The sequence below is a fragment of the Ranitomeya imitator genome, chromosome 4 (assembly GCF_032444005.1).
Source record: "Ranitomeya imitator isolate aRanImi1 chromosome 4, aRanImi1.pri, whole genome shotgun sequence".
Classification (NCBI taxonomy): Eukaryota; Metazoa; Chordata; class Amphibia; order Anura; family Dendrobatidae; genus Ranitomeya; species Ranitomeya imitator.
In genome coordinates this window covers 308,068,141-308,644,856 of record NC_091285.1, presented here as the reverse complement: position 1 = coordinate 308,644,856, position 576,716 = coordinate 308,068,141, and positions in this window count along the sequence as shown.

The following is a 576,716-nucleotide window of genomic DNA, read 5'->3' as shown; positions in this document are numbered from 1 at the left end:
CCATAGCTGTGCCATATAGTGCTCTGCACCGTTCATTATTGCCCCATAGCTGTGCCATATAGTGCTCTGCACCGTTCATTATTGCCCCATAGCTGTGCCATATAGTGCTCTGCACCGTTCATTATTGCCCCATAGCTGTGCTATATAGTGCTCTGCACCATTCATTATTGCCCCATAGCTGTGCCATATAGTGCTCTGCACCGTTTATTATTGCCCCATAGCTGTGCCATATAATGCTCTGCACCGTTCATTTTTGCCCCATAGCTGTGCCATATAGTGCTCTGCACCGTTCATTTTTGCCCCATAGCTGTGCCATATAGTGCCTGCACCGTTCATTTTTGTCCCATAGCTGTGCCATATAGTGCTCTGCACCGTTCATTATTGCCCCATAGCTGTGCCATATAGTGCTCTGCACCGTTCATTCTTGCCCCATAGCTGTGCCATATAGTGCTCTGCACCGTTCATTCTTGCCCCATAGCTGTGCCATATAGTGCTCTGCACCGTTCATTATTGCCCCATAGCTGTGCCATATAGTGCTCTGCACCGTTCATTATTGCCCCATAGCTGTGCCATATAGTGCTCTGCACCGTTCATTATTGCCCCATAGCTGTGCTATATAGTGCTCTGCACCATTCATTATTGCCCCATAGCTGTGCCATATAGTGCTCTGCACCGTTTATTATTGCCCCATAACTGTGCCATATAGTGCTCTGCACCGTTCATTTTTGCCCCATAGCTGTGCCATATAGTGCTCTGCACCGTTCATTTTTGTCCCATAGCTGTGCCATATAGTGCTCTGCACCATTCATTATTGTCCCATAGCTGTGCCATATAGTGCTCTGCATCGTTCATTTTTGTCCCATAGCTGTGCCATATAGTGCTCTGCACTGTTCATTTTTGCCCCATAGCTGTGCCATATAGTGCTTTGCACCGTTCACTATTGCCCCATAGCTGTGCCATATAGTGCTCTGCACCATTCATTATTGTCCCATAGCTGTGCCATATAGTGCTCTGCACCGTTCATTATTGCCCCATAGCTGTGCCATATAGTGCTCTGCATCGTTCATTATTGTCCCATAGCTGTGCCATATAGTGCTCTGCACCGTTCATTCTTGTCCCATAGCTGTGCCATATAGTGCTCTGCACCGTTCATTTTTGCCCCATAGCTGTGCCATATAGTGCTCTGCACCATTCATTTTTGTCCCATAGCTGTGCCATATAGTGCTCTGCACCGTTCATTATTGCCCCATTGATGTACCATAGAAAGCTCTCCCATTGCTGCTGCTGCAATAAAAAAAAAAGCCATACTCACCTCTCTTGCTTGCAGCTCCCAGCGTCCGGTCCCGGCATCTCTCCGCACTGACTGATCAGGCAGAGGGCGGCACGCACACTATATGCGTCATCGCGCCCTCTGACCTGCATAGTCAGAGCAGAGAGATGCCGGGAAGATGGAGCAGCGCCGGGAAAATGGAGCGACGCCCGGCGTGTGGAACGGGGATAGGTGAATATGACATACTTACCTGCTCCCGGCGTCCCGCTCCTTCTCCCGGACAGCTGGTCTTCGGTGCCGCAGCCTCTTCCTCTATCAGTGATCACCATTACCGCTGATTAGAGAAATGAATATGCGGCTCCACCCCTATGGGAGTGGAGTCTATATTCATTTATGTAATGAGCGGTCCCACGTGACCGCTGTACAGGGGAAGGACTGCGGCACCCGAAGACCGTGGGACGGCAGGGGGAGCGCCAGGATCGCCAGGACTAGGTAAGTATGCCTCAGCACCCTCTCCCCCTAACCCGCCGACCCTGCCACCCACCGTGACTCGAGTATAAGCCGAGATGGGCACTTTCAGCCCAAAAATTTGGGCTGAAAATCTCGGCTTATACTCGAGTATATACGGTATATATTTTTGCAACTTTGACCACCAAAAATGACAAGAAATTAGATAAAATGTCGCCTTACTACCTGGGTGACCAGCCAGAGCTGCATTATGATGTGCCTCCAACAATTTTAGATATGGATGCATAGGCACAAACAATTTCTTTGAAAGACCAGCAGGAGCATCTTCCTGAGCCTTCAGTGCCTCATCCTCAAGTTCAGAACACACTGCGGAGACACTAGAGATAATGGTACTTAAGCAATAATTTTTGCAGAAATCACGTCACTTAATTTTTTCACTGGCCTGCCAGTCTATGACCAGATTATACTTAGTCAACCAGGGAGAACTCAACACCAAAGGAGAAGGAAGAACTTCCAAGAGAAGCACACCCTGTAAAAAGCTCCTATACGCATGTTCACACTATGGACTACTTAAATAAAATTTCCCTGACTCCAATTTCAAATATGGGGATGGGCTTCCCTGGGGAACTACAGAGAAGACAAAGGTCTAGTGCAAACTGAGAATCCATCACATTGGCTTCACTTCCCAAGAGAATAGATATTTTCTCAGTTTTCATACCCGTAACAAATTCAGCAGGTAATAAAACTGAGATACTCATGAGGAGGAGATATATAAACCCAGGTTATTATCCCCTACACAACCTGGGGCTAGAAGTTTTCACATGGTTTTGTGCTTTTGGTAAAGGACAGACCCCAATGAAATGCCCCTTTTGACCATAGAAAAAAGCACAACCTCGCTTTGCAACATACCGTGAGAGACTCATATCGAGGGGAGGCTCCTCCTAAATGCATGGGTTCTTCAGAACACACAGGGAGAACATTGGTTTTAGGAAGTTTCATGGGGGGCAGAGTCATCACAGGTCTATACCTGAGGCGTCTATCAATGCGCATGTCCAAAGCCATGGCGACCTCTAACCACTCAGGAGTTTCGTAAAGCAGTAGTGCATCTTTTAATCTTTCAGACAGACAAAATTGACTCCTAAGAGCAGGATCGTTCCTCGAGGTATCAGTAGCTACAGAACATTGAGCAAAATTCATCTGCCGGCTGGTCTTCTTACTGGAGCTTATTAAGCTTAGACTCATCAAGGAAGACATCGGCTGCATTATCATACATGAGGCCTAGAACCTCAAAAAACCCATCATCCAACTGGAGGAACAGTGAGTCTGATGGAAGTGAAAAGGCTTAGGCCTCTTTCACACTTCCGTTTTTACAATCTGCATAGGATCCGTCAAAATGTTGAAAAGACGGATCCTGTGCAGATTGTAAAAAATGGGTGCACTGGGCCCTTTTTTCTGACGGACCCATCAAGGCTATGTGCACCTGTTGTGTATGCGTCTTCCCAGCTGTTTTCTGCTGTGAAAACGCATACACAACACAACCCAGGTTAAAAATAATAAAAAAATAAAAAATTGCAATATTGTTACCTTCTGGCGTCCCGCTCAGCGTTACCAATGCTCGCGATGCTCCCGGCAGCTGGCGTTCCCAGTAAAGCCTTGCGTGCAATGACCTCTGATGACATAGCGGTCTCATCAATAGTAAAAAGAGAGAGAGAGCGAGTGAGAGAGAATTTCCCTGACTGGAAATTCTTCCACGCTTGCTCAGTTTCAAAAGACGGAACCCGTCGCTGGAAGCTGCTTTTGACAGTCAGCAACAGATCCTGCACCCATAGGCTTCCATTATAGCCAACGATGGGCAGTGCAGGATCCGTCGCTGAGCGATTTTCCAATGCAGAGAAAAAAAGTTCCTCTGTGCATTGTCCCCCCCAACGGACAGCAATTTTCTGAGGGATCCAGTGCACGACTGATAAATGGATGGCCATCCACCACAATCCATCGCTAAGTCTATGAGAAAAAACAGGATCCAGAAGAAAAATTTGCTGGATCCTGTTTTTTCAAAAATCGATGGATTTTGACTGAAGCTCAAAGACATAAGTGTGAAAGAGGCATTAGGATTAAGGATCTCCTTTAATGTACCAACCAAATGGGAATAGGACAATGAGGAAAGCATATGCTCAAAAACAGCCTGCATGGCTGTTAACCTTTTTAGCACCACAGGAAAACAAATCCATTTAATATGAGACAAAAACACACAGGTTAAATGGAACATGTGCAATTTACAATACGTAGTGATCTTCTAACCCCAGATCTCCCAGGAGAACATGACATACTCGGGGCATAAACCTCTGACCGCGGGTCACTGATGACCGCGGGTCGCCGATGGGTTGGCATGATAACCTGGGGTCAGCAGGAGACCCCTTTGGTTGTCATAGCCAAATAGCTATGAGTGCTGCCCAGCGGTTGGCGCTCATAGCAAGTGAGCAAATCTGCTACATAGAGCAGGGCTGCAGGTCTATGTAGCACAAGCAATCGGATGATTGCAGCTTCTAGTCTCCCATGGACACTATGGAAGCAAGTAAAAAGTAAAAATAAAATGTTTAAAAAAAAATTAAAAAAAATAAAAAATATAAAAGTTCAAATCACCCCCCTTTAGTCACATTCAAAATAAAACAATTCAAAAAATCAAACAAACACATATTTGATATCACTGTGTTCAGAATCACCTGGTCTAGCAATATAAAAAAAGAATTAATACAATCGGTAAACGGCTTAGCGATAAAAAATTGTTGCTGCAACATTGCAATTAAATGCAATAACAGGCGATCAAAAGATTGTACATACAGCAAAATGGTATCAATAAAAACGTCAGATCGGCGCTCGAAAAATAAGCCCTCACTTCGGTCCAGATCCAGAAAAATTACACTGCAGGTCTCGGAATATGGCAACATTTTTTTTTCTACAAATTTTTGGAACTTTGTTTCACCATTTAAATAAAAAAGAACCTGGATATATTTGGTGTCTGTGAATTTGTAATGACCTGGAGAATCATAATCGCAGGCCAGTTTTAGCATTTAGTGAACATGGTAAAAAAATCCAAAAAACAATTGTTGAATTGCACTTTTTTGCAATTTCACATTGTTTGGAATTTTTTTCCTTTATTCTAGTACATGATATGGTAAAATAAATGGTGTCATTCAAAAAGTACAACTTGTCCGGCAAAAAACAAGCCCTCACATGGCCATATTGACTGAAAAATAAAAAAGTTATGGCCATGGGAAGAAGGGGAGCAAAAAATAAAAACACAAAAATGGAAATACCCCTGTTCCTTAAGGGGCTAAACCAAAATGCTGCATTTTGGTGTTATCCAACCACAAAACATTGGCTTTTCCAGTTAAGTTTGATCAAACTGAAGACTGACAGCGATATTCTTTTTGAAGATCAGTGGCTTTCTCTTTGCAATGATCAAAACACAATATTGGTATTTAGTGTCCTCCTTCTGGTGGACTCATGAACATTGACGCCTTCATCCCAGGAGTGAAAATCCATTTATAATTTTAAGTTTTGCTCTCTTTCTTCCCAGATCCATAACTTCTTAATTTCCATCAATATGGCTATATGAGGGCTTGATTTTTTTGGGACAAGTTGTATTTTGAATAACACAATTGATTTTTACCATATAGTGTACTGGAAAATGGGAAAAAATTCAAAGTGTGCTGAAATTACCAAAAAAGTGCAATTCCACAATTGTTTTGAGGTTTTTATATTTACCATGTTCACTAAATGATAAAATTAACCTGCCAATATGATTCTCCTGGTCATTATGAGTATGCAGATACCAAACATGTATAAATCCAAAGTTTCTAAGAATAAAGAATAAATACACATAGGGTCTATCACAGTGATCAAAAGTCAACAATCAATAGGAAAATTAGCTGTGGTTGCTGGATGCAGGTAGAAAACTGCATGCACCTGCCAGTTTGCTTCAGGAGAAGGAGAAGGGGACGAAGGATCACGGATCAGGGACTGAGGTAACATGTGGGGCCTGGGTTTATAATTTCTCTCATGTTATGTCAGAGGAGACAGAAATGATTTTTACACCAGATCTCACTTTTTTTAAGTGACAGGAAAACGTCCCTGATGGTGTTCTCCAGGGTCTCAGCTACCGCTAGATTTTTGGACTTCGGTGGGGTGCGATCATTAAGGGGTTAGAGTTGGCTTTGTAACCTTTTCCAGGCAGATAAACATCAATACCATTTTTGATACTCCTTTTGTTTGTGCCGTGATACACTTCCACAAATGTGTTGTGAGGATTTGACTTTCATAGATTCCTGCTCTGTAAATAAAACATGTCTCCCACTCACATCTTATTGTCATCCTATTGATTGAAAACAACATTGTAATTTCACCTTCCTAATTATTTGATAATCCTGCAGAATCACATACTTTTTGCACATGCTGATATTTGATCATTTTGCACAATAAAAAAAATGACAAAGTCTAATATTTTGACTCTTTTGTTTGATTTGGTTCTTCATCTATTATATAACCTTTGCGAAAATGTGATGTGTATCTATCATTATTTTTTCATTTTGTATATGGAGAGTTGTGTTGCATTTTTATTTTATGGGAAGCATTGGATTTATTGTGTATTGTACTTAATTATATATAATTTTATATTTACTGATTCTTACATTGTAAGACATATAGAGGTTCTATATCGTGGGAAAATGTGTACTGAAAAACAGCTTTAGTTAATGTACATAATAAACACCATATGGCAGCATGTTTGCACCGTGGAACTTAATGGCATGAAAAAACTTCTCAAAGATGCATTTGTCTTCTTCGCAAACAGCTGTTCTATTTTAGAGTTAAACATGGTAAATTTATGTGCGGAAACTAAGCAAAAGCCTTAAGGACAATCCATGACCAAGTAATCAAAATAAACTGTATAGTAACTGGGACACAAGTCCCTGTGGAAAAACTTTTATTTTGCATAAATGTGTGACATATATGCATGTATTGCTCTTCGAAGGTACACATAAAGCAGAGCGGAGTTTGTGATTTGGTAAAATGCATTGTGGCATTATAATGTGCATTTCAATGATTGAGAATCCATGCAAAAGTCACATTCTGCATGGCAAACATTGTTTTACTATGGAAATAAAGGTATAATTTATGTAGCTGTATGGTCATTTGTTTTATGATGTTATGTTTTGTGCCAAATGACAAATTCATCTTTAGTACATTTGTTTTTCTTTCCTACCAGATAAGAACTTTGCCTGGATTTCCTTTAAATGATCATATACTACAGCATATGCCCACAGTAATTACAAAGGCCATAGACCTATTGAATGATTTATCTAAGTCTCTGCATGTCTATTTTAATGTGTAAAATATTTATAAATATGAATTTCTAATTACTGTTGTCTATCATTCAATCAATACATTTTCATAAAAATATAATAAAATAAAAATGCAATAAGTTCTGATTAGATTTCACTGTATTTTAAATTAAATTTGAAAAATGAAAGCCGTAAATGGAAAAGTGGAGATTTATGTGTCAGGTTGCATACAAATACCTGTAACTAACTGTGACATCTACTCTTGTTATACTTGTCTTTTTAGCACTGTATAATGGGCTCAAAAATAGTATATATCCTGAAATATATTACCTCTTCCACTGGACAGGCAATAGATGTCAGTCTACTTTGTTTACCTTCCATGTTAGAAAGTATAATTTTTTTTTCATTTTTTTTTTTACATTTAATGACAAGTGACTGCATCTGACCTGTTCTGAGAGATCTCTAATAATATCTCAGTCCAGCACTGGGTCTCATTAAGGCAGAAGCAACTGTCATGCAACTTTGAATGTGCAGTAAGTGTAGAGGTAAAGATAGGAAAGTATGAAATATATTCTCCCTTCACATATTGGCACAAACCTGATATTTTGTGCCAGCAAATATAATTAAGCACACACTGAGTGTAAAACCTCAACAGTTTCTACTAAAATTTTATGAATTTAACTTCCTCAATAATTTACAGTATTAGTGGCAAATTCAGAGGTACTCGGCTAATGATTGAATGAAAACATTTATATTTAATTTGATGATTCTTAGTTGGAAAATAACATTTACATTTCCTGGCAGTAAGTATGTAGTATTGTATTTAAAGGTAAACACTACTTTTGAGGACCATTATCCAATGGTTCAATTTTACATTTTTAAATTTCTCGATTTTGCCTTGCACTAATGTAACCATAAAAGAGCAGTGGCATATGTTGTCCACATTACATTGCTGTATATACACGCACATGTATACACACTCATGCATGTACACTCAAGTATACATAATCATACATATATACACACTCCTACAGACACATACACAAACACACACATATATATCTATATATATATATAGATATATATATATATAATGTATATATTATTATTATTTACTAGATGGCAGCCCGATTCTAAAGAATCGGGAGTCTAGAATCCATATATACTTTATTTATTCAAATGTAAGAATAATACAATTAATAAATAATAGTAAGAAAGAACAAAAATAATAGGCAGTATATGGAGAAAACACCAAACAAAAGTTCAAAATTGGTGTGAAAATGTCACTGAACCACTTCACAACTAAATATATATAGTTTTGGTAAATGGTATTATCATTTTTTTGACGAAATTCGGCAGGAGCTTGAAGAGCAACGTCACTGGGCCCGCCTCCACGCAGTAGAAACTTGCTGTGAGGTAAAAATTCAAAAATCACACCAAAATGGCGGGCGGAGTGTGTCACAGTACGGCACGTTTCTGATTGGTCGCTCGCAGCAGGCGGCAACCAATCAGACACTGGACACTGTTGACGTCACTTATCTCCGGACATTAGCTCCGGACATTAGCTCTGGACATTAGCTCCGGACATTAGCTCCGGACATTATCTCCGCACATTAGCTCCGGACATTAGCTCCGGACATTAGCTCCGGACAAAGCCACGGAAGTTGGCACAAATTGCAGGAAGTAGTATTCTAGGCAATTAATCTCCGGACATTAGCTCCGGACATTAGCTCCGGACATTCGCTCCGGACAAAGCCACAGAAGTTGGCACAAATTGCAGGAAGTAGTATTCTAGGCAATTATATATTAGATTTATATAGCACCATTAATTCCATGGTGCTGTACATGAGAAAAAGGGTTACGTACTGGGTTATAGATTTCGTTTACTGGTACAGAGGGGAGAGGACACTGTCCTTGCGGACTTACATTCTATATATTCTTGCAAACAATCACTATTATGTAAATATATGGCACACAGTCTTCTTACTTGGCAGATCCTACATGATGTTCCCAACAAGACAAGGAGCTGCAGAAAGAGGACACGACTATTAACAACTTCCTGGTCCTGCCATCCTGTCCTCACTTTGAGCCCATGACGCTACCCTGCCTACCCCTCATCCCGGCCCTGCTGATAAGGGTTGGCATTTACTTTTAGGATTGCTAAGTACAATAGGCAGCAGACATGAAATTTAAAATCTCTACCTCTCTGAAAAGGTAATTTACCTATTTTCCAAGAGGAGAATGGCATTGGCCTATAGGTCTCTATATGCTAGCTTGACACTTATCAGTAGGAGAGACATACACACACAAACCTTTAACCTGTCAGAAGCTTCTTGACGATCCAAATTAGACATCTGGCTTTGCACTATTTTGTGGCAAATACACCAAAACACGTGTCTGCAAAAAGAGTGGATTGGATTTCATTCTAAGTTATGAAGCAAGGCTAGTTTAGCTAACGAACTGAGCAAAAAAGCCAGCCCAATTATAGACACCCCTGACACATAAAGAGGAAGAGGCATTTCTTAAAGCAGAAACTCAGAACTTCATTAATGATTTGATAAGGAATGAAATTGTGTAATCCATTCTGTTTCCCAACTTAAAATATTTAAGTAAAGTTATTAATTTGACATTTGCAAAATAATGATTTTTGCTTGCGTTAGGCAACCCCTTTATATGTGTTTGCTACCAAAGATCTTTTTTCTTTGTCAAATATAATTTTGTACATTGATTTTAAGTTAAAATATATCCTGAATTTGATGGCATACCAGGTAATATGTTAGGGAATCACAATATCTGCAATTCATGAATCATTAGTAAAAATTAAGCTAAGAACTTTGCATCTTATATTTACGGTAGAGTTTGCTTCTTTCCCCACTTATCAGTCACATTTTGTTTCCTGCATTGACCATTTACTCTCAGAAAGAACACAATCAAATTACACATGCTGCTAAAAAACTATGGAGAGGAGAAAGTTAGAAACTTGATGGAAATAAAAGCACAAGGTATAAGGAATAACTGCTACAGCTTTCCAGAGTTTCTTACATACACATGGAAACATGGACACAATTGTTGGTAACCATCTGATAAAGTAAAATCCACAATGGTTACTGAAATAACTTGAATCTGGCAAAACTAATTTTCAATTTAAATGTAATTAATGTCAATTAGTAACATCAGATACTGCTTTTGAATTGTGGTTCGACAGAAAAAATAAAATAATGAAAATGGTGGTACCCCCAGAAAAGATTGGAAATAATTTGACCTTAGGGACATGTTAAATTTAGATGTATTCTGTTGTTAGCATAACATGTCTACAAACTTGTAATCAGTCAGTCTGCCTATTTAAATAGTGACAATTAGTCATTGTGCTGATGGTAGCATGTTGACTACTTTATTGGACATGGACCAAAGAATGCTAAGGAGATCATTGTCTCAGGAGATTATAAAGGAAATTATAGGTGATAGATGTTTCGGTTATTACAGTTGCACATATTATTCAGAGGTTTAAGGTCTTTTGGGATGTAGCCAAACTCCCTGGATGTGACTGCCAGAGGAAAATTGATGACAGAGTGAAGAGACAGATATTACGAATGGTAACCAAAGAGCCCAAAACACTTTCAAAGATATTAAAGGTAAACTACAAGATCAAGGAATGTCATTGTAATATCACTCAATTTTTCATAGTCTTGGCCAAGGTGGACTTCATGGTAGACAAAGCAAGGAGATAACCACTGTTGAAAGGAAATCATAAAAAGCAAGTCTGCAATTTGCTAAATATATATTGAGAAGCAAAAACATCTTTACTTGAATGCCCCTTGGACAGATGAGGCAAAACTGAAGTTTTTTTGGCAAGTCACATCCACTCACAGGCAAAACAACAACAAAAGAACAATGTAGCTACTATGAAACATGGAGGAGACTTTGTAGGCTTTGTTATAATGTGGTCTGCTTTGCTGAATTTGTCTCAAGGTCTCTTGAATTTGCTTCAGAGTACAATTAAATCTAAGCAAAATCAAGCATTGAGGCGTATCAAGGAAACGGGAGCAAAATGTGCTTCCCAGTGTCAAAAAACTTGGTGTAAGTCCTACTGTAGGTCCTCTACTAAGTAATGACCCAAAACACAGCTAAAAACATCCAGAAAAGGATAAGAGTGAAGTCTGTTTGGAAGTTACAGAAATCATTTGACTGCACCATTTTTTTCCAGTCCATGTTCATTAGTTTTTTTCTGTTGAACCACAATTCCAATGCTATGTCTGATTTTTATTACCTGATATTAAGTAAATTGAATATGTAAAATTAATATAGCCAGTTGTAAGTTATTTCAGTGACCATTGTGGGTTTTTCTTACTTTAGCAGAAGAGCACTAACAATTTAGTCTATGTCTGTATATGGAAAAGTCATACTGAATGACAGGTGCACATTAAAGAACAATAAGCAAAGTGGTATTTATATCATTCTGTAGACAAGGCACAGGGGAGAAGTTCATGCTGCACCCAGTTGTTTCACAGCCGCACAGTGAAGAGGAAGAGTGGGGACATCAGACCAAAGGAAAGAAGCTATTCAAGCTGGGATTGCTGAGATTTTTTGTAATTGTCTTTGTCAATTTAATTATCAAAAGTGATTAGTTAAAGGGTTTATATATGTGTATATGAAACTATATAATATGGATGTGACAAAGTGTTTAAAACAATGAATCTCATGCTGTTTTGCTATGCATTATTGCATAAATTCTGCAGCATCAATTCAGTGCAAATATACATGCAGTAGCAGCTTTCTCCAGTGTTATCTTCAAATTTAAGTATCCAGATTTCCAGCAATTAGCAATTAATTAGATGCAGGCTAGTATTACGGAAGGGTTTGCATTTGATGGTCAAAACTTCCCTGATATGGTTCATGAAAAGAAGAGTCGTCTCCGCTACAAGCAATAGTTGCCTAAAGTAACAGCAGAGAAGCGACCAGGAAAGGTATCTCTGCATTTGACAGATTGCAGATTTTTGTTTTTAAAAAAAAGAAATGAGCAGGAACATATTCTTATAAGCGCAACGTGTAAGTGCACATTCACACTGTGGCCATTAAACAGACAAATTCTAAGATAAAAGCAGAATGAGCAAACACCCTGATGAAAGTAAATAAATAGTACTGGTACATATACATAAAATAAGGTTCTTAGTTTTCACTATGTTGATCAAAATAGAATAAAAGCCATCCCATAACGACATGGTGTACCCAATCAGGATGGACCTTTACTCTTGTATTGCACCTCGCTATGTGTCAGAAAACCTCAAAATATGCACAAAATGAGAAAAGACCAATGCATATGAACTGTGCACACCTGTAAATAGAATATAGCAAAAAACATTCTTTTTTATCACACAAGCACAAACATGATTAAAAACAAATTAAAAACACGATGCTGACACCATTATCCATACAAGGACGACCAATACAATGGAGCGTACTATACATGTACAATATGCCCAAAACATGAAATGGCGCAAAAAACAGAAATACAAAGCAGTGTACATCTTCTTTTCCATGCATCTTGTAGCACCCTGGAATATATTGTATTGTATTGTTATTATTAGGTATACTGTAGTGCACCCAATACCCTATTATTAGTACAAACTTCAAAATAGACTGGGGCAGACATGATTGTTTTCCTTAATATGGCTGATGAAAAAGACAGTTGCCTCTGTTAAAAGGAATAGTTGTCTAAAGCAAAAGCAGAGAAGTGATGGGGAAAACTAATTTTTATTAGGTACGGAAAGTATTCAGATCCCTTTAAATTTTTCACTCTTTGTTTCATTACAGTCATCTAGAAAAAAAACAGAAATGTAGAAATTTTTGCAAATTAATTAAGAAGGAAAAACTGAAATATCACATTGTCATAAGTATTCAGACCCTCTGCTCAGTATTGAGTAGAAGCACCCTTTTGCGCTAGTACAGCCATGAGTCTTCTTGGGAATGATGCAGCAAGTTTTTCATAACTGGATTTGGAGATCCTCTGCCATTCTTCCTTGTAGATCCTCAGGTAGGTTGGATGGTGAACATTGGTGGACAGCCATTTTCAGGTCTCTCCAGAGATGAACTTTATTGAATTTACCAAATGGCTGCAATGAAGCAACGTTTCCGTACCCATTGTACCTCATACTTTTGACAGGTTACTGATTTTATCAGCCTGGGCCCAAAATGCAATCAGTAGACATTCATTACAACATTCTATAGTTTGTCAATTTGTTCCAATTTAATTTTCTAGAACTTGCCAATTTCTAGTATTTAACTGCTAGCAAATCTGACAAAGTTCAATAAGAGATTATCAGTAATATCTGTTAGCTGAGGGCCATGGGTGCACAACCAATGTATGCAATCTGTTTATTCTGTAAGTATTATCCTATTTCTATACTTGTATATTACGGATGCTAGTTACAACACAACAAATATCATTGCAGTTTTTTTTGTCATCATTGACACATTATGAGAGATGCCATAGTTTTGACTCCTTGCCAGAGAATGGATTTTTCATTGCTGACATGAGTGGGTAGTGAACATTCCCATGTGCTGTTATGCTTCATGGCTAGTCTGCAATTGTTCTGGGCAGTTGCTTTGAAGTGTGGAAAATCAGGTTAAATTATACTATAAAGTTAATTTTATGTATGCATTTTACAGCTAGATAAGCCGCATTTGAGCATTTGAGAGAAAGAAAACCATACAAAGATGTGTTTAAAGAAGCTAGAAGGTAACTTTGTTCAAAAGCAAATGATTATGATCATTAAGTTATATGGATAATTGCTGTAATTAAGAAAACAGTGTTTTTTCTTTTAACTAAATTATATTTTATCAAACCAATCACATTATGACAAGGAAGCTATGGATACAATGACCGAGCAAACAGAATAATAACAATTGTTCAGCTTTTTATATCCAGGTAAAGCAATCATTTTATCATAATATCTGTATTTTCTATACTGAGGTGCTATCATACAGAGAAAATCAAAACTTTTAGGCTATGTGCACACGTTGCGGATTAGGCTTAGGAATTTCTGGTGTGGATTCTGCCTCTCCTGGCAGAAAACGCAGCTGCAGATTTTGTGCGGATCCGCAGCGTTTTTTGTGCATTTTTCCTGCGGTTTTCTTGCAGATTTGCTGCGTTTTTTACCCCTGCGGTTTTCTATAATGGAATGGGTAGAAAAACGCTGCAGATTTGCAAAAAAGAAGTGACATGCTACTTCTTTTAAACCGCAGTGTTTCCGCAGCGGATTTTCCGCAAAGTGTGCACAGCATTTTTTTTTTCTCATTGATTTACATTGTACTGTAAATCAATTGCGGATCTGCAGCGTTTCTGCACTGCAAAAAACACTGCGGATCCGCAGAGAATCCGCAACGTGTTCACATAGCCTTAGTATAAAATAAGAGTGCATTCATTTTCAAGTCAGAATATATTTTCTCCTATACAGTACAGAACTCAGACGTTTAACACCATACATTGTATGTTTTACTGCCATTGCAAAAAACACATACATATTTATTCATTGATAACATACAGATATTTTTATGTAGTTTTAAAAATCTGTAACACAACAGATAACACAGTGATAACTCTCTGAGTACAGATAATGTACTAAATGTGACCTGCAGACCTATTTGCAAATTGCCTTTTCATAGAGGAAGAGTACTTGAACTCTAGTGCCACCTAATGAAAGTAGCTGTCGTAAAAGTCAATATTAACCCTATAAAGAGTCTTGCCACATGACTTAAGAGAAAAACCAAACCACAATCTCAAGTAGCTGAAATTTCTGCTTCAAATTTTATCCTAAGTAATATAGCAAGGTTTGTTATAGGGTCGATATTGACTTCTAGGATTGTTACTTCCAATAGATGACACTACAGTTCAAATCCTCTCTCTAAAGAGGCAATTTGGATATTTAATTTCCCAGAGATGCATTACTTGGCCGATAAGTCTCCTTACACTGGGACAGTGTTCCCCAACTCCGGTCCTCAAGAGCCACTAACAGGTCATGTTTTCAGGAACTCCTTAGTATTGCATAGGTGATAATTGCATCACCTGCACAGGCAATAATTCAATCACCTGCGCAATACTAAGGAAATCCTGAAAACATGACCTGTTGGTGGCTCTTGAGGGCTGGAGTTGGGGAACACTGCACTGGGATGTCAGGCATGTTACTTTCCTCAAGTAGAGACATTACCCCTTAGACCTCAGTCAGAGTCAAATCTCATGCTTTGCACTGAGGAGAGGCAACACCCTGAAACACATCGGCAAATTGAGATTCTGGTTTAGCCTTTATCTTACATTATATGACGAGGTTCATTAAAGGGTTCATATTGACTTTCAGGATTTTCTACTTCCAATAGGTGGCACTAGAGTTCAAGTTATCTTCCTTTCTAAAGAGGCCATTTGTGCATTTAATTTTACAGAGGAGCATTGCATGGCCAATAAGTTTCCATAAACAGTCCTGTCAGGCATGTCACTCTCCACAATAAGTTAAAAAGATATCAATGCAATTTTAAAAGTTGTGGCGTACCGCTAATGGTGGCATGAAAGTGGCTGATATGGAACCGCTGTCATTGGGCCCCCTCTACCCATAATTGCAAGTTGGATGCCGATACAGTTGAAAGCAATAATGAAAGAGAGAGCATCAGCTGATGCTTCCTTCTCTATCATTCATCCTCGTCATCTGATGTCTTAGCTCAGCAAGCTCGATGATGTCACAACATGGCGCCCACTGTGCTGAGATGTGCGGGTGCATCAGAATACTAGCTGCAGAGATTGGAGCAGCAGGGGAATGAGGAGAGATGAGTACTTTTAAAAAAAAAATCAATGAGTATGTTGTGTTGGCCATGATACTCTATAAACGACTTTGGGGAGTAGATTATAATGTATGGACTAAGGAGGACTATGGTGAGTGCATTATACTATGTGAAGGACTATGAAGAGCATATTATACTATATGGGGGACTATTGAGAGAACATAATACTTTTTGGAAGACTGTGAGGAGTGCATTATTCTATATAGAGGACTATGGGGAGAGCATTATGCTATATAGAGGACAATGGGGAGTGCATTATACTATATGGAGGACTTTGGTGAGTGCATTATACTATATGGTGGACTATGCGGAATGCATTATATTATATGAAGGATTATCGGGAGCACTTTATATTATATTGAGGACTGTAAGGAGCTCATTGTACTATATGGAGTACTATAAAAAGAGCATTATGTTATAAGGAGGACAATGAGGTGCATTATAGTACTTGGAGGGCTATGGGGAGTGCATTATGTTATGTGGAGAACTATTGGCAGTGCATTATACTATATGGATAACTATAGGAAGCGCATTATACTATATGGAGGACTATGGGAATTAGAGTATACTATATGGAGGACCATGTGGGTGCATTATACCATATGGAGGACTATGGGAACTTTAATATACTGTATGAAGGACTATGGGGAGTACATTATACTGTACAGAAGACTATGGGAACTGCATTTTATTATATGGAGGACAATGGGGAGTGAATTATACTGTATAGAGGACTGTGGAAAGTGCATTAGGCTATATGTAGGATTATGGGGTGCAGTATACCGTATGGATAACTATAGGGTCATTATACTATATGGGGCTATTATAATATTTGGAGGGCTATGTGGGGACGTTATAACATTTGCAGGGCTATGTGTCGAGTATTTTAATATTAGGATGACAATGTTGGGGCTACTATAATATTTTGAGGGCTATGTGGGAGCATTTATATATTATGGAGGGCTCTGTGGGGGCCATTATACTGTATGTAAGCAGTTATGCAGTGTGAAGGTTTGTGTGGGGTCCATCATACTGTGTGGAGGGCTGCATAAGGGCCATTACACTATATGTAGGCTGTTGTGAATTCTGTTGTCGGGCTCCCTCCTGTGGTCATGAATGGTACTTCGGCTGGTTCTGTCCATGGACTTCCTCTGGTGGGTGTTTCTGAGTTTCTTTCCACAGGTGACGAGGTTAATTTGTTAGCTGGCTGCTCTATTTACTCCACTTAGATCTTTGCTCCATGCCACCTGTCAATGTTCCAGTATTGGTCTAGTTCACTCCTGGATCGTTCTTGTGACCTGTCTTCCCAGCAGAAGCTAAGTTCCTGCTTGTATTTTCTTTGGTTTGCTATTTTTCTGTCCAGCTTGCTATTTTTATTGTTGTCTTGCTTGCTGGAAGCTCTGGGACGCAGAGGGAGCGCCTCCGCACCGTGAGTCGGTGCGGAGGGTCTTTTTGCGCCCTCTGCGTGGTCTTTTTGTAGGTTTTTGTGCTGACCGCAAAGCAACCTTTCCTATCCTCAGTCTGTTCAGTAAGTCGGGCCTCACTTTGCTAAATCTATTTCATCTCTGTGTTTGTATTTTCATCTTTACTCACAGTCATTATATGTGGGGGGCTGCCTTTTCCTTTGGGGAATTTCTCTGAGGCAAGGTAGGCTTTATTTTTCTATCTTCAGGGCTAGCTAGTTCCTTAGGCTGTGCCGAGTTGCATAGGGAGCGTTAGGAGCAATCCATGGCTATTTCTAGTGTGTGTGATAGGATTAGGAATTGCGGTCAGCAGAGTTCCCACGTCCCAGAGCTCGTCCTTTATTATCAGTAACTATTAGGTCATTCCGTTTGCTCTTAACCACCAGGTCCATTATTGTCCTGACCACCAGGTCATAACAGTACAGGTGGCCCAAAGTACTAATGCATCTCAATAGAGGGATAAGAGAAGTTCTGAGACCATTTTTTTTTCTTTGCAGTGTGTTTTGTCTCTCTTTTCCCCTTTACCTCTGGGTGGTTCAGGACACAGGTGTAAACATGGACATTCAAGGTCTGTCCTCTTGGATGGATAATCTCACTACAAGGGTACAAAACATTCAAGATTTTGTGGTTCAGAATCCGATGTCAGAGCCTAGGATTCCAATTCCTGATTTGTTTTTTGGTGATAGATCTAAGTTCTTGAATTTCAAAAATAATTGTAAATTGTTTCTTGCCTTGAAACCTCGCTCCTCAGGTGACCCTGTTCAACAAGTAAAGATCATTATTTCTTTGTTACGTGGTGACCCTCAAGACTGGGCATTTTCCCTTGCGCCAGGAGATCCGGCATTGCGTGATGTTGATGCGTTTTTCCTGGCGCTTGGATTGCTTTATGACGAACCTAATTCAGTGGATCAGGCAGATAAAATCTTGCTGGCTCTGTGTCAGGGTCAGGATGAAGCGGAGATATATTGTCAGAAGTTTAGAAAGTGGTCTGTGCTCACTCAGTGGAATGAATGTGCCCTGGCAGCAATCTTCAGAAAGGGTCTCTCTGAAGCCCTTAAGGATGTCATGGTGGGATTTCCCATGCCTGCTGGTCTGAATGAGTCTATGTCTTTGGCCATTCAGATCGATCGACGCTTGCGTGAGCGTAAAGCTGTGCACCATTTGGCGGTATTATCTGAGCATGGGCCTGAGCCTATGCAATGTGATAGGATTTTGACCAGAGCTGAACGGCAAGAACACAGACGTCGGAATGGGCTATGTTTTTACTGTGGTGATTCCACTCATGTTATCTCCGATTGTCCTAAGCGCACTAAGCGGTTCGCTAGGTCTGCCACCATTGGTACGGTACAGTCTAAATTTCTATTGTCCGTTACTCTGATTTGCTCTTTGTCATCCTATTCTGTTATGGCATTTGTGGATTCAGGCACTGCCCTGAATTTGATGGACTTGGAGTATGCTAGGCGCTGTGGTTTTTTCTTGAAGCCCTTGCAGTATCCTATTCCATTGAGAGGAATTGATGCTACGCCTTTGGCCAAGAATAAGCCTCAGTACTGGACCCAATTGACCATGTGCATGGCTCCTGCACATCAGGAGGATATCCGCTTTCTGGTGTTGCATAATCTGCATGATGTGGTCGTTTTGGGGTTGCCATGGCTACAGGTTCATAATCCAGTATTGGACTGGAAATCAATGTCTGTGTCCAGCTGGGGTTGCCAGGGGGTACATGGTGATGTTCCATTTTTGTCTATTTCGTCTTCCACTCCTTCTGAAGTTCCAGAGTTTTTGTCGGATTATCGGGATGTATTTGATGAGCCCAAAGCCAGTGCCCTACCTCCTCATAGGGATTGCGATTGTGCAATTAATTTGATTCCTGGTAGTAAGTTTCCTAAGGGCCGATTGTTCAATTTTTCTGTGCCAGAACACGCCGCTATGCGGAGTTATATAAAGGAATCCTTGGAGAAAGGCCATATTCGCCCGTCGTCAACACCGTTAGGAGCAGGGTTCTTTTTTGTGGCCAAGAAGGATGGTTCTTTGAGACCTTGTATTGATTACCGCCTTCTTAATAAAATTACAGTCAAATTTCAGTATCCTTTGCCGTTGCTGTCTGATTTGTTTGCTCGTATTAAAGGGGCTAGTTGGTTCACCAAGATAGATCTTCGAGGGGCGTATAATCTTGTGCCTATTAAACAAGGCGATGAATGGAAAACAGCATTTAATACGCCTAAGGGCCATTTTGAGTACCTGGTTATGCCATTCGGGCTTTCCAATGCTCCATCAGTATTTCAGTCCTTTATGCATGACATCTTCCGAGAGTACCTGGATAAATTCCTGATTGTGTATTTGGATGATATTTTGGTCTTTTCGGATGATTGGGAGTCTCATGTGAAGCAGGTCAGAATGGTGTTCCAGGTCCTTCGTGCGAATTCCTTGTTTGTGAAGGGGTCAAAGTGTCTCTTTGGAGTTCAGAAGGTTTCATTTTTGGTGTTCATTTTTTCCCCTTCTACTATCGAGATGGACCCTGTTAAAGTCCAGGCCATTTACGATTGGACTCATGTGGTGGACAATTTGACATTGTCCCAGGAGAAGGCTCAACGTTTCGCTAACCGCCGGCGCTGTGTGGGTCCCCGACTTCGTGTTGGGGATTTGGTTTGGTTGTCGTCTCGTTATGTTCCTATGAAGGTTTCCTCTCCTAAGTTTAAGCCTCGTTTCATTGGTCCGTATAAGATTTCTGAGGTTATCAATTCTGTGTAATTTCGTTTGGCCCTTCCTGCTTCTTTTGCCATCCATAATGTGTTCCATAGGTCGTTATTGCGGAGATGCGTGGCGCCTGTGGTTCCATCCGTTGATCCTCCTGCCCCGGTGTTGGTTGAGGGGGAGTTGGAGTATGTGGTGGAGAAGATTTTGGATTCTCATATTTCGAGACGGAAACTCCAGTACCTGGTCAAGTGGAAGGGTTATGGTCAGGAAGATAATTCCTGGGTTTTTGCCTCTGATGTTCATGCTGCCGATCTGGTTCGTGCCTTTCATTTGGCTCATCCTGGTCGGCCTGGGGGCTCTGGTGAGGGTTCGGCGACCCCTCCTCAAAGGGGGGGTACTGTTGTGAATTCTGTTGTCGGGCTCCCTCCTGTGGTCATGAATGTTACTTCGGCTGGTTCTGTCCATGGACTTCCTCTGGTGGGTGTTTCTGAGTTTCCTTCCACAGGTGACGAGGTTAATTCGTTAGCTGGCTGCTCTATTTAACTCCACTTAGATCTTTGCTCCATGCCACCTGTCAATGTTCCAGTATTGGTCTAGTTCACTCCTGGATCGTTCTTGTGACCTGTCTTCCCAGCAGAAGCTAAGTTCCTGCTTGTATTTTCTTTGGTTTGCTATTTTTCTGTCCAGCTTGCTATTTTTATTGTTGTCTTGCTTGCTGGAAGCTCTGGGACGCAGAGGGAGCGCCTCCGCACCGTGAGTCAGTGCGGAGGGTCTTTTTGTGCCCTCTGCGTGGTCTTTTTGTAGGTTTTTGTGCTGACCGCAAAGCAACCTTTCCTATCCTCAGTCTGTTCAGTAAGTCGGGCCTCACTTTGCTAAATCTATTTCATCTCTGTGTTTGTATTTTCATCTTTACTCACAGTCATTATATGTGGGGGGCTGCCTTTTCCTTTGGGGAATTTCTCTGAGGCAAGGTAGGCTTTATTTTTCTATCTTCAGGGCTAGCTAGTTCCTTAGGCTGTGCCGAGTTGCATAGGGAGCGTTAGGAGCAATCCATGGCTATTTCTAGTGTGTGTGATAGGATTAGGAATTGCGGTCAGCAGAATTCCCACGTCCCAGAGCTCGTCCTTTATTATCAGTAACTATTAGGTCATTCCGTTTGCTCTTAACCACCAGGTCCATTATTGTCCTGACCACCAGGTCATAACAGTACAGGTGGCCCAAAGTACTAATGCATCTCAATAGAGGGATAAGAGAAGTTCTGAGACCATTTTTTTTTCTTTGCAGTGTGTTTTGTCTCTCTTTTCCCCTTTACCTCTGGGTGGTTCAGGACACAGGTGTAAACATGGACATTCAAGGTCTGTCCTCTTGGATGGATAATCTCACTACAAGGGTACAAAACATTCAAGATTTTGTGGTTCAGAATCCGATGTCAGAGCCTAGGATTCCAATTCCTGATTTGTTTTTTGGTGATAGATCTAAGTTCTTGAATTTCAAAAATAATTGTAAATTGTTTCTTGCCTTGAAACCTCGCTCCTCAGGTGACCCTGTTCAACAAGTAAAGATCATTATTTCTTTGTTACGTGGTGACCCTCAAGACTGGGCATTTTCCCTTGCGCCAGGAGATCCGGCATTGCGTGATGTTGATGCGTTTTTCCTGGCGCTTGGATTGCTTTATGACGAACCTAATTCAGTGGATCAGGCAGATAAAATCTTGCTGGCTCTGTGTCAGGGTCAGGATGAAGCGGAGATATATTGTCAGAAGTTTAGAAAGTGGTCTGTGCTCACTCAGTGGAATGAATGTGCCCTGGCAGCAATCTTCAGAAAGGGTCTCTCTGAAGCCCTTAAGGATGTCATGGTGGGATTTCCCATGCCTGCTGGTCTGAATGAGTCTATGTCTTTGGCCATTCAGATCGATCGACGCTTGCGTGAGCGTAAAGCTGTGCACCATTTGGCGGTATTATCTGAGCATGGGCCTGAGCCTATGCAATGTGATAGGATTTTGACCAGAGCTGAACGGCAAGAACACAGACGTCGGAATGGGCTATGTTTTTACTGTGGTGATTCCACTCATGTTATCTCCGATTGTCCTAAGCGCACTAAGCGGTTCGCTAGGTCTGCCACCATTGGTACGGTACAGTCTAAATTTCTATTGTCCGTTACTCTGATTTGCTCTTTGTCATCCTATTCTGTTATGGCATTTGTGGATTCAGGCACTGCCCTGAATTTGATGGACTTGGAGTATGCTAGGCGCTGTGGTTTTTTCTTGAAGCCCTTGCAGTATCCTATTCCATTGAGAGGAATTGATGCTACGCCTTTGGCCAAGAATAAGCCTCAGTACTGGACCCAATTGACCATGTGCATGGCTCCTGCACATCAGGAGGATATCCGCTTTCTGGTGTTGCATAATCTGCATGATGTGGTCGTTTTGGGGTTGCCATGGCTACAGGTTCATAATCCAGTATTGGACTGGAAATCAATGTCTGTGTCCAGCTGGGGTTGCCAGGGGGTACATGGTGATGTTCCATTTTTGTCTATTTCGTCTTCCACTCCTTCTGAAGTTCCAGAGTTTTTGTCGGATTATCGGGATGTATTTGATGAGCCCAAAGCCAGTGCCCTACCTCCTCATAGGGATTGCGATTGTGCAATTAATTTGATTCCTGGTAGTAAGTTTCCTAAGGGCCGATTGTTCAATTCTTCTGTGCCAGAACACGCCGCTATGCGGAGTTATATAAAGGAATCCTTGGAGAAAGGCCATATTCGCCCGTCGTCAACACCGTTAGGAGCAGGGTTCTTTTTTGTGGCCAAGAAGGATGGTTCTTTGAGACCTTGTATTGATTACCGCCTTCTTAATAAAATTACAGTCAAATTTCAGTATCCTTTGCCGTTGCTGTCTGATTTGTTTGCTCGTATTAAAGGGGCTAGTTGGTTCACCAAGATAGATCTTCGAGGGGCGTATAATCTTGTGCCTATTAAACAAGGCGATGAATGGAAAACAGCATTTAATACGCCTAAGGGCCATTTTGAGTACCTGGTTATGCCATTCGGGCTTTCCAATGCTCCATCAGTATTTCAGTCCTTTATGCATGACATCTTCCGAGAGTACCTGGATAAATTCCTGATTGTGTATTTGGATGATATTTTGGTCTTTTCGGATGATTGGGAGTCTCATGTGAAGCAGGTCAGAATGGTGTTCCAGGTCCTTCGTGCGAATTCCTTGTTTGTGAAGGGGTCAAAGTGTCTCTTTGGAGTTCAGAAGGTTTCATTTTTGGTGTTCATTTTTTCCCCTTCTACTATCGAGATGGACCCTGTTAAAGTCCAGGCCATTTACGATTGGACTCATGTGGTGGACAATTTGACATTGTCCCAGGAGAAGGCTCAACGTTTCGCTAACCGCCGGCGCTGTGTGGGTCCCCGACTTCGTGTTGGGGATTTGGTTTGGTTGTCGTCTCGTTATGTTCCTATGAAGGTTTCCTCTCCTAAGTTTAAGCCTCGTTTCATTGGTCCGTATAAGATTTCTGAGGTTATCAATTCTGTGTAATTTCGTTTGGCCCTTCCTGCTTCTTTTGCCATCCATAATGTGTTCCATAGGTCGTTATTGCGGAGATGCGTGGCGCCTGTGGTTCCATCCGTTGATCCTCCTGCCCCGGTGTTGGTTGAGGGGGAGTTGGAGTATGTGGTGGAGAAGATTTTGGATTCTCATATTTCGAGACGGAAACTCCAGTACCTGGTCAAGTGGAAGGGTTATGGTCAGGAAGATAATTCCTGGGTTTTTGCCTCTGATGTTCATGCTGCCGATCTGGTTCGTGCCTTTCATTTGGCTCATCCTGGTCGGCCTGGGGGCTCTGGTGAGGGTTCGGCGACCCCTCCTCAAAGGGGGGGTACTGTTGTGAATTCTGTTGTCGGGCTCCCTCCTGTGGTCATGAATGTTACTTCGGCTGGTTCTGTCCATGGACTTCCTCTGGTGGGTGTTTCTGAGTTTCCTTCCACAGGTGACGAGGTTAATTCGTTAGCTGGCTGCTCTATTTAACTCCACTTAGATCTTTGCTCCATGCCACCTGTCAATGTTCCAGTATTGGTCTAGTTCACTCCTGGATCGTTCTTGTGACCTGTCTTCCCAGCAGAAGCTAAGTTCCTGCTTGTATTTTCTTTGGTTTGCTATTTTTCTGTCCAGCTTGCTATTTTTATTGTTGTCTTGCTTGCTGGAAGCTCTGGGACGCAGAGGGAGCGCCTCCGCACCGTGAGTCAGTGCGGAGGGTCTTTTTGCGCCCTCTGCGTGGTCTTTTTGTAGGTTTTTGTGCTGACCGCAAAGCAACCTTTCCTATCCTCAGTCTGTTCAGTAAGTCGGGCCTCACTTTGCTAAATCTATTTCATCTCTGTGTTTGTATTTTCATCTTTACTCACAGTCATTATATGTGGGGGGCTGCCTTTTCCTTTGGGGAATTTCTCTGAGGCAAGGTAGGCTTTATTTTTCTATCTTCAGGGCTAGCTAGTTCCTTAGGCTGTGCCGAGTTGCATAGGGAGCGTTAGGAGCAATCCACGGCTATTTCTAGTGTGTGTGATAGGATTAGGGATTGCGGTCAGCAGAGTTCCCACGTCCCAGAGCTCGTCCTTTATTATCAGTAACTATTAGGTCATTCCATGTGCTCTTAACCACCAGGTCCATTATTGTCCTGACCACCAGGTCTTAACAGTAGGCCCTTTATTCTGCATGGATAGTTGTGTTGGGATCAAACTGTGTTGAGGTCACCATACTTTGCTGGGGGAGTTGAGCATACTTTGCTGGGGGAGTACTGTGGATGAATTCACTGTGTGAGTATCATACAATGTTTGGAGGGCACTTTTGTTGAAAATCTGGTGCTTCAGTAGGATGAAAATAAATTACTTTGTAAAGCCTTCAAAGTTGTAAGTTATGCTCTTCTGTGGCCCTGCTGAATATTACTTATGTTGTTTTATTGTTGGGGTTGCTCAATTAGAATTTCTGCTATGGGACCCCATGACTTCTATTTATGCCACTATGTAAAAGATAACAGTCCTATGTAATACCATAGATATCAAAACTGTAAGGTACAGTTTTTTTTGCACTTAACACAGGTGCCAGTCTGTTGTCAATGCATTGTGGAATAAAGGTTGCTTATTCATATAATTGGATCAAGGATATTTTTTCGGAAGCGCAGCCCATAAACATGATTTTTTTTTCTCCTATCAAGCATCCTGGTTGAGTTTGTACCCTAGTCACGGTGTATCCATTATTGAGCTTTTATAGGAGTTGCGCTTACATCTGGATTTACCTTCATTTTTATGAGGGTATCACGCTATAGTCTATTGCGCTCTGTTTTATTAACGTTTTCTGCTACTTTTCTTGCTTCACATATATCCTTTATAAGTCACTCCTTAGATTGGTCTCAGAGTGCTGCTCCACGTGCTCCTCACCATAGAGCATGATTGCAGAAGTTGTGCACTAGATGAATAATTTAGGCCAGATAATTACATGCTGTTGTTTTTCCATGAAGATCTGAGGTCTATGTGGCAAATAACCCATTTGCAGAAGGACATAGGCTAATATGGTCCCATTTGTGCTTTCTCTGTGCGGTCCATTCCTGGGTAATCCTGGCCTCTTCCAGCAATATATGTCCCTTATCTTGGGCCTCTTCCTGGTTTAATGCCTCAGCTCCTGGGCCCATCCTGTAATATTGCTCCTTGTTCTGCCGCTGTTCTGTAACACATTACAAAAAAAAACAGCTCTTCCCCTCTCCCATGCCTGGTGCTGTCCTCTTCTGTAGCCTTTGACATGTTTGATATTGATGACGTATTGTAAAGGGTCGAGTTCCCACCGCTGCACAGAGGGAATCTCGAACCATGTCCTCTGTAATCTCCCGTTCATCCCAAGCCACAGAGAAGCCGTTCATCAGAGATGCCAGTCCGTGTCTTGCTCAACCTGATGCTGTGCATCTGGTTACCACTGTCATCCCTGGTTCTGCTATTATAACCAACAGTGGTCAGCGGCGGGCAGATGTTCCTTGGACTAAGCCCTGCTTTTTTTCAACTGAGTATGCCCATGGGATGACCTCCCATTGGAGGTTGGGAGTCACATGCTCAGGTCCTGAAGCGGCCCTGATTGGACCACTGGGAAGGTCCAGGAAGGACACCGCTACAAAGGGATTGCATGGTGATGTGGTTATATCTGGTGAAAGCTACTAATCAATCTTCTCCCTAGCATTGTATGTGGTTTGGGTGTTGGAGCTGATTAATGCCAGTCTTTACCATCCTGCACAAGGCAAGATTATACTGCGTCATCTCAGCAGCATCCACTAGTGTGGGGCAATGCACATCTAGTGCGCTTTCTGGTCCCTAGCTAGGGCGGTTAGTGGCGTCCACCAGAGCGGCGCTGCGTGCACTCAGTGCGCTAAATCTTTATTATTTAGATTTCTCCCTGGCACTGCAGTTGTGGTGCCGAGCACTAGTGGGTCTAGAGTGACTCTAACCCTGTGTCCTTGGGGCAGAGTCCTGTGACCTAACACTAGCATTCACTCAGCGGTATTGCGGCCCTGTGAAGAAACATGCTTTGCCTCCTTACTTACCGGGTGAAGTTAACCCATATGTATTCACATTATACCACCATATAGTCCGCCATTACTGAGCAGCAGGTGTCATCTCTGCACAGTGGCTGCGAAGGCACCATATATCTTCCTTTATATTATTTGTTGCATTCTGCCAGCCCCAACATGCATGACATCACACTTGTGACTCGCACGCCGGCGACAGCTTCCGTTCATTGATTGGCCGGCAGTGTATTGCAGTGTAGATACCCAGTGGGTCTCTGAGCTGCAATACATTTCAACTGAATGTGTGTTCTCAGACACACATTCAACTGAAATAGGCACTGGTGTCGGCTGCCTATTATGAGAGGGGTACACTGCAGGGAACAAAAAATGTACCACCAGGTCTATTGGACCACTATTAACAGAATAAAGCATGGCAATGCACAAAGTATATGTAAATATTGATATAATACTCAAGTAACACCCTAAACAATAGAAGATATATAAGGTATGAAAATGTATGAAAAACAACTGGCACTATGCTAAGTGCTACAAAGTGCAATTAATGCCATGCACAAATGAAATGAAGTCATTCAAGTAAAAACTTTTGAAAGAACATTTGTGAGAATAACTGACCAGATGTCTCCATGCCTTACTACTCGCGCAACCTCCACTTCACCCCCCAACGCCCGTTTCACTGACGCTTCCATTTCAAACTAAGGTGTATCCTTTATAAAATGGATGCATAGGCTAAAGCACCACATGGATAGGGAATATGACAGTGAACAATTACCAACTAGCTTATTTTTTGTGTGTTTTATAACTAAATACCACAGGAGTAGGGCATATATTATTATATGTCTATTGAAAGATATTTCCTATTTTGATTGCCAGTCTCTCTTACTTTCAAAAGTATTAATCCCTGGAAAGAATTGATGATAAAAAAACTTTGCAACTATCATACTTTTCACTTAACATCTTGAAGTCTATGATATTGCTTAGTGTTGCTTTCTTTTTTTTACCATTTTACCAATGTTTCCACATATCACTCATAGAAATGTGTGGCTTTATGATGTGACTAAGAAGGACTGAAATTTTGGTATAAACTGTAATTCATGACCATACACATTGGATAACTATTCAACATGTTTGAAATAGCAAAACTTGCATTTTTAAGTGCAGAACCTCATGTTATTTTTACTTTTGAAGCATGAACTGTGTTTGGATTGAGAATTTTGTTCGCTTAGCACTATATACGGCTCATGTACTATTAGATCACTCACTTGCATACATAAGCAAAATCTTTGACAGGATTACACTAAATCTCACACATATTGGTTTCCTCATATATAGCAGATAAACTTTTTGACCATTTAATCTCCAAAAGTAGAGATGGTTGGCAACCCTGAACTCTGTATAGCTGTCACCCTATTAACACTCTATTATTCATTTGCATTTGAGAACTATTACACTATTATATCATTGCCAGTGGGAGACACTAGAGAAACAATTAAGAGCATGATCATCCAGTTACTAAAGGGGATCCTACAGTGATTAAAGTTTGTAAGTTATCCCTTATCCATTAGATATGGGATAATTTCCGATTGCTGGGAGGTCCAAATGCCGGAACCCCCATGAGTCCAAGAAGAATTCAGGCTCTGAAGAGTGCTGTGTAACTGGAGCAGTAGTAGATCATTCTCACATCTGTCCATTCATTCTTTATGGGAAAACTGGCTTTCAGCTGATCTTTGGCATTCCCATTTAGAATGCATGGAACCCCAGAGTCCCAATTCTAGGGATCAATGAGAATCCTAGTGATCAAGAAGTTATCCCTCTATCCGATGAATAGGAGATCACTTTCAAACTGAAAATAACCCCTTAAAGGTTATTACCCACACTGCCTTTCTTGGCATCCATTTCTATTTTTGATTAAAAAACTAAACTGTAACCAAACTCGCATAAGCAAGTCAGATTATGTTCGTTTCAATATGTGGCAATGAAGTTTTCAAAAACTGATTAAAACAAGATATGACAAATTTAGGAAAAAGAAACTTTGATTAAACATACACGAGCTGCATTTTACATACACCTAGCATTAATTTGGTTATTGCTACTTTACAATTCTAACTATGTGAACAGACACATAATTTTGCTTTCCTAACATTATTTAAGGTTTGTTCTTTAGATCTGTATTTTTAAAAAGTCTCCTTGCAAAGACTGCCAATCTTTATTGGTCAATTTTTAAGTATTACTTACAGCATCTCTTTTCATTTTGTAATTACCGTAATTAGCTAATAATTATAAGTACTTCCATATGATCTATATTTTCACCGTCAATGATCATTTTCTGCTATGTTTATATTAAACCAAATCTTCTCCACTGTGTGTTAAAACTACATTTGAAGGTAAGGGCTAGAGAAAGCTAAATATCCCTTTAAACATTTCTACAGTTAACAATGTCTTTATAAAGCACTTGTTCAATATCTCTCATAGCTTGAGAGTGATTCCTTAGACTGCCAGAGGAATGGCAAAGAAAATTTTATCCATATTAACTTTATTCCCTCAATTTAAACAAAAGTTTAAACAGAGTTCATAAAACTATTCCAATACTCAAAATAAGATCTACGTATTAGAAGTAAACCTATTCTACGACAAACCTATTACTTTTACTTTGCAGATAATATTTGTGTAAACTTTGTTATAGTCCTCCAGTTTCCTGAAACTGCAGTATGAAATGAATCGATTGACATAAACTTTAGAGAAGCACAGTACTTAAGGGTATGAATAGGAAACTCTGGAGAATTCCCATGACACTCTCTCTGATTGAGAATGAGATAAAATATGTCATTTTCATTCTGCTCATTTCTATTTCCTAGGCTATATGGTCAGGAATATTCCTTTTTTATTTAATTCAAAGTAAGCAATTGTTTTCACTTTTTGGAATGAAACACAGTGAAATGAAAGGAACACACTCCTCGCATTTGGAGGACGAGATTTGACGTCTTCAGAAATTATAGAGAAGGGGAACATTAAACATAATAAGGAAGAGATTTTATTTCCCCCACAATCTAGTTTAATAAAGCTGTGATATCCTGTACTGTTCCGTTAAAAGGAACATGCTTGATGAAGCCCAGTTTATGCCAGTTGTCTGAGAGTGATCTTTGGAAATATAATTAGGAGAACCGTATCTAAAGTCATGAGATGCCTATAGGGAATCTGAACTTTCAAGAAAAGGCATTGATAAAGTACAAATCACTGTAGATAATAAAGCACATCTCTTTTTCTAAATAACTATTATAGGATGAATATGTTTGAAGAAAAAAAATGAAATATGAAATAAAGTGTGGAGCATTGTTCTTTCAAGGGATTTTGCCTATAATTATGAAGTAGGGCTCGTTAGTACATTTTTTAATATTTTTTACTAAAGCATTGATCTACTTTAGAGCTACTTTGCAGAATTACTTAAACAGGAAGTTCCTAATATAATGTTATTAATATAATTGCTCTTTTTAACTACAAATCTCCTGCAGGGCTGACAGGGACATTTAAATTAATTCTATTTTCCTTCTCTATCTACCAAAAGGCTATAGATGTCAGTTTCAGCAGTCTGTTATAAAGATGTGAGGCCCAGGTCTAGAATAATCCACAAAATACTCTATTGAAATCCAGACAAGATAAAAAAAATGCTAATTTAAAAGCTTGCCATGACTTGAAAGATTATTTGTCAGCCCATGGAGAGAATAAACTTGTTGCTTTCAATAAGACCAAAGTCTTCATTGGGTTTTCACCACTGTCATACCAAAAAATAGTGGTCAGTTGAGGCCCAATTACTGCCATTCTCACTTATTCTTATAAAGAGTTTGGCAGCACTAGTGCTGAGTGAGCACTAAAATGTTCAGGTGCTCGTTGCTCGGGTCAAGCAGATTGGAATACTCGGGTACTCGGCCAGAACAACAAGCCCAATGTACCGTAAGTCTATGGGAGACCCGAGTATTTCTACTGCGAACCCCCCGGGGGTCCTTTTAAGGTCTAAAAACATCTGAAAATGATGGAAACACTGCTCAAAAGACATAGGGACAGCATGGGGATCACCAATGGAAGCATTCCTGACTCCTGTTTCACAGCTGTAAACATTTTTTTCCGAGATTCATGCCATTTTTCCAGGTGTAACAAAAAACACACTAAAACTAAACCAAAACGGATTTTGCTGGGAAATTTCTCAAGGTACATCCTATGCAGGGTAATGACTTGCCTGTAAGGCCAAATATTTCACCTCAGACCAAAAATTTCCTCCCTCACTTAGGCTTAGTTCAGCGCTAATGAAGCGTTTTTCCACTTTAACATTGCTTTCAACCACTACAAATGCATTCACTGGCACATGTCATTGTAACATTTAACAACCCTAGCTGGCCATGTGGTGTGTGACACTTAAGCAGGCCCATCTTGTTTCATTTATGAAGGAGGGACTCTTAAAGTGACAGAGCCTGTTTTTACTGGTGCATAAGGCGGCATTAATCTTCTTAAAGAGCCATTATTAAACAGTGAGTCTCCTAATCTGTTGTAGCCTATGCTGTGAGTGGATGGGCTGCCAAGAATTACGAAGCACCACAATACCTCTTTCATAAGATGTCCAGGGGGACTCCGGAAAAAGTGTTGCATTGAATTTAAGGTCTGCCCTGCTACCAATTCATATGCACCCCAATAAGCCTTTGAACCCACATACTGGATGGGCTCCTGAAAATCCACTTTACAATATGTATTTTGTACTCTGTACTCCGTTGTTTTACACGTTGACAGCAAAGCCAGCCCTGTTGCATAGTCAGTCATATGCACCCCATTATGCCTTGTAACCCACATACTGGATGGGCCCATGAAAATCCACTTCACAATATTCATTTTGTACTCCTTTACTCCTTTGTTTCACACATTGTTAGCAAGGCCAGCCCTGCTGCATAGTCGTATGCACCCCATTACGCCTTGGAATCCACATGCTGGATTGGCTCATCAAAATCCACTCTTTGCAGAATTATTTACAGGAGAATTCGGCAATTTTATTTGCCATGTTTTTAACATTAAGGTTCAGATATGGCTTTAAATAAGGCTAATACTTGCAATACAATGCAATTTTATTTCAAACTACAAAATTCAAGGAATAATATGATTGAATAGTGTGAGTGCATACACTTAGGTATATGCTAACATACAAAGGTTTATAAGAACATATAATGATTAAATACATACAGTGATTACGTATATATGAAGATTACCTACATACATACAGTATACTTACATCATCCACAAGAGGCTTTTAAACATCATCCATCTGGAATATCAGAGAAGCAAGACCAAGACAGAGAACACCTGGGAGATTACCTACACTGTATGGGCATCCCCAAAAAATGCAGGTATCATCACACTGTACATGTACAGGTACCCCAGTTTTGGCATCTGTCTTAGTCATGTTTCTCTGGTCTAATATAGTGATTTACACTATGTAGTAACTCTAGTTTCACCCAGACCTTCAAGGGACCAGCTTTCAAGGTTGAATGAAACTGAGATATCAAGGAGTCATCATATAAGGGGCCATAAACCCCTAGAAAATAAAAGCCACAAGGATTTAGATCAAACCACCACAGGCAGAGTTTCAGTAAACTTTATGTTAGGGTTGGCGGAACGCACCAAATATATTGTTTATTAAAAGGAATTGGTGCGTTCGCAACCCGGGATCCACCGTGCAGGAAAGTACCTGCTGCTAAATAATGGCGGCTCTATATGGCGGTATATACTAACTCTGTTAGCTTCACAGAGTAACCGCGAGAGGTGAGCTCTGTGCCCTGTTAGATTTTCACAGAGGCACAGGCCAACTACCCAGATGTGAGCAGTGAGTGGTCATGCATGCATACTCAATCTCCTCGCCGGAGGAGCCAGCATTCTAGGGGCTTATTTCAGCCGGGTCCCTGAACACATTTATACACAATCTCCTCGCCGGAGGTGCCAGCATTCTAGGGGCTTATTTCAGCCGGGTCCCTGAACGCATACAAACACATGACCATATTGGCGCAAAGCATATAGCAAAAGACGATACTAGCGCATGGCCGTGCGGTCATGCGCAGTTTATATAGTTGCAGCACAGGAAGCTGCTACTGAAGTTTTTGCCCTTTCAGGACCTTCCAGAAGGACCAATGGAAAGTGCTGCAGTACCTGAGCATGTTTTGCCCTTTCAGGACCTTCCAGAAGGACCAATGGAATGTACTGCAGCACCTGAGCATGTGACTGAACATGTGGCCCTCGACCTCCAATGGGAGACCCTGCCCTGGGCATGCTCAGTGTAAGTAAACAAGGACTTAGTCCCAGAGAGGCTCGTTCGCCGCAGATCAGTGCAGGGTACCATAGGAAAGCCAGAAAAGGCAGTAGTGACCCTATGCACCGAATCAGCCCCAGCGAGACGCTGGGAGCGACGTCTCCGCTGAGCAGAGCCCACTGCGGCCGATACCGAATGGGAGACCGCAGCAGACACGGATCGAGATTCCCCCTGTGCAGCAGAGGAAACTCAACTCCTAACACTTTAATGTTTTACAATGACAAACAGCAAACATATAGAGGCTTTGAACTGTTTGTGAAGTGAATAAATAAATCTCAAGATTGTGTCACTATGAGCATTGTCTGTCAAATCTGTAAATGTTTTACAAGAAATGCAGCTATGTGTTTGTCTGAATGCATTTGTATACAGTATTTTAATCTAGATTCCAAATCGCCATTTGTATATTTGCCATTTGTACGTTTTAGACAGCCAAAGTTATTGCTCTCAAGGAGAGAAGCTAATATAGTCAACAAACAAATATTTGTTATGAACTACTAAGCCAAACTAACAGCATTGCTTTATCAAATTTATATGAAGCCTATTTACAGATAATACAGATACAGAATACATATAATACAGAATACAGATAATAAATGGGAAATGTTTAAGAACATCCTAAATAGGCAGTGTAAGCGGTTTATACCTTGTGGGAATAAAAGGACTAGAAATAGGAAAAACCCAATGTGGCTAAACAAAGAAGTAAGACAGGCAATTAACAGTAAAAAGAAAGCATTTGCACTACTAAAGCAGGATGGCACCATTGAAGCTCTAAAAAACTATAGGGAGAAAAATACTTTATCTAAAAAACTAATTAAAGCTGCCAAAAAGGAAACAGAGAAGCACATTGCTAAGGAGAGTAAAACTAATCCCAAACTGTTCTTCAACTATATCAATAGTAAAAGAATAAAAACTGAAAATGTAGGCCCCTTAAAAAATAGTGAGGAAAGAATGGTTGTAGATGACGAGGAAAAAGCTAACATATTAAACACCTTCTTCTCCACGGTATTCACGGTGGAAAATGAAATGCTAGGTGAAATCCCAAGAAACAATGAAAACCCTATATTAAGGGTCACCAATCTAACCCAAGAAGAGGTGCGAAACCGGCTAAATAAGATTAAAATAGATAAATCTCCGGGTCCGGATGGCATACACCCACGAGTACTAAGAGAACTAAGTAATGTAATAGATAAACCATTATTTCTTATTTTTAGTGACTCTATAGCGACAGGGTCTGTTCCGCAGGACTGGCGCATAGCAAATGTGGTGCCAATATTCAAAAAGGGCTCTAAAAGTGAACCTGGAAATTATAGGCCAGTAAGTCTAACCTCTATTGTTGGTAAAATATTTGAAGGGTTTCTGAGGGATGTTATTCTGGATTATCTCAATGAGAATAACTGTTTAACTCCATATCAGCATGGGTTTATGAGAAATCGCTCCTGTCAAACCAATCTAATCAGTTTTTATGAAGAGGTAAGCTATAGACTGGACCACGGTGAGTCATTGGACGTGGTATATCTCGATTTTTCCAAAGCGTTTGATACCGTGCCGCACAAGAGGTTGGTACACAAAATGAGAATGCTTGGCCTGGGGGAAAATGTGTGTAAATGGGTTAGTAACTGGCTTAGTGATAGAAAGCAGAGGGTGGTTATAAATGGTATAGTCTCTAACTGGGTCGCTGTGACCAGTGGGGTACCGCAGGGGTCAGTATTGGGACCTGTTCTCTTCAACATATTCATTAATGATCTGGTAGAAGGTTTACACAGTAAAATATCGATATTTGCAGATGATACAAAACTATGTAAAGCAGTTAATACAAGAGAAGATAGTATTCTGCTACAGATGGATCTGGATAAGTTGGAAACTTGGGCTGAAAGGTGGCAGATGAGGTTTAACAATGATAAATGTAAGGTTATACACATGGGAAGAGGGAATCAATATCACCATTACACACTGAACGGGAAACCACTGGGTAAATCTGACAGGGAGAAGGACTTGGGGATCCTAGTTAATGATAAACTTACCTGGAGCAGCCAGTGCCAGGCAGCAGCTGCCAAGGCAAACAGGATCATGGGGTGCATTAAAAGAGGTCTGGATACACATGATGAGAGCATTATACTGCCTCTGTACAAATCCCTAGTTAGACCGCACATGGAGTACTGTGTCCAGTTTTGGGCACCGGTGCTCAGGAAGGATATAATGGAACTAGAGAGAGTACAAAGGAGGGCAACAAAATTAATAAAGGGGATGGGAGAACTACAATACCCAGATAGATTAGCGAAATTAGGATTATTTAGTCTAGAAAAAAGACGACTGAGGGGCGATCTAATAACCATGTATAAGTATATAAGGGGACAATACAAATATCTCGCTGAGGATCTGTTTATACCAAGGAAGGTGACGGGCACAAGGGGGCATTCTTTGCGTCTGGAGGAGAGAAGGTTTTTCCACCAACATAGAAGAGGATTCTTTACTGTTAGGGCAGTGAGAATCTGGAATTGCTTGCCTGAGGAGGTGGTGATGGCGAACTCAGTCGAGGGGTTCAAGAGAGGCCTGGATGTCTTCCTGGAGCAGAACAATATTGTATCATACAATTATTAGGTTCTGTAGAAGGACGTAGATCTGGGTATTTATTATGATGGAATATAGGCTGAACTGGATGGACAAATGTCTTTTTTCGGCCTTACTAACTATGTTACTATGTTACTATGTTACTATGTTATTTTGTCCAATGTGAGCAAACAGGCAACACAAAAAGGAGCTTTTCAAGTGAGCTCTTTAAGGTACATAAATGTTATGAAGTCTTTGCGAATAAGGATGTAGTTTCACCAATGGGGGGTACCTTTTTAAAAATATACTATTGCGATCACAGCCACCCTTGCTCAAAATTCTGTGGCCTATAAAAGTACAGAACACGTTCACCCAGGTCATGTCGTCGGAGATAAGGAGTAGACATTTCAGGAAACAGAGATAAGAAGTAAACCAAATGTAGGGGTGTGGGTCTCTGAGACTTATCATGGAGGGCAAGAGCTGACAAACAATTACCCAATGTGGGGTCCTTTTTTTAATAAACAAAATAGTGCCATCACAGCCCCCATGCCCAAAATTCACAGTACAGAGCACGATCAAACAGGTGATCTAGTGTCAGTTGCAGGAGACAGAGTTAAGAAGTAGGTCCAATGTAATGTAATGCCAAATTCTCCAATGTGGGGTAATTTTCTACTAACTAAAATAGTGCCATCACAGCCCCCTTGCCCAAAATTCACCATACAGACACGTTCACCCTGGTGATCTAGTGGCAGGTAAAGAAGAGACATTGCATGAGACAGAGTTAAGAAGTAGGCCCAATGTAATGTAATGCCCAATTCCCCAATGTGGGTTACATTTTACTAAATAAAATAGAGCCATCACAGCCACCATGCCCAAAATTCACCGTACAGAGCACGCTCACCATGGTGATCTAGTGGCAGGTAAAGAAGAGACATTGCAGGAGACAGAGTTAAGAAGTATGCCCAATGTAATGAAATGCCCAATTCCCCAATGTGGGGTCCTTTCTTTACTAAACAAAATAGTACCATCACAGCCGCCATGCCCAAAAGTCACCATACAGAACACGTTCACCCTAGTGATCTAGTGTCAGTTTAAGGACACATTGCAGGAGACAGAGTAAAGAAGTAGGCCCAATGTAATGTAATGCCCAATTCCCCAATGTGGGGTACATTTTACTGAATAAAATAATGCCATCACAGCCCCCCTTGCCCAAAATTCACCGTACAGACCACGATCACCCTGGTGATCTAGTGGCAGGTAAAGAAGAGACATTGCAGGAGACAAAGATAAGAAGTAGGCAAAATGTAAGGAATGCTCAGTTCCCCTTTGTGGGGTCCTGTTTTTACTAAATAAAATAGTGCCATCACAGCCCCCTGGCCATAATTCACAACACAGAGCACGCTCACCCAGGTGATTTAGTGGCAGTTAAAGGACACATTGCAGAAGATAGAGTTAAGAAGTAGGCCCAATGTAATGTAATGCCCAATTCCCCAATGTGGGGTACTTTTTATTACTAAATAAAATAGTGCCATCCAGAGCCCTTGCCCAAAATTCACCATAAAGAGCACATTCACCCTGGTCATCTAGTGTCCGTTAAAGGCCACATTGCAGGAGACAGAGTTAAAAAGTAGGCCCAATGTAATGTAATGCCCAATTCCCCAATGTGGGGTCCTTTTTTTACTAAACAAAAAATTTCCAACACAGTCCCCTTGCCCAAAATTTACCGTACAAAGCAAGTTCACCATGGTGATCTAGTGTAAGGTAAAGAAAAGACATTGCAGGAGACACAGTTGAGAAGTAAGCCCAATATAATGTAATGCCCAATTCCCCAATGCGGGGTCCTTCTTTTACGAAATAAAATAGTATCATCACAGCCCCCTTGCCCAAAATTCACCATACAGAGCACGTTCACCCTGGTGATCTAGTAGCAGGTAAAGGACACAATGTAGGAGACAGAGTTAAGAAGTAGGCCCAATGCAATATAATGCCCAAATCCCCAATGTGGTGTCCTTCGTTTACAAAATAAAATAGTTTCATCACAGCCCCCTTGCCCAAAATTCACGGTACAGAGCATATTCACCATGGTGATCAAGTGGCAGGTAAAGGACACATTGCAGGAGACAGAGTTAATAAGTAGGCCCAATGTAATGTAATGCTCAATTCCACAATGTGGGGTCCAATTTTTAATAAATAAAATAGTGTCATCACAGCCCCCTTGCCCAAAATTCACAGTACAAAGCAAGTTCACCCAGGTGATCTGGTGGCAGTTAATGGACACATTGCAGGAGATAGAGTTGAGAAATAGGCCAATGTAATGTAATGCTCAATTCTTCAATGTGGGGTCCTGTTTTTACTAAATAAAATAGTGCCATCACAGCCCCCTTGCCCAAAATTCACCGTACAGAGCACGTTCACCCAGGTGATCTAATGACAGTTAAAGGACACATTGCTGGAGTCAAAGTTAAGAAGTAGGCCCAATGTAATGTAATGCCCAATTCCCCAATTTGGGGTTCTTTTTGTACTAAATAAAATAGTGCCATCACAGCCCCCTTGCCCAAAATGCACCGTACAGAGCACATTCACCCTGGTGATCTAGTGGCAGGTAAAGAAGAGACATTGCAGAAGACAGAGCTAAGAAGTAGGCCTAATGTAATGAAATGCCCAAGTCCCCAATGTGGGGTCCTTTTTTTACTAAATAAATTAGTGCCATCACAGCCCTCATGCCCAAAGTTCACCATACAGAGCACGTAAAACCCTGGTGATCTAGTGTCAGTTATAGGACACATTGCAGGAGAAAGAGTTAAGAAATAGGCCCAATGCAATGTAATGCCCAATTCCCCAATGTGGGGTCCTTTTTTACTAAATAAAATAGTGCCATCACAGCCCCCTTGCCCAAAATTCACCGTACAGAGCACGTTCACCCAGGAGATCTACTGGAAGGTAAAGAAGAAACATTGCAGGAGACATTGTTAAGAAGTAGGAACAATGTAATGTAATGCTCATTTCCCCAATGTGGGGTCCTTTTTTACTAAATAAAATAATGCCATCAGAGCCCCATTGCCCAAAATTCACCGTACACATCACGTTCACCCTGGTGATCTAGTGGCAGGTAAAGAAGAAACATTGCAAGAGACATTGTTAAGAAGTAGGAACAATGTAATGTAATGCCCAATTCCCCATCTGTGCCATCACAGCCCCCTTGCCAAAAAAATTCACCGTACAGAGCATGTTCACCCTTGTGATCTAATGGCAGGGAAAGGACACATTGCAGGAGACAAAGTTAAGAAGTAGGCCCAATGTAATGTAATGCTTAGTTTCCCTATGTGGGGTCATTTTTTTACCAAATAAAATAGTGCCATCACAGCCCCCTTGTTCAAAATGCGCCGTACAGAGCACGTTCACTATGGTGATCTAGTGGCAGGTAAAGAAGAGACAGTGCAGGAGACAGAGATAAGAAGTAGGCCTAATGTAATGAAATGCCCAATTCCCCAATGTGGGGTCCTTTTTTTACTAAACAAAATAGTGTCATAACAGCCCCCTTGCCCAAAATTCACCATACAGAGCACGTTCACCCTGGAGATCTGGTGTCAGTTAAAGGACACATTGCAGGAGACAGAGATAAAAAGTTGTCCCAATGTAATGTAATGCCCAAATCCCCAGTGTGGGGTACATTTTACTAAATAAAATAGTGCCATCACAGCCCCCTTGCCCAAAATTCATCATACAGAGTACGTTCACCCTGGAAATCTAGTGGCAGGTAAAGAAGAGACATTGCAGGAAACAGAGTTAAGAAAGAGGCCCAATGTAATGTAATGCCCAATTCCCCAATGTGGGGTACATTTTACTAAATAAAATAGTGCTATCACAGCCCCCTTGCCCAAAATTTACAGTACGGAGCACGTTCACCCTGGCGATCTAGTGGCAGGTATAGAATAGACATTGCAGGAAACAGAGTTAAGAAGTAGGCCCAATGTAATGTAATGCCCAGTTCCCCAATGTGGGGCACATTTTACTAAATAAATTAGGGCCATCACAATCCCCTTGCCCAAAATTCACCGTACAGAGCACGTTCACCCTGATTATCTAGTAGCAGGTAAAGGACACATTGCAGGAGACAGAGTCAAGGACTAGGCCCACTGTAATGTAATGCTTAATTCTCCAATTTGGGGTCATTTTTTAACTAAATAAAATTGTACCATCACATCCCCCTTGCCCAAAATTCACCATACAGACACATTCACCCTGAAGATCCAGTGGCAGGTAGAGAAGAGACATTGCAGGAGACAAAGTTAAGAAGCAGGCCCAATGTAATGTAATGCTCAATTCTCCGATGTGGGGTCCTGTTTTACCAACATCACAGACCCATTGCCCAAAATTCACCGCACAGAGCACGTTCACCCCGGTGATATAGTGACAGGATACATTGCTGGAGACAGATTTCAGAAGTAGGCCCAATATAATGTAATGCCAAATTCCCCAATGTGGGGTCCTTTTTTTACTAAACTTAATAGTGCTATCACAGCCCCCTTGCCCAAAATTCAACATACAGAGTGTTAAGGACTGGCGGAACGCACCAAGTACAAGATGAAATGGAACTAGGTGCGTTCGCAGTCCGAGGTCCACCGTGCAGGTAAAAACCCTGCTGCTAGTAAAGACGGACTATATGGCGGTACTATAAGAATACACACATGGGTTAACTTCACCCTGTGTGAAGGAAGCGACCCTGTTGCGTCACAGGACCGTGGTACCGCACATAGAGCGCAAGCAAGGAGTCACTAATCTCAAACCCGAGACTGAGGATTTGAGTTCAGAAGACCCCATGCGCTCGACACCGCAACTGGGGTGTCAGAGGAACATAAATAATAATATAAAGGCACAAGAGTGCGTGCGGTGCCGCACTGACGGACGCCACTAACCGCAGAGCAAGCGCACGACGCCGTACTGGCGGACACAGCAACTGGTAGCTGTAATGTGTGTTACGTGCTGTTGGATAAGTCGGGCGCTAGATAGCACACATACACCTTCCGCGAACAGTCATCCAATAGGGAGGGTTATTTAAAGAGCGACTTTCACTCACAACACACACACATATTTACAAGACAATACTAGTGCATGGCCGTGCGGTCATGCGCAGTTTATATAGTTGCAGCACAGGAAGCTGCTACCGAAGTTTTGCCCTTTCAGGACCTTCCTGGAGGACCAATGGAATGTGCTGCAGTACCTGAGCATGTGACCCTCGATCTCCAACGGGAGATCTTGCCCTGGGCATGCTCAGTGTGTGAAAATAAAGACAGTCACAGAGAAGCCTGCTCGCCGCAGATCAGTGCAGGGTACAACAGGAGAGCCAGAAAAGGCAGTAGTAACCCTCTGCACAGAATCAGTCCCAGCAAGACGCTGGGAGCGACGCCTCCGCTGAGCAGACCCCACTGCGGCAGATGCAGAATGGGAGACCGCAGCAGACACGGATCGAGATTCCTCCTGTGCAGCAGAGGAAACTCGACTCCTAACATTACCCCCCCTCCTAGGGCCCCCCCTCCTTGAGCCTCACTACGCTCAAAAGCTGCAATAAGCAGCGGAGCCCGAATGTGCTCCACAGGCTCCCAGGTTCTATCCTCTGGGCCGTGACCCTTCCAGTCCACCAGATGAAATTTCTTGCCACGTACCACCTTGCACCCCACAATAGCATTCACCTCAAACTCATCCGTGGATGAACCCAATGTCCCAGCAGATGACTCAGAAAACTGGGACAAATGAACGGGCTTTAAGAGGGAAACGTGAAAAGTATCGGTGATACCAAGGCGTGGAGGAATAGCCAAACGGTAGACCACAGGGTTGACCTGTTCCAGAACCTTAAACGGGCCAATGTAGCGAGGAGAAAACTTAGTGGACTCAACTCGCAGCCTGATGTTACGGGCAGAGAGCCACACTAAGTCTCCAGGAGCAAAGACCGGAGCGGGGCGCCGGTGTGTATCCGCCGAAACCCTCATTCTCTCCTTGGAGGCCCGGATGGCATCCTGTGTGCGGTCCCAGATGTCACGTGCCTCCACCGCCCAGTCTGCCACCCTAGAATCGGTGGATGACACGGGCATGGGCACAGGGACATGCGAATGCTGGCCGTAATTAAGGAGAAAAGGAGTCTGACCAGTGGAATCGGCTACGGCGTTGTTCAAGGCAAATTCCGCCCAAGGTAGCAAAGATGCCCAGTCGTCCTGCCTAGCAGAGACGAAATGACGCAAATATGTCACCAGAGTCTTGTTGGTTCTCTCCACCAACCCATTCGTCTCGGGATGGTATGCAGAGGAGAGGTTTAACTCTATGCTGAGTAAACGGCAGAGCTCTCTCCAAAACCAAGACGCGAACTGGGGACCCCGATCGCTGACAATCTTATCAGGCATAGCATGCAATCGGAAAACGTGCTTAATGAACAACACCACCAAGGCCCGTGCTGAAGGTAACCGAGGAAGCGGCACCAAATGCACCATCTTAGAGAAAAGGTCGGTGACAACCCAAATAATGGAGCAGGCACGCGACTTGGGTAAGCCCACCACAAAGTCCATCCCGACCATCTCCCAGGGCCTGTCTGCCACCGATAGAGGGTAAAGCTACCCAGCAGGCCGTTGCCGAGGAGACCGATTCTGGGCGCAAGAAACACACGCCTGAATATAGTCCCTGACATTTTGGGCCATATGCGGCCACCAGTATGTTCTCGCCAAAAGCTCAGATGTCCTCTTGGTCCCAAAATGCCCACCCACTCTGGAGGAGTGAGCCCAAGAGAGAACCTCCGGTCGCAAGTTAGCTGGCACGAAAGTCTTGTCCGGGGGCACAGACTCTAGCAAAACCGGAGCAGTTCTCAGGCTCTCAGAAGGGACAATAAGCCGAGGCTCCTCCTCCTCCTCAGATGACACTACGGAGCTGGAGAGAGCGTCGGCACGAACGTTCTTCTCCCCGGAGAGAAAATGGAGAGTAAAATGGAACCGGGAGAAGAACAGGGACCATCTAGCCTGGCGAGAATTCAGCCACTGGGCCATTTGTAGATATACCAAGTTCTTGTGGTCAGTGAAGACTTGGAAGGGAAAGCGAGCTCCCTCCAAGAGATGTCTCCACTCTGAAAAAGCCAACTTCATGGCTAGCAACTCCCTGTCCCCGATGGAATAATTCCTCTCCGCTGGTGTGAAGGTCTTGGAGAAGAAGAAGCAAGGATGCTTCCGACCTTGAGCATCCTTTTGGAAAAGGACTGCTCCAGCACCAACAGATGAGGCATCCACCTCCAAGATAAATGGTTTATCAACATCGGGGCGATGTAGGATGGGAGCGCTAGTGAAATGAGACTTGATCGAGAGAAAGGCTTTGGAGACTTCCTCTGACCACAACTTGGGATTTGCTCCCTTTCTGGTGAGGGCAACCAAGGGAGCTACTAAAGTTGAGAAGTGTGGAATGAACTGGCGATAGTAATTAATGAACCCCATAAAGCGCTGCACCGTTTTAAGAGAATGGGGTTCCTGCCAGTCCATTACAGCCTGTAGCATGGCAGGATCCATAGCCAATCCCTGGGCAGAGATGATATAACCAAGGAAGGGCAAGGACTCCTGCTCAAACACACACTTCTCCAACTTGGCGTAGAGGGAGTTTGCCCGTAAGAGGTCGAAGACTTTGCGAACATCTCTCCGATGGGAGTCAATATCTGGAGAAAAGATGAGAATATCATCCAGATAGACTACGACCGAGGTGGTGAGCATATCCCAGAAGATGTCGTTCACAAAGTCTTGGAAAACGGCTGGGGCATTACAGAGCCCGAAGGGCATCACCAGATATTCATAGTGCCCATCCCTGGTGTTAAAAGCCGTCTTCCATTCATCCCCCTCACGGATGCGAATCAGGTTGTAAGCACCCCGCAGATCTAACTTTGTAAATACCCTCGCTCCCCGTAGCCTATCAAACAGCTCAGATATCAGGGGTAGTGGGTACTTGTTCTTAATGGTGATGGTGTTAAGACCCCTGTAGTCTATACATGGACGTAAGTCTCCAGTCTTCTTCTGTACGAAGAAGAACCCAGCCCCTGCCGGTGACACTGACTTCCTAATGAATCCTCTTGCCAGATTTTCTTGGATGTACTGAGACATTGCCTCCGTCTCCGGGAGAGATAACGGATAGACTCGACCCCGGGGAGGCTCAGCACCAGGCAAGAGGTCAATAGGACAGTCATAGGGGCGGTGAGGCGGAAGGGTCTCCGCAGCTCTTTTGGAGAACACGTCAGCATAGGGCCAATAGTGCTTGGGGAGAGAGGAAAGATCTGCGGGTACCTGTGTAGTAGCAACCTGAACGCACTCCCTCTGACATCTACCCTCGCAGGATTTACTCCATCCCAAAATTCTCCCAGAGGACCACTCAATATGAAGAGAATGGTAGCGAAGCCATGGTATCCCCAACAGGACCTCATCAATTCCCTCAGGAATGACTAATAGGGAGATTATCTCCTGATGTGATGGAGACACAGAAAGCATGAAAGGAATGGTTTGGTGGGTAATCTGTGAGGGTAGTGTTGACCCATTTACCACTCGAACGGTTACTGGCTTGGCGAGCATCACCAAGGGTATTGCGTGACGCTGGGCAAAAGCGGAAGACATAAAGTTACCCTCTGCCCCAGAATCCACGCATAGCTCGACCATAAGAGTGGATGGGCCTATGGTAATTGTCCCCTTGAAGGACAATTTTGAGGCAAACGTCGCCGTGTCTAGTGTACCTCCTCCAACTGCCACTAGACGCTGACGTTTCCCCGACCGCTGAGGACCCTTGGAGGCAAGATGTCCTGACTGCTGGCAAACATGGCGGACCTTATGTGCATGGGCGGACTGAGATTTGGATCCCGCTCGTGTCACCTCTAAGGCCTCATGTGACTCGGATGCCTGGACTGGAGATTCCAAAGGTTTGGCGAAGGTGGGAGCCAGCCGAAACCTCTGCCTACACTGGGCTCGCTCTAACCTCCGCTCGTTAAAACGGAGATCAATACGAGTAGAGACAGTTATTAATTCCTCCAGTGTGGCAGGAATCTCCCTAGTGGCCAGAGCGTCCTTAACGTGATCAGCCAGGCCCCTCCAAAATATGGGGATAAGGGCTTTATCCGACCACTCCAGCTCGGAAGCTAATGTACGGAAGCAGACGGAAAAATGGCTGACCAAGGAGTCACCCTGAGTTAATGCCAGTAGTTGGAGCGCTGTGTCATGGGTGACTTGAGGTCCTAAAAAGACCTTTTTCAGAGTGCTCAGGAACAACGGAGCACTCTGCACCACATGATCACCTCGCTCCCACAGCGGCGTAGCCCACTCCAACGCCCTGTCCGACAAGAGAGACACAATAATACCCACCTTAGCCCGCTCTGTAGGAAAACGTGCAGCCAGGAGCTCGAGATGGATAGAGCACTGACTCACGAATCCCCTACAAGTTTTGTAATCTCCAGAAAATTTTTCTGGCAACGGGAGGTGAGATAATGTCGGAACAGGGGTGGCAGTGGACAAGGTTGCTGCAGCCACGCTAGCAGCCTGTACAGCAACTGCGGTAGCATCCACAGCTGAAGTTGAGCTCTCGAGAGTCGCCAACCTACCCTCCAGCTGCTGGATACACCGCAAAGATTGCTGAATGTCCGCCATTTACTAGCCAGACCTTGGCGCTAGTATTATTTTAAGGACTGGCGGAACGCACCAAGTACAAGATGAAATGGAACTAGGTGCGTTTGCAGTCCGAGGTCCATCATGCAGGTAAAAACCCTGCTGCTAGTAAAGACGGACTATATGGCGGTACTATAAGAATACACACATGGGTTAACTTCACCCTGTGTGAAGGAAGCGACCCTGTTGCGTCACAGGACCGCGGTACCGCACATAGAGCGCAAGCAAGGAGTCACTAATCTCAAACCCGAGACTGAGGATTTGAGTTCAGAAGACCCCATGCGCTCGACACCGCAACTGGGGTGTCAGAGGAACATAAATAATAATATAGAGGCACAAGAATGCGTGCGGTGCCGCACTGACGGACGCCACTAACCACCCAGGCTTGGGTCAGGAAAGCGCAGAGCAAGCGCACGGCGCCGTACTGGCGGACACAGCAACTGGTAGCTGTCATGTGTGTTACGTGCTGTTGGATAAGTCGGGCGCTAAATAGCACACATACACCTTCCGCGAACAGTCATCCAATAGGGAGGGTTATTTAAAGAGCGACTTTCACTCACAACACACACACATATTTACAAGACAATACTAGCGCATGGCCATGCGGTCATGCGCAGTTTATATAGTTGCAGCACAGGAAGCTGCTACCGAAGTTTTGCCCTTTCAGGACCTTCCTGGAGGACCAATGGAATGTGCTGCAGTACCTGAGCATGTGACCCTCGATCTCCAACGGGAGATCTTGCCCTGGGCATGCTCAGTGTGTGAAAATAAGGACTTAGTCCCAGAGAAGCCTGCTCGCCGCAGATCAGTGCAGGGTACAACAGGAGAGCCAGAAAAGGCGGTAGTAACCCTCTGCACAGAATCAGTCCCAGCAAGACGCTGGGAGCGACGCCTCCGCTGAGCAGACCCCAGTGCGGCCGATGCAAAATGGGAGACCGCAGCAGACACGGATCGAGATTCCTCCTGTGCAGCAGAGGAAACTTGACTCCTAACACAGAGCATGTTCGCCCTGGTGATCTAGTGGCAGGTAATGAAGAGAAATTGCAGTAGACAGAGTTAAGAAGTAAGCCCAATGTAATGTAAAGCCCAATTACCCAATGTGGGGTCCTTTTTTAAAATAAAATAGTGACTTCACAGACCCCTTGCCCAAAATTCACCGTACAGAGCACGTTCACCCTGGTGATCTAGTGGCAGGTATAATACACATTGCAGGAGACAAAGTTAAGAAGTTGGCCCAATGTAATTTAATGCCCAGTTAACCAATATGGGATCTTTTTTTACTAAATAAAATAGTGCCATCACAGCCCCCATGACCAAAATTTACCATACAGAGCACGTTCACCCTGGTGATCTAGTGTCATTTAAAGGACACATTGCAGGAGACAGAGACAGAAATAGGCCCAATGTAATGTAATGCCCAATTCCCCAATGTGGTGTCCAATTTTTAATAAATAGAATAGTGCCATCACAGCCCCCTTCCCCAAAATTCACCGTACAGAGCATGTTCACCCTATTAATCTTGTGGCAAGTAAAGAAGAGACATTGCAGGAGACAGAGTTAAGAAGTATGAACAATGTAATGTAATGCTCATCTCCCCAATGTGGGGTCTTTTTTTACTAAATAAAGTAGTGCCATCACAGCCCTCTTGCCCAAAATTCACTGTACAGAGCACGTTCACCCTGGTGATCTAGAAGCAGGTAAAGAAGAGACATTGCAGGAGACATAATTAAGAAGTAGGCCCAATGTAATGTAATGCCCAATTCCCCAATGTGGGGTCCTTTTTTACTAAATATAAAAGTGCCATCACAGGCCCCTTGCCCAAAATTCACCGTACAGAGCACGTTCATCCTGGTGATCTAGTGGCAGGTAAAGGACACATTGCAGGAGATAGAGTTCAAAAGTAGGCCCAATGTAATCACAGCCCCCTTCCCCAAAATGCACCGGCCTATAACAGTACAGAGCACGTTCACCCTGGTCATCTAGTTCTTAATGATAAGGATGAGGATAAAGAGGAGGATTACAACAAACCTGGACCAAATCTGGAAGTGTGTACCCATGTGTGGTTGTGAAGAGGTGCATGAGAATGCACCTCCCCAAAAGAGAGAATGTATTTGAGGTTATGTTTCGCTGTTTTCAGTTGGTGTTGTACAGAAGTCTTTCCCAATCCTTGTTCATTTTTATAAAAGTCAGCCTGTCAGCATTTTCAGTTGACAAGCGTATGCGCATATCAGTTATAATTCCACCAGCGGCACTAAAAACCCGCTCTGACAGAATGCTAGTAGCAGGGCAGACCAGGATCTCCAAGTTGTAGAGAGCCAGTTCACTGAGAACTTTTGTACGATCTGCAGGGTACTCCCTCACCATACTCCCAAACATTGCACTTCTTGTGACAGCACCCCATGACTCTGCCATCACGATGGGAGGGTCTGAGAAAACTGTCCCAGAACTTTGCCATTGTTCCGCTGCCTGCGCTGCATTGTACTCCTGTCTCTCTTGCTTGGACTCCTTGGTTGTACAAACTCTGACATCTGCTGCCAGCGTTCTCGCATGGGAATTTTCTAAGTAATTCCGCTACAAGGGCCCTCTGGTACTGCAACATTTTAGTACACCTCTCTGCCTCTGGTAGAAGAGATGGAAAGTTTTCCTTGCAGTGTGGGTCTAGAAGTGTCACCAACCAGTAATGAGTGTCACACAAAATTTTTATAATGCGAGAGTCACGTGAAATGCAGCGCAACATAAAGTCAGTCATGCGTGCCAGATGGCTAACAGGCAAGACTTCCGTGTCCTCACCAGCAAGATGACTGACCATGCGGTCCTCCTCCTCCTCATCCTCATCCTCCTCCTCCCTGTCTTCAGGCCATCCCTGCTGAACAGGCGGTATGACAGCTGTGTTTGTAGCACCATCTATAGCGCATGAAAGTAGCTCCTGTTCTTCCTCCTCCTCCTACTCATTGACTACCAATCCACATTGAGAAGACATGAGGCTGGGCTGAGTGTAATCCCCCTGTATGGTTCCTCACTCCATGTCCTCATGCTCTGCCTGCAATGCATCCTCTTTGATTGTGAGCAGAGAAGTTTTCAGAATGCTGAGAAGCTGGATGGGGACAATAATTATGACGTCATCGCCGCTCACCATCTTGGTGCAGTCCTCAAAGTTTTGGAGGATGGTACGTATGTCGGACATCCATGTCCACCCCTGAGGTCTTATGTGTGGAGCCTGAACTGAATATCGATGGCTTTGTTGATGTTGGTAGTCAACAACTGCCCTCTTCTGCTCACAAACCCTTTCCAACATAAGCAGCGTAGAGTTCCAGCAGGTGGGGACATCACACACCAGTCTCTGAGCTGGAAGCTGCAAACGCTACTGAAGCACTGCAAGGGCAGCTGAAGCTGTAGCTGACTTTCTAAAATGGGGTAGCTTTTCACAAAACATTGAACCACGAGATTAAGCACATGGGCCAAGCAAGGTACGTTTGTGAGCTCACCTTGCCTCAGAACCGCCACCAGTTTACGGCCATTGTCACACATGACCATGCCTGGCTGTAGGTTCAGTGGTGTCATCCAAACATCTGACTGCTCTTCAGCGCTGTCCACAACTCTTCTGTATTGTGCGGTTTGTCACCTATGCAGATTAGCTTCAGCACAGCCTGTTGCCGCTTGGCTGAGGCAGTGCTGCAGTGCTTCCAGCTTCTGACTGATGTGTTGATTTCAGTGATGGAGGATGAAGAGAAGGAGGAGGAGGTGCAGGAGCTATAGACTGTGAGGGCAAACCTGATTGACATAGGGCCAGCAATCCTCAGCTTGGGGAGGGTGTTACATCCCATGGTCTGACTGGGTCCTGGCTTCCACTATGTTAACCCAGTGTGCCGTCAGTGAGATGTACTGTCCCTGCCCACAAGCACTTGTCCATGTGTCCGTGGATAGGTGGACTTTCTCTGTAACAGCATTGTTGAGGGCACGGGTAATGTTGTGGGACACATGCTGCTGTAATGCTGTTACGTCACACCATGAAAAATAGTGGTGACTGGGGACAGAATACCTTGGGACGGCTGCCGCCATCTCAATGAGCCTGGTGGTCAGGCTGGTTGTTTTGCTACCCCTGCTGATGCGGACATTGCAGGTACTGCAAATGGCCTGTTTGGGGTTAGTGCTGTATATAATTAGAGTATCAGACAGCAAAAAAAAGTGGTTCTCCGGCCAACAATGCCCAATCTTGGAGTACGCAGATATATGAGGGCTGCCACAGAAACACCACACTGGCAAATATGGGGCTAGATTTTTTTTAAATGCCAAATAGTGCTGTATATAATTAGAGTAACAGAGAGCAAAAATAGTGGTCCTCCGGCCTACAGTGCCCAAACTTGGAGCACGCAGATATATGAGGGCAGTCATGGAAATGCCACACTGGCAAATATGTGGCCTTTTTATATGTTTTTATGCTAAATAGTGCTCTTTACAATTAGAGTAACAGACAGCAAAAACAGTGGTCCTCCGACCTACAATGCCCAAACTTGGAGCACGCAGATATATGAGGGCTGTCACAGAAATACCACACTGGCAAATATGTGGTATGGTTTTTTTTAAAATACCAAATAGTGCTGTATATACTCAGAGTAACAGACAGCAAAAACAGTGGTCATTTAGCCTAAAATGCCAAAACTTGGAGCATGCAGATATATGAGGCCTTTTTTAGTGAATTTAAAACACCAAAAAAAAAAAGCGGCACAAGGCTAGCACACACAACTATGCTACGTATGCCTGACAAGCTATGATTTTTAAACAAGCCTCAGTCTGACAAAACACACTGTATTTTTTTTTTGGGGGGGTGAATTTTTTGGGAAAAAAAAAGAACTAGGTATACAGTAAAGACGCTGCAGCAGCAGACAGTTATGGAGCTTTGGGAGGGATGCAGTGGGAGCAATGTAGGCACATACAGTGCCTGCAGGCTTTGCACTGATGAGGATATGCAGTGCCCTGCTACCTAGTGCTGCAATATCGGGACCCACTAATTAGCCCTAAAAAGGACTGTTGGTTTCTCAGGAGTTGTGGATTTAAGAGTTGCAGACTTACACTAACTATAAAAACCCACGACTTTGACCCTATCTCGGCAGCAGCTGTCCCTACTCTCGCTAAATCCGGAGCAGAATGCAGCGAGCATGGCGGCGCCAGGTCTCTTATACTCAGGATGCTGCTGTGTGGCCAGGCCAATCACTGCACGACCACAACAAAGATGGCTGCAATGTTTCATGGCCTGGCAGACAATCCCTGCAGCGTGATTGGGTCTCTAAAGTCCGCCAAAAATGCTGGGTGGAGACACCAGTTACCACTGAATAATCCTGGAAATGCTCGATGCTTGCCGAGTAGGGTTGAGCGAAACGGGTCGTTCATTTTCAAAAGTCGCCGACTTTTGGCAAAGTCGGGTTTCATGAAACCTGATCCGACCCCTGTGCGGGGTCAGCCATGCGGTACACGACTTTCGCGCCAAAGTCGCGTTTCAATGATGCGAAAAGCGCCATTTCTCAGCCAATGAAGGTAAACGCAGAGTGTGGGCAGCGTGATGACATAGGTCCTGGTCCCCACCATCTTAGAGAAGGGCATTGCAGTGATTGGCTTGCTGTCCGCGGTGTCTCAGGGGCTATAAAGGGGCGTTCCCGCCGACCGCCATGTTACTGCTGCTGATCTGAGCTTAGGGAGAGGTTGCTGCCGCTTCGTCAGAAGCAGGGATAGCGTTAGGCAGGGTCCATTAACCACCAAATCGCTTGTGCTGTAGCGATTTCCACAGCCCAACACCACCTTCGGTGTGCAGGGACAGTGGAAGCTACATTTTTTTTTTTTTCCCCTCAGCGCTGTAGCTCATTGGGCTGCCCTAGAAGGCTCCCTGATAGCTGCATTGCTGTGTGTACGCCGCTGTGCAAACCAACTGCTTTTTTCAAAGCACAAATCCTCTTGTTCCTTCCTTTCTGCACAGCTATCTTGTTTGTTTGTCCACACTTTTTATTTAATTTGTGCATCAGTCCACTCCTTATTGCTGCCTGCCATACCTGGCTGAGATTACTGCAGGGAGATAGTAATTGAAGGACAGTTCCTTTTTTTTTTTTTTTTTGTGGGAGATTAAGATTGGCATTTCTGCTAGAGCAGGGGTCCCCAACTCCAGGCCTCGAGGGCCGCCAACAGTGCAGGTTTTCAGGATTTCTTTAGTATTGCATCGGTGGTAATGTGATCATCTGCACAGGTGATGATTTCAACCCCTGTGCAATACTAAGGAAATCCTGAAAACCTGCACTGTTGGCGGCCCTCGAGGCCTGGAGTTGGGGACCACTGTGCTAGAGTGCCATCCCTGTCTGTGTCATCTCTCACTCAGTGGGCCATAGAAAGCCTATTTATTTTTTTGCTTGATTTGGGTTCTAAAATCTACCTGAAAAAATCACTACATCAATCAGTGGGAGAAAAATATTGGCCTCAGGGCTTGTGTGCCACTCCTTACTCCTGTGTGTGCCATCTCTCACTCAGTGGGCCATAGAAAGCCTATTTATTTTTTTGCTTGATTTGGGTTCCAAAATCTACCTGAAAAAATCACAACATCAATCAGTGGGAGAAAAATATTGGCCTCAGGGCTTGTGTGCCACTCCTGACTCCTGTGTGTGCCATCTCTCACTCAGTGGGCCATAGAAAGCCTATTAATTTTTTTGCTTGATTTGGGTTCTAAATTCTACCTGAAAAAATCAATAAATCAATCAGTGGGAGATTAATATTGGCCTTTGGGCTTGTGTGCCAGTCCTAAGCGTGCCATCTCTCTCTCTCAGATAGTGGGCCATAGAAAGCCTATTTATTATTTTTTTTATTGGGTTTATAAATTTTCCCTGGAAAAAAAAAAAAAAAGTGGGAGATTAATATTGGCCTCTGGGCTTGTGTGCCAGTCCTGAGCGTGCCATCTCTCTCACAAATAGTGGGCCATAGAAAGCCTATTTATTTTTTTGGTTGATTTGGGTTCTAAATTCTACCTGAAAAAATCAATAAATCAATCAGTGGGAGATTAATATTGGCCTTTGGGCTTGTGTGCCAGTCCTAAGCGTGCCATCTCTCTCTCTCAGATAGTGGGCCATAGAAAGCCTATTTATTATTTTTTTTATTGGGTTTATAAATTTTCCCTGGAAAAAAAAAAAAAAGTGGGAGATTAATATTGGCCTCTGGGCTTGTGTGCCAGTCCTGAGCGTGCCATCTCTCTCACAAATAGTGGGCCATAGAAAGCCTATTTATTTTTTGGGTTGATTTGGGTTCTAAATTCTACCTGAAAAAATCAATAAATCAATCAGTGGGAGATAAATATTGGCCTCTGGGCTTGTGTGCCACTCCTGACTCCTGTGTGCGTCATCTCTCACTCAGTGGGCCCTAGAAAGCCTATTTTTTGTTTTATTTGTTTTCTAAATTCTCCCTGAAAAAATCATTTTATTTTATTTGGTTTCTAAATTATTCCTGAAAAAATCATTTTTTTTGTATTTTTTTTTTCTAAAGTCTCCCTGAAAAAAAAAAAAAAATCAAATCAGTGGGAGATTAATATTGCCCTTTCTGCTTGTGTGCCAGTCTTCACTCCTGGGTGTGCCAGCTCTCTCTCTCCAATTGTGGGCCATAGAAAGCCTATTAATTTTTTTGCTTGATTTGGGTTCCAAAATCTACCTGAAAAAATCACTAAATCAATCAGTGGGAGATAAATATTGGCCTCTGGGCTTGTGTGCCACTCCTGACTCCTGTGTGCGTCCTCTCTCACTCAGTGGGCCCTACAAAGCCTATTTTTTTTTTATTTATTTTCTAAATTCTCCATGAAACAATCATTTTATTTTATTTTGTTTCTAAATTCTTCCTGAAAAATTCATTTTTTTGTATTTTATTTTCTAAAGTCTCCCTGAAAAAAAAAAAAAATCAAATCAGTGGGAGATTAATATTGCCCTTTCTGCTTGTGTGCCAGTCTTGACTCCTGGGTGTGCCATCTCTCTCCAATTGTGGGCCATAGAAAGCCTATTAATTTTTTTGCTTGATTTGGGTTCCAAAATCTACCTGAAAAAATCACTAAATCAATCAGTGGGAGATAAATATTGGCCTCTGGGCTTGTGTGCCACTCCTGACTCCTGTGTGCGTCCTCTCTCACTCAGTGGGCCATAGAAAGCCTATTTTTTTTTTTAATTTGTTTTCTAAATTCTCCCTGAAACAATCATTTCATTTTATTTGGTTTATAAATTCTTCCTTAAAAAAATCATTTTTTTTTATTATTTTTTTTTTCTAAAGTCTCCCTTTAAAAAAACAAAAACAAATCAGTGGGAGATTAATATTTACATTTGCGCTTCAGTGACAGTCCTGCGTGTGTGGCATCTCTCTCATTTGTTGCCACCAACAACAGAGTGTGTAACATTGTGCCTGATTTTCGTTGTGGTCTCACCCACCTGTAAAGGGGTAGCTAAATCATACTGAAGTTATAGCTCACCGTGTAAGTTGTGTGACAGCAACAAATACCGTTAGTTTGGTAACGTTTTTAAAACAATGAGGAAGTCTGGTGGAAGAGGTCGTGGCCGGGGGCGTTCATTGTCAGCTGGTAATGAGGGTAGTGGTAGTGGTGGAGCATCAGGTGGTCGTGGGAAAAAAAATATTGCACCTAAGTCGGGAGCTGTGGAGCCAGGTTCGTCGTCTGGCTACACAAGGCCTCGAACGCTCCCTTTTCTGGGAGTAGGAAAACCGCTTTTAAAGCCGGAGCAGCAAGAGCAAGTTTTGGCTTATCTTGCTGACTCAGCCTCTAGCTCTTTTGCCTCCTCTCGTGAAACTGGTAAAAGTAAAAGCAGCGCGTCGTTAGTGGATGTTCACGGTCAGGGACAAGTCGCTTCCTTGTCCACTTCAGCAAAAACAACAACAGAGAAGAATGCAGCAGGCGACACAACGGGTTACTCCATGGAGCTCTTTACACATACCGTCCCTGGCTTAGAAAGTGAAGCAGTTAACAGTCCATGCCCATTACAAGTTGAATCTGACATGGAGTGCACTGATGCACAGCCACAGCCAGACTACTATGCTGGTCCTTTGACTCAGACCACAACATTGCCCTCGCAGGGTGCTGATCAAGAATCAGACCCTGATGAGACTATGTTGCCCCATCACGAACGCTATACCACCGACCGACACGGTGACACAGACGAAGTTGCACACGAGCTACAAGAAGAGGTAATAGATGACCCAGTTCTTGACCCCGATTGGCAGCCATTGGGGGAACAGGGTGCAGGCGGCAGCAGTTCTGAAGCGGAGGAGGAGGGGCCGCAGCAGGCATCAACATCGCAACAGGTTCCATCTGCCGGGCCCGTATCTTGCCCAAAACGCATGGCAAAGTCTAAACCTGTTGGAGGACAGCGTGGCCATCCGGTTAAAGCTCAGTCTGCAATGCCTGAAAAGGTATCCGATGCTAGAAAGAGTGCAGTCTGGCATTTTTTTAAACAACATCCAATTGATCAGCGCAAAGTAATCTGTCAAAAATGTTCAACTACCTTAAGCAGAGGGCAGAATCTGAAAAGTCTCAATACAAGTTGCATGCATAGACATTTAACCACCATGCATTTGCAAGCTTGGACTAACTACCAAACGTCCCTTAAGGTTGTAGCACCCTCGGCCAATGAAGCTAGTCATCAACGCAACATCCCTTCCGGCAGTGTAGGGCCACCATTTTCTGCACCACCTGCAGTATCTGTGCAGGTTTCATTGCCAGGCCAAAGCAGTCAGGGTCAGGGAATCACCAGTTTCGTAGTAGGAAACACTGCATCTAGGGCACCGGCGGCAACAATACCATCTCCCACCGTCTCTCAGTCTGCCATGTCCACCGGCACCCCCGCTAGTTCCACGATCTCCAGCTCTCCAGTCCAGCTCACCCTACATGAGACTATGGTTAGAAAAAGGAAGTACTTAGCCTCGCATCCGCGTACACAGGGTTTGAACGCCCACATAGCTAGACTAATCTCGTTAGAGATGATGCCCTACCGGTTAGTTGAAAGCGAAGCTTTCAAAGCCCTGATGGACTACGCTGTACCACGCTACGAGCTACCCAGTCGACACTTTTTTTCCAGAAAAGCCATCCCAGCCCTCCACCAGCATGTTAAAGAGCGCATCGTCCATGCACTCAGCCAATCTGTGAGCACAAAGGTGCACCTGACAACAGATGCATGGACCAGTAGGCATGGCCAGGGACGTTACGTGTCCATCACGGCACACTGGGTAAATGTGGTGGATGCAGGGTCCACAGGGGACAGCAAGTTTGGGACAGTTCTGCCTAGCCCACGGTCTAGGAAACAGTTGGCTGTAGCCGTTCGCACCCCCTCCTCCTCCTCCTCGTCCTCCTGCAGAAGCGAGACCTCGTCCACAGACCGCAGTCGCACAACCACTCCATCCGCAGCTGCCACTGTTGCACACCAGGTCTCCCATTATGGGGCAGCTACTGGCAAACGTCAGCAGGCTGTATTGGCTATGAAGTGTTTGGGCGACAACAGACACACCGCTGAAGTTCTGTCTGAGTTATTGCAGAAAGAAACGCAGTCGTGGCTGGGCACTGTAGATCTTGAGGCAGGCAAGGTAGTGAGTGATAACGGAAGGAATTTCATGGCTGCCATCTCCCTTTCCCAACTGAAACACATTCCTTGCCTGGCTCACACCTTAAACCTGGTGGTGCAGTGCTTCCTGAAAAGTTATCCGGGGTTATCCGACCTGCTCCTCAAAGTGCGTGGACTTTGCTCACATATCCGCCGTTCGCCCGTACACTCCAGCCGTATGCAGACCTATCAGCGTTCTTTGAACCTTCCCCAGCATCGCCTAATCATAGACGTTGCAACAAGGTGGAACTCAACACTGCACATGCTTCAGAGACTGTGTGAACAGAGGCTGGCTGTTATGTTTTTGTGGGAGGATACACATACACGGGCAGGCAGTAGGATGGCAGACATGGAGTTGTCAGGTGTGCAGTGGTCGAAGATTCAAGACATGTGTCAAGTCCTTCAGTGTTTTGAGGAATGCACACGGCTGGTTAGTGCAGACAACGCCATAATAAGCATGAGCATCCCCCTAATGCGTCTGCTGATGCAAAGTTTGACGCACATAAAGGATCAGGCGTCTGCAGCTGAGGAAGAGGAAAGCCTTGATGACAGTCAGCCATTGTCTGGCCAGGGCAGTGTACAGGACGAGGTAGCGGGCGAAGAGGAGGAGGAGGACGAGGAGGATGATGGGGATGATTATATTTTTAATGAGGAAGCTTTTCCGGGGCCAGTGGAAATTGTTGGCGCGGCAAGGCCGGGTTCTGGTTTTTGGAGGGACACAAGTGACGTGGATTTGCCTGAAACTGCCCCTCAACCAAGCACAACCACAGATTTGAGAACTGGAACTTTGGGCCACATGGCGGATTATGCCTTACGTATCCTCAAAAGGGACACACGCATAACAAAAATGATGAACGATGACGATTACTGGTTGGCCTGCCTCCTTGATCCTCGCTATAAAGGCAAATTGCAAAATATAATGCCACATGAGAACTTGGAACTAATATTAGCAACCAAACAATCAACTCTAATTGACCGTTTGCTTCTGGCATTCCCTGCACACAGCGCCCGTGATCGTTCTAACACGAGCTGCAGGGGCCAGCAGACCAGAGGTGTTAGAGGGGCAGAAATCAGAAGTGGCGTTGGCCAGAGGGGTTTTCTGACCAGGTTGTGGAGTGATTTTGCTATGACCGCAGACAGGACAGGTACTGCAGCATCAATTCAAAGTGACAGGAGACAAAATTTGTCCAGTATGGTTACTAACTATTTTTCATCCCTTATCGACGTTCTCCCTCAACCGTCATTCCCATTTGATTACTGGGCATCAAAATTAGACACCTGGCCAGAATTGGCAGAATATGCATTGCAGGAGCTTGCTTGCCCGGCAGCTAGTGTCCTATCAGAAAGAGTATTCAGTGCTGCAGGTTCAATACTAACAGAAAAAAGGACTCGTCTGGCTACCCAAAATGTAGATGATCTAACCTTCATTAAAATGAACCACAACTGGATTTCAAAATCTTTTGCCCCACCTTGCCCGGCTGACACCTAGCTTTCCTATGTAAAGGTCTTGCCTGTGGACTATTCTGAACGACTTTTCCAATCTCGTAATTTGCAGCACCTGATTGTCCAGCATCCGACATGTTAACACCTCCCTAAATGGCCAAAGTCCCCACACGGGGCCGTGGTATCGCCACTTGGCGCCAGCACCCGTGAGAGTATTGTTTATCTGAAGAGGTGGGTGTGCCCGCTTTTGGTCGACGGCACTGCCACTAGGTCCCTCATAGTACAATAAAGTGTCTGGCGGTGGTGGTGCGCACCCAACGTCAGACACACCGTTGTAATATGAGGGGCCCTGGGCCTGTACCGCCGGCCACAAGACAGTCCCCCCCCCAGGTCAAACAGTGCTCTACGACTTGCAAAATTTTCTCTCACAGCTCCACCAATGTTTAGTCTATGCGCTGACATCCTTCAATGCCTGGCACTGTCAATACCATTGTATTGACATTTTTCTTATGTTAGGCCTTCAAAGCCTGTCTGCGGTCACTCCTTCCACTAGGCCTCCACTGACCTGTCTACTGCTGCCCGTGTTCCCCTGGAACCAATTTTAAATTGCCTACAGCCAGCCCAATTTATTATGTTAGGGCTTCGAAGCCTGTCTGCGGTCCCTCCTTCCAGTAGGCCTCCACTGACCTGTCTACTGCCGCCCGTGTTCCCCTGGAACCAATTTTAAATTGCCTACAGCCAGCCCAATTTATTATGTTAGGGCTTCGAAGCCTGTCTGCGGTCCCTCCTTCCAATAGGCCTCCACTGACCTGTCTACTGCTGCCCGTGTTCCCCTGGAACCAATTTTAAATTGCCTACAGCCAGCCCAATTTATTATGTTAGGGCTTCGAAGCCTGTCTGCGGTCCCTCCTTCCACTAGGCCTCCACTGACCTGTCTACTGCCGCCCGTGTTCCCCTGGAACCAATTTTAAATTGCCTACAGCCAGCCCTATTTATTATGTTAGGGCTTCGAAGCCTGTCTGCGGTCCCTCCTTCCACTAGGCCTCCACTGACCTGTCTACTGCCGCCCGTGTTCCCCTGGAACCAATTTTAAATTGCCTACAGCCAGCCCAATTTATTATGTTAGGGCTTTGAAGCCTGTCTGCGGTCCCTCCTTCCACTAGGCCTCCACTGACCTGTCTACTGCTGCCCGTGTTCCCCTGGAACCGATTTTAAATTGCCTACAGCCAGCCCAATTTATTATGTTAGGGCTTCGAAGCCTGTCTGCGGTCCCTCCTTCCACTAGGCCTCCACTGACCTGTCTACTGCTGCCCGTGTTCCCCTGGAACCAATTTTAAATTGCCTACAGCCAGCCCAATTTATTATGTTAGGGCTTCAAAGCCTGTCTGCGGTCCCTCCTTCCACTAGGCCTCCACTGACCTGTCTACTGCTGCCCGTGTTCCCCTGGAACCAATTTTAAATTGCCTACAGCCAGCCCAATTTATTATGTTAGGGCTTCGAAGCCTGTCTGCGGTCCCTCCTTCCACTAGGCCTCCACTGACCTGTCTACTGCCGCCCGTGTTCCCCTGGAACCAATTTTAAATTGCCTACAGCCAGGCCAATTTATTATGTTAGGGCTTCGAAGCCTGTCTGCGGTCCCTTCTTCCACTAGGCCTCCACTGACCTGTCTACTGCTGTCCGTGTTCCCCTGGAACCAATTGTAAATTGCCTACATCCCAATTTTTGTTATGTTAGGCCTTCGAAGCCTGTCTGCGGCCTGTTCTTTCCACTACTACTACACTGACCAGGCCACTGCTGCCCGTGTTCCCCTGGAACCAATTTTAAATTGCCTACAGCCAGCCCAATTTATTATGTTAGGCCTTCAAAGCCTGTCTGCGGTCCCTCCTTCCACTAGGCCTCCACTGACCTGTCTATTGCTGCCCGTGTACCCCTTGAACCAACATCAGAAAATATAAAAATAAGTATTTTGCTTATAAAAAAGAAAATACTGGAGAGATATCAAATGCAGACATTTTAACATTAAAAACAAACACATACAACAAAAATCTGGTACAGTACTAAAAATGGCCACCAGCTACAATAACTTTCTCCTGCAAGTAGTTAACTGAAAGTTTTTTTCAATTTAAAACACAGATATGGCATCCACCGAGTGTTGTCCTGTCGCGTCTTCTTTATATTATTGCCAAGAAGATGCAAAACAATGAAAATAATAAAATCATTATTTACCAAAAAAATAGAGTAAGTCAAAACCACATTGCAAATAAACATTCATTACAAATAAAGAAGCAGGGCGCGTCCGAGGGTGAGTATATACCTGATAAGAATATAATCACCCTCGGACGCGCCCTGCTTCTTTCCGACAGCCTTCCTTCCTAAGAATCAGCCCTTCCGTGGTGTAGAGAGAGGGTGTGTTACACTCCAAGGTGTTCCCCAGGTTGCCTTTCCTGAGCTTCGATCTTCATGCTCTCGTTTAGTAGTTGTCGGAAAGTAGGCTGCATTAGGCCTACAAATTGGGTATGGGGTGGAGAGAGATGGTGTCTTACACTCCAAGGTGTTCCCCAGGTTTCCTTGCCATTGCTTCGGTCTTCCGACTCTCGTTTAGTAGTTGTAGAAAACTACACTGCATTAGGCCTACAAAATGGGTATCGGGTGGAGAGAGAAGGTGTGTTACACTCCAAGGTGTTCCCCAGGTTTCCTTGCCATTGCTTCGGTCTTCCGACTCTCGTTTAGTAGTTGTAGAAAACTACACTGCATTAGGCCTACAAAATGGGTATCGGGTGGAGAGAGATGGTGTGTTACACTCCAAGGTGTTCCCCAGGTTTCCTTGCCATTGCTTCGGTCTTCCGACTCTCGTTTAGTAGTTGTAGAAAACTACACTGCATTAGGCCTACAAAATGGGTATCGGGTGGAGAGAGATGGTGTGTTACACTCCAAGGTGTTCCCCAGGTTTCCTTGCCATTGCTTCGGTCTTCCGACTCTCGTTTAGTAGTTGTAGAAAACTACACTGCATTAGGCCTACAAAATGGGTATCGGGTGGAGAGAGATGGTGTGTTACACTCCAAGGTGTTCCCCAGGTTTCCTTGCCATTGCTTCGGTCTTCCGACTCTCGTTTAGTAGTTGTAGAAAACTACACTGCATTAGGCCTACAAAATGGGTATCGGGTGGAGAGAGATGGTGTGTTCCACTCCAAGGTGTTCCCCAGGTTTCCTTGCCATTGCTTCGGTCTTCAGACTCTCGTTTAGTAGTTGTAGAAAACTACACTGCATTAGGCCTACAAAATGGGTATCGGGTGGAGAGAGAAGGTGTGTTACACTCCAAGGTGTTCCCCAGGTTTCCTTGCCATTGCTTCGGTCTTCCGACTCTCGTTTAGTAGTTGTAGAAAACTACACTGCATTAGGCCTACAAAATGGGTATCGGGTGGAGAGAGATGGTGTGTTACACTCCAAGTTGTTCCCCAGGTTTCCTTGCCATTGCTTCGGTCTTCCGACTCTCGTTTAGTAGTTGTAGAAAACTACACTGCATTAGGCCTACAAAATGGGTATCGGGTGGAGAGAGATGGTGTGTTCCACTCCAAGGTGTTCTCCAGGTTGCCTTTCCTGAGCTTCTATCTTCAGGCGCTCGTTAAATTGTGGTTAAATGGAACACCTGCATTTGGCGTACTAGTTGGTTTGGGGCCTACTAACAGTGTCTGCCGCTCCTTGCTGTTCTCCTGGTTTCCTGTCCTGAAATTCCGTTTTCAGGCGCTCGTTAAGTAGTTGTTAATGTTAGACTGCATTTGGCCTACTAGTTGGGTTGGGGCCTACTATCGGTGTCTGCCACTCCTTGCTGTTCTCCTCCACTGAACAAAGCTGTGCCGCCTGTTTACTACGGTTGCCAATTTTGAACTGCATTTCGACTACTTACTGATTTGGGCCTACTCTCTGTGTCAGCCTCTCATTCCAGTTGTCCTCCACTGCAATGCCCCCTGGTTATTCCTGTGTTACCAATTTTGAACTGCATTTAGCCAACTTTATTCTTTGGGCCTATATCTGTGTTTCCTCCTCATCCTGCCCATTGCCCAGCCAGTGATAGATGAGTCTGCTGGTACATTGACCCATAACGCAACATTCCCCGTGCACGCTACACAACAACATTGTGACCCTGCTGAAAGTCAGGTTGCTCTTCCCGCATACCATACCACCTTACACGGGGACAAAGAGGAAGGTGCAGATGAAAGTGCAGGTTCCTTCATCAGGTGGGGGGAGGAATACTAGTTGGCGACGTCACTGGCACAGGGCCTCTCATAGTACGCAAAAGTGTTGCTGCCGGTGGGAGGCGCCCCCGCCGTGCAAACACACCGCTGTACTTTGAGGGGCCCTGTGCCAGTGCCAATGCCAACGAGTGGGCCCCCCCTGCTTGCTCAGGTTCACAGCACTTGCAAAGTTGAAATACTTACCTCTCCCTGCTCCACTGCCGTGACGTGGTCCAGATTTCCTGGGCCCACTAATTACTTGAACCAGCCCTACCCACCACAACTTTAGCCAAATGACCCCCAATTTCAAATGCCTTCCAATTATTATAAGGTAAATTACGCTTGACAAGCTTCATTAAGAAGAATGGATGGTTTTGACATTAAAATGGGCACTCTAGGTGTTTTCCTGGCCCCCAGTCACTGCCGACTATGCTGCCCCATTGACTTGCATTGGGTTTCGTGTTTCGGTCGATCCCGACTTTACGTCATAATCGGCCGATTTCACTCGACCCGACTTTTGAGATAGTCGGGTTTCGCGAAACCCGGCTCAACTCTAAAAAGGTCAAGGTCGCTCAACTCTATTGCCGAGTACATCGAGCATAGTGATACTCAGGCAAGTAAGGAGCAGTGGCGAGCACGTTTGCTTATCACTAGTCAGCATACAATGGTTGTTCAAACATAGTACAGGTGCTTGGTGCACCCTTGATGAGGGTAAATATTTCAAAGGACTTTCTCACTTATCGGTACTTGTTTTGCCTCTATCTCCACCTCTATCTTCCATGACAACTCTGAATTTATAAAGCCAGAAAAGGGAGGAAATAAATGGATAACAAATAGGTGGTTAAATGTTTGGCTATGACAAGGGTTCTCGAAGCGCCTGTTCTCAGTGACAACAATCTTTCTGCTCTGATAAACTTCATTTAACAATAAAACCCATTTTTTTGTATCTCTTCATTTGTATGCACAGTGGGGAAATAAGTTTTTGATACACTGCTGATTTTGCAAGTTTTCCCACCTACAAAGTTACCTGTAATATTTATGTAAAGTACACATCAATTATAAGAGATAAAAAAAAATCCAGAAAATCACATTATATGATTTTTACACAATTAATTTGCATTTTATTGCATGTGTGGTAGATTGGCTCACTCGGCTGTACAGGGAGATAGACATGGAAACACTGTTGCTTTGGGAATGTCATTGGTTTATTAGATGCGGAATAAACCAAGGTGAAGCACAAAGTACACATGGCCCTCTGGGAAAAACAGCAAAGCAAAATAAAAATGGTAGCACTAAGCACAGTCCTTGTATTAGCAGGGATCTACCTGCTCAGGGTTAGCAAGACCCAAGGTTCTGGTATAAGCAAAACACAAACACTTCTCTGAAGTGTTCCTCCCCAGACACTGAACCACTACTGCCTCTGAAGGCCAGCTACTTAAGCCACAGACCACACCCTGGGGTGGAAATAAGGTGGACATCCTCCAACCCGCTCTATGGATATTCACTAGTGATGAGCGAATATACTCCTTACTCGAGATTTCCCAAGCATGCTCGGGTGTCCTCTGAGTATTTTTTAGTGCTCGGAGATTTAGTTTTCATCACCGCAGCTGAATGATTTACATCTCTTAGCCAGCTTGATTACATGTGAGGATTCCCTAGCAACCAGGAAACCCCCACAAGTACTTATGCTGGCTAACAGATGTAAATCATTCAGCTGCGGCGATGAAAACTAAATCTCCGAGCACTAAAATATACTCGGAGGACACCCGAGCATGCTCACAAAATCTCGAGTAATGAGTATATTCGCTCATCACTAATATTCACATAAAACTCAGCTCATTATACACTTACTGAGATGGAGAAAAAGCTCTGGGTTTTATTTCACTCACACCATTAATCACAGTGAAACATATCTTCCCTCCAGAAATTTACCAGTGAGTTTGTTACACATGAAATAAGCATTTGATACAGCAGACAAACAAATCTTAATATTTAGTACAGAAACCTTTGTTTGCAATAACAGAGGTTAGACGTTTCCTGTAGCTCTTGACCAAGTTTGCACACACTGCATCAGGGATTAAGGGCCACTTTTCCATACAGATCTTCTCCAAATATTTCAGGTTTCAGGGCTGTTGCTGGATAATATTGAATTTCAGCTCTCTCCAAATATTTTCTTTTGGGTTCATGTTTGCTTTTACTGAAGGAAAGATTCTGTTGACCAAAATCTCGCAATGCCTGACCTTATCCATCCTCCCTTCAACGTGGTGCAGATGTACGGTTCTGTACTGTACTTTGCAGAAAAGCACCCCCAAAGTATGATGTTTCCCCCACCACTTATCACAGTTGGGATGGTGTTCTTGGGATTGTACTCATCCTTCTTCTTCCTCCAAACATGGCGAGTGGAGTTGATACCAAAAAAATCTACTTTGGTCTCATCTGACCACATGACCTTCCCCTATTGCTCCTCTTGATCATGCAGATGGTGAACTTCAAATGGGCCTGGACATTTATTGACGTGAGCAGGGAGGCATTGTGTGCCCTACACGATTTAAATCCATGACGACGTAGCGTTTTACTAATGTTGATGCTTGAGACTAGTCCCAGCTCTCTTCAAGTCATGGACCAGATCCTCCCATATAGTTCTGGCCTAATTCCTGACCTTTCTCAGAATCATCCTTACCCCACAAGGAGAGATCCTGCATGGAGCCTTAGACCAAGGAACATTGAGAGACATCTTGTGTTTCTTCAATTTTCTAATAATTGTACCAACAGTTGTTGCCTTCTCAGCAAGGTGCTTGCCTATTGTCCTGTAGCTAATCTCAGCCTTTTGCAGGAATACAATTTTGTCCGCGGTTTTCTTAGAAAGCTCTTTGCTCTTGGCCATGGTGGAGAGGTTGGAGTGTGATTGATTGAGTGTGTGGACAGGTGTCTTTTATACAGGTAACAAAACAGCCCCAAAAAGAAAATGCTTTAAACATGGCCAAGATAACAATTAAAAGCTATATAAGTTTATTATAGATTTTATATAAAACATGATAATAAAAATCTGACAAACACCACAGATAGAGAAAAAGAAGAAAGGTGGCTACACCTCGAAATAGTGAAATATCCTGCTAGAACCTCCAAAAAGCAATAAAAAAAATAAAAAATATATATATATATATATATATATATATATATATATATATATATATATATACAGTGGGGCAAAAAAGTATTTAGTCAGTCAGCAATAGTGCAAGTTCCACCACTTAAAAAGATGAGAGGCGTCTGTAATTTACATCATAGGTAGACCTCAACTATGGGAGACAAACTGAGAAAAAAAATCCAGAAAATCACATTGTCTGTTTTTTTTAACATTTTATTTGCATATTATGGTGGAAAATAAGTATTTGGTCAGAAACAAAATTTAATCTCAATACGTTTTGTGTAAGTCTTCACAAGGTTGCCACACACTGTTGTCGGTATGTTGGCCCATTCCTCCATGCAGATCTCCTCTAGAGCAGTGATGTTTTTGGCTTTTCGCTTGGCAACACGGACTTTCAACTCCCTCCAAAGGTTTTCTATAGGGTTGAGATCTGGAGACTGGCTAGGCCACTCCAGGACCTTGAAATGCTTCTTACGAAGCCACTCCTTCGTTGCCCTGGCGGTGTGCTTTGGATCATTGTCATGTTGAAAGACCCAGCCACGTTTCATCTTCAATGCCCTTGCTGATGGAAGGAGGTTTGCACTCAAAATCTCACGATACATGGCCCCATTCATTCTTTCATGTACCCGGATCAGTCGTCCTGGCCCCTTTGCAGAGAAACAGCCCCAAAGCATGATGTTTCCACCACCATGCTTTACAGTAGGTATGGTGTTTGATGGATGCAACTCAGTATTCTTTTTCCTCCAAACACGACAAGTTGTGTTTCTACCAAACAGTTCCAGTTTGGTTTCATCAGACCATAGGACATTCTCCCAAAACTCCTCTGGATCATCCAAATGCTCTCTAGCAAACTTCAGACGGGCCCGGACATGTACTGGCTTAAGCAGTGGGACACGTCTGGCACTGCAGGATCTGAGTCCATGGTGGCGTAGTGTGTTACTTATGGTAGGCCTTGTTACATTGGTCCCAGCTCTCTGCAGTTCATTCACTAGGTCCCCCCGCGTGGTTCTGGGATTTTTGCTCACCGTTCTTGTGATCATTCTGACCCCACGGGGTGGGATTTTGCGTGGAGCCCCAGATCGAGGGAGATTATCAGTGGTCTTGTATGTCTTCCATTTTCTAATTATTGCTCCCACTGTTGATTTCTTCACTCCAAGCTGGTTGGCTATTGCAGATTCAGTCTTCCCAGCCTGGTGCAGGGCTACAATTTTGTTTCTGGTGTCCTTTGACAGCTCTTTGGTCTTCACCATAGTGGAGTTTGGAGTCAGACTGTTTGAGGGTGTGCACAGGTGTCTTTTTATACTGATAACAAGTTTTAACAGGTGCCATTACTACAGGTAATGAGTGGAGGAAAGAGGAGACTCTTAAAGAAGAAGTTACAGGTCTGTGAGAGCCAGAAATCTTGATTGTTTGTTTCTGACCAAATACTTATTTTCCACCATAATATGCAAAAAAAATGATAACAAAACAGACAATGTGATTTTCTGGATTTTTTTTTTTCAGTTTGTCTCCCCTAGTTGAGGTCTACCTATGATGTAAATTACAGACGCCTCTCATCTTTTTAAGTGGTGGAACTTGCACTATTGCTGACTGACTAAATACTTTTTTGCCCCACTGTATATATATAATGTGTCTGGTGTCTGTAAATACAGGTATCAAGAATACTCAATTGTCACCGTGTTACATGTATATATATATAATTTCAATGTGACTGCAATATTAGTCCCTTGTGCACATTATCATACCAATCACAATTAAGTTAGAGAAATAACCTTCAAGCATGGACAGTCATAGAGAGTAACATAATCAACATTGCACAATGCCCTATAGTTTTATCAGGGATAAAACTTCCTCATTTTTCCAATCGGTGCAGTTTCTAATGGTCGGACCTAAGCAAACACCTATCCTGTAGAGCCCATAGATCAGTGATAACTTGTTTTAGCCAAGGAGCCCCTTTAATGTAAACTACCGTAATTGTCCATCCCAGTTATGGTGGCGCTCAGTAGATGTGCAGGTGTCGCCTGTGTTTTACAGTCGATGCGCCACTATAACATGGATAACGGATTACAGATATTTGCATATATCTGTAAAGTGGGCCCCTAGGGTTAATTCCCCGAGTGGGCCCTAGACACCTCAGTCTGACCCTGTCTATATGTGCGCATGAGGAATAACACTATTTCTGCCAATTATATGACTTTTATTCTGCATTCTTATACAGTTTCTCCTCTGCAAGCTCTATTTCTAATTTAGAATCCACTCTAAAAGAGTGAAAGGAGGATAGGCGCTATGACTGCTTAAATAAATCACACAGCACACAGAGATGGATTCCTGCTCTTAATTCCTTATTTAGCACACCATGAGAAGCAGCAACAGTGTGGAGGGATAAACACAGCAGTAGTTACAGTGTTCCACTGCCAAACTGGTTCAGAGACTAAAAAAGTTGGACTCAACTAATTTTGTGGTGCTGAAAACGAATATGATTCTTAAATTTGCTGATTGGCTCTAATTTTCAAGATCCAGAAGAGACTGTAATTATGTTTGACACCTTTCATGCAGACTTATAGAAAAATTGTGTCTTTATTATTTCATCATTTTTATTGCATTGTTAGTAGTGTTAGTAGCTAGTCTATTACATTATCTATCTAGTCTATTGAGCCTTCAGTATTCCACCATTTTTGAACTATCGAAAAATGACAACTCATCTCCGATGATGTAATCCTAATTACAGCTGTATCACCTACTTTTAGAAATGCTCTTTATGTAATGTAAACAGTTTTAGGTTTTCTTTGCTTACTTTCTTAGCATATTGACACTTTTTCTATATAATTACTCAGATATGCCTCATTCTTGCATTAACAAAGTGTGTAGTTTTTGCTACATATGTGAAAAAGTCACAGACGTAATCTATGCCATTTGTAATCCAAATAATCTAGAGAGAGACAACCAATCACACTATCAATTGTTACTTTTTACATGGTGTCAATCATTAGGAAAGGAGTTTCAAAGAAGAAGTGGACTTTACAGTATCCAAACATTCCATTTGCAATATGCCCATTACCACATATAGAAGAGCTGCCAGTATCAAAAGCACCAGAATTATTTTCATCCGAGGAAGAAGAGGGTGTTTGGTGTCATGAATAATCTTCCTCTCACAACCCAGACATTCTGTCAGCTACCTCAACTGAACGACACATTATAACACAAAGTGAACTGAACAATCTTGTTAGAGATTTTGATCAGCCCAAAAGTAAGACTCTTAAGTTCCAGGCTACAGCAGTGGAGTCAGCTAGCAGGCCCTTTTTGAATTTCTTTGTTCATAACCGTGATAAAGATTTTGTCCAAGACTTAATCATGGAGAGCAATCTTGTGACATGAAACAACATCAATGGTTTAATAGAAGCTCTTAAGATAAGTCATAATCTAGAGGAATGGGAGCCCTTCATCAATTCATCCAAAACAAGCCTAAAAGCCGTCTTGCTGCGTAATGGTAATGTGTTACTTTCAATTCCAGTTGGTTATGTAGTCCATATGAAAGAAACCTATGACAACATGAAACAGCTGTAGAGATGCCTGAACTGTGACCAACATTTGCGACCCCGCTCTGTGAGCTTAAAAGGTGGTTGCCCTTAGTTAGTATCCAGGGTGGATCCACAAAAAATACTTCTTTCGTGTGATTGGGATAGTGACTACAATAAAAGAGATTGTCCTCTGACATTCACTTCTGCCTGGGAGTAAAAATGTTTTGCATCCAGCACTTGTTGACCCACATAAGATTTTGTTACCACCATTGCATATCAGGATGGGTCTAATGAAGAGCTTTGTAAAGGCAATGGTTGAAAATGCAAAGTCATTCAAGTATCTCATTGATAAATTTCCAAGGATGAATTAAGCAAATATAAAGTAAGGAATATCTAATGAACTTCAAATTTGTAGGCTTCTTCAAGATTCGCATTAGTGGTAACTATTTTTCAGGGAACCTCAACAACAGATAACTATGAAGAGTTGGTAGAAAATCTCCTTAAAACATTTAAGGATCTTGGCTGCAACATGTCCATGAAGGTGAACTCTGGGGAGATAAAAAAAAAAATTATACTGCCCCTTCCCACATAAACCATAAAGATGATATGCTCAGTGCACTTTAATTATCTTTTTTAACACCAGTGTGCAGCTTCCCCAGTAACAGCCAACCTGAGAAGAGGGGGCATAGCCACACTCTCTGTTCTCTACAAACAGCTATTAAAAGGAGACTGGCTGATAGTAACAGCATGGAGCTCCACACCACTGTAATGTCCCAAATGAAGGGGTAAGCAGTGCAGTGAAAAGAAGCTCTTGTCACACCAAAGCCTTGATAATGTCTCCCTGTCTGCAGTCCAAGGTTTAGGGGCATGGAAGGTGTGTGGCCTACTTGCTGGTAGTAGCCCTGCAGTGAGGGAAATATTATCAGGGGGCTGGCACCTACTGGAAGTCGGTGGGAAGTGCCACATCCCTCACCTTGGACTGCAGACAGGGAGATATTTTCCTGGCGCTGGTGTTACAGGAGTTGCTTTTCACTGCACTGCTCATCCCTTCATCTGAGATGCTACAGTGATGTGCACCTCCATGCTATTAGCAAGTATCAGCAAGTCTCCAGATAAGAGCTGCTTATCGGTACAAAACAGGGGTTTGGCCACATCGTCTTATCTCAGGCAGTATGATAAGGGGTGGCTGTACACTGGTGTGTGATGTAACGTCCCAAATGGGTGGAGTGAGCAGTGAGAAGCAGCTCCTGGCACATGGAATTGCAAGTGTTCTAAAGATAATAAAAGTGCACTGGGCATCTCATCTTTATAGTTTATGAGGGCAGGAACAATAAAAATATGTTATCTCCCCAAAGTACCCCTTTAAAAATAAATTTCTTACATTCACATCTAGGCTTTTCTCCACCAAACTGTGGAGCAGTGAGCGGTTTCACCAAGATATTGCTGCTATGGAGAAAAGATATCAAGGAAAATAAAGACCATCGATGCTTGCAGATTACTATTGGACAATTGTATGAGATGATCCGATGCAGAGTAAAAGAGACAAGCAAAAAAGAGTTGACTCTCAATGAAAACTAAAGTTTGCAGTACAATTTCTGTAACTGTTTAGAATTTGCTATAGTGTTCAGCCATGCTTTAACCCCTTTTTGCCATCCGACGTACTATTCCGTCCATGTGACCTGGGCCCTAATTCCCATGGACGGAATAGTATGTCACATGCGATCAGCCGCGTTCACGGGGGAGCGGGGCCGATTACAGCTGCATGTCAGCTGATTATCACAGCTGACACCCGGCACTTTAACCCCTGGAACACTGTGATCAAACAAGATCACAGCGTTCTGGTGGCATAGGAAGCATTGAGCAGGGAGGGGGCTCCCTGCGTGCTTCCCGGAGACCCTCAGAACAACACGATGTTATCGTGTGCTGTGCAATGTATCAGATCAGCGATCTGACTTTATACAGTGATGTCCCACCCTGGGACAATGTAAAAAAGTAAAAAAATATATATTATATTGTATAAAAATATTTTTTTTTTAATTCTAAATAAAGAAAATAAAAAATATTGTAAAAAATAAATTTCTTTATGTAAATAAAAAAACAATAAAAGCACACTTATTTAGTATTGACCCAACCTATAAAACTGTTCCACTAGTTAACCCTTTCAGTGAACACCGTAAAAAAAAATGAGGCAAAAAACAGTGCTTTATCATCGTACTGCCAAACAAAAAGTGGAATAACACTGCATCAAAAAGACAAATATAAATTAACATGGTACCGCTGAAAACGTCGTCTTGTCCCACAAAAAATGAGCCACCATACAGTGTCATCAGCGAAAAAAAAAAGTTATAGCTCTCAGAATAAAACGATGCAAAAGCAATTATTTTTTATATAAAATAGTTTTCATTGTTTAAAAGCACCAAAATATGAAAAAATTCTATAAATGAGATATCGCTCTAATCGTACTGACCTGAAGAATAAAACTGCCTTATCAATTTTACCACACACGGAACGGTATAAACGCCCCACCCAAAATAAATTCATGAATTGCTGGTTTTTGGTCATTCTGCCTCCAAAAATCATAATAAAAAGTGATAAAAAAAGTCACGTGCCCGAAAATGTTATCAATAAAATCATCAACTCGTCCTGCAAAAAACAAGACTTCACTTGACTCTGAGCCAAAATATAAAAAAATTATAGCTCTCAAAATGTGGTGATGCAGAAACTATTTTTTGCAAAAAAGAAAAGCGTCTTTTAGCGTGTGACAGTTGCCAAACCATAAAAACCCACTATAAACCGGCTATAAATAGTAAGTCAAAAGCCCCCTTTATCACCTCCTTATTTAGGGAAAAATAATAAAATAAAAAAAGTATTTATTTCAATTTCCCCATTAGGGTTAGTGTTAGGGATGGAGCTAAAGTTAGGGGTAGGTTTGGGGCTAAAGCTAGGATTAGGGTTGGGAATACGTTTACGGTTGGGATTAGGGTTAGGGGTGTGTCAGGGTTAGGGGTGTAGTTAGGATTATGGTTAGGGTTAGGATTAGGGTTAGGGGTGTTTTGGTGTTAGAGTTGGAGTTAGAATTGGGGGGTTTCCACTGTTTAGGCACATCAAGGTCTTTCCAAATGCGACATTTTGTCTGATCTAATTTCTAGCCAATTCTACATTGAAAAAGTTAAATGGTACTCCTCTTCAGAGCTTTGTCGTGTGCCCAAACAGTGGTTTACCCCCATATATAGTGTATCAGCATACTCAGGACAAATTGGATAACAACCTTTGCTGTCCAATTTCTCCTGTTGCCTTTGTGAAAAAAAATTTGGGGGCTGAAAAAAAATCATTTTTATGGGGAAAAAAATGATTTTTTATTTTCATGACTCTGCGTTATAAATTTTAGTGAAACATTTGGGGGTTCAAAGCTGTCACAACACATCTAGATAAGTTCCTTGTGGGTCTAGTTTCCAAAATGGCATCAATTGTGGTGGGTTTCTACTGTTTAGGCACATCAGTGGCTCTGCAAATGCAACATGGCACCCCAGACCATTTCATCAAAGTCTGCATTCCAAAACGTCACTACTTTCCTTCCGAGCCCTGACGCGTGCCCAAACAGTAGTTTCCTCCCACATTTGGGGCATTACCATACTCAGGAGAAATTGAACAACAACATTTGGGGTCCAATTTCTCCTATTACCCTTGTGAAAATACAAAATTGAGTCTAAAAAATCATTTTTGTTGATAAAAAAAATATTTTTTATTTTCATGGCTCTGCGTTATAAAATTTTTGTGAAAAACTTGGTGGTTCAAAGTTCTCACAACACATCTAGATTAGTTCCTTGGGGGGTTTAGTTTTCAATATGGGGTCACTTGTGGGGAATTTCTACTCTTCAGGTACATCGGGACTCTGCAAATGCAACATGACGCCCGCAGACCATTCCATCAAAGTCGACATTCCAAAACGGTGCTCCTTCCCTTCTGAGCTCTGCCATGCACCCAAACGGTGGTTCCCCCCCACATATGGGGTTTCAGCATACTCAGGACAAATTGCACAACCAACCAAATACCCTTGGGAAATTAAAAAAGTTGCGGGCTAAAAGATCATTTTTGTGGAAAAAAGAATGATTTTTTCATTTCCACGGCTCTACATTATAAACTTTAGTGAAACAATTGGGGGTTCAAAGTGCTCACCACACATCTAGATAAGTTGCTTGGGTGGTCTACTTTCCAAAATTGTGGTACTTGTGGAAATTTCCACTGTTTAGGCACATCAGGAGCTCTCCAAATGCGACATGGCATCCGATCTCAATTCCAGCCAGTTTTGCATTGAAAAGTCAAATGGCGCTCCTTCCCTTTGGAGCTCTGCCATGCACCCATCATTGGTCTACCCCACATATAGGGTATCAGCATACTCAGGACAAACTGCACAACAACTTTTTGGGGTCCAATTTCTCTTGTTACCCTGGGGAAAATAAAAAATTTGGGGGCGAATTGATAACTTTTGTGAAAAAAATATGATTTTTTATTTTTACGGCTCTACATAATAAATTTCTGGGAAGCACTTGAGGGTTCAAAGTGCTCACCACACATCTAGATATGTTCCTAAGGGGGCAGGGCCGGCTCCAGGTTTTTGAGGGCCCCGGGTGAAAGAGGCTCAGTGGGGCCCCCCTTTTAAAACATACCACGATTCATGATGCACAGATACTGCAGAGAGATATAGGTATAGTACAATGCCAGATATCACTTCTTACATGAGTGATAGCTACTGTAAATTCTACAATACCATACAGCAGAGGGGCTTTATATAAGTCAACACCTTATATGCCAATTTTTGTGACCTACTCCCTCTTCCTCAGTTACCAGTAGGCATTTTATTGTTGGTTAAACTTTCTGCAAAGAAAAAGCTGCATACCTTGAGTATGAAAATTTTTAATGGAAATGTTTTAAAGTAAACATTAGAAAGTATTAACATAGAACATTTGCAAAAGTGCAAAATGTGTAGCATAGAGCACAGCCACGTAGGATATAGCACAGCCCCATGGTATATAGCACATCCCACGTAGTATATAACACAACCCACGTAGTATACAACACAGCCATGTAGTATATAGCACAGCCACATAGCATAAAACACTGCCCACATAGTATCTAACACAGCCCACGTAGCATATAGCACAGCTTCGTACTATATAGCACAGCCATGTAGCATGGATCACAGCCCATGTAGTATATAACACAGCCCACGTAGCATATAACACAGCCTATGTAGCATATAGCACAGCCACGTAGCATATAACACAGCCCACATAATACATAGCACCGCCACATAGTATATAGCACAGCTACATTGTATATGGCACAATTATAAAACCAAAAACACATGGGCTACTTGCACAGTGAACAAGTCTGTAGAAACCTGTTCACACCACCAAAGAACTTGAAGACACAAAAGCGCACAGAGAGGTCAAAAAAGTACTCTGTTGTAAAAAAGGGGTCATCCGAGTATTTTTAGTGCTCGGAGATTTAGTTTTTCTTGCCGCAGCTGAATGATTTACATCTGTTAGCCAGCATAAGTACATGTGGGGGTTGCCTAGTTGCTAGGGAATCCCCACATGTAATCAAGCTGGCTAACAGATGTAAATCATTCAGCTGCGGCAAGAAAAACTAAATCTCCGAGCACTAAAAATACACGGAGGACCCCCGAGCGTTCTCGAGAAATCTCGAGTAACGAGTATATTCGCTCATCACTATTAATAAGTTGAGGGGTAGTGGTGAAAGGGAGAAGTTAATAGTTAGTTGGGACATCAGAAATTTCCCTTAGAGGATACATTACATATTTTCTTATATTCTCCTGTACTGTTGATTTATTTAAAAACTAAAAGTACAGTTCTAATTTAAAAAGTTAAACTCAAGCCAGACATTAACCCTCTTTTTTCTAAATGTATTTGACTTCTGACTGTTTAGATGTTTTAAATGTGTTATCCTTAACAAAGTCATTCTTAGCTTTGAGTGGTAGCTGATGTTCATCTCAAGTTTAGATTATAAAAAGTTTTAAACTGCAGGTTTATTATAAATATAAAAGTCAGTCAAAATAACAGTCTGAATATCACTTTGCTATCTATTCTTTTTGTGGACTCTCACTAATATATATCTTGTGTGATGCATCATAAAAATAACTTGCTAAGTTCTACTCAGTGAACAGTTAATATATAATATACAGTTTTCTTAGGCCATTCATTTAAAAGCCTATATTTAAGTTAACATTTTGTAGTGCAATTGCTCAAATTTTGTTCAACATAGTATGGAAGCTGTCTATTTGATACTTGAAATGCCTTGATCACATAAGTACTTCCACCATTGATCTGCCACATTGTGATGGCATAGCACATTGATTCATTAATGCCGTAACCTTCTATCCCTGACAATCTATGCATTAATTTACCATATCTAATTCACTGCTTGCAAATACTCACGCTACGTTATGAATGAAGGCACATTTTTTTAAACTTTCTTAGTGCTTATTTGGGGTATTATGGTATGCAAATCTTTTTTGGGGGTAGAACCTTATGTTTTTCATATTGAAACTCATGCTATATGTTTTCTAAATGAGCACTTCTTACATGTAATGAATGCCTTAAAGGGAATACATAATTTGTATTATTTTTACTAATTAAAAAAGAAAGGGTTCTCTTTTCCTTTTTTGTCTCCTGACTGAAAATATGTTTTCTTCTATTTTCTTCATATGATATTGATGTCATCCAGTTTGCCTGTGCCTCAGTTAACAGCACTTTACAGCAGCTACAGGGATAACAGGAAACAATACACTGGAGATGTACAGGGTGGGCCATTTATATGGATGCACCTAAATAAAATGGGAATGGTTGGTGATATCAACTTCCTGTTTGTGGCACATTAGTATATGGGAGGGGTAAAACTTTTCAAGATGGGTGGTGACCATGGAAGCCATTTTGAAGTCAGACATTTTGAATCCAACTTTATTTTTTCAATAGGAAGAGGGTCATATGACACATCAAACTTATTGAGAATTTCACAAGAAAAACAATGGTGTGCTTGGTTTTAACGCAACTTTATTCTTTCATGAGTTATTCACAAGTTTATGCCCACTTATAAAATTTGTTCAAAGTGCTGCCCATTGTGTTGGATTGTCAATGCAGCCCTCTTTTCCCACTCTTGGCACACTGATAGCAACACCGCAGAAGAAATGCTAGCACAGGCTTCCATTAACCATTGCTTGAGATGCTCCACATCTCGTATCTTCACAGCAACGACAATTGCCTTCAGATGATGCCAAAGATAAAAGTCTAAGGGGGTCAGATCGGGAGACCTTGGTGGCCATTCACCTGGTGCACGACAACTAATCCACTTTCCAGGAAAATGTTCATGTAGGAATGCTCAGACCTGACACCCATAATGTGGTGGTCTATGTTGTGAAGATACGAGGGTACTTAGAGCCAGGAGCAGTCACGAACTGCTCCTGGCACTTTAACCCCCAGAACACTGCGATCAAACAAGATTGCAGTGTTCTGGTTGCATAGAGAAGCATCGTGCAGGGAGGGGGTTTCCTGCGTGCTTCCCTGAGACCCTCAGAACAACGACATGAGATCGCAGTGTTCCGAGGGTCTCCTCCCCGCAGGCCCCCAGATCCAAGATGGCCGCAGGGTCCTTTTGGGTCTTGCAAGGAGGAGGCTTCTCAGTGCCTGCTGAGAGCAAGCACTGGCAAGCCTCCTTCACTGCTTGTCAGATCGCTGATCTGACACAGTGCTGTGCACAGTGTCAGATCAGCGATCTGACTTGATACAGTGATATATACACCAAAAAAACAGCCTTCACACCAAAGCCATAAGGTAAAAGCTATATATAATCTTTATTAAGTACAATACATATAAAATCAGAAAATGGCGGGTAAGATACCCAGAGCACAGAACAGAAAGTGGGCAACCCAGAGCGGAAAATTACCATAAATCACATCCCCAATGTAAACAATATGACGCAACAAAGTGCCAATGTGCAGTTGATCACGTGCATACATACACATAATACAAGTATATAAAGGCAAATAGTAACCTATATATTTACCAAATGGAGCGCTCCTGGGGACCCACCACACCCGACGCGCGTTTCGCAGCGAAATGCCCCCCGGACGAAGCATTTCGGTGCGAAACGCGCGTCGGGTGTGGTGGGTCCCCAGGAGCGCTCCATTTGGTAAATATATAGGTTACTATTTGCCTTTATATACTTTCAAAACAAAAAACAACACTAAGGACGTGGTGAAGAGTAAATAAATCCCTTCTATAGGACATACCCATTGCATTCCACCGGAGATACTAGGGGGCAAAGACTCCCCAATAATATAAACCTATAAATTCAAAAGAGCATCATGCCCCAAAACAAATACATATAATATACGAGACTACCATAAAAAATCAATAAATTTTATTAAACACAAATCAATAGAAAATACATGCAAAATGTGAGGATAAGGTGTATGATAAACAACAGAACACATACACAGGGATATGCACATGCATAAGGGCACAGGGTAAAGTGCCTTCAAAAACAGTAAATGCAAACAAGCAAAGAATGGGCAATACAGCACACACGTGTGTGCAACAATGCTGGGTAGAATACAAAAAATGGCAGGGAGACTACACAACCGTAGCCTGAAAAAATGGGGGAGGCTATATAAAGCCTAGCACATACCCATATTAGTACACAGAAAACTGCTGTATATATGTACTGAATATCACTGCCAAAGAGCAGGGTAAATTACAGTTTAGATGTTAATGCTACCCCTACTGGCACCTATCTGTGTACCACCAGCCAAAGTAAAGTAACCGCCGTGGGAATGAACCCACCGTATAACTACCACTTACCCATGGTGTGCCACTACCCGGTGTAAAGTGTCCGCCCGAAAGCCCCGACGCGCGTTTCGCGTATTATGTTGCTTCCTCGGGGGGCAGCCATTGTTGCACACACGTGTGTGCTGTATTGCCCATTCTTTGCTTGTTTGCATTTACTGTTTTTGAAGGCACTTTACCCTGTGCCCTTATGCATGTGCATATCCCTGTGTATGTGTTCTGTTGTTTATCATACACCTTATCCTCACATTTTGCATGTATTTTCTATTGATTTGTGTTTAATAAAATTTATTGATTTTTTATGGTAGTCTCGTATATTATATGTATTTGTTTTGGGGCATGATGCTCTTTTGAATTTATAGGTTTATATTGCCTTTATATACTTGTATTATGTGTATGTATGCACGTGATCAACTGCACATTGGCACTTTGTTGCGTCATATTGTTTACATTGGGGATGTGATTTATGGTAATTTTCTGCTCTGGGTTGCCCACCTTCTGTTCTGTGCTCTGGGTATCTTACCCGCCATTTTCTGATTTTATATGTATTGTACTTAATAAAGATTATATATAGCTTTTACCTTATGGCTTTGGTGTGAAGGCTGTTTTTTTGTTGTATCTATACGTTCCCTTCATGGCTGCATATTAGGGATATTTATAGGTGTTGATACAGTGATATCCCACCCTGGGACAATGTAAAAAAGTTAAACTATATATATTATACTGTGTAAAAAATATTTTTTTAAAAATTCCTAAATAAAGAAAAAAAAATGTTGTTCCAATAAATACATTTCTCTATTGTGATGTAGCGATGTCCTTGCTGTGCAGTGAATAGGCAGTGACCCATATAAAGTTCAAACAAAGTCTTGTTTATTTCACAGCATACTCACAAACCGGAAAAGAAAGCAAACAAATCCTTCGGTATGCAGCCGGGAAAAAATAACAACAGTCCACAATCCGCTGCCGTGAGCGTATTACACCCCCGTGTACGCTGGGGTGTCTGGCTTTTCAGGCTCTGCCCGGCCCGTGTTTCTCCACACGGAAAGAGCTCTGCACAAGCCTCCTGCTAGGTCTGACTCCCAGACCAGACTGACACACCCAAACTCTCTTGCAGGGTTTTTTTTTCTTTCCTCCAGATTCTATGGCCATGGGCCACTATAAGATCTGGGCTGGAGGAAACGGACCGGCCCCACTACCTTCCTGCAGTCCGTTTCAAAATAAAAGCCCATACCGGGTTTTCCTGAATAATTTCTGGGACAAATAACTTGACCCAGTTCACACTCACTTTTATTCTTCCCTGTGTCTCACAGGCAACCTGCTGTGAGCACAGGGCACTCCAGCGGATCTAATATGCTTCTAAGCACATCCTGGGGGATACATAGCGACCCTCGCATTTGACACCGGTCACTGCCTCACACTATGTAAATAAAAAAAATCAATAAAGTACACATATTTAGTATCGCCACGTCTGTAACGACCCGACCTATAAAACTGTTCCACTAGTTAACCCTTTCAGTGAGCACCGTAAAGAAAGGCAAAAAACAATGCTTTAAAATCATACTGCTGAACAAAAAGTGGAATAACACGCAATCAAAAAAACAGATATAAATAAACATGGTGTTAGGGCTAGCGGAACGTAAATATATAGAGGTTTTATTATAATAGATGCGTTCGCAGCCCGGGGTCCACCGTGCAGGAGAACCTGCTGCTAATAAACGGCGGAACTATATGGCAGTATGAGCTAACTCTGTTACTTCACAGAGTAGCCGTGAACTCAAAGCACTGTGCCCTGTTTGACTTCACAGTGGCACAGGCTAACTACCCAACTGAGAGCAGTCAGTGGTCATGCATGCGCACAAAAATCCTCGCCAGAGGTGCCAGCATTCTAGGGGCTTATTTCAGCCAGGTCCCTGAATATATTCACACAAAATCTCCTCGCCAGAGGTGCCAGCATTCTAGGGGCTTATTTCAGCCAGGTCCCTGAACACAAACTCACATGACCACACTGGCGTGAAGCACATAACATAGAATGATACTAGCGCATGGCCGTGCGGCCATGCAAGCCTTAAATAGTTGCAGCATGTATAGGACCTTCCTAAAAGGACCAATGAGAGGCTGCCACCGAGCGTGAGCACCTACAGGACCTTCCTGAAGGACCAATGGCTTTAGCTGCAGTATCTGATCATGTGACACTGGATCTCCACTGAGAGATCTTACTCTGGGCATGCTCAGAATGAGAAAAGCAGGACTTAGTCCCAGAAGCGTCTGCTCGCCGCTGCCCAGCGCTGACTTTAATGGTAGAAGCAGGAAAAGCAGCAGTAACTCTTTGTACAGTGAGACGCTGGGACTGATGTCTCTGCTGAGCAGGCTCCACTGCGGCAGGAGAAGAATGGGAGACCGCAGCGGACATGGCCCGAGATACCCCTGTGCAGAGGTGGGAACTCGACCCCTAACATGGCCCCCCTCTCCTTGGGCCTCGCTATGTTCAAAGGCAGCAATGAGCTGCGGAGCCCAAATGTGCTCGCAGGCTCCCAGGACCGATTCTCAGGACCATAACCCTTCCAGTCCACCAAATAAAATTTTTTGCCACATACCACCTTAAAATAGCGTTCACCTCGTAATCGTCCGTAGACGAGCCCGATGTCCCGGCAGATGACTCAGAAAACCAGGACATGTATACGGGCTTAAGGAGGGACACATGAAAGGTGTCGGTGATAACTAGGCATGGAGGAAGGGCTAGACGGTAGACCACAGGATTAACCTGTTCGAGGACCTTGAAGGGACCCAAGTAGGGTTGAGCGACTTTTAGTTTTTCAGGGTCAAGTCGGGTTTCACGAAACCAGACTTTCTCAAATGTCGGGTCGAGTGAAATCGGCCGATCCTATTGAAAAGTCGGGGTTGCTTGCTAAATGTCTCATTTTGAAAATACTGTTAGAAATCAATATGTTCATTTGCACTTTATGTATTGCGTTTTAACCATAGGCAGCGCTGGCTTCTCCCCTCTTTTGGCTTGATATTGGTACGTGGCTGACCACCACTGTTGCCGTGCACGCCAGGTTACGTGCGCCATTCTTTCTGTGTTTCTGTGATTGATAGGCTGCTGTTACACACGTACAGCAGCCCTGCCCTGCCCTAGGCTTTGTTTAATTATGCACCTGTGCCTCAGCCTGTCTCACCCTTTATCTGTGGTGCTGGCTGGGCAGTGTGGAGGTTGGAATCACAGGGTAAAAGAAAGTTCTACTTCCGCACTGCCCCGATAATCTGAGCCCAATGTGCACAACAGCAAAAACCACATGCAAAGGGCGTATATGGCTGATAATTTCCTTTTCATTACCAACGGGGTGCTGCATCCAACAAAAGCATACAGATTTCATAAAGGAAAAACGAGGAAAAAGATTGGAGCGCACTTACCCAGGTAAAATAGTCACCACTTTATTAGGACTTTGTACAAAAAGCAGGGAAGGGAGTGGATAAAGATCGGACGACGGCCGTTTCGTGCAGAGTGGCACTTCAACGGGTCCTACGGCTAAATGAATGCAGGGAGGATTTTATAGGCAAACACAAAAAAAAAAAAAAATTCCTCCCTGCACACAGCACATGGGTGGGAGTAACCACCACTGATAGAAACATGAACAAAGGTGCAATAAAAACAACAAAACCAATTAAAATCAATCTCTGAGGCTATGTGCACACGTCAGGTTTTTTTCCTGACAAAATCCGGAGAAATCTGCCAGAAAATCGCGTTTTTTTCCGCGCGTTTTTCTCGCGTTTTTTGCGCGGATTTTTTGCGGATTTTTTGCGTTTTTTTTTTTTTTTTCCTGAATGCATGAAATCCGCAGAAAATCCGCAAAAAGAATGAGCATGGCCATTCTTTTTGCGGATTGCGTTTTTTTTGCGGAAAAAAACGCATACATCTGCACAAAAAATGCGGAATGCATTCTAAATGATAGGATGCATAATTTGAGCGTTTTTTATGCGGATTTATAGCGTTTTTATCGGGAAAATCCGCAAAAAAAACGCGAAAAATCCGGACGTGTGCACATACCCTGAGAGCTACACTTGAAACAACACTAAACAGAACCTATAGTACAATTAACTATCTACAAGAACACAGACATGTCTAGCTTTTCATTCATACCAAGCAGTCCAGCTGCGTCTGCACGAAGAATCCATCTGGCCTCCCTGCGTAGTAGGAGGCGGTGCAGATCTCCTCCCCCCTCTGGCAGAGTAACCTGTTCTAATCCAGCGAACCGCAGCACCTGCACATTGCCTGCATGGTAAGTCTTGACATGGTCTATTAATCGAGGAGCCCCCTTGCCGGTCCTCACAGAGTTAAAATGCTCTCTAACCCGTATGAACATTGGCCGAATAGTCTTGCCAATGTAAAAGAAGCCGCAAGGGCAGAAAATGACATAGACTACATACGTAGTTCTACAAGATATGAAATCGTGCACTGTGTGCTGTATGTGCCCCACTGTAATCGTACTACCGACATGGTGATAAATACAGAAATTGCAACGCCCGCACTTGAAATTACCTTTTGGTCTGTTATTAGACAGCCAATTGCTGCGATCTGATACAAAACGATTGCGGACCAAACAGTCCTTAATATTTTTGCTGCGGCGACTAGCAAACAGTGGTCCCCTATCCACTATTTCTTTTAAATCATTATCTTGTCTCAAGATCTGCCAATTTTTCCGAACAGCTGCTCTAATTTGGTTACCTAGTGGTCCAAATTTGAAGCTAAACACAAATTTTTTCTCATATGTCCTCTTTCTAGGAGATTTTAAATCCGCTGCGATTGCTCTATCGTGGGCTTTATTCAGAATTGAACTGGGGTACCCCCGCTTCCTAAACCTATCAAACAGCTCGACCGATTGTCGTGCAAAACCCTCTGGGTCACTATTAATTCTTTTAACTCTCAAGAATTGACTGTATGGTAAAGAGCTTTTAGTATAAGAAGGGTGGGCACTGGCGAAATGTAATAAAGAATTTGATGCCGACGGCTTACGGTACACCTCAGTATAAATACTATTGTCCCTCACTTATAGTTTGACATCCAAGAACACCAAACTGGCTCCTCCAAATTGCGAGGTAAACCCCATATTCATGGTGTTTGCCGTCCCCAGGTACTCTACAAAATCTGCAAAGGTATCCTGGTGCCCGTCCCACACCATGAATATGTCATCAACATATCTAGCAAAAAGCTTTATATGCTTGAGAAATGGGTTATTTGAGGAATAAATATATTCCTCTTCAAACCTGGCAAGAAAGAGGTTAACGAGGGTACATGCGACAGGGGTACCCATAGCGGTACCCACCGTCTGCAGGTACCACTGGTCATCAAACTGGAAGGCATTGTGCTCAAGAATGAACGCCAAGCCTTCACAAATAAACCTGATGGTATCGGTTCCAGTGGGTGTATTACCCAAAATCATTTTGACGGTATCCACCCCCAATTTTTGAGGGATTCTCGTGTACAAACTTTCTATATCTATAGACGTGAGGGTAAAGGTGTCCTGCCAGTCAAAGTGCTTTATTATTCTTAAGAAATCTCCTGTATCCTTTAAATATGATGGAATATCCTTTAATAAGGGACGTAATAGCCAGTCGATGTAGGATGATAGAGGTTCTGTTAGCGACCCCACCCCTGACACTATTGGACGACCGGGGGGGCCACCGCAGATTTATGAAGTTTAGGTATGTGATACCAATGCGGTTTTCTAGGATACTCCGGTAGCAGTTTTTCTGCCTGCTTATAAGAAAAAACCCTTTTCTCGACATACTGTCTCAAAAGGGAGCGCAATAGGTTCTTAAATTTAGTGGTGGGGTCCCCTTTTAATTTTTTATAGGTGCTTTCATCTGATAGCTGTCTCAGCGCCTCTTTTTTATAATACTCTTTAGACATTAGGACCGTATTGCCGTCTTTATCGGCCCCCTTGATTATAATGTCAGACCACTCCTGTATCTCCTTTAATGCCTTTTTCTCTCTCAACTTTAAATTTTCAACCAGACGTTCGTATATTAGTGCTTCCACATCTTTTAGCACCTGCATCTCAAAAATATCCACAGGATGCCCTGGGGATATAGGGGGCATATATGTGGATTTAACCCCACCTGAGAAATGTGCGGGCAAAGCATCACTAGTATGGATATTAGTGGTCCCTATATTGGTAAGATCAAGAAGCATTTGTGTTTCGGCACGCACATCGTCAAATGGGTCCTCCGTGACAAAAAAGCCCAGGGGACCCACATGACAAGGCGCGTTACCGGGCAGAATCTGTGCGGGGTTCGCTGTAGCTGCGCCTTTATTATTTGAAGCAAAAGATTTAAACAAGTGAATCTTTCTGATCGCTTTAAACAAGTCAATCTTGAAATCAACTATATCGAATTTTTCTGGTATACAAAAATTTAACCCTCTAGACAAAACTGAGAGGTGCGTTTCTCCTATTGTTCGATCCGTTAAATTAACAACAGTTATTTCATCGGACGCCACGAGACTTGTTTCCTTTTCTTGGCATTTCTGTCTGCCGTTCCGCCTACTCCCTCGGCGCGTCCTGCGTCTAAAGGGGACGCAGCGGCAGTTGTTGATTGTAGTGGGGCTAGAGATGCTGTCGACTCTCCAAGGTCCTCTGTTGCGCTTGAATCGGAGTCAGTTGTGAGATAATCCCTTTTATTCCTGTTATCAGCCTTTCTCCATCCTTGTCTTTTAGTCCGATTTTGTTTCTTTTGATGTTGGCAATGGTTGTATGGCAGACCCGTTTTGTTCCAAGTAAATACATTTCCGGACTCAAAGTCACTTTTGTCTCTAATAAACTTATCTCTTTTTCTTTGTTTGATGTCATTTTGCAAAATCACCAATTTAACATCCAGTTTTTGTCTATAGTAGTCCATTGTGTTTCTGACAGTCTAGTCTTTAGTTCCTCTTTAGTTTTAATCAATTCAATTTTGGCTGCCTCGTAGTTAATAATGTTTTGCTTTAACACCAATTGTAGCAAGTCCCGAGAACATTGCAGCAGGATTTTCTCCCACTCCTTAACGAACAAATCATTATCCTTAAACTGGGCCATCTCTTTCATGACGCACAGACCGCGCGGTACTCGGCCGCACTCCACATAGGATTTCAAAGAATTATTCGTCCAAAACAAATTAACTTCTCTCTCTGCAGCCACAAATAACTTGTGTTCAAGTGTTCTGGTACTCAGAGAAAAAATGTCGTCATGCAGTTCACATTCCGAAAAATATGAATCCACATTTTCCCTTCCCACTAGTAGTCCATGTGACAAGGAAACAGCCTCGGACTCCATGTAATGGAATCACAGCAGGTGAATAATCACCACTGCCTCGATACAGCCCAAAAGTGGTAAGTGGGGGTAATCGACTTGGCGTGCTGGAAGTATGAAAAAAATGTCTAGTTTATTGAAATCACAGGGTAAAAGAAAGTTCTACTTCCGCACTGCCCCGATAATCTGACCCCAATGTGCACAACAGCAAAAACCACATGCAAAGGGCGTATATGGCTGATAATTTCCTTTTCATTACCAACGGGGTGCTGCATCCAACAAAAGCATACAGATTTCATAAAGGAAAAACGAGGAAAAAGATTGGAGCGCACTTACCCAGGTAAAATAGTCACCACTTTATTAGGACTTTGTACAAAAAGCAGGGAAGGGAATGGATAAAGATCGGACGACGGCCGTTTCGTGCAGAGTGGCACTTCAACGGGTCCTACAGCTGAATGAATGCAGGGAGGATTTTATAGGCAAACACAAAAAAAAAATTCCTCTCTGCACACAGCACATAGGTGGGAGTAACCACCACTGATAGAAACATGAACAAAGGTGCAATAAAAACAACAAAACCAATTAAAATCAAACTCTGAGAGCTACACTTGAAACAACACTAAACAGAACCTATAGTACAATTAACTATCTACAAGAACACAGACATGTCTAGCTTTTCATTCATACCAAGCAGTCCAGCTGCGTCTGCACGAAGAATCCATCTGGCCTCCCTGCGTAGTAGGAGGCGGTGCAGATCTCCTCCCCCCTCTGGCAGATTAACCTGTTCTAATCCAGCGAACCGCAGCACCTGCACATTGCCTGCATGGTAAGTCTTGACATGGTCTATTAATCGAGGAGCCCCCTTGCCGGTCCTCACAGAGTTAAAATGCTCTCTAACCCGTATGAACATTGGCCAAATAGTCTTGCCAATGTAAAAGAAGCCGCAAGGGCAGAAAATGACATAGACTACATATGTGTGGAGGTTGGACCTGCAATGTCTATGCCTGGACCTGGTCGACCTTTATCCTTGCTTGCCCCTCTGGCACCATGGGAGTGATTCAGTAATGCTCCAGGTACAGCTTGCATTTAATGTGGTCTTGCTTTTAATTCGTTTAGGAGGCCTTTATGGCACAGCAAATATAAAAAATGTAGAGTAGGACTGCCCCATTATGAGAATGCCGTGAAGTGGTGGGGTAGCTCAAAGAATTGATCAATTGTTTGCTAAATGTCTCATTTTGAAAATACAGTTAGAAATCAATATGTGCATTTGAACTTTATGTGTTGCGTTTTACCCATAGGCAGTGTTGGCTTCTCCCCTCTTTTGCACAGATGGACAATGACCCAAAACATAAAGCCAGAGCAACCCAGGAGTTTATTAAAGCAAAGAAGTGGAATATTCTTGAATGGCCAAGTCAGTCACCTCATCTCAACCCAATTGAGCATGCATTTTAATTGTTAAAGACTAAACTTCAGACAGAAAGGCCCACAAACAAAGAGCAACTGAAAACCACCGCAGTGAAGGCCTGGCAGAGCATCAAAAAGGAGGAAACACAGTGTTAGGACTGGCGGAACGCACCAAGACAGATGGTATAGATGCGTTTGCAGTCCGGGGTCCACCGTGCAGGTGAAAACCTGCTGCTAGCAATTAGCAGACTATATGGCGGTACACTAGAGTATACACGCGTGGGTTAACCTCACCCAGCGTGAAAGAAGCAATCCTGTTAAGGCACAGGACCGCGGTACCGCACCTAAAGCGCGAGCAAGTAGTCAGCGAACTCAACCCCAACTGGGATTGAAGTCCGATTAGACCCTTGCTGGCGCAACACCGCAACTGGGTGTGAAATGAAACAGAAGAGCATGCAGTGCCGCACTGACGAACGCCACTAACCACCCAGGCTTGGGTAAGGAAAGCACAGAGGAAGTGCACGGCGCCGTACTGGCGGTCACAGCAACTGGACGCTATAATGTGTGACTAGTGCTGTAGGATAAGTCGGGCGCTAGGTAGCAGCCATACACCTTCCGCGAACAGTCATACTATAGGGTAGGGGTATCCAAGGACGACTTGCACTCACAACATACACACATTAGCAATTGTTTGACAATACTAGCGCATGGCCGTGCGGTCATGCGCAGTTTATATAGCAGCAGCACAGGAAGTGGCCACAGCAGTTTTGCCCTTCTAGGACCTGCCAAGAGGACCAATGGAATGTGCTGCAGAGCCTGAGCACATGACCCTCGATCTCCAACGGGAGACCTTACGCTGGGCATGCTCAGTACGTGCAGACAAGGACTTAGTCCCAGAGAAGTCCGCTCGCTGCTGACCAGCACAGACTTTAATAGCAGAGACTGGAGAAGCAGCAGTAACTCTCAGAACAGAGTGAGAATGAGCAAGACGCTGGGACCGACGTCCTTGCTGAGCAGACTCCACTGCGGCTGGACAAGAATGGGAAACCGCAGTGGAGGTGGCTCGAGATTCCCCCTGTGCAGAAGCAGGAACTCGACCCCTAACACACAGTGTCTTGTGATGTCCATGAGTTCAAGACTTCAGGCAGTCATTACCAAACAAGGGTTTTCAACTAAGTACTAAAAAAGAACATTTTATTTAAAATTATTTAATCTGTTCAATTACTTTTAGTCCCTTTAAAAACAGGGTTGCACATGTTAAGGAGCTGAAACTCCTAAACCCTTCATCCAATTTTAATGAGGATACCCTCAAATGAAAGCTGAACGTCTGAACTTCAACTGCATCTGAATTGTTTTGTTTAAAATTGATTGTGGTATTGTCTATAACCAAAATTAGAAAAATGTTGTCTCTGTCCAAATATATATGGACCTAACTAACATATTGACTTAAACACATGCATCACTGCTTTCTAATTGGTTATTACAATGGCCAGCCTACGACTTTTGTTTTATGTCACATCTTTTAACAACAATTGCAGCTGTCAGTGTTGAATGTACAGTGGGTACAGAAAGTATTCATACCCATTTAAATTTCCACTCTTTGTTTCATTGCAGCCATTTGGTAAATTCAAAAAAGTTAATTTTTTTCTCATTAATGTACACTCTGCACCCTATTCTGACTGAAAGTAAACAGAAATGTAGTCGTTTTTGCAAATTAATTAAGAAAGAAAAACTGAAATATCACATGGTCATAAGTAGAGTTGAGCGACCTTGACCTTTTTAGAGTCGAGCCGGGTTTCGCGAAACCCGACTATCTCAAAAGTCGGGTCGAGTGAAATCGCCCGATTATGACGTAAAGTCGGGATCGACCGAAACACGAAACCCAATGCAAGTCAATGGGGCAGCATAGTCGGCAGTGAGTGGGGGCCAGGAAAACACCTAGAGTGCCCATTTTAATGTCAAAACCATCCATTCTTCTTAATGAAGCTTGTCAAGCGTAATTTACCTTATAATAATTGGAAGGCATTTGAAATTGGGGGTCATTTGGCTAAAGTTGTGGTGGGTAGGGCTGGTTCAAGTAATTAGTGGGCCCAGGAAATCTGGACCACGTCACGGCAGTGGAGCAGGGAGAGGTAAGTATTTCAACTTTGCAAGTGCTGTGAACCTGAGCAAGCAGGGGGGGCCCACTCGTTGGCATTGGCACTGGCACAGGGCCCCTCAAAGTACAGCGGTGTGTTTGCCCGGCGGGGGCGCCTCCCACCGGCAGCAACACTTTTGCGTACCATGAGAGGCCCTGTGCCAGTGACGTCGCCAACTAGTATTCCTCCCCCCACCTGATGAAGGAACCTGAACTTTCATCTGCACCTTCCTGTTTGTCGCCGTGTAAGGTGGTATGGTATGCGGGAAGGGGGACCTGACTTTCAGCAGGGTCACAATCTTGCAGTGTAGCGTGCACGGGAAATGTTGCGTTATGGGTCAATGTACCAGCAGACTCATCTATCACTGGCTGGGCAATGGGCAGGATGAGGAGGAAACACAGATATAGGCCCAAAGAATAAAGTGGGCTAAATGCAGTTCAAAATTGGTAACACAGGACTAATCAGGGGGCATTGCAGTGGAGGACAACTGGAATGAGAGGCTGACACAGAGAGTAGGCCCAAATCAGTAAGTAGTTGAAATGCAGTTCAAAATTGGCAACAGTAGTAAACAGGCGGCACAGCTTTGTTCAGTGGAGGAGAACAGCAAGGAGTGGCAGACACCGATAGTAGGCCCCAACCCAACTAGTAGGCAAATGCAGTCTAACATTAACAACTACTTAACGAGCGCCTGAAAGCGGAATTTCAGGACAGGAAACCAGGAGAACAGCAAGGAGCGGCAGACACCGATAGTAGGCCCCAAACCAACTAGTACGCCAAATGCAGTTGTTCCGTTTAACCACAATTTAATGAGAGCCTGAAGATAGAAGTTCAGGAAAGGCAACCTGGAGAACACCTTGGAGTGGAACACACCATCTCTCTACACCCCATAGCCAATTTGTAGGCCTAATGCAGCGTAGTTTCCAACAACTACTAAACGAGAGCATGATGATCGAAGCATTGGCGAGGAAACCTGGGGAACACCTTGGAGTGGAACACACCATCTCTCTACAGTGGAACACACCATCTCTCTACACCCCATACCCAATTTGTAGGCCTAATGCAGCGTAGTTTCCAACAACTACTAAACGAGAGCCGGAAGATCGAAGCAATGAAGAGGAAACCTGGGGAACACCTTGGAGTGTAACACACCATCTCTCTACACCCCATACCCAATTTGTAGGCCTAATGCAGCGTAGTTTCCAACAACTACTAAACGAGAGCCGGAAGATCGAAGCTCAGGAAAGGCAACCTGGAGAACACCTTGGAGTGGAACACACCATCTCTCTACACCCCATACCCAATTTGTAGGCCCAATGCAGCGTAGTTTCCAACAACTACTAAACGAGAGCCGGAAGATCGAAGCAATGGAGAGGAAACCTGGGGAACACCTTGGAGTGTAACACACCATCTCTCTACACCCCATACCCAATTTGTAGGCCTAATGCAGCGTAGTTTCCAACAACTACTAAACGAGAGCCGGAAGATCGAAGCAATGGAGAGGAAACCTGGGGAACACCTTGGAGTGTAACACACCATCTCTCTACACCCCATACCCAATTTGTAGGCCTAATGCAGCGTAGTTTCCAACAACTACTAAACGGGAGCCGGAAGATCGAAGCAATGGAGAGGAAACCTGGGGAACACCTTGGAGTGGAACACACCATCTCTCTACAGTGGAACACACCATCTCTCTACACCCCATACCCAATTTGTAGGCCTAATGCAGCGTAGTTTCCAACAACTACTAAACGAGAGCCGGAAGATCGAAGCAATGGAGAGGAAACCTGGGGAACACCTTGGAGTGTAACACACCATCTCTCTACACCCCATACCCAATTTGTAGGCCCAATGCAGCGTAGTTTCCAACAACTACTAAACGAGAGCCGGAAGATCGAAGCTCAGGAAAGGCAACCTGGGGAACACCTTGGAGTGTAACAAACCCTCTCTCTACACCACGGAAGGGCTGATTCTTAGGAAGGAAGGCTGTCGGAAAGAAGCAGGGCGCGTCCGAGGGTGATTATTTTCTTATTAGGTATATACTCACCCTCGGACGCGCCCTGCTTCTTTATTTGTAATGAATGTTTATTTGCAATGTGGTTTTGACTTACTCTATTTTTTTGGTGGATGCTTTCCTGAAACGGAAAGTACTTGCAAGCAGCATAATACAAAGAATAGCAGGTTTACTCAGAATCCTTTGCAGTAGGCAGAGCTATGCAAATCATCTCTTTCCACCCCTGTCTAATCCACAGCGCTTGGAACCGCCAAGCGTGCAATGCTGCGGATTAGTTTCTAAATTTACACAGCCAACCAATTCCTACCTGTGGACACGTGTTTCGGGCTTTAGGCCCTCATCAGCACAGGGCTGGAATTGGTTGGCTGTATGGAGTGGGGCTCTGCCTACTGCAAAGGATTCTGAGTAAACCTGCTATTCTTTGTATTATGCTGCTTGCAAGTACTTTCCGTTTCAGGAAAGCATCCACTATGTATTTCCTTTAAGTAGAGGGCTTTTCGGTCTCTTTCGTCCCGCTACATTTAGCCCAACTTGGGTCTCTCCCTAAGGTGGCTAGCATGTATGTATCTATTTTTTTGGTAAATAATGATTTTATTATTTTCATTGTTTTGCATCTTCTTGGCAATAATATAAAGAAGACGCGACAGGACAACACTCGGTGGATGCCATATCTGTGTTTTCAATTTAAAAAACCTTTCAGTTAACTACTTGCAGGAGAAAGTTATTGTAGCTGGTGGCCATTTTTAGTACTGTACCAGATTTTTGTTGTATGTGTTTGTTTTTAATGTTAAAATGTCTGCATTTGATATCTCTCGGGCACACGGGCAGCAGTGGTGTGGTCAGTGGAGGCCTAGTGGAAGGAGTGACCGCAGACAGGCATCGAAGGCCTAAAATAATAACACATGGCTGTAGGCAATTTTAAATTGGTTACAGGGGTACACGGGCAGCAGTGGTGTGGTCAGTGGAGGCCTAGTGGAAGGAGTCACCGCAGACAGGCATCGAAGGCCTAAAATAATAACACATGGCTGTAGGCAATTTTAAATTGGTTCCAGGGGTACACGGGCAGCAGTGGTGTGGTCAGTGGAGGCCTAGTGGAGGGAGTGACCACAGACAGGCATCGAAGGCCTAAAATAATAACACATGGCTGTAGGCAATTTTAAATTGGTTACAGGGGTACACGGGCAGCAGTGGTGTGGTCAGTGGAGGCCTAGTGGAAGGAGTGACCGCAGACAGGCATCGAAGGCCTAAAATAATAACACATGGCTGTAGGCAATTTTAAATTGGTTCCAGGGGTACACGGGCAGCAGTGGTGTGGTCAGTGGAGGCCTAGTGGAAGGAGTGACCGCAGACAGGCATCGAAGGCCTAAAATAATAACACATGGCTGTAGGCAATTTTAAATTGGTTCCAGGGGTACACGGGCAGCAGTGGTGTGGTCAGTGGAGGCCTAGTGGAAGGAGTCACCGCAGACAGGCATCGAAGGCCTAAAATAATAACACATGGCTGTAGGCAATTTTAAATTGGTTACAGGGGTACACGGGCAGCAGTGGTGTGGTCAGTGGAGGCCTAGTGGAAGGAGTAACCGCAGACAGGCATCGAAGGCCTAAAATAATAACACATGGCTGTAGGCAATTTTAAATTGGTTCCAGGGGTACACGGGCAGCAGTGGTGTGGTCAGTGGAGGCCTAGTGGAAGGAGTCACCGCAGACAGGCATCGAAGGCCTAAAATAATAACACATGGCTATAGGCAATTTTAAATTGGTTCCAGGGGTACACGGGCAGCAGTGGTGTGGTCAGTGGAGGCCTAGTGGAAGGAGTCACCGCAGACAGGCATCGAAGGCCTAAAATAATAACACATGGCTGTAGGCAATTTTAAATTGGTTACAGGGGTACACGGGCAGCAGTGGTGTGGTCAGTGGAGGCCTAGTGGAAGGAGTGACAGCAGACAGGCATCGAAGGCCTAAAATAATAACACATGGCTGTAGGCAATTTTAAATTGGTTCCAGGGGTACACGGGCAGCAGTGGTGTGGTCAGTGGAGGCCTAGTGGAAGGAGTCACCGCAGACAGGCATCGAAGGCCTAAAATAATAACACATGGCTGTAGGCAATTTTAAATTGGTTCCAGGGGTACACGGGCAGCAGTGGTGTGGTCAGTGGAGGCCTAGTGGAAGGAGTCACCGCAGACAGGCATCGAAGGCCTAAAATAATAACACATGGCTGTAGGCAATTTTAAATTGGTTACAGGGGTACACGGGCAGCAGTGGTGTGGTCAGTGGAGGCCTAGTGGAAGGAGTAACCGCAGACAGGCATCGAAGGCCTAAAATAATAACACATGGCTGTAGGCAATTTTAAATTGGTTCCAGGGGTACACGGGCAGCAGTGGTGTGGTCAGTGGAGGCCTAGTGGAAGGAGTGACCGCAGACAGGCATCGAAGGCCTAAAATAATAACACATGGCTGTAGGCAATTTTAAATTGGTTCCAGGGGTACACGGGAAGCAGTGGTGTGGTCAGTGGAGGCCTAGTGGAAGGAGTGACCACAGACAGGCATCGAAGGCCTAAAATAATAACACATGGCTGTAGGCAATTTTAAATTGGTTCCAGGGGTACACGGGCAGCAGTGGTGTGGTCAGTGGAGGCCTAGTGGAAGGAGTGACCGCAGACAGGCATCGAAGGCCTAAAATAATAACACATGGCTGTAGGCAATTTTAAATTGGTTCCAGGGGTACACGGGCAGCAGTGGTGTGGTCAGTGGAGGCCTAGTGGAAGGAGTGACCACAGACAGGCATCGAAGGCCTAAAATAATAACACATGGCTGTAGGCAATTTTAAATTGGTTCCAGGGGTACACGGGCAGCAGTGGTGTGGTCAGTGGAGGCCTAGTGGAAGGAGTCACCGCAGACAGGCATCGAAGGCCTAAAATAATAACACATGGCTGTAGGCAATTTTAAATTGGTTCCAGGGGTACACGGGCAGCAGTGGTGTGGTCAGTGGAGGCCTAGTGGAAGGAGTCTCCGCAGACAGGCATCGAAGGCCTAAAATAATAACACATGGCTGTAGGCAATTTTAAATTGGTTCCAGGGGTACACGGGCAGCAGTGGTGTGGTCAGTGGAGGCCTAGTGGAAGGAGTGACCGCAGACAGGCATCGAAGGCCTAAAATAATAACACATGGCTGTAGGCAATTTTAAATTGGTTCCAGGGGTACACGGGCAGCAGTGGTGTGGTCAGTGGAGGCCTAGTGGAAGGCGTCACCGCAGACAGGCATCGAAGGCCTAAAATAATAACACATGGCTGTAGGCAATTTTAAATTGGTTCCAGGGGTACACGGGCAGCAGTGGTGTGGTCAGTGGAGGCCTAGTGGAAGGAGTGACCACAGACAGGCATCGAAGGCCTAACATAACAAAAATGTCAATACAATGGTATTGTCAGTGGCAGGCATTGAAGGATGTCAGCGCATAGACTAAACATTGGTGGAGCTGTGAGATAATTTTGCAAGTGGTAGAGCACTGTTTGAGCTGGGGTGGGGGGAAACTGTCTTGTGGCCGGCGGTACAGGCCCAGGGCCCCTCATATTACAACGGTGTGTCTGACGTTGGGTGCGCACCACCACCGCCAGAGACACTTTATTGTACTAGGAGGGACCCAGTGGCAGTGCCGTCGACCAAAAGCGGGCTCACCCACCTCTTCAGACAAACTGCACTCTCACGGGTGCTGTCGCCAAGTGTCGATACCACGGCCCCGTGTGGGGAGTTTGGCCATTTAGTGAGGTGTAAACATGTCGTATGCTGGACAATCAGGTGCAGAAAATTACGAGATTGGAAAAGGCATTCAGAATAGTCCACAGGCAAGACCTTTTCATAGGAAAGCTAGGTGTCAGCCGGGCAAGGTGGGGCAAAAGATTTCGAAATCCAGTTGTGGTTCATTTTAATGAAGGTTAGATCATCTACATTTTGGGTAGCCAGACGAGTCCTTTTTTCTGTTAGTATTGAACCTGCAGCACTGAATACTCTTTCTGATAGGACACTAGCTGCCGGGCAAGCAAGCTCCTGCAATGCATATTCTGCCAATTCTGGCCAGGTGTCTAATTTTGATGCCCAGTAATCAAATGGGAATGACGGTTGAGGGAGAACATCGATAAGGGATGAAAAATAGTTTGTAACCATACTGGACAAATGTTGTCTCCTGTCACTTTGAATTGATGCTGCAGTACCTGTCCTGTCTGCGGTCATAGCAAAATCACTCCACAACCTGGTCAGAAAACCCCTCTGGCCAATGCCACTTCTGATTTCTGCCCCTCTAACTCCTCTGGTCTGCTGGCCCCTGCAGCTCGTGTGAGAACGATCACGGGCGCTGTGTGCAGGGAATGCCAGAAGCAAACGGTCAACAAGAGTTGATTGTTTGGTTGCTAATATTAGTTCCAAGTTCTCATGTGGCATTATATTTTGCAATTTGCCTTTATAGCGAGGATCAAGGAGGCAGGCCAACCAGTAATCGTCATCATTCATCATTTTAGTTATGCGTGTGTACCTTTTGAGGATACGTAAGGCATAATCCGCCATGTGGGCCAAAGTTCCAGTTCTCAAATCTGCGGTTGTGCTTGGTTGAGGGGCAGTTTCAGGCAAATCCACGTCACTTGTGTCCCTCAAAAAACCAGAACCCGGCCTTGCCGCGCCACCAATTTCCAGTGGCCCCGGAAAAGCTTCCTCATTAAAAATATAATCATCCCCATCATCCTCCTCGTCCTCCTCCTCCTCTTCGCCGGCTACCTCGTCTTGTACACTGCCCTGGCCAGACAATGGCTGACTGTCATCAAGGCTTTCCTCTTCCTCAGCTGCAGACGCCTGATCCTTTATGTGCGTCAAACTTTGCATCAGCAGATGCATTAGGGGGATGCTCATGCTTATTATGGCGTTGTCTGCACTAACCAGCCGTGTGCATTCCTCAAAACACTGAAGGACTTGACACATGTCTTGAATCTTCGACCACTGCACACCTGACAACTCCATGTCTGCCATCCTACTGCCTGCCCGTGTATGTGTATCCTCCCACAAAAACATAACAGCCCGCCTCTGTTCACACAGTCTCTGAAGCATGTGCAGTGTTGAGTTCCACCTTGTTGCAACGTCTATGATTAGGCGATGCTGGGGAAGGTTCAAAGAACGCTGATAGGTCTGCATACGGCTGGAGTGTACGGGTGAACGGCGGATATGTGAGCAAAGTCCACGCACTTTGAGGAGCAGGTCGGATAACCCCGGATAAGTTTTCAATAAGCACTGCACCACCAGGTTTAAGGTGTGAGCCAGGCAAGGAATGTGTTTCAGTTGGGAAAGGGAGATGGCAGCCATGAAATTCCTTCCGTTATCACTCACTACCTTGCCTGCCTCAAGATCTACAGTGCCCAGCCACGACTGCGTTTCTTTCTGCAAGAACTCGGACAGAACTTCCGCGGTGTGTCTGTTGTCGCCCAAACACTTCATAGCCAATACAGCCTGCTGACGTTTGCCAGTAGCTGCCCCATAATGGGAGACCTGGTGTGCAACAGTGGCAGCTGCGGATGGAGTGGTTGTGCGACTGCGGTCTGTGGACGAGCTCTCGCTTCTGCAGGAGGACGAAGAGGAGGAGGAGGGGGTGCGAACGGCTACAGCCAATTGTTTCCTAGACCGTGGGCTAGGCAGAACTGTCCCAAACTTGCTGTCCCCTGTGGACCCTGCATCCACCACATTAACCCAGTGTGCCGTGATGGACACGTAACGTCCCTGGCCATGCCTACTGGTCCATGCATCTGTAGTCAGGTGCACCTTTGTGCTCACAGATTGCCTGAGTGCATGGACGATGCGCTCTTTAACATGCTGGTGGAGGGCTGGGATGGCTTTTCTGGAAAAAAGTGTCGACTGGGTAGCTCGTAGCGTGGTACAGCGTAGTCCATCAGGGCTTTGAAAGCTTCGCTTTCAACTAACCGGTAGGGCATCATCTCTAACGAGATTAGTCTAGCTATGTGTGCGTTCAAACCCTGTGTACGCGGATGCGAGGCTAAGTACTTCCTTTTTCTAACCATAGTCTCATGTAGGGTGAGCTGGACTGGAGAGCTGGAGATCGTGGAACTAGCGGGGGTGCCGGTGGACATGGCAGACTGAGAGACGGTGGGAGATGGTATTGTTGCCACCGGTGCCCTAGATGCAGTGTTTCCTACTATGAAACTGGTGATTCCCTGACCCTGACGGCTTTGGCCTGGCAAAGAAACCTGCACAGATACTGCAGGTGGTGCGGAAAATGGTGGCCCTACACTGCCGGAAGGGATGTTGCGTTGCTGACTAGCTTCATTGGCCGAGGGTGCTACAACCTTAAGGGACGTTTGGTAGTTAGTCCAGGCTTGCAAATGCATGGTGGTTAAATGTCTATGTATGCAACTTGTATTGAGACTTTTCAGATTCTGTCCTCTGCTTAAGGTAGTTGAACATTTTTGACAGATGACTTTGCGCTGATCAATTGGATGTTGTTTAAAAAAATGCCAGACTGCACTCTTTCTAGCATCGGATACCTTTTCAGGCATTGCAGACTGAGCTTTAACCGGATGGCCACGCTGTCCTCCAACAGGTTTTAGCTTTGCCACGCGTTTTGGGCAAGATACGGGCCCGGCAGATGGAACCTGTTGCGATGTTGATGCCTGCTGCGGCCCCTCCTCCTCCGCTTCAGAACTGCTGCCGCCTGCACCCTGTTCCCCCAATGGCTGCCAATCGGGGTCAAGAACTGGGTCATCTATTACCTCTTCTTGTAGCTCGTGTGCAACTTCGTCTGTGTCACCGTGTCGGTCGGTGGTATAGCGTTCGTGATGGGGCAACATAGTCTCATCAGGGTCTGATTCTTGATCAGCACCCTGCGAGGGCAATGTTGTGGTCTGAGTCAAAGGACCAGCATAGTAGTCTGGCTGTGGCTGTGCATCAGTGCACTCCATGTCAGATTCAACTTGTAATGGGCATGGACTGTTAACTGCTTCACTTTCTAAGCCAGGGACGGTATGTGTAAAGAGCTCCATGGAGTAACCCGTTGTGTCGCCTGCTGCATTCTTCTCTGTTGTTGTTTTTGCTGAAGAGGACAAGGAAGCGACTTGTCCCTGACCGTGAACATCCACTAACGACGCGCTGCTTTGACATTTACCAGTTTCACGAGAGGAGGCAAAAGAGCTAGAGGCTGAGTCAGCAAGATAAGCCAAAACTTGCTCTTGCTGCTCCGGCTTTAAAAGCGGTTTTCCTACTCCCAGAAAAGGGAGCGTTCGAGGCCTTGTGTAGCCAGACGACGAACCTGGCTCCACAACTCCAGACTTAGGTGCAATATTTTTTTTCCCACGACCAGCTGATGCTCCACCACTACCACTACCCTCATTACCAGCTGACAATGAACGCCCCCGGCCACGACCTCTTCCACCATACTTCCTCATTGTTTTAAAAACGTAAACAAACTAACGGTATTTGTTGCTGTCACACAAATTACACGGTGAGCTATAACTTCAGTATGATTTAGCTACCCCTTTACAGGTGAGTGAGACCACAACGAAAATCAGGCACAATGTTACACACTCTGTTGTTGGTGGCAACAAATGAGAGAGATGCCACACACGCAGGACTGTCACTGAAGCACAAATGTAAATATTAATCTCCCACTGATTTGATTTTTTTTTTTTTTTTCAGGGAGACTTTAGGAAAAAAAAAAAATAGAATAAAATGATTTTTTCAGGAAGAATTTAGAAACCAAAGAAAATAAAATGATTTTTTCAGGGAGAATTTAGAAAACAAATAAAACAAAAAAAGGCTTTCTATGGCCCACTGAGTGAGAGATGACGCACACAGGAGTCAGGAGTGGCACACAAGCCCAGAGGCCAATATTTATCTCCCACTGATTGATGTAGTGATTTTTTCAGGTAGATTTTGGAACCCAAATCAAGCTAAAAAAAATAATAGGCATTCTATGGCCCACAATTGGAGAGAGAGAGAGAGATGGCACACCCAGGAGTCAAGACTGGCACACAAGCAGAAAGGGCAATATTAATCTCCCACTGATTTGTTTTTTTTTTTTTTTTTTCAGGGAGACTTTAGGAAAAAAAAAATAGAATAAAATGATTTTTTCAGGAAGAATTTAGAAACCAAATAAAATAAAATGATTTTTTCAGGGAGAATTTAGAAAACAAATAAAACAAGAAAAGGCTTTCTATGGCCCACTGAGTGAGAGATGACGCATACAGGAGTCAGGAGTGGCACACAAGCCCAGAGGCCAATATTTATCTCCCACTGATTGATGTAGTGATTTTTTCAGGTAGATTTTGGAACCCAAATCAAGCTAAAAAAATAATAGGCTTTCTATGGCCCACAATTGGAGAGAGAGAGAGAGATGGCACACCCAGGAGTCAAGACTGGCACACAAGCAGAAAGGGCAATATTAATCTCCCACTGATTTTTTTTTTTTTTTTTTTTTCAGGGAGACTTTAGGAAAAAAAAAATAGAATAAAATGATTTTTTCAGGGAGAATTTAGAAAACAAATAAAACAAAAAAAGGCTTTCTATGGCCCACTGAGTGAGAGATGACGCACACAGGAGTCAGGAGTGGCACACAAGCCCAGAGGCCAATATTTATCTCCCACTGATTGATGTAGTGATTTTTTCAGGTAGATTTTGGAACCCAAATCAAGCTAAAAAAAATAATAGGCTTTCTATGGCCCACAATTGGAGAGAGAGAGAGAGATGGCACACCCAGGAGTCAAGACTGGCACACAAGCAGAAAGGGCAATATTAATCTCCCACTGATTTTTTTTTTTTTTTTTTTTTCAGGGAGACTTTAGGAAAAAAAAAATAGAATAAAATGATTTTTTCAGGAAGAATTTAGAAACCAAATAAAATAAAATGATTTTTTCAGGGAGAATTTAGAAAACAAATAAAACAAAAAAAGACTTTCTATGGCCCACTGAGTGAGAGATGACGCACACAGGAGTCAGGAGTGGCACACAAGCCCAGAGGCCAATATTTATCTCCCACTGATTGATGTAGTGATTTTTTCAGGTAGATTTTGGAACCCAAATCAAGCTAAAAAAAATAATAGGCTTTCTATGGCCCACAATTGGAGAGAGAGAGAGAGATGGCACACCCAGGAGTCAAGACTGGCACACAAGCAGAAAGGGCAATATTAATCTCCCACTGATTTGTTTTTTGTTTGTTTTTTTCAGGGAGACTTTAGGAAAAACAAAAATAGAATAAAATGACTTTTTCAGGAAGAATTTAGAAACCAAATAAAATAAAATTATTTTTTCAGGGAGAATTTAGAAAACAAATAAAACAAAAAAAGGCTTTCTATGGCCCACTGAGTGAGAGATGACGCACACAGTTGTCAGGAGTGGCACACAAGCCCAGAGGCCAATATTTATCTCCCACTGATTGATGTAGTGATTTTTTCAGGTAGATTTTGGAACCCAAATCAAGCTAAAAAAATAATAGGCTTTCTATGGCCCACAATTGGAGAGAGAGAGAGAGATGGCACACCCAGGAGTCAAGACTGGCACACAAGCAGAAAGGGCAATATTAATCTCCCACTGATTTGTTTTTTTTTTTTTTTTTTTCAGGGAGACTTTAGGAAAAAAAAAATAGAATAAAATGATTTTTTCAGGAAGAATTTAGAAACCAAATAAAATAAAATGATTTTTTCAGGGAGAATTTAGAAAACAAATAAAACAAAAAAAGGCTTTCTATGGCCCACTGAGTGAGAGATGACGCACACAGGAGTCAGGAGTGGCACACAAGCCCAGAGGCCAATATTTATCTCCCACTGATTGATGTAGTGATTTTTTCAGGTAGATTTTGGAACCCAAATCAAGCTAAAAAAAATAATAGGCTTTCTATGGCCCACAATTGGAGAGAGAGAGAGAGATGGCACACCCAGGAGTCAAGACTGGCACACAAGCAGAAAGGGCAATATTAATCTCCCACTGATTTTTTTTTTTTTTTTTTTTTTTCAGGGAGACTTTAGGAAAAAAAAATAGAATAAAATGATTTTTTCAGGAAGAATTTAGAAACCAAATAAAATAAAATTATTTTTTCAGGGAGAATTTAGAAAACAAATAAAACAAAAAAAGGCTTTCTATGGCCCACTGAGTGAGAGATGACGCACACAGGAGTCAGGAGTGGCACACAAGCCCAGAGGCCAATATTTATCTCCCACTGATTGATGTAGTGATTTTTTCAGGTAGATTTTGGAACCCAAATCAAGCTAAAAAAAATAATAGGCTTTCTATGGCCCACAATTGGAGAGAGAGAGAGAGATGGCACACCCAGGAGTCAAGACTGGCACACAAGCAGAAAGGGCAATATTAATCTCCCACTGATTTGTTTTTTGTTTGTTTTTTTCAGGGAGACTTTAGGAAAAACAAAAATAGAATAAAATGACTTTTTCAGGAAGAATTTAGAAACCAAATAAAATAAAATTATTTTTTCAGGGAGAATTTAGAAAACAAATAAAACAAAAAAAGGCTTTCTATGGCCCACTGAGTGAGAGATGACGCACACAGTTGTCAGGAGTGGCACACAAGCCCAGAGGCCAATATTTATCTCCCACTGATTGATGTAGTGATTTTTTCAGGTAGATTTTGGAACCCAAATCAAGCTAAAAAAAATAATAGGCATTCTATGGCCCACAATTGGAGAGAGAGAGAGAGATGGCACACCCAGGAGTCAAGACTGGCACACAAGCAGAAAGGGCAATATTAATCTCCCACTGATTTGTTTTTTTTTTTTTTTTTTCAGGGAGACTTTAGGAAAAAAAAAATAGAATAAAATGATTTTTTCAGGAAGAATTTAGAAACCAAATAAAATAAAATGATTTTTTCAGGGAGAATTTAGAAAACAAATAAAACAAGAAAAGGCTTTCTATGGCCCACTGAGTGAGAGATGACGCATACAGGAGTCAGGAGTGGCACACAAGCCCAGAGGCCAATATTTATCTCCCACTGATTGATGTAGTGATTTTTTCAGGTAGATTTTGGAACCCAAATCAAGCTAAAAAAATAATAGGCTTTCTATGGCCCACAATTGGAGAGAGAGAGAGAGATGGCACACCCAGGAGTCAAGACTGGCACACAAGCAGAAAGGGCAATATTAGTCTCCCACTGATTTGTTTTTTTTTTTTTTTTTCAGGGAGACTTTAGGAAAAAAAAAATAGAATAAAATGATTTTTTCAGGGAGAATTTAGAAAACAAATAAAACAAAAAAAGGCTTTCTATGGCCCACTGAGTGAGAGATGACGCACACAGGAGTCAGGAGTGGCACACAAGCCCAGAGGCCAATATTTATCTCCCACTGATTGATGTAGTGATTTTTTCAGGTAGATTTTGGAACCCAAATCAAGCTAAAAAAAATAATAGGCTTTCTATGGCCCACAATTGGAGAGAGAGAGAGAGATGGCACACCCAGGAGTCAAGACTGGCACACAAGCAGAAAGGGCAATATTAATCTCCCACTGATTTTTTTTTTTTTTTTTTTTTTCAGGGAGACTTTAGGAAAAAAAAAATAGAATAAAATGATTTTTTCAGGAAGAATTTAGAAACCAAATAAAATAAAATGATTTTTTCAGGGAGAATTTAGAAAACAAATAAAACAAAAAAAGGCTTTCTATGGCCCACTGAGTGAGAGATGACGCACACAGGAGTCAGGAGTGGCACACAAGCCCAGAGGCCAATATTTATCTCCCACTGATTGATGTAGTGATTTTTTCAGGTAGATTTTGGAACCCAAATCAAGCTAAAAAAAATAATAGGCTTTCTATGGCCCACAATTGGAGAGAGAGAGAGAGATGGCACACCCAGGAGTCAAGACTGGCACACAAGCAGAAAGGGCAATATTAATCTCCCACTGATTTGTTTTTTGTTTGTTTTTTTCAGGGAGACTTTAGGAAAAACAAAAATAGAATAAAATGACTTTTTCAGGAAGAATTTAGAAACCAAATAAAATAAAATTATTTTTTCAGGGAGAATTTAGAAAACAAATAAAACAAAAAAAGGCTTTCTATGGCCCACTGAGTGAGAGATGACGCACACAGTTGTCAGGAGTGGCACACAAGCCCAGAGGCCAATATTTATCTCCCACTGATTGATGTAGTGATTTTTTCAGGTAGATTTTGGAACCCAAATCAAGCTAAAAAAATAATAGGCTTTCTATGGCCCACAATTGGAGAGAGAGAGAGAGATGGCACACCCAGGAGTCAAGACTGGCACACAAGCAGAAAGGGCAATATTAATCTCCCACTGATTTGTTTTTGTTTTTTTTTTTTTCAGGGAGACTTTAGGAAAAAAAAAATAGAATAAAATGATTTTTTCAGGAAGAATTTAGAAACCAAATAAAATAAAATGATTTTTTCAGGGAGAATTTAGAAAACAAATAAAACAAAAAAAGGCTTTCTATGGCCCACTGAGTGAGAGATGACGCACACAGGAGTCAGGAGTGGCACACAAGCCCAGAGGCCAATATTTATCTCCCACTGATTGATGTAGTGATTTTTTCAGGTAGATTTTGGAACCCAAATCAAGCTAAAAAAAATAATAGGCTTTCTATGGCCCACAATTGGAGAGAGAGAGAGAGATGGCACACCCAGGAGTCAAGACTGGCACACAAGCAGAAAGGGCAATATTAATCTCCCACTGATTTTTTTTTTTTTTTTTTTTTTCAGGGAGACTTTAGGAAAAAAAAATAGAATAAAATGATTTTTTCAGGAAGAATTTAGAAACCAAATAAAATAAAATTATTTTTTCAGGGAGAATTTAGAAAACAAATAAAACAAAAAAAGGCTTTCTATGGCCCACTGAGTGAGAGATGACGCACACAGGAGTCAGGAGTGGCACACAAGCCCAGAGGCCAATATTTATCTCCCACTGATTGATGTAGTGATTTTTTCAGGTAGATTTTGGAACCCAAATCAAGCTAAAAAAAATAATAGGCTTTCTATGGCCCACAATTGGAGAGAGAGAGAGAGATGGCACACCCAGGAGTCAAGACTGGCACACAAGCAGAAAGGGCAATATTAATCTCCCACTGATTTGTTTTTTGTTTGTTTTTTTCAGGGAGACTTTAGGAAAAACAAAAATAGAATAAAATGACTTTTTCAGGAAGAATTTAGAAACCAAATAAAATAAAATTATTTTTTCAGGGAGAATTTAGAAAACAAATAAAACAAAAAAAGGCTTTCTATGGCCCACTGAGTGAGAGATGACGCACACAGTTGTCAGGAGTGGCACACAAGCCCAGAGGCCAATATTTATCTCCCACTGATTGATGTAGTGATTTTTTCAGGTAGATTTTGGAACCCAAATCAAGCTAAAAAAATAATAGGCTTTCTATGGCCCACAATTGGAGAGAGAGAGAGAGATGGCACACCCAGGAGTCAAGACTGGCACACAAGCAGAAAGGGCAATATTAATCTCCCACTGATTTGTTTTTTTTTGTTTTTTTTTCAGGGAGACTTTAGGAAAAAAAAAATAGAATAAAATGATTTTTTCAGGAAGAATTTAGAAACCAAATAAAATAAAATGATTTTTTCAGGGAGAATTTAGAAAACAAATAAAACAAAAAAAGGCTTTCTATGGCCCACTGAGTGAGAGATGACGCACACAGGAGTCAGGAGTGGCACACAAGCCCAGAGGCCAATATTTATCTCCCACTGATTGATGTAGTGATTTTTTCAGGTAGATTTTGGAACCCAAATCAAGCTAAAAAAAATAATAGGCTTTCTATGGCCCACAATTGGAGAGAGAGAGAGAGATGGCACACCCAGGAGTCAAGACTGGCACACAAGCAGAAAGGGCAATATTAATCTCCCACTGATTTTTTTTTTTTTTTTTTTTTCAGGGAGACTTTAGGAAAAAAAAATAGAATAAAATGATTTTTTCAGGAAGAATTTAGAAACCAAATAAAATAAAATGATTTTTTCAGGGAGAATTTAGAAAACAAATAAAACAAAAAAAGGCTTTCTATGGCCCACTGAGTGAGAGATGACGCACACAGGAGTCAGGAGTGGCACACAAGCCCAGAGGCCAATATTTATCTCCCACTGATTGATGTAGTGATTTTTTCAGGTAGATTTTGGAACCCAAATCAAGCTAAAAAAATAATAGGCTTTCTATGGCCCACAATTGGAGAGAGAGAGAGAGATGGCACACCCAGGAGTCAAGACTGGCACACAAGCAGAAAGGGCAATATTAATCTCCCACTGATTTGTTTTTTGTTTGTTTTTTTCAGGGAGACTTTAGGAAAAACAAAAATAGAATAAAATGACTTTTTCAGGAAGAATTTAGAAACCAAATAAAATAAAATTATTTTTTCAGGGAGAATTTAGAAAACAAATAAAACAAAAAAAGGCTTTCTATGGCCCACTGAGTGAGAGATGACGCACACAGGAGTCAGGAGTGGCACACAAGCCCAGAGGCCAATATTTATCTCCCACTGATTGATGTAGTGATTTTTTCAGGTAGATTTTGGAACCCAAATCAAGCTAAAAAAATAATAGGCTTTCTATGGCCCACAATTGGAGAGAGAGAGAGAGAGAGATGGCACACCCAGGAGTCAAGACTGGCACACAAGCAGAAAGGGCAATATTAATCTCCCACTGATTTGTTTTTTTGTTTTTTTTTCAGGGAGACTTTAGGAAAAAAAAAAATAGAATAAAATGATTTTTTCAGGAAGAATTTAGAAACCAAATAAAATAAAATGATTTTTTCAGGGAGAATTTAGAAAACAAATAAAACAAAAAAAGGCTTTCTATGGCCCACTGAGTGAGAGATGACGCACACAGAAGTCAGGAGTGGCACACATGCCCAGAGGCCAATATTTATCTCCCACTGATTGATGTAGTGATTTTTTCAGGTAGATTTTGGAACCCAAATCAAGCTAAAAAAAATAATAGGCTTTCTATGGCCCACAATTGGAGAGAGAGAGAGATGGCACACCCAGGAGTCAAGACTGGCACACAAGCAGAAAGGGCAATATTAATCTCCCACTGATTTGTTTTTTTTTTTTTTTCAGGGAGACTTTAGGAAAAATAAAATAGAATAAAATGATTTTTTCAGGAAGAATTTAGAAACCAAAGAAAATAAAATGATTTTTTCAGGGAGAATTTAGAAAACAAATAAAACAAAAAAAGGCTTTCTATGGCCCACTGAGTGAGAGATGACGCACACAGGAGTCAGGAGTCGCACACAAGCCCAGAGGCCAATATTTATCTCCCACTGATTGATGTAGTGATTTTTTCAGGTAGATTTTGGAACCCAAATCAAGCTAAAAAAAATAATAGGCTTTCTATGGCCCACAATTGGAGAGAGAGAGAGAGATGGCACACCCAGGAGTCAAGACTGGCACACAAGCAGAAAGGGCAATATTAATCTCCCACTGATTTGTTTTTTTTTTTTTTTCAGGGAGACTTTAGGAAAAATAAAATAGAATAAAATGATTTTTTCAGGAAGAATTTAGAAACCAAATAAAATAAAATGATTTTTTCAGGGAGAATTTAGAAAACAAATAAAACAAAAAAAGGCTTTCTATGGCCCACTGAGTGAGAGATGACGCACACAGGAGTCAGGAGTGGCACACAAGCCCAGAGGCCAATATTTATCTCCCACTGATTGATGTAGTGATTTTTTCAGGTAGATTTTGGAACCCAAATCAAGCTAAAAAAATAATAGGCTTTCTATGGCCCACAATTGGAGAGAGAGAGAGAGAGAGAGATGGCACACCCAGGAGTCAAGACTGGCACACAAGCAGAAAGGGCAATATTAATCTCCCACTGATTTTTTTTTTTTTTTTTTTTTCAGGGAGACTTTAGGAAAAAAAAAATAGAATAAAATGATTTTTTCAGGAAGAATTTAGAAACCAAATAAAATAAAATGATTTTTTCTGGGAGAATTTAGAAAACAAATAAAACAAAAAAAGGCTTTCTATGGCCCACTGAGTGAGAGATGACACACACAGGAGTCAGGAGTGGCACACAAGCCCAGAGGCCAATATTTATCTCCCACTGATTGATGTAGTGATTTTTTCAGGTAGATTTTGGAACCCAAATCAAGCTAAAAAAAATAATAGGCTTTCAATGGCCCACAATTGGAGAGAGAGAGAGAGATGGCACACCCAGGAGTCAAGACTGGCACACAAGCAGAAAGGGCAATATTAATCTCCCACTGATTTTTTTTTTTTTTTTTTTTTTCAGGGAGACTTTAGGAAAAAAAATAGAATAAAATGATTTTTTCAGGAAGAATTTAGAAACCAAATAAAATAAAATGATTTTTTCAGGGAGAATTTAGAAAACAAATAAAACAAAAAAAGGCTTTCTACGGCCCACTGAGTGAGAGATGACGCACACAGGAGTCAGGAGTGGCACACAAGCCCAGAGGCCAATATTTATCTCCCACTGATTGATGTAGTGATTTTTTCAGGTAGATTTTGGAACCCAAATCAAGCTAAAAAAATAATAGGCTTTCTATGGCCCACAATTGGAGAGAGAGAGAGAGAGAGAGATGGCACACCCAGGAGTCAAGACTGGCACACAAGCAGAAAGGGCAATATTAATCTCCCACTGATTTTTTTTTTTTTTTTTTTTCAGGGAGACTTTAGGAAAAAAAAAATAGAATAAAATGATTTTTTCAGGAAGAATTTAGAAACCAAATAAAATAAAATGATTTTTTCTGGGAGAATTTAGAAAACAAATAAAACAAAAAAAGGCTTTCTATGGCCCACTGAGTGAGAGATGACACACACAGGAGTCAGGAGTGGCACACAAGCCCAGAGGCCAATATTTATCTCCCACTGATTGATGTAGTGATTTTTTCAGGTAGATTTTGGAACCCAAATCAAGCTAAAAAAAATAATAGGCTTTCTATGGCCCACAATTGGAGAGAGAGAGAGAGATGGCACACCCAGGAGTCAAGACTGGCACACAAGCAGAAAGGGCAATATTAATCTCCCACTGATTTTTTTTTTTTTTTTTTTTTTCAGGGAGACTTTAGGAAAAAAAAATAGAATAAAATGATTTTTTCAGGAAGAATTTAGAAACCAAATAAAATAAAATGATTTTTTCAGGGAGAATTTAGAAAACAAATAAAACAAAAAAAGGCTTTCTATGGCCCACTGAGTGAGAGATGACGCACACAGAAGTCAGGAGTGGCACACATGCCCAGAGGCCAATATTTATCTCCCACTGATTGATGTAGTGATTTTTTCAGGTAGATTTTGGAACCCAAATCAAGCTAAAAAAAATAATAGGCTTTCTATGGCCCACAATTGGAGAGAGAGAGAGAGATGGCACACCCAGGAGTCAAGACTGGCACACAAGCAGAAAGGGCAATATTAATCTCCCACTGATTTGTTTTTTTTTTTTTTCAGGGAGACTTTAGGAAAAATAAAATAGAATAAAATGATTTTTTCAGGAAGAATTTAGAAACCAAAGAAAATAAAATGATTTTTTCAGGGAGAATTTAGAAAACAAATAAAACAAAAAAAGGCTTTCTATGGCCCACTGAGTGAGAGATGACGCACACAGGAGTCAGGAGTCGCACACAAGCCCAGAGGCCAATATTTATCTCCCACTGATTGATGTAGTGATTTTTTCAGGTAGATTTTGGAACCCAAATCAAGCTAAAAAAAATAATAGGCTTTCTATGGCCCACAATTGGAGAGAGAGAGAGAGATGGCACACCCAGGAGTCAAGACTGGCACACAAGCAGAAAGGGCAATATTAATCTCCCACTGATTTTTTTTTTTTTTTTTTTTCAGGGAGACTTTAGGAAAAATAAAATAGAATAAAATGATTTTTTCAGGAAGAATTTAGAAACCAAAGAAAATAAAATGATTTTTTCAGGGAGAATTTAGAAAACAAATAAAACAAAAAAAGGCTTTCTATGGCCCACTGAGTGAGAGATGACGCACACAGGAGTCAGGAGTGGCACACAAGCCCAGAGGCCAATATTTATCTCGCACTGATTGATGTAGTGATTTTTTCAGGTAGATTTTGGAACCCAAATCAAGCTAAAAAAATAATAGGCTTTCTATGGCCCACAATTGGAGAGAGAGAGAGAGAGAGAGATGGCACACCCAGGAGTCAAGACTGGCACACAAGCAGAAAGGGCAATATTAATCTCCCACTGATTTTTTTTTTTTTTTTTTTTTCAGGGAGACTTTAGGAAAAAAAAAATAGAATAAAATGATTTTTTCAGGAAGAATTTAGAAACCAAATAAAATAAAATGATTTTTTCTGGGAGAATTTAGAAAACAAATAAAACAAAAAAAGGCTTTCTATGGCCCACTGAGTGAGAGATGACACACACAGGAGTCAGGAGTGGCACACAAGCCCAGAGGCCAATATTTATCTCCCACTTTTTTTTTTTTGTTCCAGGGAAAATTTATAAACCCAATAAAAAAAATAATAAATAGGCTTTCTATGGCCCACTATCTGAGAGACAGAGAGAGATGGCACGCTTAGGACTGGCACACAAGCCCAAAGGCCAATATTAATCTCCCTTTTTTTTTAAGGGAGAATTTATAAAACCAAAAAAAAATAAATAAATAGGCTTTCTATGGCCCACTATTTGTGAGAGAGATGGCACGCTCAGGACTGGCACACAAGCCCAGAGGCCAATATTAATCTCCCACTTTTTTTTTTTTTCCAGGGAAAATTTATAAACCCAATAAAAAAAAAAATAAATAAATAGGCTTTCTATGGCCCACTATCTGAGAGAGAGAGATGGCACGCTTAGGACTGGCACACAAGCCCAAAGGCCAATATTAATCTCCCACTGATTGATTTATTGATTTTTTCAGGTAGAATTTAGAACCCAAATAAAGCAAAAAAAAAAAAAATGGCCTTTCTATGGCCCACTGAGTGAGTGATGATGCACACAGGAGTCAGGAGTGGCACACAAGCCCTGAGGCCAATATTTTTCTCCCACTGATTGATGTAGTGATTTTTTCAGGTAGATTTTAGAACCAAAATCAAGCAAAAAAATAAATAGGCTTTCTATGGCCCACTGAGTGAGTGATGATGCACACAGGAGTCAAGAGTGGCACACAAGCCCTGAGGCCAATATTTTTCTCCCACTGATTGATGTAGTGATTTTTTCAGGTAGATTTTATAACCCAAACCAAACAAAAAAATAAATAGGCTTTCTATGGCCCACTGAGTGAGAGATGACACAGACAGGGATGGCACTCTAGCAGAAATGTCAATCTTAATCTCCCACAAAAAAAAAAAAAAAAACAGGGAGTGTCCTTCAATTACTATCTCCCTGCAGTAATCTCAGCCAGGTATGGCAGGCAGCAATAAGGAGTGGACTGATGCACAAATTAAATAAAAAGTGTGTACAAACCAAAAAGATAGCTGTGCAGAAAGGAAGGAACAAGAGGATTTGTGCTTTGAAAAAAGCAGTTGGTTTGCACAGCGGCGTACACACAGCAATGCAGCTATCAGGGAGCCTTCTAGGGCAGCCCAATGAGCTACAGCGCTGAGGGGGAAAAAAAAAAATGTAGCTTCCACTGTCCCTGCACACCGAAGGTGGTGTTGGGCAGTGGAAATCGCTACAGCACAAGCGGTTTTGTGGTTAATGGACCCTGCCTAACGCTATCCCTGCTTCTGACGAAGCGGCAGCAACCTCTCCCTAAGCTCAGATCAGCAGCAGTAACATGGCGGTCGGCGGGAACTCCCCTTTATAGCCCCTGTGACGCCGCAGACAGCAAGCCAATCACTGCAATGCCCTTCTCTAAGATGGTGGGGACCAGGACCTATGTCATCACGCTGCCCACACTCTGCGTTTACCTTCATTGGCTGAGAAATGGCGCTTTTCGCGTCATTGAAACGCGACTTTGGCGCGAAAGTCGCGTACCGCATGGCCGACCCCGCACAGGGGTCGGATCGGGTTTCATGAAACCCGACTTTGCCAAAAGTCGGCGACTTTTGAAAATGAACGACCCGTTTCGCTCAACCCTAGTCATAAGTATTCAAACCCATTGCTCAGTATTGAGTAGAAGCACCCCTTTGAGGTAGTACAGCCATGAGTCTTCTTGGGAATGATGTAACAAGTTTTTGACACCTGGACTTGGGGATGCTCTGCTATTCTTCATTGTAGATCCTCTCCAGTTCCGTCAAGTTGGATGGTGAATGTTGGTGGACAGCCATTTTCAGGTCTCTTCAGAGATGCTCATTTGGGCTTAGGTCAGGGCTCTGGCTGGGCCAGTCAAGAATGGTCACAGAGTTGTTCTGAAGCCACTCCTTTGTTATTGCAGCTGTGTACTTATGGTCATTGTCTTGTTGGCAGGTGAACCCTTGGCCAAGTCTTAGGTCCAGAGTACTCTGGAAGAGGTTTTAATCCAGGATATCTCTGTACTTGGCCGCATTCATGTTTCCTTCAATGAAAACCAGTCGCCCTCTCCCTGCATCTGAAAAACAACCTCATAGCATAATGCTGTCACCACCATGTTTCATTATTGAGATTGTATTGAGCGGGTGATGAGCAATGCCTGGTTGTCTCCACACATACCACTTAGAATTATCAACAAAATGGTCAATCTTCATCTCATCAGACCAAAGAATCTTATTTCTTGTAGTCTGGGCATCCTTCATGTGTTTTTTAGCAAACTCTATGCTGGTTTTCATATGTCTTGCATTGAAAAAGGCTACCGTTGGGCCACTCTACCATGAAGGCTCGACTGGTGGAGGGCTGCAGTGACAGTTGACTTTGTGGAACTTTCTCCCATCTCCCTACTGCGCCTCTGGAGCTCAGCCACAGTGATCTTGGGGTTCTTCTTTACCTTTATCACCAAGGCTTTTCTCCCATGATTGCTCAGTTTTGCTGGACTACCAGGTCTAGGAAGACTTCTAGTGGTCTCAAACTTCTTCCACTTCTTCCACAGGATTATGGAGGCCACTGTGCTCTTAGGAACCTTGAGTACTGCAGAAATTCTGTTGTAACCATGTCCACATCTGTGCCTTGCCACAATTCTGTCTCTGAGCTCCTTGGTCAGTTCCTTTGACCTCATGATTCTCATTTTGTCTGACATGCACTGTGAGCTTTGAAGTCTTATATAGATAGGGGTGTGCCTTTGCAAAACAAGTACTATCAATTTAGTTAAACACAGCTGGCCTCCAGTGAAGGAGTAGAACCATCTCAAGGAGGATCACAAGGAAATGAACAGCATGAAACTTAAATATTAGTGTCTGAGCAAAGAGTCTGAATACTTATGACTAGGGTTGAGCGAAACGGATCGGACAAATTGAAAAATCGCCGACTTTCGGCAAAGTCGGTATTCGTGAAACCCGACCCAATCCTAGTGTGGGATCGGCCATGAGGTCGGCAATCAGCGCACCAAAGTCGCGTTTCGTATGACATTTTCAGCGCCATTTTTCATCCAATGAAGTAAGATGCAGAGTGTGGGCAGCGTGATGACATAGGTCTCGGTCCCCACCATCTCAGAGAAGGGCATGACAGTGATTGGCTTGCTTTCTGCAGCGTCACAGGGGCTATAAAGGGGCATGCACGCCGACTGCCATCTTACTTCTGCTGATCTAAGCATAGGGAGAGGTTGCTGCAGCTGCATCAGAAGGAGGGATATAGTTAGGGAGGGAAGATTAAGCCCCGAAACTGCTTGTGCTGTAGCGATTTCCACTGTCCAATACCACCTTTTCTTTGCAGGGACAGTGGAGTTTATATTTTTGTGCATCAGTGCTGTAGCTTATTAGGATGCCTTATAAGGCTCCCTAATAGCTGCATTGCTGTTTGTACGCCGCTGTGTAAACCAACTGCTTTTTTTTAAAGCAAAAATTCTGTTTCTCCTTTCTGCACAGTTATCTTGTTTATCTGTCCACACTTTTGTGTGCAGCAGTCCTTTTTATTGCTGCCATACTTGTCCTGAGATCATTGTAGGGAGATTGAAATTGTATCACAGCCATTGTATTTTTTTATATATATTCCAGCCACGTTCTGCTACTTACATTGTGTAGTGTAATACACTGGGCCTGAGTTTTGTTGCAGTCTCCCCTCAAAAAAGGGAGATTTAAATTGGCACTAAGTGGATCTACGTCAGTTCTGTTAGTTTGTCGTACATATTCCAGCCACGTTCTGCCACTTACATTGTGTAGTGTAATACACTGGGCCTGAGTTTTGTTGCAGTCTCCCCTCAAAAAAGGGAGATTTATATTGGCACTAAGTGGATCTACGTCAGTTCTGTTAGTTTGTCATATATCTTCAAGCCACGTTCTGCCACTTACATTGTGTAGTGTTATACCCTGTGCCTGAGTTTTGTTGCAGTCTCCCCCCAAAAAAAGGGAGATTTAAATTGGCACCAAGTGGACCTACATCAGTTCTGTTAGTTTGTCGTATAACTTCCAGCCACGTTCTGCCACTTACATTGTGTAGTGCAATACATTGGGCCTGAGTTTTGGTGCAGTCTCCCCCCCAAAAAAGGGAGATTTAAATTCTCAACAAGTTTATATACACCTTCTACCTTGTTTCACAATACCATATAACGGTTGTTAAATTAGGAAGTCTGGTGGAAGAGGCCGAGGGCGGTCGTTGCCAGCCGGTGCTGATGGTGGTGGAGCATCTGGTGGTAGTGGGAAAAGCAAAATAGCACCAACGGCTCGAGGTGTTGAGCCAGAGTCATCATCTGGCTAAACAAGGCCTCGAATGCTCCCTTATCTGGGGGTAGGAAAAAAGCTTTTAAAGCCGGAGCAGCAGGAAAAAGTTTCCTTGCTGACTCAGCCTCTAGCTCTTTCGCCTCCTCTTCAGAAAGTTTGAAATATAAAAGCAGCGAGTCATCAGTGGATGCTCCCGGTCAGAAACAAGTCGCTTCCTTGTGTCCGTCACCCAAACCAAAAGTGAAGGATGCGGCAGGCGACACTACAGTTTACTCCATGGAGCTCTTTACACATACTGTGCAAGGGTTAGAAAGGGAAATAGTTAAAAGCCCATTGCAAGATGAATTGGACATAGAGTGCACAGATGCACAGCCACAGCTAGATTATTATGCTGTTCTATTGACTCAGATCACTACATTGCTCTCGCAGTGTACGGAGCCCGAATCTGACCCTGATGAAACTATGGTGCCCTGTTCCGAATGCTATAGCACCTTACACGGTGACACAGAGGAAGGTGCACATGAAATTGAAGAGGAGGTGATAGATGACCCAGTTGTTGACCCAGATTGGCAGCCATTGGGGGAAGAGGGTGCCACTGCCAGTAGCTCAGAAGCGGAGGAGGATGATACGCAGCAGCCATCTACATCGCAACAGCTTTCATCTGGCAGGCCCATGTCTGGCCCAAAACATTTGTCAAAACCAAAAACAGTTTTAGGACAACGTGGCCATATGGTTAAAGTAGCACAGCGTGCAATGCCTGAAAAGGTATTCCATAGTAGGAAGAGTGCAGTGTGGGAATTTTTTAACCAAGATCCGAATGATCAGTGCAAAGTTATCTGTAAGAAATGCTCAAAGACCTTTAGCAGAGGGAAGAATCTCCAAAATTTAAATACAACGTGCATGCATAGACATTTAACCAGCATGCAATTGCAAGCCTGGACTAACAACCAAACGTCCCGTAATGTTGGTGCACATGCTCAGAATGAAGGTATTCAGCAACGCTACATTGCTTCCCTCACTGTAAGCCCACCGGTTAGGACAACACCAGCAGAAAATGTGGAGGTATCATCGCAAGGCCAAAGCAGTCAGGAAATCACAAGATTCTTGGTAGGAAACACTGTATGTAGGCCAACATCAAGAATACCATCACCAACCCTCTCTCAATCTTCCATGTCCACCACCACCCCCGCTAGTTCCACCGTATGCACCTCTCCAGTCCAGCTCACCCTACAAGAGACTCTTGTTAGGAAAAGAAAGTACTCATCCTGTCATCAGCGTACACAGGGTTTGAACGCCCACATTGCTAGACTAATCTCGTTAGAGATGATGCCCTACCGGTTGGTTGAAAGCGAAGCTTTCAAAGCCCTGATGGCCTATGCAGTATCACACTATGACCTACCCAGTCGACACTTCTTTGCGAGAAAATCCATCCCAGCCCTCCACCAGCATGTCAAAGACCGCATAGTCCATGCACTGAGGCAATCAGTCAGTAGAAAGGTGCACCTCACAACAGATGCATGGACCAGTAGGCATGGCCAGGGATGTTACGTGTCCATCACGGTGCACTGGGTTAATGTGGTGGATGCAGGGTCCACAGGGGACAGCCATAGTGGGACAGTTCTGCCTAGCCCACAGTCTAGGAAACAGTTGGCTGTAGGCGTTCACCACCCTTCCTCCTCCTCCTCCAGAAGCGAAAGCTCGTCCACAGAGCGCAGTCGCATGACCACTCCATCCGCAGCTGCCACTGTTGCACACGAGGTGTCCCATTATGGAACAGCTAGTGGTAAGCGTCAGCAGGCTGTGCTACAAATTAAGTGTTTGGGTGACAACAGACACACCGCGTAAGTACTGGCCGAGTACTTGCAGCAAGAAACTCAGTCATGGCTGGGCAGTGTATATCTTGAAGCAGGAAAGGTAGTCAGTGATAATGGAAGGAATTTTATGGCTGCCATAGCCCTTCCAGAACTGAAACACATACCTTGCCTGGCTCACACCTTGAACCTGGTGGTGCAGTGCTTCCTGAAAAATTATCCGGAGTTACCAGCCCTGCTCCTGAAGGTGCGAAGATTTTGCTCGCACATTCGCCGTTCACCCGTACACTCCAGCCGTATGCTGAACAATCAGCGATCGCTGAATCTTCCCCAGCACCGCCTAATAATTGACGTTGCAACAAGATAGAACTCCACACTGCACATGCTTCAGAGGCATTTATTTGTGGGAGGAAACACATACACGGGCAGGCAGTTGGATGGCAGACATGGAGTTGTCTGGTGTGCAGTGGTTGAAGCTACAAGACCTCTGTCAAGTCCTTCAGTGTTTTGAGGAATGCACACAGCTGGTAAGTGCAGACGACGCCATCATAAGCATGAGCATCCCACTAATGCGTCTGCTGATGCAAAGTTTGACGCACATTAAGGAGCAGGCGTCTGCAGCCGAGGAGTAGGGTAGCCTTGATGACAGTCAGCCATTGTTTGGTAAGGGAACTCTCCTGGACGAGGTGGCGGACGAAGAGGAGGAGGGGGATGATGGGACTGAATATTTATGGGAGGATGCTTCTCAGGGGGCAATAGAAACTGGTGGCATTGCAAGGTCAGGTACATTGTTTTTGTGGGCCACAAGTGATGTTGATTTGCAAGAAAGTGCTCCTCAACCCAGCACAAGCAGTGAATTGACACCTGGAACATTGGCCCACATGGCTGAGTATGACTTGGATATCCTAAAAAGGGACCCCCGCATTATCAAAATGATGACCGATGACGATTACTGTTTGGCCTGCCTCCTGGATCCACGATATAAAGGAAAATTTACAAAATATCATGCCACATGAGAACCATGAGCAAATATTGGCTACCAAACAAGCAACTCTTGTAGACCATTTGGTTCAGGCATTCCCAGCACACAGCGGCGGTGATGGTTCTCACACGAGCTGTAGGGGGCAACATGGCAGAGGTGTTAGAGGTGCACAAATCTGAAGTGGTGTTGGACAGAGGGGTTTTATGACCAGGTTGTGGAGTGATTTCGCAATGACCGCAGACACGACAGATACTGCTGCATCGATTCAAAGTGACAGGAGACAGCATTTGTCCAGTATGGTTACGAACTATTTTTCCTCCCTTATCTATGTTCTCCCTCACAGGTCATTCCCCTTTCATTACTGGGCATCTAAAATAGACACCTGGCCTGAATTGGCAGAATATGCATTACAGGAGCTCGCTTGCCCAGCTGCTAGTGTGATATCAGAAAGAGTCTTCAGTGCTGCTGGTTCAATACTGACCGAAAAAAGGACACGTCTGGCTACCCGAAATGTTGATGATCTAACCTTCATTAAAATGTACCAATCATGGATTTCAAATTATTTTGCCCCACCTTCCCCTGCTGACACGTAGCTTGCCTGAAAAATGTCTTGCTTTTGGCCTCGTCTTACTGGCTGCTCCAATTCCTCCATTTGCAGCTGCTAAATGTCCACCATAGGCCATTTTTATACCTCCCTTAATGGGCTGACTCCTCCCACAGGGCTGTGGTCACCACCTGGCGCAAGCACCCGTGCGAGTGTCGTTTGCCTGGACAGGTGGGTGCACCCACTCTTGAGCGACGGCACTGGCACAGGGTCCCTCATAGTACAATGAAGTGTCTCTGATGGTGGTGGTGCACAACCAATGTCAGACACACTGTCGTAATATGAGGGGCCCTGTGTCAGTACCGCCACCCACGAGAGAGTGTTCCCCCCCACCTCGAACAGTGCTCTACCACTTGCAAAACTTACCTCTCCCTGCTCCACCACTGTGTAGTCTGTGCTGTTAAATCCTTCAATGGCACTGCCAAAACAAATTTGTTGAAATGATAGATTATAAAAAAATATACAGGGGCCCTTGCCTCCATTTAGACCAGTTAATACTTTGTGCCAACTACCACTGTCTGCTACTCAGCAGAGGAGCCCACCTCTATACCTAGCTATGCCGCCAATTTTGGGGCAGACATTTAGCCCACTTTATTACTTTGGCCTACTAACTGTGTCAGCCACTCATTACAGTTGTCCTCCACTGAATAAAGCAATGCCGCCTGTTTAGTCCTGTTACCAATTTTGAATTGCATTTAGCCTACTTACTTATTTGGGCATAGTAACTCTGTCAGCATCTCTTACAGTTGTCCTCCGCTGAACAAAGCTATGCCGCCTGTGTACTCCTGTTACCAATTTTGAACTGCATTTAGCCTACTTTTTTATTTTAGGCCTACTAAGTCTGCTTGAGCCACTCGTTACAATTGTCCTCCACTGAAAAAAGCAATGCCGCCTGTTTAGTCCTGTTACCAATTTTGAATTGCATTCAGCCTACTTTTTAATTTTAGGCCTACTAAGTCTGTCTGAGCCACTTATTACAGTTGTCTTCCACTGAACAAAGCAATGCCGCCTGTGTACTCCTGTTACCAATTTTGAACTGCATTTAGCCACTTTTTTTATTTTAGGCCTACTAAGTCTGTCTGAGCCACTCGTTACAATTGTCCTCCACTGAACAAAGCAATGCCGCCTGTTTAGTCCTGTTACCAATTTTGAACAGCATTTAGCCTACTTTTTTATTTTGGGCCTACTAACTGTGTTGGCGCCACTCGTTACAATTGTCCACCACTGGCCAAAGCAATGCCGCCTATTTAGTCCTGTTACCAATTTTGAACTGCTTTTAGCCTACTTTTTCATTTTGGGCCTATATTTGTGTTTCCTCCTTATGCTGCCCATTGCCCAGCCGCTGCTAGATGAGTCTGCTGGTACATTGACCCAGACCACTACATTCCCCTTGCACTCTGCACAGCCAGAATCTGACCCCGCTGAAAGTCAGGTTCCCCTTCCCACATACTATACCACCTTACATGGGGACAAAGAGGAAGATGCAGATGAAAGTGCAGGTTCCTTCATCAGGTGGGGGTGGGCATAGTCGTTGGCACTGGCACAGGGCCCCTCATAGTACGCAAAAGTGTCTCTGGCAGTGGGAGGCGCTTCCCGCCATCAAACAGACCGCCATACTATGAGGGGCCCTGTGCCAGTGCCAACTAGTGGGCCCCCCTGCTTGCTCAGGATCGCAGCACTTGCAAGGTTGAAATACTTACCTCTCCCTGCTCCACCGCCGTGACGTATTCCGCATTTTCTGGGCCCACGAAAATCTTGAGCCAGTCCTACTCCCCACAACTTTAGCCAAATGAGCCCCTGTTTTCAATGCCTAACTATTATTATAAAGTAAATTAAGATTGACAAGCATCAGTAATATGAATTGATGTTTTTGGCATTAAAATGAGCACTGTAGGTGTTTTCCTGTCCTCCACTCACCGCCAACTTTGATTCCCCACTGACTTGCATTGGGTTTCGTGTTTCGGTCGGCCCCCGACTTTTCGCAATAATTGGCCGATTTCATCCAACCAGACTTTTAAGAAAGTCGGGTTTCGCGAAACCCGACTCGATCCTAAAAAAGTACAAGTTGCTCAACTCTACTTATGACCATGTGATATTTCAGTTTTTGTTTTTTATTAAATTTGCAAAAAATTCTACATTTCTGTTTTTTTCAGACAAGATATGGAGCAGAGTGTATATTATTGTGAAAAAAATTTACTTTTTTAAATTTACCAAATGGCTGCAATGAAACAAAGAATGAAAAAATTAAAGAGGTCTGAATGCTTTCCATACCCACTGGAAACAATTTAAAAAAAAACGGCTTGGGTTCCCTTTATTTTTGATAATCAGCCAAGCAAAACTCACAGCTGGGGGCTGCAACCCTCAGCTCTCAGCTTCAGCAAGGCTCTTTGTCAAAAATAGAGGGGTTCCCACACCGTGTTTTTTAATGATATACAGTGCCTTGCGAAAGTATTCGGCACCCTGGAACTTTTCAACCTTTTCCCACATATCATGCTTCAAAGATAAAGATACCAAATGTACATTTTTGGTGAACAATCAACAACAAGTGGAAGACAATTTGGAGGTTGAATAAAATTTATTGGTTATTTTAATTTATTTGTGGAAATTCAAAAACTGAAAAGTGAGGCGTACAATATTATTTGGCCCCTTTACTTTCAGTGTAGCAAACTCACTCCAGAAGTTCATTGTGTATCTCTGAATGGTCCAATGTTGTCCTAAATGCCAAATGATGATAAATATAATCCGCCTGAATGTACTCAAGTCTCTGCATAAATGCACCTGCTCTGTGGTAGTCTCAGGCTTCTGTTTGAAGCACAGAGAGCATCATGAAGACCTAGGAACACAACAGGCAGGTCCTTGATACTGTTGTGGAGAAGTTTAAAGCAGGATTTGGATACAAAATGATTTCCAAAACTTTAAACATCCCAAAGAGCACTGTGCAAACGATCATATTGAAATGGAAGGAGTATCATACCACTGCAAATGTACCAAGACCCGGCCATCCCTCTAAAACTTTCATCTCAAACAAGGAGAAGACTGATCATAGATGCAGCCAAGAGGCTCATGATCACTTTGGATGAACTGCAGAGATCTACAGCTGAGGTGGGACTGTCTGTCTATAGGACCACAGTCGTACGCTGCACATATCTGGCCTTTATGGAAGAGTGGCAAGAATAAAGCCATTTCTCAAAGAGATCCATAAAAAGTGTTGTTTAAAGTTTGCAACAAGCCACCTGGGAGACAAACCAAACATGTGGAAGAAGGTGCTCTGGTCAAATGAAGCCAAAATCAAACTTTTGGGCAACAATGTCAAACGATATGTTTGGCGTAAAGGCAGCAAAGTTCATCACCCTGAACACACCATCACCACTGTCAAACATGGTGGTGGCAGCATCATGGTTTGGGCCTGTTTTTCTTCAGTAGGGACAGGGAAGATGGTTAAAATTGATGGGAAGATGGATGGAGCCAAATACAGGACCATTCTTGAAGAAAACCTGTTGAAGTCTGCAAAAGACCTAGCTTCAGGTGTTTTAATTACAGCAGGTCCAATACCCCTCCATAGAGAGAGAGAATTTTAGTCTAAGAAGAGGTTTCTCATGCACCCATTCAGATGGAGACGTTTATTCTCAGCGAGGTAGGGCAAGCGTAGGACCTGGTATAAGAGAGATGCCGTAAAGAGGCTACCAGGTACACATAAAATTGGCCATTTTTATGCGCTAAAAGCTCTCATTTTTCATATTTCTAGTGCAGTAATGCAGTTCAAATTTCGTGTTTTCAAGTTTGCATGTTTTAGCGCTGCAGTGTGCTGCCTTATTTACTTAACTATATACGAGTTGGCGACTCTGGGTTCAGCACCTGTTCACACTTAGTCTATGTTTGGATTTGCAGGTCAGGTTTTTGAAATGTATTCTCTAGCCTTCTGATCGTGCACTCCGCCTCCTAGCTTCAGGTGTTTTAATTACAGCAGGTCCAATACCCCTCCACAGAGAGAGAGAATTTTAGTCTAAGAAGAGGTTTCACATGCACCCATTCAGATGGAGACGTTTATCGTGTTTTCAAGTTTGCATGTTTTAGCGCTGCAGTGTGCTGCCTTATTTACTTAACTATATACGAGTTGGCGACTCTGGGTTTTACACCTGTTCACACTTAGTCTATGTTTGGATGTGCAGGTCAGGTTTTTGAAATGCAAAAGACCTGAGACTGGGACAGATATTTGTCTTCCAACAAGACAATTATCCCAAACATAAAGCAAAATCTACAATGGAATGGTTCACAAATAAACGTACCCAGGTGTTAGAGTGGCCAAGTCAAAGTCCAGACCTCAATCCAATCGAGAATCTGTGTAAAGAGTAGAGATGAGCGAAACGGGTCGAAATTTTTCAAAAGTCGCCGACTTTTGGCAAGGTCGGGTTTCATGAAACCCGACCCGACCCCAGTGTGGGGTCGGCCATGAAGTTGGCGATCTTTTGAATCTAGAATCGGAATTCCGATACCGATTCCCGATATGTTTATATTGGGAGTTGGTATTGGAATTCAGATTTAAGTGGAAAATAAAGAATAAAAATAAAAAATATCGCAATACTTACCCTCTGACGCGCCCTGGTACTAACCGGGAACCTTCCTTCCTTAGAATCAGCCTTCCAGGACCTTGCGGTGACGTCGCGGTGACGTCGCAGCTTGTGATTGGCCGTGCGGCCGCCCATGTGACCGCTCGCGCGACCAATCACAAGCCGCGACGTCACCGCGACGTCACCGAAGGTCCTGGAAGGGCTGATTCTTAGGAAGGAAGGCTGCCGGAAAGAAGCAGGGCGCGTCCGAGGGTGAGTATATACCTAATAGGAATAGGAATAGGAATATACTCACCCTCGGACGCGCCCTGCTTCTTTCCGGCAGCCTTCCTTCCTAAGAATCAGCCCTTCCAGGACCTTCGGTGACGTCGCGGTGACGTCGCGGCTTGTGATTGGTCGCGCGAGCGGTCACATGGACGGCCGCGCGGCCAATCACAAGCCGCGACGTCACCGCAAGGTCCTGGAAGGCTGATTCTAAGGAAGGAAGGTTCCCGGTTAGTACCAGGGCGCGTCAGAGGGTAAGTATTGCGATATTTTTTATTTTTATTCTTTATTTTACACTAAAATATGGATCGCAGGGCCTGAAGGAGAGTTTCCGCTCCTTCAAACCCTGGGAAGCATGGAAACCCAATGCATTGCATTGGGTTTCGAGTCTCGGCCGACCTCGACCCCGACTTTTTTATAGGATCGGCCGATTTCACTCGACCCGACTTTTGAAAAAGTCGGGTTTCGTGAAACCCGACCCAATCCTATAAAAGTAAAGGTCGCTCAACCCTAGGAAAGAGCTGAAAACTGCTGTTCACAAACATTCTCCATCAAACCTCACTGAGCTTGAGCTGTTAGCCAAGGAAGAATGGGCAAAAATTTCAGTCTCTCGATGTACAAAACTGATAGGGACATACCCCAAGCGACTTGCAGCTGTAATCGCAGCAAAAGATGGCTCATCAAAGTATTAAGTTAAAGGGGCCGAATAATATTGCACGCACTAATTTTCAGTTTTTGAATTTCCACAAAAAAATTAAATAACCAATAAGTGTTGCTCAACCTCACAATTGTGTTCCACTTGTTGTTGACCCTTCACCAAAAATTTTCATTTGGTATCTTTATGTTTGAAGCATGATATTTAGGGAAAGGCTGAAAAGTTCCAGGGGGCCGAATACTTTCGCAAGGCACTGTAAGTAAATAATTAATAAAATGGCAATTGGTCCCCCCATTTTTGACAGCCAGTCAAGCTGGTGGTCATCCTTCTGGGAAATCATCTTATGGACAGATGAGACAAAGAGAGAGCTTTTAGGTAAAACACATTCTACTTCTACTGTTTACTGAAAGCAAAATGAGGCCTTCAAAGAAAAGAACACAGTACAAACATTCAAATATATTGGAGGTTCAAAGATGTTTTTAGTTTGTTTTGCTGCCTCTCATACTGGGTGCCTTCACTTTATGCAAGCCTCATGAAATCTGAGGATTACCAAAGGATATTAGTGACAATTAGGGTTGAGCGACTTTTAATTTTATAGGATCGGGTCGGATTTCACGAAACCCGACTTTTTCAAAAGTCGGGTCGAGTGAAATCGGCCGATCCTATAAAAAAGTCGGGGTCGGGGTCGGCCGAAACTCGAAACCCAATGCAGTGCATTGGGTTTCTAATGGTTCCCAGGGTCTGAAGGAGAGGAAACTCTCCTTCAGGCTCTGCGATCCATATTTAAGTGTAAAATAAAGAATAAAAATAAAAAATATCGCTATACTCACCCTCGGACGCGCCCTGGTACTAACTGGAAACCTTCCTTCCTTCGAATCAGCGCTTGCAGGACCTTGCGGTGACGTCGCGGCTTGTGATTTGTCGCGTGACCGCCCATGTGACCGCTCGCACGACCAATCACAAGCCGCGACGTCACCGCAAGGTCCTGCAAGCGCTGATTCTTAGGAAGGAAGGCTGCCGGAAAGAAGCAGGGCACGTCCGAGGGTGAGTCTATTCCTATTAGGTATATACTCACCCTCGGACACGCCCTGCTTCTTTCCGGCAGCCTTCCTTCCTAAGAATCAGCACTTGCAGGACCTTGCAGTGACGTCGCGGCTTGTGATTGGTCGCGCGAGCGGTCACATGGGCGGTCGAGCGACCAATCACAAGCCGCGACGTCACCGCAAGGTCCTGCAAGCGCTGATTCGAAGGAAGAAAGGCTGCCGGTTAGTACCAGGGCGCGTCAGAGGGTAAGTATAGCGATATTTTTTATTTAATTCTTTATTTTACACTTAAATATGGATTCCGATACCGATTTCCGATATTGCAAACATATCGGAACTCGGGATCGGAATTCCGATACCAGATTCAGAAGATCGCCGACTTCATGGCCGACCCCACACAGGGGTCGGGTCGGGTTTCATGAAACCCGACTTTGCCAAAAGTCGGCGACTTCTGAAAATGGCCGACCCATTTCACTCAACCCTAGTGGCAATGTAGTGCCCAATGTTAGAAAGCTGGGTTTGCATCCTCTGTCAGAGGCCTTCCAGAAGGACAATTACCTCAAATATATTTTAAGAAACAGCAAGAAATGGATGGAAACAAAGCCCTGGAAACCAGGGCCAGCCGCACCAGCATATGGTTTCACAAGGGGTCTGAGGATCTCATCTCTGTACCTAATGACAGTCAGGCTACCTCTGGGGAGCCCAAAGAGTTCTGTCCAGCCGTCCAAAGAAATGTCACCCCACACGATTACTGACCCACTGCCTAACCGGTCATGCTGAAGGATGTTGCATGCAGCAGATAGCTCTCCACGGCGTCTCCAGATGCTGTCACGTCTGTCACATGTGCTCAGTGTGAACCTGCTTTCATCTGTGAAGAGTACTGGGCACCAGTGGTGAATTTGCCAATCATGGTGTTCTGTGGCACATGCCAAGCATCCATTTGTGGATGTTGGGCACTCAAAACATTCTCATGGAGTCAGTTTCTAACCGTTTGTGCGGACACATGCATAGTTGTGGCCTGCTGGAGCTCATTTTGCAGGGCTCTGGCAGTGCTCGTCCAGTTCCTCCTTGCACAAAGGCTGATGTACTGGTCCTGTTGCTGGGTTGTTGCACTCCTACGGCCTCCTCCATGTCTCCTGGTGTACTGGCCTGTATCCTGGTAGCCCCTCCAGCCTCTGGACACTATGCTGACAGACACAGCAAACAATCTTGCCAAAAGCTCGCATTGATGTGCCATCCTGGATAAGTTGCATTACCTGAGCCACTTGTGTGGGCTGTAGAGTCCGTCTCATGCTACCACGAGTGTGAAAGCACAACCTGTTAGGGCACGCACCAAATATAGATAGGTAGCTACAAAGTGCGTTCGCAACCCAGGGTCCACCATGCAGAGATATCTGCTGCAAAGTAACGGCGATAACCTCTGAGCTCACACGTGGGTTAAGCTTCACCCCGTGTGAAATGGAAGTGATCTCTGTTGACTCACAGAGTCGCCCTGTACACAAAACTATTACCCTAACTAAGGGTTGTGCTTGCTCTGGAACTCTTCTGTGCTAACCGCACACATGAAGGAACCAGATGCTAAGCCAAGGCTAATTTCCCCCACTGACGCTATCTGCCTGCCTGAGTGTACAGTCCCAAAGCTACAGCCTCACAACACATATGTATAGAGTGGAATAATATCCACTGGCATAAGCCAAACATATTTGATACTAGCACATGGCTGTGTGGCCATGTGATCCTTTTATAGTTGCAGCTCTACAAGACCTTCCTGGTGGACCAATAGGAGCTGCAACAGGGCCTGAGCGTGTGACCCCCAACCTCCAATGAGAAGTCCTCCCATGGGCATGCTCAGAGCATGAAAAGCAGGACTTAGTCCCAGAAAAGCTTGCTCACCACTGACCAGTGCTGACTACAAGGGCAGAGCCTGGAAAGGCAACAGTAACCATATGCACAGTATCAGGCTGAGCCAGATGCTGGGACCTACATCTCTACTGAGCAGGTTCCACTGCGGCTGGAGGAGAATGGGAGACCACAGCAGACATGGTTCGAGATTCCCCCTGTGCAGCGGTGGCAACTCAATACCTAACATTACCCCCCCTAGGGCCCCCTCCTCCTTGAGCCTCGCTACGCTCAAAGGCTGCAATGAACAGCGGAGCCTGAATGTGCTCCACTGGTTCCCAGGTTCTGTCCTCTGGGCTGTGACCCTTCCTGTCCACCAGATAGTTCTTCTTGCCATGTACCACCTTGTACCCCAAGATAGAATTCACCTTGTACTCATGCGAGGATGAACCCGATGTCACAACAGATGACTCAGAAAAGCGATGACTCTTTAAACGAGTCATGCAATATGACTTAGGATAAAAGCCAAATCAGTATCTCAATTCACAGACACGGTGTTTCAGGCTGTTGGCCCTCGTCAGTGCCGTGTCTGCGAATTGAGATACTGATTTGGCTTTTATCCTAAGTCATATTGCACGGCTCGTTAAAGAGTTGATAGTGACTTGTAGGATCGCTACTTCCAACAGGTCGCGCTATAGAGTTTAAGTCCTCTTTTTCTCAGAAGAGGCAATTTGCATATTATATTTCCCAGAGCAGCATTGCACGGCAAATAAGCCTCCGTACCTTGACAAGCCAGAGATGGTATGTCACTCTCCATAAGGAGAAACGATACCCCTTAGACCTCAGAAAAGCAAGACATATAGACGGGCTTCAAGAGGGAAACATGAAAGGTGTCATGATAAGAAGGCGCGGAGTAATAGCCAAATGGTAGACCACAGGGTTTTCCTGTTCCAGAACCTTGAAAGGACCAATGTAGCGAGGTGCAAACTTAGTGGATTCAACTCGCAGCCTGATGTTGCGGGCGGAGAACCACACTAAGTCACCAGGAGCGAAGGTCGGAGCGGGGCGCCGGTGTGCATTGGCAGAAACCCTCATTCTCTCCTTGGAGGCCCGAATGGGATCCTGTGTGTGGTCGCAAATGTCACAAGCCTCCACTGCCCAGTCTGCCACCCTGGAATCAATGGATCACACAGGAATGGGCACAGGGACACACGGATGGAGAAATGTAGTCTGCCCAGTGGAGTCGGCTACGGCATCGTTCAAAGCAAATTCCGCTCAAGGTAGCAAAGATGCCCAGTCATCCTGCCTAGCAGAGACAAAATGTTGCAGGTATGTCACCAGAGTCTGGTTGGCTCTCTCTACCAACCCATTTGTCTTGGGATGGTATGCAGAAGAGAGATTCAGCTCAATGCTGAGTAAACGACAAAGCTCTCTCCAAAATCGAGACACGAACTGGGGACCCCGGTCACTGACAATTTTGTCAGGCATGCCATGTAGACAGAAAATATGTTTAGTGAACAACGCCACCAAGGCCCGTGCAGAAGGAACCATTTTAGAAAAATTATCAGTGACTACCCAGATAACGGTGCAGCTACGAGACTTAGGTAAGCCCACCACGAAGTCCATCCCAACCATCTCCCAGGGCCTGTCTGCCACTGGCAGGGGGTAAAGTAGCCCAGCAGGCCATTGCTGAGGAGACCAATTCTTGGTGCAGGAAACACACGCTGAATATAATCCCCGACATCACGAGCCATATGCGGCCACCAATATGTCCTCGCCAGTAGCTCAAATGTCCTCTTGGTCCCAAAATGTCCACCCACCCTGGACGAATGACCCCAAGAGAGAACCTCCGGTCACAAATTTGATGGTAGAAAAGTCTTGCCCGGGGGCATAGACTCTAGCGAAACCGGAGCCGTGGTTCTCAGGCTCTCAGAAGGGACAGTAAGCCGAGGCTCGTCCTCTGATGATGATGATGAAACTACGGAGCGGAAGAAAGCATCGGCATGAATGTTCTTCTTCCCGGAGAGAAAATGGAGGGTAAAATGGAACTGGGAGCAGATCAGGGACCATCTGGCCTGGCGAGAATTTAGCCGCTGGGCTGTCTGTAAGTACAGAAAATTTTTGTGTTGTGTAAAAACCTGGCAGGGAAAGCGAGCCCCCTCCAGGAGGTGTCTCCACTCTGAGAAAGCCAACTTCATAGCTAGCAACTCCCTGTCACTGATGGAACAATTCCTCCCCGCTGGTGAGAAGGTCTTGGAAAAGAAGAAGCAAGTATGCTTCCGACCTTGAGCATCCTTTTGGAAGAGGACTGCTCCAACACCAACGGATGATGCATCCACCTCCATTATAAATGGCTTATCTACATCGGGGCGCTAGCAAAGTGTGACTTAATAGCGAGAAAGGCCTTGAAGACCTCCTCTGACCACAATTTGGGATTTGCTCCCTTCTTGGTGAGGGCAGCCAAGGGAGCTCCCAAAGTTGAGAAGTGGGGAATGAACTGGCGATAGTAATTAATGAACCCCATAAAGCGCTGCACTGCTATAAGAGAATGAGATTCCTGCCAGTCCATCACAGCCTGTAGCTTGGCAGGATCCATAGCCAATCCCTGGGCAGAGATGATATAGCCAAGGAAAGGCAAGGACTCTTGCTCAAACCCACACTTCTCCAACTTGGCATAGAGGAAGTTTTCCCGCAAGAGGTCGAAGACTTTGCAAACATCTCTCTGGTGGGAGTCAATATCTGGAGAGTAGATGAGAATATCATCCAGATAGACTATGACCGAGGTGGTGAGCATATCCCGGAAGATGTAATTCACAAAGTCTTGGAAAATGGCTAGGGCATTACAGAGCCCGAAGGGCATCACCAGATATTCATAGTGCCCATCCCTGGTGTTAAAAGCCATCTTCCATTCGTCCCCCTTATGGATGCGAATCAGGTTGTAAGCACCCCGCAGATCTTATTTAGTAAATACCCTTGCTCCCCGTAGCCTATCAAAGAGCTCAGATATTACGGGTAGTGGGTACTTATTCTTAAAGGTGATGGCGTTAATACCTCTGTAGTCTTTGCATGGATGTAGTTCTCCACTCTTGTTCTGCACGAAGAAAAACCCAGGCCCTGCAGGTGACACTGACTTCCTAATGAATCCTCTTGCCAAATTCTCTCATATGCACGGGGATATTGCCTCCGTCTCTAGAAAAGATAACGGATAGACTCGACCCCGGGGAGGCTCTGCACCAGGCAAGAGATCAATAGGCTACTCTTAGGGGCGGTGAGGCAGAAGGGTCTCCACAGCCCTTTTGGAGAACACGTCCACATAGGGCCAATAGTGTTTGGGGAGAGAGGAAAGATCTTCGGGTACCTCAGTTGTAGCAACCTGAACGCACTCCCTTTGACATCTACCCTCACAGGATTTACTCCATCCCATAATTCTCCCTGAGGACCACTTTGTAGGAGTAGAGTGGTAGCGTAGCCATGGTATCCCCAACAAGACCTCATCAATTCCCTCAGTAATGACTAATAGGGAAATAATCTCCTGATGAGATGGAGACATGGAAAGAGTGAATGGAATGGTTGGTGTGTAATCTGTGAGGGTAGTTTTGACCCATTTACCACACGAACAGTCACAGGTTTGGCGATCATCACCAGGGGTATTGCGTGTCATTGGGAGAAAGCAGAGGGCATAAAATTGCCCTCCGCCCCGGAGTCCACGCAAAGCTCTACCATAAGAGTGGATGGGCCTATGGTAATTGTCCCCTTGAAGGACAATTTGGAGGAAAACGTCGCTGTGTCTAGTGTACCTCCTCGACTACCACTAGACGCTGACGTTTTCCTGACAGCTGAGAACACCTGAAGGTAAGGTGTACTGACTGCCAGCAAACATGACAGACCTTAACTGCACAAGCCATCCGGGACTTACATCCTGCTCATGACACCTCCATGGCTTCATGTGACTCGGATGCCTGAACCGAAGATTCCAGAGGTTTGGCAAAGGTGGGAGCTAGCCAAAACGTCTGCCTACACTGGGCCCGCTCCAACCTTCACTCGTTAAAACAAAGGTCGGTGCGAGTTGATACTGCTATGAGCTTCTCCAGTGTGGCAGAAATCTCCCTAGTAGCCAAAGCGTCACTCACATGGTAAGCCAGCCCCCTCCAAAATACCGGGATGAAGGCTTTATCCTGCCCCTCCAGCTCGGCTGCTAAAGTCCGAAAGTGGACGGCAAAATAGCTGACCATGTGTTAGGAGTCGAGTTTCCTCTGCTGCACAGGGGGAATCTCGATCCGTGTCTGCTGCGGTCTCTTATTCTGCTTCGGCCACAGTGGGCTCTGCTCAGCAGAGGCATCGCTCCCAGCGTCTTGCTGGGACTGATTCTGTGCAGGGGGTTACTGCTGCCTTTTCTGGCTCTCCTGTTGTACCCTGCACCGATCTGCGGCGAGCGGGCTTCTCTGGGACTAAGTCCTTATTTGCACACACTGAGTATGCCCAGGGCAAGATCTCCCGTTGGAGATCGAGGGTCACATGCTCAGGCACTGCAGCACATCCCATTGGTCCTCTTGGCAGGTCCTGAAAGGGCAAAACTTCTGTAGCTGCTTCCTGTGCTGCAACTATATAAACTGCGCATGACCGCACGGCCATGCGCTAGTATTGTCTTGTTATAATGTGTGTGTGTAGATGGATGTATGTCGATGGATGAAAGCTCCTAAGTATCCCTCCCTAGTGTTGTTGACTGCTCGCGGATGATGGTAGCTATCTAGCGCCCGACTAGCCATCTGCACGTAACACACATCACAGCGTCCAGTTGCTGTGTCTGCCAGTACGGCGCCGTGCGCTTCCTTTGCGCTTTCCTTACCCAAGCCTGGGTGGTTAGTGGCGTTCGTCAGTGCGGCACCGCATGCACTCTCGTGCCTCTATTCACTATTTAATAGTTTCCTTACACACCCAGTTGCGGTGTTGTGCCAGCAAGTGGTCTAATCGGACTTCAATCCTGAGTTGGGGTTGTGCTCGCTGACTTCTTGCTCGCGCTCTATGTGCGGTACCGCGGTCCTGTGATGCAACAGGATCGCTTCCTTCACGCAGGGTGAAGTTAACCCGTGCGTGTATACTTATAGTACCGCCAAATAGTCCGTCTTACTAGCAGCAGGGTTTATACCTGCACGGTGGACCTCGGACAGCGAACGCACCTAGTTTCATATCATCTATACTTGGTGCGTTCCGCCAGTCCCTAACATAATACTAGCGCCAAATCTGGCTAGTAAATGGCGGACATTCAGCAATCTTTGCGGTATATCCAGCAGCTGGAGGGTAGGTTGACGGCTCTCGAGAGCTCAACCTCAGCTGTGGATGTTACCGCAGTTGCTGTACAGGTTGCTAGCGTGGCTGCAGCAACCTTGTCCACTGCCACCCCTGTTCCGACATTTTCTCGCCTCCCGTTGCCAGAAAAATTTTCTGGAGATTGCAAAACTTGTAGGGGATTCGTGAGTCAGTGCTCTATCCACCTCGAGCTCCTGGCTGCACGTTTTCCTACAGAGCGGGCTAAGGTGGGATTTATTGTCTTTCTCTTGTCGGACAGGGCGTTGGAGTGGGCTACGCCGCTGTGGGAGCGTGGTGATCATGTGGTGCAGAGTGCTCCGTTGTTTCTGAGCACTCTGAAAAAGGTCTTTTTAGGAACTCAAGTCACCCATGACACAGCGCTCCAACTACTGGCATTAACTCAGGGTGAGTCCTTGGTCAGCCATTTTTCCGTCCGCTTCCGTACTTTAGCTTCTGAGCTGGAGTGGTCGGATAAAGCCCTTATCCCCATATTTTGGAGGGGCCTGGCTGATCACGTTAAGGACGCTCTGGCCACTAGGGAGATTCCTGCCACACTGGAGGAGTTAATAACTGTCTCTACTCGTATTGACCTCCGTTTTAACGAGCGGAGGTTAGAGCGAGCCCAGTGTAGGCAGAGGTTTCGGCTGACTCCCACCTTCGCCAAACCTTTGGAATCTCCAATCCAGGCATCTGAGTCACATGTTTGCCAGCAGTCAGGACATCTTGCCTCCAAGGGTCCTCAGCGGTCGGGGAAACGTCAGCGTCTAGTGGCAGTTGGAGGAGGTACACTAGACACGGCGACGTTTGCCTCAAAGTTGTCCTTCAAGGGGACAATTACCATAGGCCCATCCACTCTTATGGTCGAGCTATGCGTGGATTCTGGGGCAGAGGGTAATTTTATGTCTTCCTCTTTTGCCCAGCGTCATGCAATACCCTTGGTGATGCTCGCCAAGCCTGTAACCGTTCGAGTGGTAAATGGGTCAACACTACCCTCACAGATTACCCACCAAACCATTCCTTTCACGCTTTCTGTGTCTCCATCACATCAGGAGATAATCTCCCTATTAGTCATTACTGAGGGAATTGATGAGGTCCTGTTGGGGATACCATGGCTTCGCTACCATTCTCCTCATATTGAGTGGTCCTCTGGGAGAATTTTGGGATGGAGTAAATCCTGCGAGAGTAGATGTCAGAGGGAGTGCGTTCAGGTTGCTACTACACAGGTACCCGCAGATCTTTCCTCTCTTCCCAAGCACTATTGGCCCTATGCGGATGTGTTCTCCAAGAGAGCTGCGGAGACCCTTCCGCCTCTCCGCCCCTATGACTGTCCTATTGACCTCTTGCCTGGTGCTGAGCCTCCCCGGGGTCGAGTCTATCCGTTATCTCTCCCAGAGACAGAGGCAATGTCTCAGTACATCCAAGAGAATCTGGCAAGAGGATTCATTAGGAAGTCAGTGTCACCGGCAGGGGCTGGGTTCTTCTTCGTACAGAAGAAGACTGGAGACTTACGTCCATGTATAGACTACAGGGGTCTTAACGCCATCACCGTTAAGAACAAGTACCCATTACCCCTGATATCTGAGCTGTTTGATAGGCTACAGGGAGTGAGGATATTTACTAAGTTAGATCTGCGGGGTGCTTACAACCTGATTCGCATCCGTGAGGGGGATGAAAGGAAGACGGCTTTTAACACCAGGAATGGGCACTATGAATTTCTGGTGATGCCCTTCGGGCTCTGTAATGCCCCAGCCGTTTTCCAAGACTTTGTGAACGACATCTTCCGGGATATGCTCACCACCTCGGTCGTAGTCTATCTGGATGATATTCTCATCTTCTCTCCAGATATTGACTCCCATCGGAGAGATGTTCGCAAAGTCTTCGACCTCTTACGGGCAAACTCCCTCTACGCCAAGTTGGAGAAGTGTGTGTTTGAGCAGGAGTCCTTGCCTTTCCTTGGTTATATCATCTCTGCCCAGGGTTTGGCTATGGATCCTGCCAAGCTACAGGCTGTAATGGACTGGCATGAACCCCTCTCTCTTAAAGCGGTGCAGCGCTTTATGGGGTTCATTAATTACTATCGCCAGTTCATCCCACACTTCTCAACTTTCGTAGCTCCCTTGGTTGCCCTCACCAAGAAGGGAGCAAATCCCAAGTTGTGGTCAGAGGAGGTCTCCAAAGCTTTTCTCTCGATCAAGTCACACTTCGCTAGCGCTCCCATCCTACATCACCCCGATGTTGATAAACCATTTATCTTGGAGGTGGATGCCTCATCCGTTGGTGCTGGAGCAGTCCTTTTCCAAAAGGATGCTCAAGGTCGGAAGCATCCTTGCTTCTTCTTCTCCAAGACCTTCACACCAGCGGAGAGGAATTATTCCATCGGGGACAGGGAGTTGCTAGCCATGAAGTTGGCTTTTTCAGAGTGGAGACATCTCTTGGAGGGAGCTCGCTTTCCCTTCCAAATCTTCACTGACCACAAGAACTTGGTATATCTACAAACGGCCCAGCGGCTGAATTCTCGCCAGGCTAGATGGTCCCTGTTCTTCTCCCGGTTCCATTTTACTCTCCATTTCCTCTCCGGGGAGAAGAAAGTTCGTGCTGACGCTCTCTCCCGCTCTGTAGTGTCATCGGAGGAGGAGGAGGAGCCTTGGCTTATTGTCCCTTCTGAGAGCCTGAGAACTGTAGCTCCGGTTTCGCTAGAGTCTGTGCCCCCGGGCAAGACTTTCGTACCAGCTAACTTGCGACCGGAGGTTCTCTCTTGGGCTCACTCCTCCAGAGTGTGTGGGCATTTTGGGACCAAGTGGACATCTGAGCTTTTGGCGAGAACATACTGGTGGCCACATATGGCCCGAGATGTCAGGGACTATATTCAGGCGTGCGTTTCTTGCGCCCAGAATCGGTCTTCTCGGCAACGGCCTGCTGGGTTGCTTTACCCTCTACCGGTGGCAGACAGGCCCTGGGAGATGGTCGGGATGGACTTTGTGGTGGGCTTACCCAAGTCGCGTGGCTGCTCCATTATTTGGGTTGTCACCGACCATTTCTCTAAGATGGTGCATTTGGTGCCGCTTCCTCGGTTACCCTCAGCACGGGCCTTGGCGGTGTTGTTCATTAAGCACGTTTTCCGATTGCATGGTATGCCTGATAAGATTGTCAGCGATCGGGGTCCCCAGTTCACGTCTCGGTTTTGGAGAGAGCTCTGCCGTTTACTCAGCATAGAGTTAAACCTCTCCTCTGCATACCATCCCAAGACGAATGGGTTGGTGGAGAGAACCAACAAGACTCTGGTGACATATTTGCGACATTTCGTCTCTGCTAGGCAGGATGACTGGGCATCTTTGCTACCTTGGGCGGAATTTGCCTTGAACAACGCCGTAGCCGATTCCACTGGCCAACTCCCTTTCTCCTTAATTACGGCCAGCATCCGCGTGTCCCTGTGCCCATGCCCGTGTCATCCACCGATTCTAGGGTGGCAGACTGGGCGGTGGAGGCACGTGACATCTGGGACCACACACAGGATGCCATCCGGGCCTCCAAGGAGAGAATGAGGGTTTCGGCTGATACACACCGGCGCCCCGCTCCTGTCTTTGCTCCTGGCGACTTAGTGTGGCTCTCCGCCCGTAACATCAGGCTGCGAGTTGAGTCCACTAAGTTTGCTCCTCGCTACATTGGCCCGTTTAAGGTTCTGGAACAGGTCAACCCTGTGGTCTACCGTTTGGCTATTCCTCCACGCCTTGGTATCACCGATACTTTTCACGTTTCCCTCTTAAAGCCCGTTCATTTGTCCTGGTTTTCTGAGCCATCTGCTGGGACATCGGGTTCATCCAAGGATGAGTTTGAGGTGAATGTTATTGTGGGGTGCAAGGTGGTACGTAGCAAGAAGTTTTATCTGGTGGACTGGAAGGGTCACGGCCCAGAGGATAGAACCTGGGAGCCTGTGGAGCACATTCGGGCTCCGCTGCTTATTGCAGCTTTTGAGCGTAGTGAGGCTCAAGGAGGGGGGGCCCTAGGAGGGGGGGTAATGTTAGAAGTCGAGTTTCCTCTGCTGCACAGGGGGAATCTCGATCCGTGTCTGCTGCGGTCTCCCATTCTGCTTCGGCCGCAGTGGGCTCTGCTCAGCGGAGGCGTCGCTCCCAGCGTCTTGCTGGGACTGATTCTGTGCAGGGGGTTACTGCTGCCTTTTCTGGCTCTCCTGTTATACCCTGCACCGATCTGCGGCGAGCGGGCTTCTCTGGGACTAAGTCCTTATTTGCACACACTGAGCATGCCTAGGGCAAGATCTCCCGTTGGAGATCGAGGGTCACATGCTCAGGCACTGCAGCACATCCCATTGGTCCTCTTGGCAGGTCCTGAAAGGGCAAAACTTCTGTAGCTGCTTCCTGTGCTGCAACTATATAAACTGCGCATGACCGCACGGCCATGCGCTAGTATTGTCTTGTTATAATGTGTGTGTGTAGATGGATGTATGTCGATGGATGAAAGCTCCTAAGTATCCCTCCCTAGTGTTGTTGACTGCTCGCGGATGATGGTAGCTATCTAGCGCCCGACTATCCATCTGCACGTAACACACATCACAGCGTCCAGTTGCTGTGTCTGCCAGTACGGCGCCGTGCGCTTCCTTTGCGCTTTCCTTACCCAAGCCTGGGTGGTTAGTGGCGTTCGTCAGTGCGGCATCGCATGCACTCTCGTGCCTCTATTCACTATTTAATAGTTTGCTTACACACCCAGTTGCGGTGTTGTGCCAGCAAGTGGTCTAATCGGACTTCAATCCTGAGTTGGGGTTGTGTTCTCTGACTTCTTGCTCGCGCTCTATGTGCGGTACCGCGGTCCTGTGATGCAACAGGATCGCTTCCTTCACGCAGGGTGAAGTTAACCCGTGCGTGTATACTTATAGTACCGCCATATAGTCCGTCTTACTAGCAGCAGGGTTTATACCTGCACGGTGGACCTCGGACTGCGAACTCACCTAGTTTCATATCATCTATACTTGGTGCGTTCCGCCAGTCCCTAACACCATGGACGAACCCTGAGTCAATACTAGCAGTTGGAGCGCTGAATCATGGGTGACTCGAGGTCCTTAAAGAGTGCTCAAAAACCAAGGAACACTCTGCACCACATGATCGTCACGCTCCCACAGCGGCGTAGCCCACTCCAACGCCGTGTCTGACAGAAGAGAAATAATGAATCCCACCTTTGCCTGCTATGTGGGAAAACGTGCAGCCAGGAGCTCTAGGTGTATACCGCACTGGCTCATGAAACCCCTACATGATTTACTGTCAGACACAAAAGAGAATAGTAAAACCAAAAACACTCAGTTTGAAAAAATGTTGCAGTAATCCGCAAGTGCTAGTAAAAGATGTAAAAAACAGGGTATTTGGTTGATACGTTTTTTGCAAAAAATGTATACTAAGCTGCTCTACCAATCTTCACGGTATACCCTTATCAGAGCAGTCCTAACTAATGTATGCAATCCCTATCTGATGTATTTAAAAACCTGATCATCTGTATATAACCTGTGTGAACAGGGTTCAGAGAGGGAAAAATCCATGTGTGCATACAGGGTAGAACAGCTTTTGTGCAGATAGCCCAAGAGGAGTGGTGGAACTCCCCAGTCTTGTAGACACAAGAGAACAATTATGGAAACAGGAACACATGGGCTACTTGCACAGTGAACAAGTCTGTATGATCATGTTCACACACCACCAAGAAACCTGAAGACACAAAAGAGAATAGTAAAACCAAAAACACTCAGTTTGAAAAAATGTTGCAGTAATCCGCAAGTGCTAGTAAAAGATGTAAAAAACAGGGTATTTGGTTGATACGTTTTTTGCAAAAAATGTATACTAAGCTGCTCTACCAATCTTCACGGTATACCCTTATCAGAGCAGTCCTAACTAATGTATGCAATCCCTATCTGATGTATTTAAAAACCTGATCATCTGTATATAACCTGTGTGAACAGGGTTCAGAGAGGGAAAAATCCATGTGTGCATACAGGGTAGAACAGCTTTTGTGCAGATAGCCCAAGAGGAGTGGTGGAACTCCCCAGTCTTGTAGACACAAGAGAACAATTATGGAAACAGGAACACATGGGCTACTTGCACAGTGAACAAGTCTGTATGATCATGTTCACACACCACCAAGAAACCTGAAGACACAAAAGAGAATAGTAAAACCAAAAACACTCAGTTTGAAAAAATGTTGCAGTAATCCGCAAGTGCTAGTAAAAGATGTAAAAAACAGGGTATTTGGTTGATACGTTTTTTGCAAAAAATGTATACTAAGCTGCTCTACCAATCTTCACGGTATACCCTTATCAGAGCAGTCCTAACTAATGTATGCAATCCCTATCTGATGTATTTAAAAACCTGATCATCTGTATATAACCTGTGTGAACAGGGTTCAGAGAGGGAAAAATCCATGTGTGCATACAGGGTAGAACAGCTTTTGTGCAGATAGCCCAAGAGGAGTGGTGGAACTCCCCAGTCTTGTAGACACAAGAGAACAATTATGGAAACAGGAACACATGGGCTACTTGCACAGTGAACAAGTCTGTATGATCATGTTCACACACCACCAAGAAACCTGAAGACACAAAAGAGAATAGTAAAACCAAAAACACTCAGTTTGAAAAAATGTTGCAGTAATCCGCAAGTGCTAGTAAAAGATGTAAAAAACAGGGTATTTGGTTGATACGTTTTTTGCAAAAAATGTATACTAAGCTGCTCTACCAATCTTCACGGTATACCCTTATCAGAGCAGTCCTAACTAATGTATGCAATCCCTATCTGATGTATTTAAAAACCTGATCATCTGTATATAACCTGTGTGAACAGGGTTCAGAGAGGGAAAAATCCATGTGTGCATACAGGGTAGAACAGCTTTTGTGCAGATAGCCCAAGAGGAGTGGTGGAACTCCCCAGTCTTGTAGACACAAGAGAACAATTATGGAAACAGGAACACATGGGCTACTTGCACAGTGAACAAGTCTGTATGATCATGTTCACACACCACCAAGAAACCTGAAGACACAAAAGAGAATAGTAAAACCAAAAACACTCAGTTTGAAAAAATGTTGCAGTAATCCGCAAGTGCTAGTAAAAGATGTAAAAAACAGGGTATTTGGTTGATACGTTTTTTGCAAAAAATGTATACTAAGCTGCTCTACCAATCTTCACGGTATACCCTTATCAGAGCAGTCCTAACTAATGTATGCAATCCCTATCTGATGTATTTAAAAACCTGATCATCTGTATATAACCTGTGTGAACAGGGTTCAGAGAGGGAAAAATCCATGTGTGCATACAGGGTAGAACAGCTTTTGTGCAGATAGCCCAAGAGGAGTGGTGGAACTCCCCAGTCTTGTAGACACAAGAGAACAATTATGGAAACAGGAACACATGGGCTACTTGCACAGTGAACAAGTCTGTATGATCATGTTCACACACCACCAAGAAACCTGAAGACACAAAAGAGAATAGTAAAACCAAAAACACTCAGTTTGAAAAAATGTTGCAGTAATCCGCAAGTGCTAGTAAAAGATGTAAAAAACAGGGTATTTGGTTGATACGTTTTTTGCAAAAAATGTATACTAAGCTGCTCTACCAATCTTCACGGTATACCCTTATCAGAGCAGTCCTAACTAATGTATGCAATCCCTATCTGATGTATTTAAAAACCTGATCATCTGTATATAACCTGTGTGAACAGGGTTCAGAGAGGGAAAAATCCATGTGTGCATACAGGGTAGAACAGCTTTTGTGCAGATAGCCCAAGAGGAGTGGTGGAACTCCCCAGTCTTGTAGACACAAGAGAACAATTATGGAAACAGGAACACATGGGCTACTTGCACAGTGAACAAGTCTGTATGATCATGTTCACACACCACCAAGAAACCTGAAGACACAAAAGAGAATAGTAAAACCAAAAACACTCAGTTTGAAAAAATGTTGCAGTAATCCGCAAGTGCTAGTAAAAGATGTAAAAAACAGGGTATTTGGTTGATACGTTTTTTGCAAAAAATGTATACTAAGCTGCTCTACCAATCTTCACGGTATACCCTTATCAGAGCAGTCCTAACTAATGTATGCAATCCCTATCTGATGTATTTAAAAACCTGATCATCTGTATATAACCTGTGTGAACAGGGTTCAGAGAGGGAAAAATCCATGTGTGCATACAGGGTAGAACAGCTTTTGTGCAGATAGCCCAAGAGGAGTGGTGGAACTCCCCAGTCTTGTAGACACAAGAGAACAATTATGGAAACAGGAACACATGGGCTACTTGCACAGTGAACAAGTCTGTATGATCATGTTCACACACCACCAAGAAACCTGAAGACACAAAAGAGAATAGTAAAACCAAAAACACTCAGTTTGAAAAAATGTTGCAGTAATCCGCAAGTGCTAGTAAAAGATGTAAAAAACAGGGTATTTGGTTGATACGTTTTTTGCAAAAAATGTATACTAAGCTGCTCTACCAATCTTCACGGTATACCCTTATCAGAGCAGTCCTAACTAATGTATGCAATCCCTATCTGATGTATTTAAAAACCTGATCATCTGTATATAACCTGTGTGAACAGGGTTCAGAGAGGAAAAATCCATGTGTGCATACAGGGTAGAACAGCTTTTGTGCAGATAGCCCAAGAGGAGTGGTGGAACTCCCCAGTCTTGTAGACACAAGAGAACAATTATGGAAACAGGAACACATGGGCTACTTGCACAGTGAACAAGTCTGTATGATCATGTTCACACACCACCAAGAAACCTGAAGACACAAAAGAGAATAGTAAAACCAAAAACACTCAGTTTGAAAAAATGTTGCAGTAATCCGCAAGTGCTAGTAAAAGATGTAAAAAACAGGGTATTTGGTTGATACGTTTTTTGCAAAAAATGTATACTAAGCTGCTCTACCAATCTTCACGGTATACCCTTATCAGAGCAGTCCTAACTAATGTATGCAATCCCTATCTGATGTATTTAAAAACCTGATCATCTGTATATAACCTGTGTTCACAGATAGGGATTGCATACATTAGTTAGGACTGCTCTGATAAGGGTATACCGTGAAGATTGGTAGAGCAGCTTAGTATACATTTTTTGCAAAAAACGTATCAACCAAATACCCTGTTTTTTACATCTTTTACTAGCACTTGCGGATTACTGCAACATTTTTTCAAACTGAGTGTTTTTGGTTTTACTATTCTCTTTTGTGTCTTCAGGTTTCTTGGTGGTGTGTGAACATGATCATACAGACTTGTTCACTGTGCAAGTAGCCCATGTGTTCCTGTTTCCATGATTTACTGTCACCAGAGTATTTCTCTGACAGCGGGAGGTGGGATAAGGTTGGAACAGGGGTGGCAGTGGTTGAAGTTGCTGCAGCCACGCTAGCAGCCTGAACAGCTATTGCTGTAGCATCCACAGCTGAGGTTGCACACTCGAGAGCCACCAACCTTTCCTCCAGCTTCTGGATGTACCCCTGCAATCACTGTTTGTCTGCCATTACTTAGCCAGACACTGGCGCTAGTATACTGTTAGGGCTAGGGGAACACACCGAGTATAGATAGGTAGCTACAAGGTGCGTTCGCAGTAAACTGTTAGGGCTAGGGGAACACACCGAGTATAGATAGGTAGCTACAAGGTGCGTTCGCAGCCTGGAGTCCACTGTGCAGAGATATCTGCTGCAAAGTAATGGCGGATAACCTCTGAGCTCACACGTGGGTTAAGTTTCACCCCGTGTGAACTGCAAGCGATCTCTGTTGACTCACAGAGTCGCCCTGTACACAAAACTATTACCCTAACTAAGGGTTGTGCTTGCTCTGGAACTCTTCTGTGCTAACCACACACATTAAGGAACCAGATGCTAATCCAAGGCTAATTACCCCCACTGACACTAGCTGCCTGCCTGAGTGTACAGTCCCAAAGCTACAGCCTCACACCACATATGTATAGAGTGGTATAGTATCCACTGGCATAAGCCAAACACATTTGATACTAGCGCATGGCTGTGCGCCGATGCAATCCTTTTATAGTTGCAGCTCTACTGGACCTTCCTGGTGGACCAATATGAGTTGCAACAGTGCCTGAGCGTGTGACCCCCGACCTCCAATGAGAGGTTCTCCCATGGGCATCCTCAGTGCGTGAAAAGCAGGACTTAGTCCCAGAAAAGCCTGCTTACCGCTGACCAGAGCTGGCTACAAGGGCAGAGCCTGAAAAGTTAACAGTAACCATGCGCACAGTATCAGATTGAGCCAGACGCTGGAACCGACATCTCCGCTTAACAGGTTCTACTGCAGCTGGAGGAGAATGGGAGACCGCAGGAGACATGGTTCGAGATTCCCCCTGTGCAGCAGTCGGAACTCGACACCTAACACAACCAATATTCAAAAGTGACCAAAACATCAGCCAGAAAACATTGGTACTGAGATGTGGTCTGTGGTCCCCACCTGCAGAACCACTCCTTGATTGAAAGTGCCTTGATAATTGCCAATAATCTCCATCTGTTGTCTATTCCATTTGCATAACAGCATGTGAAATTGATTAAAAAGCAGTGTTGCAACCTAAATGGTGTTAGGGCTAGCGGAACGCACCAAATAATAAGACAGATAGAGTATGGTGCGTTCGCAGCCCGGGGTCCACCGTGCAGAGATGGAACCTGCTGCCAAGTAATGACGGACTATATGGCGGTACTCATAAGTATACACACGTGGGTTAAACTTCACCCAGCGTGAAGGAAGCGATCCTGTTGCATCACAGGACCGCTGTACCGAACATAGAGTGCGAGCAAGTAGTCAGCAAACTCAAGCCCAACTAGGATTGAAGTCCGATTAGACCCTTGCTGGCACAACACCGCAACTGGGTGTGTAAAGAAACTAAATAACAATTTTAAGGCACAAGAGTGCATGCGGTGCCGCACTGACGAACGCCACTTACCACCCAGGCTTGGGTAAGGAAAGCACAGAGGAAGTGCACGGCGCCGTACTGGCGGTCACAGCAACTGGACGCTGTAATGTGTGATTAGTGCTGTAGGCTAAGTCGGGCGCTAGATAGCAACCATACTCCTTCCGCGAACAGGCATTCAATAGGGTAGGGGTATCCAAGGACGACTTGCACTCACAACATACACACATTAACAATTGTACACTAGCGCATGGCCGTGCGGTCATGTGCAGTTTATATAGTTGCAGCACAGGAAGTGGCCACAGAAACTTTGCCCTTCCAAGACCTGCCAAGAGGACCAATAGAATGTGCTGCAGAGCCTGAGCACATGACCCTCGATCTCCAACGGGAGATCTTGCCCTGGGCATGCTCAGTGTGTGCAGACAAGGACTTAATCCCAGAGAAGTCCGCTCGCTGCTGACCAGCACTGGCTTTAATGGCAGAAGCTGAAGAAGCAGCAGTAACTCTCTGTTCAGAGTGAGCCTGAGCAAGACGTTGGGACCGACGTCCTTGCTGAGCAGACTCCACTGCGGCTGGATGAGAATGGGAGACCGCAGCGGAGATGGCTCGAGGTTCCCCCTGTGCAGAAGCGGGAACTCGAGACCTAACAAATGGACCCTTTGATTTCACAGACGTTTGGTTAGTTCAACTGAAACATCTTTATTTTGTCAACTTACAAAATACCTCAAACGTTATCCTGCAGTTCACAGCCATATCATCCATAACAGTCCATATCAAATTCATTGCTGTGAGCAACTGCACCAACATATCACACTTGGGTGCATCAATGGCTTTGCTTTCTTTGGCTTTGATCTGTGTTCATTCTCACACAGACCTGTCCTACACAGAGCTCTTGCTCTGAAGCTTGCAAACCAAAACTGAACCACCCAAACCTAACTTAAAGTGTAAATGGAAATAGTGGACATGGGCCACTCACAAGACCCAGGGTGGAAGGAGAGATTTGACCAACTGCCATCCTGGAGATCTTTCCAAAAATGAAATCCCGTGTCAGGTTTTCCTAAATCTGACTTGGTCAAATAGTTTATCCAAGATCACACTCTCTTTTATTTTGCATTGTAACCCCAGTGGTGACTGTAATTCCAGTGCTGTCCAGGTAGGTTTATTATGTTTCTATGCACATCCTGGGAGACACATAACAACCCTCGCATATGATACCCCTCACTGCCTCATGATATATGTATATATAAATATATAGAGATTTATAGATATATACATATGTATACCTTGCTCCCTTTCTGTCGGAGTCCCGCAAAGTTCAGTCCTAGAGCCCCTGCTCTTCTCTTTTTACAACTTTGGCCTGGGACAGCTCATAGAATCTCATGGCTTTCAGTATCATCCCTATGCCGATGCCATACAGATCTACATCTCTGGACCAGATATGACCACCCTACTAACCAGAATCCCTCATGTCTGTCAGCTATTTCATCCTGTTTCTCTGCTAGATTTCTAAAACTTAATATGGGCAAAACAGAATTCATCATCTTTCCCCCATCTCACAAAACCTCCCCAACGGACCTATCCATTAAAGTAAACAGCTGCCCACTCTCCCCAGTCCTACAAGCTCGCTGCCTTGGGGTAATCCTAAATAAAAGAGATGCAACACAGCACTCGTACTAATATGTAAGCTAGGTGCTCAAGTAGGGTATCCAGTAGTGTTGAGCATTCCGATACTGCAAGTATCGGGTATCGGCCGATATTTGCTGTATCAGAATTCCGATACTGAGTTCCGATATTTTTGTGATATCGGAATCGGAAGTTCCTAGTCATCTTCGGCGTGTGCGGTGCGTGTGGTTCCCAGGGTCTGGAGGAAAGGAAACTCTCCTTCAGGCCCTAGGATACATATTCATGTAAAAAATAAAGAATAAAAATAAAAAATATGGATATACTCACCCCTCCGACGAACCCTGGCTGTCACCACTGCAAGCGTCTGCCTCCGTTCCTGAGAATGCAGAGAGTGAAGGACCTTCGATGACGTCACGGTCAGGTGAGCGGTCAGGTGACCGATCACCTAACCGCGACGTCATCGAAGGTCCTTCACTCTCTGCATTCTTATGAATGCCAGCCATATTTTTTATTTTTATTCTTTATTTTTTACATTAATATGAATCCCAGGGCCTGAAGGAGAGCTTCCTCTCCTTCAGACCTTGGGAACCATCCAGGATACATTCCGATATTTGTGTCCCATTGACTTGCCTTGGTATCGGGTATCGGTATCGGCGATATCCGATATTTTTTGGATATCGGCCGATACCATCCAATACCGATACTTTCAAATATCGGAAGGTATCGCTCAACACTAGTATCCAGCCAAAATAGTCCAAAATCAGAAAAAACTTAGCACTCAAGAAGAACTTTGAAGTGAAAAAGGACATTTTTATAATATGCATCCATAAAGACAAAAGTTGGATGTTTTCGGTCCACATCTGGACCTTCATCAGAACAAATTTACTGGTATAGTAGGAAGAGCGTGTATAACGTCAATGTTGGTTCCAACTGGGTTATTCAAATGGCCTGGATGCATTGAAAGATCCTGTTAGAGTCAGCGCACGTGAAATGCGACGGAAGTCGCTTGGTCAGCGTGACTCAGGATTTAGAAAGGTAATGTCCAATGTGGACACTCAGCATAGAATGGCTTTTATGTGCATGGCTCACAAGGACTAGGTTTTTAAATACATCAGATAGGGATTACATACATTAGTTAGGACTGCTCTAATATGGGTATACTTTGACGTTTGGTACAGCAGCTTAATATACATTTTTTGCAAAAAAAACGCATTAAGCAAATACCCTGTGTTCTTCCATCTTTTCATGAGCACTTGCTGTTTACTGTTATTTTTTTGCAACAGAGCATTTTTTGGTTTTACTGTGCCTTTTTGTGTGATTTGTCTCCTGGTGGTATGAACAATGTCCCTACAGGCTTGTTCGCTGTGTGTGCGGCTCATGTGTTTCTGCTTTAATCCCTTAGTGACGGAGCCAAATTTTTTAAATCTGACCTGTGTCATTATATGTGGTAATAACTCTGGAATGCTTCATCAAATCCCAGTGATTTTGAGACTGTTTTTTCGAGACACATTATACTTTATGATAATGATAAATGTAGGTCAATATGTTTTGTGTTTGTTTATAAAAATATCAGAAATTTGATTTTTTTTTTAAATTTGCAATTTTCAAACTTTGAATGATTATCTCTTTAATCCAGATAGTCATACCATAGAAAAACATTAATAAATAACATTTCCCACATGTCTGCTTTACATCAGCACCATTTGTAAAATGTTATTTTATTTTGTTAGCATTTTAGGAGGTTTAAAATTGTAGCAATAATTTTTCATTTTTTCAAAGAAATTTACAAAATTTATTTTTTTAGGGACCTATCCAGGTTTGAAGTGCCCTTAGGGGTCCCATATATTGGGAAACCCCCAAAAGTTAAACCATTTTAAAAACAGCACCTCCTGACATACTGAAAACTGCAGTCAGGTAGTTTATTAACCCTTCAGGTGCTTTGCAAGAATTAATGCAAAGTGGCATGACAGAAATGAAAATGTGTATTTTTACCACCTAAATATCTCTAACTTCTGAACAGATTACTACAGCTGTCAGACTCTAAGGCCGCTATTTGGTCATGAATCGCCATGGCAAACATTAGGACCACAAAATTATGATCTCATGGTGCCAATTGGGATAAAGAGGAAGCCCCCACACTCTGTTAACCATTTATAATGATGTAGTCACTATTGACAGCAGCATCTAAGAGGTTAAACAGATTTGGACGGTGCAAACACTGATCGTGCCTGATGCAGCAAGTTGTCAGCTATAGTGTACAGCCGACAGCTGCTGGATTGTCACCTGTATGGGGAGGCTATTCTCTCATATCTCAGGTCAGTTAAACGACGTATTGGCGGTCATTAATTGTTTCTTGTTTTTACAAGACTAGGGAGGTTTCTACCCCTCCTTGTGAGCCTTGCACGTTTGGTAGAGCTGCTTAATATACATTTTTTGCAAAAAACATATTAACCAAATACCCTGTGCTTTTCCATCTTTTTATTAGCAATTGCTGTTTACTGTTTTTTTTGCAACAGAGTATTTTTTGGTTTTACTATGCTTTTTTGTGTGGTTTGTCTCCTAGTGGTGTGAACAATGTCCCTGCAGGTTTCTTCGCTGTGTGCACGGCTCATGTGTTTCTGTTTTAATACTAAATGATGCTGATATCTGCATCAATATAAATGGGGTGAGTCAAGTTTTATATGTCCAAGTATGTCCAAATATGAAAATATAAAATTTTCAAAACCATAATTATAAAAGACTCTGAAAAAAAAAAAAAAAAGCCAAAGATGCCACCTGTTCAGTTATGGCACTTCCCAACAAAAATACAATAAGAAATAATTAAAATGTCATATATACCCCAAAATAGCATTAAAGAAAATAGCTTATCACACAATAAAAACAAGCTTTTGCAAATTTAACAATTTTTATTAAGGCAAATGGATTGAGACTGTGTCAGCTGGATCCCTTTAATACAGATAACAGCTAGATCTTGTTTATTAAAATTAGCTTTTGTCAAATGGAAACTTTTCATAGCTATACTTATTAGTATTGTAACAGGGTTGTAAACTATACTGTGTATCAAGAAGTATGAGCTGTGCTATATATAGCAAGAAATATACACTAGAAATAGTTTCTTTTTAATTGATAGTTTTCTTTAAAAATGGAAATCATAAGTGTGACAGTTTTACCAAGGATGTTTGAATTTATTCATTAATCTTCCAGACTTCACTAGGTTCATTCAAACTAAGTTTAGTAGAAAAAAGAAATATAAAACAATGCAGTGAATCTAATTTTTACATAAGACCTACATTAAAATAAAAAATTCTAAAGAAAATAAGCCCTCACCTTTTCTTTTTCTTATAAGTTTGCAGTCACAGATCGGAGTACAGACCATGATTTATGGACCGCCCATGGGTAAACTGATCTGAACTTGACAGCCTCATATATACATATGAAGTTGTTAGGTGACAAGTCCGTGAACCAGGGTCTGTAATTGGACCATGACACATGGATGTGTGAATGTGGCTTAAAGCTTTGTATAACATAAAAGCAATGTGTGAACAAAGCCTTATGAATCGCAATTATGCAAAATGAAAACCATTCAGATTAATTCTATAATTTTAATTTACAATAGATTAAATGTTTGATACATTTACATGATTTCTGAGCATCATCCTGGATTTCCATAAAGGAGAAGGTAGATGTAGTACACAATTTTGGATGCCCTGGGGGTGGAAAATTTATTTTATTTCCTCTAGACCTCAGAGATGAAAGATCATTGATCTCAGTTATTGGCTAAAGTGGTGATGCACAGTGTTGATGTGACATCACCACTTCAACCAAGGTACTGAGGCTGGTGTAGCAGCAGAGATCTATGACTGGACCCAGCAAGAGTAAGTACCTGCTCTGTTTGCTATTTTAAGTATTTTAGAGCAATTGGGATCAACTTTAATCAATTATGGGAGAAAGCCCTCAAAGACCTCCAACACAACGTTTGATAGAAATGCTCAGATTAGCTTTTTGTAGAAAAGTTTACATATTGCTCCAACAAGTGATTAGCTCATGTATAAAAATATTTAATAAAAATTTACACAATAAAATGCATATATCTCTTCAGTTTAAAGGTGTGATCACATTTTCCAGATTTGTTGAATTGCATGAAACAGAGAATTAGAAGTATGAAACAGTTAAATTACTAAACAGTTGGTGTTTGAAAGTTTTGAACCCTTCATAATTTTCCACATTTCTGCACAAATTTAACCTAAATCTACATGGGACTTTGACATAAATCCTAAATGCAGATAGAGAGAACCAAATCAAATAAGCGAGTTAAAATTCTTAGATTTGATTGTTTTTATATGAGAAAAATTATCTAAAATCACAAGTCTATAAGTGGCAAAACTAAGTGAACCTTTACGATAAGCATATAATTTGAAAGTGAAATTAAATACAGGATTTAAATCAATGGGATGACAAACATATATGAGTTAGCCATTTATTTTAACTAAAGAACAGGGATTTATCAATGGCTGTTCTTTACAACACATGTTCGTGAAAGTGTATCATGCCACAGCGAAAGGAGATCTCTGAGGACCTCAGAAAAAAGAGTTGTCGGTGATCATCAGGCTACAAAAAGATACAAAGCCATCTATAAACAACCAATAATAATAATTCAAAAAATATATTTATAAATAATCCAAAATAGTCATAAACAAGTATAATGACAAAATCAAAGATGAAGACAGCCCCACCGAGGAAGCCCAAAAGAAACGTAAGTGGGGGTTGTGGATACGTGGCCTAGATACAGGGAACAATGAGTTAGCAGGATGGTGCTGTTTAAACTTATAGTGTGCCTTATGATCTTTAGATTTACCTACGTTTGATTACTATTTGCTTGATCTGAGGTCTTTTTTTAACTGATTGTTACCGCCATCAGTACAGTGCCTTGCGAAAGTATTCGGCTCCCTGGAACTTTTCAACCTTTTCCTACATATGATGCTTCAAGCATAAAGATACCAAATGTAAATTTTTGGTGCGGAATCAACAACAAGTGGAACACAATTGTGAAGTTGAATGAAATTTATTGGTTATTTAACATTTTTTTTTAATTCAAAAACTGAAAATTGGGGCGTGCAATATTATTTGGCCCCTTTACTTTCAGTGGAGCAAACTCACTCCAGAAGTTCATTGTGGATCTCTGAATGATCCAATGTTGTCCTAAAAGCCTAATGATGATAAATATAATCCACTTGTGTGTAATCACGTCTCCTTATAAATGCACTTGCTCTGTTCTTCCGTTTCACGTTCCCCTCTAGTCACCTGCATATGTTCTTAATAAAGGATTTTCATTTTATGGACCGGTGAGTGCACTTCTATTTTTTCTGTTTTACTTGGATCATCATGGACTTTGATTGTGCACCCGAGTGTCCTTGTTAGGCTTATATGGCGTAGCAGCATTAATAATTAAATGTGGCGGCATTGGGCAGATATTAGTAGCAGTGCCATGTATCTTTTTCTACATGAATGCTTTCCCTGAGGTTACTGCTCAGTTCGTAATCTCTCCCACATGTCTGATAAATTTACTGGGGGCAGATTTTTTATCACAGGTCCGCTCCAGAATACAATTCCAAGATGATGGTCAGATGGTTCTTACGTTATACTGTATAACCCCTATACAGATGAACACAATTAAGAGATCTGTATCCTACACGCCCTTCCCACAGTTATGATGGCCCTGATAGGTCCAGATCCACCCCCAATGATGCCTAAGGACCAGCGACTCACTCCATATCTCTCAGAGATACCACCCAAACTTTGGTCAAAAGGGCCAGATGATATAGGGAAAATGCCTGCAGAACCAGTAAAAGTGTTTCTCAAACCTGGTGCTCCTTTTCCCAAAGTCCATCAATATCCTTTGAAACATGATCAGGAGCAGGGCCTCAAGGGGCAAATACATACGTTACTCGATAATGGTGCCCTGGTACCCTTTGTTTCCCCATGTAACACGCCCTTGTTTCCCGTTAAGAAAAAGACCCCACCCGGCCAACCCCCTGTGTAATGGCTGGTACAAGATCTATGGGCAGTTAATGCAGCTACTGTTCTGGAGACTCCAGTGGTATCTAATCCACATACTCTTTTGTCCCAGCTACCTCAGGATGCTGCTTGGTTCACAGTCATCGACCTTGCCAATGCCTTCTTCAGCATTCCATTACACCCAGATTGCCAGTTTCTGTTTGCATTCACTTATCAGGGATGAGAATTCTCGTGGACAGTTATGCCACAAGGGGCCCAAATCAGTCCCAATAAGTTTGCAAAAAATATGGGCGAGTGTCTTTTACCCTGGAAGTTAGATCATCCCTATTACACGCTGCTTCAGTCTGTGGATGATCTTTTGTTGTGTGCACAAACAGAGCAGGAAGCCATTTCTGCCACTGTTAGCCTCCTCAAGTATCTGGCAGATATGAACTGTCGGGTTTCGGCCTCGAAACTTCAGTTCTGCCTTGGTCAAGTGATATTTTGGGGTCACTGTCTCCTTCAGGGTGTCAGACACCTCACAAAAGAAAGAAAAATAGCTGTCAGCTCATAGTAACATAGTAACATAGTTAGTAAGGCCGAAAAAAGACATTTGTCCATCCAGTTCAGCCTATATTCCATCATAATAAATCCCCAGATCTACGTCCTTCTACAGAACCTAATTGTATGATACAATATTGTTCTGCTCCAGGAAGACATCCAGGCCTCTCTTGAACCCCCCGACTGAGTTCGCCATCACCACCTCCTCAGGCAAGCAATTCCAGATTCTCACTGCCCTAACAGTAAAGAATCCTCTTCTATGTTGGTGGAAAAACCTTCTCTCCTCCAGACGCAAAGAATGCCCCCTTGTGCCCGTCACCTTCCTTGGTATAAACAGATCCTCAGCGAGATATTTGTATTGTCCCCTTATATACTTATACATGGTTATTAGATCGCCCCTCAGTCGTCTTTTTTCTAGACTAAATAATCCTAATTTCGCTAATCTATCTGGGTATTGTAGTTCTCCCATCCCCTTTATTAATTTTGTTGCCCTCCTTTGTACTCTCTCTAGTTCCATTATATCCTTCCTGAGCACCGGTGCCCAAAACTGGACACAGTACTCCATGTGCGGTCTAACTAGGGATTTGTACAGAGGCAGTATAATGCTCTCATCATGTGTATCCAGACCTCTTTTAACCCCTTAAGCCCCGAGGGTGGTTTGCACGTTAATGACCGGGCCAATTTTTACAATTCTGACCACTGTCCCTTTATGAGGTTATAACTCTGGAACGCTTCAACGGATCTTGGCGATTCTGACATTGTTTTCTCGTGACATATTGTACTTCATTTTAGTAGTAACATTTATTCGATATAACTTGCGTTTATTTGTGAAAAAAACGGAAATTTGGCGAAAATTTCGAAAATTTCGCAATTTTCCAACTTTAAATTTTTATGCCCTTAAATCACAGAGATATGTCACGCAAAATACTTAATAAGTAACATTTCCCACATGTCTCCTTTACATCAGCACAATTTTGGAACCAAAATTTTTTTTTGTTAGGGAGTTATAAGGGTTAAAAGTTGACCAGCAATTTCTCATTTTTACAACACCATTTTTTTTTAGGGACCACATCTCATTTGATGTCATTTTGAGGGGTCTATATGATAGAAAATACCCAAGTGTGACACCATTCTAAAAACTGCACCCCTCAAGGTGCTCAAAACCACATTCAAGAAGTTTATTAACCCTTCAGGGGTTTCACAGGAATTTTTGGAATGTTTAAATAAAAATGAATATTTAACTTTTTTTCACACAAAATTTATTTCAGCTCCAATTTGTTTTATTTTACCAAGGGTAACAGGATAAAATGGATGCCAAACATTGTTGTACAATCTGTACTGAGTACGCTGATACCCCATATGTGGGGGTAAACCACTGTTTGGGCGCATGGCAGAGCTCGGAAGGGAAGGAGCGCCATTTGACTTTTAAATGCAAAATTGACAGGAATTGAGATGGGACACCATGTTGCGTTTGGAGAGCCACTGATGTGCCTAAACATTGAAACCCCCCACAAGTGACACCATTTTGGAAAGTAGACACCCTAAGGAACTTATCTAGATGTGTGGTGACCACTTTGACCCACCAATTGCTTCACAGAAGTTTATAATGCAGAGCTGTAAAAATAAAAAATCATATTTTTTCACAAAAATGATCTTTTCGCCCCCAATTTTTTATTTTCCCAAGAGTAAGAGAAGAAATTGAACCTCAAAAATTGTTGGCCAATTTGTCCTGAGTACGCTGATACCCCGTATATGGGTGTAAACCATTGTTTGGGCGTATGGCAGAGCTCGGAAGGGAAGGAGCGCCATTTTACTTTTCAATGCAAAATTGACTGGAATTGAGATGGGATGCCATGTTGCGTTTGGAGAGCCCCTGATGTGCCTAAACATTGAAATCCCCACAAGTGACACCATTTTGGAAAGTAGACCCCTTAAGGAACTTATCTAGAGGTGTGGTGAGCACTTTGACCCAACAAGTGCTTCACAGAAGTTTATAATGCAGAGCCGTAAAAATAAAAAATCATATTTTTTCACAAAAATAATCTTTTCGCCACCAATTTTTTATTTTCCCAAGGGTAAGAGAAGAAATTAGACCACAAAAGTTGTTGTGCAATTTGTCCTGAGTGCGACGATACCCCATATGTGGGGGTAAACCACTGTTTGGGCGCATGGCAGAGCTCGGAAGGAAAGGAGTGCCATTTGACTTTTCAATGCAAAATTGACTGGAATTGAGATGGGACGCCATGTTGCGTTTGGAGAGCCCCTGATGTGCCTAAACATTGGAACCCCTCACAAGTGACACCATTTTGAAAAGTAGACCCCTTAAGGAACTTATCTAGATGTGTGGTGAGCACTTTGACCCAACAAGTGCTTCACAGAAGTTTATAATGCAGAGCCGTAAAAATAAAAAATCTTATTTTTTCACAAAAATGATCTTTTCGCCCCCAATTTTTTATTTTCCCAAGGGTAAGAGAAGAAATTAGACCACAAAAGTTGTTGTGCAATTTGTCCTGAGTGCGACGATACCCCATATGTGGGGGTAAACCACTTTTTGGGTGCATAGCAGAGCTCGGAAGGGAAGGAGCGCCATTTGACTTTTCAATGCAAAATTGACTGGAATTAAGATGGGACGCCATGTTGGTTTGGAGAGCCCCTGATGTGCCTAAACATTAACAACCCCCACAAGTGACACCATTTTGGAAACTAGACCCTCTAAGGAACTTATCTAGATGTGTTTTGAGAGCTTTGAACCCCCAAGTGTTTCACTACAGTTTATAACGCAGAGCCGTTAAAATAAATTTATTTTTTTTTCGCAAAAATTTTTTAGCCCCCAGTTTTGTATTTTCACAAGGGTAACATAATAAATTGGACCCCAAAAGTTGTTGTCCAATTTGTCCTGAGTACGCTGATACCCCATATGTGGGGGGGAACCACTGTTTGGGCGCATGGCAGAGCTCGGAAGGGAAGGAGCGCCATTTGGAATGCAGACTTAGATGGATTGGTCTGCAGGAGTCACGTTGCATTTGCAGAGCCCCTGATGTACCCAAACAGTACAAATTCCCCACAAGTGACCCCATATTAGAAACTAGACCTCCCATGGAACTTATCTAGATGTGTTGTGAGAACTTTGAACCCCTAAGTGTTTCACTACAGTTTATAACGCAGACCCGTGAAAATAAAAATTCTTTTTTTTTTTCACAAAAATGATTTTTTAGCCCCCAGCTTTGTATTTTTACAAGGGTAACAGAATAAATTGGACCCCAAAAGTTGTTGTTCAATTTGTCCTGAGTACGCTGATACCCCATATGTGGGGGGGAACCACTGTTTGGGCTCATGGCAGAGCTCGGAAGGGAAGGAGCGCCATTTGGAATGCAGACTTAGATGGATTGGTCTGCAGGCGTCACGTTGCATTTGCAGAGCCCCTGATGTACCCAAACAGTAGAAACCACCCACAAGTGACCCCATATTGGAAACTAGACCTCCCATGGAACTTATCTAGATGTGTTGTGAAAACTTTGAACCCCCAAGTGTTTCACTACAGTTTACAACGCAGAGCCGTGAAAATAAAAATCCTTTTTTTTCCCACAAAAATGATTTTTAGCCCCCCAAATTTTTATTTTCCCAAGGATAACAAGAGAACTTGGACCCAAAAAGTTGTTGTCCAATTTGTCTCGAGTACGCTGATACCCCATATGTTGGGGTAAACCCCTGTTTGGGCGCACGGGAGAGCTCGGAAGTGAAGGAGCACTGTTTTACTTTTTCAATGCAGAATTGGCTGGAATTGAGATCGGACGCCATGTCGCGTTTGGAGAGCCCCTGATGTGTCTAAACAGTGGAAACCCCCCAATTATAAATGAAACCCTAATCCAAACGCACCCCTAACCCTAATCCCAACTGTAACCCTAACCACACACCTAACCCAGACACACCCCTAATTCTAATCCCAACCCTAATCCCAACCGTAAATGTAATCCAAACCCTAACCCTAGCCCCAACCCTAGCCCTAACCCTAACCCTAACCGGAAAATGGAAATAAATACATTTTTTTTAATTTTATTATTTTTCCCTAAGGCTAGGTTCACATTGCGTTAGGGAAATCCGTTTAGCACTAGCGGATTGCGCTAACACAATGTCTTTTTAGGTGTCGTGTTTAGTGGTCGCGTTAACGTCCCCGCTCTGGAAGATCGGGGATCGGACCTCGGGCGCGCCGCGGACGCTGCAAGCAGCGTCTGAGGCGCGCCACAAAAGAATGGCACCTTGCTAGCGCGAGCCGAAAATGGCACGCTCTAGCGATGCGCTACACCTGAAAATCACATTGCTGTCAATGGGTGTGCTAACGGACCCGTTGCACGGCGTTAATTGTGACATTTTCGCCGTGCAACGCTGTCCGTTAGCGTTAACCCATTAACGCAATGTGAACCTAGCCTAACTAAGGGGGTGATGAAGGGGGGTTTGATTTACTTTTATAGCGAGTTTTTTAGCGGATTTTTATGATTGGCAGCCGTCACACACTAAAAGACGCTTTTTATAGCAAAAAAGTTTTTGCGTCTCCACATTTTGAGACCTATAATTTTTCCATATTTTGGTCCACAGAGTCATGTGAGGTCTTGTTTTTTGCGGGACGAGTTGACGTTTTTATCGGTTACATTTTCGGACACGTGACAGTTTTTGATCGCTTTTTATTCCGATTTTTTTGTGAGGCAGAATGACCAAAAACCAGCTATTCATGAATTTCTTTTGGGGGAGGCGTTTATACCGTTCCGCGTTTGGTAAAATTGATGAAGCAGTTTTATTCTTCGGGTCAGTACGATTACAGCGACACCTCATTTATATCATTTTTTTTATGTTTTGGTGCTTTTATACGATAAAAGCTATTTTATAGAAAAAATAATTATTTTGGCATCGCTTTATTCAGAGGACTATAACTTTTTTATTTTTTTGGTTATGATGCTATATGGCAGCTCGTTTTTTGCGGGACAAGATGACGTTTTCAGAGGTAACATGGTTATTTATATCCGTCTTTTTGATCGCGTGTTATTCCACTCTTTGTTCAGCGTTATGATAATAAAGCGTTGTTTTTTGGCTCGTTTTTTTTTTTTTTTTTCTTACGGTGTTCACTGAAGGGGTTAACTAGTGGGCCAGTTTTATAGGTCGGGTCGTTACGGACGCGGCGATACTAAATATGTGTACTTTTATTGTTTTTTTGTTTTTTTTTTATGTAAAGAAATGTATTTATGGGAATAATATTTTTTTTTTTCTGCTTTATTTAGGAATTTTTTTTTTATTTTTTTTTTTACAAGTGTGGAAATTTTTTTTTTTACTTTTTCACTTTGTCCCAGGGGGGGACATCACAGATCACCGATCTGACAGTGTGCACAGCACTCTATCAGATCGGTGATCTGACATACAGCCGGGCAGGATTAGAGCTGCAGCTGCAGCCTGATCCTGACCCGGAAGTGCTCCCTGCAGGACCCGGATGCAGCCCGGCGGCCATTTTGGATCCGGGGACTGCAGGGAGAAGACGCTCGGTACACGGTGAGCACATCACCGTGTACCGATCGTCTCAGGGAAGCCCGCAGGGAGCCCCCTTCCTGCGCGATGCTTCCCTGCACCGCCGGCACACCGCGATCATCTTTGATCGCGGTGTGCCGGGGGTTAATGTGCCGGGAGCGGTCCGTGACCGCTCCTGGCACATAGTGCCGGATGTCAGCTGCGATAGGCAGCTGACACCCGGCCGCGATCGGCCGCGCTCCCCCCGTGAGCGCGGCCGATCGCATATGACGTACTATCCCGTCCATGGGAATTAAGTCCCAGGTCACCTGGACGGGATAGTACGTCATATGGGATTAAGGGGTTAATGCACCCCATGATCCTGTTTGCCTTGGCAGCTGCTGCCTGGCACTGGCTGCTCCAGGTAAGTTTATCATTAACTAGGATCCCCAAGTCCTTCTCACTGTCAGATTTACCCAGTGGTTTCCCATTCAGTGTGTAATGGTGACATTGATTCCTTCTTCCCATGTGTATAACCTTACATTTATCATTGTTAAACCTCATCTGCCACCTTTCAGCCCAAGTTTCCAACTTATCCAGATCCATCTGTAGCAGAATACTATCTTCTCTTGTATTAACTGCTTTACATAGTTTTGTATCATCTGCAAATATCGATATTTTACTGTGTAAACCTTCTACCAGATCATTAATGAATATGTTGAAGAGAACAGGTCCCAATACCGACCCCTGCGGTACCCCACTGGTCACAGCGACCCAGTTAGAGACTATACCATTTATAACCACCCTCTGCTTTCTATCACTAAGCCAGTTACTAACCCATTTACACACATTTTCCCCCAGACCAAGCATTCTCATTTTGTGTACCAACCTCTTGTGCGGCACGGTATCAAACGCTTTGGAAAAATCGAGATATACCACGTCCAATGACTCACCGTGGTCCAGCCTATAGCTTACCTCTTCAGCTAGGAAGCTCCCTTCCTTTTCCGAAAGATGAAACTGAACTCCAGCGTTTTCTTGGACTATGTACCTATTGTCGTCAGTGGATACCGGACGCATCCCACATAATGCAACCTCTCTACAATGCCGTGAAAGACGGTATAATGAACTATAAGGAAAGATCCCCGGTTTGTATAGAAAGCCTTTATCATGCCTTCTCTAAATTAAAGCGGCTTATTGCTTCCGCCCCTGCCTTGGACATCCCGGACTATACTCGACCGTTCCATATGTACAGTTATATGAAAAAGTTTGGGTACCCCTATTAATCTTATGCTTAATTTTTTATAAAAATTGTTTTTTTTGCAACAGCTATTTCAGTTTCATATATCTAATAACTATTAGACACAGTAATGTTCCTGCCTTGAAATGAGGTTTATTGTGCTAACAGAAAATGTGCAATCTGCATTCAAACAAATCCTGATCTGGTGTTATACACGGATGGTTCAAGATATGCTGATGAGTTTGACAGATTACACACCGGATACGCTGCTACTATGGAAGACACTGTAGTGCACGCAGCTGCGCTCCCTCCCTCACAGTCAGCACAAGAAGCAGAACTTCAGGCTCTGTCTACTGCATGTGTTCTGGCCAAAGACAGGCGGGCTAATATATACACGGACTCACGGCATGCATTTGGTATTGCTCATGATTTCGGAGCCCTATGGGCTGATTGAGGGTTTATTACTAATGCCGGGACTCCAGTGAAGAATGCTGAAGCTGTTAAAACCCTCATGGACTCAATCAATTTACCTACCCAGGTGGCCATTATCAATGTCAAGGCGCACGGTCCTAGGAACAGTCCACAGACACGCCTTTGCGAATATGCAAGAAAAAGCTGCTGTTCTCCTATCCATTGAACCGACCATACCAACTATTTTGACCACACGCTCTCAGCGTAAACAGTTACAAGAAACACTGACTCTACAAGAACCTGATGATCTGCGCCAGACTGAGGCTTTCTCCCGGACCCCGCAAGACCGCTTAATGATGATGCAGAGAATGTCCCCAAAGGAAGAAGTGATGCAGTGGAAGGCTGATGGAGCACGTATGGACAATGATCTCTGGAAAAAGGACCAACTTGTGTGTCTCAATAAGCGGATGTACCCTGTTATTGACACGTGGGCACATGGGCCCACACATCGAGGAAAAAACCAAGCACTAGCCCTGGTACAAAAATTCTACTGGGCTCCAGGTATTAATACAGTCCTGACAGCACTCAACCGTGCATGTAACATCTGTCAGACCTGCAATCCCGGTCAACTTCAACGTGTCCCCCCGAAGCACCTTACTAAGATTGACAATCCTTTCCAAAGGCTCTAGGTGGACCACATCACGTTGCCTAAGTCTGGAAGGTATGAATATTTTCTGGTGGTTGTCAACATGTTCTCCAGTTGGCCGGAAGCATTCCTTGTTACCAACAAGACGGCAAAAACTACAGCGAAGAAACTGGTGATGGAAGTCATATGCAAATATGGTGTTCCAGAAGTCGTTGAAAGTGACGAAGGCCCAGCCTTTTCTTCTCATGTGTTTCAGGAGGTTCTGACAATGCTTGGATCCACTGTAGCCCTCCATACTCCGCACCATCCACAATCCAGTGGGAAAGTTGAGAGGCTGAACGGCACACTGAAGGGACAATTGACCAAAATGATGCAGGAGACTACGGTTCCATGACCAGAGCTCCTACCCATTGTACTGTACCACATTCGTACTACCCCTATTGCCAAACTTGGCCTGTCCCCATATGAGATATTGTTTGGTGCTAAGCCCCCAGTTGCAAATTTCCAGTCTCAGCAGTTGTCAGAGGAAACTGACCGAACTGTTCAATATGTTATTCAGCTTAGTAAAAATCTTGCTAAAACCCATGCTCTAGTTTCTTCTTCCCTTCCAGATTCAGCAGAAACCGACACTTGTCACAACTTGAAGCCTGGTGATTTTGTGGTCGTGAAAAGGCATGTCAGAAAACACGGACTAGAACCCTTGTATGACGGTCACTATCAAGTCTTCCTTATCACTCCTACATCAGTGAAGCTGGAAGGAAGGCCGACGTGGATCCACGCGTCGCACTGCAAGCTGGTCAAACAGACTAATAGCAAGTAAGGGGACATAATGTTTTGTTTTTTTGTATTTACTATAATAACATTGGTAACTGCATGGGACAGCCTAAATTCCCCAACATCCTTGAATAATAAGTTTGTACAACATCATGAAAGATTACTGAGAGATTTGTTGCATAACTCCCAGGCTCTGGCAGATTGCTGGATTTGCACACATTCAACAGTGTCAGCCACAAGTATCCCCTTTTTGGCTATTCCCATCCCACCTGAAGAGTTATTTGCTTGGACTAACTGTTCTGACACATTTGCTAACAATGCCACAAATAATGCTAAATTATGAAATACTACAACCAACAGGTATATCTATTGTGGGACGGGTGGGGTACCCTTGGTGGCAAGGTAACCTTTCAGGAAGCGATACACACCTTCAATATCTGGCCTATGAAGGAGGGGCTTGGGTACCTAAGAATAAGACTAACCTAACCAATCTAGGGCCAGTTCCAACGTATGGTTTACAAATTAGTTTTGATGCGACTTCATACTCTACTGATGCTTTCAAGCCAATATTGTTAGAAAGAATGATACATAGTAAGTCATGGACATTTTCCAGTCTGTTTTTACAAGGTTCTAAAGATATCTGCTCTAGCATTCCTGGCAATATACCTTGTAAGCAGTCCTCTGGATATGTGCCAGGAACCCCCACTTGTGGGAATCCTGATGTAGGTTATTGTAGTCCTCTAGTCTCCACCTTGGTGCATGCTCCAGAATGCCTCAGCCTTCATAGACTTAGTTCATAGATTGGTTCTGCAACATTCAGCCTTATGGGATTTACCTGTTGATATGTTCTGGGGGGGTGTGCAGACAATGCTTATAAATGGTTGCCAGTAGGGGTAAAGGGCACTTGTACTCTAGGTCGATTAACCCCAGCCACCTTTGTCCTCTCAAATAAACAGTTGGATACACAGACTATACCCAAACATACATTATATAAAAGAGTTGCAGATAACTCACCCCATCCTTCGGGGAGACCACATGTAGTACAGATGGGTGTAGCCAATAAAATTGTCAGTTCTATTTTCATTCACCGTATGATTACACAAATGTGGGATAAATTGGTTAGGGCCACAGACTGTTGTGAAAGGCAATTCAGTAACACAATGTACATAGCGATCAGAGCACATACAGTGATCTGACAATAACCCAAAATAATAGAACGAGCTCTGAGACGTGGGAACTCTGCAGACCGCAATTCCTGATCCTCTCCAAACACAACTAGAGGCAGCTGTGGATTGCGCCTAACTCTGCCTATGCAAATCGGCACAGCCTGAGAAACTAACTAGCCTGAAGATAGAAAAATAAGCCTACCTTGCCTCAGAGAAATACCCCAAAGGAAAAGGCAGCCCCCCACATATAATGACTGTGAGTAAGATGAAAAGACAAACATAGGGTTAAAAATTGATTCAGCAAAGTGAGGCCCGATATTCTAGACAGAACGAGGATAGGAAAGATAACTTTGCGGTCCACACAAAACCCTAAAGAAAACCACACAAAGGGGGCAAAAAGACCCTCCGTACCGAACTAACGGCACGGAGGTACACCCCTTGCGTCCCAGAGCTTCCAGCAAAACAAATAGACAAGCTGGACAGAAAAAATAGCAACAAATAGCAAAGAAGCACTTAGCTATGCAGAGCAGCAGGCCACAGGAATGATCCAGAGATACACAAGTCCAACACTGGAACATTGACAGGAAGCATAGATCAAAGCATTAGGTGGAGTTAAGTAGAGAAGCAGCTAACGAGCTCACCAGATCACCTGAGGGAGGAAACTCAGAAGCTGCAGTACCACTTCCCTCCACAAACGGAAGCTCCCAGAGAGAATCAGCCGAAGTACCACTTGTGACCACAGGAGTGAACTCTGCCACAGAATTCACAACAACAGACTATCTAGATGATCAAATTTGGGATTTATTGGACATACTTAATACTACTGTTGCTGTCCAAAACCAACTTATTATAGTCACTAATCAACATACTGTAGTACTGGATTACTTAACGGCAGCACAGAGTGGTACATGTCAGGTATTGTACCTGCTTGCTGTCATTATATAGATCCCAATAGCACTATGAAGTTAAAGTTAGAGGACATTCAAAGACTCAGAGATCAATAGGATAAAGACAATGACCATAATAAGGACAGTTGGTGGGAAGACACCTTCTCCTTTATTAATCCAGCCATTTGGTTTATGTGATTTGGGGGCTGGATAACTGGAATCTTGCAAAGTTTGTTACACATCGCTGCCTTTATCCTTGTCATGTATGTAATACTAAAACTTGTTCTTTGGTGTATTTCTGTATGTATTAGGAAATTCTGCACTAGGACAACTACTGATGATACTAAAAGCGTTGCCACCCCTGATGAAGATGTTGCAGCCATGGCTACCTTGAAAAGATCTCATCCACCATCATCAAAAATTGTTATCCGTGAATTGTAGCATACAGAGGGGACGGGTGTGCCGCAACAGCCATGGCTGGTAACATGGTACCAGTCATGTGAAGACCATACCCCTCGAGCTTATAGCTCAGGATAGTACCTCTGATGCTGCATATTGGTTAACAAAATTTATCTAGGGGGAATGTGAAGGGTTAATCTAAGAAAAATTAAAGCAGGCTTCCTATTGTGCTTTTTGACTCCATCTTGCTGTTTTGAGATACATTTTTGTTATTAGATAAAAGTTCATAGTTGTTATGAGACCTTGATTATTCCAGCCCAAACAAGATATGACACTGAGGGTGTATTGTTCTACGAGGCCTTGGCATACATGCTGGTATGCTTTTCTCCATGCTACGTAGACATGGACATATTTGTAGTTTCCAGGTTTCCTGAATTCTTATAGGTTAAGAACTGTGAGCGTGTTCTTATGTTCATTCGTTGAAGTAAAGTATAATTTGTTAAGATTATAAAAAGTGTGACACAATATGAGATCAGAGATCTGCTTGATGCCCCCAAACAGAGACATACGTCTCTGTCTGGTCATTTTCAGTTGTCGGCAACACCCTGTAGATCAATTTGAATATCACTGAGTCAACCGTGAAGGGTCACTACAGATCCTCCCTCAACAATGTTAAGTACGTCAGCAAAAGAATTAAAGTGAACCAAACTTTAAGATATTACATCCCTAACTTATATCTTATAATTAACCCCTTCAAGACCTTTGACAAGTATTTAAATCAAAAGTAGTGTCCCTGCCTTTGATCTGGGCTCAAACACCAAGCCCACATCTTTCTCTGCACCTGATAACTGATTTAATCTTTAATTTTTAACTGGACAGGAAGTAGCAAACATCAGTTTCTGTGGGGCAATGTTAACATTTTTATGTTATTCATTTATTTCCTATTTTACCATCATTGTTATGGTGAAATAACTCCTTTAAGTCATTTTCCTATCCTCATCCATTTGTTTGCAGGGCAATTGTTTTGCTTTTACCCCCATTTTGCTTCCTTTTGCTGTCCCTATCCCTTATTAAAACCCCTTTATAGCTATTTTACAGTTCTGAAGTTTGGTCCCCATGGACTTATATGGGGTTCGGTGTTTAGGGTCAAGTTTGGTTCAAGTTTGCAACTCAACTTGTTATATCTAATCCGCCCTTTTCTCACCATGGAGACAACAAAAACTCTCACTGTAGCCCTAATCCACTCCCGTCTGGACTACTGTAACGCTCTATTAATTGGCCTCCCCCTCACGCGACTTTCCCCTCTCCAGTCTATCCTTAATGCGGCAGCCAGGGTTGTCCATCTGGCTAATCGTTACTCGGACGTGTCCGCTCTTCGCCAGTCGTTACACTGGCTGCCCATTCATTACAGGATACAATTTAAAGTACTTGTTCTCACCCACAAAGCTCTCCACAGTGCGGCTCCCCCTTACATCTCCTCCCTCATTTCTGTCTATCGGCCTAGCCGACCACTGCGCTCTGCAAACGACTTTCGACTAACCTCTGCACTAATCCGTACCTCCCACTCCCGACTACAAGACTTCTCCCGTGCTGCACCAATCCTCTGTAATGCTCTACCCCAAGATATTAGGACCATTCACAACTTGCATAGTTTTAGGCGCTCCCTCAAAACTCATTTGTTCAGAGCGGCCTATCACGTTCCCTAATCAAACTCATTTTATGTTTGTGTGTGTGTGTAGCCCATTCAGTATCTCCATCTACCCCCCACTCCATGAAGATTGCTGGACCATCATTGTAAATACATCATTGTAAATACACACTTGTACTTTGTATCTCCCCCACCTCATTGTAGATTGTAAGCTCTCACGAGCAGGGTTGCCTTATTTTGTCTTATTTTGCTTTATTACTGTATTGTTAACATTGTTACCTATGACTGTTGTGTTTGAAACTGTTAAACTGTAAAGCGCTGCGGAATATGTTGGCGCTATATAAATAAAGATTATTATTATTATTATTATTATTATATCTAGTTGTAATATCCTTATGGCAGTTTTAGTTTAAATGCTTTTAGATTTCTTATAAGGCTAGATTCATGCAGTCAGTTTCTTATGCAGTTTTCATTTTAGGAATGAATAGTAATGAAAAGTAAAAATTAAGCTACAATTCGTCATTGTGTTTTTTTTTTTTTTCCTGGAGTAAAATATTTCTAAGGGCTCCCTCACACCATCTTATAAATCAGATGAGTGCTTTCCAACCAATGTAATTCTATACGACGGTGCAGAGTACCACTTTTTCATTGACAGAATCCGTCTGTGAAAAAATTACAGCATGATCTGATTTCACTCCGAAATCAGATGGGTGCAAGAAAAAAATGTGATATCGTAAAGAACCCCAGTAAAGTGTCTGATTTTGGCAGAAACATTGTAATTCTGTAGCATAGGAAATTGTAAATGGTCCTGTAAATGATTAACAGCTGCTGAGGAACAAAATGATAGCACACGGAAAACACACGGATGACAGTGAGAAGAAAGTCATACCACTTTTCTGGATAAAAATTGGATCAATGTTTATTATACTCGTGTGACCCTAGCCTAGAAGTGACCTTGTTATATGAGACTAGCATCCCCTGACGGGTGACAATCCTATAGCTGTCCGCGTTACAATATAGCTGACAACTTTCTGTTTTTTTGTTTGGCTTTTTTGCTATGTTCACTAAATGCTAAAACTGACCTGCCATTATGGTTCTCCAGGATATTATGAGTTCATAGACACCAAATATGTCTAAGTTCTTTTTTATCTAAGTGGTGAAAAATATTGTAAAGATGTTTTAAAAAAAACAATTGCGCAATTTTCCGAGACATGTAGCATTTTCATTTTTCGTTATCTCAGGTTGGGTGTGGGCTTATGTTTTGCATGCCGAGCTGACATTTTTAATGATACCTTTTTTGTGCCGATACGATCTTTAGCTCTCCCGTTACTGCATTTTAATGCAATGTTGCGGCATCCACAAAAACATAATTCTGGCGGTTTGATTTTTTTTCACGCTTTCTCGTTTAGTGATCAGGTTAGTCCTTGTTTTTATTGATAGATCGGGTGATTCTGAATGTGGCGATAGCAAATGTGCCTATGTTTGATTTTAATAATAATAATAATCTTTATTTATATAGCGCCAACATATTCCGCAGCGCTTTACAGTTTAACAGTTTCAAACACAAAAGTCATAAGTAACAACGTTAACAATACAATAATTAAAGCGAAATAAGACGACCCTGCTCGTGAGACCTTACAATCTACAATGAGGTGGGGGAGATGCAAAGTACAGGTGTGTATTTACAATGATGTATTTACAATCATGGTCCAGCCATCTTCAGGGGTTGGGGAATAGATGGGGATAGTGAATGGGCTACACACACACACAAACATAACATAACTTTAATTAGTGAACGTGATAGGCCGCTCTGAACAAATGTGTTTTCAGTGAGCGCCTAAAACTATGCAAATTGTGGATGGTCCTAATTTCTTGGGGTAGAGCAAAATGTTTTATTTTTATTGTTTTATTTTGAATGGGGTGAAATGGGGGTGATTTAAACTTTTATATTTTTTTTCATATCTTTAGTCACTTTTTTAACTCTTGGCATGCTTCACTAGTCTCCATGGGAGGCTAGCAGCTGCTACAACTTGATTTGCTCTGCTACATAGAGGCAATGGTCAGATCGCCCCTATGTAGCAGAATAACTGCATTGCTATGAGCGCCAACCACAGAGTGGCACTCACAGCAATCGGAAATCAACAACCATAGAGGTCTTCTTGACCTCTGGTTGCATGCCAACAAACTGCTGACCCCCGATCACGTGACGGGGTCAGTGGTGCACATATTTCCAGCCCGATTGCCGGAAGAACGCATTAAATACCGCTGTGAGAGTTTGACAGCGACATTTAACTAGTTACTAGGCATGGGCGGATCACGATTCTGCCCACGACTATTGCGGGCACATGTCAGCTGTCAGCCGGAGCCCACCTCAGAGCGGCTTCTGACGTCAGACGTGCTATTCCATCCATCAGAAATTGGTTAAAATGGTATCCCTTTTGGGGGTTTCCAATATATCCTTCAAAAAATAAGTTTTATGCACTTCCTTGAAAAAATGTAAAATGACTGCAGCATTTTAAAAACCTCATAAAAGGCTAACAAAATGATGTGTGATGGGTAAATAATTTACACGTTCACCTACGCGGACCGGACTTCTTGCTGCATCCAGGCTACCCTACCAATATTGGAATTTATAGCGACAGGATTAACGTTTCTCTCTGCACCATATCTCTTATATTTGTTCTGATGAAGGTCCGGATGTGGACCGAAATCGTTCGACTTGCCTTTATGGATGCACATCAATAAACCTTTTGCATATGATAATTATTCATCTAGAGTGCCAAATTTTTTCGGATTTGGGTTAAAGGGACAATCATTTAAATATTGAAAATTGCAATTTGTTTTTAATTTTTATACCATTTCTGATATTTGTATAAATAAGCACAGAAAATATCAACATCAATTTACCATTATTCTAAAGTTCAATATGTCATGAAAAAACAATCTCAAAATCAATGGGATATGTTAAAGCATTTCAGAGTTATTACCACATAAATTGACACTGATCAGATATAAAAAAAAGTTGCTCGGTCACTAAGGGGTTAAAGTTTGTTCCTTATTCATTATTAAATTTGCATCTTTCTTAAGTTAACTTTCATTGGATTGTCTGCTTTTTTCAATGAGGGAATTGTTTTTTTATTTAGAGCTTTTAGTCTTAATTCATCTCATGTTACATTGAAAAGTTGCAATTTGTATACCCATACGCCACTGGAGTACAAAAAAGTGTGTTGTTTTATTTTTTGCAGTTTGAAGACTAATGTGCAGCATTTTAAAAACAATAAATTCTTTTGAGAAGAAGAACCTGAGTCATGGTTATATAAAAATTATAAAGATGTTATTATTGCATCAAAGTTACCAATGTTAAAGATTATAGAAATTACTATGACTACAAAAGTTTTGATTAGTAGGTGAGATGAAAGAACAGTGGTCGGAGGCCAGGTCAGGATTATATAGTAAGAAGCATGCGATCCACCCACAAAATTTTAAATTTAAAAATCTACACAGGAGACATCAGCATCATTTGGCATTCTCATGTCACATTATTTCATTTGTTGCCCCATACCAAATTGTGCAAGGGAGCAATCTACAGTACAGTAGTATGGCTGCTTATATAGGAAGCTCAGAACCAACTGTGTAAGGATGTAATTAAAATCACAGCATGGTGAAGGGTGGGGCGTTCAAGTCAGAAAAAATAGTACATTGTAGATATAGAAAAACTGACTGAACAGCAATCTAATCTGAACTGGTGCATAACCAAAAAAGTCATATAGCAAATAGATTAATGGCTGCACTCAAAATTAATCTGTGCTAGAGCAAGAGTTTTATTACATCCAAACGAAGTTGGTTCTGAGCTTCCTATATAAGCAGGCTTTACCACGTTATTAGCCATAGGTAAGTGTTCACACTAGGCAGTCAGCTCAGGTACCCATCCGTTCTGAGATTACCTTGACGATTGGTGGATGGGCTCACAACTTTTGGCCAAATCTTGTGCTAAGAATCTCATGTGTTTTTTCATATATTTCACAAGCCATTATGCTATTCACATTTCATGTATCACACATTTCCTTGCTCTAGCACAGATCTGGCTACTTTGAAGAACTTAGAATATAAGACATAATTTCAGTTGTTTCACACTTTTTTGTTAAGTATATAATTCCACAGGTGTTAATTCATAGTTTTGATGCCTTCAGTGTGAATGTACAATTTTCATAGCCATGAACATACAGAAAAATCTTTAAATGAGAAGGTGTGTCCAAACTTTTTGTCTATACTGTATGCACAGATCTTCCTTACTCAGGCTAAAGAGAGAGAAAGGGAGATGGGGATATTGATGTTCTTAGCTGTATTTCTATTCAAAACACAGTTAATAGTCAGTGAGACTGGTGAGGTGCTGCTGGTGCCGCCTCCTGCCTAAAACTGAAAACTGCCTACTGAGGTGAAATGCTCAACATACCTCATGGCAGTAATGGCCCTGAGTGTGACACATTAGGCATGATGTCTCATATGGCCAAATTATGATGGCTAGGATTACTGGGTCAAATCATCTATAAAATGGCAGGTCTTGTGGTATGTTCCAGGTAAGAAACTACCTAGTAGCTACAGTAGTAAAAATTAGTGAAATAGCAAATGCTGGCTATGATAGAACGGTGTCAGAATACTCAGGTCAACAGAGCCACAGACCAGTCATAGTGCTAATGCTCAACTCTATCATTGACAGCATCTACCATAACGTAAGCATCAGAACTGAAAGATGGAGGAATTGAAAATATTGCATTGTTCTGATACATCACATTTTCTTCTTTGTCTTGGAGATGACTGGGTATTTGTACGTTTCTTGCCGCGAGTTGGCACTTAGATGTGCTATGGTAAGAAGATGATCTAATAGAGACAGTGATGATTTTCTACTAGGAAACCTTGGGGCTTGGCATTTATGTGGATGATACTTTGATAGATGCCAGGTGCCCAAACAATGTTAGATACCAAAATACGCCTTCTTGTTATTACCATTAACTAACAAAAGCCCAGTATCATTTTTGAGCAGGTTAATGCTCCCATCTACACTACAAAATGACTAAGAGGTCAGAGAGGTTACTTAGTCTCCAAATTCCTCAGATCTCATTGCAAATAAGAATCTGCAGAACATACTGGAATAACAAGTCTAGTTTGTGGGAGACCCAGCTTGTAACTTAAAGGACTTATAGAGCTCGATGCTAGTCCTTGGCATTAATTGCTACAAGGCACCTTCAGAGATCTTGTGGAGTCTTGCTTTGAAGGTTGTTTTGGCAGTACACAGGGAAACAACACTATTAGACAAGTGGTTTTAATGCTATGGAAGATCAATGTATGTGGTCTCTAACTTATCAAGTCAGATATAAAATCAGCTAAACGTGAGTGGAAAAAGGGCAAAATTAAATGCTGAACTACTTTTATTTCTACTATTCATAAATTATATTTTTCATTTCGAGCTACATGATATGAACTTATGTTCCAAGTATTGTCCTGAATAAGTGAACTTCATTTATGTATTATTTCATGAAGCATTTTATGTGTGGAAAAAGTGCTAGTTGTTTGTTCATGCTGCTTATGTGGCAACCTTCATTACATGATTTCATGCTTTGCTGATGGAAAATTAGACCCCTGTGTATTAAAGAAGAATAGATGATAGCTATAGAATCATGATGTGATTGCCTTAGGACATTCTGTTGACAGCTAGAAATATATACAGACAAAGCAATGTCACTGGATGCTAATGTGTGCTACAGAACTTGATGAGTACAATAAATTCTCAGAAATAAAGAAAAATATCAAAACCATTTATTTCAGGGATACCAGAAAGTTCTGTCAAAGAGCAAAAAAAAAAAAATCTGAGCACCTGGATTGAATTTGTAACTGTATTACTTTTTTGTGTGTCACAAAACTTGCTACATTTTTATGTAGACATCAACAGTAATGTAAAATTAACAATCCATATACCGTATATACTCGAGTATAGGCTGAGCCGAGTATAAGCCAAGGCCCCTAATTTTGCCACAAAAAACTGGGAAAGCTTAATGACTCGAGTATAAGCCTAGGGTGGAAATGCAGCAGCTACTGATAAATTTCAAAAATAAAAATAGATATCAATAAAAGAAAAATTAATTGAGACATCAGTAGGTTAAAGGTTTTTGAATATCCATATTGAATCAGGAGTCCCATATAATGCTCTATGCATTTCATGATGGCCCTATAAGATGCTCCATACAAAATACACCCCATATAATGCTCCATGCAGTTCATGATGGACCCCATAAGATGCTCTATATTAATATATGCCCCATAGAATGCTGCACAAAGGTTAATGATGGCCCTATAAGATGCTCCATATGAAAATATGCCCCATATAATGCTCCATAAAGGTTGATGGCTCTATAAGATGCTCCATAGAATAATATGCCCCATCTAATGCTCCATAAAGGTTGAGGGCCCCATAAGATGCTCCATATAATAATATGCCCCATTTAATGCTCCATAAAGGTTGATGGCCCCATAAGATGCTCCATAGAATAATATGCCCAATATGCTGTTGCTGTGATTAAAAATAAAATGACATACTCACCTCTGATTGCTGGGCGCCAAGTGCCGGGGGCCTGAGCAAGCGGGGACAAAAGGCGCGCTATGAGGGTCAGGTGCCGCTGGCTCAGGACACCGGCACTTGTGATATTTACCTGTCCCCGTTCCTTCGCCGTGCACTGCTGTGTCTTCTGGGTCTCTGCAGTGACTGATCAGGCAGAGGGCACGCACTAACACTGTCATCACGCCCTCTGACCTGAACGTCATAGCTAGAGGACACGGAAGAAAGAGCCCAGCAGTGGAATGGGGATAGGTGAATATTACATGGCTCACCCTCCCCGTTCTACTCACCCCCTCCTGGCACATCTCTGCTTCTCCGTCATCCCAGTCCGGGCAGCTCCATCCAGTGTTGAGTGGTCACATGGTACCGCTCATTAAAGTAATCAATAGGCGCTCCACGCCTATGGGAGTGGAGACGCGTCCATATTCATTACTTTAATTAGCAGTACCACGTGACCACTGAACATGGGAAGAGCTGCAGGCAGGCGCCAGGATAACAGAGTGATGCAGGGAGGACTTGCAGTGATCGCACGAGGAGTGGGTGAGTATGATGTGACAGCTGCCGGCTCCTGCTGCTCCCCCTCCCCGTGCCGACCCCCTGGGACGACTCGAGTATAAGCTGAGAGGGGCACTTTCAGCCTAAAAGTATGAGCTGACAATCTTGGCTTATACTCGAGTATATACGGTAGTCTATTATATTTTTCAGGTTAAGCATGCAATGTGTAAGAGTAAAACATGACATTTTGGAATAATATATGATGTAAGACATGCATAGTCTAGGTCTTCCCAAAAATAGCAAGCACAATGCCATTTTCATACATTCATTTTTGAAAATTGTATTCATATTCTGTATAAGACCTCATTCAGGTGTTCATTTTTCACGTAAATGTCTTTGTGTCCATGAATATCATGGGCAGCACACAGATGTCATTCATGTACAATCCGTGTGTGTTTTAAACATTGTAATGGGTAGGAAAAGCTTTCCAATTATTATTTTTGCATGCTAGAAAATCATTGATGAAAAACTGTTGGTAAAAACTAACACACTAACTAAATTCTAATAAAATCTGGTTCAAAACACTGATGAGCATGAAAAAATTCTAACATCTGAAAAAGGTCTAAGACGTCCTGCACAAGGCATGGACGTGTGCAGAAGAATGTATGGGAGCGTGTGAAGTCCCTATGGATGATTAGTACTTTGGTATGGACTTAAGTCTTGCAGTCACTCATTGCTTTAGCCTTAGCTAGGGTTACTTATTTTCATTTAAGAAGTAAGAGCAGAAGAATCCTGGCCTAATAAGGGATAAAACGGCATGAAACTGAAGGCGAGCAAAGCTTCATTAACTAAGGCTAGCAAAACTCATGATGGCACATAGTTATCTTGACACTGGCATTCCGGCTATTCCAAGTGATCACCACAATAATATGCTCAAAAACATCTATCCACTGCTCAAAATCAATCTAAAACATTCAGGTTTCATATGTTATACATTACACATACATGCATGGTAACCATCCAAATATCCATTTACAGTGTAAGCAGCCTTAAAACTGACACATGTATCCAACAACATGAGTGGAAATCCTAGGTTATAAAATGGAAGTGATGCATTGATTGTCATATGTTCACAAAATAATGCTGTTTTCACAATGTGACAAAATAGTCCATAGAGAAAGTATCAGTAGCTGACCAATTACCTAGCTGCTATTGCATGTTTCAGTAATAGGCTTAAGCTATTGGTGTGGTTCTGAAGCAGTATTTTTTGTTGAAAAGGTTTCAAACACATGTTCCATCTGCCAATAAAACTTTGCGCTAAAATTTAATTTATTTCATTGACTGCTTCTTTAACTAAACTATTAAGCACCATCACAACAGGTTTACATTAATCAATAAGTGAAACCATTACTTAATGGAGTACCACAACTAAATACTATAAGAAGGTGGAAAGATTGTAATAATAATAATAATATCATAATCATCACATTTATTTATATATCGCTAAAATGTTCTTCAGGATATCATAATTCAGAGGTAATAGATAAAAGCCAAATACATAGCAACATGACAATGGTTGAAAGACGATGGACTCATGAAGGATAGATTGGAGAGAGGGGAGGACAACAGGTTAGTATTGGGTTCCATAGTTAAGACAATAATTACAATATTAAAAATAATAATTACAGCATTATTAAGAGTTTGGAATATTTCCACAATAGGATAAGGATGGATTTTGTGGAAGTTTTTGAGGGGTATGGTCACATGTGCATGAAAGTGATTTACAGTCAGGAAAAAAGTATCAAAGTCAAACCAAACCACAAGATAGCAATATTTTAAGGCACTTCTCACTGAAATGTAATCATTACATAAAGGTACTAAATCCATTAAGTCACAGAAAACAACATTCACAGCAGATTTTACTTGGTTTTGTGGTAAACTGCAGAATAATATCGAAGGGATTGCAAACTTTTCATGCTTAATTCCTGCAGGAAATTGGGAACTTTCTCATGAGAAATAATCCATTAGTCTATATAAGCACCAGCTCATGTTTGGAAGGGTATTGTGAGGACACAGCATTGTTTCTTTATTAACCAGATGTCTATTTTCAGCAAGCCAGGAGAAATAGACTGTTATCTATATGTTGACTTTTGAATGTATGTGTTTGTTTCTGTTGGTCAAGAAAACACAGACTTTTGTTCGTATAAACCTGTATATTGACTTGAAAGTTGACATTTGATCTAACATATTGTGATGTTATCCTGGATGACTAGTGATTCAGGGTCATGGAACAATGAAGTTTTGCTGATATGCTAATTACACATTGTTCAGGCCAGCCGGTTTGTTGATTTACAAAACAGAGGAGGAAAACTATGCAAATAGACTAAATAATCAAATAATGCAAGTTGATCACAATTATTCCCCTTTACCTGTGAATGCTCGATGGAAGGAGATTTGTTAAGTATAAAAAGAAGTTATTTGCATCTGTAACATTAGACAGAGATTCAGCCAAGACATCCAAACATCAAAAGAACCAGAAACTCTCTACAGGACAGCAGCCAAGACATCATCGCTCCATCACAAGAGACACAAATTTGTCATTCTACAGGATTCCAGCTTAGGAGACCACGGCCACAGCTGGAAGAATATAGATCTGCTCCATTGACCATAACAAATCCTTGATTATGTTTGGGGTAGTCAGGATTTGTACCCACTGGTCATGTGAGCCCCATGGATATGTTTCTGGGGGCCCAGAATGGGACTCACTGGTCACCTGGCTCCATGGAGATGTTTGGAGAGGCCAGGTTGTGACATTCCAGTCAGCTGGCCTTTAATCTCAATGCATCTTCCTAAGCTTGAAATTATCTATTCTCTGTGTGTGCCACATGGGGTTTAGTAAGCCCTGAAAGCTCTGAAGTCACAGCTGCCCTTATCCTGATGAGTCAGCCAAAGGGTGAGACTCTGTAACGTGCACCATCTAGGTTATTTTTCTGGGACTGTCCTATGTGATATTTGCCTGTTTTGTTGTTCAATAAAGTATTGCCACAATGCTTTATCCTCTCTCTGCGTTGTCTGAGTAGTGGTACGCCAACATTAAAAAGAGAGCAGGCGTTCGGTGTGATGAACCCTGGTCCATGTGGTTTCGGGTAGCGGACCAGGGCACCCACTGACCCTCCGTGTCTCCACAGAAATCGAGAAAGAAAATAAAAATCATAGTTGAAGTAAGGATAAGATTAGTCGGAGTTCATTTGTAACTCTTATTCAGTCAAAGGGCTAGGCAGGCTGAAAACAGGAATAACAAATCAAAGAAAAGAACTAGGTAAATGCTAGACTGAGCAGGAATACCAGACCTTTGAATACTTTTCGAATGAAATAGAGAAGAGGGTTCTTAACGAGACTATGGTCAGCAGATGTGAGTAGAAATTAGAGGCTATTGACACATGTATGCCTCTCAAGAAGCCTTAAGCCAGCAAAATGCAGAGAGATAACAGTGTTATTATGGAATTCTCAAGTTTGAAGTTATCCTGTATCCAAATTTCCTGAATGTCATGGATCCAACAGCTGGGATCCCTACTGATCTGTCTGATTGGAATGGGGGTGAATAATTCTCACCATGCTCCATTCTTTCCTAATGGCACCACCACATATAGCTTAGCACTGCCATTGGTTGTTCTTCGGTATTCCCATAAGAATGAATGGAGCAGGAAAGTGCACGATTGACAGCTGCTCCATTCAGATCGAGTTTTTCAGTGCCTCGCTCCTCCGGATTGATGAGAGTCCCATATGTCAAATCTTGAAGTTATTTCCTATCCCATGGAAAGGGTATAACTTGGAAACTTGAAAACATTTGAAAACCCGGATGTTTGCTTTCATGAGAGCGAATTAATTATCACATTTTTTTACATTGTATTAATGGTTTGTTTCCCATGTAAGAGCTATGACAAGATCCTGCTTGCTTCTAACAATGTAATCCGGTACCAGCATGATATTCCAGCATTATGGAATAATCTAGCATTAGTGTGAATGTTTAGCTATGCAGCCCACATATTATGCATTACTGGCAAATATCCAACTGGCAATGTACCAAACAAGAATATTTGATTGAAAAGGAAAAACAATGCTGTAAAAAAGTTGAGTTTAGAAAACACAAGCACGTAAGTGATTACAAGGATGAATAGTCTTTTGTTTCTTCTACTTTTTTGTTCACATATTTATGAATCCTATTATCATTTTAGTTGGTGGCAGGCAGCCAGAAGGAAGTTATAAGAGAAAGAAGAAATCCATGTTATACCATTTTAATATACTTATATCCTACACCAATCAGATCATGGTGCATGTTACTACCACTTTAGGAAAAATGTAATTCCTATGTTTAACCCTGAATACAATGATTTAAAATATTTGAGAGTATCTATCAAAAAGCCACAGTTCCATGTCCTCATTTGTGAGGCAATCAAGTGGTTTACAGTGTGGAAATGAGCTGATTTGTTCAAAAGACTGTTCTATTTGTGATTGACCATTGTCCATTGGCCTGGATTACCACCTCCATGTTTCTGTTTACATCTCAAATACATTCTCTGAAGTATGACTTACATGACCTGTATGAATTTCTCAGGTCCATTAGTTCCTATGCACATGATACTATTATACTATTTTTATCTTACTTTATTCTATTACTAATTAGAAAAATAAATTATTCTTCATTCATCTACATCTTCACGTGGAGCCTCTAGGCATCTTTTTTAGCGCAGAAGATAAAAATGATGTTCATTGTCTTAGAGGACCATCACTTTATCTGTACTACAGAACTTGTGGGAATTAGATGAATAAACTGCTGCTGGTAGATGTGCAGTGGGAATTAAATCATGTGAAAAAGAGCAAACTCCAAGTATGCATTCATTTCTACATGGGAAAATGGGAAGGGGTATAGTCATACGGAATGTCATGATCTGAATCATAGAAAGAAAAATTTGACTTGAATTGGCACATTTTTTTTATGCATAATTCTATAGAAACCAGCAAGAATAAACTCATGATAGATGAGCAGATCTGTTGAGATTTGAGTTTGGTAAATCAGCCGATTTTACAGGGAAATTCGTTTTGAAGCAAAGCTATTCAATGTGAATTGAATGTTCATTATTATGCTTTGGGGTCTATTAAGAAAATCTGCTGCAGTTTACAGTACCGACAGTGTAAGATATTTTTATAAATCTCAGGCACATGCTGAAAAATATATCCATAAATTGAAAGGAGTTGCGGGTTTGAGATCTTTAGGCTAAGTTTACATGTTCAGTAACCATCAATGAGGACCGACCCAGCAGCAATCCATTGGCAAAAAAGTTGTACAGACACAACTTTTTGTCCAGCTAAAAAAACACTGATTTCAACTTGATCCGTATTTTTTAACATTGAAGCATATGGCAAACTGATCAGTTAAATAGTAGAGATGAGCGAACCTGAACATAAATGTTCCGTGTTCGTATCGAACACCGAGTGTCCGGTTCTAAATGTTGAACACAAACTTCTTCTGAAAGTTTGTTTTAATATTGGGACTTCCGGGGGAAGTTTGAACAAGAGACAGAATAAAAGAAGAGAGAAATTTTTCCTGCTTCAAAGTTGGAGTTCCTGTTGTTTTAAATGGGGTTTTGGGTCTGCTTCAAGTCCAGGTACAGTCATGGTAAAGTGTGAAATGTGTGGCTTCTCTGCACCTTCTTCACATTGATACTTAGAGTGAAAAATGCGACAGCGAGTGCGGAACTGCTTCTGTAGGAGATCTGTGGGAGGTAAGTTTTATTAGAAAATTAACTTGAAGCGTCATCTAGAATGGGACAGCATTTTTAAAGTATTTTCACACGTTAAGAAAAACTCAACCTTTTGAATGCGATTCTCCTGCCATTTTGGCAATTTTTTTTAAAGCAATAAATGCTACAAATTCATGCTATCTGTATTTCAAAAGGCAAATATGAAAAAGCTAAATATAGTGAGTGTTTTGTGCTATTTGCAAATTGTTGGTGTGTTTTTTGGGGGGGTCCACAGTGTTTTTTTCTTTCGTTTTTTTTGTTTGTTGGTTTTTTTCTCCTAGCTTGACATTTTTCCATAGGTTTCTTTATAGGAAAAAATAAAATGTATTTTAAAAATTAATGCACGCAAAGAAGCCACCAAAAATTATAAGTAAAATTGCATACAATTCTTGGTGTATAAATTGAACGTGTGCTATCCAATATTTAATCGGATAGCACACTGACCCATGTTATTCAATAGGTCTATTCAGATTAATGATCTTTTTTTCAGTCTGACTGTCCATGAGAAATAAAATCGCAGCATGCACTACTTTCATCCAATTCTCAGATGACACTCACACAGTAAAGTCTATGTGTGCGAAAAAAAGCCAGACCTCACAGAGACCATGAATTTGCGGGGTTTCTCAAGAGTGCTGCCGCCGATCAACAGCTGCTAATCAACTGCAACACTCCAATTTTGTCTGAGCAGAAAAAGCTGAATTTATTTCTGGCTCAGACAAAATATCAATGCAGCAACCAATCAGCTCTCATGTGATGGGCGAGTAAAGAAAAGCAGTGCTCGTCTGGGAAGTGAGTATCATTTTTTTTCTTGTTTTTACCTTTTGGACTCATCATAAGGTTTATCCAATATTTCACAATACTCATTATGGTATTACTATTACCTATAAAGAACAGGAGTTGGAGGCGTAAACATGTGTAATTAAATATATTGGAATAGTTTAACACAATTTGTTATTTACCAATTATTGGTGTTGTGTAATTACTTAGTTACAGAATATTTTTCTAACGCCAAATGATAAAACTTAACATTAATGATGTTTATCAACCAGAGTTTCATATTTTCATCAATAAGTGCAGAGCTATTTTACAAGGTAGTAGATGACAAATTGCTTTGTGAATGCTACACTAGCTAGACAATTTCCCTGGATGTTCCTGATTATGCTGTGCAAATAATACAGAAAGAACTTTTTATATTTCAATTTCCAAATGCAGCTCTGAGTAACAAAGCAATCAAGTGTGTAAATAACGCTTTAGGCCAATGTTTCCCTTTACATAGATCAGCTGTTACAGCTCCCCTAATGATTACTTTGTAAAGTTGATTGTTATCGTCATTTTGATGTAGATCCCTGACATATTATCAATATCCCAACATTTACAAGGAGCAAACAAGAAAAAAGCAATGTGCCACATTGATGTGTGTTTATTAAATGCAGAATTAAATAGATGATCGAATTGAGCAATACAAACCAATGTTAATTTCCTTTTTTATTTAGTCACATTTATTACTACAATCAGGGACACTGACTCTTCGCCAATTTCAGACCCTACCATACCAAAGAGATATTCGAAGTGTTACCTTGAAACTGTGTAAACCTCCTTGCATAGTTTTATTATATGCAAATTAAAAGCATCTGATTAGGTCCTGAGGCAGCTTCACCTAGTTGTTCTGAAGAATAGCAATGGGAACAGAGTAAAAATATTTCATAACTGAAGTGTCGATCCCCTTGGGGAATGCCACCATTTGATTTTGACATTTATTTGTCCTGTGCTGTAAAGGACAAAACTACAATTACACTTTTTTTTCCTCCTGTGCAGTGGGCATGATGTCAGAAAATATTAAATCAAAGGGTGTGTATGCACAAGGAAAAACAACAAATGCTAACATTTCAACTTAGAAAAATCTATACAGAAAATCCAGCAGTGTTATACTACTCCTTATAATAGATGAATAAAAATATAGGCCACTCTTAAACACCTTTTCGAAATTGCAGCATTAAATATTTTGTTTGGATATCCTCTGGTATATATTTATAATGTTGATAAAATATTAGAATATCCATACCATAAAACATACAAACTATGAGTTCAGTTTAAAAAATCCTTTTTAAATTAGCATAGAGACTTCCTTTTATCTAAAGCACCTTACCATATATAACTAGTTTCTAAAACAAAAACAAAAAAGAATGCATCCCTCCTCCCTATGTTTTAAGGCTGCAAACCCTTAAATGTGACTGTTGTTGGAAACTAGGAATGTAGACAAGCGTGGCTCTACATTTAGGCTATGTGCGCACGGTGAGTATTTGCATGCAGAAATTTCTGCAAGGTTTCTGCATCTCTTGGTAGGAAAACCACTGCGGCAAAAACATGCATAGTTTTTGATGCATTTTGTGCATGCGTTTTTGTATGCATTTTTGTACAGCAATGAAGGCTTTTTGAGCTAAATAAAGACTTTTTAAAAAGAAAATTGCGATGTAATTTCTTGGTTCTACACCACCTTCTTCATGCTGATGCAGTTTCATCAGAATAATGAGATTAGGGCTTGGTGTCAGCCGTTGTCATTGACACTTAGCCCTAGGTTTAAGGTACCGTTAGACTCAGCGATGCTGCAGCAATAAAGACAACGATCCGACCTAAACTCGATCGCTGGAGCGTCGCTGTTTAGGTCGCTGTAGAGACGTCAAACACAGGAACTCCAGAACGATGCAGAAGCGATCCAGTGACGTAACGGCGACTCACTTCTCGTTCTCGCTCCATGTAAAAACGTTGCTGGCATCGTTGCTTTTGATGTCAAACATGACGATACACGCCGATCTAACGACCAAATAAAGTTCTGGACTTCTAGCTCCGACCAGCGATGTCACAGCGGGATCCAGATCGCTGCTGTGTGTCAATCACAACGAGATCACTATCCAGGACACTGCAATGTCACAGATTGTTGTCGTTCTCTTTGCAAAGTTGCTGAGTGTGATGGTACCTTAAGTAATGCAAAGGTGTCAGCCGAACACCCTCATTACTAAGCCGATAAGTAAACACAGTGAATTGCAGAATACTCCAGTCACATGGGAGCGCCCATGACACAGATGAAGCTTTAGTGAACTTAGGTCCCTATTATGCACTACGAGAAAGTGTTTTGACAGGCTATGCATTAAATACCCATTCCGGGTATAGTTTACTATTATAGATCAGGTACCAAATGATTTGCCTGATCGTTTTACTAATTTAGTAAGAAGAGAAAGTTATTGGATTTTTAAACTCGGCACCCTGGCACCTGAAAGGTTAAATCTCATAATTGAAAAAGTCACTTAATGGCTGCATTCTTGCCCCGTGCTTTTATTATTTTTATGTATTTTATTGGCTTTTATTATATTTCATTTTACATAATTATTTTGCTATATCCTGTCTTTTTTAGCTTGCCTACCTTTTTCTTATATATATATATATATATATATATATATATATATATATATAGTACATGTTTTTAAACTGTGTTTGCCACTTGTATCCTAATTAATCATGTGATCCCATTTAATCATATGCTCCAAATAATTGCTCCTTAAATTTCATTGGCTGGTGTTCCTTTATATACCTACTCCTGCCCACTCTTTGTATACTGCCACCTGATGAAGACGGAGCTGTTCCGTCGAAACTTGTTGTGGATTTTAATAAACAAAGAAACTTTTAATCTCTTCATCTGTGTCCTGTGCACTCCCATGTAACCAGAGTATTCTGCAATTCACTGTCTATTCCTTTCCGGAGGCACCTGGAAGGAGCTGCATTGGACCTCTCTCAATCAATATCCCCCCTGACCGCCAGCTCAGCACTCTGTTAGCCTGTCTTCTCTGTACCTAGCTGCGATAAGTAAATATAAACACACATACCTACACACATACACACATACACACTGTCACCAGCCTATCTAGGAGCATTAACAAAAGTACATAGGCTGTGACCAGACAGCAACTGAAGAAAAAAAATGAAAAAAAATTGTGTGGGCTCTCGCATAATTTTAATAACCAGCAGAGGGACAGCCGATGGCTGGGGGCAGATGTTTATAACCTGGGAAAGAGGTAATACCCATCAAGCTCCTCAGGCTATCAATATCAGCTCACAGCTGTATACCTAGCCTTTACTAGATATTCAAATGGGGACCCTCAAAAAATGACTTGGTGTCCCCTATAATGAATAACCTGCCAAGGCTATGCAGACAGCTGTGGGCTGATATGAGTAGCCTAGGATGGAGCCATGGATATTGTCCCCCAGGCTAAAAATATCAGCTCTCAACCACCCAAGAAAAGGTGCCTCTATTAGATGCACCAAATCTGGTGCTTAGCCACGATCTTCCCACTTGCCCTGTAGCCGTGGCAAGTGGGGTTCATATTTGTGGGGTCAATGTCACCTTTGTATTGTCAGTTGACATCAAGCCCACAGGTTAGTAATGGAGAGGAGTCCATAAGACACTTATCCATTAGTAACCCCATAGGGATATTGTATAAAAACACAGATGCCCAAAATAAAGTCCTTTATGTGAAATAATGACAGACTCCTTTAATGAATCTTAATTAAACCATACTCCCCGAACTCCTAATCCACCGACGCCAATGTCTACTGCAACAAAAATAAAATAATTAACCTCAATATACTTCACCTGTCCGCAGAAAAGATAATTCATAATGTCCCATGACAATCCTGATCATTTTGAGAGCAGTCACATCTGTTATGTTTGCTAATGACAGGTGTTATGAAGGCAATCCAGAAACACAGTGTGCTTAGCAATCAGAGCGCACACAGTGATCTGACAAATACCCAAAAATACAAGAACGAGCTCTGAGACATGGAAACTCTGTAGACTGCAAACCTGATCCTATCCTAAACACAACTAAAAGCGGCTGTGGATTGCGCCTAACAACTACCTAGGCAACTCGGCACAGCGTAAGAAACTAGCTAGCCTGAAGATAGAAAAATAGGCCTGACTTGCCCCAGAGAAATTCCCCAAAGGAAAAGGCAGCCCCCCACATATAATGACTGTGAGTAAGATGAAAAGACAAAACGTAGGGATGAAATAGATTCAGCAAAGTGGGGCCCGATATTCTAGGACAGAGCGAGGACAGTAAAGCGAACTTTGCAGTCTACAAAAAACCCTAAAGCAAAACCACGCAAAGGGGGCAAAAAAAAAACCACCGTGCCGAACTAACGGCACGGCGGTACACCCTTTGCATCTCAGAGCTTCCAGCAAAACAAAAGACAAGCTGGACAGAAAAAAAGCAACAAAAAAGCAAAAAGCACTTAGCTATACAGAGCAGCAGGTCACAGGAACAATCAGGAGAAGCTCAGATCCAACACTGAAACATTGACAAGGAGCAAGGATAGCAGCATCAGGCGGAGTTAAGTAATGAAGCAGTTAACGAGCTCACCAGAACACCTGAGGGAGGAAGCTCAGAAGCTGCAGTACCACTTGTGACCACAGGAGTGAATTCAGCCACAGAATTCACAACAGTACCCCCCCCTTGAGGAGGGGTCACCGAACCCTCACCAGAGCCCCCAGGCCGACCAGCATGAGCCGCATGAAAGGCACGAACAAGATCGGAAGCATGAACATCAGAGGCAAAAACCCAGGAATTATCTTCCTGAGCATAACCCTTCCATTTAACCAGATACTGGAGTTTCCGTCTAGAAACACGAGAATCCAAAATCTTCTCCACAATATACTCCAATTCCCCCTCCACCAAAACCGGGGCAGGAGGCTCAACAGATGGAACCATAGGTGCCACGTATCTCCGCAACAATGACCTATGGAATACATTATGTATGGAAAAGGAGTCTGGGAGGGTCAAACGAAAAGACATAGGATTGAGAACCTCAGAAATCCTATGCGGACCAATAAAACGAGGTTTAAATTTAGGAGAGCAAACCTTCATAGGAATATGACGAGAAGATAACCAAACCAGATCCCCAACAAGAAGTCGGGGACCCACACGGCGTCTGCGATTAGCGAAAAGTTGAGCTTTCTCCTGGGACAAAATCAAATTGTCCACTACCTGAGTCCAGATCTGCTGCAACCTATCCACCACAGAATCCACACCAGGACAGTCCGAAGACTCAACCTGTCCTGAAGAGAAACGAGGATGGAACCCAGAATTGCAAAAAAATGGAGAAACCAAGGTAGCCGAGCTGGCCCGATTATTAAGGGCGAACTCAGCCAACGGCAAAAAGGACACCCAATCATCCTGGTCTGCAGAAACAAAACATCTCAGATATGTTTCCAAGGTCTGATTGGTTCGTTCGGTCTGGCCATTAGTCTGAGGATGGAAAGCCGAGGAAAAGGATAGGTCAATGCCCATCCTACCACAAAAGGCTCGCCAAAACCTTGAAACAAACTGGGAACCTCTGTCAGAAACAATATTCTCAGGAATGCCATGCAACCGAACCACATGCTGAAAGAACAAAGGTACCAAATCAGAGGAGGAAGGCAATTTAGCCAAGGGCACCAGATGGACCATTTTAGAAAAGTGATCACAGACCACCCAAATGACTGACATCTTTTGAGAAACGGGAAGGTCAGAAATGAAATCCATCGAAATATGTGTCCAAGGCCTCTTTGGGACCGGCAAGGGCAAAAGCAACCCACTGGCACAAGAACAGCAGGGCTTAGCCCTAGCACAAATCCCACAGGACTGCACAAAAGTACGTACATCCCATGACAGAGATGGCCACCAGAAGGATCTAGCCACTAACTCTCTGGTACCAAAGATTCCAGGATGACCAGCCAACACCGAACAATGAAGTTCAGAGATAAGTTTATTAGTCCACCTATCAGGGACGAACAGTTTCTCTGCTGGACAACGATCAGGTTTATTCGCCTGAAATTTTTGCAGCACCCGCCGCAAATCAGGGGAGATGGCAGACACAATGACTCCTTCCTTGAGGATACCCGCTGGCTCAGATAAACCCGGAGAGTCGGGCACAAAACTCCTAGACAGAGCATCCGCCTTCACATTTTTAGAGCCCGGAAGCTACGAAATCACAAAGTAGAAGCGGGCAAAAAATAACGACCAACGGGCCTGTCTAGGATTCAAGCGCTTGGCAGACTCGAGATAAGTCAAGTTCTTATGATCAGTCAATACCACCACGCGATGCTTAGCTCCTTCAAGCCAATGACGCCACTCCTCGAATGCCCACTTCATGGCCAGCAACTCTCGATTGCCCACATCATAATTACGCTCAGCGGGCGAAAACTTCCTGGAAAAGAAAGCACATGGTTTCATCACTGAGCAATCAGAACCTCTCTGTGACAAAACCGCCCCTGCTCCAATCTCAGAAGCATCAACCTCGACCTGGAACGGAAGAGAAACATCTGGCTGACACAACACAGGGGCAGAACAAAAACGACGCTTCAACTCCTGAAAAGCTTCCACAGCAGCAGAAGACCAATTAACCAAATCAGCACCCTTCTTGGTCAAATCGGTCAATGGTTTGGCAATGCTAGAAAAATTACAGATGAAGCGACGATAAAAATTAGCAAAGCCCAGGAACTTTTGCAGACTTTTCAGAGATGTCGGCTGAATCCAATCCTGGATGGCTTGGACCTTAACTGGATCCATCTCGATAGTAGAAGGGGTAAAGATGAACCCCAAAAATGAAACTTTCTGCACACCGAAGAGACACTTTGATCCCTTCACAAACAAAGAGTTAGCACGCAGGACCTGAAAAACCATTCTGACCTGCTTCACATGAGACTCCCAATCATCTGAGAAGATCAAAATGTCATCCAAGTAAACAATCAGGAATTTATCCAGATACTCACGGAAGATGTCATGCATAAAAGACTGAAACACAGATGGAGCATTGGCAAGTCCGAACGGCATCACTAGATACTCAAAATGACCCTCGGGCGTATTGAATGCAGTTTTCCATTCATCTCCTTGCCTGATTCTCACCAGATTATACGCACCACGAAGATCTATCTAAAGGTACCTTCACACATAACGATATTGTTAACGATATCGTTGCTATTTGTGACGTAGCAACGATATCGTTAATGAAATCGTTATGTGTGACAGCGACCAACGATCAGGCCCCTGCTGGGAGATCGTTGGTCGCTGAATAAAGTCCAGAACTTTATTTCATCGCTGGACTCCCTGGAGACATCGCTGGATCGGCGTGTGTGACACCGATCCAGCGATGTCTTCACTGGTAACCAGGGTAAACATCGGGTAACTAAGCGCAGGGCCGCGCTTAGTAACCCGATGTTTACCCTGGTTACCATGCTAAAAGTAAAAAAAAAAAAACAGTACATACTTACCTACAGCTGTCTGTCCTCCAGCGCTGCGCTCTGCACTCCTCCTGTACTGGCTGTGAGCCGGAAAGCAGAGCGGTGACGTCACCGCTCTGCTTTCCGGCTCCCAGACAGTACAGGAGGAGAGCAGAGAAGCAGAGCGCAGCGCTGGAGGACAGACAGCTGTAGGTAAGTATGTACTGTTTGTTTTTTTTTACTTTTAGCATGGTAACCAGGGTAAACATCGGGTTACTAAGCGCGGCCCTGCGCTTAGTTACCCGATGTTTACCCTGGTTACCGGCATCGTTGGTCGCTGGAGAGCGGTCTGTGTGACAGCTCTCCAGCGACCAAACAGCGACGCTGCAGCGATTCGGATCGTTGTCGGTATCGCTGCAGCGTCGCTAAATGTGAAGGGGCCTTTAGTGAACCAACTAGCCCCCTTAATCCGAGCAAACAAGTCAGATAACAATGGCAAGGGATACTGAAATTTAACAGTGATCTTATTAAGAAGGCGGTAATCAATACACGGTCTCAGCGAACCATCCTTCTTGGCTACAAAGAAGAACCCTGCTCCCAGTGGTGATGACGATGGGCAAATATGTCCCTTCTCCAGGGATTCCTTCACATAACTGCGCATAGCGGCGTGTTCGGGCACGGATAAATTAAATAATCGACCTTTAGGGAATTTACTACCAGGAATCAAATTGATAGCACAATCACAATCCCTATGCGGAGGTAGAGCATCGGACTTGGGCTCTTCAAATACATCTTGATAATCAGACAAGAACTCTGGGACCTCAGAAGGGGTGGATGACGAAATCGACAAAAATGGAACATCACCATGTACCCCCTGACAACCCCAGCTGGATACCGACATGGAATTCCAATCCAATACTGGATTATGGGTTTGTAGCCATGGCAACCCCAACACGACCACATCATGCAGATTATGCAACACCAGAAAGCGAATAACTTCCTGATGTGCAGGAGCCATGCACATGGTCAGCTGGGCCCAGTATTGAGGTTTATTCTTGGCCAAAGGTGTAGCATCAATTCCTCTCAATGGAATAGGACACCGCAAAGGCTCCAAGAAAAACCCACAACGTTTAGCATAATCCAAATCCATCAGATTCAGGGCAGCGCCCGAATCCACAAACGCCATGACAGAAAACGACGACAAAGAGCATATCAAGGTAATGGACAGAAGGAATTTGGACTGTACAGTACCAATGACGGCAGACCTAGCGGACCGCTTAGTGCGCTTAGGACAATCAGAAATAGCATGAGTGGAATCACCACAGGAGAAACACAGACCATTCAGACGTCTGTATTCCTGCCGTTCAACTCTAGTCATAGTGCTATCGCACTGCATAGGCTCAGGTTTAACCTCAGGCAGTACCGCCAAATGGTGCACAGATTTACGCTCGCGCAAGCGTCGACCGATCTGAATGGCCAAAGACAAAGACTCATTCAAACCAGCAGGCATAGGAAATCCCACCATGACATCCTTAAGAGCCTCAGAGAGACCCTTTCTGAACAAAGCTGCCAGCGCAGATTCATTCCACTGAGTGAGTACTGACCATTTCCTAAATTTCTGACAATATACTTCTATATCATCCTGACCCTGGCACAAAGCCAGCAAATTTTTCTCAGCCTGATCCACTGAATTAGGCTCATCGTACAGCATTTCGAGCACCAGGAAAAACGCATCGACACTACTCAATGCAGGGTCTCCTGGCGCAAGAGAAAATGCCCAGTCTTGAGGGTCGCCGCGCAAAAAAGAAATAATAATCAAAACCTGTTGAATAGGATTACCAGAAGAATGAGGTTTCAAGGCCAGAAATAGCTTACAATTATTTTTGAAACTTAGAAACTTAGTTCTATCTCCAAAAAACAAATCAGGAATAGGAATTCTTGGTTCTAACATAGATTTCTGATCAATAGTATCTTGAATTTTTTGTACATTTATAACGAGATTATCCATTGAAGAGCACAGACCCTGAATATCCATGTCCACACCTGTGTCCAGAATCACCCAAATGTCTAGGGGAAAAAAAAAAAGTGAACACAGAGCAGAAAAAAAAAAAAAATGATGTCAGAACTTTTTCTTTCCCTCTATTGAGAATCATTAGTTTTGGCTCCTTGTACTGTTATGTTTGCTAATGACAGGTGTTATGAAGGCAATCCAGAAACACAGTGTGCTTAGCGATCAGAGCACACACAGTGATCTGACAAATACCCAAAAATACAAGAACGAGCTCTGAGACGTGGAAACTCTGTAGACTGCAAACCTGATCCTATCCTAAACACAACTAAAAGCGGCTGTGGATTGCGCCTAACAACTACCTAGGCAACTCGGCACAGCCTAAGAAACTAGCTAGCCTGAAGATAGAAAAATAGGCCTGACTTGCCCCAGAGAAATTCCCCAAAGGAAAAGGCAGCCCCCCACATATAATGACTGTGAGTAAGATGAAAAGACAAAACGTAGGGATGAAATAGATTCAGCAAAGTGGGGCCCGATATTCTAGGACAGAGCGAGGACAGTAAAGCGAACTTTGCAGTCTACAAAAAACCCTAAAGCAAAACCACGCAAAGGGGGCAAAAAAAACCCACCGTGCCGAACTAACGGCACGGCGGTACACCCTTTGCGTCTCAGAGCTTCCAGCAAAACAAAAGACAAGCTGGACAGAAAAAAAGCAACAAAAAAGCAAAAAGCACTTAGCTATACAGAGCAGCAGGTCACAGGAACAACCAGGAGAAGCTCAGATCCAACACTGAAACATTGACAAGGAGCAAGGATAGCAGCATCAGGCGGAGTTAAGTAATGAAGCAGTTAACGAGCTCACCAGAACACCTGAGGGAGGAAGCTCAGAAGCTGCAGTACCACTTGTGACCACAGGAGTGAATTCAGCCACAGAATTCACAACACACATCACTGATGTGACTGTTCTCAAAGACAGCCGGAGATACACTGACAGGAGGTATTGTATCACTGGGCTGCCATGATAAAGTTCACAGGAGTTCATCAGCTAATCCGCTCTGGTGGTCTCCTTTACGGCACCACTGCTGCGTGGGAAAGTTCTCACGCAGGTTGCCGTAAGTGAGAGAGCACCGGAGCTGATGAACTCTGGTAGTCATTGCCACTCACCATCTTTGCAGAGTCCTCAATGTCTAGAAGAACAACACAAATGTCAGTCATCCAAGCCCACTCTTTAGTTGTTATGTTTGGAGGCTGACCAGAATACTGATGGGCATATTAGAGCTGGTATTACACAAATGGCCTCTGCTGCTTACGAAACCTTGCCAGCCTCTGCAGTGTGGAGTTCCAAAGTGTGGTTGCATTGTACACCAGTGAGCTGGGACTTATGTGTGCTGCTGTAACACTGTAGAGTGTCAGCCATCTTGCGGAAAGAGGTGCTGACGCGGCAACCCTTGAGTGAATACAAAAGATTTTCAAAGCTTTTTGTAGTGTTATTTGACACATTAATGTGTCCCAGAGCACAGAGTACTCTATGCATCAAATACAGAAGCAATTTTAATGCTTTTTTGGAGTGTTATATTCCACAGAAATGTACCCCAGAGCATGGACTATGCTATAGATGAGTATGTAAATACAGAAAAAAAATTTGAACTCTTTTTTGGAGTGTTATATGCTACAGAAATATACCCCAGAGCAAGAAATACTCTATGAATGAGTAAGTGAATACAGAAAAAAATGTCAATGCTTTTTTGGCATGTTATCTGACACATAAATGAGCCAGCCGAAAAGGTAAGTAATTGAATCCAAAAAAAGTTTCAACACTTTTTGGAGTCTTATAAAACACAGGAATGTACCACAAAGCACGTAATACTCTATAGATGACAATATAGTCATTTTTTTCACACAAAAAATGCTATATATTTAGCAACAGACTGCAAAGCATTGATCTCTGAACAGAGACTGTATTCAGCCCCTTTCCTGGCTCCTTCAACTCTCTCTCCTTATGCTAAATGCATAATATATGTGGTAAAAACAGGAACGCACAAGAGTAGACCTTAGAAGGACTGTTTTTATGATTGGTCAGCTTGAGCACCAGTATCAACACTACAGGACTCTGATTCATCAAGCTGTACATATTCATGCCTGGTCAAGTACTCTTTCTTCAATAACAACTGTCACAGAATGTGCAATGGCATCAGTGTGCCGATCATTTTGGCGCTTGTCGTTTTATAACCTCTGATGATGTTATATGTCCAGCCAATCACAGTAATACCACTACCAAGATGGCTAAGGCATTACAGTGACTTGCAGGCAATCCTCGCATGCTTATTGGCTGTGTAACAGTCGTCAAACATGAGGGGTGGACATTCGAAGTTGAGCACCAGATAATGCTCACTGAGTAAAGAGAATACAGCTACTCGAGTGATGTCCAAGTATCACCTAGCGCGTTTGTCTATCCCTATAAGGCAATATTGCAAAGCTGCGGCATTATTGGTTTATCTTACAAGAAAAACTGTTAAAAGATTAGGTTTCCAATATTCTGGTAATAGTTGTATAATCAGCATATAACATTCAAACCACACTATGTGAGTCATAACTATTTACTGTTTTACTTACTTTTTAACCATGTAAAATCGGGCCCCTTATGTCTGATTTTGCCTTATTGTGTTTCGGTTGCATAAAAAATAAAAATAGCAAAATAGACTTTGGCTGACTTAGTTTTAATAGCAAATTAAATTACACAAATGTCTAGTATTTACATACAGTGGAAAGTGAACACAGTACATTTTTCAGTTGTGAATAGATATTTTTACTGAATGTGCTAACTTTATAATGCTGTAATTGTAATTTAGTTAGCAGCATGCAGTATATCAAGGGACTAAAGTGACATAACCTTTGTTGGTGAACGTTCATTATTATTCTTGACAATTGTGTTTGTGTCATTGTGAAACACAGTAAGTCAAGGTCATGGCTAGATAAATAAATAATATTTTACCTACATCTCTAAAAAAGTTTCTATCCATTTAACTTTTCTGAATACCTTATTTAAATGAATACTTAGATGAAGTCTGCCTTTTTGTATTTTGTGGTAATTGTATATCCACAGTGGCTTTTGTTGTTAGCTAATGAGTGCTTTGAAAAAAAAAAGTATTGAATCCTATCTTTATCAAACACAGAGAGGCAAATAAAAATTCTATAATTTTACTATTAGTACATTTTATTATTTTTCAGAATAAAGGTTCCAATGAAACATTATAAGAAATCAGCATGCCCATGTACTCCTTAAAGATGTGGATAAGTGAATATAAATTGCCTGATTCATTAAGATGTTTACACCACTTAATGAATTAGCTGCCTTCCACTTCAGTATGCCCCTTCATAAAGACTGTCATGTGCAAAGCAAGTCTTAATGAATAAACTACAAAATATTGGAGTAGGCCTATATGTGCCTTTCAAAAGAAGCACAAAATAGCACTACTTCTATACTGCAAAATCTGTAAATAAAAGCACTTTTGGTCTTGATTTCCTTAGGTTCTGTTCACATCTACATTGTTATTTCTATATTTTTGTTCCATTATTGGAACAGAAATATAAACATAACAGAATTGATAGACCGCAACATGTCAGACACTGCACTATTTTGCCTGGTATTTTGGGCTGAATCTGATGCAAACACAACCTTATAAATATGCTTTATGTGGAAAATATTCTATACAAGACCCTAATATACAAAATAGAGGTAAAATGCCAAAATAAAATAAAACTGCTTCTGTTAATAGTGAATCACAATCTATAAAAAACATTTACAAAAAGTCAAAATTAATCTTGTGGAAAATAAAGCAACCATTCCTTAGGCACAAATGTAAGTGAATGTGTAAATATGGGTGTACAGTATGCAAATGGTAACTAAGTCATAATGAAGATATTAAGTACATAAACATACCATCCTGGACGATAAAGAAACAAGACAGATGATGAATTGTCACCTTTGAAATGCGATGGTGGAGAAGGATGTTATCAATACTATCAATGGCAGGAGCAACAAACAAATTAATTTTGAAAAAAATCAAGCCAGACATGTAATTTAAAGAAAGGATCACCAAGCTATGACTTCTCTACTTTGGACACATCATACGAAAAAGAGAGAAAAACTTGGAGAAAGATATCATGGTGAGAGAATCGAAGTGAACATAGCGAAGAGAGAGATCAGCAACACGATGGCTTAATAGTATCAAGATAACCTCAGAGAACACCCCGGTCAAATTATCTAGGCTTACACAAAATTGATCGTCTTACAGAACATTTCTCCATCAATTGCCATGTCTCGAGACTGAGCCGAAGTCCATTAAAAAAAATCAAAAACATACCAGTGTCACAAACAATTAGTAGTGATTTCGCTCATAAAGTATATGTTATTCCATTTAGTTTTGAATTTATAGTAAATTATCCAGTTATTCTCAATGAATAACTTGAATGTTCCTAATTATGATATCGGGTCCCGAAGCAGGCTAAGATGTGCGTAATGAGTGAAGGCACACAGAAGTCGCTCAGATGACCGGATGGTGGATTATGGGGATTGTAGGACAGAAAAGCAGTTAAATATTTTTTTTTTTACTTTTTGCCAGCCCTCTAAGGCTAAGCAAAATGTCTGCCATTATATAAATTTGCTTGGATAGAATTTCAAAAATCCTTATAATGGAGAATACAATTTTAATTTTTTTTTTAGGTAAAATCTATTGAAATTCAATATATTTGCTTATCTCTAATATGGATGTTAAAAGTTACGTCAAAATATCTCACATAGTGACTTAATAAGAATTAAATATAAGAAGACTACAATATATACACTGGCATTGAAAAGTTTGGGCAACACTGGTCAAAATTACAGTTATTGTGAACAGTTAAGCAGGTTGCAGATGAAATGATCTTTAAAAGGGCTAAAGTTAAAGATAACACATTTACTTAGTATTTAAGGAAAAAGAAAAATTACAGTTGTGCAAAAAAGTGTTTGCACCCTTCCTGATTTCCTATTCTTTTGAATATTTGTCTAAATGTTTTAGAGCACCAAACAAATTTAAATACTAGAAAAAGATAACACAAGTAACCACAGCAGCTTTTGAACATCCCGCTGCTATTAACTCATTAAATGCTGCTGTTAACCTCTGACAGTGGCATTTAACATGCGCTACTGGCCATTGAGCCAGATATCTGCCCATCGGTGACCCCCATCGCGTGATTGCGGGTCACCAATGGGTTGGCATGACAACCAGAGGTCTTCTACAGACCTCTATGGCTTTCATTGTCCGCTTGCTATGAGTGCCTCCCGGTGGTCCGCTCTCATAGCAAGTCAGCAATTCTGCTACATACATGTGATCTGATCATCGCATGTATGTAGCAGAGCTGATCGGGTTATGGCAGCTTCTAGTCTCCCATAGAGACTATTGAAGTGCAGCGCCCCAGAGTCCTGGTCATTGCAGTAATGTTATTCTTCCACCAGGGGGAGTGATGTTATGTCTGAAGGCAATGAAGGAGATCTTATGTCCAGGTATCACAACCACAAAAAAAAACACTTCACACTCCAGTCCGCCAGGAGGAGCCATGCTTCTATCTACTAGGGCACTCCTTACACTTGGGTAAAACTGGTGGGTTGGTTAGGAAGTTGAACAGTCAGCCCCGACCGAGTTTGGCAGAGGCTGGTTGGAGTGGGTTCCAGCCAGCTCCAGACTGCGGCCTGCGGGAGGCGAGGGTACACGGAGCTGCGCCTGCATCCCTTGCGGCAGCATCCCAAGAAGGAGACATTGAATGGAATTGTGTTGCAGTGAGTGAGAAACTAAGTCATAGCAACAGGAGAGGAATATCAGAGGGAGACCAGCTAGAAGCAGGCTGCCTCCTTCTGAAGCGCAGTACCAGTAGCCAAAACACCGAGGGAGTAAGGATCTCTATGCTTTACTTCAGAGACTGGCAGGACAGTTGATTCCACGTTGGCTGCATGACCATATACCCAGGAGGCACGGTGGCAAGTTGTGGAGGCCAGGGCATCTCTAGGGTCCCTATAAAAAGCCTCAGGCCACCAGTCATACGGGTTTGTCCTATCCATCAGGGGGACAGAAAGAAAGAGACTTAACACCTACAATAGTTGTGAGGACCTCACCGAGTTGCCCAGCAGGGAGGAATTACAACACTCAGGCGCTAGAGGAAGGCTATTGAATTCCACCTGGAAAAGGGGACTCTGAAGTTGCCTTCAGACCGGCCGGACTCTGCCTACCCTGTGGTCCCTACCCTGGACTGTGGATGTTGAAGCCTTCAGGAAAGGTAAAGAGACTGCAACCTTGTGTCCTCATTATTCACTGCACCTTACATCATCCACCATCTACACTCTGGGAAGCCCTGGGGATACACTTCACCTGTGGGAAGGTATACCATCCAGCTGCCATAACATCACCCCAGCGGACCCCTAAGCAGCGTCGGTCACCATGACTGAATACAACAGGTGGCGTCACAAACATTATCCCTTTGAAGACCTTTCCCCCAATTTACAACAGACGTTCCCCTAGGGCCACGGACCGGGTCAGCCACCGTGACCTCCCCACCGAGAACGGAAGAAGGGCCCAGATCCGAGTAACCTCAAGCACTTGGGGGGCTCCACAGAAGCATGCCAAGTAAAAAAAGATGTTTTTAAAAATAAAAAAATAAAAAAATACAAAAGTTCAAATCACCCCTCTTTCGCTCCATTCAAAATAAAACAATAAAAAAATCAAACATACACATATTTGGTATCGTTGCATTCAGAATCGCCCGATCTATCAATAAAAAAGAATTAACCTGATTGCTAAACGTTGTAATGAGAAAAGAAGTAAAAACGCCAGAATTACATTTTTTTGGTTGCCGCAACAAGTTAGGTGTTGAGTGTCCGCGACTGCACAGGGGGAATCTCGAACCATGTCTGCTACAGTCTCCCATTCTCCTCCAGCCGCAGTGGAGCCTGCTCAGTGGAGACATCAGTCCCAGCATCTGGCTCAGGCTGATACTGGACGATTGGTTACTACTGCCCTTAGTCCTGCTTTTCCCATACTGAGCATGCCCACAGGGCGACATCCCATTGGAGGTCAGGGGTCACATGCTTAAGTCCTGTGTCCTGTTGCGGTTACTATTGGACCACTAGGAAGGTCCTTGTCTGCTGCAGCTATAAAAGGTTTGCATGGCCGCACGGCCATGCGCTAGTATCAACCTTTGTCATGAGCTTTACTGCTGTACTGGTCATGTCTGCATGAGGTGAGGGTTGGCTGAAATACAGTAAGCCCCTAGAATACCGTCACCTCCGGTGAGGAGTTTTTGTGTGTTTGAATTCAGGGCTTGGCTGAAATAAGCACCTAGAATACCAGCACCTCTGATGAGGAGTTTTGCGTGCTTTGCTGACTGCATGACCACTGGTTTCTCTCTTCTCAGTTAGGTAGCTGTGATCCTCTGTGAGGTTAACAGGGCACAGCGTTCTCCTATCTATGTGATTCTGTGAAGTAACAGAGTTCGCTTATACCGCCATATAGTGCCGCCAATTCTAGCAGCTGGTTACTCTCCTGCACGGTGGACCCCGGGTTGCAAACGCACCTTTTATTACTTATATATACTCGGTGCGTTCCACCAACCCTAACACAACATTGCATTAAAATGCAATAACGGGCGATCACAAAATCGTATCTGCACCAAAATGCAATCAATAAAAATGTCAGCTCGGCGCGCAAAAAATGAGCCCACACCCAACCCGAGATCATGAACAATGATGCAGTTTTTTTTAACAAACTTTGGATATATTTTTCACCACTTAAATAAAAAAATAACCTACACATGTTTGGTGTCTGTGAACTAATAATGACCTGGAAAATCATAATGGCAGGTCAGTAAAATATGCTAAAAAGAAATACAAAAAAATGTTGAGGAAATGTGCTTTTTTTTTCAATTTCACCACACTTGCTATCTTTTTCCTGCTTTCCAGTACACAATATGGTTAAACCAATGGTGTCATTAAGGCTATGTGCACACGTAGGAAATATGGTGCAGAATTTTCTGCACTAAATCTGCATCTCTGGCAGAATCCGCAGGTGCGTTTTTTGTGCGTTTTTTATGCGTTTTTGTGCGTTTTTTTAGGCGTTTTTTAGTGCAGTTTTTGTGCAGATTTTACCACTGTGGATTTCTATAAAGGAGGGGTGCAGAAACACTTCAGAACTGCACAAAAGAAGTGACATGCACTTCTTTGAAATTTGCAGCATTTCTGCGCAGATTTTTCTGCACCATGTGCACAGCTTTTTTTTTCACATTGATTTACATTGTACTGTAAATCACAGTGCAGTTCTGCAGCGTTTCTGCTGCAGAAAAATCTGCTGCAGTTCTGCACTAAATCTGCACTAAATCTGCATCGTGTGCACATACCCTTAAAAGTACAACTTGTTCCACAAGAAAACAGCCCTCACATGGCCATATTGACAAAAAATAAAAAAGTTATGGCTCTGGAAATAAGGGCAGTGAAAAACATAAGCGCAAAAATGAAAAAGGGCTCCGTCTTGAAGGGGTTAAGCTGAAGCCCACTTGGGTTATGCAGCAGGACAATGATCCAAAACAAACCAGCAAGTTCACCTCTGAATGGCTTGAGAAAAACAAAATTATAGCTTTGAAGTTGTCTAGTCAAAGTCCTGACCTTAATCTGATTGAGATGCTGGGGCACCTTAAACCATCCAATTTGGCTGAATTACAACTATTCTGCAAAGATGAGTAGGCCAAAATCCCTCCAGAGCATTGTCAATTACTTTTCGCAAGTTACCGCAAATGCTTGATTTCAATTGTTGCAGCTAAGGGCATCCCAACCAGTTATTATGTTTAGAGGGCAATTGCTTTTTCAAACAGGGCCCTGTTAGTTTGGATTTCTTTTACCCTTAATAATAAAGACCTTCATTTAAAAACTGCATTTTATGTTTACTTGTGTTATCTCCTAATATTTAAATTTGTTTGGTGATCTGAGACTTTTAAGGGTGATAAACATGCAAAAGAATAGGAAATCAAGAAGGGCCAAATACGCTTTCACAAAACTCTATATGTTGTCATTTGTTGCATTTTAAAAATTACAAAAAAGTTTGGGCACCCTGCATGGTTAATACTATTAGCACCCTCTTTTGCAAGTATCAAAGTGTATAAATGCTTTTTGTAGGCAGACAAGAGTCTTGCAATTTTTGTTTGAGGGATTTTTAGCCATTCTTCCTTGGAAAATTCTTCCAGTACTGTGATATTCCTTGATTGTCTTTTATGCACTGCTATTTTTAGGTCTATCCACAGATTTTCAATCATGTTCAGAGCTACCTTTTGAAGTAGTTTATTTTGGATTTTGACATGTGTTTAGGATCATTATCCATTTGTAGAGGCCATCTTCTTTTCAACTTCAGTTTTTGACAGATGGAGTTATTTTTTCATCAAGAATTTGTTGAAATTTAATCAAATATATTTTTGACTCTAATTATGAAATGTTCACTATACCGTTGGTTACAACACAACCCAGCATGAGTAATCCACCCCCATGCTTAAAGGTTGGCGAGATTTCTTGAAATTCTGTTCCCTTTTTTCTCCATACATAGCATTGATCATTGCAGCCTAATAGTTCTATTTTAACCTCATCTGCCCAGTGGACTTGTTTCCAAAATGGATCAGGGTTGTTTAGATGTTCTTTTGCCTGCTTCTGAAGCTGAATTTTATGGTGAGGATGCAGGAGAGATTTTCTTCTGATGACTCTTCATTGAGGGCTATATTTGTGCAGGTGTCTCTTAACAATAGAATAATGTACCAAAACTCAGGAGTCTGCTAAATCTTTCTGAAGGTCTTTTGCATTCAAGCAGGGGCAAAAAAGTATTTAGTCAGGCACCAATTGTGCAAGTTGTCCCACTTAAAAAGATGAGATAGGCCTGTAATTGACATCATAGGTAGACCACAACTATGAGAGTCAAAATGAGAGAAAAATTCCAGAAAAGCACCTTGTCTGATTTGGCAAAATTTATTTTGCAAATTATGGTGGAAAATAAATATTTGGTCAATAACAAAAGTTCATCTCCATATTTTGTTATATATCCATCGTTGGCAATGACAGAGGTTAGAAGTTTTCTGTAAGTCTTCCCAAGGTTGGCACACACTGTTGGTGGCATGTTGGCCAATTCCTCAATGCTGATCTTCTCTACAGCAGTGATGTTTTGGGCCTATGGCTGGGCAACATGGACTTTCAACTCCCTCCAAAGGTTTTCTATGGGGTTTAGATCTGGAGACTGGCTAGGTCACTCCAGGACCACCATATGCTTCTTACGAAGTCACTCCTTCATTGCCCTGGCAGTGTGATTGGAATCATTGTCATGTTTCATCTTCAATGCCCTTGCTGATGGAAGGAGGTTTGCACTCAAAATCTCATGATACATGGCCCCATTCATTCTTTCATGTACACGGATCAATCGTCCGGGACCCTTTGCAGAGAAACAGCCCCAAAGCATGATGTTGCCACCCCCATGCTTCTCAGTAGGTATGGTGTTCTTTGGGTGCAACCCAGCATTCTGTCTCCTCCAAACATGATGAGTTTGGTTTCTACCAAACAGTTCTACTTTGGTTTCATCAGACCATATGACATTCATCAAACCATATGACATTCTCCCAATACTCTTCTGGATAATCCAAATGCTCTACAACAAACTTCAGATGGGCCAAGACATTTACTGGCTTAAGCAGGTGGGCATATCTGGCACTGCAAGATCTGAGTCCCTGGCAGCGTAGTGTGTTACTGATGGTAGCCTTTGTTACGGTGGTCCCAGCTCAATGTAGGTCATTTACTAGGTCCCCCCGTGTGGTTCTGAGAGTTTTGCTCACCATTCTTATGATCATTTTGATCCCACAAGGTGAGATCTTGCATGGAGCCCCAGATCGAGGAAGATTATCAGTGGTCTTCCATTTTCTCATTATTGCTCCCACACATCACAACAAGCTGCTTGCCTATTGCAGATTCAGTCTTCCCAGCCTGGTGCAGCGCGACAATTTTGTTTCTGTTATCCTTCAACAGCTCTTTTGTCTTCACCATAGTGGAGTTTGGAGTATGACTGAGGTTGTGGACAGGTGTCTTTTATACTGATAAGTTCAAACAGATGCCAATACTACAGGTAATGAGTGAAGGACAGAGGAGCCTCTTAAAGAAAAAGTTACATGTCTGTGAGAGCCAGAAATCTTGCATGTTTTTAGGTAACCAAATACTTATTTTTCACCATAATTTGCAAAATACATTTCTGGATTTGTTTCTCATTTTTACTTTCATAGTTGTGGTCTATCTATGATTTTAATTTCAGGCTTCTCTCATTTTTTTAAGTGGGAGAATTTGCACAATTGGTGGCTGACTAAATACTTTTTTTCCCCACTGTATATTCTACTATAAGTATATATTACTTTTAATGGGCAGAATATAAGATTTTTATGATATTAGACAAGTGCCTTATTTATATCAGTTTTTTATTTTGTTATATATGTGTTGTGTTAATAAAAGTTGCTTGTCTTATTTATTATTTTCTCTTTTTGTTTTTGTGTATAAGGCAACAACTCTTGGCATGGTTATTTGAAACAGAATATGTGTTACGGGGTTACCGCAACAGAGAAGAGCCAGAATACTACATCGTCTGATTGCTCCTACTCCTGCACTGAAAATAAGCACTTCTTCTTATAAAATTGTGTCTATTTCTTTTGGCAGAACAGGGGTTTATCGGCCATCATGAAAACTCTGGCAGTATGAGCTGTCATCTGAGCTTGGTTAGCCACTCCCATCCCCTTTAAAATCTGGGCTCTGAATCAAACCCATGTTAGAGCTAGCTTTTGCTGCATGGCTTGGTGAAGAGGAGTTTATATGAGAAGGAGTTTTGGAAGAGTTATCTGTGACTGTTACATGGTTTGTAAGTGTGATAATTCCCTTCCCTCATCTTATTTTAGTTATTTCCCCATACTCCACTCCCTGATGCATTCCTCTGCTATATGTGAGTGAATATTTCTATGCTTGGTATATCAGTTTTCCCTTGTCTGTGTTGCCTTATTTGTCGGGTTGGTATACTGCGGTGCACAGTAGTGCCCATCTTCCCTGGGTGGGGTAAGTGAATAGACAGAGGGCTGATTCAGTAGTTAAGGCAAGGATGGCAGCCCTGGAATCTTCATCTTGAGAAGTATCCCGGGGAATAGGGTGAGCTAGGGCGCTCCCTAGTTGTAGAGACAGGGATGGAGCCTCCGATCGCTGGTCATCCGACAGCTGAGTCATGACAATATGGCTGTCAATCTTCCTTGGTCTGGGGCTCCATGCAAATTCTTGCCTTGAGGGGGAAGGATGACTCTGAGAAAGTTCAGGAATCAGCCAAGAACTACACAGGAGGGCTTGGTAAATAACCTGAACAGAGCTGGGACTACAGTCTCAAACATCACCCTCAGTAACACACTACACCATCATGGATTAAAATGCTTCATGGCATGCGAGTGTACCTAAGATAAAAATTACAGACCTCCCCATTCTTTGCAGGTGGTAAAACTTGCAAAAGAGAGGTGCTCTGACTGCCGTTAGGTACCAGGATGAGATCATCAGACCCAATATGGAACCACAGGCAGGTGCACTGGGCCCTTGGTTCCTTTTAATGCATGACAGTGCTAGGTCTCATGTGGCTGAAGTATGTCAGGAGTTCCTGCATGATGAAGGCATTGATGTTATGGACTGGCCTTCCATTTCCCAGACCTACAACCAATCGAGCCCATCTTGAACATCATGTCTTATTCCATCCACAAATGCCATGTGGCCCCACAAATTGTCCAGGAGTTGGCTGCTGCTTTAATTGAGGTCTAGGAGTAAATACTTCAGGAGATCATCCGTCGCCTCATCATAATCATGCTCTGGTGCTAAGGGAGGTCATACAGTCACATGGAGGCCACACACGCATCATTTCCTTGTCCTTGTCATGAGGCATTGGATTGGCCTGTAATTTTATTTTCCACTTTGATTCTGAGTATAAATCCAAATCCAGACCTCCATGGGATATTAATTTTGATTTACAGTATATACAGTACAGACCAAAAGTTTGGACACACCTTCTCATTTAAAGATTTTTCTGTATTTTCTTGATTATGAAAATTGTAAATTTACACTGAAGGCATCAAAACTATGAATTAACACATGTGGAATTATATACTTAACAAAAAAGTGTGAAATAGCTGAAATTATGTCTTATATTCTAGGTTCTTCAAAGTAGCCACCTTTTGCTTTGATGACTGCTTTGCACACTCTTGGCATTCTCTTGTTGAGTTTCAAGAGGTAGTCACTGGGAATGGTTTTCACTTCACAGGTGTGCCCTGTCAGGTTTAATAAGTGGGATTTCTTGCCTTTTAAATGGGGTTGGGACCATCAGTTGTGTTGTGCAGAAGTCTGGTGGATGCACAGCTGATAGTCCTACTGAATGGACTGTTAGAATTTGTATTATGGCAAGAAAAAAGCAGCTAAGTAAAGAAAAATGAGTGACCATCATTACTTTAAGAAATGAAGGTCAGTCAGTCCGAAAAAATGGGAAAACTTTGAAAGTGTCCCCAAGTACAGTGGCAAAAACCATCAAGCGCTACAAAGAAACTGGCTCACATGAGGACCGCCCGAGGAAAGGAAGACCAAGAGTCACCTCTGCTTCTGAGGATAAGTTTATCCGAGTCACCAGTCTCAGAAATCACAGGTTAACAGCAGCTCAGATTAGAGACACGTCAATGCCACACAGAGTTCTAGCAGAAGACACATCTCTACAGCAACTGCTAAGAGGAGACTTTGTGCAGCAGGCCTTCATGGTAAAATAGCTGCTAGGAAACCACTGCTAAGGACAGGAAACAAGCAGAAGAGACTTGTTTGGGCTAAAGAACACAAGGAATGGACATTAGACCAGTGGAAATCTGTGCTTTGGTCTGATGAGTCCAAATTTGAGATCTTTGGTTCCAACCACCGTGTCTATGTGCGACGCAGAACAGGTGAATGGATGGACTCTACATGCCTGGTTCCCACCGTGAAGCATGGAGGAGGAGGTGTGGTGGTGTGGGGGTGCTTTGCTGGGGAAACTGTTGGGGATTTGTTCAAAATTGAAGGCATACTGAGCCAGCATGGCTACCACAGCATCTCGCAGCGGTATGCTATTCCATCCGGTTTGCGTTTAGTTGGACCATCATTTATTTTTCAACAGGAAAATGACCCTAAACACACCTTTAGGCTGTGTAAGTGCTATTTGACAAGATGGAGAATGATGGGGTGCTACGCCAGATGACCTGGCCGCCACAGTCACCAGACCTGAACCCAATCGAGATGGTTTGGGGTGAGCTGGACCGCAGAGCGAAGGCAAAAGGGCCAACAAGTGCTAAGCATCTCTGGGAACTCCTTCAAGATTGTTGGAAGACCATTTCCGGTGACTACCTCTTGAAGCTCATCAAGAGAATTCCAAGAGTGTGCAAAACAGTCATCAAAGCAAAAGGTGGCTACTTTGAGGAACCTAGAATATAAGACATATTTTCAGTTGTTTCACACTTGTTTGTTAAGTATATTACTCCACATGTGTTAATTCATAGTTTTGATGCCTTCAATGTGAATTTACAATTTTCATAGTCATGAATATACAGAAAAATCTTTAAATGAGAAGGTGTGTCCAAACATTTGGTCTGTACTGTACATAAATCTCCATAAGTGCCAAAACTTTTGCATTGGACCATTTTCCGTTTTGTAATTTTTAAAGTTTTAAAGATTAAAAAAATGTTTCCCCTAAAACAAAAAAATAATCTTTAAATCCTTTCTGTCATTAGATGTAATAATCCATCCCTGTACCCTGGGTCTAGTTGACCAGGGACAGATTAAAACGTCAATGCGATTGCCCGCGCACTCAGGCTGTGTGCGGCCGATCACCGTCTGGTGTCAGCTGATTCTGACAGCTGACACCAGGTACTAAGTGCCAGGAGAGGTCTTACACCACTCCCGACACGTTAACCCCAGAAATGTTGCCACTGAATGCAATCGCAGCATTCCGGGAGCAGACAGAGGGCTGATAGCCCCTCTGCCTTTAGATTATAGACCCCACAGCATGGTCCTGATCATTGCCATGGTGACCTGATGTTGTCATGATGACATCCATGTTATCAGAGCTAGGAAACTTATGTCATGATCAGCAAGTTTCTCTATGAGTGCTGCATCCCCATGCTGTAGAAAAGATCAGACTGCAAAAAATGATAGTCCCATTCTGGGACAAATTAAAAAAGTAAAAAATAAGTAAAACATTTTTTAAATAATTGTAAAAATATTTTTTTAACCACTTAACGACCAGAGGTATTTTTGGTTTAGCATTTTCATTTTTTGCTCCCCTTCTTCCCAGAATTATAACTTTTATATTTTTTGGTCAAAATGGCCATGTCATGGCTGGATTTTATGTGCGATGAGTGGTACTTTTGAATACCACCATTGGTTTTAACACATCGTGCACTGAAAAACAGGAAATAATTCAAAGCGTGGTGAAATTGCAAAAATAGAGCAATCCCACAGTTGTTTTTGTTTTGCTTTTGTTACTTTGTTCACTAAATGCTAAAATTGACCTGCCATTATGATTCTCTAGGTCAAAAAAAATTGTGCCATTTTCCGATACCCATGGCGTCTCCATTCTTCGTAATCTCGGGTTGGGTGAGGGGTTATTTTTTGCATGCCTAGCTGACGTTTTTAATTATACCATTTTGGTTCAGATATGATCTTTTGATCTCCCGTTATTACATTTTAATGCAAAGTCGCTTCTACCAAAAAAAAATTAATTTTGCCAGAAGCGCATGTTACATGCCACTGTCAGAGTTTGACAGAGGCATTTAACGGGTTAATAGCCGTGGGTGCATTGCAATTTCCCCCGTGGCTGTTCCAGGTGCATGTCAGCTGTTCAAAACAGCTGATATGTGCCAGGAAAGATGTGGGCTCAGCGCCAGAGCCCACATCAAAGGGAGGGAGTCCGACATCAGCAAACTATTAGGTCTGATATCGGAAAGGGGTTAAGAAGCAAAAACAATACAAAAAATCAAGTGATATTGTATCTATAAATAAATATTTGAATGAAAAAAAAACAACGACCCGACATATAAAACTGTCCCACTAGTTATCGCCTGTAATGAACACCCAAAAAAAAAAAACAAGGCAAAAAATATGCTCTGATATGGGTATACCGTGAAGATTGGTAGAGCAGCTTAGTATACATTTTTTGCAAAAAACGTATCAACCAAATACCCTGTTATTTACATCTTTTACTAGCACTTGCGGATTACTGCAAACATTTTTTCAAACTGAGTGTTTTTGGTTTTACCATTCTCTTTTGTGTCTTCAGGTTTCTTGGTGGTGTGTGAACATGTTCTTACAGACTTGTTCACTGTGCAAGTAGCCCATGTGTTCCTGTTTCCATAATTGTTCTCTTGTGTCTACAAGACTGGGGAGTTCCACCACTCCTCTTGGGCTAGCTGCACAAAAGCTGTTCTACCCTGTATGCACACATGGATTTTTCCTCTCTGAACCCTGTTCACACAGGTAATATACAGATGATCAGGTTTTTAAATACATCAGATAGGGATTGCATACATTAGTTAGGACTGCTCTGATATGGGTATACCGTGAAGATTGGTAGAGCAGCTTAGTATACATTTTTTGCAAAAAACGTATCAACCAAATACCCTGTTATTTACATCTTTTACTAGCACTTGCGGATTACTGCAAACATTTTTTCAAACTGAGTGTTTTTGGTTTTACCATTCTCTTTTGTGTCTTCAGGTTTCTTGGTGGTGTGTGAACATGTTCTTACAGACTTGTTCACTGTGCAAGTAGCCCATGTGTTCCTGTTTCCATAATTGTTCTCTTGTGTCTACAAGACTGGGGAGTTCCACCACTCCTCTTGGGCTAGCTGCACAAAAGCTGTTCTACCCTGTATGCACACATGGATTTTTCCTCTCTGAACCCTGTTCACACAGGTAATATACAGATGATCAGGTTTTTAAATACATCAGATAGGGATTGCATACATTAGTTAGGACTGCTCTGATATGGGTATACCGTGAAGATTGGTAGAGCAGCTTAGTATACATTTTTTGCAAAAAACGTATCAGCCAAATACCCTGTTATTTACATCTTTTACTAGCACTTGCGGATTACTGCAAACATTTTTTCAAACTGAGTGTTTTTGGTTTTACCATTCTCTTTTGTGTCTTCAGGTTTCTTGGTGGTGTGTGAACATGTTCTTACAGACTTGTTCACTGTGCAAGTAGCCCATGTGTTCCTGTTTCCATAATTGTTCTCTTGTGTCTACAAGACTGGGGAGTTCCACCACTCCTCTTGGGCTAGCTGCACAAAAGCTGTTCTACCCTGTATGCACACATGGATTTTTCCTCTCTGAACCCTGTTCACACAGGTAATATACAGATGATCAGGTTTTTAAATACATCAGATAGGGATTGCATACATTAGTTAGGACTGCTCTGATATGGGTATACCGTGAAGATTGGTAGAGCAGCTTAGTATACATTTTTTGCAAAAAACGTATCAACCAAATACCCTGTTATTTACATCTTTTACTAGCACTTGCGGATTACTGCAAACATTTTTTCAAACTGAGTGTTTTTGGTTTTACCATTCTCTTTTGTGTCTTCAGGTTTCTTGGTGGTGTGTGAACATGTTCTTACAGACTTGTTCACTGTGCAAGTAGCCCATGTGTTCCTGTTTCCATAATTGTTCTCTTGTGTCTACAAGACTGGGGAGTTCCACCACTCCTCTTGGGCTAGCTGCACAAAAGCTGTTCTACCCTGTATGCACACATGGATTTTTCCTCTCTGAACCCTGTTCACACAGGTAATATACAGATGATCAGGTTTTTAAATACATCAGATAGGGATTGCATACATTAGTTAGGACTGCTCTGATATGGGTATACCGTGAAGATTGGTAGAGCAGCTTAGTATACATTTTTTGCAAAAAACGTATCAACCAAATACCCTGTTATTTACATCTTTTACTAGCACTTGCGGATTACTGCAAACATTTTTTCAAACTGAGTGTTTTTGGTTTTACCATTCTCTTTTGTGTCTTCAGGTTTCTTGGTGGTGTGTGAACATGTTCTTACAGACTTGTTCACTGTGCAAGTAGCCCATGTGTTCCTGTTTCCATAATTGTTCTCTTGTGTCTACAAGACTGGGGAGTTCCACCACTCCTCTTGGGCTAGCTGCACAAAAGCTGTTCTACCCTGTATGCACACATGGATTTTTCCTCTCTGAACCCTGTTCACACAGGTAATATACAGATGATCAGGTTTTTAAATACATCAGATAGGGATTGCATACATTAGTTAGGACTGCTCTGATATGGGTATACCGTGAAGATTGGTAGAGCAGCTTAGTATACATTTTTTGCAAAAAACGTATCAACCAAATACCCTGTTATTTACATCTATTACTAGCACTTGCGGATTACTGCAAACATTTTTTCAAACTGAGTGTTTTTGGTTTTACCATTCTCTTTTGTGTCTTCAGGTTTCTTGGTGGTGTGTGAACATGTTCTTACAGACTTGTTCACTGTGCAAGTAGCCCATGTGTTCCTGTTTCCATAATTGTTCTCTTGTGTCTACAAGACTGGGGAGTTCCACCACTCCTGTTGGGCTAGCTGCACAAAAGCTGTTCTACCCTGTATGCACACAATGATTTTTCCTCTCTGAACCCTGTTCACACAGGTAATATACAGATGATCAGGTTTTTATATACATCAGTTAGGGATTGCATACATTAGTTAGGACTGCTCTGATATGGGTATACCGTGAAGATTGGTAGAGCAGCTTAGTATACATTTTTTGCAAAAAACGTATCAACCAAATACCCTGTTATTTACATCTATTACTAGCACTTGCGGATTACTGCAAACATTTTTTCAAACTGAGTGTTTTTGGTTTTACCATTCTCTTTTGTGTCTTCAGGTTTCTTGGTGGTGTGTGAACATGTTCTTACAGACTTGTTCACTGTGCAAGTAGCCCATGTGTTCCTGTTTCCATAATTGTTCTCTTGTGTCTACAAGACTGGGGAGTTCCACCACTCCTCTTGGGCTAGCTGCACAAAAGCTGTTCTACCCTGTATGCACACATGGATTTTTCCTCTCTGAACCCTGTTCACACAGGTAATATACAGATGATCAGGTTTTTAAATACATCAGATAGGGATTGCATACATTAGTTAGGACTGCTCTGATATGGGTATACCGTGAAGATTGGTAGAGCAGCTTAGTATACATTTTTTGCAAAAAACGTATCAACCAAATACCCTGTTATTTACATCTTTTACTAGCACTTGCGGATTACTGCAAACATTTTTTCAAACTGAGTGTTTTTGGTTTTACCATTCTCTTTTGTGTCTTCAGGTTTCTTGGTGGTGTGTGAACATGTTCTTACAGACTTGTTCACTGTGCAAGTAGCCCATGTGTTCCTGTTTCCATAATTGTTCTCTTGTGTCTACAAGACTGGGGAGTTCCACCACTCCTCTTGGGCTAGCTGCACAAAAGCTGTTCTACCCTGTATGCACACATGGATTTTTCCTCTCTGAACCCTGTTCACACAGGTAATATACAGATGATCAGGTTTTTAAATACATCAGATAGGGATTGCATACATTAGTTAGGACTGCTCTGATATGGGTATACCGTGAAGATTGGTAGAGCAGCTTAGTATACATTTTTTGCAAAAAACGTATCAACCAAATACCCTGTTATTTACATCTTTTACTAGCACTTGCGGATTACTGCAAACATTTTTTCAAACTGAGTGTTTTTGGTTTTACCATTCTCTTTTGTGTCTTCAGGTTTCTTGGTGGTGTGTGAACATGTTCTTACAGACTTGTTCACTGTGCAAGTAGCCCATGTGTTCCTGTTTCCATAATTGTTCTCTTGTGTCTACAAGACTGGGGAGTTCCACCACTCCTCTTGGGCTAGCTGCACAAAAGCTGTTCTACCCTGTATGCACACATGGATTTTTCCTCTCTGAACCCTGTTCACACAGGTAATATACAGATGATCAGGTTTTTAAATACATCAGATAGGGATTGCATACATTAGTTAGGACTGCTCTGATATGGGTATACCGTGAAGATTGGTAGAGCAGCTTAGTATACATTTTTTGCAAAAAACGTATCAACCAAATACCCTGTTATTTACATCTTTTACTAGCACTTGCGGATTACTGCAAACATTTTTTCAAACTGAGTGTTTTTGGTTTTACCATTCTCTTTTGTGTCTTCAGGTTTCTTGGTGGTGTGTGAACATGTTCTTACAGACTTGTTCACTGTGCAAGTAGCCCATGTGTTCCTGTTTCCATAATTGTTCTCTTGTGTCTACAAGACTGGGGAGTTCCACCACTCCTCTTGGGCTAGCTGCACAAAAGCTGTTCTACCCTGTATGCACACATGGATTTTTCCTCTCTGAACCCTGTTCACACAGGTAATATACAGATGATCAGGTTTTTAAATACATCAGATAGGGATTGCATACATTAGTTAGGACTGCTCTGATATGGGTATACCGTGAAGATTGGTAGAGCAGCTTAGTATACATTTTTTGCAAAAAACGTATCAACCAAATACCCTGTTATTTACATCTTTTACTAGCACTTGCGGATTACTGCAAACATTTTTTCAAACTGAGTGTTTTTGGTTTTACCATTCTCTTTTGTGTCTTCAGGTTTCTTGGTGGTGTGTGAACATGTTCTTACAGACTTGTTCACTGTGCAAGTAGCCCATGTGTTCCTGTTTCCATAATTGTTCTCTTGTGTCTACAAGACTGGGGAGTTCCACCACTCCTCTTGGGCTAGCTGCACAAAAGCTGTTCTACCCTGTATGCACACATGGATTTTTCCTCTCTGAACCCTGTTCACACAGGTAATATACAGATGATCAGGTTTTTAAATACATCAGATAGGGATTGCATACATTAGTTAGGACTGCTCTGATATGGGTATACCGTGAAGATTGGTAGAGCAGCTTAGTATACATTTTTTGCAAAAAACGTATCAACCAAATACCCTGTTATTTACATCTTTTACTAGCACTTGCGGATTACTGCAAACATTTTTTCAAACTGAGTGTTTTTGGTTTTACCATTCTCTTTTGTGTCTTCAAAAAATAATGCTTTATAATCATACCCCCGAGCAACACATGGAATTAAACACGATCAAAAAGACAGATAAAAATAAACATGGCACCACTGAAAATGTATTGTATAAAAGCGGCAAAACATAAATAATATATAAATGAGGTATTGGTGTAATCGTACTGACCCAAAGAATAAAAATGCCTTTTCAATTTTACCACACACGGAAAGGCATAACAAAAATCGGATTAGAAAGCGATCAAAAAACGTCATGTGCCTGAAAATTGTACCAGTAAAATGTCAACTCGTCCCGCAAAAAATAAGCCATCACATGACTCTGTGGGCCAAAAATTTTGCTCACAAAATGTGGTGATGTAAAAACTATTTTTTGCAATAATAAGCATCTTTTAGTGTGTGACAGTAGCTGAGCATAAAACCCAATGTAAATCTGGTATCACTGTTATCACACCGACCCGAAGAAAATAGTCATCTAATCACTTATGCGCATGAGAAATGGCATAAAAAATAAATAAAACCAATTCTTCACCTGCTGTTGATTTTTTAATTCTGCCTTTTAAAGATCACAGTAAGGCTTTTTCGGACTATAAGACGCACCAGACTATAAGACGCACCCAGGTTTAGAGATGGAAAATAGGGAAAAAAACCTCTGAAGCAAAAAATGTGGTAAAATATTTAATAACATAAATAACATAATATTATATGTGGTGTTATTATATATAATAGTATGTTATCATGTTGGAAGCTATGGGTAGAAGATGGTGCTGTGGGATCAGTGTGGTGTCTGTACTATATGAAGATGCATGAGGTCAAGTATAAGAATGGGGGCACAGGGCTTATATTTAAAGCAGCACTCTAGCACTGAAAAATAACACTGGAGTGCTGCTTTAAGATCACATGGGAGAACTACTGTATAAATCCCAGTATGTTCTGCAGATGCTATGGCATGCTGGGAGTCACAGTTTACCACTGGAGTGGCAGAGTGCTTTTTTATGTGCCGTAATTACTAAACTTTTAACTTATTCTTACTCGTACAGGCTCTGCTCACATAAGTGCAGGTCCTGCATCCAGCCAGCCACGCTAGAAAACCGAAAATATCTCTCTACAGCTTACAGGACCTGTGGTGAGGTAATGAGGGGCTGGAGCATCACATGTCTGCACAGAGCCCTCCCTCTTAATACCCCACCACAGGTCATGTAAGAGGAAGCTGCATTGTTTCTAGTGTGGTGTCTGAAGGACCTGTGGTGACATAATGAAGCAGGAGGGCTCTGTGCTGTCATGTGATGCTCCAGCCCACCCTCTTCATTACCTCACCACAGGTCCTATAATGACAGGAGCACTCAGCATCAGCACAGCCCACGCTGTGCTGTCTCGTATGCGACTGTGGCTTTCTCTCCTGTGGCACCCTGCTCCTGCAGCTTCCTTCTCCACTGGACACACAATCTCCCCAGACACTGCAGTAATCCGGCATTGGGGAAACCGTGTGGATACGCTGTTTAAGTGATGAAATATTCATTTGCCACTCCCCGTTCACTGCTCGGTGCTGACAGTTGGGTGGGGAAGCGGCTAATGAATATGGCTTCACTTTAAGCATTGGGACCACATGGATCCCCAGCACCAGATTCTTGCAGCGGTGACATTTTCCTGCCTCCTGCGAGTGTGATCCCCTTCCACCGCTGCCCCCTTCCACATGTTACGTTCGGACCATAAGATGCACCCCACACTTTCTTCCTAAATTTGTAGGAAAAAAGTGTGTCTTATGGTCTTAAAAATATGGTAAGTGATCAGCATAGAATGCCGGATTAATGTGATTGCAAGAGTTATGTAAAATGTTCACAATAAAAGCTTCAACTCAATCCACAAAAAAAGCAAGCCCCACTCAGGTCTGTCATCTGTTAACCGAAATATAGGGGGATTCCACATTACTGATAGCACAATGGCTCTGGAAAAGCAAAATGGCTCCTCACCCACCAAAAGAAATACTGTAAATTCTGAGCTCCTAAATCCAAATGCCACCTCCCTTCTGAGCCCCAGAGTGTACCTAAACCACAAATTGCATCCATGTTTGGCATTTCTGAAGCAAAGAGAGCCAGCCTAACTTGCATGCCTCCAGAAGCATAGGTTGGACATAATGTACTGGTATCCAAAGAAAAAAAGAAAAAAAGCCACACCACTCCAACTTTCCATATACCGTATATACTCGAGTATAAGCCGAGATTTTCAGCCCAAATTTTTGGGCTGAAAGTGCCCCTCTCGGCTTATACTCGAGTCATGGTGGGTGGCAGGGTCGGCGGGTGAGGGGGAGAGGGCGCTGAGGCATACTTACCTAGTCCCGGCGATCCTGGCGCTCCCCCTGCCGTCCCACGCTCTTCCGCTGCTGCAGCTCTTCCCCTGTTCAGCGGTCACGTGGGACCGCTCATTAGAAAAATGAATATGGACTCCACTCCCATAGGGGTGGAGCCGCATATTCATTTCTCTAATCAGCGGTGCCGGTGACCGCTGATAGAGGAAGAGGCTGCGGCACCGAAGACCAGCTGTCCGGGAGAAGGAGCGGGACGCCGGGAGCAGGTAAGTATGTCATATTTACCTGTCCACGATCCACACGCCAGGCGCCGCTCCATCTTCCCGGCGCCACTCCATCTTCCCGGCGTCTCTCCGCTCTGACTGTGCAGGTCAGAGGGCGCGACGACGCATATAGTGTGCGCGGCGCCCTCTGCCTGATCAGTCAGTGCGGAGAGACACCAGGATGAGACGCTGGGAGCTGCAAGCAAGAAAGGTGAGTATGGTTTTTTTTTTTATTTATTGCAGCAGCAGCAGCAATGGCAGAGCTTTCTATGGTACATCAATGGAGCAATAATGAATGGTGCAGAGCACTATATGGCACAGCTATGGGGCAAGAATGAATGCTGCAGAGCACTATATGGGACAGCTGTGGGGCAATAATGAATGGTGCAGAGCACTATATGGCACAGCTATGGGGCAATAATGAACGGTGCAGAGCACTATATGGCACAGCTATGCGACAAAAATGAACGGTGCAGAGCACTATATGGGACAGCTGTGGGGCAATAATGAATGGTGCAGAGCACTATATGGCACAGCTATGGGGCAATAATGAACGGTGCAGTGCACTATATGGCACAGCTATGGGGCAATAATGAACGGTGCAGAGCACTATATGGCACAGCTGTGGGGCAATAATGAACAATGCAGAGCACTATATGGCACAGCTGTGGGGCAATAATGAACGTTGCAGAGCACTATATGGCACAGCTATGGGGCAATAATGAACGGTGCAGTGCACTATATGGCACAGCTATGGGACAATAATGAACGGTGCAAAGCACTATATGGCACAGCTATGGGGCAATAATGAACGATGCAGAGCACTATATGGCACAGCTATGGGGCAATAATGAACGGTGCAGAGCACTATATGTACAGCTATGGGGCAGTAATGAATGGTGCAGAGCACTATATGGCACAGCTATGGGGCAATAATGAACGGTGCAGAGCACTAAATGCACAGCTATGGCACAAAAATGAATGGTGCAGAGCACTATATGGCAGAGCTATGGGACAAAAATGAACGGTACAGAGCACTATATGGCACAGCTATGGGACAAAAATGAACGGTGCAGAGCACTATATGGCACAGCTAGGGGGCAATAATGAATGGTGCAGAGCACTATACGGCACAGCTATGGGGCAATAATGAACGGTGCAGAGTACTAAATGCACAGCTATGGCACAAAAATGAATGGTGCAGAGCACTATATGGCAGAGCTATGGGACAAAAATGAACGGTACAGAGCACTATATGGCACAGCTATGGGACAAAAATGAACGGTGCAGAGCACTATATGGCACAGCTAGGGGGCAATAATGAACGGTGCAGAGCACTATATGGCACAGCTATGGGGCAATAATGAATGGTGCAGAGTAGGGTTGAGCGACTTTTACTTTTATAGGATCGGGTCGGGTTTCACGAAACCCGACTTTCTCAAAAGTCGGGTCGAGTGAAATCGGCCGATCCTATTGAAAAGTCGTGGTCGGGGTCAGCCGAAACACGAAACCCAATGCAGTGCATTGGGTTTCTAATGGTTCCCAGGGTCTGAAGGAGAGGAAATTCTCCTTCAGGCCCTGGGATCCATATTTAAGTGTAAAATAAAGAATTAAAATAAAAAATATTGCTACAGTTAGGGCCAGAAATATTTGGACAGTGACACAATTTTCGCGAGTTGGGCTCTGCATGCCACCACATTGGATTTGAAATGAAACCTCTACAACAGAATTCAAGTGCAGATTGTAACGTTTAATTTGAAGGGTTGAACAAAAATATCTGATAGAAAATGTAGGAATTGTACACATTTCTTTACAAACACTCCACATTTTAGGAGGTCAAAAGTAATTGGACAAATAAACATAACCCAAACAAAATATTTTTATTTTCAATATTTTGTTGCAAATCCTTTGGAGGCAATCACTGCCTTAAGTCTGGAACCCATGGACATCACCAAACGCTGGGTTTCCTCCTTCTTAATGCTTTGCCAGGCCTTTACAGCCGCAGCCTTCAGGTCTTGCTTGTTTGTGGGTCTTTCCGTCTTAAGTCTGGATTTGAGCAAGTAAAATGCATGCTCAATTGGGTTTAGATCTGGAGATTGACTTGGCCATTGCAGAATTTTCCACTTTTTGGCACTCATGAACTCCTGGGTAGCTTTGGCTGTATGCTTGGGGTCATTGTCCATCTGTACTATGAAGCGCCGTCCAATCAACTTTGCAGCATTTGGCTGAATCTGGGCTGAAAGTATATCCCGGTACACTTCAGAATTCATCCGGCTGCTCTTGTCTGCTCTTATGTCATCAATAAACACAAGTGACCCAGTGCCATTGAAAGCCATGCATGCCCATGCCATCACGTTGCCTCCACCATGTTTTACAGAGGATGTGGTGTGCCTTGGATCATGTGCCGTTCCCTTTCTTCTCCAAACTTTTTTCTTCCCATCATTCTGGTACAGGTTGATCTTTGTCTCATCTGTCCATAGAATACTTTTCCAGAACTGAGCTGGCTTCTTGAGGTGTTTTTCTGCAAATTTAACTCTGGCCTGTCTATTTTTGGTATTGATGAATGGTTTGCATCTAGATGTGAACCCTTTGTATTTACTGTCATGGAGTCTTCTCTTTTCTGTTGACTTAGAGACAGATACACCTACTTCACTGAGAGTGTTCTGGACTTCAGTTGATGTTGTGAACGGGTTCTTCTTCACCAAATTAAGTATGCGGCGATCATCCACCACTGTTGTCATCCGTGGACGCCCAGGCCTTTTTGAGTTCCCAAGCTCACCAGTCAATTCCTTTTTTCTCAGAATGTACCCAACTGTTGATTTTGCTACTCCAAGCATGTCTGCTATCTCTCTGATGGATTTTTTCTTTTTTTTCAGCCTCAGGATGTTCTGCATCACCACAATTGAGAGTTCCTTTGACCGCATGTTGTCTGCTCACAGCAACAGCTTCCAAATGCAAAACCACACACCTGGAATCCACCCCTGACCTTTTAACTACTTCATTGATTACAGGTTAACGAGGGAGACGCCTTCAGAGTTAATTGCAGCCCTTAGAGTCCATTGTCCAATTACTTTTGGTCCCTTGAAAAAGAGGACGCTATGCATTACAGAGCTATGATTCCTAAACCCTTTCTCCGATTTGGATGTGGAAACTATCATATTGCAGCTGGGAGTGTGCACTTTCAGCCCATATTATATATGTAATTGTATTTCTGAACATGTTTTTGTAAACAGCTAAAATAACAAAACTTGTGTCACTGTCCAAATATTTCTGGCCCTAACTGTATACTCACCCTCTGACGCAGGGCGCGTCCGAGGGCGAGTATATACCTAATAGGAATATACTCACCCTCGGACGCGCCCTGCTTCTTTCCGGCAGCCTTCCTTCCTAAGAATCAGCGCTTGAAGGACCTTCGGTGATGTCGCGGCTTGTGATTGGTCGTGTGAGCAGTCACATGGGCGGTCACGCGACCAATCACAAGCCGCGACGTCATCTAAGGTCTTTCACACGCTGATTCTAAGGAAGGAAGGCTGCCGGTTAGTACCAGGGCGCGTCAGAGGGTGAGTATAGCAATATTTTTTATTTTAATTCTTTATTTTACACTTAAATATGGATTCCGATACTGATTTCCGATATTGCAAACATAACGGAACTCGGTATCGGAATTCCTATACCAGATTCAGAAGATCACCGACCTCATGGCCGACCCCACACAGGGGTCTTGTCGGGTTTCATGAAACCCGACTTTGCCAAAAGTCGGCGACTTCTGAAAACGGCCGACCCGTTTCGCTCAACCCTAGTGCAGAGCACTATATGGCACAGCTATGGGGCAATAATGAACGGTGCAGAGCACTATATGGCACAGCTATGGGGCAATAATGAACGGTGCAGAACACTATATGCCACAGCTATGGGGCAATAATGAATGGTGCAGAGCACTATATGGCAGCAGAGCTATGGGGCAATAATGAACGGTGCAGAGCACTATATGGCACAGCTATGGGGCAATAATGAACGGTGCAGAGCATTGTATATGGGGCACAGCTTTATGTGGAGCATCTATGGGGCAATAATGAACTGTATGGAGCATTATATGGGGCTCCTGATTCAATATGGATATTCAAAAACACTTAACCTACTGATGTCTCAATTAATTTTACTTTTATTGGTATCTATTTTTATTTTTGACATTAACCGGTAGCTGCTGCATTTTCCACCCTAGGCTTATACTCGAGTCAATAAGTTTTCCCAGTTTTTTGTGGCAAAATTAGGGGGGGCGGCTTATACTCGGGTCGGCTTATACTCGAGTATGTACGGTAGTTAAAAAACCTTTGTCCTTTATTTCTTACAATGTGGTATGGACATGGTTACAGAGGGCAGTACGTTTGTAGAAAATGCCGGTACAAGAGAAGTACCTTTTCTGCAAACGTACTGCCCTCTGTAACCCTGTCCATACCACATTGTAAGAAATAAAGGACACAGGTTTTTTAACTATATGAAAAGTTGGAGTGTTGCGGCTTTTTTTCCTTTTTCTTTGGATCTTTGTACATGTATCTCCAAGCAAGCACACCTACTACCGTGGATTCACCGGGCAAGGTGACACCGACTCAGAAATTACCTTCTTCACCAGTGAGTATAAACCTTTTTCTTTGTGCCATTCCGTTTTTTTTGTTTTTTTGTTTTTTCACATAATGTACTGGTGTTTGCAGCATACTGGTAACTGCAATGTATTGGTGACTGCAACATACTGGTAACTACAGCGTGCTGGTCACTACAACGGCAGTTTGCAATTTTCACTCGGCAACATTCATTGCTGCTTGTTTCTAGAAATTACTCATGGAGTCAAAATCATCACTACATCTGTAGATAAATTCCCCAACGGGTAAAGTTTCCAAAATGGGGTCACTTGAGGGGGGATTCTGCTCTTCTAGCAATTAGGGGCTCTATATTTGGGGTGCGCAAACTGTTCTAAGAAAATTTGTGCTCCAGGAGGCAAATAGAGCTCAGTTCCTCCCGAGTCTCTCCTTATGACTAAGTTGTACTGTGCAGCCACAAGTAAAATATTGCCACGTTAAGTAGAAATTGTGGAACACATTTTGGTGTTATTTTTATCCACTTGTGTGAAAATGTAAAATCTGGGGCCAAAACAAAATTATGGTGGTAAAAATTTAGTTATTTTTTCTTCACTGCCCAATGGTTAAAATTCTGTGACACACCCATGGTGTCAATATGATCACTGCACCCCTAGTTGACTTCATTGAGAGGTGTAGTTTGTAAAATGGAGTCACTTATGGGGGTTCTGAAAAATGAAGGGATTCCATCCAGTACTCCAACCTGGTTAGTAAAACAAAAAAACTTACTAAGGCGTGTCAAGCCATGATTAAAAACAGAACATAAAATGCCTGATGCATTTCTGGCACAATAATGCACCCTTAGTCATAGTATACTACAATAGCAATACATCCAAACATATGTTAATGAAACCAACCAATTACATACTTGATTGCATTAGAAATGCACAAGAAATGCACTGTGTCAACATTCTGAAACAAACTATCAAAGTGAAAAGTGAATAATTAATATATATAGAACAAATCAATATGAAAATTCATCCCTTTTGGGTGTTTTGTGTGGAGTTTAAGAATCCAAAAAGCTTCTCTATTAGGCCGGCGTCACACTACCGTGTTTTACGGATGTAAGAGGGGTGCTGAAAATATGGATTGCATATGGTACAATGCTTCTCTAAGGCCCCGCTCCTATCAGCCGTATTTTACTGATCCGTATTATACGGTCTTCTATGGCGGTAGAAAATCGCAGCATGCGCAAAAAATCCGCCAATAAAATACGGATTACACACGGACCAGCAGTGTGACTTGCGAGAAATACGCAGCGGTGTTAGAGAGAAAAGTCGGCAATTCAGCGTGGTGTACAGTAAAATCACACTGACAGCTAACAATAGAATAGGTAGAATAAATGTATACACAAAGAATAGGTATATATATATATATATATATATATATATATATATATATATATATATGTCAGTGAGACACATATATGTATATATATTAATATTTCATACAGCGCGAGATAGCTTTAAAGCCGGTAATTCAATTGCTGGCTTTTGCTATCTCCTTCCTAAAATTTGGGCGCTCTAGCTATTAAATTTAATGGTTAAATGGTGGACAAAATTGGCGTCATTGACCTACATTACCTTCATTCGCTGGGGTTAACAGCCAGGAGCACAGCTGCATTAGCAGAGCTCCTGGCTGTAAAATAATTTAACCCCTTCAGATGGATTTACATCGTGGGACGTTACAGATCATCGGAAGGTATGTATATTGTTGGTTTATTATGTTTCCATTGTTACAGAGTGAGGGTCTTCAGGTGGATTGAGAGAACAATAAAATATTACAACAACCTGTGTGTTCATTTCATTAAAATCATTTTTAATAATGTGTGTGTTTTTATTAACCATTTCATGCTATTGGATTAATAATGGATAGGTCTCAGAATTGACGCTTCTCCGTTATTAATCTGGCTTAATGTCACCGTACAATAGCAAGGGGACATTAACCCTTCATTACCCCATATCCCACTGCTACACGGGAAATGGAAGAGAGTGGCCAAGTGCCAGAATAGGTGCATCTTCCAGATGTGCCTTTTCTGGGGTGGCTGGGGGCAAATGTTTTTAGCCAGGGGGGGCCAAAAATCATGGACCCTCTCCAGGCTATTAATATCTGCCCTCAATCACTGGCTTTACTACTCTGGCGGAGAAAATTGCGCTGGAGCCCACGCCAATTTTGTCCGCCATTTAACCCTTAAATTTAATAGCTACAGCGCCCAAATTTTGCACATACACACTACTAACATTAGTAGTGTGGAATATGCCAAAAAATTGGGGACATGAGATGGTTTACTGTATGTAAACCATGTCTCATATCATGTCGGGTTTAGAATGGAGATAGCAAAAGCCGGCAATTGAATTACCGACTTTCTGCTATATCGCGCTAAAGTAAATATTAATATATATATATGTGTCTCAATGACACATATATATATATATATATATATATACATATATATATACAGTGGGGCAAAAAAGTATTTAGTCAGTCAGCAATAGTGCAAGTTCCACCACTTAAAAAGATGAGAGGCGTCTGTAATTTACATCATAGGTAGACCTCAACTATGGGAGACAAACTGAGAAAAAAAAATCCAGAAAATCACATTGTCTGTTTTTTTTATAATTTTTTTTGCATATTATGGTGGAAAATAAGTATTTGGTCAGAACCAAACAATCAAGATTTCTGGCTCTCACAGACCTGTAACTTCTTCTTTAAGAGTCTCCTCTTTCCTCCACTCATTACCTGTAGTAATGGCACCTGTTTAAACTTGTTATCAGTATAAAAAGACACCTGTGCACACCCTCAAACAGTCTGACTCCAAACTCCACTATGGTGAAGACCAAAGAGCTGTCAAAGGACACCAGAAACAAAATTGTAGCCCTGCACCAGGCTGGGAAGACTGAATCTGCAATAGCCAACCAGCTTGGAGTGAAGAAATCAACAGTGGGAGCAATAATTAGAAAATGGAAGACATACAAGACCACTGATAATCTCCCTCGATCTGGGGCTCCACGCAAAATCCCACCCCGTGGGGTCAGAATGATCACAAGAACGGTGAGCAAAAATCCCAGAACCACGCGGGGGGACCTAGTGAATGAACTGCAGAGAGCTGGGACCAATGTAACAAGGCCTACCATAAGTAACACACTACGCCACCATGGACTCAGATCCTGCAGTGCCAGACGTGTCCCACTGCTTAAGCCAGTACATGTCTGGGCCCGTCTGAAGTTTGCTAGAGAGCATTTGGATGATCCAGAGGAGTTTTGGGAGAATGTCCTATGATCTGATGAAACCAAACTGGAACTGTTTGGTAGAAACACAACTTGTCGTGTTTGGAGGAAAAAGAATACTGAGTTGCATCCATCAAACACCATACCTACTGTAAAGCATGGTGGTGGAAACATCATGCTTTGGGGCTGTTTCTCTGCAAAGGGGCCAGGACGACTGATCTGGCTACATAAAAGAATGAATGGGGCCATGTATCGTGAGATTTTGAGTGCAAACCTCCTTCCATCAGCAAGGGCATTGAAGATGAAACGTGGCTGGTAGGGTTGAGCGAAACGGGTCGAACATTTTCAAAAGTCGCCGACTTTTGGCTAAGTCGGGGTTTCATGAAACCCGATCCGACCCCTGTGCGGGGTCGGCCATGCGGTACGCGACTTTCGCGCCAAAGTCGCGTTTCAATGACGCGAAAAGCGCCATTTCTCAGCCAATGAAGGTAAACGCAGAGTGTGGGCAGCGTGATGACATAGGTCCTGGTCCCCACCATCTTAGAGAAGGGCATTGCAGTGATTGGCTTGCTGTCTGCGACGTCACAGGGGCTATAAAGAGGCGTTCCCGCCGACCGCCATCTTACTGCTGCTGATCTGAGCTTAGGGAGAGGTTGCTGCCGCTTTGTCAGAAGCAGGGATAGCGTTAGGCAGGGTCCATTAACCACAAAACCGCTTGTGCTGCAGCGATTTGCACTGTCCAACACCACCCTCGGTGTGCAGGGACAGTGGAAGTTTTTTTTTTTTTTTTTTTCCCCTCAGCGCTGTAGCTCATTGGGCTGCCCTAGAAGGCTCCCTGATAGCTGCATTGCTGTGTGTACGCCGCTGTGCAAACCAACTGCTTTTTTCAAAGCACAAATCCTCTTGTTCCTTCCTTTCTGCACAGCTATCTTTTTTGTTTGTCCACACTTTTTATTTCATTTGTGCATCAGTCCACTCCTTATTGCTGCCTGCCATACCTGGCTGAGATTACTGCAGGCAGGGAGATAGTAGCTGCCTGCCATACCTGGCTGAGATTACTGCAGGCAGGGAGATAGTAATTGTAGGACATTCCCTGTTTTTTTTTTTTTTTTTTTTTTGGTGGGAGATTAAGATTGGCAATTTGGCATTTCTGCTAGAGTGCCATCCCTGTGTGTGCCATCTCTCTCACATAGTGGGCCATAGAAAGCCTTTTCATTTTTCTGTATTTTTTTTTGTGGGGTGTATAAATTCTCCCTGATAAAAATACAGTGGGAGATTAATATTGGCCTTTGGGCTTGTGTGCCAGTCCTGAGTGTGCCATCTCTCTCACAAATAGTGGGCCATAGAAAGCCTATTTATTTTTTTTTTTGGTTTTATAAATTCTCCCTGAAAAAAAGGGAGATTAATATTGGCCTCTGGGCTTGTGTGCCAGTCCTGAGCGTGCCATCTGTGCCAGCCCTGAGCGTGCCATCTCTCTCACAAATAGTGGGCCATAGAAAGCCTATTTAATTTTTTTTTTTGTTTTATAAATTTTCCCTGAAAAAAGGGAGATTAATATTGGCCTCTGGGCTTGTGTGCCAGTTGTGAGCGTGCCATCTGTGCCAGTCCTGAGCGTGCCATCTCTCTCACAAATAGTGGGCCATAGAAAGCCTATTTAAATATTTTTTTGGTTTTATAAATTCTCCCAGAAAAAAAGGGAGATTAATATTGGCCTCTGGGCTTGTGTGCCAGTCCTGAGCGTGCCATCTGTGCCAGCCAGCCCTGAGCGTGCCATCTCTCTCACAAATAGTGGGCCATAGAAAGCCTATTTAATTTTTTTTTTTGTTTTATCAATTTTCCCTGAAAAAAGGGAGATTAATATTGGCCTCTGGGCTTGTGTGCCAGTTGTGAGCGTGCCATCTGTGCCAGTCCTGAGCGTGCCATCTCTCTCACAAATAGTGGGCCATAGAAAGCCTATTTAAATATTTTTTTGGTTTTATAAATTCTCCCAGAAAAAAAGGGAGATTAATATTGGCCTCTGGGCTTGTGTGCCAGTCCTGAGCGTGCCATCTGTGCCAGCCAGCCCTGAGCGTGCCATCTCTCTCACAAATAGTGGGCCATAGAAAGCCTATTTAATTTTTTTTTTTGTTTTATCAATTTTCCCTGAAAAAAGGGAGATTAATATTGGCCTCTGGGCTTGTGTGCCAGTTGTGAGCGTGCCATCTGTGCCAGTCCTGAGCGTGCCATCTCTCTCACAAATAGTGGGCCATAGAAAGCCTATTTAAATATTTTTTTGGTTTTATAAATTCTCCCAGAAAAAAAGGGAGATTAATATTGGCCTCTGGGCTTCTGTGCCAGTCCTGAGCGTGCCATCTGTGCCAGTCCTGAGCGTCCCATCTCTCTCACAAATAGTGGGCCATAGAAAGCCTATTTTATTTTTTTTTTGGGTTTTAGAAATTCTCCCTGAAAAAAGGGAGATTAATATTGGCCTCTGGGCTTGTGTGCCAGTTGTGAGCGTGCCATCTGTGCCAGTCCTGAGCGTGCCATCTCTCTCACAAATAGTGGGCCATAGAAAGCCTATTTAAATATTTTTTTGGTTTTATAAATTCTCCCAGAAAAAAAGGGAGATTAATATTGGCCTCTGGGCTTCTGTGCCAGTCCTGAGCGTGCCATCTGTGCCAGTCCTGAGCGTCCCATCTCTCTCACAAATAGTGGGCCATAGAAAGCCTATTTTATTTTTTTTTTGGGTTTCAGAAATTCTCCCTGGAAAAAAAAAGGGAGATTAATATTGCCCTTTGGGCTTGTGTGCCAGTACTAAGCGTTCCATCTCTCTCTCTCTCTCAGTCAGTGGGCCATAGAACGCATATTTTTGGTTTTATTTGTTTTCTAAATTCTCCCTGAAAAAATCATTTTATTTTATTTGGTTTCTAAATTCTTCCTGATAAAATCATATTTTTTTTATTATTTTTATTTCTAAAGTCTCCCTGAAAAAAAAAAAAAAAAAACAACCAAAAAAACAGTGGGAGATTAATATTGGCCTTTCTGCTTGTGTGCCAGTCTTGACTCCTGGGTGTGCCATCTCTCTCTCTCTCTCTCTCTCTCTCTCTCTCTCTCTCCAATTGTGGTCCATAGAAAGCCTATATTTTTTTTCCTTGATTTGGGTTCTAAAATCTACCAGAGAAAATAACTACATCAATCATTGGTAGAAAAATATTGGCCTCTGGGCTTGTGTGCCACTCCTGATTCCTGTGTGCGTCATCTCTCACTCAGTGGCCCATAGAAAGCATATAGTTTGTTAAATTTGTTTTCTAAATTCTCCCTGCAAAAATCTATTTTTTTTTTTTGGGGGGGTTTCTAAAGTGTTCCTGAAAAAAATAAAAATAAAAAAAAAATAATAGTGTGACATTAATATTAACATTTGTGCTTCAGTGACAGTCCTGCGTGTGGGGCATCTCTCTAATTTGCAGCCACCAAAAAAAGAGTGTGTAACATTGGGCCTGATTTTCGCTGTGGTCTCACCAACCTGTAAAGGGGTAGCTAAATCATACTGAAGTTATAGCTCACCGTGTAAGTTGTGTGACTGCAACAAATAACGTTAGTTTGGTTACGTTTTTAAAACAATGAGGAAGTCTAGTGGAAGAGGTCGTGGCCGGGGGCGTTCATTGTCAGCTGGTAATGAGGGTAGTGGTAGTGGTGGAGCATCAGGTGGTCGTGGGGGAAAAAATATTGCACCTAAGTCTGGAGCTGTGGAGCCAGGTTCGTCGTCCGGCTACACAAGGCCTCGAACGCTCCCTTTTCTGGGATTAGGAAAACCGCTTTTAAAGCCGGAGCAGCAAGAGCAAGTTTTGGCTTATCTTGCTGACTCAGCCTCTAGCTCTTTTGCCTCATCTCGTGAAACTGGTAAAAGTAAAAGCAGCGCGTCGTTAGTGGATGTTCACGGTCAGGGACAAGTCACTTCCTTGTCCTCTTCAGCAAAAACAACAACAGAGAAGAATGCAGCAGGCGACACAACGGGTTACTCCATGGAGCTCTTTACACATACCGTCCCTGGCTTAGAAAGTGAAGCAGTTAACAGTCCATGCCCATTACAAATTGAATCTGACATGGAGTGCACTGACGCACAGCCACAGCCAGACTACTATGCTGGTCCTTTGACTCAGACCACAACATTGCCCTCGCAGGGTGCTGATCAAGAATCAGACCCTGATGAGACTATGTTGCCCCATCACGAACGCTATACCACCGAACGACACGGTGACACAGACGAAGTTGCGCAGGAGGTACAAGAAGAGTTATTAGATGACCCAGTTCTTGACCCCGATTGGCAGCCATTGGGGGAACAGGGTGCAGGCGGCAGCAGTTCTGAAGCAGAGGAGGAGGAGGGGCCGCAGCAGGCATCAACATCGCCACAGGTTCCATCTGCCGGGCCCGTATCTTGCCCAAAACGCGTGGCAAAGCCAAAACCTGGTGGAGGACAGCGTGGCCATCCGGTTAAAGCTCAGTCTGCAATGCCTGAAAAGGTATCCGATGCTAGAAAGAGTGCAGTCTGGCATTTTTTTAAACAACATCCAATTGATCAGCGCAAAGTCATCTGTCAAAAATGTTCTACTTCCTTAAGCAGAGGTCAGAATCTGAAAAGTCTCAATACTAGTTGCATGCATAGACATTTAACCACCATGCATTTGAAAGCTTGGACTAACTACCAAACGTCCCTTAAGGTTGTTGCACCCTCGGCCAATGAAGCTAGTCATCAACGCAACATCCCTTCCGGCAGTGTAGGACCACCATTTAGCGCACCACCTGCTGTATCTGTGCAGGTATCTTTGCCAGGCCAAAGCAGTCAGGGTCAGGGAATCACCAGTTTCGTAGTAGGAAACACTGCATCTAGGGCACCGGCGGCAACAATACCATCTCCCACCGTCTCTCAGTCTGCCATGTCCACCGGCACCCCCGCTAGTTCCACGATCTCCAGCTCTCCAGTCCAGCTCACCCTACATGAGACTATGGTTAGAAAAAGGAAATACTTAGCCTCGCATCCGCGTACACAGGGTTTGAACGCCCACATAGCTAGACTAATCTCGTTAGAGATGATGCCCTACCGGTTAGTTGAAAGCAAAGCTTTCAAAGACCTGATGGACTACGCTGTACCACGCTACGAGCTACCCAGTCGACACTTTTTTTCCAGAAAAGCCATCCCAGCCCTCCACCAGCATGTTAAAGAGCGCATCGTCCATGCACTCAGGCAATCTGTGAGCACAAAGGTGCACCTGACAACAGATGCATGGACCAGTAGGCATGGCCAGGGACGTTACGTGTCCATCACGGCACACTGGGTAAATGTGGTGGATTCAGGGTCCACAGGGGACAGCAAGTTTGGGACAGTTCTGCCTAGCCCACGGTCTAGTAAACAGTTGTCTGTAGCCGTTCGCACCCCCTCCTCCTCCTCGTCCTCCTGCAGAAGCAAGAGCTCGTCCACAGACCGCAGTCGCACAAACACTCCATCCGCACCTGCCACTGTTGCACACCAGGTCTCCCATTATGGGGCAGCTACTGGCATACGTCAGCAGGCTGTATTGGCTATGAAGTGTTTGGGCGACAATAGACACACCGCGGAAGTTCTGTCCGAGTTCTTGCAGCAAGAAACGCAGTCGTGGCTGGGCACTGTAGATCTTGAGGCAGGCAAGGTAGTGAGTGATAACGGAAGGAATTTCATGGCTGCCATCTCCCTTTCCCAACTGAAACACATTCCTTGCCTGGCTCACACCTTAAACCTGGTGGTGCAGTGCTTCCTGAAAAGTTATCCGGGGTTATCCGACCTGCTCCTCAAAGTGCGTGGACTTTGCGCACATATCCGCCGTTCGCCTGTACACTCCAGCCGTATGCAGACCTATCAGCGTTCTTTGAACCTTCCCCAGCATCGCCTAATCATAGACGTTGCAACAAGGTGGAACTCAACACTGCACATGCTTCAGAGACTGTGCGAACAGAGGCGGGCTGTTATGTTTTTGTGGGAGGATACACATACACGGGCAGGCAGTAGGATGGCAGACATGGAGTTGTCAGGTGTGCAGTGGTCGAAGATTCAAGACATGTGTCAAGTCCTTCAGTGTTTTGAGGAATGCACACGGCTGGTTAGTGCAGACAACGCCATAATAAGCATGAGCATCCCCCTAATGCGTCTGCTGATGCAAAGTTTGACGCACATAAAGGATCAGGCGTCTGCACCAGAGGAAGAGGAAAGCCTTGATGACAGTCAGCGATTGTCTGGTCAGGGCAGTGTACATGACGAGGTACCGGGCGAAGAGGAGGTGGAGGATGAGGAGGATGATGGGGATGAGTATATTTTTAATGAGGAAGCTTTCCCGGGGGCACGGGAAATTGGTGGCGTGGCAAGGCCGGGTTCTGGTTTTTTGAGGGACACAAGTGACGTAGATTTGCCTGCAACTGCCCCTCAACCAAGCACAACCGCAGATTTGACAACGGGAACTTTGGCCCACATGGCGGATTATGCCTTGCGTATCCTCAAAAGGGACACACGCATTACAAAAATGATGAACGATGACGATTACTGGTTGGCCTGCCTCCTTGATCCTCGCTATAAAGGCAAATTGCAAAATATTATGCCACATGAGAACTTGGAACTAATATTAGCAACAAAACAATCAACTCTTGTTGACCGTTTGCTTCTGGCATTCCCTGCACACAGCGCCCGTGATCGTTCTCACACGAGCTCCAGGGGCCAGCAGACCAGAGGTGTTAGAGGGGCAGAAATCAGAAGTGGCGTTGGACAGAGGGGTTTTCTGACCAGGTTGTGGAGTGATTTTTCTATGACCGCAGACAGGACAGGTACTGCAGCATCAATTCAAAGTGACAGGAGACAACATTTGTCCAGTATGGTTACAAACTATTTTTCATCCCTTATCGACGTTCTCCCTCAACCGTCATTCCCATTTGATTACTGGGCATCCAAATTAGACACCTGGCCAGAATTGGCAGAATATGCATTGCAGGAGCTTGCTTGCCCGGCAGCTAGTGTCCTATCAGAAAGAGTATTCAGTGCTGCAGGTTCAATACTAACAGAAAAAAGGACTCGTCTGGCTACCCAAAATGTAGATGATCTAACCTTCATTAAAATGAACCACAACTGGATTTCAAAATCTTTTGCCCCACCCTGCCCGGCTGACACCTAGCTTTCCTATGAAAAGGTCTTGCCTGTGGACTATTCTGAATGACTTTTCCAATCTCGTAATTTTCTTCACCTGATTGTCCAGCATACGACATGTTTCCACCTCACGAAATGGCCAAACTCCCCACACGGGGCCGTGCTATCGCCACTTTGCGCTTGGACCCTTGAGAGTGCTGTTTGTCTGAAGAGGTGGGTGTGGCCGCTTTTGGTCGACGGCACTGCCACTGGGTCCCTCATAGTACAATAAAGTGTCTCTGGCGGTGGTGGTGCGCACCCAACGTCAGACACACCGTTGTAATATGAGGGGCCCTGTGCCTGTACCGCCGGCCACAAGACAGTTCCCCCCCCCAGCTCAAACAGTGCTCTACCACTAGCAAAATTATCTCTCACAGCTTCACCAATGTGTAGTCTAGCCGCTGACATCCTTCAATGCCTGGCACTGACAATACCATTGTTTTGACATTTTTGTTATGTTAGGCCTTCGAAGCCTGTCTGCGGTCCCTTCTTTCTACAACTACTACACTGACCAGGCCACTGCTGGCCGTGTTACCCTGGAACCAATTTAAAAGTGCCTACAGTCAGCCCAATTTTGTTATGTTAGGCCTTCGAAGACTGTCTGCCGTCACTCCTTCCACTAGACTTCCACTGACCATACACTGCTGCCCATGTACCCCTGGAACCAATTTAAAGTGCCTACAGCCAGCCCAATTTTGTTATGTTAGGCCTTCGAAGCCTGTCTGCGGTCACTCCTTCCACTAGACTTCCACTGACCAGACCACTGCTGCCCGTGTACCCCTGGAACCAATTTAAAAGTGCCTACAGCCAGCCCAAGTTTGTTATGTTAGGCCTTGGAAGCCTGTCTGCGGTCACTCCTTCCACTAGACTTCCACTGACCAGACCACTGCTGCCCGTGTACCCCTGGAACCAATTTAAAAGTGCCTACAGCCAGCCCAAGTTTGTTATGTTAGGCCTTCTAAGCCTGTCTGCGGTCCATTCTTTCAACTACTACTACACTGACCAGGTCACTGCTGCCCGTGTACCCCTGGAACCAATTTAAAATTGCCTACAGCCAGCCCAATTTTTTTATTTTAGGCCTTCGATGCCTGTCTGCGGTCCATTCTTTCAACTACTACTACACTGACCAGGTCACTGCTGTCCGTGTACCCCTGGAACCAATTTAAAATTGCCTACAGCCATGTGTTATTATTTTAGGCCTTCGATGCCTGTCTGCGGTCACTCCTTCCACTAGGCCTCCACTGACCACACCACTGCTGTCCGTGTACCCCTGGAACCAATTTAAAATTGCCTACAGCCAGCCCAATTTTTTTATTTTAGGCCTTCGATGCCTGTCTGCGGTCCATTCTTTCAACTACTACTACACTGACCAGGTCACTGCTGTCCGTGTACCCCTGTAACCAATTTAAAATTGCCTACAGCCATGTGTTATTATTTTAGGCATTCGATGCCTGTCTGCGGTCCATTTTTTCAACTACTACTACACTGACCAGGTCACTGCTGCCCGTGTACCCCTGGAACCAATTTAAAATTGCCTACAGCCATGTGTTATTATTTTAGGCCTTCGATGCCTGTCTGCGGTCACTCCTTCCACTAGGCCTCCACTGACCACACCACTGCTGCCCGTGTACCCCTGGAACCAATTTAAAATTGCCTACAGCCAGCCCAATTTTTTTATTTTAGGCCTTCGATGCCTGTCTGCGGTCCATTCTTTCAACTACTACTACACTGACCAGGTCACTGCTGCCCGTGTACCCCTGGAACCAATTTAAAATTGCCTACAGCCATGTGTTATTATTTTAGGCCTTCGATGCCTGTCTGCGGTCACTCCTTCCACTAGGCCTCCACTGACCACACCACTGCTGTCCGTGTACCCCTGGAACCAATTTAAAATTGCCTACAGCCATGTGTTATTATTTTAGGCCTTCGATGCCTGTCTGCGGTCACTCCTTCCACTAGGCCTCCACTGACCACACCACTGCTGTCCGTGTACCCCTGGAACCAATTTAAAATTGCCTACAGCCATGTGTTATTATTTTAGGCCTTCGATGCCTGTCTGCGGTCACTCCTTCCACTAGGCCTCCACTGACCACACCACTGCTGTCCGTGTACCCCTGGAACCAATTTAAAATTGCCTACAGCCAGCCCAATTTTTTTATTTTAGGCCTTCGATGCCTGTCTGCGGTCCATTCTTTCAACTACTACTACACTGACCAGGTCACTGCTGTCCGTGTACCCCTGGAACCAATTTAAAATTGCCTACAGCCATGTGTTATTATTTTAGGCCTTCGATGCCTGTCTGCGGTCACTCCTTCCACTAGGCCTCCACTGACCACACCACTGCTGTCCGTGTACCCCTGGAACCAATTTAAAATTGCCTACAGCCAGCCCAATTTTTTTATTTTAGGCCTTCGATGCCTGTCTGCGGTCCATTCTTTCAACTACTACTACACTGACCAGGTCACTGCTGTCCGTGTACCCCTGTAACCAATTTAAAATTGCCTACAGCCATGTGTTATTATTTTAGGCATTCGATGCCTGTCTGCGGTCCATTTTTTCAACTACTACTACACTGACCAGGTCACTGCTGCCCGTGTACCCCTGGAACCAATTTAAAATTGCCTACAGCCATGTGTTATTATTTTAGGCCTTCGATGCCTGTCTGCGGTCACTCCTTCCACTAGGCCTCCACTGACCACACCACTGCTGCCCGTGTACCCCTGGAACCAATTTAAAATTGCCTACAGCCAGCCCAATTTTTTTATTTTAGGCCTTCGATGCCTGTCTGCGGTCCATTCTTTCAACTACTACTACACTGACCAGGTCACTGCTGCCCGTGTACCCCTGGAACCAATTTAAAATTGCCTACAGCCATGTGTTATTATTTTAGGCCTTCGATGCCTGTCTGCGGTCACTCCTTCCACTAGGCCTCCACTGACCACACCACTGCTGTCCGTGTACCCCTGGAACCAATTTAAAATTGCCTACAGCCATGTGTTATTATTTTAGGCCTTCGATGCCTGTCTGCGGTCACTCCTTCCACTAGGCCTCCACTGACCACACCACTGCTGTCCGTGTACCCCTGGAACCAATTTAAAATTGCCTACAGCCATGTGTTATTATTTTAGGCCTTCGATGCCTGTCTGCGGTCACTCCTTCCACTAGGCCTCCACTGACCACACCACTGCTGTCCGTGTACCCCTGGAACCAATTTAAAATTGCCTACAGCCAGCCCAATTTTTTTATTTTAGGCCTTCGATGCCTGTCTGCGGTCCATTCTTTCAACTACTACTACACTGACCAGGTCACTGCTGCCCGTGTACCCCTGGAACCAATTTAAAATTGCCTACAGCCATGTGTTATTATTTTAGGCATTCGATGCCTGTCTGCGGTCCATTTTTTCAACTACTACTACACTGACCAGGTCACTGCTGCCCGTGTACCCCTGGAACCAATTTAAAATTGCCTACAGCCATGTGTTATTATTTTAGGCCTTCGATGCCTGTCTGCGGTCACTCCTTCCACTAGGCCTCCACTGACCACACCACTGCTGTCCGTGTACCCCTGGAACCAATTTAAAATTGCCTACAGCCATGTGTTATTATTTTAGGCCTTCGATGCCTGTCTGCGGTCACTCCTTCCACTAGGCCTCCACTGACCACACCACTGCTGCCCGTGTACCCCTGGAACCAATTTAAAATTGCCTACAGCCAGCCCAATTTTTTTATTTTAGGCCTTCGATGCCTGTCTGCGGTCCATTCTTTCAACTACTACTACACTGACCAGGTCACTGCTGCCCGTGTACCCCTGGAACCAATTTAAAATTGCCTACAGCCATGTGTTATTATTTTAGGCCTTCGATGCCTGTCTGCGGTCACTCCTTCCACTAGGCCTCCACTGACCACACCACTGCTGTCCGTGTACCCCTGGAACCAATTTAAAATTGCCTACAGCCATGTGTTATTATTTTAGGCCTTCGATGCCTGTCTGCGGTCCATTCTTTCAACTACTACTACACTGACCAGGGCACTGCTGGCCGTGTACCCCTGGAACCAACATCAGAAAATATAAAAATAAGTATTTTGCTTATAAAAAAGAAAATACTGGTGAGATATCAAATGCAGACATTTTAACATTAAAAACAAACACACAACTCTAATCTGGTACAGTACTAAAAATGGCCACCAGCTACAATTACTTTCTCCTGCAAGTAGTTAACTGAAAGTTTTTTTAAATTGAAAACACACATATGGCATCCACCGAGTGTTGTCCTGTCGCGTCTTCTTTATATTATTGCCGAGAAGATGCAAAATAATGAAAATAATAAAATCATTAATTACCAAAATAATAGAGAAAGTCAACACCACATTGCAAATAAACATTCATTCCAAATAAAGAAGCAGGGCGCGTCCGAGGGTGAGTATATACCTAATAAGAATATAATCACCCTCGGACGCGCAATGCTTATTTCCAACAGCCTTCCTTCCTAAGAATCAGCCCTTCCGTCGTGTAGAGAGACGTTGTGTTACACTCCAAGGTGTTCCCCAGGTTGCCTTTCCTGAGCTTCGATCTTCCGGCTCTCGTTTAGTAGTTCTTGGAAACTACTCTGCATTAGGCCTTCAAATTGGGTATGGGGTGTAGAGAGATGGTGTGTTCCACTCCAAGGTGTTCCCCAGGTTGCCTTTCCTGAGCTTCGATCTTCCGGCTCTCGTTTAGTAGTTGTTGGAAACTACGCTGCATTAGGCCTTCAAATTGGGTATGGGGTGTAGCGAGAGGGTGTGTTACACTCCAAGGTGTTCCCCAGGTTGCCTTTCCTGAGCTTCGATCTTCCGGCTCTCGTTTAGTAGTTCTTGGAAACTACACTGCATTAGGCCTTCAAATTGGGTATGGGGTGTAGAGAGAGGGTGTGTTACACTCCAAGGTGTTCCCCAGGTTGCCTTTCCTGAGCTTCGATATTCCGGCTCTCGTTTAGTAGTTGTCGGAAACTACGCTGCATTAGGCCTACAAATTGGGTATGGGGCGTAGAGAGAGGGTGTGTTACACTCCAAGGTGTTCCCCAGGTTGCCTTTCCTGAGCTTCGATATTCCGGCTCTCGTTTAGTAGTTGTCGGAAACTACGCTGCATTAGGCCTACAAATTGGGTATGGGGTGTAGAGAGAGGGTGTGTTACACTCCAAGGTGTTCCCCAGGTTGCCTTTCCTGAGCTTCGATCTTCATGCTCTCGTTTAGTAGTTGTCGGAAACTACGCTGCATTAGGCCTACAAATTGGGTATGGGGTGTAGAGAGAGGGTTTGTTACACTCCAAGGTGTTCCCCAGGTTGCCTTTCCTGAGCTTCGATCTTCCGGCTCTCGTTTAGTAGTTGTTGGAAACTACGCTGCATTAGGCCTTCAAATTGGGTATGGGGTGTAGCGAGAGGGTGTGTTACACTCCAAGGTGTTCCCCAGGTTGCCTTTCCTGAGCTTCGATCTTCCGGCTCTCGTTTAGTAGTTCTTGGAAACTACACTGCATTAGGCCTTCAAATTGGGTATGGGGTGTAGAGAGAGGGTGTGTTACACTCTAAGGTGTTCCCCAGGTTTCCTTGCCATTGCTTCGGTCTTCCGACTCTCGTTTAGTAGTTGTAGAAAAGTACACTGCATTAGGCCATACAAAATGGGTATGGGGTGGAGAGAGATGGTGTGTTACACTCCAAGGTGTTCCCCAGGTTGCCTTTCCTGAGCTTCTATCTTCAGGCTCTCATTAAATTGTGGTTAAATGGAACAACTGCATTTGGCGTACTAGTTGGTTTGGGGCCTACTATCGGTGTCTGCCACTCCTTGCTGTTCTCCTCCACTGAACAAAGCTGTGCCGCCTGTTTACTACGGTTGCCAATTTTGAACTGCATTTCGACTACTTACTGATTTGGCCCTACTCTCTGTGTCAGCCTCTCATTCCAGTTGTCCTCCACTGCAATGCCCCCTGGTTATTCCTGTGTTACCAATTTTGAACTGCATTTAGCCCACTTTCTTCTTTGGGCCTATATCTGTGTTTCCACTTCATCGTGCCCATTGCCCAGCCAGTGATAGATGAGTCTGCTGGTACATTGACCCATAACGCAACATTCCCCGTGCACGCTACACAACAACATTGTGACCCTGCTGAAAGTCAGGTTGCTCTTCCCGCATACCATACCACCTTACACGGGGACAAAGAGGAAGGTGCAGATGAAAGTGCAGGTTCCTTCATCAGGTGGGGGGAGGAATACTAGTTGGCGACGTCACTGGCACAGGGCCTCTCATAGTACGCAAAAGTGTTGCTGCCGGTGGGAGGCGCCCCCGCCGTGCAAACACACCGCTGTACTTTGAGGGGCCCTGTGCCAGTGCCAATGCCAACGAGTGGGCCCCCCCTGCTTGCTCAGGTTCACAGCACTTGCAAAGTTGAAATACTTACCTCTCCCTGCTCCACTGCCGTGACGTGGTCCAGATTTCCTGGGCCCACTAAATACTTGAACCAGCCCTACCCCCCACAACTTTAGCCAAATGACCCCCAATTTCAAATGCCTTCCAATTATTATAAGGTAAATTACGCTTGACAAGCTTCATTAAGAAGAATGGATGGTTTTGACATTAAAATGGCCACTCTAGGTGTTTTCCTGGCCCCCACTCACTGCCGACTATGCTGCCCCATTGACTTGCATTGGGTTTCGTGTTTCGGTCGATCCCGACTTTACGTCATAATCGGCCGATTTCACTCGACCCGACTTTGGACATAGTCGGGTTTCGCAAAACCCGGCTCGACTCTAAAAAGGTCAAGGTCGCTCAACTCTAGTGGCTGGGTCTTTCAACATGAAAATGATCCAAAGCACACCGCCAGGGCAACGAAGGAGTGGCTTCGTAAGAAGCATTTCAAGGTCCTGGAGTGGACTAGCCAGTCTCCAGATCTCAACCCTATAGAAAACCTTTGGAGGGAGTTGAAGGTCCGTGTTGCCAAGTGAAAAGCCAAAAACATCACTGCTCTAGAGGAGATCTGCATGGAGGAATGGGCCAACATACCAACAACAGTGTGTGGCAACCTTGTGAAGACTTACAGAAAACGTTTGACCTCTGTCATTGCCAACAAAGGATATATTACAAAGTATTGAGATGAAATTTTGTTTCTGACCAAATACTTATTTTCCACCATAATATGCAAATAAAATGTTAAAAAAACAGACAATGTGATTTTCTGGATTTTTTTTTCTCAGTTTGTCTCCCATAGTTGAGGTCTACCTATGTTGTAAATTACAGACGCCTCTCATCTTTTTAAGTGGTGGAACTTGCACTATTGCTGACTGACTAAATACTTTTTTGCCCCACTGTATATATATATATAGACAGTATATATGTTTTTATGATTTTTTGAGAACATGGATCCATTGTATGTCCGTATGTCGGTTTTGCAAGCCTGCAAGAAAATCTCGCAGTACGGATGCCATACGGATTACATACGGAGGATGCCATGTGCAAAATACGCTGACACACCCTGCCTACAGAGGAGATACGGACCACTATTTTGGGGACTTTTCTGCGTATTACGGTCGTAAATTACGGACCGTATTTTTATACGCTGAGTGTGACGCCGGCCTTAGTGAGCTGTTTTTGTCTGTTGCTTCTACGGGTGGAACCCACCACTTTATGAAAGCCAAAAAATGCTAGGTGAGAAGTGTCACCTTTATGAATATTAACAAAATGCTTTGCTGCTCCTAAATAGGAGCCATTGTTGTTAGTAATATTGGATAAATGTTTGGCTAATCTTCTTTTTTTTAATTTGAAGCCATGTGCAAACGTTCAGGCTTTTTTGATTTTTTTCGTGCTAAAAACGCTATAAAAACTCATTAAAAACGCATACATTATGCATTCTATCATTTACAATGCATTCTGCATGTTTTGTGCACATGGATGCGTTTTTTTCCGCGAAAAAAAAACACATTGCGGTAAAAAAATGAGCATGTTCATTATTTTTGCGGATTTTCTGCGTTTTTCCTGCATTTTTGCATTTGGGAAAAAACGCACAAAAAACGCACAAAAAACGCGTCAAAAAACGCAAAAAAAACGCATGCGGATTTCTAGCTGAAATGTCCGGTTTTTGTCAGGAAAATTTCTGCAAGAAATCCTGACGTGTGCACATACCCTGAGGGTGGTGAATTGATTTAGTTTTATCTACTGCAAATGGACACATACTAAATCTATTGCCGGCACACTTATAGAAAACTGTTACTGACAGTTACTGCACCGTTCATTATTGCCCCATAGCTCTGCTGCCATATAGTGCTCTGCACCATTCATTATTGCCCCATAGCTGTGGCATATAGTGTTCTGCACCGTTCATTATTGCCCCATAGCTGTGCCATATAGTGCTCTGCACCGTTCATTATTGCCCCATAGCTGTGCCATATAGTGCTCTGCACTAGGGTTGAGCGAAACGGGTCGGCCATTTTCAGAAGTCGCCGACTTTTGGCAAAGTCGGGTTTCATGAAACCCGACCCGACCCCTGTGTAGGGTCGGCCATGAGGTCGGCGATCTTCTGAATCTGGTATCGGAATTCCAATACCGAGTTCCGATATGTTTGCAATATCGGAAATCGGTATCGGAATCCATATTTAAGTGTAAAATAAAGAATTAAAATAAAAAATATTGCTATACTCACCCTCTGACGCGCCCTGGTACTAACCGGCAGCCTTCCTTCCTTAGAATCAGCGTGTGAAAGACCTTAGATGACGTCGCGGCTTGTGATTGGTCGCGCGACCGCCCATGTGACCGCTCACGTGACCTATCACAAGCCGCGACGTCACCGAAGGTCCTTCAAGCGCTGATTCTTAGGAAGGAAGGCTGCCGGAAAGAAGCAGGGCGCGTCCGAGAGTGAGTATATTCCTTTTGAGAAAGTCGGGTTTCGTGAAACCCGAACCGATCCTATAAAAGTAAAAGTCGCTCAACCCTACTGACAGCCACGATCTGACATTGCCAGGCTGTTTGACTACACTGGGAGACAGGGAGTTACCCAGAGTGAGACCTCTGTGAGCCACATATCTGCATCCATTACCCATAATTGTGCATACATTTAAATCTTGATTACCAATGTATTTTAAAAGGTAAAATAGACAGCATATGCAATAAAAAAAAGCAAATTTTGAATCGCAATTATTGAAATTTGTAATGTTGTGTGTGATGCCTGAAGTTGACTGAACTGATTTAGTTTTATCTACTGCAAATGGACACACATTAGTTCTATTGCCAGCACACTTATAGAAACCTGTTACTGATAGACATGATCTGACATTGCCAGGCTGTTTGACTAGACTGGGAGACAGGGAGTTACCCAGAGTGAGACCTCTGCGAGCCACATATCTGCATCTGTTACCCATAATCATAAAAGTTTGTATGGCAGGGTGGTATCCGATGTAAGGGGTTTGTATGTTGATGAATCATCAAGAATATTATGAACTAGTTTAATGTATAAAGCAGTGTCCAATACAACAATGCAACCTTCTTTGTCAGACTGACTAATGGTTAAATTGGAGTTGTCGTGTAATTCATTGACAGCCCTGAACTCCAAGTTTGTTTTATTGCTGTATTGTTGAGAACCTTTGGTTCATTCATACAACAGCTTCAAGTCTCTCTCCACCAAGGACTGAAATATATCAAGAGACGCGATCCTGGACTGGAGTGGATAATAGGACAAATTTTGATGCACGATCTTAATGACACTGTACTGTATCAACCAATTCTCTTCATTATGATCCTGTAGTGATGATAAAGCCATAACCACATTTTTTTCCTGGAAAGAAAAAGGAGCTGTCTCAAAAGGAGAGGACAATCTTGTGGTTTGTCTTGCATCATGTGGATTCGAGTCCAAGAAAAAAATGTCTTTTAACTGTAAGGAGTCTGGTGAACTTATTAACATATTTACTAGTTTGAATGAGGTCAAAATTCCTACAAGGGACAAAATTCAAGCCTTTCAAAACATCCTCTTGTGCTTTGGATTGAATTATTGGAGTGAATACAAAGTTTGTGATTCCTGGTAAGTATTTGCCTGATTCTGTAGTTCTGTGTCCTGATCTTCCGCCGCTTGACCTTTGCACCGTGTTGTTACTATCCCTTTGTCTTGACCTTTTGCCTATATCCGCTATCTCCTGATATTTTTACCATGGGCCGTGACATGATGTAAGCTTTTGGAGAATACTATGAAGATCAAGGCCGGAATGACTAAACATAACAGTAAAATTAGGACTGGGTGATAGGTGTCGAGTTCCCAACTCTGCACAGGGGGAAACTCGAACCATCTCTGCTGCAGTTTCCCATTCTTCTCCAGCCGCAGGGGAGCCTGCTCAGTGGAGACATCGGTCCCAGCGTCTAGCTCATACTGGGCGGCTGGTTACTACTGTCCTTCCAGGCTCTGCCTTTGTAGCCAGCACTGATCAGCAGCGAGCAGATCTTTCTGGGACTAAGTCCTGCTTTTCCCATACTGAGCATGCCCACGGGACAACCTCCCATTGGAGGTCGAGGGTCACATGCTCAGGTCTCCTCTGTTTTCTTATCATCATTATTTGTATGTTCTACATATATAAATATGGATTTAATTTATTTTTTCCTTTTCTTTTTATTTTAGATCCCTTTGTATATTACTATCATATTAGGAGAAGAATCAAGGTGTGGGGATTAAACTCAGTAGGCAATCAGACACAGACAATTGAATGATGTTTATTATACATTTATTATACATTTATATAATAACATGTGCTCTGTTTTCCTCCCCTATTCTTCTCTATATCTATCTGCTGTAGGGTGTTTAATTTGCTATTGGGAGCATTGCTCATATGTGAGGTTGCCATGCCTGATTTCAAAGCTCATCACCTGGATAGGTTGAGCCTTAGTAGCCCTGTGTGTCATCTGGACATCACCTTGGCTGAGATCATGTGACTGTTGCCTTGGTGCTTCCTGGGGATGCTTTAAAAGACTGTGCACCACCCACTCATACGAATATGTGTGCATGTCACTCAGATTTGTGTGATGGGAAGGTGTGTACATTTGTTAAGGGCATGGTAGCAGGGTAATACCTCAGTCCCTTTGGCAACTCGGATGCTTTGTGTCAAGAGGTGGATTATAGTCACGCCTGGAGTATACTCTCATACTGCCTTTTTGGAGCATTTATATGGGAGCCAGTGCATTGGACACACAGTGGTGGTTATTTGCATATGCATGACCCATTATATATTGATTGGATCCTTGTAACCATAACAACTAGGATGCCACCCCTGGATTGGTTGATCACTGTGCACTTTTTATATAAACAAAACTCGATTATTGTTATTTTATATTTTTTTTTATTATATAGCATATTGAGTTAACCATATTGTTAGAGTAAATACAGAGATAGTATATGTTAGGGGTCAAGTTCCTGCCTCTGCACAGGGGGAATCTCGGGCCATCTCCGCTGCGGTCTCCCATTCTTCTCCTGCCGCAGTGGAGCTTGCTCAGCAGAGACGTCGATCCCAGCGTCTCGCTCAGTCTGACTCTGTGCTTAGAGTTACTGCTGCGTTTCCTGCTTCTCCCATTGAAGTCAGTGCTGGGCAGCGGCGAGCGGACGTTTCTGGGGCTAAGTCCTGCTTTTTACATTCTGAGCATGCCCAGAGTAAGATCTCTCAGTGGAGATCGAGGGTCACATGAGCAGCTAAGGTCCTTGTAGCTGCTAGGACTAAATCCTGCTTTGCACTCTGAGCATGCCCAGGGCGAGATCTCTCAGTGGAGATACAGGGTCACATGCTCAGGTGCTGCAGCACTCCATTGGTCCTTCTTTGGAAGGTCCTAAACATGCTGCAGCTATTTAAGCCTCGCATGGCCGCACGGCCATGCGCTAGTATTGTCTTTTGTAAATGTGTGTGTGTTGTGAGTGAAAGTCGTTTTTTAAAATCCCCTCCCTATTGTATGACTGCTCGCGGAAGGTGGGTGATTGCTACCTAGCGCACGACTTAGCCATCAGCACGGTACACACATTACAGCGTCTTATTGCTGTGAACACCAGTGCGGCGCCGTGCGCTTTCTCTGCGCTTTCCTAACCAAAGCCTGGGTGGTTAGTGGCGTCCGCCAGTGCGGCACCGCACGCACTCTCGTGCCTCTAAATATATTCTCTTGGTTCGGTACCGCGGCCCTGTGACTCAACAGGGTTCGCTTCCTTCACACTGGGTGAAGTTAACCCAAGTGTGTATTCATATTGTACCGCCATCTCGTCCGTCTCTACTAGCAGCAGGGTTTTCACCTGCACGGTGGACCTCGGACGGCGAACGCACCTAATACCATTACACCTTATACTTGGTGCGTTCCGCCAGTCCTAACATAATACTAGCGCCAAGGTCTGGCTAGTAATGACGGACGATCAGCGTTCACAGTGGTACATCCAGCAGCTGGAGGGAAGGTTGGCGGCTCTTGAGCATTCAACCTCAGCTGTGGATGTTACTGCTGTCGCTGTTCATGCTGCAAGTGTGGCTGCAGCTACCTTGTCCACTGTCACCCCTGTACCGACGCTATCTCGCCTCCCGCTACCAGAGAAATTTTCTGGTGACAGTAAGTCCTGTAGGGGTTTCGTGAGTCAGTGCTCAATACATCTCAAGCTTCTGGCCTCTCGTTTCCCTACAGAGCGGGCTAAGGTGGGCTTTATCGTATCTTTATTGTCGGACAGGGCGTTGCAGTGGGCTACGCCGCTGTGGGAGCGTGGCGATCATGTGGTGCAGAGTGCTCCGTTATTCCTGAGCACTCTGAAACAGGTCTTTTTAGGACCTCGTGTCACCCATGATACGGCGCTCCAACTGTTGGCATTGACTCAGGGCTCGTCCTTGGTCAGCCAGTTTGCCGTCCACTTCCGCACCTTAGCATCTGAGCTGGAGTGGTCGGATAAGGCCCTTATTCCTATATTTTGGAGGGGGCTGGCTGACCACGTTAAGGATGCCCTGGCCACTAGGGAGATTCCCGCCACACTGGAGGAATTAATAACAGTATCCACTCGTATTGACCTCCGTTTTCACGGGCGGAGGTTAGAGCGAGCCCAGTGTAGGCAGAGGTTTCGGCTGGCTCCCACCTTCGCCAAACCTTTGGAATCTCCAGTCCAGGCTCCTGAGTCCCATGAGCCTATGGTAGTGTCACGAGCGGGATCTAAGTCCCGGACCGCTCGTGCACTCCAGGTTTGTCATGTTTGCCAACAGTCAGGACATCTTGCCACCAGATGTCTCCAGCGGTCGAGGAAACATCAGCGTCTAGTGGTAGTAGGTGGAGGTGCACTAGACACGGCGACATTTGCCTCCAAATTATCCTTTAAGGGGACAATAACATTAGGCTAATCCTCCCACTCGGTAGACCTCTGCGTGGATTCTGGGGCGGAGGGCAATTTTATGTCTTCTGCCTTCGCCCAACGTCACGCAATACCCCTGGTTATGCTACCTCAACCAGTAATGGTACGAGTGGTGAATGGGTCGACACTGCCCGCACAGATAACACATCAGACCATCCCTTTTACTCTGTCCATGTCACCATCCCATCAGGAGATTATATCTCTGCTCATCATTCCTGAGGGGATTGATGAGGTCCTGTTGGGGATACCTTGGTTACGGTACCACTCTCCTCACATCGAGTGGTCCTCAGGCAGAATTCTGGGATGGGGTGAATCATGTGGGGGTAGGTGTCAGTGAGAGTGCGTTCAGGTTGCTACTACAGAGGTACCCGCAGATCTATCCTCTCTTCCCTAGCAATATTCGTCGTATGCAGACGTGTTCTCCAAAAAGGCGGCGGAGACCCTTCCGCCCAATCGCCCCTATGACTGTCCTATTGATCTCTTGCCTGGTGCTGAGCCTCCCCGGGGTCGAGTCTATCCATTATCTCTCCCGGAGACGGAGGCAATGTCTCAGTACATTCAAGAGAATCTGGCAAGAGGGTTCATCAGGAAGTCAGTGTCACCTGCTGGGGCAGGGTTCTTTTTCGTGCAGAAGAAGAATGGGGAACTACGTCCATGCATAGACTACAGGGGTCTTAACGCTATCACCGTTAAGAACAAGTATCCTTTGCCCTTGATATCTGAGCTTTTCGATAGGCTTCGGGGAGCAAGGGTGTTTACCAAACTAGATCTGCGGGGTGCTTACAACCTGATTCGCATCTGTGAGGGGGACGAATGGAAAACGGCGTTTAACACCAGAGATGGGCACTATGAGTATCTGGTGATGCCCTTCAGGCTCTGTAATGCCCCAGCCGTTTTCCAAGACTTTGTCAACGACATCTTCCGGGATATGCTTTCCACCTCGGTTGTAGTCTATCTGGATGATATTCTCATCTTTTCTCCAGATATTGACTCCCACCGGAGAGATGTTGGCAGAGTCTTCGACCTCCTACGGGCAAACTCTCTTTATGCAAATTTGGAGAAGTGTATGTTTGAGCAGGAGTCTTTACCGTTCCTGGGCTATATCATCTCCGCCCAGGGATTGGCTATGGATCCTGCCAAACTACAGGCTGTGATGGACTGGCAAGAGCCCCATTCTCTTAAGGCGGTGCAGCGCTTTATGGGGTTCATTAATTATTACCGCCAGTTCATTCCCCACTTCTCAACTCTGGTAGCTCCCTTGGTAGCCCTCACCAAGAAGGGAGCAAATCCCAAAGTGTGGTCTGAAGAGGTCTCCAGGGCCTTTTCTTCTACTAAGTCTCATTTTGCTAGCGCTCCCATCCTACATCGTCCCGATGTCGATAAGCCGTTTATAATGGAGGTGGATGCCTCTTCCGTTGGTGCTGGAGCAGTCCTCTTCCAAAAGGATGCTCAAGGTCAGAAGCATCTGTGCTTCTTCTTCTCCAAGACCATCACACCAGCGGAGAGGAATTATTCCATCGGGGACAGGGAGTTGCTAGCGATGAAATTGGCTTTCTCAGAGTGGAGACATCTCTTGGAGGGGGCTCGTTTTCCCTTTCAAGTTTTCACAGACCACAAAAATTTTCTATATTTGCAAACAGCCCAGCGGCTAAATTCTCGCCAGGCCAGATGGTCCTTATTCTTCTCCCGATTCCACTTCACCCTCCATTATCTCGCTGGGGAGAAGAACATTCGAGCTGATGCCCTTTCTCGTTCTGTTGTGTCACCTGAGGAGGAGGAAGGAGAGCCTCGGCTTATTGTTCCTTCTGAGAGCTTGAGAACCGTGGCTCCGGTGTCGCTTGAGTCTGTGCCTCCAGGCAAGACTTTTGTGCCCATAAATTTGCGACCGGAGGTTCTCTCTTGGGCTCATTCCTCCAGGGTGGGTGGACACTTTGGGACAAAAAGGACATCTGAGCTGCTGGCGAGGACATACTGGTGGCCGCATATGCTCCGAGATGTCAGAGATTACGTTCTGGCGTGTGTCTCATGCGCCAAAAATAAGTCTCCTCGACAACGGCCGTCTGGGTTACTCTATCCCTTGCCGGTGGCAGACAGGCCCTGGGAGATGGTCGGGATGGACTTTGTAGTGGGTTTGCCCAAGTCTCGCGGCTGTACCGTCATTTGGGTTATTACCGATCATTTCTCGAAAATGGTGCATTTGGTGCCTCTCCCACGGTTACCTTCTGCACGGGCATTGGCAGCGTTGTTCATAAGACACATCTTCCGCCTACACGGCATGCCAGACAAAATTGTCAGTGACCGGGATCCCCAGTTTGCGTCTCGGTTCTGGAGAGAGCTTTGTCGTCTTCTCAGCATTGAGTTAAATCTCTCTTCCGCATATCATCCCGAGACGAATGGGTTGGTAGAGAGGGCCAATCAGACTCTGGTCACATATCTACGACATTTTGTTTCTGCCAGGCAGGATGACTGGGCATCTTTATTACCATGGGCAGAGTTCGCCCTTAATAACGCTGTAGCCGACTCCACTGGTCAGACACCTTTCCTCCTTAATTACGGCCAGCATCCGCGGGTTCCTATGCCTATTCCCGTGTCCTCTGCTGACTCCAGGGTGGCAGACTGGGCAGTGGAGGCACGGGACATTTGGGACCGCACTCAGGATGCCATTCGGGCCTCAAAGGAGAGAATGAGGTCCTCCGCCGATGCACATCGGCGCCCTGCCCCGACCTTTGCTCCTGGCGATTTAGTGTGGCTCTCCGCCCGTAACATCAGGCTGCGTGTAGAGTCCACTAAGTTTGCACCTCGCTACTTGGGTCCCTTCAAGGTCCTCGAACAGGTTAATCCTGTGGTCTACCGTCTGGCCCTTCCTCCACGCCTTGGTATCACCGACACCTTTCATGTGTCCCTCCTTAAGCCCGTATACATGTCCCGGTTTTCTGAGTCATCTGCCGGGACATCGGGTTCGTCTACGGATGATTACGAGGTGAACACTATTTTGGGGTACAAGGTGGTACGTGGTAAAAAATTCTATTTGGTGGATTGGAAGGGTTATGGCCCTGAGGACAGGTCCTGGGAGCCTGCTGAGCACATTCGGGCTCCGCAGCTCATTGCTGCCTTCGAACGTAGCAAGGCCCAAGGAGGGGGGGGGCCCTAGGAGGGGGGGTAATGATAGGGGTCAAGTTCCTGCCTCTGCACAGGGGGAATCTCGGGCCATCTCCGCTGCGGTCTCCCATTCTTCTCCTGCCGCAGTGGAGCTTGCTCAGCAAAGACGTCGATCCCAGTGTCTCGCTCAGTCTGACTCTGTGCTTAGAGCTACTGCTGCGTTTCCTGCTTCTCCCATTGAAGTCAGTGCTGGGCAGCGGCGAGCGGACGTTTCTGGGGCTAAGTCCTGCTTTTTACATTCTGAGCATGCCCAGAGTAAGATCTCTCAGTGGAGATCGAGGGTCACATGATCAGATACTGCAGCTAAGGTCCTTGTAGCTGCTAGGACTAAATCCTGCTTTGCACTCTGAGCATGCCCAGGGCGAGATCTCTCAGTGGAGATACAGGGTCACATGCTCAGGTGCTGCAGCACTCCATTGGTCCTTCTTTGGAAGGTCCTAAACATGCTGCAGCTATTTAAGCCTCGCATGGCCGCACGGCCATGCGCTAGTATTGTCTTTTGTAAATGTGTGTGTGTTGTGAGTAGTGTTGAGCATTCCGATACCGCAAGTATCGGGTATCGGCCGATACTTGCGGTATCGGAATTCCGATACCGAGATCCGATACTTTTGTGCTATCGGGTATCGGTATCGGATACATAGAGATGTGTAAAATAAAGAATTAAAATAAAAAATATTGATATATTTACCTCTCCGGCGGCCCCTGGACTCAGAGCGGGTAACCGGCAGGCTTCGTTGTTCAAAATCAGCGCTTTTAGGACCTGAGAATCACGTCCCGGCTTCTGATTGGTCGCGGGCCGCCCATGTGACCGCCACGCGACCAATCACAAGCCGCGATGTCACCGCAAGCTATTAACGCGCTCATTTTTTAAAAATGAGCGCGTTAATGGCTTTCAAAGACGTAGCGGCTTGTGATTGATCGCGGCCACGCGACCAATCACAAGCCGCGACGTCACCGCAAGCTATTAACACGCTCATTTTTAAAAATGAGCGCGTTAATGGCTTTCAAAGACGTAGCGGCTTGTGATTGGTCGCGTATCCGCGACCAATCACAAGCCGCGACGTCACCGCAAGCTATTAACGCGCTCATTTTTAAAAATGAGCGCGTTAATGGCTTTCAAAGACGTAGCGGCTTGTGATTGGTCGCGTGGCCGCGACCAATCACAAGCCGCGACGTCACCGCAAGCTATTAACGCGCTCATTTTTAAAAATGAGCGCGTTAATGGCTTTCAAAGACGTAGCGGCTTGTGATTGGTCGCGTGGCCGCGACCAATCACAAGCCGCGACGTCACCGCAAGCTATTAACGCGCTCATTTTTAAAAATGAGCGCGTTAATGGCTTTCAAAGACGTAGCGGCTTGTGATTGGTCGCGTGGCCGCGACCAATCACAAGCCGCGACGTCACCGCAAGCTATTAACGCGCTCATTTTTAAAAATGAGCGCGTTAATGGCTTTCAAAGACGTAGCGGCTTGTGATTGGTCGCGTGGCCGCGACCAATCACAAGCCGCGACGTCACCGCAAGCTATTAACGCGCTCATTGTTAAAAATGAGCGCGTTAATGACTTTCAAAGACGTAGCGGCTTGTGATTGGTCGCGGCCACGCGACCAATCAAAAGCCGCTACGTCTTTGAAAGTCATTAACGCGCTCATTTTTAAAAATGAGTGCGTTAATAGCTTGCGGTGACGTCGCGGCTTGTGATTGGTCGCGTGGCGGTCACATGGGCGGCCCGCGACCAATCAGAAGCCGGGACGTGATTCTCAGGTCCTAAAAGCGCTGATTTTGAACAAAGAAGCCTGCCGGTTACCCGCGCTGAGTTCAGGGGCCGCCGGAGAGGTAAATATATCAATATTTTTTATTTTAATTCTTTATTTTACACATCCCTATGGATCCCAGGGCCTGAAGGAGAGTTTCCTCTCCTTCAGACCCTGGGAACCATGAGAATACCTTCCGATACTTGATGTCCCATTGACTTGTATTGGTATCGGATATCGGTATCGGCGATATCCGATATTTTTCGGGTATCGGCTGATACTATCCGATACCGATACTTTCAAGTATCGGACGGTATCGCTCAACACTAGTTGTGAGTGAAAGTCGTTCTTTAAAATCCCCTCCCTATTGTATGACTGCTCGCGGAAGGTGGGTGATTGCTACCTAGCGCCCGACTTAGCCATCAGCACGGTACACACATTACAGCGTCTTATTGCTGTGACCGCCAGTGCGGCGCCGTGCGCTTTCTCTGTGCTTTCCTAACCCAAGCCTGGGTGGTTAGTGGCGTCCGCCCGTGCGGCACCGCACGCACTCTCGTGCCTCTAAATATATTCTCTTGGTGCGGTACCGCGGCCCTGTGACTCAACAGGGTTCGCTTCCTTCACACTGGGTGAAGTTAACCCAAGTGTGTATTCATATTGTACCGCCATCTCGTCCGTCTCTACTAGCAGCAGGGTTTTCACCTGCACGGTGAACCTCGGACGGCGAACGCACCTAATACCATTACACCTTATACTTAGTGCGTTCCGTCAGTCCTAACAGTATAGGTGCGTTCGCAGCCCGGGGTCCACCGTGCAGGAGTGGAACCTGCTGCTAGTAAATGGCGGCACTATATAGCGGTACTACGCCTGAATAGACACGAGTACCGTTACCCAGGCTGTACAAGAGCAAACTCTGTTGCTTCACAGAGTCGCCAGGATTAAAGATAATGCTGTGCCCTGTTATCATTCACAGGGCACAGCAAATGGATACTAGTGGGATCCCTGCAACTCACCCCCACTATGCTGGTGCTTGATCCCGCTCTGACACTCAGTGGCTTTTGAGCCTGCGCCTGAGGACGCCCTGAGTAAAATGCTGGGATCAAATGGGAGTTCCCACCCTACACTGATGGATTGTCAGGAGACACTAAAGATAGCCACACAGAGTGCGTACAGTACCGCAGCGGTGGTCACTGCAGGATAGATGCAGTATATTTTGTGCCTGGTGCTGGATGGCATTATCTGGCGCTAGACAGCTACAACACTCGCGAGCATTCAACAACTCTAGGGATGGGAATGATTTGGAGTTTTCACCAGAACAGGCATACATTCACACACACAAATACAGATTTATACTAGCGAACCTTTTATAGCTGTAGCAATCAAGGACCTTCCTAGTGGTCCAATAGGAGCTGCTACAGGACCTGAGCGTGTGACCCCCGACTTCCAATGGGAGGTCATCCTGTGGGCATGCTCAGTATGGGAAAAGCAGTCCCTGAAATGCCTGCTCGCTGCTGATCAGTACTGGCTACAAAGGCAGAACCTGGAAAAGCAGCAGTAGCTAAGCGCTCAGTATCAGCTTGAGCCAGATGCTGAGACTGACGTCTCTGCTGAGCAGGCTCCACTGTGGCTGGAGACGAATGGAAGACCGCAGCCGACATGGTTGGAGATTTCCCCTGTGCAGCGGTGGGAACTCGACTCCTAACTCATGTATTTGTTATTATGTTATATTTTATAATTTATTATAAAAAAATGTATTTGCATTTGATGTGTTTTATATGAGGGGCTGACCTATATGGTGATTGGTGCTCTCCTGTAAACCATACTATGTAAGGCCTGCCCTGTGTTAAATAATAAATATTATATTAAATAAAATGGTAATGGTTGGTGATATCAACTTCCTGTTTGTGGCACATTAGTATATGGGAGAAGGGAAATTTCTCAAGATGGGTGGTGACCATGGAGGCCATTTTGAAATTGGTTATTTTGGATCCAACTTTATTTTTTCCAATGGGAAGAGGGTCATGTGACACATCAAACTTATTGAAAATTTCACAAGAAAAACTTGGTTTTAACATAACTTTATTCTTTCATGAGTTGTTACAAGTTACTCTTTGTTTACAGCCATTGATATGTCACAGCAGATTTCAATGCAAGACACCTTGCGCAAGAAAACTGTCACCATTCCCAGTTGACATCACCAACCATTCCTATTTTATTTAGGTATATCCATATATCTATATACATGACCCACCCTGTAGTTATATACCTCCAAGTGGGTTCCTTTTCAGTAAGTGCTGTCAGCCACACTCCTTTATCTTGGATGTCAAACGCCTTTGTCTTTTCCTTTGGTAAGTGCTCTCTTGGTACTGACCCCGGAATGTATGACTTCTCTGCCTGATGGACTGAGTAGGGAATAGCATCACAGCATTATTTCTACTGATCCTTTATGTAAAAACCATGAAGTAACCTCACTAAGAAAGGAGGAAAATGCATGTGCAGGTGTGGGATAGATCAACAGTATATTCAAAGCAGTTATCTACTTTCAGGATTAAATTTCTGCTATAGATCCCCTTGCCAAATATATGACAGATTTCTGATAGGAAAATCCATGTCATATAAATATAGTCTAAAATCAAACTAAAGAATTAAAGAACAGCAAACATAATCAAACCATATTATCAATTTGCTAAACATTATATTTGCTGAGAATAGTTCATGTCGGTCAAAAGTAGAAGTATTCATTACATGATTGCAGCAATCGGAAGTTTAGTAGCAAGGCAGATAACTGCTGAACTACAATGATCTAAGTTTTTCATTGAAATAATAAAATGAACTAGTCTGAGAAATAATTTAGATGCTCTTATTGCATGGGAGACAGTGTAGGTTACATCTGCATAGTCACAGGCAAAATAAAATGGGAAGACAGAAACACAGCAGCCTTCAGGTAAGTTAATTAATCTCGAATTGTTTTAGCAACACACCACTGATTTTCATTTCATGAAACTCTTTGCATCTTCTGTAAAGACAAAAGAAGTCTAAAATGTTTGATTAAGGTTTAGTGATTGTCACCAATTTACTCTATGTATTTTATAATTAAGATACAAGAAGTTCTAATAAAATGGGGACAGTCTTCAGGAGTGAAGATAACAAGCTCATTCTGCATAGACCCTGGGGTCATTGAGAAAGCAATTAAATGCTCTCCAGGGTACATTATAAAGTGAGAGGTTTGATGGGTGAATGGCCTTTTCATATTCCTCTAATTCTCATATTTCATCTTTATTTTTTATTTAGGAAGAAAATAAAATTTATAAAATACAATGTGGATAATAATACATTTTACTAGCATTTACAAGCCTATTATTTGCATCACATACATCAAATAGTAATATCAATTATGTTTTTGCTCCAGAGAGCATCAAGATCATTTGACGTGAAAGAAGCATTCAAACTAGCATCTATAATGACTTTGTAATGGAATACTGATAGGAGCTAGTTACATGACCATGGCTGCAGTTTAAATATAAATAAATTTAACTGTATAATTTGTAGTGGACTCGCAGTACAAAGAAGAAATAAATTACATTTATAAGACTGCACCTACAATGGATCAGAGATAATATAATTATACTGTATACTATTTGCAAATGCTAATACTTCATAAACTGTGCTTCTATTTAAATGAACTTATGAAATGCATTTGTTTCTTCTATGTAAGTTTATTTGTAACAGATTCACAATTATAAGTACATGGCTATGTAAGCAGGGAGTTTAAGAAAGCATCTTACTGATTCATTTTGAGTATTTTGTTTCAAAATGAATATTTACACACCTACTGTATATTTGTTTCATTCTTAATTTTATATAATATCCAAATAGTATATCAAGATATTACAAGTGAACAAAAGCTAAAACCTAGAGGAAAAGAAAGAAAAGATTAAATGGGAAGAAGAAAACAAAGCGTCTCCCCTATTCTGTTGTAGCCTTAAGCATTAAATATAACACCTCCCACCTTAATTGAGATGAACTACATTTGAGACATATTATTTCAGAATTTTTGTTCATATTAAGAATTAGGAAGGACACTGCTATTTAAAAGACTGAAACTTTGTTCTTCTGGTCACCAAGCACTCTAACCTATACGAGTGCCCACATTTGTTTAAAGCAAATGAGCAAATACACTGACATAAATTACCATACTTAAAATGGGTTGTCAAATGTAAAAAATGCCTAAAAATAACAAACTAAGCATTGCTCGCCCTAGATTCTCCAGCTGCTTCAGGATTACCTCTCTGTTTCCCAGTGGAGATCTTTTTTTAATAGGGCTTCTGTGGTAATGTCCAACCTACAGAATGTGATTGCACCCACCAATTACTGGTGATCTTGATCCATCTACAGTAGCATTAACAATGAGACCAGTGATAGTCTGCAGCAATCATGTGTTGTAGGTACAGTGGATATGGAAAGTATTCAGACCCCATTAAATTTTTCACTCTTGGTTTCATTGCAGCTATTTGGTAAATTCAAAAAAGTCCTTTTCCCTCATTAATGTACACTCTGCACCCCATCTTGAAAAAACAGAAATGTAGAAATTTTTGCTAATTTATTACAAAAGAAAAACTGAAATATTACATGGTCATAAGCATTCAGACCTGTTGCGTAGAAGCACTCTTTGGAGCTAGTACAGCCATGAGTCTTCTTGGGAATCACGCAACAAGTTTTTCACACCTGGATTTGGGGATCTTCTGCCATTGTTCCTTGCAAATCCTCTCCAGTTCCGTCAGGTTGAATGGTGAATGTTCGTAAGCAGCCATTTTTAGGTCTCTCCAGAAATGCTCAATTGGGTTTACCTCAGGGCTCTGGATGCGCAAGTCAAGAAATGGTCACAGAGTTGTTCTGAAGCCACTCCTTTGTTATTTTAGCTGTATGCTTAGGGTCATTATCTTGCTGGAATGTGAACCTTCGGCCAAGTCTGAGGTCCAGAACACTCTAGAAGAGGTTTTCATCCAGGATATCTCTGTACTTGACAGCATTCATGTTTCCTTCAATGGCAATCAGTCATCCTGTCCCTGCAGTTGAAAATTACCCCCATAGCATGATGCTGCCATGACCACGTTTGACTGTTGGGATTGTATTGGGCAGGTGATGAGCAGTGACTGGTTTTCTCCACACATAACACTTAGAATTATCACTAAAAAGGCCTATCTTCATCTCATCAGACTCGATAATCTTACATACTTAGTCTGGGAGTCCTTTGGGTGTTTTTTAAGAAAGTATGTGGGATTTCATATGTCTTGCACTGAGGAGAGGCTTCCATCAGGCCACTCTGCCATAAAGGCCTAACTGGTGGAGGGTTTCATTGATAGTTGACTTTGTGGAACTTTCTCCCATCTCCCTACTGCATCTCTGGAGCTCAGCCACAGTGGTCTTTGGGTTCTTCTTTACCTCTCTCACCAAGGCTCTTCTCCCACGATTGCTCAGTTTGGCTGGAAGGCCAAGTCTAGGAAGACTTCTGGTGGTCCCAAACTTCTTCCATTTAAGGATTATGGAGGCCAGTGTGCTCTTTGGAACCTTGAGTACTGCAGAAATTATTTTGTAACCTTGGCCAGATTTGTGTTTTGCCACAATTCTGTCTCAGCTACTTGGCCAGTTCCTTTGACCTCATGATTCTCATTTGGTCTGACATGCACTGTGAGCTGTAAGGTCTTATATAGACAGGTGTGTGCCTTTTCAAATCAAGTCCTATCAGATTAATTAATCACAGCTGGACTCCAATGAAGGAGTAGAACAATCTCAAGGAGGATCACAAGGAAATGGACAGCATGTGGATTAAATATGAGACTCTGAGCAAAGGGTCTGAATACTTATGACCATGTGATATTTCGGTTTTTCATTTTTAATAAATTTGCAAAAATGTCCACATTTTTTTTCAGTCAAGATGGGGTGCAGAGTGTACATTAATGAGAAAAAAATAGCTTTTTTAAATTTACCAAATAGCTGCAATGAAACAAAGAGTGAAAAATTTAAAGGAGTCTGAATACTTTCTGTAATCACTATATAGCATCACTGCTGCATGCTTGTCATTCAAAAAAAATGCATAGAGGCAATAATGGAACAGAAGAGGCATCAAAGGGTAAGTAATATTTTTTTCAAAGACTTTAACGATGCAACAAATCATCATTGTTTTTCCCTTCCCCTCCTATGAACTCTGTTTTTATTCTCCCTACAGCATATCAATTTAACCCCTTCACAACCTTTGACGTATATTTATTTACTCGAAAGGTCATGTCCCTGCCTTTGCCGCGGGCTTGCATGCCAAATGCACATCTTTCCTCGCACATGATGACTGGTTTAATCATCTACAGATGAAGCGGTGCTCTGTCCGTGGCTGTTAACCAGTTAAATCCTGCTGTCAATCACTAACAGTGGGATTTAACACACATTGGTCAGAAGCACACCTTTCATGCCCATGGTTGTCCTTGTCACATGATCGCAGGACAGTCAGGGGTCTGCTGATGATGAGCATGCCTGTCACTAGGGTTGAGCGAAACGGGTCGAACATTTTCAAAAGTCGCTGACTTTTGGCGAAGTCGAGTTTCATGAAACCCGATCCGACCCCTGTGCGTGGTCGGCCATGCGGTACGCGACTTTCGCGCCAAAGTCGCGTTTCAATGACGCGAAAAGCGCCATTTCTCAGCCAATGAAGGTAAACGCAGAGTGTGGGCAGCGTGATGACATAGGTCCTGGTCCCCACCATCTTAGAGAAGGGCATTGCAGTGATTGGCTTGCTGTCTGCGGCGTCACAGGGGCTATAAAGGGGAGTTCCCGCCGACCGCCATGTTACTGCTGCTGATCTGAGCTTAGGGAGAGGTTGCTGCCGCTTCGTCAGAAGCAGGGATAGCGTTAGGCAGGGTCCATTAACCACAAAACCGCTTGTGCTGTAGCGATTTCCACTGCCCAACACCACCTTCGGTGTGCAGGGACAGTGGAAGCTCCTTTTTTTTTTTTTTCCTCAGCGCTGTAGCTCATTGGGCTGCCCTAGAAGGCTCCCTGATAGCTGCATTGCTGTGTGTACGCCGCTGTGCAAACCAACTGCTTTTTTCAAAGCACAAATCCTCTTGTTCCTTCCTTTCTGCACAGCTATCTTGTTTGTTTGTCCACACTTTTTATTTAATTTGTGCATCAGTCCACTCCTTATTGCTGCCTGCCATACCTGGCTGAGATTACTGCAGGGAGATAGTAATTGAAGGACAGTTCCTTTTTTTTTTTTTTTTTTTTTTTTGTGGGAGATTAAGATTGACATTTCTGCTAGAGTGCCATCTCTGTCTGTGTCATCTCTCACTCAGTGGGCCATAGAAAGCCTATTTATTTTTTTGCTTGATTTGGGTTCCAAAATCTACCAGAAAAAATCACAACATCAATCAGTGGGAGAAAAATATTGGCCTCAGGGCTTGTGTGCCACTCCTTACTCCTGTGTGTGCCATCTCTCACTCAGTGGGCCATAGAAAGCCTATTAATTTTTTTGCTTGATTTGGGTTCTAAATTCTACCTGAAAAAATCAATAAATCAATCAGTGGGAGATTAATATTGGCCTTTGGGCTTGTGTGCCAGTCCTAAGCGTGCCATCTCTCTCTCTCTCAGATAGTGGGCCATAGAAAGCCTATTTTTTTATTATTTTATTGGGTTTATAAATTTTCCCTGGAAAAAAAAAAAAAGTGGGAGATTAATATTGGCCTCTGGGCTTGTGTGCCAGTCCTGAGCGTGCCATCTCTCTCACAAATAGTGGGCCATAGAAAGCCTATTTATTTTTTTGGTTGATTTGGGTTTATAATTCTACCTGAAAAAATCAATCAATCAATCAGTGGGAGATTAATATTGGCCTTTGGGCTTGTGTGCCAGTCCTAAGCGTGCCATCTCTCTCTCTCAGATAGTGGGCCATAGAAAGCCTATTTATTATTATTTTTTTTATTGGGTTTATAAATTTTCCCTGGAAAAAAAATAATGGGAGATTAATATTGGCCTCTGGGCTTGTGTGCCAGTCCTGAGCGTGCCATCTCTCTCACAAATAGTGGGCCATAGAAAGCCTATTTATTTTTTTGGTTGATTTGGGTTCATAATTCTACCTGAAAAAATCAATCAATCAATCAGTGGGAGAAAAATATTGGCCTCAGGGCTTGTGTGCCACTCCTTACTCCTGTGTGTGCCATCTCTCACTCAGTGGGCCATAGAAAGCCTATTAATTTATTTGCTTGATTTGGGTTCTAAATTCTACCTGAAAAAATCATTAAATCAATCAGTGGGAGATTAATATTGGCCTTTGGGCTTGTGTGCCAGTCCTAAGCGTGCCATCTCTCTCTCTCTCAGATAGTGGGCCATAGAAAGCCTATTTTTTTATTATTTTATTGGGTGTATAAATTTTCCCTGGAAAAAAAAAAAAGTGGGAGATTAATATTGGCCTCTGGGCTTGTGTGCCAGTCCTGAGCGTGCCATCTCTCTCACAAATAGTGGGCCATAGAAAGCCTATTTATTTTTTTGGTTGATTTGGGTTCATAATTCTACCTGAAAAAATCAATCAATCAATCAGTGGGAGATTAATATTGGCCTTTGGGCTTGTGTGCCAGTCCTAAGCGTGCCATCTCTCTCTCTCAGATAGTGGGCCATAGAAAGCCTATTTATTATTATTTTTTTTATTGGGTTTATAAATTTTCCCTGGAAAAAAAAAAAAAGTGGGAGATTAATATTGGCCTCTGGGCTTGTGTGCCAGTCCTGAGCGTGCCATCTCTCTCACAAATAGTGGGCCATAGAAAGCCTATTTATTTTTTTGGTTGATTTGGGTTCATAATTCTACCTGAAAAAATCAATCAATCAATCAGTGGGAGATTAATATTGGCCTTTGGGCTTGTGTGCCAGTCCTAAGCGTGCCATCTCTCTCTCTCAGATAGTGGGCCATAGAAAGCCTATTTATTATTATTTTTTTTATTGGGTTTATAAATTTTCCCTGGAAAAAAAAAAATGGGAGATTAATATTGGCCTCTGGGCTTGTGTGCCAGTCCTGAGCGTGCCATCTCTCTCACAAATAGTGGGCCATAGAAAGCCTATTTATTTTTTTGGTTGATTTGGGTTCATAATTCTACCTGAAAAAATCAATCAATCAATCAGTGGGAGAAAAATATTGGCCTCAGGGCTTGTGTGCCACTCCTTACTCCTGTGTGTGCCATCTCTCACTCAGTGGGCCATAGAAAGCCTATTAATTTTTTTGCTTGATTTGGGTTCTAAATTCTACCTGAAAAAATCATTAAATCAATCAGTGGGAGATTAATATTGGCCTTTGGGCTTGTGTGCCAGTCCTAAGCGTGCCATCTCTCTCTCTCTCAGATAGTGGGCCATAGAAAGCCTATTTTTTTATTATTTTATTGGGTTTATAAATTTTCCCTGGAAAAAAAAAAAAGTGGGAGATTAATATTGGCCTCTGGGCTTGTGTGCCAGTCCTGAGCGTGCCATCTCTCTCACAAATAGTGGGCCATAGAAAGCCTATTTATTTTTTTGGTTGATTTGGGTTCATAATTCTACCTGAAAAAATCAATCAATCAATCAGTGGGAGATCAATATTGGCCTTTGGGCTTGTGTGCCAGTCCTAAGCGTGCCATCTCTCTCTCTCAGATAGTGGGCCATAGAAAGCCTATTTATTATTATTTTTTTTATTGGGTTTATAAATTTTCCCTGGAAAAAAAAAATGGGAGATTAATATTGGCCTCTGGGCTTGTGTGCCAGTCCTGAGCGTGCCATCTCTCTCACAAATAGTGGGCCATAGAAAGCCTATTAATTTTTTTGCTTGATTTGGGTTCCAAAATCTACCAAAAAAAATCACTAAATCAATCAGTGGGAGATTAATATTGGCCTCTGGGCTTGTGTGCCACTCCTGACTCCTGTGAGCGTCATCTGTCACTCAGTGGGCCCTTGAAAGCCTATTTTTTGTTTTATTTGTTTTCTAAATTCTCCCTGAAAAAATCATTTTATTTTCTTTGGTTTCTAAATTATTCCTGAAAAAAATCATTTTTTTTGTATTTTTTTTTCTCTAAAGTCTCCCTGAAAAAAAAAAAAAAAATCTGTGGGAGATTCATATTGCCCCTTCTGCTTGTGTGCCAGTCTTGACTCCTGGGTGTGCCATCTCTCTCTCTCTCCCCAATTGTGGGCCATAGAAAGCCTATTAATTTTTTTGCTTGATTTGGGTTCCAAAATCTACCCAAAAAAATCACTAAATCAATCAGTGGGAGATTAATATTGGCCTCCGGGCTTGTGTGCCACTCCTGACTCCTGTGAGCGTCATCTGTCACTCAGTGGGCCCTAGAAAGCCTATTTTTTGTTTTATTTGTTTTCTAAATTCTCCCTGAAAAAATCATTTTATTTTCTTTGGTTTCTAAATTATTCCTGAAAAAAATCATTTTTTTTGTATTTTTTTTTCTCTAAAGTCTCCCTGAAAAAAAAAAAAAAAATCTGTGGGAGATTCATATTGCCCCTTCTGCTTGTGTGCCAGTCTTGACTCCTGGGTGTGCCATCTCGCTCTCTCTCCCCAATTGTGGGCCATAGAAAGCCTATTAATTTTTTTGCTTGATTTGGGTTCCAAAATCTACCAAAAATAATCACTAAATCAATCAGTGGGAGATTAATATTGGCCTCTGGGCTTGTCTGCCACTCCTGACTCCTGTGTGCGTCATCTGTCACTCAGTGGGCCCTAGAAAGCCTATTTTTTGTTTTATTTGTTTTCTAAATTCTCCCTGAAACAATCATTTTATTTTCTTTGGTTTCTAAATTATTCCTGAAAAAAATCATTTTTTTTGTATTTTTTTTTCTCTCAAGTCTCCCTGAAAAAAAAAAAAAAAAAAAATCTGTGGGAGATTCATATTGCCCCTTCTGCTTGTGTGCCAGTCTTGACTCCTGGGTGTGCCATCTCTCTCTCTCTCCCCAATTGTGGGCCATAGAAAGCCTATTAATTTTTTTGCTTGATTTGGGTTCCAAAATCTACCAAAAAAAATAACTAAATCAATCGGTGGGAGATTAATATTGGCCTCTGGGCTTGTGTGCCACTCCTGACTCCTGTGTGCGTCCTCTCTCACTCAGTGGGCCCTACAAAGCCTTTTTTTTTTTTTTTCCCTAAATTCTCCCTGAAACAATCATTTCATTTTATTTGTTTTATAAATTCTTCTGTAAAAAATAATTTTTTTTTAATTTTTTTTTTTTCTGAAGTCTCCCTTTTAAAAAAAACAAACACAAATCAGTGGGAGATAAATATTTACATTTGCGCTTCAGTGACAGTCCTGCGTGTGTGCCATCTCATTTGTTGCCAACAACAACAGAGTGTGTAACATTGTGGCTGATTTTCGTTGTGGTCTCACCCACCTGTAAAGGGGTAGCTAAATCATACTGAAGTTATAGCTCACCGTGTAAGTTGTGTGACAGCAACAAATACCGTTCGTTTGGTAACGTTGTTAAAACAATGAGGAAGTCTGGTGGAAGAGGTCGTGGCCGGGGGCGTTCATTGTCAGCTGGTAATGAGGGTAGTGGTAGTGGTGGAGCATCAGGTGGTCGTGGGAAAAAAAATATTGCACCTAAGTCTGGAGCTGTGGAGCCAGGTTCGTCGTCTGGCTACACAAGGCCTCGAACCCTCCCTTTTCTGGGAGTAGGAAAACCGCTTTTAAAGCCGGAGCATCAAGAGCAAGTTTTGGCTTATCTTGCTGACTCAGCCTCTAGCTCTTTTGCCTCCTCTCGTGAAACTGGTAAAAGTAAAAGCAGCGCGTTGTTAGTGGATGTTCACGGTCAGGGACAAGTCGCTTCCTTGTCCTCTTCAGCAAAAACAACAACAGAGAAGAATGCAGCAGGCGACACAACGGGTTACTCCATGGAGCTCTTTACACATACCGTCCCTGGCTTAGAAAGTGAAGCAGTTAACAGTCCATGCCCATTACAAGTTGAATCTGACATGGAGTGCACTGATGCACAGCCACAGCCAGACTACTATGCTGGTCCTTTGACTCAGACCACAACATTGCCCTCGCAGGGTGCTGATCAAGAATCAGACCCTGATGAGACTATGTTGCCCCATCACGAACGCTATACCACCGACCGACACGGTGACACAGACGAAGTTGCACACGAGCTACAAGAAGAGGTAATAGATGACCCAGTTCTTGACCCCGATTGGCAGCCATTGGGGGAACAGGGTGCAGGCGGCAGCAGTTCTGAAGCGGAGGAGGAGGGGCCGCAGCAGGCATCAACATCGCAACAGGTTCCATCTGCCAGGCCCGTATCTTGGCCAAAACGCGTGGCAAAGTCAAAACCTGTTGGAGGACAGCGTGGCCATCCGGTTAAAGCTCAGTCTGCAATGCCTGAAAAGGTATCCGATGCTAGAAAGAGTGCAGTCTGGCATTTTTTTAAACAACATCCAATTGATCAGCACAAAGTAATCTGTCAAAAATGTTCAACTACCTTAAGCAGAGGGCAGAATCTGAAAAGTCTCAATACAAGTTGCATGCATAGAAATTTAACCACCATGCATTTGCAAGCTTGGACTAACTACCAAACGTCCCTTAAGGTTGTAGCACCCTCGGCCAATGAAGCTACTCATCAACGCAACATCCCTTCCGGCAGTGTAGGGCCACCATTTTCTGCACCACCTGCAGTATCTGTGCAGGTTTCTTTGCCAGGCCAAAGCAGTCAGGGTCAGGGAATCTCCAGTTTCGTAGTAGGAAACACTGCATCTAGGGCACCGGCGGCAACAATACCATCTCCCACCGTCTCTCAGTCTGCCATGTCCACCGGCACCCCCGCTAGTTCCACGATCTCCAGCTCTCCAGTCCAGCTCACCCTACATGAGACTATGGTTAGAAAAAGGAAGTACTTAGCCTCGCATCCGCGTACACAGGGTTTGAACGCCCACATAGCTAGACTAATCTCGTTAGAGATGATGCCCTACCGGTTAGTTGAAAGCGAAGCTTTCAAAGACCTGATGGACTACGCTGTACCACGCTACGAGCTACCCAGTCGACACTTTTTTTCCAGAAAAGCCATCCCAGCCCTCCACCAGCATGTTAAAGAGCGCATCGTCCATGCACTCAGGCAATCTGTGAGCACAAAGGTGCACCTGACAACAGATGCATGGACCAGTAGGCATGGCCAGGGACGTTACGTGTCCATCACGGCACACTGGGTAAATGTGGTGGATTCAGGGTCCACAGGGGACAGCAAGTTTGGGACAGTTCTGCCTAGCCCACGGTCTAGGAAACAGTTGGCTGTAGCCGTTCGCACCCCCTCCTCCTCCTCCTCCTCCTCGTCCTCGTCCTCCTGCAGAAGCGAGAGCTCGTCCACAGACCGCAGTCGCACAACCACTCCATCCGCAGCTGCCACTGTTGCACACCAGGTCTCCCATTATGGGGCAGCTACTGGCAAACGTCAGCAGGCTGTATTGGCTATGAAGTGTTTGGGCGACAACAGACACACCGCGGAAGTTCTGTCCGAGTTCTTGCAGCAAGAAACGCAGTCGTGGCTGGGCACTGTAGATCTTGAGGCAGGCAAGGTAGTGAGTGATAACGGAAGGAATTTCATGGCTGCCATCTCCCTTTCCCAACTGAAACACATTCCTTGCCTGGCTCACACCTTAAACCTGGTGGTGCAGTGCTTCCTGAAAAGTTATCCGGGGTTATCCGACCTGCTCCTCAAAGTGCGTGGACTTTGCGCACATATCCGCCGTTCGCCTGTACACTCCAGCCGTATGCAGACCTATCAGCGTTCTTTGAACCTTCCCCAGCATCGCCTAATCATAGACGTTGTTACAAGGTGGAACTCAACACTGCACATGCTTCAGAGACTGTGCGAACAGAGGCGGGCTGTTATGTTTTTGTGGGAGGATACACATACACGGGCAGGCAGTAGGATGGCAGACATGGAGTTGTCAGGTGTGCAGTGGTCGAAGATTCAAGACATGTGTCAAGTCCTTCAGTGTTTTGAGGAATGCACACGGCTGGTTAGTGCAGACAACGCCATAATAAGCATGAGCATCCCCCTAATGTGTCTGCTGATGCAAAGTTTGACGCACATAAAGGATCAGGCGTCTGCAGCTGAGGAAGAGGAAAGCCTTGATGACAGTCAGCCATTGTCTGGTCAGGGCAGTGTACAGGACGAGGTAGCGGGCGAAGAGGAGGTGGAGGATGAGGAGGATGATGGGGATGAGTATATTTTTAATGAGGAAGCTTTCCCGGGGTCATTGGAAATTGGTGGCGTGGCAGGGGCGGATTCTGGTTTTTTGAGGGACACAAGTGACGTAGATTTGCCTGCAACTGCCCCTCAACCAAGCACAACCGCAGATTTGACAACTGGAACTTTGGCCCACATGGCGGATTATGCCTTGCGTATCCTCAAAAGGGACACACGCATTACAAAAATGATGAACGATGACGATTACTGGTTGGCCTGCCTCCTTGATCCTCGCTATAAAGGCAAATTGCAAAATATTATGCCACATGAGAACTTGGAACTAATATTAGCAACAAAACAATCAACTCTTGTTGACCGTTTGCTTCTGGCATTCCCTGCACACAGCGCCCGTGATCGTTCTCACACGAGCTCCAGGGACCAGCAGACCAGAGGTGTTAGAGGGGCAGAAATCAGAAGTGGCATTGGCCAGAGGGGTTTTCTGACCAGGTTGTGGAGTGATTTTGCTATGACCGCAGACAGGACAGGTACTGCAGCATCAATTCAAAGTGACAGGAGACAACATTTGTCCAGTATGGTTACAAACTATTTTTCATCCCTTATCGACGTTCTCCCTCAACCGTCATTCCCATTTGATTACTGGGCATCCAAATTAGACACCTGGCCAGAATTGGCAGAATATGCATTGCAGGAGCTTGCTTGCCCGGCAGCTAGTGTCCTATCAGACAGAGTATTCAGTGCTGCAGGTTCAATACTAACTGAAAAAAGGACTCATCTGGCTACCCAAAATGTAGATGATCTAACCTTCATTAAAATGAACCACAACTGGATTTCGAAATCTTTTGCCCCACCTTGCCCGGCTGACACCTAACTTTCCTATGAAAAGGTCTTGCCTGTGGACTCTTCTGAATGACTTTTCCAATCTCGTCATTTTCTGCACCTGATTGTCCAGCATACGACATGTTTACTCCTAACAAAATGGCCAAACTCCCCACACGGGGCCGTGGTATCGCCACTTTGCGCCAGCACCCGTGAGAGTGCTGTTTGTCTGAAGAGGTGGGTGTGCCCGCTTTTGGTCGACGGCACTGCCACTGGGTCCCTCATAGTACAATAAAGTGTCTCTGGCGGTGGTGGTGCGCACCCAACGTCAGACACACCATTGTAATATGAGGGGCCCTGGGCCTGTACCGCCGGCCACAAGACAGTTCCCCCCCAGCTCAAACAGTGCTCTACCACTAGCAAAATTATCTCTCACAGCTTCACCAATGTTTAGTCTATGCGCTGACATCCTTCAATGCCTGGCACTGACAATACCATTGTTTTGACATTTTTGTTATGTTAGGCCTTCGAAGCCTGTCTGCGGTCCGTTCTTTCTACAACTACTACACTGACCAGGCCACTGCTGGCCGTGTTCCCCTGGAACCAATTTAAACTTGCCTACAGCCAGCCCAATTTTGTTATGTTAGGCCTTCTTAGCCTGTCTGCCGTCACTCCTTCCACTAGACTTCCACTGACCAGACCACTGTTGCCCGTGTACCCCTGGAACCAATTTTAAATATCCAACAGCCAAATGTTATTATGTTAGGCCTTTGATGCCTGTCTGCCATCACTCCTTCCACTAGACTTCCACTGACCAGACCACTGTTGCCCGTGTACCCCTGGAACCAATTTTAAATTGCCAACAGCCCAATGTTATGATGTTAGGCCTTTGATGCCTGTCTGCCGTCACTCCTTCCACTAGGCCTCCACTGACCTGTCTACTGCTGCCCGTGTTCCCATGGAACCAATTGTAAATTGCCTACAGCCAGCCCATTTTATTACGTTAGGCCTTCGAAGCCTGTCTGCGGTCCCTCCTTCCACTAGGCCTCCACTTACCTGTCTACTGCTGCCCGTGTTCCCCTGGAACCAATTTTAAATTGCCTACAGGCAGCCCAATTTATTATGTTAGGCCTTCGAAGCCTGTCTGCGGTCCCTCCTTCCACTAGGCCTCCACTTACCTGTCTACTGCTGCCCGTGTTCCCCTGGAACCAATTTTAAATTGCCTACAGCCAGCCCATTTTATTATGTTAGGCCTTCGAAGCCTGTCTGCGGTCCCTCCTTCCACTAGGCCTCCACTGACCTGTCTACTGCTGCCCATGTTCCCCTGGAACCAATTTTAAATTGCCTACAGCCAGCCCATTTTATTATGTTAGGCCTTCGAAGCCTGTCTGCGGTCCCTCCTTCCACTAGGCCTCCACTTACCTGTCTACTGCTGCCCGTGTACCCCTTGAACCAACATCATAAAATAAAAAAAAAAGTATTTTGCTTATAAAAAAGAAAATACTGGTGAGATATCAAATGCAGACATTTTAACATTAAAAACAAACACACAACTAAAATCTGGTACAGTACTAAAAATGGTCACCAGCTACAATTACTTTCTCCTGCAAGTAGTTAACTGAAAGGTTTTTTAAATTGAAAACACAGATATGGCATCCACCGAGTGTTGTCCTGTCGCGTCTTCTTTATATTATTGCCGAGAAGATGCAAAACAATGAAAATAATAAAATCATTAATTACCAAAATAATAGAGAAAGTCAACACCACATTGCAAATAAACATTCATTCCAAATAAAGAAGCAGGGCGCGTCCGAGGGTGAGTATATACCTAATAAGAATATAATCACCCTCGGACGCGCAATGCTTATTCCCAACAGCCTTCCTTCCTAAGAATCAGCCCTTCCGTGGTGTAGAGAGACGTTGTGTTACACTTCAAGGTGTTCCCCAGGTTGTCTTTCCTGAGCTTCGATCTTCCGGCTCTCGTTTAGTAGTTCTTGGAAACTACACTGCATTAGGCCTTCAAATTGGGTATGGGGTGTAGAGAGAGGGTGTGTTACACTCCAAGGTGTTCCCCAGGTTGCCTTTCCTGAGCTTCGATCTTCCGGCTCTCGTTTAGTAGTTGTTGGAAACTACACTGCATTAGGCCTTCAAATTGGGTATGGGGTGTAGAGAGAGGGTGTGTTACACTCCAAGGTGTTCCCCAGGTTGCCTTTCCTGAGCTTCGATCTTCATGCTCTCGTTTAGTAGTTGTCGGAAACTACGCTGCATTAGGCCTACAAATTGGGTATGGGGTGTAGAGAGAGGGTTTGTTACACTCCAAGGTGTTCCCCAGGTTGCCTTTCCTGAGCTTCGATCTTCCGGCTCTCGTTTAGTAGTTGTTGGAAACTACGCTGCATTAGGCCTTCAAATTGGGTATGGGGTGTAGAGAGAGGGTGTGTTACACTCCAAGGTGTTCCCCAGGTTGCCTTTCCTGAGCTTCGATCTTCCGGCTCTCGTTTAGTAGTTCTTGGAAACTACACTGCATTAGGCCTTCAAATTGGGTATGGGGTGTAGAGAGAGGGTGTGTTACACTCCAAGGTGTTCCCCAGGTTGCCTTTCCTGAGCTTCGATCTTCCGGCTCTCGTTTAGTAGTTCTTGGAAACTACACTGCATTAGGCCTACAAATTGGGTATGGGGTGGAGAGAGATGGTGTGTTACACTCCAAGCTGTTCCCCAGGTTTCCTTGCCATTGCTTCGGTCTTCCGACTCTCGTTTAGTAGTTGTAGAAAAGTACACTGCATTAGGCCTACAAAATGGGTATGGGGTGGAGAGAGATGGTGTGTTACACTCCAAGGTGTTCCCCAGGTTGCCTTTCCTGAGCTTCTATCTTCAGGCTCTCATTAAATTGTGGTTAAATGGAACAACTGCATTTGGCGTACTAGTTGGTTTGGGGCCTACTATCGGTGTCTGCCACTCCTTGCTGTTCTCCTGGTTTCCTGTCCTGAAATTCCATTTTCAGGCTCTCGTTAAGTAGTTGTTAATGTTAGACTGCATTTGGCCTACTAGTTGGGTTGGGGCCTACTATCGGTGTCTGCCACTCCTTGCTGTTCTCCTCCACTGAACAAAGCTGTGCCGCCTGTTTACTACGGTTGCCAATTTTGAACTGCATTTCGACTACTTACTGATTTGGCCCTACTCTCTGTGTCAGCCTCTCATTCCAGTTGTCCTCCACTGCAATGCCCCCTGGTTATTCCTGTGTTACCAATTTTGAACTTCATTTAGCCCACTTCATTCTTTGGGCCTATATCTGTGTTTCCACTTCATCGTGCCCATTGCCCAGCCAGTGATAGATGAGTCTGCTGGTACATTGACCCATAACGCAACATTCCCCGTGCATGCTACACAACAACATTGTGACCCTGCTGAAAGTCAGGTTGCTCTTCCCGCATACCATACCACCTTACACGGGGACAAAGAGGAAGTTGCAGATGAAAGTGCAGGTTCCTTCATCAGGTGGGGGGAGGAATACTAGTTGGCGACGTCACTGGCACAGGGCCTCTCATAGTACGCAAAAGTGTTGCTGCCGGTGGGAGGCGCCCCCGCCGTGCAATCACACCGCTGTACTTTGAGGGGCCCTGTGCCAGTGCCAATGCCAACAAGTGGGCCCCCCCTGCTTGCTCAGGATCACAGCACTTGCAAAGTTGAAATACTTACCTCTCCCTGCTCCACTGCCGTGACGTGGTCCAGATTTCCTGGGCCCACTAATTACTTGAACCAGCCCTACCCCACACAACTTTAGCCAAATGACCCCCAATTTCAAATGCCTTCCAATTATTATAAGGTAAATTACGCTTGACAAGCTTCATTAAGAAGAATGGATGGTTTTGACATTAAAATGGGCACTCTAGGTGTTTTCCTGGCCTCCACTCACTGCCGACTATGCTGCCCCATTGACTTGCATTGGGTTTCGTGTTTCGGTCGATCCCGACTTTTCGCCATAATCGGCCGATTTCACTCGACCCGACTTTTGAGATAGTCGGGTTTCGCGAAACCCGGCTCGACTCTAAAAAGGTCAAGGTCGCTCAACTCTACCTGTCACTATGATCCTCCTGTGAACGCCGGTCCATTGCTGGCATTCATAGCAGACCATGATTTCTGCTATTTCTGCTTTACATAGTTCTTTACATAGTGCTGTAGCCCTGCTATGTATAGCACAGGTGACTGGAAGATTGCAGCTTCAAGTCTCCTAAGGAAACTATTAAACACAGTCTCAAAGTGAGAAAAAAGTTTAAAAAAAATAAACAAACGTTCAAATCACCTCACTTTTGTCCCATTAAAAATAAAACAATAAAAAATACACGTTTGATATCCCTGCATTTGTAAAATATAAATATATCTGTTTGGTAAAGGGCAGAAAGAGAAAAAGAATCAAAAAGTCATAAGTATGCTTTTTTAGGCAGCTTCAACATTGCAATAAAATGCTATAAGAGATAATCAAAACATCACATCTACCCAAAAATGGTATCAATACAAACATCAGCTCAGGGCACAAAAAAATAAGTCCTCACACAGCTCCATATCCTTACAAATGAAAATACTTCAGGTCTCTGAAAATGGCGATATAACCAAAATTGTATTTTTTTCAAATTTACAATTTTTTTTGCCACTTAAGTAAAAAAAAGCAAACTATATATGTTTAGTATTTGTGTATTTGTACTGACCTTGAGAATCACATTTCCAGTGAATTATTACCATATATTAAACATGATAAATAGAAAAAAAAATTGTGAAACTGCATTTTTATCAATTTCAATACACTTGGAAGTTTTTCCCCTCTTTCAATTGCATCACATGATAAAATGAATCGTGTAATTCAAAATTACGACTCATCCTGCAAAAAATAAGCCGTCATACGACCCTCATATGGAGACGGAAAAATAAAAAAAGTATGGCTCTTGGAATAAGGGGAAAAAATAATTAAAGCACAAAATTTCTGCCAATGTAGTTTTTAAGGACACTACTGATTTTAATATTCAATGTCCTGAAAAATTGGAAAATAATTCAAGTGATAAACACAAATGAAGTGAAATGGTAGAAAAAGCAGTTCTGCTATTGTTTTTTTGGTTCATTGTGTAGAAAAATTATTGCACCATTTACTCAAGAACAGCAATACTGTCCTTTCTAAAAAAAATTATTTACAGTGTTTACTTAATTGGTTAAATATTTTAATACTTTGATATATAAGACTTTTATAGATCTGGTGATACCAAATATATATATATATATGTATTAATATTATTTTATTTATTTTTGTAAATGGAAATGGTGTTTAATTCAATCTTTTCTTATTTTTTTATACGTACATTTTTAAATATACATCCTTTTTTTTTAAAAATTTCCCTCATGGTTTTAAAGGAGCAGCAAGATAATAAAAACTAGACCTTGAACAGGTCCTCGGCTGCTACCAAAACACATTGTCAAAAAAGGGCAATAACTACCAAAATTGACACCTTAACACAATTTCACCCACTTTATTGGTGATGTAAGAAATTGGTAGTGGTACTTTTAGTGGTTAAACAATCATCAAATCGAGCTCTGTTTGCAGCCTTTGGAGCCAGATGTCAGCAGTAAAACACAGCTGACATCTATGCTGTGTTGAGTGGGGTCAGGTCCTTTACCCACTCCATAGCCCTGCACTCTCTCTGGCAATTACATATGTCATGGAGTTGGAAGAGATTAAGCAAATTTCTATTATTGACACGTTTTCAGTGAAAAATCAGATAGGGGAGGATAGAAATGCCGATCAAAAATATCAAGCACTGTTACACACCTATAAGCCATAAACATACATTCCCCGAAAAAACACATGTAGCAGCAGAATGCACTCGGCTCTTTTCCCTATTATTCTCCTATACACAGGTTCTGATATTGAACCCTTTACATTTTCTGCTTAGCTTATTTTGATTGCACTATTTTGCATCTGGTCATTTTCAACTCTATTTTATTTTTGCAGCATAAAGTGTCATTGGGCATTTCCTCTGTACTGTTTTTTTATAAATGGGTTTTGAGATGCTTATTAGATACCAATTAATATATTTTTGTGCATTTCAATTGTTAACAGCGCTATCAACCTGCCCGACACCCGCATTTAGCCGAATGCTACGGGGAGAAAATGAACTTTATTTCCCTCCAGGGTTCCGGTTTTAGTCACGGGGCAGTGGCGTCATGGGTTCAGGCATGTACCACTCTGAGAATACAGAGCAGTGGCTGTAACCGTGCTCCCGGTCCTGACTGATACTGGCGCTGCATTGGGGCTGGCTGTTAGTCAGGGCCAGGAGCAAGGTTACAGCGGCTGCTCTGAATACCTTGATTGAAACCCAAACGCTGCAGGGGGAATAAAGTTAATTTTCTCTCCACAGCATTTAGGTAAGTGCAGGTGCCGAGCAGGTTAATAATGTCAAAAAGATGCAGATTAACCTCATAACTGCTGGTTAATACCGTTTTCTCTGGTGACAGATTCGCATTAACATTGATTATTGATATAATTTGTGTGCAGTTGCTTAGCGTGCAATATGTCATTTTGCACACCTTACTACTCTGGTGTATATGCTATTTTGTTAAAATGACATCCCGGCGTGAACTAAAGAAAAGACTTTCCTAGACTTACGTTTTACATTCCAAATATAAATTATTAGACTACTAGATTATTGAAAGGTACAGTATACAGAACATAAACTACGTTGACAGTTTTTACCGTGTATAATTCTTGTGTAACACAGGCCAAAAATACGCAATAGAATAATCAGCTGCATTCAAAATCCATGCTTGTGGAACTGGTGTAATATTATATTAATCTACAAAAATTTACTTGCGGACTAAAACAAGAGAACAGGCTCATTTTCACAGAGCAAAGAAGAAAATTAGAATAATTAACAGGAATCATGTATTTATGTGCCAAATGCTGAAATTTATTTATATGTAGTGCAATCAAACATTTCGAAAATAGTAAGAGTCTCGATGTTAGTCTAATTCATGCTGGCAATATTTCCTTTACAATGGAAAATATGCATGTTTACTTTTTATAAAATAACATCAACTGTGAAAATATTCCGTTTTAAAAAGAATTAGAAACTATGCGGTAGATTTATTGTATGCTCCGTTCAAACAATGGCTTACAATAAATTAGCTGCCTTTGTCGCATATCAGAAAATGACTATAAAAGTATGTTATTCTGATGGAAAAAACAGCCAAAACATCTTAGCACATTCATTCCGAGTTTTTGAAAGTCATTGGCAATAGCATGATTCCATTAGATTTAAAGAACAGCTATAATTTTGGGTCTTATACAAAACTCAGAAATTAGCATAAAAGTCTTGGTTGGAAAATGTATCAATTATTTTAAACACTGTGAAGCAATAAATAAAAAAAAAAGCTTCTTAAGTAGGTCATCATGATGTCGTGTGGCATGTCAAATGTCATTTTCCCCTATTAGAGTGAAGAATTCTTAAAGTTACAATACAGGTACATTTTTATTGCATTTAAAAGCTGCAATTAAGACTCTGCTTTGTTCAACTCTTCATAAGAAAGACTTTTCTAATGCATTGTAAATTACTATTAATGTAATCCATGATTAACACTTAGGGCAGCCCAAATGTGTTCTCTCATTGTGTCCCAGTAAATTAAGGCAAATTATGTGTGATTTCTTTTTGTTGTTATTTTTTGTATGGGGTCTTGATGTTCAAGTTCAACAACTCTGACAACGCACCCGCATATCAAAATGGGCTAAAACGAAAAAAGAGTAGCCTTTTGTGCAATCTGCCATTTGCCACAACACATCACTTGACAAATAAATGCATAATACTTTCTTTCACATTACTAAATTGTATCTGTCATTTTCCTTCTGTGATATCTACATGAATGCATTCCAACTTTTAACTCCCTCCGAGATTTCTGATTTTCCTGCCTCATTGAAAGATGTAACATGGATTTTGTCAAAAAAAGTACTGTAAAATGTAAAGTATCCCCATTCATTTCAATCAGTATGATAACCATCCAAAGGTTTTTTTTTTTCCAGTATGACTCTCAAGAGTTTCTACTGTTTAAGGTTGAAATGGATGAACATATTACCACAACTTATATTGAAAATAAAAGGTAAGTGAATAAAAGGTGTTCTGCATTATTTCTCATCTGATTCATGTGAAAAAAAAACTTTATCCCAATTTAAATCCAATGCTATGTAAAGCTCACATTATTTATTTTAATCAATTGCTCCAATGCATACATTTTACAGATGGATGAGATAGTGACATACTAGGAAAAATCAGACATTACTAATTTGTCTAATCTACTGGACAATTATAGTAGTCTTTTTATCAGCTGAAAATGCTCATGAAATTATGACATTTAAAATGTCATGCATAAGAATTTTTAACAAAATTATTTTCTTTTGTTTTAGTGCTGATAACATTGAACATTATTAGAATTTGAATTATTAGAATTCTGCTACTAAGCTCTGATAAGGGTAGTTACTTAAAATGGAATATATATATATATATATTGTATTAACTTTTTTTTAAATAAAAATAGGTTTAGCTTATAATGCATCCATAAAAAGTGTGTTGTGCTGTTATTAACATTTTTTTTACATAAAAATAGTTTTATCATATAATATTCACATAAAAAACGTGTTGTGCTATTATAATTTAAATAATAAACTGTAGAAAAAAAAGAGGTAATTATTTTTTTAGAATTTACAAGTGCAATTATATATTCTTTTAGGATGTTTCTTTTTTCATAGCGGAGACACAAAGGTCTGTTATGAAATTATGAGAGCTGTTGGATACATTAATGGATTATTATAATAATATAATATTTATCACACCATGATGTTTATGGAATGTCACTTATTTCCTCTTCTTTCCTATGCCATTATATACAATATAATGTTACTAAGGTAAAGACATTTATCTTATGTGTATGCCAAACCAAATAGTAATCGCTACATGATACTATAAAGTATATATTTTTTTTTTATTTAGAAATTGCATTTTGTTCTCTTTTTATTAATTTCTACATCATGTCAGAATTTTTTAGTTACTACTCAATACTTTGAAACAGTATAAAGATATCCTTAAGTGTATGACATAGTGTTGAACAATATCATTAAGGTTTTATTAACAGTAAAAGAATGAATTGACATATATTTACATTTAATACTAGCATAAGCCAAGATACTATTTTATAAATATGGACAATCTGAAGTTGATTCCAAACTAATGAGTTGTAAGTCTATGAAAATTCTTAAGGATTGTCAATTAAATAATTGAGCACTGATATTCTACACCATTCCCCATGACATTAAACACTAAATGTAAATGAAAGGTTGTTTTAACATATACTTATTTGCAAGGAAAATGATTAGAACACACACATATAATGACCTCCACATGTAATATGGACTTCCACATGTAATATTTAGCCAGAATGAAACAGAAGAACTACTTATTTGGTCAGTTATCCATGACTGGCACACAAATTAAGTTAATAGTTACAAAACAAATGAATAGATAGGCAGGAAACAAGAGAATCACAAATGAATGAGACATGTTAACATGAACCTACAGATGTAATCTTTTTTAAACTAACACACAAGAAAGATACCATGATACAATAAGTTAACTCTAAACTAGATATGAGCAGATCTGACAAGATTCAAATTTGACAAATTGGGCTGATAATATTTACCTCACTGCTCAGCTCTCTGGCTACCCCTGCCGTTCACTAACCCCACACGGTCCTAAGAACCTATTCATGCTGCAACCAGAGGCTGAAACCTTAGGTCTTTTCACACTTTGTAAGGACTTCTGGATACGACTCAGCCTGGGTTATCCCTACTCATGTGCGTCATAAGGTCATAACAATGTGGCCTTATGATGTGCATGCTCAGTGACATCCCGGGCTTGGTCATGGTCGTAAGTCCCAGCCTAATGTAAAGCATGCAGTAACAGTAAGAAGAGGTGCTGAGAACTGTACAGGGAGAGGAAGCAGTGGAGGTGGCTGGAGCGGTAAGCAGGGAAGTTTTTTTATTCAAGCCTTTGGCCAGCCATTTACAGTCGAATTGCCACTCATTTTGACGAATTTGCTAATCATAATTAATCTGTCTTCTGGAAAATATGTATTTTTGTATAATGTGACTAGAATTCAGTTACACTTGAATACATTTTCTCATCTCTACTCTAAAAACCTAACACAATAAAGAGCCATTGCAATTGGATAATTAGGCATCACATTACACTTTTCGGCATTGGCATATCTTTTGAATTGTGATATGTTTGTCATTTTAATAAAGACCACATTACAAGATACAGTAATAGAGACAAACAGCATAACCACATTAGCAAAAATTTAAGACTCAATCAACTGACAGTGGTGTTATAGAAATTAAAAATTTTGAATCATATGAGAAAGGCTTGTGTAATGATAAAATAAGCAGCAATATATTGTATACCTAGATGTAGATACATATCAATACATAACTAACGTTTGAGCATTGTAAATCTGAAGTGGTTCTGCCAATCATGACCACGATATAAGATAGGTACCTTGTCTCCACAAAACAAAAATTGTGTGGACAAGTAAGATCATGATTTTATATGGCTTTAAAGCATATAAGCTGGGGTCATTGGTGGTACTACGGGAGGTGAAAGGATTTTAGCCATATATGGGCTCTGCAGCCAGAGATGTCCAAAAAAGTCTATTTTTGTCTTGGCCTGTAATTTAAATTACTTGGGATAGGTAGGGGGGCCTTGTACATATTTTACATCAGGATTCACGAGATGTCTCTGGCTGTGTTATTTTTCCTTCACTGTCCATAAAGCTTCTGTTTTGGGGAGAAAATGAAGGGGCTGCTGTGTTTAGAGAGTTATTGTCATGATTGATGTGGGGTCCATAAAGTCTAAGTCTATGTTCACTAGTGATGAGTGAAATTGTTAGAAAAACGATCTTCAAACATAAAATCAGCACAAATATGGCACATTTGAATTTATGATCGGAAACGCAAGCAAACATTTTTTAAATTCGGAAATATTCAGTAAAAAGCACGAGAAAATATTTACGTTGCCACTAAACTATTTTGAGCACTTCAGCTATGATAGTGGCGGTGTATGATGAGCATGGGGCACAAGTTTGATGAGGGTAGGGGGTTGGCCAAGGTCAGAGGAGCGGTGTGCTTGTAAACTTTTTTCCTCCTAACTTTATGTGTGCGCATTGCGGCTAACCAATCAGGTTGCAAGAAACATCCACAATGTCCTGACACAGCGGCTTGTGTCAATGGCTGCTGAAATGACATGTTCCTTTCCATATGAAGAGCAGTCATCTTGTTTTGGCATCATTTTGACTATGTAACAGAGCAAAGAGGCTGCTCCTGATGCTGGAACTGTTTGTTAATTGATTTTAGCTAGTTAGCTACTCAGGTATTTCTTAGTCAGATAGTTTAGATAGCTAGTGTCCTGTGTGGATGTGAAATTGACCTATCAGATTTTTTTTGTGCCATTGCTAAGGTCCACAGACAAAGACAGCAGATAATATTTCATAGAAGTGCAGTGAGCACTGCTTCTATTGTGCTCCATGCTCGAGTAGACCTTTCTAAATATTATTTTTTCACTTGCTAAATGTGATACAGCATGGCGTATCACATCTGGTCATTTAGTGGTGTGGTGACATTGTTCTGTGATTTAAAAAATGTTTTGGCAGTTGCTACCGTGATTCACCATGCCATATCTTACCTTGTTATTTAGTGGCAGTGAAATTCATCTGTCTGCATAGCTCATGCACATTTAAAAAAAATAATTTTCTGGTGCTAAACGTGATACAGCCCACTATATCCCACGTTGTAATTTTGTGGCAGTGAAATTATTCTGTGTGTAGAGCTGCTGTACAGTGAAACTTTTTTTGTCAGTTGTTAACATGCTTCAGCACGTTATATATCACCTTGTCATTTATTGGCAATGAACTAGAACAGTCTGCATATTTCATGCAGATTAAAGATTGATACAGCCCACCATATTCCATGTTGTAATTCTGTAGCAGTGAAATGAAGTTGTCTGCAGGGCTTATGCACATAAAAAAAATTATAATTCTAAACATTATACAGCCTGCCGTATCCCACATTGTAATTTTGTGACAGTGAAATTAAGCTGTCTGTATAACTCATGCACATGTAAAAAAAAAATTCTGTTACTAAACGTGATACAGCCGCCATATCCCACATTGTAATTTTGTGGTGGTGAAGTGAAGCTGTCTGCAGAGCTCATGCACTTTTTAAAAAAAATATTTTTTTCTGCTGCTAAACGTGATACAGCCCGCTATATTCCACATTGTAATTATGTGGAGCTGAAATTGTTCTGTGTGTAGAGCTTTTGCACAGTAAAAAAAATGTTTTTCCATCTGTTGCTAGTGTGATTCAGCTCACCATCTCCCATGTTGTAATTTTGTGGCAGTGAAATGAAGCCGTCTGCAGAGCTCATGCAGATTAAAAAATAAATACATTCTGTTACAAATGTGAAACAGCAGGCTAGACTTGAGTTTTAAAATGTTTTGAGCATATATTCTATTGTATACAGGCCTCATCCACTGATAAAACAATGCTTTATTCTGTTAGTAATGTTATACAGCAGGCTTGATGTCAGTTTGAAATTTTTGGGTGCTGATATTGTCTCCTTAGAGGGGTACACATGATGAAATCAAAATTGTTTTTCTTACTATTGTGCTACCAAAAGCAGGCTACATTTTCTCTTTTTATTCTTTGGTGCACATATTGTTCTCCATACAGGGGTACACATGATAAAATATATATTTTTTCTGTTGTTGCCAATTGGGTGTCCATCTGCTGGATTGGCAGTAGTGCAAGATGTGTCGGTCCCCATTGAACTAGTTTTACTCTGGTGAAATTGATGCCACTTTGGCAGTGTCCGCCACTAATTTTTAGAAACTTGAAGACTCCTGATTGGGTCTCCTTCATGTGTGCTGTCTGTAGCAGTAGGCCTCCGAAAATGGTGGGCCTCCACATCATTTGAGTCAACTGCCCGTGTTACTATCCTTAGATTTTGTAGTCTACAAAACTGATATTTGTGCCACCTGAGTGTGGCTGAGCATAAAAGCAGGTTGTATGTGGTATCAGGGCTCCCAGCACAGCAGGCCTACATCGATGCTTCATCCACCTCATCTTAATTTGAAGTTCAAGTCAAAGCTGTAAATGCTGACCTAGACCCTGATACCCCATGTATGGCTGATTGCTGCTGGGCCATTCTAAAATTTGTACTGTGGGGAAATTGAGGCCACTTTCCTGGTGTCTGCCCCTAATTTGATATAGTTTTGCAACTTTTTGGCCCGTTTGAAGGTGTTGCGTATGCATTTGTTTTTGCCTCCCATTGACTTCAATGACTTTTGGCTATGTTTGGCGAATAATCAACTAACAAATCTGCAAATATTGCAAATTTGGGAATCATAATCCAAACCAATCATCTCTAATGTTCACACGTTGCATTTTTCCTGCCCTTTTAATATGATTGTTTATGCAAATTTTCAGCTGCGCGTAACAGTACCAACAAAGTCTATGAGATTTCAGAAATCTTATGCACACAGTGTTAGGGCTGGCAGAATGCACTGAGTAAATAGAGAGATGTTATTTGGTGCGTTCGCAGCCTGGGGTCCACCGTGCAGGAGAGAACTTGCTGCTGGCAAATGGCGGCCCTATATGGCGGTAGAAGCGAACTCTGTTACTTCACAGAGTCACCTAAAGAAAGCACTGTGTCCTGTTAAACTCACAGGAGTAGACAGCAACTGCCGAGCAGATATCAGTTTGTGGTTACGCAAACAAAGAGGCAATCATACAATCTCCTCCGCTTATTTCAGCCGGGGCCCTGAATCCATACACACAATCTCCTCATCGGAGGTGCCGGTATTCTAGGGGCTTATTTTAGCCGAGTCACTGAACACATATACAAGTAACCACATTGGCGCAAAGCACATCACTTAGATTTGATACTAGCGCATGTCTTTTATAGCTGCAGCAAGTACAGGACCTTCCTAGAAGGACCAATGAGAGGCTGCCACAGAGCCTGAGCAACTTCAGGACCTTCCTGGAGAACCAATGAGTTTTGCTGCAGTATCTAAGCATGTGACCCTCTATCTCCAATGAGAGATCTTACCCTGGGCATGCTCAGAAGAGGAAAAGCAGGACTTAGTTCCAAAAGCATCTGCTCGACGCTGCCCAGCACTGGCTTCAATGGCAGAAGCTGGAAAAGCAGCAGTAACCCTTTGCACAGAGTGAGACTGAGCAAGATGCTGGGACCAACATCTCTACTAAGCAGGCTCCACTGCGGCAGGAGAAGCATGGGAGACAGTAGTGGAGATGGCTTGAGATTCCCCCTGTGCAGAAGCAGGAACTTGACCCCTAACACAACGTTTGTTTCTTTGTCCTCAGTATTTTAAGCAATAAATAGCTGTCTGCAAAATGCAGCATGTCATTTCTTTAAGCATTTTTTTCAGTGTTTTTCATCCATTGAAAGCATTGGGTGGTGCAAGAAATGCTGCAAAAATGCAAGTATCACCTTTTTCTGTGTTTTTCGTGCCAAAACCTGATGAGATAGAATCTTTTTTTTTTTTATGCACTAAGCTTTATCAGCATGCACAAGAGACAAATGTACCATTACAAAACTGCAGTAAAAAATGCAGCAAAAATGCAACAAAATCTTAGCAAAACCCGCTTTTTTGGTAATGGATACGAGAATTGTAATTAAACATCAAATATTATACTATAATGATATATTTCTTTTCTAGATGGTGACCAGAAGGAAAACATGCAATGCCTTCAGCATACATTATACAATCCTGAAAATATATGCAATATGCAAATATGAGAATGTGAGCAGTAATCTGTCCATCGAGATTACCATCCAGTAATTAAATGTAGTCTATATGTAAATGTTTATTTTCCTACTGTTACTTTTTATAAAAAGGTTATTCCCATCTTGGACAGATAGAGCACATCCAAATAATATGATCTAAATATCAGATAGATGATGCCTGTTTTTTCAGACTGTATCTTTCTCAAGAACAGTACCCAGTCAAGCGCTGACAGAAGTGTAGAGGTGGTTCTGTGTGTGTGCTACCTCCCCTTACTTCCATGGTAGTTTGGGAAATTTCCAAGCAAGCCTTATTGTCAATTTTCTGACGTCCAAGCAAATGAATTAAGAGATATTCATGCGTAACCAACTCTCCACTACCATCTATCCAACATTTATAGCATAAATGAAATAAACCGTAAGAAAACATATTGCATTAACCAACTACTTGAGATAAAAAACAATCACAGTGAATTGCTAGTTAATTAAGCATCCTCTCCATTGAATCTCATTGTCTATCTGCTTTTGTTGGTGAAAGCACTTTTTTTTTTCTTTTGGGTGATAGACTTAATAGACTGTAAAGCTGGTCATACACTTTACATGGCTGTTGGCTGAATAACGCTTCTGTCGATCATTTGGTTGTTAGCCAACGGAGATGACTGTTCCACACACAAGAGTGATCTTATGGCCAAGGGCTCCTGTGTTATCTATGAGTTAATCATCAACTAAAACATCAAGCAGATTGTCTCTGAGACAACAATGTGATCCGCAGTCTGAAATCAGACATGTCTGATAGATATCTCTCCCGATCAACAGTTGGCCAGCGCTCCAATACATATTAGACTGTGGACTAAACATGTCGATATCAGCGGGTTCTGCAAACATTAATCTAATTTGAATGGGGGCCTTTAGTCTGGCAAATAACTTAAAAATATAATGATAAGCTGATTCAAATGAAATAATTTGCATGTGTGCCAAAATTTTGCTGATTAGTCTAGCACAAGTACACAAGTGCCAAACAAAAAATTAAATGACAACATTCTAGACTTTCAGAACTTGCAAATACCAGGTGTCATGCTCCTCATTCAGTGATTGTGATGCCCTTTTACCAACTAATGACATAATCTTGCATATATCAGATCTCATTATTACTTGAGTTAAATAATTTTCCTGAATCTATTCGTGTTCTTTTTTCTAGTTAAATGTTTTTCATACGTTAAATATGTATTGATTGTGCGGCAGGCAACACTTTTGGCAGTTCTTTCATATGCAGAGCCTTGACCTGGGTCCAAACTTTAAGGGTACCGTCACACAGTGGCACTTTTGTCACTACGATGGTACGATTCGTGACGTTCCAGCGATATCCATACGATATCGCTGTGTCTGACACGCAGCAGCGATCAGGGATCCTGCTGAGAATCGTACGTCGTAGCAGATCGTTTGGAACTTTCTTTCGTCGCTGGATCTCCCGCTGTCATCGCTGGATCGGTGTGTGTGACACCGATCTAGCGATGCGTTCGCTTGTAACCAGGGTAAACATCGGGTTACTAAGCGCAGGACCGCGCTTAGTAACCCGATGTTTACCCTGGTTACCAGCATAAAAAAAAACAAACAGTACATACTTACATTCCGGTGTTTGTCCCTTGACGTCTGCTTCCCGCACTCACTGACTGCCGGCCGTAAAGTGAAAGCAGAGCACAGCGGTGACGTCACCGCTGTGCTGTGCTTTCACTTTACGGCCGGCAGTCAGTGAGTGCGGGAAGCAGACGTCAAGGGACAGACACCGGAATGTAAGTATGTACTGTTTGATTGTTTTTTATGCTGGTAACCAGGGTAAACATCGGGTTACTAAGCGCGGTCCTGCACTTAGTAACCCTATGTTTACCCTGGTTACCTGGGGACCTCGGCATCGTTGGTCGCTGGAGAGCTGTCTGTGTGAAAGCTCTCCAGCGACCACACAACGACTTACCAACGATCACGGCCAGGTCGTATCGCTGGTCGTGATCGTAGGTAAATCGTATAGTGTGACGGTACCCTAAGGGTTTTTAAGTCCTCTCTTTTCACCTTGTAGATCTGTATTCTGATTGAGTATCATGGTAACATCATACCAAGGAGTAGATTACAAAATGATGGCCACTGCTCTCAATTAATAGTCTGTCTAGTCGCAGCTTTAGTCTCAACCAAAATGAGTGATAACTACACATAGAATTGTTGAAAATGATTAAAAAAAAGAAAAAAGTCAAAACTTGTTAATGGATTTGTAGCAGTGTAAAAACTTTCTGGGTGACAAAATTGCAATGAGGGCCAATTATCAGAAGAACCAAGATAGATCAAAGCTGTGGCTATCTCCGGGAGCTAATATTGACCGTTTGCAGCATTTCCTGTTAACTGTAAAATGATGTCTCGAAAAAAATCCGGCACACTGTTTTTCCAAACACGGTGAAATTTATTAGAAATGTAAATTTATTTCATTTCGTATTCAAGCAAAATGCGCACAAAAAGGACCAAAAAGGTACATAAAGTAGGTATCAAGATCCACATGAGGTAGGTATCATATTTCAACGTTTCGGCTATAGCATTAGCCTTTATCAAGAGATACCTAAATAGGGCGATATAAATTCAAATTACTAACAAAAATAATAAATAAAAAAGCAAAAATATTTAAAAATAAAAATAAGGCATAATAAATAAGGTATATATAAATACTGCTGCATTTTTCTGATAGTCGCCAGGGACCGAGTCGCAAAGGTGACTAGTCATACAGGTGGGTCCCCTGGTGCTTCTTGCTGCCGTCTGACAGTGGCTGGCAAGCCTCTGCCTATGAGCGCATGTAGGCAAAGACTTAAAGGGAACCTGTCACCTGAATTTGGCGGGACAGGTTTGTGGTCATATGGGTGGGGTTTTCGGGTGTTTGATTCACCCTTTCCTTACCCGCTGGCTGCATGCTGGCCGCAATATTGGGTTGAAGTTCATGCTGTGTCCTCCGTAGTACACGCAAGATTGCCTTGTGCAGGCGTGTACTATGGAGGACACAGCATGAACTTCAACCCAATATTGCGGCCAGCATGCAGCCAGCGGGTAAGGAAAGGGTGAATCAAACACCCCAAAACCCCGCCCATATGACCACAAATCTGTCCTGCCAAATTCAGGTGACAGGTTCCCTTTAAAGACTTGTCTTTCACTGTCAGCGGCTGGAGAGAAGCTGCTAGGGGCCCACTTTTATGACTGGTAACGAGAGCCTGGTGGCTTTATTGTTTCATAGATAAACATACATGGCTGTGATCATACAGCCAGTGGCTGAAACATGCTGCCCAAGCCATGTACATCATGTATCACCTGTCAGGTTTCCTTTAAAGTGGTATACTGTATGTCAAAAATACTATTATAATGTCACAAAAAAGTGAAGAAAACAAAGCAAAATGCTGTCATTTCAAATCTACTCTTACACATTTCTCAGCACTGTGAACCTGTAATGTGCTTGCAATTTCATTTGCTGAATATGGTCTAGTTTAGGAACATTTTCCTATTTAGAAGATAATAACTTTCCTTTGTGAATCAATTCCATGGTGTTATCTACAGACAAAGGCTATTAGATATTCCACAATTCCTTTATTTATTGCAATAATTTAGAAACATGACTGGTCATTGTGTTTACCGATTAACGAGATGCTTTAATCTACAGCCAGATTAGTTTGTGCTTGGAAGTATGTAATCCTTGACCTAGGCATATATTAAAGCCCTTTTAGATGAAGATTTTAGAAATCATATACATTACGCATAATATGAATATTTGGCCTGTTTCTATATTACCATTTCTTAGAGGCACATGTCGACATGTGCTGTCAATTCTCTAAATACAATAATATTGGTTGGTATTTTTTTAAAGAAATATTCCTTCACATGCAAAAAATAATTATGACAGTCTGAAACATATTACAAAACACATCAAGAACATACTGTTAGCTACATATATACCATATTTTCCGGCATATAAGATGACTTTTTAACCCCTGAAAATCTTCTTAAAAGTCAGGGGTCATCTTATACGCCGGGTGTCATCTTGTACGCTGGGTGCCATCTTGTACGCCGGGTGCAGACCATTGTGTATATGGTGGGTGGGGGGGAGTGGTCCTGATAACGAAGAGGGGGCATCTCACAGGAAAGTGTGAGTGGAGTACCCCCCTATTAACTCATTGTAGCAGCGTGGGGTCTCTGTGCTGGGGAGCAGCGGTGGCTGCTCCTCTTTGTGCCGCATGGGTGCTGTGCTGTGGGGCGGCGGCTCCTCTTCATGTAGTGTCAGGGCTCTGTGCTGTTGGGCGGCGTATCTTCGTACAGAGTCGGGGCACCTCCGGCATTTTCCATTTCCTCAAAGCCCGGAGGCACCGGCAGCTCCATTGCTGCGATGCGGTAGCCTCTGGGAAAACGGCCGCTGGGGCGGCGCATGCTCAGATTCAGATCTCATCTTCCGAGTTCTCGGGGCGAGATCTGAATCTGAGCATGCGCCGCCCCCAGCGGCCATTTTCTGGGAGGCCACCGTATTGCAGCAATGGAGCTGCCGGTGCCTCCGGGCTTTGAGGAATTGGGAAATGCCAGAGGAGCCCCGACTCTGCACGAAGATATGCCGCTCCACAGCCCTGACGCTGCATGAAGAGGAGCTGCCGCCCCACAGCACAACACCCACGTGGCACAAGAGGAGCAGCCGCCACCGCTCCCCAGCACAGAGACCCCACGCTGCTACAATGAGGTAATAGGGGGATACTCCACTCACACTTTCTTGTGAGATGCCCCCTCTTCATCATCAGGACCACTCCCCCCCCCCCAATAGGCACATTAGTCACCGGCCCTATAAGACGACACATGGCATATAAGCAGACCCCCGACTTTTAAGAAGATTTTATATTTTAGCTGGAAAAGTTGGGGGGTCGTCTTATACGCCCAGTCGTCTTATACGCCGGAAAATACGGTACTTTTAAAATATTCTATTTTTTTAGATTCATAACATGAAGTAAAGTTTATCCAAGGGGTATTTGTCATGTATATAAGGAATGCTTCCAATCTCCAAATGCAAAGGAGATTGGAAGTATCCATTAGCAAAGTCTGCTATCATAACCTTGGGAATAAACAGAATGGACTTATCTTTGGCTTGTCAAATACATGAATGATTCTGTTCTTAGCCGTAAAAGGTGAAAAGCAGTTTTTACTGCATGACCCAAAATTAATTACCGTAATAGGACAACTTTATTAATATCGAGCTAGAGATGAGAAAATAAGTTCAATACAAATCAAAAATGTGTTGATTTCTTAAGAATATCAATAACAAACTAAGGGTGCCACTGTGAGAGATAGCAAACAATGGTATGAAATGCAATGCTCAGTAAACTCCAAAAGACTACAAGAAGTTACAAAAAATGACATCTGCATATCCACAATTAGTAATCGTTATGCAACGATTTAATTGGATAGGCAGATAAATTACATAGCATAGCAAGCTATCAACCAAAATAAAATATATAAATTAAAAATACAAAAAGCAATCCAGAGAAATCAACAAATGACTGACTCTCCATGGGGCCTGCCAATTAGGAGGTGCCAATCAAACTACCAGATGCAAACAATAATCTCCCTAAATAGAACATATAGTTCAAGGTATTTGACTATACTGTTGTAATCTATTGCATATGATAAATCAAGTGCATCTATACTGAGGTTTCACTGCTAATAAAGCAGTTTTTAACCCTTTTACCCTTGAAGGTGGTTCGCACATTAATGACCAGGAAACTTTTTACAATTCTGACCATTAGTGATGATCGAATATACTCATTACTCGACATTTCTCGAGCATGCTTGGGGGTCCTCTGATTATTTTTTAGTGCTCGGAGTTTTAGTTTTTCTTGCCACAGCTGAATGATTTACATCTATTAGCCAGCATAAGTACATGTGGAAATTCCCTAGCAACCAGGCAACCCCCACATGTACTTATGCTGGCTAACAGATGTAAATCATTCAGCTGTGGCAAGAAAAACTAAATCTCCGAGCACTAAAAAATGCTCAGAGGACCCCCGAGCATGCTCGAGAAATCTCGAGTAACGAGTATATTCGCTCATCACTACTGACCATTGTCATTTTATGAGGTGGAAACTCTGGAACACTTTAATGGAATTAAAATGGATTTGCAATTTTTTAACTGAATTTTCATGCCCAAGAAATCCAAGAAATATTTCACAGAAAATGGTTAAAAACTAACATTTCCCACATGTTTACGTTACATCAGCACAATTTTGGAACCAACTTATTTTTGTTAGGAAGTTATATGGGATAAAATTTGACCAGTGATTTTTCATTTTTCCAACAAAATTGACAAAACCATTTTTTAGGGAACACCTCACACTTCAAGTCACTTCGAGGGGGATATAATAGAATATACCCAAAACTGACACCATTCTTAAAGCTGCACCCCTCAAGGTGCTTGAAACCACATTCAAGAAGTTTATTAACCCTTCAATTGCTTCACAGGAATTTTTGGAATGTGGAAAAAAATTAACATTTAACCCCTTCATGACCCAGCTTATTTTGACCTTAAAGACCTTGCCGTTTTTTGCAATTCTGACCAGTGTCCCTTTATGAGGTAATAACTCAGGAACGCTTCAATGGATCCTAGCGGTTCTGAGATTGCTTTTTCGTGACATATTGGGCTTCATGTTAGTCGTAAATTTAGGTCAATAAATTCTGCGTTTATTTGTGATAAAAACGGAAATTTGGCGAAAATTTTGAAAATTTTGCAATTTTCACATTTTGAATATTTATTCTGTTAAACCAGAGAGTTATGTGACACAAAATAGTTAATAAATAACATTTCCCACACGTCTACTTTACATCAGCACAATTTTGGAAACAAAATTTTTTTTGCTAGGAAGTTATAAGGGTTAAAATTTGACCAGCGATTTCTCATTTTTACAACGAAATTTACAAAACCATTTTTTTTAGGGACCACCTCACATTTGAAGTCAGTTTGAGGGGTCTATATGGCTGAAAATACCCAAAAGTGACACCATTCTAAAAACTGCACCTCTCAAGGTGCACAAAACCACATTCCAGAAGTTTATTAACCCTTCAGGTGCTTCACAGTAGCAGAAGCAACATGGAAGGAAAAAATGAACATTTAACTTTTTAGTCACAAAAATGATCTTTCAGCAACAATTTTTTTATTTTCCCAATGGTAAAAGGAGAAACTGAACCACGGAAGTTGTTGTCCAATTTGTCCTGAGTACGCTGATACCTCATATGTGGGGGTAAACCACTGTTTGGGCGCACGGCAGGGATTGGAAGGGAAGGAGCGCCATTTGACTTTTTGAATGAAAAATTGGCTGCACTCTTTAGCAGACACCATGTCACGTTTGGAGAGCCCCCGTGTGCCTAAAAATTGGAGCTCCCCCACAAGTGACCCCATTTTGGAAACTAGATGCCCCAAAGAACTTATCTAGATGCATAGTGAGCACTTTAAACCCCCAGGTGCTTCACAAATTGATCCGTAAAAATGAAAAAGTACTTTTTTTTCACAAAAAAATTCTTTTAGCCTCAATTTTTTCATTTTCACATGGGCAACAGGATAAAATGGATCCTAAAATTTGTTGGGCAATTTCTCCTGAGTACACCGATATCTCACATGTGTGGGTAAACCACTGTTTGGGCACATGGTAAGGCTCGGGAGGGAAGGAGCGCCATTTGACTTTTTGAATGAAAAATTATCTCCATCGTTAGTGGACACCATGTCACGTTTGGAGAGCCCCCGTGTGCCTAAAAATTGGAGCTCCCCCACAAGTGACCCCATTTTGGAAACTAGACGCCCCAAGCAACTTATTTAGATGCATAGTGAGCACTTTAAACCCCCAGGTGCTTCACAAATTGATCCGTAAAAATGAAAAAGTACTTTTTTTCACAAAAAATTTCTTTTCGCCTCAATTTTTTCATTTTCACATGGGCAATAGGATTAAATAGAACCTAAAATTTGTTGGGCAATTTCTCCCGAGTACGCCGATACCTCATATGTGGGGTAAACCACTGTTTGGCACACGGCAGGGCTCGGAAGGGAAGGCGCGCCTTTTGACTTTTTGAATGGAAAATTAGCTCCAATTGTTAGCGGACACCATGTCGCATTTGGAGAGCCCCTGTGTGCCTAAACATTGGAGCTCCCCCACAAGTGACCCCATTTTGGAAACTAGACCCCCCAAGGAACTTATCTAGATGCATACTGAGCACTTTAAACTTCCAGGTGCTTCACAGAAGTTTATAACGCAGAGCCATGAAAATAAAAAATAATTTTTCTTTCCTCCAAAAATGATTTTTTAACCTGGAATTTCCTATTTTGCCAATGGTAATAGGAGAAATTGGACCACAAATTTTGTTGTCCAGTTTGTCCTGAGTACGCAGATACCCCATATATGGGGGTAAACCACTGTTTGGGCACACGGCAGGGCTCAGAAGGGAATGCACGCCATTTGGCTTTTTAAATGGAAAATTAGTTCCAATCATTAGCGGACACCATGTCGCTTTTGGAGAGCCCCTGTGTGCCTAAACATTGGAGATCCCCCACAAATGACCCCATTTTGGAAACTAGACCCCCAAAGGAACTAATCTCGATGTGTGGTGAGCACTTTGAACCCCCAAGTGCTTCACAGAAGTTTATAATGCAGAGCCATGAAAAAAAAAAAAAAAATTATTTTCTCAAAATGATTTTTTAGCCCACAATTTTTTATTTTCCCAAGGGTAACAGGAGAAATTTGACCCCAAAAATTGTTTTCCAGTTTCTCCTGAGTACGGTGATACCCCATATGTGGGGGTAAACTACTGTTTGGGCACATGCCGGGGCTCGGAAGTGAAGTAGTGACGTTTTGAAATGCAGACTTTGATGGAATGCTCTACAGGCGTCACGTTGCGTTTGCAGAGCCCCTGATGTGGCTAAACAGTAGAAACCCCCCACAAGTGACCCCATTTTGGAAACTAGACCCCGAAAGGAACTTATCTAGTTATGTGGTGAGCACTTTCAACCCCCAAGTGCTTCACAGAAGTTTATACCGCAGAGCCGTGAAAATAATAAATACGTTTTCTTTCCTCAAAAATAATTTTTTAGCCCAGAATTTTTTATTTTCCCGAGGGTTACAGGAGAATTTGTACCCCAAAAGTTGGTTGTTGTCCAGTTTCTCCTGAGTACGCTGATACCCCATGTGTGGGGGTAAACCACTGTTTGGGCACACGTCGGGGCTCAGAAGGGAAGTAGTGACTTTTGAAATGCAGACTTTGATGGAATGGTCTGCGGACATCACGTTGCGTTTGCAGAGCCCCTGGTGTGCCTAAACAGTAGAAACCCTGCACAAGTGATCCCATTTTGTAAACTAGACCCCCCAAGGAACTTATCTAGATATGTGGTGAGCACTTTGAACCCCCAAGTGCTTCACAGACGTTTACAACGCAGAGCCGTGAAAATAAAAAATCATTTTTCTTTCCTCAAAAATGATGTTTTAGCAAGCAATTTTTTATTTTTTCAAGGGTAACAGGAGAAATTGGACCCCAGTAATTGTTGCGCAGTTTTTCCTGAGTATGCTGGTACCCCATATGTGGGGGTAAACCACTGTTTGGGCACACGTCGGGGCTCGGAATTGAGGGAGCACCATTTGACTTTTTGAATACAAGATTGGCTGGAATCAATGGTGGCGCCATGTTGCGTTTGGAGACCCCCTGATGTGCCTAAACAGTGGAAACCGCTCAATTCTAACTCCAACACACCCCTAACCCTTATCCCAACTGTAGCCGTAACCCTAATCACAACCCTAACCCCAACACACCCCTAACCACAACCCTAACCCCAACACACCCCTAACCCTAACCACAACCCTAATTCCAACCCAACCCTAACCCTAAGGCCATATGCCCACGTTGCGGATTCGTGTGAGATTATTCAGCACCATTTTTGAAAAATCCGCGGGTAAAAGGCACTGCGTTTTACCTGAGGATTTACTGCGGATTGCCAGTGTTTTTTGTGCGGATTTCACCTGCGGATTGCTATTGAGGAACAGGTGTAAAACGCTGCAGAATCCGCACAAAGAATTGACATGCTGCGCAAAATACAACGCAGCGTTTCCGCGTGGTATTTTCCGCACCATGGGCACAGCGGATTTGGTTTTCCATATGTTTACATGGTACTGTAAACCTGATGGAACACTGCTGCGGATCCGCAGCCAAATCCGCACCGTGTGCACGTAGCCTAATTCTAAAGGTATGTGCACACGCTGCGGAAAACGCTGCGGATCCGCAGCAGTTTCCCATGAGTTTACAGTTCAATGTAAACCTATGGGAAACAAAAATCGCTCTACACATGCTGCAGAAAAACTGCACGGAAACGCAGCGGTTTACATTCCGCAGCATGTCACTTCTTTCTGCGGATTCCGCAGCGGTTTTACAACTGCTCCAATAGAAAATCGCAGTTGTAAAACCGCAGTGAAATGCACAGAAAAACCGCGGTAAATCCGCGATAAATCCACAGCGGTTTAGCACTGCGGATTTATTAAATCCGCTGCGGAAAAATCCGCAGAGGACCAGAATACGTGTGCACATACCGTACCCTAACCCTACCCCTAACCCCAACCCTAACCCTAACTCCAACCTTAGTGGGGGAAAAAAAAAAATGATTTATTTTATTTTTGTTCCTACCTATGGGGGTGACAAAGGGGGGGGGGTGTCATTTACTGTTTTTTTTTTTATTTTGATTACTGTGATAAAACCTATCACAGTGATCAAAATTCACTCTGGAACGAATCTGCCGGCTTGCAGATTCGGCGGGCGCACTGCACATGCGCCCGCCATTTTGGAAGATGGCGGTGCCCAGGAAAGAAGACGGACGGACCCCGGGAGGCTAGGTAAGCATAAGGGGGGGGAGATCAGTGCACGGGGGGGCGTCGGAGCACGGTGGGGTGGATCGGAGCATGGGGGGTGGATCGGAGCACGGGGGGTGGATTGGAGCACGGGGGGTGGATCGCAGTGTGGGGGGGTGGATCGCAGTGCGGGGGGGGTGGATCGGAGTGCAGGGGGTGGGATTGGAGCATGGGGGGAGCGGACAGGAGGACGGGGGAGCGGAGCACAGGACGGAGGGGAGCGGACCACAGATCAGAGGGCTGGGGGGGCGATCGGTGGGGTGGGGGCACATCAGTGTTTCCAGCCATGGCCGATGATATTGCAGCATCGGCCATGGCTGGATTGTAATATTTCACCAGTTTTTTAGGTGAAATATTACAAATCGCTCTGATTGTCAGTTTCACTTTCAACAGCCAATCAGAGCGATCGTAACCAAGGGGGGGTGAAGCCACCCCCCTGGGCTAAAGTACAACTCCTCCTGTCCCTGCAGGCCGGGTGAAATTACAGTTAACCCTTTCACCCGGCCTGCAGGAACGCGATTCCTCCATGACGCATACGCTGCGTCACAGGTCGGATTGGCACCGACTTTCATGACGCAGCGTATGCGTCAAAGGTCGGGAAGGGGTTAAAGGGACTCTGTCACCTGAATGTGGAGGGAACAATCTTCAGCCATAGAGGCGGGGTTTTCGGGTGTTTGATTCACCCTTTCCTTACCCGCTGGCTGCATACTGGCTGCAATATTGGATTGAAGTTCATTCTCTGTCCTCCATAGTACACGCCTGCGCAAGGCAAGATTGCCTTTTGCCTTGTACTTTTTTGTACAAAAAAATTTATTTCAAATCCAATTTTTTTTTCTTTTGACAAGGGTAACAAAAAAAATGGCCCCCAAAATTTTTTGTATATTTTTTCCTAAGCTGACCGATATGTGGGATAAAACCACTATTTGAGCCCACAAGAGAGCTTGGAAGGGAGGGAGCACCATGTGAGTTTTTGAATGCAATTTTACTGGAACAATTGGTGGACGCTATGTTGTTTGGAGAGAGTCTGATGTGCCTAAGCAGTTCAAAAATCCCCCACAAGTGAGAAGATTTAGGAAACTAGACCCCTCAGGGAACTGATCTAGATGTGTGGTTAGCACATTGAACCTCCAGATGCTTCACAGAAGTTTATAACATTGAGCCCAGAAAATAAAAAAATCACATTTTCCCCACTATGTTTTTAGCCCCAAATGTTGCCTTTTTATAAGGGTATCTGGAGAAATTTCGCCATACAATTTGTTGTGTCATTTCTCCTGAGTATGCCGATACCCCATATGAGGGAGAAAACTACTGTTTGGATGCACCACGAGGCTTGGAAAGGATGGAACGTCTTTTGACATTTTGAATGTAAAATTTCCTGGAATCATTAGCTGACCTCATGTCCTATTTGAAGAGCCCTTGATATGCCTAAACAGTGGAAATATCCCCCACAATTGACCCCATTTTGGAAACTAGACCCCTCAATGAATGTATTTAGACATGTGGTGAGCACCATGAAACCCAAGGTGCTTCACAGAAGTTTATAACGTTGAACTGTGAAAATAAAAAAACACAAAAATGTTATTTTGGCCCCAAATTTTGCATTTCTTAAGAGTAACAGGAGAAATTGCACCAATCAATTTGCTGCACAATTTCTACTGAGTGCAGTGCAGGGATACCTCATATGTGGGGAAATACTACTTATGAGGCACAGTGCAAAGCTCAGAAGGGAAGAGGCGCCATATTGGAGTTCAGATTTTGCTGGAATGGTTTGAGGGTTCATGTCACATTGGCAAAGCCATTGAGGGTCCGGAACAGGTACGGACTGGGGACGAAATTCAGCCCTGGCATTTGAAATCACACAGGCCCATGATGTCACCGTCCCCAATAACCAGATGGGATATATAACTAATATTACCCTGGATGAGGGAAAGGAAGATTTCCTACAAGACCAATATTTGTAATGATATCCACGTCATGCTGAGGTAAGTGACAGAGTGATCGGCTTTGTGCTCCGTCACAACTGTTAACAGTATGGGTGTCTTGAGAACATTGATTCTGTTAACAACGTAGCACACAAGGCAGCCCACAACCAGACAGGCCCTTCTGGCATTTGCCAGAATTGCCAAATGGCCAGTCCGGCCCTGGTCCAGGACAACAGTAACCCCCTATATGTGAACTCATTTTAACAGCTACACTCACCAATGAGTTCCTCTAGGGGTGCAGTAATCATACTGACACCACTTGTGCCTCACAGAATTTTATACCACTGAGCAGTGAATAAAGAATACATTACATTTTACCACTAAAATGTTGTTTTAGTCCCAAGTTTTTAATTTTTTATGAGCTAGTAGGACATTTTTTTACAACAAACTGAGGTCCATGCGTTCTTGAATTCGCCAATAACTTATATGTAGTCAAAAAATATTTTTCAGGCACAGTGTGTTAGGTGTCGAGTTCCCGCTGTTGCACAGGGGGAACCACCACTGCTGCAGTCTCCCATTCTTCTCCAGCCGCAGTGGAGCCTGCTCAGCGGAGACGTCAGCACATGCTGGCAGAGAAACTACTAATGGCTTTCCCACCTGACAGCTGTGGCTAAGTGTAAAAACAAAGCAGAGGCGGAGGAGGAAGTCGCCAATGCAGTTGGGGCACCACCTCCATCTCAGAAGACAGGGTTAGCAGGGCCAAAATGTGACAAAACTTTATGAGTATGCCCCAACATCAGGCACCACCATCTTATATGGTTGGTATTAGCAACAATTTGGTGGATGAGTACCTGGGTCTGTCCCATTTAACTTGTAGGTCTCCTAATTTCACACATAGCCTGAGCTTACCCTTTATGACTTGGAGGTGCTGGACTGCCCTGTGGCACGTGTACTGTCAGTATGTGTTTTTAGCACAGCAGGGGGTGTGATCACAGACAGGTGCATCCACATGTCAACAGCCAATGTGGGGAAGCTAACATTCATTAAAATGAATCAGAAGTGAATCCCACTGTACGCCTCCATACATTTGGATGACTAGACAACTATACCAGCTGCACCCATCCAGTGTTCAACTCTTTTTGCCATTCATTTCATTTGGGTGCCTCCTCTCCAAATGAAAAGAAAGCAAAAAACCTTTTGTTTACCTCTTCCTTCACCTCTTTCACCTACACCACTGTTGTGGATTCTGTTTTTGTGCTCCCTCTGGTGGTTACAGATGGTACTGGGTGACTTGTGTTCTCTGCGGTCTCTGGTGTCCACCTGTTCTATCAGGATATGGGAGTTTCCTATTTAACCTGGCTTTCTTGTCATTTCCTCGCCGGCGATCAATGTAATCAGTGTGTCTTGTTACCTCTGCTTTCCGCTTCTGTAATCATCAGGACAAGCTAAGTTTTTGATTTTCCTGTTCCACGTTTTGCTTTATTTTTGTTTTAGTCCAGCTTGCAGTTATGTGATTCCTTGTTGCTGGTTGCTCTAGTGGGCTGATATTACTCCTCATGTTCCATGAGTTGGCACATGAGTTCAGGTAATTTCAGGATGGTTTTTTGTAGGGTTTTTCGCTGACCGCGCAGTTCACTTTTGTATCCTCTGCTATCTAGTTTTAGCGGGCCTCATTTTGCTGAATCTGTTTTCATTACTACGTATGTGCTTTCCTCTCATTTCACCGTCATTACATGTGGGGGGCTGCTATTTCTGTGGGGTGTTTCTCTGGAGGCAAGAGAGGTCTTTGTTTCTTCTAATAGGGGAAGCTAGTCCTTCGGCTGGCGCAAGACGTCTAGAATCATCGTAGGCACGTTCCCCGGCTACTGCTAGTGTTGTGAATTAGGTTCAGGATCGCGGTCAGCTCAGTTTCCATCACCCTAGAGCTTGTTCTGTTTTTTGTGTGCTTGTCCTTTTGTGATCCCCTGCCATTGGGATCGCCGGCCCGAAAAGTGGTAATCGTATTGGCTGAAGTAGGAGGAAAAGTAGTCTGAGGAAGTTTTTTTTTTTTTTTTTCCCTTCCCTCAGAGTTTGCTGCCTAGCCTTAATTGCAGCCTGGCTGCGTCTTACCTCCTCTTAATCCTTGAATGGCTCTGACCTCAGCTGTTTATCATGGACGTCCAGAGTTTGGCTTCCAGCCTGAATAATCTTGCTGCTAAGGTTCAAAATATACAAGATTTTGTTGTACATGCTTCTATGTCTGAACCTAGAATTCCTATCCCAGAGTTTTTTTCTGGAGATAGATCTAGTTTTCTGAATTTTAGGAACAATTGCAAGTTGTTTCTTTCTTTGAAATCTCGCTCCTCTGGAGACCCTGCTCAGCAAGTCAAAATTGTAATATCTTTCCTGCGGGGTGACCCTCAGAATTGGGCATTTGCATTGGCACCAGGGGATCCTGCGTTGCTCAATGTGGATGCGTTTTTTCTGGCATTGGGTTTGCTCTATGAGGAACCTAACCTAGAGATTCAGGCTGAAAAAGCTTTATTGGCTCTCTCTCAGGGGCAAGATGAAGCAGAAATATATTGTCAGAAATTTCAGAAATGGTCGGTGCTTACTCAGTGGAATGAGTGCGCTCTGGCTGCAAAATTCAGAGATGGCCTTTCTGAGGCCAATAAAGATGTTATGGTGGGGTTCCCGGCGCCTACAGGTCTGAATGAGTCTATGACTATGGCTATTCAGATTGATCGGCGTTTACGGGAGCGCAAACCTGTGCACCATTTGGCGGTGTCTTCTGAACAGGCACCTGAGACAATGCAATGTGATAGAATTCAGTCCAGAAGTGAACGGCAAAACTATAGGCGGAAAAATGGGTTGTGTTTTTATTGTGGTGATTCAGCTCATGTTATATCAGCATGCTCTAAACGCACAAAAAAGGTTGATAAGTCTGTTGCCATTAGTACTTTACAGTCTAAGTTCATTCTGTCTGTGACTCTGATTTGTTCATTATCAGCCATTTCCGTCGATGCCTATGTGGATTCAGGTGCTGCCCTGAGTCTTATGGATTGGTCATTTGCCAACCGCTGTGGGTTTAGTCTGGAGCCTCTGGAAGTCCCTATTCCTTTGAAAGGAATTGACTCTACACCTTTGGCTATGAATAAACCTCAGTACTGGACACACGTGACCATGCGTATGACTCCCGTTCATCAGGAGGTGATTTGCTTCCTGGTACTGTATAATTTACATGATGTCTTAGTGCTTGGTCTGCCATGGTTACAAACTCATAACCCAGTCTTGGACTGGAAAACGATGTCTGTGTTAAGCTGGGGATGTCAGGGGGTTCATGATGATGCACCTCCGATTTCTATCGCTTCATCTACTCCTTCTGAGGTTCCTGTATTTTTGTCTGATTATCGGGATGTTTTTGAGGAGCCTAAGCTCAATTCGCTTCCTCCTCATAGGGATTGCGATTGTGCTATAGATTTGATTCCTGGCAGTAAATTTCCTAAAGGTCGTTTGTTCAATCTGTCAGTGCCAGAGCATACTGCTATGCGGGATTATGTTAAGGAGTCCTTGGAAAAGGGACATATCCGTCCATCTTCATCTCCTTTGGGAGCAGGTTTTTTTTTCGTGGCCAAAAAAGATGGTTCCTTGAGGCCTTGTATAGATTACCGTCTTTTGAATAAGATTACGGTCAAATATCAGTATCCTTTGCCATTGTTGACTGATTTGTTCGCTCGCATTAAGGGGGCTAAATGGTTCACTAAGATTGATCTTCGGGGTGCGTATAATCTTGTGCGAATTAAGCAGGGTGATGAGTGGAAAACCGCATTTAATACGCCTGAGGGCCATTTTGAGTATTTGGTGATGCCTTTTGGACTTTCTAATGCTCCTTCTGTCTTCCAGTCCTTTATGCACGATATTTTCCGTGAATATCTGGATAAATTTATGATTGTGTATTTGGATGATGTTTTGGTTTTTTCTGATGACTGGGAGTCCCATGTTCAGCAGGTCAGGAAGGTGTTTCAGGTCCTGCGGGCCAATTCTTTGTTTGTAAAAGGTTCAAAGTGTCTCTTTGGAGTCCAGAAGATTTCTTTTTTGGGGTATATTTTTTCCCCTTCTACTATTGAGATGGATCCCGTCAAGGTTCAAGCTATTTGTGACTGGACGCAGCCTACATCTCTTAAGAGTCTACAGAAGTTCTTGGGCTTTGCTAATTTTTATCGTCGTTTCATAACTAATTTTTCTAGTGTTGTTAAGCCTTTGACGGATCTGACTAAGAAGGGTGCTGATGTTGCTGATTGGTCTCCTGCGGCTGTGGAGGCCTTTCAGGAACTTAAGCGCCGGTTTTCTTCTGCTCCTGTGTTGCGTCAGCCAGATGTTTCGCTTCCTTTTCAGGTTGAGGTTGATGCTTCTGAGATTGGAGCGGGGGTGGTTTTGTCACAGAGAAGCTCCGATTGCTCGGTGATGAAGCCATGTGCGTTCTTTTCTAGAAAGTTTTCGCCCACTGAGCGGAATTATGATGTTGGTAATCGGGAGCTTTTGGCCATGAAGTGGGCATTTGAGGAGTGGCGTCATTGGCTTGAGGGTGCTAGACATCGTGTGGTGGTCTTGACTGATCACAAAAATCTGATTTACCTTGAGTCTGCCAAGCGTCTGAATCCTAGACAGGCTCGTTGGTCACTGTTTTTCTCCCGTTTCGATTTTGTGGTTTCATATCTGCCAGGTTCAAAGAATGTGAAGGTGGATGCTCTTTCTAGGAGTTTTGTGCCTGATTCCCCTGGAGATTCTGAGCCCACTGGTATCCTTAGGGATGGGGTGATTTTGTCGGCTGTCTTCCCAGACTTGCGACGTGCTTTGCAGGAGTTTCAGGCAGATAAACCTGATCGTTGTTCGCCTGAAAGACTGTTTGTTCTGGATAATTGGACCAGTAGAGTCATCTCCGAGGTCCATTCTTCTGCGTTGGCAGGTCATCCTGGAATATTTGGTACTAGAGACTTGGTGGCCAGGTCTTTTTGGTGGCCTTCCTTGTCGAGGGATGTGCGTTCTTTTGTGCAGTCTTGTGAAGTTTGCGCTCGGGATAAGCCTTGCTGTTCTCGGGCCAGTGGATTGTTGTCACCTTTGCCTATCCCGAAGAGGCCTTGGACGCACATTTCCATGGACTTTATTTCGGATCTCCCTGTCTCTCAAAAAATGTCCATCATCTGGGTTGTGTGTGACCGCTTTTCTAAGATGGTTCATCTGGTCCCCTTGCCTAAGTTACCTTCCTCCTCTGAGTTGGTCCCTCTGTTTTTTCAGAACGTGGTTCGTTTGCATGGGATTCCGGAGAACATTGTTTCTGACAGGGGATCCCAGTTTGTGTCTAGATTTTGGCGGACGTTCTGTGCTAAGATGGGCATTGATTTGTCCTTTTCGTCTGCATTCCATCCTCAGACGAATGGCCAGACGGAACGAACTAATCAGACCTTGGAAACTTATTTAAGGTGTTTTGTTTCGGCTGATCAAGATGACTGGGTTTCCTTTTTGCCGCTTGCTGAATTTGCCCTTAATAATCGGGCTAGTTCTGCTACCTTGGTTTCTCCTTTCTTTTGTAATTCGGGGTTTCATCCTCGTTTTTCCTCTGGTCAGGTGGAGCCTTCTGATTGTCCTGGAGTGGACATGGTGGTGGATAGGTTGCATCAGATTTGGAGTCATGTGGTGGACAATTTGAAGTTGTCCCAGGAGAGGGCTCAGCAGTTTGCTAATCGCCGTCGCCGCGTGGGTCCTCGACTTCGTGTTGGGGACTTGGTGTGGTTGTCTTCTCATTTTGTTCCTATGAAGGTCTCTTCTCCTAAGTTCAAGCCTCGGTTTATCGGTCCCTATAGGATCTTGGAAATTCTTAACCCTGTGTCGTTTCGTTTGGATCTCCCGGCATCGTTTGCTATTCATAATGTGTTCCATCGGTCGTTGTTGCGGAAGTATGAGGTACCTGTTGTTCCTTCGCTTGAGCCTCCTGCTCCGGTGCTGGTGGAGGGAGAATTGGAGTATGTTGTTGAGAAGATCTTGGATTCTCGTGTTTCCAGACGGAAACTTCAGTATTTGGTCAAGTGGAAGGGTTATGGTCAGGAGGATAATTCTTGGGTGGTTGCCTCTGATGTTCATGCTGCTGATTTGGTCCGTGCATTTCATAGGGCTCATCCTGGTCGCCCTGGTGGTTCTCGTGAGGGTTCGGTGACCCCTCCTCAAGGGGGGGGTACTGTTGTGGATTCTGTTTTTGTGCTCCCTCTGGTGGTTACAGATGGTACTGGGTGACTTGTGTTCTCTGCGGTCTCTGGTGTCCACCTGTTCTATCAGGATATGGGAGTTTCCTATTTAACCTGGCTTTCTTGTCATTTCCTCGCCGGCGATCAATGTAATCAGTGTGTCTTGTTACCTCTGCTTTCCGCTTCTGTAATCATCAGGACAAGCTAAGTTTTTGATTTTCCTGTTCCACGTTTTGCTTTATTTTTGTTTTAGTCCAGCTTGCAGTTATGTGATTCCTTGTTGCTGGTTGCTCTAGTGGGCTGATATTACTCCTCATGTTCCATGAGTTGGCACATGAGTTCAGGTAATTTCAGGATGGTTTTTTGTAGGGTTTTTCGCTGACCGCGCAGTTCACTTTTGTATCCTCTGCTATCTAGTTTTAGCGGGCCTCATTTTGCTGAATCTGTTTTCATTACTACGTATGTGCTTTCCTCTCATTTCACCGTCATTACATGTGGGGGGCTGCTATTTCTGTGGGGTGTTTCTCTGGAGGCAAGAGAGGTCTTTGTTTCTTCTAATAGGGGAAGCTAGTCCTTCGGCTGGCGCAAGACGTCTAGAATCATCGTAGGCACGTTCCCCGGCTACTGCTAGTGTTGTGAATTAGGTTCAGGATCGTGGTCAGCTCAGTTTCCATCACCCTAGAGCTTGTTCTGTTTTTTGTGTGCTTGTCCTTTTGTGATCCCCTGCCATTGGGATCATGACACACCACCATACCCACCTCCTTCACCTCCTCTTCCAGTTCAACCTCCACTCCTTGATTGTAGCTTGTTAGTCAGCTCCCTACAAAAAAATTTGCAAACGAAAAAGAGGAAAAAATAAAAAAAAACACACAAACAGTTTTGGATTACTCCTCCCTTTGTCATTTCCACCTACTCCGCCACATCCACCTCTTCCTCTACTTGGACGGACACCTCCTGGTTCTAGATTGTTAGTTTTAGGTTTGTTAATTCTAGGTTGTTTTAAGTCAGTTCTATTAAAAAAAACTAAAAATAATTAAAAACACTGATTAAAAATGAAAAGAAAAAAAGTGTTGGCTTTCTCCTCCCATACCTCTTCAACCTACACCGCCAAGTCCACCTCTTCCTAAGATTGGGCCTATGCCTCCTGGTTCTAAATTAGTGATGAGCAAGCACTAAAATGCTCGGGTGTTCGTTACTCATGTCGAACAAATCTTAATGCTCGGGTGCTCCACCTGAGTAACGAACATAATGGAAGTCAAAGGGAAACTTGAGCATTTTCCCGGCAGCTCTCCCCAAGAGGTCTAAAAATTGCTGAAATCAATGGAAACAGCATGTGAACAGCACAGGGAAGACCGCTGGAAGCAGAATCCCAGGTCACTGCTGGGAACAATGTTGTCATATTATTATTTACGGACTGACAATAAAACACACAAAACCAAAATTAAAATAGATTTTACTTGAAAAAATGTTAAGAAACATTCTTTCCAGGATATAAGTCAAAATAAATAAATAAAATGCTCCTGAGCAACTTGGGCTATGTTCACAAGTTGTGCTTTTGCTGAGGACTACAAGGAACGCCTAAAATTAATCATAGAATCATAGAATGGTATAGTTGGAAGGGTCACCTGGTCCAGCCCCCTGCTCAAAGCAGGATTCAGTAAATCATCCTAGGCAGATGTCTGTCCAGCCTCTAGAAAGAGGCACTCCAATACCTCTTTAAAGAAACATAGTGGAGGGCCTCAGAAAACATTTTTTCATATTATTAAGGAGTGAGTAATCTAGACTGTAAAGCGCATGCGCTAAGTGCATGGGCTGAAAAACATTTAACACTGGTGGGTATACAGTAAATATACTGTATATCACATATATCAAAGAGTAATAGAGGTGGGTCTCTCAAAATTCTTAATGCGAACATCATAAACACACTTAAAAATTTTATTACGAGGGTAGCTTGATCACTCTGTTGATATAGTGGTGGAGGATGACACAAAAAACATGTTCCGTTCAAGAGTCTGACTGTGTACCGGCTTCCACAATGTTCACCCATTGTGCCATCAGGGAAATGTAGTATCCCTGGCCACAAGCATTTGTCCACCTTTCTGTGGTTAAGTGGACCTTCCAAGTAACAGCATTGGTCAGGGCATGGGTCATGTTACGGGACGCTTGCTGCTGTAAGGCAGAAATGGCACACTGGGAAAAATAGTGACAGCTGGAGATGAGGTTGAGGAAAGCTTCCATCTCCAGAAACCTAAAAGGCAACATTTCCAAGGCGAGCAGTCTGGAAATGTGACTGATTAATAATGTGGCCTGTGGGTTGTTGGCTGAGAATTTACGCTTGTGTTCCAAAGACTGGGGTAGGGACAACTGAATGCTGCACTGGGAAAAGGATGTGGACTTGGTTGCTGATAATGGTTTCAAGTGTACAATGATACGTACAGTGCGGGAGGCATTTTCGTGTAATGGACACGGGAGAGGGGAGTAGTAGTGTACTGTAAAACACCAACCAGACTAGCAAGACAATATGAACATGGGTAGTGAAAACTACCAAGCATACAAATATACTCACTCAGACAACCGAGGAATGCACTGGGGAGTGAAGTATGGGGTTAAACCAAAGTTGTAGAAGAAAGTTAATTATCACATACTTAAAACCTAGCAACGGTCACATAAAAATACACCAAATGCCTTTTCCAATAATAACCACCAACAACAACTTCCAGACATGCAGGATACGCTACTCTGACAATGAGTGCTATACAGGGCCCAGATTATATATGAGATGAGAGTGGCTGACAATGCACAGCTGAGCCTTAACACAGGAAAGCTTCCAGGAGCTCTCAACTGAGCAGATTAACTCCTGCACTGCTAAAAGAAACTTGCACTGTTTAATATGAAGGTGAAGTGCTTCTAATCTGTGCAGGAGTAGGAAAAATCAGATTCTGTGGATCTCTGGCTCCTCTCTGGTGTGGTAAACCTGTGACATTACCCCCACTTCTAGAAGGGACCTCCAGAACTTCAGAATCAGGTTTATCAGGGTGTGCTATGTGAAAAGACTTGATCAACCGGGCTACATGGAAATCGGATGCTGGTACCCACATCCTATCTTTAGAACCATATCCCTTTTAGTGTACCAGAGAGTAAAGTGACCAACGAACTAAGCGAGAATCAACAATATTAGCTATTCAAAATTCCAAATTTCTGTCCACACTGACAGGAGATGGTGGTAGCAGTGATGGTACAGAGGATGCAACATATTTCTTGAGAAGTGATCGATGAAACACATTCTGTATTTTAAAAGTGGGCTGCAAAGCAAGGTGGAATGCTATGGGATTAATGAAGCCACAATCTTATAAGGACTGACAAACCTTGGACCCAGTTTCCAAAAAGGAACCTTCAACTTAATGTTCCTTGAGGACAATCCCACCCAGTCACCAATACACAGGTCCGAACCCACCAAACATCCAAGGACTACTGGAAATTGTCAATGATTGGAGAGACCCAAATGGACGAGTATGTGAGGATTTAGGACGTGCACAGACACTGCAGGTGGCTACATTCTCCCGGACATCCTGATGTCCCCTTGACCAGCAGAAATGCAGAGTTACAAGATCTGTGGTGGCTTTATTACTGAAATGTCCATCCAAGATCGAATCATGGTGGCGCAGTGGTTAGCACAGCAGCCTTGCAGCGCTGGAGTCCTTTGTTCAAACCCCACCAAGGACAACATCTGCAAAGAGTTTGTATGTTCTCTCCGTGTTTGCGTGGGTTTCCTCTGGGTACTCCGGTTTCCTCCCACATTCCAAAGACATACTGATAGGGAATTTAGTTTGTGAACCCCAATGGGGACAGCGGTGATAATGTGTGCAACCTGTAAAGTGCTGTGGAATATATTAGCGCTATATAAAAATAAAGATTATTATCATGATGTTCACTAAGAACTGTCAGTGAAAGATTCACTGGTACACACAGTTTACCTAACGGACAGGCAGCAGGGGCGTCCCACTAAGCGTCAATAACTTCTTTTTCAAGATTGGAGCATACCGACACAATAATCACCCCTTTTTTCTAGCATAGGAACCAGTTCACAATTATATCCACCCCCAAGAAAGCAACAAGATAAGGAATCTGCCCTAATATTCTTGTTCTCCGGTCTATATGTAACAAAAAAGTTAAACCAGGTCCATCTTGCCTGTCGAGGTGTTAGACGTTTGGCAGGTTCTAGATGTACAAGATTCTTATGATCCTTGATTACCATAACCGGATGAACTGCCCCCTCCAGAAAATGACGCCACTATTCAAAGGCCCATTTGATAGCCAAGAGTTCCCTGTTACCAATGTAATAATTTCTCTCCGCAGATGATAGTTGGCAAAACCCAAAAACCTTTGTAACACCTTCAAATCCTCAGGACAATCCCAATCCGGTACCGCCCGTAACTTTTGCCAGATCAATGAGAAAGAAAAGTATCCTAGAAAAGGGATCTCCTCAACCGAGAATATACATTTCTCTGGTTTGACAAATAATTTTTTGTCTTTGAATTTCTGTCAAACCTGCATCAGAAGTACCTGATGTGACTCAAGGTAAGGTGAATAAATTAACATGTTATCAAGATAGATTACAACAAATCTACCTACTAGGTTACTAAAGATGTCATTTACAAAGTGTTAAAAGATGGTGCGAGCATCCGTCAGCAGAAATGACATCATACGGTCCTCATAGTGTCACTCAGGCGTATAGAAAGCTGTTTTCCACTAATCCTCTTCTTTAATACGAATGAGATAGATGATACGCTTCCCCTGAGATCTAGGTTATAAAATTATTTTTCTCCTACAATCTGAATAAAGCAGTCTGGGATGAAAGGGAGCAGATATGAATCCCAGACCGTGAACCATGAACAAAGAAAAACCCTGTGGCAATGGGGATGAGGATGATCTGATATGACCCTTTGCCAAACTTTATAGTCCTTCACAGCCAGCCTCTCTTGACCAGAGATATTATATTGTCTGCTCTTTGGCAGGTTCACCCTAGGGACAAGATTAATGGTGCAGTCATAAGGACGATGGTGAGGAAATTCTTGGCACCCATGCTCTGAGAACACATCCCCAAAGTCAGACAGGTATTTAAACACAAATTAGGTATCCACCTTTACAAGCCATGTGCCCAAGCTGTGTTGTTGACAATACTCACGCCATTTTACTAACTCCTGAGTCTGCCAATCTACCGCAGGGTTGTGCAGAGTGAACCAAGGAAGTCATAGAACCACAGGAGAGGGCAGACCCTCTAACACATAGCAGTCAATACCTTTTGAGTACATGGCTCCTACCTGTAACCCTCTCATGGTTTGGGTAAAATATCCTTGTCTCAAGGATGTGGAGTTGATGGCGATTATGGCTATAGGTCTAGACAGTGTATGTGGTTTCAGGCCTTGGACCTGGACAATTTTAGAGTCAATCAAGTTAAACCCCACCCCTCTCCAAAAATGCAGCAAAAACCACCTTTTTTTGCCTATATAGATTTCAGCCAGCAAAAAACATTGTGTGCTACCCACAGAGGAGATATGTACACCTGGGTTGCTAACCTCCCTGCAACCCAGGCTCCTTAGTTTTCCAGCAGCTGTTTACTGTGAGATAGAGAAGAACATGTGCCCATGAAATGGACCTTTCTACCATGTTAAGGACATACTCCTCCTTTGCACCGAACAGCAGACTGCTTTCCAGTACAAGTGGCCACACCCAACTGCATGAGTCCCTCAGATGACTCAGACCAGGTTTCCCTTGGCACTGGACCTCTTGCACATCAGGGTGTCTCTTTATGTCTCTGGTGAAGATGGCGATCCACCAGAATAGCCAGAGACATGGCTGCCTCAAGAAAAACAGGAGTCTCATAAAGGGCTAAGGCATCCTTCATTCTTACTGATAGCCCTTCACAGAACTTTATATGGAATGCGATGCCATTTCACTTAGTGTCAGTGGACCATCTCCAAAACTCGGAGCAATACTCCGCTGCTAGCAGGTATCCCTGCTGAAGCTGATGTAGTGTAAACTCAGCCAGGGAGACGTGGTCAGATCGTCGTATATATTGCCCAGTGCCAGAGAAAAATTCCTCCACCATTTGGAGCAACTGGGAGTCAGATGGGAGAGAAAATGCCCATGCTTGGGGGTCACCCTGATTGAGAGAGATTATTATCCTTACCCATTGCTACTCGGTTCCTGAGGAGAAAGGACATAATCTGAAGTATAGTTTGCAGGCCTCCCTGAAAACAACAAACTTGTCACACACCCCAGGAAACCTGTCAGGCAAAACGATATTGGGTTCCATTAAAGGTTGGCTGGGAGTCATGGTCCCCAAACTGTATGTGTTAGGGTGCTGCAAAACGACAGTCAGTAGATCTGCCATCTCCAGGCTGAGCTGCTGCAGTTTCCCTGTCAGAACAGTGATAGGATCCATAATGGATCAAAAAACAGTTTCAATCAGAGCTAATGCCATGGCTCTGTTGTCGGATGTCGGGTGTCCTTGACCAGGAGCTGCTTCGCTGTCTCTAATGTTAAGCGCACACTAACTTGCCCTGTTCCCTGATTATTTCTGATGGTGAAGACAGTGGGGCTATGTACCGTGCCTTAGCTCCTGAATCCATCCTTAGTCTGTACCCAACCAGAGAGGAGTAGTAGTATACCGTAATACACCAACTAGACTAGCAAGGTAATATGAACAGGGGTAATGAAAACTATCAAGCATACAAATCTAATCACTCAGACAACTGAGGAATGCACAGGGGAGTGGAGAATGGGGTTAAGCTAAAGTAGTAGAAGAAAGGGAATTATCACACACTCAAAACCTAGCAACAGTCACAGATAAATCCACAAGCTGCTTTCGCCAATAATGACCACCATCAACCTCCAGCCATGCAGCATAAGCTAACTCTGACAATGAATGCTAGCCAGGGCACAGATTATATATGAGAGTGGCTAACAATGCACAGCTGAGCATTTATGTAGGAAAGCTTTCAAGAGCTCTCAAATGAGCAAATTAACCCCTGAACTGCTAAAAGAAATTTGCACTGTTTAATATGAAGATGAAGTGCTTCTAATCAGCTCTGCAGTAGGAGAAAAAAAAAAGCCATTATCCTTTTTTTTACTCTCTGTCAAGGTAAACCCTGGACACCTGGCTTGTTTTTCTGGCCTAAAAAAACACCATATGAGGAAAAACCTCCACTATTCTAGACAAGAAAAAACACCAGTACACAGGCAGAGATTCTTACCTGTCCAAGGCCTCCAACAATTGCACTAACCAAGGTGCAGCTGACCCAAGTAAAGATGGCAGATACACAGGTGCAATAATACCGATAAGGCAGCCACCCTATGATCAGTAATTGGCCCCTTGGGGCACCTGTGCAAACAAATAGTCTGTATGTGGCATGTTCACACAGGAATGCAAAATATATGGCTCAAAGCCTATTAATGACGCCATATAGCGGGCTAACCATAATGCATCCTGTGTGAACAGAGGCCACAGTATACAGAGCCATCTAGGGCCCAGCCGCACCCTGGAAAAATATACAGTGCACCAAAAACATAACAATATATATATGTTTACTGTGGCCTCTGTTCACACAGGATGCATTATGGTTAGCCCGCTGAGGATTATGTGGTTAAGGATCATAACTACTGAAACTGAACCGCTTGGAAGACAGGGTGGTTCTGGCAAAGTGACTTGAAACATTATCTGCTATCCATCCAACAACCTTTTCACACTGGTCTTCAAGATTGGTGTTCCGCAGCCCCCTAAGATGTGGGACAGCAAGCTAGGTTGAAATGATGTTTGGGTTTTGTAATGCTGCTGCAGTGCAGTATAGTGCAACCTCCATCAGGAGATGCTGGTGAAGGAAGAGAGGTTGCACACACAGCATAACACCACTGAACAGTGGCACAAGTGCCACCTGGTGGCAAAAGAGTGGTCAGACAAACCATGTCAGAAACAGTCAGGACAAGAAGTACCAGAGGTCACAGCAATATACATGGTCAAATACAAGCCAGAAGTCAGAGCCAGACGGGAGCACATATAAAAGAGACGAGAGACAGTAAAACAGGTCAGAAGACAAGCTGGGTCACATAACAAAAGGTTCAAGAACAGGGAGCGAACACTAAGACAAGTGGGGAGGCAGGAAAGGGAAGTCACGGGAACAGAGTAAACGGGCAGAGGACAAGACACGGTATCAATGGGTCAGCTGCTCTAGCCTGGGAGCATGAACTATCATTGACATTGGTCTGCAGGCCAGAGCAGACTGAAATAGCCTCACCAAACCCAAAATGAGAAGGTTAACCCCCCACATGACCAGACCGGGGAGAGAATAGCAAGAAACAAACCCCAGCCTGGATCATGACAGGTTTGTTGTGCTTCTGCAGCAATCACAGTCCTCGGCATCTGTGCTCACACTCAGCATCACGTCTACTTCCTGTCCCTAACCAATTGCCTTGCCTTTTAATTTGTGTATGATATATCCCTGTTAAGAAAGCTTTGCAGGATTAGTATTGCAAGAAAATGTTCCCACACCAGATGGACTTGTTACAGTGCAGGAGCAATATAGCACTGCTATTTCTAACCAACCAAGTCTGGCTTTTTCATTTTGATGCACAACTGATGCAGTAAAAATGCCATATAATATTTCCTGCTGAAAAAACTTTGCAGGATTGCTATCATAGGAAAATTTTCCTACCTCAGATGGGCTTGCTGAAGTGCAGGAGCAATATAGCAGTGCTATTAATAGCTAACCAAGTCTGGCTGTATGCTTCCCTGTTGAAAAAAATTTACAGGATTACTAGCGCAGGAAAATTTTCCCACCACAGATGCATTTGTTACAGTGTAGGAGCAATATAGTGATGCTGTTTCTAAGCAACAAAATCTAGCTTTTTTATTTTGATGCTCAACTGGCACAGTATAAAAGGCGTATAAAATTTCCCTGCTGAAATAAGTTGCAGGATTACGATTGCAGGAAAATGTGCACGCCTCAGGTGGACTTGTTACAGTGCAGGGGCAATATAGTGATGTTATTGGTAACCAACCAAGTCTGGCTGTATGCTTTTGATGCACAACTGGAGCAGTATGACTGGTGTATAATATTTCCCTGCTGAAAAAAATGTGCAAGGTTAAGAGCAAAAAGGATATTATTATACTTGGGAACTTGAAGGGCTTTTGGTAGAAGTTATAGCAGAAAGGCCATGCAATTAGCGTTATCTTGTTGTACTTTGTCCCTTCAGCACAATTTTTCCCTAAGTGCTGCTATCAGCAGTATGAATATTGATTTCAATTAGACCTAATAAGGACTGTCTAATCCCTGGTTATAAGCAGATACAACTCTGTCCTTAGCTCTGCACTACAGCTCCTCTCCCTACTCTGCCTGGGTCCATTGGTACACTGTGATGAGCATGGCATCATGAGGCTTATATAGACCCGATGACACTATGTGGCCAGCCAATCACAGTACTGCCACAACCAAGATGGCTATGGCATTACACTGACTGGCAAGCAATCCCTACATGTTTACTGACTGTTTAAAATGTGCCAAACATGTGGGGCGGGGACTCGAGCTTGCGAGCGAGCATTCAAAAATGCTCGCAGAGTAATGAGCATCTTGAGCACACTGATGCTCAAGCTAATAACGAGCATGCTCACTCATCACTAGATGTAACATGTCCTTAAATATATATTTCATATATTTGCATCTAGACTTTTTTCCACCAAATTGTGGGCAGTGAGCAACGAGCATGGTGAGAATAGAATCCAGCAATGCTTGCAGCTTACTGTTGGACGATTGTAAGAGATGATCGGATGCAGGAGTACAAAAGACAAGCAAAAATGAGCTGTCCCTGAATGAGGAGCAAATTTTGTAGTGCAATTTCTGCAACTGTTTTTAACTCACAATAGTTTTTAGACATGTTTTAGTTATTTGAATTGTTGCTACATTTCTTCTACATAAATATTAGAAAACTGGCATAACAAAATATTCGGCATTTTTTATATTTGAAAAAATAAAAATGTTTTAAAGTACTGAAACGTTTATGCATTAATTATATGTAGCAGTAAATGGAAAACTCTTTGATATCATAGAAACGAGAGCCAAATAAAATTTTTCATTGTCAGATTTGAATTCAGGATGTCAAAATCATTGAGGAATGACTCATTTCATATCTCTAAAGGCACAGATGATTGGCCTTGGGGAGACCAAAACATCCAACACTGCGGAGACACCATCACGTGTTTCTCAACGCAGTGATTCCAGAACACTGCCCCCATCCCTTATGGGAAATATGCAAATGCAAGTAAAGAAGCTGCGGAGACACCATCACGTGTTTCTCGACGCAAGCAGTGAATAGCCAGGCCTTTCCCCGGGAAGGAACAACCACGGGAAGGGCAGCATCCTATGAAGGAAAGCCACCTATGCCAAGCATAGTATCCATCCACAGACAGCTGTTTCGGGGTTTTTGCCCCTCATCAGTGTGGAGTAGGAATCTGGCTATTAGGAGCAGTGCCTAGTAAAAAGACTATAAAGGCACAGATGATTGGCCTCGGGGAGACCAAAACATCCAACACTGCGGAGACACCATCACGTGTTTCTCAACGCAGTGATTCCAGAACACTGCCCCCATCCCTTATGGGAAATATGCAAATGCAAGTAAAGAAGCTGCGGAGACACCATCACGTGTTTCTCGATGCAAGCAGTGAATAGCCAGGCCTTTCCCCGGGAAGGAACAACCACGGGAAGGGCAGCATCCTATGAAGGAAAGCCACCTATGCCAAGCATGGTATCCATCCACAGACAGCTGTTTCAGGGTTTTTGCCCCTCATCAGTGTGGAGTAGGAATCTGGCTATTAGGAGCAGTGCCTAGTAAAAAGACTATAAAGGCACAGATGATTGGCCTCGGGGAGACCAAAACATCCAACACTGCGGAGACACCATCACGTGTTTCTCAACGCAGTGATTCCAGAACACTGCCCCCATCCCTTATGGGAAATATGCAAATGCAAGTAAAGAAGCTGCGGAGACACCATCACGTGTTTCTCGACGCAAGCAGTGAATAGCCAGGCCTTTCCCCGGGAAGGAACAACCACGGGAAGGGCAGCATCCTATGAAGGAAAGCCACCTATGCCAAGCATGGTATCCATCCACAGACAGCTGTTTCGGGGTTTTTGCCCCTCATCAGTGTGGAGTAGGAATCTGGCTATTAGGAGCAGTGCCTAGTAAAAAGACTATAAAGGCACAGATGATTGGCCTCGGGGAGACCAAAACATCCAACACTGCGGAGACACCATCACGTGTTTCTCAACGCAGTGATTCCAGAACACTGCCCCCATCCCTTATGGGAAATATGCAAATGCAAGTAAAGAAGCTGCGGAGACACCATCACGTGTTTCTCGACGCAAGCAGTGAATAGCCAGGCCTTTCCCCGGAAGGAACAACCACGGGAAGGGCAGCATCCTATGAAGGAAAGCTACCTATGCCAAGCATGGTATCCATCCACAGACAGCTGTTTCAGGGTTTTTGCCCCTCATCAGTGTGGAGTAGGAATCTGGCTATTAGGAGCAGTGCCTAGTAAAAAGACTATAAAGGCACAGATGATTGGCCTCGGGGAGACCAAAACATCCAACACTGCGGAGACACCATCACGTGTTTCTCAACGCAGTGATTCCAGAACACTGCCCCCATCCCTTATGGGAAATATGCAAATGCAAGTAAAGAAGCTGCGGAGACACCATCACGTGTTTCTCGACGCAAGCAGTGAATAGCCAGGCCTTTCCCCGGGAAGGAACAACCACGGGAAGGGCAGCATCCTATGAAGGAAAGCCACCTATGCCAAGCATGGTATCCATCCACAGACAGCTGTTTCGGGGTTTTTGCCCCTCATCAGTGTGGAGTAGGAATCTGGCTATTAGGAGCAGTGCCTAGTAAAAAGACTATAAAGGCACAGATGATTGGCCTCGGGGAGACCAAAACATCCAACACTGCGGAGACACCATCACGTGTTTCTCAACGCAGTGATTCCAGAACACTGCCCCCATCCCTTATGGGAAATATGCAAATGCAAGTAAAGAAGCTGCAGAGACACCATCACGTGTTTCTCGACGCAAGCAGTGAATAGCCAGGCCTTTCCCCGGGAAGGAACAACCACGGGAAGGGCAGCATCCTATGAAGGAAAGCCACCTATGCCAAGCATGGTATCCATCCACAGACAGCTGTTTCGGGGTTTTTGCCCCTCATCAGTGTGGAGTAGGAATCTGGCTATTAGGAGCAGTGCCTAGTAAAAAGACTATAAAGGCACAGATGATTGGCCTCGGGGAGACCAAAACATCCAACACTGCGGAGACACCATCACGTGTTTCTCAACGCAGTGATTCCAGAACACTGCCCCCATCCCTTATGGGAAATATGCAAATGCAAGTAAAGAAGCTGCGGAGACACCATCACGTGTTTCTCGACGCAAGCAGTGAATAGCCAGGCCTTTCCCCGGGAAGGAACAACCACGGGAAGGGCAGCATCCTATGAAGGAAAGCCACCTATGCCAAGCATGGTATCCATCCACAGACAGCTGTTTCGGGGTTTTTGCCCCTCATCAGTGTGAAGTAGGAATCTGGCTATTAGGAGCAGTGCCTAGTAAAAAGACTATAAAGGCACAGATGATTGGCCTCGGGGAGACCAAAACATCCAACACTGCGGAGACACCATCACGTGTTTCTCAACGCAGTGATTCCAGAACACTGCCCCCATCCCTTATGGGAAATATGCAAATGCAAGTAAAGAAGCTGCGGAGACACCATCACGTGTTTCTCGACGCAAGCAGTGAATAGCCAGGCCTTTCCCCGGGAAGGAACAACCACGGGAAGGGCAGCATCCTATGAAGGAAAGCCACCTATGCCAAGCATGGTATCCATCCACAGACAGCTGTTTCGGGGTTTTTGCCCCTCATCAGTGTGGAGTAGGAATCTGGCTATTAGGAGCAGTGCCTAGTAAAAAGACTATAAAGGCACAGATGATTGGCCTCGGGGAGACCAAAACATCCAACACTGCGGAGACACCATCACGTGTTTCTCAACGCAGTGATTCCAGAACACTGCCCCCATCCCTTATGGGAAATATGCAAATGCAAGTAAAGAAGCTGCGGAGACACCATCACGTGTTTCTCGACGCAAGCAGTGAATAGCCAGGCCTTTCCCCGGGAAGGAACAACCACGGGAAGGGCAGCATCCTATGAAGGAAAGCCACCTATGCCAAGCATGGTATCCATCCACAGACAGCTGTAAATGGAAAACTCTTTGATATCATAGAAACGAGAGCCAAATAAAATTTTTCATTGTCAGATTTGAATTCAGGATGTCAAAATCATTGAGGAATGACTCATTTCATATCTCAACCTAACAACTTTTGAAAATATATACCACAGTGTTGTGCATGTTGTTTTAGCATTGACAAGGTATTTCCTTCTATAGCTAATGATCTTGGCCTGAACTGAACTGTACCTGTTTGCCCACATGTGAATGAACATATTCTGCTTTCACCTATTACTGTACAGTACAATACAGTGATTATAATACAGCCTTCTGGTTTTGCTCTATGCATTTTATTGTCCAGTTTGTCCTCCATCAGATGTTGATATTGAACATTTGAAAATCTGCAACTTAAGGAATCCCTCTGTCAATGTTCTGATTTCCTTGTTGCCGTTAAAGATGAAGAACAAATAATCCCATAAAGTCTTTGATTTAGCACTTCTCCATAGCCCCAAACCTAATTCAATAGTAAAATAATACATCCACCCTCTTGCACTTTACAGGAAATGGCTGGAGGAATAAATTTTTCTTTTTATATATATGAAAATACTAAATTGTACCACTTAATCAGCTTGTGAAGTGGAACTATTTGAAATGTTTTATATTAAAAAGTGGAGATAACATCCTAGATTTTTATATTCAATATATAAAAAATTCAAATACAGTGGAGTCCAAAACATTAAGCTCCTTTTCTAAATTGATTTCATTTCCAGTGTAATAAACTAAATCTACTAAAGTCACTAGATAAATAATACTGACAGTCATACAATATTTTTAATTGGTGTTTTATTTCAAAATAATAATGTAGCCGATATAAGTAGAGATTAGTGAGCGTGTTCCAGAAACGTTCATCAATTTTTAAATTTGGCAGAACATAGCACATTCGGATTTGTGTTCACTTTCATGAGCATTTTTACTCAAAGTTAGCCAAATTCGGTCCCAGTTCAGTAAATCATCGCGTTTTTACTAATGCTTTGGTTATTACTTTGGCTAGGATAGTGGTGCTGTAGGATGAGAAGGGGAAGGAGGGACATGTTTGATAAGGGAGGAGGTGTGGGGAGGTTAGAGGAGTGGCACACTCTTTTTTCCTTAACTTTATGTGAGTTGATTCCGGCAGCCAATCAGGGTGTTTTATTTCAAAATAATAATGTAGCCGATATAAGTAGAGATTAGTGAGCGTGTTCCAGAAACGTTCATCAATTTTTAAATTTGGCAGAACATAGCACATTCGGATTTGTGTTCACTTTCATGAGCATTTTTACTCAAAGTTAGCCAAATTCGGTCCCAGTTCAGTAAATCATCGCGTTTTTACTAATGCTTTGGTTATTACTTTGGCTAGGATAGTGGTGCTGTAGGATGAGAAGGGGAAGGAGGGACATGTTTGATAAGGGAGGAGGTGTGGGGAGGTTAGAGGAGTGGCACACTCTTTTTTCCTTAACTTTATGTGAGTTGATTCCGGCAGCCAATCAGGGAGCAGAAACCATCCACAATGTCATGACACCAGGTCTTCTGTGATTGACTACCGAAGTCACATTACACTGGCCAAATGAAAAGCGGACATCTTGTTATGCTGGCACCATTGTTTCAGTGTCACAGTGCAGAGAGGTTGCTCCTGCTCTAGTGCTGGTGTTGAAAGTGAACTTCTCAGTTAAATATGTAAGATCCTGTCCTGGGAGCAATCTATCTTCCAGCATCAAAGTAGATTGTGCAAAAACTGTGTGGCAGTCTCCAGATGCCACGTTTACTACTCCAAATCGTTTGTGATAAAGCTGTGCTTTGGTAACAAATCAGAAGGCCAGATTCCCACATAAAAATCGTTAGTCCTAATATTGGGGTGCCGCCATGAGGCCCAATTAGCTACTCTAATCATTTGTAATAAAACTGTGTTTTAGTGAGAAATCAGAAGGCCAGATTTCTTCTTAAAAATCATTAGGCCTAATATTGGGGTGCAGTCATGATGCCCAATTAGCTACTCCAAATTGTTTGTGATTAAAATGTGTTTCAGGGACAATTCAGAAGGCCAGATTGTTAGGCATAACAGTGTTAATCAGGCACACTATCTATAATATAAATAGTGGTTGTACATTTTGTTACAGAACCCCCCCAGCACCAAGAATGTTATGCAGTATATGTATGTATAATAGTTTCCATGTGAAATGCATCAGTCCACAGGCTGCGCCCCTGGACAAGATATTCTCTTTCTGACCTCCCCCCACCTTTGTAATTCCCACAGTAAATAGCGGCAGGCTCCGGCCCCCTGCGGCTATTGTAATGTATGTCTGGCCAGCTGTTTTCCTATTGGCCTGCCCTGTGTATCTGTGTTATATATTCTGTGTGCTGTAAATAAAGGGTGTTCTTAGACTGGAAATACGTGGGGTAGCAGTCAGCTTTTTTATGCTCTCATGTAATCAAGAAATTCCTGCCAGCGTCCTTCATTCAGAATCTAGCAAAAGCAGATTGGACCTCCTGAAACACGGGTTGGTACTGAAAGAGGTACCCCAGCTTGATAGACCCCGTTACACTGGTGGCAGACAGCGGGATGTGATACCCCTTCTACAGGAGGAAAGGAATGAATGGAAGACAACTACCAGAAGTTAAAGAGGACTACATTAAAAGATCTGGTGGAAGCCCCAGGTACCTTCAACAGTAAGCCAAAAAAAGATCCAGTATAATGCCTTCCGACAGTTGGGGGAGGCAGAGGAAGACATTGATGGTTTTCTACAGGACTTTGAGCAGCAGTGTGCCCTTCATCAAGTGAAGCCGGAGGAACGGGTTCAGATTCATGCCAGCAAGCTGACAGGCGGGCAGTGGACGCCTATCGCACGGTACCTGATGAGGACTGTATGGACTATGAGCGGATCAAAGAAGTTATCTTGGCCCGGTATGCGCTGACACCAGAGGCATATCGCCAAAAGTTTTGCGGACTTATAAAACGAGTAACCGATACCCACGCTGAATGGGCCTGTAAATTACGGCGGTCACTGCTACAGTGGGTACAAGGGAGTCAAGCAACCACTAAGGACGACGTCCTCCAGCTTTTCTTGTTAGAACGATTCTTTAATGGACTAAACCCCGAGACACAGGAATGGCTTCGGGACAGGCAGCCAATGACTCTTGAGGAAGCCGCTCGTCTGGCCGATGAACATCATGACGCCAGGAGGCCTCAGTTGTCCGGATCAAAGATGGTCACTAGGGGTCCGCCCATGGATCTGGAGGGCCCCAAACCACCGAAAATTGTAGGGGGACCAGCTAGAAACCCGGCCTACTACAGTTCCCCTGGGGTGCGATGCCACACCTGCCGTCAGCTGGGCCACCTGCAAAGACAATGTCCCAACCGGACTCAGCATACCCAGTGGCCAAAGGCGGGAACAGCTACCTTCCACCGGGCCACTGTACACTACTACCAAGGCGAAGCTGACCCGGCATTGGGGGCTACAACTAACCAAGGGGTGGAAGACATGGAGGAAGTGCTGCATGAAGTAGACCCAGTGCAGGCAGCCCGGGCAGATAATCGACAACAGCATCGACAGGTCGTGTGGGTTAATGGGAAATGCATGCAGGGACTAAGAGATTCCGGAGCAACTTTGACCCTTGTGAAGCCTCATCTCGTCCGGGACCAAGAGAAGATGGACCGGACAGTGGCAGTCCGTGTAGCAGGGGAAGCCATACATCGACTGCCCACTGCCAGGATTCACCTGAACTGGGGAGTTGGGGATGGCCTTTTTGAGGTCAGCTTGATGGAGGATTTGCCTGCAGACATTTTGCTGGGAAATGACTTGGGGCCCATGTTGTCTGCCTTCTTGGTTGCCCCTCTGGCTGAGACATATCCTGTGACCACCCGGAGACAAGCTCGAGCTGCGGAGGCGGAATCACACTCAGAGGAGGCCCAGGTAAGACATCCCAGCCCTACACGTATTCCCATAGCCAGACACATTTCTTGGGCCACCCCAGATGAATATAAGAGGGAGTTACTTGAGGATCCTTCATTGGAGGGATATCGTGGGAAGGCACAGGAGGGGAGAGGGGTACTGGAAGGGGAACAGTTTATATGGAAGCAGGGACTCCTCTACCGGATCACAGAGCAGCACCACACAGGGACGAGCCCCACTATAAAAAGACAGCTGGTAGTTCCCAAGAAGTATAGGCAGGAGTTACTGTGAATCTCTCATGACATACCCTTGGCCGGGCACTTCGGTGTCAGTCGCACCAGGCATCGTCTGACACAAAACTTCTTTGGCCGGGGGTAACCTATGATGTTCGTCAATACTGCCAGACCTGTGACAGTTGGCAGCGCATTGGCAAGAGGGGAGATCGATGCAAGGCCAAATTACGCCCCCTCCCCATTGTGGAGGAACCATTTAGCCGAGTAGCGGTCGATATGATAGGGCCGTTAGCCAAACCCAGTCCGTCAGGGAAAAGGTATATATTGACAGTGGTAGATTATGCCACACGGTATCCAGAGGCGGTTTTGTTACCTATCATACTGGCAGAGACGGTGGCGGCTGCCTTGCTCCAGGCTTTCTCATGGGTTGGGTTTCCCCGGGAGATTAATTCAGACCAGGGTACCCAGTTTACAGCAGAGGTGACAAACCAACTGTGGAAGCTGTGCAGCGTAAAGTCCATTAGAAGCGCCACGTACCACCCGCAAACCAATGGGTTGTGTGAGCGCTTTAACTGGACGTTAAAACAACTCATTGGGACTTTTACCAGGACCTACAGGGACTGGGAGAAATTCTTGCCTCACCTCCTGTTTGCCTATCGAGAGGTGCCCCAAGAATCCACGGGGTTCTCCCCATTCGAACTGGTATACGGGAGACGGGTAAGGGGACCCCTAGACTTAGTGCTAGAACACTGGGAAGGGGAGGGCACCATAGAAGGGGTACCTATTGTACCCTATGTGCTGGAATTCTGGGACCACCTACAGGAGCTGACCCAGGCTGTACGTGGGAACATGCAGGTGGCCCAGCGGCGCCAGCGCGTATGGTACGATCAGAGGGCCAGAGAGCGCACCTTGGAAATAGGGCAGAAGGTCCTGGTGTTAGAGCCCACTAGGCAGAACAGGTTCCAAGCTGCATGGCAGGGGCCCTACCAGGTAGTGGGGAAAATAGCCGACACCACCTATAATGTCGCCGATTGTGACGACCCCAGTGTTATCCGCATGTTCCACGTGAATATGCTGAAGCCCTATCGGGAGCGCCCTGAAGAGGTAGTGGCCGTCAGTGCACCTGAAGCAGAGGATTTAGCCGGACTTTCCTTGCCTGATGTCTTAGGGGAGAGGACTCAGTCTAAAACATGGGACCAGGTATACTGGGGTGAAGACTTAGGTCCCCGGGAGAGACAGCAGGCGGAGGAGTTGTTGAGGCAGCGACAGAGGATGTTTTCGGGGAAACCTGGGTACACTCACCTGGCACAACACAAGGTTGAGACCCAGGATCAGACCCCCCTGCGACAACCCCCCTTCCGCGTCCCTGAGTCTGTATGAGAAGGGATGCGGCAAGAGATACAAGAGATGTTGCGTTTAGGGGTCATTGAAGAGTCAGATAGTCCCTGGGCATCCCCCGTAGTGTTAGTGCCCAAGAAGGATGGGACTACACGGTTTTGTGTAGACTATCGTAAGATCAATGAGAAAACAGTGACGGATGCGTATCCCATGCCATGTGGATGACTTGTTAGACCGGCTGGCAGGGGCAAAGTATTTGACCACCATCGATCTATGCAAAGGCTACTGGCAGATTCCCCTTAGTCCTGATGCTATTCCCAAGTCGGCATTTGTCACCCCGTTTTGGCTTATTCCAGTTTCGAATTATGCCATTCGAGATGAAGACTGCCCCGGCGACCTTCCAGAGGCTGGCTGACCGGCTTCTGGATGGTCTCCAGGACTATGCGTGTGCCTACCTGGATGACATCGCCATCTACAGCGCGACATGGGAAGAGCATCTAAATCACCTAGAGACAGTATTAGACAGGATCCACAAGGCCGGAATCACCCTGAACCCAAACAAGTGTCACGTGGCCAAAGCAGAGGTTCAGTATTTAGGGCATTGGGTGGGAAGTGGGAAACAGAGACCAGAACCAGCCAAGATTGAGGCCATAGCCAAATGGCCCACCCCACGCACTAAAACCCAGGTCATGGTGTTTCTAGGAACAGTGGGGTATTACAGGAAATTCGTTCCCAATTACAGCAGCGTAGCCAAGCCCCTCACTGATCTGACCCGTAAGAACCAATTCCGCCAGGTATCCTGGACCCCAGAGTGTGAGGAAGCCTTCTGCCAGCTAAATGACGCCCTCACCAATACACCTGTATTGGTCGCACCCGATCCAACTAAGCATTTCCTTGTCCACACAGACGCTTCTATGTTTGGATTGGGGGCAGTACTGAGCCAAGTCGGGCCGGACGGCCAAGAACACCCGGTAGCTTACCTGAGTCGGAAACTATTGCCCCGTGAAGTGAGCTATGCGGCCATCGAGAAGGAGTGCCTGGCAATAGTATGGGCACTAAAAAAGTTACAACCATATTTGTATGGACGACAGTTTTCCCTCCTAACGGACCATAATCCCCTAGTTTGGCTTAATCGGGTCTCCGGAGACAATGCCAGATTACTGCGGTGGAGTTTAGCCCTACAATCTCTGGACTTCACCATCCACTACAGACCCGGCAAACAAAACAGTAATGCCGATGGACTAAGTCGACAAATGGAACTCGTACCAACCCCATATACTTCGGTCATCCCCAAACCGATCCGTTAAGGATCAGACTGTGTATGCTGATCGCGTCGCTGAAAAGGGGAGCCGTGTTACAGAACCCCCCAGCACCAAGAATGTTATGCAGTATATGTATGTATAATAGTTTCCATGTGAAATGCATCAGTCCACAGGCTGCACCCCTGGACAAGATATTCTCTTTCTGACCTCCCCCCACCTTTGTAATTCCCACAGTAAATAGCGGCAGGCTCCGGCCCCCTGCAGCTATTGTAATGTATGTCTGGCCAGCTGTTTTCCTATTGGCCTGCCCTGTGCATCTGTGTTACATATTCTGTGTGCTTTTATACATATTAGTCCAAAGGGATGAATACAGAACACATTCACAATATCAATACCTCAAAAAACCTAGTAGATATATACACCAGGCTACAGAATGTTTATGTTCAAAAAATAGAACATTTTATTAGCATAAATAGAATAAAATATGCACACACAGTAATAAAAACAGGATGCCTCCAATCCAAAACACCGGCACTATGGGTGTTTGACAGGTATGTAGCCAATAAAGATTTCACTTTGAAACAAAATATACAAGGAGCATTTCCATTATAGTCGTTGTGACTGATATTTTGTGGCTACAAGAAATATGTCTATGATAGAGTAGGGTACTGGGGGGAGATTGCTATACGCTGGTACTAGGGCTGTATAAAATTGCTGAAAAAGCCTATTACATATGTATATGTTGTATACTTATAATTCTAACCACTATGCCTTGTATGTATATATTCCCAGAGCATATACACCTCACAACCAGGGTATAAATGCATAAGGTAAATAAAGTGCAACATCATAGAGATAGATAGTCAAAAAACCTTATAACCAATGTGGTCCAGATACTATTACCCCAATAAGTGAAGGCTAAATGCACTCCAAAACCCCAGCAGCAACCTAATCGAATAACATAGTTACCTCCAATATTCTGTGTGCTGTAGATAAAGGGTGTTCTTAGACTGGAAATACATGGGATAGCAGTCAGCTTTTATATGCTCTCATGTAATCAAGAAATTCCTGCCAGCGTCCTTCATTCAGAATCTAGCAAAAGCAGATTGGACCTCCTGAAACATGGGGTGGTACTGAAAGAGGTACCCCAGCTTGGTAGACCCCGTTACACATTTAGTGACAGGTGACTGACAGCTGTGGGCCTAAGGTTGTGAAACAGCAGGTTACAAGAGAGGAAGGTTACTTATAACATGAGTGGGAAAAAGCGAGGTCGTGGTGAAAGGGGGAGTAGGCTTGGCGTTTGACGTGTATGTGGGTTAGGTGTTAATGTGAATAGATGCCAAATTGAACAAACACTGTCTCATCCTTTCCAAAGACCACTGACAATATCTGTTACTGGCCAGGCTACTCGACTCCCTTTCTTTGGCAAACACACAGTGGTAAGCCTTGTAGATGAGGCTCAGAAAGAGCATGTGCATCAGTGGATGGCAAACGTTACATCAAGTAGCCTCTCCTCCTCTTCCTCCACCTTAACATCATACGCAGAGCAATCCTCAGAGGTTGTGCCCCAATCACCTTTCTTTCCCCCAGTGTCAAACATTTCCAAATTTCCAAATTCATCAAAATGAACAAGTCATGGATCTCAATGCCTTTTGTACCCCAGTCGCAGATTGGGCAGACTAGGCATGGTGTAGTTTTTAGTGTCATGCAGTGATCTTGCATTATTGCAGTCTGTGCCATCTTTGTGATGTCTTCTGTGCCTGCTGTTGCTACTGCTGCTGATGTTACAAACTATTTTTTGAAATGAGGAGACTCCAAGTTGGATATCCATCTGGTTAGTTGCCTGTAGTGGAAGGTGTGTCATAGGCCTATTATACTGTTTCTACTCTGTGGAAATTGATACCCCTTTTGTGGTTTTTGATAATAATTTTTTGAAATGCGGAGACTACAAGTTTGCTCTCCATCTGGTGGGTTGCCTGTGATGGAAGATGTGTCAGAGGCCTATTATACTGTTTCTACGCTGTGGAAATTGATGCCACTTATACCACTCCAGGGCGGGTTCTTGCAGTATCAGCTTACCCCACAGTGGGACAGGACACTGAAATGACAGGTGCAGGCGAGTCCTGTAGATAGCTGAAGTATAGGCTAGCATGTACTGGTGGGCACAGGTGATGTTCAGGCAGGCACGGCTGACACTCTGGCAGGCAGGCGGGCACAGTTAACCCTCTGGCAGGCAGGTGGATATGGCTGACACTCTGGCACAGTTCAGACTGGAAGAACAGAAACTGCTTCAGAAAGGATTGAGACACTGGCAGGTACGAGTGGGATACAGGGACAGGTAGAACCTAACTCAGACTGCTTGAGCAGAGACAGGTTCAGTAAAGACTTGGACACAGGCATGTATGAGTGGATACAGGGACAGGTAGAACTGCATTCAGACTTGAAACAGTTTCAGTAAGGACTAGAACACAAGCGGGTACAACACGAATATGGGAACAGATAGGACCCAGTTTAGACTGGACAAACAAAGAGCCGCAGATGCAGAGCAGGAGCAGAGCCACAGATGAGGAGCAAGAGTAGAGCCACAGTTATAGAGCAGAGGCAGACAGGACCAGATTCACACAAATACTTACAATGAAGTAGCAAGCGAACACCAAGGACACTAATGTTGTACAGAGATAAGGCAAGGATAAGGAGTAGGAAAAAGGACAGACACCACAGTGTAGGAAAAGATCCTTACTAGGATACAAACAGGTTCAGGAATAGGGCTTAGCACAGACAAAGACAAACACAGGTACAAGTTTAGGATACAGGATTCAGGCCTGAGTATACAGACCCCAGGGTGACGGAAATGAGCCGTGTAAGATAAACAATTCAGACCTGGGAATGCAGCCCCCAGGGTGCCAGAAACAAGACAGGTAAGATACAGGTGTAGACATGGGTAAACAGCCCCTAGGGTGTAAACCTAATCCTTGGATGTGGATTATGATGGAAAATAAAAATTAATAGACAAATTACAAAAAAGGTTAATAATAAAATAATAAATAGTATATACAAAAATATGAAAGAGGGATAGCATTGTATAAAGATAAAAATGCATTTATTGGAGGTGAATTGGCAAAAACATTGGCACTATGTGGAAAAGAGTGCCCGCAAACATAAAATATAACAATACGAATTAGAAAAAACACAATTGGATAATTAAAAACAAGATGGGGACCACAGTATAAATTATAAGGTGCAAAAGGGACTAAAATTCTTATAGATAAAAATACATCACAATAAAGTAATTGAATAATGATGATATAGATAAGTCCCAGATGATACCAAAATATTATGTCACACAAAGATATATATCTATAATAATCAAATAAATACACGTCAGACATTAGAGATGAGACTAACCCCTTACTGCATCTGGGAGTACTATGGCCGAGGACAGATGAAGTGTCCATGGGTGAGAGACAAAAATTTAGGCTATGGCCAGGCAGCAAAATGGGTAGCTGGCCAGGCAAAGTGTGGTCATTTTTTCGGATTCTTTGGAGCTGTTCTATATGTAAATTTTGCCCAAGCCTTGACTAGAATGCATTCCCAAAAAGTGTATAGATGGTTCAAGAGACATCTCACAATGTTCAGCAGGGACTGTAGAGTTGGGTGGTAATTGGTTCGGATAGGGTTAGATGGTCGTGAAGAAAGATGGACCTGGATCATGTACGCAGCCGACAACTATGATATGTCTTTTCTTTTTGCAGAGTAGACATGCTCCGGTGGCCTAAGTGTGAACAATTTTGGAAAGACATTTGTGAGAGATGTTCTTTAGGCGAAGGAAGCAGGTATTTCTTTTCAAGAAGTGACATTACTCCTTACAGGGAATATCTTTTATCTTTCAGTTTCTAAAAAAAGAAAAGTAATGGGCAAGTATGACATTATGCATCAGGTTTTTCACACCTACCTGAAAGTTGACAGTTCTTTCAAATGAGTCTACCCATATATTTGCTCAAACTTGCTCAAACTTGGCTAATGACTCAATTCCAAATTCAGTCAAATTGTAGTCTACCCAATCCTGGGTCTCCTCACATGGACACATATAAGATAAAAATCTTACAACTGAGCATCACAAAACAATAATTTCTTCCTTATCTAATATATAATTGCCTAGAATACTACTTCCTGCAATTTGTGCCAACTTCCGTGGCTTTGTCCGGAGCTAATGTCCGGAGCTAATGTCCGGAGCTAATGTCCGGAGCTAATGTCCGGAGATTAATTGCCTAGAATACTACTTCCTGCAATTTGTGCCAACTTCCGTGGCTTTGTCCGGAGCTAATGTCCGGAGCTAATGTCCGGAGCTAATGTCCGGAGCTAATGTCCGGAGATTAATTGCCTAGAATACTACTTCCTGCAATTTGTGCCAACTTCCGTGGCTTTGTCCGGAGCTAATGTCCGGAGCTAATGTCCGGAGCTAATGTGCGGAGATAATGTCCGGAGCTAATGTCCGGAGCTAATATCCGGAGCTAATGTCCGGAGATAAGTGACGTCAACAGTGTCCAGTGTCTGATTGGTTGCCGCCTGCTGCGAGCGACCAATCAGAAACGTGCCGTACTGTGACACACTCCGCCCGCCATTTTGGTGTGATTTTTGAATTTTTACCTCACAGCAAGTTTCTACTGCGTGGAGGCGGGCCCAGTGACGTTGCTCTTCAAGCTCCTGCCGAATTTCGTCAAAAAAATGATAATACCATTTACCAAAACTATATATATTTAGTTGTGAAGTGGTTCAGTGACATTTTCACACCAATTTTGAACTTTTGTTTGGTGTTTTCTCCATATACTGCCTATTATTCACTGACTGTTATACTGAGAGACTGCCGTTTATTAACCTCTTCTTTGCCACATTGGGTATATTGCTCTATTATTTGCCACATAAGGACATTGTCCATTATTGCCCAGCAATTTCTCTGCAATATAAACTGCCTATTTATTAATATCTGCATTCCTGCAAAGAACTATTGCCTATTATTAACTGGCTATTTTCCTACTACCTGACACTGCCTCTTATTAACCTGTTGTTTGCCACCACCACGCTTAAAGCTGTTTAGCTTAGCCAACATGAGCTCTAATAGTAAGGATACTAATGACACAGAGCCCAAAGATGCTGATGGCGCACGTAAGATTAGGTCTGATAGAAAGTATACTAATAATGCAGAGCAAAAAGACGCCGATGCCGCACGTAAGCGCAAACAGCGTGCTAACAAGAGTACAGAGGATAGATGCAAGCGCATGGACACTGTTAAGTATACTAATGACACAGAGTCCAAAGCTTATGATGGCGCACGTAAGATCAGGTCTGATATAAAGTATGGTAATGATGCAGAGCGAAAAGCCGCCGATGCCGGACGTAAACGCAAACAGCGTGTTAACAAGAGTACAGAGGATAGATGCAAGTGCCTGGATACTGTTAAGTATACTAATGACACAGAGCCCAAAGCTGCTGATGGCGCACGTAAGATCAGGTCTGATATAAAGTATGGTAATGATGCAGAGCGAAAAGCCGTCGATGCCGCACGTAAGCGCAAACAGCGTGTTAACAAGAGTACAGAGGATAGATGCAAGCGCCTGGATACTGTTAAGTATACTAATGACACAGAGTCCAAAGCTGCTGATGGCGCACGTAAGATCAGGTCTGATATAAAGCATGGTAATGATGCAGAGCGAAAAGCCGCCGATGCCGGACGTAATCGCAAACAGCGTGCTAACAAGAGTACAGAGGAGAGATGCAAGCGCCTGGACACTGTTAAGTATACTAATGACACAGAGCCCAAAGCTGCTGATGGGGCACGTAACATCAGGTCTGATAATAAGTATACCAATGACGCTGAGCGAAAAGCCGCCGATGCCGCACGTAAGCACAAACAGCGTGCTAACGAGACTACAGAGGACAGACATAAGCGCCTGGACACTGTTAATGCTGCTTGCAATAAACGCATTACTAATGAGTCTTTTGAGGACTAAACTAATCGATTAAGTAATAAAGCTGCTGCTGCACGCTCTCAACGTTGCAAACATAATATTTCCACGTCCTCAGTCATAGATTCTGCCCACAATACAGCTTCGTTGTCTCCATTCATAGAATGTGTGCAGCTTGAAGCTCCTTTAACCGTTGGTAAATCGGCACGTAAGCGCAAACACTGTCCTACTTACACTCCAAATGATAAACGCCGTCGCCTGCACACTGTTAAGTCTGCTTATAAGACATGCTTCACACCTGACTCTTCTAAGGCAACAAACAAACCATTACCAAATGCAGCTGGTGCACGCCGTGAATGGCGCAAAAAAACCGCTTGCACCTCCATATTAATAAACTCTGACCACGATACACCTTCCAACTCCTCAGTGATTGAATCTGTGGACAGTGAAGATCCTCTACCAGGTCCACGCTTTATATATGTTGGCTTACAGAAACATTCCAATGCTCCGTTATCACAACCTGTACCTCAACATCCTACAGGTTTTACTAATGATGACAGTACCATAGTAGAACACTCCTGTGGTCCTATGAACTATTTATGTGAACATTGTCAAGCATTACATTTTAATGCTGATATACCAGCAGTTAAAATTTTACTCTGTGTTGTCACAAGAGTAAAGTGCATATACCTATACCCCAATATCCCGAGGTCTTTAAACGATTGCTGACAGGGGAGAGTGAGTTCAGTAAGAATCTCATGGAAAATATTCGTAGTATTAACAGCTCATTTGCTTTCGCCTCCATGGGTGCCAATATATCCCCTCCACCTGGACATGGCCCTTACTGTTTCCGTATACATGGACAAATATATCATCGTACTGGAACTCTACATCCCAGTGATGATCAAGTTCCAGCTTATGCCCAACTGTATATTTTGGATACCCCTACCGCGAATGAACAACGTTTAAACTGTGAACAAAATCAAAAATGTCATCCCACTTTGATGAGTATAATTGCTCTTCAGTTAGACAATGTGAATCCCTTTGTTGCTGCCTACAAAATGTTACGAGATGTGGAACATGAAGAACATCTTAAAGCTGAAGCTAATGGCACTCTCATGCCAAATATCATCATGGCCCTTAAACAAGATCGGAATCAAGACCCTCGCCGATATAATAATCCAACTGTCAATGAAGTTGCTGTCGTATTTGAAAATGACAATGGAGAGCCACCATTTAATCGTGATATTTTAATATATTTACAACCGGACCCCAAAAATCCTTTGGCGCCAAGAACACAACAGGTCAGCATTCTACACAGTAATTTAGATGCTTTACTCTATCCTTTATTTTTCCCTTACGGAGACCAGGGCTGGCATGATGGCCTCAGGCAACAAGGGCAAAGTCCACGCAGAGTTACACAACTGCAATATTACTGCTATGTGCTGTCTGTCCGTAATCAGTTTAATCCACTCCTGAATGGTGGCAAACTCACTCAGCAGTACTTAGTGGATGCTTATGTGAAAATCGAGGCAAATCGCCTAAATTATATCCGTCAACACCAAAAGGATTTGAAAGTAGAGGATTATTGTGTACTCCAGGAACATCTCCAGAAAAAATCCATTGAGAAGGGCATCCCCATTGGAAAAACGGTCATTTTACCATCTTCGTTTGAAGGCAGTCCCTGGAATATGCAGCAGCGGTACCAGGATGCCATGGCTATTGTGACTAAATATGGTCGTCCTGATCTATTCATCACCATGACCTGTAATCCGAAATGGAATGAGATTACTGAGAATTTGGAACCTTGGCAGCGTGTGGAACATAGACCTGATTTGGTGGCACGTGTTTTCAAAATAAAACTGGAAGCACTCTTAAAAGACATTAACAATGGATTATTTGGGAAAGTTTGCGCTATGGTTCATGTAATTGAATTTAAAAAACGTGGCCTTCCACACGCTCACATTTTGATTATTCTGGACAGCAACTCCAAATTAAGGACTGAGGAGGACATAGACAATACAGTGTGGGCTGAAATTCCCAATCCTACCCACTACCCTCAGCTCCATAAAATTGTTCTCCAACATATGATTCATGGTCCGTGTGGAGAACACAACCCAAATTCTCCCTGTATGGATCTGGGGAAGTGTACAAAACGTTTCCCTAAAGATTTGCAACCAAGAACCATCATAGCTAAGGACGCCTATCCTACTTACCGCAGACACTTTGGCCCATCTTTTCAACACCATTCTAACATGATTGATAATTCGTGGGTGGTTCCATATAATCCGCTCCTGCTATTAAAATACAAGTGCCATATAAATGTCGAAGTTTGTGGTTCCATTCAGGCTGTGAAATATTTATTTAAATACGTCTACAAAGGACATGATAAAGCCAATCTTGAAATCTGCCAGACTAACATCCAACATGATGAAACACACCAATTCATGGATTCAAGATATGTCAGTGCACCAGAGGCAGCTTGGCGAATATTCTCATATCCAATGCATTAACAATCTCATACCATCATTCACCTTGCTGTACATCTACCGCATTCTCAGCCACTCTATTTTCATGAGGATGACTCTATTGGAAACATCAAACAAAAGCTCCATCAAAATTCTACACTTATGGCCTACTTCAAGCTTAATCAGAATGACCATCATGCTCATATTTATTTATACCGTGAAATTCCCGAAAACTATGTTTGGAAAGAAGGTTCTTGGGAAGTTAGAAAGCGAGCAGGTGGTTCTGTGATTGGACGAATGTATACTGTCAGTGTGAAAGACCAAGAACGCTACTATTTAAGATTGTTATTGTTACATGTCAAAGGTGCAACCAGTTTTGACAGCATAAAAACTGTACACGGAGTCACACATGAAACCTTCAAAGATGCGGCATTAGCTCTTGGCTTACTATTTGATGATAGTCTGTGGAGAAATACATTACTTGATGCCAGTATTCTCAACATGCCAGCAGAGCTACGTGACATGTTTGCCTACATTTGTATTTTTGGTCCTCCAGCTAAACCTCGGGACTTATGGGATGAATTTAAGGAACACTTTGTAGAAGACTACTGCCATGCATACCACTCCGACACTCTGGAGTGTGTCAATTGTGAAGGCTATGCTATGACAGATGTCCAACATGTTCTTAAAGCTCATGGCAAAACTTATATTGATTTTAATTTGCCACGTTCAGTCAAGAAACAACACCTCCTCCCACAGTATGATAAAGATTATGAGTTATCAGCAGCTGCTGAAATGAAAGCTACTCTAAATGAGGACCAACTTTATGCTTTTGATGCTATCACTCAAGCTTTAGAAGACACTAATTCTACAGCAAAGTGTTTTTTCCTTGATGGTCCTGGTGGCAGCGGAAAAACGTACCTATATCATCTACTCCTACATCAGCTAAGAGGACAAGGAGACATTGTGTCACCTGCTGCCACTACTGGAATTGCCGCCAACTTGCTACAAGGTGGACGAACCATTCATTCTCTTTATGGGATTCCAATTCCTGTGAATGAAACATCTGTTTCCAGGATTAAGAATGATACCGATGCAGCAAAAGATTTGCACAGCACTAAACTTTTTATTATTGATGAGTGCACAATGCTATCGAAATATGCATTGCATGTCATTGATAGAGTTTTACGTGATGTAATGACTAGGGTTGAGCGACCTTGACCTTTTTAGAGTCGAGCCGTGTTTCGCGAAACCCGACTATCTTAGAAGTCGAGTCGAGTGGAATCGGCCAATTATCGCGAAAAGTCGGGTATCGCCCGAAACACAAAACCCAATGCAAGTCAATGGGGGAGCATAGTCGGCAGTGAGTGGAGGCCAGGAAAACACCTACACTGCCCATTTTAATGGCAAAAACATCCATTCTTGTTAAAGAAGCTTGTCAATCGTAATTTACCTTATAATAATTGGAAGGCATTTGAAATTGGGGGTCATTTGGCTAAAGTTGTGGGGGGTAGGGCTGGTTCAAGTAATTAGTGGGCCCAGTAAATCTGGACCACGTCACGGCAGTGGAGCAGGGAGAGGTAAGTATTTAAACTTTGCAAGTGCTGTGATCCTGAGCAAGCAGGGGGGGCTCACTCGTTGGCATTGGCACTGGCACAGGGCCCCTCAAAGTACAGCGGTGTGTTTGCACGGCGGGGGCGCCTCCCACCGGCAGCAACACTTTTGCGTACTATGAGAGGCCCTGTGCCAGTGACGTCGCCAACTAGTATTCCTCCCCCCACCTGATGAAGGAACCTGCACTTTCATCTGCACCTTCCTCTTTGTCCCCGTGTAAGGTGGTATGGTATGCGGGAAGAGGAACCAGACTTTCAGCAGGGTCAAAATCTTGCTGTGTAGCGTGCACGGGGAATTTTGCGTTATGGGTCAATGTACCAGCAGACTCATCTATCACTGGCTGGGCAATGGGCAGGATGAGGAGGAAACACAGATATAGGCCCAACGAATAAAGTGGGCTAAATGCAGTTCAAAATTGGTAACACAGGACTAACCAGGGGGCATTGCAGTGGAGGACAACTGGAATGAGAGGCTGACACAGAGAGTAGGCCCAAATCAGTAAGTAGTCGACATGCAGTTCAAAATTGGCAACCGTAGTAAACAGGCGGCCCAGCTTTGTTCAGTTGAGGAGAACAGCAAGGAGTGGCAGACACCGATAGTAGGCCCCAACCCAACTAGTAGGCCAAATGCAGTCTAACATTAACAACTACTTAACAAGAGCCTGAAAATGGAATTTCAGGACAGGAAACCAGGAGAACAGCAAGGAGTGGCAGACACCGATAGTAGGCCCCAAACCAACTAGTACGCCAAATGCAGTTGTTCCATTTAACTACAATTTAATGAGAGCCTGAAGATAGAAGTTCAGGAAAGGCAACCTGGAGAACACCTTGGAGTGGAACACACCATCTCTCTACACCCCATACCCAATTTGTAGGCCTAATGCAGTGTAGTTTTCTACAACTACTAAACGAGAGCATGAAGATCGAAGCAATGGAGAGGAAACCTGGGGAACACCTTGGAGTGGAACACACCATCTCTCTACACCCCATACCCAATTTGTAGGCCTAATGCAGTGTAGTTTTCTACAACTACTAAACGAGAGCATGAAGATCGAAGCAATGGAGAGGAAACCTGGGGAACACCTTGGAGTGGAACACACCATCTCTCTACACCCCATACCCAATTTGTAGGCCTAATGCAGTGTAGTTTTCTACAACTACTAAACGAGAGCATGAAGATCGAAGCAATGGAGAGGAAACCTGGGGAACACCTTGGAGTGGAACACACCATCTCTCTACACCCCATACCCAATTTGTAGGCCTAATGCAGCGAAGTTTCCAACAACTACTAAACGAGAGCATGAAGATCGAAGCTCAGGAAAGGCAACCTGGAGAACACCTTGGAGTGGAACACACCATCTCTCTACACCCCATACCCAATTTGTAGGCCTAATGCAGCGTAGTTTCCAACAACTACTAAACGAGAGCATGAAGATCGAAGCAATGGAGAGGAAACCTGGGGAACACCTTGGAGTGGAACACACCATCTCTCTACACCCCATACCCAATTTGTAGGCCTAATGCAGCGTAGTTTCCAACAACTACTAAACGAGAGCATGAAGATCGAACCAATGGCGATGAAATCTGGGGAACACCTTGGAGTGGAACACACCATCTCTCTACACCCCATACCCAATTTGTAGGCCTAATGCAGTGTAGTTTCCAACAACTACTAAACGAGAGCATGAAGATTGAAGCTCAGGAAAGGCAACCTGGAGAACACCTTGGAGTGGAACACACCATCTCTCTACACCCCATACCCAATTTGTAGGCCTAATGCAGCGTAGTTTCCAACAACTACTAAACGAGAGCATGAAGATTGAAGCTCAGAAAAGGCAACCTGGAGAACACCTTGGAGTGGAACACACCATCTCTCTACACCCCATACCCAATTTGTAGGCCTAATGCAGCGTAGTTTCCAACAACTACTAAACGAGAGCATGAAGATTGAAGCTCAGGAAAGGCAACCTGGAGAACACCTTGGAGTGGAACACACCATCTCTCTACACCCCATACCCAATTTGTAGGCCTAATGCAGCGTAGTTTCCAACAACTACTAAACGAGAGCATGAAGATTGAAGCTCAGAAAAGGCAACCTGGAGAACACCTTGGAGTGGAACACACCATCTCTCTACACCCCATACCCAATTTGTAGGCCTAATGCAGCGTAGTTTCCAACAACTACTAAACGAGAGCATGAAGATTGAAGCTCAGGAACGGCAACCTGGAGAACACCTTGGAGTGGAACACACCATCTCTCTACACCCCATACCCAATTTGTAGGCCTAATGCAGCGTAGTTTCCAACAACTACTAAACGAGAGCATGAAGATTGAAGCTCAGGAAAGGCAACCTGGAGAACACCTTGGAGTGGAACACACCATCTCTCTACACCCCATACCCAATTTGTAGGCCTAATGCAGCGTAGTTTCCAACAACTACTAAACGAGAGCATGAAGATTGAAGCAATGGAGAGGAAACCTGGGAAACACCTTGGGGAGGCAGACACCGTTAGTAGGCCCTACCAAAGTTGTACACCCAATGCAGTTTTAAAATTCCTAGAGGCTGAAAACAAGACTATTGACGCTCAGCTTTTTTCAAAGGAACACAGCTGAATTGAGTGGCGCAGACAGACACAGGTAGTAGGACTCAAACCAAAAATGTGGCTCACTGCAGCAGAAAAAAGTTACAGGGGTACACAAGCTGCAGTGCTCTGGGCAGTGGAGGACAATTTCAATAGTGAACCACAGACAGACTTTGTACGCCTACTATTAACAAAAGGATTCTCTATGCAATTATAAATAGGTTCTAGGGGTACACGGGCAGCAGTGGTGTGGTCAGTGGAGGCCTAGTGGAAGGAGTGACCGCAGACAGGCATCGAAGGCCTAAAATAATAACACATGGCTGTAGGCAAATTTAAATTGGTTCAAGGGGTACACGGGCAGCAGTGGCCTGGTCAGTGTAGTAGTAGTAGAAAGAACGGACCGCAGACAGGCATCGAAGGCCTAAAATAAAAAAATTGGGCTGGCTGTAGGCAATTTTAAATTGGTTCCAGGGGTACACGGGCAGCAGTGGCCTGGTCAGTGTAGTAGTAGTAGAAAGAACGGACCACAGACAGGCATCGAAGGCCTAAAATAAAAAAATTGGGCTGGCTGTAGGCAATTTTAAATTGGTTCCAGGGGTACACGGGCAGCAGTGGTGTGGTCAGTGGAGGCATATTGTAAGGAGTGACCGCAGACAGGCATCGAAGGCCTAAAATAATAACACATGGCTGTAGGCAATTTTAAATTGGTTCCAGGGGTACACGGGCAGCAGTGGTGTGGTCAGTGGAGGCATAGTGGAAGGAGTGACCGCAGACAGGCTTCGAAGGCCTAACATAACCAAAATGTCAATACAATGGTATTGTCAGTGGCAGGCATTGAAGGATGTCAGTGCATAGACTAAACATTGGTGGAGCTGTGAGATAATTTTGCAAGTGGTAGAGCACTGTTTGAGCTGGGGGGGGGAACTGTCTTGTGGCCGGCGGTACAGGTCCAGGGCCCCTCATATTACAACGGTGTGTCTGACGTTGGGTGCGCACCACCACCGCCAGAGACACTTTATTGTACTAGGAGGGACCCAGTGGCAGTGCCGTCGACCAAAAGCGGGCACACCCACCTCTTCAGACACACAGCACTCTCACGGGTGCTGTCGCCAAGTGTCGATACCACGGCCCCGTGTGGGGAGTTTGGCCATTTAGTGAGGTGTAAACATGTCGTATGCTGGACAATCAGGTGCAGAAAATTACGAGATTGGAAAAGGCATTCAGAATAGTCCACAGGCAAGACCTTTTCATAGGAAAGCTAGGTGTCAGCCGGGCAAGGTGGGGCAAAAGATTTCGAAATCCAGTTGTGGTTCATTTTAATGAAGGTTAGATCATCTACATTTTGGGTAGCCAGACGAGTCCTTTTTTCTGTTAGTATTGAACCTGCAGCACTGAATACTCTTTCTGATAGGACACTAGCTGCCGGGCAAGCAAGCTCCTGCAATGCATATTCTGCCAATTCTGGCCAGGTGTCTAATTTTGATGCCCAGTAATCAAATGGGAATGACGGTTGAGGGAGAACATCGATAAGGGATGAAAAATAGTTTGTAACCATACTGGACAAATGTTGTCTCCTGTCACTTTGAATTGATGCTGCAGTACCTGTCCTGTCTGCGGTCATAGCAAAATCACTCCACAACCTGGTCAGAAAACCCCTCTTGCCAACGCCACTTCTGATTTCTGCCCCTCTAACTCCTCTGGTCTGCTGGCCCCTGCAGCTCGTGTGAGAACGATCATGGGTGCTGTGTGCAGGGAATGCCAGAAACAAACGGTCAACAAGAGTTGATTGTTTGGTTGCTAATATTAGTTCCAAGTTCTCATGTGGCATTATATTTTGCAATTTGCCTTTATAGCGAGGATCAAGGAGGCAGGCCAACCAGTAATCGTCATCGTTCATCATTTTAGTTATGCGTGTGTCCCTTTTGAGGATACGTAAGGCATAATCCGCCATGTGGGCCAAAGTTCCAGTTCTCAAATCTGCGGTTGTGCTTGGTTGAGGGGCAGTTTCAGGCAAATCCACGTCACTTGTGTCCCTCCAAAAACCAGAACCCGGCCTTGCCGCGCCACCAATTTCCAGTGGCCCCGGAAAAGCTTCCTCATTAAAAATATAATCATCCCCATCATCCTCCTCGTCCTCCTCCTCCTCTTTGCCCGCTAACTCATCCTGTACACTGCCCTGGCCAGACAATGGCTGACTGTCATCAAGGCTTTCCTCTTCCTCAGCTGCAGACGCCTGATCCTTTATGTGCGTCAAACTTTGCATCAGCAGACGCATTAGGGGGATGCTCATGCTTATTATGGCGTTGTCTGCACTAACCAGCCATGTGCATTCCTCAAAACACTGAAGGACTTGACACATGTCTTGAATCTTCGACCACTGCACACCTGACAACTCCATGTCTGCCATCCTACTGCCTGCCCGTGTATGTGTATCCTCCCACAAAAACATAACAGCCCGCCTCTGTTCGCACAGTCTCTGAAGCATGTGCAGTGTTGAGTTCCACCTTGTTGCAACTTCTATGATTAGGCGATGCTGGGGAAGGTTCAAAGAACGCTGATAGGTCTGCATACGGCTGGAGTGTACGGGCGAACGGCGGATATGTGAGCAAAGTCCACGCACTTTGAGGAGCAGGTCGGATAACCCCGGATAACTTTTCAGGAAGCACTGCACCACCAGGTTTAAGGTGTGAGCCAGGCAAGGAATGTGTTTCAGTTGGGAAAGGGAGATGGCAGCCATGAAATTCCTTCCGTTATCACTCACTACCTTGCCTGCCTCAAGATCTACAGTGCCCAGCCACGACTGCGTTTCTTTCTGCAAGAACTCGGACAGAACTTCCGCGGTGTGTCTGTTGTCGCCCAAACACTTCATAGCCAATACAGCCTGCTGACGTTTGCCAGTAGCTGCCCCATAATGGGAGACCTGGTGTGCAACAGTGGCAGCTGCGGATGGAGTGGTTGTGCGACTGCGGTCTGTGGATGAGCTCTCGCTTCTGCAGGAGGATGAAGAGGAGGAGGAGGGGGTGCGAACGGCTACAGCCAACTGTTTCCTAGACCGTGGGCTAGGCAGAACTGTCCCAAACTTGCTGTCCCCTGTGGACCCTGCATCCACAACATTCACCCAGTGTGCCTTGATGGACACGTAACGTCCCTGGCCATGCCTACTGGTCCATGCATCTGTTGTCAGGTGCACCTTTGTGCTCACAGATTGCCTGAGTGCATGGACGATGCGCTCTTTAACATGCTGGTGGAGGGCTGGGATGGCTTTTCTGGAAAAAAAGTGTCGACTAGGTAGCTCGTAGCGTGGTACAGAGTAGTCCATCAGGGCTTTGAAAGCTTTGCTTTCAACTAACCGGTAGGGCATCATCTCTAACGAGATTAGTCTAGCTATGTGGGCGTTCAAACCCTGTGTACGCGGATGCGAGGCTAAGTACTTCCTTTTTCTAACCATAGTCTCATGTAGGGTGAGCTGGACTGGAGAGCTGGAGATCGTGGAACTAGCGGGGGTGCCGGTGGACATGGCAGACTGAGAGACGGTGAGAGATGGTATAGTTGCCGCCGGTGCCCTAGATGCAGTGTTTCCTACTACGAAACTGGTGATTCCCTGACCCTGACTGCTTTGGCCTGGCAAAGAAACCTGCACAGATACTGCAGGTGGTGCGGAAAATGGTGGCCCTACACTGCCGGAAGGGATGTTGCGTTGCTGACTAGCTTCATTGGCCGAGGGTGCTACAACCTTAAGGGACGTTTGGTAGTTAGTCCAGGCTTGCAAATGCATGGTGGTTAAATGTCTATGCATGCAACTTGTATTGAGACTTTTCAGATTCTGCCCTCTGCTTAAGGTAGTTGAACATTTTTGACAGATGACTTTGCGCTGATCAATTGGATGTTGTTTAAAAAAATGCCAGACTGCACTCTTTCTAGCATCGGATACCTTTTCAGGCATTGCAGACTGAGCTTTAACCGGATGGCCACACTGTCCTCCAACAGGTTTTGGCTTTGCCACGCGTTTTGGGCAAGATACGGGCCCGGCAGATGGAACCTGTGCGATGTTGATGCCTGCTGCGGCCCCTCCTCCTCCGCTTCAGAACTGCTGCCACCTGCACCCTGTTCCCCCAATGGCTGCCAATCGGGGTCAAGAACTGGGTCATCTATTACCTCTTCTTGTAGCTCGTGTGCAACTTCGTCTGTGTCACCGTGTCGGTCGGTGGTATAGCGTTCGTGATGGGGCAACATAGTCTCATCAGGGTCTGATTCTTGATCAGCACCCTGCGAGGGCAATGTTGTGGTCTGAGTCAAAGGACCAGCATAGTAGTCTGGCTGTGGCTGTGCATCAGTGCACTCCATGTCAGATTCAACTTGTAATGGGCATGGACTGTTAACTGCTTCACTTTCTAAGCCAGGGACGGTATGTGTAAAGAGCTCCATGGAGTAACCCATTGTGTCGCCTGCTGCATTCTTCTCTGTTGTTGTTTTTGCTGAAGAGGACAAGGAAGCGACTTGTCCCTAACCGTGAACATCCTCTAACGACGCGCTGCTTTGACATTTACCAGTTTCACGAGAGGAGGCAAAAGAGCTAGAGGCTGAGTCAGCAAGATAAGCCAAAACTTGCTCTTGCTGCTCCGGCTTTAAAAGCGGTTTTCCTACTCCCAGAAAAGGGAGCGTTCGAGGCCTTGTGTAGCCAGACGACGAACCTGGCTCCACAGCTCCAGACTTAGGTGCAATATTTTTTTTCCCACGACCAGCTGATGCTCCACCACTACCACTACCCTCATTACCAGCTGACAATGAACGCCCCCGGCCACGACCTCTTCCACCAGACTTCCTCATTGTTTTAAAAATGTAACCAAACTAACGGTATTTGTTGCTGTCACACAACTTACATGGTGAGCTATAACTTCAGTATGATTTAGCTACCCCTTTACAGGTGAGTGAGACCACAACAAAAATCAGGCACAATGTTACACACTCTGTTGTTGGTGGCAACAAATGAGAGAGATGCCACACACGCAGGACTGTCACTGAAGCACAAATGTAAATATTAATCTCCCACTGATTTAATATTTTTTTTTTTCAGGGAGACTTTAGGAAAAAAAAATAATAGAATAAAATGATTTTTTTCAGGAAGAATTTAGAAACCAAATAAAATAAAATGATTTTTTCAGGGAGAATTTAGAAAACAAATAAAACAAAAAAAGGCTTTCTATGGCCCACTGAGTGAGAGATGACGCACACAGGAGTCAGGAGTGGCACACAAGCCCAGAGGCCAATATTTATCTCCCACTGATTGATGTAGTGATTTTTTCAGGTAGATTTTAGAACCCAAATCAAGCAAAAAAATAAATAGGCTTTCTATGGCCCACTGACTGAGAGATGGCACACACAGGAGTCAAGAGTGGCACACAAGCCCTGAGGCCAATATTTTTCTCCCACTGATTGATGTAGTGATTTTTTCAGGTAGATTTTGGAACCCAAATCAAGCAAAAAAATAATAGGCTTTCTATGGCCCACAATTGGAGAGAGAGAGAGAGATGGCACACCCAGGAGTCAAGACTGGCACACAAGCAGAAAGGGCAATATTAATCTCCCACTGATTTGATTTATTTATTTTTTTCAGGGAGACTTTAGGAAAAAAAAATAATAGAATAAAATGATTTTTTCAGGAAGAATTTAGAAACCAAATAAAATAAAATGATTTTTTCTGGGAGAATTTAGAAAACAAATAAAACAAAAAAAGGCTTTCTATGGCCCACTGAGTGAGAGATGACGCACACAGGAGTCAGGAGTGGCACACAAGCCCAGAGGCCAATATTTATCTCCCACTGATTGATGTAGTGATTTTTTCAGGTAGATTTTGGAACCCAAATCAAGCTAAAAAAATAATAGGCTTTCTATGGCCCACAATTGGAGAGAGAGAGAGAGAGATGGCACACCCAGGAGTCGAGACTGGCACACAAGCAGAAAGGGCAATATTAATCTCCCACTGATTTGATTTTTTTTTTTTTTCAGGGAGACTTTAGGATAAAAAATAATAGAATAAAATGATTTTTTCAGGAAGAATTTAGAAACCAAATAATATAAAATGATTTTTTCAGGGAGAATTTAGAAAACAAATAAAAGAAAAAATAGGCTTTCAATGGCCCACGGAGTGAGAGATGACGCACACAGGAGTCAGGAGTGGCACACAAGCCCAGAGGCCAATATTGTTCTCCCAATGATTGATGTAGTGATTTTTTCAGGTAGATTTTGGAACCCAAATCAAGCTAAAAAAGTAATAGGCTTTCTATGGCCCACAATTGGAGAGAGAGAGAGAGAGATGGCACACCCAGGAGTCAAGACTGGCACACAAGCAGAAAGGGCAATATTAATCTCCCACTGATTTGATTTTTTTTTTTTTTCAGGGAGACTTTAGGAAAAAAAAATAATAGAATAAAATGATTTTTTCAGGAAGAATTTAGAAACCAAATAAAATAAAATGATTTTTTCAGGGAGAATTTAGAAAACAAATAAAAGAAAAAATAGGCTTTCTATGGCCCACGGAGTGAGAGATGATGCACACAGGAGTCAGGAGTGGCACACAAGCCCAGAGGCCAATATTGTTCTCCCAATGATTGATGTAGTGATTTTTTTCAGGTAGATTTTGGAACCCAAATCAAGCTAAAAAAATAATAGGCTTTCTATGGCCCACAATTGGAGAGAGAGAGAGAGATGGCACACCCAGGAGTCAAGACTGGCACACAAGCAGAAAGGGCAATATTAATCTCCCACTGATTTGATTTTTTTTTTTTTTTCCAGGGAGACTTTAGAAAAAAAAAATAATAAAAAAAAAAATGATTTTTTCAGGAAGAATTTAGAAACCAAATAAAATAAAAATGATTTTTTCAGGGAGAATTTATAAAACAAATAAAACAAAAAATAGGCTTTCTATGGCCCACTGAGTGAGAGATGACGCACACAGGAGTCAGGAGTGGCACACAAGCCCAGAGGCCAATATTTATCTCCCACTGATTGATTTATTGATTTTTTCAGGTAGAATTTAGAACCCAAATCAACCAAAAACATAAATAGGCTTTCTATGGCCCACTATTTGTGAGAGAGATGGCACGCTCAGGACTGGCACACAAGCCCAGAGGCCAATATTAATCTCCCACTTTTTATTTTTTTTCAGGGAAAATTTATAAACCCAATAAAAAAAATAATAAATAGGCTTTCTATGGCCCACTATCTGAGAGAGAGAGATGGCACGCTTAGGACTGGCACACAAGCCCAAAGGCCAATATTAATCTCCCTTTTTTTTTTCAGGAAGAATTTATAAAACCAAAAAAAAATAAATAAATAGGCTTTCTATGGCCCACTATTTGTGAGAGAGATGGCACGCTCAGGACTGGCACACAAGCCCAGAGGCCAATATTAATCTCCCACTTTTTTTTTTTGTTCCAGGGAAAATTTATAAACCCAATAAAAAAAATAATAAATAGGCTTTCTATGGCCCACTATCTGAGAGAGAGAGATGGCACGCTTAGGACTGGCACACAAGCCCAAAGGCCAATATTAATCTCCCACTGATTGATTTATTGATTTTTTCAGGTAGAATTTAGAACCCAAATAAAGCAAAAAAAACCAAATAGGCTTTCTATGGCCCACTGAGTGAGTGATGATGCACACAGGAGTCAGGAGTGGCACACAAGCCCAGAGGCCAATATTTTTCTCCCACTGATTGATGTAGTGATTTTTTCAGGTAGATTTTAGAACCCAAATCAAGCAAAAAAATAAATAGGCTTTCTATGGCCCACTGACTGAGAGATGGCACACACAGGAGTCAAGAGTGGCACACAAGCCCTGAGGCCAATATTTTTCTCCCACTGATTGATGTAGTGATTTTTTCAGGTAGATTTTGGAACCCAAATCAAGCAAAAAAATAATAGGCTTTCTATGGCCCACAATTGGAGAGAGAGAGAGAGAGAGATGGCACACCCAGGAGTCAAGACTGGCACACAAGCAGAAAGGGCAATATTAATCTCCCACTGATTTGATTTTTTTTTTTTTTCAGGGAGACTTTAGGAAAAAAAAATAATAGAATAAAATGATTTTTTCAGGAAGAATTTAGAAACCAAATAAAATAAAATGATTTTTTCTGGGAGAATTTAGAAAACAAATAAAACAAAAAAAGGCTTTCTATGGCCCACTGAGTGAGAGATGACGCACACAGGAGTCAGGAGTGGCACACAAGCCCAGAGGCCAATATTTATCTCCCACTGATTGATGTAGTGATTTTTTCAGGTAGATTTTGGAACCCAAATCAAGCTAAAAAAATAATAGGCTTTCTATGGCCCACAATTGGAGAGAGAGAGAGAGATGGCACACCCAGGAGTCAAGACTGGCACACAAGCAGAAAGGGCAATATTAATCTCCCACTGATTTGATTTTTTTTTTTTTTTCAGGGAGACTTTAGGAAAAAAAAATAATAGAATAAAATGATTTTTTCAGGAAGAATTTAGAAACCAAATAAAATAAAATGATTTTTTCAGGGAGAATTTAGAAAACAAATAAAAGAAAAAATAGGCTTTCTATGGCCCACGGAGTGAGAGATGACGCACACAGGAGTCAGGAGTGGCACACAAGCCCAGAGGCCAATATTGTTCTCCCAATGATTGATGTAGTGATTTTTTCAGGTAGATTTTGGAACCCAAATCAAGCTAAAAAAATAATAGGCTTTCTATGGCCCACAATTGGAGAGAGAGAGAGAGAGAGAGAGAGATGGCACACCCAGGAGTCAAGACTGGCACACAAGCAGAAAGGGCAATATTAATCTCCCACTGATTTGATTTTTTTTTTTTTTCAGGGAGACTTTAGGAAAAAAAAATAATAGAATAAAATGATTTTTTCAGGAAGAATTTAGAAACCAAATAAAATAAAATGATTTTTTCAGGGAGAATTTAGAAAACAAATAAAAGAAAAAATAGGCTTTCTATGGCCTACGGAGTGAGAGATGACGCACACAGGAGTCAGGAGTGGCACACAAGCCCAGAGGCCAATATTGTTCTCCCAATGATTGATGTAGTGATTTTTTTCAGGTAGATTTTGGAACCCAAATCAAGCTAAAAAAATAATAGGCTTTCTATGGCCCACAATTGGAGAGAGAGAGAGAGATGGCACACTCAGGAGTCAAGACTGGCACACAAGCAGAAAGGGCAATATTAATCTCCCACTGATTTGATTTTTTTTTTTTTTTTCCTGGGAGACTTTAGAAAAAAAAAATAATTAAAAAAAAAATGATTTTTTCAGGAAGAATTTAGAAACCAAATAAAATAAAAATGATTTTTTCAGGGAGAATTTATAAAACAAATAAAACAAAAAATAGGCTTTCTATGGCCCACTGAGTGAGAGATGACGCACACAGGAGTCAGGAGTGGCACACAAGCCCAGAGGCCAATATTTATCTCCCACTGATTGATTTATTGATTTTTTCAGGTAGAATTTAGAACCCAAATCAACCAAAAACATAAATAGGCTTTCTATGGCCCACTATTTGTGAGAGAGATGGCACGCTCAGGACTGGCACACAAGCCCAGAGGCCAATATTAATCTCCCACTTTTTTTTTTTTTCAGGGAAAATTTATAAACCCAATAAAAAAAATAATAAATAGGCTTTCTATGGCCCACTATCTGAGAGAGAGAGATGGCACGCTTAGGACTGGCACACAAGCCCAAAGGCCAATATTAATCTCCCTTTTTTTTTCAGGGAGAATTTATAAAACCAAAAAAAAATAAATAAATAGGCTTTCTATGGCCCACTATTTGTGAGAGAGATGGCACGCTCAGGACTGGCACACAAGCCCAGAGGCCAATATTTATCTCCCACTTTTTTTTTTTTTGTTGCAGGGAAAATTTATAAACCCAATAAAAAAAATAATAAATAGGCTTTCTATGGCCCACTATCTGAGAGAGAGAGATGGCACGCTTAGGACTGGCACACAAGCCCAAAGGCCAATATTAATCTCCCACTGATTGATTTATTGATTTTTTCAGGTAGATTTTAGAACCAAAATCAAGCAAAAAAATAAATAGGCTTTCTATGGCCCACTGAGTGAGAGATGACACAGACAGGGATGGCACTCTAGCAGAAATGTCAATCTTAATCTCCCACAAAAAAAAAAAAAAAAAAAAACAGGGAGTGTCCAACAATTACTATCTCCCTGCAGTAATCTCAGCCAGGTATGGCAGGCAGCAATAAGGAGTGGACTGATGCACAAATTAAATAAAAAGTGTGGACAAACAAAAAAGATAGCTGTGCAGAAAGGAAGGAACAAGAGGATTTGTGCTTTGAAAAAAGCAGTTGGTTTGCACAGCGGCGTACACACAGCAATGCAGCTATCAGGGAGCCTTCTAGGGCAGCCCAATGAGCTACAGCGCTGAGGGGAAAAAAAAAAAATGTAGCTTCCACTGTCCCTGCACACCGAAGGTGGTGTTGGGCAGTGGAAATCGCTACAGCACAAGGTTTGGTGGTTAATGGACCCTGCCTAACGCTATCCCTGCTTCTGACGAAGCGGCAGCAACCTCTCCCTAAGCTCAGATCAGCAGCAGTAACATGGCGGTCGGCGGGAACACCCCTTTATAGTCCCTGTGACGCCGCAGACAGCAAGCCAATCACTGCAATGCCCTTCTCTAAGATGGTGGGGACCAGGACCTATGTCATCACGCTGCCCACACTCTGCGTTTACCTTCATTGGCTGAGAAATGGCGCTTTTCGCGTCATTGAAACGCGACTTTGGCGCGAAAGTCGCGTACCACATGGCCGACCCCGCACAGGGGTCGGATCGGGTTTCATGAAACCCGACTTTGCCAAAAGTCGGCGACTTTTGAAAATGAACGACCCGTTTCGCTCAACCCTAGTCATGACAACAAATGTAGCTCACAAAGAAAAAACACCGTTTGGAGGTAAAGTGATTGTTTTTGGAGGCGACTTTAGACAATGTCTTCCTGTCATCCCTCATGTGACAAGAACTGATGTTGTAGAGAGCTGTATAAAATATTCACAACACTGGCAACATTTTACTCGCCTGCCACTTATTAACAACATGCGCTCCATTGATCCTCACTACAGCAGTTGGTTGCTTCAACTGGGAAATGGTGAACTATCTAATGAACATAACCTTGGAGATGATGTAATTGAAATTCCTCCAGACATGGTATGTACTGGCTCTTTAATAATTGAAATTTTTGGAGATAATCTTTGTATTGATGTGAATGACACCGAAAGTATAAATACAGCTGCATCTCATTAAATTTTATGTCCAAAAAATGAGGACGTTGAGAAAGTCAATTCCCAAGTCATGGATTTATTGATAGGTGACTATACTGAATATATCAGCGATGATTCCATCGATCCTGATGAAGCTGATGACCTCGATCAATACCCACTTGAGTTTTTGAATTCACTAACACCAACTGGTATGCCTTCACATCGGCTGAAACTTAAAATTGGCACCATTGTCATGTTATTACGTAATGTGAACACGAACAAAGGTCTCTGCAATGGTACGCGGCTCATTGTCACTGCTTTACATGCCAATATCATACTGGCTAAAGTAATTAGTGGGTCAGCAGCAGGAAATGTGGTATTCATTCCACGAATTGATTTGTGTCCATCAGAGACTGGATTACCTTTTAAATTAAGACGGAGACAATTTCCCATCAAGCCCGCATTTGCAATGACCATAAATAAATCTCAAGGCCAGACCCTCCATCGAGTTGGCATTTATCTACCAGAACCTGCTTTTGCCCATGGTCAATTGTATGTTGCTTTTTCCAGGGTGAAGCAATGTTGCAATGTGAGGGTTAAAGTGGTTAATACACCACTTCAAGGACAATTATTGGCTGATAGTACTAAAGTCTTCACACGTAATATTGTGTACAAAAATATTTTAGTTTAAACTTAATTTTCTTTTTTTTCATTATTCAGTTTTTCTAATAACATAGACAGCAATAGGCAAATTCTATGTGTAGAGATAAGGAAAAAATAAATAAATAAAAAAAAATTAGTGTAGCCATAGACATATAGATTTTAAGTACTTATGTAGGAAATACGTATATAACATACGTACTCATTAGCATATAGGGTTAATAACTCTATATCATATCTACATAAATTTAGAAATATGATATATCAATACATATTTTTATAGGTAAGTAGAACACACATTAAGTACAAGATGTAAGATGTGTATCATTCAAATGCCTGTATTTGGTGATAGGAACCTGTATTTGAAGCTCCAGCAGTATAGCTGCTGAGAGATTTCATTTTGTTTTTAAAAAGGGTGAGGTTTTTGTGAACAGGTAAGAGACGGGTGGGATGGCTGTTCACACACATCGCTATCTTCAGGTGTGTTCTGTACATAGAAATAGATATATAGATAGGTACATTTTTAGATAGATAGGGAAAGAATAGAGATTTTGCTTTCACATCAACATTTTTCTGCTATTTGGAGAATTTATGGTGGAAAAAAGGCTATTTCTGCACGTCCTGCCTAAGGGCTGACCCACGCCACTCTTGCTGTAAGTTGCATGCAATGTATACGGAATTTGTACTTCACTTGCGGCAGGTGTGGCACATGTGGTTTCTGCTGTTTTCGCCACAAAATCTCCACTTACCAGTGTTTTTGTTGTGGCTGCATTTAATGCAATTGCCGAAGCCGCGTTGGCTGCATTTACTGCAAGTTAACTCCAAGCTTCATCTACATTGCATGGCACTTGCTGAAAGTGTGTTGTAGGTCAGTTCTTTGGTGCCAAGTGTGGAAGTTGTATTGTTTTTAACATTACTTCTGCAAATATCAGAAACATGCAGATGTGAAAGAGGTCTGAGTATTAAGAAATAGGAATCAGTTAGTTAGGACCCATCAGTTCAAAGGCTACCGTGATGTGGTTGATGGGCATGCTTATATTAGCCCATCGGTGTACTATGAACGATGATTTCTTAAATTTTACACTTCTGTAAAAATAAACACAAAAAATTTGGGTACACAAAAAGGCTTTTATTTCTGTTGTACCTATTAGAATTATTTAAAATGAAGGCTTAGCTAAGCCCAAGAGATGATTAAAAACGTTTCATACCAACCCATCAGATGTAAAATTACTGTGAAAATACCTGATGGGCACACAAGTATGCACCAGTATGGGTACTAAGAGCCTTTCCACATAATAATGAAATATTTTAAAATGTCATAGAACATACCAATATACATAGTTATTGATACATATTATTTATTATTTACATTATTGTTCTTAAGCAAAGAACCGTTGTTGTGGCATTTGCCACAACACGCAAAGTTGTCGTCTGATGTCTTTCATCCCTCCCCTCATAAGCATGTTCATGGATCCTGTGTAACTGTACCTTAAATAACAAGAATTGTCAAGAGCTGGTGAGTGCAGCCATTTTTTGTTCTTTCTTACTATTATTTATTAATTGTATTATTCTTACATTTGAATAAATAAAGTATATATGGATTCTAGACTCCCGATTCTTTAGAATCAGGCTGCCATCTAGTAAATAATAAATATATAAACATATAATGTGAATATTAGGGCTGACGGTTCAACAGAATAAAGAAGCAAGAAGGGTGCCTAGTTTTGGGAAACAAAAAGAGTTAAGTACCAGATATAGAGTAGATATATCAGAAGAGAAAGTCAAATTCCAGCAAAGATTTTCAGTAAAGCTGCACACATTTTACAAAAAGTCATCTTCATATACCGTATGTGGAAATGAAATCCACTAACAAGGGAGATTGATAGGTGTCGAGTCTTTCACATATATTTTCAATATTTTGGCATCAGTCATAACTTTTAATAGTTTTTATTTAGTATATTTATATAGTTTAATTACACAAGACCACCACAGGAGAACAGGTCTCATGACGGCAATCCAGGATTGCAAAGATGTGAGACAAAGACTGAGAAGTGCAGTTACAGTACATAGGTTATGCATTGCTATCCAGTTCCATGTGTTGTCTGTCAGTAACAGTGTCTTTATTGCTGTTTACATATTGGTACCACATTGGCATGGATTTGCATAATATATTGTAGCTCTATTCTCCAAGGATTTGCATTGTAACATATTGGTGCTTAATGAACTCTGAAAAAATTGATTTTCCACAGAGTAAATTAAGAAATGCATTATAACAGTTAAAGCAATCTTAGGGGAAATCTAAGACTTCCACTGCAGCACCATGCTTAGTAAGTAATAAATTACATGTTACACTTATTTGCCTTAATTCATGCTAATTTTGTCCAATTAATGTATCAGAGTAATTCAGAAGCCTGTCACAGGAGAGCTAATTATTTATTGGATTTTTGTGTTCAGCTCCCTAGGAGTCTACTAGCAAACAAACTTGTGACTGTCTTTCTGTTTGGCCTTCAGTGGCATTCCTTCCTACATCTAACTAAGAGCTTCTAGAGCACTGTAGCTGTCATCAGTTAACTAAGTGGCATATATTTAAGTCCTATTTATTTAAAGCGTTATTATGATGAATTACTTGGGCAGCAATACAATAAATGACTTGTATCAATGTACGCTCATACAATGTGCTGCAAGTTTCTCATTATGCAAACTGAAAACACCAAGTCATTTGGAATCATCCTGTCATGCTGTCATGACTTTACATTGTCATCATAAATTATTTTGAGGAATGTATATAGGGTGAAATATTTTATTTAAATTACATGATAGGAAAATAATGAGGTTAATACATAGACAAATCAAACCCCATGGTATTCCACATTTTTCTTCAGAGATATTTGTGGCATTACGTTAAGGAATGGATCCAAATAGTGCATACAGAATATTGGGACATTCTTCAACTAGGAAAGCTACATCCTTAGAATGGTATTTTGCTGTATTTGTTCAAATGGCTTGTGGTTATTTTTCTTCCTGTTTTAATCTAAAAACAAGTTGTTTAATTTGAATAAGGGTCCATGAGAACTGGCCTCAGGCACCAGAACATTTTAAAGCTTAGCCTTTACTGTGCAATTAAATACAAGATGAGAAAAAGCAAAAAGATGAAAAAGATGAAGGAGGCATATGCTTATGTGGTGCTATGCAAAGTCAGGAGTCATAAATGTCTGTGAACTCTGATGGTGTGAGAAGCCAGCTCTTCAGCCTTTTTTACACACACACTCATGTACAGTAAGTAGTGCAAGGGCTATTGTGAAGTCTGATGGGCAGTAGGAAAAGCAACCCTGCACTTCTGGGATTGAGTGGTGCTGGAGATCAAGGACTCCTGGCAGTTCCTTTGCTTTGGTCGCTGTCGGGACTCCTGCTAAATCTGTACAGCTGCGTGGGACATAGTGTCTTGCAAGGTTCAAGAAGTGGCCAACAGCCAGATAATGTCAGTTAGGGATCAGAGGAGAGAGGTCTTGATATGATCCTTAGTAGCCAGCAGTGGGAAGAGGGCTGAGATACTTTCCGCTAACAACCTATAGTGAAAAAGAGGATCCTCCAACAACTGAACTTAAAATAAACAATTTTATTCAACAAGGCATAAAAAAAATACATCATAAAAACCAGAGATGCCAAATACCCAGATGGAGAACAAAAGAACACTGAAGCCGACCGTGTCAGAAATAGTTTTGAAATTATACATCAAGTATCACAGTACAGAAGTAGGAATTATTATAAAAACTCACCACTCAAGAAAAAGAGTCTGGCTACATCTCTATATAGGTATGCACTATATAAGGAGGTAAAGAAATCAGTGTGGAGCTTAAATATAATCCAAACACTAGAAGATTCAAATAACTTGAGCAGAGAGTCAATTACAAAATGAGCTGTGCAAAGTAGCAATAGGGTATTTAAGAAACACAAATATTGAGGGGCTCAAAAGTCATCATGCTCATATGCTGCATGACAAGGAAATACAAGTGTGTCTTACTTCCTATCCATCACAAAAATGGAACCCAGTGTTAGGTCTCGAGTTCCCGCTTCTGCACAGGGGGAATCTCGAGCCATCTCCGCTGCGGTCTCCCATTCTTATCCAGCCGCAGTGGAGTCTGCTCAGCAGGGACGTCGGTCCCAGCGTCTTGCTCAGTCTCACGCTGTACAGAGAGTTACTGCTGCTTCTTCAGCTTCTGCCATTAAAGTCAGTGCTGGTCAGCAGCGAGCGGACTTCTCTGGGACTAAGTCCTTGTCTGCACACACTGAGCATGCCCAGGGCAAGATCTCCCGTTGGAGATCGAGGGTCATGTGCTCAGGCTCTGCAGCACATTCCATTGGTCCTCTTGGCAGGTCTTGGAAGGGCAAAGTTTCTGTGGCCACTTCCTGTGCTGCAACTATATAAACTGCGCATGACCGCACGGCCATGCGCTAGTGTACAATTGTTAATGTGTGTATGTTGTGAGTGCAAGTCGTCCTTGGATACCCCTACCCTATTGAATGTCTGTTCGCGGAAGGTGTATGTGTGGCACCCCTAGGGGTATTTGCCACAAAAATAGTTACTGACAGTAAATGCAAATACTAAAATAGCAAGACTGCACTACCACCTCCGGCCAGAAGGTGGAGCTCCAGAGACTCCCCTTGATCCATTCTGGTCTGAGAGAAGAACTGGCAGTTGGGCTAAGGAGCTGAAAGTGAGAGGTCATACAGTTGAATCTCTAACAGCCCTGTGACTGTTACCAGGCCTAAATCACCGGCCTGAGGAGAAGAGGGATAGAGAAAAAGGACATTGTGAGAACCGGGTAGCATTAATCACTACCCAGAACAGGCGCAAAGACGGATACCGGATCCGTGGCTGTATTCATTACATATAATACAGCAACCGGAAAAACGTGAGGTGATATCAGCTTCACTAGGGTCGGACGCAGCAACAGACACAGAGTTCAGCGGTACTCCTGGAGGGGGTAAGCCGATAAAAGGACTCGGGTTGCCTGTCGAACCAGGACCCGCAGGGGACAGATTGGGCCGGCAGCCAGTTCACATACAGCAGCAGGGCCACACAGATATTGCGTACAATAAGAGGCGAAGACCCCGGCAGGGTCAAAGTAACTCAGAGTTCCCATACAGACTCCGGTGACAGGACTGGTTGTAAATCTTTTTTTGTTAAAGTAAACTGGTTAAACGTTTCAGTGCCTCAGTCTTTCATTTGGACAATAGCCATCTATCCAGGATTGGGTTCATCGCCGCTGGGAGAGCCTGCTGCTGATCAGGTGGGTGCCTGTTCCCTCACGATACCCTTTACACTGTGCATTGCCTGAGGTCACAGCACCGGGTCAAGCCACCCGTGACACCCCCCTCAAGAGACAGACCCCATTGGTCCGGTGCTGGGTACCCCGGTCTCTTGGGCGACACAATTGGCGTCACGAACAGGATCTAGCCAGCCCGTATACAGGGTATTGTGTGCCGTGATTGGAGCCCAAAACTGTGAAAACTTGGATGAAAAATCTTGAAAATTGACTTTATTAAAGAAAAATCCATTCTCCATTGAAAACTATTGAAAGTGACTTTTCTCCATTGGTTATAATGGAGTAAAGATGGCCGCCATCCCCTGAGGTAATCACTTCATAACCGTTAGGCACGAGACTGTTAATTGAGCTACGCCATCACCTGAGCCCCAGTCTAACTGAAAAACTTCAGAATCCGCCATTACAGAGCGCGGTGGGTGGGAGCAGCAGGGGGCGTGTCATTGTGGGCGGCACCAAGCTGAGCGCTCTGACATCAGAGCAAGGGGAAAATCGATCCTGCTGCACAGCGGAACGAATCTACACTATCCCGACGGAAGCGGAGGACCGGAAGGGTCCGGATTAACTAAGGGGGCACAGTATGTCGCAGCACGGAGACGCCGCAGCACCCGGCGACGCTAATGCAGCTGAAAGACAGAGTGTCGATAGAGAGTCCGGTAGCGCAGCGGTGCAAGGAGTGGTGCCCATCATGCCGGTGCTGATGCCATATACCCCGGGTGGCCCATGGCTTCCAATGTATGAAGGTGAGCCTAATACCCTTGACGATTTCAGAGAAAAGATGCTGGCCCATTTTGACATGTTCCCTGTGGGTGAAGTTCAGCGTGTTAGTCTCCTGATGATGCAGTTAAGTGGCCATGCTAAGCGAGAAGTCACAGCATGGGCAGCTGATCTAAAAGGCACTGTTGAACGCATATTTGCTGGATTAAAAGCTACATTTGAAACCACTGCCAGCAGCAAAGCTAAAGTACGATTCTTTAATTGCAAACAAAAAGTTAATGAGGGCGTGAGAGACTTTGCCTTAAACCTGCAGGAAGCCCTTAAATCGGAGCGGATAAACTGCTAAGAGATCAATTTATTGAGGGACTCTACACCCCTTCTCACCGGGGGCATGTGAGCATGCTTGTTTTTAAGAACCCTGAATTGACATTTGCCCAATTAAAGGAGAGCGTTATACGTCTCCAGCTGGCAGAGGCACCTCGGGATCAGGATCCTGCGCAACTCATGGCAGAGGCTCCTCAACAACATGGAGTACCAGTGACATCAGCTATGTCCGGGGCTATTGCTAAGCCCCTGGGGCCCAGTACTAATGAGGCTCTTCAACAAAAGCTTGACTCTTTAACTGATGTTGTTGCTTCAATGGCTAAAACCATGCAGGAGATAAGAGGACCCAAGATGGAGTTGTCAAACCGTAGAGAAGGTGTTCCATGGATGAGACCCCGGAGATACCCGACATGGAGAGGACGACCCCGCGACCGCTACCAACCGGATGGACAGCCCATTTGCCGCCGTTGCCAGCAGCCAGGCCACTTTGCACGAGATTGTGATTTAAACGGGAATCCCCTGGGAATGCGGGCCGCTTCGCAGGAATGAACTTTCAAGGCCCAACACCCTGGCACGACAGGTACATCGGAAGACGACCCATTATCCCTATCGTGCTGGATGGAATGCCCCTCAACGCTTTGCTGGACACAGGTTCCCAGATTTCATCTATACCGTATATCCTTTATAAGAGGTACTGGGCTGATGCAGATATTGATAAAGGGCCCTCTGATGTTGAACTAGATATATGGGCCAGTAATGGTAAGTTGGTACCGAAACTAGGATTCAGGGAGATGACCATAAAGATTGGTAAAGTAGAATTGAAGAAACAGGGTATAATTGTTGTTGATGTTGACCGGCGGAACTGTGAACCAACTGTATTGATAGGAATGAATGTGTTAGAGAACTGCTTTTCCGAAGTCATTTCTGTCTTACAGCAAATTGCTGAAACTGCCCAATCCTGCCAGCAGAGAGTTCTCCGGAGGGAAATAAAAGTATTGATGTTAAGGCAACAGGTAGAAGTTGCAGGTGGAGAAATCGGCAGTGTGAGGGTAAGTGATCCAACATCTATTGTAATCCCACCAAAAACAGAAATGCTGGTATGGTGTAGAGCAGCCATTGGTACTAAGGGACGAGATTATCAAGCCTTAATAGAACCAGTGTACACCGACAGCAGGCCCACTATACTCACAGCACGAGGGATAGTCGAGGTACACCGGGGACGAGTGCCGGTACGACTTTTGAACTGTGGAGAGGAAGAGGTCACTTTGCCAAGGTATGCTACAATGGCAAAGCTATATACTGTTGACAACAATGCCATCACAACCATTGAGCCCTTAGAACCAACCTGTCAGGTGGAAGGCAATGGCTCAGATGGAGAAATGGAGGATTGGTGCCAACAGCTACACGTGGGCATAAATTCAACACCAACCCATCAAAAACAAGGGGTGTATAGGCTAGTGACGGAATATGAACAAGTCTTCAGTAAACACCCATTGGACTTCGGACGGATAGAAGGGGTAGAACACACAATCCCCACCAGTGACCATCCCCCAATAAAAGAAAGATATAGACCCATACCGCCCGCTCACTATCAATGTGCAAAAGATATGCTGAGGGAGATGAAACAGGCCGGGGTAATAAGAGACAGCTGTAGCCCCTGGGCGGCCCCTCTAGTGATTGTCAAAAAAAAGGACGGAACCATGAGAATGTGCGTAGACTACCGGAAGATTAATAACATCACCCATAAAGACGCCTACCCCTTGCCTAGGATAGAAGAGTCCTTAACTGCTTTGAAATCTGCTAATTATTTTTCCACCTTAGACTTAACAAGCGGGTATTGGCAAGTCCCTGTGGCTGAGCGAGATAAGGAAAAGACGGCATTCACCACACCAATGGGTCTATGTGAATTTAATCGCATGCCGTTCGGACTCTGCAACGCATCCGGTACCTTCCAGCGGCTGATGGAATGCTGCCTCGGACACAAGAACTTCGAGACCGTCCTCCTGTACCTAGATGATGTGATCGTCTACTCAAAGACTTACGAACAACACTTAATAGACCTGGCAGAAGTGTTCGAAGCCTTATCCAGGTATGGCATGAAAGTCAAGCCATCCAAATGTCACCTTCTCAAGCCAAAGGTACAGTACCTGGGACACATCGTGAGTTCGGAGGGAGTAGCACCAGATCCCGAGAAAATAAGCGCCATAAGGGATTGGCCAAGACCTACCAGCGCAAAAGAAGTGAGACAATTCCTGGGATTGGTGGGTTACTATCGCAGATTTATAAAAGGATTTACCAAGTTGGCAGCACCCTTGCAAGACACCTTGGTAGGGCAGACGAAGAAACCTTCAAACCGAAACCCTCCTTTTCAGTGGAACGACGAAAGGGAAGACTCCTTTGAACAACTAAAGAAGGCACTAACCGGAGAAGAGGTTCTGGCATACCCAGATTACCATCAACCTTTCATCCTCTACACCGATGCCAGTAATGTGGGACTAGGAGCGGTGCTGTCACAAAAGCAAGAAGGTCGGGAGAAAGTCATCGCCTTTGCAAGTAGAAAGCTCCGGCCTACTGAAAGAAATTCAGAAAATTACAGCTCCTTCAAATTGGAACTACTGGCAGTAGTTTGGGCTGTGACTGAACGTTTCAAACACTATCTGGCCGCTGCAGAATTTATTGTCTATACTGACAACAATCCGTTGACCCACCTGGACACAGCCAAATTAGGTGCGTTAGAACAGCGATGGATAGCCCGGTTATCTAATTACAACTTCAAGATCAAGTATCGAGCAGGTCGCAAGAATGGAAATGCCGATGCCCTATCCCGGATGCCACACTTGAGAGATGTAGAAGAAGAAATGGGGGAGCTTGAAGAAATTGAACTACCAGCCTTCCATCATCCCAAGGCAAAACATCATCAGTCAAGTACCTATCAGAAACAACAAGAGGTGAATTTAAATCCGTTAGCACACCATAGATGGGCTGACACCCAAGACAGCAATCCGGCTGTGAAGTTGGTGAAGGAACTGTTAACTGAGCAAAGTGCATATCCCGATGAGGATGCCCCAGAAGAGACGCATCAACTCTGGAAAGAGAGAGGCAAAATGTTCCTGTATCAAGGGAAGCTCTGTAGAAGGTACACCAATCCGAAAACACATAAATTGGTTTGGCAGATTATCGTGCCTAAACAAGATGTCAAGATGGTCCTCGAAGCTTACCATAATGGTGCTGGTCACTTCGGTTGGAAAAAGTTAGAAGTACTTCTAAGAGAAAGATTTTATTGGGTCGGGATGAGAAAATCAATCGAACAGTGGTGCAGAAATTGTGGCCCGTGCAACCTCAGAAGAAACGATCAAAAGAACCAAAGAGCACCACTGCAGCCCATAATCACCAAACAACCACTTGAACTTGTAGCCATGGACCACGTGAAGTTGACACCAAGCTGGTTTGGCTATGTCTATGCCTTGACCATCGTGGACCATTATTCACGCTTCTTGGTAGTAGTACCCGTAAAAGATCTGACAGCAAAAACAGCAGCCAAAGCGTTCCAAACGTACTTTTGTAGACCCCATGGATATCCGGAACAGGTTCTCACCGACCAAGGTACAGCCTTTGAATCAGAGATCTTCAGAGAATTCTGTAATATGTATGGTTGCAAAAAGATCCGGACGACGGCCTATCATCCACAAACAAACGGCTTATGCGAGAAGATGAACCATATTGTAATAGAACTACTAAAGACTTTACCTGAGGCAGAAAGGAATCAATGGCCAGAGAAATTGCCTGACTTGGTGGATCTGTATAATCATGTCCCGGTGAGTTCCACCAATTGCACCCCAGCTTACCTTATGCGTGCAAGACCCGGCCAATTACCAATCGATCTAGAAATGGGAATTCTGAAACCAGACGCAGAAGTCCAAGACTCCAATTGGGATATCATACGGCAAAAGCAGTATCGCCAAGTGCAAGAGAGTGTGGAAAGAAGCCTTCAGCAAACTAGAGAAAGACAAGAGCGAACTTTCAACCAGAATGCTCTAGCGACCCCATTAAGACCAGGTGACCAAGTGCTCAAGAGAAATCGTCGAACCAATAAACTGGACAATCAGTGGGAAGCCGTACCCTACACGGTTTTACCAACAAGAGTGGATAATCCTAAAATGTGTCTCATTAGCAAAAACGGAGGCTTAACATCTGTACTAGTGTCAAGAGACAATCTTAAATTATGTCCGGAAGCATTGAAAGAGCCAGACGTTGTCCAGCCAGAACCAGAAGTTATTCAACCCATACAGGTTCAACCAGTAAAGGAAAAAGAAGAGGAAGTGTATCACACCTGTATAGGAGACTTTCCCAAAACCCTACTAACATACCATGGTGCAGTAGTGGTTCCCATGGTGGCCTTTTACCCAACACCAAACCTAATACCAGAAGTCCCAAGACAGGAAGAGGCTGACCCCGTACTACAGGAGGTTCCAGGCCAGGAAGAACAGATTCCTGGTCAGAGTAATCCCATTCACGGTGGACTTGCCAACTCCATAGTCGTGGAATTATCTTTAGCAGAGCGGGCAGATACTACATCCGCAGTAGACAGTAGTACACCACATGAAGAGACACCGCTATTACGTAGATCACAGCGTAGTACCCAGGGTCAATTACCGGCCAGGTATGCAGATTACCAACTATAAAGCTCATAATGTGAATTGTATATATGTTATGCCGTATATAGTTAAACAGAAAATGTAGTATAGTCATTGTTATCAGTCTGCAACGTTTAAGCCCAGTGCCTACAGAGACTTGTCTGTATGAACTTCTTGCATATTCTTGAACTTTTTATCAGCCCGGAGGCACTAAATCAAAGCTCTGGAAAGACTGCTTTTTGAACTTTGCTCCTCGCTCTTTTTGAACTTTCTTTAGACTTTATATTGATAACTCCGTTGGAAAAATGGAACTAAATTCCTGGACACTAAGTACAGTGCCTTTCCTAATACCTTCAAGGATAGAACTGTATTAATGGACGCTATTTGAAGTGACTTTGTACAGAACTATATTTTTGTTTCCTCGAGTGGTTTTTGTAACTTTTCATTTTTAAGACTCTGTATATATTAATTGTTATTTCAAAATGTTATTGTCCCACAGTCCCGGAGTACTGTTCTTAACTAAGGGGGAATGTGGCACCCCTAGGGGTATTTGCCACAAAAATAGTTACTGACAGTAAATGCAAATACTAAAATAGCAAGACTGCACTACCACCTCCGGCCAGAAGGGGGAGCTCCAGAGACTCCCCTTGATCCATTCTGGTCTGAGAGAAGAACTGGCAGTTGGGCTAAGGAGCTGAAAGTGAGAGGTCATACAGTTGAATCTCTAACAGCCCTGTGACTGTTACCAGGCCTAAATCACCGGCCTGAGGAGAAGAGGGATAGAGAAAAAGGACATTGTGAGAACCGGGTAGCATTAATCACTACCCAGAACAGGCGCAAAGACGGATACCGGATCCGTGGCTGTATTCATTACATATAATACAGCAACCGGAAAAACGTGAGGTGATATCAGCTTCACTAGGGTCGGACGCAGCAACAGACACAGAGTTCAGCGGTACTCCTGGAGGGGGTAAGCCGATAAAAGGACTCGGGTTGCCCGTCGAACCAGGACCCGGAGGGGACAGATTGGGCCGGCAGCCAGTTCACATACAGCAGCAGGGCCACACAGATATTGCGTACAATAAGAGGCGAAGACCCCGGCAGGGTCAAAGTAACTCAGAGTTCCCATACAGACTCCGGTGACAGGACTGGTTGTAAATCTTTTTTTGTTAAAGTAAACTGGTTAAACGTTTCAGTGCCTCAGTCTTTCATTTGGACAATAGCCATCTATCCAGGATTGGGATCATCGCCGCTGGGAGAGCCTGCTGCTGATCAGGTGGGTGCCTGTTCCCTCACGATACCCTTTACACTGTACATTGCCTGAGGCCACAGCACCGGGTCAAGCCACCCGTGACACCCCCCTCAAGAGACAGACCCCATTGGTCCGGTGCTGGGTACCCCGGTCTCTTGGGCGACACATATGGTTGCTATCTAGCGCCCGACTTAGCCTACAGCACGAATCACACATTACAGCGTCCAGTTGCTTTTGACCGCCAGTACGGCGCCGTGCACTTCCTCTGTGCTTTCCTTACCCAAGCCTGGGTGGTTAGTGGCGTTCGTCAGTGCGGCACCGCATGCACTCTTGTGCCTTAAAATCGTTATCTAGTTTCCTTACACACCCAGTTGCGGTGTTATGCCAGCAAGGGTCTAATCGGACTTCAATCCTAGTTGGGGTTGAGTTCGCTGACTACTTGCTCGCGCTCTATGTGCGGTACCGCGGTCCTGTGACGCAACAGGATCACTTCCTTCACGTTGGGTGAAGTTTAACCCACGTGTGTATACTTATGAGTACCGCCATATAGTCCGTCGTTACTTGGCAGCAGGTTCCATCTCTGCACGGTGGACCCCGGGCTGCGAACGCACCATACTCTATCTGTCTTAATATTTGGTGCGTTCCGCTAGCCCTAACACCCAGGCTGAGGGATTTCCTTGCTAATGCTTTGGACTTTACATTGAAACACAATTTCTTCTTAATAAAGGAGACCCTCAACCTGCAGCATCAAGGAACTGCCATGGGAGCGGCCTTTGTGCCATCCTATTCCAACCTTTTCCTGGGGCTGTGGGAGAGGGAATATTTCCTGTCTGACCCCATCAAACATGCCAACAAAGTACTTTGCTGGTCCAGGTATATAGACAATATTCTTTTGTTATGGCAGGGATCTGAACAAGACCTCAAGGAGTTTATTTCTGAGCTCAACAGAAATAACTACAACATCCGCCTCACTAGTCATCATAGTCAGACATCCATTGAATTTCAGGACATCCTACTTTTTAAAGACAGCTCTGACTACATACAAACTAATGTATATAGGAAAGAGACTGCAGTCAATTTGTTACAGCATCCCTCATTCACTCATCCCCGTCATATGAAAGAAAACATTACTGTTGGCCCAATTCTGAGAATACGGCGTAACTGTTCTGATGACCTCTCCATTTTCCAACAGTCACTTACTTGAACTCATTAAAAGATTCCTAGACAGAACCTACAGTAAGACTGTCAGGCTAGGTTTCAAGAGAGCTTTAGGTACACACTGAGAAGATCTATTCAAATCATGATTCAAGAAACCAACTAATGTAGAGGTGAGGTTCATGTCCTGTTATAATGGACAATGGTATAATGTAACAAGTCCTCAAGAAATACTGACCCCTTCTGACTAAAGAGTCTTTGCTCAAACAATATGTTGCAAATCAACCAGCAATTACATATAGGAGAGCAAAGAATCTGAAAGACAACCTGGTTATGAACTATTACACACGAACAATGATGAACAATGTGTTTGGATCCAAGGGGCCCAAATGGGGTTTCTGGTACTTGCTTGGCATGTCCGAATATGAAAAGGGACTCTGTGTTCACTTAGAGCAATGGGCAAAATAATACAAAATCACCCAGTGCATTACGTACAATACGGAAGGGGATGTGTGTTACGTAACCTGCCCATGCAATCTTATCTATGTGGGCTTAACATCTAGAAAACTATGCATGTGGATCAGAGAACACTTTCTGGACATTCACAATGTCAAAAAAGTCACTGATTCTGGATCCTTTAAAGCCTATCCCCAGGCAATTTAAGACTTCACATAACTGCATCCCGAAACATCTGCGAGTCAAAGGAATCGACCGGGTTCTCTCTGACAGGTGAGGAGGATCTAAAAAGAACTTATACCAGTTAGAAGCCAAGTGGATATGGAAAATTTGATGCGTTTTTTGTGCGTTTTTGATGCGTTTTTGATGTGTTTTTTCTTGTGCTTTTTCCAAATGCATAGAATAGCGGGAAAAACGCGAAAAAAACCCCGCAAAATTAATGAACATGCTGCTTTTTCTACGCGATGTGTTTTTCGTGGAAAAAAACGCATCATGTGCACAAAAATTGCAGAATGCATTCTAAATGATAGGATGCATATGTCTGCAGTTTCTAATCTGGTTTTATCGCGTTTTAATCACAAAAAAAATCGCGAAAAAACCTGAACGTGTGCACATACCCTTAGTGCACATATAGTACTGTATGCAGCAGAAGTGAGGAGAGCTGCTACACATTGCCAGAAAAGAGCTTGGTTCATCACATCATGAAGGGCCATTTGATCAGTGTAATGAATAAATATGGAGAGCTGTAATCATCATCATCAACTTCTCAAGTAAAAGCAAGTTTTTTTTCCTGTTTCACCTGAGGTCTCGATATTGCTTATTGGCACGGGCTGATCTTGCATCACTTCCACAACTTCTCCCTTTTTATTCTGCTGAGGATGGCCCATTGGGCTGAGAGATCAGCGTGACCATTTGCAGTCTCTAAGTGCTGCCTCAGTTGAGGCCAACCCAGGCACTTACATATTTCTGATTAGCAACCCTTACTCATAGCTATTTTTGAGCATGATACTAGCCTACTGTGTTCCTACATTCCTTGTACCACACCCAGCCCAAACATTGTCTTTTAGAGTTGTTATGTCAATATAAGTGATTTTTACACTGAATTGTCATCCCTGGAAAATGAGCTGATTACTGTCTATTTCTTCCCTTCACTGATTTACAACATGATTGTAACCATTAGACTTGAGCTACACAGCGATTCACTTACCAAAATTTGCTAGCTCTTGTTGATACACTGCGATAAAATTCAATGGGATCAAATTATGATCCTAATGGTACTGTGACAGTGACAAGAAAATAGCAAAAAAAACTGATTCGGTTGGACGTCTTGCAACTGGCTATGAAACCCTATTTCCTAGGATTGTGCTGCAATGTAGCAATGACACCTAGGAAGTTTTAGCCTTGTGACAGGTGTCATAGCCAAAGTCGCCGTGTAGGCCTCTTGATTAAAGGAACATTAGCTGAGTTGTGAATTCAATAAATATTCTCAGTAGTACAAATCCTGAAAGGGTCAATTTAATGTCTGCTAGACATGAACAAATCTCCAGAAATTCTGCCAAATTTGCTCAATTCTGACACTGCCAGCTTCACTCATTCTATTTCCACAGTCCCTATTGAGGACAGGGTACTCCTTCTACTTAGGCATGCCTGCCCTTCCCCAGCTCTAAATGACCAACTGTGTCTTGGAGGTTCACTACTTATTGATGCATCCAATATTGATAAACATAGACCATCATCTCTGGCTGATCTCAGTTTGCTGGTGGAGTTGATCCCTACTAAAGATCTCTACCTTAGCTACCTAAGAATACAAACAGGAATTCACCCAATCCTGTTCTGAACTCTCATCGCTTAACTCTAGATTCAATACATTACCTCATTCACAAGATTCTTCCTCCTCGGCCCTACAAACCCTACAGGATACAGTGGCCTGTCATTCATCTCAACTACATGCCCTCCAACAGAATTTGGATGACCTTGAAAACAAAAATAGGAGGAACAACCTCCGTATTCAGGACCCAAATCAAATCAATTTACCAGACATCCACTTTGCCCTTATTTCTATCTTCAATAGTCTCTTTAGTAGGGTTGAGCGACCTTGACCTTTTTAGAGTCGAGTCGTGTTTCGCGAAACCCGACTATCTTAGAAGTCGAGTCGAGTGGAATCGGCCGATTATGGCGAAAAGTCGGGTATCGCCCGAAACACGAAACCCAATGCAAGTCAATGGGGGAGCATAGTCGGCAGTGAGTGGAGGCCAGGAAAACACCTACACTGCCCATTTTAATGGCAAAAACATCCATTCTTGTTACAGAAGCTTGTCAATCGTAATTTAGCTTATAATAATTGGAAGGCATTTGAAATTGGGGGTCATTTGGCTAAAGTTGTGGGGGGTAGGGCTGGTTCAAGTAATTAGTGGGCCCAGTAAATCTGGACCATGTCACGGCAGTGGAGCAGGGAGAGGTAAGTATTTCAACTTTTGCAAGTGCTGTGATCCTGAGCAAGCAGGGGGGGCCCACTCGTTGGCATTGGCACTGGCACAGGGCCCCTCAAAGTACAGCGGTGTGTTTGCACGGCGGGGGCGCCTCCCACCGGCAGCAACACTTTTGCGTACTATGAGAGGCCCTGTGCCAGTGACGTCGCCAACTAGTATTCCTCCCCCCACCTGATGAAGGAACCTGCACTTTCATCTGCACCTTCCTCTTTGTCCCCGTGTAAGGTGGTATGGTATGCGGGAAGAGGAACCTGACTTTCAGCAGGGTCACAATCTTGCTGTGTAGCGTGCACGGGGAATTTTGCGTTATGGGTCAATGTACCAGCAGACTCATCTCTCACTGGCTGGGCAATGGGCAGGATGAGGAGGAAACACAGATATAGGCCCAAAGAATAATGTTGGCTAAATGAAGTTCAAAATTGGTAACACAGGACTAACCAGGGGGCATTGCAGTGGAGGACAACTGGAATGAGAGGCTGACACAGAGAGTAGGCCCAAATCAGTAAGTAGTCGAAATGCAGTTCAAAATTGGCAACCGTAGTAAACAGGCGGCACAGCTTTGTTCAGTGGAGGAGAACAGCAAGGAGTGGCAGACACCGATAGTAGGCCCCAACCCAACTAGTAGGCCAAATGCAGTCTAACATTAACAACTACTTAACGAGAGCCTGAAAATGGAATTTCAGGACAGGAAACCAGGAGAACAGCAAGGAGTGGCAGACACCGATAGTAGGCCCCAAACCAACTAGTACGCCAAATGCAGTTGTTCCATTTAACCACAATTTAATGAGAGCCTGAAGATAGAAGTTCAGGAAAGGCAACCTGGAGAACACCTTGGAGTGTAACACACCATCTCTCTACACCCCATACCCAATTTGTAGGCCTAATGCAGTGTAGTTTCCAACAACTACTAAACGAGAGCCGGAAGATCGAAGCTCAGGAAAGGCAACCTGGAGAACACCTTGGAGTGGAACACACCATCTCTCTACACCCCATACCCAATTTGTAGGTCTAATGCAGCGTAGTTTCCAACAACTACTAAACGAGAGCATGAAGATCGAAGCAATGGAGAGGAAACCTGGGGAACACCTTGGAGTGGAACACACCATCTCTCTACACCCCATACCCAATTTGTAGGCCTAATGCAGTGTAGTTTCCAACAACTACTAAACGAGAGCCGGAAGATCGAAGCTCAGGAAAGGCAACCTGGAGAACACCTTGGAGTGGAACACACCATCTCTCTACACCCCATACCCAATTTGTAGGCCTAATGCAGTGTAGTTTCCAACAACTACTAAACAAGAGCATGAAGATCGAAGCATTGGCGAGGAAACCTGGGCAACACCTTGGAGTGGAACACACCATCTCTCTACACCCCATACCCAATTTGTAGGCCTAATGCAGCGTAGTTTCCAACAACTACTAAACGAGAGCCGGAAGATCGAAGCTCAGGAAAGGCAACCTGGAGAACACCTTGGAGTGGAACACACCATCTCTCTACACCCCATACCCAATTTGTAGGCCTAATGCAGTGTAGTTTCCAAGAACTACTAAACGAGAGCTGGAAGATCGAAGCTCAGGAAAGGCAACCTGGAGAACACCTTGGAGTGGAACACACCATCTCTCTACATCCCATACCCAATTTGTAGGCCTAATGCAGTGTAGTTTCCAACAACTACTAAACGAGAGCATGAAGATCAAAGCAATGGAGAGGAAACCTGGGGAACACCTTGGAGTGCAACACACCATCTCTCTACACCCCATACCCAATTTGTAGGCCTAATGCAGCGTAGTTTCCAACAACTACTAAACGAGAGCCGGAAGATCGAAGCTCAGGAAAGGCAACCTGGAGAACACCTTGGAGTGGAACACACCATCTCTCTACACCCCATACCCAATTTGTAGGCCTAATGCAGTGTAGTTTCCAACAACTACTAAACGAGAGCCGGAAGATAGAAGCTCAGGAAAGGCAACCTGGAGAACACCTTGGAGTGGAACACACCATCTCTCTACACCCCATACCCAATTTGTAGGTCTAATGCAGCGTAGTTTCCAACAACTACTAAACGAGAGCCGGAAGATCGAAGCTCAGGAAAGGCAACCTGGAGAACACCTTGGAGTGGAACACACCATCTCTCTACACCCCATACCCAATTTGTAGGCCTAATGCAGTGTAGTTTCCAAGAACTACTAAACGAGAGCCGGAAGATCGAAGCTCAGGAAAGGCAACCTGGAGAACACCTTGGAGTGGAACACACCATCTCTCTACACCCCATACCCAATTTGTAGGCCTAATGCAGTGTAGTTTCCAAGAACTACTAAACGAGAGCCGGAAGATCGAAGCTCAGGAAAGGCAACCTGGAGAACACCTTGGAGTGGAACACACCATCTCTCTACACCCCATACCCAATTTGTAGGCCTAATGCAGTGTCGTTTCCAACAACTACTAAATGAGAGCATGAAGATCAAAGCAATGGAGAGGAAACCTGGGGAACACCTTGGAGTGGAACACACCATCTCTCTACACCCCATACCCAATTTGTAGGCCTAATGCAGCGTAGTTTCCAACAACTACTAAACGAGAGCCGGAAGATCGAAGCTCAGGAAAGGCAACCTGGAGAACACCTTGGAGTGGAACACACCATCTCTCTACACCCCATACCCAATTTGTAGGCCTAATGCAGTGTAGTTTCCAAGAACTACTAAACGAGAGCCGGAAGATCGAAGCTCAGGAAAGGCAACCTGGAGAACACCTTGGAGTGGAACACACCATCTCTCTACACCCCATACCCAATTTGTAGGCCTAATGCAGTGTAGTTTCCAACAACTACTAAATGAGAGCATGAAGATCAAAGCAATGGAGAGGAAACCTGGGGAACACCTTGGAGTGGAACACACCATCTCTCTACACCCCATACCCAATTTGTAGGCCTAATGCAGCGTAGTTTCCAACAACTACTAAACGAGAGCCGGAAGATCGAAGCTCAGGAAAGGCAACCTGGAGAACACCTTGGAGTGGAACACACCATCTCTCTACACCCCATACCCAATTTGTAGGCCTAATGCAGTGTATTTCCCAACAACTACTAAACGAGAGCCGGAAGATCGAAGCTCAGGAAAGGCAACCTGGAGAACACCTTGGAGTGGAACACACCATTTCTCTACACCCCATACCCAATTTGTAGGCCTAATGCAGTGTAGTTTCCAACAACTACTAAACGAGAGCATTAAGATCGAAGCAATGGCGAGGAAACCTGGGGCACACCTTGGGGAGGCAGACACCGTTAGTAGGCCCTACCAAAGTTGTACGCCCAATGCAGTTTTAAAATTCCTAGAGGCTGAAAACAAAACTATTGACGCTCAGCTTTTTTCAAAGGAACACAGCTGAATTGAGTGGCGCAGACAGACACAGGTAGTAGGACTTAAACCAAAAATGTGGCTCACTGCAGCTTAAAAAAGTTACAGGGGTACACAAGCAGCAGTGCTCTGGGCAGTGGAGGACAATTTCAATAGTGGACCGCAGACAGACTTTGTACGCCTACTATTAAAAAAAGGATGCTCTATGCAATTAAAAATAGGTTCCAGGGGTCCACGGGCAGCAGTGGTGTGGTCAGTGGACGAGTATTGGAAGGAGGGACCGCAGACAGGCGTAGTAGGCCTAACATAACCAAATTAGGCTGTAGACACTGTAAAATTGGTTCCAGGGGTACACGGGCAGCAGTGGTGTGGTCAGCGGAGGAAAATTGGAATTAGGGACTGCAGACAGACTTTGTAGGCTGTCCCCTGTGGACCATGCATCCAACACATTAACCCAGTGCGCTGTAATGGACACGTAACTTTTTGTGGACATGCCTACTGGTCCATGCGTCTCTTGTGAGGTGCACCTTTCTACTGTTTGATTGCCTGAGTGCTATGACAATGCAGACTTTTTCATGCCGGTGGAGGGCTGGGATGGCTTTTCTCGCAAAAGAAATGTCGACTGGGTAGCTTGAACCATTGCACAGCGTAGTTCATCTGGGCTTTCTAAATATAAAACAAAGAAAAAAAGGAGGCTACATGCACTTTCAGCTGGGTTCCAGGGGTACACGGCCAGCATTGGTCTGGTCAGTGGAGAACTATTGGAAGGAAGGACCGCAGACACGCTTCGAAGGCCTAACATAATAACAGATGGCTGTAGGCAATTTAAAATTGGTTCCGTGGGTACACGGGCAGCAGTGGTGTGGTCAGTGGAGGCCTAGTGGAAGGAGTGACCGCAAACAGGCATCGAAGGCCTAACATAATAACACATTGCTGTTGGCAATTTTAAATTGGTTCCAGGGGAACACGGGCAGCAGTGGCCTGGTCAGTGTAGTAGTAGTAGAAAGAACGGACCGCAGACAGGCATCAAAGGCCTAAAATAAAAAAATTGGGCTGGCTGTAGGCAATTTTAAATTGGTTCCAGGGGTACACGGGCAGCAGTGGTGTGGTCAGTGGAGGCCTAGTGGAAGGAGTGACCGCAGACAGGCATCGAAGGCCTAACATAATAACACATGGCTGTAGGCAATTTTAAATTGGTTCCGTGGGTACACGGGCAGCAGTGGTGTGGTCAGTGGGAAGGAGGGACCGCAGACAGGCTTCGAAGGCCTAACATAAAAAAATAGGGCTGTTGGCAATTTAAAATTGGTTCCAGTGGTACAAGGGCAGCAGTACAATGGTCAGTGGAGGCCTAGTGGAAGGAGGGACCGCAGACAGGCATCGAAGGCCTAACATAATAACACATGGCTGTAGGCAATTTTAAATTGGTTCCGTGGGTACACGGGCAGCAGTGGTGTGGTCAGTGGAGGCCTAGTGGAAGGAGGGACCGCAGACAGGCTTCGAAGGCCTAACATAAAAAAATAGGGCTGTTGGCAATTTAAAATTGGTTCCAGTGGTACAAGGGCAGCAGTACAATGGTCAGTGGAGGCCTAGTGGAAGGAGGGACAGCAGACAGGCTTCGAAGGCCTAACATAACAAAAATGTCAATACAATGGTATTGTCAGTGCCAGGCATTGAAGGATGTCAGCGCATAGACTAAACATTGGTGGAGCTGTGAGAGATAATTTTGCAAGTGGTAGAGCACTGTTTGAGCTGGGGGGGGGAACTGTCTTGTGGCCGGCGGTACAGGCCCAGGGCCCCTCATATTACAACAGTGTGTCTGATGTTGGGTGCGCACCACCACCGCCAGAGACACTTTATTGTACTATGAAGGACCCAGTGGTAGTGCCGTCGACCAAAAGCGGGCACACCCACCTCTTTAGACAAACAGCACTCTCACGGGTGCTGGCGCCAAGTGGCGATACCACGGCCCCGTGTGGGGAGATTGGCCATTTAGTGAGGTGTAAACATGTCGTATGCTGGACAATCAGGTGCAGAAAATTACGAGATTGGAAAAGTCATTCAGAATAGTCCACAGGCAAGACCTTTTCATAGGAAAGCTAGGTGTCAGCCGGGCAAGGTGGGGCAAAAGATTTCGAAATCCAGTTGTGGTTCATTTTAATGAAGGTTAGATCATCTACATTTTGGGTAGCCAGACGAGTCCTTTTTTCTGTTAGTATTGAACCTGCAGCACTGAATACTCTTTCTGATAGGACACTAGCTGCCGGGCAAGCAAGCTCCTGCAATGCATATTCTGCCAATTCTGGCCAGGTGTCTAATTTGGATGCCCAGTAATCAAATGGGAATGATGGTTGAGGGAGAACGTCGATAAGGGATGAAAAATAGTTTGTAACCATACTGGACAAATGTTGTCTCCTGTCACTTTGAATTGATGCTGCAGTACCTGTCCTGTCTGCGGTCATAGCAAAATCACTCCACAACCTGGTCAGAAAACCCCTCTGGCCAACGCCACTTCTGATTTCTGCCCCTCTAACACCTCTGGTCTGCTGGCCCCTGCAGCTCGTGTGAGAAAGATCACGGGCGCTGTGTGCAGGGAATGCCTGAAGCAAACGGTCAACAAGAGTTGATTGTTTGGTTGCTAATATTAGTTCCAAGTTCTCATGTGGCATTATATTTTGCAATTTGCCTTTATAGCGAGGATCAAGGAGGCAGGCCAACCAGTAATCGTCATCGTTCATCATTTTAGTAATGCGTGTGTCCCTTTTGAGGATACGTAAGGCATAATCCGCCATGTGGGCCAAAGTTCCAGTTCTCAAATTCTCAAATATGCGGTTGTGCTTGGTTGAGGGGCAGTTTCAGGCAAATCCACGTCACTTGTGTCCCTCCAAAAACCAGAACCCGGCCTTGCCGCGCCAACAATTTCCAGTGGCCCCGGAAAAGCTTCCTCATTAAAAATATAATCATCCCCATCATCCTCCTCGTCCTCCTCCTCCTCTTCGCCCGCTACCTCGTCCTGTACACTGCCCTGGCCAGACAATGGCTGACTGTCATCAAGGCTTTCCTCTTCCTCAGCTGCAGACGCCTGATCCTTTATGTGCGTCAAACTTTGCATCAGCAGACGCATTAGGGGGATGCTCATGCTTATTATGGCGTTGTCTGCACTAACCAGCCGTGTGCATTCCTCAAAACACTGAAGGACTTGACACATGTCTTGAATCTTCGACCACTGCACACCTGACAACTCCATGTCTGCCATCCTACTGCCTGCCCGTGTATGTGTATCCTCCCACAAAAACATAACAGCCCGCCTCTGTTCGCACAGTCTCTGAAGCATGTGCAGTGTTGAGTTCCACCTTGTTGCAACGTCTATGATTAGGCGATGCTGGGGAAGGTTCAAAGAACGCTGATAGGTCTGCATACGGCTGGAGTGTACGGGCGAACGGCGGATATGTGAGCAAAGTCCACGCACTTTGAGGAGCAGGTCGGATAACCCCGGATAACTTTTCAGGAAGCACTGCACCACCAGGTTTAAAGGGAACCTGTCACCCCGAAAATCGCGGGTGAGGTAATCCCACCGGCATCAGGGGCTTATCTGCAGCATTCTATAATGCTCTAGATAAGCCCCCGATGTTACCTGAAAAAGGAGAAAAAGACGTTAGATTATACTCACCCAGGGGCGGTCCCGCTGCTGGTCTGGTCAGATGGGCGTCTCCGGTCCGCTGCGGCGCCTCCTATCTTCTTTCCATGACGTCCTCTTCTGATCTTCAGCCACGGCTCCGGCGCAGGCGTACTTTGCTCTGCCCTGTTGAGGGCAGACAAAGTACTGCAGTGCGCAGGCGCCGAGCCTCTGACCTTTCCGGCGCCTGCGCACTGCTGTACTATCCTCTGCCCTCAACAGGGCAGAGCAAAGTACGCCTGCGCCGGAGCCGTGGCTGAAGATCAGAAGAGGACGTCATGGAAAGAAGATGGGAGGCGACGCAGCGGACCGGAGACGCCCATCTGACCAGACCAGCAGCGGGACCGCCCCTGGGTGAGTATAATCTGACGTCTTTTTCTCCTTTTTCAGGTAACATCGGGGGCTTATCTACAGCATTACAGAATGCTGCAGATAAGCCCCTGATGCCGGTGGGATTACCTCACCCCCGATTTTCGGGGTGACAGGTTCCCTTTAAGGTGTGAGCCAGGCAAGGAATGTGTTTCAGTTGGGAAAGGGAGATGGCAGCCATGAAATTCCTTCCGTTATCACTCACTACCTTGCCTGCCTCAAGATCTACAGTGCCCAGCCACGACTGCGTTTCTTTCTGCAAGAACTCGGACAGAACTTCCGCGGTGTGTCTGTTGTCGCCCAAACACTTCATAGCCAATACAGCCTGCTGACGTTTGCCAGTAGCTGCCCCATAATGGGAGACCTGGTGTGCAACAGTGGCAGCTGCGGATGGAGTGGTTGTGCGACTGCGGTCTGTGGACGAGCTCTCGCTTCTGCAGGAGGACGAGGAGGAGGGGGTGCGAACGGCTACAGCCAACTGTTTCCTAGACCGTGGGCTAGGCAGAACTGTCCCAAACTTGCTGTTCCCTGTGGACCCTGCATCCACAACATTCACCCAGTGTGCCGTGATGGACACGTAACGTCCCTGGCCATGCCTACTGGTCCATGCATCTGTTGTCAGGTGCACCTTTGTGCTCACAGACTGCCTGAGTGCATGGACGATGCGCTCTTTAACATGCTGGTGGAGGGCTGGGATGGCTTTTCTGGAAAAAAAGTGTCGACTGGGTAGCTCGTAGCGTGGTACAGAGTAGTCCATCAGGGCTTTGAAAGCTTCACTTTCAACTAACCGGTAGGGCATCATCTCTAACGAGATTAGTCTAGCTATGTGGGTGTTCAAACCCTGTGTACGCAGATGCGAGGCTAAGTACTTCCTTTTTCTAACCATAGTCTCATGTAGGGTGAGCTGGACTGGAGAGCTGGAGATTGTGGAACTAGCGGGGGTGCCGGTGGACATGGCAGACTGAGAGACGGTGGGAGATGGTATTGTTGCCGCCGGTGCCCTAGATGCAGTGTTTCCTACTACGAAACTGGTGATTCCCTGACCCTGACTGCTTTGGCCTGGCAAAGAAACCTGCACAGATACGGCAGGTGGTGCAGAAAATGGTGGCCCTACACTGCCGGAAGGGATGTTGCGTTGATGACTAGCTTCATTGATAAACTTACCTGGAGCAGCCAGTGCCAGGCAGCAGCTGCCAAGGCAAACAGGATCATGGGGTGCATTAAAAGAGGTCTGGATACACATGATGAGAGCATTATACTGCCTCTGTACAAATCCCTAGTTAGACCGCACATGGAGTACTGTGTCCAGTTTTGGGCACCGGTGCTCAGGAAGGATATAATGGAACTAGAGAGAGTACAAAGGAGGGCAACAAAATTAATAAAGGGGATGGGAGAACTACAATACCCAGATAGATTAGCGAAATTAGGATTATTTAGTCTAGAAAAAAGACGACTGAGGGGCGATCTAATAACCATGTATAAGTATATAAGGGGACAATACAAATATCTCGCTGAAGATCTGTTTATACCAAGGAAGGTGACGGGCACAAGGGGGCATTATTTGCGTCTGGAGGAGAGAAGGTTTTTCCACCAACATAGAAGAGGATTCTTTACTGTTAGGGCAGTGAGAATCTGGAATTGCTTACCTGAGGAGGTGGTGATGGCGAACTCAGTCGAGGGGTTCAAGAGAGGCCTGGATGTCTTCCTGGAGCATGAACAATATTGTATCATACAATTATTAGGTTCTGTAGAAGGACGTAGATCTGGGTATTTATTATGATGGAATATAGGCTGAACTGGATGGACAAATGTCTTTTTTCGGCCTTACTAACTATGTTACTATGTTACTATGTATTGGCCGAGGGTGCTACAACCTTAAGGGACGTTTGGTAGTTAGTCCAAGCTTGCAAATGCATGGTGGTTAAATGTCTATGCATGCAACTTGTATTGAGACTTTTCAGATTCTGCCCTCTGCTTAAGGTAGTTGAACATTTTTGACAGATGACTTTGCGCTGATCAATTGGATGTTGTTTAAAAAAATGGTATAGCAAAAAGAGGGTAATGAACCACTCAAACTTGAAAAAGGGTGCCCAAAAAATTATATGTAAATAGCAAAAAGGGGACCTAAAATATAATGTTTAATAAATACTAATTAAAAAACCATATGACACAACATATAATGAAAAAATCGTACATTGACCAACAGGTCAATCAGACAGAGAACTGATAACCAGTCCAAAGAGAAAAAATCAGTAGTCAATTTGGAACCCTTACACAGCTTTCAGGGCTTATAATCACAATATGCACCCTGTCAAGTAAAGCAGGGGAACCAACATTACAATTGTATGCTACTGTTAAAGAGATATAACTTGAGGTTCTCTATAAGGTGAAAAAAGAAAGAACTTAGAAGCAGTGGGTGAGCACTGTCTGCATAGGTGTGTGAGCGCTGTCTGCGTAAATCTCTGCTGATCTCTAGTTAATGCTTTACTGTCGGGGTGTTGAGCACATCTTACGTCAGAACTGTGGACCTGGTATTCGTATTGGCTATAGCATGATCCACCCTCTGTAACTCAGGTGGCTGTGACTCACTCCGGTGAGTCATATGTGCGCGCCTGGGCATAGATGTCCTCGCCACTATTTGCGTTCCAGGCGCATGGTTGTGACTCATTACATCGAGTCAGACGCGCACGCTCCGACAGCATTAACGCCGCTTGCGTTCCAGGGTCTCTGCGCATGTCCATGACTCATTGTTATGAGTCAGAGGTGCGCGCCCTTCACTGAAAGACGGAAGTGTACCTGACACACACCTCCATTGTTGTGTAATCCACGTGGAACTCAGGCCGCCGCCATTAACACTGATTCACCAATGAGGTTAGTTGGACCGCTGTATGTGGGATGTAAGCCCAGGACTGATTGGCTGAATTTCAGCTGTTCTGGATGAATAGGCATTACCCCTGATAGGAGTACCATATAAAAGAGACGCCATTCTTGGGTGATTTGATGAGAGGCTCCCTGGAGATTTCATGTCTCGGTTGAGCGCTCCTTCAAACCCTGACCACGTACTGACTGCCGTGTCCCCTGAGGATTCTTCCCTGAGATGAAACGCGTAGGGAGGTGGTCTTTAACGCAGGAGGTGGTCCGGAAGTCCAACGGATTCTAGATGGTCGATACCTGATCCATAAGGACTCTTATTTTGACATGGGGAACACATCTCAAAATGCTGCAGCATCACAACTTGGTGAGATTGTTCCAATAGCTTTATGTGTATCCCCGTGTATCTGAAGGTTTCTTACTGGTGACAGATAGCGGTGCTTTCTTTTTTCACCTTATAGAGAACCTCAAGTTATATCTCTTTAACAGTAGCATACAATTGTAATGTTGGTTCCCCTGCTTTACTTGACAGGGTGCATATTGTGATTATAAGCCCTGAAAGCTGTGTAAGGGTTCCAAATTGACTACTGATTTTTTCTCTTTGGACTGGTTATCAGTTCTCTGTCTGATTGACCTGTTGGTCAATGTACGATTTTTTCATTATATGTTGTGTCATATGGTTTTTTAATTAGTATTTATTAAACATTATATTTTAGGTCCCCCTTTTTGCTATTTACACATGTTTAAAAAAATGCCAGACTGCACTCTTTCTAGCATCGGATACCTTTTCAGGCATTGCAGACTGAGCTTTAATCGGATGGCCACGCTGTCCTCCAACAGGTTTTGGCTTTGCCACGCGTTTTGGGCAAGATACGGGCCCGGCAGATGGAACCTGTTGCGATGTTGATGCCTGCTGCGGCCCCTCCTCCTCCGCTTCAGAACTGCTGCCGCCTGCACCCTGTTCCCCCAATGGCTGCCAATCGGGGTCAACAACTGGGTCATCTATTACCTCTTCTTGTAGCTCGTGTGCAACTTCGTCTGTGTCACCGTGTCGGTCGGTGGTATAGCATTCGTGATGGGGCAACATAGTCTCATCAGGGTCTGATTCTTGATCATTACCCTGCGAGGGCAATGTTGTGGTCTGAGTCAAAGGACCAGCATAGTAGTCTGGCTGTGGCTGTGCATCAGTGCACTCCATGTCAGATTCAACTTGTAATGGGCATGGACTGTTAACTGATTCACTTTCTAAGCCAGGGACGGTATGTGTAAAGAGCTCCATGGAGTAACCCGTTGTGTCGCCTGCTGCATTCTTCTCTGTTGTTGTTTTTGCTGAAGAGGACAAGGAAGCGACTTGTCCCTGACCGTGAACATCCACCAACAACGCGCTGCTTTTACATTTACCAATTTCACGAGAGGAGGCAAAAGAGCTAGAGGCTGAGTCAGCAAGATAAGCCAAAACTTGCTCTTGCTGCTCCGGCTTTAAAAGCGGTTTTCCTACTCCCAGAAAAGGGAGCGTTCGAGGCCTTGTGTAGCCAGACGACGAACCTGGCTCCACAGCTCCAGACTTAGGTGCAATATTTTTTTTCCCACGACCACCTGATGCTCCACCACTACCACTACCCTCATTACCAGCTGACAATGAACGCCCCCGGCCACGACCTCTTCCACCAGACTTCCTCATTGTTTTAAAAACGTAACCAAACTAACGGTATTTGTTGCTGTCACACAACTTACACGGTGAGCTATAACTTCAGTATGATTTAGCTACCCCTTTACAGGTGGGTGAGACCGCAAGGAAAATCAGGCACAATGTTACACACTCTGTTTTTGGTGGCAACAAATGAGAGAGATGCCACACACGCAGGACTGTCACTGAAGCACAAATGTAAATATTAATCTCCCACTGATTTGTTTTTTTTGTTTTTTTACAGGGAGACTTTAGAAAAAAAAATAATAGAATAAAATGATTTTTTAAGGAAGAATTTAGAAACCAAATAAAATAAAATGATTTCTTCAGGGAGAATTTAGAAAACAAATAAAACAAAAAATAGGCTTTCTATGGCCCACTGAGTGAGAGATGACGCACACAGGAGTCAGGAGTGGCACACAAGCCCAGAGGCCAATATTGTTCTCCCACTGATTGATTTAGTGATTTTTTCAGGTAGATTTTGGAACCCAAATCAAGCAAAAAAAATAATAGGCTTTCTATGGCCCACAATTGGAGAGAGAGAGAGAGATGGCACACCCAGGAGTCAAGACTGGCACACAAGCAGAAAGGGCAATATTAATCTCCCACTGATTTGATTTTTTTTTTTTTCAGGGAGACTTTAGAAAAAAAAATAATAAAAAAAAATGATTTTTTCAGGAAGAATTTAGAAACCAAATAATATAAAATGATTTTTTCAGGGAGAATTTAGAATACAAATAAAACAAAAAATAGGCTTTCTATGGCCCACTGAGTGAGAGATGACGCACACAGGAGTCAGGAGTGGCACACAAGCCCAGAGGCCAATATTGTTCTCCCAATGATTGATGTAGTGATTTTTTCAGGTAGATTTTGGAACCCAAATCAAGCTAAAAAAAATAATAGGCTTTCTATGGCCCACAATTGGAGAGAGAGAGAGAGTTGGCACACCCAGGAGTCAAGACTGGCACACAAGCAGAAAGGGCAATATTAATCTCCCACTGATTTGATTTTTTTTTTTTTTTTTTTTTCAGGGAGACTTTAGAAAAAAAAATAATTAAAAAAAATGATTTTTTCAGGAAGAATTTAGAAACCAAATAAAATAAAACGATTTTTTCAGGGAGAATTTAGAAAACAAATAAAACAAAAAGTAGGCTTTCTATGGCCCACTGAGTGAGAGATGACGCACACAGGAGTCAGGAGTGGCACACAAGCCCAGAGGCCAATATTTATCTCCCACTGATTGATTTAGTGGTTTTTTCAGGTAGATTTTGGAACCCAAATCAAGCAAAAAAAATAATAGGCTTTCTATGGCCCACAATTGGAGAGAGAGAGAGAGAGAGATGGCACACCCAGGAGTCAAGACTGGCACACAAGCAGAAAGGGCAATATTAATCTCCCACTGATTTTGTTTATTTTATATTTTTTCAGGGAGACTTTAGAAAAAAAAATAATAAAAAAAAATGATTTTTTCAGGAAGAATTTAGAACCCAAATCAACCAAAAAAATAAATAGGCTTTCTATGGCCCACTATTTGTGAGAGAGATGGCACGCTCAGGACTGGCACACAAGCCCAGAGGCCAATATTAATCTCCCACTTTTTTTTTTTTTCTTTCAGGGAAAATTTATAAACCCAATAAAATAAATAATAAATAGGCTTTCTATGGCCCACTATCTGAGAGAGAGAGATGGCACGCGTAGGACTGGCACACAAGCCCAAAGGCCAATATTAATCTCCCTTTTTTTTTTCAGGGAGAATTTATAAAACCAAAAAATAAAAAATAAATAGGCTTTCTATGGCCCACTATTTGTGAGAGAGATGGCACGCTCAGGACTGGCACACAAGCCCAGAGGCCAATATTAATCTCCCACTTTTTTTTTTTTTTTTCAGGGAAAATTTATAAACCCAATAAAAAAAATAAATAGGCTTTCTATGGCCCACTATCTGAGAGAGAGAGATGGCACGCTTAGGACTGGCACACAAGCCCAAAGGCCAATATTAATCTCCCACTGATTGATTTATTGATTTTTTCAGGTAGAATTTAGAACCCAAATAAAGCAAAAAAAAAAAATAGGCTTTCTATGGCCCACTGAGTGAGTGATGATGCACACAGGAGTCAGGAGTGGCACACAAGCCCTGAGGCCAATATTTTTCTCCCACTGATTGATGTAGTGATTTTTTCAGGTAGATTTTGGAACCCAAATCAAGCAAAAAAATAAATAGGCTTTCTATGGCCCACTGAGTGAGAGATGGCACACACAGGAGTCAGGAGTGGCACACAAGCCCTGAGGCCAATATTTTTCTCCCACTGATTGATGTAGTGATTTTTTCAGGTAGATTTTGGAACCCAAATCAAGCAAAAAAATAAATAGGCTTTCTATGGCCCACTGAGTGAGTGATGATGCACACAGGAGTCAAGAGTGGCACACAAGCCCTGAGGCCAATATTTTTCTCCCACTGATTGATGTAGTGATTTTTTCAGGTAGATTTTAGAACCCAAATCAAGCAAAAAAATAAATAGGCTTTCTATGGCCCACTGAGTGAGAGATGGCACAGACAGGGATGGCACTCTAGCAGAAATGCCAATCTTAATCTCCCACAAAAAAAAAAAAAAAAAAAAAAAGGAACTGTCCTTCAATTACTATCTCCCTGCAGTAATCTCAGCCAGGTATGGCAGGCAGCAATAAGGAGTGGACTGATGCACAAATTAAATAAAAAGTGTGGACAAACAAACAAGATAGCTGTGCAGAAAGGAAGGAACAAGAGGATTAGTGCTTTGAAAAAAGCAGTTGGTTTGCACAGCGGCGTACACACAGCAATGCAGCTATCAGGGAGCCTTCTAGGGCAGCCCAATGAGCTACAGCGCTGAGGGAAAAAAAAAATGTAGCTTCCACTGTCCCTGCACACCGAAGGTGGTGTTGGACAGTGGAAATTGCTACAGCACAAGCGGTTTGGTGGTTAATGGACCCTGCCTAACGCTATCCCTGCTTCTGACGAAGCGGCAGCAACCTCTCTCTAAGCTCAGATCAGCAGCAGTAAGATGGCGGTCGGCGGGAACGCCCCTTTATAGCCCCTGTGACGCCGCAGACAGCAAGCCAATCACTGCAATGCCCTTCTCTAAGATGGTGGGGACCAGGACCTATGTCATCACGCTGCCCACACTCTGCGTTTACCTTCATTGGCTGAGAAATGGCGCTTTTCGCGTCATTGAAACGCGACTTTGGCGCGAAAGTCGCGTACCGCATGGCCGACAACGCACAGGGGTCGGATCGGGTTTCATGAAACCCGACTTTGCAAAAAGTCGGCGACTTTTGAAAATGAACGACCCGTTTCGCTCAACCCTACTCTTTAGTCATCCACCTGGGTTTCATATTGAACTTGACAGGGCACACAGAGCTCTCCACCCTCATTATCCAAATGACCCTCACCATGGGGATGTAATTTGCCTTGTCCACTTCTTTGCTATGAAGGAGTCTATCCTGAAAGCAGCCCGCAAGAAGCAAAATCTTACTTACAGTAAGCAACCATTTCAAATTATGCCAGACCTTTCTTGCTACACTTTTGCTCATTGGTCTTCCCTCAAACTCCTCTTGAGCAAAACACTGTGCAGATACCAGTGCAAACAGGGTTTTATCCAACAAACATTATAGGTATCAGTATCAGATTGTGCTAACCTGATCCATTAGTAGTATGCATTTTTAGTTGCAGTATTCAGCTGCTGCAGATTAACAGGTTATAACATAACTATCAGATATCTGTGTCAGAAAGAATTTTGTGGAGATCTTCGGCGCTGCAGAGGTATTTGAACTTTATAGCAGAATATAGTTACAACTAATAGCTTAAATGAGTTACTGTATGTGAAAACTTTAGGCTACCAACCACTTGTTCTCATCTAATTAATGTTTGTTTACTTGCCATCTACAGAATGTTTAACAACTATTTGGATGCCGGTAGTTTTAGATGCTATATTTGGATCATTTCGTTAGGGGCTACTTCATAGCATGTTTATCCTTTCTTCTCCCCATTAGGCTGGGAGCCTCTGTCTTACCTTGCGAGACTATGCATGCTCCTTATTTAGGAATGTAATGGCTTAGCTCCTGTTGCAAGGGCTTTATCTCTGCTTTTGTTTTCCTCTGTTTTTAAAATTTTAAAAGCTTTCATTCCCTCCTAATCACTTTCATGTTTTTCTCTTTATAGGAAATGGAGACCTAGTAACATTTCATTACAAAGAACATCCAGCCAAATATAAATGGCAGATCATCACATCGCTTATTTCAGCGCGAAAGGACTCAACACCTCAGATAACCATGCATAGATTCTCCATCATTTTCACCAGTACAAGATACACATTGCCTGTTTTTTGGAAACACACTTCAAATCTAGTAATCCACCAAAAATCAAACACAAACATTATACAACCTGGTATTTCGTTCACAACCCCAATTTATGCCCTAAACGGGTGACAATTAGAAATGGGCGAACGTGAGCAGTAAAGTTCAGGGTCCGTACCGAACACCTAGTTTCTATGCACTGACCACAAACACAGACTTCTCCAGGAAGTCTGTGTTACTCTTCAGGATCGACCCCCTGAACATCAGCTGTTTCTCTGTTATGATCAGGTGGCCTTGGAGCAGCATGAAATGACCTTCGCTGGAGCCGTGGTAACTATACTGACCGCAAACCCTGATCCTATCACCGCAACTAGAAGTAGCCGTGGGGTGTGCCTAACCAGACCTAGACACCTCGACACAGCCGGAGAACTAAATATCCCTAAAGATGGAAATAGGAAAACTCTCTTGCCTCAGAGTAGACCCCCAAAGGATAGACAGCCCCCCACAAATAATGACTGTGAGTAGGAGAGGAAAAGACACACGCAGACTGAAAACAGGGATAAGCAAAGGAGGCCACTTCTACCTAGAAAGGAAAGGAAAGTTCAAGATACTGTGCGGTCAGCATAAAACACTACAAAATATCCACAGCAGAAAAATACAAAAACTCCAACACCTAACTAAAGATGTGGAGAGTATATCTGCGACTCCAGCGAATCCAACTAGACAGAGAAAAACATCAGGCACAGTCTAGCAGGAACAAAATAGAAACAAGATAGCACAGAAAATAAACACACAGCAGTGTATCAAAAACAAAATGAAGCAAACACTTAACCCCTTCCCGACCCATGACGCCACGTAGGCGTCATGAAAGTCGGTGCCAATCCGACCCATGACGCCTATGTGGCGTCATGGAAAGATCGCGTCCCTGCAGATCCGGTGAAAGGGTTAACTCCCATTTCACCCGATCTGCAGGGACAGGGGGAGTGGTAGTACAGCCCAAGGGGGGTGGCTTCACCCCCCCGTGGCTACGATCGCTCTGATTGGCTGTTGAAAGTGAAACTGCCAATCAGAGCGATTTGTAATATTTCACCTATTATAACTGGTGAAATATTACAATCCAGCCATGGCCGATGCTGCAATATCATCGGGCATGGCTGGAAACACTAATGTGCCCCCACCCCACCGATCGCCCCCCAGCCCTCCGATCTGTCCGGTACACTGCTCCGGCTCCCCTCCATCCTGTGCTCCGCTCCCCCCGTGCTCTTGTCCGCTCCCCCCATGCTCCAATCACCCTCCCCGTGCTCCAATCACCCCCCTGCACTCCGATCCATCCCCCCCGTGCTCCGTTCCACCCCCCGTGCTCCGTTCCACCCTCCCCATGCTCCGTTCCACCCCCCGTGCTCCGTTCCACCCCTCCCGCGCTCCGATCCACCCTCCCATGCTCCGATACCCCCCCGTACTCCCTCCCACCCCATCATACTTACCGATCCTGCCGGGGTCCGTCCGTCTTCTCCCTGGGCGCCGCCATCTTCCAAAATGGCGGGCGCATGCGCAGTGCGCCCGCCGAACCTACCGGCCTGCAGATTCGTTCCAAAGTGCATTTTGATTACTGAGATAGATTATATCTCAGTGATCAAAATAAAAAAAATAATAAACGACCCCCCCCTTTGTCACCCCCATAGGTAGGGACAATAAAAAAATAAAGATTTTTTTTTTCCACTAATGATAGAATAGGGTTAGGGTTAGGGGTAGGGTTAGGGTTAGGGGTAGGGTTAGGGTTAGGGTTAGGGCTAGGGTTAGGGGTAGGGTTAGGGTTAGGGGTAGGGTTAGGGCTAGGGTTAGGGTTAGGACTAGGGTTAGGGTTAGGGTTTCGGTATGTGCACACGTATTCTGGTCCTCTGCGGATTTTTCCGCTGCGGATTTGATAAATCCGCAGTGCTAAACCGCTGCGGATTTATGGCGGATTTACCGCGTTTTTTCTGCGCATTTCACTGCGGTTTTACGACTGCGATTTTCTATTTGAGCAGTTGTAAAACCGCTGCGGAATCCGCACAAAGAAGTGACATGCTGCAGAATGTAAACCGCTGCGTTTCTGTGCAGTTTTTCCGCAGCATGTGTACAGCGATTTTTGTTTCCCATAGGTTTACATTGAACTGTAAACTCATGGGAAACTGCTGCGGATCCGCAGCGTTTTCCGCAGCGTGTGCACATACCTTTAGAATTAGGCCATGTGCACACGGTGCGGATTTGGCTGCGGATCCGCAGCGGATTGGCCGCTGCGGATTCGCAGCAGTGTTCCATCAGGTTTACAGTACCATGTAAACCTATGGAAAACCAAATCCGCTGTGCCCATGGTGCGGAAAATACCACGCGGAAACGCTGCGTTGTATTTTCCGCAGCATGTCAATTCTTTGTGCGGATTCCGCAACGTTTTACACCTGTTCCTCAATAGGAATCCGCAGGTGAAATCCGCACAAAAAACACTGGAAATCCGCGGAAAATCCGCAGGTAAAACGCAGTGCCTTTTACCCGCGGATTTTTCAAAAATGATGCTGAAAAATCTCACACGAATCCGCAACGTGGGCACATAGCCTTAGGGTTAGGGTTGGAATTAGGGTTGTGGTTAGGGTTAGAGGTGTGTTGGGGTTAGGGTTGTGGTTAGGGGTGTGTTGTGGTTAGGGTTGTGATTAGGGTTATGGCTACACTTGGGATTAGGGTTAGGGGTGTGGGGGGGTTAGTGTTGGAGGTAGAATTGAGGGGTTTCCACTGTTTAGGCACATCAGGGGTCTCCAAACGCAACATGGCGCCACCATTGATTCCAGCCAATCTCGTATTCAAAAAGTCAAATGGTGCTCCCTCACTTCCGAGCCCCGACGTGTGCCCAAACAGTGGTTTACCCCCACATATGGGGTACCAGCATACTCAGGATGAACTGCGCAACAATTACGGGGGTCCAATTTCTCCTGTTACCCTTGTGAAAATAAAAAAATGCTTGCTAAAACATCATTTTTGAGGAAAGAAAAATGATTTTTTATTTTCACGGCTCTGCGTTGTAAACGTCTGTGAAACACTTGGGGGATCAAAGTGCTCACCACATATCTAGATAAGTTCCTTGGGGGGTCTAGTTTCTAAAATGGGGTCACTTGTGGGGGGTTTCTACTGTTTAGGCACACCAGGGGCTCTGCAAACGCAACGTGACGCCCGCAGACCATTCCATCAAAGTCTGCATTTCAAAAGTCACTACTTCCCTTCTGAGCCCCGACGTGTGCCCAAACAGTGGTTTACCTCCACACATGGGGTATCAGCGTACTCAGGAGAAACTGGACAACAACTTTTGGGGTCCAATTTCTCCTGTAACCCTTGGGAAAATAAAAAATTCTGGGCTAAATAATTATTTGTGAGGAAAGAAAACGTATTTATTATTTTCACGGCTCTGCATTATAAACTTCTATGAAGCACTTGCTGGTTCAAAGTGCTCACCACACATCTAGATAAGTTCCTTTCGGGGTCTAGTTTCCAAAATGGGGTCACTTGTGGGGGTTTCTACTGTTTAGCCACATCAGGGGCTCTGCAAACGCAACGTGACGCCCACAGAGCATTCCATCAAAGTCTGCATTTCAAAACGTCACTACTTCACTTCCGAGACCCGGCATGTGCCCAAACAGTGATTTACCCCCACATATGGGGTATCAGCGTACTCAGGAGAAACTGGACAACAACTTTTGGGGTCAAATTTCTCCTGTTACCCTTGGGAAAATAAAAAATTGCAGGCTAAAAGATCATTTTTGAGAAAATAATTTTTTTATTTTATTTTCATGGCTCTGCGTTATAAACTTCTGTGAAGCACTTGGGGGTTCAAAGTCCTCACCACACATCTAGATTAGTTCCTTTGGGGGTCTAGTTTCCAAAATGGGGTCATTTCTGGGGGATCTCCAATGTTTAGGCACACAGGGGCTCTCCAAACGTGACATGGTGTCCGCTAATGATTGGAGCTAATTTTCCATTTAAAAAGCCAAATGGCGTGCCTTCCCTTCCGAGCCCTGCCGTGCGCCCAAACAGTGGTTTACCCCCACATATGGGGTATCAGCGTACTCAGGACAAACTGGACAACAATATTTGGGGTCCAATTTCTCCTATTATCCTTGGCAAAATAGGAAATTCCAGGCTAAAAAATCATTTTTGAGGAAAGAAAAATTATTTTTTATTTTCATGGCTCTGCGTTATAAACTTCTGTGAAGCACCTGGGGGTTTAAAGTGCTCAATATGCATCTAGATAAGTTCCTTGGGGGTCTAGTTTCCAAAATGGGGTCACTTGTGGGGGAGCCCCAATGTTTAGGCACACAGGGGCTCTCCAAACGTGACATGGTGTCCGCTAACAATTGGAGCTAATTTTCCATTCAAAAAGTCAAATGGCGCGCCTTCCCTTCCGAGCCCTGCCGAGTGCCCAAACAGTGGTTTACCCCCACATATGAGGTATCGGCGTACTCGGGAGAAATTGCCCAACAAATTTTATGATCCATTTTATCCTACTGCCCATGTGAAAATGAAAAAATTGAGGCGAAAAGAATTTTTTTGTGAAAAAAAAAGTACTTTTTCATTTTTACAGATCAATTTGTGAAGCACCTGAGGGTTTAAAGTGCTCAATATGCATCCAGATAAGTTCCTTGGGGGGTCTAGTTTCCAAAATGGGGTCACTTGTGGGGGAGCGCCAATGTTTAGGCATATAGGAGCTATCCAAACGCGACATGGTGTCCGCTAACGAAGGAAATAATTTTTCATTCAAAAAGTCAAATGGCGCTCCTTCCCTTCCGAGCCTTACCATGTGCCCAAACAGTGGTTTACCCCCACATGTGAGGTATTGGTGTACTCAGGAGAAATTGCCCAACACATTTTAGGATCCATTTTATCCTGTTGCCCATGTGAAAATGAAAAAATTGAGGCTAAAAGAATTTTTTTGTGAAAAAAAAGTACTTTTTCATTTTTACGGATCAATTTGTGAAGCACCTGGGGGTTCAAAGTGCTCACTATGCATCTAGATAAGTTCCTTGGGGCGTCTAGTTTCCAAAATGGGGTCACTTGTGGGGGAGCTCCAATTTTTAGGCACACGAGTGCTCTCCAAACGTGACATGGTGTCCGCTAAAGAGTGGAGCCAATTTTTCATTCAAAAAGTCAAATGGCGCTCCTTCCCTTCCAAGCCCTGCCGTGCGCCCAAACAGTGGTTTACCCCCACATATGAGGTATCAGCGTACTCAGGACAAATTGGACAATAACGTGGTTCAGTTTCTCCTTTTACCATTGGGAAAATAAAAAAATTGTTGCTAAAAGATAATTTTTGTGACTAAAAAGTTAAATGTTCATTTTTTCCTTCCATGTTGCTTCTGCTGCTGTGAAGCACCTGAAGGGTTAATAAACTTCTTGAATGTGGTTTTGAGTACCTTGAGGGGTGCAGTTTTTAGAATGGTGTCACTTTTGGGTATTTTCAGCCATATAGACCCCTCAAACTGACTTCAAATGTGAGGTGGTCCCTAAAAAAAATGGTTTTGTAAATTTCGTTGTAAAAATGAGAAATCGCTGGTCAAATTTTAACCCTTATAACTTCCTAGCAAAAAAAAATTTCGTTTCCAAAATTGTGCTGATGTAAAGTATACATGTGGGAAATGTTATTTATTAACTATTTTGGGTCACATAACTCTCTGGTTTAACAGAATAAAAATTCAAAATTTGAAAATTGCGAAATTTTCAAAATTTTCACCAAATTTCCATTTTTATCACAAATAAACGCAGAATTTATTGACCTAAATTTACCACTAACATGAAGCCCAATATGTCACGAAAAAACAATCTCAGAACCGCTAGGATCCGTTGAAGCGTTCCTGAGATATTACCTCATAAAGGGACACTGGTCAGAATTGCAAAAAACGGTGAGGTCTTTAAGGTCAAAATAAGCTGGGTCATAAAGGGGTTAACTTTGCTGAATTGGCAGCAAGCAGGAGAGGCCAGGCAGGACCAACACTTCCAAAGGTACAATGGACAACTGGCAGGGACTAAAGAGTCCTGCAAAGCTATATACCCCAGTCAGCTTTGCAATTAGCAGATACACCTGTCCAATCCTGCAGTCCAGGCACAACTGCATTACACTCTACAACCACCGGAGGGAGCCCAAAAGCAGAATTCACAACATTTCTCTGTGTCACAGCGCGAGAAACACCGGCGGCTCTGACCAGTGGTAAGTTTGTTACCACCAGTCAGAGCACTGCACTTCTCATGCTGTCAGATAACAGCATGAGCTAGCAGCTGTCACCAGCAGTAAATAGGTTACCACTAGTGTTGAGCGATACCGTCCGATACTTGAAAGTATCGGTATCGGATAGTATCGGCCGATACCCGAAAAATATCGGATATCGCCGATACCGATATCCGATACCAATACAAGTCAATGGGACATCAAGTATCGGAAGGTATTCTCATGGTTCCCAGGGTCTGAAGGAGAGGAAACTCTCCTTCAGGCCCTGGGATCCATAGGGATGTGTAAAATAAAGAATTAAAATAAAAAATATTGATATGCTCACCTCTCCGGCGGCCCCTGGACATCACGCTGCTAACCGGGAGGCTTCTTTGTTTAAAATGCGCGCCTTTAGGACCTGCGAATGACGTCCCGGCTTCTGATTGGTCGCGTGCCGCCCATGTGACCGGCACGCGACCAATCAGAAGCTGCGACGTCATTCGCAGGTCCTTAATTCCTAGAATTAGGAGTTTATGTGAATGAGAATGACGTCGCGGCTTCTGATTGGTCGCGTGCCGGTCACATGGGCGGCACGCGACCAATCAGAAGCCGAGACGTCATTCGCAGGTCCTAAAGGCGCGCATTTTAAAAAAAGAAGCCTCCCGGTTAGCAGCGTGATGTCCAGGGGCCGCCGGAGAGGTGAGCATTAGAGTTGAGCGACCTTGACCTTTTTAGAGTCGAGCCGGGTTTCGCGAAACCCGACTATCTCAAAAGTCGGGTCGAGTGAAATCGGCCGATAATGACGTAAAGTCGGGATCGACCGAAACACGAAACCCAATGCAAGTCAATGGGGCAGCATAGTCGGCAGTGAGTGGGGGCCAGGAAAACACCTAGAGTGCCCATTTTAATGTCAAAACCATCCATTCTTCTTAATGAAGCTTGTCAAGCGTAATTTACCTTATAATAATTGGAAGGCATTTGAAATTGGGGGTCATTTGGCTAAAGTTGTGGTGGGTAGGGCTGGTTCAAGTAATTAGTGGGCCCAGGAAATCTGGACCACGTCACGGCAGTGGAGCAGGGAGAGGTAAGTATTTCAACTTTGCAAGTGCTGTGAACCTGAGCAAGCAGGGGGGGCCCACTCGTTGGCATTGGCACTGGCACAGGGCCCCTCAAAGTACAGCGGTGTGTTTGCACGGCGGGGGCGCCTCCCACCGGCAGCAACACTTTTGCGTACTATGAGAGGCCCTGTGCCAGTGACGTCGCCAACTAGTATTCCTCCCCCTACCTGATGAAGGAACCTGCACTTTCATCTGCACCTTCCTCTTTGTCCCCGTGTAAGGTGGTATGGTATGCGGGAAGAGCAACCTGACTTTCAGCAGGGTCACAATGTTGTTGTGTACCGTGCACGGGGAATGTTGCGTTATGGGTCAATGTACCAGCAGACTCATCTATCACTGGCTGGGCAATGGGCAGGATGAGGAGGAAACACAGATATAGGCCCAAATAATAAAGTGGGCTAAATGCTGTTCAAAATTGGTAACACAGGAATAACCAGGGGGCATTGCAGTGGAGGACAACTGGAATGAGAGGCTGACACAGAGAGTAGGCCCAAATCAGTAAGTAGTCGAAATGCAGTTCAAAATTGGCAACCGTAGTAAACAGGCGGCACAGCTTTGTTCAGTGGAGGAGAACAGCAAGGAGTGGCAGACACCGATAGTAGGCCCCAACCCAACTAGTAGGCCAAATGCAGTCTAACATTAACAACTACTTAACGAGCGCCTGAAAACGGAATTTCAGTACAGGAAACCAGGAGAACAGCAAGGAGCGGCAGACACTGTTAGTAGGCCCCAAACCAACTAGTACGCCAAATGCAGTTGTTCCATTTAACCACAATTTAACGAGAGCCTGAAGATAGAAGCTCAGGAAAGGCAACCTGGAGAACACCTTGGAGTGGAACACACCATCTCTCTCCACCCCATACCCATTTTGTAGGCCTAATGCTGTGTAGTTTTCTACAACTACTAAACGAGAGTCGGAAGACCGAAGCAATGGCAAGGCAAACTGGGGAACACCTTGGAGTGTAACACACCATCTCTCTCCACCCGATACCCATTTTGTAGGCCTAATGCAGTGTAGTTTTCTACAACTACTAAACGAGAGTCGGAAGATCGAAGCAATGGCGAGGAAACCTGGAGAACACCTTGGAGTGTAACACACCATCTCTCTCCACCCCATACCCATTTTGTAGGCCTAATGCAGCCTACTTTCCGACAACTACTAAACGAGAGCATGAAGATCGAAGCTCAGGAAAGGCAACCTGGGGAACACCTTGGAGTGTAACACACCCTCTCTCTACACCACGGAAGGGCTGATTCTTAGGAAGGAAGGCTGTCGGAAAGAAGCAGGGCGCGTCCGAGGGTGATTATATTCTTATTAGGTATATACTCACCCTCGGACGCGCCCTGCTTCTTTATTTGTAATGAATGTTTATTTGCAATGTGGTTTTGACTTACTCTATTTTTTTGGTAAATAATGATTTTATTATTTTCATTGTTTTGCATCTTCTTGGCAATAATATAAAGAAGACGCGACAGGACAACACTCGGTGGATGCCATATCTGTGTTTTAAATTGAAAAAAACTTTCAGTTAACTACTTGCAGGAGAAAGTTATTGTAGCTGGTGGCCATTTTTAGTACTGTACCAGATTTTTGTTGTATGTGTTTGTTTTTAATGTTAAAATGTCTGCATTTGATATCTCTCCAGTATTTTCTTTTTTATAAGCAAAATACTTATTTTTATATTTTCTGATGTTGGTTCAAGGGGTACACGGGCAGCAGTAGACAGGTCAGTGGAGGCCTAGTGGAAGGAGGGACCGCAGACAGGCTTCGAAGCCCTAACATAATAAATTGGGCTGGCTGTAGGCAATTTAAAATTGGTTCCAGGGGAACCCGGGCAGCAGTAGACAGGTCAGTGGAGGCCTAGTGGAAGGAGGGACCACAGACAGGCTTCGAAGCCCTAACATAATAAATTGGGCTGGCTGTAGGCAATTTAAAATTGGTTCCAGGGGAACCCGGGCAGCAGTAGACAGCTCAGTGGAGGCCTAGTGGAAGGAGGGACCGCAGACAGGCTTCGAAGCCCTAACATAATAAATTGGGCTGGCTGTAGGCAATTTAAAATTGGTTCCAGGGGAACCCGGGCAGCAGTAGACAGGTCAGTGGAGGCCTAGTGGAAGGAGGGAAAGCAGACAGGCTTCGAAGCCCTAACATAATAAATTGGGCTGGCTGTAGGCAATTTAAAATTGGTTCCAGGGGAACCTGGGCAGCAGTAGACAGGTCAGTGGAGGCCTAGTGGAAGGAGTGACCGCAGACAGGCTTCGAAGCCCTAACATAATAAATTGGGCTGGCTGTAGGCAATTTAAAATTGGTTCCAGGGGACCCCGGGCAGCAGTAGACAGGTCAGTGGAGGCCTAGTGGAAGGAGGGACCGCAGACAGGCTTCGAAGCCCTAACATAATAAATTGGGCTGGCTGTAGGCAATTTAAAATTGGTTCCAGGGGAACCCGGGCAGCAGTAGACAGGTCAGTGGAGGCCTAGTGGAAGGAGGGACCGCAGACAGGCTTCGAAGCCCTAACATAATAAATTGGGCTGGCTGTAGGCAATTTAAAATTGGTTCCAGGGGAACCCGGGCAGCAGTAGACAGGTCAGTGGAGGCCTAGTGGAAGGAGGGACCGCAGACAGGCTTCGAAGCCCTAACATAATAAATTGGGCTGGCTGTAGGCAATTTAAAATTGGTTCCAGGGGACCCCGGGCAGCAGTAGACAGGTCAGTGGAGGCCTAGTGGAAGGAGGGACCGCAGACAGGCTTCGAAGCCCTAACATAATAAATTGGGCTGGCTGTAGGCAATTTAAAATTGGTTCCAGGGGAACCCGGGCAGCAGTAGACAGGTCAGTGGAGGCCTAGTGGAAGGAGGGACCGCAGACAGGCTTCGAAGCCCTAACATAATAAATTGGGCTGGCTGTAGGCAATTTAAAATTGGTTCCAGGGGAACCCGGGCAGCAGTAGACAGGTCAGTGGAGGCCTAGTGGAAGGAGGGACCGCAGACAGGCTTCGGAGCCCTAACATAATAAATTGGGCTGGCTGTAGGCAATTTAAAATTGGTTCCAGGGGAACCCGGGCAGCAGTAGACAGGTCAGTGGAGGCCTAGTGGAAGGAGAGACCGCAGACAGGCTTCGAAGCCCTAACATAATAAATTGGCCTGGCTGTAGGCAATTTACAATTGGTTCCAGGGGAACACGGGCGGCAGTAGACAGGTCAGTGGAGGCCTAGTGGAAGGAGGGACCGCAGACAGGCTTCGAAGCCCTAACATAATAAATTGGCCTGGCTGTAGGCAATTTACAATTGGTTCCAGGGGAACACAGGCGGCAGTAGACAGGTCAGTGGAGGCCTAGTGGAAGGAGGGACCGCAGACAGGCTTCGAAGCCCTAACATAATAAATTGGGCTGGCTGTAGGCAATTTAAAATTGGTTCCAGGGGAACCCGGGCAGCAGTAGACAGGTCAGTGGAGGCCTAGTGGAAGGAGGGACCGCAGACAGGCTTCGAAGCCCTAACATAATAAATTGGGCTGGCTGTAGGCAATTTAAAATTGGTTCCAGGGGAACCCGGGCAGCAGTAGACAGCTCAGTGGAGGCCTAGTGGAAGGAGGGACCGCAGACAGGCTTCGAAGCCCTAACATAATAAATTGGGCTGGCTGTAGGCAATTTAAAATTGGTTCCAGGGGAACCCGGGCAGCAGTAGACAGGTCAGTGGAGGCCTATTGGAAGGAGAGACCGCAGACAGGCTTCGAAGCCCTAACATAATAAATTGGCCTGGCTGTAGGCAATTTACAATTGGTTCCAGGGGAACACGGGCGGCAGTAGACAGGTCAGTGGAGGCCTAGTGGAAGGAGGGACCGCAGACAGGCTTTGAAGCCATAACATAATAAATTGGCCTGGCTGTAGGCAATTTACAATTGGTTCCAGGGGAACACGGGCGGCAGTAGACAGGTCAGTGGAGGCCTAGTGGAAGGAGGGACCGCAGACAGGCTTCGAAGCCCTAACATACTAAATTGGGCTGGCTGTAGGCAATTTAAAATTGGTTCCAGGGGAACCCGGGCAGCAGTAGACAGGTCAGTGGAGGCCTAGTGGAAGGAGGGACCGCAGACAGGCTTCGAAGCCCTAACATAATAAATTGGGCTGGCTGTAGGCAATTTAAAATTGGTTCCAGGGGAACCCGGGCAGCAGTAGACAGCTCAGTGGAGGCCTAGTGGAAGGAGGGACCGCAGACAGGCTTCGAAGCCCTAACATAATAAATTGGGCGGGCTGTAGGCAATTTAAAATTGGTTCCAGGGGAACCCGGGCAGCAGTAGACAGGTCAGTGGAGGCCTAGTGGAAGGAGGGACCGCAGACAGGCTTCGAAGCCCTAACATAATAACTTGGGCTGGCTGTAGGCAATTTAAAATTGGTTCCAGGGGAACCCGGGCAGCAGTAGACAGGTCAGTGGAGGCCTAGTGGAAGGAGGGACCGCAGACAGGCTTCGAAGCCCTAACATAATAAATTGGGCTGGCTGTAGGCAATTTAAAATTGGTTCCAGGGGAACCCGGGCAGCAGTAGACAGGTCAGTGGAGGCCTAGTGGAAGGAGGGACCGCAGACAGGCTTCGAAGCCCTAACATAATAAATTGGGCTGGCTGTAGGCAATTTAAAATTGGTTCCAGGGGAACCCGGGCAGCAGTAGACAGGTCAGTGGAGGCCTAGTGGAAGGAGTGACCGCAGACAGGCTTCGAAGGCCTAACATAAGAAAAATGTCAATACAATGGTATTGACAGTGCCAGGCATTGAAGGATGTCAGCGCATAGACTAAACATTGGTGAAGCTGTGAGAGAAAATTTTGCAAGTGGTAGAGCACTGTTTGACCTGGGGGGGGGACTGTCTTGTGGCCGGCGGTACAGGCCCAGGGCCCCCCATATTACAACGGTGTGTCTGACGTTGGGTGCGCACCACCACCGCCAGACACTTTATTGTACTATGAGGGACCTAGTGGCAGTGCCGTCGACCAAAAGCGGGCACACCCACCTCTTCAGACAAACAGTACTCTCACGGGTGCTGGCGCCAAGTGGCGGTACCACGGCCCCGTGTGGGGACTTTGGCCATTTAGGGAGATGTTAACATGTCGGATGCTGGACAATCAGGTGCTGTAAATTACGAGATTGGAAAAGTCGTTCAGAATAGTCCACAGGCAAGACCTTTAGTAACATAGTAACATAGTTAGTAAGGCCGAAAAAAGACATTTGTCCATCCAGTTCAGCCTATATTCCATCATAATAAATCCCCAGATCTACGTCCTTCTACAGAACCTAATTGTATGATACAATATTGTTCTGCTCCAGGAAGACATCCAGGCCTCTCTTGAACCCCTCGACTGAGTTCGCCATCACCACCTCCTCAGGCAAGCAATTCCAGATTCTCACTGCCCTAACAGTAAAGAATCCTCTTCTATGTTGGTGGAAAAACCTTCTCTCCTCCAGACGCAAAGAATGCCCCCTTGTGCCCGTCACCTTCCTTGGTATAAACAGATCCTCAGCGAGATATTTGTATTGTCCCCTTATATACTTATACATGGTTATTAGATCGCCCCTCAGTCGTCTTTTTTCTAGACTAAATAATCCTAATTTCGCTAATCTATCTGGGTATTGTAGTTCTCCCATCCCCTTTATTAATTTTGTTGCCCTCCTTTGTACTCTCTCTAGTTCCATTATATCCTTCCTGAGCACCGGTGCCCAAAACTGGACACAGTACTCCATGTGCGGTCTAACTAGGGATTTGTACAGAGGCAGTATAATGCTCTCATCATGTGTATCCAGACCTCTTTTAATGCACCCCATGATCCTGTTTGCCTTGGCAGCTGCTGCCTGGCACTGGCTGCTCCAGGTAAGTTTATCATTAACTAGGATCCCCAAGTCCTTCTCCCTGTCAGATTTACCCAGTGGTTTCCCGTTCAGTGTGTAATGGTGATATTGATTCCCTCTTCCCATGTGTATAACCTTACATTTATCATTGTTAAACCTCATCTGCCACCTTTTAGCCCAGGTTTCCAACTTATCCAGATCCATCTGTAGCAGAATACTATCTTCTCTTGTATTAACTGCTTTACATAGTTTTGTATCATCTGCAAATATTGATATTTTACTGTGTAAACCTTCTACTAGATCATTAATGAATATGTTGAAGAGAACAGGTCCCAATACCGACCCCTGCGGTACCCCACTGGTCACAGCGACCCAGTTAGAGACTATACCATTTATAACCACCCTCTGCTTTCTATCACTAAGCCAGTTACTAACCCATTTACACACAATTTCCCCCAGACCAAGCATTCTCATTTTGTGTACCAACCTCTTGTGCGGCACGGTATCAAACGCTTTGGAAAAATCGAGATATACCACGTCCAATGACTCACCGTGGTCAAGCCTATAGCTTACCTCTTCATAAAAACTGATTAGATTGGTTTGACAGGAGCGATTTCTCATAAATCCATGCTGATATGGAGTTAAACAGTTATTCTCATTGAGATAATCCAGAATAACATCCCTCAGAAACCCTTCAAATATTTTACCAACAATAGAGGTTAGACTTACTGGCCTATAATTTCCAGGTTCACTTTTAGAGCCCTATTTGAATATTGGCACCACATTTGCTATGCGCCAATCCTGCGGAACAGACCCTGTCGCTATAGAGTCCCTAAAAATAAGAAATAATGGTTTATCTATTACATTACTTAGTTCTCTTAGTACTCGTGGGTGTATGCCATCCGGACCCGGAGATTTATCTATTTTAATCTTATTTAGCCGGTTTCGCACCTCTTCTTGGGTTAGATTGGTGACCCTTAATATAGGGTTTTCATTGTTTCTTGGGATTTCACCTAGCATTTCATTTTCCACCGTGAATACCGTGGAGAAGAAGGTGTTTAGTATGTTAGCTTTTTCCTCGTCATCTACAATCATTCTTTCCTCACTATTTTTTAAGGGGCCTACATTTTCAGTTTTTATTCTTTTACTATTGATATAGTTGAAGAACAGTTTGGGATTAGTTTTACTCTCCTTAGCAATGTGCTTCTCTGTTTCCTTTTTGGCAGCTTTAATTAGTTTTTTAGATAAAGTATTTTTCTCCCTATAGTTTTTTAGAGCTTCAATGGTGCCATCCTGCTTTAGTAGTGCAAATGCTTTCTTTTTACTGTTAATTGCCTGTCTTACTTCTTTGTTTAGCCACATTGGGTTTTTCCTATTTCTAGTCCTTTTATTCCCACAAGGTATAAACTGCTTACAGTGCCTATTTAGGATGTTCTTAAACATTTCCCATTTATTATCTGTATTCTTATTTCTGAGGATATTGTCCCAGTCTACCAGATTAAGGGCATCTCTAAGCTGGTCAAACTTTGCCTTCCTAAAGTTCAGTGTTTTTGTGACTCCCTGACAAGTCCCCCTAGTGAAAGACAGGTGAAACTGTACAATATTGTGGTCGCTATTTCCTAGATGCCCGACCACCTGCAGATTTGTTATTCTGTCAGGTCTATTAGATAGTATTAGGTCTAAAAGTGCTGCTCCTCTGGTTGGATTCTGCACCAATTGTGAAAGATAATTTTTCTTGGTTATTAGCAGAAACCTGTTGCCTTTATGGGTTTCACAGGTTTCTGTTTCCCAGTTAATATCCGGGTAGTTAAAGTCCCCCATAACCAGGACCTCATTATGGGTTGCAGCTTCATCTATCTGCTTTAGAAGTAGACTTTCCATGGTTTCTGTTATATTTGGGGGTTTGTAACAGACCCCAATGAGAATTTTGTTACCATTTTTCCCTCCATGAATTTCGACCCATATGGACTCGACATCCTCATTTCCTTCGCTAATATCCTCCCTTAAAGTGGACTTTAGACAAGACTTTACATAGAGACAAACCCCTCCTCCTCTCCGATTTTTACGATCCTTTCTAAACAGACTGTAACCCTGTAAGTTAACTGCCCAGTCATAGCTTTCATCTAACCATGTCTCGGTTATTCCCACTATGTCAAAGTTACCTGTAGATATTTCTGCTTCTAGTTCTTCCATCTTGTTTGTCAGGCTTCTGGCGTTTGCGAGCATGCAGTTTAGAGGATTTTGTTTTGTTCCAATCTCCTCGCTGTGGATTGTTTTAGAAATGTTCTTACCTCCCTTCTGAGTATGTTTTCCTGGATTTCCTTTGTTCAAGTCTAATGTTTTTCTTCCCGTCCCCTCTTCTTCTAGTTTAACGCCCTCCTGATGAGTGTAGCGAGTCTTCTGGCGAATGTGTGTTTCCCAGGTTTGTTGAGGTGTAGTCCGTCTCTGGCGAGGAGTCCATCGTACAAGTAATTCACACCGTGGTCCAGGAATCCGAATCCTTGTTGTCTGCACCACCGTCTTAGCCAGTTGTTTGCATCAAGGATCCTGTTCCATCTCCTGGTGCCATGCCCGTCTACTGGAAGGATAGAAGAAAAAACTACCTGTGCATCCAGTTCCTTTACTTTCTTCCCCAACTCTTCAAAGTCTTTGCAGATTGTTGGTAGGTCCTTCCTTGCCGTGTCATTGGTGCCAACATGTATCAGAAGAAATGGGTGGACATCCTTGGAGTTGAAGAGCTTTGGTATCCTATCGGTCACATCCTTGATCATCGCACCTGGAAGGCAGCATACTTCTCTTGCAGTTATGTCCGGTCTGCAGATGGCTGCTTCTGTGCCTCTCAGTAGTGAGTCTCCCACCACCACCACTCTTCGTTGCTTCTTGGCTGTACTTTTTGCTGTCACTTGTTGCTGTGTGCCCTTTTCTTTTTTGCTTGCTGGTATTGCTTCATCCTTAGGTGTGCCATCTTCATCCTCTACAAAGATTTGATATCGGTTCTTCAGTTGTGTGGTTGGAAATAGGAAAGCTAGGTGTCAGCCGGGCAAGGTGGGGCAAAAGATTTCGAAATCCAGTTGTGGTTCATTTTAATGAAGGTTAGATCATCTACATTTTGGGTAGCCAGACGAGTCCTTTTTTCTGTTAGTATTGAACCTGCAGCACTGAATACTCTTTCTGATAGAACACTAGCTGCCGGGCAAGCAAGCTCCTGCAATGCATATTCTGCCAATTCTGGCCAGGTGTCTAATTTTGATGCCCAGTAATCAAATGGGAATGACGGTTGAGGGAGAATGTCGATAAGGGATGAAAAATAGTTAGTAACCATACTGGACAAATGTTGTCTCCTGTCACTTTGAATTGATGCTGCAGTACCTGTCCTGTCTGCGGTCATAGCAAAATCACTCCAAAACCTGGTCAGAAAACCCCTCTGGCCAATGACACTTCTGATTTCTGCCCCTCTAACACCTCTGGTCTGCTGGCCCCTGCAGCTCGTGTTAGAACGATCACGGGCGCTGTGTGCAGGGAATGCCAGAAGCAAACGGTCAACAAGAGTTGATTGTTTGGTTGCTAATATTAGTTCCAAGTTCTCATGTGGCATTATATTTTGCAATTTGCCTTTATAGCGAGGATCAAGGAGGCAGGCCAACCAGTAATCGTCATCGTTCATCATTTTTGTTATGCGTGTGTCCCTTTTGAGGATACGTAAGGCATAATCCGCCATGTGGGCCAAAGTTCCAGTTCTCAAATCTGTGGTTGTGCTTGGTTGAGGGGCAGTTTCAGGCAAATCCACGTCACTTGTGTCCCTCCAAAAACCAGAACCCGGCCTTGCCGCGCCAACAATTTCCACTGGCCCCGGAAAAGCTTCCTCATTAAAAATATAATCATCCCCATCATCCTCCTCGTCCTCCTCCTCCTCTTCGCCCGCTACCTCGTCCTGTACACTGCCCTGGCCAGACAATGGCTGACTGTCATCAAGGCTTTCCTCTTCCTCAGCTGCAGACGCCTGATCCTTTATGTGCGTCAAACTTTGCATCAGCAGACGCATTAGGGGGATGCTCATGCTTATTATGGAGTTGTCTGCACTAACCAGCCGTGTGCATTCCTCAAAACACTGAAGGACTTGACACATGTCTTGAATCTTCGACCACTGCACACCTGACAACTCCATGTCTGCCATCCTACTGCCTGCCCGTGTATGTGTATCCTCCCACAAAAACATAACAGCCCGCCTCTGTTCACACAGTCTCTGAAGCATGTGCAGTGTTGAGTTCCACCTTGTTGCAACGTCTATGATTAGGCGATGCTGGGGAAGGTTCAAAGAACGCTGATAGGTCTGCATACGGCTGGAGTGTACGGGCGAACGGCGGATATGTGAGCAAAGTCCACGCACTTTGAGGAGCAGGTCGGATAACCCCGGATAACTTTTCAGGAAGCACTGCACCACCAGGTTTAAGGTGTGAGCCAGGCAAGGAATGTGTTTCAGTTGGGAAATGGAGATGGCAGCCATGAAATTCCTTCCGTTATCACTCACTACCTTGCCTGCCTCAAGATCTACAGTGCCCAGCCACGACTGCGTTTCTTTCTGCAAGAACTCGGACAGAACTTCAGCGGTGTGTCTGTTGTCGCCCAAACACTTCATAGCCAATACAGCCTGCTGACGTTTGCCAGTAGCTGCCCCATAATGGGAGACCTGGTGTGCAACAGTGGCAGCTGCAGATGGAGTGGTTGTGCGACTGTGGTCTGTGGACGAGGTCTCGCTTCTGCAGGAGGACGAGGAGGAGGAGGAGGGGGTGCGAATGGCTACAGCCAACTGTTTCCTAGACCGTGGGCTAGGCAGAACTGTCCCAAACTTGCTGTCCCCTGTGGACCCTGCATCCACCACATTTACTCAGTGTGCCGTGATGGACACGTAACGTCCCTGGCCATGCCTACTGGTCCATGCATCTGTTGTCAGGTGCACCTTTGTGCTCACAGATTGCCTGAGTGCATGGACGATGCGCTCTTTAACATGCTGGTGGAGGGCTGGGATGGCTTTTCTGGAAAAAAAGTGTCGACTGGGTAGCTCGTAGCGTGGTACAGCGTAGTCCATCAGGGCTTTGAAAGCTTCGCTTTCAACTAACCGGTAGGGCATCATCTCTAACGAGATTATTCTAGCTATGTGGGCGTTCAAACCCTGTGTACGCGGATGCGAGGCTAAGTACTTCCTTTTTCTAACCATAGTCTCATGTAGGGTGAGCTGGACTGGAGAGCTGGAGATCGTGGAACTAGCGGGGGTGCCGGTGGACATGGCAGACTGAGAGACGGTGGGAGATGGTATTGTTGCCGCCGGTGCCCTAGATGCAGTGTTTCCTACTACGAAACTGGTGATTCCCTGACCCTGACTTCTTTGGCCTGGCAAAGAAACCTGCACAGAAACTGCAGGTGGTGCAGAAAATGGTGGCCCTACACTGCCGGAAGGGATGTTGCGTTGATGACTAGCTTCATTGGCCGAGGGTGCTACAACCTTAAGGGACGTTTGGTAGTTAGTCCAAGCTTGCAAATGCATGGTGGTTAAATGTCTATGCATGCAACTTGTATTGAGACTTTTCAGATTCTGCCCTCTGCTTAAGGTAGTTGAACATTTTTGACAGATGACTTTGCGCTGATCAATTGGATGTTGTTTAAAAAAATGCCAGACTGCACTCTTTCTAGCATCGGATACCTTTTCAGGCATTGCAGACTGAGCTTTAACCGGATGGCCACGCTGTCCTCCAACAGGTTTTGACTTTGCCACGCGTTTTGGGCAAGATACGGGCCCGGCAGATGGAACCTGTTGCGATGTTGATGCCTGCTGCGGCCCCTCCTCCTTCGCTTCAGAACTGCTGCCGCCTGCACCCTGTTCCCCCAATGGCTGCCAATCGGGGTCAAGAACTGGGTCATCTATTACCTCTTCTTGTAGCTCGTGTGCAACTTCGTCTGTGTCACCTTGTCGGTCGGTGGTATAGCGTTCGTGATGGGGCAACATAGTCTCATCAGGGTCTGATTCTTGATCAGCACCCTGCGAGGGCAATGTTGTGGTCTGAGTCAAAGGACCAGCATAGTAGTCTGGCTGTGGCTGTGCATCAGTGCACTCCATGTCAGATTCAACTTGTAATGGGCATGGACTGTTAACTGCTTCACTTTCTAAGCCAGGGACGGTATGTGTAAAGAGCTCCATGGAGTAACCCGTTGTGTCGCCTGCTGCATTCTTCTCTGTTGTTGTTTTTGCTGAAGAGGATAAGGAAGCGACTTGTCCCTGACCGTGAACATCCACTAACGACGCGCTGCTTTTACTTTTACCAGTTTCACGAGAGGAGGCAAAAGAGCTAGAGGCTGAGTCAGCAAGATAAGCCAAAACTTGCTCTTGCTGCTCCGGCTTTAAAAGCGGTTTTCCTACTCCCAGAAAAGGGAGCGTTCGAGGCCTTGTGTAGCCAGACGACGAACCTGGCTCCACAGCTCCAGACTTAGGTGCAATATTTTTTTTTTCACGACCACCTGATGCTCCACCACTACCACTACCCTCATTACCAGCTGACAATGAATGCCCCCGGCCACGACCTCTTCCACCAGACTTCCTCATTGTTTTAAAAACGTTACCAAACTAACGGTATTTGTTGCAGTCACACAACTTACACCGTGAGCTATAACTTCAGTATGATTTAGCTACCCCTTTTCAGGTGGGTGAGACCACAACGAAAATCAGGCACAATGTTACACACTCTGTTGTTGGTGGCAACAAATGAGAGAGATGCCACACACGCAGGACTGTCACTGAAGCGCAAATGTAAATATTAATCTCCCACTGATTTGTGTTTTTTTTTTTAAAGAGGAGACTTTAGAAAAAAAAAAAAAATGATTTTTTAAGGAAGAATTTATAAACCAAATAAAATGAAATGATTTTTTCAGGGAGAATTTAGAAAACAAATAAAACATAAAATAGCCTTTCTAGGGCCCAGTGAGTGAGAGAGGACGCACACAGGAGTCAGGAGTGGCACACAAGCCCAGAGGCCAATATTTATCTCCCACTGATTGATTTAGTGATTTTTTCAGGTAGATTTTGGAACCCAAATCAAGCAAAAAAATTAATAGGCTTTCTATGGCCCACAATTGGAGAGAGAGAGATGGCACACCCAGGAGTCAAGACTGGCACACAAGCAGAAAGGGCAATATTAATCTCCCACTGATTTAATTTATTTTATTTTTTTTCAGGGAGACTTTAGAAAAAAAAATACAAAAAAATGAATTTTTCAGGAAGAATTTAGAAACAAAATAAAATAAAATGATTGTTTCAGGGAGAATTTAGAAAACAAATAAAAAAAAAATAGGCTTTGTAGGGCCCACTGAGTGAGAGAGGACGCACACAGGAGTCAGCAGTGGCACACAAGCCCAGAGGCCAATATTGTTCTCCCAATGATTGATGTAGTGATTTTTTCAGGTAGATTTTGGAACCCAAATCAAGCAAAAAAATTAATAGGCTTTCTATGGCCCACAATTGGAGAGAGAGAGATGGCACACCCAGGAGTCAAGACTGGCACACAAGCAGAAAGGGCAATATTAATCTCCCACTGATTTGATTTTTTTTTTTTTTTCAGGGAGACTTTAGAAAAAAAAAATACAAAAAAAATGATTTTTTTCAGGAATAATTTAGAAACCAAATAAAATAAAATGATTTTTTTCAGGGAGAATTTAGAAAACAAATAAAACATAAAATAGCCTTTCTAGGGCCCAGTGAGTGAGAGAGGACGCACACAGGAGTCAGGAGTGGCACACAAGCCCAGAGGCCAATATTTATCTCCCACTGATTGATTTAGTGATTTTTTCAGGTAGATTTTGGAACCCAAATCAAGCAAAAAAATTAATAGGCTTTCTATGGCCCACAATTGGAGAGAGAGAGATTGCACACCCAGGAGTCAAGACTGGCACACAAGCAGAAAGGGCAATATTAATCTCCCACTGATTTAATTTTTTTTTTTTTTTCAGGGAGACTTTAGAAAAAAAAATACAAAAAAATGAATTTTTCAGGAAGAATTTAGAAACAAAATAAAATAAAATGATTATTTCAGGGAGAATTTAGAAAACAAATAAAAAAAAAATAGGCTTTGTAGGGCCCACTGAGTGAGAGAGGACGCACACAGGAGTCAGGAGTGGCACACAAGCCCAGAGGCCAATATTTATCTCCCACTGATTGATTTAGTGATTTTTTCAGGTAGATTTTGGAACCCAAATCAAGCAAAAAAATTAATAGGCTTTCTATGGCCCACAATTGGAGAGAGAGAGAGATGGCACACCCAGGAGTCAAGACTGGCACACAAGCAGAAAGGGCAATATTAATCTCCCACTGATTTGATTTTTTTTTTTTTTCAGGGAGACTTTAGAAAAAAAATAAAAAAAAAAAATGATTTTTTTCAGGAATAATTTAGAAACCAAATAAAATAAAATGATTTTTTCAGGGAGAATTTAGAAAACAAATAAAACAAAAAATAGGCTTTCTAGGGCCCACTGAGTGAGAGAGGACGCACACAGGAGTCAGGAGTGGCACACAAGCCCAGAGGCCAATATTTATCTCCCACTGATTGATTTAGTGATTTTTTCAGGTAGATTTTGGAACCCAAATCAAGCAAAAAAATTAATAGGCTTTCTATGGCCCACAATTGGAGAGAGAGAGATGGCACACCCAGGAGTCAAGACTGGCACACAAGCAGAAAGGGCAATATTAATCTCCCACTGACTTGATTTTTTTTTTTTTTTTCAGGGAGACTTTAGAAAAAAAAAATACAAAAAAAATGATTTTTTTCAGGAATAATTTAGAAACCAAATAAAATAAAATGATTTTTTCAGGGAGAATTTAGAAAACAAATAAAACATAAAATAGCCTTTCTAGGGCCCAGTGAGTGAGAGAGGATGCACACAGGAGTCAGGAGTGGCACACAAGCCCAGAGGCCAATATTTATCTCCCACTGATTGATTTAGTGATTTTTTCAGGTAGATTTTGGAACCCAAATCAAGCAAAAAAATTAATAGGCTTTCTATGGCCCACAATTGGAGAGAGAGAGATGGCACACCCAGGAGTCAAGACTGGCACACAAGCAGAAAGGGCAATATTAATCTCCCATTTAATTTTTTTTTTTTTTTCAGGGAGACTTTAGAAAAAAAAATACAAAAAAATGAATTTTTCAGGAAGAATTTAGAAACAAAATAAAATGAAATGATTATTTCAGGGAGAATTTAGAAAACAAATAAAAAAAAAATAGGCTTTGTAGGGCCCACTGAGTGAGAGAGGACGCACACAGGAGTCAGGAGTGGCACACAAGCCCAGAGGCCAATATTTATCTCCCACTGATTGATTTAGTGATTTTTTCAGGTAGATTTTGGAACCCAAATCAAGCAAAAAAATTAATAGGCTTTCTATGGCCCACAATTGGAGAGAGAGAGATGGCACACCCAGGAGTCAAGACTGGCACACAAGCAGAAAGGGCAATATTAATCTCCCACTGATTTGATTTTTTTTTTTTTTTTCAGGGAGACTTTAGAAAAAAAAAATACAAAAAAAATGATGTTTTTCAGGAATAATTTAGAAACCAAATAAAATAAAATGATTTTTTCAGGGAGAATTTAGAAAACAAATAAAACAAAAAATAGGCTTTCTAAGGCCCACTGAGTGAGAGAGGACGCACACAGGAGTCAGGAGTGGCACACAAGCCCAGAGGCCAATATTTATCTCCCACTGATTGATTAAGTGATTTTTTCAGGTAGATTTTGGAACCCAAATCAAGCAAAAAAATTAATAGGCTTTCTATGGCCCACAATTGGAGAGAGAGAGATGGCACACCCAGGAGTCAAGACTGGCACACAAGCAGAAAGGGCAATATTAATCTCCCACTGATTTGTTTTTTTTTTTTTTTTTCAGGGAGACTTTAGAAAAAAAAAATACAAAAAAAATGATTTTTTTCAGGAATAATTTAGAAACCAAATAAAATAAAATGATTTTTTCAGGGAGAATTTAGAAAACAAATAAAACAAAAAATAGGCTTTCTAGGGCCCACTGAGTGAGAGAGGACGCACACAGGAGTCAGGAGTGGCACACAAGCCCAGAGGCCAATATTTATCTCCCACTGATTGATTTAGTGATTTTTTCAGGTAGATTTTGGAACCCAAATCAAGCAAAAAAATTAATAGGCTTTCTATGGCCCACAATTGGAGAGAGAGAGATGGCACACCCAGGAGTCAAGACTGGCACACAAGCAGAAAGGGCAATATTAATCTCCCACTGATTTGATTTTTTTTTTTTTTTCAGGGAGACTTTAGAAAAAAAAAATACAAAAAAAATGATTTTTTTCAGGAATAATTTAGAAACCAAATAAAATAAAATGATTTTTTCAGGGAGAATTTAGAAAACAAATAAAACAAAAAATAGGCTTTCTAGGGCCCACTGAGTGAGAGAGGACGCACACAGGAGTTAGGAGTGGCACACAAGCCCAGAGGCCAATATTTATCTCCCACTGATTGATTAAGTGATTTTTTCAGGTAGATTTTGGAACCCAAATCAAGCAAAAAAATTAATAGGCTTTCTATGGCCCACAATTAGAGAGAGAGAGATGGCACACCCAGGAGTCAAGACTGGCACACAAGCAGAAATGGCAATATTAATCTCCCACTGATTTGTTTTTTTTGTTTTTTTTCAGGGAGACTTTAGAAAAAAAAAATACAAAAAAAATGATGTTTTTCAGGAATAATTTAGAAACCAAATAAAATGAAATGATTTTTTCTGGGAGAATTTAGAAAACAAATAAAACAAAAAATAGGCTTTCTAGGGCTTACTGAGTGAGAGAGGACACACACAGGAGTCAGGAGTGGCACACAAGCCCAGAGGCCAATATTTATCTCCCACTGATTGATTTAGTGATTTTTTCAGGTAGATTTTGGAACCCAAATCAAGCAAAAAAATTAATAGGCTTTCTATGGCCCACAATTGGAGAGAGAGAGATGGCACACCCAGGAGTCAAGACTGGCACACAAGCAGAAAGGGCAATATTAATCTCCCACTGATTTGTTTTTTTTTGTTTTTTTCAGGGAGACTTTAGAAAAAAAAAAATGATTTTTTTCAGGAATAATTTAGAAACCAAATAAAATAAAATGATTTTTTTCAGTGAGAATTTAGAAAACAAATAAAACAAAAAATAGGCTTTCTAGGGCCCACTGAGTGAGAGAGGACGCACACAGGAGTCAGGAGTGGCACACAAGCCCAGAGGCCAATATTTATCTCCCACTGATTGATTTATTGATTTTTTCAGGTAGAATTTAGAACCCAAATCAACCAAAAAAATAAATAGGCTTTCTATGGCCCACTATTTGTGAGAGAGATGGCACGCTCAGGACTGGCACACAAGCCCAGAGGCCAATATTAATCTCCCACTTTTTTTTTTTTTTCCAGGGAAAATTTATAAACCCAATAAAAAAAATAATAAATAGGCTTTCTATGGCCCACTATCTGAGAGAGAGAGATGGCACGCTTAGGACTGGCACACAAGCCCAAAGGCCAATATTAATCTCCCACTGATTGATTTATTGATTTTTTCAGGTAGATTTTGGAACCCAAATCAAGCAAAAAAATAAATAGGCTTTCTATGGCCCACTGAGAGATGGCACACACAGGAGTAAGGAGTGGCACACAAGCCCTGAGGCCAATATTTTTCTCCCACTGATTGATGTAGTGATTTTTTCAGGTAGATTTTAGAACCCAAATCAAGCAAAAAAATAAATAGGCTTTCTATGGCCCACTGAGTGAGAGATGACACAGACAGGGATGGCACTCTAGCAGAAATGCCAATCTTAATCTCCCACAAAAAAAAAAAAAAAAGGAACTGTCCTTCAATTACTATCTCCCTGCAGTAATCTCAGCCAGGTATGGCAGGCAGCAATAAGGAGTGGACTGATGCACAAATTAAATAAAAAGTGTGGACAAACAAACAAGATAGCTGTGCAGAAAGGAAGGAACAAAAGGATTTGTGCTTTGAAAAAAGCAGTTGGTTTGCACAGCGGCGTACACACAGCAATGCAGCTATCAGGGAGCCTTCTAGGGCAGCCCAATGAGCTACAGCGCTGAGGGGAAAAAAAAAAAAATGTAGCTTCCACTGTCCCTGCACACCGAAGGTGGTGTTGGGCAGTGGAAATCGCTACAGCACAAGCGGTTTGGTGGTTAATGGACCCTGCCTAACGCTATCCCTGCTTCTGACGAAGCGGCAGCAACCTCTCCCTAGGCTCAGATCAGCAGCAGTAACATGGCGGTCGGCAGGAACGCCCCTTTATAGCCCCTGTGACGCCGCGGACAGCAAGCCAATCACTGCAATGCCCTTCTCTAAGATGGTGGGGACCAGGACCTATGTCATCACGCTGCCCACACTCTGCGTTTACCTTCATTGGCTGAGAAATGGCGCTTTTCGCGTCATTGAAACGCGACTTTGGCGCGAAAGTCGCGTACCGCATGGCCGACCCCGCACAGGGGTCGGATCGGGTTTCATGAAACCCGACTTTGTCAAAAGTCGGCGACTTTTGAAAATGTTCGACCCGTTTCGCTCAACCCTAGTGAGCATATCAATATTTTTTATTTTAATTCTTTATTTTACACATCCCTATGGATCCGATACCGATACCCGATATCACAAAAGTATCGGATCTCTGTATCGGAATTCCGATACCGCAAGTATCGGCCGATACCCGATACTTGCGGTATCGGAATGCTCAACACTAGTTACCACCGATCACAGCCGTTGGCTGATGAAAAAGTACTACTACTTTTAGCGTACACCTGCTGTTGCTGATATCACCGAGAGTAGGCGCCCCTGATTGGAATATTCCTCAGCCAGTGCTTGTGCTATAAATAAATAGTAAAAAAAATTACATGGGATCTCTTCTGTTTTTCATAACCAGTACAGGCAAAAAGTGACAGCTGCGGGCTGCAGCCCACAGCTGTCTGCTTTATCATAGCTGGTTAGTAATAAAGGGGTTCCATGCTGTTTTTTTTAATTATTTAAAAAAATGGCTTTGGGTTTCCCCCATTTTTTACAACTAACCAAGCTAAAGTAGATAGCTTTGTGGATGGTAATCCTAAACTGCCGAACAGGCTCAGGGTACATCCGTGTCAGCACAAACTATCTGTTGACATTTTAATTAAATGAAACTCTATGGCAGGAGACCCCACTGCTGACACAGACACATGAAAAATCAAGACTACAGTTTGCTAAAATATACATGAGTAAGCCTAAGGGTACCATCACACAGTGGCATTTTGATCGCTACGACGGCACGATCCGTGACGCTCCAGCATCGTAACAATATTGCTCCAGCGTCGTAGACTGCTGTCACACTTTGCAATGTACGACGCTGGAGCGATAATTTCATGACGTATGTGCGATGTAGAAGCCGTTGGTTACTATGCGCACATCGTATACAATATCGTGCACACCTTTGTTACACCATGCGATCATGCCGCCACAGCGGGACATTAGACGACGAAAGAAAGTTTCAAACGATCTGCTACGACATACGATTCTCAGCGGGGTCCCTGATCGCAGGAGCATGTCAGACACTGCGAGATCGTAACTATATCGCTGGAACATCACGAATCGTGCCGTCGTAGCAATCAAAATGCCACTGTGTGACGGTACCCTAAATCCTTCTGGGAAATCATCTTGTGGACTGATGAGATCAAGATAGAGATTTTTGTCTAAACACCTCATTCTACTGTTTACCAAAAACAGAATGAGGCCTACAAAGAAAACAACACAGTAACTGCAGTTAAATATGATGGAGGCTCACAGATGTTTTGGGGTTGTTTTGCTGCCTCTGGCACTGGGTGTTTTGACCGTGTGCAAGACAACACGAAATCTGAGGATTATCAAAGGAATGTAGTTCCCAGTGTCAGAAAGCTGAGTTTGCGTCCAAGGTCATGTGTCTTCCAGCAGGATACTGACCCAAACATACTTCAAGCAGCCCCCAGAAATGGATGGAAACAGAGTTCTGAAGTGACCAGAAATTATTCCTTATCAAAATCTCATTGAATACCTATGGAGAGATCTTAAAATTGCTGTTTGCAGAAGGCACCCTTCAAATATGAGACATCTGGAGCATTTTCCAAAGGAAGAGTGGTCCAAAATTCCAGTTGAAAGGTGTAAAAAAGCTTGTTGATGGTTATAGGAATAGATTGAAGTTATTTATTCTACAGTATGTACAATCATGTTAAGTTGAGGGTGCAAATAATTGTGTCTGGACCATTTTGGGGGTTTTATATCAAATGATGTCCAATATACCTTTCCTCTGTTTTTTGGGGGTTCTTCCAATACACACAAAGAAAATAAACATATGCATAACAAAACGTCTAATGGCAATAATTTTCTTGGATAAATACTTCATTTTCTGAAACAATTTCAAGGGTGTAAAACACTTTCAGCCATGACTGTATATCAGCATTCCCTTTAAACAGCACCAAATTACAAACTGATCTTAACTGCTGCATTCTGGACAGGGAGCTGTTGAAATGACAGAAGTTGCAATGTGCACTCCCATTCATCCCTGTCTCTTATCTCAATTGCAGTTTTGTGAAAGGGGGGACAGTGAACTACTGTGGGAGCAGTTTCAAGTTTAAAATATTGTCCCTTGTGATAAAAAGCAAAGAAAAAAAAAGATTAAAGAGTAACCACTGTTTTAATTTTAAAAATCAATAGTACACATGACATAACACTATCTTTCTGAGGCTGGTTTCACATTGGCGTTTTTTGGGGTGCGTTTTTGCGGTAAAAAACACAAAAAACGCATGGTGAAAAAACGCATGTAAACGCGTGTAAACGCTGCGTTTTTTTGACGCATGCGTTTTTGCATGTGGTGAAAAAAACGCGGTGTTTTGACGCGTTTACATGCGTTTTTACATGCGTTTGCGTTTTTTAAATGCATGCTGAGAAATGTGTGACAGCTGCCAATCATCAAAAAAAAGTAAAAAACCCACTATAAACAGAAACAGTTAGGGTTAGGGGTAGGGGTAGGGATCATAACCCTAACCCTAACCCTAAAGGGATCCTACCCCTAACCCTACCCCTAACCCTAACCCTAAGGGATCCTAACCCTAACCCTAACCCTAAAGGGATCCTACCCCTAACCCTACCCCTAACCCTAACCCTAAGGGATCCTAACCCTAACCCTAACCCTAACCCTACCCCTAATCATAACCCTAACCCTAACCCTACCCCTAACCCTAACCCTAACCCTACCCCTAACCCTAAGGGATCCTAACCCTAACCCTACCCCTAACCCTAACCCTACCCCTAACCCTAACCATAAAGGGATTAGGGTTAGGGTTAGGATCCCTTAGGGTTAGGGGTAGGGTTAGGGTTAGGGGTAGGGTTAGGGTTAGGGTTAGGGTTAGGATCCCTTAGGGTTAGGGTTAGGGTTAGGGTTAGGGGTAGGGTTAGGGTTAGGATCGGTTAGGGTTAGGGGTAGGGTTAGGGTTAGGGGTAGGGTTAGGGGTAGGGTTAGGTTCCCTTTATCACCTTTATGTTGGGGGGTGGCATATCAATGTGTTTTCTGGTTTTTTAATTAAAAAACGCATGCGTTTTTTACCGCAAAAAACGCATGCACCAAAAAACGCATGCGTCCCCATTGACTCCAATGTATTTTTTGACCCAAAAAAAACGCATGACAACGCATGCGTTTTTTTTTGGTCCAAAAAACGCTTCTAAAAATACTACAAGTAGCATTTCAGAAACTGAACGCATGCAGTAAAAAAACGCATGCGTCAAAAAACGCGACCAAACGCGTACACAAAAAAACGCATGCGTTTTCAATGTTAAAGATAGGAAAAAAAACGCTGCAGACAAAAACGCAAGTGTGAAACCACCCTGAGTCAGCATGGAATTGAATTACAAAAAGTCCGCATTTTGAAGAATGCAAATTTTAGTAAATTTCAATTCCATTCAAATTTATTTATTATTTATTTCAAATCTCAATATTCTCAATTCACAGGTAAAATCTGTCTACAATAAATACAGACTTTCCTGAGATAGAAGATGACAGTCGGTGCTCATACAGTTCTATAGAGAGGGGAGTCGAGAAGTGAGGCAGTCACAGATATGTTCAACTGAATGACAATTACATAACACCAATGAAATATATTTTTATTATTAAACAATTTCAAAAAAATCAAACGGTAGTAGTCATATAAATGGTCCTATAAATATGGCACAAGAGGGGATACATAGACAACTACAGAAATAAAAGTGGGAGCACCTGGAAATAGCAAAGCAATGTAAAAAACACAATAATAGCATCAGTCTACTTCCAAAGGGATATTACTTGCCTGTATATACCGAGTGTCAATATAATTATAAATAAAGTGCATGTGCTGTAAATATAATGAACCACACAGTTGGTCTAGACATGGCAAATATCCCCTTAAATAACAGAGACCAAAAATAGTAAGACACAGTGTCACATAGTTCGGACCGTAGGTCCTATTAGTAAGATCAAACATAGAAAATACATGGCAGAAAATCACATAAAGCAATGCATATTTAACCCCAAAGTGTGGGTATCCAGGTGCCCACCACACCCGACGCACGTTTTGCTCTGAAAGCTTCATCCTGGGGTGATGGGCAACTGGTTAATTAACTATTTAAACCATCATTGGCCAATGAGACAAAGGCAAAACAGCCTCTGTTGATTAATTACCTATACGCACATGTCAATATATGACTTCCTGTCCGTGGTTGCGGAAGGACTGTATCTATCACGTGATACAGTCACATGCCCGCAATGTTATCTGGTGTCTCCATCTTGCTACACCGCTCATACCGAAATGCATAACTGCCCGTGGTTGCGGAAGTAACGTGTCCATCACGTGATATAATCACGCAGCCAACACATCAGTCATCATCACGTGACCCGGCCGTGCAAACCGGAAGTAACACAGCCAACAAAGATGAAGGCATACTATGTACACCCCACACCCATGAGAGCCTGGGAAGTATCCATCAGGCAACAAAGAGGCTGACAATGTCCCAATTAAGGAACGATGTTAACACACTGCTCAAAAAAATAAAGGGAACACTTAAACAACAGAATATAACTCCAAGTAAAACAAACTTCTGTGAAATCAAACTGGCCACAGATGGGGGTTGTGCTCACAGCCCAACACTGTGCAGGACGATTGGCATTTGCCACAGAACACCAGGATTGGCAAATTTGCAACATGCGCCCTGTGCTCTTCTCAGATGAAAGCAGGTTCACACTGAGCACATGTGACAGATGTGACTGAGTCTGGAGACGCCGTGGAGAGCCATCTACTGCCTGCAACATCCTTCAGCATGACCGGTTTGGCAGTGGGTCAGTAATGGTGTGGGGTGGCATTTTTTGGAGGGCCGCACAGCCCTCCATGTGCTCGCCAGAGGTAGCCTGACTGCCATTAGATACCGAGATGAGATCTCCAGACCCCTTGTGAGACCATATGCTGGTGCGGTTGGCCCTGGGTTCCTCCTAATGCAGGACAATGCCAGACCTCATGTGACTGGCATGTATCAGCAGTTCCTGCAAGATGAAGGCATTGAAGCTATAGACTGGCCCACCTGTTCCCCAGACCTAAATCCAATTGAACACACCTGGGACATCATGTCTCGCACCATCCACCAACATCACATTGCACCACAGACTGTCCAGGAGTTGGTGGATGCTTTAGTCCAGATCCCTCAGGAGACAATCCGCCACCTCATCATGAGCATGCCCAGGCATTGAAGGGAGGTCATACAGACACATGGAGGCAACACACACACAACTGAACATCATTTCCTTGTCTTGAGGCATTTCCACTGAAGTTGGATCAGCCTGTAATTGATATTCCACTTTGATTTTGAATATAATTCCAAATCCAGACCTCCATGGAATATTCATTTTGATTTACATTTATCATTTTTATGTTTTTTTGTTCTCAACACACTCCACTATGTAATGAATAAAGATTTGCAGCTGAAATATTTCTTTCAGTGATATCTAGGATGTGGTATTTTAGTGTTCCCCTTATTTCTTTGAGCAGTGTATATACATTTCTCTATGATCACCCATAGTAACCGAAGGTATAATCACCACAGTGGAGAAAAGAGAGGGAAGAATTCAAGGACTCATATTAAACCCCTCATCTTATACTATATAAGATGAGAAATAAGAATTAAAAAAACACAACTAGTTGACACCAAAAAGCAAAAAACAAAAAGATTTGTTTAAAAAAGTGCATAAACTAATACAAAAGTAAATATCCAAGTGTAATCAGTGACTAAAATTACCAGAATGAAGAAATTTATATGACTACTACTGTTTGATTTCTTGAAATTGTTTAATAATAAAAATATATTTTTAACCCATTTGGGAATGGCTGTTCTTCTTTGGTGTAAGAATGATAATTACAGAAAACCTGTATTCAATGAAGACAGATTTTACTCATGAATTGCGAATATTGAAAAAAATAGATAATCCGCAATGAGAAAGAGGCTGTCTCTGATAATATACATTACAAAGAGTTTTATTTTCATGTGTACTATTTTACTATCCTTGTGGAATTCCAAGCTGTGCAAAGATTTGGGGACTTTTAAGGTGTTTTACACCAGAATTGTAATCACATTAATGAATCAAGGCCAATGATTTAGTTCAATCTGCTTTTGTTGCTCAATTTCACTTATGGTGTTCATTGAGAAAAGTGGGAGATCTAGCTCAGCCTCCCATATTACAGCTGTTCACCAATATGAAGCTGCATTTCCCAGGAGCTTCTTTGGCCTCTTTCACATTTCCGTCTTTTTGAAGACGTTGCAATGCGTCGTTCTGTGCAAAAAACGCATCCTGCAAAGTTGCCCGTAAGATGCGTTTTTTGCACATAGACTTGTATTACCGACGCATCGCGACGTATGGACACATGTTCCATACGTCGTGCACTGGACGCGTCGGTAATTGGCAGACCGTCGTCACAAAAAAACGTTCAATGTAACTTTTTTTGTGCGACGCGTCCGCCATTTTTGACCACGCATGCGCGGCTGAAACACCATCCCCTCCTCCCCGGAACTCATAATGAACAGCGGATGCGTCTGAAAACTGCATCCGCTGTCCACATTGTGCACTATTTGCACAACGTCTGTCAGTACGTCGGGCCGACGGTTTGGGATGGCCCCGTAACGACGGAAATGTGAAAGAGGCCTTTCTGTGTTTGAAAAGAGTGCTGTCTGATCATACTTTTGTCACAGTCCCGTGGTGGCACTATCACTACATTTTTATGGTATACTAGCATTGTTCTCATTAACAAAGTAGAGTGACCAAATAATTGCTAGCAGCTTTCATAAAAGAAAGTTAGTGTAGTTTCTGTATTGTCATATTATTGCACTGCATGGAAAATTAAGTGCACCTAAATGTATTCATGGCAACATAGGAAAAACACCCAGAATTAAGAATGCAGTGCTTATACTGAAATTGGCATTATATACAAAACATTTAGATATTATCTGACAATATCTAACCTACAGTTTTCTGCTTTAAAATCAATTGTGCATTGTGCTTGTGATTATACGGCATTCTTTTGTTGCTGCAGAATAATTTAGGTACTGTGAAAATGGAATGTTCTTTACCAACCTTGGCAAGGATAGTGGAAAATGCTAATTCACTGTTTTCTTCTCACAAAGGATATTTTGTGATGAGTTATTTTACTATACTGTAAAAAAATGAACCTGAAATAAATCCAAAAATTGGTAGAGGAAATAACATGCTGCTCTAATATGAAATTTGTTTAAAACATAAATGGTTATGATGAACTCACATGATCTTATGCTTGTTTCTTAACTCCTTCCTAGTTTTTCCACTTTCTTTCTCTTCTTCCAAGACGCATAGCATTTTATTTTTCCATCAATATACAGTCATGAGAAAAACTAAGTGTGTCTATGCATTTAACAGAAACAAGGCCAAAATCCAGATACAGTATGTGGAAGAAGTAAGTAAATCTTTAATGATTCCTTAAACGGAACCTGTTACCAGTTTTGGCCAATATAAGACACGGCCATCACCATTCAGCGCTGATATACAGCATTCTATAATGCTGTATATCTGCCCCCAGCCCGACCTGTAAGAGAAGAAAAATAACTTATTATACTCACTTGTGGGGCGATCCGGTCCGAGGGGTGTCTCTGGTCTTGGTCCGACACCTCGCATCTTCTTGCGATGTCGCCCTCCTGCTTGCTTCGTGTTTTAGTTTGTTTCACGATTTTTGGAGGTCCATAACTTTTTATTATTTTCCTGTCATATCAACTGTGTCAGGACTAGTTTTTTTAGGGTCGAACTTCAGTTTTTATTGCTACCATTTTGAGGTACATATAACATGTTAATCTATTTGAGTTGCATTTTTTGTGGAGCTACGGTGATCAAAAAAAGCAATGCTGATATGAGTTTTTTTCTTTATTATTGTTTTAGGGTTTAATCTTTTTGTTACATTTTAAAAAAACTTGTCAATTTAGTCTTCCTAAACAACTTGTACCTGTGACTTTGGTATTAAAGAATATGCTGTATATGACGATCTCCTATGAAACCCTTCTTACCTTCTAATTGCAACACCAAGGGTATGTACACTTGGCAACTTTTAGATTTGTACATACAGTTGCTTGCATAAGTATTCACCCCTTGGCTTTTTACCTATTTTATTACATTACAAACTGCATTAAAATATTCTTGTAATCCGATTTGTGTGTGATCCAGCAGCACCAAATAGTCTAAGTTGGGGAAGTGAAGTGAGAGAAATATAGGCTTAAATTAAATTTATGGGATCAAATAAAATGGGAATGGCTGGTGATATCAACTTCCTGTTTATGGCACATTAGTATATGGGAGGTGGGAAAACTTTACAAGATTGGTGGTGACCATGGTGGCCATTTTGAAGATGGCCATTATGGATCCAACTTTATTTTCCCAATGGGAAGAGGGTCATGTGACACATCAAACTTATTAAGAATTCCACAAGAAAAACAATGGTGTGCTTGGTTTTAAGGCAACTTTATTCTTTCTTCAGTTATTTACAAGTTTCTCTTTGTTTGCAGCCATTAACATGTCGCAGAGGTTAACACGTGAGGAGCGGATAGAAATTGTGTTGATGTCTGGTGAACACAGTACCCGGGTCATTGCAGCAGATTTCAATGCAAGACACCCTACGCAAGAAAACTGTCTCCATTCTCATGTTATTTAGGTGTATCCATATAAATGGGCCACCCAAAAAAGTTTGCCTCATCACTGAACATAATGATCTGTGTAAACTGAAGGTTCTGTTCCAATTTTTGTTTTGCCCATTCGGCAAATTCAGCGCTATGTCTGGCACCAAACCAACACAGCTCCTACTTTGTGCAGCCATTTATCAGCTCTGTATACCCCTGATGAACCCCCGCTATATATGGATGGGGAGAAACGCGTCGGGCATTGTTTTGGGGAGACTGCCATCTAGCGCTTGATGCGATTGGTGTCCTAGCGGTGCTGAAGGTCTCCACAAGCCTGCAGATGAGTATCAATGTTATGGCATTTCCTTTATAAGTATGGGGATGATTGTGTCCTTCCATATCAAAATACATTGCCTCTCTGGGGGCCCCATGCTTGTGGGTCCAGTTTGACATATTACTGCAGCATGCACTTTAGTTAATTTGTTTGTGAGACATTGTTCTATCTACTAGATAGGTTTAGTGTATTGCAATGTGCACTTTAAATAGTATAAGTATAACACACGGTGATATTCATATGCCCTGAGGTGCTATTTTATCTCCATAAAATATATGTCTCTTCAATATAATACATTGGCTTATTGAGACGTCTCAGTACTTATCTATGATTGCTATCTTTGGAGGTGTTGTGTTATAGTGCACACCATAATGCAGTAAAGAGCATGTTTTTCATTTGATACACATGCCCTGAGCACCGATTTGTTATATTATATGAGCGCTTTTCTTTGTATTTTATATGGACAATATTTAATGACATTGTTATATCTCATTCACCCATATTGAGATTATTGCATTTACACCTGTATAGTTTTTGTGAGGGCATATTTTTGCTCCATTATATAGATGCCCTATATTTGATTATCTGGGTGTATCTTTTTAAGTGTTGAGACATTGTCTCATTATTTTTGTATTTTTGAGATTTTTCCTTTTTTTTGTGTTTTTCTTTATTTTTGGGTTGTTTGGGAGTTTGTGGGCACATTTCTTTATTTCTATCCTTATTTAGGGAATTTGTAGGGTTCCTAGGGTCAGTCGACGCGGAGTGGGGGCGCCTACCGTTTCACATTAGGGTGCCTACCCCCACTGTCAGGCAGGATTCTTTCCCATAGGGATATTTTCAGACTTTTCTAGGGTTCCTTATTTAGGGAATTCTAGGGATTTGTGAGGGTCAAGTCGACGTGGAGTGGGGGCGCCTACCACAGTAAATTAGGGTGCCAACCCCCACTGGCAGGTAGGATCCAGCATAGTGACTCCCTAGGACCTAACAGGTACATAACTTGCTTAATTAAATGTATTATTATTACTTGTGTCATGATCAGAGATTTTTTAACTATTGTTAAATAAAGGTTATATTTTAGGGATCCTTGTTGCTTAGGTGTTTTGACTTTTTCTAGGGTTCTGAGTTATTCCCTTTTTGGTTTTGTACCAAACCAACACAGCTCATCACCCCAATAACAATGAACCCACATTGAAACATAGAGGTCATGCTGTGCGCATGTTTGTCAGCAGCAAAGACAGATAAAACGGTCCAAGTCAATTGGAAGATGGATGGTGTGAAATACATGGATATTCTTGAGCAAAATCTATTTCTGTCTGTCCCAAAGCATACTTCTAAAGCAATACTCGATTTGTTTAAGGGGAGATGTATAAATGTTTTGAAGTGGACCAGTTAAAGACCAGACCTTAATCCAATTGAGAATCTGTGGTCAGACTTGAATATTGCTGTTCACCAGAGGAAACAATCTAACTTGAAGGAGCTGGAGTAATTTTGCCTTGAGGATTGGACAAAAATCAAAGTAACAAGATGTGAAAAGCTCATAGAGACTTATCCAAAGTGAATTGCAGCTGTAATTGGAGGATGCTATATAAAGTGCTGACTTTAAGGGGGTGAATAGTTTTGCATAGTGAAGTTTTCAGTTATTTTGTCCTATTTGTTTTTTGCTTCACAAAAAAAATAAAACCAAATGTTCACAGTGATAGGCAGTTTCTTCACTTGAACTGATGCAAACCCTCAAAAAACAGTGAAACTCCAGCTTGCAATGTAGCAAAACATGGAAAATGCCATGGAGGTGAATACTTTCTCAAGCTATTGTACCTGCTAAGTTTATCAAGCAGTAGATACTTCAGTAAAAGCAAGGTTTTATTTTACTGAGGTGTTTTTCAGTGTGTTGTTTTTTTTTGTAACGACTTTGTCAACAGTGTTTTTTGTTTACTTGAATTGTGTAAGGATATGTGCACATGTTGCAGATTTTTGCACAGAATCTGCATCTCTTGGCAGAAAATGCAGGTAAAAATTCATTTTTGATGCGTTTTTGGTACGTTTTGATGCGGATTTTCAAGTGTTTTTTCATGCGGATTTGTATGCATTCCTGTAGGCTAAATAAAGATCTATTATTTAACAAAACAAAAAAGAAATATGATGTCATTTCTTGTCCAACCTCTTCATTTACATACTCCATTGAAGAATAATGCTAGATAGATACAGTGCCTTGCGAAATAATTCGGCTCCCTGGAACTTTTCAACCTTTTCCCACATATCATGCTTCAAACATAAAGATGCCAAATGTAAATTTTTGGTGAAGAATCAACAACAAGTGGAACACAATTGTGAAGTTGAACGAAATTTATTGGTTAATTTAAATTTTTGTGGAAATTCAAAACTGAAAAGTGGGGCATGCAATATTATTCAGCCCCTTTAACTTAATACTTTAACTTTAAGTTGTGCCAACTTTTGCTGTGATTACAACTGCAAGTTGCCTGGGGTGTGTCTCTATCAGTTTTGTACATCGAGAGACTGAAATTCTTGCCCATTCTTCCTTTTCAAACAGTTCGAGCTCAGTGAGGTTTGATGGAGATTGTTTGTGAACAGCAGTTTTCAGCTCCTGCCACAGATTCTCGATAGGATTGAGGTCTGGACTTTGACTTGGCCATTCTAACACCTGGATACATTTATTTGTGAACCATTCCATTGTAGATTTTGCTTTATGTTTGGGATCACTGTCTTGTTGGAACACAAATCTCCATCCCAGTCTCAGGTCTTTTGCAGACTCCAACAGGTTTTCTTCAAGAATGGTCCTGTATTTGGCTCCATACACCTTCCTATCAATTTTAACCATCTTCCCTGTCCCTGCTGAAGAAAAGCAGGCCCAAACCATGATGCTGCCACCACCATGCTGGACAGTGGGGATGGTGTGTTCAGGGTGATGAGCTGTGTTGCCTTTATGCCAAACATATCGTTTGGCATTGTTGCCAAAAAGTTTGATTTTGGTTTCATCTGACCAGATCACCTTCTTCCACATGTTTGGTGTGTCTCCCAGGTGGCTTGTTGCAAACTTTAAGCAACACTTTTTATGGATATCTTTGAGAAATGGCTTTCTTCTTGCCACTCTTCCATAAAGGCCAGATTTGTGCAACCTACGACTGATTGTTTTCCTATGTACAGACTCTCCCACCTCAGATGTAGATCTCTGCATTTCATTTAGAATGATCATGGGCCTCTTGGCTGCATCTTTGATCAGTCTTCTCCTTGTTTGAGATGAAAGTTTAGAGGGATGGCCGGGTCTTGGTAGATATGCAGTGGTATGATACTCCTTTCATTTCAATATGATCGCTTGCACAGTGCTCTTTGGGATGTTTAAAATTTTGGAAATCATTTTGTATCCAAATCCTGCTTTAAACTTCTCCACAACAGTATCACGGATCTGCCTGTTGTGTTCCTTGGTATTCATGATGCTCAAGGGAGCCGAATACTTTCGCAAGGCACTGTATCTATCGATCCATAGATATATCTATCTATCTATAATTATATCTATCTATAGATGGATGGATAGATATATCTATAGATAGATAATACTAGAGTTGAGCGACCTTGACCTTTTTAGAGTCGAGCCGGGTTTCGCGAAACCCGACTATCTCAAAAGTCGGGTCGAGTGAAATCGGCCGATTATGACGTAAAGTCGGGATCGACCGAAACACGAAACCCAATGCAAGTCAATGGGGCAGCATAGTCGGCAGTGAGTGGGGGCCAGGAAAACACCTAGAGTGCCCATTTTAATGTCAAAACCATCCATTCTTCTTAATGAAGCTTGTCAAGCGTAATTTACCTTATAATAATTGGAAGGCATTTGAAATTGGGGGTCATTTGGCTAAAGTTGTGGTGGGTAGGGCTGGTTCAAGTAATTAGTGGGCCCAGGAAATCTGGACCACGTCACGGCAGTGGAGCAGGGAGAGGTAAGTATTTCAACTTTGCAAGTGCTGTGAACCTGAGCAAGCAGGGGGGGCCCACTCGTTGGCATTGGCACTGGCACAGGGCCCCTCAAAGTACAGCGGTGTGTTTGCACGGCGGGGGCGCCTCCCACCGGCAGCAACACTTTTGCGTACTATGAGAGGCCCTGTGCCAGTGACGTCGCCAACTAGTATTCCTCCCCCCACCTGATGAAGGAACCTGCACTTTCATCTGCACCTTCCTGTTTGTCCCCGTGTAAGGTGGTATGGTATGCGGGAAGGGGGACCTGACTTTCAGCAGGGTCACAATCTTGCAGTGTAGCGTGCACGGGAAATGTTGCGTTATGGGTCAATGTACCAGCAGACTCATCTATCACTGGCTGGGCAATGGGCAGGATGAGGAGGAAACACAGATATAGGCCCAAAGAATAAAGTGGGCTAAATGCAGTTCAAAATTGGTAACACAGGACTAATCAGGGGGCATTGCAGTGGAGGACAACTGGAATGAGAGGCTGACACAGAGAGTAGGCCCAAATCAGTAAGTAGTCGAAATGCAGTTCAAAATTGGCAACCGTAGTAAACAGGCGGCACAGCTTTGTTCAGTGGAGGAGAACAGCAAGGAGTGGCAGACACCGATAGTAGGCCCCAACCCAACTAGTAGGCCAAATGCAGTCTAACATTAACAACTACTTAACGAGCGCCTGAAAACGGAATTTCAGGACAGGAAACCAGGAGAACAGCAAGGAGCGGCAGACACCGATAGTAAGCCCCAAACCAACTAGTACGCCAAATGCAGTTGTTCCGTTTAACCACAATTTAATGAGAGCCTGAAGATAGAAGTTCAGGAAAGGCAACCTGGAGAACACCTTGGAGTGGAACACACCATCTCTCTACACCCCATACCCAATTTGTAGGTCTAATGCAGCGTAGTTTCCAACAACTACTAAACGAGAGCATGATGATCGAAGCATTGGCGAGGAAACCTGGGGAACACCTTGGAGTGGAACACACCATCTCTCTACACCCCATACCCAATTTGTAGGCCTAATGCAGCGTAGTTTCCAACAACTACTAAACGAGAGCATGATGATCGAAGCATTGGCGAGGAAACCTGGGGAACACCTTGGAGTGGAACACACCATTTCTCTACAGTGGAACACACCATCTCTCTACACCCCATACCCAATTTGTAGGCCTAATGCAGCGTAGTTTCCAACAACTACTAAACGAGAGCCGGAAGATCGAAGCTCAGGAAAGGCAACCTGGAGAACACCTTGGAGTGGAACACACCATCTCTCTACACCCCATACCCAATTTGTAGGCCCAATGCAGCGTAGTTTCCAACAACTACTAAACGAGAGCCGGAAGATCGAAGCAATGGAGAGGAAACCTGGGGAACACCTTGGAGTGTAACACACCATCTCTCTACACCCCATACCCAATTTGTAGGCCTAATGCAGCGTAGTTTCCAACAACTACTAAACGAGAGCCGGAAGATCGAAGCAATGGAGAGGAAACCTGGGGAACACCTTGGAGTGTAACACACCATCTCTCTACACCCCATACCCAATTTGTAGGCCTAATGCAGCGTAGTTTCCAACAACTACTAAACGAGAGCCGGAAGATCGAAGCAATGGAGAGGAAACCTGGGGAACACCTTGGAGTGTAACACACCATCTCTCTACACCCCATACCCAATTTGTAGGCCTAATGCAGCGTAGTTTCCAACAACTACTAAACGAGAGCCGGAAGATCGAAGCAATGGAGAGGAAACCTGGGGAACACCTTGGAGTGTAACACACCATCTCTCTACACCCCATACCCAATTTGAAGGCCTAATGCAGCGTAGTTTCCAACAACTACTAAACGAGAGCATGAAGATTGAAGCAATGGAGAGGAAACCTGGGGAACACCTTGGAGTGGAACACACCATCTCTCTACACCCCATACCCAATTTGTAGGCCTAATGCAGCGTAGTTTCCAACAACTACTAAACGAGAGCATGATGATCGAAGCATTGGCGAGGAAACCTGGGGAACACCTTGGAGTGGAACACACCATCTCTCTACAGTGGAACACACCATCTCTCTACACCCCATACCCAATTTGTAGGCCTAATGCAGCGTAGTTTCCAACAACTACTAAACGAGAGCCGGAAGATCGAAGCTCAGGAAAGGCAACCTGGGGAACACCTTGGAGTGGAACACACCATCTCTCTACACCCCATACCCAATTTGTAGGCCCAATGCAGCATAGTTTCCAACAACTACTAAACGAGAGCCGGAAGATCGAAGCTCAGGAAAGGCAACCTGGGGAACACCTTGGAGTGTAACAAACCCTCTCTCTACACCACGGAAGGGCTGATTCTTAGGAAGGAAGGCTGTCGGAAAGAAGCAGGGCGCGTCCGAGGGTGATTATATTCTTATTAGGTATATACTCACCCTCGGACGCGCCCTGCTTCTTTATTTGTAATGAATGTTTATTTGCAATGTGGTTTTGACTTACTCTATTTTTTTGGTAAATAATGATTTTATTATTTTCATTGTTTTGCATCTTCTTGGCAATAATATAAAGAAGACGCGACAGGACAACACTCGGTGGATGCCATATCTGTGTTTAAAATTGAAAAAACCTTTCAGTTAACTACTTGCAGGAGAAAGTTATTGTAGCTGGTGGCCATTTTTAGTACTGTACCAGATTTTTGTTGTATGTGTTTGTTTTTAATGTTAAAATGTCTGCATTTGATATCTCTCCAGTATTTTATTTTTTATAAGCAAAATACTTATTTTTATATTTTCTGATGTTGGTTCCAGGGGTACACGGGCAGCAGTGGTGTGGTCAGTGGAGGCCTAGTGGAAGGAGTGACCGCAGACAGGCATTGAAGGCCTAAAATAATAACACATGGCTGTAGGCAATTTTACATTTGGTTCCAGGGGTACACGGGCAGCAGTGGTGTGGTCAGTGGAGGCCTAGTGGAAGGAGTGACCGCAGACAGGCATCGAAGGCCTAAAATAATAACACATGGCTGTAGGCAATTTTAAATTGGTTCCAGGGGTACACGGGCAGCAGTGGTGTGGTCAGTGGAGGCCTAGTGGAAGGAGTGACCGCAGACAGGCATCGAAGGCCTAAAATAATAACACATGGCTGTAGGCAATTTTAAATTGGTTCCAGGGGTACACGGGCAGCAGTGGTGTGGTCAGTGGAGGCCTAGTGGAAGGAGTGACCGCAGACAGGCATCGAAGGCCTAAAATAATAACACATGGCTGTAGGCAATTTTAAATTGGTTCCAGGGGTACACGGGCAGCAGTGGTGTGGTCAGTGGAGGCCTAGTGGAAGGAGTGACCGCAGACAGGCATCGAAGGCCTAAAATAATAACACATGGCTGTAGGCAATTTTAAATTGGTTCCAGGGGTACACGGGCAGCAGTGGTGTGGTCAGTGGAGGCCTAGTGGAAGGAGTGACCGCAGACAGGCATCGAAGGCCTAAAATAATAACACATGGCTGTAGGCAATTTTAAATTGGTTCCAGGGGTACACGGGCAGCAGTGGTGTGGTCAGTGGAGGCCTAGTGGAAGGAGTCACCGCAGACAGGCATCGAAGGCCTAAAATAATAACACATGGCTGTAGGCAATTTTAAATTGGTTACAGGGGTACACGGGCAGCAGTGGTGTGGTCAGTGGAGGCCTAGTGGAAGGAGTGACCGCAGACAGGCATCGAAAGCCTAAAATAATAACACATGGCTGTAGGCAATTTTAAATTGGTTCCAGGGGTACACGGGCAGCAGTGGTGTGGTCAGTGGAGGCCTAGTGGAAGGAGTGACCGCAGACAGGCATCGAAGGCCTAAAATAATAACACATGGCTGTAGGCAATTTTAAATTGGTTCCAGGGGTACACGGGCAGCAGTGGTGTGGTCAGTGGAGGCCTAGTGGAAGGAGTGACCGCAGACAGGCATCGAAGGCCTAAAATAATAACACATGGCTGTAGGCAATTTTAAATTGGTTCCAGGGGTACACGGGCAGCAGTGGTGTGGTCAGTGGAGGCCTAGTGGAAGGAGTGACCGCAGACAGGCATCGAAGGCCTAAAATAATAACACATGGCTGTAGGCAATTTTAAATTGGTTCCAGGGGTACACGGGCAGCAGTGGTGTGGTCAGTGGAGGCCTAGTGGAAGGAGTGACCGCAGACAGGCATCGAAGGCCTAAAATAATAACACATGGCTGTAGGCAATTTTAAATTGGTTCCAGGGGTACACGGGCAGCAGTGGTGTGGTCAGTGGAGGCCTAGTGGAAGGAGTGACCGCAGACAGGCATCGAAGGCCTAAAATAATAACACATGGCTGTAGGCAATTTTAAATTGGTTCCAGGGGTACACGGGCAGCAGTGGTGTGGTCAGTGGAGGCCTAGTGGAAGGAGTGACCGCAGACAGGCATCGAAGGCCTAAAATAATAACACATGGCTGTAGGCAATTTTAAATTGGTTCCAGGGGTACACGGGCAGCAGTGGTGTGGTCAGTGGAGGCCTAGTGGAAGGAGTGACCGCAGACAGGCATCGAAGGCCTAAAATAATAACACATGGCTGTAGGCAATTTTAAATTGGTTCCAGGGGTACACGGGCAGCAGTGGTGTGGTCAGTGGAGGCCTAGTGGAAGGAGTCACCGCAGACAGGCATCGAAGGCCTAAAATAATAACACATGGCTGTAGGCAATTTTAAATTGGTTACAGGGGTACACGGGCAGCAGTGGTGTGGTCAGTGGAGGCCTAGTGGAAGGAGTGACCGCAGACATGCATCGAAAGCCTAAAATAATAACACATGGCTGTAGGCAATTTTAAATTGGTTCCAGGGGTACACGGGCAGCAGTGGTGTGGTCAGTGGAGGCCTAGTGGAAGGAGTGACCGCAGACAGGCATCGAAGGCCTAAAATAATAACACATGGCTGTAGGCAATTTTAAATTGGTTCCAGGGGTACACGGGCAGCAGTGGTGTGGTCAGTGGAGGCCTAGTGGAAGGAGTGACCGCAGACAGGCATCGAAGGCCTAAAATAATAACACATGGCTGTAGGCAATTTGAAATTGGTTCCAGGGGTACACGGGCAGCAGTGGTGTGGTAAGTGGAGGCCTAGTGGAAGGAGTGACCACAGACAGGCATCGAAGGCCTAAAATAATAACACATGGCTGTAGGCAATTTTAAATTGGTTCCAGGGGTACACGGGCAGCAGTGGTGTGGTCAGTGGAGGCCTATTGGAAGGAGTGACCGCAGACAGGTATCGAAGGCCTAAAATAATAACACATGGCTGTAGGCAATTTTAAATTGGTTCCAGGGGTACACGGGCAGCAGTGGTGTGGTCAGTGGAGGCCTAGTGGAAGGAGTGACCGCAGACAGGCATCGAAGGCCTAAAATAATAACACATGGCTGTAGGCAATTTTAAATTGGTTCCAGGGGTACACGGGCAGCAGTGGTGTGGTCAGTGGAGGCCTAGTGGAAGGAGTCACCGCAGACAGGCATCGAAGGCCTAAAATAATAACACATGGCTGTAGGCAATTTTAAATTGGTTCCAGGGGTACACGGGCAGCAGTGGTGTGGTCAGTGGAGGCCTAGTGGAAGGAGTCACCGCAGACAGGCATCGAAGGCCTAAAATAATAACACATGGCTGTAGGCAATTTTAAATTGGTTCCAGGGGTACACGGGCAGCAGTGGTGTGGTCAGTGGAGGCCTAGTGGAAGGAGTCACCGCAGACAGGCATCGAAGGCCTAAAATAATAACACATGGCTGTAGGCAATTTTAAATTGGTTCCAGGGGTACACGGGCAGCAGTGGTGTGGTCAGTGGAGGCCTAGTGGAAGGAGTGACCGCAGACAGGCATCGAAGGCCTAAAATAATAACACATGGCTGTAGGCAATTTTAAATTGGTTCCAGGGGTACACGGGCAGCAGTGGTGTGGTCAGTGGAGGCCTAGTGGAAGGAGTGACCGCAGACCGGCATCGAAGGCCTAAAATAATAACACATGGCTGTAGGCAATTTTAAATTGGTTACAGGGGTACACGGGCAGCAGTGGTGTGGTCAGTGGAGGCCTAGTGGAAGGAGTGACCGCAGACAGGCATCGAAGGCCTAAAATAATAACACATGGCTGTAGGCAATTTTAAATTGGTTCCAGGGGTACACGGGCAGCAGTGGTGTGGTCAGTGGAGGCCTAGTGGAAGGAGTGACCGCAGACAGGCATCGAAGGCCTAAAATAATAACACATGGCTGTAGGCAATTTTAAATTGGTTCCAGGGGTACACGGGCAGCAGTGGTGTGGTCAGTGGAGGCCTAGTGGAAGGAGTGACCGCAGACAGGCATCGAAGGCCTAAAATAATAACACATGGCTGTAGGCAATTTTAAATTGGTTCCAGGGTACACGGGCAGCAGTGGTGTGGTCAGTGGAGGCCTAGTGGAAGGAGTCACCGCAGACAGGCATCGAAGGCCTAAAATAATAACACATGGCTGTAGGCAATTTTAAATTGGTTACAGGGGTACACGGGCAGCAGTGGTGTGGTCAGTGGAGGCCTAGTGGAAGGAGTCACCGCAGACAGGCATCGAAGGCCTAAAATAATAACACATGGCTGTAGGCAATTTTAAATTGGTTACAGGGGTACACGGGCAGCAGTGGTGTGGTCAGTGGAGGCCTAGTGGAAGGAGTGACCGCAGACAGGCATCGAAGGTCTAACATAACAAAAATGTCAATACAATGGTATTGTCAATGGCAGGCATTGAAGGATGTCAGCGCATAGAGTAAACATTGGTGGAGCTGTGAGATAATTTTGCAAGTGGTAGAGCACTGTTTGAGCTGGGGTGGGGGGAAACTGTCTTGTGGCCGGCGGTACAGGCCCAGGGCCCCTCATATTACAACGGTGTGTCTGACGTTGGGTGCGCACCACCACTGCCAGAGACACTTTATTGTACTAGGAGGGACCCAGTGGCAGTGCCGTCGACCAAAAGCGGGCTCACCCACCTCTTCAGACAAACTGCACTCTCACGGGTACTGTCGCCAAGTGTCGATACCACGGCTCCGTGTGGGGAGTTTGGCCATTTAGTGAGGTGTAAACATGTCGTATGCTGGACAATCAGGTGCAGAAAATTACGAGATTGGAAAAGGCATTCAGAATAGTCCACAGGCAAGACCTTTTCATAGGAAAGCTAGGTGTCAGCCGGGCAAAGTGGGGCAAAAGATTTCGAAATCCAGTTGTGGTTCATTTTAATGAAGGTTAGATCATCTACATTTTGGGTAGCCAGACGAGTCCTTTTTTCTGTTAGTATTGAACCTGCAGCACTGAATACTCTTTCTGATAGGACACTAGCTGCCGGGCAAGCAAGCTCCTGCAATGCATATTCTGCCAATTCTGGCTAGGTGTCTAATTTTGATGCCCAGTAATCAAATGGGAATGACGGTTGAGGGAGAACATCGATAAGGGATGAAAAATAGTTTGTAACCATACTGGACAAATGTTGTCTCCTGTCACTTTGAATTGATGCTGCAGTACCTGTCCTGTCTGCGGTCATAGCAAAATCACTCCACAACCTGGTCAGAAAACCCCTCTGGCCAACGCCACTTCTGATTTCTGCCCCTCTAACTCCTCTGGTCTGCTGGCCCCTGCAGCTCGTGTGAGAACGATCACGGGCGCTGTGTGCAGGGAATGCCAGAAGCAAACGGTCAACAAGAGTTGATTGTTTGGTTGCTAATATTAGTTCCAAGTTCTCATGTGGCATTATATTTTGCAATTTGCCTTTATAGCGAGGATCAAGGAGGCAGGCCAACCAGTAATCGTCATCATTCATCATTTTAGTTATGCGTGTGTCCCTTTTGAGGATACGTAAGGCATAATCCGCCATGTGGGCCAAAGTTCCAGTTCTCAAATCTGCGGTTGTGCTTGGTTGAGGGGCAGTTTCAGGCAAATCCACGTCCCTCAAAAAACCAGAACCCGGCCTTGCCGCGCCACCAATTTCCAGTGGCCCCGGAAAAGCTTCCTCATTAAAAATATAATCATCCCCATCATCCTCCTCGTCCTCCTCCTCCTCTTCGCCCGCTACCTCGTCCTGTACACTGCCCTGGCCAGACAATGGCTGACTGTCATCAAGGCTTTCCTCTTCCTCAGCTGCAGACGCCTGATCCTTTATGTGCGTCAAACTTTGCATCAGCAGACGCATTAGGGGGATGCTCATGCTTATTATGGCGTTGTCTGCACTAACCAGCCGTGTGCATTCCTCAAAACACTGAAGGACTTGACACATGTCTTGAATCTTCGACCACTGCACACCTGACAACTCCATGTCTGCCATCCTACTGCCTGCCCGTGTATGTGTATCCTCCCACAAAAACATAACAGCCCGCCTCTGTTCACACAGTCTCTGAAGCATGTGCAGTGTTGAGTTCCACCTTGTTGCAACGTCTATGATTAGGCGATGCTGGGGAAGGTTCAAAGAACGCTGATAGGTCTGCATACGGCTGGAGTGTACGGGCGAACGGCGGATATGTGAGCAAAGTCCACGCACTTTGAGGAGCAGGTCAGATAACCCCGGATAACTTTTCAGGAAGCACTGCACCACCAGGTTTAAGGTGTGAGCCAGGCAAGGAATGTGTTTCAGTTGGGAAAGGGAGATGGCAGCCATGAAATTCCTTCCGTTATCACTCACTACCTTGCCTGCCTCAAGATCTACAGTGCCCAGCCACGACTGCGTTTCTTTCTGCAAGAACTCGGACAGAACTTCCGCGGTGTGTCTGTTGTCGCCCAAACACTTCATAGCCAATACAGCCTGCTGACGTTTGCCAGTAGCTGCCCCATAATGGGAGACCTGGTGTGCAACAGTGGCAGCTGCGGATGGAGTGGTTGTGCGACTGCGGTCTGTGGACGAGCTCTCGCTTCTGCAGGAGGACGAAGAGGAGGAGGAGGGGGTGCGAATGGCTATAGCCAATTGTTTCCTAGACCGTGGGCTAGGCAGAACTGTCCCAAACTTGCTGTCCCCTGTGGACCCTGCATCCACCACATTTACCCAGTGTGCCGTGATGGACACGTAACGTCCCTGGCCATGCCTACTGGTCCATGCATCTGTTGTCAGGTGCACCTTTGTGCTCACAGATTGCCTGAGTGCATGGACGATGCGCTCTTTAACATGCTGGTGGAGGGCTGGGATGGCTTTTCTGGAAAAAAAGTGTCGACTGGGTAGCTCGTAGCGTGGTACAGCGTAGTCCATCAGGGCTTTGAAAGCTTCGCTTTCAACTAACCGGTAGGGCATCATCTCTAACGAGATTAGTCTAGCTATGTGTGCGTTCAAACCCTGTGTACGCGGATGCGAGGCTAAGTACTTCCTTTTTCTAACCATAGTCTCATGTAGGGTGAGCTGGACTGGAGAGCTGGAGATCGTGGAACTAGCGGGGGTGCCGGTGGACATGGCAGACTGAGAGACGGTGGGAGATGGTATTGTTGCCACCGGTGCCCTAGATGCAGTGTTTCCTACTACGAAACTGGTGATTCCCTGACCCTGACTGCTTTGGCCTGGCAAAGAAACCTGCACAGATACTGCAGGTGGTGCGGAAAATGGTGGCCCTACACTGCCGGAAGGGATGTTGCGTTGCTGACTAGCTTCATTGGCCGAGGGTTCTACAACCTTAAGGGACGTTTGGTAGTTAGTCCAGGCTTGCAAATGCATGGTGGTTAAATGTCTATGCATGCAACTTGTATTGAGACTTTTCAGATTCTGTCCTCTGCTTAAGGTAGTTGAACATTTTTGACAGATGACTTTGCGCTGATCAATTGGATGTTGTTTAAAAAAATGCCAGACTGCACTCTTTCTAGCATCGGATACCTTTTCAGGCATTGCAGACTGAGCTTTAACCGGATGGCCACGCTGTCCTCCAACAGGTTTTGGCTTTGCCACGCGTTTTGGGCAAGATACGGGCCCGGCAGATGGAACCTGTTGCGATGTTGATGCCTGCTGCGGCCCCTCCTCCTCCGCTTCAGAACTGCTGCCGCCTGCACCCTGTTCCCCCAATGGCTGCCAATCGGGGTCAAGAACTGGGTCATCTATTACCTCTTCTTGTAGCTCGTGTGCAACTTCGTCTGTGTCACCGTGTCGGTCGGTGGTGTAGCGTTCGTGATGGGGCAACATAGTCTCATCAGGGTCTGATTCTTGATCAGCACCCTGCGAGGGCAATGTTGTGGTCTGAGTCAAAGGACCAGCATAGTAGTCTGGCTGTGGCTGTGCATCAGTGCACTCCATGTCAGATTCAACTTGTAATGGGCATGGACTGTTAACTGCTTCACTTTCTAAGCTAGGGACGGTATGTGTAAAGAGCTCCATGGAGTAACCCGTTGTGTCGCCTGCTGCATTCTTCTCTGTTGTTGTTTTTGCTGAAGAGGACAAGGAAGCGACTTGTCCCTGACCGTGAACATCCACTAACGACGCGCTGCTTTGACATTTACCAGTTTCACGAGAGGAGGCAAAAGAGCTAGAGGCTGAGTCAGCAAGATAAGCCAAAACTTGCTCTTGCTGCTCCGGCTTTAAAAGCGGTTTTCCTACTCCCAGAAAAGGGAGCGTTCGAGGCCTTATGTAGCCAGACGACGAACCTGGCTCCACAGCTCCAGAGTTAGGTGCAATATTTTTTTTCCCACGACCAGCTGATGCTCCACCACTACCACTACCCTCATTACCAGCTGACAATGAACGTCCCCGGCCACGACCTCTTCCACCAGACTTCCTCATTGTTTTAAAAACGTAAACAAACTAACGGTATTTGTTGCTGTCACACAAATTACACGGTGAGCTATAACTTCAGTATGATTTAGCTACCCCTTTACAGGTGAGTGAGACCACAACGAAAATCAGGCACAATGTTACACACTCTGTTGTTGGTGGCAACAAATGAGAGAGATGCGACACATGCAGGACTGTCACTGAAGCACAAATGTAAATATTAATCTCCCACTGATTTGATTTTTTTTTTTTTTAACCCCTTTCTGCCATTAGACGTACTATTGCGTCCATGTGGGGTGGGCTTTACTTCCCAAGGACGCAATAGTACGTCATATGCGATCGGCAGCGCTCACGGGGGGAGCGCCGCCGATCGCGGCCGGGTGTCAGCTGTTTATCGCAGCTGACATCCGGCACTATGTGCCAGGAGCGGTCACGGACCGCCCCCGGCACATTAACCCCCGGCACACCGCGATCAAAGATGATCGCGATGTGCCGGCGGTACAGGGAAGCACCGCGCAGGGAGGGGGCTCCCTGCGGGCTTCCCTGAGCCCCCCGCAGCAACGCGATGTGATCGCGTTGCTGCGAGGGTCTCACCTCCCTCCCTGCTCCCTCCAGCCCCGGATCCAAGATGGCCGCGGATCCGGGTCCTGCAGGGAGGGAGGTGGCTTCACAGAGCCTGCTCAGAGCAGGCACTGTGAAGCAGCCTGCACTCCTATCAGATCAGTGATCTGACAGAGTGCTGTGCAAACTGTCAGATCACTGATCTGTGATGTCCCCCCCTGGGACAAAGTAAAAAAGTAAAAAAAAAAAATTTCAAATGTGTAAAAAAAAATAAAAAAAAATATTCCAAAATAATGAAAAAAAAAAAAAAAAAATTATTCCCATAAATACATTTCTTTATCTAAATAAAAAAAAAAAAACAATAAAAGTACACATATTTAGTATCGCCGCGTCCGTAACGGCCCGACCTATAAAACTGGCCCACTAGTTAACCCCTTCAGTAAACACCGTAAGAAAAAAAAAAAAAAAACGAGGCAAAAAACAACGCTTTATTATCATACCGCCGAACAAAAAGTGGAATAACACGCGATCAAAAAGACAGATATAACTAACCATGGTACCGCTGAAAACGTCATCTTGTCCCGCAAAAAACGAGCCGCCATACAGCATCATCAGCAAAAAAATAAAAAAGTTATAGTCCTGAGAATAAAGCGATGCAAAAATAATTATTTTTTCTATAAAATAGTTTTTATCGTATAAAAGCGCCAAAACATAAAAAAATGATATAAATGAGGTGTCGCTGTAATCGTACTGACCCGAAGAATAAAACTGCTTCATCAATTTTACCAAACGCGGAACGGTATAAACGCCTCCCCCAAAAGAAATTCATGAATAGCTGGTTTTTGGTCATTCTGCCTCACAAAAATCGGAATAAAAAGCGATCAAAAAATGTCACGTGCCCGAAAATGTTACCAATAAAAACATCAACTCGTCCCGCAAAAACCAAGACCTCACATGACTCTGTGGACCAGAATATAGAAAAATTATAGCTCTCAAAATGTGGTAACGCAAAAAATATTTTTTGCAATAAAAAGCGTCTTTCAGTGTGTGACGGCTGCCAATCATAAAAATCCGCTAAAAAACCCGCTATAAAAGTAAATCAAACCCCCCTTCATCACCCCCTTAGTTAGGGAAAAATTAAAAAAATGTATTTATTTCCATTTTCCCATTAGGGCTAGGGTTAGAGTTAGGGCTAGGGTTAGGGCTAGGGTTAGGGCTAGGGCTAGGGCTAGGGTTAGGGCTAGGGCTAGGGTTAGGGTTAGGGCTAGGGTTAGGGCTAGGGTTAGGGTTAGGGCTAGGGTTAGGGTTAGGGCTAGGGTTAGGGCTAGGGCTACAGTTTGGGTTGGGGCTAAAGTTACAGTTAGGGTTTAGATTACATTTACGGTTGGGAATAGGGTTGGGATTAGGGTTAGGGGTGTGTCAGGGTTAGAGGTGTGGTTAGGGTTACTGTTGGGATTAGGGTTAGGGATGTGTTTGGATTAGGGTTTCAGTTATAATTGGGGGGTTTCCACTGTTTAGGCACATCAGGGGCTCTCCAAACGCGACATGGCGTCCGATCTCAATTCCAGCCAATTCTGCGTTGAAAAAGTAAAACAGTGCTTCTTCCCTTCCGAGCTCTCCCGTGTGCCCAAACAGGGGTTTACCCCAACATATGGGGTATCAGCGTACTCAGGACAAATAGGACAACAACTTTTGGGGTCCAATTTCTCCTGCTACCCTTGGGAAAATACAAAACTCGGGGCTAAAACATATTTTTTGTGGGAAAAAAAAAGATTTTTTATTTTCACGGCTCTGCGTTATAAACTGTAGTGAAACACTTGGGGGTTCAAAGTTCTCACAACACATCTAGATTAGTTCCCTGGGGGGTCTAGTTTCCAATATGGGGTCACTTGTGGGGGGTTTCTACTGTTTAGGTACATTAGGGGCTCTGCAAACGCAATGTGACGTCTGCAGACCATTCCATCTAAGTCTGCATTCCAAATGGCGCTCCTTCCCTTCCGAGCTCTGCCATGCGCTCAAACGTTGGTTTCCCCCAACATACGGGGTATCAGCGTACTCAGGACAAATTGGACAACAACTTTTGGGGTCGAATTTCTCCTCTTACCCTCGGGAAAATACAAAACTGGGGGCTAAAAAATAATTTTGGGGGGAAAGATTTTTTTTTTTAATTTTCACGGCTCTGCGTTACAAACTGTAGTGAAACACTTGGGGGTTCAAAGCTATCACAACACATCTAGATGAGTTCCTTAGGGGGTCTAGTTTCCAAAATGGTGTCACTTGTGGGAGGTTTCTACTGTTTAGGTACATTAGGGGCTCTGCAAATGCAATGTGACACCTGCAGACCATTCCATCTAAGTCCTCATTCCAAATGGAGCTCCTTCCCTTCCGAGCCCTCCCATGCGCCCAAACAGTGGTTCCCCCCCACATATGGGGTATCAGCGCACTCAGGACAAATTGGACAACAACTTTTGGGGTCGAATTTCTCCTCTTACCCTCGGGAAAATACAAAACTGGGGGCTAAAAAATAATTTTGGGGGGAAAGATTTTTTTTTTTAATTTTCACGGCTCTGCGTTACAAACTGTAGTGAAACACTTGGGGGTTCAAAGCTATCACAACACATCTAGATGAGTTCCTTAGGGGGTCTAGTTTCCAAAATGGTGTCACTTGTGGGAGGTTTCTACTGTTTAGGTACATTAGGGGCTCTGCAAATGCAATGTGACACCTGCAGACCATTCCATCTAAGTCCTCATTCCAAATGGAGCTCCTTCCCTTCCGAGCCCTCCCATGCGCCCAAACAGTGGTTCCCCCCCACATATGGGGTATCAGCGCACTCAGGACAAATTGGACAACAAATTGTGGGGTCGAATTTCTCCTTTTACCCTCGGGAAAATACAAAACTGGGGGCTAAAAAATAATTTTTGTGGGAAAAAATTTTTGTTTTATTTTTACGGCTCTCCATTATAAACTTCTGTGAAGCCCTTGGTGGGTCAAAGCGCTCAGCACACATCTAGATAAGTTCCTAAGGGGGTCTACTTTCCAAAATGGTGTCACTTGTGGGGGGTTTCTACTGTTTAGGTACATTAGGGGCTCTGCAAACGCAATGTGACACCTGCAGACCATTCCATCTAAGTCTGCATTCAAATGGCACTCCTTCCCTTCTGAGCCCTCCCATGTGCCCAAACAGTGGTTCCCCCCACATATGGTGTATCATCGCACTCAGGACAAATTGGGCAACAAATTTTGGGGTCCAATTTCTCCTGTTACCCTCAGGAAAATACAAAACTGGGGGCTAAAAAAATAATTTTTGTGGGAAAAAAATTTTGTTTTATTTTTACGGCTCTGCATTATAAACTTCTGTGAAGCACTTGGTGGGTCAAAGTGCTCACCACACCTCTAGATAAGTTCCTTAGGGGGTCTACTTTCCAAAATGGTGTCATTTGTGGGGGGTTTCAATGTTTAGGCACATCAGTGGCTCTTCAAACGCAACATGGCGTCCCATCTCAATTCCTGTCAATTTTGCTTTGAAAAGTCAAACGGCGCTCCTTCCCTTCCGAGCTCTCCCATCCACCCAAACAGTGGTTTACCCCCACATATGGGGTATCCGCGTACTCAGGACAAATTGTACAACAACTTTTGGGGTCCAATTTCTTCTCTTACCCTTGGGAAAATAAAAAATTGGGGGCAAAAAGATAATTTTTGTGAAAAAATATGATTTTTTATTTTTACGGTTCTACATTATAAACTTCTGTGAAGCACTTGGTGGGTCAAAGTGCTCACCACACCTCTAGATAAGTTCCTTAGGGGGTCTACTTTCCAAAATGGTGTCACTTGTGGGGGGTTTCAATGTTTAGGCACATCAGTGGCTCTTCAAACGCAACATGACGTCCCATCTCAATTCCTGTCAATTTTGCATTGAAAAGTCAAACGGCGCTCCTTCCCTTCCGAGCTCTCCCATCCGCCCAAACAGTGGTTTACCCCCACATATGGGCTATCAGCGTACTCAGGACAAATTGTACAACAACTTTTGGGGTCCAATTTCTTCTCTTACCCTTGGGAAAATAAAAAATTGGGGGCAAAAAGATAATTTTTGTGAAAAAATATGATTTTTTATTTTTACGGTTCTACATTATAAACTTCTGTGAAGCACTTGTTGGGTCAAAGTGCTCACCACACCTCTAGATAAGTTCCTTAGGGGGTCTACTTTCCAAAATGGTGTCACTTGTGGGGGGTTTCAATGTTTAGCCACATCAGGGGCTCTCCAAACGAAACATGGCGTCCCATCTCAATTCCAGTCAATTTTGCATTGAAAAGTCAAATGGCACTCCTTCGCTTCCGAGCTCTGCCATGCGCCCAAACAGTGGTTTACCCCCACATGTGGGGTATTGGCATACTCAGGACAAATTGTACAACAATGTTTGGGGTCCATTTTCTCCTGTTACCCTTGGTAAAATAAAACAAATTGGAGCTGAATTACATTTTTTGTGAAAAAAAGTTAAATGTTCATTTTTATTTAAACATTCAAAAAATTCCTGTGAAGCACCAGAAGGGTTAATAAACTTCTTGAATATGGTTTTGAGCACCTTGAGGGGTGTAGTTTTTAGAATGGTGTCACACTTGGGTATTTTCTATCATATAGACCCCTCAAAATGACTTCAAATGAGATGTGGTCCCTAAAATAAAATGGTGTTGTAGAAATGAGAAATTGCTGGTCAACTTTTAACCCTTATAACTCCCTAACAAAAAAAAATTTTGGTTCCAAAATTGTGCTGATGTAAAGTAGACATGTGGGAAATGTTACTTATTAAGTATTTTGTGTGACATATCTCTGTGATTTAATTGCATAAAAATTCAAAGTTGGAAAATTGCGAAATTTTCATAATTTTCGCCAAATTTCCGTTTTTTTCACAAATAAACGCAGGTTATATCAAATAATTTTTACCATTGTCATGAAGTACAATATGTCACGAGAAAACAATGTCAGAATCACCAGGATCCATTGAAGCGTTCCAGAGTTATAACCTCATAAAGGGACAGTGGTCAGAATTGTAAAAATTGGCCCGGTCATTAACGTGCAAACCACCCTTGGGGGTAAAGGGGTTAAGGGAGACTTTAGGAAAAAAAAATAATAGAATAAAATGATTTTTTCAGGAAGAATTTAGAAACCAAATAAAATAAAATGATTTTTTCAGGGAGAATTTAGAAAACAAATAAAACAAAAAATGGCTTTCTATGGCCCACTGAGTGAGAGATGACGCACACAGGAGTCAGGAGTGGCACACAAGCCCAGAGGCCAATATTTATCTCCCACTGATTGATGTAGTGATTTTTTCAGGTAGATTTTGGAACCCAAATCAAGCTAAAAAAAATAATAGGCTTTCTATGGCCCACAATTGGAGAGAGAGATGGCACACCCAGGAGTCAAGACTGGCACACAAGCAGAAAGGGCAATATTAATCTCCCACTGATTTGTTTTTTTTTTTTTTTTTTCAGGGAGACTTTAGGAAAAAAAAAAAATAGAATAAAATGATTTTTTCAGGAAGAATTTAGAAACCAAATAAAATAAAATGATTTTTTCAGGGAGAATTTAGAAAACAAATAATACAAAAAAAGGCTTTCTATGGCCCACTGAGTGAGAGATGACGCACACAGGAGTCAGGAGTGGCACACAAGCCCAGAGGCCAATATTTATCTCCCACTTTTTTTTTTTTGTTCCAGGGAAAATTTATAAACCCAATAAAAAAAATAATAAATAGGCTTTCTATGGCCCACTATTTGTGAGAGAGATGGCACGCTCAGGACTGGCACACAAGCCCAGATGCCAATATTAATCTCCCACTTTTTTTTTTTTTCCAGGGAAAATTTATAAACCCAATAATAATAAAAAATAATAAATAGGCTTTCTATGGCCCACTATCTGAGAGAGAGAGATGGCACGCTTAGGACTGGCACACAAGCCCAAAGGCCAATATTAATCTCCCACTGATTGATTTATTGATTTTTTCAGGTAGAATTTAGAAACCAAATAAAGCAAAAAAAATAAAAAATGGGCTTTCTATGGCCCACTGAGTGAGTGATGATGCACACAGGAGTCAGGAGTGGCACACAAGCCCTGAGGCCAATATTTTTCTCCCACTGATTGATGTAGTGATTTTTTCAGGTAGATTTTAGAACCAAAATCAAGCAAAAAAATAAATAGGCTTTCTATGGCCCACTGAGAGAGAGATGACACAGACAGGGATGGCACTCTAGCAGAAATGTCAATCTTAATCTCCCACAAAAAAAAAAAAAAAAAAACAGGGAGTGTCCTTCAATTACTATCTCCCTGCAGTAATCTCAGCCAGGTATGGCAGGCAGCAATAAGGAGTGGACTGATGCACAAATTAAATAAAAAGTGTGTACAAACCAAAAAGATAGCTGTGCAGAAAGGAAGGAACAAGAGGATTTGTGCTTTGAAAAAAGCAGTTGGTTTGCACAGCGGCGTACACACAGCAATGCAGCTATCAGGGAGCCTTCTAGGGCAGCCCAATGAGCTACAGCGCTGAGGGGGGAAAAAAAAAAATGTAGCTTCCACTGTCCCTGCACACCGAAGGTGGTGTTGGGCAGTGGAAATCGCTACAGCACAAGCGGTTTGGTGGTTAATGGACCCTGCCTAACGCTATCCCTGCTTCTGACGAAGCGGCAGCAACCTCTCCCTAAGCTCAGATCAGCAGCAGTAACATGGCGGTCGGCGGGAACGCCCCTTTATAGCCCCTGTGACGCCGCAGACAGCAAGCCAATCACTGCAATGCCCTTCTCTAAGATGGTGGGGACCAGGACCTATGTCATCACGCTGCCCACACTCTGCGTTTACCTTCATTGGCTGAGAAATGGCGCTTTTCGCGTCATTGAAACGCGACTTTGGCGCGAAAGTCGCGTACCGCATGGCCGACCCCGCATAGGGGTCGGATCGGGTTTCATGAAACCCGACTTTGCCAAAAGTCGGCGACTTTTGAAAATGAACGACCCGTTTCGCTCAACCCTAGATAATACCAAGACCGATGTTTAGTAATAAACATAATAAAATGGTAGATAAAGAGATAAATAAAGACACACACTGTTAAGGCTAGCGGAACGCACCAAATAATTAAATAGATACAATAAGGTGCGTTCGCAGCCCGGGGTCCACCGTGCAGAAATGGAACCTGCTGCTAAGTAATGACGGACTATATGGTGGTACAATGAGGATAAACACATGGGTTAACTTCACCCTGTATGAAGAAAATCATCCCTGTTAAGTCGCAGAGAGCGCAAGCAAGGAACCACAGAACTCTATCCCAGGACACAGGATTAGAGTTAGTGTAGACCTCTTGCGATCGACACCACAATTGGGGCATCAGAGTAACTAATATGCACCGAAGTGCATGCTGTGCCACACTAGCGGATGCCACAAACCATCCAGACTTGGGTAAGGTAAGCGCTCTAATAGCGAACGGTGCTGCACTGGCGGTCACAGCAGTTAGACGCTGTTTCGTGCGTTAAAGCTGTGAGTTCAGCTGGGCGCTAGATTGCAGCCATACACCTTACGCGAACAGTCATACACAAGGGATGGGTTTTTTAAGGAACGACTTGCACTCATCAACACACACACGATAACAATTGTATACTAGCGCATGGCCGTGCGGTCATGCGAAGCTTATATAGCTGCAGCACGTTCAGGACCTTCCAATAAAGGACCAATGGGAAGCTGCCACAGAAGTTTAGCACCTTCAGGACCTTCCAATAAAGGACCAATGGGATCTGTTGCAGTATCTGAGCATATGACCCCCAACCTCCAATGGGAGGTCATCCCGTGGGCATGCTCAGAAAGGGAAAATCTGGACTTAGTCCCAGAAAGACCTGCTCGCTGCTGAACATTGCTGGCTACAAGAACAGAGCCTGGAAGGGCAGTAGTAACCAGTCGTCCAGTATTAGCCTGAGCTAGACACTGGGACTGACGTCTCCACTGCGGCTGGAGAAGAATGGGAGACCGCAGTGGAGATGGTTCAAGATTCCCCCTGTGCAGAGGTGGGAACTCGACACCTAACACACACAGACAAAATCTGCTTTAGGCCAGGGTCACACTTGCGAGAAACTCGCACGAGTCTCGCACCTCAGTACCCGACACTGCCAACAAAACTGGGACCGGAGCGTTCAGCTACATAGAAATACATGCAGCTGCACACTCCGGTCCCAAGTGCCATCAGCAGTGCCGGGTATTGACGTGCGAGACTCGTGCAAGTTTCTCGCAAGTGTTACCCCGGCCTTAAACGCAATGTGTTTAATTTTAAAAAAATGAAAAAAAAATGGTGTGGGCTCCCACACAATTTTCTGCACTAGAAAGGGAAAGCCAATGGCCGAGGGATGATTTTTATAGCCTGGGAAGGGGTTAATACCCATGGATCTTCCCAGGCTATGAATCTTAGCCCGCAGCTGTATACTTAGCCTTTAGTGGCTATTAAAAATAGGGGGACCCCCTAATAAAATGACATGGGGTCCCCCTAAAATTAATAGCCAGAAAGGGTATGCAGACAGCTGCTGGCTGATATTCATAGCCTAGAGAGGGGCCATAGATATTGTCCCCTCTGTTACAAACCCCAGCTCCCAGCCATCCCAGAAATGTCATAGCTGTAAGATGCGCCAATTTCGGCACTTAGCCTCTCTCTTCCCACTGCCCTGTAGCGGTGGGATATGGGGTAATGAGAGGTTAATGTCACCTGTAAGATTGCACTTACTGAGTGTATTGGGGACACTCGCTTGGCACGGGATCCAAGCACTTAGGCATGGTTTTTCTACTTAAACAGTCCACATGGTTTATTATGGCATCATAAACCTGATTATGCACAGTTCATTATATATACTTCAGGGAAGCTGCCGAACTGGGATCACCATTCCGGGCAATGCTTTGCTCACCAGGCCACCTGACAGTCCAGATCCTCAGACGGGCTGTAGCTTCCCCAAACGCAGTGCCATCAAGTACTCTACACATGCTTCCTCTTGGTGCGCTATTCAGGATGTCCATCCCCATCTGGGACCATCCAACACACAGGCCTCCAGGTCCAAGGCCTCCCCCATATTCTCTTCAGGGATCCACAAGACTTGTGGAAGCCTGTGTTTCCCTGCCTGTCCTGCATTTGACATGATGTCAGAATAAAGTTTGGATTTTATTTGGATGGTGAGTGCCCGCTTTTCTTCTATCTTCATACAGCAGTGAGTTTCAACTTAAACAGTCTACTCGGTTTATTATGGCATCATAAACCTGATTATGCATAGTTCACCATATACACTTCATAGAACACAATAGGCACCAAACGGTGACATTAAGTTGCAGCTTTATCTTTAGACACTTCATATTCGGCTTTATCTCATGGACACTAAACATGCTGGACCTCTCGCTTCGTCCAGTTACCATGGATGTCCATACGCCGAACAGTTCATCAATGTCCCTAGTCATATAGCGCACATGACATTGGGTTGTGGTCTCTAAACACGCTGATACTTTTCTGACCAGTTGCCGTGGGTGATTGCACAGCACCCCTTACGGTGGGTTACCTTCTAGGAGCTCATGCTCCATACACTGCCTTCTGTCAGTACTCTCTCTCTGGGAAGCTTCTGAACTGGGATCAACGTCCCGGGCAATGCCTTGCTTACCAGGCCACCTGACAGTCCAGATCCTCAGATGGGCTGGAGCTTCCCCAAAAGCAGTGCCATCACGACTCTGCACATGCGTCCTCTCTGTGTGCTATTCAGGACATCCATCCCCATCTGGGACCGTCCAACACACAGGCCCCCAGGTCCAAGGCCACCCCCATGTGCTCTTTAGGGATCTAGTCCTACTCCCCGGACCTCCCAACACAGAGGCCCTCCAGGATCTGGCACACAGACCACTCAGGTCCATCCATCTTTTCCATGTGACCCACATGGTCACATTATATAATTTTAGCCACTCCCATAGGGGGGAATTGGCTAGTTCAACCATTATAACCACAGATATGCCTCCATGCATATCCTGAGGAGCACATGCAGTGCCCCCTAGCTGTAACAGGGGTTACACCATCACACACCTTTGATTGTAAGGTGACATTAAGCCTGGTTAGTAATGGAGAGGCGGCAATAAGACACCTATCCATAACTAATCCTATAGTAGTGAAAGGGTTAAAAAAAGACACAGCCAGAAAAAGTATTTTAATCATAATTTCACCATAACTACAACCACACCTAATTCCCCGAAGCCATCAATCATCCGCAAAAAAAATAATAAACCAACAATATTCTCCCTCTTCTGACGCAGTCCAATTAATAACGAGTGTCCCACGACAATCTCCCTTATAGAACAGTGACATCGGGTGATGTCACTGCTCTATAGGCCTCCCACGATGCACTGACAGTAGATAATGGCTCTTCTAGTGCATCTTTGAAGAGGTTACCTGAGTTCAGGCTTGCTTTATGGCACTGCCGGTGAGAATGAACTTAGGTGACCTCTCTCCCAGCAGCGGCGGAGGGATACATAGCAGAGGATTACCTCTGCCTGTCAGTTCATCGCCCTATGTCACTGTTCTACAGGGAGATCGCCGTGGGATACTCGTTATTAACTGTACTATGGCTGGAAAGGTAAGTATAGGTTGGTTTATTATGTTATTTTTTATTACAGGTGATCGAGGGCTTCGGAAACTAGGTGATTGGCGAGTAGTATGTATTGTATGTTATATGTTGTATGTACTGTATGTAATGTATGTCCTGTATGTCTGCTGTATGTTCTGTATGTTTTTTGTTTGTTTTTTACTACTGAGCACATCCATTTTCTGATGGACTATTTTCCCATAATTGACAATGCTGTCACTGTGAGCATTCATAGCTGGATGGGAGCAGTAGTCCAATCAGACAATGTTTACTTACACAGACACGCACACAAACACAGGGACACACACACGCAAACACACTGAGAAACACACAGACCCGCTCACACAGACCTGCACACAGACATGCACATAGTCTCTGCCCACACTCCACCCACACACTTCCCCCTTCCTGATCTGCAGCGCTTCTCACACCCACTTCCGCAGCTATTCGCAGATCTTTATTAAACCTGCGGTTTTGCTGCCGATGTGCCTGACTCAATGGAAGTCAATGGGTGCAGAAAAGCTGCAAATCTGCAAAAAGAACTGACATGCTGCGGAAAATAAAACGCTGCAAATCTGCGCTGATTTTTACGCAGCATGTGCACAACAATTCTTGATTTCACATAGAATAACATTGGTTGTGCACTATACTGCAGATTTGATGCAAATTCGATCATCCAAAAACACTGCGGATCGGCATCAAAATCTGCAACGTGTGCACATAGCCTAAACTAGTGAGCAACTTCCAAATGGAAGTCTCCCAAAAAATGGTCAGGTCACTTTTTTTAACCACTTCATGTCTTTGGAAAGTCATTTTTACTTTGCAATACATAAGTATATTGTTTTAGTATTCATTTAGTGCTTTTCAGGTGGGTTATAGAGCATAGCCAACTGAAAAAGATATCATGAGCACATACTCTTAAATGTTGCTGTCAGAGAATGAAAATAGCAAAATAGTAATTGAGTAAAAGTAATTAAACAGCAGAAATCAGTGCTACGTTATTAGGACAAAATTCTATAAATTAAGATTTTTCATTCAGTCCCATTGTCACCGATTTATAAAATCAAGTAACTAGCCAGGCTGTCTCCCTTTACATAAATTTATGAAGCAATTGGAAAAAGCTCTCTGAAGTCAAACATGTTACTGTAAGAGACTGCAACTTTTGTAAGCAGTGAATTCATTAAATTTCTTCCCCCTTTATTACCACACCATCAACTGTATATGAAAAGGAAGCATTTATGGTAACAAAAACTCAGTCAAGACATGTCAGTCCATGTAAATTTTCAGAACATGGTCGCCAAGTTCTGAGGTACCTAATGCACGATAGTCTCCATTACTCTCCTGATTCGAAAAATATTTAGAATTGAGAGTCCTCAGTGGTTGATACCTTTTAATGGCCAACTGAAAAGATGGTAATAAATTGCAAGCTTTCAAGACTTCGCCTGATGAAGAGACGTATGTAGTCTCGAAACCTTGCAATTTATTACCATCTTTTCAGTTGGCCATTAAAAGGTATCAACCACTGAGGACTCTCAATTCTAAATATTTTTCTGTCTACTGGCTAACACGGTACCAAGATATATTTCTTTCCTGTATCTCCTGCTTCGATAACTGTAGAGTGCCTATGTCACCACCACCTCTGGTAAAAACATCAGCACACAAATTGTGCACCAGGACCTTTATTGAATGTTTTTTAATTGCCGAGCAGCTGAAGGCAAATCTTACACCAAGGTCCATAAAGGCATGATTGCATGAGTTTGGTGTGGAAGAATTTGACTGGCCCATACAGTTCTGACCTTAACCACATCAAACTAGTTTGAGATAAACTAGAATAGAGATAGTGATGTCTCTTTTCTGGATGCATGAACAAAATTTCCCATAGGCTCATTCTAAAATCTTGTAGACAAACTTCCCAAAAATAGTAAGTAAGCTGTTTCAGCTATATAGGAAAGACCAACTCCATTTTAATGCATATTCATTTATTTTTGTAGGATGAGATATCATAAAAGCTTTTGTAGGTGTTCCAATACTTTAGTCCATAAAGTGCAGATCTAATTGCTGCTGTTATAGGAAGGTGCAGCTCCTGAGACTGATCCAAAACCACACACCCAAAATCCACAATCCAGATGTCAGGAATGGGGAAAAACACATGAATATCTTATTCTAAATGGTAACTAGTAAAACATGATATAATAAGTGATGTAAAATTGATTACATAAATAACTTGGACTTAATACAACTATTATTTTATTGAAATAATTTGTGACTATGTAAGACTATGTAAGACATTGTATAAAAATTCTACATCTACAAACTTTTCATTTATTGTCTGAAAACAATGTTATTCTTTTACACTAATTAAAGTAAGGCCAGGGTTACATTTGTGTAACAGGCTTGCAAATATGTTGCTGTCACATTATGATTTTATAGATGTTATTTGCTGTCAAAAAGTAAAAAGTCACATATGATTAAAGCCTATAAGGCAAAATTGTATGTATCTTGCTTCTAAAAATCCAACAGGATCATTATACAACTGACAATACTGACAGTCATCAGATGCTTTGTTGCAACACCATGATCTTTGTGTCATGTGACCAGATTCACTATTTTTCTAGCTTTATCTGTACCAAAATTATCAAAAGATGTGCTTTCTGGGTTGAAAGAGTTCACACATTGTGACCGCCGTGCATTTTATGAAATTGTGGCAAATATGCTGCAGTTTTTCTGTAATTCGACAATACATGCAGCATAGTAACTCACTGGTTATCACTGTTGCAAATCTCACCCAGGACAACATTTTAATGAAGTTTGTATGCTCTGCCTATGTTTGCATGGGTTTCTTCTTGTGTTCTGGTTTCCTTCCACACTCCAAAGACATATAGTACTGATTTGGAATTTAAATTATGAACTCCATTGGAAATTGAATAATAACAACATCTGTAAAGCACTGTGCTATATGTTGGCGCTACATAAGCAAGCATGATAAATAAGTTAACAAAGAACTAATTGGACCAAGAACCGACTTAATGTACAGTATCAGCAAGGTGGATCTTGATGAATGAATCAGGATTAGGGTTGAGCGACCTTGACCTTTTTAGAGTCGAGCCGTGTTTCGCGAAACCCGACTATCTTAGAAGTCGAGTCGAGTGGAATCGGCCGATTATCGCGAAAAGTCGGGTATCGACCGAAACACGAAACCCAATGCAAGTCAATGGGGGAGCATAGTCGGCAGTGAGTGGAGGCCAGGAAAACACCTACACTGCCCATTTTAATGGCAAAAACATCCATTCTTGTTACAGAAGCTTGTCAATCGTAATTTACCTTATAATAATTGGAAGGCATTTGAAATTGGGGGTCATTTGGCTAAAGTTGTGGGGGGTAGGGCTGGTTCAAGTAATTAGTGGGCCCAGGAAATCTGGACCACGTCACGGCAGTGGAGCAGGGAGAGGTAAGTATTTCAACGTTGCAAGTGCTGTGATCCTGAGCAAGCAGGGGGGGCCCACTCGTTGGCATTGGCACTGGCACAGGGCCCCTCAAAGTACAGCGGTGTGTTTGCACGGCGGGGGCACCTCCCACCGGCAGCAACACTTTTGCGTACTATGAGAGGCCCTGTGCCAGTGACGTCGCCAACTAGTATTCCTCCCCCCACCTGATGAAGGGACCTGCACTTTCATCTGCACCTTCCTCTTTGTCCCCGTGTAAGGTGGTATGGTATGCGGGAAGAGGAACCTGACTTTCAGCAGGGTCACAATCTTGTTGTGTTGCGTTATGGGTCAATGTACCAGCAGACTCATCTATCACTGGCTGGGCAATGGGCAGGATGAGGAGGAAACACAGATATAGGCCCAAAGAATAAAGTTGGCTAAATGCAGTTCAAAATTGGTAACACAGGACTAACCAGGGGGCATTGCAGTGGAGGACAACTGGAATGAGAGGGTGACACAGAGAGTAGGCCCAAATCAGTAAGTAGTCGAAATGCAGTTCAAAATTGGCAACCGTAGTAAACAGGCGGCACAGCTTTGTTCAGTGGAGGAGAACAGCAAGGAGTGGCAGACACCGATAGTAGGCTCCAACCCAACTAGTAGGCCAAATGCAGTCTAACATTAACAACTACTTAACGAGAGCCTGAAAATGGAATTTCAGGACAGGAAACCAGGAGAACAGCAAGGAGCGGCAGACACTGTTAGTAGGCCCCAAACCAACTAGTACGCCAAATGCAGTTGTTCCATTTAACCACTATTTAACAAGAGCCTAAAGATAAAAGCTCAGGAAAGGCAACCTGGAGAACACCTTAGAGTGGAAGACACCGTCTCCACATCCCATACCCAATTTGTAGGCCTAATGCAGTGTAGTTTCCAACAACTACTAAATGAGAGCATTAAGATTGAAGCAATGGAGAGGAAACCTGGGGAACACCTTGGAGTGTAACACACCGTCTCTCTACACCCCATACCCAATTTGTAGGCCTAATGCAGTGTAGTTTCCAACAACTACTAAACGAGAGCATTAAGATTAAAGCAATGGAGAGGAAATCTGGGGAACACCTTGGAGTGGAACACACCGTCTCTACACCCCATACCCAATTTGTAGGCCTAATGCAGTGTAGTTTCCAACAACTACTAAACGAGAGCATTAAGATTGAAGCAATGGAGAGGAAACCTGGGGAACACCTTGGAGTGGAACACACCGTCTCTACACCCCATACCCAATTTGTAGGCCTTATGCAGTGTAGTTTTCACCAACTACTAAACGAGAGTAGGAAGATCGAAGCAATGTGGACGAAACCTGGGGAACACCTTGGAGTGTAACACACCGTCTCTCTACACCCCATACCCAATTTGTAGGCCTAATGCAGTGTAGTTTCCAACAACTACTAAACGAGAGCATTAAGATTGAAGCAATGGAGAGGAAACCTGGGGAACACCTTGGAGTGTAACACACCGTCTCTCTACACCCCATACCCAATTTGTAGGCCTAATGCAGTGTAGTTTCCAACAACTACTAAACGAGAGCATTAAGATTGAAGCAATGGAGAGGAAAACTGGGGAACACCTTGGAGTGGAACACACCGTCTCTACACCACATACCAAATTTGTAGGCCTAATGCAGTGTAGTTTCCAACAACTACTAAACGAGAGCATTAAGATTGAAGCAATGGAGAGGAAACCTGGGGAACACCTTGGAGTGGAACACACCGTCTCTACACCCCATACCCAATTTGTAGGCCTAATGCAGTGTAGTTTCCAACAACTACTAAATGAGAGCATTAAGATTGAAGCAATGGAGAGGAAACCTGGGGAACACCTTGGAGTGGAACACACCGTCTCTACACCCCATAACAAATTTGTAGGCCTAATGCAGTGTAGTTTCCAACAACTACTAAACGAGAGCATTAAGATTGAAGCAATGGAGAGGAAACCTGGGGAACACCTTGGAGTGGAACACACCGTCTCTACACCCCATACCCAATTTGTAGGCCTAATGCAGTGTAGTTTCCAACAACTACTAAACGAGAGCATTAAGATTGAAGCAATGGAGAGGAAACCTGGGGAACACCTTGGAGTGGAACACACCGACTCTACACCCCATACTCAATTTGTAGGCCTATTGCAGTGTAGTTTCCAACAACTACTAAACGAGAGCATTAAGATTGAAGCAATGGAGAGGAAACCTGGGGAACACCTTGGAGTGGAACACACCGTCTCTACACCCCATACCCAATTTGTAGGCCTAATGCAGTGTAGTTTCCAACAACTACTAAACGAGAGCATTAAGATTGAAGCAATGGAGAGGAAACCTGGGGAACACCTTGGAGTGGAAAACACCGTCTCTACACCCCATACCAAATTTGTAGGCCTAATGCAGTGTAGTTTCCAACAACTACTAACTGAGAGCATTAAGATTGAAGCAATGGAGAGGAAATCTGGGGAACACCTTGGAGTGTAACACACCGTCTCTCTACACCCCATACCCAATTTGTAGGCCTAATGCAGTGTAGTTTCCAACAACTACTAAACGAGAGCATTAAGATTGAAGCAATGGAGAGGAAACCTGGGGAACACCTTGGAGTGGAACACACCGTCTCTACACCACATACCAAATTTGTAGGCCTAATGCATTGTAGTTTCCAACAACTACTAAACGAGAGCATTAAGATTGAAGCAATGGAGAGGAAACCTGGGGAACACCTTGGAGTGGAACACACCGTCTCTACACCCCATACCCAATTTGTAGGCCTAATGCAGTGTAGTTTCCAACAACTACTAAATGAGAGCATTAAGATTGAAGCAATGGAGAGGAAACCTGGGGAACACCTTGGAGTGGAACACACCGTCTCTACACCCCATAACAAATTTGTAGGCCTAATGCAGTGTAGTTTCCAACAACTACTAAACGAGAGCATTAAGATTGAAGCAATTGAGAGGAAACCTGGGGAACACCTTGGAGTGTAACACACCGTCTCTCTACACCCCATACCCATTTTGTAGGCCTAATGCAGTGTAGTTTCCAACAACTACTAAACGAGAGCATTAAGATTGAAGCAATGGAGAGGAAACCTGGGGAACACCTTGGAGTGGAACACACCGTCTCTACACCCCATACCCAATTTGTAGGCCTAATGCAGTGTAGTTTCCAACAACTACTAAACGAGAGCATTAAGATTGAAGCAATGGAGAGGAAACCTGGGGAACACCTTGGAGTGGAACACACCGTCTCTACACCCCATACTCAATTTGTAGGCGTATTGCAGTGTAGTTTCCAACAACTACTAAACGAGAGCATTAAGATTGAAGCAATGGAGAGGAAACCTGGGGAAAACCTTGGAGTGGAACACACCGTCTCTACACCCCATACCCAATTTGTAGGCCTAATGCAGTGTAGTTTCCAACAACTACTAAACGAGAGCATTAAGATTGAAGCAATGGAGAGGAAACCTGGGGAACACCTTGGAGTGGAAAACACCGTCTCTACACCCCATACCAAATTTGTAGGCCTAATGCAGTGTAGTTTCCAACAACTACTAACTGAGAGCATTAAGATTGAAGCAATGGAGAGGAAATCTGAGGAACACCTTGGAGTGTAACACACCGTCTCTCTACACCCCATACCCAATTTGTAGGCCTAATGCAGTGTAGTTTCCAACAACTACTAAACGAGAGCATTAAGATTGAAGCAATGGAGAGGAAACCTGGGGAACACCTTGGAGTGGAACACACCGTCTCTACACCCCATACCCAATTTGTAGGCCTAATGCAGTGTAGTTTCCAACAACTACTAAACGAGAGCATTAAGATTGAAGCAATGGAGAGGAAACCTGGGGAACACCTTGGAGTGGAACACACCGTCTCTATACCCCATATCCAATTTGTAGGCCTAATGCAGTGTAGTTTCCAACAACTACGAAACGAGAGCATTAAGATTGAAGCAATGGAGAGGAAACCTGGGGAACACCTTGGAGTGGAAGACACCGTCTCTACAACCCAGACCCAACTTGTAGGCCTAATGCAGTGTTGTTTTCAACAACTACTAAACGAGAGCATTAAGATTGAAGCAATGGAGAGGAAACCTGGGGAACACCTTGGAGTGGAACACACCGTCTCTACACCCCATACCAAATTTGTAGGCCTAATGCAGTGTAGTTTGCAACAAGTACTAAACGAGAGTAGGAAGATCGAAGCAATGTGGACGAAACCTGGGGCACACCTTGGGGCGGCAGACACCGTTAGTAGGCCCTACCAAAGTTGTAGCCCCAATGCAGTTTTAAAAATCCTAGAGGCTGAAAACAAGACTATTGACGCTCAGCTTTTTTCAAAGGAACACAGCTGTATTGAGTGGCGCAGACAGACACAGGTAGTAGGCCTTAAACCAAAAATGTGGCTCACTGCAGCTTAAAAAAGGTTACAGGGGTATACAGGCAGCATTGCTCTGGGCAGTGGAGGACAATTTCAATAGTGGACCGCAGACAGACTTTGTACGCCTACTATTAAAAAAAGGATGCTCTATGCAATGAAAAATAGGTTCCAGGGGTACACGGGCAGCAGTGGTCTGGTCAGTGGAGGAGTAGTAGAAAGAACGGGCCGCAGACAGGCTTCGAAGGCCTAACATAAAAAGATATTGGGCTGTAGGCACTTTAACATTGATTCCAGGGGTACACGGGCAGCAGTGGTCTGGTCAGTGTAGGAGTAGTTGAAAGAACGGGCCGCAGACAGGCTTCGAAGGCCTAACATAAAAAGATATTGGGCTGTAAGCACTTTTACATAGGTTCCAGGGGTACACGGGCAACAGTAGACTGGTCAGTGTAGTAGTAGTAGAAAGAACGGGCCGCAGACAGGCTTCGAAGGCCTAACATAAAAAAATATTGGGCTGAAGGCACTTTAACATTGGTTCCAGGGGTACACGGGCAGCAGTAGACTGGTCAGTGTAGTAGTAGTAGTAGAAAGAACGGGCCGCAGACAGGCTTCGAAGGCCTAACATAAAAAAATATTGGGCTGTAGGCACTTTTAAATAGGTTCCAGGGGTACACAGGCAGCAGTGGTCTGGTCAGTGTAGTAGTAGTAGAAAGAACGGGCCGCAGACAGGCTTCGAAGGCCTAACATAATTAAATTGGACAGGCTGTAGGCACTTTATAATTGGTTCCAGGGGTACACGGGCAGCAGTGGTCTGGTCAGTGGAGGCCTAGTGGAAGGAGGGACCGTAGAAAGGCTTTGAAGGCCTAACATAATAAATTGGGCTGGCTGTAGGCAATTTAAAATTGGTTCCAGGGGTACACGGGCAGCAGTGGTCTGGTCAGTGGAGGCCTAGTGGAAGGAGGGACCGCAGACAGGCTTCGAAGGCCTAACATAATAAAATTGGACAGGCTGTAGGCACTTTATAATTGGTTCCAGGGGTACACGGGCAGCAGTAGACAGGTCAGTGGAGGCCTAGTGGAAGGAGGGACCGCAGACAGGCTTCGAAGGCCTAACATAATAAATTGGGCTGGCTGTAGGCAATTTAAAATTGGTTCCAGGGGTACACGGGCAGCAGTGGTCTGGTCAGTGGAGGCCTAGTGGAAGGAGGGACCGCAGACAGGCTTCGAAGGCCTAACATAATAAAATTGGACAGGCTGTAGGCACTTTATAATTGGTTCCAGGGGTACACAGGCAGCAGTGGTGTGGTCAGTGGAGGCCTAGTGGAAGGAGGGACCACAGACAGGCTTCGAAGGCCTAACATAGTAAATTGGGCTGGCTGTAGGCAATTTAAAATTGGTTCCAGGGGTACACGGGCAGCAGTGGTCTGGTCAGTGGAGGCCTAGTGGAAGGAGGAACCGCAGACAGGCTTCGAAGGCCTAACATAATAAAATTGGACAGGCTGTAGGCACTTTATAATTGGTTCCAGGGGTACACGGGCAGCAGTAGACAGGTCAGTGGAGGCCTAGTGGAAGGAGGGACCGCAGACAGGCTTCGAAGGCCTAACATAATAAATTGGGCTGGCTGTAGGCAATTTAAAATTGGTTCCAGGGGTACACGGGAAGCAGTGGTCTGGTCAGTGGAGGCCTAGTGGAAGGAGGGACCACAGACAGGCTTCGAAGACCTAACATAATAAAATTGGACAGGCTGTAGGCACTTTATAATTGGTTCTAGGGGTACACGGGCAGCAGTAGACAGGTCAGTGGAGGCCTAGTGGAAGGAGGGACCGCAGACAGGCTTCGAAGGCCTAACATAATAAATTGGGCTGGCTGTAGGCAATTTAAAATTGGTTCCAGGGGTACACGGGCAGCAGTGGTCTGGTCAGTGGAGGCCTAGTGGAAGGAGGGACCGCAGACAGGCTTCAAAGGCCTAACATAATAAAATTGGACAGTCTGTAGGCACTTTATAATTGGTTCCAGGGGTACACGGGCAGCAGTGGTCTGGTCAGTGGAGGCCTAGTGGAAGGAGGGACCGCAGACAGGCTTCGAAGGCCTAACATAATAAAATTGGACAGGCTGTAGGCACTTTATAATTGGTTCCAGGGGTACACGGGCAGCAGTAGACAGGTCAGTGGAGGCCTAGTGGAAGGAGGGACCGCAGACAGGCTTCGAAGGCCTAACATAATAAATTGGGCTGGCTGTAGGCAATTTAAAATTGGTTCCAGGGGTACACGGGCAGCAGTGGTCTGGTCAGTGGAGGCCTAGTGGAAGGAGGGACCGCAGACAGGCTTCAAAGGCCTAACATAATAAAATTGGACAGGCTGTAGGCACTTTATAATTGGTTCCAGGGGTACACGGGCAGCAGTGGTCTGGTCAGTGGAGGCCTAGTGGAAGGAGGGACCGCAGACAGGCTTCGAAGGCCTAACATAATAAAATTGGACAGGCTGTAGCCACTTTATAATTGGTTCCAGGGGTACACGGGCAGCAGTACACAGGTCAGTGGAGGCCTAGTGGAAGGAGGGACCGCAGACAGGCTTCAAAGGCCTAACATAATAAAATTGGACAGGCTGTAGGCACTTTATAATTGGTTCCAGGGGTACACGGGCAGCAGTACACAGGTCAGTGGAGGCCTAGTGGAAGGAGGGACCTCAGACAGGCTTCAAAGGCCTAACATAATAAAATTGGACAGGCTGTAGGCACTTTATAATTGGTTCCAGGGGTACACGGGCAGCAGTGGTCTGGTCAGTGGAGGCCTAGTGGAAGGAGGGACCGCAGACAGGCTTCGAAGGCCTAACATAATAAAATTGGGCTGGCTGTAGGCAATTTAAAATTGGTTCCAGGGGTACACAGGCAGCAGTGGTCTGGTCAGCGGAGGCCGATTGTAATGAGTGTCTGCCAGTTAGTAGTCCAAAACAATAAATAAATGTGAATGTCTCGCATTAAAACAAAACGAAAACACTAAAGGGTGCAATCATTAGGTACAGGGGTGGGATCCTCTGCGTAGTTTCAGACCTACTAATTTAGCGCAAAGTATTTACTGTGGTAAATAGAGGACACTGCCCCTGACTATCTTAAGTACCATCATACATGTCAACACAATGGTATTGTCAGTGGCAGGAATGGAAGGATGTCAGCGCATCGACTAAACATTGGTGGAAGTGTGAGAGATAACTGTGGAAGTGGTAGAGCAATGTTTGACCTGGGGGTGGGTGAACTCTCTTGTGGCCGGCGGTACAGGCCCAGGGCCCCTCATGTTACAAAAGTGTGTCTGACGTTGGGTGCGCACCACCACCGCCAGAGACACTTTATTGTACTATGAGGGACCCAGTGGCAGTGCTGTCGACCAAAAGCGGGCACACCCACCTCTTCAGACAAACAGCACTCTCACGGGTGCTTGCGCCAAGTCGCGATACCACGGCCCCGTGTGGGGAGTTTCGCCATTTAGGGAGGTGTAAACATGTCGTATGCTGGACAATCAGCTGCAGCAAATTAGACATTAGAAAAGTAATTCACAGTAGTCCACAGGCAAGAGCTTTTCATAGGAAAGCTAGGTGTCGGCCGGGCAAGGTGGGGCAAAAGAATTCGAAATCCAGTTGTGGTTCATTTTAATGAATGTTAGATCATCAACATTTTGGGTAGCCAGACGAGTCCTTTTTTCGGTTAATATTGAACCTGCAGCACTGAATACTCTTTCTGATAGGACACTAGCTGCCGGGCAAGCAAGCTCCTTCAATGCATATTCTGCCAATTCTGGCCAGGTGTCTAATTTTGATGCCCAGTAATCAAATGGGAATGACGGTTGAGGGAGAACATCGATAAGGGATGAAAAATAGTTTGTAACCATACTGGACAAATGTTGTCTCCTGTCACTTTCAATTGATGCAGCAGTACCTGTCCTGTCTGCGGTCATAGCAAAATCACTCCACAACCTGGTCAGAAAACCCCTCTGTCCAACGCCACTTCTGATGTGTGCACCCCTAACACTACTGGTCTGCTGCCCCCTGGAGCTCGTGTGAGAACGATCACGGGCGCTGTGTGCTGGGAATGCCTGAAGCAAACGGTCAACAAGAGTTGATTGTTTGGTTGCTAATATTAGTTCCAAGTTCTCATGTGGCATAATATTTTGCAATTTGCCTTTATAGCGAGGATCAAGGAGGCAGGCCAACCAGTAACCGTAATCGTTCATCATTTTAGTAATGCGTGTGTCCCTTTTGAGGATACGTAAGGCATAATCCGCCATGTGGGCCAAAGTTCCAGTTTTCAAATCTGCGGTTGTGATTGGTTGAGGGGCAGTTTCAGGCAAATCTACGTCACTTGTGTCCCTCAAAAAACCAGAACCCGGCCTTGCCACGCAACCAATTTCCAGTGCCCCCGGGAAAGCTTCCTCATTAAAAATATACTCATCCCCATCATCCTCCTCGTCCTCCACCTCCTCTTCGCCCGCTAACTCGTCCTGTACACTGCCCTGACCAGACAATGGCTGACTGTCATCAAGGCTTTCCTCTTCCTCTGGTGCAGATGCCTGATCCTTTTATGTGCGTCAAACTTTGCATCAGCAGACACATTAGGGGGATGCTCATGCTTATTATGGCGTTGTCTGCACTAACCAGCCGTGTGCATTCCTCAAAACACTGAAGGACTTGACACATGTCTTGTATCTTCGACCACTGCACACCTGACAACTCCATGTCTGCCATCCTACTGCCTGCCTGTGTATGTGTATCCTCCCACAAAAACATAACAGCCCGCCTCTGTTCGCACAGTCTCTGAAGCATGTGCAGTGTTGAGTTCCACCTTGTTGCAACGTCTATGATTAGGCAATGCTGGGGAAGGTTCAAAGACCGCTGATAGGTCTGCATACGGCTGGAGTGTACAGGCGAACGGCGGATATGTGAGCAAAGTCCACGCACTTTGAGGAGCAGGTCGGAGAACCCAGGATAAGTTTTCAATAAGCACTGCACCACCAGGTTTAAGGTGTGAGCCAGGCAAGGAATGTGTTTCAGTTGGGAAAGGGAGATGGCAGCCATGAAATTCCTTCCGTTATCACTCACTACCTTGCCTGCCTCAAGATCTACTGTGCCCAGCCACGACTGCGTTTCTTGCTGCAAGAACTCGGACAGAACTTCCGCGGTGTGTCTGTTGTCACCCAAACACTTCATAGCCAATACAGCCTGCTTACGCTTGCCAGTAGCTGGCCCATAATGGGACAACTGGTGTGCAACAGTGTCAGCTGCCGATGGAGTGGTTGGGCGACTGCGGTCTGTGGAAGAGCTCTCGCTTCTGCAGGAGGACGAGGAGGAGGAGCAGGGGGTGCGAACGCCTACAGCCAACTGTTTCCTAGACCGTGGGCTAGGCACAACTGTCCCGAAATTGATGTCCCCTGTGGACCCTGCATCCACCACATTCACCCAGTGTGCCGTGATGGACACGTAACGTCCCTGGCCATGCCTACTGGTCCATGCATCTGTAGTCAGGTGCACCTTTGTACTCACAGATTGCCTGAGTGCATGGACGATGCGCTGTTTAACATGCTGGTGCAGGGCTGGGATGGCTTTTCTGGAAAAAAAGTGTCGACTGGCTGACTAGCTCGTAGCGTGGTTCAGCGTACTCCATCAGGGCTTTGAAAGCTTTGCTTTCAACTAACCGGTAGGGCATCATCTCTAACGAGATTAGTCTAGCTATGTGGGCGTTAAAACCCTGTGTATGCGGATGCGAGGATAAGTACTTCCTTTTTCTAACCAGAGTCTCATGTAGGGTGAGCTGGACTGGAGAGCTGGAGATCGTGGAACTAGCGGGTGTGCCGGTGGACATGTCAGACTGAGAGACGGTTGGAGACGGTATTGTTTCCGCCGGTGCCCTAGATGCAGTACTTCCTCCTACAAAACTGGTGATTCCCTGACCCTGACTGCTTTGGGCTGGCAAAGAAACCTGCACAGATACAGCCGGTGGTGCGGAAAATGCATCTTACAGTGGCCTTACAGTGACGGAAGGGATGTTGCGTTGCTAACTAGCTTCATTGGCCGAGGGTGCTACAACCTTAAGGGACGTTTGGTAGTTAGTCCAGGCTTGGAAATGCATGGTGGTTAAATGTCTATGCATGCAACTTGTATTGAGACTTTTCAGATTCTGACCTCTGCTTAAGCTAGTTGAACATTTTTGACAGATGACTTTGCGCTGATCAATTGGATGTTGTTTAAAAAAATGCCAGACTGCACTCTTCCTAGCATCGGATCCCTTTTCAGGAATTGCAGACTGAGCTTTAACCGGATGGCCACGCTGTCCTCCAACAGGTTTTGGCTTTGCCACGCGTTTTGGGCAAGATACGGGCCCGGCAGATGGAACCTGTTGGGATGTTGATGCCTGCTGCAGCCCCTCCCCCCACCCAGGAGTCAAGACTGGCACACAAGCAGAAAGGGCAATATTAATCTCCCACTGATTTTTTTTTTTTTTTTCAGGGAGACTTTAGAAACAAAATAAAATAAAATGATTTTTTCAGGGAGAATTTAGAAACCAAATAAAATAAAATGATTTTTTCAGGGAGAATTTAGAAACCAAATAAAAAAAAAAAATAGGCTTTCTATGGCCCACTGAGTGAGAGATGGCGCACACAGGAGTCAGGAGTGGCACACAAGCCCAGAGGCCAATATTTATCTCCCACTGATTGATTTATTGATTTTTTCAGGTAGAATTTAGAACCCAAATGAACCAAAAAAATAAATAGGCTTTCTATGGCCCACTGAGTGAGAGATGGCACACACAGGAGTCAGGAGTGGCACACAAGCCCAGAGGCCAATATTTATCTCCCACTGATTGAGTTAGTGATTTTTTCAGGTAGAATTTAGAACCCAAATCAACCAAAAAAATAAATAGGCTTTCTATGGCCCACTATCTGAGAGAGAGAGATGGCACACCCAGGAGTCAAGACTGGCACACAAGCAGAAAGGGCAATATTAATCTCCCACTGATTTTTTTTTTTTTTTTTTCAGGGAGACTTTAGAAACAAAATAAAATAAAATGATTTTTTCAGGGAGAATTTAGAAACCAAATAAAATAAAATGATTTTTTCAGGGAGAATTTAGAAACCAAATAAAAAAAAAGATAGGCTTTCTATGGCCCACTGAGTGAGAGATGGCGCACACAGGAGTCAGGAGTGGCACACAAGCCCAGAGGCCAATATTTATCTCCCACTGATTGATTTATTGATTTTTTCAGGTAGAATTTAGAACCCAAATCAACCAAAAAAATAAATAGGCTTTCTATGGCCCACTGAGTGAGAGATGGCACACACAGGAGTCAGGAGTGGCACACAAGCCCAGAGGCCAATATTTATCTCCCACTGATTGAGTTAGTGATTTTTTCAGGTAGAATTTAGAACCCAAATCAACCAAAAAAATAAATAGGCTTTCTATGGCCCACTGAGTGAGAGATGGCACACACAGGGATGGCACTCTAGCAGAAATGCCAATCATAATCTCCCACAAAAAAAAAAAAAACAGGGACTGTCCTACAATTACTATCTCCCTGCTGTAATCTCAGCCAGGTATGACAGGCAGCAATTAGCCCGGTTCACTATGTAATTTCGCCGGAATTTTCTGGAGAGTTTCAAATATGTACATTTTTGGAAAGGCTATGGTATAAGCAATAAGAAAAACAATGTTTCCATTTGCCCCGAGTCCTAAGTGGCCGCCATCTTGGATTTTACAAAATGGCTGATTTACATCGATTTTTGTTAATATCTCAGCTTGTAAGTAACGTAAAACTTAAATTTTGACAGCTAAACATACATTTTGAGTACTAAGAAATGCAGTGGTATCTAAATAAATACTCTATATACGACTACAAATTGTATCGGTTTATATTTGAACAAATTTTCGAACTCGAAAAGCAGAGAGTTAATGTTTTTAACTTTTGAACAACCAGAGTGTCTTTACATATCGCCACCATCACTGTCATCATCAGTTTCATATTTGGTCTGAGTGTCCTCGTCATTCATACACTCGCTGTCACACTGACAAAGATCGGTACAGGATAAGTTATTTTTTCGGCATGAACACCTTGAAGAAGAACAGTCATGTTTGCATTGACAACTAATCATCTCGATTATTGCTTTTGGAGCTGGAAGAACATCTGTCATGGTTGGTTTCAACTGTCCATCCAACCCTTTGTGATAGCCATTCTTCTCGGGATCCAGCTGAGAATCCTGCAAAGCAATGTTAGCTTGTCCCCACACTCTGGCTTGGATATGGACTCTGAGGACATGTTGTTTTAGAGCTCCGAGTGTAGGAGGTAACCTGTCACTTTCTGCCATATGCTTGCAAAATAGATGCCATCGCAGTTCGGGAATATTCTTAATAAAAATGCCTTTTGGAGAGTAAGCAAAACATACGAAGGTAGCAAGAGTTGACAACATAGTTTTGCTCACTTCTTTTTCAGTCGAAAGCATCTGCAGAGAACTGATTACATCTGGTGTTGCGTTCATGTAAGCTTGCAGCCAGATTGCTTTGCCAATTCGAGAGAACCTTCCAGTTGTGTCAGCACCAGTGAATGCATGGAAGGCTGTCAAAGCCTTTGCTCTGTCTGCCCCTATGACTCTCCTTATTGGCTCTATCTCGATCATCCCAGAGACCATTGAAATCGATGTATTCTTCAGCATGAGGTCATAGTTAGCTATGACCAACACCAGTACATCGGTATCAGGGGAGAAGAAAACCATCCTTGCATCCGGTGGGTTTCGTTGTGTTGCCAAGACAGCTTGGTAGATCAACAGTGTGTCTGCTTCTTCGTGATTGTTGTCGTCGAAAACTAAGTTTTTGTTGCTCCTGGTACACCCTGAAGAACAAGTGATGACCAGTTTTTGTGATGAACTGTTGAACTCTAGAGTCTTTGCAGCAAGATAGTTGGTCAGGTCAGCCTTTGTCTTGTCATGTGAAAGGAACCTGTTCATTGGAATATGATTAATGTTTGTTTCATCTCTGACCTGGTACTGAATTGGTGCCTTTCCTTTTCTTCTTTTATCCCTGGTAGCATCCTTGAGAGAATTTTCCCTATACGTATCAAACACAAGGATTATTTCATCGTAATTTTCTGTGAGAGACATAAGCCTGTCATTGAAGCAGTAACTGAGATCTTTGACTGTCACTAGTGTTGCCGGTTTCTTGGCCATCTTTTGCAGAAGAACCATTCCATCTACCAGGGCTATCTTGCGACTTGGATCATCTGATCTTGTGTCCATCCTATCTTCTGGCTGCAGATCTTTCTGTGGAGTTTCTACTATAACCAACTTGTTAAGGAGACTGATCAGTTTCGATTTGTCATGGCATGGTAACATTGTACCATCTGGAGCAAAAAAGGCTCTTGGGGTCAGAGTGAATTCGTAGTTCCCAATGGCCACTTTCTGGTTTATGTCTCTGTTGGACCTTGCCAAAACCATCATTCTTCCATACAAGTCCTTGGTCTCCTTAAGATCAACAGTCTTGTCTCGGAGTTTTACTGTGGTTTTCTTGTTTGCCGACATGAACATCCTGTTGTTCTCCTTCTTTACTGGTGCCCATAGGCTAACATCCCCATTGATTCGCGCCAACACATAGTCTTCATACAGCTTTTGACCTGTCTCATCTGCATTCAGGATCATTTTTACATACTCATCAGGGATGTAGGCATGGGTGATTACATTGTGCAACTTGTCACCTACAACAGCAAATGGGTTGCCATGTTTCAAAATTGCTTCCTTAATCTTGTCAATAACATGATGACACTTCTTGACTGCACTTGGCCCAAGATCGTGATGCTCTCTGGTTTTGTCACGTTCTAAATCAAACTGTCTGGTATATTCTTTGACAACTCGGGAGAGTTCAGGTGTGGCCATGAAGAATCTCTGACGAGCATTGGCATTGTTCGAGATGCCGACTATGCCAGCATGGATTTTCATCAGTTTGTTCAGATGCTCGCATGCATGGTCCGCCCCAATGGATACAAATGGGATAGCACTTTTCGTGACTGAAATGTTACCCGCTTTCATTTCTTCCCATGTTTGAGGGTGATTTATTTTAAGGTCATGCATGTCCGTGATATACCTTGGCCACAATCGCTTGTATTTCATCCGGTCAAATGCAAAGAAGAGCTTGCTGAGCTGCTCTCCGGCTTGAAGATGAAGCTCAAGGTCTGCATTCCTGGTTGCAGCAACAAATAAAAGGATTGTTTCCACTCGCTGTAGGTAGTTCATCATTGACTTGAACATTGAATTTTTGGATCTCTGTTTCACCCATGTTTGAAAGACTGTGATTATGTCAGCAGTGGTCAAGGCCTCTAGTAGGGTAGTGCTTGCTTGTTTCACTGACTTACTTTTTGTGTTCTTGTTTTCCTCAGAACAGGCAGCTTCAATTCCCTCTGTTGCCATCAAACACACCTGTTTTAGTTCTGGATTATCAATGAAGAACTCGTCCAGCAACAGTTCATACAGAGCAACATATGTATATGTGTGAGCACGAAGAGCACGCTTGTAATGGGTACATTTCAGTATTTGCCTTGTTGTTGCAGACCCATACACATCACCTTCTATCCATGCATCATCAATACCCGAGTTCTCCGTAGAGGTACCCAGAGCGCGCAGGGCAGCCATTACAACATGTAGCTCTCCCAGTCGTGGAACAACGGTGCGTTTCAGATCAGGTCTTGCATCTAGAAGTTGGACAACCTTCTCATACAGAGCCATATCAAATGAAATAACAGTGGGATGATCTTCACCAACAGTCAACTTCCTCAGTTCACTTGCTTGCATGATCACAGTCAGCAAGGTTGACCACTCGTGTGCTAGCTCTGGTAGCAGTGGTAAGGCTCCAACGTTGGTAAATCGCTTGCTTTCGGACAACAGTGAGTTGTATCCTGACCATCCAGGAATTTTGCTCGATGCTTTCTCTAGTTGCTGCATTCTGGATACAGCAGTAGCAACAATCCATCCAAATTGTGAAAGTTGGGAAGAACCTGATATTTCCTTGTTTGTGACAAAGTGTTCTGATCTTTGGGTATGTTGTACTTTTGGCTTGTCACAGTGCAACATATGTACATGGTATGGAGTGACAGATAAAGTGTGGGCATCTGTTATCTTCAAGGGTGGTGCAACTGGTTCTCCAACAGCATCTACTTGCTGATATACAGCAGTAATAGTTCCATGTGTGGTTCCTTTCCCATCAGGGGTATCCTCTGCAAAGTCTGTGTTATCAACTGCAAAGAACACAAAGGTACCCTTCTTCAAGAATGGTGGCACGTAAAGACCTTTTAACTCTCGGGTGTTTTCTACAACAGCATTAGCCAAAGCAGTTTCCATTCGTAGGGTACGGCCATAGGGAACACAAAACCCATGTGAACTAAGAAGATTCATTAATTTCTTATCGCGAGTTGTGTGATGAACAGTCAGAGCTAGCCCCAGGACCTGTGGGTTTTCTCGTGCGTTGGGTTGTCTGAATACTGATGATTCGGTTTTTGGCTTGTAGTTGACCTGGCGTTTTGATTTGAATTCATACATGATGTTCTGACTCATAGTGAGTGCTGCTTGGTCAACAATTTTGGTCCTTCTTTGAGTTTCAAGGCTGTCAATCGGCCCTGTTATGATCCAACGGATAGCGGAATATAATTCTGCTGGAACGTCGTTTATGTCACTAGTGACCGTTATGGTGTTTTTATCATTGACTTCCGTTGTAAAATTAGCAATGCTTTTCCTAATTAACTGTGCTGCTTTGTAGATTGTCTGCATGTTGTCTGCATCATCACTACGACATTCCATTGCAGAATTAACCATGATTTCCTCACAGGCTTCTGGTGAATAAAGAACTGCTGATTCCCTTCTGTTTTTTGAAAGACAGGATTTCAGATGTGGCAAGGCATTCATTATAATTTCTTTGAGCCACTTTCTAGTGAATGTAGGTTTGTGATTTTCCACGCCTTCTATACCAAGCATATTCAAATAAGTGGTTTCGATATCTTGTATAGATAGATATGATTGGTTCTGTGTTTGAATATCCACTAGGTTTATCAACTCTAGCAGACTTGCACGTTGTAATAAGGGTTCTTTGTGGTCTGTTCTGTTGGTACTACGTTCTCGTTGTCCATGAAAAACATGCTTTGTCCAACAGCTTTTGTGGTACCGGACGTCAATAGAATGTGCATCCCCTGGTGCAATGCATGTGTTCAGTCTTGTTTTCAGTGTTAAATTATCTGATGTTTCAATAGCTTGTTTCAACGATTTCCCTGCGTTGACTGTCCTCACATTATAAAGCTTCTCATTCTCATCGTTCTGACAAAAGAAACATTTTTCCTTATCCAGTGGCCATGTATGTGACCTCGTGAATGGTGATGAAGAGTCAGATGTTAATGAACCTGATTCGTCCATTTCAGCACGTCCTCTTTTTAATCCTCGTTTCTTGGTAATGTGGCTACCAGTAGCTAATGCATGTGCATAACGGTCCCGGGCTCGTTGTATTTGGTCGTTGTTAATTGCATTTGTGTAACAACTTCAATGGTAGACTGCCTGATGTGTAGCGATTGTGTCTTTCCTGTTGCTAATCCGTCGATGGATATCAACATAGTTGCCATCTTGTAAACTTGCCCTCTCTGCTACTATGTCCAAAACGCGCTGGTAAGACTGTATCCGAGGATTTTGCACCAACTTCTCATTGCCATTGGAAGACTGACAGAGCATACATAGCTTCCAGTTGATAGGTGCCTCACCTTCACAAGTGACTTCAGTAGCTTGTGGTTTGTCTGTCATGTTCAACTCCTGTAATAAAAGAAAAAAAAACATGTGATTCCTGTCATTATGTATTATTATGTCAATACTAATTAATTATAAAAAACTGCTGTAGTAAATATCTAAAACACATCTGCAACTAGTAATATTGCATTTCTTAGCCCTAAAATGTATGTTTAGCTGTCAAATTTTATTTTTATGTTATTTATAAGCTGAGATATTAACGAAAATTGGTTTTACGTCAGCCATTTTGTCAAATCCAATATGGCGGTCACGTGGGACTCGGGGCAAATGGAAACATTGTTTTTCGTATTGCTTATACTATAACCTTTCCAAAAATGTATAGTTTTCAGACTCTCCAAAAAAATCCGGCGAAGGCCTAAATCAATACATAGTGAACCGGACTAAATAAGGAGTGGACTGATGCACAAATTAAATAAAAAGTGTGGACAAACAAAAAAGATAGCTGTGCAGAAAGGAAGGAACAAGAGGATTTGTGCTTTGAAAAAAGCAGTTGGTTTGCACAGCGGCGTACACACAGCAATGCAGCTATCAGGGAGCCTTCTAGGGCAGCCCAATGAGCTACAGCGCTGAGAAAAAAAAATGTAGCTTCCACTATCCCTGCACACCGAAGGTGGTGTTGGACAGTGGAAATCGCTACAGCACAAGCGGTTTGGGGGTTAATGGACCCTGCCTAACGCTATCCCTGCTTCTGACGAAGCGGCAGCAACCTCTCCCTAAGCTCAGATCAGCAGCAGTAACATGGCGGTCAGCGGGAACGCCCCTTTATAGCCCCTGTGACGCCGCAGACAGCAAGCCAATCACTGCAATGCCCTTTCTCTAAGATGGTGGGGACCAGGGCCTATGTCATCACGCTGCCCACACTCTGCGTTCACCTTCATTGGCTGAGAAATGGCGCTTTTAGCGTCATTGAAACGCGACTTTGGCGCGAAAGTCGCGTACCGCATGGCCGACCCCACACAGGGGTCGGGTCGGGTATCATGAAACCCGACTTTGCCAAAAGTCGGCGACTTTTGAAAATGAACGACCCGTTTCGCTCAACCCTAATCAGGATAGCCGAGCATGAAGGGTGGCAGACAAACAAGCGGAGCAGGAAGCAACAGTTGAAGCAGAGCAAGGATTGAGGAAACACACAGGAACAGTAAATGAATACGCAATTTTGGACAAGTAGTAAACAAATAGTTAATAGTACAGATGTAACGACAAACTGTTTCTAGCTTGCAGATATTATATGTAGTTACACACAAGAATAATAGATGAATAGGCAAATTGGTAACTTGCTTGCAGAATTATTGTCCAAAGTAGAGATGCATGCACACAAGAACTTTTATGATTAGCCACATAATAGAAAGGAAGTACTGGCAAACTTTCTTGCAGAGATACAAACATACAAACATAAAAGAAATGTATTTCAAATGGGATATTTGCTTAAAAAGATTTGTTACCTACATTGCAGAGACTAAGGTGTGAACAGTATCAAGAGAAGTAACAAGAAGTTGGTAATCAGGAAATTAGATTTCAGAAATGATAGTTGTGGAGAACAGTTAGGAAAGTGGCACTATGTATGGAAATAAATGCTGGTAGTTGAACGGAAGTCTAGCATTAGACAATTAGATATTGGCGGAGCTTCACGGAGGAAGAAAGGAGGAAGTAAGCTGCCATCTGCAGCCCTCCTCAATGCAAGTGTGAAACGACCCAGTCAGTGTAAGAGTGCAGAGTCTGCTCCTGCTGCAAGTAGCCAGATAGCTCAGCTAGATACGATCCTGGGTGAAATCAACCTTCCAGCATCTAAATGCTAATAGTGTGGGCCAGAGACCAGGCTACATCTCAGAATTTAAATTGTTTGTGCTAATAATGAGGTCCAGCCAGAAGTCCACATTTTAGAATTAAAATTATTTTGGATAGTAGTGTGGTCCAGACACCAAACCACAATTCTGAATATAAATCTTTTTTTATTAATAAAGTGGTCCAGACACCAGGCCATATTTCTAAATCTGAATCCTATCTACTTATAGCGTAATCGAGACACACTATATCAGCAAATAAATACTGACTGCTAATTTAGTGACAGGTGACTGACAGGTCTGGGCCTAGGGTTGTGAAATAGCTGGTTGAAAAAAGGGAAAAAGGTACATACAGCATAAGTGGGGAAAAAACAAGGTCATGGTGAAAGGGGTAATAAGCTTGGTGTTCAAGGTGTATGTGGGTTAGGTGGTAATGTTACAGAGCAAACACAGCATCATCCTATCCAAAGACCACTGACAAAATCAGTGACAGGGAGTCGGTTAGCCTGTCCATTCTTTGGCAGCCACACATCGTTACACCTTGTAGATGAGGGCCAGAAAGAGCATGTGCTCCAGTGGATGGCAAACATTGCATCAAGTGGCCTCTCCTCTTATTTCTTCACCTTAACATCACAAACAGTACAATCATCAGAGGTGGCACCACAATTACCCTTGTTTATTATTATTATTTATTATTATAGCGCCATTTATTCCATGGTGCTTTACATGTGAGGAGGGGTATACATAATAAAAACGGGTACAATAATCTTGAACAATACAAGTCACAACTGGTACAGGAGGAGAGAGGACCATGCCCGCGAGGGCTCACAATCTACAAGGCATGGGTTAGGATATAGTAGGTAAGGATAGAGCTGGTCGTGCAGAGGTTTGGTCGATTGGTGATTACTGCATGTTGTAGGCTTGCCGGAAGAGGTAGGTCTTCAGGTTCTTTTTGAAGGTTTTGATGGTAGGTGAGAGTCTGATATGTTGTGGTAGAGAGTTCCAAAGTAGGGGTGATTCACGAGAGAAATCTTGTATGCGATTGTGGGAAGAGCAGATAAGAGGGGAGTAGAGAAGGAGATCTTGTGAGGATCGTAGGTTGCGTGCAGGAAAGTACCAGGAGATGAGGTCACAGATGTATGGAGGAGACAGGTTGTGGATGGCTTTGTATGTCATGGTTAGGCTTTTGTACTCGAGTCGCTGGGTAATGGGGAGCCAGTGCAGGGATTGACAGAGGGGAGAGGCCGGGGAATAGCGGGGGGACAGTTGGATTAGTCGAGCAGCTGAGTTTAGAATAGATTGGAGGTGTGCGAGAGTGTTCGAGGGGAGGCCACAGAGCAGGAGGTTACAGTAGTCGAGGCGGGAGATGATGAGGGCATGCACTAGGGTTTTTGCAGATTCTTGGTTTAGGAATGTACGGATCCGTGAAATATTTTTGATTTGAAGGTGGCAGGAAGTGGAAAGGGCTTTGATATGTGGTTTGAAGGAGAGATCAGTGTCAAGGATTACTCCGAGACAGCGAGCTTGTGGGACTGGGGAGAGTGGGCAGCCGTTTACTGTAATAGATAGGTTCGTTGGGGGGGTCGCTTGAGATGGGGGAAAAACAATGAATTCTGTTTTGTCCATGTTAAGTTTTAGAAATCTAGCGGAGAAGGATGAAACAGCGGATAGACATGGAGGGCCAAGTCTGTGATGCCAAGGGATGAGAAGGTCTGTAGTAATAGGGAATGGTCCACTGTGTCAAAGGCAGAGGACAGGTCCAGGAGGAGGAGGATAGAGTAGTGTTGCTTGCTCTTGGCGGTTAATAGGTCATTGGTGACCTTAGTTAGGGCATTTTCAGTGGAGTGGTGTGACCGGAAGCCTGATTGTAAGCGGTCAAAAAGGGAGCAGGAAGATAGATGAGATGACAGTTCAAGATGGAAGTGTTGTTCCAGTAGTTTTGAGGCATAGGGGAGAAGTGATATAGGGCGATAGCTAGATACAGAGGATGGGTCAAGAGAGCTCTTTTTGAGGATAGGTTTGATTGAGGCATGTTTAAAGCTTGAGGGGAAAACACCAGTTTTTAATGATAGGTTGAAGAGTTGGGATGAAGATTGTGGTGAGGTTTGGGATGAAGTGAGAAGGGATCGGGTCAATTGCACAGGTGGTGAGTTGCGATCTTGAGAGTACAGTGGAGAGTCGATCTTCTGTAATAGTGGAGAAGTTGGTTTTAGAGGTGGAGGGCTGGGTATTTGGGAGGAAGGACTCTGGGGGTTGTTGACTAAAACTGTCTCTGATCTTCTCAATCTTCTGCTTGAAAAATGAGGCAAAGTCTTCAGCTGAGATGAGTGGGGAGGGAGGAGGTGCTGGGGGACGGAGGAGAGAGTTGAAGGTGTTGCATAACTGTTTAGGGTTGTGAGACAGGGAGGATATGAGAGATGAGAAGTAGGTTTGTTTAGCTGTGGCGAGTGTGGTCTTGAAACTAGTGAGGGACTGCTTGAATGCAATTAAATGCTCGTTGGAGTGGGATCTTTTCTATCTCCGCTCTGCAGCCCTGGAAGCTCGCCTCAGTTCTTTGGTCAGGCTGGTGTGCCAGGGCTGTCTGTTGATTTTGCAAGCTTTTGGTATGTGTGAGAGGGGCAAGAGATTCCAAACCTGCAGCTATTGTGGTGTTTTACATACGTTATTGTCGCTGTCCCAATTGGGGCTAACAATTTAGAATCCCTGTCAGTATGTCTTGTTTCACAACTCTCCAAATGCCCAACTGATGGTGGGGACCCACAGATGAGCGAGTTTGCAGAGCTCTTCACACATTCTATTCCATGGGCATCAGAGTTCTGATTCATAGAATCAAGAAGAGGAAAACATCTGCACCGATGCCCACATTTTTTTCAGTTGGATTGGGGGCCAGATGAAGTAGGATCAAAGCAGAATCCAGACACTTGTCACCAGACACTAACCCCCGGGGGTGGAAGTGATCCTGATGAGACTCAGATACCTGAGACACACGCGAACTGTACTATGCTGTCAAGGCAGGAAGAGTAGGAGAGTGAATTTCAGGGCGAGGAGTAGAAGAATAGAGAGTATGACGATGAGGTTGTAGATCCCACTTGTTGTGAGCCCAGAGGCATGTGCCTGTGTAGTTCAGCAGAGGTGGTAAAAGATGAGGAAGATGAGGAGGTTACATTGCAGCTTGCCACGCAGACATTGAGTGATGCAAACATGACAAGCACTGCACCCTCAGCCACGACTGTGGCTGTGGCCAACAGCAGTCTCGGGTCTGCGGTTCACGGCGGCGGTAATGGTTGCCTTGTCTGGGCCTTTTTTGGGACCACAAAGGATAACCAACTTACGTTTTCTGCCAACTTTGCAAAAAACAACTCAGTAAAGACAAAAATTTGAATAATTTGACTACTACATGCATGAAGCGACACATTCACAATCAACATGCGTTAGTATGGGAATATCACTAGGCTAAAATCTGGATTAGTGGGCCTCATCAACCACTGGCCATCCTATCAACTACATCTGATGCTTCTTCCTCCTCTGTCACCATGGCAATTGTTCTCACACAGGTCTTCAGCCACAGAACCTGCACTTGTTTACCCCCTACAGTCGAGATGAGTGAGAACCTGTCAGCTATTACTGAAGTTGAGATGACTGCTATTTTTGCTTCACAGTCCTCAACACATCTTTCTCAATCAATCATAACATGTCTGCAGGCACCTCACTCACAGTCCAGTAGTTTGATATGTTCACCCTACTCCACCCTCTCTCAGCACAGCAGCCAGCCCTCGGTCTCGCAGTTGTGGTCACGTGCTGCCTTTCTGGCTGGTGTATACAAAGGGTTTCTGAAAGTTGATGGCCATTACTTTTATAAGAAAACTGTGCCTGTGCTACTCCAGCATGTTGCAGACAACATCACCCGTTCCTGAAAAAATCTATGTTTGCCAGGGTGCATTTCACCACTGACACCTGGACGAGCAAACATGGCCAGGGGTATTTCATCTTGCTCACTGGGCACTGGGTAACTCAGGTGACTGGTGGCTGTTTGTAGAGATGAGTAAATATATTCGGAAAGCGATCACCAAACTTAAATTTGGCACAAATATGGCACATTCGGATTCGTGATCGGAAGCACAAGCATTTTTTGTGAAATAGAGAAAAGGCGGTAAAATTCAGTAAAAGTGTGGGAAAATAATTGCGTTGCCACTAAAGTATTTTAACCCCTTCATGACCGGGGGATTTTTCGTTTTTCCGTGTTCGTTTTTCGCTCCCCTCCTTCCCAGAGCCATAACTTTTTTATTTTTCCGTCAATTTGGCCATGTGAGGGCTTATTTTTTGCGGGACGAGTCGTACTTTTGAATGACATCATTGGTTTTAGCATGTCGTGTACTAGAAAACGGGAAAAAAATTCCAAGTGCGGTGATATTGCAAAAAAAGTGCAATCCCACATTGGTTTTTTGTTTGGCTTTTTTGCTAGGTTCACTAAATGCTAAAAATGACCTGCTATTATGATTCTCCAGGTCAGTACGAGTTCATAGACACCTAACATGACTAGGTTATTTTTTATCTAAGTGGTGAAAAAAAATTCCAAACTTTGCTAAAAAAAAAAAAAAAAAAAAAATTGCGCCATTTTCCGATACTCGTAGCGTCTCCATTTTTCATGATCTGGTGTCGGTTGAGGGCTTATTTTTTGCGTGCCAAGATGACGTTTTTAATGATAGTATTTCGGTGCAGATACGTTCTTTTGATCGCCCGTTATTGCATTTTAATGCAATGTCGCGGCGACCAAAAAAACGTAATTCTGGCGTTTCAGGTTAATACTTTTTTTTAATTGATAGATCGGGCGATTCTGAGTGCGGCGATACCAAATATGCGTAGATTTGATATTTTTTTTATTGATTTATTTTGATTGGGGCGAAAGGGGGGTGATTTAAACTTTTATGTTTTTTTTACTTTTTTCACATTTTTTAAAACTTTTTTTTTTAACTTTTGCCATGCTTCAATAGCCTCCATGGGAGGCTAGAAGCAGGCACAACTCGATCGGCTCTGCTACATAGCAGCGATCTGCTGATCGCTGCTATGTAGCAGAAATGGAGGTGTGCTGTGAGCGCCGACCACAGGGTGGCGCTCACAGCCACCGGCGATCAGTAACCATAGAGGTCTCTGGGACCTCTATGGTTACAATATACAAGCATCGCCGACCCCCGATCATGTGACGGGGGTCGGCGATGACGTCATTTCCGGCCGCCCGGCCGGAAGCGGTAGTTAAATGCCGCTGTCTGCGTTTGACAGCGGCATTTAACTAGTTAATAGGTGCGGGCAGATCGCGATTCTGCCCGCGCCTATTACGGGCACATGTCAGCTGTTCAAAACAGCTGACATGTCCCGGCTTTGATGCGGGCTCACCGCGGAGCCCTGCATCAAAGCAGGGGAGCCGGCATCGGACGGTATAGTACGTCCGATGCCGGTAAGGGGTTAAAGTAGATAGATAGATAGATAGATAGATAGATAGATAGATAGATAGATAGATAGATAGATAGATAGATAGATAGATAGATAGATAGATAGTCAGATAGATAGAAAGATAGAAAGCCGGCAGCCAAGTACAGTAAAATCACAGCAGGACCCGACAGGATAGAATAGAAAGAAAACATTCAGTATACAGTTGTGCTCATAAGTCTACATACCCCAGCAGAATTTTAGATTTTTTGTCCTTTTGTCAGAGAATATGAATAATAACACCAAAACTTTTTTCCACTCATGGTTAGTGGTTGGGTGAAGCCATTTATTGTCAAATTAGATTGAGGGAGATTATCAGTGGTCTTGTACGTCTTCCGTTTTCTTATTATTGCTCCCACAGTTGATTTCATCACAACAAGCTGCTTGCCTATTGCAGATTCAGTCTTACCAGCCTGGTGCAGGGATACAATTTTGTTTCGGGTGTCTTTCAACAGCTCTTTGGTCTTCACCATAGTGGGGTTTGGAGTGTGACTGAGGTTGTGGACAGGTGTCTTTTATACTGATAACAAGTTCAAACAGGTTGCATTAATATAGGCAATGAGTTTAGAAAAGAGGAGCCACTTAAACAAGAATTTACATGTCTTTGAGAAACAGAAATGTTGCAAGTTTTTAGGTGACCAAATACTTATTTTCCACTATAATTTGAAAAATAAATCTTGCCAAATGAGACAAGGTGATATTCTGGATTTGTTTTCTCAATTTTGACTCTCAAAGTTATGGTTTACCTGTGATGCCAATTACAGGCATCTCTCATCTTTTTAAGTGGGAGAACTTGCACAATTGGTGGCTGACTAAATACTTTTTTATAGTGATGGGCGAGCACTAAAATGCTCGGGTGCTCATTGCTCGAGTCGAGCAAATTGGAATACTCGGGTACTAGACCTGACCTACGAGCCCAATGTAAGTCTATGGGAAACCCAATAATTTTTGCCGCAACCCCCCAGGGGTCCTTTTAGGGTCTAAAAGCATCTGAAATCGATGGGAACAGTGCTAAAATAACACGGGAACATCATGGGGAAGACCCCTGGAAGCATTTCTGACTCCTAGGTCACAGATGTGACCAATGTTGTCAGAGTGTGACGCCACTTTTACAGGCGCACACTAAAACATACAAAAATGAAGCCTAAATAGATTTTCCTGGGAAATATGTTAAGCATCCTTTCCAGGGTAATAATTTGTATGTAAGGCAAAATAAAGAACCCCCCAAAAAAGTACCTCCCCCACTTGGGCTATGTTCACACGTAGCATTTTTGATGCGTTTTTCTTTAGCATTGCTTTCAACCAATACAAATGCATTCACTGGGAAATGTCATTGTAACATTTAACAACCTTAGCTGCTTGTGTCTCAATGACTGAGGTATGGACAACTGAAGGCTGCGCTGGGACAAGGATGTGGACGTGCTTGATGATAGTGCTAGTTGAGTGTGGGCAACAACAGGTGCAGGGCAGGAGGCATCTTCCCATGCACCGTGGACAAGGGATTGGCTTGCATGCACAACAGTGGAAGAAGCAGTGGTGTCACCCACAGACACTGTTCAGCTGTCCAGGCACCGGCATGGTCATATTCTGCCTTGGGCATGCGCAGTTCACGCTGCCTGACAACTGACATCACTTGATGTCTTGTTTACTGCGCCTGCGTGCACGCACAGCCTGAGATCCCACGGGTGCACGCAGGCACACTAAACAAGAGATCAAGTGATGTCAGTTGTCGGGCAGCATGAACTGCGTATGCCCAAGGCAGAATATGACCGCGTAGGTGCCTGGACAACTGAATAACGCCGAGGAGGTGGCGCCCTTCTCGCAGAGCGATTGCTGGGAGGCGTGTGGATGAGGTGGAAAGACCTGCCTCCCTCCCTGGCGATGTCACAGGTAGGAGGGACCAAATTCAAAAGTGATTATTTCTGCAGTGCAATGAACAATAACTAAAATAGCCACATTGTCAGAATGCAGCATTAGTGCTGCAAAAGATGGCTCTTTTAGTTACAAACGCCTGAGGGGGTAACAGGTTCCCTTTAAAATATCTGGATTGTAAGTAACATTTTTTTTTAACCAAACTGTTGTTAATAACTAGGGTAACACACTGACAAAAAAGGTGAATGTAGGCCTGAAATGCCCAAATTTGTAGCCCACAGATAAATTAGGCGTCTGACAGAGATACCACACTGTGCAATATGTGGTCTGTATTTTTGTTTTTATACAGAAAAATACAGTGTAGAACTAGGGTAACACACCGTCAAAAAAGGTGAATGTAGGCCTGAATTGCCCAAATTTATAGCCCACAGATAGATCAGGAGTCTGACAGAGATACCACACTGTTCAATATGTGGCCTGTATTTTGTTTTGTTTTTTACAGAAAAATACTGTGTAGAATTTAGGTAAGCCAAATCAAAAGCAGTGGAATGGAGCCCTCAAATGCTACAATTTTTAGAACACAGATAGAAGAGGCATTTGACGGAGATACCACAATATTTAATATGTGGCCTGTATTTTTTTTACTTTTTTTTGCCACCAATATTGTGTCAATAAGTAGGCTATAACACAACAAAACAAAATTATATGGGGGCCTCAAACGGCAATTTTTAGCGCAATGGTATGTGATCCATGTGGCGGGCAAAACACAGTGTTAACCCCTTCCCGACCTTTGACGCCACGTAGGCGTCATGAAAGTCGGTGCCAATCCGACCCATGACGCCTATGTGGCGTCATGGAAAGATCGCGTCCCTGCAGATCCGGTGAAAGGGTTAACTCCCATTTCACCCGATCTGCAGGGACAGGGGGAGTGGTAGTTTAGCCCAGGGGGGGGGTGGCTTCACCCCCTCGTGGCTACGATCGCTCTGATTGGCTGTTGAAAGTGAAACTGCCAATCAGAGCGATTTGTAATATTTCACCTATTATAACGGGTGAAATATTACAATCCAGCCATGGCCGATGCTGCAATATCATCGGCCATGGCTGGAAATACTAATGTGCCCCCACCCCACCCCACCGATTCCCCCCCAGCCCCCCGATCTGGCCGGTACACTGCTCCGGCTCCCCTCCATCTAGTGCTCCGCTCCCCCCCGTGCTCTTGTCCGCTCCCCCCGTGCTCTGATCCACCCCCCCGTGCTCCAATCACCCCCCCTGCATTCCGATCCACCCCCCCGTGCTCCGTTCCACCCCCCCGTGCTCTGTTACAGCACCCCCGTGCTCCGTTCCACGCCCCCCATGCTCCGTTCCACGCCTGCCGCGCTCCGATTCCCCCCCCGTGCTCCGATCCTCCCCCCGTGGTCCCCCCCACCCCATCATACTTACCGATCCTGCCGGGGTCCCGTCCGTCTTCTCCCTGGGCGCCGCCATCTTCCAAAATGGCGGGCGCATGCGCAGTGCGCCCGCCGAATCTGCCGGCCAGCAGATTCGTTCCAAAGTGCATTTTGATCACTGAGATAGATTATATCTCAGTGATCAAAATAAAAAAAATAATAAATGACCCCCCCCCTTTGTCACCCCCATAGGTAGGGACAATAAAAAAATAAAGAAATCTTTTTTTTCCCACTAATGTTAGAATAGGGTTAGGGTTAGGGGTAGGGTTAGGGTTAGGGTTAGGGGTAGGGGTAGGGTTAGGGGTAGGGTTAGGGGTAGGGTTAGGGCTAGGGTTAGGGCTAGGGTTAGGGGTAGGGTTAGGGGTAGGGTTAGGGGTAGGGGTAGGGTTAGGGGTAGGGGTAGGGTTAGGGTTAGGGGTAGGGTTAGGGGTAGGGTTAGGGTTAGAGGTAGGGGTAGGGTTAGGGCTAGGGGTAGGGGTAGGGTTAGGGCTAGGGTTAGGGTTTCGGTATGTGCACACGTATTCTGGTCCTCTGCGGATTTTTCCGCTGCGGATTTGATAAATCCGCAGTGCTAAACCGCTGCGGATTTATGGCGGATTTACCGCGTTTTTTTCTGCGCATTTCACTGCGGTTTTACAATTGCGATTTTCTATTTGAGCAGTTGTAAAACCGCTGCGGAATCCGCACAAAGAAGTGACATGCTGCGGAATGTAAACCGCTGCGTTTCCGTGCAGTTTTTCTGCAGCATGTGTACAGCGATTTTTGTTTCCCATAGGTCTACATTGAACTGTAAACTCATGGGAAACTGCTGCGGATCTGCAGCGTTTTCCGCGGTATGCACATACCTTTAGAATTAGGCTATGTGCACACGGTGCGGATTTGGCTGCGGATTGGCCGCTGCGGATTCGCAGCAGTATTCCATCAGGTTTACAGTACCATGTAAACATATGAAAAACCAAATCCGCTGTGCCCATGGTGCAGAAAATACCGCGTGGAAACGCTGCATTGTATTTTCCGCAGCATGTCAATTCTTTGTGCGGATTCCGCGGCGTTTTACACCTGTTCCTCAATAGGAATCCGCAGGTAAAATCCGCACAAAAAACACTGGAAATCCGCGGAAAATCCGCAGGTAAAACGCAGTGCCTTTTACCCGCGGATTTTTCAAAAATGGTGCGGAAATATCTCACATGAATCCGCAACGTGGGCACATAGCCTTAGGGTTAGGGTTGGAATTAGGGTTGTGGTTAGGGTTGTGATTAGGGTTATGGCTACAGTTGGGATTAGGGTTAGGGGTGTGTTGGGGTTAGTGTTGGAGGTAGAATTGAGGGGTTACCACTGTTTAGGCACATCAGGGGTCTCCAAACGCAACATGGCGCCACCATTGATTCCAGCCAATCCCGTATTCAAAAAGTCAAATGGTGCTCCCTCACTTCCGAGCCCTGACGTGTGCCCAAACAGTGGTTTACCCCCACATATGGGGTATCAGCGTACTCAGGAGAAACTGGACAACAACTATTGGGGTCCAATTTCTCCTTTTACCCTTGGGAAAATAAAAAATTCTGGGCTAAATAATTATTTTTGAGGAAAGAAAACGTATTTATTATTTTCACGGCTCTGCATTATAAACTTCTATGAAGCACTTGGGGGTTCAAAGTGCTCACCACACATCTAGATAAGTTCCTTTCGGGGTCTAGTTTCCAAAATGGGGTCACTTCTGGGGGGTTTCTACTGTTTAGGCACATCAGGGGCTCTGCAAACGCAACGTGATGCCCGCAGAGCATTCCATCAAAGTCTGCATTTCAAAACGTCACTACTTCACTTCCGAGCCCCAACGTGTGCCCAAACAGTGGTTTACCCCCACATATGGGGTATCAACGTACTCCGGAGAAACTGGACAACAAATATTGGGGTCAAATTTCTCCTGTTACCCTTGGGAAAATTAAAAAATTCTGGGCTAAATAATTATTTTTGAGGAAAGAAAACGTATTTATTATTTTCACGGCTCTGCATTATAAACTTCTATGAAGCACTTGGGGGTTCAAAGTGCTCACCACACATCTAGATAAGTTCCTTTGGGGGTCTAGTTTCCAAAATGGGGTCACTTGTGGGGGGTTTCTACTGTTAAGCCACATCAGGGGCTCTGCAAACGCAACGTGACGCCCACAGAGCATTCCATCAAAGTCTGCATTTCAAAACGTCACTACTTCACTTCCGAGCCTCGGCATGTGCCCAAACAGTGGTTTACCCCCACATATGGGGTATCAGCATACTCAGGAGAAACTGGACAACAACTTATGGGGTCCAATTTCTCCTGCAACCCTTGGGAAAATAAAAAATTCTGGGCTAAATAATTATTTTTGAGGAAAGAAAACGTATTTATTATTTTCACGGCTCTGCATTATAAACTTCTATGAAGCACTTGGGGGTTCAAAGTGCTCACCACACATCTAGATAAGTTCCTTTGGGGGTCTAGTTTCCAAAATGGGGTCACTTGTGGGGGGTTTCTACTGTTAAGCCACATCAGGGGCTCTGCAAACGCAACGTGACGCCCACAGAGCATTCCATCAAAGTCTGCATTTCAAAACGTCACTACTTCACTTCCGAGCCTCGGCATGTGCCCAAACAGTGGTTTACCCCCACATATGGGGTATCAGCGTACTCAGGAGAAACTGGACAACAACTTATGGGGTCCAATTTCTCCTGTAACCCTTGGGAAAATAAAAAATTCTGGGCTAAATAATCATTTTTGAGGAAAGAAAACGTATTTATTATTTTCACGGCTCTGCATTATAAACTTCTATGAAGCACTTGGGGGTTCAAAGTGCTCACCACACATCTAGATAAGTTCCTTTGGGGGTCTAGTTTCCAAAATGGGGTCACTTGTGGGGGGTTTCTACTGTTAAGCCACATCAGGGGCTCTGCAAACGCAACGTGACGCCCACAGAGCATTCCATCAAAGTCTGCATTTCAAAACGTCACTACTTCACTTCCGAGCCCCGGCATGTGCCCAAACAGTGATTTACCCCCACATATGGGGTATCAGCGTACTCAGGAGAAACTGGACAACAACTTTTGGGGTCAAATTTCTCCTGTTACCCTTGGGAAAATAAAAAATTGCAGGCTAAAAATCATTTTTGAGAAAATAATTTTTTTATTTTATTTTCATGGCTCTGCGTTATAAACTTCTGTGAAGCACTTGGGGGTTCAAAGTCCTCACCACACATCTAGATTAGTTCCTTTGGGGGTCTAGTTTCCAAAATGGGGTCATTTCTGGGGGATCTCCAATGTTTAGGCACACAGGGGCTCTCCAAACGTGACATGGTGTCCGCTAATGATTGGAGCTAATTTTCCATTTAAAAAGCCAAATGGCGTGCCTTCCCTTCCGAACCCTGCCGTGCGCCCAAACAGTGGTTTACCCCCACATATGGGGTATCAGCGTACTCAGGACAAACTGGACAACAATATTTGTGGTCCAATTTCTCCTATTATCCTTGGCAAAATAGGAAATTCCAGGCTAAAAAATCATTTTTGAGGAAAGAAAAATTATTTTTTATTTTCATGGCTCTGCGTTATAAACTTCTGTGAAGCACCTGGGGGTTTAAAGTGCTCAATATGCATCTAGATAAGTTCCTTGGGGGTCTAGTTTCCAAAATGGGGTCACTTGTGGGGGAGCTCCAATGTTTAGGCACACAGGGGCTCTCCAAACGTGACATGGTGTCCGCTAACAATTGGAGCTAATTTTCCATTCAAAAAGTCAAATGGCGCGCCTTCCCTTCCGAGCCCTGCCGAGTGCCCAAACAGTGGTTTACCCCCACATATGAGGTATCGGCGTACTCGGGAGAAATTGCCCAACAAATTTTATGATCCATTTTATCCTGTTGCCCATGTGAAAATGAAAAAATTGAGGCTAAAAGAATTTTTTTGTGAAAAAAAAGTACTTTTTCATTTTTACGGATCAATTTGTGAAGCACCTGGGGGTTCAAAGTGCTCACTATGCATCTAGATAAGTTCCTTGGGGCGTCTAGTTTCCAAAATGGGGTCACTTGTGGGGGAGCTCCAATTTTTAGGCACACGGGTGCTCTCCAAACGTGACATGGTGTCCGCTAAAGAGTGGAGCCAATTTTTGATTCAAAAAGTCAAATGGCGCTCCGTCCTTTCCAAGCCCTGCCGTGCGCCCAAACAGTGGTTTACCCCCACATATGAGGTATCAGCGTACTCAGGACAAATTGGACAACAACTTTCGTGGTTCAGTTTCTCCTTTTACCATTGGGAAAATAAAAAAATTGTTGCTAAAAGATAATTTTTGTGACTAAAAAGTTAAATGTTCATTTTTTCCCTCCATGTTGCTTCTGCTGCTGTGAAGCACCTGAAGGGTTAATAAACTTCTTGAATGTGGTTTTGAGTACCTTGAGGGGTGCAGTTTTTAGAATGGTGTCACTTTTGGGTATTTTCAGCCATATAGACCCCTCAAACTGACTTCAAATGTGAGGTGGTCCCTAAAAAAAATGGTTTTGTAAATTTCGCTGTAAAAATGACAAATCGCTGGTCAAATTTTAACCCTTATAACTTCCTAACAAAAAAAAATTTTGTTTCCAAAATTGTGCTGATGTAAAGTAAACATGTGGGAAATGTTATTTATTAACTATTTTGTGTCACATATCTCTCTGGTTTAACAGAATAAAAATTCAAAATGTGAAAATTGCGAAATTTTCAAAATTTTCGCCAAATTTCCGTTTTTATCACAAATAAACGCAGAATTTATTGACCTAAATTTACCACTAACATGAAGCCCAATATGTCACGAAAAAACAATCTCAGAACCGCTAGGATCCGTTGAAGCGTTCCTGAGTTATTACCTCATAAAGGGACACTGGTCAGAATTGCAAAAAACGGCAAGGTCTTTAAGGTCAAAATAGGCTGGGTCATGAAGGGGTTAAATATCTGAACTGTAGCTAAATATTTTTTGGGCAGCTAAATATTTTTTTGGCAGCAAAATGGTGTCAAAAGACTGTATAAGAGACTCCAAAAAATACTACAGTACCACAAAAAATGCCAGAATTTTCTGCACCCTCCGATGTGATGGCTGGGACGGGCAAACCCATTTAAAATAGCTGTATTTTCACTCTGTACTATGAAAAGGATCTGGCTGTAGTCTGCAGTGTGAACAAGCAAATGGAGAAAAAAAGGTTCCGGATTTGGAATAAAATAATCAGGATTAGGGTTGAGCGACCTTTACTTTTTTAGGGCGAGTCGGGTTTCGCGAAACCCGACTATCTCAAAAGTCGAGTCGAGTGAAATCGGCAAAAAGTCGGGGATCGACCGAAACACGAAACCCAATGCAAAGTCAATGGGAAATCTACCTTTTTTTTTTTTCCTCTCTCTCTCTCTCTCTCTCTCTCTCTCCCCTCCGTCCCTGAACAGAAAAGCTGGTGTTACACATTGCAAATCGCTACAGCGCACAAGCGACAAGATGGCGATAGGCGTCCACGCCCCTAAGACCTATGTCATCACTCTGCCCACGCTCCTTCTTTGGCTGAAAAAATGGCGCCAAACGCATCATACGAAACGCGACTTTGACGTGAAGATCGCTGACCGCATGGCCGATCCCACACTAGGACTCATGAAACCCGACTTTGCCAAAAGTCGGCGACTTTTGAATTTGTCCGATCCGTTTCGCTCAAGCCTAATCAGGATTAAGATGCAAAAAAAATTATTCCTAGCCACTGATACCCGGGGCTAGGTATATACAGTCAATATATGTAATAGGCAGCAGCAGACAGTAATGGAACGGATCCTCTTGATGTATGCAATGATATCTATATACCCACATACAGTGCCTGCATGCCTTGCACTGATATGTATAGAGCCACATACACTCCCCTGCCTACCTAGCACTGCAATCTATATACTCCGTAATTAGTTCTTAGAAGGACTGTTGGTTTAGCTGAATTTGTGTAAAATATTATGGTATATCCACACTAACTGATAAACCCCCAAATCTGACCCTATCTCGGCGGCACCTCTCTCTACACTGTCTGAATCAGGAGCTGAATGCGATGAGCAGGGCGGTGTCAGGCCTCTTACAGAGCTGATGACGTTGTGCAGCCAGCCAATCACTGTAATGCCACAAACAAGATGGCTAAAGCATTACAGGGCGTGGCAGACAATCCCTGCATGTTGATTGGCTCTCTAAAGAGCAGCACACATGCAGGGCAGGGACCCGAGCTCCCACTGAGTAAACATGGAAATGCTTGGTGCTCGCCAAGTACCGTGAGTACAGCAATGCTCGGGCGAGTAACGAGCATTACTGAGTATGCTTGCTCATCATTACTTTTTTCCCCACTGTATATATGTAGATTAGATAGACAGACGACAGACAAATAGATAGATAGATAGATAGATAGATAGATAGATAGATAGATAGATAGATAGAAGAAAAGTTCATCTTCTGCATACAAAAAAATCGCAGCAGAACCTGACAGGCTAGAATAGATGGATTACATAAAGTATATATACATAGAATAGATAGATACTGTATATAGATGTAAGCATGGGAAACATCAGTATTTGTGCTGTGTATGCGATTGTTTTTGCCTTCCAATGACTCCAATGTTATTTGGCTATAATAGGCAAATATTCGGCTATTAAATCTGCGAATATTGCAGATTCGGCGATCGTAATCTGAACCGAAAGTTGAAATAATTGCTAAATTCTAACTGTTGGGGCAGGCGGTCAAAGAGCTGCTCCACAAGTCTTGCAGGACAAACTTCTGTATCTAACAGTTCCTCCACTGCTTCTGGCTCTTCCGCCTCCTTTAGGGCCTCCACCTGCACCCTCAGCCTCTTAATGAGACTTGCATTTCAACAATGCAAATAGAATCCCCCCTCACTTCCATACCATGTAGCCAGGGCTCACTGCAATCAGGCAGTGTTTAAATTAATATGCAGTCACACAGCTCAAGACTTGAAGACAGTTATCCAGGCCAAAGGCGTAGCTAGGGTTTAGGTTCAGGGGGGGCGAAACTTCTGAGTGTACCCCTAACCAGGTAGCCTTGATTACAACTCAGTGACGCGTGCTAATAGTGGAGGAGAACCTCAGCAGATGATCGCACTATTACTAAAGATAATCTCCATATAAAGACCAACATGGATATTACCGCCATATGGTCAGTGGTAGATACCAGACATATTTCACTTCTCACATTCCAGCCCCATCACCATCTATTCCCAACCTGCACAAACTCCTCATCCTGCTGATACCCCAATGCTGAGCCGCTGCTGCCGTATGTGTCCCTATTACTGCTCCTTATACCCCAATACTGAGCCGCCGCTGCCGTATGTGTCCCTATTACTGCTCCTTATACCCCAATACTGAGCCGCCGCTGCCATATGTGTCCCTATTACTGCTCCTTATACCCCAATACTGAGCCGCCGCTGCCGTATGTGTCCCTATTACTGCTCCTTATACCCCAATACTGAGCAGCCGCTGCCGTATGTGTCCCTATTACTGCTCCTTATACCCCAATACTGAGCCGCCGCTGCCGTATGTGTCCCTATTACTACCCCTGATACCCCAATACTGAGCCGCTGCTGCCGTATGTGTCCCTATTACTGCCTCTGATACCCCAACACTGAGCTTCTGCTGCCGAATGTGTCCCTATTATTGCACCTGATACCCCAATACTGAGCCGCTGCTGCTGCCATATGTGTCCCTATTAATGCCCCTGATACCCCAATACTGAGCCGCTGTTGCCGTATGTGTCCCTATTACTACACCTGCTGTGTGGTTCTCTGTGCTCTCTAAATTCTAAAGCAACTCTCTACAATTTAGTATTGCTGGGTGCAAGTGCCCTAGAAAACAGGGACCATATTTTGCGCCCTAGAAAGTAATATTGCCCTGTGTGCCCCTTTGATAGCCACAGTAACCTGAGTTCCCCTATAACAAGAAGTATCCACTTTACATTTAATAATGTCCCGAGTCTCCCCCCTGCACAGCTCCCCTCTACACAGCATGATGCTCTCTTATACACTGTATAATGCCCCCTCACTGTATAGTACCACCCACACAGTATACTGACCCCTTAGCAGCCTTCAAACTGTTTGATGGCTCCAACATTGTAATCTCCATACTGTATGATGATCCCCACACTGTAATCTCCATACTGCATGATGGCCCCCTAGATAGCCTCCATATACAGTAGCATAATGCACCAAATAGTCCACAATATAGTATTATGCACTCCCCATAGGCAGACTCTATAGCATAAGGCAGCCCCCATAGGCAGACACTGTAATAAGGCAGCACCACCATATAGGCAGACCCTGTAATAAGGCAGTACCCCCATAGGCAGACTCTGTAGCGTAAGGCAGCACCCCCATAGTCAGACCCTGTAATAAGGCAGCCCCTATAGTCAGACCCTGTAATAAGGCAGCACCCCCATAGTCAGACCCTGTAATAAGGCAGCACCCCCATAGTCAGACCCTGTAATAAGGCAGCACCCCCATAGTCAGACCCTGTAAAATAGGCAGCACCCCTATAGGCAGACCCTGTAATAAGGCAGCACCCCCAAAGTCAGACCCTGTAATAAGTGAGCCCCCATAGTCAGACCCTGTAATAAGGCAGCACCTCTATAGTCAGACCCTGTAATAAGGCAGCACCCCCATAGTCAGATCCTGTAATAAGGCAGCACCCCCCATAGTCAGACCCAGTAATATGGCAGCATCCCTACAGGCATACCCTGTAATAAGGCAGCACCCCTATTGGCAGACCCTGTAATAAGGCAGCACCCCCATACTCAGACCCTGCAATAAGGCAGCCCCCATAATCAGACCATGTAATAAGGCAGCCCCCATAGTCAGACCCTGTAATAAGGCAGCAGATCCCCATAGGCAGACCCTGTAATATGGCAGCATCCCTATAGGCATACCCTGTAATAAGGCAGCACCCCTATTGGCAGACCCTGTAATAAGGCAGCACCCCCATACTCAGACCCTGCAATAAGGCAGCCCCCATAATCAGACCCTGTAATAAGGCAGCACCCATAGTCAGACCCTGTAATAAGGCAGCCCCCCATACCTACACCCTGTAATAAGGTGGCAGATACCCATAAGCAGACCCTGTAATAAGGCGGCAGATCCTCATAGGCAGATTGTGTAATAAGGCAGCAGATCCCCATAGGCAGACCCTGTAATAAGGTGGCAGATCCCTGTAGGCAGACCCTGTAATAAGGCAGCAGATCCCCATAGGCAGACCCTCTAATAAGGCGGCAGATCCCCATAGGCAGACCCTGTAATAAGGCAGCAGATCCCCATAGGCAGACCCTGTAATAAGGCAGCAGATCCCCATAGGCAGACCCTGTAATAAGGCAGCAGATCCCCATAGGCAGACCCTGTAATAAGGCAGCAGATCCCCATAGGCAGACCCTGTAATAAGGTAGCACCCCATACCTAGACCCTGTAATAAGGTGGCAGATACCCATAAGCAGACCCTGTAATAAGGCGGCAGATCCTCATAGGCAGATCGTGTAATAAGGCAGCAGATCCCCATAGGCAGACCCTGTAATAAGGTGGCAGATCCCTGTAGGCAGACCCTGTAATAAGGCGGCAGATCCCCATAGGCAGACCCTCTAATAAGGCGGCAGATCCCCATAGGCAGACCCTGTAATAAGGCAGCAGATCCCCATAGGCAGACCCTGTAATAAGGCAGCAGATCCCCATAGGCAGACCCTGTAATAAGGCAGCAGATCCCCATAGGCAGACCCTGTAATAAGGCAGCAGATCCCCATAGGCAGACCCTGTAATAAGGTAGCACCCCCACAGTCAGACCCTGTAATAAGGTGGCAGATCCCCATAGGCAGACCCTGTAATAAGGCAGCAGCACCCATTAGAGTTGAGCAACTTTTACTTTTTTAGGATCGAGTCGGGTTTCGCGAAACCCGACTTTCTCAAAAGTCAGGTCAGGTGAAATCGGCCGATTATTGCAAAAAGTCAGGGGTCGGCCGAAACACGAAACCCAATGCAACTCAATAGGGAATCAAAGTCGGCAGTGAGTGGAGGACAGGAAAACACCTACAGTGCCCATTTTAATGCCAAACACATCAATTCGTATTTCTTAAGCTTTGTCAATCTTAATTTACTTTATAATAACAGCTAGGCATTGAAAACAGGGGCTCATTTGGCTAAAGTTGTGGGGGGGTAGCGCTGGCTCAAGATTTTCGTGGGCTCAGGAAATGCGGAATACGTCACGGTGGTGGAGCAGGGAGAGGTAAGTATTTCAACTTTGCAAGTGCTGCGATCCTGAGCTAGCAGGGGGGCCCACTAGTTGACACTCGCACAGGGCCCCTCATAGTACAGCGGTGTGTTTGACGGCGGGCAGCACCTCCCACTGCTTAGAGACACTTTTGCGTACTATGAGGGGCCCTGTGCCAGTGCCAACGAGTATGCCCCCCCACCTGATGAAGGAACCTGCACTTTCATCTGCACCTTCCTCTTTGTCCCCGTGTAAGGTGGTATAGTATGCCGTAAGGGGAACCTGACTTTCAGCAGAGTCAGATTTTGGCTGTGTAGAGTGCAAGGGGAATGAAGTGGTCTGGGTCAATGTACCAGCAGACTCATCTAGCAGTGGCTGGCCAATGGGCAGGATGATGAGGAAACACAGAAATAGGCCCAAATAAGAAAGTAGGCTAAATCCAGTTCAAAATAGATAACAGGACTAAACAGGCGGCATAGCTTTATTCAGCGGGGGGACAACTGTAATGAGAGGCTGACACAGTTAATATGCCCAAATAAAACAGGAGTACACAGGTGGCATAGCTTTGTTCAGCGGAGGAGGACAACTGTTATGAGAGGCTCACACAGGTACTAGGCCCAAGTAAGTAAGTAGGCTAAATGCAGTTCAAAATTCGTAAGAGGAGTACACAGGCGGCATAGCTTTTTTCAGCGGAGGAGGACAACTGTTATGAGAGGCTCACACAGTTACTAGGCCCAAGTAAGTACAGTAAGTAGGCTAAATGCAGTTCAAAATTGGTAACAGGAGTACACAGGTGGCATTGCTTTGTTCAGTGGAGTAGAACTGTAATAAGTGGCTCAGACAGACCTAGTAGGCCTAAAATTAAAAATTAGGCTAAATGCAGTTCAAAATTGGTAACAGGAGTACACAGGCGGCATTGCTTTGTTCAGGGGAGGACAACTGTAATAAGTGGCTGACACAGTTAGTTGGCCAAAATAATAAAATGGGCTAAATGTCAGCCAAAAAAAGTTCATAAATAAACTGGTGGCATAGCTAGGTACAGGGGTGGGCTCCTCTCCTGAGTAGAAGACAGTGGTAGTTGGCGCAAAGTATTAACTCGTCTAAATGGAGGCCAGGGTCCCTGTATATTTTTACTTGTTGGCATATGCAACAGATTAGGACTTATTATAAGTAAAAGGAGGACTTTATACTAACCAGACAGCAGATGGCGATAGTGTGTAAAGTTATATACTTGCTGTAATGTGGGGAGGGAAGCTCTCAGTGGTTGGTTGTTTTCTTACTTTCGGTTTTGCTTTTCTTCATGAATGTGTTGTCTTCAGTGCACGGACTGTGTGACACTGAATTGTATCTCATGTTTATCCAGTATGAAGTAAATACTGTTTACTCAAGATATCTTGCTGATTGAAGCTCTCCTAAGTACAGCGGTGACTGCAAGAAGACGCACTCTGCAACAGGTTATGGGCCCAGGCACTTCAGGCATCCCAGATAATCCCAGATAACCCCAGATAACCCCAGACACCCCAGGCACCCCAGACACTACAGGTCTGCACTACAAGCTCAGGCAGAAGGATCCTGGTTTATAGCCCAGATAACGGAGCACACAGATAAGTTCTGTAAACAGAAGGAACTAAATCCAGATACAGAGTGACAGAGGAATTCAGCATCCCAGGAGCTGGATATAATTGCAGAGAATTCACAGGACATACAGAAGAATATCTTCAGTACAACTCTCTAAACAAGTAAGACTATATAAAGATGATGAGTAACACAGAACTGAAATTTACAGTAGCTAAACTGAATAGTGAAAATTATCAGTTATGGAAATTCAAAGTAGAGATGTTGTTATCTAAGGATGATCTATGGGAAGTAATTGTTACAGCAAGACCAGATCAAGATAATCAGACATGGGATAAGAAGGATATACAAGCGAGAGCCACCATTAGCTTATTAGTGGATGATGCTCAATTAAAAAATATAAGAAATGAAGAAACAGCTAAGGGAATGTGGGAAGCATTAAGAAAACTGTATGAAAGACCTAGCTTGAATCTCAAGTTATTTTTATTAAGAAAGCGGTACAGTATGAGATTGAGTGCAAATGACGATATGCAGAAGCACATATTCTCAATGATGGAAGTGATATCACAGCTAAGATCTATTGGTGAAGATATTAAAGAAAGTCATGTAGCAGCTATATTGTTGTGCAGTTTACCAGATTCATATACAGCCTTGATAAATGCCCTTGAGACGAGACCAGAAACTGACATTACATTAGATTTTGTGAAAACAAGACTAATAGATGAATATCAGAGAAGAAAAGAACAAAGAAATGATTCTTCTACTGAAAAGGACAGTGAAAACGCTCTTAAAGCTACAGAATTAAAAAAACCCTATAATAAAGAGACAAGAGAATGCTTCAGATGTAAGAAAAAAGGTCATTTAAAGAAAGACTGTACCATATGGAAAGCAGAACAACAAAAATTACAACATAAAAAGCATACAGAGAAAGTAAAAAACACAATTTCCGATTCATGTGAGAATAATTGGAATGGCACATTTAAAGTAACAGACAAGAAATCATCACTTGGTTGGTTTATTGATTCATATGACAAGTGACAAGAATTTCTTTACTGATCTTGATTTAGATAAGAAAGAAGCCATTTATCTCGCAGATGGAAGCAAAATAACCGCAGAAGGTATCGGACAAGGTATGCTAAATTGTTCAAACAAGTTCGGACAAGATTCAAAGATACTTGTACAAGATGTGTTGTATGTTCCAAAATTGGAAGGCGGATTATTATCTGTGAAACGTTTAACAGCAAAAGGACTTACAGTGAAATTCAAAGACAATGAGTGTGCAATTATTGCAGGAAACAAGGTGATAACCAAAGTCAAGGCAGATGAACAATTATATCATTTTGACACACCAAAGGAACAGATGAAGGTATGTACACATGATCACAAAAACTGTATTCACATGTGGCATAGACGTCTAGGACATAGACACCCTGACAGTATAAGGGAACTACAGAGAAAAGAATTGACAAAAGATTTAAAGATATCAGATTGCTCAATTACCATAAGATGTGATTGTTGTATAAAATCCAAAGCCACAAGGATATCTATTCCAAAAGAAAGTGAGATGAAAAGCGAAAGACCACTTGATTTGGTGCATACTGACGTATGTGGACCCATGAAAGTGACTACATCAGGAGGCAATAGATACATGTTGACGTTTATAGACGATTACTCAAGATACACAGTCACATACTTAATTAAAAACAAAAATTAAGTTTTTGATAAACTTGTAGACTATGTAACAAGATCAAGTAACAAATTTCAAAGGAAGCCAATTGTCATCAGAAGTGATAATGGAGGTGAATTTACAAGTCACAGAATAGAAGACTACTTAAGACAAAATGGGATAGAACACCAGAAAACTGTTCCATACACACCTGAACAAAATGGAGTAGCAGAAAGGAAAAACAGAACTCTAACAGAGATGATAAGATGTATGCTGACAGATTCCAAACTACCAGAGAAATATTGGGGTGAGGCAGCAATGACAGCTACTTATCTACAGAACAGACTTTTTTCTAGAAAACTGACGAAAACTCCATATGAACTGTGGCAAGGTATGAAACCAAGTGTCAATCATTTAAAAGTTTTTGGATGTAAAGTTTTCATATTCATTCCAACAGAAAAACGTTCCAAACTTCAAAACAGATCCATGGAAGGAATATTTGTTGGATATAGTGAAAATTGCAAAGGATACAGAATCCTAGATTCCAAAACAGACAGAGTTACGGTGAGTAACAGTGTGACATTCATTGAAGATTTGAATGAAGATATTATGATTTCAGTTGAAACAAAAAATGAGAAAACCAATAATGACACAACTGAAGAAATATCTGATGAGAAAGAAGTAGAAGTTAATGAAGAACAAAATACTGAAAGTGAAGAATCACAACTACAAACAGACACAGAACCAAGACATTCAATGAGAGAGAACAAAGGAAAACCACCAAAACGTCTCTCATACAAGACAAGCACAAGAAAAATCTATGAGCCTACTTCTTGGGAAGAAATATCTAAACTGCCTGTTGGAGAAGACTATGATGAGACATTTGCTCCAGTTGTCAAACACACTATCTTCAACAGAAGCAGAATATGTTGCCGCAGCACATGCGAGTCAAGAAGTACTGTGGTTAAGACAATTGTTGACAGAATTAGGACAACCACAGTTGGCACCAACAAAACTAAAAGAGGACAATCAAGGATGTCTTGTTCTTGCTCAGATGGAAAGAGTCAATCCAAGAACCAAACATATTGATGTGAAATATCATTTCTTGAGAGATCATCAGGAACAAGGAGTCTTGAAGTTAGAGTACTGTCCTACTGAAGAAATGACAGCAGACATTTTCACGAAGGCGTTGAATGCTGATAAACATCAGAGACTAATAAAAAAGTTGGGTTTGATTGAATAAGTCCTTACTGTTGAGAAAGGGTGTTGGCATATGCAACAGATTAGGACTTATTATAAGTAAAAGGAGGACTTTATACTAACCAGACAGCAGATGGCGATAGTGTGTAAAGTTATATACTTGCTGTAATGTGGGGAGGGAAGCTCTCAGTGGTTGGTTGTTTTCTTACTTTCGGTTTTGCTTTTCTTCATGAATGTGTTGTCTTCAGTGCACAGACTGTGTGACACTGAATTGTATCTCATGTTTATCCAGTATGAAGTAAATACTGTTTACTCAAGATATCTTGCTGATTGAAGCTCTCCTAAGTACAGCGGTGACTGCAAGAAGACGCACTCTGCAACATTACTATCATCTATCATTTCAACAAATTTGTATTGGCAGTATCATTGAAGGGTTTAACAGCACAGACTACACAGTGGTGGAGGAGGGAGAGGTAAGTTTTGCAAGTGGTATAGCACTGTTCGAGCTGGGGGGAACACTCTCTCGTGGGCGGTGGTACTGGCACAGGGCCACTCATATTATGACGGTGTGTCTGACGTTGGTTGTGCACCTGGAGCACCCCCAGACACAGGGCCACAGGTACTCAATACTGGTCCTTTCTGTCTCAGTTCTGGGGTTGTCACGGTGGCTGGACCCGGTCCGTGACCCTGCTAAGGGGCATCCAATAAAAGGGGATGGGAGTCTGTCAAGGTTTCGTGACGCCACCTGTGGTGTTCGGTCAGGATGACCGACGCTGCTTGGTGTCCGCTGGGGCTGATGGAATGGCAGCTAGATGGTATACCTTCCCACAGGTGAAGTATGTCCCCAGGGCTTCCCTGTGATGTAGATGGCGATGGTGTGAGGTGCAGACAATAACGAGGACACAAGGTTGCAGTCTCTTTACCTCTTTACTGAAGACTTCAGGATCCGCAATCCAGAGCACAGTTAACAGGGCTGTCTGAGACCGGCCGGTCCGATGGCACATCCAGAGTTCCCTTTGCAGGTCGAAATCGTTGCCTACCAATAGCGCCTGTGTGTTGTAGTGCTACCCTGCTGAGCATTTGGTATAGTCCTCACAACTTCTGTTCTAGTTTGTTTGTTCGTTCATTCTTTCTAGTTCTTTCTCTTTCTTTCTATTTCGTTCCAGATGTTACTAGTTTCTCGTCCCCCTGGTATGTTATGGCTAGGACGCACCCATATGACGGGAAGGCTCGGAGCTCTTCTGGGACCCTAGAGACGCCCCTCTCCACGCGTTGCCCCCTATGTCTTTGTAGGAAATTTAAGGTAGACAGCCAACCTATAATTAACTGTCCTGCGAAGTTTGAAGTAAGGCATGGAGTCAGTTACTTCCTCGGTGTTCCGGCCACCGGCTACGAGCCTCAGTAGGATATTGCCGTTCTCGGGGCACGACTCCTACTGGCTCTCCTATGTGCTTGATCTCGTTTCTCACTGTTCCACAATATCCTTTGCTTTGTGTCTCCTTCTTAGGATACCGCCGCAAGGTAGTGCAGGCGCGTTTCCGTAACGTTCTGTTCTGTTTGTTAGGTACCTGCCAGGTTCCCATGCCTGACAGGCACCCCACTGAATCTTCTCCCTGCAACACCCCCTGCCACGGGATGTTGCCTGAATCCAACCCAGTCAGCTTCTGACTAACTTCCTATCCAACCCCTAGTTTTACCAGTGTGAGGAGTGGCCCAATAAATAAAGCCTTTTTCTCCCCCTAGTGGCCGGAGTGTGAAGTGTAATGTGTGTTGGTGATACCTGGTCAGTAGAATTCCTTCAGTGCCATCAGACGTACCATCACTCCCCTTAGCGGCAGAATGTCATACTGCAACGACCAGGTCTCTGGGGCACTGCACACCACCACCATCAGAGACACTTCATTGTACTATGAAGGACCCTGTGCCAGTGCCGTCACCCAAGAGTGGGCACACCCACCTGTCCAGACAAATGGCACTCGCACTGGTGCTTGCGCTAAGTGGTGACCACAGCCCTGTGGGGGGAGTCAGCCCAATTAGGGAGGTATAAAAATCGCCTATGGTGGACATTCAGCAGCTGCAAATGAAGGAATTGGAGCAGTCAGTAAGAGGAGGCCAAAAGCAAGACATTTTTAAGGCAAGCTACGTGTCAGCAGGGGAAGGTGAGGCAAAATAATTTGAATTCCTTGATTGGTTCACTTTAAAGAAGGTTAGATAATTAACATTTCGTGTAGCCAGACTTGTCTTTTTTTTGGTCAGTATTGAACCAGCAGCACTGAAGACTCTTTCTGATAGCACACTAGCAGCAGGGCAAGCGAGCTCCTGTAATGCATATTCTGCCAATTCAGGCCAGGTGTCTATTTTAGATGCCCAGTAATCAAAGGGCAATGACCTGTGAGGGAGAACATCGATAAGGGAGGAAAAATAGTTGGTAACCATACTGGACAAATGCGGTCTCCTGTCACTTTGAATTGATGCAGCAGTACCTGTCGTGTCTGCAGTCATTGCGAAGTCACTCCACAACCTGGTCATATAACCCCTCTGTCCAACGCCACTTTGGATTTGTGCACCTCTAACACCTCTGCCATGTTGTCCCCTACAGCTTGTGTGAGAACCATCACCGCCTCTGTGTGCTGGGAATGCCTGAACCAAACGGTCTACAAGAGTTGCTTGTTTGGTAGCAAATATTTGCTCCAGGTTCTCACGTGGCATGATATTTTGTAATTTTCCTTTGTATCGTGGATCCAGGAGGCAGGCCAACCAGTAATCATCATGGTCATTATTTTGATAATGCGGGGGTCCCTTTTTAGGATATGCAAGGCATACTTTGCCATGTGGGCCAATGTTCCAGGTGTCAATTCACTGCTTGTGCTGGGTTGGAGAGCACTTTCTTGCAAATCAACTTCACTTGTGGCCCGCAAAAACCCAGTACCTGACCTTGCAATGCCACCAGTTTCTATTGCTCCCTGAGAAGCATCCTCCTCCCATAAATATTCATCCCCATCATCCTCCTCCTCCTCTTCGTCCGCCACCTCATCCAGGAGAGTTCCCTGACCAGACAATGGCTGACTGTCATCAAGGCTTCCCTCCTCGGCTGCAGACGCCTGCTCCTTGATGTGCATCAAACTTTGCATCAGCAGACGCATTAGTGGGATGCTCATGCTTATGATGGCATCGTCTGCACTTACCAGCCATGTGCATTCCTCAAAACACTGAAGGACTTGACAGAGGTCTTGGAGCTTCGACCACTGCACACCAGACAACTCCATGTCTGCCATCCAACTGCCTGCCCGTGTATGTGTATCCTCCCACAAATAAATGACAGCATGCCTCTGTTCGCACAGCCTCTGAAGCATGTGCAGTGTGGAGTTCCACCTTGTTGCAACGTCGATTATTAGGCGGTGCTGGGTAAGATTCAGCGGTCGCTGATGGATCTGCATATGGCTGGTGTGTACGGGCGAACGGCGGATGTGCGAGCAAAGTCTTCGCACCTTCAGGAGCAGGGATGGTAACTCCGGATAACTTTTCAGGAAGCACTGCATCACCAGGTTCAAGGTGTGAGCCAGGCAAGGAATGTGTTTCAGTTCTGAAAAGGCTATGGCAGCCATAAAATTCCTTCTGTTATCACTGACTACCTTGCCTGCCTCAAGATGTACACTGCCCAGCCATGACTGAGTTTCTTACTGCAAGTACTCGGCCAGTACTTCTGCGGTGTGTCTGTTGTTGCCCAAACACTTGATTTGTAGCACAGCCTGCTGCTGCTTACCACTAGCTGTTCCATAATGGGACACCTCGTGTGCAACACTGGCAGCTGCGGATGGAGTGGTCGTGCGACTGTGCTCTGTGGACGAGCTTTCACTTCTGGAGGAGGAGGGGTGGCAAACGCCTACAGCCAACTGTTTCCTAGACCATGGGCTAGGCAGAACTGTCTCACTATGGCTGTCCCCTGTGGACCCTGCTTCCACCACATTAACCCAGTGCGCCGTGATGGACACGTTACGTCCCTGGTTATGCCTACTGGTCCATGCATCTGTTGTGAGGTGCACCTTTCTACTGACTGATTGCTTCAGTGCATGGACAATGTGGGCTTTGACATGCAGGTAGAGGGCTGGGATGGCTTTTCTCGCAAAGAAGTGTCGACTTTCAACCAAACGGTAGGGCATCATCTCTAAAAAGATTAGTCTAGCAATGTGGGCGTTAAAAACCCTGTGTACGTGGATGACAGGATGAGTACTTTCTTTTCCTAACAAGAGTCTATTGTAGGGTGAGCTGGACGGGAGAGCTGCATATGGTGGAACTAGCAGGGGTGGTAGTGGACATGGCAGATTGAGAGAGGGATAGTGATGGTATTCTTGATGTTGCCCTACCTACAGTGTTTCCTACCAAGAATTTTGTGATTCCCTGACTGCTTTGGCCTTGTGACGATACCTCCACATTTGCTGCTGGTGGTGTCCTAACCGGTGGGCTTACTGTGAGGGAAGCAATGTAGCGTTGCTGACTACCTTCATTCTGAGCTGGTGCACCAACAGTACTGGATGTTGGTAGTTAGTACAGGCTTGCAAGTGCATGCTGGTTAAATGTCTACGCATACACGTTGTATTTAAACTTTGGACATTCTTCCCTCTGCTAAAGGTCTTCTTACAGATAACTTTGCACTGATCATTCGGATCTTGGTTAAAAAAAATGCCCACATTGCACTCTTCCTACTATGGATTACCTTTTCAGGCATTGCACGCCGTGCTACTTTCACCGGATGGCCACGGTGTCCTAAAACTGTTTTTGGATTTGACAAACATTTTTGGACAGACACGGGCCTGCCAGATGAAAGCTGTTGCGATGTAGATGGCTGCTGCGGATCACACTGCGTGTGCCGATACAGTAACAGTAGCGTAGCTCTGGGTGGGCCCCCTCAGAGCACCGCGCCCAGGGCGCCCGCACCCTCTGCCCCCTGGTAGCTACGCTACTGATCCAGGCCAAGTTTGAGCAACGACTATCTCCACTAAACCTGGGGACATGGAAGGCAGTGTGCAATAATGGTGCAAAATTGGTGGTAGCCCTATGCCGGGGTGACCTCACACATGTACCTTGTATGGCTCACATCATCAATCTGATGGTAAAGAAATTTCTTCACCACTATCCCGACTGCTGTTTGCTCACTTCCAATGATCGAACCACGCAGGTCATCGACTTGCATCAATACAGAGGTCTTTTGGCCTACCAGTTAATGGTTTGATTTGCTATGTGCCAACATGGGGAATTCACTCTGCACATGTTGCAGCGACTGTGGCAGCAGTGACAAGCCCTGGTGCAGTATGTCTTTTTGCATATTCTTGGCCAGGGCAGTAAGGACGTGGTGCAAATCACGCTTGTGGAGTAGGCACAGAAGAAGGACCCCTGCACTTTTCTGTACAGTTTTGAAATTGCTACTAAGATGGTTAGCGTTGATGATGCTGTCATCATCATGATATTTATCATCCGCATGCTGGAGCACACTTTGATTAGCCTGCAGAAGGAGATGGTGGTGCCAGAAAAAGAGGTGGAAGCAGAGGGGGATGCGGAAGGGATAAAAATGTCTCCAAGTTCCGGAAGTGCCTGACACATGAGCTCCTTCTTGCTGCACTGCAACATGATGCCTTCATTGAAAGGATTAGAAATAGTGCTGGCTGCTGAGTTGGCACTCTGTTAGATTCATGGTACAAGAGTAATTTTCGCCAGATGCTTTCCCCCCTGGAAAGGTATGCGCGCATGCTGAAGTATCGAAAAACACTAGTGGTTTTCCCCAAGACAGCAGTGAGGCACATCGGGAATGTCAAGTTGTTAACTCAAAAACATTGGCAGCAGTGTAAGTGGTATAAGCAATATTTTTAGACCAGCCCGTGCACCAGCAGAATAGACACTTTTACATTTTGGCCTTAAAAACTGGAAGAGTGGCTTGGGCTCGCCTGTCACACCATGGAGGTTTTGTCACCTCCGAAAACCAGCATTCCCTCAGAATGAGTCTTCAGCGCTGCTGGAGGTGTCCTGACAGATAATCACATCCAGCTGTCCCCTGAAAGTCTGTCCTGAGATTTGAACTCATGATTTAATGGTCACTTAGTGGGCGCTATAACCCACTAAGCCCAGAGTCGTAGCTAGGATTTTGGTTTAGGGGGGGGGCAAAATTTCTGAGTGGACCCCTAACCAGCTAACCTTGATTACAACTGGGTGACACACACTAATATTGGAGGACAACCTCAGCAGATAACCGCGCTGTTACTGAAGATAATTTCTATTTAAAGACCAACATGGATATTACAGCCATATGGTCAGTGGTAAATACCAGTCCTACAGAACATATAAGAGATCACTGCACAGTTACAGATAATGTCTTACCGCTGACGTCCTTTCTGATGGAATCATTCCCTTTTCCCGTCTTTTCCATCTGGCCCAGACTGACATGACAACTTTTTCAAGCACCTGCAGAGAATACAACAAAGACACGTTTCACTTCTCATATTCCAGCCCCATCACCATCTATTCCCAAACTGCACAAACTCCTCATCCTGCTGATACCCCAAATAGTGAGCTGCTGCTGCCGTATGTGTCCCTATTATTGCCCCTGATGCCCCAATACTGAGCCGCTGCTGCAGTATGTGTCCCTATTACTGCCCCTTATATCCCAATACTGAGCCTCTGCTGTCGTATGTGTCCCTATTACTGCCCCTGATACCCCAATAATGAGCTGCTACTGCCGTATGTGTCCCAATTACTGCACCTACTGTGTGGTTCCCTGTGCCCTCTAAATTCTAAAGCAACCCTCTATAATATAGTAATGCCGGGTGCAAGTGCCCTAGAAAACAGAGCCCACATTTTCCCCCTAGAAAGTAATATTGCCCTGTGTGTCCCTATACTTCACCTGAGTTCACCTATAGCAATAAGTGCCACTTTACATTTAATAATGTCCAAATCTCCCCCCTGTACAGCTCCCCTATACACAGTATGATGCTCTCTAATACACAGTATAATGCCCCCTCACTGTATAGTACCACCCACACAGTATACTTAGTAGTCTCCAAACTGTTTGATGGCTCCAGCACTGTATGATGGCCCCTTCACTGTAATCCCCACACTGCGCGAAGGCCCACTCACTGTAATTCCCACACTGTACAATGGCTTCCATACAGTATAATGCACCAGATACCCCTCAATATAGTATAATGCACTCCCCGTAGGCAGACTCTATAGCACAAGGAGGCACCCATAGGCAGACCCTGTAGTATAAGACAGTACCCCATAGGCAGACCCTGTATTATAAGGCAGGACCCCATAGGCATACCCTGTATTATAAGGCAGCACCCCATAGGCAGACCCTGTAGTATAAGGCAGCACCCCCATAAGCAGATCCTGTAGTATGAGGCAGCACCACATAGGCAGACCCTGTAGTATAATACAGTACCCCTATAGGCAGACCCTGTAAGTATAAGACAGTATCCCTATAGGCAGACCCTGTAAGTATAAGACAGTACCCCCATAGGCAGATCCTGTAAGTATAAGCCAGTACCCCCATAGGCAGATCCTGTAGTATAAGACAGTACCCCCATAGGCAGAAACTGTAGTATAAGGCAGCACCCCCAAAGGCAGATCCTGTATTATAAGGCAGCACCACATAGGCAGACTCTGTAGTATAAGACAGTATTGTTATAGGCAGACCCTGTAAGTATAAGACAGTACCCCTATAGGCAGATCCTGTAGTATAAGACAGTACCCTTGCAGGCAGACCCTGTAAGTATAAGACAGTACCCCTATAGGCAGATCATGTAAGTATAAGACAGTACCCCATAGGCAGACCCTATAGTATAAGACAGTTCTCCCATAGGCAGACCCTGTAGGATAAGACAGTACCCCCATAGGCAGAACCTGTAGTATAAGCCAGTACCTCCATAGGCAGACCCTGTAGTATAAGCCAGTACCTCCATAGGCAGACCCTGTAGTATAAGCCAGTACTCCCATAGGCAGACCCTGTAGTATAAGCCAGTACCACCATAGGCAGATCCTGTAGTATAAGGCAGCACCCCCATAGGCAGATCCAGTAGAATAAGGCAGCACCACATAGGCAGACCCTGTAGTATAAGACAGTACCCCTATAGGCAGACCCTGTAGTATAAGACAGTACTCTCATAGGCAGACCCTGTAGTATAAGACAGTACCCCCATAGGCAGACCCATGTAGTATAAGACAGTATGCTATAAGCAGACCCTGTAAGTATAAGACAGTACCCATATAGGCAGACCCTGTAGTATAACACAGTACCCCTATAGGCAGACCCTGTAGTATAAGACAGTACCCCCATAGGCAGACACTGTAGTATAAGCCAGTACCCCCATAGACAGATCCTGTAGTATAAGGCAGCACCCCCATAGGTAGATCCTGTAGAATAAGGCAGCACCACATAGGCAGACCCTGTAAGTATAAAGCAGTACCCTCAGAGGCAGACCCTGTAGTATAAGGTAGTACCCCCATAGGCAGACCCTGTAGTATAAGACAGCACCCCCATAGGCAGACCCTGTAAGTATAAGGCAGTACCCCCATAGGCAGACCCTGTAGTATAAGGCAGCCCCCATAAAAATAACAATAAATACTCACCTCTATTCCTCCTTGTTCAAGAGGTTCTCCAAGCTCCCACTCATTTTCTGACAGCGGGCGCCAGGTGGTGACATCACAGCGCCCACTGTCAGTGTCAGCGCTGGTGACGTCAGACGCTGACAGGGAGGTGATGGGAGAAGGAGCGCTGCATGCTCCTTCCCTCATCAATGCTACCAGCTGTATCGGCTAAATGCTCAGGGGCCCCATGGCGGCCGGGCAGCAGAGCAGGACACCGATTCTCTCTGCTCTGCCGCAGAATGTAACTGTAGCATAGCTCCCATTGGGCCCCCACTGAGCTCCGGGCATGGGGCACGTGCACCCTCTGCCTCCCCAGTAGCTACGCTACTGACTAAGCCACAGAAACATGACAACATGTCCCCTGAAAGTGTAGACCACCTAACTTTCATCAAAATAAACCTCATGGATCCCCAATGACTTTTACATCTCAGTAGCAGACTGGGCAAACTTGGCGATGGTGTGCTTTTGGTGTCATGCATTGATCTCACATTATTACAGTCTGTGCCACCTTTTGGTGGTTTCTATGCCTACTGTTGCTACTGCTGCTGTGTTACAAACAATTTTATGAAGTGTGGAAACTCCAAGTTGGGGCTCCGCCTGTTGGGTTGTGTGTAGTGGAAGGGGTTTCAGAGGACCATTATACTGTTTCTACTCTGTGGAAATTGTTGTGACTTTAGTGGTGTGTGACAATAATTTTTTTGAAATGTGGGGACTCCAGGTTGGGTTTACATCTGTTTGGTTGCCTGTAGTAAAAGGTGTGTCAGAAACCCATTATACTATTTCTACTCTGGGAAAATTGATGCCACTTTAGTGGCGTGTAAAAATATTTATTTAAAATGGGGAGACTTCAACGAGGGTCTCCATCTGGTGGGATGCCTGTACTGAAAGGAGATACAGAGGCCCTTTATACCATTAATACTCTGGGGAGGTTGATGCCACTTTACTGATGTGTGACAATAATTTTTTGAAATGTGGAAACTATAAGTTGTGTTAACATCCGGTGGGTTGCCTGTAGTTGAAGTGGTTTCAGAGGCCAATTATCCTGTCTTTAGTCTGTGGAAATTGATGCCACTTTAGTGGTGTGTGACAATACATTTTTGAAATGTGGAGTCTCCATGTTGGGTCTCCATCTAGTAGGTTGACTGTACTGCAAAGGGTGTCAGAGGTCTATTATACTATTTCTACTCAGGGAAAATTGATTCCACTTAACTGGTGTGGCAATAATTTTTTGAAATGTTTGCACTCCAAGCTGGGTCTCCTTCATGTGTGTTGCCAGTTACAGTAGGGTTCCCAGACCATCAAGCCTGCACTTGCTTTAAGTCAACTACCTGTGTTATTATCTTTCCATTTTTCTGCTCTATCAAGCTGATATGTGTGCCCCCTGAGCGTGGCTGGTAAAAAAAACTGTTTGAACTGTTGCATGAAGTATCAGGGCTCTCAGCAAAGAAGGCTTACACAGCTCCCTCACCTGTTATGACCTAGTGGTCAGGACAATAATGGACCTGGTGGTTAAGAGCACACGGAATGACCTGATAGTTACTGATAATAAAGGACGAGCTCTGGGACGTGGGAACTCTGCTGACCGCAATCCCTAATCCTATCAAACACACTAGAAATAGCCGTGGAATGCTCCTAACGCTCCCTATGCAACTCGGCACAGCCTAAGGAACTAGCTAGCCCTGAAGATAGAAAAATAAAGCCTACCTTGCCTCAGAGAAATTCCCCAAAGGAAAAGGCAGCCCCCCACATATAATGACTGTGAGTAAAGATGAAAATACAAACACAGAGATTAAATAGATTTAGCAAAGTGAGGCCCGACTTACTAAACAGACTGAGGATAGGAAAGGTTGCTTTGTGGTCAGCACAAAAACCTACAAAAACACCACGCAGAGGGCGCAAAAAGACCCTCCGCACCGACTCACGGTGCGGAGGCGCTCCCTCTGCGTCCCAGAGCTTCCAGCAAGCAAGACAACAATAAAAATAGCAAGCTGGACAGAAAAATAGCAAACCAAAGAAAATACAAGCAGGAACTTAGCTTCTGCTGGGAAGACAGGTCACAAGAACGATCCAGGAGTGAACAAGACCAATACTGAAACATTGACAGGTGGCATGGAGCAAAGATCTAAGTGGAGTTAAATAGAGCAGCCAGCTAACGAATTAACCTCGTCACCTGTGGAAGGAAACTCAGAAACACCCACAAGAGGAAGTCCATGGACAGAACCAGCCGAAGTACCATTCATGACCACAGGAGGGAGCCCGACAACAGAATTCACAACAGTACCCCCCCTTGAGGAGGGGTCACCGAACCCTCACCAGAGCCCCCAGGCCGACCAGGATGAGCCAAACGAAAGGCACGAACCAGATTGGCAGCATGAACATCAGAGGCAAAAACCCAGGAATTATCTTCCTGACCATAACCCTTCCACTTGACCAGGTACTGGAGTTTCCGTCTCGAAATACGAGAATCCAAAATCTTCTCCACCACATACTCCAACTCCCCATCAACCAACACCGGGGCAGGAGGATCAACGGATGGAACCACAGGCGCCACGTATCTCCGCAATAACGACCTATGGAACACATTATGGATGGCAAAAGAAGCAGGAAGGGCCAAATGAAATGACACAGGATTGATAACCTCAGAAATCTTATACGGACCAATGAAATGAGGCTTAAACTTAGGAGAGGAAACCTTCATAGGAACATAACGAGACGACAACCAAACCAAATCCCCAACACGAAGTCGGGGACCCACACAGCGCCTGCGGTGAGCGAAACGTTGAGCCTTCTCCTGGGACAATGTCAAATTGTCCACCACATGAGTCCAAATCTGCTGCAACCTATCCACCACAGTATCTACACCAGGACAGTCCAAAGACTCAACCTGCCCTGAAGAGAAACGAGGATGGAAACCAGAATTGCAGAAAAACGGCGAAACCAAAGTAGCCGAGCTGGCCCGATTATTAAGGGCGAACTCAGCCAACGGCAAAAAGGACACCCAATCATCCTGATCAGCAGAAACAAAGCATCTCAGATATGTTTCCAAAGTTTGATTAGTTCGTTCGGTTTGGCCATTTGTCTGAGGATGGAAAGCCGAGGAAAAAGAAAAATCAATGCCCATCCTAGCACAAAAGGATCGCCAAAACCTCGAAACAAACTGGGAACCTCAGTCAGAAACGATGTTCTCCGGGATACCATGTAAACGAACTACATGCTGGAAAAATAATGGCACCAAATCAGAGGAGAAAGGCAATTTAGACAAAGGTACCAAATGGACCATCTTAGAAAAGCGATCACAAACCACCCAAATGACCGACATCTTTTGAGAGACGGGGAGATCCGAAATAAAATCCATAGAAATATGCATCCAGGGCCTCTTCGGGACCGGCAAGGGCAAAAGCAACCCACTGGCACAAGAACAGCAGGGCTTAGCCCAAGCACAAGTCCCACAGGACTGCACAAAAGAACGCACATCCCGTGACAAAGACGGCCACCAAAAGGATCTAGCCACCAAATCTCTGGTGCCAAAGATTCCAGGATGCCCAGCCAACACTGAACAATGAATCTCAGAGATAACTCTACTAGTCCATCTATCAGGGACAAACAGTTTCTCCGCTGGGCAACGGTCAGGTCTATCAGCCTGAAATTTTTGCAGCACCCGCCGCAAATCAGGGGAGATGGCAGATAAAATTACCCCCTCTTTGAGAATACCCGCCGACTCAGGAACACCCGGAGAGTCAGGCACAAAACTCCTTGACAGGGCATCAGCCTTCACATTCTTAGAGCCCGGAAGGTACGAAACCACAAAATCAAAATGGGAGAAAAATAACGACCATCGAGCCTGTCTCGGATTCAACCGTTTGGCAGACTCAAGATAAGTCAAATTCTTGTGATCTGTCAAGACCACCACACGATGCTTGGCTCCTTCAAGCCAATGACGCCACTCCTCGAATGCCCACTTCATGGCCAACAACTCTCGATTACCAACATCATAATTACGCTCAGCAGGCAAAAACTTTCTAGAAAAGAAAGCACATGGCTTCATCACTGAGCCATCAGAACTTCTTTGCGACAAAACAGCCCCTGCTCCAATCTCAGAAGCATCAACCTCAACCTGAAACGGGAGCGAAACATCTGGCTGGCACAACACAGGGGCAGAAGAAAAACGACGCTTCAACTCCTGAAAAGCCTCCATAGCCGCAGAAGACCAATTGACCACATCAGCACCCTTCTTGGTCAAATCAGTCAACGGTTTAGCAACACTAGAAAAATTAGCGATGAAGCACCGATAAAAATTAGCAAAGCCCAGGAACTTTTGCAGGCTCTTCACAGATGTCGGCTGAGTCCAATCGTAAATGGCCTGGACTTTAACAGGGTCCATCTCAATAGTAGAAGGGGAAAAAATGAACCCCAAAAATGAAACCTTCTGAACTCCAAAGAGACACTTTGACCCCTTCACAAACAAGGAATTTGCACGAAGGACCTGGAACACCATTCTGACCTGCTTCACATGAGACTCCCAATCATCCGAAAAGACCAAAATATCATACAAATACACAATCAGGAATTTATCCAGGTACTCTCGGAAGATGTCATGCATAAAGGACTGAAATACTGATGGAGCATTGGAAAGCCCGAATGGCATAACCAGGTACTCAAAATGGCCCTCGGGCGTATTAAATGCTGTTTTCCATTCATCGCCTTGTTTAATACGCACAAGATTATACGCCCCTCGAAGATCTATCTTGGTGAACCAACTAGCCCCTTTAATACGAGCAAACAAATCAGACAGCAACGGCAAAGGATACTGAAATTTGACTGTAATTTTATTAAGAAGGCGGTAATCAATACAAGGTCTCAAAGAACCATCCTTCTTGGCCACAAAAAAGAACCCTGCTCCTAACGGTGATGATGACGACGGGCGAATATGGCCTTTCTCCAAGGATTCCTTTATATAACTCCGCATAGCGGCGTGTTCTGGCACAGATAAATTGAACAATCGGCCCTTAGGAAACTTACTACCAGGAATCAAATTAATTGCACAATCACAATCCCTATGAGGAGGTAGGGCACTGGCTTTGGGCTCATCAAATATATCCCAATAATCTGACAAAAACTCTGGAACTTCAGAAGGAGTGGAAGACGAAATAGACAAAAATGGAACATCACCATGTACCCCCTGGCAACCCCAGCTGGACACAGACATAGATTTCCAGTCCAATACTGGATTATGAACCTGTAGCCATGGCAACCCCAAAACGACCACATCATGCAGATTATGCAACACCAGAAAGCGGATATCCTCCTGATGTGCAGGAGCCATGCACATGGTCAATTGGGTCCAATACTGAGGCTTATTCTTGGCCATAGGCGTAGCATCAATTCCTCTCAATGGAATAGGATACTGCAAGGGCTCCAAGAAAAAACCACAGCGCCTAGCATACTCCAAGTCCATCAAATTCAGGGCAGCGCCTGAATCCACAAATGCCATAACAGAATAGGATGACAAAGAGCAAATCAGAGTAACGGACAATAGAAATTTAGACTGTACCGTACCAATGGTGGCAGACCTAGCGAACCGCTTAGTGCGCTTAGGACAATCGGAGATAACATGAGTGGAATCACCACAGTAAAAACATAGCCCATTCCGACGTCTGTGTTCTTGCCGTTCAGCTCTGGTCAAAGTCCTATCACATTGCATAGGCTCAGGCCCATGCTCAGATAGTACCGCCAAATGGTGCACAGCTTTATGCTCACGCAAGCGTCGATCGATCTGAATGGCCAAAGACATAGACTCATTCAGACCAGCAGGCATGGGAAATCCCACCATGACATCCTTAAGGGCTTCAGAGAGACCCTTTCTGAAGATTGCTGCCAGGGCACATTCATTCCACTGAGTGAGCACAGACCACTCTCTAAACGTCTGACAATATATCTCCGCTTCATCCTGACCCTGACACAGCGCCAGCAAGATTTTCTCTGCCTGATACACTGAATTAGGTTTGTCATAAAGCAATCCAAGCGCCAGGAAAAACGCATCAACATCACGCAATGCCGGATCTCCTGGCGCAAGGGAAAATGCCCAGTCTTGAGGGTCACCACGTAACAAAGAAATAATGATCTTTACTTGTTGAACAGGGTCACCTGAGGAGCGAGGTTTCAAGGCAAGAAACAATTTACAATTATTTTTGAAATTCAAGAACTTAGATCTATCACCAAAAAACAAATCAGGAATTGGAATCCTAGGCTCTGACATCGGATTCTGAACCACAAAATCTTGAATGTTTTGTACCCTTGTAGTGAGATTATCCATCCAAGAGGACAGACCTTGAATGTCCATGTTTACACCTGTGTCCTGAAGCACCCAGAGGTAAAGGGGAAAAGAGAGACAAAACACACTGCAAAGAAAAAAAAATGGTCTCAGAACTTCTCTTATCCCTCTATTGAGATGCATTAGTACTTTGGGCCACCTGTACTGTTATGACCTAGTGGTCAGGACAATAATGGACCTGGTGGTTAAGAGCACACGGAATGACCTGATAGTTACTGATAATAAAGGACGAGCTCTGGGACGTGGGAACTCTGCTGACCGCAATCCCTAATCCTATCAAACACACTAGAAATAGCCGTGGATTGCTCCTAACGCTCCCTATGCAACTCGGCACAGCCTAAGGAACTAGCTAGCCCTGAAGATAGAAAAATAAAGCCTACCTTGCCTCAGAGAAATTCCCCAAAGGAAAAGGCAGCCCCCCACATATAATGACTGTGAGTAAAGATGAAAATACAAACACAGAGATTAAATAGATTTAGCAAAGTGAGGCCCGACTTACTAAACAGACTGAGGATAGGAAAGGTTGCTTTGCGGTCAGCACAAAAACCTACAAAAAGACCACGCAGAGGGCGCAAAAAGACCCTCCGCACCGACTCACGGTGCGGAGGCGCTCCCTCTACGTCCCAGAGCTTCCAGCAAGCAAGACAACAATAAAAATAGCAAGCTGGACAGAAAAATAGCAAACCAAAGAAAATACAAGCAGGAACTTAGCTTCTGCTGGGAAGACAGGTCACAAGAACGATCCAGGAGTGAACAAGACCAATACTGGAACATTGACAGGTGGCATGGAGCAAAGATCTAAGTGGAGTTAAATAGAGCAGCCAGCTACCGAATTAACCTCATCACCTGTGGAAGGAAACTCAGAAACACCCACCAGAGGAAGTCCATGGACAGAACCAGCCAAAGTACCATTCATGACCACAGGAGGGAGCCCGACAACAGAATTCACAACACTCACCCACCTTATCTTAATTGAAACTTCAATTCAAAGATCTAAAACTTGACCCAGATTCTGATACCTTATGCCTGGCCCATGGCTGACTGCTTTTGTACCATTATAAAATGTTTTACTGTGAGTCAATTGTTCAGTCAACTACCTGTGTTACTATCCTTACATTTTTCTAACATTATTGCTCTGCCAAATTGATAGTTGTGCCATCTTAGAGTGGCTGGAAAAAAACAGTTTGAGCTGCTGCATGAGGTATCAGGACTCCCAGCAAACAAGGCTTCCACCTCTTTCTCACCCACCTGGTCTTAATTGAAGCTACAATTCAAAGCTCTAAATATTGGCACACACCCTGATACCTCATGCATGGCCCATGGCTGACTGCTTCTGTGCCATTATAAAATGTTCTACTGTGGGTCAATTGATCAATCAACTACGTATGTTACTCTCTGTACAGTTTTCTACCAATAGTATACTACTTAACTGATGTTTTTGCCACCTGAGTGTGGGCTCCCAGCAAAGAAGGCTAACACCACTCCCTTAACCATCAGGTCCTCTATATAACTTCTCTTCAAAGCTGTAAATGCTAGCCTAGACCCTGATAACTAATGCATAATCCATGGATAACTGCCTCGTTTCCGTTATAACTGAAATTAAGGAAAGAGCACACATATGGTGATAAAAGTGATAATTTGAATGACAATATAAGGTAGGTGCACTCACCTTTAAAGGTTGTGAAAGGTCACAACCCCTTGCAGGATATGAGAGGAAAACAGTGGTTGCTGCATACTCCCGTGGATACCAATGTCACAAAGTATGTACCAATGTATCCGTGCTGACCACACAGCGATGGAAATGTTCTTAAAAGCTTTATTGTGCCGACGCGTTTCGTGGCAATCTGCCACTTCCTCAGGGCCAAACATTTTCCGTTATAAAATATTGTAGTGTGGGTCAATTGACCAGTCAACTATCTGTGGTACTTTCCTTACATTTTTCTCCCAATAGTATTCTGTGAAACTAATGTTTATGCCATCTGAGTGTCGCTGGGAAGAAAAAGCAGTTTAAGCTGTTGCATGAGGTATCAGGGCTCCAAGCAAAGAAGGCTTACACCACTCCCTTAGCCACCAGGTCTTGATTTAAACTTCAATTCAAAACTTTAAATTCTTGCCCAGAGCTTGTTACCTCATGCATGGCCCATGGCTGACTTCTGCTGTGCTGTTGGAAAATTTCTACAGTGGGTCAATTGATGCTACTTTTCATGGTGTCTATGCAGTAGTTGTGGTACAGGGTCTCATCTTCCAAAATCTTTTAAATCAAATCCACTTCACAGTCTTTTAAATTTCTTACCAACATTTTTCATAGACCAAATTTTTGCTTTTTATAGTAGAAAAACTTGGCAGTCAAACTTGAACAATGAGTAGAAAAAGTTTTTAATGCAGCCCAAAGTTAGTACATAACGGTCATAATAATCTTTATTTTTATATAGCGCTAACATATTCCGCAGCGCTTTACAGTTTTGCACACATTATCATCACTGTCCCTGATGGGGCTCACAATCTAGAATCCCTAATAGTATGTCTTTGGAATGTGGGAGGAAACCGGAGAACCCGGAGGAAACCCACGCAAACACGGGAGAACATACAAACTCTTTGCAAATGTTGTCCTGGGTGGGATTAGAACCCAGGACTCCAGCGCTGCAAGGCTACAGTACTAACCACTGTGCCACCGTGCTGCCCGGTCATCAAGATCTTCATCAGTGTACTATAACAGAAACAAAATAATTTTAAGAAAACTAAAGTACCCTATACACTCGAGTATAAGCCAAGATTTTCAGCCCATATTTTTAGGCTAAAAGACCCCCACTTGGCTTATACTCAAGTCTTTATCCCATGGGGTCAGCAGTTGAGGGGGAGTGGCAGGAGTGGCAGCTGTCTCATCATACTCACCAGCTCCAGGCTCAGTCTCTGCGCTTCCCTACTTCTCCAATGGTCTTCTGCACCCGCCGCTCTTCCTGTGTTCAGCGGTCACATGGTACTGCTCATTAAAGTAATGAATATGGACACGACTCCACTCCCATAGGCTTGGAACACATATTTTTTACTTTAATGAGTGGTACCATGTGACCGCTGAACACAGGAACAAGCTGCCTTTGCCAGAGACCATCTGAGAAGCAGAGACTGCACCAGGAGAGTGAGTATGATGGGGGAGGGGGAGCCATGCGATATTTACCTGTCACCATTGCACCGCCGGGCTCTGTCTTCCACTTCCTCTGGCTGTGACATTCAAGTCAATGATGTGGATAGTGTGAGTCCTCTGCCTGAACAGTCACTGCAGAGACCCAGAACACACAGTGGCGTGCGGCAGTGGAACGGTGACAGGTTAATATCACAAGTGCCTGTGTCCTCAGCCAGTGACGACTCATGCATCTGGCCCCCATAGCACGCCAGTGTCCCCGCCTGCTCAAGACACCGACACCAGACCCCAGCAACGAGAGGTGAGTATGTAATTTTCTTTTTTATCACAGTAGCAGCATATGGGGTATATTTTTTCTATGGAGCATCTTAAGGGGCCATCAACCTTTGTGCAGCATTATATGGGGCATAATATTCTATGGAGCATCATATGGGGCCATCATTAACCTTTTATGCAGGTTAAATATAATTGGCATATTTTAATATGGAGCATCTTATAGGTCCATCATTAACCGTTATGCAGCATTATATGGGGCATATTTTTGAATGGAGCATCTTATGGGACCATCATTAACCTTTATGCAGCATTATATGGGGCATATTTTTTGTATGGAGCATCTTATGGGGCCATCATTAACCTATATGCAGCATTACATGGGGCATATATTTGTATGTAGCATCTTATGCGGCCATCAATAACCTTTGTGCAGCAATATATGGGGCATATTTTTTGTATAGAGCATCTTATGGGGCCATCATTAACCCTTGTGCAGCATTATATGGGACATATTTTTGTATGGAGCATTTTATTGGGCCATCAATAACCCTTGTGCAGCATTATAAGGGGCATATTTTAATATGTAGCATCTTATAGGGCCATTATTAACCTTTGTGCAGCAATATATGTGGCATATTTTTTGTATGGAGCATCTTATGAAGCCATAATTAACCCTTGTGCAGCATTATTTGGGACATATTTTTGTATGGAGCATTTAATGGGGCCATCTTTAACCCTTGTGAAGCATTATATGGGGCATATTTTTGTAAGAAGCATCTTTTGGGGCCCATCATGAACTTTATGGAGCATTATATGGGGCATATTTTTTGTATGGAGCATCTTATAGGGCCATCATTAACCTATATGCAGCATTATATGGGGCATATATTTGTATGTAGCATCTTATGCGGCCATCATTAACCTTTGTGCAGCAATATATGGGGCATATTTTTTGTATGGAGCATCTTAAGGAGCCATCATTAACCCTTGTGCAGCATTATATGGGACATATTTTTGTATGGAGCATTTTATGGGGCCATCATTAACCCTTGTGCAGCATTACATGGGGCATACTTTTGAATGGAGCATCTTTTGGGGCCCATCATGAACTTTATGGAGCATTATATGGGGCACATTTTGTATAGAGCATCTTATGGGGCCCATCATGAACTGTTTGGAGCATTTTTGGAAGTGCATTGAGCAGCAAGGTGGATTGCAGCTGAGGGGAAAAAGAAAAAAAAATATTCTTTAAATCTTCAGCTTAGCGAGTGTGACCTGAGGGTAAGTGTGAACGGCGGTAAGTGTGACTTGTGATTCAGTGAAGATGTATTTGGAAAGCCTTTAATAAATACCTGTGTGAATTGGTGTGAATTGCTGAATTGGGAGTAGCTATATTCACAAGGGGTTAACTTATTGTGGGGGCTTATAATTAGGGCTTTATAATGGGCAGCTGTTTGGGGCTCAAGTCCTTTTTGGAAGTGCATTGAGCAGCAAGGTGGATTGCAGCTGAGGGAAAAAAGAAAAAAAAAACTTGTGATTCAGAGACTTTGGAGTCAGGGAGTTTCCAAGGGAGGAATTACTGAATTGCTGTCTGTGTTTTATTGATACTTTGCATTTATTTATTTTTTTCGTTTTGTTTAACATTTCTGTCTGGTGCAATCCCCATTAGGAAATGTGCTACACTATTGTTAATGCCATCCAGTGACAAGAACACCCACGACTAAAATATGGATTAGTACCAGGTAAGACACCAGGCAGAGAATAGATATAAAATGCCTTTATTACATATGATTGGCAAATAAATATATTTTAACAAAACATAATTTGTGCGCACAAAAAAACAAAGGGAATTATTAAAAACAATATATATATATATATATATATATATATATATATAATGGGAGATGGAATATTGTAACGGACTGACCCAAAAATGTTTGTTTATATAAAGGCAGGAGCAACCGCTAAAAATAGCCACATGATAAACAAAAATAATAGCGTAAGTGATAGAGAAGCGCACCATACCTTATCCTAAAATACTGAGGGTCAGTCCGGTCCTTTGTAAGAGCGCACCCCGACGTGCGTTTCGGATCAGAGTCCTTCGTCAGGGCAAAGGACCGGACTGACCCTCAGTATTTTAGGATAAGGTATGGTGCGCTTCTCTATCACTTACGCTATTTTGCACCTTATATATTGAATATTACTATTTATTTTATTTTTTTGTCACATAGCACTTTAGACAGGGCGGTTGCTTCCCAGATACTATCTCTGGAATTTTCTTTTCACACCGTTTTCCGATTTTTTCATTGTGGCTTTTTAATATTTTTTTATTCTCATATTTTGGCATTTATATATTTTTTTATATATTTTTGGTCACTTTGTGTGAATCTTGATATATATTTTTGTTTATCATGTGGCTATTTTTAGCGGTTGCTCCTGCCTTTATATAAACAAACACTTTTGGGTCAGTCCGTTACAATATTCCATCTCCCATTATATATGTATATATATACATATATATATATATATATATATATATTGTTTTTATATTGTTTTTAATAATTCCCTTTGTTTTTTTGTGCGCACAAATTATGTTTTGTTAAAATATATTTATTTGCCAATCATATGTAATAAAGGCATTTTATATCTATTCTCTGCCTGGTGTCTTACCTGGTACTAATCCATGTTTTAGTCGTGGGTGTTCTTGTCCTTGGATAGTGGTTTCGTCCACATTCTTTTCTTCCACAGAGCACTGGTCACTTATATTAAATTACATTAGTATATATTGCCATTATGGCACAGGTATAAGTATATAGTGTTGTGGTGTATCTGTGGTTGTGTTTAACCCCTTTCTGCCAGCTGACGGAATAGTACGTCAGCTGGCAGATACCCTGCTTTGAGGTGGGCTCCGGCGGTGAGCCCACCTCAAAGCCGCGACATGTCAGCTGTTTTGTACAGCTGACATGTGCGCGCAATGAGCGCGAGCGGAATCGCGATCCGCCCGCGCCCATTAACTAGTTAAATGCCGCCGTCAAGCGCTGACAGCGGCATTTAACTAGCGCTCCAGGCCGCGCGGCCGGAGGTGCTCGCACTGCGGACCCCCGTCACATGATCGGGGGTCAGCAGTGCATCGCCATAACAACCAGAGGTCTCCTTGAGACCTCTATGGTTGTTGATGGCCGATTCCTTTGAGCGCCACCCTGTGGTTGGCGTTCAAAGCAACCCTGCATTTCTGCTACATAGAAGTGATCTGTACTTCACCTCTATGTAGCAGAGCCGATCGAGTTATGCATGCTTCTAGCCTCCTATGGAGGCTATTGAAGCATGCCAAAATTAAAAAAAAAAAGTGATTAAAAATATAAAAAAAATAAAAAATATATAAAAGTTCAAATCACCCCCCTTTCGCCCCAATCAAAATAAAACAATTAAAAAAAATCAAACATACACATATTTGGTATCGCCGCGTTCAGAATCGCCCGATCTATCAAAAAAAACAAAGGATTAACCTGACCGCTAAATGACGTAGCGAGAAAAAAAATCAAAACGCCAAAATTACGTTTTTTTGGTCACTGCGACATTGCATTAAAATGCAATAACGGGCGATCAAAAGAACGTATCTACACCAATATGGTATCATTAAAAACGCCAGCTCGGCATGCAAAAAATAAGCCCTCACCTGACCCCAGATCACGAAAATTGGAGACGCTACGGGTATCGGAAAATCGCGCATTTTTTTTAAATTTTTTATTTTTTAGCAAAATTTGGAATTTTTTTTCACCACTTAGATAAAAATAACCTAGACATGTTTGGTGTTTATGAACTCGTAATGACCTGGAGAATCATAATGGCAGGTTAGTTTTAGCATTTAGTGAACCTAGCAAAAAAGCCAAACAAAAAAACAAGTGTGAGATTGCACTTTTTTTGCAATTCAATCACACTTGGAATTTTTTTCCCGTTTTCTGTTACATGGCATGGTAAAATCAATGGTATCTTTCAAAAGTACATCTCGTCCAGCAAAAAATAAGCCCTCACATGGCCATATTGACGGAAAAACAAAAAAGTTATGGCTCTGGGAAGGAGGGGAGCAAAAAACGAAAATGAAAAAGCGGAAAAAGCTCCGGGGGTGAAGGGGTTAATCATTTAATTTTAATGCCATCCAGTGCACATCTTGCCACATGTATGCAATCCTTGATCAGCCGGTCAAGGGTGCATACTGCTGTGCGAGATGTGAGCACGTTGTGCATTTGGAAGCCCAGATTCTGGATCTAAATGTGCAGCTGGCAACACTGAGATCCATTGACAACATGGAAAAGAGTCTTCTGCTCACTGAGCAGACGCTCAATGGAATAGATGAGGTGGGGGATGGTTGGATGGAGCTGCAGGATGGTGAAGTAGCAAGCTGGGTGACAGTTAGAAAGCCGGGTAGAGGGAAGAGTGCCAGGGAGGCTAGTCCTGATCTGGCACACCCCAATAAGTTTGCTACGTTGGCAGATGAGGGGGGTGCAAGTACAGGAGTAGCATTGCTGCAGCCAGGCGTGTCCTCTGAAAGCTAGAGGAATGACTGCTCCAGTAAGGTGGGAAATAGGAGAGCAGGCCAGACAGGTGCTGGTAGTGGGGGACTCAATTATTAGGGGAACAGATAGGGCAATCTGTCACAAAGACAGGGATCGTCGAACGGTGTGCTGCCTACCTGGAGCTTGAGTCCGACAGATCGCTGATCGGGTGGACAGATTACTGGGAGGTGCTGGTGAGGACCCAGCGGTCATGGTGCACATTGGCACAAATGACAAAGTTAGAGGTAGGTGGAAGGTCCTTAAAGATGATTTCAGGGAATTAGGCTGCAAGCTGAAAGCAAGGACCTCCAACGTGGTATTTTCTGAAATACTGCCTGTACCACGTGCCACGCCAGAGAGGCAACGGGAGATTAGGGAGGTTAATAAGTGGCTCAAGAATTGGTGTAGGAAGGAGGGGTTTGGGTTCCTGCAGAACCGGGCCGACTTCTCAGTTGGCTACAGGCACTACGCTAGGGATGGGCTGCACCTCAATGGGGAGGGTGCAGCTGTGTTGGGGGAGAAAATGGCTAGAAGGTTAGAGGAGTGTTTAAACTAGGAATTGGGGGGGAGGGTATTCATTTTATAGGAGGGGAAGATAGTGCAGATAGAGACCTGGGCACAAATAAGGAAGATGGGGTGGCGGTGGCATGGGGGTTGGGGTTAGAACAGTTAATAATTTAAGAAAGAATAGAGGTACAGAGAGGAACATCAAGTGCATGTATGCTAATGCCAGAAGCCTCGCCAACAAAATGGACGAATTAGAACTAATGTTGTTGGAGCATAATTATGACATGGTGGGGATAACTGAAACGTGGCTGGATGAGAGCCATGACTGGGCTGTTAGCTTGCAGGGTTATAGTCTGTTCAGAAATGACCGAACAGATAAGCGATGGGGAGGGGTGTGTCTATATGTAAAATCATCCTTAAAACCCATCCGGCATGATGTTATAGGTGAATCTAATGAAAATGTAGAGTCCCTGTGGGTGGAGATAAGGGGAGGTGGAAAAAATAGTAAATTACTGATAGAGGTTTGTTATAAATCTCCAAAAATAATGGAAGCAATGGAGAATATGCTCGTAAAGCAAATAGATGAAGCTGGGACTCAAGGGGAAGTCATTATTAGGGGGGACTTCAACTACCCTGAAATAGATTGGGGAACGGAAATCTGCAGTTCCAGCAAAGGTAATCGGTTTTTGACAATTATGAGACACAATTATCTTTCACAACTGGTTCAGGACCCAACAAGAAGGGGGGCACTGCTAGACCTAATATTAACCAACAGGCCAGATCGCATATCAAATAAAAGGGTTGGGGGTCACTTGGGGAATAGTGATCACAAAATAATAAGTTTTCATGTATCCTTTAATAAGATGTGTAGTAGAGGGGTTACAAGGACACTAAACTTCAGGAGGGCAAATTTCCAACGGATGAGAGAGGATCTTGGTGCAATCAACTGGGACGGTATCCTGAGACATAAAAATACACAAAGAAAATGGGAGACATTTATTAGCATCCTGGATAGGACCTGTGCACAATATATACCGTATGGGAATAAACATACTAGAAATAGGAGGAAACCAATATGGCTAAATAGAGCTGTAAGGGGCGCAATAAGTGACAAAAAGAAAGCATTTAGAGAATTAAAGGAAATAGATAGTGAGGAGGCATTAAATAAATACAGAAAATTAAATAAATTCTGTAAAAAGCAAATCAAGGCAACAAAGATTGAGACAGACTCATTGCCAGAGAGAGTAAAAAAAATCCCCAAATATTCTTTAACTACGTAAATAGTAAGAAACTAAAAAATGATTGTGTTGGCCCCCTTAAAAATAGTCTGGGTGAAATGGTGGATGAGGATGAGGAAAAAGCCAATATGCTAAATGACTTTTTTTCATCAGTATTTACACAAGAAAATCCCATGGCAGACAAAATGACTAGTGATAAAAATTCCCCATTAAATGTCACCTGATTAACCCAGCAGGAAGTACGTCGGCATCTAAAAATCACTAAAATTGACAAATCTCCGGGCATGGATGGGATACACCCCCGAGTACTGCAGGAATTAAGTACTGTCATTGATAGACAGTTTAAAGACTCCATAATAACAGGGTCTGTGCCACAGGACTGGCGTATAGCAAATGTGGTGCCAATATTCAAAAAGGGGACAAAAACTGAAATCGGTAATTATAGGCCAGTAAGCTTAACCTCTACTGTGGGTAAAATCCTGGAGGGCATTCTAAGGGATGCTATACTGGAGTATCTGAAGAGGAATAACCTCATGACCCAGTATCAGCACGGGTTTACTAGGGACCGTTCATGTCAGACTAATCTGATCAGCTTCTATGAAGAGGTAAGTTCCGGACTGGACGAAGGGAACCCAGTGGACGTAGTGTATATGGACTTTTCAAAAGCTTTTGATACGGTGCCACATAAAAGGTTCATGCATAAAATGAGAATAATGGGGATAGGGGAAAATATGTGTAAGTGGGTTAAGAGCTGGCTCAGGGATAGGAAACAAAGGGTGGTTATTAATGGTGCACACTCGGACTGGGTCGCGGTTATCGGTGGAGTACCACAGGGGTCAGTATTGGGCTCTCTTCTTTTTAACATATTTATTAATGGCCTTGTAGGGGGCATTCAGGGCAGAATTTCAATATTTGCAGATGACACTAAACTCTGCAGGGTAATCAATACAGAGGAGGACAATTTTATATTACAGGATGATTTATGTAAACTAGAAGCTTGGGCTGATGAATGGCAAATGAGCTTTAATGGGGATAAATGTAAGGTCATGCACTTGGGTAGAAGTAATAAGATGTATAACTATGCGCTTAATCCTAAATCTCTGAGCAAAACCGTCAATGAAAAAGACCTGGGTGTATGGGTGGATGACAAACTCATGTTCAGTGGCCAGTGTCAGGCAGCTGCTACAAAGGCAAATAAAATAATGGGATGTATTAAAAGAGGCATAGATGCACATGAGGAGAATGTAATTTTACCTCTATACATGTCACTAGTTCGACCACACTTGGAATACTGTGCACAGTTCTGGTCTCCGGTGTATAAGAAAGAAAAAAAATCAAAACGCCAAAATTACGTTTTTTTGGTCACTGCGACATTGCATTAAAATGCAATAACGGGCGATCAAAAGAACGTATCTACACCAATATGGTATCATTAAAAACGCCAGCTCGGCATGCAAAAAATAAGCCCTCACCTGACCCCAGATCACGAAAATTGGAGACGCTACGGGTATCGGAAAATCGCGCATTTTTTTTAAATTTTTTATTTTTTAGCAAAATTTGGAATTTTTTTTCACCACTTAGATAAAAATAACCTAGACATGTTTGGTGTTTATGAACTCGTAATGACCTGGAGAATCATAATGGCAGGTTAGTTTTAGCATTTAGTGAACCTAGCAAAAAAGCCAAACAAAAAAACAAGTGTGAGATTGCACTTTTTTTGCAATTCAATCACACTTGGAATTTTTTTCCCGTTTTCTGTTACATGGCATGGTAAAATCAATGGTATCTTTCAAAAGTACATCTCGTCCAGCAAAAAATAAGCCCTCACATGGCCATATTGACGGAAAAACAAAAAAGTTATGGCTCTGGGAAGGAGGGGAGCAAAAAACGAAAATGAAAAAGCGGAAAAAGCTCCGGGGGTGAAGGGGTTAATCATTTAATTTTAATGCCATCCAGTGCACATCTTGCCACATGTATGCAATCCTTGATCAGCCGGTCAAGGGTGCATACTGCTGTGCGAGATGTGAGCACGTTGTGCATTTGGAAGCCCAGATTCTGGATCTAAATGTGCAGCTGGCAACACTGAGATCCATTGACAACATGGAAAAGAGTCTTCTGCTCACTGAGCAGACGCTCAATGGAATAGATGAGGTGGGGGATGGTTGGATGGAGCTGCAGGATGGTGAAGTAGCAAGCTGGGTGACAGTTAGAAAGCCGGGTAGAGGGAAGAGTGCCAGGGAGGCTAGTCCTGATCTGGCACACCCCAATAAGTTTGCTACGTTGGCAGATGAGGGGGGTGCAAGTACAGGAGTAGCATTGCTGCAGCCAGGCGTGTCCTCTGAAAGCTAGAGGAATGACTGCTCCAGTAAGGTGGGAAATAGGAGAGCAGGCCAGACAGGTGCTGGTAGTGGGGGACTCAATTATTAGGGGAACAGATAGGGCAATCTGTCACAAAGACAGGGATCGTCGAACGGTGTGCTGCCTACCTGGAGCTTGAGTCCGACAGATCGCTGATCGGGTGGACAGATTACTGGGAGGTGCTGGTGAGGACCCAGCGGTCATGGTGCACATTGGCACAAATGACAAAGTTAGAGGTAGGTGGAAGGTCCTTAAAGATGATTTCAGGGAATTAGGCTGCAAGCTGAAAGCAAGGACCTCCAACGTGGTATTTTCTGAAATACTGCCTGTACCACGTGCCACGCCAGAGAGGCAACGGGAGATTAGGGAGGTTAATAAGTGGCTCAAGAATTGGTGTAGGAAGGAGGGGTTTGGGTTCCTGCAGAACCGGGCCGACTTCTCAGTTGGCTACAGGCACTACGCTAGGGATGGGCTGCACCTCAATGGGGAGGGTGCAGCTGTGTTGGGGGAGAAAATGGCTAGAAGGTTAGAGGAGTGTTTAAACTAGGAATTGGGGGGGAGGGTATTCATTTTATAGGAGGGGAAGATAGTGCAGATAGAGACCTGGGCACAAATAAGGAAGATGGGGTGGCGGTGGCATGGGGGTTGGGGTTAGAACAGTTAATAATTTAAGAAAGAATAGAGGTACAGAGAGGAACATCAAGTGCATGTATGCTAATGCCAGAAGCCTCGCCAACAAAATGGACGAATTAGAACTAATGTTGTTGGAGCATAATTATGACATGGTGGGGATAACTGAAACGTGGCTGGATGAGAGCCATGACTGGGCTGTTAGCTTGCAGGGTTATAGTCTGTTCAGAAATGACCGAACAGATAAGCGATGGGGAGGGGTGTGTCTATATGTAAAATCATCCTTAAAACCCATCCGGCATGATGTTATAGGTGAATCTAATGAAAATGTAGAGTCCCTGTGGGTGGAGATAAGGGGAGGTGGAAAAAATAGTAAATTACTGATAGAGGTTTGTTATAAATCTCCAAAAATAATGGAAGCAATGGAGAATATGCTCGTAAAGCAAATAGATGAAGCTGGGACTCAAGGGGAAGTCATTATTAGGGGGGACTTCAACTACCCTGAAATAGATTGGGGAACGGAAATCTGCAGTTCCAGCAAAGGTAATCGGTTTTTGACAATTATGAGACACAATTATCTTTCACAACTGGTTCAGGACCCAACAAGAAGGGGGGCACTGCTAGACCTAATATTAACCAACAGGCCAGATCGCATATCAAATAAAAGGGTTGGGGGTCACTTGGGGAATAGTGATCACAAAATAATAAGTTTTCATGTATCCTTTAATAAGATGTGTAGTAGAGGGGTTACAAGGACACTAAACTTCAGGAGGGCAAATTTCCAACGGATGAGAGAGGATCTTGGTGCAATCAACTGGGACGGTATCCTGAGACATAAAAATACACAAAGAAAATGGGAGACATTTATTAGCATCCTGGATAGGACCTGTGCACAATATATACCGTATGGGAATAAACATACTAGAAATAGGAGGAAACCAATATGGCTAAATAGAGCTGTAAGGGGCGCAATAAGTGACAAAAAGAAAGCATTTAGAGAATTAAAGGAAATAGATAGTGAGGAGGCATTAAATAAATACAGAAAATTAAATAAATTCTGTAAAAAGCAAATCAAGGCAACAAAGATTGAGACAGACTCATTGCCAGAGAGAGTAAAAAAAATCCCCAAATATTCTTTAACTACGTAAATAGTAAGAAACTAAAAAATGATTGTGTTGGCCCCCTTAAAAATAGTCTGGGTGAAATGGTGGATGAGGATGAGGAAAAAGCCAATATGCTAAATGACTTTTTTTCATCAGTATTTACACAAGAAAATCCCATGGCAGACAAAATGACTAGTGATAAAAATTCCCCATTAAATGTCACCTGATTAACCCAGCAGGAAGTACGTCGGCATCTAAAAATCACTAAAATTGACAAATCTCCGGGCATGGATGGGATACACCCCCGAGTACTGCAGGAATTAAGTACTGTCATTGATAGACAGTTTAAAGACTCCATAATAACAGGGTCTGTGCCACAGGACTGGCGTATAGCAAATGTGGTGCCAATATTCAAAAAGGGGACAAAAACTGAAATCGGTAATTATAGGCCAGTAAGCTTAACCTCTACTGTGGGTAAAATCCTGGAGGGCATTCTAAGGGATGCTATACTGGAGTATCTGAAGAGGAATAACCTCATGACCCAGTATCAGCACGGGTTTACTAGGGACCGTTCATGTCAGACTAATCTGATCAGCTTCTATGAAGAGGTAAGTTCCGGACTGGACGAAGGGAACCCAGTGGACGTAGTGTATATGGACTTTTCAAAAGCTTTTGATACGGTGCCACATAAAAGGTTCATGCATAAAATGAGAATAATGGGGATAGGGGAAAATATGTGTAAGTGGGTTAAGAGCTGGCTCAGGGATAGGAAACAAAGGGTGGTTATTAATGGTGCACACTCGGACTGGGTCGCGGTTATCGGTGGAGTACCACAGGGGTCAGTATTGGGCTCTCATCTTTTTAACATATTTATTAATGGCCTTGTAGGGGGCATTCAGGGCAGAATTTCAATATTTGCAGATGACACTAAACTCTGCAGGGTAATCAATACAGAGGAGGACAATTTTATATTACAGGATGATTTATGTAAACTAGAAGCTTGGGCTGATGAATGGCAAATGAGCTTTAATGGGGATAAATGTAAGGTCATGCACTTGGGTAGAAGTAATAAGATGTATAACTATGCGCTTAATCCTAAATCTCTGAGCAAAACCGTCAATGAAAAAGACCTGGGTGTATGGGTGGATGACAAACTCATGTTCAGTGGCCAGTGTCAGGCAGCTGCTACAAAGGCAAATAAAATAATGGGATGTATTAAAAGAGGCATAGATGCACATGAGGAGAATGTAATTTTACCTCTATACATGTCACTAGTTCGACCACACTTGGAATACTGTGCACAGTTCTGGTCTCCGGTGTATAAGAAAGACATAGCTGAACTGGAGCGGGTGCAGAGAAGAGCGACCAAGGTTATTAGAGGACTGGGGGGGTCTGCAATACCAAGATAGGTTATTACACTTGGGGCTATTTAGTTTGGAAAAACGAAGACTAAGGGGTGATCTTATTTGAATGTATAAATATATGAGGGGACAATACAAAGACCATTCTGATGATCTTTTTAATCATAGACCTAAGACAGGGACAAGGGGGCATCCTCTACGTCTGGAGGAAAGAAGGTTTAGGCATAATAACAGATAATAATCTTTATTTTTTATATAGCGCTAACATATTCCGCAGCGCTTTACAGTTTTGCACACATTATCATCACTGTCCCCGATTGGGCTCACAATCTAGAATTCCTATCAGTATGTCTTTGGAATGTGGGAGGAAACCAGAGTGCCTGGAGGAAACCCACGCAAACATGGAGAGAACATACAAACTCTTTGCAGATGTTGTCCTGGGTGGGATTAGAACCCAGGACCCCAGCGCTGCAAGGCTGTAGTGCTAACCACTGCGCCACAGATGCGGATTCTTTACTGTAAGAGCAGTGAGACTATGGAACTCTCTGCCATATGATGTTGTAATGAGTGATTCAATACTTAAATTTAAGAGGGGATTGGATACCTTTATTGAAAAGTATAATGTTGCAGGGTATATATACTAGATTCCTTGATAGGGCGTTGATCCAGGAAACTTGTCTGATTGCCCTATGTGGAGTCGGGAAGGAATTTTTTTCCCCAAAGTTTACTATTTGCCACATGGGTTTTTTTTGCCTTCCTCTGGATCAACATGTTAGGGCATGTTAGGTTAAGCTATGGGATGAACTAGATGGACTTAAAGTCTTCCTTCAACCTTAATAACTATGTTACTATTATATGGGGCTCCTGATTCAACATGGATATTCAAAACACTTAACCTACTGATGTCTCAATTAATTCTAGTTTTATTGGTATCTATTTTTATTTTTAAAAGTTACCAGTAGCTGCTGTATTTCCCACCCTAGGCTTATACTCGAGTCAATAAGTTTTCCAAGTTTTTTGTGGCAAAATTAGGGGTCTCGGCTTTTACTGGGTCGGCTTATACTCGAGTATATACGGTATATACATCCAAAAAGTATATTATGTCAAGCCTGGCAACACGAGAAAGATTGAAGAATATTCTTAACTGTATCTTATCTTCAATAAGCTGAAAAAAGATATGTAGATATATCAAGAGACAACAAAATAGAAACAGAGAAATATGAGCAAGATATAACCTTCCCGACTGCTTCTATAGTAAGAGGGAAAAAAAGGACTCAATATCCTACGATATGTATTATCTGTAAACCAAGTAGATAAAACCAGGATGAGTCTTATTTCAGTGTCAGGAAACAGATACAAGCCTGCAGATGGTGCCTACTCATCAGTGGCAGGTCCAATGTAGTGAGAACAGAACGTGGCATCCACTGCTTTTTCAATTTAATGTCCAAGTCTTTTGAATATGCCGGATATAAGTAAGACGGGGCGGGGTAGGAACACTCCGTGCTTCCAATCATGTAAAGTTGTTGCTGTGTGACTAGAAGTGGCATCACAGGATATGATGTGCATGGGAGATGTGTCCATAGGAAGAAGGTGCAGCCAAATAATTCTTTGTGTGTTTCAAAGAACCAGAAATCCGCATTCCACTGAGGTAATGTGCGTTCCAGTGGACTGGAACTTTGTGTTAAACAGTGCTCATTCAAAAGAAGATAGAATTGTGCATAGAAAAAAGCATAGATAAGCAGTCACTTGAAGAAGGGAGATCCAAGAAGGGACCAGGACCATATGGGAATTGGAGAGGAAATCATTATGTTTGGCTCTGTAAGAAGGAGAAACATTATGTATATATATATATGTATATATATATATATATATGTCCTGCATCATTGTAATTATAAAAGACACCTTCATCTTAAAAATACATAACCCCATATATGATCAAAAGATATATACATATACTGTATATGTATATTTATATACTAGATGATGGCCCGATTCTAACGCATCGGGTATTCTAGAATATGCATGTCCACGTAGTATATTGCACAGCCCACGTAGTATATTGCCCAGCCACGTAGCATATTGCCCAGCCATGTAGTATATTGCCCAGTCACGTAGTATATTGCACAGCGACGTAGTATACAGCACAGAGCCACATAGTATATTGGCCAGTTACATAGTATATTGCCCAGTTACGTAGTATATTGCCCATTGACGTAGTATATTGCCCAGTGACGTAGTATACAGCACAGAGCCATGTAGTATATTGCACAGCAAATTAGTATACAGCACAGAGCCACGTAGTATATTGTCCAGTCACGTAGTATATTGCCCAGCTACGCAGTATATTGCCCAGCCAGGTTTGTCACAGTTTAAAAAATAAAAAATAAACATATACTCACCTTTCCAAGGGCCCCTTTGTAGTCCACGGCAGCTTCCGGTCCCAGGGATCGTATGAGCGCAGGACCTGTGATGACGTCGCGGTCACATGACCGTGACGTCATGGCAGGTCTTTCTCACGCAGGCGTGCAGGGCCTGTGATGACGTCGCGGTCACATGACCATGACGTCATGGCAGGTCCTTCTCCCATACCATCTTTGCCACCGGAACCTGCAACGGAAGATGGCGGCCGGCGCGAGCGACTACGGAGGGTGAGTATTGCAGTTTTTTTTTAAATTATTATTTTTAGCATTATATTTTTTACTATTGATGCCGCATAGGCAGCGTCAATAGTAAAAAGTTGGGGACACACAGGGTTAATAGCGGAGGTAACGGAGTCCGTTACCCGTGGCATAACGCGGTCCATTACCGCTGGCATTAACCCTGTGTTAGCAGTGACCGGAGGGGAGTATGCGGGCAACAGGCACTTACTGTGGGGAGTAAGGAGCGGCCATTTTCTTCCGGACTGTGCCCGTCGCTGATTGGTCGTGGCAGCTATGACAGGCAGCTGGCGATACCAATCAGCAAATGAATAACCGTGACAGAAGGACAGAAAGATGGAAGTGACCCTTAGACAATTATATAGTAGATATATATATATATATATATATATACATGCATACACATATATACACCTGTATATACATACACATTCCTGCCAATTTATATAGGGATCAATGTTTATGTAAGGGCTTTTATCCTGAACATTCATAAAAAGGAAAGAAGATCATATTCTCTATTTAGACCTTTAGGGGCCAGAGTATGCAATTCATGAATCCAGTAGGCCTCCCGTCATTTTAATATACGTATATGGTCACCAGGAATGTGCTCGATGACTAGAAACTTAAGTTGTGAAATGTTATGTCCGATGGAGATAAAGTGATGGGGTAATAGTAGTAGAAGATATTTGCATCTGATAGTGGATTTGCATTTGGAAATCCTATAATTAATAGATTGGGTTGTTTTCCCAAAATATAAGCACCGCAAGGATATTTAATTATATATACAACATAAGATGTGTCCCAGGTAGAAAAATCTTAAACAGAATATTTTTTACCTGTAGATGGATTATGAATGACATTGCCAGGAAATATATTGTTACATTGATGTCATTGTATGCACAGGAATGTGCCGGTTTTGGGGGGTCTGCAAAAAGCTCTGACTATTAGAGTGACATGCAGTACAAAATTTGTGTGAACCACTGAATCTATGAGGTTTGATGCAGGGTAGAAATGGTTGGTGGAATTCATTAATATCAGGACATGCCGTTTGTAAGAGGTTCCAGTGTTTCTGTATGGTTTTATGAAGGATGTAAGCAAAGGGAAGGTATGTATGTACAAAAGGAATGCAATTGGAGACTTTGTTTTGGGTAGAGACTACAGGATCCATGGATTTCTGAAGTATGTCTACTGGGTAACCTCTTTCTTCAAATTTGAGATGCATCTCATTCAACCTCTGTGTACACAGTGACTGGTTGCTTTCTATCCTTTTCGCCCTCTGGAATTGGGATTTGGGAATGGATAGTTTCATAGGTAGAGGGTGATGACTGTTGTAATGTAGTAGGCTGTTATAGTTGGTGGGTTTAGTAAATAAATATAACATGAAAAAGAGGGTATATAGCCAGCTCACCAGTGATCACCGCAGGTGCACGGAACTCCGCTGCAGACAGGCGAAATGTTCATTCATGTAGAAAAAGAAATCATAGTTCCAGCTCCTTAAAACGATTAGTTTATTGAATCCAAAATATAAAATCCAGATATCCAAAGTGAGAAAACTCCCAACGGTTGGTGCTAAGATAGCAGAGACTGAATGGCAACGCGTTTCGATCAGATTGATCTTTGTCAGAGCCACAATTCAGTATGGTTGCGTCTTTCCTATATAGGGAAACTTGTCCAACCCAAGCACAGATATAAGTCATATGACTACCTCGAAGGTCCTGTCTTAAAACCAATACTATTACAATAAAAAATGCAATAAAACAATGAAAATAGACACAAAATAATCATCTTACATTCAGCAATAGTGCAGCATAATTTCGTTTCTCTTATTTAGTCCCATTGGAGCATGGGTGTTCAATTGTAGAATCCAATACGCTTCCCGTGTAAGAAGCCGGCGTCTAATATCACCGCCGCGAGGGGAAGGATTAACCCTTTCTATTCCCTGGACCTGAAGACAGCTTATGCTGCGTGCATGGTGCGTAACAAAATGTTTTGATGCCGCTGATATGTTTCTGTTTTGATTACCCATATTGCTTATATCATACAGGTGTTCCCTAATGCGTACTTTTAATTTTCTGGATGTACATCCAACATATGTTAAATTGCATTCTGTGCATTTGATATTATATACTACGTTGGATGAATTGCAGTTAATATATTGTTTTATATCAAATTCCATAGTTTTATCTGCATTATGGAAAGTTTTGGCAATAATAGCCACTTTACATGTGCCACAGTTTTGTATGCCACATTTGAAAAATCCTGGATAATTCAACCAGGTGTTTTTGGTTTTACTTCCTTCCGAACTAAACATGCTGGGGGCTATTTTATTGCCAATTGTTGGGGCCCTCCTAGACACAACATTAATACCCGAATTCAGAATTTCGTATAATTGATGGTCTTCATACAATATTGGCAAATATTTGTGAATGATATTTTTGATCTTAGAAAACTGGGGACTATATTGAAAACATATATATGGTTTCTTTTGCATTTGTGCATTATCATTGCTTTTTTGGGGTGCAATAAGCTCTCTTCGATTTTTTTCATTGACAATTCCCTTTGCCCGATCAATTGTCCATTGAGGGTATTTCCGGCATTTTAGTTTTTTCGTTATCTGATTAAACTCCCCATTTAGATCCTTTACTGAGCTACAATTCCGCTTGATCCTGGTGAGTTCACCTACAGGTATTGATTTAATCGTATGCTTACTATGGCTACTATGGGCATGTAGAATTGTATTCCCCCTTACCGGTTTATGGTGTGTTTTGGTGACAATTTCCTGATCAACATGTCCCGTAAGTTCCAGGTCTAAAAAGGAGATATTACCATTATCAACTTTGTGTGTAAATCTGATATTATACATGTTACAATTCAAGTACTCCATAAAGTGTGGTATGGCAGATACATCCCCCTCCCAGATTATGAGGGTATCATCTATGTATCTACCATACCACACCAAATGCTCCAGGAATGGATTAGCTACAGAAAAAACAAACTCCATCTCCCAAAAAGCCATAACTAGATTTGCGAGGGAGGGTGAATATTTGGCACCCATAGCCACTCCTGCTTGTTGAACAAAAAACTGGCCATCAAATGAAAAATAATTATTTGTCATCAAAAAATGTATGACCATAAGTAAATATTCAATCAGATCCACAGAATAATTACTAAATTTCTCAAGATGGTATAGTATCGCCCGCATTGCCAGATCATGTGGAATGCAAGTGTATAAAGATATCACATCGCAGCAGAGCCATGAGTAATTAGACTGCCAGACCTTGTTCTCAAAAATACATAGGATCTCTTTAGAGTCTCTAATGTGTCCCGGAGTGCGTTTAACTAATGGCTGGAGAAGAGAGTCCACCCACTGGCAAAGTTTTTCGTTACATGATCCGATTCCGGACACTATGCCGGGGGAGAAAGCACAGACGAAGGGGGGATGGTAACACGCAACAAGAAACTGCATGCGAAGTAAATGAATACACTAATGTGTTGAACCTATCATCCAAACCCCTATCACCAGACCAAATCCAAGTTTTGTCGCTGGGATTAAACTTTGTCCCTGATCAGGACTTTGATCTATTCACCACTATTATGGATACTAATAAATTCGTGAGAAACTTGACCATCAGGAAGCACTTTCGGAGAGAGGAAAACCCTATGGAGGACTTCAATCAAGAGGAGACTAGTGCTCCAAATAGACTGGAAAATGAATTTTCGCATATGGATTTCAAGGAACAAGTAGCGTTAATTGCCTTACAGGATCTCGGTGCCTCAGTATTGCCAGATCATGATTTTTCTCAAAATCTTAAAACTAAAAACCCATATTTTTATCCAGTCCAGACCAGATCGGAATGTATGGATAGATTTCAAGAAAGTGTCGAAAAAGAGTTGAAACGATTATATGAGGACACAAAAAGCAAAAGAAAGAACAGTCAGAGAAATATATCTATGAAACATCGCAAAGCAATAAAAGAACTTCCAGACATGCCAGACTTAACTATCAAGATGTCAGATAAAGGGGGAGTAGTTGTGGTACTTAACACAACGGATTATAAGGAGAAGATGGTAGAATTATTATCTGATCATACAATATATAAAAAATTAAAATATAATCCCTCTCAGGAAATCATCGAAAAGAGAGATCAAATTATAAAAGAAGGAGAGAATCTGGGGGTATTAACTAAAAAACAAATAGAATATCTTACAGTACGAAATCCAGTTATCCCCATTATTTATGGGGTACCAAAAATACATAAAAAAGAAGGTATTCCCCCCATGCGACCCATAGTGTCCGGAATCGGATCATGTAACGAAAAACTGTGCCAGTGGGTGGACTCTCTTCTCCAGCCATTAGTTAAACGCACTCCGGGACACATTAGAGACTCTAAAGAGATCCTATGTATTTTTGAGAACAATGTCTGGCAGTCTAATTACTCATGGCTCTGCTGCGATGTGATATCTTTATACACTTGCATTCCATATGATCTGGCAATGCGGGCGATACTATACCATCTTGAGAAATTTAGTAATTATTCTGTGGATCTGATTGAATATTTACTTATGGACATACATTTTTTGATGACAAATAATTATTTTTCATTTGATGGCCAGTTTTTTGTTCAACAAGCAGGAGTGGCTATGGGTGCCAAATATTCACCCTCCCTCGCAAATCTAGTTATGGCTTTTTGGGAGATGGAGTTTGTTTTTTTCTGTAGCTAATCCGTTCCTGGAGCATTTGGTGTGGTATGGTAGATACATAGATGATACCCTCATAATCTGGGAGGGGGATGTATCTGCCATACCACACTTTATGGAGTACTTGAATTGTAACATGTATAATATCAGATTTACACACAAAGTTGATAATGGTAATATCTCCTTTTTAGACCTGGAACTTACGGGACATGTTGATCAGGAAATTGTCACCAAAACACACCATAAACCGGTAAGGGGGAATACAATTCTACATGCCCATAGTAGCCATAGTAAGCATACGATTAAATTAATACCTGTAGGTGAACTCACCAGGATCAAGCGGAATTGTAGCTCAGTAAAGGATCTAAATGGGGAGTTCAATCAGATAACGAAAAAACTAAAATGCCGGAAATACCCTCAATGGACAATTGATCGGGCAAAGGGAATTGTCAATGAAAAAAATCGAAGAGAGCTTATTGCACCCCAAAAAAGCAATGATAATGCACAAATGCAAAAGAAACCATATATATGTTTTCAATATAGTCCCCAGTTTTCTAAGATCAAAAATATCATTCACAAATATTTGCCAATATTGTATGAAGACCATCAATTATACGAAATTCTGAATTCGGGTATTAATGTTGTGTCTAGGAGGGCCCCAACAATTGGCAATAAAATAGCCCCCAGCATGTTTAGTTCGGAAGGAAGTAAAACCAAAAAAACCTGGTTGAATTATCCAGGATTTTTCAAATGTGGCATACAAAACTGTGGCACATGTAAAGTGGCTATTATTGCCAAAACTTTCCATAATGCAGATAAAACTATGGAATTTGATATAAAACAATATATTAACTGCAATTCATCCAACGTAGTATATAATATCAAATGCACAGAATGCAATTTAACATATGTTGGATGTACATCCAGAAAATTAAAAGTACGCATTAGGGAACACCTGTACGATATAAGCAATATGGGTAATCAAAACAGAAACATATCAGCGGCATCAAAACATTTTGTTACGCACCATGCACGCAGCATAAGCTGTCTTCAGGTCCAGGGAATAGAAAGGGTTAATCCTTCCCCTCGCGGCGGTGATATTAGACGCCGGCTTCTTACACGGGAAGCGTATTGGATTCTACAATTGAACACCCGTGCTCCAATGGGACTAAATAAGAGAAACGAAATTATGCTGCACTATTGCTGAATGTAAGATGATTATTTTGTGTCTATTTTCATTGTTTTATTGCATTTTTTATTGTAATAGTATTGGTTTTAAGACAGGACCTTCGAGGTAGTCATATGACTTATATCTGTGCTTGGGTTGGACAAGTCTCCCTATATAGGAAAGACGCAACCATACTGAATTGTGGCTCTGACAAAGATCAATCTGATCGAAACGCGTTGCCATTCAGTCTCTGCTATCTTAGCACCAACCGTTGGGAGTTTTCTCACTTTGGATATCTGGATTTTATATTTTGGATTCAATAAACTAATTGTTTTAAGGAGCTGGAACTATGATTTCTTTTTCTACATTAGTAAATAAATCCACTGTTAAAAGATGATGTGGGTCCTTGAGTACCAAAGTGTCCAGGAAACTGATATTATTTAGATCACAAGACATAGCTTACCCTAGACCAGGCTTGGAAGAGTTAAGTACCTCAAAGAATTAATCTTGAGTAGTGTTGAGCATTCCAATACTGCAAGTATCGGGTATCGGCCAATATTTGCGGTATCGGAGTTCCGATACTGAGTTCCGATACTTTTACAATATCGAATACCGGAATCGGAAGTTCCCATAATGCAATGAGCCAGTTTGATTTAATTCAGCCAATGAGGAATCCTAAGAAGTGTGGGTACATCCTGTTATGCATGTTAGGCATGTAACTAATGACATGGCTGTGATTGGCTGCTGAAATGATGTAATGATGCACTATAAAAGCTGCCACCGCCATTTTGGGTTCACTCTGTTGTGAATTCAGTTAGGGACAGGACGCTGCTGTTCTGACTGAGGGACAGTTTGAGATAGCGATTTGCTTCATTGTGCTTTACCCAGGCTACTTTAGCAACCGATGTGTGAGAAACTTTTTTTTGCCTTGCAGCACTGTTCATGGCTGTAGTCTGTTCTGCAGCCACATCTGGTTGCAGTCCGCTCAGCGTGTGTCACTGCCTCATACTGTTACATTGTCCTTCTTTGCATTAATGCTGCTGCACATTTTTCCTGATTTCTCCTATTAGTGTGTTTCCATCCGTATCCAGCTAGATTGTGTGCAAACACTGTATAGGAGTAGATAGAGGAGATTTTCTGCAGCCTTGCAGCGCTGTTCACAGCTGTCTGCGAGGTCTCTGTGTCTGAGTACAGCTCACGCTGTAGTCTGCTCTGCAGCCACATCTGGTTGTAGTCCACTCAGCATGTGTCACTGCCTCATACTGTTCCATTGTTCTTTTTTGCATTAGTGCTGCTGCACATTTTTCCTAATTTCTCCTATTAGTGTGGTTACATCCGTATCCAGCTAGATTGCATGCAAACACTGTATAGGAGTAGATAGAGTGTGCCCTGCAGCCCCAGCCAGATTAGTATTAGCCTATTTAATGGAGCCTCATCTATTGCATTGTAGGTTACCTTCCTGCATTGTAATCGCTACAAATGTTTGTGATACTATCGGTTTTACATCTTTGGGCACATCCAGTGTCTTTTTGTGAAAAAAACAAAACGTTAATAAAGTTCACCAAACACTCCACTTAGGCCATATTAGCTCATATTAAATTCTAGTCCACACTTTATAAAATTAGTGTTTCTTATTCCTGTTAGCAGCTGTTAAGGAATAAGCACACTAAGCCCTTAGTACTTTTCTGCCTATCTTTATCAGTCTACCAAGACGAAGAAGGCAGGGAGTAAGGCACGTCGTTGTGGGCATGGAGTTTTTGCAGGGAGAGGATGTGGGGATTCTGTGCCTGTTGCGGGCACCAGTGGCTCAGCATCCCCCAGTTTTACCAGGGAACAGTCCTTTATGCGCAGCTTTGTAGGAGCTCGCTGTACCTCACTGCTGCGGGATGAGCAAATTGAAGCCGTTGTCAGATGTATGGCAGCTAACGTATCAACTTCAATTAGTGCCCCATCCACTCAGGTCCAGAGCACTGAAGAGCACCCATCTGTCTCTTCACCACCTGCCAAATTGCCCAGGCAGTCAGAGAGCCCTGGACAAGAGCCATCTTTACTTCTGTACTCTGAATCTCTTGGCTTGGAAAGAGGGGGCCAGCCAAGCAGCATTCAAGAAATTGAAGAAGAAGAGACAGTATACAATGATGCACAACTGCTTTGTCTCTCTGAATCTGAAGAGGCGGGTGGGCCAGTGCCTATGGTCAGCACACCTCAGTAACGCATCTGATGATGAGACTCAGGTTCCACTTTCTGGTGTGTACTGTGCTGCCGAGACTACCCAGGAGAAGCAGTTGTTGGAAGAGGGTAGTGTAGATGATGAGGTCCTTCACCCATCATGGCGTGGGGTACAGGAAGGTGGTGGGAGCAGCTCTGAGGAAGAGATTCCCTGAACGGCCCAAAAAGGAGGGAGAGGGAGGAGGCAGACTGGCTTGCCTGTAGCCTCCACTTTAGCACCCATTAGGAGCATGCCTCTTCCAAAACCCAAAACGGGCGCTCCCAAGACTTGCAGTGCCTGGTCCTTTTTTGACACAGTTGCAGATGACATTTGCTTTGTCAAATGCAAGTTGTGTAATCAGAAAGTCAAAAGAGGGAAAAGTGTCAGCAATAGGGTTGAGCGAAACAGGTCGTTCATTTTCAAAAGTCGCCGACTTTTGGCAAAGTCGGGTTTCATGAAACCCGACCCGACCCCTGTGCGGGGTCGGCCATGCGGTATGCGACTTTCACGCCAAAGTCGCGTTTCAATGACGTGAAAAGCGCCATTTCTCAGCCAATGAAGGTGAACGCCGAGTGTGGGCAGCGTGATGACATAGGTCCTGGTCCCCACCATCTTAGAGAAGGGCATTGCAGTGATTGGCTTGCTGTCAGCGGCGTCACAGGGGCTATAAAGAGGCGTTCCCGCCGACCGCCATCTTACTGCTGCTGATCTGAGCTTAGGGAGAGGTTGCTGCCGCTTCGTCAGAAGCAGGGATAACGTTAGGCAGGGTCCATTAACCCCCAAACCGCTTGTGCAGTAGCGATTTCCACTGTCCAACACCACCTTCGGTGTGCAGGGATAGTGGAAGCTACATTTTTTTTTTCTCAGCGCTGTAGCTCATTGGGCTGCCCTAGAAGGCTCCCTGATAGCTGCATTGCTGTGTGTACGCCGCTGTGCAAACCAACTGCTTTTTTCAAAACACAAATCGTCTTGTTCCTTCCTTTCTGCACAGCTATCTTTTTTGTTTGTCCACACTTTTTATTTCATTTGTGCATCAGTCCACTCCTTATTGCTGCCTGCCATACCTGGCTGAGATTACTGCAGGGAGATAGTAATTGTAGGACAGTCCCTTTTATTTATTTTTTTTTTTTTAATTCTCCCTACAAAAAATAAGTTGTGGGAGATTAAGATTGGCATTTCTGCTAGAGTGCCATCCCTGTGTGTGCCATCTCTCTCACATAGTGGGCCATAGAAAGCCTATTTTTTTTTTGGTTGATTTGGTTTCTAAATTCTACCTGAAAAAATCAATAAATCAATCAGTGGGAGATAAATATTGGCCTCTGGGCTTGTGTGCCACTCCTGACTCCTGTGTGTGCAATCTCTCACTCAGTGGGCCATAGAAAGCCTATTTATTTTTTTGGTTGATTTGGTTTCTAAATTCTACCTGAAAAAATCAATAAATCAATCAGTGGGAGATAAATATTGGCCTCTGGGCTTGTGTGCCACTCCTGACTCCTGTGTGTGCCATCTCTCACTCAGTGGGCCATAGAAAGCCTATTTATTTTTTTGGTTGATTTGGTTTCTAAATTCTACCTGAAAAAATCAATAAATCAATCAGTGGGAGATAAATATTGGCCTCTGGGCTTGTGTGCCACTCCTGACTCCTGTGTGTGCCATCTCTCACTCAGTGGGCCATAGAAAGCCTATTTATTTTTTTGGTTGATTTGGTTTCTAAATTCTACTTGAAAAAATCAATAAATCAATCAGTGGGAGATAAATATTGGCCTCTGGGCTTGTGTGCCACTCCTGACTCCTGTGTGTGCCATCTCTCACTCAGTGGGCCATAGAAAGCCTATTTATTTTTTTGGTTGATTTGGTTTCTAAATTCTACCTGAAAAAATCAATAAATCAATCAGTGGGAGATAAATATTGGCCTCTGGGCTTGTGTGCCACTCCTGACTCCTGTGTGTGCCATCTCTCACTCAGTGGGCCATAGAAAGCCTATTTATTTTTTGGGTTGATTTGGTTTCTAAATTCTACCTGAAAAAATCAATAAATCAATCAGTGGGAGATAAATATTGGCCTCTGGGCTTGTGTGCCACTCCTGACTCCTGTGTGTGCCATCTCTCACTCAGTGGGCCATAGAAAGCCTATATTTTTTTTGTTTGGTTTCTAAATTCTCCTGGAAAAAATCATTTTATTTTATTTGGTTTCTAAATTCTTCCTTAAAAAATCATTTTATTGTATTTTGTTTCTAAAGTCTCCCTGAAAAAAAAATCAGTGGGAGATTAATATTGCCCTTTCTGCTTGTGTGCCAGTCTTGACTCCTGTGTGTGCCATCTCTCTCTCTCTTTTAAATAGTGGGCACTGGGCCATAGAAAGGCAATCTATTTTTTTATTTGGTTTCTAAATTCTCCCGGAAAAAAATCATTTTATTTTATTTGGTTTTTAAATTCTTCCTTAAAAAATCATTTTATTTTATTTTGTTTCTAAAGTCTCCCTGAAAAAAAAAAAAAATCAGTGGGAGATTAATATTGCCCTTTCTGCTTGTGTGCCAGTCTTGACTCCTGGGTGTTAGGACTAGCGGAACGCACCAAATAATAAGACTGATAGTGTACGGTGCGTTCGTAGCCCGGGGTCCACCGTGCAGAGATGGAACCTGCTGCTGAGTAATGACGGACTATATGGTGGTACTCATAAGTATACTCGCGTGGGTTAAACTTCACCCAACGTGAAGGAAGCGATCCTGTTGCGTCACAGGATCGCGGTACCGCACATAGAAGGCGAGCAAGCAGTCAGCGAACTTAACCCCAACTAGGATTGAAGTCCGATTAGACCACTTGCTGACACAACACCGCAACAGGGTGTGTTAGGCAACTCTTATAATTAGAGCACCGAAGTGCAAACTGTGCCGTGCTGGCAGGCACCACTAAGCACCCAGACGTGGGTCAGGAAGCGCACTACTAGCGCGTGGCGCCGCACTGGCGGTCACAGCAATAGACGCTGATACGTGTGTGACACGTTGAGTGATATGTCGAGCGCTAGATAGCAGCCATACTCCATACGCGAACAGTCATACAATAGGGTAGGGGTATTTAATGAACGACTTGCACTCACAACAAACACACGTATTCAATTGTACACTAGCGCATGGCCGTGCAGTCATGCGCAGTTTATATAATTGCAGGACAGGAAGTGGCCACAGAAACTTTGCCCTTCCAGGGCCTGCCAAGAGGACCAATGGAATGCGCTGCAGAGCCAGAGCACATGACTCTCGATCTCCAACGGGAGATCTTGCTCTGGGCATGCTCAGTGTGCGCAAACAAGGACTTAGTCCCAGGGAAGTCCGCTCGCCGCTGACCAGCACTGACTTTAATGGCAGGAGCTGAAGAAGCAGCAGTAACTCTCTGTACAGAGTGAGAGCGAGCAAGACACTGGGAGCGACGTCCCTGCTGAGCAGACTCCACTGCGGCTGGAGGAGAATGGGAGACCGCAGCGGAGACGGATCGAGATTCCCCCTGTGCAGCAGACGAAACTCGACTCCTAACACTGGGTGTGCCTTCTCTCTCTCTCAAATAGTGGGCACTGGGCCATAGAAAGGCAATTTTTTTTTTATTTGGTTTCTAAATTCTCCCGGCAAAAATCATTTTCCTTTTTTTTGGTTTCTAAATTCTTCCTTAAAAAAATCATTTTATTTTATTTTGTTTCTAAAGTCTCCCTGAAAATAAAAAAAAAAATCAGTGGGAGAATAATATTGCCCTTTCTGCTTGTGTGCCAGTCTTGACTCCTGGGTGTGCCATCTCTCTCTCTCAAATAGTGGGCACTGGGCCATAGAAAGGCAAATTTTTTTTTTTTTTTGCTTTCTAAATTCTCCCTGAAAAAAAAAAATACAGTGGGAGATTAATATTGACATTTGTGCTTGAGTGACAGTCCTGCGTGTGTGGCATCTCTCTGATTTGGTGCCACAGAAAACAGAGTGTGTAACATTGTGCCTGATTTTCCTTGCGGCCTCACCAACCTGTAAAGGGATATCGAAATCATACTGAAGTTATAGCTCACCGTGTAAGTTGTTTGACAGCAACAAATACCGTTACTTTGGTTAAATTTTTAAAACAATGAGGAAGTCTGGTGGAAGAGGTCGTGGCCATGAGCTTTCATTGTCAGCTGGTAATGATGGTAGTGGTAGTGGAGCATCAGGTGGTCGTGGGAAAAGAAATATTGCACCTAAGTCTGGAGCTGTGGAGCCGGGTTCGTCGTCTGGCTACAGAAGGCCTCGAACGCTCCCTTTTCTAGGAGTAGGAAAACCGCTTTTAAAGCCGGAGCAGCAAGACCAAGTTTTGGCTTACCTTGCAGACTCAGCCTCTAGCTCATTTGCCTCCTCTTTTGAAACTGGTAAATATAAAAGCAGCGCGTCGTTAGTGGATGTTCACGGTCAGGGACAAGTCGCTTCCTTGTCCTCTTCAGCAAAAACAACAACAGAGAAGGATGCAGCAGGCGACACAACGGGTTACTCCATGGAGCTTTTTACACATACCGTCCCTGGCTTAGAAAGTGAAGCAGTTAACAGTCCATGCCCATTACAAGTTGAATCTGACATGGAGTGCACTGATGCACAGCCACAGCCAGACTACTATGCTGGTCCTTTGACTCAGACCACAACATTGCCCTCGCAGGGTACTGATCCAGAATCAGACCCTGATGAGACTATGTTGCCCCATCACGAACGCTCTACCACCGACTTACACGGTGACACAGATGAAGTTGCGCACGAGCTAGAAGAGGAGGTTATAGATGATCCAGTTGTTGACCCCGATTGGCAGCCATTGGGGAACAGGGTGCAGGCGGCAGTAGTTCTGAAGCGGAGGAGGAGGGGCCACAGCAGGCATCAACATCGCAACAGGTTCCATCTGCCGGGCCAGTATCTGGCCCAAAACGCGTGGCAAAGCCAAAAACTGTTGGAGGACAGCGTGTCCATCCGGTTAAAGCTCAGTCTGCAATGGCTGAAAAGGGATCCGAGGCTCGAAAGAGTGCAGTCTGGCATTTTTTTAAACAACATCCAATTGATCCGCACAAAGTCATCTGTCAAAAATGTTCAACTAGCTTAAGCAGAGGTCAGAATCTGAAAAGTCTCAATACAAGTTGAATGCATAGACATTTAACCACCATGCATTTGCAAGCCTGGACTAACTACCAAACGTCCCTTAAGGTTGTAGCACCCTCGGCCAATGAAGCTAGTCAGCAACGCTACATCCCTTCCGTCACTGTAAGGCCACCATTTTCCGCACCACCAGCAGTATCTGTGCAGGTTTCTTTGCCAGCCCAAAGCAGTCAGGGTCAGGGAATCACCAGTTTCGTAGGAGGAAATACTGCATCTAGGGCACCGGCGGAAACAATACCGTCTCCAACCGTCTCTCAGTCTGCCATGTCCACCGGCACATCCGCTAGTTCCACGATCTCCAGCTCTCCAGTCCAGCTCACCCTACATGAGACTCTGGTTAGAAAAAGGAAGTACTTATCCTCGCATCCGCGTAAACAGGGTTTTAACGCCCACATAGCTAGACTAATCTCGTTAGAGATGATGCCCTACCGGTTAGTTGAAAGCGAAGCTTTCAAAGCCCTGATGGAGTACACTGAACCACGCTACGAGCTACCCAGTCGACACTTCTTTTCGAGAAAAGCCATCCCAGCCCTGCACCAGCATGTTAAAGAGCGCATCGTCCATGCACTCTGGCAATCTGTGAGTACAAAGGTGCACCTGACTACAGATGCATGGACCAGTAGGCATGGCCAGGGACGTTACCTGTCCATCACGGCACACTGGGTGAATGTGGTGGATGCAGGGTCCACAGGGGACATCAATATCGGGACAGTTGTGCCTAGCCCACGGTCTAGGAAACAGTTGGCTGTAGGCGTTTGCACCCCCTCCTCCTCCTCGTCCTCTTGCAGAAGGGAGAGCTCTTCCACAGACCGCAGTCGCCCAACCACTCCATCGGCAGCTGTCACTGTTGCACACCAGTTGTCCCATTATGGCCCAGCTACTGGCAAGCGTCAGCAGGCTGTATTGGCTATGAAGTGTTTGGGCGACAACAGACACACCGCGGAAGTTCTGTCCGAGTTCTTGCAGCAAGAAACGCAGTCGTGGCTGGGCACAGTAGATCTTGAGGCAGGCAAGGTAGTGAGTGATAACGGAAGGAATTTCATGGCTGCCATCTCCCTTTCCCAACTGATACACATTCCTTGCCTGGCTCACACCTTAAACCTGGTGGTGCAGTGCTTATTGAAAACTTATCCTGGGTTCTCCGACCTGCTCCTCAAAGTGCGTGGACTTTGCTCACATATCCGCCGTTCGCCTGTACACTCCAGCCGTATGCAGACCTATCAGCTGTCTTTGAACCTTCCCCAGCATCACCTAATCATAGACGTTGCAACAAGGTGGAACTCAACACTGCACATGCTTCAGAGACTGTGCAAACAGAGGCGGGCTGTTATGTTTTTGTGGGAGGATACACATACACGGGCAGGCAGTAGGATGGCAGACATGGAGTTGTCAAGTGTGCAGTGGTCGAAGATACAAGACATGTGTCAAGTCCTTCAGTGTTTTGAGGAATGCATACGGCTGGTTAGTGCAGACAACGCCATAATAAGCATGAGCATCCCCCTAATGTGTCTGCTGATGCAAAGTTTGACGCACATAAAGGATCAGGCGTCTGCACCAGAGGAAGAGGAAAGCCTTGTTGACAGTCAGCCATTGTCTGGTCAGGGCAGTGTACAGGACGAGGTAGCGGGCGAAGAGGAGGTGGAGGACGAAGAGGATGATGGGGATGAGTATATTTTTAATGAGGAAGCTTTCCCGGGGGCACTGGAAATTGGTGGCGTGGCAAGGCCGGGTTCTGGTTTTGTGAGGGACACATGTGACGTAGATTTGCCTGAAACTGCCCCTCAACCAATCACAACCGCAGATTTGACAACTGGAACTTTGGCCCACATGGCGGATTATGCCTTACGAATCCTCAAAAGGGACACACGCATAACTAAAATGATGAACGATGACGATTACTGGTTGGCCTGCCTCCTTGACCCTCGCTATAAAGGCAAATTGCAAAATATTATGCCACATGAGAACTTGGAACTAATATTAGCAACCAAACAATCAACTCTTGTTGACCATTTGCTTCAGGCATTCCCAGCACACAGCGCCCGTGATCGTTCGCACACGAGCAGCAGGGGGCAGCATAACAGAAGTCTTAGAGGTGCAGAAATCCGAAGTGGCGTTGGACAGAGGGGTTTTCTGACCAGGTTGTGGAGTGATTTTGCTATGACCGCAGACAGGACAGGTACTGCTGCATCAATTCAAAGTGACAGGAGACAACATTTGTCCAGTATGGTTACTATTTTTCATCCCTTATCGATGTTCTACCTTAACCGTCATTCCCATTTGATTACTGGGCATCCAAATTAGACACCTGGCCAGAATTGGCAGAATATGCATTGCAGGAGCTTGCTTGCCCAGCAGCTAGTGTCCTATCAGAAAGAGTATTCAGTGCTGCAGGTTCAATATTAACCGAAAAAAGGACTCGTCTGGCTACCCAAAATGTTGATGATCTAACCTTCATTAAAATGAACCACAACTGGATTTCGAATTCTTTTGCCCCACCTTGCCCAGCCGACACCTAGCTTTCCTATGAAAAGGTATTGCCTGTGGACTACTCTGAATGACTTTACCAATCTTGTAATTTGCAGCAGCTGATTGTCCAGCATACGACATGTTTACACCTCCCTAAATGGCCAAACTCCCCACACGGGGCCGTGGTATCGCCACTTGGCGCAAGCACCCGTGAGAGTGCTGTTTGTCTGAAGAGGTGGGTGTGCACGCTTTTGGTTGACGGCACTGCCACTGGATCCCTCATAGTACAATAAAGTGTCTCTGGTGGTGGTGGTGCGCACCCAATGTCAGACACACTGTTGTAACATGAGGGGCCCTGGGCATGTACCGCCGGCCGCAAAAGAGTTCCCCCACCCCCAGCTCAAACATTGCTCTACCACTTGCACAATTATCTCTCACAGTTCCACCTATGTTTAGTCTATGCGCTGACATCCGTAAATTCCTGCCACTGACAATACCATTGTGTTGACATGTATGATGGTACTTAACATAGTCAGGGGCAGTGTCCTATATTTACCCAAGTAAATACTTTGTGCAAAATTACTAGGTCTGAAACTACGCAGAGGAGCCCACCCCTGTACCTAATGATTGCACCCTTTTGGTTTTTCTTTTTCTTGTAATGCGAGACATTAACATGTATTTTTTTTTGGGGACTACTAACTGGCAGACACTCATTACAATCGGCCGCCGCTGACAACACCAATGGTGCCCACTGCCTGTGTACCCCTGCAAGAGAATTCAAAGTGCCTACAGCCCAAATTTATTACGTTAGGCCTTCGAAGCCTGTCTGCGGTCCTTCCTTCCACTAGGCCTCCACTGACCTGTCTACTGCTGCCCGTGTTCCCCTGGAACCAATGTTAAATTGCCTATAGCCCAAATTTATTACGTTAGGCCTTCGAAGCCTGTCTGCGGTCCCTCCTTCCACTAGGCCTCCACTGACCTGTCTACTGCTGCCCGTGTTCCCCTGGAACCAATGTTAAATTGCCAACAGCCAAATTTTATTATGTTAGGCCTTCGAAGCCTGTCTGCGGTCCCTCCTTCCACTAGGCCTCCACTGACCTGTCTACTGCTGCCCGTGTTCCACCTGGAACCAATGTTAAAGTGCTTACAGCCTAATATTTTATTATGTTAGGCCTTCGAAGCCTGTCTGCGGTCCCTCCTTCCACTAGGCCTCCACTGACCTGTCTACTGCTGCCCGTGTTCCCCTGGAACCAATGTTAAAGTGCCTACAGCCCAATATTTTTTTTTTAGGCCTTCGAAGCCTGTCTGCGGTCCCTCTTTCCACTAGGCCTCCCCTGACCTGTCTACTGCTGCCCGTGTTTCCCTGGAACCAATGTTAAAGTGCCTACAGCCCAATATTTTATTACGTTAGGCCTTCGAAGCCTGTCTGCGGTCCCTCCTTCCACTAGGCCTCCACTGATCTGTCTACTGCTGCCCGTGTTCCCCTGGAACCAATGTTAAATTGCCAACAGCCAAATTTTATTATGTTAGGCCTTCGAAGCCTGTCTGCGGTCCCTCCTTCCACTAGGCCTCTACTGACCAGTCTACTGCTGCCCGTGTTCCCCTGGAACCAATGTTAAATTGCCTACAGCCAAATTTTATTATGTTAGGCCTTCGAAGCCTGTCTGCGGTCCCTCCTTCCACTAGGCCTCCACTGGCCTGTCTACTGCTGCCCGTGTTCCCCTGGAACCAATGTTAAAGTGCCTACAGCCCAATATTTTATTATGTTAGGCCTTCGAAGCCTGTCTGCGGTCCCTCCTTCCACTAGGCCTCCACTGATCTGTCTACTGCTGCCCGTGTTCCCCTGGAACCAATGTTAAAGTGCCTACAGCCCAATATTTTATTACGTTAGGCCTTCGAAGCCTGTCTGCGGCCCGTTCTTTCTACTACTCCTACACTGACCAGACCACTGCTGCCCGTGTACACCTGGAACCAATGTTAAAGTGCCTACAGCCCAATATTTTTTTATGTTAGGCCTTCGAAGCCTGTCTGCGGCCCGTTCTTTCTACTACTCCTACACTGACCAGACCACTGCTGCCCGTGTACCCCTGGAACCTATTTATAAGTGCCTACAGCCCAATATTTTTTTATGTTAGGCCTTCGAAGCCTGTCTGCGGCCCGTTCTTTCGACTACTCCTACACTGACCAGTCTACTGCTGCCCGTGTACCCCTGGAACCAATGTTAAAGTGCCTACAGCCCAATATTTTTTTATGTTAGGCCTTCGAAGCCTGTCTGCGGCCCGTTCTTTCTACTACTCCTACACTGACAGGTCTACTGCTGCCCGTGTACCCCTGGAACCAATGTTAAAGTGCCTACAGCCCAATATTTTTTTATGTTAGGCCTTTGAAGCCTGTCTGCGGCCTGTTCTTTCTACTACTCCTACACTGACCAGACCACTGCTGCCCGTGTACCCCTGGAACCAATGTTAAAGTGCATACAGCCCAATATTTTTTTATGTTAGGCCTTCGAAGCCTGTCTGCGGCCCGTTCTTTCTACTACTCCTACACTGACCAGACCACTGCTGCCCGTGTACCCCTGGAACCTATTTATAAGTGCCTACAGTCCAATATTTTTTTATGTTAGGCCTTCAAAGCCTGTCTGCGGCCCGTTCTTTCTACTACTCCTACACTGACCAGACCACTGCTGCCCGTGTACCCCTGGAACCTATTTATAAGTGCCTACAGCCCAATATTTTTTATGTTAGGCCTTCGAAGCCTGTCTGCGGACCGTTCTTTCTACTACTCCTACACTGGCCAGACCACTGCTGCCCGTGTACCCCTGGAACCAATGTAAAAGTGCCTACAGCCCAATATTTTTTTAAGTTAGGCCTTCGAAGCCTGTCTGCGGCCCGTTCTTTCTACTACTCCTACACTGACCAGTCTACTGCTGCCCGTGTACCCCTGGAACCAATGTTAAAGTGCCTACAGCCCAATATTTTTTTATGTTAGGCCTTCGAAGCCTGTCTGCGGCCCGTTCTTTCTACTACTCCTACACTGACCAGACCACTGCTGCCCGTGTACCCCTGGAACCTATTTAAAAGTACCTACAGCCCAATTTTTTTTATGTTAGGCCTTCGAAGCCTGTCTGCGGCCCGTTCTTTCTACTACTCCTACACTGACCAGACCACTGCTGCCCGTGTACCCCTGGAACCTATTTAAAAGTGCCTACAGCCCAATATTTTTTTATATTAGGCCTTTGAAGCCTGTCTGCGGCCCGTTCTTTCTACTACTCCTCCACTGACCAGACCACTGCTGCCCGTGTACCCCTGGAACCTATTTTTAATTGCATAGAGCATCCTTTTTTTAATAGTAGGCGTACAAAGTCTGTCTGCGGTCCACTATTGAAATTGTCCTCCACTGCCCAGAGCAATGCTGCCTGTGTACCCCTGTAACCTTTTTTAAACTGCAGTGAGCCACATTTTTGGTTTAAGGCCTACTACCTGTGTCTGTCTGCGCCACTCAATACAGCTGTGTTCCTTTGAAAAAAGCTGAGCGTCAATAGTCTTGTTTTCAGCCTCTAGGAATTTTAAAACTGCGTTGGGGCTACAACTTTGGTAGGGCCTACTAACGGTGTCTGCCGCCCCAAGGTGTGCCCCAGGTTTCGTCCACATTGTTTCGATCTTCCTACTCTCGTTTAGTAGTTGTTGCAAACTACACTGCATTAGGACTACAAATTTGGTATGGGGTGTAGAGAAACGATGTGTTACACTCCAAGGTGTTCCCCAGGTTTCATCCACATTGCTTCGATCTTCCTACTCTCGTTTAGTAGTTGGTGAAAACTACACTGCATTAGGCCTACAAATTGGGTATGGGGTGTAGAGACGGTGTTTTCCACTCCAAGGTGTTCCCCAGGTTTCCTCGCCATTGCTTCGGTCTTCCGACTCTCGTTTAGTAGTTGTTGGAAACTACACTGCATTAGGCCAACTAATTGGGTATGGGGTGTAGAGACGGTGTCTTCCGCTCCAAGGTGTTCTCCAGGTTGCCTTTCCTGAGCTTCTATCTTCAGGCTCTTGTTAAATAGTGGTTAAATGGAACAACTGCATTTGGCGTACTAGTTGGTTTGGGGCCTACTAACAGTGTCTGCCGCTCCTTGCTGTTCTCCTGGTTTCCTGTCCTGAAATTCCATTTTTTTTAGGCTCTCGTTAAGTAGTTGTTAATGTTAGACTGCATTTGGCCTACTAGTTGGGTTGGGGCCTACTATCGGTGTCTGCCACTCCTTGCTGTTCTCCTCCACTGAACAAAGCTGTGCCGCCTGTTTACTACGGTTGCCAATTTTGAACTGCATTTCGACTACTTACTGATTTGGGCCTACTCTCTGTGTCAGCCTCTCATTCCAGTTGTCCTCCACTGCAATGCCCCCTGGTTAGTCCTGTGTTACCAATTTTGAACTGCATTTAGCCAACTTTATTCTTTGGGCCTATATCTGTGTTTCCTCCTCATCCTGCCCAGTGATAGATGAGTCTGCTGGTACATTGACCCATAACGCAACTTTCCCCATGCACGCTACACAGCAAGATTGTGACCCTGCTGAAAGTCAGGTTCCTCTTCCCGCATACCATACCACCTGACACGGGGACAAAGAGGAAGGTGCAGATGAAAGTGCATGTTCCTTCATCAGGTGGGGGGAGGAATACTAGTTGGCGACGTCACTGGCACAGGGCCTCTCATAGTATGCAAAAGTTTTGCTGCCGGTGGGAGGCGCCCCCGCCGTGCAAACACACCGCTGTACTTTGAGGGGCCCTGTGCCAGTGCCAATGCCAACGAGTGGGTCCCCCCTGCTTGCTCAGGATCACAGCACTTGCAAAGTTGAAATACTTACCTCTCCCTGCTCCACTGCCGTGACGTCTTCCAGATTTACTGGGCCCACTAATTACTTGAACCAGCCCTACCCCCCACAACTTTAGCCAAATGACCCCCAATTTCAAATGCTTTCCAATTATTATAAGCTAAATTACGATTGACAAGCTTCTGTAACAAGAATGGATGTTTTTGCCATTAAAATGGGCAGTGTAGGTGTTTTCCTGGCCTCCACTCACTGCCGACTATGCTCCCCAATTGACTTGTATTGAGTTTCGTGTTTCGGTCGATACCCGACTTTTCGAGATAATCGGCCGATTCCACTCGACACGACTTCTAAGATAGTCGGGTTTCGCGAAACACGGCTCGACTCTAAAAAGGTCAAGGTCGCTCAACCCTAGTCAGCAACCTCAATACCACAAATATGTGGAAACATGTGCGGACCAAGCACATCGTGGAGTTACAAAAACACACTGAAGACCTAGGCCAACCTACAGCACCACCTACCACCTCTTCAGCTCGTGTTGTAGCTTCCAGGTCACACACACCTGGTTCGGCTTCCTCAGAGGATCACCTTGGAAGAAACTCTGGCACTGTTTTACAGAGACACAGTGTAATTCCACCCACAGCACCACGTTCCCTGTCATCTTCACACTCCCAGGCTAGTCTACAGCCATCGGTAGCACAGGCCTGGGAAAAAAGGCGCCCATACTCGGCAAACCACCCCCAAGCACAGGCTCTGAATGCTGGCATTGCAAAACTACTGTCCCTTGAAATGCTCTCATTCAGGCTGTTGGAGACTGACACCTTCTGTAACTTCATGTCATTGGCAGTCCCAAAATACAACGTGCCCAGCCGCTTTTATTTCAGAAGGCAAGCCGTCCCTGCCCTGCAAAAGCATGTGGAGGGAAACATTAAACATGCACTACTAAACGCGGTCCGTAGCTAGGTCCACCTGACCACCGATGCGTGGACCAGTAACCATGGACAGGGATGAAACCTTTCCCTCACTGCCCATTGAGTAAATGTTGTGGAGCCGGGTACAAATCTTGAGAGTGGCACTGTATGTGTTCTGCCAACTCCAAGGATTGTAGGAATCCAGTGTGTACACACTGACTCCTCCTCATACTCCAGTTCCTCTGAATCAGCGCTGCAGGAGTCGTCACAGTCTACCTCCACATGGACCCGTGAACACTTACCTGTTATGACCGATATGAGCACAGCCGTGGCAAAACGTCCACAGGCCGTATTGAAATTAATTTCTTTGGGGAATCGAAGCCACACAGCGCAAGAGCTCTGGATTGCCATCAAGCAGGAAAGCGATGTGTGGTTTGTGCCAGCGAATCTCCAGCCAGGCATGGTAGTGTGTGACAATTGCCAAAATCTGGTGGCAGCTCTGGGCCTAGGCAACCTCACTTACATCCCATGTCTGGCACATGTGCTCAACTTGGTCATGCAGAGTTTCTTGAGGGACTATCCGGATCTTGATGCACTGCTGCACAAGGTCCGCCTAGAGTGTACTCACTTGTGGCGTTCCAGCATGGCAAGATCGCACATTGCAGGTCTGCAGAGCCGATTACACCTTCCGGAACATTGCATCATATGTGACCTACCCACCAGGTGGAATTCAACATTACATATGTTGGAACGGTTGTGTGAGCAGCAGGCAGCAGTAATGGAGTACCAGCTGCATCAGGCGCAAACAAGTCGCATAGCGCGCCGTTCACACTTCATAACCACTGAGTGGGCCACTATGAAGGCCATCTGCCACGTTTTGCCTGCCTTCGATGATTCCACGCAGATGGAGAGGGCAGATGATGCACTAGTCAGCATGACTATCCCCCTTATCTGCCTGCTTGAAAAAAACACTGCAAGCACTAAGGGAGGAGGTTGTGGATGAGGTGGAGGATGAGGAGTTACAAATGCCATCTGCTTCTGGACAGTCTACGCAACGTGGTTCCTCACAAAGGCCTAGGCAGGGAACACTCTGTGAGGAGGATGAGGAGGAGTCAATGGAGGAGGAAGACATCTGTCCAGAGGAAGGAGTTACACAATACTCTAGTAGTCAGTATGTGGAGCGAGGGTGGGGTGATGCAGAGCAGGCAGAGATGATGCCTCAAGCAGGGGACAGTGTTTCTTGGCCAGTTGGCAGTCTGCAGCACATGGTTGATTTCATGCTGCAGTGCCTAAGAAACAATCGCCGCATCGCCCACATTCTCAACGCGGCTGATTATTGGGTGTACACCCTCCTAGATCCTTGCTACTGGGACAACTTACAAAGCCTCATAACACCGTTGAGCCGGGAGCGTAAAATGCGGGAGTACCAAGACATACTGGTGCATTCCATCATGTTCTCCATTCCAACCGAGAGCAGTGCTGCTAGTGCTTTACAAAGCAGCTCAGTGCGTCGAGGCAGAGGAGGAAGCTCTGCACAAAGAGGGAGCAGAAGCAGCGCCTCAGCACAAGGCAAGACCAGTATGGCCCAAATGTGGCAAAGTTTTGTGTCCCCACCACAAATGTCAACACCATCACAGACGGCTCCAGTCAACAGGAGGCAACGTATCCATCAGATGGTGACAGACTACATGTCTTGCCCTCTCAGTGTTCTCCCACGCGGCTCTTCCCCCTTCAAGTTTTGGGTCTCTAAGCTGGATACATGGCCAGAGCTTAGCCAGTATGCATTGGAGGGGCTGGCTTGCCCTGCTGCTAATGTATTATCGGAACATGTTTTTCGTGCCGCAGGTGGTGTACTAACAAACCGTCGCATGTGAATATCCTCCGATAACGTTGACCGGCTTACTTTTCTGAAAATGAACAAGGCCTGGATCTCGCAGGATTTTGCCAGTCCTCTTCCAGATTAAATAAATGGTTGGCAACAGTATCCAGGTCTCCTGTATGTTCATGTTTCTACCACCTGAACTGTAATCCCTGGGCTCCAACACCGCCAGTTGCTGCTCAGAAGTGCCGTCTGCACAGTCAACACTTGCTCCTCTGTTATTTGGGTTCAGTAACGTCAGCTGATCCCCTGCTGTGTATCCGGCAATTTCTCCTGCTCTGTCCACACTCACACAACAACAGATATTAAACTTGCTCCAATTAGGCCTCTGGCTACACTCTGTTTCTAGCTTTGACCGTGGGCTCCAACCGCCAGTTGCTGCTCAGAAGTGCTGTCTGCACAGTCAACATTTGCTCTTCTGTTATTGGGGTTCAGTAACGTCAGCTGCGCCCCTGCTGTTTGTGCATCAATTTCTCCTGCTCCCTCCACATTCTCACTACTACAGATATTAAATTTGCTCCAATTAGGCCTCTGCCTACACTCTGTTTCTCCTGTAATCCCTGGGCTCCAACACCACCAGTTGCTGCTCAGAAGAGCCATCTGCACAGTCAACACATGCTCCAGTGTTATTGGGGTTCAGGAACGATAGCTGATCCCCTGCTGTGTGTGCGGCAATTTCTCCTGCTCCCTCCACATTCACACTACTACAAATTCTAAACTTGCTCCATTTATGCCTCTGCCTCCACTCTGTTTCTAGCATTGACCCTGGGCTCCAACACCGCCAGTTGCTGCTCAGAAGTGTCTTTGGTACGGGTACTCCCTCCTGCCCAGCCTGGTTCCAGCACGCCAACTGTTTCCGGGTAGTGTCCATGTCACTTTGTCTCTAATACGTTGTCCTGTTGCGGTCGGGTTAGCCGACTCTATGGTGCCTGCAGTTTAGGTGCTTCCTATGTGGGCTGCGGGATCTGGCAATGAAGGATGGTTCCGTAGTGCCAATAGGACAAGCTCCCCCTGGAGGAATGTGGGTTTTCGGTAACTCCGGCCAGCTCGCCGGAGTTACATGTGGACCTTCTGCTGCCTATCTGAGTTCCAGCACCATTAGCTGGTTCTCTGGAAGTCAATCTTGAATAGGTCCCCCTGGGATCCAGTACCATCAGCTGGTTCCAGGCAGAGCCTTTGGCTTATGTGCCTCCTTCTCGGTATCCGAGTTCCACCAACATCTGGTGGTCCTTGGTAGTGCTTTCTGGCACGGGTACCTCCTGCTTAGTTACCGGGTTCCAGTACCATCAGCTGGTTCTTAGTAGTTCCTTTGGCTCTTGTACCTTCGGCTACACATCCGGGTTCCAATACCATCAGCTGGTTCCAGGCAGAGCATTTGGCTTAGGTGCCTCCTTCTCAGTATCCAAGTTCCACCAACATCTGGTGGTCCTTGGTAGTGCTTTCTGGCACTGGTACCTCCTGCTTAGTAACTGGGTTCCAGTACCATCAGCTGGTCCTCGGTCGTTCCATTGGCTCTTGTACCTTCTGCAACCTATCTGGGTTCCAGTACCGTCAGCTGGTTCCAGGCAGAGCCTTTGGCTTAGGTGCCTCCTTCTCGGTATCCGAGTTCCACCAATGTCTGGTGGTCCTTGGTAGTGCTTTCTGGCACGGGTCCTCCTGCTTAGTAACTGTGTTCCATTACCATCAGCTGGTCCTTGGTAGTTCCATTGGATCTTGTACCTTCGGCTACCCATCCGGGTTCCAGTACCGTCAGCTGGTTCTCAGCAGTTCCTCAGCCTTCTTGAACCTTCTGCTACATTTCCAAGTTCAAACTTTTTAAATGGTTTTTGGTAATCACTCTGGATCTCCCTGACGAACACCCTAAAAACGACAACCCTGAAGACAACCCTGAAGAAGACGATGACCCCGGAGACGACGACCCCAGAGACGATGACCCTGGAGACGACAGCCCTGAAGGCCACCACGAAGAAGACGACGACCCCGGAGACGACGACCCCGGAGACGACGACCCTGGAGACGACGACCCTGAAGACCACCCCAAAGAAGACGACGAACCCGGAGAAGACGACCCTGGAGACGACGACCCTGAAGACCACCCCGAAGAAGACCAAGAAGATGACCCTGAAGAAGATGACCAAAAGGACAAAGAACAAGAAGACAACCACCAAGATACAGAAGAACAAGAGACAGAAGACCAAGAAGCAGAAGAACAAGAAGCTGCAGAGCAAAAAGCAGAACAACATTAAGCATAAGACTAAAAATCAGAGCAAAAGATATTATCTAATTTATAAGCAGAAGAAAACTAAGCAGTGTATGGGGGTGAGTCCGTTCCTCCTCTTGGTGCCCCTGGAAAAAACCTGCTGCTGCAGGCAAAACTGAACGCGGACAAATCCTGTTGTAAATCTTTTGTGACAGGCAGAACGCAAGGTGAAATCTTCAAACTTTTATAGATAACAACTACAGGAATGCCTGTCACAAATAAGAATATGATGAAGAAGAAGAATATGAAGAAGATGAAGAAGTAAAATATGAAGAAGAAGAATAGTTGAATAAGAAGAATATGAAGAATGTAAAAAAAAGAATAATAGGAAGAAGGTGAAGAAGAAGAAGATGAATAAGGTGAAGAAGTTGATGAAAAAGATGCTGCTGCTGAGGATGATGGAGAAAGTGTGGGAGAAGTAAAAAAGAAGGTGAAGAGCATGGAAGTAGTTAAACATAAATATCTGACAAAATATAAAAGCTTAACATAGTCAATATCTTTGTAACTCTGTACGTATTTAAAAAAAAATGAATTCCTGCTATTCCATTTGATTGGGCTAAACCTCTATGCCTTTAATGTCTCCTCCACCTCCTCGAATACATTCTACATTATTCTTAGTTGTTTTCCTTCATGTAGAATTAACCTACAAGGAAAGAAAGGGTTTATTTTAATTCAGATATTTCTGTCCCATTGACTTGCATTGGTTTCTGGTATCAGAATCGGCGATATCCGATATTTTTGTGGTATCGGTCCGATCCAATCCGATCCGATATCTCCTGATATTGGAAGGTATCGCTCAACACTATTCTTGAGATTCCAATGAATTCCTCCATATGCAAAAGGTATCATCTATAAAATGTTTCCATACTATTGCACTTGACTGAAAGAATGGATTTGCATAGACCACCTCATTTTCAAAGGTAGCCATGTAACAGTTTGCATATGGGGGCCACATTGCAACCAATAGCTGTTGCCATGATTTGTAAATAAAAAAAATCCTAAAATAAAAAATAGTTTTTAGTAAGAACTAAGGTTAAGAGTTCTGTGCACAGATTAATTTTTTCTAAATTTGTTCCCAATGAGGTTAGTAGGTTACGTACAGAATTTTTACCTTGTATATGTGGGATGGATGTGTAATGTATAGATCCTTCACATCAAATGAGACTAAAATGGCCCCTGCTGGGACTTGTCTGAGATCCCTTATGATCTCAAGAAAGACCCCTGGGTCGAGCAAAAAGGGAGGTCTTTTTTGAATAAGTGGAGTTAGGATCCTTCCCAGAAAGATTGAGAGTGGTGAAAGAAGTGACTCAGTGGATGCCATTATGGGTCAACCAGGTGGATGTTCCAAATTTTTGTGGCTTTTCAGTAGTACATAGAATACTGGAATGATAGGATGTTTATTAAGGAGAAAATCACAAGTCTTGTAATCTACATCCCCCTTAGGGGTAAATCTATGTTAAACCATAGAGCTTTGTGTATAGTTGGTGTGGGGGATCATTGGAAAGTTTCTGGTAAACAGTCTCATCACTGAGCTGTCTCATTACCTCCAAAAGATAGTTGTTCATGACCACAGGGCTTGTCGGTCCAGAGGGGAAAGATTAGATTGGCGATGGCACGAAGCCCTATCTATATCAATTCGAAGGTTTCGGAAGCCATTATTGATAAAAAAAAAGTTTCCACTGCATGGGAGCCATTAGGTGGTTTGTAAGTACTTTTAAGGTGTAAGCCTAAACTAGCATTTGTAATTAATGTCTCATTTTTGGTGGGATCAGAATGTAACCAAGCCTCAGGTGAGTCTTTAGATAAATGAACTTTTAAACTTAATATTGGAAAAAATCACTGGAGTTCTATCTCCTGGACAAAAGTTTTATTTTTATACATTGGACAAAAGCACAAACCTTTTCGTAATACAGCTAGTTCAGCCATACCCAGAGATCTTGAAGAAATATTTACCGCAAGAGGGAATATACCTGGGGCGGGTCACCCGAGCTGAGTACATATTGCCTCTTACAATGGTCCCCTTGTCTAGTCCTCTTTGTATTGTGAATTTTTTCCATTGTGTTAAAAAACAAACAGAGTTGGTAAAATTTCCAATCTTCTGAGACAACTCTCTCCTAAGCATTCTGTTGTCCATGTTCAGTGGGGTGCACACTACTTTTCGCTCTTTAAATAGGCTTACTGACTGATTACAAGTTTATATAAATTTGGGATGCTAATTACAGGACACACCTTAGTTTAACATGTTCCTGTGGTCAAATTATTTTCAATATTTTTCTAGGGGTATCATTATTTTCGTCCAGGCCATTTAAATTAGTTTGCTTCTTTTCTGTTGAACCAATTCAAATGAAAAGTCTGGATTATATTAGTTGATATGTAGTTAATAAAAATTGAAAATTACTTTTTTCCATTTAAATAATTTCACTGACTATTGTGGGTTTTTCTTACTTTAACAGAAGGTTACCAACAATATTGTCCATATGTGTATGCGAATTGCCTCTTTAGAGACAAAGAGGACTTGAACATTAGTGCCACCTATCTGAAGTAACAATCCTAAATGTCACTATTGACCCTTCAACGAGCCTTGCCATATGACTTAGTATAAAAGGCAAATCAGAATCTCAATTTGCAGACACAGTCTTTCGGGGTATTGACCCTCCACAGTGCAAAAGTATAAGTTCTGATTTAGCTTTTTGAGAGGCTTCTTAGTGGGATCTAAGGTAACATTTATCTTTATGGCGAGTGACATGACTAGCCTACCAGGCCAATAAGAGGAGGCTTATAAGCTTTACAAAGCTTCTCTGGCAAATTAAATATGCAAATTGCCTCTTCAGAGAGGAAGAGGACTTGAACTCTAGTGCAACCTACAGCAAGGTTTGTTAATGGTAGTCATATTTAGGATTGTTACTTCCAGTGGGTGACAATAGAGTTCAAGTCCTTATGCGCTCTCAGGAGGCAATTTGCTTATTTAGTATCCCTACAGCACACTACTATGTATGAGGGCACCCACTCAGTATGAAGCCCCCATCAGTATGAGGGCCCCAAACTCAACATGAGGACCCTCACAGTCCCCCATTGCCCCACCAGCTTCCACTCAGTATCATGGCCCCCAGCAGCTTCCCACTCAATGTTATGAACCCCACCAACACACACTTCTCATTATTATGGCCTCCAACAACAATCCAATTAGTATTATTGACCATTGGTTAACACTAGCCCCTAATCAGTATGATTAGCTTCCACTATTACTGACGAAAAAAGCAATCCTCAACTTACCGCATTCCCCCAGCGCGCTGCTACAATATGTGCAATTTGAGACCTGAGACTCCACACTACAGACATGATGTAGTGATCTCAGCATGCCTGAATTGCATGGAGTCTCAGACTCATAGGAGCAGGCTCACTGATCCACCATTCTATTCAATGGTATCTGCATACTGAAGTTTTAATGAGAGAAGGGGTGGCCAATGCAGAGTGGCAAAAGCCCCCCAACTTATTGGCCCTATAGCAGCTGCATGGGTTTGCAATATGAGTGGGACATTCTACTCCATATCGCTGTATCGTTATTGTGACTGGTCTCAGAAAATCTACTTTAAACATTTCTTGTCTTATGCTGCTATTTAGGAATACTTTACTGCTATTGCTATTATAACTGGAGATGAGCACAGACTTTTTCGAAGAAGTCCATTTTACTGTTCAGGTTCAGTGTCGAATAAAATTTGTTGAAGGGCTGTATAGCAGCCAATCAAGAAGCTTTTAAGCTGTGGGCACTTCCAGAGCTATCAAAGACCTGGCCTGTATAAACGTTGGATCACAGTTGGCCCTACCATTGTGCTATGATTAGCATAGGGCAGTGTAAAATAAATGAATTATTGAAAAAAAAGTGATGTGAGGTCACCCGTAGTTTTAATAACCAGCCAAAGAAAAGCCGACAGTTGTGAGCTGGTCTTATTATGCTGGGATCCAATACCCATGAACTTTCCCTGTCTATTAATATCAGCCCCCAGCTGTCTGCTTTGTTTTTGCTGGTTATTAAAAATGGGGGACCTATAATAATGACTTAAAAATTGTGGAACATCAGGAGTAGTTTATCTATGTATGTGTATTTGCCCCTTAAACTTAGTAAGGTAGACTAAAAACCAACTACGGATAAGGATAGGAAAAACACATTGGCGACATTAATCATGTGATGAATATTCCATTGTTGCGTCATGTAGTTCATAAGCATCAAGGGGGCACAAAATTGATGTCAACTAGACTGGGTGATTAGGACAGAAAATGTATCAAAGGAGAGACCAGATGGATCTACTGGCTGTAATCCATGACTCCAGGTGGCCAAAATGACCAACTCAGCTTCATCAGCTACGTTCACTGTACATACTGTATGTACACTGCATATGTGTTCACTGTATATTCTCTCTGACTAAATAGTTAATTTAGGTATATAAGCCTACATAGGCTGCACCCTGAATTATTTATACAGAGTTCTTTATTGTTAGGATATATATTGACATACAATGTTTATTTGTACACTCATTGACCTTTTGCTTGAAACTAGCCCCTTGGCTCAATAGCTTGGTGGTCAGTATTGTAATATGCAGTATACATTGTATTGATTGCATTAGCCTCTCTACTGACTAAAATGGAACGCATTTGCGCTCGAGCACATACGTCACCACCATTGACACAAGAGGAGCTGCATGCTGTGGAACACATTTGCACTCCAACACTCAATAGACGTCACTTCCGGTGGTTCATAAGAGGCGGTTAACATTGGTGGAATGTAGAAGGCATTCCAAATAGGACTACACAAAACTTCTGCTGACTCTCCTGTGGAATAATTTAGAAAGGGAAGAACTTATGGTGGAAAGCACTCAGCATTCCATCACACATGAGGACAGCACAGTCTAATTTTAGCACTTTTTTCTATACCAATCCTTGAGCACGACTAATCATCTGATGAACCCCTTATTCTATTTCTAGGGGTGAAAGGTTTTGGGATGGGGTGCAGGATATCGACTACATGCTAAGTCTATCCTTTCTACTATTTGGTCTGCTGAATATATTGACCATAAATGGATCCTATTATGGGTCCACAACTATGCTGTAATGTATCTTTGTCGGACGCTTTCTGGGTTATGTGTATGGCAATTTTGCATGGATTAATGCTTATGCATATTATTATTACATATCCACACAACTCAATTAGGTATATATGATTTATCTGGTCTGTTGGATGGGACTAATAGCATTTAGTTCTCTATATGCACTTTAGCCATTGTTTTGCTAGCTAAATGATGCTGAAGGATAGCTAAACCTTTTTCTATGCTCTTTAAGATAATTAAATTTATCTCCAGGGTGTTTACGTGAATTGGGACCAGGCAATTTGGTATGGTGACATATGTCAACAACTTACTCTATTTTCTATATTAATAGGGCTATCTAGCCAGACTTGACAATTTGAAGCACTTCAGAACTTTATATTTTGGGTGATGGTGGTGGTTTTGATAGGCAGGTCATTATAGGGGCACGTAGGGATAGGGTACGTTGAGATGGGACCCCACATCGAAATACTAGGGTGCCAACCTCTGCTGCAAGGAATATGGAAGGAAAAAATGAACATTTTACTTTTTTCACCAAAATTTTGATTTAGCCCTAATTTTTTTACTTTCACAGGGTTAACAGGAGAAAATGGAGCACAAAATTTGTTGTACGATTTCTCTTTGTTACACCGAAAGCCCATATATGGGGGAAAACCACTATTTGTGCAAATAGCAGGGCTTGGAGAACCCTTTGACTTTTTGAACATAGAAATGGATACCTTGTCACATTTGGAGAGCCCCTGATATGGATTTTATCCAGAGGTATAGTGAAGATTTTTAACCCTAAGGTACTACACAGAATTTAATAAAATTAGGTAGTCATATTGAATATGTCATCATTAGTGTTGAGCGCAAGTTCTTGCTACTCCAGTTTGCGTCTGGGTATATGGGTATACACCAAGTTTCGTGTGTGCTTGACTGACCCCGATGAAAACTCAAGTAGCGAGCACTTGCGATCAATGCTGGTCATCATATCATCATTTTTTTTCACTTTTGAAAAAATTCTAGCCCAACCCTAATTGAAGCCTAACCCCATCCATAGCCCCAGCTTTACTCCAACTCTAACCCTAGCCTAACCCCAACCCTAACGGCAAAGAATGAAAGAAATAAAAATGATCAAATAAAAAAATATAATGTGACTAAGGGGATGACACAGGGGTAAATGACATACTAATTATTGGCTTTTGATCACTGTGATTGTGTCTATATCACAGTGATCAAAATGAACCAATGAGAAAAATCCCAGCTGTTGATGGCTGCTGGACAGCAGATCTCTGCTTATGCACTTCGCATGCACCCACTATTTTTTTTCTAGGGAGTGTTGGCAGAGGGCCAGGGATAGACGATGACGGAGGTACCGAGGGGGATTGAGAACTTAATTTCTTTCTCTTCTGACATGTATGTCTTGTCAGAAGAAAGAAATGTCTGGAATTTCACTGTTATTTCAGAAAGCTAAATTGTGGAAAAATTAATTTAAAGAAGTTCAGGTGATCAAAGCAGCCCCAACAAACTATATTACTAGAATGGGAGCTTCTCACACAGAACAGCTCTCTGTGTTTTGACTCAGAGATGGTCCAAAGTGGCCTTCACCTTAAGGGACTAAAGTATTCTGGATGACTCTAAAACAGACAATTTTGATTAAAAGAATATTGCAAATGGGTTATAGATTTTATATCTAAGGTCATTTTCTAGAAAATATTTTGTTTGCTTTATAATTGAAAATAGTAAAATCTAAGGTCAGCAGAATTAATGAAAAATATACTTATTTAACATATCTTTTCTCATAGAGTTTATTATTGAAGGTATTTAATATGTGTTTAGGCTAGTGATTTCCATTTCCCTGATCCACCTCAGTAAATATTTTAATCTTTTATAGCTCACAAGGGAGATATTTTAATTGTTTATATCAAATGTTCTCATGAAATGTGTTAAGAACGATTTTCATTATATCTGAATGAGTTTTGTTACAAACATTACCATATAATGATATGAGTATGCCAATACTGGTTTGCATAAATTGATGAAGTGCTTTATTTGGAAATCAACATGGGCATGTCATAGTTGAGATACATGACTTACATACGTATATTGTATGCATGTCTCTTTGTCCTTACAGTTTATGGGGGCCCAACTATTTACATAAGCTTGTTTACCATCTTTGGGAATGCCCACTTAAGGTCTTATATGCTATTTTTTACTTTGCAAATTATACGGCTTTCAAATTTTGATTCCACTATAAAATTTTGCATATTACATATTGTCTATTCATGTCTGCCTTGTTATGCTAGAGTTGCATAAATGAGGACAGTCCCATTTATTGTCTACTTACCGTATATACTCGAGTATACTCGAGTATACTCGAGCAGACCCGAGTATAAGGTGACCCCCCTAATTTTGCAACAAAAAACTGGGAAAACTTAATGAATCGAGTATAAGCCTAGGGTGGAAAATGCAGCAGCTACTGGTAAATTTCAAAAATAAAAATAGATACCAATAAAAGTAAAATTAATTGAGACATCAGTAGTTTAAGTGTTTTTGAATATCCATATTGAATCAAGAGCCTGATATAATGCTCCATACAGTTTATGATGGGCCCCATAAGATGCTCCATATTAAAATATGCCCCATATAATGCTGCACAAATGTTGACTATGACCTCATAAGATGCTCCATAGACACATTTTCCCCGTATAATGCTCCACAAATGTGCATTATGGCCCCATAAGATGCTCCATACAGATATTTGCCCCATATAATGCTGCACATGGCCCCATACAGATATTTGCCCCATATAATGCTGCACATGGCCCCATAAGATGCTCCATACAGACATTTGCCCCATACAATGCTGCACATGGCCCCATACAGATATTTGCCCCATATAATGCTGTACATGGCCCGATAAGATGCTTCATATATATAATTGCCCCATATAATGCTGCACATGGCCCCATAAGATGCTCCATACATATAGTGGCCCCATATAATGTTGCACATGGCCCCATGAGATGCTCCATACAGATATTTGCCCATATAATGCTGCACATGGCCCCATACAGATATTTGCCCCATATAACGCTGCACATGGCCCCATAAGATGCTCCATACAGATATTTGCCCCATATGCTGTTGCTGCGATTAAAAAAAATCACATACCTCTCAAGCCCCCGTCACTTGCTATATTCACCTGCTCCCCATTCCACTGCTGACCGCAGCTGTGTCTTCCCCATCATCCTCTGCACTGACGTTCAGTCACTAATCGCATCATCGCGCACTCTGACCTGAGCGTCAGTGCAGAGGACGCGGAAGACGCAGCGGCACCGATGGTGGAACGGGGAGCAGGTGAATGTCGCGAACTGCATTATACTCACCTGCTCCTGGCGCGGTCCCTACACATCTGTTCCCCGGTGCCAGCAGCTTCCTCCTGTAGTGAGCGGTCACACGGTACCGCTCATTACAGTAATGAATTTGTGGCTCCACCCCTATGGGAGTGGATTCCATATTCATTACTGTAATGAGTGGTATCATGTGACCGCTCACTACAGGAGGAAGCTGCGAGGGAACCAGGGATGTGCAGGGTCCGCGCTAGGAGCAGGTGAGTATTATTATACAGCTACGCTCCCCCTCCCCTGCTGACCCCTGGGTATGACTCGAATATTAGCCGAGAGGGTTACTTTCAGCCCCAAAAAGTGGGCTGAAAATCTCGGCTTATACTCGAGTATATACGGTATATTATAGACTTTATTGACTTTTCTATGGATTAATCCCAGGGATGTGGTTGTGCTGTTTTTGTATTGCTTTTAAATGTTTTTAATCAGTTTTGGGTGTTTCTATATGTCACGGAGTCAATAAATTTATACCTTTTTATAATTTTTTTTTTTTCTGGAGTGCACCATTTCCATGCATTTACCTTTTTCTTTTTTGCTGGCACATTTCCCTTCATACATGGTGCTGCACCCGTCTATAGGTCATTTACGCCTATTTGTGTAGTGCACTCTATACCTTTGTAGTCCTGATATAAAAGGTATTCAGGTGGGGGAGGAATCATATTCCTTAGGCATATATGCAGATGATGTGATAGTTTCCTGTTCAGATCAAGGAAGATCTTTACCAGTTTTGCTGGATATCCTGTCACTTTTTTACAATAGCATACAATAATTATAAGCTTAATTCCACTAAATTGGTGATACTTCCATTTGGATGCCCAAAAAAGCTAACAGGGTACAACACAAAAGAAAAAAGACTACACTAATAATGGTAAGCACACCCATGAGTAGTAAGAAAAAATCAAAACACTTTTATTATACCTCAAAAAGCACAGACACACAATAAAACCATTTAAAAAGGCCTAAATATAGGACCAATGGCCCTCACCCCTATATAAATCATGCATAGTATAACGTAACCAAAGCATAAATTGCAGATACAGATCAATTTGAGTAATTGGTTATTCAAATACAAAACATCTCTTGCTCATATACCAAATAGCCCAAATATAATGGTGTTATACTAGAAAAAGCACAATGATGCAATAAAAAAGAGACTAAATAGTAGCACACAGTGCAACGTGGTCATACATAGACATTGTGGTAGCTCCATAAAGCACAAATAAGATACAATGTAAAGGCAAAAGCGCGACAATGTGGGGCCCCATATGTTAAGTATAGCTATAAGGCTAAGTGCTCTAAGCATTCTCAATACCTGAAAAGCCTAAGCCCCAATATTACTGTCACAGTATAAACTTTAGATATTAACATAGACCCCAAAGAAGTATATATCAAGAGATCTATAGTAACTTGGTCCAGTGAAGGAACAAGGGTATACTGCCAATTTTAATGAAAGACGCACAAACCCACAAAGTTGTGCAAGATAGAAAGATATACCATGGTTAAGGATGCAGCGCCAACTGCTGGGAAATGTGGAAACAGGAACACATGGGCTACTTGCACAGTGAACAAGTCTGTATGATCATGTTCACACACCACCAAGAAACCTGAAGACACAAAAGAGAATAGTAAAACCAAAAACACTCAGTTTGAAAAAATGTTGCAGTAATCCGCAAGTGCTAGTAAAAGATGTAAAAAACAGGGTATTTGGTTGATACGATTTTTGCAAAAAATGTATACTAAGCTGCTCTACCAATCTACACACAGGTTATATACAGATGATCAGGTTTTTAAATACATCAGATAGGGATTGCATACATTAGTTAGGACTGCTCTGATAAGGGTATACCGTGAAGATTGGTAGAGCAGCTTAGTATACATTTTTTGCAAAAAACGAGAAGGTGTGTCCAAACTTTTGGTCTGTACTGTACCAACAGTGTAAATGAGATAAATGCGAACCAGTGTGTAACCATGGCCCTGTCCCCCGTCACAGCCGCCGTGGAGAGCGCAACATGTGTGGCTATAGCCAGAAGTGTTGCCGTTGTCATAGTGCCCAGGCACATGCGCAGCGGCAACCCTAGAGGGAATGCACCGCGCAGGCGCCAGTCAGGCAAGTAGCAGATCATAAGCGCCGTATGTTGTAAGGGGGCAGGAACAATATCATTAGCTCGCCACACAGGCGCCGGTAAATTATAGACGCCATATAGTATGTGGGTGCAGAAACAAATAAATGAGAGACAACAGCAATACTATGTTATGAGGAAGGTAAACCTCTCAGGGTAACATGAGATGGAGGAGAAAACCCCCAGAATACCAAAAATAGATCTTTAAGAAGTAACCAGAATTATTAACACTATGTGTCAATGATGATGATGGTTATTGATTCATTAAGATGTAACCAGAACTATTAACACTATGTATCAATGGTGATGTCCATTGATATGTCAACGGTGATGTCTATTGATATGACACATAGAAGAAGCTGAAGGAACATTAACCCACAATCTGGAAGACACCAGCCCTACAAAGGGGGAGAAAAAAGATGTTGTAAAAGGCACAATGCCGTTGAGGTAAGGAGCATTTGAGGCAAACCCACAACCTGAAAGACGCCAGCCCTACAAAAGGGCAAAAAGAGTAGTTATAGAACAATACTATTAGAATAAGAGGTGATGAATATATAACCTCTAACTCATGAAACCAAGACCCAGGATAGATGTCCCCTGTCTATTTAAATGGTGAATATATAGATAACTACATTTGTGGCAAACCCACAACCTGAAAGATACTAGCCCTACAAAAGAGCAAAGAAGGAGTTGTTGTAGGCACAATACTATTAAGGTAAAATAGACGGCCCCTGTCCATATAGGCGAGATTTATAGATAACTGCAGGGATGCCCCAAAACACCATTTATTGTATGTTCAGTAACTAAGATGTTATACAATAAGGGACTAATGGTAGCCCAACTGGGTTGCCAGGAGAAATCAGACTACAAAAAAGCTCACATAGCACCTATATGGGAAAACAGTGGGTCACCAAAGGTACAAGTAAGGGGCAAAGAGAGATGCAACAAATAAATGATAATAAAAGTCCTGGACATGGTATACATGTGTTAACATCCCTGGAGTTGCATCAAGCCAAGACAGGTCCACCTGGGTTAATGAAAAGTCCTGGAGTCGTACAAATCAAAGTCCATAGTCTTCAAAAATAGTCGAATTCCCAGGTGGTCCATGACAGAGTCCATAATCCTCCGAAATCCTGATTAGTCCTTGAGGTTGTCCAGGTCGGTATACTTGAATGATGCTATTACCAAATGAAGCATCCGAAACCATACATTCCAACGACGGGTGGATGGCCCCTGAATACACAGCAGACAAAAGGCAGCCCTCATACGTAAGGGATTCTGCCCTGGAACTCGACTATTTTTGAAGACTATGGACTTTGATGTGTACGACTCCAGGACTTTTCATTAACCCAGGTGGACCTGTCTTGGCTTGAGGCAACTCCAGGGATGTTAACACATGTATACCATATCCAGGACTTTTATTATTGTTTCTTTGTTGCATCTCTCTTTGCCCCTTACTTGTACCTTGGGTGACCCCCTGTTTTCCCATTCAGGTGCTATGTGGGCTTTTTTGTAGTCTGATTTCTCCTGGCAACCCAGTTGGGCTACCATTAGTCCCTTAATGCATAACATCTTAGTTAATGGACATACAATAAACGGTGTTTTGGGGCATCCCTGCAGTTATCTATAAACTCGCCTATTTAGGTGGACAGGGGCCGTCTATTCAGGGTCCTGGGGTATGAGCTAGGGGTTGAATATAGATTACCTTTTACCTTAATAGTATTGTGCCTACAACAACTCCTTCTTTGCTCTTTTGTAGGGCTGGCATCTTTCAGGATGTGGGTTTGCCACAAATGTAGTTATCTATATATTCACCATTTAAATAGACAGGGGACGTCTATCCTGGATCTTGGTTTCATGAGTTAGGGGTTATATATTCATCACCTCTTATTCTAATAGTATTGTTCTATAACTACTCTTTTTGCCCTTTTGTAGGGCTGGCGTCTTTCAGGTTGTGGGTTTGCCTCAAATGCTCCTTACCTCAACGGCATTGTGCCTTTTACAACATCTTTTTTCTCCCCCTTTGTAGGGCTGGTGTCTTCCAGGTTGTGGGTTAATGTTCCTTCAGCTTCTTCTATGTGTCATATCAATAGACATCACCGTTGACATATCAATGGACATCACCGTTGATACATAGTGTTAATAATTCTGGTTACATCTTAAAGATTCAATAACCGTGATCATCGTTGACACATAGTTTTAATAATTCTGGTTTCTTCTCAAAGATCTATTTTTGGCATTCTGGGGGTTTTCTCCTCCATCTCATGTTACCCTGAGAGGTTTACCTTACTGATAACATAGTATTGCTGTTTTCTCTCATTTATTTGTTTCTGCACCCACATACTATATGGCGTCTATAATTTACCGGCGCCTGTGTGGCGAGCTAATGATATTGTTCCTGCCTCCTTAAAACATACAGTGCTTATTATGTGCTACTTGCCTGACTGGCACCTGCGCGGTGCGTTCCCTCTAGGGTTGCCGCTGGGCATGTGCCTGGGCACTATGACAACGGCAACACTGCTTGCTATAGCCACACATGTTGCGCTCTCCACGGCGGCTGTGATGGGCGGACAGGGCCATGGTTACACACCGGTTCGTATTTATCTCATTTACACTGTTGGTATATTAGCCTCAGAAATGACTGATGACTTCACTTCCCCTGACGAAGCTGCAGTCGCAGCGATACACGTGGGGCTCTTGCCTCACCCCTTCTCCCTTGTCTCCTTTGAGTGCCTTAGCCTGTCGCATTACCCAGCAGTTGGCGCTGCATCCTTAACCTTGGTATATCTTTCTATCTCGCTCAACTTTGTGGGTTTGTGCGTCTTTCATTACAATTGGCAGTATACCCTTGTTCCTTCACTGGACCAAGTTACTATAGATCTTGATATATACTTACTTTGGGGTCTATGTTTATATCTAAAGTTTATACTGTGACAGTAATATTGGGGCTTTGGCTTTTCAGGTATTGAGCATGCTTAGAGTACTCTGCAATTAGCCTTATAGCTATACTTAACATATGGGGCCCCCCATTGTCGCATTTTTGCCTTTACATTGTACGGTATCTTATTTGTGCTTTATGGGGCTACCACAATGTCTATGTATGACCACGGTGCACTGTGTGCTACTATTTAGTCTCTTTTTTATTGCATCATTGTGCTTTGTCTAGTATACCACCATGATATTTGGGCTATTTGGTATATGACCCAGAGATGTTTTGTATTTGTATAACCCATTGTATTATTCAAATTGATCTGTATCTGAAATTTATGCTTTGGTTACGTTATACTATGCATGATTTATATAGGGGTGAGGGCCATTGGTCCTATATTTAGGCATTTTTAAATGGTTTTATTGTGTGTCTGTCTTTTTTGAGGTATAATAAAAGTGTTTTGATTTTTTCTTACTACTCATGGGTGTGCATATCATTATTAGTGTAGTCTTTTTTCTTTTGTGTTGTACCAGGATTGATCTCACAGACTAGGTTTTGCACCCTGTATCATCATTGTTATAGGGGTGCACCCCTTCTATGCATATTTACAAAAAAACTAACAGAACAGCTCAAAGAGATTCTCCCCGTGGGCAGATAAGAGCATCAGATATCTAGGAATAGATTTAGTTACCCCTTCAGAACCACCAGTAAAGGAGAATGTCTCAGAACTGACCACTTCTCTTAGACTGAGAAAGGATATTTACTTAAGATATGTCATGGATAGCTAGAATACAAACGTGTAAAATGCTTTTCCTACCTAGAATTATATATGTGTCGTCTTGCCCATCCCGAAAACTAATCTACTAAAATTACAATCTATGTAACTTAAAAAGTTTAAGGCGGGTTTTTGAAAAAATGCCACAGAGTGAGAATGATTTAAAAAAAATAATAGTTTTAATAGTTTATTTTTTATCAATTAACAAAGTGAAAAGTGAATGGACAAGAGAAATCTAAATTATTTCAATATTTTACTTTGAAACAGCACCAATTCTTTTAGGTACGCTTGCACACAGGTTTTGAAGTTACTCAGCAAGGAGGTTGTTCCAAACATTTGGAGAATCACGTATCTTCTGTGGTAGCAGACATATGAAAAATCCTTGTCCTTTCCTCCTTGTCAGACATGATGAATTTGAGATCAGAGCTTGGTGGGGACCATATAATTATTTCCAGGGCTAATTGTTCTTCTTAACACTCAAGATAGTTCTTAATGACATTGGCTGTATGTTTGTGGTTGTTTTCTTGCTGCAGAACAAATTTGGAACCAATCAGATGTCTCTCTTATGGTATGACAAGATGGATAAGTATCTGCTTGTATTTTCAGCATTGAGGACACCATTAATCCTGGCCTAATATCAAACAACTTAATTTGATGAATTTCAACCCCAAACTTGCAAGGGCTGCATTTTGCACATCTGTCATAGATGTAACTGTAAAATATATAAGCCATTCCATAATTGATAGTGAATGTTAAAGCAAGGCTTTGACCTCCAGATGACCCCAGTGCCAAGGGACCCCCTGATTTCAACAGGCAATTAAAAGGGAATATCGGATGCATTGTGGATGAGGTAGGACTGACAGAGGAATTTTGGGATACAACAGAATTACGACCAGTGGAGATAACCTATCACTTCTAGCCTCAGCTTAAACAGAAAAGCAAGCAGATTACTTTAAAATAATTTGTCCTCCTTTGCAAATTACGAATATTGGGTTATTATGGATAGCATACATATGACAGATATAAGAAACATTTTCATAGTCATGATGAAGTTTTGAACGTAATGCATTGTCTTATGCCACTGGACGATGGCGTCAACACCTCCAAATTAATAACGGACAGATGGATGGCAATATGCATGCCATGTTTGCTATCTACAGAAACATAAAAATGTGATAGGAAATAAGACATTGGAACCACCAGGCGACAAGATATCATGGAAGTTGAGAATCCCATTATGTTCTGAAGACTAGCCACATTCTTTGACAAGCCCTCTTATAAGTTAGCGAAGTTGTGGGCATGACTTGTGTTAATAAAAGCAAATACTAAACTATGATCAAAGTCAGTCCTGGGATACAAAGTGTAGTGTGGTTCTGTGCTGTTACCATCAAAAAATAAAGAGCTTCCCTTCATAAGAGAAAGAGCTAAATCTACAACAACAGGTTTAACATATTTCTTCTGTTTATCCTTTTATTATATTACTAGCTATTGAACCCGTTCTACGCCCGGGTGGCGAGCATTTATATTGGTATATGGTCTCCATCCTGGTATGTGCTGCTCCATCCTGCGCCCCCATCCTGTCATGTGCTGCTCCCATCCTGCGTCCCCATCCTGTCATGTGCTGCTCCCATCTTGCGCCTCCATTCTGACATGTGCTGCTCCCATCCTGCGCCCCCATTCTGACATGTGCTCCTCCCATCCTGCGCCTCCATTCTGACATGTGCTGCACCCATCCTGTGTCCCCATCCTGTCATGTGCTGCTCCCATCCTGCATCCCCATCCTGTCATGTGCTGCTCCCATCCTGTGCCCCCATTATGACATGTGCTGCTCCCATCCTGCGCCCCCATTCTGTCATGTGCTGCCCTATTCTGTCATGTGCTGCTCCCATCCTGTGCCCCCGTTCTATCATATGCTGCTCCCATCTTGCGCCACCGTTCTTTAATTTGCTGCTCCCATCCATATGCCCCATACGCTGCTCCATAAAGGTTTATGGCCCCCATAAAATGCTCCATAGTATATGCCCCGTACACTGCTCCATAAAGGTTGATGGCCCCCATAAGATGCTCCATAGTATATGCCCCCGTACACTGCTCCATAAAGGTTTATGGCCCCCATAAGATGCTCCATAGTATATGCCCCCGTACACTGCTCCATAAAGGTTTATGGCCCCCATAAGATGCTCCATAGTATATGCCCCCATACACTGCTCCATAAAGGTTCATGGCCTCCATAAGATGCTCCATGGTATATGCCCCCATACACTGCTCCATTATGGTTTATGGCCCCCATAAAATGCTCCATAGTATATGCCCCGTACACTGCTCCATAAAGGTTGATGGCCCCCATAAGATGCTCCATAGTATATGCCCCCGTACACTGCTCCATAAAGGTTTATGGCCCCCATAAGATGCTCCATAGTATATGCCCCCGTACACTGCTCCATAAAGGTTTATGGCCCCCATAAGATGCTCCATAGTATATGCCCCCGTACGCTGTTCCATAAAGGTTTATGGCCCCCATAAGATGCTCCATAGTGTATGCCCCGTACGCTGTTCCATAAAGGTTTATGGTCCCCATAAGATGCCCCATACTATATGCCCCCGTACACTGCTCCATTATGGTTTATGGCCCCATAAGATGCTCCATTATGGTTTATGGCCCCATAAGATGCTCCATTGTATATGCCCCGTATGCTGCTGCAATATATTAAAAAAAATACCATACTCACCTATGGTCGCTGGGCGCCGAGTGCTGGGGGGCCGGCGGGACACCGGCGCGCTGTGGGGGTCAGGTGCCGGTATCGCCGCCAGCTCAGGCCCCCCAGCACTTACTATATTCACCTGGCCCCGTTCCACCGCTGTGCGCCGCCATCTTCCCGGTCCTCTGGCTGTGACTGGTCAGTCAGAGGGTGGCGCCGGCGCTCATTAAGCGCGTCATCGTGCCCTCTGAACTGAAGGTCACAGGCCGAGGACCGGGAAGATGGCGGCGCGCAGCGGTGGAACGGGGCCAGGTGAATATAGCTCATACTTACCCTCCTAGCGGTCTCTGCTTCTCTGTTGGAGATCGCGGTGTGCGTTCAGTGTTTATGCATACCGCGATCTACTGGGAGCGTCACTCTGTGAGGCCCAGACTGTGCCGGCGCTTGCGCTTGCGCAGTCTATAAAGGCTTCGGACAGAGAGACGCTCCCAGCGTTATATTATAGATTGTTTATACTGTATTGTTTAGTAGATCTTGTAACATCTTTGCATAGTTTTTATAAACACTGCCTATTTTTTGACTTATATATGTAAAAATTGAATAGCTTTCTTCCTTTAGCTTTATAAACTGCACCCCTGAATCAATATTCTATTTGTAATGGGTGTCCAATCGACCTGTATAAATGATTGGGGGTGGCAGTTAGTTCCTTTTGTAATTGTTGAGTTGGCAGCAACTGTACCAGGGTATATATATATATCTATAATATAACGCTGGGAGCGTCACTCTGTCCGAAGCCTTTATAGACTGCGCCGGCGCAAGCGCCGGCGCAGTCTGGGCCTCACAGATTGACGCTCCCGGGAGATCACGGTATGCGTTCACACTGAACGCACACCGCGATCTCCAACAGAGAAGCAGGGACCGCCAGGAGGGTGAGTATCGGCCATATTCACCTGTCCTGCGTTCCACCGCTGAGCGCCGCCATCTTCCCGGTCTTCAGCCTGTGACCTTCAGTTCAGAGGGCGCGATGACGAGCTTAATGCGCGCCGGCGCCGCCCTATGACTGAACAGTCACAGCCAGGAGACCGGGAAGATGGCGGCACACAGCGGTGGAACGGGACAGACAGGTGAGTATAGTAAGTGCTGGGGGGCCTGAGCTGGCGGCGATACCGGCACCTGACCCCCACAGCGCAACGGTGTCCCCGCCTGCTCAGGCCCCCGGATGGGGGCAGCACATGACAGGATGGGGACGCAGGATGGTTGCAGCACATACCAGGATGGGGACGCAGGATGGGGACGCAGGATGGGTGCAGCACATACCAGGATGGGGACGCAGGATGGGGACGCAGGATGGTTGCAGCACATACCAGGATGGGGACTGTTGTGAATTCTGTGGTCAGGCTCCCCCCTGTGGTCATGAGTGGTACTTCGGCTGGTTCTGTCCATGAGCTTCCTTTGGTGGATGTGAGTGGGGCTGCGGCTTCTGAGTTTCCTTCCTCAGGTGACGAGGTTAAGTCGTTAGGTGCTGCTCTATTTAACTCCACCTAGTTCTTTGTTCCTGGCCTCCAGTCAATGTTTCAGTGTTGGTCTTGCTCTCTCCTGGATCGTTCTTGTGGCCTGTCTGCCCTGCATAAGCTAAGTTCTGCTTGTGTTACTTTTGTTTGCTATTTTTTCTGTCCAGCTTGCTATATTGGTTTGTTTTGCTTGCTGGAAGCTCTGGGACGCAGAGGGAGCACCTCCGTACCGTTAGTCGGTGCAGAGGGTCTTTTTATGCCCTCTGCGTGGTTGTTTGTAGGTTTTTGTGCTGACCACAAAGCTATCTTACCTATCCTCGGTCTATTCAGTAAGTCGGGCCTCACTTTGCTAAAATCTATTTCATCTCTGTGTTTGTATTTTCATCTTTACTCACAGTCATTATATGTGGGGGGCTGCCTTTTCCTTTGGGGAATTTCTCTGAGGCAGGGTAGGCTTATTTTTCTGTCTTCAGGCTGGCTAGTTTCTCGGGCTGTGCCCGAGGCGCCTGGGTCTGGTCGGCGGCGCTCCACGGCTGCCTCTAGTGTGGTGTGATAGGATTAGGGATTGCGGTCAGCATAGTTACCACGTCTCAGAGCTCGTCCTATGTTGTTGGTGACTGTCGGGTCATTTTCGGTGCTATTGACCACCAGGTCCATTGTGGTTCTAAATCACCAGTTCATAACAGTACTGGAGGCCCAAAGTACTAATGCTTCTCAATAGAGGGAAAAGAGAAGTTCTGAGACCATTTTTTTTTTCTTTGCACTGTGTTTTGTCTTTCTTTTCCCCTAGACATTTGGGTGGTTCAGGACACAGGTGTAGTGATGGACATTAAAGGCATGTCTTCTTGTGTGGATCATCTCACTGCAAGAGTACAAAATATTCAAGACTTTGTGGTTCAGAATTCTATGTTAGAACCTAGAATTCCTATTCCTGATTTGTTTTCTGGAGATAGAGCTAAGTTTCTGAGTTTTAAAAATAATTGTAAACTATTTCTGGCTTTGAAACCCCGCTCCTCTGGTGACCCAGTTCAACAAGTTAAGATCATTATTTCTTTATTACGTGGCGACCCTCAAGACTGGGCATTTTCCCTTGCACCAGGAGATCCTGCATTATGTGATATTGATGCGTTTTTTCTGGCGCTCGGATTGCTGTATGATGAACCTAATTCAGTGGATCAGGCAGAGAAAAATTTGCTGGCTCTGTGTCAGGGTCAGGATGAGGTAGAGATATATTGTCAGAAGTTTAGGAAGTGGTCTTTGCTCACTCAATGGAATGAATGTGCGCTGGCAGCAATTTTCAGAAAGGGTCTCTCTGAAGCCCTTAAGGATGTCATGGTGGGATTTCCTATGCCTGCTGGTCTGAATGAGTCTATGTCTTTGGCCATTCAGATCGATCGACGCTTACGTGAGCGTAAAACTGTGCACCATTTGGCGGTATTATCTGAGCATAAACCTGAGCCTATGCAATGTGATAGGACTTTGACCAGAGCTGAACGGCAAGAACACAGACGTCGGAATGGGCTGTGTTTTTACTGTGGTGATTCCACTCATGCTATCTCCGATTGTCCTAAGCGCACTAAGCGGTTCGCTAGGTCTGCCACCATTGGTACGGTACAGTCGAAATTTCTTTTGTCCGTTACTTTGATCTGCCCTTTGTCATCCTATTCTGTCATGGCATTTGTGGATTCAGGCGCTGCCCTGAATTTGATGGACTTGGAGTATGCTAGGCGCTGTGGGTTTTTCTTGGAGCCCTTGCAGTATCCTATTCCATTGAGAGGAATTGATGCTACGCCTTTGGCCAAGAATAAGCCTCAGTACTGGACCCAACTGACCATGTGCATGGCTCCTGCGCATCAGGAGGATATTCGCTTTTTGGTGTTGCATAATCTGCATGATGTGGTCGTGTTGGGGTTGCCATGGCTACAAGTCCATAACCCAGTATTGGATTGGAAATCTATGTCTGTGTCCAGCTGGGGTTGTCATGGGGTACATGGTGATGTTCCATTTCTGTCTATTTCATCATCCACCCCTTCTGATGTCCCAGAGTTCTTGTCAGATTACCGGGATGTATTTGATGAGCCCAAGTCCAATGCCCTACCTCCGCATAGGGATTGCGATTGTGCTATCGATTTGATTCCTGATAGTAAATTTCCTAAAGGTCGACTGTTTAATTTGTCTGTGTCTGAGCACGCTGCTATGCGGAGTTACGTAAAGGAATCCTTGGAGAAGGGTCATATTCGTCCGTCATCGTCGCCATTGGGAACAGGGTTCTTTTTTGTGGCCAAGAAGGATGGTTCGTTGAGACCTTGTATTGATTACCGCCTTCTAAATAAAATCACAGTCAAATTTCAGTACCCTTTGCCGCTGCTGTCTGATTTGTTTGCTCGGATTAAGGGGGCTAGTTGGTTCACCAAGATAGATCTTCGTGGTGCGTATAATCTTGTGCGTATTAAACGGGGCGATGAATGGAAAACAGCATTTAATATGCCCGAGGGCCATTTTGAGTACCTGGTTATGCCATTCGGGCTTTCCAATGCTCCATCAGTATTTCAGTCCTTTATGCATGACATCTTCCGAGAGTACCTGGATAAATTCCTGATTGTATACTTGGATGATATTTTGGTCTTCTCGGGTGATTGGGAATCTCACGTGAAGCAGGTTAGAATGGTGTTCCAGGTCCTGCGTGCGAATTCTTTGTTTGTGAAGGGGTCAAAGTGTCTCTTTGGTGTTCAGAAGGTTTCATTTTTGGGTTTCATTTTTTCCCCTTCTACTATCGAGATGGACCCTGTTAAAGTTCAGGACATTTATGATTGGACTCAGCCGACATCTCTGAAGAGTCTGCAAAAGTTCCTGGGCTTTGCTAATTTTTATCGTCGCTTCATCAATAATTTTTCTAGTATTGCTAAACCGTTGACTGATTTAACCAAGAAGGGTGCTGATGTGGTCAATTGGTCTTCTGCTGCAGTGGAAGCTTTTCAGGAGTTGAAGCTTCGTTTTTCTTCTGCCCCTGTGTTGTGCCAACCAGATGTTTCGCTCCCATTCCAGGTCGAGGTTGATGCTTCTGAGATTGGAGCAGGGGCTGTTTTGTCGCAAAGAAGTTCTGATGGCTCGGTGATGAAACCATGTGCCTTCTTTTCCAGGAAGTTTTCGCCTGCTGAGCGTAATTATGATGTTGGCAATCGAGAGTTCCTGGCCATGAAGTGGGCATTCGAGGAGTGGCGTCATTGGCTTGAAGGAGCTAAGCATCGCGTGGTGGTCTTGACTGATCACTAGAACTTGACTTATCTCGAGTCTGCCAAACGGTTGAATCCTAGACAGGCTCGTTGGTCGCTGTTTTTCTCCCGTTTTGACTTTGTGGTTTCGTACCTTCCGGGCTCTAAGAATGTGAAGGCGGATGCCCTGTCTAGGAGTTTTGTGCCCGACTCTCCGGGTTTGCCTGAGCCGGCGGGTATTCTCAAAGAGGGGGTAATTTTGTCTGCCATCTCCCCTGATTTGCGGCGGGTGCTGCAAAAATTTCAGGCTGATAGACCTGACCGTTGCCCAGTGGAGAGACTGTTTGTCCCTGATAAATGGACGAGTAGAGTTATCTCTGAGGTTCATTGTTCGGTGTTGGCTGGTCATCCTGGAATCTTTGGTACCAGAGATTTGGTGGCTAAATCCTTTTGGTGGCCGTCTCTGTCGCGGGATGTGCGTTCGTTTGTGCAGTCCTGTGGGATTTGTGCTCGGGCTAAGCCCTGCTGTTCTCGTGCCAGTGGGTTGCTTTTGCCCTTGCCGGTCCCGAAGAGGCCCTGGACACATACCTCTATGGATTTTATTTCGGATCTCCCCGTCTCTCAAAAGATGTCGGTCATCTGGGTGGTTTGTGATCGCTTCTCTAAGATGGTCCATTTGGTACCCTTGTCTAAATTGCCTTCATCCTCTGATTTGGTGCCATTGTTTTTCCAGCATGTGGTTCGTTTACATGGCATTCCGGAGAACATCGTTTCTGACAGAGGTTCCCAGTTTGTTTCGAGGTTTTGGCGAGCCTTTTGTGCTAGGATGGGCATTGATTTGTCTTTTTCCTCGGCTTTCCATCCTCAGACAAATGGCCAAACTGAACGAACCAATCAGACCTTGGAAACATATCTGAGATATTTTGTTTCTGCTGATCAGGATGATTGGGTGTCCTTTTTGCCTTTGGCTGAGTTCGCCCTTAATAATCGGGCCAGCTCGGCTACTTTGGTTTCGCCGTTTTTCTGCAATTCTGGTTTCCATCCTCGTTTCTCTTCAGGGCAGGTTGAGTCTTCGGACTGTCCTGGTGTGGATACTGTGGTGGATAGGTTGCCGCAGATTTGGACTCATGTAGTGGACAATTTGACATTGTCCCAGGAGAAGGCTCAATGTTTCGCTAACCGCAGACGCTGTGTGGGTCCCCGACTTCGTGTTGGGGATTTGGTTTGGTTGTCGTCTCATTATATTCCTATGAAAGTTTCCTCTCCTAAGTTTAAGCCTCGTTTCATTGGTCCGTACAGGATTTCTGAGGTTCTTAATCCTGTGTCTTTTCGTTTGACCCTCCCAGCTTCTTTTTCCATCCATAATGTATTCCATAGGTCATTGTTGCGGAGATACGTGGCACCTGTGGTTCCATCCGTTGATCCTCCTGCCCCGGTTTTGGTTGAGGGGGAGTTGGAGTATATAGTGGAGAAGATTTTGGATTCTCGTATTTCGAGACGGAAACTCCAGTACCTGGTTAAGTGGAAGGGTTATGGTCAGGAAGATAATTCCTGGGTCTTTGCCTCTGATGTTCATGCTGCCGATCTGGTTCGTGCCTTTCATTTGGCTCATCCTGGTCGGCCTGGGGGCTCTGGTGAGGGTTCGGTGACCCCTCCTCAAGGGGGGGGTACTGTTGTGAATTCTGTGGTCAGGCTCCCCCCTGTGGTCATGAGTGGTACTTCGGCTGGTTCTGTCCATGAGCTTCCTTTGGTGGATGTGAGTGGGGCTGCGGCTTCTGAGTTTCCTTCCTCAGGTGACGAGGTTAAGTCGTTAGGTGCTGCTCTATTTAACTCCACCTAGTTCTTTGTTCCTGGCCTCCAGTCAATGTTCCAGTGTTGGTCTTGCTCTCTCCTGGATCGTTCTTGTGGCCTGTCTGCCCTGCATAAGCTAAGTTCTGCTTGTGTTACTTTTGTTTGCTATTTTTTCCATCCAGCTTGCTATATTGGTTTGTTTTGCTTGCTGGAAGCTCTGGGACGCAGAGGGAGCACCTCCGTACCGTTAGTCGGTGTGGAGGGTCTTTTTGCGCCCTCTGCGTGGTTGTTTGTAGGTTTTTGTGCTGACCGCAAAGCTATCTTACCTATCCTCGGTCTATTCAGTAAGTCGGGCCTCACTTTGCTAAAATCTATTTTATCTCTGTGTTTGTATTTTCATCTTTACTCACAGTCATTATATGTGGGGGGCTGCCTTTTCCTTTGGGGAATTTCTCTGAGGCAGGTTAGGCTTATTTTTCTGTCTTCAGGCTGGCTAGTTTCTCGGGCTGTGCCCGAGGCGCCTGGGTCTGGTCGGGGGCGCTCCACGGCTGCCTCTAGTGTGGTGTGATAGGATTAGGGATTGCGGTCAGCAGAGTTACCACGTCTCAGAGCTCATCCTATGTTGTTGGTGACTGTCGGGTCATTTTCGGTGCTCTTGACCACCAGGTCCATTGTGGTTCTAAATCACCAGTTCATAACAGGGGACGCAGGATGGGGACGCAGGATGGGTGCAGCACATGACAGGATGGGGACGCAGGATGGGTGCAGCACATGACAGGATGGGGACGCAGGATGGGTGCAGCACATGACAGGATGGGGGCGCAGGATGGGGACGCAGGATGGGTGCAGCACATACCAGGATGGGGACGCAGGATGGGTGCAGCACATGACAGGATGGGGGCGCAGGATGGGTGCAGCACATGACAGGATGGGGACGCAGGATGGGTGCAGCACATGACAGGATGGGGATGCAGGATGGGTGCAGCACATGACAGGATGGGGACGCAATATGGAGCAGCACATGACAGGATGGGGACACAGGATGGATGCAGCACATGACAGGATGGGGACGCAGGATGGGTGCAGCACATGACAGGATGGGGACGCAGGATGGAGCAGCACATACCAGGATGGAGACCATATACCAATATAAATGCTCGCCACCTGGGCGTAGAACGGATTCAATAGCTAGTATATATATCTATAATATAACGCTGGGAGCGTCACTCTGTCCGAAGCCTTTATAGACTGCCCAGGCGCAAGCGCCGGCGCAGTCTGGCCCCCACAGAGTGACGCTCCCAGGAGATCGCGGTATGCGTAAGCACTGAACGCATACTGCGATCTCCACCGGAGAGTCAGGGACCGTGGACGCTCCAGGAGGGAGGGTAAGTATATTCACCTGTCCTCCGTTCCAGCGCTGCGTGCGGCTCCGTCTTCCGGCTCCTCTGCTGTGACAGAGTCCAGTCACACGCAGAGGAGCCGGAGTGTGTGTTCAAGAAAATGGCGCCGGAAAGCGCGGACTGCGCAGGCGCCGATTCCTGCTGCCGGAATCGGCGCCTGCGCAGTCCACGCTTTCCGGCGCCATTTTCTTGAACACACACTCCGGCTCCACTGCAGGTGTGTCTTAAAGAAAATGGTGACGGAGAGCGCAGACTGCGAAGGCGCCGATTCCTGCTGCCGGAATCGGCGCCTGCGCAGTCCACGCTTTCCAGCGCCATTTTCTTGAAGACACACCTGCAGTGGAGCCGGATGATAGGTGAGTATGGTATTTTTTTTTTTTATATGGCAGCAGCATACGGGGGCATATAATACAATAGTGGCGCAGGATGGGAGCAGCACATGACAGAACGGGCGCAGGATGGCAGCAGCACATGACAGAACGGGCGCAGGATGGCAGCAGCGCATGACAGAATGGGCGCAGGATGGCAGCAACACATGACAGAACGGGCGCAGGATGGCAGCAGCGCATGACAGAATGGGCGCAGGATGGCAGCAGCACATGACAGAACGGGCGCAGGATGGCAGCAGCACATGACAGAACGGGCGCAGGATGGCAGCAGCACATGACAGAACGGGCGCAGGATGGCAGCAGCACATGACAGAACGGGCGCAGGATGGCAGCAGCACATGACAGAACGGGTGCAGGATGGCAGCAGCACATGACAGAACGGGCGCAGGATGGCAGCAGCACATGACAGAACGGGCGCAGGATGGCAGCAGCGCATGACATAACGGGCGCAGGATAGCAGCAGGATGGGAGTAGCACATGACAGCACGGGTGCAGGATGGCAGCAGCACATGACAGAACGGGCGCAGGATGGCAGCAGCACATGACAGAACGGGCGCAGGATGGCAGCAGCACATGACAGAACGGGCGCAGGATGGCAGCAGCACATGACAGAACAGGCGCAGGATGGCAGCAGCGCATGACATAACGGGCGCAGGATGGCAGCAGGATGGGAGCAGCACATGACAGAACGGGCACAGGATGGCAGCAGCACATGACAGAACGGGCGCAGGATGGCAGCAGGATGGGAGCAGCACATGACAGAACGGGCGCAGGATGGCAGCAGCGCATGACAGAACGGGCGCAGGATGGGAGCAGCACATGACAGAACGGGCGCAGGATGGGAGCAGCACATGACAGAACGGGCGCAGGATGGCAGCAGCGCATGACAGAACGGGCGCAGGATGGTGGCAGCAGCGCATGACAGAACGGGCGCAGGATGGCAGCAGCGCATGACAGAACGGGCGCAGGATGGCAGCAGCACATGACAGAACGGGTGCAGGATGGGAGCAGCACATGACAGAACGGGCGCAGGATGGCAGCAGCACATGATGGAGACCATATACCAATATAAATGCTCGCCACCCGGGCGTAGAACGGGTTCAATAGCTAGTATATATATATATATATATATAAGAATTAGAGCAGCACAAAGAAAAAGTCCGGGTGCAGAGCCACCCAAGCAAATACCAAACCTCAACTATAAAAAAGAAAAGATGGAGGCAGCACACCGTTTGTCGTGAAAAAGAGCTTATTTAATCAGCTTGAGAAAGCTGCTTGAGAAAGGTTCCTGTTGAGACCGAAATGTCGATTTCTGGACTGATTAAATAAGCTCTTTTTCACTACAAACGGTGTGCTGCCTCCATCTTTTCTTTTTACATATACATATATATATATATATATATATATATATGTATATATATTGTATACCTTGGAATCAGATCAGTATACTGTACTCTCACTGTGAGTTCCACAATAAAAAGCTAATAGTGAAAATAGCTGCGGCGTCATTCATCACTCGTTAATTGGGTAATTGTCCTGACGATTGGAAGCAGCAGTGTTGTTCCTGACAAATTGGTATCGGGCAGTAGATCTGCGTGATTCCCTCTACTTGTTTCTAGACATATTGGTAGCTCTGAGTGATCTCCTCGGCTGTCTTACTTACAAATTGGTGGCTGCGGTGGGATCAGTGTAATCTCCCCAGCTGTCCTCCTTACAAATTGGTGGCAGCGGTGGGATATAAAGCATCTGATTTGAGCAATCATTCCTGTCACTAAAAATTTGCATGGTCCCTGCAAGGATTCTGTGCAGAGTTTTGAAGATTGGACTGTTGGATTGTATAAACAAACATGAGACATTACTGCACTTGTAACAAATTAAACACCTCTTCCCTCTCTCATGCTGTTCTCTGCTACCTTTTTTTGGCAATCATGGCTGCATTTGGGGATCCATGGTACAAATGGCAGAATAAGGTGGGTCTTTCTGTCATATGTGTGTGTGCGATGAGACAGATTGACCCTGCAGACAAAGACAGCCACCAAATGATTGCTAAGTTGGTGCAACAGGATGTGGAGGAAGTCCACCTTTATGAAGGGGAGGCAAGCCAAGGCCTGGATGGCGCTGTTGCAGAGGTCCCAGCTGCAGATGCAATCCACATCAGCAACCAGGGTAGAGTGGACACCAACTTGCAGCTTGCCCTACTGCAACTTCACACAGATGATCTCAAGGGATGATTGGAGCTGATTCAGCAATATGCTCAGCGGCATGCCCAGCAAGAGGTTTCAGAGTGGCAGGCAAGCAAGAGGCTCACAGAGAGTAGATGCCATTAGCCTGACTCCAGAAGGTACAATTTACTCCTCTGAACAATGAGTCCAGTAATGCTAACACCTTTAAACCCCGTCCCAAGCATTTCTCTGTCATGGAAAAGAACAGAGACCTTGATATATTTTTGAGGAGATTTTAAAAGGCCTGCAGACAGCATAGCTTGCCCAGTAACCAATGGGCTTGTTACTTATCTCTAGGGCTACAAGGCAAAGCTCTGGAGGTGTTCACCACTCTTCCTTGAGAACAAGATGGCAGCTATGAGGCCATCAAACAGGCTCTGATTTGGAAATATCATATGACCCCTGAAGTATACTGCAAAAATTCTGGACCTTCCAACATGGACCTAAAGACAGTTACAATGATGTGGTGGATGGGTTACCACATTTGAGGAATTGAAGGACCTGATGGTGAAGGGCCAAATTCTTCATCTTTGCCCTGTGACAGTTTGTGGTGGACCAGGAGCCAAAGGAGGCTGCAAAGGCGGCACAGATTGCCAATACATATGAGGCCAACCATACACCTGAGATGCAGAAGTTAGCCTTCCCCAGGTGGAAAGGGGCCAGCCAGTCCTCGGGGGCATCTCACCCCATCTTCTAACCCCCAACTTGCATCTGACTTCCCTTGTTGCTTTACCTACAGCCGAACTGGACATGTTAGCACCACCTGCCTGAAGAGACAGAAAAACCACCCTATCTTCAAGGTCCATGGTTTAATGCCACTACTTATCTTGTGGGAAGGGCAGCTGGTAGGGCCTATGACAACTTGCAAACACCGTTATTGTGGGGCTTAAGGATACTGGTGCAAAAAGACCTTCATCCACCCTGAATTTGTGTTCCCTAAAGAACTTTTCCCTGGGGAGACCCTAGCTGTCACTGGAAATGGGGGTATTCACTGACCTTTGATGATGGCCAGGGTTTTCCTAGACTTTAGTGTCGGGAGGGGGTTAAGTGAAGTGGGCAGTGTTCGAGAACCTCCCCACAACTGTATTACTGGGGACCAATCTGGGTCGGTTGGTGGCTCAATTCGTTCTTGACAACCCTCCCAAATTTGGTACTTCATTTAATTAAAATGTTTATAACTTGAATGTCAATGTTATGCATAATGATGATGTGTCTTATTGTGCAGGAGAACACAGCCATGTCAAGCTGCAGGGTAATTATGCTGAGGATTTCCTCAAAGGAGTAATAATCAATGCTAAGGAAGATGGTAACATGCATGAGGACCATGAAGAAGGTATTCCCGTGCAGCATTCCAGTCTCTTGACCGACAGTGACATGGCCGGTAGCAGCTGCCTCATGATTAGCACTGTTCCTGAGGCATTAGTAAAGGATGGGAAAGTTGTACCAATAACCTGTCAGGATGATGGAAAAGTGTTATCAGGATAAGAGGAAGGTGTTATTCCCCTGGGAGACAGCCTACATAGCCGCTGTCACCCGCAGTGTGCCCACAATGCAGGTAATGCACTGTCTTCTTAACCCTCATTATCTAGAGGGACAACAGAACAGGTTGTGGACCCCGAGCAGGTCCCAGAGGTTCCGGTGAAGTTGGGGCTTTAACATTGCTTCTGGCTGCCAGCAGCCAGGAGTGCAAAATGTCTCTGCAATCAGATGACAGTCTAGAGGTGTTGAGGGACCATGCAGAGCAGCCCATCTCTGAGACTGACAAAGGTGAGTGAATTTAAGGACCAGAGAAGACAGTCCCCTGTAACTCTCAAGAGGAGTGGCTGAGGGAAAGACAGCTGATCTTGCCCTATTGGTTTAGGAAGGAGTTGTTGTGATATGCCCATGAGATTCCACTAGCTGGAAACTTGAGGGTCAGCAAAACCAAAGCCTGACTGTCTCATCACTTTTATTGGCCCCAAATAGGGACATATGTTGCCATCTACTGCCATTTGGCCATATTTTGTTAAGTAGGATTTCAGAGTTAGATGCTTACAGATCAGGAGTCTCAATTTATATATCGTTTAATGCAGATCATCTATAACAAAAATGCAGGTGCATCACCTTGTATCAAGTCTGTATCACCCACAAGCTTTTGGCTTGTGCAAACAATTTAATGATAACATTAAGTAGATGCTTAAGATGATGGTTGAGTCCCATGAGCACCACTGGGAGTGGTACCTCCCACACCTGCTGCTTGCTTACAGAGAGGTACTACAGCAAATGAGTCAGGCGGCCCTTTGTTCTGGTAAGGCAATGCTGGGAAGAAAAACTGAACACCCCCTGAATTGTCTGTCATTGACTATGTCATGCGACTCCATGACCAAATGTAGTCAATGACAAACCCAAACCAGCCAGAAGCTATGGTACGACTGGAACCTCCTAGTCCCAATGACCTAGGACAAGCTTCAGGCAGCTTGGGAGGGTCCATACCTTGTGCATACAGTAGTTATTTTTCTATTGGATAGTAATACAAATCTAGATAGAATCATATAGATAGAAAAATTGGAACAGCGCCAGAGAATACCGTAATAGTGTGCATGATTCCCCAACCAGCAATTAATTGGCTCCTTAAGATAATAGCAAAAAAAAGGGGAACCAGCACAAAAATAAAAAAAAAGGTGATCTTTAATGACCAATTGCGAGGCGACGTTTCGGATCTAAAATCCTTTCTCAAGCAATGAATACAACAATAGTGTAGGTATATATTAGGTGCACAAGTCATCAATTTAGTGAATCAATTGATTTAAAAACATTAAAAATATACAGTGTACATAGTAATATTTTCATAATGCATAAAGTGCCCAGTGCATACATAAGTGATCGATCATACGATGATATAATCAAATTAGTGCACTGTATATCATAGACAGTGATAAATACAAGAAACATCTCATAAATACTTAAGTAGCTTCAGGTGTTACATCCTTAGGCCGGCGTCACACTAGCGAGTTTTACGGACGTATGAAAAACTGCGCATTGCACACGGACCAATGATTCTCTATGGGGCAGATCCTATCTGCCGTATATTTCTCAGCCGTAATTTACAGGCGTAGAAAATCACAGCATGCTGCGTTTGTCAGCGTATTGCGCCAAAAATCTGCCAATAAATGTTTATGGGGCGAGAAAAATACGGACTACACACGGACCATCAGTGTGACTTGCGAGAAAAACGCACCGCTGTTCTATAGAAAAGCTGGTAATTCAGTGCGGTGTACAGTAAAATCACACTGACAGGTTAGAAATGAATAGATCAAATAAATGTCTACACATAGAATAGGTATATATAAGAGAGAGGCTAAGTGCCAGAATAGGCACATCTGTAAGATGTACCTTTTCTGGGGTGGCTGAGGCTGAGATGTTTTTAGCCGGGGGGGCAATAACCATGGTCCCTCTCTACGCTATTAATATCTGCCCTCAGTCACTGGCTTTCCCACTATGGCAGAGAAAATTGTGCGGGAGCCCATGCCAGTTTTTTCTGTGAATTAACCCTTTATTTTAACAGCTAGAACCCCCAAATTTTGCACACAGACACTTCTAACATTAGTAGTGAGGAATATGCAAAAAAAATGGATATGAAATGGTTTACTGTATGTAAACCATGTCTCATATACTGTCGGGTTTGGGAAGGAGATAGCAAAAGCCGGCAATTGAATTACCAGCTTTTATGCTATCTTGCGCTGTATTAAATATATATATATATATATATATATATATATATATATTATTATTATTATTATTATTTATTGTTATAGCGCCATTTATTCCATGGCGCTTTACATGTGAGGAGGGGTATACATAATGAAAACAAGTACAATAATCTTAAACAATACAAGTCATAACTGGTACAGGAGGAATGAGGACCCTGCCCGCGAGGGCTCACAATCTACAAGGGATGGGTGAGAATACAGTAGGTGAGGGTAGAGATGGTCATGCAGCGGTTTGGTCGATCGGTGGTAGCTGCAGGTTGTAGGCTTGTCTGAAGAGGTGGGTCTTCAGGTTCTTTTTGAAGGTTTCGATGGTAGGCGAGAGTCTGATGTGTTGTGGTAGAGGGTTCCAGAGTAGGGGTGATACGCGAGAGAAATCTTGTATACGATTGTGGGAAGAGGAGATAAGAGGGGAGTAGAGTAGGAGATCTTGTGAGGATCGGAGGTTGCGGGTAGGTAAGTACCGGGAGACGAGGTCACAGATGTATGGAGGAGACAGGTTGTGGATGGCTTATATATGGCTTTTATATATATATAAATATACATATATATGTGTCTCACTGACATATATATATGTATTTTACAAGCCGGCGAGAAAATCTTGCCGTACGGATGTCATACAGATTACATATGGAGGTTTACATGCGCAAAATACGCAGCCACACCCTGCCTACGGATGACATACGGATTACTGTTTTGGGATAATTTCTGCGTATTACGCCTGTAAAATGTGGACCATATTTCCCTACGCTGAGTGTGACACCGGCCTTATAGGAACTTAGACCGCACTCACAAGTTCAAGATACAGCTGCAAGCCATATCTCTGGCATCCATGCAGTCTCATTGCGCATGTCTGTGATGTCACAGTAATTTTCCAATAGTCCTATGCATGTGAATTTGTGCACAGGAATACTAGAACTCCAAAAAGATATATATATATATATATATATACTGTATATATATATATATATATATATATATATATATATATATATATATATATATATATATATATATATAGAAATATATATACATACACTGTTCAAAAAAATAAAGGGAACACTAAAATACCACATCCTAGATATCACTTAATAAAATATTCCACTTGTAAATCTTTATTCACTACATAGTGGAAAGCGTTGAGAACAATAAAACATAAAAATAATCAATGCAAATCAAAATTAATATCTCACGGAGGCCTGAATTTGGAACGATACTCAAAATCAAAGTGGAAAATCAAATTACAGGCTGATCCAACTTCAGTGGAAATGTCTCAAAACAAGCAAATGATGCTCAGTAGTATGTGTGTGGCCTCCACGTGCCTGTATGACCTCCCTACAATGCATGGGGATGCTCCTGATGAGACGACGGATGGTCTCCTGAGGGATCTCCTCCCAGACCTGGACTAAAGCATCCGACAACTCCTGGACAGTCTATGGTGCAGGTGCAACGTGAAGTTGGTGGCTGGAGCGATACATGATGTATTAAATCGGATTCAGGTCTGGGGAACAGGCGGGCCAGTCCATAGCTTCAATGACTTCATCTTGCAGGAACTACTGACACACTCCAGCTACATGAAGTCTGGCATTGTCCTGCATTAGGAGGAACACAGGGCCAACCGCACCACCATATGGTCCCACAAGGTGTCTGAGCAGGGGCGGGTTATAAGAGGGTCAATCTGGGCGATAGCCCAGGGCCCATGTTGCGAATTTCGTTCTTGGGCTCCCTCTTGTGGTTTCAAGTGGTATGGCTGCTCCTTGGATTTAGCTGTGTTCAGCTGCTTCCACTGATTGTCTTTTCTGCTCGGCTATTTATGCCTGGCTCTGTTAGGGCTAGCGGAATGCACCGAGTAGAAATAGATATTTATTATAAATGGTGCGTTCGCAGCCCGGGGTCCACCGTGCAGGGAGAACCTGCTGCTAGTGAATGGTGGCACTGTTTGGCGGTATAGACTAGCTCTGTTACCTCACAGAGCAGCCGCGAGAGGAAAGCACTGCGCCCTGTTAGCCTCACAGGAGCACAAGCTTACTGCCAAGCTGATAGCAGTCTGTGGTTATACAACATGCAATCTCCTCACCGGAGAAGCCGGTATTCTAGGGGCTTATTTCAGCCGGGTCCCTGAACACTCTCATACAATCTCCTCACCGGAGGTGCCGGTATTCTAGGGGCTTATTTCAGCCGGGTCCCTGAACACACTTATGCATAACCACACTGGCGCAAAGCACATATGACTTGATACTAGCGCATGGCCGTGCGGCCATGCGAGCCTTAAATAGTTGCAGCATGTTTAGGACCTTACAAAGAAGGACCAATGGAGTGCTGCAGCACCTGAGCATGTGACCCTGGATCTCCACTGAGATATCTCGCCCTGGGCATGCTCAGAGTTCAAAGCAGGATTTAGTCCTAGCAGCTACAAGGACCTTAGCTGCAGTATCTGATCATGTGACCCTCGATCTCCACTGAGAGATCTTACTCAGGGCATGCTCAGAATGTGAAAAGCAGGACTTAGCCCCAGAAGCGTCTGCTGCTGCCCAGCACTGACTTCAATGGGAGAAGCAGGAAACGCAGCAGTAACTCTTAGCACAGAGTCAGACTGAGCGAGACGCTGGGATCGACGTCTCCGCTGAGCAGGCTCCACTGCGGCAGGAGAAGAATGGGAGACCGCAGCAGAGATGGCCCGAGATTCCCCCTGTGCAAAGGCAGGAACTCGACCCCTAACATGGCCCCCTCCTTGGGCCTCGCTACGTTCGAAGGCAGCAATGAGCTGCGGAGCCCGAATGTGCTCAGCAGGCTCCCAGGACCTATCCTCAGGGCCGTAACCCTTCCAGTCCACCAAATAAAATTTTTTGCCACGTACCACCTTGCACCCCAAAATAGCATTTACCTCGTAATCGTCCGTAGACGAACCCGATGTCCCAGCAGATGACTCGGAAAACCGGGACATATACACGGGTTTCAAGAGGGACACATGAAAGGTGTCGGTGATACCCAGGCGTGGCGGAAGGGCCAAACGATAGACCACAGGATTAACCTGTTCGAGGACCTTGAATGGACCCAAGTAGCGAGGAGCAAACTTAGTGGACTCAACTCGCAGCCTGATGTTACGGGAGAGCCACACCAAGTCGCCAGGAGCAAAGGTCGGAGCGGGGCGCCGATGTGCATCGGCGGAGGACCTCATTCTCTCCTTGGAGGCCCGAATGGCATCCTGAGTGCGGTCCCAAATATCCCGTGCCTCCACAGCCCAGTCTGCCACCCTGAAGTCGGCGGAAGACACGGGCATAGGCACAGGTACCCGCGGATGCTGACCATAGTTGAGGAGGAATGGCATTTGTCCAGTGGAGTCAGCTACGGCATTGTTCAGTGCAAACTCTGCCCACGATAGCAAGGATGCCCAGTCATCCTGCCTGGCTGAAACAAAATGTCGCAGGTATGTGACCAAGGTCTGGTTGGCCCTCTCTACCAACCCATTCGTCTCGGGATGATATGCGGAAGAGAGATTCAACTCAATGCTGAGAAGACGACAAAGCTCTCTCCAGAACCGAGACGCAAACTGGGGACCCCGGTCACTGACAATTTTGTCTGGCATACCATGTAGGCGGAAGATGTGTTTTATGAACAACGCTGCCAAGGCCCGTGCAGTAGGTAACCGTGGTAGCGGCACCAAATGCACCATTTTTGAGAAATGATCGGTGAAGACCCAAATGATGGTACAGCCGCGAGACTTGGGTAAACCCACAACAAAGTCCATCCCGACCATCTCCCAGGGCCTATCTGCCACCGGCAAGGGATAGAGTAACCCAGCTTGCCTTTGACGAGGAGATTTATTTTTGGCGCAGGAGACACACGCTTGAATATAATCTCTGACATCCCGGACCATATGTGGCCACCAGTACGTCCTCGCCAGTAGCTCAGATGTCCTCTTTGTCCCAAAGTGTCCACCCACCCTGGATGAATGAGCCCAAGAGAGAACCTCCGGTCGCAAATTAATGGGCACAAAAGTCTTGCCGGGAGGCACAGACTCAAGCAAAACCGGCGCTACGGTTCTCAGGCTCTCTGAAGGGACAATAAGCCGAGGCTCCTCCTCCTCCTCAGATGACACAACAGAGCGAGAGAGAGCATCTGCACGAATGTTCTTCTCCCCAGCGAGATAATGAAGGGTGAAGTGGAACCGGGAGAAGAACAAGGACCATCTGGCCTGGTGAGAATTTAGCCGCTGGGCTGTCTGCAGGTGTAACAAATTTTTGTGGTCCGTGAAGACCTGAAAGGGAAAACGAGCCCCCTCCAAGAGATGTCTCTACTCCGAGAAAGCCAGCTTCATCGCTAGCAACTCCCTGTCCCCAATGGAATAATTCCTCTCCGCAGGTGTGAAGGTCTTGGAGAAGAAGAAGCACAGATGCTTCCGACCTTGAGCATCCTTTTGGAAGAGGACTGCTCCTGCACCAACGGAAGAGGCATCCACCTCCATTATGAACGGCTTATCAACATCGGGACGATGCAAGATGGGAGCGCTAGCAAAACAGGATTTAATAGAAGAAAAGGCCCTGGAGACCTCTTCAGACCACAATTTGGGATTCGCTCCCTTCTTGGTGAGGGCTACCAAGGGAGCTACCAAAGTTGAGAAGTGGGGAATGAACTGGCGGTAATAATTAATGAACCCCATAAAGCGCTGCACCGCTTTAAGAGAATGGGGTTCTTGCCAGTCCATCACAGCCTGTAGTTTGGCAGGATCCATAGCCAATCCCTGGGCGGAGATGATATAGCCCAGGAAAGGTAAAGACTCCTGCTCAAACATACACTTCTCCAACTTTGCATAGAGAGAATTTGCCCGTAAGAGGTCGAAGACTCTGCCAACATCTCTCCGGTGGGAGTCAATATTTGGAGAAAAGATGAAAATATCATCCAGATAGACTACGACCGAGGTGGAAAGCATATCCCGGAAGATGTCGTTGACAAAGTCTTGGAAAACGGCTGGGGCATTACAGAGCCCGAAGGGCATCACCAGATACTCATAGTGCCCATCTCTGGTGTTAAACGCCGTCTTCCATTCGTCCCCCTCTCGGATGCGAATCAGGTTATAAGCACCCTGCAGATCCAATTTGGTAAATACCTTAGCTCCCCTTAGCCTATCAAAAAGCTCAGAAATCAGGGGCAGCGGATACTTATTTTTAACGGTGATGGCGTTAAGACCCCTGTAATCTATGCAAGGACGTAATTCTCCATTCTTCTTCTGCACGAAGAAGAACCCTGCCCCTGCTGGTGACACTGACTTCCTAATGAACCCTCTTGCCAAATTCTCCTGGATGTATTGGGACATGGCCTCCGTTTCCGGAAGAGAGAGGAGATAGACACGTCCCCGAGGAGGTTCTGCTCCAGGCAAGAGATGTATAGGACAGTCATAGGGGCACTGACTTCAATGGGAGAAGCAGGAAACGCAGCAGTAACTCTTAGCACAGAGTCAGACTGAGCGAGACACTGGGATCGACGTCTCCGCTGAGCAGGCTCCACTGCGGCAGGAGAAGAATGGGAGACCGCAGCAGAGATGGCCCGAGATTCCCCCTGTGCAGAGGCAGGAACTCGACCCCTAACAGACTCTTTCTTCAGCCAGTGCCACTTGTAAATGGTTCCTGGTTGGATTCACATCTCTTTGGATTTCCCTGTTATCCTGACCAGTTCAGCAAAGCTAAGTCCTTGCTTGCTCTTTTCTGTCCACAGGTTGTGGACTTATCCATTCTGTGCTTGCTATGTTTGTCCAGCTTGTCAGTATGATTTAACTCTGTTGCTGGAAGCTCTGGGAAGCAGATTTACCCTCCACACCTTTAGTCAGGTGTGGAGATTTTTGTAATCTCTCTGTGGATTTTTGTAGTGTTTTATACTGACCGCACAGTATTCCATCCTGTCCTATCTATTTAGCTAGACTGGCCTCCTGTGCTCATCCTGGTTTCATTCTGTGTATGTCTTTTTCCCTCTCCTCTCACAGTCATTATTTGTGGGGGGCTAATCTATCCTTTGGGGATTTTCTCTGAGGCAAGATAGCTTTCCTGTTTCTATCTTTAGGGGTAGTTAGCTCTTAGGCTGTGACGAGGTGCCTAGGGAGAGTTAGGAGCATCCCACGGCTACTTCTAGTGTTGTGTTGAGCTTAGGGACTGCGGTCAGTACAGGTACCACTTCCTTTAGAGCTCGTTCCATGTTGCTCCTAAACCACCAGATCATAACAGTACAAGTGGCCAAAAATGAATTAAATGCATCTCAAAAGAAGGAAAAAATTCTGAGCCATTTTTTTTCTGTGCACTCTTTTGTCTTTTTTTTCCTCTTGACATTTGGGTGGTGCAGGATTTGTGCTCTGGCATGGATGTTCAGGGTTTGTTTTCTCGTGTGGATCAACTTGCTGCAAAAGTACAGAGTATCCAAGATTATGTTGTCCAGACTCTGGCTTTGGAGCCTAAAATTCCTACTCCTGATTTGTTTTTTGGAGACAGATCCAAGTTTTTGAACCTTAAAAATAACTGCAATGTGTTTTTTGCTTTGAAACCCCGTTCTTCTGGTGATCCCATTCAGCAAGTTAAAATCATCATGTCCTTGCTGCGTGGTGACCCTCAGGACTGGGCATTCTCCCTTGAATCAGGGGATCCGGCATTGCTGAATGTAGACGCATTTTTTCAAGCGCTCGGATTATTGTATGATGAACCTAACTCTGTGGATCATGCAGAAAAAACCCTGTTGGCCTTGTGTCAGGGTCAGGAAGCGGCAGAATTATACTGCCAGAAATTTAGGAAATGGTCTGTGCTCACTAAATGGAATGAGGATGCTCTGGCTGCTATTTTCAGAAAGGGTCTTTCTGAAGCCCTTAAAGATGTTATGGTGGGCTTCCCTACGCCTACTGGTTTGAGCGAATCTATGTCTCTAGCCATTCAGATTGATCGGCGGTTGCGCGAGCGCAAAGCTGTGCACCATATGGCAGTGTCCTCTGAGCAGAGTCCTGAACCTATGCATTGTGATAGGATTTTGACTAAAACAGGACGGCAGGAATTCAAACGTCAGAATGGGCTGTGTTTTTACTGTGGTGATTCTGCTCATGTTATTTCTGATTGCCCTAAACGTACTAGGAGGGTCGCTAGGTCTGTTACCATTAGTACTGTACAGCCTAAATTTCTTTTATCTGTGACCCTGATTTGCTCATTGTCATCCTTTTCTGTCATGGCATTTGTGGATTCAGGCGCTGCCCTGAACCTAATGGACTAATTCGCCAGGCGCTGTGGTTTTTCCTTGCAGCCTTTACAGAGCCCTATTCCTTTGAGGGGCATTGATTCTACTCCATTGGCCAAGGATAAACCTCAGTACAGGACGCAGATGACCATGTACATGGCTCCTGCACATTAGGAAAATTGCCGTTTTCTGGTGTTGCATAACCTGCATGATGTTGTTGTACTGGGTTTTCCATGGTTACAGGAACATAATCCGGTGCTGGATTGGAAAACTATGTCTGTGACTAGTTGGGGTTGTCAAGGGGTACGTAGTGACGTTCCTTTGATGTCAATTTCCTCTTCCCCCTCTTCTGAGGTCCCTGAGTTTTTGTCGGATTTCCAGGATGTATTTGATGAGCCCAAGTCCAGTTCCCTTCCTCCACATAGGGACTGTGATTGTGCTATTAACTTGATTCCAGGTTGTAAGTTCCCTAAGTGCCGACTTTTCAATCTGTCTGTGCCAGAGCATGCCGCCATGCGGAGCTATGTTAAGGAATCTTTGGAGAAAGGGCATATTCGGCCGTCTTCGTCACCATTGGGAGCGGGTTTCTTTTTTGTTGCTAAGAAGGATGGCTCCTTGAGACCCTGTATAGATTATCGTCTTCTTAATAAGATCACGGTCAAATTCCAATACCCCTTGCCTTTGCTTTCTGATTTGTTTGCTCAGATTAAGGGGGCTAGTTGGTTTACTAAGATTGACCTCCGAGGGGCATATAATCTTGTTCGTATTAAACAGGGTGACGAATGGAAAACTGCATTTAATACGCCCGAAGGCCATTTTGAATACCTTGTGATGACATTCGGGCTCTCTAATGCTCCATCTGTGTTCCAATCCTTCATGCATGATATTTTCCGCAATTATCTTGATAAATTCATGGTTGTATATTTGGATGATATTTTGATTTTTTCCGATGATTGGGAGTCTCATGTGAGGCAGGTCAGGATGGTGTTCCAGATCCTTCGTGATAATGCTTTGTTTGTGAAGGGGTCTAAGTACCTATTTGGAGTTAAGAAGGTCTCTTTTTGGGTTTTATTTTTTCTCCCTCGTCTATGGAAATGGATCCTGTTAAGGTCCAAGCTATTCATGATTGGATTCAACCCACATCTGTGAAGGGCCTTCAAAAATTTTGGGGCTTTGCTAATTTCTATCGCCGTTTCATTGCCAACTTTTCCAGTGTGGTTAAGCCCCTTACTGATTTGACGAAGAAAGGCGCTGATGTGACGAATTGGTCCTCTGCGGCTGTTGAGGCCTTTCAGGAGCTTAAACGCCGATTTACTTCTGCCCCTGTGTTGCGTCAGCCGGATGTTTCTCTTCCTTTTCAGGTTGAGGTCGACGCTTCTGAGATTGGGGCAGGGGCCGTTTTGTCTCAGAGGGAATCTGATGGTTCTTTGATGAAACCGTGTGCTTTTTTATCCAGAAAGTTTTCGCCTGCGGAACGCAATTATGATGTCGGCAATCGGGAGTTGTTGGCTATGAAGTGGGCGTTTGAGGAGTGGCGACATTGGCTTGAGGGAGCTAAGCACCGCGTTGTGGTCCTGACTGATCATAAGAATCTGATTTACCTTGAGTCGGCCAAGCGGCTGAATCCTAGACAGGCTCGATGGTCCCTGTTTTTCTCCATTTTGATTTTGTTGTCTCGTATCTTCCGGGATCTAAGAATGTTAAGGCTGATGCCCTCTCTAGGAGTTTTTCACCTGATTCTCCTGGAGTCCTTGAGCCGGCTGGCATTCTTAAGGAAGGGGTGATTCTTTCTGCCATCTCCACTGATTTTCGACGGGTGCTTCAGGAATTTCAGGCTGATAGGCCTAACCGCTGTCCTGTGGGGACGCTGTTTGTTCCTGATGGATGGACAAGTAAGGTGATTTCTGAGGTTCATTGTTCAGTGTTGGCTGGTCATACTGGGATTTTTGGTACCAGAGATTTGGTTGCTAGGTCCTTTTGGTGGCCTTCCTTGTCGCGCGATGTCCGTGCTTTTGTGCAGTCCTGTGGGACTTGCGCCCGAGCCAAGCCTTGCTGTTCCCGCGCCAGTGGGTTGCTTTTGCCTTTGCCGGTCCCTGAGAGGCCCTGAACGCATATTTCCATGGATTTTATTTCGGATCTTCCTGTTTCCCAGAAGATGTCTGTTATCTGGGTTGTTTGTGACTGGTTCTCTAAAATGGTCCATCTGGTACCTTTGCCTAAGTTGCCTTCCTCCTCAGATCTGGTTCCATTGTTTTTTCAGCATGTGGTTCGTTTGCATGGCATTCCAGAGAATATTGTGTCTGACAGAGGTTCTCAGTTTGTCTCTAGGTTTTGGTGGGCCTTTTGTGCTAGGATGGGCATTGATTTGTCTTTTTCTTCGGCGTTTCATCCTCAGACTAATGGCCAAACTGAGCGTACTAATCAGACCTTGGAGACCTATTTGAGATGCTTTGTGTCTGCTGATCAGAATGATTGGGTGTCTTTCTTGCCGTTGGCCGAGTTTGCCCTTAATAATCGGGCTAGTTCGGCTACTTTGGTTTCACTTTTCTTTTGTAATTTTGGTTTTCATCCTCGTTTTTCTTCTGGGCAGGTTGAGCCTTCTGATTGTCCTGGTGTTGATTCTGTGGTGGACAGGCTGCAGCAGATTTGGACTCATGTGGTGGACAATTTGACGTTGTCTCAGGATAGGGCTCAACGTTTTGCTAACCGCGGTCGGTGTGTTGGTCCCCGGCTTCGTGTGGGGGATTTGGTTTGGTTTTCTTCTCGTCATGTTCCTATGAAGGTTTCTTCCCCTAAGTTTAAGCCTCGGTTTATTGGTCCTTATAAAATTTCTGAAATTATGAATCCGGTGTCTTTTCGTTTGGCTCTTCCAGCCTCTTTTGCCATTCATAATGTTTTCCATAAATCTTTGTTGCAGAGATATGTGGTGCCCGTTGTTCCCTCGGTTGACCCTCCTGCCCCGATGTTGGTTGAGGGAGAGTTGGAATATGAGGTTGAGAAGATTTTGGATTCTCGTTTTTCGAGGCGGAGGCTTCAGTATCTTGTCAAGTGGAAGGGTTATGGCCAGGAGGATAATTCTTGGGTTGTTGCCTCCGATGTCCATGCCACCGATTTGGTTTGTGCTTTTCAATTGGCTCGTCCTGATCGGCCTGGGGGCTCTGGTGAGGGTTCGGTGACCCCTCCTCAAGGGGGGGTACTGTTGTGAATTCCGTTCTTGGGCTCCCTCTTGTGGTTTCAAGTAGTATGGCTGCTCCTTGGATTTAGCTGTGTTCAGCTGCTTCCACTGATTGTCTTTTCTGCTCGGCTATTTATGCCTGGCTCTTTCTTCAGCCAGTGCCACTTGTAAATGGTTCCTGGTTGGATTCACATCTCTTTGGATTTCCCTGTTATCCTGACCAGTTCAGCAAAGCTAAGTCCTTGCTTGCTCTTTTCTGTCCACAGGTTGTGGACTTATCCGTTCTGTGCTTGCTATGTTTTTCCAGCTTGTCAGTATGATTTAATTCTGTTGCTGGAAGCTCTGGGAAGCAGATTTACCCTCCACACCTTTAGTCAGGTGTGGAGATTTTTGTAATCTCTGCGTGGATTTTTGTAGTGTTTTATACTGACCGCACAGTATTCCATCCTGTCCAATCTATATAGCTAGACTGGCCTCCTGTGCTAATCTATCCTTTGGGGATTTTCTCTGAGGCAAGATAGCTTTCCTGTTTCTATCTTTAGGGGTAGTTAGCTCTTAGGCTGTGACGAGGTGCCTAGAGAGAGTTAGGAGCATCCCACGGCTACTTCTAGTGTTGTGTTGAGCTTAGGGACTGCGGTCAGTACAGGTACCACTTCCTTTAGAGCTCGTTCCATGTTGCTCCTAAACCACCAGATCATAACAGGCCCAGTGGTGTGGGTGGGCCCTGGGCTACCGCACAGATTGCCCGCCGGCCCCTGCGATCAGGGCATTACTGCACGTGCCCCTGTCAGACTGGCATATCATTTATGGGCCCCCGGACCCGGTGGGCAGAGAGAGGGGGCCTGCATCGGGCCCCGTCTCATATGCTCACCGGGCCCCTACCGCCCGCACATCAATAGTTAACAACAGCCGCCAGCCAATTGGAGGCTAGCAGCTGAAGTCGGCCGCATGTGCAGGCGCAGCGCACACGTCGCCGGCGTCTGACGTCATTGTCAGCCACTGGTGAGTGCGCACTGCTGGAGGGAGCTCGCCGCTGGAGCACCGGTCAGGTGAGGAGAACTTGGGGCAGATGGTTGCTGGACACACTGGGGTAATGCTGGAGACACTATGGCAATGCTGGAGACAATGGGGTAGATTGCTGGACACACTGGGGGCAATGCTGGAGGACACACTGGGGAAGATGATTGCTGGAAACACTGGGGCAATGCTGGAGACACTGAGGCAATGCAGGAGACACTGGGGCAGATTGCTGGACACACTGGGGGCAATGCTGGAGGACACACTGGGGCAGGTGATTGCTGGAGACACTGGGGCAATGCTGGAGACACTGGGGTAATGCTGGAGACACTGGGGTAATGCTGGAGACACTGGGGCAGATTGCTGGACACAGTGGGGGCAATGCTGGAGGACACACTGGGGCAGATGATTGCTGGAGACACTGGGGCAATGCTGGAGACACTTGGGCAATGCTGGAGACACTGGGGCAGATTGCTGGACACACTGGGGCAATGCTGGAGGACACACTGGGGCAGATGATTGCTGGACACACTGAGGCAATGCTGGAGACACTGGGGCAGATTGCTGGACACACTGGGGGCAATGCTGGAGGACACACTGGGGTAGATGATTGCTGGAGACACTGGGGCAATGCTTGAGACACTGGGGCAATGCTGGAGACACTTGTCATGATCCCAATGGCAGGGGATCACAAAAATGACAAGCACAGATACAAACAAGCTCTAGGGCGATGGAACCTGAGCTGACCGCGACCCTGAACCTAACACACAAATAAAAGTAGCCGGGGAACGTGCCTACGATGATCCTAGACGTCTCGCTCCAGCCGAAGATCTAACTTCCCCTATCAGAAGAAACACAGACCTCTCTTGCCTCAAGAGAAATACCCCACAGCAAATAGCAGCCCCCCACATATAATGACGGTGAAATGAGAGGAAAGCACATACGTAGTATGAAAACAGTTTCAGCAAAATGAGGCCCGCTAAAGCTAGATAGCAGAGGATACAAAAGTGAACTGCGCGGTCAGCGAAAAACCCTTCAAAAAACCATCCTGAAATTACTTGAACTCATGTGCCAACTCATGGTACATGAAAAGCAATTTCAGCCCACTAGAGCAACCAGCAGCAGAGAATCACATATCTGCAGGCTGGACTAAAAACCAAATTAAGCAAAACACAAAACAGGAAAATCCAAACTTAGCTTGTCCAGAAGGTTCTAGGAGCAGGGAGCAGAGGTAACAAGACACACTGGATACATTGATAACCGGCGAGGAAATGCCAGCAAAGCCAGGTTAAATAGGAAACTCCCATATGCTGATGGAACAGGTGGAACCCAGAAACCCAGGAAAGACAAGTCACCCAGTACCATCAGTAACCACCAGAGGGAGCCCAAAAACAGAACTCACAACAGACACTGGGGCAGATTGCTGGACACACTGGGGACAATGCTGGAGGACACACTGGGGCAGATGATTGCTGGACACACTGGGGGCAATATGCTGGAGTCAGACACTGGGGCAGATTGCTGGACACACTGTCTGGGGGCAATGCTGGATACACTGGGGC